At 47.9% G+C, this 526819-nt stretch overlaps 6 protein-coding genes, 3 long non-coding RNA genes and 1 pseudogene across 11 annotated transcripts; 4 read left to right on the top strand and 6 right to left on the bottom strand.

Moving 5' to 3' along the window:
* Positions 1 to 59986: 59986 nt before the first annotated feature.
* PLXNA1 (plexin A1) lies at positions 59987 to 108700 on the bottom strand. The gene is made up of 32 exons (XM_077857578.1): positions 108646 to 108700; positions 102131 to 103421; positions 100138 to 100320; positions 88919 to 89059; positions 87863 to 87963; positions 87388 to 87511; positions 87137 to 87290; positions 86744 to 86843; positions 85299 to 85413; positions 82649 to 82849; positions 80842 to 80938; positions 80576 to 80769; positions 80305 to 80456; positions 80091 to 80211; positions 79679 to 79815; positions 78590 to 78757; positions 78075 to 78168; positions 77651 to 77890; positions 77424 to 77567; positions 76867 to 77101; positions 74244 to 74386; positions 72480 to 72736; positions 72164 to 72230; positions 69351 to 69497; positions 69086 to 69245; positions 68131 to 68234; positions 67807 to 67903; positions 67326 to 67516; positions 66970 to 67139; positions 65243 to 65455; positions 65007 to 65157; positions 59987 to 63385 (listed from the first exon to the last, which is right to left on the bottom strand). The coding sequence occupies exons 2-32, from the start codon at positions 103346 to 103348 to the stop codon at positions 63290 to 63292; spliced, it is 5715 nt and encodes a 1904-aa protein (XP_077713704.1). The 5' UTR covers positions 103349 to 103421; positions 108646 to 108700; the 3' UTR covers positions 59987 to 63289.
* A 172-nt stretch (positions 108701 to 108872) lies between these two features.
* LOC144291073 (uncharacterized) lies at positions 108873 to 111980 on the top strand. The gene is made up of 4 exons (XM_077860830.1): positions 108873 to 108893; positions 109450 to 110819; positions 110921 to 111141; positions 111360 to 111980. The coding sequence occupies exons 1-2, from the start codon at positions 108873 to 108875 to the stop codon at positions 110785 to 110787; spliced, it is 1359 nt and encodes a 452-aa protein (XP_077716956.1). The 3' UTR covers positions 110788 to 110819; positions 110921 to 111141; positions 111360 to 111980.
* Positions 111981 to 125831: 13851 nt separating this feature from the next.
* Positions 125832 to 374411, bottom strand: CHCHD6 (coiled-coil-helix-coiled-coil-helix domain containing 6). Its single transcript, XM_077857577.1, has 8 exons — positions 374222 to 374411; positions 353903 to 354023; positions 350045 to 350117; positions 347709 to 347853; positions 243480 to 243563; positions 171582 to 171652; positions 128638 to 128773; positions 125832 to 126043 (listed from the first exon to the last, which is right to left on the bottom strand). The coding sequence occupies exons 1-8, from the start codon at positions 374306 to 374308 to the stop codon at positions 126038 to 126040; spliced, it is 723 nt and encodes a 240-aa protein (XP_077713703.1). The 5' UTR covers positions 374309 to 374411; the 3' UTR covers positions 125832 to 126037.
* Positions 302845 to 313056, top strand: LOC144289424 (uncharacterized). The gene is made up of 2 exons (XR_013357301.1): positions 302845 to 302956; positions 312860 to 313056. It is a non-coding gene; the product is annotated as an uncharacterized LOC144289424 (long non-coding RNA).
* Positions 374412 to 392939: 18528 nt separating the features above from the next.
* LOC144289422 (uncharacterized) lies at positions 392940 to 398021 on the bottom strand. Its single transcript, XR_013357300.1, has 2 exons — positions 397515 to 398021; positions 392940 to 395505 (listed from the first exon to the last, which is right to left on the bottom strand). It is a non-coding gene; the product is annotated as an uncharacterized LOC144289422 (long non-coding RNA).
* A 7608-nt stretch (positions 398022 to 405629) lies between these two features.
* On the bottom strand, positions 405630 to 407138 carry LOC144291072 (tRNA wybutosine-synthesizing protein 5 pseudogene; annotated as a pseudogene).
* Positions 407139 to 410203: 3065 nt separating this feature from the next.
* TXNRD3 (thioredoxin reductase 3) lies at positions 410204 to 463743 on the top strand. Its single transcript, XM_077857574.1, has 16 exons — positions 410204 to 410571; positions 423782 to 423842; positions 424876 to 424985; positions 426597 to 426701; positions 426945 to 427017; positions 428669 to 428788; positions 433772 to 433914; positions 435881 to 435996; positions 436768 to 436993; positions 438178 to 438270; positions 443613 to 443689; positions 444281 to 444437; positions 449186 to 449293; positions 460020 to 460115; positions 462258 to 462392; positions 462988 to 463743. Exons 1-16 carry the CDS (start codon positions 410416 to 410418, stop codon positions 463048 to 463050), a joined length of 1839 nt encoding a protein of 612 aa, XP_077713700.1. The 5' UTR covers positions 410204 to 410415; the 3' UTR covers positions 463051 to 463743.
* A 25128-nt stretch (positions 463744 to 488871) lies between these two features.
* LOC144289420 (uncharacterized) lies at positions 488872 to 492616 on the bottom strand. The gene is made up of 2 exons (XR_013357299.1): positions 491648 to 492616; positions 488872 to 490778 (listed from the first exon to the last, which is right to left on the bottom strand). It is a non-coding gene; the product is annotated as an uncharacterized LOC144289420 (long non-coding RNA).
* On the top strand, positions 491753 to 497326 carry C19H3orf22 (chromosome 19 C3orf22 homolog). Of its 2 annotated transcripts, none has more exons than XM_077857576.1 (4): positions 491753 to 491871; positions 494094 to 494226; positions 494924 to 495055; positions 497011 to 497326. In XM_077857576.1, the coding sequence occupies exons 2-4, from the start codon at positions 494135 to 494137 to the stop codon at positions 497147 to 497149; spliced, it is 363 nt and encodes a 120-aa protein (XP_077713702.1). In that variant the 5' UTR covers positions 491753 to 491871; positions 494094 to 494134; the 3' UTR covers positions 497150 to 497326. The 2 variants fall into 2 exon arrangements, with proteins under 2 accessions (XP_077713702.1, XP_077713701.1); XM_077857575.1 differs by having other exon boundaries at positions 491754 to 491871; positions 496978 to 497326.
* Positions 497327 to 502416: 5090 nt separating this feature from the next.
* On the bottom strand, positions 502417 to 526490 carry CHST13 (carbohydrate sulfotransferase 13). Of its 2 annotated transcripts, none has more exons than XM_077857572.1 (3): positions 526355 to 526490; positions 508560 to 508639; positions 502417 to 503894 (listed from the first exon to the last, which is right to left on the bottom strand). In XM_077857572.1, exons 1-3 carry the CDS (start codon positions 526449 to 526451, stop codon positions 503043 to 503045), a joined length of 1029 nt encoding a protein of 342 aa, XP_077713698.1. In that variant the 5' UTR covers positions 526452 to 526490; the 3' UTR covers positions 502417 to 503042. The 2 variants fall into 2 exon arrangements, with proteins under 2 accessions (XP_077713698.1, XP_077713699.1); XM_077857573.1 differs by lacking the exon at positions 526355 to 526490 and adding an exon at positions 509022 to 512058.
* Between the last annotated feature and the right edge of the window lie 329 nt (positions 526491 to 526819).

Genomic DNA, 526819 nt, shown 5'->3' with positions numbered 1-526819 from the left:
GTTCCACAGTTCTTCTGGTCTCGATTTCGTTGAGTTCTGCTCGAATCTTTATTAACTCCCTTCTTCTCTTGGGTGTAGGATCTATTTGCTGTTTTTTCTCTAGCTCCTTTATGTGTAAGGTTAGCTTTTGTATTTGAGTTCTTTCCAGTTTTTGAATGGATGCTTGTATCGCGATGTATTTCCCCCTTAGGACTGCTTTTGCTGCATCCCAAAGATTTTGAACGGTTGTATCTTCATTCTCATTAGTTTCCATGAATCTTTTTAATTCTTCCTTAATTTCCTGGTTGACCCTTTCATCTTTTAGCAGGATGGTCCTTAACCTCCACGTGTTTGAGGTCCTTCCAAACTTCTTGTTGTGATTTAGTTCTAATTTCAAGGCATTATGGTCTGAGAATATGCAGGGGACAATCCCAATCTTTTGGTATCGGTTCAGACCCAATTTGTGACCCAGTATGTGGTCTATTCTGGAGAAAGTTCCATGTGCACTTGAGAAGAATGTGTATTCAGTTGAATTTGGATGTAAAGTTCTGTAGATATCTGTGAAATCCATCTGTTCCAGTGTATCATTTAAAGCTTTCGTTTCTTTGAGGCCAGCATCACCTTAATTCCAAAACCAGACAAAGACCCCACCAAAAAGGAGAATTACAGACCAATATCCCTGATGAACATGGATGCAAAAATTCTCAACAAGATACTAGCCAATAGGATCCAACAGTACATTAAGAAAATTATTCACCATGACCAAGTAGGATTTATCCCTGGGACACAAGGCTGGTTCAACACCCGTAAAACAATCAATGTGATTCATCATATCAGCAAGAGAAAAACCAAGAACCATATGATCCTCTCATTAGATGCAGAGAAAGCATTTGACAAAATACAGCATCCATTCCTGATCAAAACTCTTCAGAGTGTAGGGATAGAGGGAACATTCCTCGACATCTTAAAAGCCATCTATGAAAAGCCCACAGCAAATATCATTCTCAATGGGGAAGCACTGGGAGCCTTTCCCCTAAAATCAGGAAAAAGACAGGGATGTCCACTCTCACCACTGCTATTCAGCATAGTACTGGAAGTCCTAGCCTCAGCAATCAGACAACAAAAAGACATTAAAGGCATTCAAATTGGCAAAGAAGAAGTCAAACTCTCCCTCTTCGCCGATGACATGATACTCTACATAGAAAACCCAAAAGTCTCCACCCCAAGATTGCTAGAACTCATACAGCAATTCGGTAGCGTGGCAGGATACAAAATCAATGCCCAGAAGTCAGTGGCATTTCTATACACTAACAATGAGACTGAAGAAAGAGAAATTAAGGAGTCAATCCCATTTACAATTGCACCCAAAAGCATAAGATACCTAGGAATAAACCTAACAAAAGATGTAAAGGATCTATACCCTCAAAACTATAGAACACTTCTGAAAGAAATTGAGGAAGACACAAAGAGATGGAAAAATATTCCATGCTCATGGATTGGCAGAATTAATATTGTGAAAATGTCAATGTTACCCAGGGCAATATACACGTTTAATGCAATCCCTATCAAAATACCATGGACTTTCTTCAGAGAGTTAGAACAAATTATTTTAAGATTTGTGTGGAATCAGAAAAGACCCCGAATAGCCAGGGGAATTTTAAAAAAGAAAACCATATCTGGGGGCATCACAATGCCAGATTTCAGGTTGTACTACAAAGCTGTGGTCATCAAGACAGTGTGGTACTGGCACAAAAACAGACACATAGATCAGTGGAACAGAATAGAGAACCCAGAAGTGGACCCTGAACTTTATGGTCAACTAATATTCGATAAAGGAGGAAAGACTATCCATTGGAAGAAAGACAGTCTCTTCAATAAATGGTGCTGGGAAAATTGGACATCTACACACAGAAGAATGAAACTAGACCACTCTCTTACACCATACACAAAGATAAACTCAAAATGGATAAAAGATCTAAATGTGAGACAAGATTCCATCAAAATCCTAGAGAAGAACACAGGCAACACCCTTTTTGAACTCGGCCACAGTAACTTCTTGCAAGATACATCCACGAAGGCAAAAGAAACAAAAGCAAAAATGAACTATTGGGACTTCATCAAGATAAGAAGCTTTTGCACAGCAAAGGATACAGTCAACAAAACTAAAAGACAACCTGCAGAATGGGAGAAGATATTTGCAAATGACATATCAGAGAAAGGGCTAGTTTCCAAGATCTATAAAGAACTTATTAAACTCAACACCAAAGAAACAAACAATCCAATCATGAAATGGGCAAAAGACATGAAGAGAAATCTCACAGAGGAAGACATAGACATGGCCAACATGCACATGAGAAAATGCTCTGCATCACTTGCCATCAGGGAAATACAAATCAAAACCACAATGAGATACCACCTCACCCCAGTGAGAATGGGGCAAATTAACAAGGCAGGAAACAACAAATGTTGGAGAGGATGCGGAGAAAAGGGAACCCTCTTACACGGTTGGTGGGAATGTGAACTGGTGCAGCCACTCTGGAAAACTGTGTGGAGGTTCCTCAAAGAGTTAAAAATAGACCTGCCCTACGACCCAGCAATTGCACTATTGGGGATTTACCCCAAAGATACAGATGCAGTGAAACGCCAGGACACCTGCACCCCGATGTTTCTAGCAGCAATGGCCACGATAGCCAAACTGTGGAAGGAGCCTCGGTGTCCAACGAAAGATGAATGGATAAAGAAGATGTGGTTTATGTATACAATGGAATATTCCTCAGCCATTAGAAACGACAAATACCCACTTCAACGTGGATGGAACTGGAGGGTATTATGCTGAGTGAAGTAAGCCAGTCGGAGAAAGACAAACATTATATGTTCTCATTCATTTGGGGAATATAAATAATAGTGAAAGGGAATATAAGGGAAGGGAGAAGAAATGTGTGGGGAATATCAGAAAGGGAGACAGAACGTAAAGACTGCTAACCCTGGGAAACGAACTAGGGGTGGTAGAAGGGGATGAGGGCGGGGGGTGGGAGTGAATGGGTGACGGGCACTGGGGGTTATTCTGTATGTTACTAAATTGAACACCAATAAAAAATTTAAAAAAAATAAAATAAATAAAATAAACTGACCTGTCAAGAGAGTGAGGTACCCTGAGGACACTAGGGTGCCCAGCCCCAGCTCAGGCTTCTTTGTAGGCAGAGGGAACCTCTCTTCACCCCACTGCCATGCTCAGCCCCAGGCCACTGCCTGAAGTGCTGGACAAGAACAAATTTCCAGTTGGCCACAAGAGCCCCAGAAGCAGCAAGGCCTCATAGGACACACTGTCAGGCCAGCCCCTTTCTCTGTGCAGACCAGAGACTGGAGGCGAGTTTGTCTGCTTCAGGCCTTGAATCCACCCTCCACACCCCACACTGAACCCCTTAATGATGCTCCCCACACTTCCATCCTGTAGCTCCTAGCCGGAGGATGCATGCCAGGGCCATAGTCCTCGGCCAGTTCCCTTTGTTCTTGCGTACTTGACCAAAGAGCCGGGTTCCTGAGCCCTTTCCCAGGCCTGTCCATGCACTTCCCTGTAAAATTCCATTTTAGGAAAACCCTGCTGAGCCAGCTTCACCTGAACCTCCCAGAACCCTGAGTCAGCCTCATCAGAACACTTCCTCCCTCCCCCGGCCCCCCATCTGATGGGGTTCCTCTTCCCGAACCCCTCACCAGGCGCCCTCTGCCACCCCAGTGGCCCGACTTCAGCAAGAATCCCCACTTTACCCCATGCTTCCTCTTCCCTGTTTCCCACCGCCCTGCTCCTCCGCTGTAACTCCCCAGCGGCCTGCGCTCTCCTGCTGCAAAGTCTCACTGCAGCGGCCCCCATGCCTGTCCCCATGCTCCTCACTAAAGCCCGCCTTACCATCTTTCACAAGTGCCATCAGACATTTTTAACATGACCTCAATACTCTGAGGAACAATAGCCCTGAAATTCTCCTGGATTGCTTAAATCTAGGGGCAGGAACGCACCGCTGCTGAAACAGATGCTCATCAGCATCCACCTAACCTGCCCCCGGACCTGAGAAGCACACACTGCCCTGGTGCCCCCAGACTGCACTGAGTGCCAAGACCGGGGTCTGAGCCAGGACAAGTGGCTCCTGGGGGCCAGGCCCCAAGCCACCCCCCCTCTGCAGAGAGCCTCGCCAGCTCTCCTTGCCCTTCTCTGGCCTTGCCTACACACCGCACACACCAGCCCCTGTCCCATCTGTCCCGGCCTCTCTCACACACTCACAACTGCTAACTCGGCCTCCTGTTGACTGCCTCCTTCCTTCCCAGCCAACCACCCAGTGTGTCCTAGAAGCAAGGTGGAGGGGAGACCAAGGGACATGATTTTTGATGGAGGGCTCTTAGAAGAATGGGAGACACATAGGACAAGCAGGGACACACAGGGACAGGCAAGGAAGAAACCAGCACTGAGGTCTCAGCTGGATCCCGACCCCAGTGGAGCTTGAGCTCTGGAACAGAACTGAGGCATCTTTGGTAGGAGATCTTCCTACCCCTAGGGCTGGACTTCTGCACCCCACGTGGTCCAAGTCATTGGCCAGGGGGCTGCTGAATAGGGGGTGTGGGGTGTGATATATCCCCAAACAAGCAGCTGCCACTAGCCCCAGGGCCATTCTCCTGAGGTGGGGGAGGACTGCTCTGAATTATCAGCGACACCCCATGCTACCTCATCACCCACCCCTGCCTGGTCCCTTGCAGTGGTGGACCCCACTGAGCCCCTTCCTTGACTCCCCCACCTACATAGAACCCAAATGTGGCCTTGGCCGCTTGTGTCCTCTGAACTCATCTGGACTCCAGGCCTGCTATGGGGTCTACTGAATACTCTTCTGTTTTCTAAGGAGGAAGGGCAGGCTGGGGACAAGCCTCAGACAGACGAGAGGATGGGGACAGGCAAATGCAGGGTGCAGGCAGCAGTCACTGGGATTGCTGAGCACATGGTTAAGTGTTTGACCCCACTGGCACTGGAATCCCTGTGTCGCAGGAAGCCAGGTGGCGCGAACCACAAAGGTTACAGAGATCTAGCAGGGATTTTGGTGTTGAGAAGTGCCAAGGGCAGAGAGGAAAAGCTGAAACCCGCCTGAGAACAGTCCCAGCATTGTCTGATTTGCACCTGAAGTCAGACTCGAGGCCGTGGGGGACACACTGGGCCCACACAACCCCGGGGGACGGCACATCCAGCCCGTGTCTGCGAGCCCCGAGCAGAGCAACACTCAGCACTGTAGCTGGTGAGGTCGTGTGCAAGGCGAGACCAGTGATGACCTAAATATGAAAAAAAATCAAAGAAAAGTCAACATTTCTATCGGGCAGTGACTAAACCAGCTAGATTTAGTGGGGAAAAGGTACTGACCTTTTCTAGAGGTATTTCTCTCAACAATGTTCTATATTATGGTTTGAATTAAGTTGCTTGAAAAAACTCATAATGACTGAATTAGTCATCAGTGTCATTTTGGTTGCAAGCAACAAAATCCCCACTTGAACTTGCTGGGGCAAAATGCGGCTGTTAAATTGAGGACATTGTGCTAAGTGAAATCAGCCAGTCACAAAGGACAAATGCTGTGTGATTCCACTTATGGGAAGTCTGTAAGATTTCTAAAGACAGAAAGTAGGATGGGGGGAAAAGGTGGGGGTACAGGGCCTGGGGGAGGGAAATGGGGAGTTAGTGTTTCAGGGGAGAATTTCAGTTTGAAGAGATAAAGAGTTCTGGGGATGGACGGTCAGGATGGGCACACAACATGAACATACTTAATGCCGCTGAACTGAAAGCTTAAAAATGGTTAAAATATTCTATTTGATGTCATGTGTTTTTTTATCACAATTTTTTGAATTACGTTTTAAAATAATTTTAAAATATTTTTTATTTAAAATGACAGTTATTAGAAAGATCCAGGTATCAGGACACCTGGGTGGCTCAGTGGTTGAGCCTCTGCCTTTGGCTCTGTCATGATCCTGAGGTCCTAGGACTGAGTCCTGCATCGGGCTCCCTGCATGGAGCCTGCTTCTCCCTCTGCCTGCATCTCTGCCTCTCTCTGTGTCTCTCATGAATAAATAAAATCTTATAAAAAAAGAAATATCCAGGTATCTCATAAAAAGAGGGATGAGGAAACATTAGGAACCGGGGCACCTTACCACTCCCCACCTATTTCACAGGCAGATGCCTGTCTGGTTGGTGGCTTCTCCCTCGCTGCAGGCCAGCTTCTCCCACAATGTGAGAAGCGAGGCCACTGGCGGCTTCTGCTGTTCCTGCTGATCTCGGTTGGAAAACTTCCCAGGGCAGCTCCTGGTTGGCCAGGCTCAGGCCCACGACCCATTGTGACACCCACCGTGGCCAGTATGCTGGGCTCATATAAAAATGTGGCTGCCCCTTTGTAGCAGAGGGCGCTGAAGGCAACAGCCACAGTGACAAAACCAGTCGGGCTAATGGAAACAGGCACACAACAGGTACATAGGACCGGTGTTTCTTTCAGCCTCGCTCCACGACGTGAGTCGACTTAAGTGTTCAGAACGAAGGACATCGGAGTGTCTGTCCACTGAGGCTTGAGCTGCAAGGGGCGTGCTCATTCTCACCACGGGGCTGCTGTCGGGAAGTCAGAAGCCCACCCACCCCGGGGGTCCGTGTGTGGAGTGCTGGTGCCACGGCGGGCACGGTGACACAGCACCTCCCACCCTCTCCCTTCCTGTTCTCTCATCTCCAGAGTTACAGTCTATCAGCAGGTGTCCGCTCACTCTCCCCCAGGGACAGCGGGGCCTCTGGAGGGTCCGTGAAGTCAGGGTGAGACAGCCCCCAGCACTGTGCCTGCCTCCACCAAGCGTTGTACCTGTACCCTGTAGTCAAATAATGATTAGCAGGTTATTTGTGCCACGGCAAGCTCCCCACTAGAACTCAAGCCCTGGGTTTGTCTAGTTCATCTCTGTAGCCCACGGCCTCTGGGAGCTTTATAAATACCTGCCAGGTGCTAAAATGTTTCTGCCCTCCTCCCCCTCCACTCAATAGTTTTATGACCAACACAGGTCCCTTTCTCAGATGAAGGGCACCCCCAGCACAAATCCAGCCTGCAGACCCACTTAATTAATGTCTTATAAAAATGTGAACAAGTGGCCAACATTTAAAAATCAGAATCATCCACTTCTTTTGAGATATCCAAAGATTTACCCACCCCCCTGGGGGGTAACATTCGCACATGGCAACAGTTGCCTGGAGACAGCACAGGTTTCCCCCATTTAGTCAGTGTTTACCACAATCTCCACCATTCCCTATAGTCCCCCCCACCCAATCCTTCATCTGTGTCACCTCCTGGCCCCTGTAGACAACTGAGTTTGTAGGTCCTAAATTCAGGCGCCATCCCCTGTTAAATCCATTGTGTGTGTGTGTGTTGGGGTGTGAGTGTAAGTGGGTGGGTGTGTGTTGGAGTGTGTGTGTGTTTTGGTGGGTGAGTAAGAGAAGCACTCACACATCAAACTGCTATCCCCACTGAGCCCCAGTGTACTGAATTTGTGATTTCATTTTACAACTTAGCACTCACCAGACAGCCAAGATCTGAGAAGGGAGGGTGTGCTGGTGGGTGAGAAAAAACAAAGCTGGGCATGCATCAGGGGCTTGTTTTGGTGACCTTGATGGAGGGTGTGACATCTTCACCCTTGACTGCTCCCTGCTCCCCACCTCGTGCTCCTGATCTCATCTCCTGCAAGGGCCATCCTTTGCTCTGCAACTACTTGTCTCTGCTTCCTCCATTCACCTCCCGGGCGCCCAGAGCTCTGAGCACGAGCCTCCCCCCGCCCCCCCCCCCAGCCCTGGCCTCAGTTTCCCCGGCTAGAGCATGAGAGGAGTGACCTCACTGGTTCCTGGGGTGAGCCATCCATCTCAAAAACATCCCCGGGCATGGGAAGCCTTTGGGGAGAAACTATCTAACCAGTACATTTAAAGTCTGCAGTTCTGGAGAGCCAGGAACAGGAGCAGATGGCTCCTCTCTCAGAGATTCTCTGCCCGCCCCCCAGGACGCCCAGCCCTGGGTTCTGACACACCAGGGGGCCTCCAATTATCTCCAGAGAGTTTGCAAAATTGGAAGAGGCAAATTCCTGGTGCAATCTGACTTCTAGTTCACTCGGATTAAAAAACACAAGCATTTGCCCTTCCTCTGTGGGTGGGCTGGGGCCTCTGCTGAGGTGGTCTGCCCCTTTCGGGCCCAGCCAGGGCACCACGGGAGTGGGAGTCGGGAGGAGACGAGGGCAACCCTGCCTTCTCATCTCAGGCGTGCGTGGGCCTGACCTGGGGAGGCCGGAGTGCTCCTTGGGTGCTGCAGCCCCACCCTACATCTTGGGGCTTCTTGGATCATGTGGGAGTCCAAGTCACCTGCTCAGCCAGCCCCTGTCCCAGAGTGCTTTTGATTCTCTTTTAGGGATCACTCTCTGTCTGCAGAGAGAGTCACTCCAGTTACCTGCCTAATTATCTGTCTTCCACAAGGTGTCTGGGTATCTCTGGGTATCTCTATGGCCCCAGAGTCCAACATGGATCCTCTTGAATGGCTCACAGCCCGGCATTGAGAGCTGGCCCTGGATGCTCTCTTCCAGACTCTTCCAGGCTCTGCCCACCTGCCATTACACCGCTGCCAGTGAAGGTCCTGGCTAAAATGACTATCTGCTGCCTGCTTGGTACATGCTTGGCCCTGCGCTCACCCTCTCCCACCAGGTGATGCTAACTCCCCACACCTGCTGGAGCCCCCGCCAAACCTACGTCCTCTACTGCCAATGGCCTCCTCTCAGTTCCCAGAATCCTGAGAGCAGCTGAGGAGCTGCCCTGATGGGAGGATGGGGTCAGGAGGACAGGCGACTGTGCACTCAGGAACAGGGAACCAGGACAAGGCGAAGGCTGCCTGGCAAGGTGGGAACCCCAGCAAAGCAGCCAAAGAGAGGGGTGATGCCAGCAGTGGACACCTGCTCCGGGGGCCCACTGTCAGTGCTCATGGCCCAGGTGGAATGGCCCCCGCCCAGTGCCTGACCATGCCTGTTCAGGGAGACTGTTCCATACTCCTGACCACAGTGACCAAATGAGGGAGCCCTCCTTAGGACTCATGTGGTGGTTATTGGGAATGAGATACCTTTTCTCTTTTGGAAGACTATCACCCCAAAGTTACAGTCGTTCCCTTGGTGACTACATGGGGAAAGCCTACCTGAGAATGAATCCGACATAGAAGAAAGAAGAGCCAGGAGGTGGAGAGACATCATTTGAGCACCTGGATCCAGCCATGTCCAAAGCCAAATATCATCCTGGTCTTTTAGTTACTTGAGCCAATAAGTTTTCATTTTTTCTAGAGCTAGTTTAAACGTTCTGTCACAATCCAAACAGCCCTGAAAAAAAAAGGTCTGATCAATAGGTAAATGCAAATCAAAACTATGAAGAATACAGGGCGTCTGGTTGGCTCAGTGGTGGAGCGTCTGCCTTCGGCTCAGGGCTTGATCCCAGGGTCCTGGGATCGAGTCCTGCATCAGGCTCCCCGTAGGGAGCCTGCTTCTCCCTCTGCCTGTCTCTGCCTCTCTCTGTGTCTCTCATGAATAAATAAAATCAATATTTAAAAAAAAAAACTAGTGGTGAAAAAGAATCGTGGTGAACATAGAAATCTCATGTGATCTGGCAATTCTACTTCTGAGTTTAGACGCCCAAAAATTGAATGCTGGGACTCAGATATTTGTAAGCTCATGTATACAGCAAATTGTTTACAATAGCCAAAAGTGGCATTATTCACAAAAGCCACTATCAAGGAGGGATGAATGGGCAAAGACAATGCAGTCTATACAGACAATAGTATGTTATTCAGCCTTCAAAAGGAAGGAAATTCTGACACGCGCTGCAACACGGCTTAACCCTGGGGATGCTGCTCTCAGGGAAAGGACGACTGCTGTAGGATCCCACTTACATGCGGCCCGTAGAGCAGATTCCCAGAGATAGAAAGCGGAATGGCGGTTGCCTGGGGCTGGAGGGGACAGAGGAAGAGGGGTTCATGTTTATGGGGACTGTGTTTCCATTTTGCAAGATGAAAAAAGTTCTGGAATTGGTTACACAACAGTGTGAATGTACTTAACTATACACTTGAAAATGGTTAAGCTGGTAATTTTATGCTGTGTATATTTTACAATTAAACATTCTGAAACGACAGTAATTAGACATATCTTTTTTGAGATAAACCTAAGGGTAAAAAGAACCATATAAGATAAAATAAAAATAATATAAATAAATTTATAGAGGAAAAAAAATTGTCCACCGTGGGGCTGCAGGATGGGGAAGCTGGAGTCTGTGTCTGTCGGCTCCAGTCCTTTGTTGATAGAAGGCTGCTCCAGGGGCACAGAATCCATAAACTTCCAGGTTGCTAAGCTCCTCTGGCCCAGGAGAGGAACCTCAGGCGGAGGAGCAGAGAGATGCAGGTACTAGAGCGGGTAAGCAGTTGGCTGCATGTGTGCAGGACCGGGCACCCCAGGCCCTGGCCCACGTGGAAGGTGGGATGAGGGCGGGGGCTGGGTTCACACCCGGCACGGTGCTAGAGCATTCCCAAGGCATTCCCAAGAGGCAACGGCGGCTCTCCCTGCTCCCCAGCTGAGGAGCCACACTCAGGGAGGTTGAATGACTTTCCCAAGGTCACACAGTCAGGAAGTCAGAGGCTCAGCATCTGAGCTCAGCCTCCATGCTGTGCTCCCCCAGTGGATAAAGGCTCTGGTTGTGGGAAGAAGGACCAGGGATGCCCCATCAGCGCTGCTCTCGCATTGTTTTGACTACAGCCTCATGGCACCGCCAGAGTGACCCCAGGACTGACGCACATGGCTCACAGGCAAGCTCACCAGTTAAAGGAGCTGGGCTACCCACAAGGAGATGGGTTTCAAGAAAGGGCAACTCCGGGACTGTCATTTTTGTTCTTTGTAGCCAGGGGATCAGAAAATAACTCAGCAAGGGTGGTCCAAACCTCCGCCCTCTACAAGGGCACAGACCCCACACACTTCTGAGAAGGGTCAGCTGGCCATCCCGTGGTGGTCGTGGCAGCCCATCCTGCTCATCAGGCTGACGGGGCTCCCCGAGCAGCAGCGCTTTGTCTTTAATTAAAGCGTGCCAAGCTTGGGGTGTGGCCAGGGAGGTCAGTGCCTCTGAGGCTCCCAGGCAGGCTGCAATTAAGTCTCTCTCCTGTCTTCTCTTGAGGCTCTTGGAGACAAAGGGAGCCACAAGCAGCATTGGGTGATAGCATGAGGGACAGGGAGGGGGCAGCTCAGTGTCACCCACTCTTATCCAAGTCAGGGTTGAGTGTTGTGCCCCAGCCCCAGGGAACAGAAGGCCCAGCCCCCATCCTAGCACTCGGGGGTGCAGAGGTCCTGGGGCCTGGCAGGAGTCCAGATGGCCTTAACCAGAAGCCCACACCAAGAGCTCAGCCTCAGGGCTGACATGGCGAATGGCTGTCCTGGAGTGAAGTATAGGGTCTGCTAAGTTGAGAGAGAGGGGACCCACTCTCCTCAGCCTCAGCTCGGGTATTCAGGGTGAACGTTGACCGTAGTGTTGGGCGGGGCCAGAGGCCGTGCTTGGGGAGCCTGGTCCTCTACCCGCTGCCCCCTGGACCCAGTGGGAGCAGGTGTTCTGAGGCTTCACTCAGTGCCCCCCACATCGACTCCCTGGCCGGCCTCAGGCCCCTGCTGCAGCTGAAAACACGATCTGGTCCTCCTCACGCTGAAATGAGACAAGACTTCATCTCTTCATTTAGTTCTGAAAAAAAAAAAAGTCCTTGAACATAAATTTCTTTTCAGTTCATTGCACACACATTCACACACACACACACCAGCATACACATACTCCACACACACACACATACACACTGGCCTCGGGGCCTTTGTATATGCCGTGCCCTCCCCCTGGAGCTCTTTCCTCTGACACTTTGTCTCAGATCTGCTAATGTGTTAGCTCCTTTAGAAAATCTTCCATGATCATCCTCCCCCAAGACAAGGTAAGGTCTCCCTTAATAAGCTCCAACAGTGCCAGGCATCAATTCTTCCAGCATTTCATAATAATAGTCAACATTTTTAGGCACTCACAACTTAGCAGGTACTGGGGTAAGTTCCTTACAAGGATCATCTAACTAATTAACTCCTCACAATGAACATTACTGTGGCAGATTGTGTCTTCCAACGGTGGTCACATCCACATATCCCGTCTTACAACATGACATCCATTTGCAACCCCCCGAACAGTTGAGCAATAGAATACAACAGAAGTGACTCTGTGTCTTTCAAAGCTAGGTCCTAAAAGGCAATGTGGCTCATATGACTTCCACCTGGCGCTCTCTTTCCCTCAGACTCTCACCCTTGGAACCCGGCCACCTTGTCACAAGGAAGCTCAGGCCATATGGAGGAGGAGAAGTGGCAGGGAGGCATTCTGGCTAAAAGCCCCAGCTAGGCCAGCACCAAGCACCCAGGGGGTTCTTACAAATTATTTTGGCTCCGATACCGGGAGCTCTGCCCCCAGACAGCACATACTTTGGGACCAAGTTGGAGGAATGAGCAAAATGGCAAGAGTGCCTAGCATGGGGAGAGCCTGGGCCTGCCTGAGGGCTGCTGGGTCTCAGGACAAGTTTCTCAGGTACAGGGAGGGACAGGGTCAAAGTCGTGGCAGTGGACAGGATACACAGAGCGTGAGGAGTGGAGAAGGAGGAAGGTGCAGGAGAGGTGAACGGGCTTGATTGCCAGACTTGTGTCTGAGATGCTGGGATCTGTCGGGGATTTATGGAAGATCTCTCACTGGGAGGGTCTGAGGCCATCATGACTGAGAAGGTTGAAGGTGAAACTTTTATTGGGATGTAACATTTTTAACGGGGATCAAACCATCAAATAAAGGACATGAAACATTAATTGGGGAATGTCAAGCATCCGGTTGAGGAGCTTCTGGGCAGCGTTTCTGCCAAGAATCCTGGAGAGCACACAATGTCTGGCTCACACAAAGTGCCCCTCAAACATGCCTGCAGACTCCTTAGCACTGCTAAGAGGTGGGCCTGTGCCCCACTCAGATGGACCTGGGATCGACTCGAACAATAGAGGTCCAGGTCTTCCTGAGTCCCGGTCAGGAGAGGCTTGGAGCACTGGCTGTCGGAGTCCCGAGGCTCTGTAAGATTCTTACTACCTGAGGCCACCTTGCGGGGTTGGGGAGGGGCTGGGGGGTAGGGACCCCAGGCCACGGGAAGCAGCCCCACAGGCAGCCCCGTCTGCAAGTGTGCCCCGCCAAGACGTGTATGTGAAGAAGCCTCCAGGTGAGTCACTCCAGCTCCTAACTTTCCAGCTGAGGCCAGACATCATGGAGCACATGCCCTTCCTGCTTCAGATCCAGACTCTGGGAGCAGGATAAGGATGGATTTGCACTCTTAAGGTTGGGGCAGTTTGTTCTGCAGTGATAGCAACACAAAAAGGAACAGTCACTGTCCTCAGTCAGGTACTAAGCCTGCTTAGGAAGAGACAACACGAGCCCCAGTCCTCCGCCCTACCCCCCAACTTTCTTCCTCTGGTACTGACCCTCCCTGGGGAGGCGGACAGAGCTGGGCTGACTTTTGCCTGGGGACAGCAGAGAAGGAGGCAATTAGCATCTTCCTTCTTCCTCCTAGGGTCACCACGGGCATAGACCCTCCAGGATCACCCAGGAGTCCGGGACCTAGGTCCCCAGCACACAGTTCCAGACTCAGCCCGCTGTGGCATTCAGTCAGAGTCTTCTGGGAGCCCCGGTGGTGGTCCCTGCATGGATGCTCCCTGACTCAAGCTAGCACTGGCCCCATTCACAGAGGAGGAAGCTGAGGCTCAGAGAGGGATGTGACATGCCCAAGGCCACTAGGCTGGACATGGTGGGGCTGAGATCATAGCCCTGACCTGCCTCCACTGGCCTCACTGGTGCCCTCGGAAGAGTAGCTGCTTGTGCATGTGGCCCTGCCCCTCCATGGCCTCTTGGCTCCCTCACCACCCCCAGCCCCTCCCTCCCTCCCCTCCTCTCCTGCTGCCCCAAACTCATCACCTTCACAGCAGCTACTTCTGCTGCCTGGCACTCTCCCCCTCGCCTGCAAAGCACATCTTTCAAGATTCCTCCCATCTAGGGAGACTTCTTGGCCTGCAGGTCGGGTCAGGTCATAGCAGGGACCATCTCCCACTCTGGGTTCTAGTAGTTTGTGTACATTTGTGTGTCCGCCCCCCCCCCCCAAAAAAAAACCCTCCGCAGCCCAGGCATTCCTTGAAGGCAGGGTTGGAACCTTGTGTCCACCTTGGTGTCTATAGCCCAGCCTGGTGCTTGGCTTAAGCAGGCAATAGGGAGAATGAGCCAGAGGCCCCAGGGAACCACTGGCCAGACACTGGGGTCAGACACTGCCTGCAAGACTCAGCAGGAGCTGAGGCCATCACAGATGTAGCTTGCAGGACCTCAGAGGTACAACACAGATTTCAGAGTGAGACAGAAAGTCAGGGGCTCCTGGGATGTCACTAATCAATGTAAATGATGTCACTAACATGCCAGGAGTGGTGACAATACATGGATGTGTGGAAGGACCACATAGAAACAAGCAGGCAGGATGGCAGTGCGAGAGGCCATGGAGCTGTCTGCAGAGGGTGCTGGCAGCCAGCGGGAAGGGGACATGACCTCAAGGGGATGGGGCTTAGCCTGTCATCTCTGGGCCAGGATTGAGGCCAGCAGGGAGGGGTGGCCACTTGGGGTGTCTGCAGAGCACACGAAGCTCCAGCTTCCAGCTTGCTACCCACCAGCCTGTGGGCAACCAAGTGAGGGATCGTGTCCCCTTGGCCCGGAGATCACCTGGATCTCCAGCACATTACCTGGAGGTCAGTGCTCTGACCCGCACCAGGGCCACTCACAGTGGCAGCCCCATGATGTCACTGCTCCTGCTCGGCACACAAGTCTACACAACCCGGGACTCAGGAGAAAAATCAAGACGCCGAGGGGGTGATAGAGTGAGTTTGGAGACCACCCGTTCCCCAGAGCCTCACTGCCCTCAGGGAAGGTGGGAGGACAGGAACCTGCCCACCGGGCCAGGCACCTGGTGTGGAGGCAGGACAGCTTCCCCAGGGACCCAGGGCTCAGGAGCGATGAGGACCCTGTGAGCTGTGGGCACCTTCCCTCTGCAGTTCTGGGCACCCCCAGCTCACAGAAGCATCGAGAGGCCTCTGTTCTCAGAAGGCCCGTCAGGTTAAGGACTGCAGGTCCCAGGGCCACGGAGCTACCCCCCTAGACCCTAACAGGGTGCTAAGTGCCAGCCCGGCCCCTTGGCTCCCGTGGTTCAAGGGAAGCCAGAAATTGGGACTTGTGTGAAATATGCAGATGTCTAAACCTTAGCGCCAAATGGCAGACAAACGAAACATCGGGGCTGGGGAATAGGGAGGGGACGATGGTGTCCAGCCCCACGGCCTCGGGCCAAGGAGGATGACCATCCGAGTGGGGGTGGGAGCTCAGGGGCTAAAGCAAGGACAGCGATCCCAATGGGAGGCAGGAGACCCCCGAAGTCAGGGGACAGCCCCGCACACAGCTATAGTAGCCTTCAGGGCTGGCACAGGCTGAGCTGGGTGCCTGCGATGCGTCACTTAATGAGGTAAGTGCTGTCAATGGCCCCATTTGGCAGATGAGCAAGCAGAGGCACAAAAAGCCAATTGCTCAGTGTTCCGGGGACAGGCAGCTTTTCCTGAGTAGGTAGCCAGCGGCTCTCAGGAACCAAACAGGTGAAGCCCCTACAGCAAACAGGCAGCCCTTTGCACGCATGTGGATGTGTGTGCAAGCATGTGCACACGCTTTGGGGAATGGCTACTTCCTGAGTCCCCATAGGAGATGCCTGGTCTGAAAGGAGGGCCTTGGGTTTGGGCACAGAGGAGCAGAGAGCCCACCACACAGCCCTGGGTGATGCAGGAGACCCCCGGCTTCTGGGATTCCTACGACATGGAGAAGGGGGAGCCTTCCTCCTTTGTCCCAGCCAGATGCAAGTCAGCGTTTTAAAAACTGACGTTTGTTTCTTGAGTCGGGTGGCAGCATACACGCGTCACTGGGTTCAACAGCGGCAGGAGGTCTGTGGTCGCCCCCACCCTGCAGCTCCAGGCCTTAGGGTTCCGCAGCGGGCTGGTGGAGGCTGGAGAGGGAGCCCGTGCCTTGGGTGCAAGCTCGGAGGACAGACGTGGGCCCAGTGTGGACGCGGCAGCCAGAGCCTATGGAAGCCACAGCCTGGAGCCAGCAGGGCATGGCTGGTAGGACCCACCCAGATTATGGGGCATCGGATTTGCCTGGCTTCAGCTCTTTCAATGAAATAAAGATTTTGGCGGAGGGGGGCGGATTATGAAAGGAATTCCTATTCAACACAGCAAATCTGAAAAGCATAGGGAGAAAAATAAAGAAAACGTTAATTGCCCAAAATAACACCAACCAAAACACACTGTCCATGGTTTGGCATATTTCCCACCAGTTTTCTGTTTTGTTAATTTTTACAGTCTAGATAAGACAAGATATATAATTATATAATCAGCTTTTTTTTTTTTTCAGGTAAACTCTCATTAGTAGTCTCCCTGTCATAATAAATAATTTGTCGGCATCCATTTGGAAGGATAGTGTAGTAGTGTTCCTGCCACATGAACTACTGCACTTTATCTCGACAATCCCCTTTAATCGGACAGTTACGTTGCTTCTTATTTTTTGCATTCGTAAATGGCACCAAGATGAACACAACTTTCAAAAGATTTTTCTTTTCTCATTGTCTTTCAAATTAAAAAAAAGCAAAAAACTTTGAGTATGGTAAACTCTAAGAAGGCATGTGGAAGACAGCAAGTGTGCCTTCCGTCCTTGATCCCCACTTCCTTAGCCACTGGTACCCCACTGGTACCCCAGGGTCTGTTCCTGCAATGGAACAGCCATGACCGTGCTCCCTCGGTTCTCCCTACAAGTGGCAGCATGCAGCTTGCTTTGTCCACTGAGCAGCGTACGTTGCAGGCTGCCCCTTACTGGTACACGAAGACCGGCCCCATGGTCACAGGGCGTCCAGGGAGCCAGTGGCCCACTGTGCTGCTACACTAGCTCTCCAAAGAAGATAAAAGTCTCCGACGTGCAGCATTTGCCAATGTCTGTGGTGTAAATACGTCCACTGTGGCGACATCAAGCTACCAACAGTCTAACAGTCGGCTGGCAGATTTTCCCAAGTATCTAACAATTGTCTCTCAAGAGCCCAAATAGGCTGGCTCTGACACACCCGACCTACAGGCTTTTTCGCTATTCAGAAATTATTGCCGTATGATTGATCCTCAGATGTGGAATTTCTGGGGCCAAAGTATAGACATTCTTAGGGTGTTGATCTATTTACCAAGTTAACACCCGGAAAGGTGAGCCTACCTGCCATAGTTGCACATGCCCATTCAGGTGCACCTGCGCTCACTCATCTGGGCTTAGTCTCCGGGCTTTAATCCTTGCTAGCTGGATGTGAAGTCTCAGTGTCTTCCTGTGGCTTTAATTTGGGGGTGGTGGCCAAGAAGACCTGGCTGCGGGTGGCCTTTGACCCTATACCTCACATCAGAAGGGGCGGTGGGGCAGTCTCTGCAGAGACTCAGGGGTCAGATGCCAATGACATTGACAGTCAGGCCTGCCCTTGGACCACAAACAGGACAGTAAAGCCCCTGGTGGGGTCTCTGCTGAACGTGGAAGGGCTGTGGAAGGGTGCTAGCACGAGGAGCCATGGGGGCCACAGCACCCAGGCAGAGCCATGCGCTGTTCCTCCTGCACTCACCCTGAGGGACAATAGAGGTCAGGAGGATCCGCACCCCTGGAATGTCTCCTCCCTGGTGCCCAGTTGGCCGTCCTGGGTAGGACAGGATGCCACCTCAAGCCTCCTCAGGCCCATGAGAGAACAGACTGGCTCATAGGCCCGGGGAGCCGAAATAACGCCAAGAGCTAGCTGCTCGTCCTTTCTCAGTGGGTTTGGTCAAAGGAAGGGGCCTCTCCCCTGTCCGAGCTCCAGGAATGAGGCAGTGAAAGCGCTTCTCTGTCCCAAGAGTTCCACAGAAATACCAGGGGGAGAGTCTGGACCTGGCTCCGTCGTGATATCAGCCCTGCACTCATGACCATAGGCAGAGGCACAGACGTGCTGATTCCAGCCCCGAGCCACAGACAGACCCTCACTTGGAATCATCCTGCCTGAGCCCAGGCACTGTCAGGGGATGGACCGGCATCCCACATGAGCGCTGACCCAGGAAGGTGGCCCCACAAGGCAAAGTCGGCTTCAAGGCTTCGTTCTGTCTGGAGGAAGGCCAGGTCTCAATGGAGGGGGAGGTGTCTGGGACCCATCCCCTTTTGCCTTCAGTGGGGGCATCTCCACTCCACTTGGATGGGGGCTGTCAGAGGCTGCATCGGCAGGCTCCCCACCCAGGCAGGAGGAGGGTTGTGTCCGCAGGAGGCTCTGTCTTCCCAAGACCTTCCCCAAAGCCCCTAGCAAACTTCCTTAGGCCTCCAAACTGGGGCCATGCCTGTCCTGACCCATCACCAGCAAAGAGATGGCACCTGGCGTAACCAACCAGGACAGAATTCTCTGCCACCGAGGCAGGAGTCAGGCTCCTCCCCTCTGAGGAGCCCCATGGAAGGCCAGCCCAGCTCTGGGGGAGCAGGAGAATGTGGGGCCACTGCCAGCCTACACGTGCCCCAGGTCCCCAGGGCATTGTGAGGGCAGTGATCCAGTGAGGAAGAGCAGCATCCCTGGTGGAGCACACAGCGGACTTCCCAGGAGGGCCCCCTCCCCACGGGGCCTGCAGCAGAGAGGGAGGAAGCAGGAGCCAGCAAAGGGGGAGGCTGAACTGCCATGAGGCACAGGGACAGCCAGGGTGACCCCTGGGGACCCAGAGTCAGAGTGGCCCCCAGAGCCATCCCGTGTCGGGAGGTGGCCAGGCCCTGATACGCCTGCTCGGGTCAGTGACAGGAGGAGGGCAAGCCTGAAGGTAGCATCTGCAGCTGGAGTGACACGGAGGGCACCTGCCGACAGCCCCCAGTGGCTGGGAGCATGTCCTTCAAGGAGGAAGTCTGTCTCCACTTTGGGTGGCTGGCTTGTAGCCTACCCCACTCCTGAGGGTCAAGGTGCTTGGATGGCATCCCGGACATCAGTGCAGCCGTGGGGCTTCCAGGAGCTTTCCAGCACCCCCAAACCCGGGGCAACACCCACATGCCTCCCTCACTGCCTCCATCTTCTGCACCAGCCCTGCGTTCCTTCTGCTCACAACCCCTGCAGCCCGTAGGCTCCCAGAAACCAGAAAGCCCCTCCAGGGACACCCTCACAGGGGCCCACCTGTCTCAGGCCTGCCTTTGGGCAGATGTGGACTTTGTACTCGGACAAAATCAAGTTCCCATCCCGGGGGAGGGAGTGCCTCCTCCCCTCTGCAAGCCCGGCCGTCCTCTACAGCAGGGTAAGACAGGGCTGCTCCCCAGGGCTGGAACAGTTGGCCTAGTGCTGGCCGCCAACTCTGGCACCTGTTCTGATGGCCCAGCGCCCGGGTCACCGGTAGTCACACAGAGGGGCCAGCTCCCTGCCCCGGCCCACAACAGATGGTCCACTGGGGTAGGCATCCTCCACACCCCCGTGGCCTCTGCAGGTGCACCCGACCCAAGGTCCTGGGGGCCCCAAGAAACTGCTTCGGCATCATGCGCTTGACCAGAGGGGGACCTGTACTCCGCAGCCCTCAGCCTGGCACAGGAGATGCTGGCAGCGCCTGGGAGGAGCTGGGTTTCAGATCAGAAAGCAGGCTGGGAGGGCAGCTGCCTGTGGGCTGGTTGCTAGGGAAACCACCAGAGGAGAATTCGGGGCGGATTGATCAGTGGCAGGAAGAGAGCGCTGCCTGCAGTGAGGGAGCGGGGCGGGGCGGGCACTCGCGGCTGCTCCGGAGCGAGGGGAGCGGAGCGGCGGGTGGCGGTCCGGGTCGGGCCTGCGTCAGGGCCGAGCAGCTCTTCCCGGGGGAACTGGCCGAGGGGCTGTCCCGCTGGCGTCTCCCCTGGGGACAACCCTGGGTGCAGGGGGCAGCCTGGGCCCGCGGAAGGCACGTGCTTACAGCGGTGCCCTAACTTGGGCATGGGTCGTGGTCATCGCCAAGCCAGGCTCGCGGCTGGGCACGTTCTAAGCCTGCGCGTAGACCGCGGAAGACACCCGAGCTAACACACACACACTACTCCGTGCAGGGGCTTTCACACCCGCTCTACAGGAGGGAGCTGGTGGGGTGTCTCGGGACGATGGAGCCAGGCCCTGCGGAAGGAGGGGAAGGGAGTGCGCATCACGGAGCACGTGACTCGCAGGGTGCCCTCTGGCGCGGGAGGCCGGGGCACCGGCCGGGCTCCTCTGCTATCAGTCCAGGGGCCTGGGGGGCCCCAGGGACACGATCCAGCAGTGTCCCCAGCACCCCGCACCTGCCCGTCTCCGCCTCCCCTGTCATGGGGCAGCCACATCCTCCACCTAATGACCAAGGGAACACCACCAACAGCTCCAGGCCCGCAACCCTCCCCAACAGGCCCCGAAGGAGTTGTCCCCATGTCCGACCGCCCCCTCCACAGCCAGGAGGATGGTGTGTCCTGACCAACTCAAACTGGGAGCAGGCAAGGCCGGTACCCGGCAGATGGGGACGACCCCAGGGCGCTGGCCTCCTTCCCCCAGGAGGTGTCTTAACTACAGTTTACAGAGTGCTGTCACCCCATGATCAGCGGGACCCCAGACTCAGCACCTGCTACCCCCCCCGGGCACCACCTTTGCCTCCCACTGCTCCCTGGGCCTGCAAGAACCAACCCCACCTCCGCCCCCCGCCACCACTGTGGTTCTTCCCGCTCAAGTCTCCAGGTACTACCATGGTCTGCCCGCCGGGCCTGCAGAGTAACTGCCCGGGTTCACGACAACCCCCCAACTCCCAGGCCCTGCGGGGGTCTTGGAGCTGCCTTCAACCCCAGCTCTGAGGCGTGATTCAGCCAAGCAGGGCAGGGCGCTGTTTCCTTAACCAGAGCTAGTCATTCAGTGATGGACACACGACCCTGCCAGGGCCAGTCACAATTCTGGAGCTTGTGGGGGCCTCTCTCTCTCTCTCTCTCTCTCTCTCTCTCTCGTCACAGGTCAGGGCCTGGGGAGAGCTGCTCAGGAAAAGGCCCAACACAGAGGGAAGCAGAATGGAGGGATGGAGAGAGAGACTCGTGGACAGCACACCCCCAGCCTCCCTACTCCCCATCTACCATGGAAGCCCACCAACGCCACTTGTCCCAGTGTCCTCTCTTCGATGAAGCCTCCATCAATACCTGGTGGAGCTCATCACTCAAGGCTTCCCTCATGCTCCCTGCAATGTTTCCTCCAACCTGTTCGTGCCCATCTGTGCTGATGGGTCATAGGCTCTCCGGACAGGGACCATGTCCTCTGCATCTGTGAAGCTGTGTGACCTTGGGAAGTGGCTGTGCCTCTCTGAGCCTCCTCCTTTAAAAGACTCATGATAAAGCCGTACTGACCATTTGTGGACAACATGTAGCCCGAGGCTGGGTTTAGTTAAACTTACCCGTCTAACAAGCTACCGTCTGGCACCTTGCGTGCGCCAGGCACCATTCTCTCTGGGTGGGAGAAAACCTCATAGGTCTTGCCTCTGTGGAGCTTCCAGTTCAGAGGAAGCCAGAGAAGATAAGCAAGTGCACATGCAGAGAAAGATGGGGGCAGACAGTGGTGAGTGCTGCTCAGACAAGAGCGCAGGGAATGTTCTAGAACAGCAGAGTCCCGTAGAACCTTCTATGATGATGGGCATGTCTCTGACTGCTAAATGTGACTGTTGACTACTTGTGATGTGTCCAGTGAGACTGGTGACCTGTGTTTCTCATCTTATTGAATTTTAAGTAATTTAATCTGTAAAGAGACAGTTTAGTCAGTTAAAAGATTTTGAAACAACTTGGGTATGTAAATCTACCTTTTCAACAGTACATTTTAGCAAATCTAAGTGCAGATCAACTATTTCCAAAGAAAATGCAGCTTCTGAAGTGACTCATGCAAAAAGCACAAAATATACACCGGATTTCTAAGGCTTAGTCCAATTAAAAGAATGTAAGAACACTTCATTAACATTTTTATATTGATTACATATCGAATGGTAATATTTTGGACATAGTGGGTTAACTAAAATACATCAAAGATAAGTATAAATAGGGACACCGGGTGACACAGCAGTTGAGCGTCTGCCTTGGCTCAGGGCGTGATCCCGGGGTCCTGGGATGGAATCCCCCATCGGACTCCCTGCGTGGAGCCTGCTTCTCCCTCTGCCTGCGTCTCTGCCTCTCTCTCTGTGTCTCTCAGGAATAAATAAATAAAATCTTAAAATAAATAAGTAAATAAATAAATATAAATAAAATACACAGGTAAAGATAAATTAATTTTTTAATGTGGTTACGGTAAACTTAATATGTGGCTTGCATGATCTTTATTTCTTTTTTAAAGATTTTATTTATTTATTCGTGAGAGACACAGAGAGGCAGAGACACAGGCAGAGGGAGAAGCAGGCTCCATGCAGGGAGCTCGATGTGAGACTCGATCCCAGGACCCCAGGATCATGCCCTGGGACAAAGGCAGGCACCAAGCCGCTGAGCCACCCAGGCATCCCCAGGATCTTTCTCTTGATGGTGCTTTTCTATAGCACTCTTAGAGAGGGACAGTGTTTAGACTGACGGTCAGAGGGACACCTGGGTGGCTCAGTGGTTGAGTGTCTGCCTTTGGCTCAGGTCATGATCCCAGGGTCCTGGGATCGAGTCCTGCATCAGGCTCTCTTCAGGGAGCTGCTTCTCTCTCTGTCTGTATCTCTGCCTTCCTCTCTGTGTCTCTCATGAATTAAAAATATATATATATTGATGGTCAGAGAAGGCCTCTCTAAGGCCTATGGAGCTGAGAATCAAGGGAGTGGAAGGAGCCAGCCATGTAGAGACAGCTAAAACAGCAAGTGCAAAGGCCCTGAGGTAGCAGGTACTCAGCATGTTTGAGGGATAGTTGCTTAGAAACAAGTGAGGAAGAAGGGGATCCTAGAGGGAGAGAACGACTTGGGTTCTGAGAGTAACACTCTCATTCTGGGTGGGTCGGACCCAGAATGTGTGGCCTAGACAGAATGTGTGGCCCATCTTCCAAAGGCAGCCACACTACCATCTCCCATCTCAGATGTTCTTCTGTAGTAGGACATGGCCATTCCTCCATGTGACACTGACACCGACACTGATATGCCTGTGCATATTCTTCAACCAATAGAATACAAGGAAAGTATGCTATTACACACCTCCCGGGGCCAGAGGCGCCCTCACTGCCCTCGGCCACCATGCTGTGAGAAGCCCATGGCCCACAGAGGAGCCAGGGAGGCGCTCCTGCTGAGCCCAGACCTGGCAGAGCAGAAATGAGCCGTATCCCCCAGCGCCTGCCCAAAGTCCTGACGCGCAGAACCCGGGATTACAGCAAAATGGTGGTGATGTTCCTCCACCGGGCTCAGGTGGTTTGTTACCCATCTGGATTCTCCAGAACACGGGACACAGCCAGGCGTTTCAGCAGGATGTAAGCTTCTTTGGAAGCTTTTAAGCATGCAAGAAACATGATCGGACTTCCAACGCGTAAAAGGCTGCTCTGGCTGCTGTGCTGAGAATGGCAGGGGAGGGACAAGCGCAGAGCAGAGAGGCCAGTTGGAGGCATAGGCCTGGGATGTGCTTTGGGACATGTGCTCCGCCCCCACCCCATCACAGAGACAAAGAGCATCACAAGGAGGCTGTGACTGTCCAAGATCACACGGCTGGTGGCTGGCTGGGAGGGATGTGAACCTGGGCAATCTGACTCCAGAGTCCACCACATGAGCCACTGTGCTATGCCACCTGCCAGCATGGAGACAGAGCACTGCAAACAGAGCCCGAGGTCAGGGCTGGAAAGCCAGCACCAGCTGGGGGATGCCGGCCCCAGTCCCATGCTGGATGAGCACTACTGGGAACCACGGGGCCAGGCCTCCCTCTAGCTACTCTCCATTTGTGTGGAGGATCCCTGCTACATTTCAACCTTGGCCCCACCCAGATCTCATAGAAGGTTCTCTCCCAGGAAGGCAGACTTCAGCAACCAACCATTCTCATCAACCTTCGGCTCATCACCTCCCATGTCTGGGCCTCAGTGTCCCCCATGTGAAATGGGAAAGCGCTAGAAGAGACATTCTAAAATCCTTCTCAATAAATAAATAAATAAATAAATAAATAAATAAATAAATAAATAAATAAAATAAAATAAAATAAAATAAAATAAAATAAAATCCTTCTCAGCTCCAATGCTTCCAGAGGCAGGAGACGTGAGATCTGGGCTGCTCACCAGGACCCTGGTGGCTGCAATGGACAGAGACGCCCATTCCACCTGGCATAAGCAGAGAAGGAGGAATAGAACTGCTCACATAACTGAAAGTCCAAGGAGAAGCTTCAGGTGTGGCTAGATCCAGACGCCTGCCCAGTTGCATTAGAAACTCATCCTTCTGTCTGTCTCCATTGTCCTCAGGGCTGGCTTGTCTCAGGCAGGGTCTACAGGGTCTGCAGGGCCTAGAAGTTTAAGGTTCTGAGCCCAGGCGCCCCACAGGGCTTTGGCTGGTGCTTCATGGCTCCCGTGTCCCCTTAGAGACCAACCAACACCCCGTCCTAGGGACTAAGGTGCTCTTGCTGGCCAGCTGGGTCATGTGGCCTGGTCAACAAGGAGATGGAGGCTTGCAACCCCATCACTCAGGGCGGGGGAGCAGTTTTGAAAGGCAAAGGAGTGGACAGGCATCAGCTACATAGGCCCCCATCCCTCCTTAGTTATCAAGGGACTGAGGAGGAATTTGAGATGCTGTGTGGGGTCATGCAGCCCAAAGTGGCCTCCTGGCCAGCCAACCCTGGGCACAGCAAGATGGCCCAGCCCTGGAACCTGCCACCCCCAGCCACAAGTGCTCAGGTCTGCACACAGTAGGATCAAAGACGCCCAGCGTGGGGCCTCCTGCTCCACAGAAGCCGCCCAGATCTGTCTCCCGGGCCCCACTAAAGAGATTATGGGCCCGTCTTTTAGCAGAAACCCTAGGCCCCTGGGCTAGCTCTGCTAATCCCGACAAGGATAACAGGCCCCTAATTAATTCTCCGAATCTGATGGCAGCGCGAACACCAGCCAGTCCACCCGCCTTAATGAGTTTAATCGACTGGACTTGATGATTTTATTCGAAACCTAGGGCTGTAAATTAAGCTCTTAAAAATGCACTTGAACTTGATTGGCAGTGGTAATCCCAACAAAGTCTGTTTAATCCTCGGGCTGCCTGGGCAGGAGCAGTCTGTGCACAATCATGGGCGCCCGCGTACCTGCTGCATGAACACCGGCTCCCTCCTACCTCAACTCTGAGCCCAGCTGCATCGCCTTCTACCTCCAGGCCCTGGAGGGGGCCCAGGTGTCAGGGAGCCCCTGCTCGGCCCCTACTGCCTGCAGGTGAGCTCTGACATGCTCCTCAAACCCCAGGCTGCCCCTCTGCTGGGAAACCTCCCCCACCTTCTCCACCAGAGCCCACCGCCCTCCCACTCCTGGGTCTACGGTTGCTTCCTCCGCTCCCCATCCAGACTGCCCGCTCTAGTGGCTTCCCGCCCCCTCTACGTGCCCCAGCCCCAGGTTAGGGGCTACGGGCTGAGTGCCATGTACAGATGGCCATACACTCCTGTCCTGCTGTGGGAGATGGGCTGCACAGCTAGCCGTGGGCCCCTTACCCCTCACCCCATGCCCACACCCTGGACACTGTGACTAGGCAGGGCCTCCATCAAAGGGTGGGGTCCATCTCCCCGACTCCCCCCGTGAACCTGGCCTGGCCTGTGACTTGCTTTGGCCAGTAGGATGCAGTGGGCATGACATCATGCCCATGTCAAGCCTACTGTCTCTTAGAGCTTATCTCTGAGGACCAGCCCAGGCCAGCCTGCCAGAGAACGGGAGGCCCTGTGGAACAGTCACCCTTTGGAGGCCATCCCACACCAGCCATCCCAGCTGACCCAGCAACTGACCACTGGTTTTTAAGCAAGCTCAGCCCAGGTCACAGCAGCACACACCGGCCCACCCAGCCAGCTCGGCTTGCTGACCTTTGCACAGAGTCAATGCTATTGTTGAGAGCCCTGTGTTTAGGGGTGGTGGGCCCCACAGCAGCAGCGCTTCCCTGGCCACGTGCAGGTTCCCCGCACAGGGGGAGAGCCCCCTACTTCCTGAGCAGAGCAGGGGCAGCAGGGCCAGCACCCACCTCCTCACGCTCACTCAGACCAGCTGTCCCAGTTCGGGTTCCGAAAGGTTAGACCAGGATCCCATGTGAGTTGTTTGCATGGGGGCCGAGCCCAGGATGCCCCGCTGCCCTGGAGAAATAAGGTGGGGAGGGGAGGCTCGTGCAGAAGGGTCCATGACCAAAGGGGTGTCCACTGTGGGCAGCGGGGCTCAGGCCTGCTGGGGGCACTGGCCATGTGTGGGACACACGCAGAGTCCATGCCCCAGCACGTCCAGCCTGCTGAGGAGAAGGGCTGGACAGGCTCTGGGGGCACACCTCCCTGGCTGGCCTCGCTCTTTGCACAGCTGAGGTGGGCCGCCTTTGGCCTCTAAGGCTGCACATGTTTAGGGGCACCCCACCTCAGCGTACCCTCTGCCAGAGCCAGGTCAGCCCCAGGGCCCAGCCTTACTGGTGCTCCTGTCCCTGCCCTGCTGTCAACTTACAAGCATCCCTTTCTTCACTGCCTGCCCTGGAGCTGGCCCTGGGTACACAGGCCACTCTAACCTCCAATCTTCCCTCCCTCCAGAAGGCACTGGGGCCTGGGTTCAGATCAAGCTACCTTCTTCCCCAAGACTGGTGCCACAGATCCAGAGGTGGGAAGGCTTTGAATGAGAAACATACACACATGTGCACACACGTACACCCACTGCTTGTGTGTGCTCACGTTGGTACCGACACACATCCGTGTACACACAGTTCAAACAACCATGTACTCTGGTCACTGGACGACTCATCCTGTAGTTGTCTGTTCATATTGTTTCAAGTGTGTTTTCCTATCAGGTTGGCAAGTCTCCAAGTGTTTGCAACACGCTCTGCTGGCAACACGGGAGCAGACACTACTTACGGACCAGCCGCCAGGAGGGCCTGACAGGGCAACCTCTTCCCTGGGGGAATGTGTCCCTGCCATCCAAATAACCCTGCCCTTTGACCCAGCAATCCCACCGTTGGATTTTGCCAGACCAATGGACCTGCCCACGTATGCTGTGACGTCTGGGCAAGGGCTCACGCTGCGCTGCTATGACCGTGAAGGAACAGCCCAATGTGTCCATCCTTCTTTTTCAACCATGTCAATGTATTATCTCTTTTTTAAAAAAATAACACAATGATGGATGCTGTGGAGAATGAGTGAGCGAGTGTGTCTTGGTCAAGCAAGGAGGGAATCGCTGTGAACAACACCCACCCACTGTATCCCCATTCCTGCCAGGCCCCATGCTGCCATGCTGCCCCTCCTGTGGGGTGTCAGCACCTGCCGGCCCCCCTGCACGCTCACCCCGGGGGCATCCCGAGCTCCCCCTGCCGGGACAGCTCCTCATCCCAAGCCCTAGGGTGACTCAGAGGTACGTCCAGTGCTGACCAAGCAGCACAACCGCCTGCAGCCCGCAGGGCTCCCAGCACCACCCTCCTGCCTGTGAGCCGAGGAGGCCAGCAGCTTTGATGAAATTTTCAAACTCCATGCATCTTTCAGGAGGCGGCCGGGGAGAAGGAGGCATATCAGAGAGAGGAGCTCCCCGGACGCTCCCATGCCAGGTCTGGGCCCAGGGGCAGGGGTGGAGGCGGAAGCAGATCAGCCGAAGCAGAGCAACAAGCGCCACCACTTACACCCAGTCTGCTGGCCTTCACCCCGTGGAGGGCAAGGGCAAGGCCTCTCCCCCGCCCTGTGTGCTGGCAGGTTACCCCTGTCCCAGGGTCCCGCAGAGTCGGTCCCTGACCCTTTCCGACAATGTGGGCCTGGCTGAGTTCCCACCTCTGTTCATCTTTATCTGGCCAAGTGGGGCCTGCTCGGGAGGTGTGGCTGCCCCCCTTCTGTCCATTTCTTATCTTCTCTCTCTGTTCACCTTTTCCTACCTCCCTCTTGGCTTGGTGTGAGGCGCTGGGCAGGACACTCCAGGTCCCTCTGCTCTGGAACGCCCAGGCGCCCGGGCACCAGCATGTGAGGGCCAGGTGCTTCCCTGGCCACATACAGGTTCCCTGCACAGGGGGAGAGCCCCCCACTTCCTGAGCAGAGCAGGGGCAGCAGGGCCAGCACCCACCTCCTCACACTCACTCAGACCAGCTGTCCCAGTTCGGGTTCCGAAAGGTTAGACCAGGAACCCATGTGAGTTGTTTGCATGGGGGCCGAGCCCAGGATGCCCCGCTGCCCTGGAGAAATAAGGCAGGGAGGGGAGGCTCGTGCAGAAGGGTCCACGACCAAAGGGGTGTCCACTGTGGGCAGCGGGGCTCAGGCCTGCTGGGGGCACTGGCCATGTGTGGGACACACGCAGAGTCCATGCCCTGGCATGTCCAGCCTGATGAGGAGAGCTGGACAGGCTCTGGTGGCCTTTGAGAGGCAAGGGTCAAGCTGATAGGCTGGGGACCTGACGTCATCTGCATCACCCTCTCCTAAAGCATTAGGTCACTGTGCCCCTCATCAAGGAGGAGCGTCGGGTGGCTGCCCATGTGAGAGTGCCAGGCAGTGGAGGCAGGGGAGCCCCTTCCTGAGAACACTCCGGCCATCCATTAGCCTTCTTGCCCTGGCTGCCTCCCAGGCTCTCCCTCCCGCCGGGGACCTGCTGAGCCCAAGCTGGTGGCACAGGAGGGCCCCAGCCCTGCTGGAGGACATGCCAGCTCAGCGCCCTGCAAGCCTCTCTGAGCACTGGCCGTGTGACAGCACTGAAGCCCTCACAGCCCGCAAGACTCACCCTACCACCTCTCCCCGGGGACAAACCAGGGCCTAAGGAGCCCAGGGGACCTGCCCAAGTTCTCCCAGCTTGTAAGAGCAGAGCCAGGGCTGAAACCCGGCCAGTGTGGACGTGCGATGGCACGCCGGGCCCACTTGGCGGGAACCCCAGGCAGTCTGGCTGCTGCCCTCCCCTGACCGCACCAGGAGGTGTGACCCCTGCCCCCACCCAGCACTCTGCCCACACGGATGCCAGCGTCTGGGACCCCACCCAAGCCCCCACCTCACCATGACCGCCTCCTGCACCTCCGGCCGCGTCGCTGGGCTGAGGAGCCCCCGCAGCGGGCCGAGCAGACCGTCCTGAGCAGCCTCAGCTGGAAGCGGCTGGAGGCCTCCTGTCCTGAGTAGCAGCCCCAGCGTGCTCCAAGCGTGGCCCAGCCGGCAGCGTCCCTGTCGTCCACGGGTCACCCACGGCCCGGGCCCCACACCCACCTGCAGGCCGCTCCGCTGCAGGCTCGCACCTGCGAGCTCCGGCCTCCTGCGCCGCCTTCCCGCCGTCTGTCTGTCTGTCTGTCTGTCTGTCAGAGAAGCAGGACAGCCGTCATTCTGGGCATTCCGCAGGGTCCACACTCGAAGGGAGGGACGTGGGGGTCGCAGGGATGACGGCACGGCCCTCGTACGCCCGCCCCACACCGTGTCACACACCGCGCTGGAGCCCACGCGGCCGGTGGGAGAGTGGAGGGCTCTGATTGTCTCTGGAAATTTCCCCTTGTGGGTGTGAGCTTCAGAAGGAAGACAGTGGGCTTTTACCACGACCCTGCTGTCGCTTCGCCGCTGTCCACTGTCTGCCTTCTCACTCGAGCGGACCACGTTCCTTCTGTCCAGCCCGGTGGGTTTGCTCTGAGGACGTGCTTGCTTTTGCGCTATTCGGAGGGGAGGGAACAGATCCAAGTGCCGCTTCCCCCCGCAGGTCTCACGTTCCTCTTAGCTCAGAACGACTTCGCCCTGACTTCCCATTTCCAATCTAAGTTTCATCTTCTTCAAAAACCATCAGCTTTCTCCTTGTTCGGCTCCTTTGTGTCCCAGCCTCTGCTGGGCATCACCTTGGTCTCTTGCCTCTCATCTCTTTGTCCTAAATCTCATTTTCGTGGCTTTTATTATTTTTTACATTCTTAAGTTCTCGTCTTTGAAGTCTCTCATTTCAAAAGCTTGTGTCGTCTGTAATAGCGATCTCCATTCCTTCAGTGGTCCACTTCCCTCTTCACTGTAATGGCAAGGGGCTGAGCCCACGGGGCACCCTGGCCCAGCCTCTGCCCATGCCCTGACCTCTGGGTGCGTCTTCCTTCAAAAGGTCACAGCGAGATTTTCTCAAAATGGGACATCCTGGGCTTCATTTTCAACATATTCGAAACAATAGAACAGAAAAGGGGAAGGACCTAAATATCATTGTTAGAAAAAACTTCCAGGAGAGGACGATGCAGCCATGAAGAATGAGGTCAGTCCAGTTGCCCTAAGGTGGGGAAATGCCCAAGATATACCGTTAAAGCAAGTTGCACAATAATATTTGTGTGGTCCGTTATGTTAAAAATTTTTTAAAGTGTGTGTGTGTGTGTGTGTGCGCGCATAGAAAAAAAGGAGAGACTCAACGCCACTCTAAGATCACTGGTTGTCTATAATCATGGTGAGAGGGGTACATTTTAATGTTTGGTTCTGTATGTGTCTTTATTGTTTAAATATTCAAGGACAAGTACACATTTATTATTTTGTAATTAAAATTTTGGGGTTTTTAGTAGCATATCAGTGAAAATGTCTAGAATCAAGGTCATCCAAAACAGTTTTCAAACAACATCTGTTGAAAAGTTCAAAAGTGTCAAGGCACTTCGTGGGCAGCCCCAGCTCACCTGGAGCATGAGGCACCAGGGGAAGAGGGGGTGCCCAGCCATCTCTCGAACTGATTGAGATTTTTAAGTGGAAGTGACTGAAAGTCTAAGTTGGTCTAATAGGTCCTGACAGACAGATGTGAGCAAGACCCCCTGAGAAAAGCAAGGAGGAAACTTGGCCAAAGTGCTCTCCTACCTGCCATGTCACAGCCCCGGGAAACCCAAGAGCCAAACCCCCAGCCCAGGTCCAGAAATGGTCTCTGCAGCCCTTCACAGGCTGGTCACCAGCAAAGGGGCACAGGTGGCCAAGAGTGGCCTCTGCCACCAGCCACTCCACCCTCGAACTGGGCACATATTCCCCCAAATGCCAAAGGTTCTTCTGTTGGCAAAGAAAGAAGGAAACTGCTGGGGGGTAGAGTGTCACCACTGGCAACACCAACTGCTTACAAGTCTTCAGAGTTTACAAAGCACTTCATAGTTTATAAAGCTTCACAGTTTACAAACCACTCTGTGGTTTGGGAATAAAAACACTTTGTCCCCTGGAAAGCACCATGGAGTTTGAAAAGCAAGCTCATCTCTTCTATTGATTCCCAGGCTTATGCCTGGGAGAAGCACCCTTGAAGCTCAGAGCATCTACTGCACCCACACCTCTTCTCTGAGCAAAATAGCTGCATTCTTTCCTCATTCCTCACGTATGTGTCTGCCACCTTCCCTGGCCACTCAACCAAGTGGCCACCTTCCCTGGTCACTCAACCCTGCTCCTTAGGCCACAACGTTTCGACAAAACACAGGCACCCAGGCAGGCTGTAAGGTGAACAGGGGCCAGGGAGGAGCTCCGTGGTGGACTGGCTTGGACTAATTAGAACCCGTCTGTTGCAGAGCCTGGGTATGACCCGAATGGGCCCCCGGGCCAAGGCCAAGGGTGGAGAGGGAGGGGACAGGGACATAGGCCACGAAAGCAAGGAGCACAGTCAGGGGCAGAGGCCCACCTAACTCGGTATGCAGGCAGTGTCTGGGAATCCAGGCTGCTGGGTCCAGATCCTGGCCCCACTGTTCCCTGGGTATGGCACACACTCAGGGCCACTCAAGTATCCATCATCATGTTTGTTATTTTTCTAAGGGACCAGCTGGTACAAGAGCCACAGGTGCTGCCAGACATCCTCCCAGCAGCTGGAGTCCCGCCAGAGGGACGGGACTGGTCTGAGATCACACTTCGGGCTGCCAGTCTATTAGGCATGAACTCCAGGATCCTGGCTCCCAGTCTGGTCCCATCAGCAGGACAGCCAGCCACCACTCCATCCTGCTGGGCAGCAGGCAGGCTGAGGGTGGTGGGTTATCCGATGATCCAGAGTGAAGACCCTGACTATCCTGGAAGGTCCCTCGGTTGCAAATCTGGGGGGAAATGGTAACTTACAGAAGTATAAGGGAGTGTTCACAGAATCAAAGGAACACAGAGAGTGCAGACCTTAGGCAGGACCAGGCTCAGGCCAGCTCTGGGGTCTCTAAGTGGGACAATTCAGGGTGAAGGTGTCAGGATGAATCAGCTCCAACCGTCCCGGCCACCCCGAGGCTGAGGATCCTATGAAGGACGTCCCCTTTCCCCACCTGAGGTGTAGGCAGCAGGACAGAGGTTCTGGAATGTCAGCTTGAGACAGATAAAAGCGAGGGTGGAGAACCTGGTTTCTGAATATTCTTTGTCTCAAGCCCTCCTTCCCAGTCTTGACCTCAAGGCAGCCACGGTTCTGCAAGGTGGAGGTGACCATCTGAGACAATGGGAGGAAGGTAAAGGCAGATGACCCACCAGGGCAGCCTGGAAGCAATCGGTTCCACCCTACCCCAAACCGGGAACATTGGCCCACACCCACCCACCAATGGCCTCCAGTCCTCTGGGGAGTGGGGATAAGAATGGGTAAGGCAGGAAGTCCCAAGTGAACCCCTGGAGAGGGACCTCTCTGTGGAAATCAAATGTTCCCACTTAGGACTTGTGACCCTATGAGCAAGATTCCACTTCCAGAGGATCTGATCAGCCTCGCTTAGTTACAGATCTGCCCTGAAGAGACACTGAGGGCCCGACCCAACTAAACGCAGATGGGGAAGGTGAGTCGTCAAGTGGAGATCTTCAGAGGAGTGAGTAGATGCCATCAGGTGGCCCCCACACTCCCAGCCCATGGCTTACCCTGCACAGAAAAACCTATGCCTAGAGCCCAGTGGGATGCCCTAAATGCCAGACACACCAATACAAGTGTTGGAAATCCTTTTCCCTAATCCTTTACCCAACATGAGAATCAGGAAGATGCCACACCCACCTCAGGAAGCACCACCGAGAACAACTGGAATGGTCTGGAAGCTTTGTTTTGCCAGCCTTCCAACAGCCCCACTAGGCCTCTGTGTGGGTTCCATCACCTGCCCACCCACTGTGAACCCGTCACCCACAGACGCCCCTGGACAGGTACACACCCACACCCAGCTGGGCTCCCAGCCGTCCTTCTCCTGGCTGTGTGACCTCGGGCAAGCGATACCCTCTTGGAGCCTCATTTCCTCATCTGTGAATGAGCATCAGGATCTCCACCTTGAAGGAAGCTTCGGGAGCTCGTTTGTGAGATGGGTACCGCATCATTGCACCAGCCTGGCTCCCTTCCTTCTTCCCCTTGGTCCTCGTGGACAGTTTCAGCCACAAGGCTTGCTTTCTTTCTTTCTTTCTTTCTTTCTTTTTTTTTTAAGATTTTATTTATTTATTCATGAGGGACACACAGAGAGGCAGAGACCCAGGCTCCCTGCAGGGAGCCTGATGTGGGACTCGATCCCAGGACCCCAGGATCATGCCCTGAGTCAAAGGTAGACACTCAACTGCTGAGCCACCCAGGTGTCCCAACATGGGGCTTTTATCAAAAGCGGATTCTGCATCCCCTCTCCCCAAGGCCTGTGTAGTAGTTTTCTATGCCATAGGACAAATGACCAGAAAAGTAATGACTTAAGATAACACCCTCGCTATCTCACAGCTTCTGTGGGTCAGGTGCTGGGCACAGGTCAGCTGGTCCCCTGCTCACTGTTTCCCAGCTTGAAATCAAGCTGTCAGCCAGGGCTGCAAGCTTGTCTCATTGGAGGTCAAGTTCTCCAACAAGCTCCCCAGTTAATCACAGGATTCCTTTCCCCCATTTTCTTGCTGGCTGTCAGTGGGGGACCCTCTCAGATTTTGGAGGCCATTCTCAGGTCCTGACCATGCAGCCCTCCAGCAGTATGGTGACAACTGTCCTCAGCCTACAGGAGCTCCTGTCTTGGGGCTGCTGTGACTCGGTCTAGGAGAATACACTGTGATGGCAAGGGTGACTCCCACCGCTGCCTTTGCCATATACTGTAACCTCATCGAGGGGTGCTTATCCCATCTTACCCGCAGGTCTTGTCCATTCTCAAGGGAAGGAGGTTATCCAGGGGGTGTGCCCCCAGGGACAGGAATCTTAGGGCCATGTCACAATCCTGCCCACCTCAGCCTGCAGATGCTGCAGCATTCCTAAGGGTTTCCAATCAAGAGCCTTGAACTCTTCATTAATTATGAATTTTGCCTAGCAACTATTGCCAAGCAACAACTTTTCAGAAAAAGATATTCAGAGAATTTGGCTGTTGCTTCATGAGGGATGAGGGAATGTGGGTCAGTGGGTACTCAGCCCTGCCCTGCATGTAGGCAGCCCTCCGGCCAGGAAAGGCTGGGTGTTGAGGAGGCTGGTTGGTGCAGTGACCAGCTGTGTGACCTGGGAAGGTCACATCACCCCCTGGATGCCAGGTTCTCATGAGTCAGACTGGATCACATCTGAGCTACCATCCTTGGAAGGGTGCAAGGAAGCCAAGACACTTGGTTCGAGCACACACAACACTGCTGAAGCCCTGAAATGCTAAGGCTGTGTCAGGAAGCGCTCTCAGAGGGTTTCCCCAACTGCATCAGGAGAGTGACTTGGTGCTGCCATGAATGTTCTTCTACTCAGCATTCACTCAGGGCCTGCTCTGTGCCTGCCCCTGTGCCCAAATCTCACTCTTCTATGGGTTGCTACTGAGCACTTACGGGTGTTGGGCATCAGGGCCCGACCCCCTTCAGGGGAGGGGAAGTCAGAAATCAAAATAAACAGGCAACTGTATGGTAGGTCACATGGTGAACACTCAGGGAAGGTAAATAAAGATGTGAAGGAGGAGAGGGGCTTCTCAGGAGGGCAGGGGGTGGCCAGGGATGCGCTCACTAAACGAGAGATGTTTGAGTAAATACCAGAAAAAGGTGAGGAAGCAGTATAAGCATCTAGGAAAAGTGTCACTGGCAGAGGGAACAGCAAAGGCAAAGGCCCTAGGGTGCAAGCCGGGCCCTGCCTGAAGGGGCCAGAGGCAAGTGGGGGAGGCAGACGTGCCCACAGCCCCGTGCAATAAGGGCATCTGTGGAAGGAGCCACAGGAAACCCTTCAGGGAGAGAAAAGCCACATGAGAAGGAGCCAGCCCTCTAGCCTGGGTTGCGTCTTGCTTGTGAGGCAGCAGCCCCGCTGGTCCCTGCTGCCAGTCCTGCCTTCTCCAAGCTGTGGTCAAAGGCAGCCCAGTGAACTCCCCAGACTCACACTATGCCCTCCCTGCTACATTCCCAGGTGAAAATTTGTATGTGGCTTCCTTGGACCTCTGGCTGTCATCCCAGACCCTCCTGGGGCCAGGGGACTCTGGACACTGCTCTTTGCGTCTGACGGCGAGAAAGGAGGCACCTCCTCCCATGACGACTACCCCACGGGGATCCTGCCAAGGAGACAAGGGTGTAGGAGGATAGTTGTTCACTGAGGTTGGAGTAGAGCCCAGAAACAGACCTGCATGACTACGGACACTTGACTTATAGTCAAGGGGACGTTGCAGATCGCTGGGGAAGGACAGCCTGTTAGAAACTAGAACGTGACCTTTGGGGAGCAACGTGAAAACCACAAATAGGGTTAGATCCTTGCCTCAGGCCCTGCCCAAGACCAACCCCAAGGAATCGAAGGCCTAAATGTGAAATACCTGGGAAATGGTGCCAGATAATGTCTTCTTGACTGGGGTTAGGAGTGGTCCTGTCAATGAACAAGCAAAAGGAAAAAATAAAGTCAATTATATTAAAAGGGAGAATTTCTGTTCATCAAAATTCCATTTTATTTTTTTTTAAGATTTTATTTATTCAGGATCCCTGGGTGGCGCAGCGGTTTGGCGCCTGCCTTTGGCCCAGGGTGCGATCCTGGAGACCCGGGATCGAATCCCACGTCGGGCTCCCGGTGCATGGAGCCTGCTTCTCCCTCTGCCTGTGTCTCTGCCTCTCTCTCTCTCTGTCTCTCATGAATGAATAAATAAAATCTTTTTTTTTTAATTTTTATTTTTTATTTATTTATGATAGTCACAGAGAGAGAGAGAGAGAGGCAGAGACACAGGCAGAGGGAGAAGCAGGCTCCATGCAGGCAGCCCGACGTGGGACTCGATCCCAAGACTCCAGGATCACACCCTGGGCCTTAGGCAGGAGCTAAACCACTGAGCCACCCAGGGATCCCCAAAATCCCATTAAAAAAATGAAACAATCGGGGCGCCGGGGATCTCTGTGTGTTAAGCAGCCAACCCCTGATTCTGGCTCAGGTCCTTGATCTCAGGGTGGTGGGGTCGGGCCCCACGTGGGGCTCCATGCTCAGTGGGGGAGCCTGCTGGGGATTCTCTCTCTCCCTCTCCTGCCCCTCCCCCCTCTCTTGCTCATTATCTCTCTAAAAATAAATTAATAAATCTTTTTTAAAAAGTGAAATGATCAGTCACAAACTGTAACATGTACCCGCAAAGGGTTCATATCCAAAATATGTGAAGGACTCTGGCGGTCAATAAAGAAAACATGATAGAAAAATGGGCAAAAGACAAGAATAGACATTTCACACCAAGAAAATCTAAATGGTTAATAAACCTTATTAGTAACCTTGGCAATTTGAGTGTAAAGTACAGTGAGAGCCATTTCGCACCCACCAAATGAGCAAAAACAGAAGCCGGACAAAGCCAAGAGCTGGTGGGAGCCGAGGAACAGGGACGCGCTCAGCGGGTGGGTGAGGGCATTGCCTCCGTCCCTTCAGCAAACGGGCTGCTACTGTCTAGACACGTCCAACCCGCAACACTGCTCGCCAGCACCTGCTCTCCTGGGAAAAAAGCCACGAGCACGAGGGGCTGTTCCGGAGTTTCACAGCAGCCCTGTCCCAGCGGCCCCGGAGCAAGAACAGCCAGGTGTCCGTGGATACGTGGGCCGGGGTCGCCCACGCCGCGGGGCACTCTGCCGCGGCGACAACAAGCATCGCCTGTCCCGGGACTGGCCTGCGGGAACCGCGAGCACACTGGAGGAGCCCCAGCTGCACTTCGGCACCACTGAATCTCGAAAACTTGGTGTGAAGAGAGGAGCAAGTATGACTCCACCTATATAAATTCAAAAATGGACAAACCCAACAATACATTGCTTCGGGATGAAACCATCAATAAAAAACAATAAATATTCAGCATAAATTATAGGAGAGAAGTTACTTTGGGGGATTGGGGTTCACAGGGACTTCCTGGGGACTAGCTGTCACTTTTGGTCACCTGAGATGGGGGACACGGGGATTTGTTGTGTTATAAATGTACATGGACACATACATTTACACACACTCTGATGTGTACAAGATGTTACATAATTTTGTAAGACACAGTTCAGAAGAAAGATTATTGTAACGTGCACTTGCTATACTGTTTGAGAGCATTTGACTCTGCTAGAGAAGGACAGAAACACACATGGGAAGGGTGGCATTTGAGATGGCATTCGAGAGTGAAGCACAGATAAGGTAGTGACCCATGAAACATGTCAGAGAACACGAGAGCACGTGTGTGCTGAACATAGTTAAAAAGGGACAAAAGGACTAAGAGGGGCAAAGTGTGCGTAACACACCACATGCAACATTGAACTTTCATGATACATTCAAAACATGAGTCACTTCATTTTTGTGAGGTCTTAAATTGGTCACTTACCGGGACACCCATTCGGGACCCTCTTGTCCTCTTCCAGATAAAATCCAAGTGTGTGTCCTTGGCCCCAGGCACCTTCTGTCTGTGGGATCCCTGACTGCCTTCAACTCTGCTCCTTGTAACGCACCATCCACTGCTGGAGGCCCGGATGAGGGACAGGGCATGCCAGGATGCAGGGTGTATGGGCCTCCACTCTTTACACCTACCCGAAGTGTCTCACCTCCCCATCACTATCCTGTTACTTCTCACTCTGGGATTTTAGTTTATTTAACAAGCCATGTGCTCTGAGCATCTGATATGGCCCACACACCTCTATCAGTAAACTTTGGGGATGCATGCCCATTCTACAGACTCCCACACAACACCTACTAAACTAAAAGTGGGGGGCACCTAGGTGGCTCAGTGGTTGAGCATCTGCCTTTGGCTCAGGTCGTGATCCTGGGGTCCTGAGATCAAGTCCCACGTTGGGCTCCCTGGAGGGAGCCTGCTTCTCCCTCTGCCTGTGTTTCTGCCTCTCTCTCTGTGTCTCTCATGAATAAATAAATAAGTAAAAATCTTTATAAGTAAATAAATAAACAAAGAGTGGACAGGGGGCTGGGTGGGGTGCCAGATTGCTAAATGAGTAGTAACTTCTCAAGAGTATGTTGGGAAAAAGAGGCAAGTCCATGAAAGGGTCCAAGGAATAAATCAAGTTACCCCAGAAGGGGAGGTTGAGAAAGGGGAAGCTCCCAAGACGTCAAGAAGAAAGAGTCAGAGCCACGGAGGGAAGCTCAGGGCATGTGGCTCCTAGGACATGAAGGGGAGACCAGATGATCAATTTAAGTGTGGCATGACAAGAATGAGAAAGGGAAAATATTTTGAAGAATCAAAATGTAAGAAAGACCTGTCAAAATCCTACTGTGACATTTGAGGAGAATAAAATTCATATTTTTTAAATTCTCTGGTTTGTGTAGCAATTCAAACAGAGCTAAAAGAGTGGTGCCTACCAGAGACTTCCTTGGGGGCCAGCAGCCTTAATGAATGGGCAGGAATGGCGTGTAATTATCTTGCCGTTCCTTGGTGTGTAAACAGCCCTTCCAAAGCAGTGCAGGAGGAAGCTGAGAGAGCCAAAGAACCTCCAACACTTCACCACTGTCTCTCGTTCATTTTCCTTCTCTCTGAGGAAAGAGTCTGTTGGGGGTCTGCTATGCACATACTCCTGAGTGAGAGGTGGTAAGAGAAAATAAACAAATGCATAAATTGTTTGAAGCTAATCTGTTGTGTTGAAATATCCATATTTAAAATATCACAGAATTTTTACAGAAAAAGTAGAGCCCTCTAAAGATCCATCAGAAAGAGAATGGTTAAATGGTTATGATATACAACCTTGCCAAAAAAAATACTATACAGCTATCAAAAAGGATGGGGCAGGGGCGCCTAGGTGGCTCAGTTGGTTAAGCATCTGCCTTTGGCTCACATCATGATCCCAGGGCCCTGGGATCAAGCCCAGAGTGGGGCTCCCTGCTTGGTGGGGAGTTTGCTTCTCCCACTCCCTATACCCACCCTGCCGCTCAAGCTCACTTTCTCTCTCAAATTAATGAATAAAATCTTAGAAAAGAAAAAAAGGATGGGGTAGGAAGTTACCCCTAATAAACACTAACTGAAAAAAGCCAGCGTTCAGAGTGAAGGTGGTGGTTGGATCCTGCAGGGAGCAAATGCTGTGACAGGACAGTGCTGAAGTGTTGTGGAGACTGCCTGCAAGAGGAAGTGGGGAAGCAGGATTGGTTGGAGACCTCAGTCTCCATGCAGACACAGTGGTCTTGCGGTTCAGTGGGAGCTCCAGAGCAAAACTGACCGCTGGAGGAGCCCCGCATGGGGCACAAGTCAGCAGGTGCCATGCCTCTATCTTGATGGTTACTGGCTAGGACTGTTCTAGGAAGACCATGATCTTCCCTTAGAAATGGAGGCAAGTCCAGGGCTGCCTGGGTGGCTCAATCCATTAAGAATCCAAGCCTTGATTTTGGCTCAGGTCATGATCTCAGGGTCATGAGATCAAGCCCCATGTTGGGCTCTGCGCTGGACCTGGAGCCTACTTAAGATATTCTCTCTCTCCCTCTCCCTCTGCCCAACCCCCAAAAGAACTTGAGGCAAATCCTGATGGAAGTCATAGCCCATCACTCTCAGCCACCCACCATGCTCCTCCTAGGGGGTAGTGAGCTATTTCTAGAAGAAGAATCTGTAGGGCACAACTCCATGTCTACCCAAGTAGCATGATCACATTTTATGTAGGACAAAGAGTTCACACAGGTATGCAATCTCAGGGTAAAATTACTCTGTGTGCATAGACGATTATCTGAAATGATACATGCCCAACAGCTAATAGTGGGGACATCTGGGAAATGGAAAAGTGGCAGAAGATGGTGAGAAAGTGTCACTTTTTTTCTTTTACTTTATGTTTCTGTAATGTTTAAAATATTTCTCTATATACTAATCTTATATTTATCAAATACTTGAGGGATTTTGGTAAAGGTGATGGATTGACCATGAGTTTCTTTCTGCTTTCATCCAAGATCATACTAAAGGAATTTTAAATGTTTTAAAACTTAAACCACAAAGGCATAAGAAACATAAGAGGGAATGTCAGTACATATTGTTTCACTTTTTGAGAAATGTGAAAAAGGACACCTGACTTAATAGATTGAACAGGTCTCAACCTCAAGGGCGAGCTAAGAAAGACATAGACAGCAAGTGAGCCCATTTTTCCTGCACACACCCCGAGATAGCACCAACAAAGAAAGGGATGAGGAACCAAGAAGACAACAGAAGAATGGGTTGAATGTCTTCCTCCATTACAGCCAATCTCTTACCCCACCCATGCCCCAACACCCTACCCTGGCAGATGCAAACCTCCAAGCATGAGACTACAGACTTCTATTAGCGTATTGAATGGGAGAGACGAGAGAGATCCAAGGTTGAATACAGAGCGAATACTTGAAAGTCTGGATACTTAACGATTGACATTCCCCCCACCCAAAACTTCTCCTCTGTCCACATACAACACCAGCAGGAAAAGGCTATTCACCTCCTCTTTCTACCAGTAGAAGAGCAGAGAGTTCTCCTCCAGACATTTGGCAGTCTTCCAATAAAATAGCTTCTGTTGCTTGCAGTTAGCCAAAAAGTAAGCCCACCAATCAAAAAGCCCAGCCCATGAGTACAGAACATCCAATTATCTCTTGATTATGAATGGAAAACTAAGGATGACCAGATGTATGCAGAAAGCCCCAACATGAAAAATGGAGAACAAAAAAAATTTGAAAAAACTAAAGATAAAGCAGGAAATAGATGGAAACTTTTTCAAAAGACTAATTAATATTCTTATAGAGATGAGAAATTCTACGACCATAATACAAGAACAGTATTCTCTATCCCTTTAAAAGAATAGAGGGGTGCCTTGGTGGCACAGTCCTTTGAGTGTCTGGCTCTTGGTTTTGGCTCAGATCGTGATCTCAGGATCATGAGATAGAGCCCCACAATGAGCTCTTCACTCAGTGTGGGATCTGCTTAAGATTCTCTCTCCCTCTGCCCCTCCCCACTGCTTGGTGCTCTCATGCTTGCTCTCTTACTCTAAAAATAAATAAATAAATAAATCTTTAGGGGAAAAAAACAATACAAAATGTTGGTGAGGATGTGAAGTAATGGAAACTCTCATTCATTGCCGTTGGGCATGTAAAATGGGAGACCTTTTTGGAAGACTGGCAGTTTCTTACAAAGCTAACCCTACTCTTACCATATGATCTAGCAATCATGCTTCTAGGTATTTACCCAATGGAGTTGAAAGCATACATCCACACAAAAACTACTGCCATGTTTATAACAGCTTTATTCATAATTGCCAGACTGGAAGCATCCAAGATGTCTGTCGATAGGTGCATGGATAAACAAATGTGGTATATTCATACAATAGGATATTATCCAGTGATAAAAAAGAAATAAGCTGTCAAGTCACAAAAATAAATGGAAGAATCTTAAATGCATATCACTAAGTGAAAGACACCAGTATGAAAAGGCTACGACTTTATGATCTCGACTTTATGATATTCTGGAAAAGGCAAAACTATACAGACAGTAACACTATAGAGACAGTAAAACTATAGACACAGTGGAAAGATCAGTGGGTGTAATAGCACCTTTTCAGGTCAATGAAATTCTGTATGATGCTGTAGTGGGGGATCCATGACATTATGCATTGTCATTGCATATGCATTATGCATTGTCAAAACCCATTGAAGGTACAACAGTAGGTATAAACTATGAACTTTAGTTAATTATAAAATTTAGTTAATTATAATATAATTTAGTTAATTATAATGTTAGTATTGATTCATTCATTTTAACCACACTAATGCCAGATGTTTAATAATAGGAGAAACCATGTGAGGGAGAGGAATAGTATATGGGAACTCCTTATATAATCTACTCATTCTTCTGTAAATCTAAAATTGTTCTAAAAATAAAGTCTAATAACTTTTTAAATGATAGATATGAAAAACCTCAACCTCATCAAACTATGAACTTAATGAACTTAAAATAGATTATGAACTCAAATGTAAACTATAAGCGTTTAGGAAAAAAAAAGAGAAAATCTTCAGGATCTAGGGCTTTGCCAAGAGTTCTTAGACTTGACACCAAAAGTAGGATCCATAAAAGAAAATGTTGATAAATTAGAATCCATCCAAATTAAAAACTTTTGCTTGCAAAATTCCATATTACCAAGATGAAAAGACAAGATACAGCCTGGGAGAGATATTTGCAAACTACATACCCAGCACAGGGCCAGTATCTAGAACATATAAAGAACTCTCAAAACTTATCAAAAAAAATACAATCCAATTAGAAAATGGACAAAAGACACGAACAGATAGTTCACCAAGGAAGATATATGGATGACGAATGAGAACATAAAAAGATGTTCAACATCATAAGCCACTAAGGAAATGCAAGTTCAAAACATTATAAAATATGCTATATACTTCTCAAAATGGCTGAAATTCAAAATGGTGTTGACACCAAATGCTGGTGAGGATGCAGGGAAATTGTATTGCTCATACATTGCTTGTTGGAACGTAAAATAATACAACCGCTGGAAAACTGTCAGTTTCTTATAAAACTTAACATGTAACTACCATACTACACAACAGTTGCACTTTTGGGCATTTCTCAGAGAGAAATGAAAACTTAGGTTCCTGCAACACTCAGTACAGAATAATCATAGCAACTTTATTTGTTATAGACCCACACTGAAACAACTCAGATGTCCTTCAACAGGTCATGGTGCATCCACAGCATGGAATCCTACTTGGCAATCAAGAAACAAAATATTGATTCAGGCAACAACTTGGATGAGTTTCTGGGGAAGTGTGCTGAGGAAAGAAGCCAATCACAAAGGTTACATACTGATCCCATATACAGCATGTAATGAGATGGAATGTACATTCACATACAATGTCCTATACATTCTTGAAATAACAAAAAACAGAAACACAGAACAGACAAGTAATTGTCAGGGATCAGAGATAAAGGGAGGGGGGAAGGAGAGATGGGTGTGGATAGTATGAGGGATCCTTGTGATGGAAGGTTCTGCATAGTGACTGTATGAATGTCAATATCCTGATTGTGATATCTGTGCTATATACCGTTGGTAGAAACTTGGTAGATTGTATCCAGGATCTCTCTACATTCTTTCTTATAACTGCATGTGAGTACAATTATCTCAAAATTGAATGTTTAATTAAAAATACAAAAATGTAATAGCTGGGTTTTTTAAATGTACATAAGGAATGGAAGATAAAGTTGAAGAAATATACTAGAAAGCAGAACAAAAGAAAAGGGAGATGGAAAATATGAGGGAAAAAATAAGTCTTAGTAAATTTGTCCAGATGGTCCCTCACTTACTAATAGGAGGCCCAGGAAGACAAAACAGAATATGCAGAGAAATAAAGATTATTTGGATGCCAGAACTGGGAAAGCCAAGCAGAATTAAGCCAACTCATTTGCAGAGTTCCAAAAATTCTGCAGAATTGGGGACACCAGATACCTTGGAGATGGGGTCTGGCCACTTGGATCCCACAGTTCCTCACCCAACCTGTCCAGCTAGGGGAAACTCTGTGCCCCATCCAAAGAAGACAGGAGATTGTCTCTCTGCAGAAAGTGAACCAGGGGATCCCTGGGGTGAGGGAGCTCAGCCCTTCAGAGGCAGAAGTAAGGATCCTTACTGAAAAAGTAGGGAACATGAGGAAGTCTTCACATGGGGTCATGAGACCCCAGGCCCCTTCTCCGTAATAACTCACAGAACGGCTTCATCAGGAGGACAGCAGAAGGTTCCTCTCCAGAGGAACAGCTTGGCCCTGCGGGGTCACTACCAGCAGGACCACTCAATCACAAGCCTCACCCCTAACACACAGTTTCATCTTTATGATGTTAATTGTATTAAAGTATAATCAATGCATGGTGATATGCACTCATGATAAGCATCCATCAGGTAAGTGGTGGTAAGTTTCCACAACTGAGCACACACAAGACCAGTACAAGCCTAAGAAATGGAACATATCAACATCCCAGAGGCCCCCTCACCCTCTCCCAGCCTCCACTCCATTTCAAAGATAACCACTATCCCGACTTCTGGCGGCATAAATTCATTTTGCCTGTTTTTACACGTCATGTGAATGAAATGATGTGTGTGTGCTGCTTCATGTCAGGCTGCTTTTATTGAATATCATGGTTTTGAGAGTTGCCTATACCAGTGTGTGTATAGGTTGTTCATTCTCACTGTTGCTGAATATCGCGTTGGGGGAATATACTGTTTTATTCTATTGTACTACTGATGAGCATTTGGGTACTTTCCCAACTCCCCTCTTACAAATTCTCATTATGTGTTTAATCAGTTTTTAGTGCCTCCCTTTTAAATATGAATAGACAGACAAGGATCACCCAGAGAAAGCCTCTAACACGGAATATAGAGAGTAAAACAAAGGGTCTCAGAGGTCCCTTGATGCAGGCAGCAGAGCAAAACTTCAAAGGAAAATTAAAATGAATATCTTCAGAGAGACAAAGGAAGGTCTGTAAAGGAAACATAGATGCCTTAATAAGGAGAATTCAGAGAACAATTTTTAAGTAGATCTTAGAAATTAAACATGTGGGAACAGAAGTTTAAAAATTCAATAGGATGATTGGAAGACAAAGTTGAGGGAATCTTCCAGAGAATGAGATAAAATGATAAAAGGGAAGAAATCATGAGAAAAATCAGAGAGTCTATCCAGGATGTCCAATGTCTGAATAATAGGAATTTGGGGAAACTAAGGAGAGAAAAAATTATCCAAGAAAATAATAAAAGAGAACATTCCAGAATGGAATAACACATTAGCTTCCACATTGAGAGTCCTCGCAAAGGACCCAAGGAATGAAAGAAGACCCAAGCTTAGGCTCATCACCTTCAAGTCTCCACACTGTAGGCAAGAGACACTGTAAACGTGTCCCAAGGACCAAAACAGGTCCGGTGCTGCTAACCAAGAAAGAACACCCTGCAAATCTGAACAAATAGGCATTTATTTGGGCAATTAGAATTATAATTCTGGAGACACAATTCAAGTGGCAAGCTGACTGGGGTTCCGAGGAAGACACACAGGAGGCAGGGTTATAAAGACAAAGGTTATGAGTGCAGGTCTCATTCAGGTCCTCTATGCCCAGTAGCGATTGAAACCAGGTGACCTGGGATTGGTTGGATTAAAACGAGGTGTTGAAACTTGTTGAGTCTCATTGGCTCCTTTATTTTTTTTAAACATTGTATTTACTTATTCATGAGAGACACAGAGAAAGAGAGGCAGAGACACAGGCAGAAGGAGAAGCAGGCTCCCTTCGGGGAGCCTGATGTGGGACTCGATCTGGGACTCGATCCCGGGTCTCTCAGGATCAAGCCCTGGGCCAAAGGCGGCGCTAAACCACTGTCATTGGCTCCTTTAAAGTGAAGAGTGCAAAGGATTCAGATGTCCTGGTGTGAAGGGGCTTAAGTCCAGACTGAGAGTTTGTGGCTGGCAAAAGTTCACAGTTTATTTGTTGAGGAGACACATAAATTTCTCCTTCCGCATGGCCTTGTGGCCCTGTTTTAAAAGGGAGCCTCTTCCCTGGGCTTGCAGGCTAGCCTTCCACGCACAACAGCCCAGAGGGGCGGGACGCCCAGGGCACCCACCTGCTCCACAGCAAGTCCGGAGGCTGGAAGACAAGGATTGGGTGGCCTTGAATGCTGTAGAAAGACGTACTCCTACTGAAGAATCAATAACCAGCTGAGTGGGGATCCCTGGGTGGCTCAGCGGTTTGGTGCCTGCCTTTGGCCCAGGGTGTGATCCTGGAGTCCTAGGATCAAGTCCCACGTCGGGCTCCCTGCATGGAGCCTGCTTCTCCCTCTGCCTGGACCTCTGCCTCTCTCTCTGTGTCTCTCATGAATAAATAATTTTTTTTAAGAGTTGAAACGGTTACCCCAGGGGCATGGACTCAGGGAGGACAGGGAACAAAATTTCTGTTTCCAGGCTGAGAATGCTACAACCTGAGTTTATAAGCTCCACACATTTTGTGATATTAGAAACTAAGTACAGAGAAAAGTCTCTGTTGTCTCTATCCACAATTTAATAAAACTAGGTGTAACTAATATTGAGGCCCTTTGTCTGGAAATGTTAAAGCTCTCCCTGAAGCAGCATCTGGCTGAAAGATGAAATCCAAATCCAAATTTAGAATATCCAGGAGTCCTTAACCCTACCCAGGAGCTGGTGTTCCTCAAAGGAAAATTCACCACCTTACATATTTATGGGAATAAACAAGATGCAATGGAAATGACTGAACTAAATACCCCCACAATCCTGATAGCAATGTCATTGTCTGTGCCTTGTTAACACACCAAGTATTTGTCCTCAGGGCCTTGGAAGGGCAGCACCAGCCGGGCATGGGTGCCAGGTCACCCTCAGCAGGACGAGTCTGTGCTCAGGGCCAGTCTTGCTGCGTGTGGGGCAGCATTTTTCCACCTGGGGGCACACAGAGATGCTCCCCCACTTCCTGGCCCTGGGCGATCCAGCTGCAGAGAGCAGACACCCTAGGTGACCCCGGGAGCCGTCCCGTCCAGCTAGCCGAGCACCTTCTCAGTCTGGCCCCGCGTTCAACAGATAGGAGGACGTGCAACCATCAGAGTTCTTGACTGCGAGCAACAGAAGCTCCACACACAGACAGGCAGGCCTAGCTCACAGGCTCTCGGAAGCCTGGAGAACAGGAGAGCCAGGGGAAAAGGGGCACCAGGCAGGAAAAGCCGCACGAGGACCCCAGCTGCAGTCACACCAGAGGCCGGGGAGGCAGGGAGGCCACAGGCTGGCCCGAAGCAGTGGGCACCCGCCCTGCACTGCCCCCACTGTGCTGGCAAGTGGCCTGGGCCCAAGTGTCTCCAGGACAGGGGCCGGCACCCAGGCCTGGCTGTGCAGGTGACCAGGAGACGGAGCCTCACCCTTCAGCTCTGGAAAGGATGACCCCAGACTAGGAGGGGGAGCTGGCCGGCCGGTGGCAGGGAAGGAGAGCAGTGAGCACCCCAGGCCCCCGCTGGCCCCGGCACAGGCCCCGGAGGACAGACAGCTCAGGGCTCGAACACCAGGGGCAGGGCACCTGCAGACGCTGCTGTCGGCACAGCACGCGACCCAGCTTGGAAGGTGACACCCACCTGCTCGCACCTGACAGAGGGCCCCATGCTACCTTGGGGAAGCCGGCTTCTAGCACAAACATCCATTCTTTGGGGATAGTCTCCCAAATGCTCCCAAGCGTGAGCAGAAAACAGCCTCCTGATTCTCCCGCACGGTAGGGGCCACACGGCCCGACGGCTGGTAAGGATGCGGACGCCTTGGCTCCATGGGCTCCCCGGGCTCCACGGGCCCGTCCTCGGGCTTGGGGCCAAGGGCCGAGGGCCGGAGCAGGGCTGCTTGCCCCAGCGGGACAGGCATTGCTGAGTACCCCTGCCCCCTGCCCTCTGAGGTGATGGTGCCACCGTGAGCAGGCCCGGGCGCCAGGCACCCTAAGAAGCACCGCACCCTCTCCGCCCTCTGTGCCTGGAGGCTGAGGTCTGCAATCTGGGTGGGCAGGGCTGCTCACTCTGAGGCCCCTCCCTGGCTTGCCGGTGGCGCCCTCCTCCCAGTGTCCTCACGTGCTCGTCTTTCTGTGTTCCTGTCCTGGCTCCTCTCTTTATAAGGACACCAGTGAGGTTGGACCAGGCCCCACCCGTAGGATCTCCTTGCAATTTAATATATCTTTAAAATCCTATCTGCAAGCAGTCACATTCTGGGGCGCAGGGTGTTAGGGCTTCAACAGATGGATTTGAGGAACAATTCAGCCCAAAACACTGCCGCACAAGCAGGATGGCCAAGGTTTAGCGAATCCAAACGTGGGACTTCCAGGTAAATCTGAATTCCAGGTAAGCACCAAAAGATTACCTGTGGTTTATCTGCAGTTCAAACCTGCCCAGGTACCCCACACGTTATCTGGCAACCCCATGCTTCACAGACCCAAGACTCTGCGGCTGAAAATCACTAGCATTCCTGACTGCCCACGGGCCCGGAGGGCAGCCGTCAGCCACGAGGCTGCTGGCTACAGGTGCATCTTGGAGGGCCGTGGCCGGGGCAGCCGAGCCCTGTTCCATCTGGCCCCTCGGGCCCCAGCAGAGCGGCCAAGGTTTGTTCTCTCGATCCACGAGAAAGCGAACCCCGCAAGGGGTCTTGAGGCCCAGCCTCCCAACCGGCCACGTGGTGAGGATGAGACCGAGTGGCTGGGAGGTCCAGCCTCACTGGGCAGGTGACCCCAGAGACCAGGATGGGGAAAACCAACTAGCCCACCGAAGAGTTACCAGACTGCACTGTTGAGCTTCTAGAATCCAGGGGTCGTGACCAGCCCTGCCCCCCAACCCCCCAACGCCAGGGTGACAGCCATAGGTTCCTCACACTGAGCCCACCTCGAAGGATCTTTGAGCCCCACCTGCAAAGAGCTTGGGGAAATTTCTTCTGCTGACTCCAATCCAGTCCACTGTGGGAGGCATTTGGAGAGCCCGTTGCTAGGGGAAGTATTTTAACCGGCAGGAATTCAAAAGTCAAGAGTGACTGCCTATCCGCCTTCAAGGACCCCCATCTGAGAGGTTTAATGGGCCCTTGTCGGGCCTGCAGGAATTCACCCCTGGAATGAAGTGGCTCTGGGGCTCTGTGGCTGCTTCCTGATGCAGGCTTCCCCTCTTACCCTCCTTCCACGCAGGACGGCCGGCTTCGTCCCCTTGTGCCGGTGTCTGAGCAGGACCCCAGCAGTCCATGGGTCTCAGGGGGTGAAAGCAGAAGGGGACAGTCTCAACTAGTGGGCGATTCGGGAGGAAGGCTCTGACCTCCACCTGCTGGTGGCCACAGCGGCTCTGGGCAGAGGCCCCTGTCACAGCTATATGGTCCCAGGCTGCTGACAGAAATCGGAGCTTCTACAGGTGAACCAGAGCCAGGGGACTGTTGGGACTGTTGGGAATGCCCCGAGATTTTGAGGAAGGCCAGCAAGAAACCCTGATGGTTTGTAAGGAACTGTCAGAGGCTGGGGCAGGGATAGGGGCAATAACACTGCTGGGCCATGTCCCTGGTTCAGATGGCCTGCACAACTAACCATGATCCACCAGATGGCCAGGCTCCAAGGGGGACCACTGGGGAGGCCTCTTGCCTACCCCACAATGTTTCACAAGCGGGTGGGATGTTAGCAAGAGCAGAAGCAGGAGAGAACTGGAAATACCTGGGTGAGGTGGGGGGCAGGCCCCTGCACCCCATGGAAGCACAAGCCCCTCTGAGGCAGGGTTGGGGTCAGGGCTTATGGGACTCAAGCCAAGGGCAAAAATGCAGCTCACAAATAAGGCAGTCAGAGGCTGAGGGCCCTGCCCCTGTGCCGACTTCTTGCACAAACAGGAACCGTTCCAGGGATCTCAAGAGGAAGGTCTTGAACAAGAGGAATGGAGTCCTCACGCCATCCCTAGAAAGGCTGAGAGGGGGCCCCCACCAGGAAGGTCATCATCCAGAACATTCAGCTGTAACTGACACAAGGGTTAGGAAGACATTGGATATAAAACCCAGAACAAAAAGGTGAAGAGCAGATCCTCAAGACAGCCAGAAAGAGAACACCACGTTCAAGAAAAGCTCACTGACCTGATGGCCAACCTTCTACGCACAGCAACAGGGGATATAAAACAATGAGTTGAATCTCCACAGTGTTGAGAGGAAATAACTCACCAGAGTCATGAACCTGGCAAAACGACCTTTCAAGAAACAGGGGGAACGAAATAAAGATAATTTCAGAAGAAAAAAAGAGAGTTTTTACTTTGTTACATGGGCAACAAATGAACAAAAGGACAAATTGTACCTTGTGAAAATTTAAAACTTCTCTGCATCAAAGGTTGCTATCAACAGAGTAATGGGCAATCCACAGAACAGGACAAAACATTTGCAAATCACATATCTGATAAGGAACAGATTAATATTTGGAATGTACAGAGAAAGTACTAAAAACAACAATAAAAACCGAACCACGCAAATCAAAAATGGGCAGAGGACCTGAACAGACATTTCTCCCAAACAGATGTACAAGTGACCAAGAAGCATGTGAGAAGTTGCTCAATGTCCCTCGGCCTCAGGGAACTGCGCTTCAAAACCACCATGAGCTCTCACCCCACTGGGAGGCTCCCATCAGAAGGAAAAACAGCAACCCGGAAAATACGGAGGGTGAGCAAGGTCATGGAGGAACTGGAGTGCTCGTGCTTTGCTGGTGGGAATATACAACGGTGCAGCCACAGCAGGAGAACATTCCGGCAATTCCTCAAATAGTCAAACAGGAAGTCACCTCATGACTCAGCAGTCATGATCCAAGAGAAATGAAAGCATCTGTCCACGCAAAAACTGGCACACAAAAGGTCACAGCAGCAGTACTGAAGAGTGAAAACAACGCGTCCATCAACTGAGGGACGGATACGTGGTATGTGGTCTGCCCATGCACTGGAATATTATTCAGCTCTGAAAAAGAGGGAGGTGCTGACACACGCACGCTACAACATAGATGAGCCGTGGAGATGTAATGCGGAGGGGAAGTAGCCAGGTACAAAAAGCCACATGTTGTACAGTTCCACTTACAGGAAACATCTGGAATAGACATCTCTGGAGACAGGTAGTAGATGAGTAGAGCCAGAAGCTGGGGGAACAATGCAGGGAGCAGGAGGGTGAAGCAAAGGGAGGTGGGGTTTCTTCAGAGCTGATGAAAATGTTCTAAAATTGACTGCAGTGACAGCCATACAATTGGGTTAATATACTAAACAGCACTAATTGAATACCCTAAAAGGTGAACTATACAGTGTGTGACCTGCAGCTCACTGAAGCCATGTAGAAGACAAAAGTAGAGTATTTCCTTACTTCCCCAGTTCTCACCCCAAAGTCACACATGCTTCACTCACACAGGGCCACCTTGTGCCGTTGTGCAGGTGTGCACTGCACAACTCCATGAGGCACCATGAGCATAGACTGCATACATAGACTCAAGCCATCCATCACACAGAAAACCAGGAAGCCCTCTGGTTAGCAGAAATCGTTCTCCTCAGAGAACACTTTAGAAGCAATTGGCGTTAAGACAGACACCCCCCGCCCCGACACTAAACATATTCTTTTATCCATAGAAAATTGAATTGTCCAATAGAAATATGATGTGTGCCAGAAATGCGATTTAAAATCTCTAGTGGTCATACTTTAAAAAGTTAAAAGGCACAAGTAAAATTAAATTTAATAATATATTTTGCTTAACCCTATCTATCCGATATATTGTCACTTCAACATGTAATCCACATAAGCAATTTCAGTGAGATATTTTACAGCAAGTATGTACTCATGGCCCATCTCAGCTCCAGCTGGCCGCATTCAGAGCCCCCAGTAACCCCACGTGACCAGGGCCTAAGGCATCAAGCAGCTCAGCTCCATACTCTAAGTCCCAATGGCATACTGATTTGAACAGAACCAGGGAAAAAAGAAGAATTTGTTGGCCAAGGTAGCCAAAGCCCAGAGGAGATTGGTCTTCAGGCATAGCTGGATCCAGGGATGTAATCTCTGTGTCCCCCTCCTCTCTGCCCTCTCCTCTCTTCTCTGTCTCTCCCACCTCTACCTCTCTTCTAGCTCTATCGTCTTTTGGCTCTACAGTCCTCTGAGCGGGCTTCACATTCAGGCTCAGGAAGTGTCCTTCCCACCCACCCCTTCTCCCCAGCCCTGGAAGCTCTTGGTTTACAAACTGGCCCCATGTCAAAGAGCATGTCTGCTTTTCAACAGCTTTGGGGAGAGAAAAATGGACTCCCTTGGTGGGACAGGAGGAAGTGAGGCTCTGATTGGCTGGTTGGTGTCCTGTGTCACTCAGGGGGTGTGACCAACCCCCCTGCTACATCTGCACCGAGGACCCAGCAGTGCCCTCCCTCGAGACCAAGGAAGGGAGGTGACAGGCAAAGCCCTCACATCTCCACTCTGCACGCCAGCCTGGAGTGGTCTCTGGGGCTGAAAATGTACACAGCTCTGCTCAGGTATTTTTGTTAATGTAGCTTCTTAATTGTCCGTAGCTTATCCAATCTTGCTCCCAAGCTTCCACCCTACTGGGAAGCAGGAACAAAACCTTCAACTTGGAAAAAACCAACCAACCAACCAACCTTCAATTTAGTGATATTTAAATGACCTCTTCTGTTTTAATACAGTCTCTTTTAGAAAAATGTTAAATCCAGGTCACAGTTCACCTTCCTAACAGGGGTCTTGCTTCCTTTTCTTCCTTCTTCCCAAGATGGCACTGGGGTCTCAGGCAGAGCTGATGGGGCTTCCTGCCACTAGGGGAGAGAAGCATTTCTTCTGCAGGCCTCCACTGGAAGTGCTTCAGCCATGCAGGGCCACCTTGTGCAGTTGTGCAGGTTGTGCACGGCACAACTCCATGAGCACCATTAGCAGGGCCTACAGTGTGTGTGATTCTCCGTGGAGTTGTGTGGGCAGCAGCCCAACCCCACGCACCTGTGCTTCTCAGCCTCCATCCCTAATGAACCCCTGACCTTCTGGACATGAGCTGCTCCTCTGTGGAGACTCTGGAAGTTGTTCTGCTCCCCCGGCAGCTTTCTCTTCTGACTCCTGACTTCCCGGCTTCCAGCGCTGCCCATGGTGGCAGGGGCGACTGAGTCCTGTCGGCATCATGACTTAGTGATGGCCGGTGAGGCAGTGAAGAGGCTTAGACGTGACCCTCCCGATGCCCGTTGCCTCACGACGGCCTGGTACAGCAGGTGGGTGCTGCAGCCCCACGTGGAGGGACAGTCCTTTGCTTCAGGTAACCTGCGGGGCATGAAACACACTCCCGTGGCGCCCGCCTGAGCCTTGGTAGACAGCCTGCTGCCCTGGCGGGGGGGGGCCTGCTGGGCTGGTCCCCCGCGGTCCGGATGAAGACTGAGGCCGGGGGCGACCGAGCCGCACCGCGACAGCACAGCACCAGGAGCCAGACCCAGGGCTCCCGGCCAGCAAGGCCTCTTCCTCCCCCTTGTGCGGACTGATCACTTGGAGAGGAATCTGTGCCTAAAAACCGTGTTTAGGTCATTTGTCCCAGCCAGAGAAGAAAGGCCGTCTTGACTCTGCTTGGACGAGTCACTGCTTCTGTGCCCTCCCCTCCGGTCTGGGGCCCAGAGCGCGTCCAGAGAATGCCGAGAATGCCACACACCTGCCCAGAGCACACCTGCTGGGAGAAGACGCTCGGGGGGTGCGTGCTCTCAGCATGGGGGGGTCCTGGGGGGCTTCCTGGGGGTAGCATGGAAGCCAGGGGGAAGGGGGAGGAAAGCTCCCTGCAGGTCACTCAGGCTGCACATCTCAAAGCCGTGGGACGGGCCCCCAGGCACTGTGACCTCTGAGGCCGGACACACCTGACACGAGAGGAGCCTGCGGAGTCCTCCCGGGGGACTTCATCTGGGACCCAGAGCAGGGCCAGACAGAAAAGGGGCGAGGTGGAGGGTGCGGGAGGCCCACTGCCCCAGCAGGAGGGGCAGCGGGCCCGGCGGGGGGGGGGGAGGGGGGGAGGGGCGCCCACCCTGGGGAGAAGCCGGGTTGGCCTGCCCCTACCCCACCCTGGGGGGCAGCTGGCAAGAGACCCAGGAGGCACAGGGCGCAGGCCCGCTAGGAGGAGGAGCCGGATGGGCCCGAAGGGGCTGGAGCCCACAGGGACTACTCTGGAGTTTCTATTATTTTTACTTTCGTCATATTATTTCTACAGTCACCTTCTCCTTAGGGCAAGTGACCATGGTTACCTCCTTAGGATAGTGCCATCAAGTTTCCCTTTCAATAACTTCAAGTTAAAACAAGAAGACTGTATTTAAAAAAAAAAAAAAAATTCCAGGGGATCCCTGGGTGGCTCAGAGGTTTGGTACCTGCCTTCGGCCCAGGGTGCAGTCCTGGAGTCCCGGGATTGAGTCCTGTGTGAGGCTCCCAGTATGGAGCCTGCTTCTCCCTCTGCCTGTGTCTCTGCCTCTCTCTATGTCTATCGTGAATAAATAAATACAATCTTTTAAATAAATAAATAAATAAATAAATAAATAAATAAATAAATAAATAAATAATTCCAGGGTCCCCTGGGTGGCTCTGTCGGTTAAGTGTCTGTTTGGGCTCAGGTCATGGTGCCAGGGTCCTGGGATCAAGCGCCGAAACGGGCTCCCTGCTCAGCGGGGTCTGCTTCTCCCTCTGCCCCTCCCCCTGCTCATGCTCTCTCACTCTCTCAGATAAGTAAATACAATCTTAAAAAACAAAAAATTCCAAGTAGATGGAAGGACTGAGTTCACAACCAAGGGAAGGAAGCCACTAAGGGGGTGGGATGCTGGGAGCCATGGCAGGACAGGGCAGGCTGGGACTGGGCTCCTGATCACGCCCAGGTCACCTGGCACTCCTGGCAGGTGCTCTGGGAGGTGAGGGGCCCTGCCAGCCTGGAACCCCAACCCTGACCCACCACACTTCTAGATCAAGAACAGGTGTGTGGCCGCTCGGGGCAAGGGAGCCCGTTGCACCCGCCCCTCACGCACACCCCTCAATGTCCTGGGACAGATGCCCTGAGTCTCCAGGAGAAATGGCTTCAAGACAGACGGAGCCTGTAGACCGAGCAAAGGGGATGTGAAACCAAGCGAGTTCCTGGGGGTCTGCATTTAAACAAACCATCTGTGAAGATGCGGCTTTGAGACAATTGAGGAAATTGGAATATGCAAATACTAATTTTATTAGGTTGATAATGACACGATGTTATATAAAGAAAAAATGTGTATTTTTTATTATTTATTTATTTATTTATTTATTTATTTATTTGAGAGAGAGCATGAGCAGGAGGGACGGAGGGAGCAGAAGAGAATCCCCAGCAGGCTCCCCACTGAGCGCAGAGCCCAATGCAAGGCTGAAACCGAGAGTCAGATGCTCAACCAACTGAACTACCCAGGAGCCCCTGTCTTCATCTGTTTAAAAAAAAAGCTCATGAACAAAGAAGAGAGACGCTTTGAAAGCTGACCCACCATTAGCTTCCCCGTGGATGGACCTGGTGGGGATGATGCTGAGTGAAGTCAGCCATCGGAGCGGGGACAAACATCACATGGTGTCACTCATACGGGAATATAAGAAATAGTGAAAGGGATTATGGGGAAAGGAGAGAAAATGAGTAGGAAATATCAGAGAGTGAGACAAACATGGGAGACTCCTAACTGGGAACTCTGGGAACGAACAAGGAGTAGTGGAAGGGGAGGTGGGCAGGGGTTGGGGTGACTGGGTGACAGGCACTGAGGGGGGCACTGGACGGGATGAGCACTGGGGGTTATGCTATACGTTGGCAAATGGAACTCCAATAAAATAATAGACAAAAAGAAAAACAAAAGAAAGCTGGCCTGGGAGAGGCTTCCCCCAGCAGCGAGGACGTGCAAGTGGGGCTCCTGGCGGAGCTCGGCTGGCCTGTGGGGCTCAGGGACACTGCTGCCCTCCGGGCCCGGCTCTGCAGGACAGGCTTGCCTGAGACAGCTGTGCGCCGCGAGCCAGGGGGCTTCTGCAAGCGGGAGACGAGACAGGCAGCAGGACACGTAGGGCCCTGAGAGGGTCCCACCAGCGGGAGGGGTGCAAGGGCGTCAGATGAGGACGGAGGCCGGGGCATGACCACCAGCTCCGCAGCTGATGGAGCGCCTGGGACCACCAGGCCCAAGGAAGGGGCACAGCTCCCCAGCTCCCGAGCATTCTGCGGCCCTCCTATCCACACAATAAAGCTCAGACTCTTTTTGAAAATTGCCTTTTATGATTTTAGAGGTGGACACATGACATAAAGTGTACCTTGACCATTTTAAGGGCGCAGCGCGGTGGCACCAAGTACATTCGCACAGCTGCACAATCATCCCCGCCATCACTCTCCAGCACCTGCTCATCCCCCAAACCGAAACTCCAGCCCCACTCAACAGCTCCTCATTCCCCTCCCCTGCTCCCCAAGCCACCACCCTATCCCCTGTGGCTCTGGGCACCTCATCTAACTGGAATCACACGGTGTGTTGAAGGCCACCTGGGGCACTTCCCCTCATCATTCATGTGCTGTGAATGATGCTGCTGGAAGTGCGTGTGCAAATCTCTTTGCGAATCCCTGCTTCCGGTTCACTGTACACTCCCACCTGCATAGCCCCAGAGGTCCCATTTCTCCATGCCCCAGCCAACACTGGCAGGCTCAGCCTCCTAGGCCCCCACTTCAGCCTCACCTGATAGACCTGTGGACGGATGATTGGACAGCTGAAGAAAAAGAAGGTGTGGGGTGTGGGTTCTCAGCAGAAGGAGGTGGATGGAGATGATGTGGATGGGGTACACTGGTAAGTGGGTAGGCTGTGGGGGCGGTGATGGACAGGTAGGTGGTTGTACGTATGGGTGAGTGGGGGAGTGAAGACTGCAGGGGGCATGGGTGGAAGAGGGATGACATCACTAGGATGCAGTAACCCAGGAAGCTCTGGCCACCCCCACCCCAGCCTGGGGTCCCCACTCCAGCCCTCCTGTGAAAATGCTCCTGAGTTAGGGATCAGAATGCGCCATCATCCAATATGTGCTTGGGGTCGATCACCCCTCGTGACCAGAGATGTGTAACTGCCTCCCTGTCACTCCACACCCTCAGACCTGGCCCCACCTGGAGGGTCTCCCTGGGATAAGGGGCAGCCTTGGACCAGATGTCCCCCTCCACCAAGGTCACACAGGCAGCAGAAGCTGGGTGGCAGGCAGGACTCAGGCATTTCCAGTGGGCAGTCAGCAGTTAATTATGGGCCCCTGGGAAGAGACTGGATAATCCTAGAAATGCTCCAGGTGCTTCCGACAACCCATCCAACCCCTCAGGTGTCCTGCACGCAGACACAGCCAGAACTTACAAACTACAGGAGGGACACCTGGGTGGCTCTGCGGTTGAGCATCTGCTCAGATGCGGTTGAGCATCTGCTCAGGTCGTGATCCCGGGGTCCTGGGATCAAGTCCTGCATTGAGCTCCCTGCCAGAAGCCCGCTTCTCCCTCTGCCTGTGTCTCTGCCTCTCTTTCTCTGTGTCTGTCAGGAATAAATAAATACAATCTTAAAAAAAAAAAAAAAACTAAACAAGACTCCTTCCTCCTCAAATCTGCAGTTCTATAGAGTTTGCAAACCCTTGAGGAGTAAAGGGACTGACTCCTCTTCCCACTGGGCATGTGACCTAAGCCTGGCTAACCAGAGCTCCTCATCCCTCAGGCCAGAATGATTCAAGTAGAGACCTGTGTGCTACAGTTGGCTAATGAAATCCCTACCTGGGCATGTGCTGACCAACGGGGTTCTCTTTACACTGTCGCCAAGTTTGTAAAAGCCTACAGCTGTGGGCAGCCATTGGTGCCTCCCACTTGGCAAAAGCCTGCCAGAGAATGAACCCATACAGATGACAGAGAAGAAAGATTCCTCAAGACCTCATGGAGCTCCTGGATCCAGCCATGCCTGAAGCCAGATACACCCTAGGACTTTTCTATTACATGAACCCACCAGTTCCCTTTCATTGCTCAAGCCAGCATAGGTTAGGTTAAGTTTAGGTTAAGTCATTTATAAGGGAGAGGGCCACCCAGAGGAAAACATCTGCTGGGTTATTTGTCCGAGTAGTTTTCAGCCAGAAGCAGCACTGATGGCTAGGATGTTGATTTCTCAAGCTACATAGGAAGACCCCACGTGAGTTGATAGGCTGAGTTTGAACCCTTGCTCTGGCAGTGACAGCCCGGTGTCTGCCGGCAAGCGACTGACCCCACCTGTCTCTGCCCCCGGGTCCCCCCTTCTCAGATGGGGCTGGGTGCTATCAGCCCCTGTGAGGCAGTACAGTCCGGGCTGTTCTCCCCAAATGCCTGAGTCCACCGCAACTGAGCTTGTTTTGTGTTAAAACCCTGTGCCCAAGGCAGGCTGGCTAGAGCAGAAGCTCCTCCAGAACCCTCAGTGCAGGGGAACTAGATGCCCAGCCTACACATGCCCACAGCCACTTCACTGACATCCAGGGATCAGAACGAGCCACATGTCTACACCTTGCCCATTTTCAGAGGCCACATGCGCCCATAAAGCAACACCATCCGACAGGCTCCCGAGTGTCCAGGGAGGCCCCATGGGAGCCCCTTGGGGACCTTCGAAGGAGCACCCCAAGTAGACTCTGGCCTCCTCCGGCTACTGATTCTCTAACCCAGAGGCTGCCAAGTGAAAACCAGGGCATGCGCCCCCCCACCATCCACGGCAGCCCCGTTGACATGTCTTGCTCGGCGCAGCCGGCAAGCCCCGGTATTAATAGCTGGTGGTTTTAATATCCTGGATGAGCCAACGTGTGCGGCAATCAGGTGCCTGCCTGCCCCCGCCCTGCGCTCGCTGTGTAATTATGCGCGATCGCGGCGCAGTGAGCGCTGATTGCGACTCAGAGGCCATCGCCTGCTTTCGGGCTGGTGGGGCTGAGCCCCCGGCAGCCTAGCGAGGGTAATTGAGGCAGGGCTGATTGTGCCGGAAAGCCGGAGGGGACTGAGCCATGAGGACGGGCCACGTCACACCCCAAACGGGACGCATTTGCTAAATTTGTTTCCGATGCAATTTCATGGTGATTACACTGATTTCTCTTTAGTAATTGAGCCTGGCGCTGAGCTCGATGCCTGCAGCCCGGCTGTCAGGACAGGCCCGCTCTGGAGCAGGAGGTATTGATTATGATTTATGGACCACGGTCAGAGCCCTCAGAAGACACCATGCAGGAAGGCTGCGGAGCGCGGCTGGCTCCTTGGGAAACCCCCTCCCCACGTGCTGTGGCCGGTTTGTCCGCAGGCTCTGTGACCCCCACCGTGTGGCTCTGGGCAGCACCTGCGTGCCCGCCCCCGGCTCCGCGTCCACTGCGGTGAGGAGCCACCTCTCAGAGGTGCAAGCCCGCTCAAACACGCGCCAGGCTTGCACAGCGGCCGAGCTACAGGCGCCCACTCGGCAGACACGTCCTCTGGGGACACCGGTCCCGCCCAGAGACGGGCCCCTGGTCCGGTTACCGGACGCCTCTGGGGTCGGAACGCCACCCGTAGTGGGCCACGGAGGACATGGGCCTAGAGCGCGGCCTACGCAGAGCCACAGGCCGACACCTTTTTCATCAGGAAAATATCTGCCCAACTCTTCATGGGAACTGCCACGTCGAGCCGGGTGATCGCAAGCCCCCGATCGGGGCGGGGGTGGGGGTGGGTGCAGCGGGAGAACCTCTGAGAGATGGTGTGGGGCCCCGGGGACAGCTGGCTCTTGGTGGCCTTCAGTCCCCGCCGAGGGTTCCAGCGTGCCTCCGGGCCCCAGACACCCAGGCACAGCAACCCCGCCCAGGGCCGCAAACCACCAGGGTCTGGCGAAGCGGCGGCTGAGAACCTGCACCTGCACCTGCAATTTGTTGTGGGGTGAGGCCGGCATGAAGCTCCTGGAAGGCCGCTGGTACCTGGCCCGGCAGGCAAGGGGCCCGGCCTCAGCCAGGAACCGCCACTGAGCGCACGAGGTGCCCGTGTTTCTGTGGGCCCCGCCCCAAACTCCTCCTAGCAAAGGACACACAGAGCCAGGACGTTTAGCAAAAATGTTTAATCTCTCCTTAATGTGTGTGTGTATTTACAAGTACTAAATCTGAGGAACAGTAAAATAGGAAACCGCCGTATATTTACACACCCCGTGGGCTGAGCGGCCCGCCCCGTCAGCCACGCTGCCCCGGGAGCAAGAGCCCGGTGGGCAGCTCGGGCGGCCGGGTGATCGCTCTTCTTTTGGGTGGGGGCTCTGTGGCGTTATGGGACAGCTAATTGTGGGCTTCGTCTTAAAAATATCTTTCTCTCTTTCTAAATATATCTACTCTAGCTTGTGTAGCACCAACGACGTGAGCCATCAGATCCAGAACGGGGGGGCCGGGCCTCAGCCAGGCCAAACCAGAGGGCGGGAGGGATGCTAGGGGCCTGCCGTTAGGGGGATCCAGGTCCCTCTTCCCCTCAGCCCCCAGCCCCGGCTCGTCAGGCCCTGGGTCAGGGAGGGCAGGGCAAGCTCGAGGTATATGGAGAGACGGGGCTCCCGGACGGAGGTTGGGCTGTCTGAGGGCACTCCTGAGACCATGCAGATCGGGGTGGGGGGTGGCCTGTAGCAGTGGCAATAGCAGCAGTGTCCGGGACAGGCTGGGAGCCCTTGCATCCCACACTGGCCTGGATCCCCCAAGCCCTGGGGCTGCACAGGGGCCTTCAGGACCATGGCACTCCCCTCAGTGTGCAGAGCAGGGCTGCAATCCCAGGCTCCTGCCAGGGCCCCCACACCAGTGCCGGAGCTTGGGGCACCACGGGAGGATGCGCAGAGGCAGAGGTGCCGGTAGGATACTACAGACTCGGAGGGCGTGGGGAGCAGTGACAAGGAGAAGGCAGGGCCTAACTGCAGGAGCCAGCAGCAAGGAAGGTGCGGGAGCTGCTGCCTGGCCGGGGCAGGCTGAGGGTCAGCTCCCTGGGCTCGCGTGTAAACAGGTACTGCTAAAGTGCTTGGCCTCCCCCTGCCGCCACGGCCCTGCCCGCCCACAGTTCAGGGGACACGGGCACGTGGACGGGCCCCCGCCCTGGAACTCGCAGCCTCGCTCAGGCCAGCACAGGGGCTCAGCTCTGCGGGGGCCAAAGAGGGCAGAGGAAGGGGCTGGAACTGATTCTCAAGAGGGGCCCGGGGGCTGAGGAGCCCCAGGCCAACCATCACAGAACTGGAAGAACGAGGGCTTAGAGCAGAAGCCGGTGCCCTGGGAAGACTTTCCGGGGACAGAGGGGAAACGGGGGCTTGCTCCCAGGCCCGGCCCAGCAACGTCAGACGGGCCAGGGGACCACCCAGGGACGCGCGTCCAGCCGAGGCAAGTGGCCACCCAGACAGCCGGGTCTCCAGACGGGCCGGCCTCCGCTCAGCTGCCCCCGCTTGAGGCCACAGGGGCTGCGCTGGGGCCAGGCCAGCTTGAGCTCTGACGGGGCACCCGCGGCAGTGGGAAGCCTGAGCCCAGCCTGGCGCCTGTGGGGACCCCCCGCCCAGGTCAGCCCCGTTCCAGGAGCTTCCCACGCCGGGAATGCTGGGATATCCTGGCGCCCCCGGCCCGGTCTCTGAGGTGTGGCTCACGCTGCTTAGGAGGGGGGACCCCCAGACGGGCAGCCCATGGGCACGGGGCCGGCCACAGTTAGCTGTCCCTTAAAGTCCGTAGGAATCTTTAGTACCGTCGAAAAAGTGGACTTGTAAAGGGGCCGGGCCCGCTTGTTTGCTTTCATGAGTCACTGATTAATTAAAAAACATAAAAAAGGGGGTCTAACAACCTCTAGTATTTAACACTTGCAGTTTTAAAAAGATCAAGTCAGACTAGACGCTAGCACGGTCATGCAGGAATGCACGGCCCTGCGCCCTGGACGCTCTGGGGCCGGCGACAAGTTTGCTCCTTCTTACGTCAAAACAAAACCAGGGTGACCCGCAGGTCGAGGGGCGGAGGCCTTGGGGTGCTCCACTCAGGGGAGCCCCAGCCACATCCCCCACGACCATTTGGTATTGCTTCCCCACTGCCTTAATTTCCCTTATACTACACTGTAAAATCTCTCCTCCTCCAGGTAACTGTACAGACCCCACTGGGGCTGGAGACTGAGGCTAGAGCCACATATATATATACATATATATATGTACAGAATTTTTTTTAATTAAAAATTTGTTCTTTCTTGCTCACTGAGGGTGGGGGGGCAGAGCCAACCTCCAGGCCCTCTGGTCACTGCGTCCTACTCCCAGGGGCCCCGCCACAGCCCCGGCTGCCCACACGGAGCGCAGCAGGGTGCCTCTGTTCCCCTAAAAAAAAACTCCAAACCAGTCCCCCAGACCTCCCACCGCTCTTGAGGGGCCGGCACGCTGCAGAGATGCCAGACTGGAAGCTGCTAAAGGTGGACATGGAGAGCAGGGGACACAGACAGGGATGAGGGAGGAGGGGATCAGGGGCTGCTCCCAGACCCGCAGGGCCGGACAGCCCCGCCCGCCCAGGGCCCGGAGCCAAGAGTGGCGCTGTGCAGGGGGGAATAAATAACGGGAACGTGCGCTCGTGACCCGGAGCCCCGGCCCCAGCGGCTCCCAGACGCATAGCCCTGAGGACAGGAAAGGAGTCACCGAGTCCTTCTGGAAGTCGCATGAGGGCTCTGAGTGAACCGTTCTGCAGCCCCTCCACGGGAGGGAGCTGGGGCCTCTCTGGGCGAGGCTGATGTGGTGCTCCGGCCTCGGCCGCGGCCGCGGAGAGCACGCGGTGAATCGGAGGATGGTGGTGGCCGTGCGGCAGCGAGTGGGGGGTGCCGGATGTGGCAGGCAGCAGTGGGAAGGCCGACTCCAGCTCCCCTTGGCGGGCCCCCGGCCTTCAGCCTCCCTCGGGGCTGCCATCCGGGCCCCGGGCCCGGCAATCCGCCCAGCAAGCCGGGAACAGCTGGTGCCCTCCTGGCCCCTTGTGCTGGCCCCCCCGACCATGGCAGCACAGCCTCAAGGAGATGGACTGGGCTAGCCAGCCCTTCCCGGAGGGCTCCAGCCTGCCCCCCAGGGCCTTGGCGGTCACCCCATTCTTCCGAGAAGCGCCCAGTCACCCTGGGCTCCTGCAGCCCTGTGCCGAGCAGCTGGGCATGGAAGGTGCCGCAGGGGCGTGGTCACCCACACCAAGAACGAGGACCCCCGCCAGGTGGGAGGAGGAGGGAGAGGGCCGGGAGGACGCTGAACCGCACGGCCGGCCCCGAGCGCGCTGACACGAGGCACAGTTGGGGCGAGGCTGCCTCCGGGGCCTCCCAGCTCTGGCTGCTGGACGGAGGCCGGCCCTGTGGGCCCTCTTACGCAACTCCCTCTGGGCGGTGATGGCCGAGGGTCTCAGCTGCTCAGGGCCATCGTGTCCACCACCTGCTCCAGCTTGCTCCGGAGCCGCTGCCGCCGAGCCTGCTCATCCTTCTCCAGGGCTGTCAGGATCTGCAGAGGTGGGTGGGGCGTCAATGGCCTGGCCAGGGCCCCCTGCTCCCGTGGGACCAGTGCACAGAAGCTCAGGGGGTGCCCAGTGAGCGCGTCACATGGCCTCGACCAGTGGGGACCCTGGGGCCAGGGTGAGGTTCCACCCCTACGGTTCCCAGCTGAGGGACCTGGGTTGAGCCTGGCGTGGAGGAGGAGTCCCCCAGGTCACCTTTCTACCTCATCCCCAGAGCCCCAACCCCTAACAGGGCTTTCGTTATGCCAGCCCCTTGAGTTGGTTCCCTCAGCACAGCATCTCGTCGGTCCATCAGGGTGGGCCTGGCCTGCTGGGGCACAGACACCACCCCTCACAGTCTGCTCTATCCCCCAGCTCAGCTGCCATCAGCCCAGCACAAGGCCCCGCAGCCACCGCCCACTTCTCTGCATCCCGATGCACAGCGCTCCCCAGGAAGGACTGCCAGGCTCCCCTCGACGCTCCCTGGACAGCCCAGAGTAGGCAGGCAGGCTTCGGTGCCCAACCTGCAGGTCACTCGCCCTCCTCAGGGCCCGGTCATCTGTCCATGGCCCGTCCCTGGCTCAGTCCCAGGGCTCTGGACTCCCCTCTGGGGCTGCCTCCTCCAATCAGGGGCACAGGTCCTGCTCTCAGCTGCGGCCCCTGCGCCCTGGCTGGGAGCCTAAGACGCTCCTGCTCTCAGATCTTCCCCATTAGACTTGAACAGCTGGAGCCCTCGCCCCTCAGACCTGTGCCTCCGGCGGCCCGCCCCACTTCCTGTCACTCAGCCACAGGTCTGGGGACAGGCCCGCAGCTCGTCAGATGGGCAAGACCAGCCCCGGAGCCCCACGGCCCAGCAGCATGGCCACAGCCCCCTCCGGCCCCTGCCTTACTCTCGTCCCCCGGCAGCTGGCGATCCAATCACGGCTCTAAACCTCAACGGCCTATCTCACTCGGGGAACAGCCCACATTCCCCAAGGCCCACACAGCCCATGACGACCCTGCCTCAGCCTCCCCTACTCCTCTCTCCTCCGATTCAGCCTTGCAGCCTCCACGGTCCTGCCACAGGGCCCACTCTGGCCTCAAGACCCTGGCACCGGCCAGGCCCAGCCTGCTGCTCTGGCCCTTTGTATCCAATCTAGGGTGTATGTCCACCTCCTTCCCCAGTCAGCTCAGGGAGCCCCAGCTCCGCATAGACACCAAGGAGGCCTCCTGAGACCTCGCTCCAAGTCTGCAGGGAAAGTGCTAAAGGCTGAGGAAAGGCTTGGTGCCCTGCCCTGGATATATCTACCGAGGCCGACAAACCCCGTAGCAGCCCTCAGTGAATGGTCACTCACCGGGCCATGGTCTCCGCCTTGGAAAGACGCTGCCACCCACTCCCCCACACCCCACAATGACCACAAGCACAACCCCTGACCCGCTGCAGCCCCGCCCGACCCTCCCAGGCCAGCAGGGAGTCCCAACAGCATCCCCTCCCTGCCCCAGCGAGCAAGGTGGCCAGTCAGGGTGCAGAGTGGAAATGGCAGCGTCTGACCAGCCTGAGACATGGGAGGGGACTGCCAAGGGGGCTTTTTAGGGAGGGAGCCTGCCTGGCAACACCTGGCAGGGGTCTGCCTCTGGGGAGACGCTTACCTCATCCTTGTACTTGGTGATGTAGGAGTAGATCTCATGCAAGGCGCTCATGCTGTTGAACTGGCTCAGGTGCAGCCGCGACTGCTCGGCCAGGTAGGCGCTCATGTCCTGGTCACTAATGGCAGGCATCTTGGCGATGTCAGCGTAGTACCTGCACAGGGCGGGCGGCGGGGGGCTGTGAGCTGGGTCCTGGCCCTTGGCCGGCCTGCCTGCCCGCCCCACCCCGCACCGCCTACCTCTCCACCCAGCTCTTGTAATTGGGGATGTCCTTAGCATAGAGTAGTTTGTTGGAGGGCGAGTCCTTGCCCAACTTGTGCTCGGACGTGGAACAGGAGTCCATGAAAGTCTGGGCCACCACTGACAAGCAGGCATCCGTGATACTGCTCTTGTGGATGTCGAACACGAACTGCGGGTTCTTGATCACGTTCACCCAGAAGCGCAGAGGCAAGCTGTGGGCAGGTGGGTCCCGATGCACAGTCAGACGGGGCCTTGGCAGCCCTTCTCGAGGGCAAGGGAAGGGCCCGCACAGGGCTCCTGCAGCCCTCTTGGCTCTAACCTTCACAGTGGTCATGCATTTCCATGCATGTGGGGAAACTGAGGCCCAGAGTGAGCCAGCACTCTCGGCGAGTGCATCCCTGCCACCTAGCCACCTAGAGCCTCCTGGAGAGCAGTCCCTGCACATAGGCACGCATGGCTGACGTGTACAGACCCAGAACTATTCCCTCACCTTTGGGTGCCCACTGCACATGGCCACGGTCCTCGTAGGCCTGCGTACCTGATGCCATCAGGGATCACACGCTCCTGGGCTGGCTTACCCCCAGGCATGCACACACCCGTGCAGGCACACTCCTGGGCTGGCTCACACCTAGACAGGCTCGCCCCCGGGGCAGGGCACACCTGGGCTGGCTCACCCCTGCTCCTACCCAGGCAGGCCCTGGAAGCAAGACCAGGAAGGGGTCCAGGAGACACAGCCCCACAGAGAGCAGACTTCTTCATCCAAAATGCCACCTCCAGGACAGCCACCAGCCAATTATGCACTAGCTACCAGCCATAAGTGGCTAAGTTTAAACAGAATCAAATGAAATTAAAAATCTAGATTTTTAGTTGCACTAATCCTATGTCAAACGCTCAACAGCCACACAGCACTGCCTACCACTGCTGCCTGGATAACACAGATCCAGAACACTCAATTCCATCATCACAGAACATCCTCCTGGACAATGCAGACCTATATGGTGCTGTCTCCTCTCCAGTGCCCCACGGAACCCCCCTCAAGGAGCACAGGTGCAGCAGGAGGCCCAGGGTGGACCCCAAGGGCCAGGGCTGTACTGCTTGCTTGGGAAGCAGCACCAGCATGTAGACGTCAAGGTCCCAGAGAGCTAAGGTCTCCCAAGGACAAGGGAGGAAAATGCCAGAGGCGAAAGGCACAGAAGCTTCTCTGGGGATAGGGCAAATAGTGCTGAGGACACACAGTGAGGCTCAGGGAGATAAGAGCCAGGCTGGGCAGTGGCCGCTGGCCCTGCGGGGCAAAGGGGTAAGGGCTGCAGGGGCGCTTGCTCCCACTGCTCTCCTCAGCACTGCAGCCAGCCAGCACGGGCCCATCCCCGAGCCTGCTGCTCACACACGAGCCCGCGTTCTCATACCTGCACACAGCCGCGCCCGCCCGAATATACACGCACGAATACACGCAGCCACCTCCCAGGCCTCAGGCAGGCCCCGCAAGCTGGAGCGGAGCACGAGCCCACACGTGGGGCAGGAGAGCAACAGATGCCCCCGAGACCTCGAGTCGGGAAGGCCCACTGGAAGAGGAGCGGGCCTCGGCATGGGGGTGGTGAATCCAGGGGCCCCTGTCCTCCTGTCCTAACCTATGAGGACCCGTCCCTGCAGGCCAGCGGGATCTGGTGCTGGTGGCCCGTGGCTGCTGCTCCCGGGTAGCCTCCACATTGCCCGCCCCTGGACCTACCAGTTGCTCTTCCAGGTGTGACGCACATCTGAGTCATGGATCTGGTGCTGGTCAGCCTGCTCATCCAGGAAGTCGAACATGTACTTGATGGCCAGCGGCAGGGCCGAGCCACGGTGCGCTGTGCTGAAGATAGTCTCGAACAGGTCGTCCACAAACTTCTGCAGAGTGCCCTGTGGGCAGGCAAGGGCACAGAGCTCTGGGGGGCCACCAGGCTGCCCCTCCCCTCCTGGTGGCCCGGGCAGCTGCATGCCACAGACCAAGGGTGAGGATGAGGGCTTTGCTGCCCCTCAGCTTTCAGAAGCCAGGGCCCGGCCATCCCCTCACCCCGCCACCCGCTCCCTCACTCCAGGGCCTACTTTGGTGGCTAGCAGCCGCGTCAGATAGATCTCTGAGACCATCTTGCTGCCTCGGTCGCCCTCCCGCTGGTCCAGGTGGTCGTGATTCTTCACCAGGTGCCACAGCTTGGTGCCACTCTCCAGGTCGGGCGTGATCATGGGTGTGCGTGAGCGTAGGCTGTCGGGGCTGCTGGCTGTGCGCAGCATGCTCTCTGGGGGCACCCTGCACATCAGTGGGGGGCCCTCCGTGCCCAGCACCCATGCCCATCCTGGTCTGGGCCTGTTTCTTCATCTGGAAACTGGAGCCAACAGCCCCACCTCCCCAGGTTGTTGGGGGCAGTGACATCAGGGGGATGGCCAAATGGACCATAAGGTAACACGAGGGGAAAGCCATTACCAAGGCACAAGCCACAAAGCAGCCCCCTCCCAGCCTGCAGCAGGGAGCACCAGGAGGCGCCCCATCCAGGCCCGAGGGCCCTGCTGTCCCCATCCAGCCCCTCACCGTATCTGCTGAGGGACTTGGTGAAGGTAGACGAGTTGGAGATGTTGTAGGCGGACGTCTGCTTGGGCACTAGGGCCACGGAGGACCCATCTGTCACCTGTGGGCAGAGGACCAGGAGATGTGTGCCCTGTCATCCAGGACCCAGATGGCACGGCTTCCTGCATCTGACCCTGGAGGCCAGTCACCGCACCCCTGAGCCTCACACTCCCCACCAGTGCAGCTCCAGGGCTGCGCGGGGCCCAAACACTGGCTCCCGCACTGCCCCAGGGCCCTAAGAAGAGAGGCCTGAGCCGTGGCCAGAGGGTCAGGACGTCTGGAGGTCACCTGGTAGTGAGCCAGTGTGTTCAGCCTCTTCCAATCGTTGTCGATCTTGGTAGTAACATCCTCATCCTGCAGAATGATGCGTGCCATGCGGCCCTGGCGCCACTCTGTGGGGGAGGGGAGCGCTGGAGGGGCAGCCACCTGGGCAGGTGCCACCCACCATCGCCCCCTCCCCCAGATCCTGGCCTCTCACCTTGGGAGCCCAAGGACAGGCTCTGAGGGGGCAGGGCCTCCTTGTAGACACTTAGTGAGAGGCCCTGAACAGCACAAGGGAGTGACAAGGCTCTCCCTCCTCACAGCCCCCCTCCCTGGGCTCCGAGTGGGAGGCACGTACCTCTGCAATTAATTACCCCACGTCCCTGCTGCTGCCTATGGCCCCTCTGGCAGCCCTCCACCTGTTGTGTCCGCTCCACCATGGGCAGCCTACCTCTCCCATGGATGCCTGGCCTTCCAGAGCTCTAGGCCCACCTCCTCAGCTTGGCTTTCAGGCCAACACGGTGCCCCAGGCCTGCTTCTCCAGCCACCTGATCCCTACCATGGGATCCCCGGGCCCTCCACCTCCCCCTCCTGACCTGGCCCTTCTAGTTCTGCAGGTGCCCCTACCTGTCAGGCCCACGAGCCAGAGGGTACCTGCCCCAGCTCCAACAGCCTACCCCCTCCTATGGTATACGGGCACTACCACCTGCCTCTCCCTCGAATAGGGCAGCAGCCTCTGAACTCTACTTCCTGCTTCTTCCATCCAGCCTGGCTGGGAGAAGCTTTCCAAAGCCCAGCCCAGACCACATCCCTTCCCTCAGGCCCCCCGGTGGCCTCCAGCACCCCCTGGACCTATACCCCACACTGGCTCGGTGCCTTTGGCCCCAGACACTGGCCCTGATGACACTGGCCCTTTGGCACGTGTAGGCCACTATGAGACCCTATGGCGGTGGTGATGCTGCCAACCAGCATCTGGGCTCACCCAGGTCCATGTCCCCAGCCTTCGGCCGCTGGGAGTAGGGTACCCCCTTGTACACGGCATCCAGCAGCTTCTCCTTGACCTGCGTCACTGTGTCACAGTTCAGTCCTTTCACGGGCACCTCGGGCGCATTCTCATTCTCAGGGTTCACGCAGTTTAGGGTCTGCAGGTAGGAGGGGCACAGCGTCACACCCCACCTCTCTCAGCGCGCTGTGCCAGGGAGCACGGGCAGGATGGGGCCGGCCAGGAGGGCAGGGACCACACTCACCAGGGTCTTGTAGTCGATTTGCTGCCGGATGAGCTTGTCCTCACTCAGGGAGTAGCGGGCCTCGCCCGTGATGGCGTCAATGGGGCCCTTCTCCATCTGCTGCTTGATGGCGCAGTAAAGCATGAAGAGAGGCTCCCCTGCACACTCCTGTAGGCGGGTGGGCGTGGGGTTGTGTCCAGGACACCCTGGAGCTTCCGCCGCCACCCTCTGCCCCCGTGCTTCCGGGGCATCTGTACGCTCAGTTCCCACAAGGAGAGATGAGCAGTTTTTCCAAAGTCTTTTTAGGAGGCAAATAGAACCCAGATTCTAGAGCCCCATGAAGACTGTGCAAGAGAATAAGTTAGACAGCAAACTGGCTGTCCCTACAAACCTCAAGGTGAAAATCCTAGCGTGGCCTCAGCCAGGTCACCCAGGAGCACATGAAGGAAAACACAGTGTGGCCAAGCCAGGCCTGTGTCCAACAAGACCAAGGCTCCTCCCTGAAGCCTCCCCAGTTCAGGCTCAGCAGGCCCACCCCCCGCCCCCGCCCCCGGCCCCACCCCCCACCTGTGCTCCAGCAGCCCGCTCACCAGAGCCTGACCCAAGCAGCCAGCACCGCACACACATGAAGCCCAGGCTCCCGGTCCCACCCCATAGCCTGAGGCATGGTGGACTCTGCAGCGCCACACCATGCAGATGGCCATCGGTTGGGTGTCTGGGCCCGCCCAGCCAGGACCCAGCCCTGCAGGCAGAGGATCACCTGTCCTTCCATCACTTGAGAGCACAAAGCCAGTGCAATCATGGGTGCAGACACAGGGACCCAGAGCAGCAGCCCACCAGCACCGTGGGACACAGGAGTCCGTGGCCAAGACAACCGGAGGTGGACCCCAGCCCTCGGCAAAAGCTTGCTAGGCCCCAGACTCTGACCACTCGCCTGCTTGTTCCCCACACTGCAGTCACCAAGGCCATCTCCTACTCCTCCAACAACCAAGCGGGCCCCACCTCAGGGCCTTTGTACTGGCTCGTCCCTACAACCAGAAATTCTGCCTCAGGTCTTCCTTGTGGACAGAAGCAGCCCAGGCCAGTGTCAGGCACCCCTCCTTGTGGTGGGTATGGGCATGGCCACCTCCCCCGCGTGGCCCTGAGCCATTTCCTCCTGCTCAGCATGTTCCCTCGCAAGCAAACAAGAATCAGGAGGAGGAATGCTCTGAGTAAACGTGGCCTCCCTCTCCCTCTCCCTCTGCTCACGACCCCCATGTCACCACCCCAGGAGCCAAAAGCACAATCCCCAGGCCAAAGCACACCCAGCTGCCAGCAGAGACCATGTCTGGAGGCCTGGTCTTGGTAGTAACATCCCATCCCATGGTAGCACCACCCATGCTACACAGCACAGCTCACCCAACCCAGGTTCTAGACCAGGCGTCAAAATGAGTCCCCTTTCTCTGGGTGTACAAAATCAGGGCCAGACGGGGAGGAACCAGACGGGGCTGGACACCACTGTCTGGGCTCTCTAACCCTTGGCTCACAGAACGCATTGGTAGGAGCACCTAAGTACCCCATGCGGTCTGCACACGACCATGTTTCTGTAAGAATGGAACAACTCCATCACCGGCCACCAGTTCTGCACAACAGTGACGTAGTTTACGGGCTACGCACCCATGCCCAGGATCCTGAGACTGCCACCATCCCCTCCCGGCCTGGCCCCCCTGGGCAAGCCTGGCTCGGCTCCCCTGCTGCCCCAGTGCTGGAGCTTGCAGGTGCCTCAGGGGCCTTCCTGGCTCGGGCTAGCTAACTCCTTCCCTTCCTTCATATCTCTGCTAAATCTTCTCATGCCTTGACCCTTGCCCCTTCTCACCTGCTCTCGTATCACATCTATGCCTCTACCCAGTCAGGACAAGACTCTGCCCTAGGCACTCCCAACAGTCCACCACTATCCCAAACACAGCCGGTTCCCCGGCAACTGAGGTCCATAGCCAAGCAGCAAGCACAGTAAAACTCAGCCCCAGGCCACCTGCGCTAGCCCCTACTCTCAGCCACCAGGCCATCTGCAGAGCATCAATCACACACCAGGGGCCAGGTGGGAGCACACACAAACTGTGCACACTGGGCTACGCTGGGTCCCCACCACCTCCCACCCCTCAGGACTGTGGGCTTGACTGCTAAGTCTTCAGATTTTAAGGGAAGCCAGATATTTGAGTCTGAATCATCTCATGTCTAATGTGCAAGAGGCCAGCCCAACTACTTACATCCCAAACAAAACCACCTAAACCCCTATCTAGCCTCCACCGAACCTGAGGCTGGCCATGGGTCTCCAGGACTTATCTTTTGAGGGTGGGGTCCTGTCCAGGCAACTGCGGAGGAGACCCAGGCAACCACCCTCTCCCCACAACAGGGGCCAACAGAAGCCCCCTAGGAGCCTCCCCAGGCTGGCCAGCACAGGGTACTGGACACACAGAAGCCCCTACCCAGGTGTCCCCTCCCTTCTTGGCTCTGGGCCATGGGCTCAGCTACAGAGATGTGGGCCTGGGTTCAAACTCCAGCTCAGACAGATGTTGGCCTTGGGCCCTCAAACAGCTCACTGCAGTGCTGGGGTGTCCACTCTTGTCTTGGGGCTGGGTGAGGCATGGACAGCCTCCAGGAGGAGGAAAGAGGCTAATGGACGCACATCCCGGGGGAGTTTGTGCTGAGACCCCTGAGACCTGGTCCCCAACCATGCCACTCTGGGCTGAAGAGCCCCCAGCTGCCCGTCCCACTCTCTTCTTCTACCTCCCCTGAACCCATCCACCTGCCTGACCCCCACCTCAGACGTTCCTTCCTCCTCTGCAGCCTCCTACCTTTAGGAACTTATACAAAAGGAAGGTGAACCAGTTGGTCAGCATCTTCTCCGCCACTGACTCGGTCCTGGGGGCACAACAGGGATGGGGACAGCTTAACTCTGCCACCACACCAGCCCACTGTGCCCACCTTACCCCCCACCTGGCTCGCTGAAGGTCAGGCTCCGTAAGGCACCCAGGTGTCCGGCTGCTGGGGGCTGCCGTGGAGAACCCAGCCCTTGGTGCCAGAGGGGTCACCGATGCCCCAGGGTGGGGTTCTTGTGCCTAACGTGCCAGCTAGGGCCCCATGATCTGCAGGCAGGATGCCCAGGCTCACCGCCGCAGCAGCAGCTTGGGGTGGTTCTTGCTCTCTAGGTTCTTCTCGATGAGGTCGGATAGCAGCTGCTTGAGCACCCCCGTGGCGTACTCCATCTCACCCTGCAGGGCCGTCATGATGAGCGAGGCCACGTTCCCACGGTCTCGCATAGAGAAGCTGCGCTGGGCCTCGAGTGTGCGGATGAAGGTCAGCAGGAAGTGCTTCTTGGTGAGCAGCTGCCCAAACAGTGTCAGTGACTTCTCCACGTTGGCTTGCACCTGGGGGAGGGACAGGCCACAGGCTCGCTCAGACCCGGAGGCTCCCCATGAGAGGCAGGAGAGGAAGGCCCTCTGGCTGAGGGGCTGAGGGCAGGGCCAGAGAGTAGGCCTTGAAGGCGGGTGACATGTTGCCCTACCGGGTCCCTGGGCCTCAACTGTCCTCAGCAGAAGGCACGTGGCCTGGCAGCGACTTGAGAATCCTGCCATGGGCAGGGATCAGGGCCTACCAGTGTCAGCAGAAGGAGTATAACTAGGGCCACCCTCGACAGCCGGACTTCGGGACCGCTACTGCCTGCAGCCTCACTCTAGTGTCCAGGAGAAAGACGAAATCAATGGCCCATCTGCTGGGTGCCAGCAAAGCCTGGCCATGGTCTCACTCGACACGCAGGACAGAAACCACCTTTCCCACTTCACAGAGGACAGTGAAGTCCAGAAGAGAAAGAGGCTTGTTCAGAACCGCATGACAGGGAAGTGGGGAAGGGGGTGGAATGCAGGCATGGCTGGTCTAGGGCTCCGATTCTCTCTCTCCTCCACACCAAGGCTTGTCAAAACAGGCAATTCCCCACCAGGCTACACCAGAGACTGCCAGTGACACTGCTCCCAGCCCAGGCAGGCAGGTGACGAGACCCAAGTAGAACACACAGTTGCAACTAAGAGAACAGTCGTGCCAACACAGAGGACGGCCACACCAGGAAAGGGGCCTGAGGGAGCTTGTGGGCCCTTGATGGGCAGCCACGCCAGGAGGAGCTCATGAGCAGCCCAAGGCAGCCCTGAGCCTGAGACTGAGCCAGTGACAGGAAGGCCCCATTCCACTGCAGCTCAAGACGGGCCATCCTGATGAGCTGCAACAGGGAGCTCCCCACATCCAAAGTGCGCAGAGATGGGACGTCCTCAGACAAACAGCATGCCCGAGCTGACTCACTGAGCCCCTGCCTGTTCCTAGCGGGGAACTGGGCTCCTGGCCTGTCCCTGGGGGCGCCTGGAGGACTTGGCCAGCCATCTTCCCCTCGGTGAGCTCACACCAATGGCCTGAGTACTGTCAACACCTACACAAATCCAAAACCCAGCTCTCTGAGGGCCACTGTGCTGCCTCAGCCACACACCCCACACTGCCATGCAAACCCCTACTGGGCACCCACACCTCCCAGCAGGCGGAGCAGTAGTCCCTCGCCCACTGGAGCTCAGCATCTAGAACCAGCCAGGAGATGGGCCAGAACACACACAGGTGGTACACAATGCATTTGAGGCCTCGATAAAACAGAGGCAGGCCCCAGGGAGCCCAGGCCCTAGCCAAGGTGGCTGGCTGGGATGAAGCCCGGCCCCGACCCCAGGCCCCCACCAGGCTCATCCCCTGCCACTGCCGAAGCCCACCGGGAGCCGAGAGCCTTGCCTCCCAGAGCCCCTCCCAACAGGTCTGGACCATCTCTTGGGGCCCCAGGCTGCCCACCCGTACCCAGGAGCCCCAGGAACGGGCCAAGGTACCAGTGAGCCCCTGCCGACAGCCCACCTCCATCTCCTTGAGCACTGGATGGTCCTCGATCCCAGGGAAGAGCACTCGCATGGCATACGTCCGGTAGTCGAGAAACGGGATGCCGGCACCATCCAGGTCATTGGTCAGCTCATGGATGTCTGTCTGCAGTTCCGCAAAGGCTGCAGCCAGAGGAGTGTCAAGGCAAGTGCCCTCCCACCCACCCTCCCAATCTCCCCCAACCCCCTGCCGTCACAGCCAGGCTCCCACTCTGGCTCTGCCACTCACTGGATGGGTAACCTAGGTTTTCCTTAAGGAAACCCCGCAGTTTTCCCAATCCTAACACGTGTATAAAACCTCTGTCTCTCTGACGTGTCACAAGATTCACCAAGACGACAGCAGACAAGGTGCTGTGCCTAAGCCCACGCTGAGAGGGACTCCCTGCATCTAACACTGGCACCTGGGGGCAAGGAAACTACAGGAGCCAGCTCCCTCCCCCACCCTGGGGTGCACACCACCCGCCCCAGCTCCCTTGCCTCAGCTGCTGGGAAGACAAGGGACATGGCCAGGTACAGGGCAGTAGGCTCTCCCCAAGCCCCTGAGCCCTGTACACTGACAGCCGTCACATGCAGAGCTCAGACCAGTGGGCCCTCTGCACCGCCCACCCTGCTCGGGGCAGCTCTGCTTCTTTCAGAAACAAAAGCAGGCAAGGCAGGGCAAGGACAGGCCTCAACAGAACATTCCAGAGCTATGAGGTGTCCGCCCTGCAGCAGCCCGAGGGAAACACTATCTGATCAGGAGCCAGAGGTAGTCTACGCGGGCTCCAGGGGATGGCTGGCAGGTTTCATTAAGAGCAGGGACCTTCATCTCTGGAGCACCGCTGCCAGGTGTCTGGTTAGGTTATCGCTGCCTGGCCACCCCTGGAGCACCCAGCAGCCTCTGCATCCACACTGTACTGGCAGCTGAAGGCCTCCTGGTACCAGCCTCAGCACACAGTTGTCCTCATCCTGAGGTTCTCCCCGCCCAGAGAGGTGCCCATCCAGGCCACCTGCCTCCCACTCAAGCCTCACACACCTGCTTGTGTCCCATGAGATGGGGGGTGGGGGTGGGGGGGTGGTAGGACTGAGAGGGATGCACACCTTTCAGTTCTCAGACAGGTGAGGGTCCTGACCGAACGAGACCCTCTAGCCCCAGTGGAGTTACTAAGAGCCCGCTGCCAGACCTGCTGCAGTCACCCCAGGGCCTCATGCCCCACCTACTACCCACCTCCCTTTCATCATGCTCCAAATAGGAACATTCCTCCACAGCCTCCCAGAGCTGTAGCCAGCACCTGCAAAAGGTCTGAGGTTGCCCCGGCACCTAAGACAAGTCCTTCACCCGGCAATTACCATTAGCGAGGCTCTCTCCACCTCTGTAACAGCTCCAGGTCCTCCAATGAGGCGGCAAGCCGGGGGCCATGAGAAAGTGGGGGCCATCCCAGGCTGGCCCAGGGTCCAGCCGCCCAGCCAGAGAGGCCAGCCAGGTCTGAGGGTAGCATCACGGACCAGGGCTGTGGTCTGTGCCCAGAGCCCACCCCCTCAGACAGCCACTGTGCAGCCCAGGGCCGCATCCTAGGCCAGCAGGGCTCCCTGGAGGCCCCAACCTGTGTGCCCACCTCTGCTGCCAGCACTCAATCCCCACGCCCCACCCTGCAGCAGTGCCCTTGGCACACAGGCAGGAATGGCAGCATGTGCTCTGTGGGGGATAAGCCTGGCTTTGGAACATGCTGGACACCTGTTCCAGCTTGGGGCCCACCACTGGCCCTTCCTGCGGCCGCTGGGGCCCACGGCTCACATTTTTCCAAAATCTGCAGCCCCTGTCTGCCAGAACCTGTCCTGTTCTCTAGGGTACCCCCTCCTGCCCCCCAGGATCTGCCCACTCTCAACTGGGGGCTCCTGGGGGAGCAGGCCCCAGGGAAGGGAGGCATGTGGGCGGGAGTGGCATTGGCTGAGCTTGCCCGCTGTGCTGGCCCTGTCACCAGAGAGAGGGACCCCTGAAGACGCAGCAGAGGGTCTGGCCCGGCTGTGCTGGAAGCCAGCTGCACGCCAGACCTTTCTTGCACCAAACCCCACACAACACCTCCCTACTGAAAGCCCTCTGAGCTGACCTCCACCGTTCACATAGTACAGTCACAAAGGACACGTGCCCCGTTTAGGAGGCTGGAACGTGGCAGCACTCCTGAGACAGCCCCTCAAGGCCCACAGCCCAGTACCAGCCGAGGTCTGTATGTACCTAGGACCTAAGGAAAGGTGCCCCCCCAACCCCCAGGTGCCATGCCCAGCCCTGTGGATGGAATCGCTGTGCCCATCCTACGGATGAGGAATCTGAGACACAAGGAGGTTGCGTGCCTGTCCAAGTCCTGCAGTCAAGCAGAGTCCCAAACGCAAGCTCTGCAGCTCGAGTCTGTGTCTCAAGTAGCACCCATGGAGGCTGTGCTCGCCCCAGGGCCCTCATCTGCCCACCTGCCCACCGGAGTCTATGTGTGCCACAGTCATGAACATGGAACACTGAGCGGAGTCAACGAGGACAACGGGACCTGGCTGGCACGTGGTGGCAGTCACAGCGAGCCCTGTCCCCTATGCCCTGCCCCTGCCACCAAGCGCCTGCAGCTCTGAGGACACACCTTCCTTGCACTCCAGGGCCACGCGGGACTCCAGGTTGTCCATCTGCAGCTGCAGCCGCTTGAGGGTGCGGTCAGCATCCCGAGACTTGCGCTTATAGGCGATGAGCACGGCTACGATGACCAGCAGCAGGAGGCCTCCACCTCCGCCAATGCCAACGATGGCAGGGAGTGTCAGTAGGCTGTCTGAGTACACCTGCAGCATCCCTGGTGAGAATTCAAAGCCGCCAGCCCGGACCTGTGGGTGGGGGTGCAGGCCACTCAGGAGGCCCCTTGCCCACTCAGAACACTGGAGGCCCCTGGTACCAGGCCCTGGGAGCACCCCACAGCACCTGCCCCAGCCCGGAGAGGTCAGAGGGTGGGGATGCAGGGATTCAGGGCCAGTGTCGGGCCCACGAGCGGGCACCAGGGCTGGGCTCCTTCTGAGCCAGAGGTAAGACTGGGCCTCTGCCACAGAGTTGAGGTCACCCTGGGAGGGGCAAGGGCAGTTGGCAAAGGCAGGTGGGGCCCAGGAGAGCAGAGCTCGGGCAAGAGCGTGGATGCGAGGGCCGTGGACGCACCGTGACCTTGTGCTGCCCTGTGAGGTTGGGTGACTCGCAGAGCAGCTGCGTCTCTGACACAGTGAGGGCGCAGGGTGTGGAGCCGATGAGCACCGTGTAGTTGAGCCGTGAATTGCCAGGCGCGGGCGGCAGGAGGTTCCGGCCCTGTGGGGGTGGGGGTGAGCCAGAGAGCCCTTCTGCCCCACAAGCCCCCACCCTGCACCCCCACTCAGCACACAGGGGCCCACCTTGAGGATGAGCGGGGAGCTGGGCTTCAGTTCCAGGAGGCCGGTGGGGCTGAGCGGCTCCAGCACAGGGTCGGGGTAATAGACGAAAGAGGAGGCATTGAGCACCAGCAGGGCCCGCACGTCATCCATGACGAAGCCCAGCTCGTCTGGCCGCTCCCCCAGCTCTGGCGGGCTGCGGCTCGGGTTGTCCACTGATGGGGCGCGGCACACCATGGTGGTGTCGTTGTACACCAGACAGCTCTGAGGATGCAGGCACGCACGCTGGGCCAGCCACTCCCCACATGGAATCGGGCCCCAGCAGGGTCCAGGGGCTGCAGCCTTACCTGCACGTGGGGTCCCCCCCAAGCCAGACGGGGCGGCCTCCCTCCCTGGGGTCCATGCCCCCCGAGGCAGCATGAGCCGCTAGGGTTCCACAAGGACTCACGTTCTCCCTCTCAACGCCTCCATACTTGGCCCGGATACGAGGTTCACGGATGGTGGCCAAGTTGGTGCCCGTGACCGTTAGCAGGGTCCCTCCGCTAGAAGATGGGGAAGGGGATCGTGGTGGGGAGCTCAGCGGGGGCCCAGTGGACACTCGCCAGTCAGCGCCCCCTAGGACGGCTCACAGGTTAATGTCCCCACGCCAACCTATGGCACCGACCACATCTCCAAGCGAACACAGCACCTTACCGTGCAGAGCACAGCACCACAGGGTTTATGGGGCGATCTGTTTCCGTGACTGACGCGAAAACCAGGTTGCTGCGTCCAGGGCACAGTAGTGGTCTCGGTCTTCACTCACTGCCCCCACCCTCAGAGACAGAGCGGGTTTGGCCACCCCCTGCCCAGTCTCAAGAAGCAGAAAGGAGGTGGGTGAAGGAGCTCCCCCAGAGCAGGTGCCACAGGACAGATGGGATTGTTGGGGCTCAGGCCGGGTTATGCAGTAGGGAGTGGGGGACCCACCTGTTGATGCTCCACTCAGGATCAATCTTGAGGATGGTGGGGTCTTCCGTATAGTTGTACTTCACCTCCGGGTTGGTGAGCTGAGCACGGTTGATGTTGATGACGATGGGAGCGCTGCCAGGGCTCTGCCCAGGGGGCGTCAGACACCGGATCTCTCTGGAATTCCTCCTGCGGGGGGCAGGGGGGGGGCGCAGACCAGTGAGGTTCACCCACGAGGGGGGCGCTAAGCGTCTAGGCTCTGTCACAGACAGGTGTTTGGGCAGGCGACTGGACCTGCCCAGGCCTCACCTGCCCACCTGTAAAATGGAGCCACAACGGGACCTGCTCCAGGAAGCCGATGAGTGGGACAGCCAGCTTCCATCAGCCCTCCCGAGGGGCTAGGTACAGGACTCCCAGGAGGCCCAGCTCAGCACTCTCCCTAAGGTGGGTGAGGTGCACGTCCTCGGCCCCCCACCCTCCATTCAGTCTCCTGATCCGAAAATGGAGCCAACCCCGGCCACGAGGAGGCGGAATGGACTGGCCACGGCAGAGGGGGCACTCGGTCACACCCACTAAGCCGCCAGCCAGACACTGCTGCACCTGGGACCCTGTCCCCTCAGCCCCTCAGCTCAGCCGGGAGGCCCCACAGCCGCCAGGCCCGCTCCTGCAGCAAGGCTGCAAACACCAATAATTAGTCTGATAGCGGATAATTACTGCAGGAAAATATTTAAAGGACCGTTCCATTATCATCCCTAATCTAAAATTATCCACTTCAAGCCTCAGGGCTTTTGTCAAGATTTCTTTTCTCTCTCTTAAGAAAATTTTTAAAATACTTCTTGTGCTCCCAGGGGATCCCCCTCGCCCCCAAAACAGAGCAGTCAGGCCGCCACCCCTCAGCCCAGGCCCCGCCTGCCCTGCCCTTCCCACTCCAGGAGGTAGCCCGTCTCCATGGTAACACTCTCCGCCTCTGGTTTCCATAGCAATCACCCCAGCCAGGCTCTCCACACCCCCTTGTTTCCTGGGCAACCGGAGGGGTATGCAGCCTGAACCAACCGCCACGCGGGGAAGGTGGGCCTTGCCTGGCCCCCACGCCCCACATGCACCCCTTACCAGGAGAAGGAGCAAGGCCTGCCGCCAACAGACACAGCCACATCACTGCCTGCGTTCAGGTGGCTGCCCTCGATGCCAATCCACGTGCCTCCCGAGAGAGGCCCTCGTGCAGGGCTCACCCGATAGAAGGTTGGAGTCTGTGGGAAGAAGAGACCTGAGCTGCAGGGAAGGCCTACCCTTCTGGCCAGAGGCCTGCTTGCACCCCAGGCGTGCCCGGAGCCACATGTTCCCAGCTTCCCCTCGCCACCCACAGGCAGGGCCCCGAGTGTGCAGGAGGGACCTGGAACTGGGCCCTGGGGACCAGAACGGAGGTGCTGCTAGGCAAGGGGACCCCGGAGGACCTGGAGCCCGATCCAGCCCCTGCACAGCCACCCCCTTAGCCACCTGGGAGGATGGGCAGGGAGAGGCTTACCACAAAGGTGAAGCGCTTGGGGGACAAGGCCCGGTAGTGGGGGGAGCAGTCTCGCACACACACCTCCACCAGGGCGTCGTGAGCCCGCACCGTGCTGGCATCCCCGATCTCGCAGACGATCCTGTGGGGCACCCGGGGGGCCTCAGTGGGCTGCGGGATCCAGCCCGGGGGTCGGGGCGGCCCTGCCCACCCACACCATGAAGGCTGCACTCACTGCTCGGCGCTGATGTACTCGTTCTCCACGGGGCTGCACAGCACCTTGCCCACACGCACGCCTAGCCGCACATCTTCGAAGCGCAGGCCCAGGTTCTCACCCGTGATGGTGAGCCGCGTGCCTCCCTGCCGCGGGCCCGTCTCAGGGAACAGCTGCAGCAGAGAGGCCGAGGCTGGGACCCAGGCGCAGGCTGCCACGGGCCGGGCAGGGCAGGGTGTGGGGCGGCCTGGGGTCAGCACCCTGCTGGGGGTGCGCCGGGAGGGCTGCCCACCTTAAGGATCTTGGGGTCGGTGCAGCGGCTGCTGCCATGGCGGGCGTGCATCCAGGCAGCGGGCGAGTCGCCGGGGCAGTGGGGGCGCAGGGAGCAGCGGCGCTCGGCCACACACCAGCCGCACTCGAAGCGTGGGTCGGCCTTGAGGCAGAGGCCGCAGCTCTCCCTCAGGGCTGGGCACTTGTACAGGTGGGCTGCGGGGAGGGACACGGTCAGCTCGGTGTGCCCTCGGCGCCCCCCGCCCCCAGGTATCCCACCCTGCTCACCCTGGATGTTCTGAGGGTTGTCAATGACGAAGTTGCCGTTCCACACCACTGACAGGTTCACAGGCAGGTCGCTGACATCATTGCCCTCGTAGGAATACTGTGGGCCGTGGGCAGGTGGGTGGGCAGGTCACACGCACAGCCTGGACTCTAGGATCTCAGGGCCTGCCCGACCCTCCCGGCTACCCTGGAACTGGCCCACAGGAATGGGTTTGGCAGGACCAAATGGCATTTCCAACCTGGAGTTGGAAATCCCAGAGCCGCCCGCCCACCCACCGCCAGCAGAGATGGCTGGGCTGTCACACCCAGTTCTCCCTCCCCCTACCAGTCTCCAAACACACACAGGGTGTCCCTCCTGGTGGCCAGAATCCCCACCCTTCAGCCAAGAGGCACATGAGGCGCGCGCTTCAGGGTAACCCCCGCGTCCCCTGGAGTCCGCCCCATCAGGGAACCAGAACTTTCCAGCTGGCCCCCCTGGTTATCTCTCAGAGACCCTCCATAAACCTGCTGTGTTTGCTGAATTGGTTCCATAATCCCTACCCCAGGACCGCCCTGCGCCCTGGGCACAGGCCGGCAGAAAGCAGCAGCAGGGAAGGCTCTATCCTGCAGCCCCCCGGTCTGGGCTGGGCTCGGGACAATACCCCTCCCCTGGGGAGCCCAGGCCCAGCATGCCCAGCTGTGTCCCACTTTCTGCAGCTGAGGACCTCCACTCCATCCCAGAGTAATTCATCACTATTTTATCTACAGGAATTTAATTGGATCCTATCAAATTCCCTGGTACTCCCTCTTCCCTTTCAGTGTAGTCACAGGAAAGACAAATGTGGGCTGGGGGGCAGTGGGAGTGCGAGATGGAGGGACAGAGGCTTGGGGATGGCAGAAAACAGGACAGTAGAGACACAGCCAGCCAGCCAGAGAGGATGGAAGTAGCCGGGCCATGGGAGTATGGGAGTAAGAAAAAAGCCAGTAGAAGGTATGACAGAGTGAGGACGGAGGACGGGAAGCACAGGCCAGGTAGGAAGGGCCTGGCCACGTGGCCAAACCACCCCCAGGAGGTTGCTGTGACCCCCCAGTCCATCATCCTGCCGGACACATTATGTGCTGGCCAAGGAGCCACCACCGCCAGCCTCCAACCAGAGGCCACTCCCCGGGGATTCCCCACTGACACTCTTCTTGAATGACGAGAATCCAGGCTCACCAGCCATCATGGAGCCAGACAGGGCAGAGGTCGGGTCCAGTCTTAGGGCCACAAACCGGACACCAGCCACCCACCAACCCCCCACCACCAGGAAAGAATTTGGGTCTACGACAAGCACCGTCACTAAACTCACTGGACTTGACTAAAGGCTTCTGAACTGTTACCCTATCAAGACTCCAGACTCCACGTGTGGCTGCTTCCTGGCCCTGGGGCGACACTGCCAGCTACCGGTCACTGCACTGGCCACTGTGAACAGTTTCTGAGTCGGGCCACATAGTGCGCAGTCACGGCTGAGTGCTTAGGCACCACGGCCCTCCTAGAAGTATGGGCTGAGGATGGCACAGCCTGGCAGCCTCATCACAGGACCCCCACACACAACCACGTGGGCACATCCCACCCCTTCTAAGTCACCCTCTCCCATGTCTGAGATGTGTTCCCACCGGACGCCTGGCTGGCTCTTGGCGCATCCCCTCTCCCGCACCCCCAAGCACGCCTGAGGGTGCCTCCCCAGCCCACTGTCTCTGTGCTGCTGAGAGCAGAAAGCAGACCCTAAGGCTGTGAGGGTAATAGGCTCAGTCAGGTGCTCGGGGCTCCTGGCAGCAACCCCCGCCTCACCGAGGAGTTCTGGCACTGCAGGCTGGAGCTGTTGAAGCGCAGGGCAGTGACGCGTGCTGGGCTTCCCGGGATGTGGAAGAGGCACTCGTAGCCACGCTGGCCGGACTGGGGCTGTGGCAAGTTGCGAGCAGCCAGGGTGATGGGCTTCACCATGCCCACTGGCACGTAGATCTGGGTGGAGGGCAGGATCTGAGGACAGTCCTGGGGGTGACAAGGCTTGAGCTGAAGGGCTGGGTGCCACGAGCATGGCACGCCCTACCTCAGCCCAGACCCGTCTCTGCACAGAGCCTGCAAGTACCACTGTGCCCATTTTACACATTGGCCAACCCAGGGAAGAGCTGGCCAGGCTGGAAACGGGAGGCCTGGGTCCTGCACTCGCCAGGCCCTGGCTGCATACTGGTGGCCCTCTCCCCTGTGCACCCGAGCGCCCTCGCGGTACTCCAGGAGCCTGTTGTTCAGCCACCGAGGGGGCCCCATCTGGCCCACAGCTGAAAAGGCCCTTGGGGCAGAAGTAGCTGAGCAGGCAGGAGGTGGGGCTGCGAGCTCTCAGCTGGGGGCCCGAGGAGCATGTAAAAATAGCCAGAGCTGGGCAGGAAAACAGCCCGGGCCCCCCAGGGCCAGCATCTCAGCAACGGGGGTCTGATGCAATGGCCCAGCTCCCTTGCAGCACAGCCTGCAGCAGCCGCGACACAAGGCCCCACAGGAACGACGCCGAGCTGGGGCTTTAAATAGAGATGCTGAAAACAGGCTGTAATCCCCAGGCCCCGGGACAGCTCCCCAGGTGGGCCGGCCCCACTCTATGGAGCTGGTGGGGGCCTGAGGAGGGAGCCTGGGCTCCAGGAGGGCTCGATGCAGCCCGGCAGGTGACCACTAGCTGCTGGGTCGGCAGGGATGCCCCCACCGGGGGGAGAGGCTGGGTGATGAGGACAGGTACGCAGGGCCACCATGCCCAGGTTCAGGGGCCCACGCCTATACCAGAGCTGCCCCGGCCAGCTCCCAGCTGCCCCTGGGGACCCCCAGCACCCCTGGCTCCCACTGCCCCCCAGCCTCACACCTCCCTCTACAGACACCACCTCTGCCGCCCAGGAGGCCCCGCTCTCTCTCTCTCTCTGGGGCTGGAACCTCTGTGCCCACATGAGGCTGGAGTAAGGGGCCACCCCACACAATCCACACCAGAACCAGGGATGGGAAGAAGGAATCGACAGTGGAGCTCAAGGCCTCCTGAGCAATGGGCCTGGCCAAGTTTGGGCCTGTCATGCTCTATAGGAAGTCCCCATAAAACCTGGGATGACAGGGGATCCCTGGGTGGCTCAGCAGTTTAGCACCTGCTTTCAGCCCAGGGCGTGACCCTGGAGTCTCGGGATCGAGGCCCACATCAGGCTCCCTGCATGGAGCCTGCTTCTCCCTCTGCCTGTGCCTCTGCTTCTCTCTCTTTCTCTCTCTCTCTCTGTCTCTCATGAATAAATAAATAAAAATCTTAAAAAAAAAAAAAAAAAAAAAAAAAAAAAACCTGGGATGACAGCTCAAGAGGGCATATCTGTGGGGTATGGGAGGGACTCCTCCCCAGCAACGTCCCTGGATCCCAGGACCACGCCCCATCCAGCCCTTGTCAGACAAACTCCGCAGAAGAGTCTATGCTGTTCCACCAAGGCCCGCAGTGGCGCTCCCCAAGGTCCCTGACCTCAGCGTCACTCCCAACATCCTGCTGCCCCACGGCCCCTGCCTGTCCTCATGACACCTTTGCCCAGATCCTCATGTGGGCCACATTCCAGTGTGGCAGGAAAGCCCATTGCCCGCCCCCCACCTTGCTTCTCACAGCACCTGCTCAGAATCCTCCCCACAATGCCCAAGGTCCCTGCCTACTCTGGGCCTGCCGGACCCGACCTCTGCCCTCATCCCATGAGGTCCGGAGGGTGACAGTGGAGGTCGGTCAGGGGAGGCTCTGTGAGGAATGGCCTGAAGCAGGCTGCATGGCCTCTGCCAGCGCCCCAGGCCCCAGAGTCAGCAAGACTCATACCCCCCTGCCCTGTCCAACCAACAGGCCTCTGTCTCCTTCAGAAGGGTGGGCCCTGGCTTCCAGGCCTGGCTCTGCGCCCTCGGGCTGCACCCAGGGAGCCTGGCAGCCCCACCCCCTGCCTGGCAGGTGCTCAGGCCAGCCTGTTCTGGTTCTGAGAGCCTCCGGTTCTAGGAAAAGTAGCCTGGCTGTTCATAAAGTCAGCGCCTCACCCAGGCTCCAAAATAATTACTACCTAATTACTATCAATTACTACACAGGGCCTCCACTGACTCCCAGAACCAACCAGCCACCCTGCCAGTCAGTCTGATGGGTTCCCTCATCCACACGGATTCTGGGCACCGGGACTTGCATGCCAGCCCAGCCAGATACCTCATGCTGCAGGCGTCACAGTCGGTGGACAGTCCCCTCCCTGTATCACCCCTAGGGCATCCTTTTGCAACCCCATCTAGAGGCCCCAGTCTGAGGCCTTCCCTGAGGTTAGAGAGCAGATCCAGTGACCACAAACAAACACTACTGGCTGGCCTCGGAGAACGTCCTCACACACGGGGCCCTGAGGTCAGCATCCAGCCACCCATGGGAGCTGCGGAGTTCTGCTGTGCCTCTGAAACCCTGAGCTCTCCAGGATGGCCTTACCTCAGACACATTGACACGGCCCTCCAGAAAGGCGCAGTCGGCGGCGTTGTGCGTGCACACGTGACGGTACTTGCACCAGTGGCAGGGGAAGGAGCCATTGACACAGGACAGGCAGCTGCAGGGAGAGGGCAGGGTGGTGAAACTGAGATGACCTGTGCCTCCACCCAGTGGCCACACGGGACCCTGCTACTCCTGCAGCAGATCACAGAGCTGCCTCAGGGCCTTTGCTCTGGCGGCTCCTCCACCTGCTCAGAGAGGCCTGCCCGTGCTTCCCTTCTTCTTTGCTGCTTTTCCCCAGACTCTGAACACCTCCCAGTCCCCCTCACCATCTGCTGATACAACCTCCCAATAACATATGTCTAAAGCCCGTGCCGTCCACTGAGGTGACCGCTGGCCACACCGAGCTCCATGTGACAATTAGCACCAGGAAACGCATTAGTGCAGGTATGGAACCACACATCTGTACACTAAGTTCTAATCTCAACTAACTTAGGTTTAAGTTTAGGAGGCGATCCCGCGGAGCTGGAGCTGTTGTAGAAGTCTGCGTCCCTGACCAGAATGCAAGCTCCACGTGGCAGACACCTGTCTGGTTCACTCTCACACATCCCCAGGGCCCGCACAGGGCCCTTGCCATGCTCTGGCTGTGCAATCTCCTATGGCTGGTACCTCGTCCTCTCTGCAGCCCCCGTGGCACCCACTTCCCCTGGAGAAAACCCTTCTGACTTCTAAGACCTCCAACCTGCAGGCCACCGGGCTTCTCCAGAGACCCTCAAGCCTTCAGCTCTCAAGTGCTGCCCCTGATCCCCAAACACCAGTGCGCCTGGGGCAGAGAGGTGAAGCCCAGTAACGTCGACACTCAGGTCCTCAGTGGGCACCCTGACCCAGGATGGAGTCGGTTTACAAATCAACAAGTGAAGGCACAGGGGAAAATCAGGTGCCTCCAGCTCTGTGGCTGAACCATTCTGCCTGTGTGGGGCTCCTCGCCACCCTGCACCCCTCCTTGGCCTTCCAGGTGGGTCCCCTCCAGGTCCCCCTGCCCCAGCGGATGCTATCGACCACAACCAGAGAGGACCTGGACCCCTCTACCTGTCCCAAAGCAGCAGGTACCTGTGTCAAGCGGCCCGTCCCTTCCCATGGTTTGGCCATCTCCCGCAGCTTCCCTCATGCTCCGCCTCACCCCGGGGCCTACAGGCCACTCCCCGCGCCCCAGCAGCTTGCAGGAGGCTGGTGAGACTCTCTTCTTTTGAATCAGGAACCTCCCCTGCCCTCTCTGACCGCCCCAGCCTCAGGCTACCCTCCAGCTGCCCCCTGGAAGCCAGGCCCCTGCTGGCTTTCCACTGGGTGAGCGGCTCTTGCACGGCCTTGCCTCCCACCCTGACCACCTGGCCTCACAGAACCCCCCTGGTCTGCTGGGAGTGTTGGTGCAGGAGAACCAGGACACTCACGACTGGTGGACGCTGCAGTTGTAGAAGACGAAGTCCACGGACGCGAACTTCTTGCCCGTCTCCTTAGACTTTAGGTAAAGCTTGACCACCCGCTGGTCACCTACAGAAGCAGCGCAGGCCTGAGTCACCAGGGCCCCCCAGGGCCACTGAACCCAGGACAGCCAGCCCAGAACAGGGACAAGCCTCGCCAAGGACCTTCTCCACCACCACCTACACAGCCCCTTGCTGTATCCATGCCCTGTAGACCCTGTGGGCCTCTGAGGACACTGGGCTGGCACCTGCGGTCCCTGCCCCTGCTCCTTCCCCTGCCACTCTACAGCCAACATGTGATGCCCATTTGCTGACCCCAACAGGATGGCTCCAGGTGCTGCCCTGGCCCATGGGGACACTCACCCTGGCCTCGTGTGATGGGTGCCACCTCCCGAGCGGAAGGTGAGCGGCAGTGGATCCGACCGTCCTCCAGGATGCTCTCAGACTCGGTGAAGTCCTCAAAGGAGCAGTTGACACCAGCCGAAAGGTCAGGCACGTTCCAGGCCTGCAGCACGAGCTGGGGCCCCCAGAGCAGAAGGCCTCTGTGAGCAGGGACCCGTCCCCCACCACTGCCACCCCCATCCCCCACCCCCTACCCGAGCAGCCTAGCTCACCGGAACCTGAGACATAGTGACTGAAACGTTGCGAGGCTGTACCATCAGCTGCACGCACTGCAGCAGGTCCGAGGCGAAGCGCTGGGGCTCATCTGCCCGCTCGCAGGCGTCTTGCCGTGAGCAGCTGTGGGTAGCAGGTGCTATGGCTGGGCATGGGTGAGGCAGCCAGGGGGGCACCCCAAGCCCACCAGCTCCTGCTCAGCAGGCTTGTCGTCATGCGCTTGGGGGAAGCCCACCAGCTTTACCCTGTACCCATCCTTACTGGGGCAAAGGGGGGCTTGCCATCACTTAGCCAGTCACGGGAAACTCCCAAATACAGGGCACCTTACACAGGTGAGACCCAGAGACGCTTTCAAACGGGAGCTGTGACTGCCCAAGATGTACGGTGCAGTCACCTGGGTTCCCCCAGGTCAGAGGCTGCCAGGCAGCGGTGTCAGGGCCCTCCGGCCCACCCCAACACCCCGTCCAGACTCACATGCTGTGCAGGACACACCAGCCACAATGGGGGTCCCGTGACCCCAGGCACAGCTCGCATGACGTATATTGCACGCAGCTCTCCACAGGCACACGAGTCACCTAGCAGGATGGGGACCTTTGCATCAGGCCCCTGCAAGGCCCACCCCAGAGACCCCTCCAGCCTCACCTCCTTACCACCACGGTGTGTCCCCTGAACCCAGCCCTGTTCCCATACATGAAGGGAGCCTCCATCTCAGGCCTTTCTCCAGCATGGCCTGTTCAGAGGCTGGTCCTGTGACCCTGACTTGGCTAAGGCCAAACAGGCCAGGCCTCTCTCCTGGGAGGCAGTGGCCAGGAAGCCGGCAAGTCGGTGCAGGTGAGCTACCCAGAGGAGAACTCACAGCTCCAGCCACAGTCACTGTCCCATCTGTCTGGACTCAGAGTTCCCCAAGGGAGCATGGGCTTATCAATCCCAACCCTGAGCACAGACTCAGGCTGGGCTCTGCTCCCCCTGACCTTGCCTGCTTGGCCCTGAGGTCCTCAGTGAGCTAGAATACCCTGATGGCTGAGAGAGAGGCAGAGGAGAAGTGAGGACTGGCCAGGAATGGGGGCCTGGCCTTACCAAACCCATGCTGACCTGCCCCCCCGCGCCTACCCCTTGGCTATCACGGGGTCGCCAGGCTGGGAAAGGCCAACGCTGGCTCCGAGCAGACTGGACCAGGAGAACACAAATGGATGGCCTGATGAGGGAGGGCCAGGCCAGGCACCAACCCCACGGACACGGCCGCCTGAAGCCCCCACTGGGCAGATGAGGCCAGTGCCATGCAGGGCCTCAGCCCGAGGACTCAGGGCCCCAGAGGTACAGGCTCAGCCTGCAAATGACATCAATGCTCTCATAAAATTTATTCAAGTATCTGTTCCTGTGGACATGCAATTATTCAGAGAGGGGGCGGGAATTCCAAGCCTGACGGGAAAATCTGGAGCTGGTAAGGACGCAGTGGGCAGCAACGGCCAGGCCTGACTCCCTGATGACCCCCCACAACCCGCCCCAAGTGTCCTGCAGCGGGTCACCCACCTGCTTCTCCGTCATAGCATAGAGGTACTGGCGGTCGGGGCTGAGGACCAGGTCGCGCAGGATGGGGCTGTTCTCTTGGGCCACCACACTCTCGTAAGCCAGGGCCGGCCGGCCACCAGGGTTCGCCAGGTCCACCAGGATCTGCGGCAGCGAGGGCCTAATTGCGGCTGTGCCAAGGCCTTTCTGCCCCAGCCCTGAGGGCAGGGGTTTGGACCCCTTGGCTGGTGGACCCCCAAGCCCTGCCGAGAACCAGGCTGAGGCCTCCACCCACCCCAAGGAGGATGAGTAGGAAAGAACTGTGGCCGGTAGGCAGGTCCTGATCCAGCCCCCCTTCACCAGTCGACAGAGCCACAGGGACAAGCATGAGCCACCACCCATCACCCGCTGTATAGCCAAGACCAGCACACAGGCCGCGGGAGCTGCTGGCAGGTGGCCCACCTCTTCTGGGGGCCAGGCTGGATGTCTCAGAGCAAGGGATGTTTGTGCAGGGATGGGACGGAAGGAGGAGGCGACGGGGGCCTTTGGAGAACTTGAGATGTCCAGCATGGCTGAGACGTGAAACCGGGAGACTCCAGGGCAGGGACGCACCGCGGGGGGAGGGGCCAGGCCAAGGTCCAGGAGAGGGGTCCACCCACCCCCACAAGCAGGCGGGAGGGCAGGCGTCTCAGCAGCACTGGAATATACTCCAGATCCCAAACAAAGCGGCGTTAATTAGCCAGCTCTTCTCTGCAGCCCGCGAGGCTGCAAGTATTTTTAGTTGCTTTCACCAAACAAACGTATTTAATTAACAGAGAGACCCAGGGGCTTTCCGAGATGGGACTCGCGGGGCGGCGTCTCCCAGCCCGCCAGGCCCGCAGCTCCCCGGGCACCCCTCTGGGCTGGGAGCCAGGGCCAGCCCCCACCCGCTGCGGGGGGCCCAGGCCGGCACCCTCCTCGCCGGTCTGGCTGGCGGGCGGCCAGGGTGGGGCGCTGTGTCCCTGGGCCTGCGGCGGGCGGAGCGGGGAGGGCCGCATTCCTGAGGGCCGAGGCCACCCCCCCACCCCCCCACATCCGCTCAGCTGCCTCCCGGCCCGGCCGGCGCGGCTTAAGTCAAACCAGACCCGGAAGCACGGAGCGAGCCGGGAGCAGGCAAGGCCTGGAGCTGCCGGGGTGGGGGGGCTGGGGCCCAGGCCGCCAGCGAGCAGGGATGCCAGGCCAGGGGCCACAGCGCCCCGACCTGTACCCAGCCGGCCCTGCTGGGGGGCAGCCAGGGGGGGCAGCCTTCGCTCACAGGAAGCCCATAGTCGGCCCCTCCGCGGGCAGGCCTGGCCCACAGCAGCCACGGCAGAGGTCGGGGAGGCCACGGGGACAGCGCTGGACCTGCACTGCCTGGGCCCGAGCCCCAGCTCACATGACCCCAGCTCTGCAAACAAGCTGGGGTCCGGCTCCCGGCCTCAGTTTCCCTGCCCGTGAAATGGTGACAACAGACACCAGTCCCCATGCCAGAGCTGTTCTGAGAGTAAGGACAGAGCCGGTGTGCCAAGATGAGGGGACCCAGGGGGGCTGGGCCCCAAGGCAATCCTCAAGCCCCAGCAGTCACCCGCCCAGGCCCGGCAAGGCCAGCCTGGACAATGGCCAGGAAGCAGGGGATAAGGTCAGGACGGCAGGGCAGGGCCAGAGTGCAGGCCGGGGCACCAGACTGATCGCCAGACCCAGTCTCAACTCAGCTGATTCAAATCAGGACTCTGATTTCCCCCAGGGCCCTGCCTCTGGCCCCCATCCCCTCCCTGCAGGCACCTCTCCCCACCCACCACGCCCTGATGGGTTGCCCTCACAACCAGATATCCAGGTCTGCCCTAACAGCCAGGCCTGACCAGACCTCAGCCCTTTGCGTTCCAGGGTGCCCAAGATGTGTCTGCTGAACAAGGACACTTGAGGGCCCCAGGCTCTCCCTCCCCAACCACCAGGGGCCCCACAGTACTCAATCTGACCACTCACTGTGGCCAGACCTGCCTTCCCCTTCCTGCTGAGGGCCGAGGCACAGGCTGGGGTGCCCACGAGCCAGTAGGGCGCTGGGAAACACTACAGGGAAGGGCACATCCAGGGGGCAGACCAGTTCTGTGGCACGGGAGGGGGCAGGCAGAGAGCAGCCTTCTCCCAGGGTCTTGGGGAAAGCAAGAGAGGAGGCAGGCCAGACGCAGACTCTGGAATACCCTGCCCCTGGGCCAGCAGCATGCCGACTCCAACAGGTGGCCCCCAACAGCTGTGGTGGGGAGCACACACGTCCAGCTGTCCATCCACCATGCATCCATCTGTCCATCCACCATGCATCCATCTGTCCACCACCTGCCCACCACTGGGCAGCCCCAACCCTTAGCACACACAGGCAGGCCCCAAGGAGACAGGACATTTCTGGAGGACACGGGGTAAGCGTGGCGGGGGGGGTGGGGTGACAATGCCGGCAGGCCAGTAGGTGCACATGATGTGGGGGACAGGCCCCATGCTGGGCAGCCAGTAGCCACAGTCCAGACCCAGCAGGGCCCCTATGTGCTCACATGTGCCAGTCGGAAGGGGTGGAAATTGTTTCACCCACAAATGACTAGTGCTAGGTCCCAGCTGGTTCAGGCCGCAGGGCCCATGCAGCACAGAGAGGGAAACTGAGCCTTGCAGGGGCCTGCCAGAGGAACCCCAGGCCCCGGGGGGTGGCAGTCGCCACCTGCACCTGGGGACAGAGAGTCGGCTCCAAAAGAGGGAGGGATGCAGCAGGCCGCCAGGAAGGCATTCCAGGGAGAAGGGGCGTGCAGGGCAGGCATGGGGCCAGGCTGCTGGCAGGCCGGCAGGACACATACTGCTGGCAGCGCACGTGCCGACGCCACTCCCCCAGGCACAGCTGTCCAGTCAAGGGCCACCCACCTGGGGATGGCCCACCCTGGGGCAGCTGGGCCTGGAGAGCACACGGATACTCCTGGCATCCCCTGGTATCTACCCTCCCGCCTCCAGCTGTCACCTGTGCTCTGCAAACCTTGCCCCGAAAACCACTAAAACCTTCCACAACTAGCCATGACCACCTTCCCTCCCCCCATGCCACCACAGAAAAGCCTTAGGACCCAGACCCAGCTCTGCCTCTCTGCTGTGGTGCCTTCCTGACACCTGCTGAGAAAGCACTGCTCCTCCCCCTGCTCAGATGGCCACAGTGGAGGTGTCCAGCCTCCTGGGACACACTGCCTGGACTACACCAGACCCAGGCCCCCATTCGCCCCTGGCTCTGACCCAAAGAGAAAGAGCCACACCCACCCTGCCCCAGCCCTCTGGCTCCATCCACTTCTCCAACCCCGGGGTCCTTCCCCTTGTCCCTCTGTAAGGGAGGGAGTCCCCTGCATTCTGAGCTGCGGCACAAGGGCTGTCAGTGCCCCCAGCAAACTCCTGGTGCCAGGGTCTGGGATAGCAGCAGGCAAATGCTGTAGACCACACACCTACCCCCACCATGAGGCATTACCTATCCCTCCCACGGACAGGCCAGGGAGCAGGTTCATCCCTTCACCCCAGCCAGCAGGTCCCGGGGGCCCAGGACACACCAGGTGACGGGGGTGGGGGGGTGGATCCTGCAAAGAGAGCCTGGTGCAGGGCCAAGGGGAGGAGGCCAGCAGCAGGTGGGCAGCCCCTGGCCCCAGAGGCCCCAACCTCAGGCTGGCCCAGCCAGCTGCCCCCGCACCCATCACCGCGTGGCTCTCGCCAACTGCTGCGGCCCGACCAGGTCAGCTGTCCATCCAGCCCAGAGCCAACAAAGAGCCCATTCTCTGGGCTGAGGGCGGGCAGGGGCACCGGGAGGATGTCTGGGCCATGCAGGCTGCTTGCCAAGGCCGGCACGCGCCCTAGCCACCCAGAGGCAAGGGGCTGCCCAGCTTGGTTCCAACCAGAGTGGGGAGAGTCCCCTCCTCTGTCCACCTCAAGGTAACAGCCCTCGCGTCCCCGTGTCCCTAACTGTGGAGTGGGGGTTCACTGACTGAACCAGATGACAATAGGACAGGATCCTGAGCGATGCAATGGGTATGAGATGGGGCGGGGAGAACAGCAGCCAGTGATCTGGCTATGGGGCTGGGATCCCATGGGCGTCCTCCTCCTCCAGTACAGCTGCCAACCTCTCCCCAGCCCCCCTAGGCAGCAAAGTGGTCCTGGGAGGGGCTGCACGAGGGGGCAGGAGCGCAGCCTCTCCCCTCCTTCCTGGCCAGGGGCCTGTGGCTGAGGCCCTGGCCAACCCAGCTCCTTGGCCCGTCCTCACTCCCTCATAGGCTGCCACAGGATGCCCCCTGCTCTGGCTGGGAGCAAGTTCCAGACCCCTTCCTGGGACCACTCTCAGAAAGGCCAGAAGGAACCCGATACTGGAAAAGCAATTAACTATTTCCTCTTGGCAGTAGTTGAGTAATTAAAACATGATTTGCAGGAGGCCCAATGGCTGTAATGGGGCCAAACACACCTGGGAAGATTGGGGGAGGGTCCTAGGAATCTTGTCTCTTCCAACCCCAGCCTCAGCACAGAGAAAAGCAGACACCAACAACCGACGAACACTGTGGTCCTTCTTGACCTTTGGTCTGTCTCCTCCTCTGCCAATAGAAATCCATCTCACAGGCTGTGTGAGAGTTCAGAAGCTCATGGTTCCAACAGTAGGGGAGGGAGGAGCTGCTTGGAGGCTGTGTGGAAACCAGGGCCCCAAAGCCAGACGCCATCACCACCACCACGGGGCAGAGGTACCCAGCTGCATCCCACTGCCACGAAGATCACACAAAATGGAGCCACGAGGCCACACAGATCACACAGCTTCCGCCTCACATCTCTAGCTGGGACTCTCCCAGAATGCCCACTACAGCCTGAGATTTCACGAGCCCCGAGCCCGACAGGGATGCGGACACAGGCAGTGGTGACCATCCAGCTGGTGCCGTCTCAAACCCGAGAACAATCCACTGCCCACCTTCCCATGCATGGTCCGTGTCACTCAGGCTAATCCCACCCACTGGGTCCCCAACATGTGCAGGTGCATGTTAGCCCCTTCTACTTTCCTGAAGCCACCACAGCCCTCTGGCTCCCTGCCACTACCCAGGCCAGACCTCTGAAGCTCCTCCCAGAGTCCTGCAGGACATCTCCTGGCCCCACGACGCTGACCACCACAGGGTCACCTACTACGTGCTCGTCCACTGCAGGTAAGGGGCGCTCAACGCAGTACGTGATGCTCCTCCCAACTCATACTCCCTCAGTTCCCAACAAGCACCAGAGCACCTCTGAGCTTTGGCCCTGTTGTTCCTTCCTTCCAGAACATCCTTCCTGGCAGACTCCTCAGCTGGGCTGTTCTAGTCTTTGTACGTATCTTGCTGTGATGCCAGGAGTTCTGACCTCCTGGCCCCTGAGGGGAAGGGGGGGGTCCTGGAGGTCAGGGTCCTGTCTGCCCACAAGGAGGGGAGCTATGCAGTGCAGACAGTAATCCTGGGCAGAGGTGGCCACTGGCTGCCTGTACCTGAGAGTGTCACTCTTGTTCAAATGGCTTAGGTGCCCCCGCTCAGGCTAAGGCCTGATGAGCCAGCCTCTGCAGGGAGGCAGGCCTATGGCACTGGGCTGGAGGAGGACCCTCCATGCAGGCCTCAGGGCAACTGCTGCCGCCATCAGGTGGAAAAAACCAATTCTCCTGAGGCACTGGATCTGGGACAAAGGCCTAGGATGTAATGAACAGACCCATGAGGGAATGAGACATCCCTGTGCCCCTCTGGAGATGCCCACCATGGCCAGCCTGGTTCTCTCTACCCAGGAGAACCAGAAAAAAGCATAGCATGTTTTCTGGAGGACATACACACCCATAGGGCACCATGCAATACTACCCAAAGGTTCCAGGGACCATGCCCTCCGCAGGCCAGGGGCAGTGTACCCCTGGAGCCCCCCAGGCCCGGCAGCTAAGACACACAGGAAGTAGGCAGCTGGAACCCCTCCACTCTCCACTAACCACTCTCTGGGGGACGGAACCCCACCAGACCCAGTAACCTGCCACGAGCACGGCCATCTGCGATCAACCACTCTGTCACGGATACCACACTTGATCCTGGAAGTGGCGACACAAGCAGCCCTAGAGAGTCAGGCCAGAAGATGAGGGAGGCCCAGCAGCCCCGCTCCAGGTAGAAACCCAGCAGAGACAGCCCTGTGTACACGGCAGCAGCCCCGCCACAGACCCCGGGCACGATGTCGTGACACAGAACCAACCAGCTGCCCCCAACAGCAAGCATGAGCCTCACAAATAGCCACAAAAAAGGAAGACACAATGACATGCTGTATGACCCACGAAAAGCCCCCAAGCCAACAAAACAGCCCTAGGGGTGGAGATCACCCAGTGATCCTCACAGAAAGGGAGACCCTTCCAAGGAACAGGGCACCAAGGCACTTGGTGTGACATGCCCCGGCTGCACAGTCACAGCTGTATACTTCCTGTGGGTACGCCACATTCCAGAGTGAACACCAGTCATATGCTAGCCACACGCAGGACGCTGGGGACCTCTCCTCCCCTGCCCCCTGTCCCAGCCCTCACCGTGCTACAGGGACCTGCTGCATGTGCCCAGGCTGGGGGTCAGCAGGACAACAACACCTGCAGGCACCCACTCCCCAGTGGTGCAGCTGCCCCCTGGAGCCTCTGTGGCGAGTCACTAGGAGTCAAGGGCATCCCTCCCTGTCAACACACACAAGATGCAAATTCACAGGGCCCCAAGCAGGAGATCGGGAAGTGCCAGCACTCCGTGTGGCTGTGGGGTTAGGGTCTAGGGGCCTGGTCCTGCCCGTCATCCCTCTTGGAGCCAACAGCCTGCCCCCCTCCCCCTGCCGCCCCACTGTGCTCCTCAGTCCACCTCCTGAACAGACCTGGGCTCGGGGAGCAGGGACCCCTGCTGGATGCACATGGCAGGCTCTCACCCAGGATGGAGAGACCCTCCCTGCTACAGGGACCCTGAGAAGAGGCTGCCAGCTGCCCTAAACAGGTCTTGGAAACACTACGGGACTTTCAGGAATCTCTGAATTTTAGTATCCCGTGAGGACTGGAGGTGCTGGGGGGAATGGGAAAAGCGTCCAAAGGGAAGTTTCTAGAGCTGTGAGGGCCACTGGCAGCGCAGGCCCAGAGCAGCACATAGCTGGTGCTCAGCAGCCACCAACACAGCTGTGATGCCAGAGAGCCAGGTAAGAGCAGGTAGGTCCAGGGGCCCAGACACAGCCAAGGCCTGCAGGCACAGGGATAGGGGCCTACCCAGCCCCACCGCCAGGCCACAGCGCACTGCAGCCACAGCCCTGTTTCTCCTCCATACAAAGATCACCACACAGGAAGGAATGTCACCCTCCCTTGGGCCTCCCCAAGAGGCACAGCCCACCCAACGTCAAGGGATGAAAACCGAGGGCTCCAGGAAGGACCTTCGCCACAACAGGCCTCCCTGCCAGCCAGACTCCCAAAAAGCCCATCCCAGTCCGAGCCCCACTGGGTGGCTGTCCCCTGGGTCCTACCCCAAGGCCCAGAATCCTGTGAGCCAGTGATGCCACAGCCCAGATCCCCATGGTCATAAACTGGTAGCCCAAGCAACCTCGGTTGGCCCGTACTACTTTCTAAAAACATGTCATTAGCTGCCAAGCTTAACAATAAGAGATTTCACATAAAATATGGATTTCCAGATTCTCTTGAAAAACCAGATGCTCAGGCAGACGGGGCCCGCTCTCCCCCTGGCATGGCCACCAGAGAGACAAGGCTGTGTTCCTAGCCCTGAGCCCGGGAGCAGGGACAGTAACAGGGCTGGCCTAGGGGTGTCCCTCACCTGGCCCAGAGAGCAGAGACTGTCCCCACCACTGCTTTGCAGAAAAGGAGAGTCTTCTTAGGCCTGTGGGCTGGGGCAGGGCAGGGAGGACACCCCCTGGCAGGAATCCAGAGTAGGTCCTCTCTACACCCACACAGGCTGACTCAAAGGAACTGCAACCAGGGGTCACCCAGGGGAACTCCTGCCAGGGTCTGGGGGTCCCTGGTGGCCACTTGGGGAGGAAGGAGGTGGTGGTACATGCAGGACTAGACTCTGGGGGGGTCAGCCCAGGAGGACGGGCTCCTCTGCCCGCGGGGAGGGAGGGAGGCAGGTGGTGGGCAGGGCCTCTAGAGAAGGCCAGGGGAGCTGGGGAGCACCCCAGCCAGCCCTGAACAGCTGAACTTGGCAGGTCTTAAATTAATCGGCTACAATTTTGCACAACAATGTTCTCCTTCTGGGGCGGCTGGGGGGGGGGGGGGAGGGGGTGTTGCTGGCAGAGGGCCAACCAGGTCCCCGAAGAGCTCAAGACCAATCAGGCCTGGGGAAGGCGGGGGCATGGGTCAGCCCAGGCAGGGGTCCCCAGGGCCCAGGAAGCAAGCACTGGGCTGGGCTGGGCCCGAGCCACTCTGGCCCTCAGCCTGGGTCAGGATGACATGGTGGGGAGGGGAGGACAAAGCAGGAGAGGGCACTGCCAGGGGCTGGGCCCCCTGTGCCGGCAGGGAGCAGGTGGCTTCACATGGGTCAAGGCTGGAGGCCTAGCGTGGGTGTCTGGGGGAGGTTCGGAGTGGGACCCTCCCCCAGCCCCTCCTCTGCTTCGGTCCTCCAACTGCAAACATGCCCCAGGGTGTGACACGAGGTTCAAGGGTGTTCCCGGAAATGGGCAGGCAGAGAAAGGTGGCCACTGGCTGATATGCTGGGCAGGGGAAGACAGGCCCCTGAAGGCTGGCAGCTCAGGGCAGGAGCAGGAGCGAGGAGCTCCTAGAGGAGGGGCTGCCCTGGGTTTGGGCTTCCTCAGAAAAACAGGAAGGACCCACAGGACAAGGAGGAGACTCCAGTCAGGAGTGAGGACCCTGGAGCCAGTAAGCCTGGGCACATGCTGGAGCCACCGTATGCCTCAGTTTCCCCTTCTGTCAAACAGACGACAGAGTGGCTGTAAAGACTGTGAGAGGCACCGCGACACCTGAAAGTTAACTGCTCTGCTGAACCAAGTGCACGTGAGGCTCTGGACCTGCTGGCGCAGCCTCTCGTCCTTCACGCTATGCTTGGGGAATGGGCTCAGAGGGGCCCAAGAGCCAGCTCCAGGATCACAGAGCTGGTGAGGGGAAGCTGAGACCACACCTGAACTCACTCATCTGTATGGGACCAGGGTGTGGACGTTCAGCCACGTGACAGCTTCCTGAACCCCCCCCCCCCCCCCTCTACTTGGGCAGGTGTGTGCAGAGACCAGTCCAGGGGACGAGGCTGAGGCACGCCTCTGTGGGAGAGCCTCAAAACTCACAGGGATCTAATTCCCCAACGAGTGGACTCTCCCACCACCAGACCAGCAGCAGCTCCTGGGCACGGCTGACCCCCCTACACCCTACCAAGGTACAGTCCGCTCACTTGCAGAACAGAGCCCAGCCCAGACAGGTCCAGGGGTGGAAGGAGCCAGCACCCAGGATGAGGTTCCGGGAGGTAGGTGCAGGGGTGGGTGGGGGAGGGACAAGCAGAGGTTTTCTGACGGATGGGCCTCAGCCCGGCTCCCCCTCCACACAATGGGACTAGGGCAGAGAGGAAGGAGAGCAGGAGCAGCTAGACTCAGAGCTCCCACCCAGAGAGTGGCCCTGGGGCAGGGGAGTGAGAGTAGAGCTGGGTGAGGGAGGGGGCTGGACTAACCCGTTCTCCCAACCTCTCTGGGTGGCTTGTGGGCACAGACAGCACCTGAGCGACCGCCTGCCATCCACCAGCCGTCAAATGGGCCACTCCCAGCCCCAGGAGCCCAGCCTCCTCCTGGGTGACAGGTTCTAGGGTGCCCCACAGGAGTGCCTCCAAGTGGGCTTCACTCCACAGCCCTGCCCCCGGGCAGACTCTCCCTGCAGCAGCATGGGCCCCTGCCAGGCCCATGCCACCTGATACCACCCCCACCCAGCGGGGGCCCCCTAGCTCCAAGTAACCAACCAGGGGTGGAGAGAGGGGGTGCATGCCCCACCCCCACCCCCGGGAAGGGATCGAGCAGACACCCACGCTGCCGAGAATACCCCTGGCACTACGGTAAGGAAAGGTGGGCCACAGCAGAGGCCCAGCTCTGAAGGCACAGGAGCTTGCCCGAGGCCAGCGGGGTCTGAGCTGACCTGCCACCCAGCCACACTGGCCAGCAGGGTGCCTGAGTTGGACAGAACCCCATAGCACCTTGGGGCGCCTCCTGTGATGGCCTATGGTCAGCATCTGGGCACCACTGCCCCAGGACACCCCAGCCTACAACCCACACATCTGGATTCATGTCACAGATGGGAACGCTGAGGTAGGCGGGTCCCTTCCCAGAGGTCACAGAGCCAGTGAACAGTGGGGCACGACTGCCAACCACCAGGGTACCCACCGCAGCAGACACAGGAAGACCCCGTCCTGCACAAGCCAGCACAGAAGCTGAGCACAGGCAAGGCCCTTGCTGGCCCCAGGCCCGCCCCCACCCACGGGTACATGCTGGGCGGGGAGCTGTGTCAGCACCGGGCCTGGGGACAGCTGTTATTTCATCTGCCAGGCCCCACCCCTGGCCCGCTCTGGGGCTCCCCAGCACCCCCACCCCATGGTCACCCCAGGAACTTCCTCCCCCACAGCCCAGCCCTGCCCTGGGCCCACCCACCCATCAAGTGGGGCTGGACCCACAGGCAGCCACCCTCAGAGCCCCCTCCAGGAAGCGCCCACCCCCCAACCCCATGGCTGCTCCCTGGCAGCCAGGCTTGCTGGGCAGGGAGGGAAGGCAGGCACCACACAGCCCCGCACCCCACAGCCCCCCACCTCTCACCCCAAGGAACCCTCATCTCTCCCCTGCACCTGCCAGTGGCAAGCGTGGGTGGGGGACGCTCCCCTTGCCCTGCCCTTGGCCTCGCCGTCTGTGCAGGGCGGGGGCCTCTCTCCAGGGCGGAGTGCTGCCTCAGCAGACACTGGATCCCCCAGAGGGGATGGGGGCTGCACAGGCCTGCCCTCCCCCCCCCACCCGCAGCCTTCCTAGGAGGTCACTGTGTGCCCTCACAGAGCAGGGTCTGCCTCTCTGGGCCCCCGGGCGCCCAGGCCCCTACATTCCTGACACCCCGCCAGGGTCTTTACACCCACTGAACACCGAAGCGGCCCCAGAGAGGCCCCCACCCCCCAGGACCGCCAGGCCCAGCGCTGGATCTGGGCCACACGGTTCACAGCCCCTGGGCTGTGCCCGCCACCCCCCAGCATAGCCCCAGGCCTGACCTTGCGGATGCGGCCGCTGCGCGTGCCGGCAAACACCACAGTGCGGCCCCGGTAGTCGTAGGCGGCCACAGCGGTCAGGCCATCATCCTTGTCCACGAAGAGGGGAGTGCCCTCGATCGTGACCGTGCCCCCCAGGGGCTGGTTGAAGTCCTGGCCACAGAAATCGTCATCGATCTGCAGGGGCTGTGAGAAGGAAAAGGGTGAGACCCTGGCCCGAGGGCAGGAGGCTTTGTGGCCCGGACCGGCCAGCAGCCTCAGCTAACTGGGAGGCAGTGGGGGGGCATGGAGGGGCAGGGGCTCCCGGAGGGTCCTCAGAGGGGCCAGGCTCAGGTGTGGCCCGCAAAGATGGGGGAGGAGATCCCTGGACAGAAAAGCCAAGAGCCAAGGATTGCAGGGCTCCTGGGGCCTGGTGCACATGCCTGGATGGGGGAGTGTCTCCCAGGCACCCACCAAGCACCAGCCCCCCACCCAAACTATGGTGGGAGGGGGAGACAGGAAAGGAAGCAGCCCAGGGGGAGAACAGGGAAGGAGAGCAGCCAGCTTGGGGACCAGGCCCATGGCACCGGAGACGGCTGCTTGAGAAGGTGGCCACGAGAGAGCTGGGGGTACGGGCAGGACTTATTCAACAGAGGAAACAGGGCTCACACCTAAGAGGCAAAGACAGAGGCTGCCGGCTAGGAAGCAATACCGAAGGAACATGAAGCGATCAATATGTGAGGTTCCAGAGGTGGGGAGGGCCTGAGGGAGGGCAGGCTCCAGGGAACAAGGGGGCAGCTGGCGCCCCTAAAGCACACTCAGTCTCTGGGGTTTGCAGACGGGGCAAGGGAGGCTGAACTGGAGCTGGCTGAGGGCCCCGAGTGGCCCTGGACTGGCACCCAGCCGGGGGGAGGGGGACGAACCTAGCCATGGGCACAGAGCACGCATGGCATATGGTGTGACCTCCAGGCCTCAGTTTCTCCAGCTGTACACAGAGATCGTACACCTTCCCTGACAGGGGGCGACGGACAATGCACGGGCCTAGCCCATTGGGGCCACACCACAGAGAACAGCCCCACCCAGCGGTGGTCATGACAGGGAACCCTTGCCCCGCCCCCACGCCCTGAAAACCAACCAGTGTCATTCTCAATATAGAGATGGGACAACTGAAGCCAGACGGGCCACACTTTCTGGGGGCCACCCAGTGGGTCCTAGGCAGCAAAAGCAGAGGGGCTGAAGCCTGGCTCACACCTGGGGAATTCACCTCAAAGTGCCCCCAGTCCCTTACTGTCTATGTCTGTGGTCTTCCTCGGAATAACAACAGACCCTACTGCCTGAGGCCAGGCATAAAATGTTCTCCAAAAAGCAACTGGCCCTGGGCTGGCCCCTTTGGGGCCTAGAGATGAGAGTTGTGGCTGCTGGCCAGCAAGCACCCAGCAGCCACGCCCTCAGGCTGTCCCAGTGTCAGGGCTGGTGCCATTGGTGCCATGACCTGGTACCAGGTGAGATCAGAGGCCTGGAGAGCACTTGCTCTCCAGGTGCCCAGGGCCAGGCGCCCAGGGCAAGGGTGAGCAGGGCTTCTCCACAGTGGACTGAGTGAGGAAACGGGCCTGGGACCCACCCTATCTCAGTGTGGCCCCAGCTCTGCCTCCTACTGGCTTTGTGACCCTGGGCAAGTCACCTCACCTTACTGAGCATGGAGTGACCTCGCTATAAGACAGAGACAAGCCAGGGCGGTGAGCACCTGGTGGAGGGCCAGGCTTGTGGGCAATCCTCTGCCCGCAGGGGCTCATGGACAGCTGGGCCCATCGCCCTGCCTTCAAAGACGCGGGATGGCTGCAGGCATGGGAACGGGCTCCCAAGCCGACCCCCCAGGAGCAGCCCTGACACTCCAGGAGGTGCAGCCAAGGGCGGCCCCAGGCAAGGGTGAGCACCACAGGGTGTCACTGCTGCAGACTGGAAGAGTGGAGATGGGGGATGGGGGGGCAGAGCGGCTCCCCCCGTGGCGCCTACTCACCGAGTTGATGCAGCCCAGCTCCTTGTTGAGCAGCCAGGGCAGCGAGAGCTTGCCCTCACCGCGGTAGCAGGACTGGATGCGCTCCTTGATCTTCTCCTTGATGGCCCTGAGCGTGAAGAGGCACAGCACGGACTCCTTGGGCGGCTTCACGCGGTTCTTCTGGCCCTGCGCGAACACGGTGAACAGCACGTCCTCGTCCTCGGCCAGGCCCAGCTGGCGGGCCAGGGCACGGCCGGGCCGGCTCAGGTAGGCATCCTGCACCAGGCGGTACTCCACACCCGCCTGCTCACAGCCGATGGGGAACTCAACGTACGAGTAGAACTTGGGGTCGTCCACACACAGCCGCACGATCTTGGAGGTGAAGAAGTGCTCCCCGGCGGCATCGGGCGAGGTGAGCTGCGTGTCCAGCTGCAGGGTGAGGTAGTAGACAAACTGCTCGCTGCGGAAACTGTACACGTAGTAGATGTCGAAGGCTGGGAACTTGGACAGCGTGTCCGAGGGGATCTTGAGCTGCGACGACACGAACTCGTCTTGGTACACGAAGCCAAACATGTCGGCGTCCTCCTCGTTGGCCATGAGTCGGCGGCTGGACAGCGTGGGAAAGTACTCGGACTTGCCATCGATGGGCGTGCCCACAAAGAGCTTGGCCTGGCCCTGGCCCAGCGGCCCCGCAATCAGCACGCCGGCCATGCTGCCCGCCTCGCGCACGCTGGACAGGTAGTGCTCCTTGCGGTGGTGCGGCTCGCCCAGCTTGAACAGGTCGTCCAGCCGCAGGAACTGGCAGATGCCCTGTGAGGCGCTGCCGCAGGCCAGCAGGCGGTTGGCGGCATAGTCCAGGAGCAGCAGCTTGTTGACGTTGTCGGTGCTGCCCAGACCGTGCGGGCACGACTGCACGCTGGGGGGCGGGTAGCACTTCTCGTTGTCCTCCACGGGCCCCGTCACGTGTGCCCGCAGCAGCGTGAGGTTCCCCGACAGCTTGTAGATGCGGTTCACCGCGCCCACGTACACCTCGCCGGTCTGCTCGTGGACCACCAGGTGGGTCAGGCCCCAGTCACTGGCCAAGAAGGTGCGGAAGGTGGGCTGCTGCCCCCCGTCTGCCCGGGGCGCCCCCGCTGCCCCCTGCGCGCCCCTGAGCAGCAGCAGCAGCAGTAGCGGCAGCAGCAGCAGCGGAGGCGGCGGCGGCAGGAGCACCCGCAGGCTCAGACGTGGCAGTGGCATGACGGGCTGGGGCCTCGGGCCGAGGCGCTCAGGTCCTATAGAGGTGCGCGTCACGGGGCCGGGAGCTGCAGCCCTGGGAAGGAGAACGGGCCCACATGTGGGGACTGCCCTGCGCTCGGAAGACGCACCCACGAGACATGGACCACCTCACGAGCTCTCCGTGGTGCCCGGCCCATGCTGGGACCCCATGCTCCACCTCCAGGGACACGACTTAATCTGTCAGGAGAAGCCCCGAGGTTCTGAGAGGACCCCCCCTCCCCAAACTGAGGACCTGCAGGCCGGGAGAGGTACCCCAGGGGTCACCAGGACCAAGCCCGTGAGCACCACGAGTAGCACGGGACAGCCTCTGGTGTCCAGACGGCTCACGCTGACCATCACCAGGCACAGGACAGAAATGGACTCAGGAGCAGGGAGGCAGGTGATGGAGGTCCAGGCTGTAGACTGGGAGCCCAGCTGACACCCCAACCTGGAGGCCATAACCTCCCGACTCAGAGGCTCCCGTGCCCCAGGACAAACCCCCGCTTAGCTCCAAGCTCCTAGGGTGAGTTAGCACTCTCTCCTCGGCCCATGTGGGGACACATGCCTCCCTGAAGGGACCCTACTCATAGCCGCCCCCCCCCCGCCCCCCCCCCGCCCCCCGCCCCGCAGACCCATCACCACACAGGAAGCAATTCTCAGAGAGGGCAGGAGGCAGTCTGGGTCACCTTGGCCCTGGAGCCACTTGCTGGTTGACCCTGGCCCAGCCCCTTTCTGGACCTTGAGCCCTGCACTCCAAAGAAAGATCCAGAAGCCAAACCGTGTACACCTTCCCATCCACTGCCCCACCCCCCAGCCAATCACTACCCAGCCCCAGGCCATCCATCAGCACAGCACTGCTCCCTCCCAGGCTCTGGCTCCCAGCCTCTCAGCTCCCCTTTTCCACCCTCAACCCCACTGGAGGAAACAGGAAGCCCTCCCAAGAGGAAGGGGGATGGCTCCCTGAACCCCACCCCTCACCAGTGGTCCTCTCTCCCCGCTCTGAAAAGGCCAGAGACTGTCTTCTACCTGCCAGTGGCTCCTCTCCTGCCCTTGGCTCAGGTTCCTTTCCTGGCATCTTTCACCTTCACGCAGGGCTCCAGGGTTCCCCTTGCACTCCCTGGGCCACACTATCTACCAAGGTGCACGAGCTTCACCCACTAAGTCCGCCCCAAGCTGCCTACCCCTCTCCCACCTGGACAACCACAGCACTTGGCCTCACCCACCATGCCCACCAACAGCCCAGGCCCCACACACTAGCCTGGGCCACTTTTCCAGACTGCACATGAGGTCACTGGCCCTCAAATCCTGCCACGGAACCCCCCCTTCTTCTGGAAAAGTCTTGTCTCCCCCCAGCACAGCGGCTGGCACTCAGATGCACAGTTACACCGAGGCTCTGTTAGCCAGGTGGCCCTGACAGGAATTACTCTTCTTTCCCAGCCTTGATTTCCACCTAGAAGATGAGGATAACAAGAGCTCCTCTCTCATGGACTAAAGGAGGAAGGTCAGGGCGTGCCTCTTGGTGTCAGGTGTAGCCCACCCTGGCGCTGCCAGATGCTGGGGCCTCACCCCACCCCTGGCTGGAGACCAACCACAGCGACATGGATGCTGATGCCGGGAGGTGCCAGCCAGGGCTGCACATGCTCTTTGCTCCCAGACGCCGTCCCTCACATGGACTGGCAGGTCCATTCTGCAGGTGGGGAAGCAGAGGCCCAGAAAATAGGTGCAATCTGCCAATCCAGGCCGGGAGCTGGCCGCAGGGCAACGGGCTACCGGAGAGGGCCCACTGGTCTCTGGGCAGCCATGTCTGCCGCTGTCGAAGGCCAGGCCTCTGGACTTGCTGTTCCCTCCACCGGGACTGCTCTTCCCTTGCCTGCCTACAACCCCTGCCCAGGTCTCAGCTGTCTGCCCTGACCGGCTGGCTGAAGGCAGCAGGCCCTTCCTCTCAGCCAGTTACTCCGTTTCAGTTGGCGGCACAGGACTTGCTAATGGTTCTGTTACTTATTGTTCCCAAACCCAGACTCACCCCACAAGAACGGCGGTTCTGTGAAAGCAGGGCCTGGTTCTCCGCACCCCCCCAAAGCCAACTCCAGGCCCAGTACTTGTGAATGAGTGAGTAAACGAACAGGTCCAGCAGGGCCTGCTCCTTCACCTCATCCTCACTCTCCCACACTCTCTGCGGGAGTGCACACTCACACCCACCCACTCAGCGGAGGAAGCAGAGGCTCCGGAAAGCCAGGAGCTGTAGCCAGGATCCCACAGCAAAAGGACCAGGTTGTGCTGTCCGGCAGGACCCTCCCAGCTGGTTGTCGCTATGTCTCCCTGAGGATCCCCGCCCAGGCATCACCCCACCCCCCCTCCCCCCCCCACAGCCACCCATGCTGGCAGCCAGGACGGGAGTCCCCAGTCCCTCCTCCTCCCCAGCTCAGGAGCCAGAGAACAGGCTCCTGACAGTGTCAGCAGGGCCTGGGCTGAAAGCTCAGAGCATGTGAACTCCAAAGAAAACATGAATCACTCACCGTTTATCAGTTCAAAGCAGGCCTGCAATTACCAGGGGCTGGGCTCTCCCCTCCTCCGGGATAATTATACACGTCTTAATGCAATTACGGGCCCTACTTTTTATATTAGACAGGAGAGACCCAGCTGAAGAAGCTACTATCCAAACTCCAGGCTGGCCACGGGCCCACACCCTCTCCCCCCCAACAGGGGCTGCTGGGAAGGAACTGGCCGGGGCGGTGGAACTGCCAGCTAGGGAAGGGGGATTCCAAGTCCAGGGCTGGGTCCCTCACGCCCACCATCTCACAAGAGCCAGCGGACACGTTCAGGTCACCTCCCCTATCTTAGAGTTACAGAGTCCAGGACTTACACAGACCCAAGGTCACCCAGCAGGACAGGAGAAAATCCCACGCTCCTACAGAAACATGAATGGCCAGCTGACCTTCTGGGGCTCGTGTCCCCCAGATCTCTGGTCCGCCCAGGAAAAAGGACATTCGTTCCAAGGCCGGGCCTCGGTGCTGGGGAGGACCGCACTGAACTGAGGGATGGGGGCAGAACAATGCTGGGAGGGAGCAGAACTGGCCACTGTGGTCTGGGGATGCTCCTCCAAGGGGCCTTTCCACCTGTTCCAAGAGGACCAGGCACCCTGGGAGCTGGTGCGGAGGAGCTATCTCAGGTGTCAGAGCAGCGAGAGCCCAAGGGGGCACTGGAGCCCGCTGGACCATGCAGAGGGCGCAGTGGGCTATGCAGGGGCCCGGTGTGAACCGGCTGGGTCGGGAGAAGCTGCACTGGTCCTGGGTGTGCCAACCAGGGGCTGGCCAGGCAGAGAGAGGCCAGGACGGAGGCAGATGGGGCCACCGCACAGTGGGCTCCACTCCTTAACGGGATGGGCTTGGCTGCCCAGCAGAGCGTGCAGAGAGCAACATCCCCTTCCCTCTCCAGGGCCCAGCAGCCAACACCACTCCCTACCCTGAGAAACAAAGGCCCTCAGAGCCCTCTTCACAGAAGGACAGCCCGATCTCCATGCCTTCCCACTCTGGATCATTCTGGGACTTGGGCAGGTTGGGACATGGGGGGCGGGGCGAGACAGGGCCATCCTGCCCACGGGTACCCTATTTAGCAACCAGGGCAGAGAGCTGCACCGTCACCAACCTACCCCCAAAAGGGGCCCTCGGAGGTGGTCTCAAGCCGTCCTGCTCTCCCACCAGGCAAGTCCTATGGGACTGGGATCTGGAAGCACTGGAGTCCTACTCAGGAAAAGTGCCCACCACTCAGGCCTCCCCTGGGGTGCCCTTCCCTGCTGGCCAGCTGCTCTAGACTCAGGGACCTTCCTGACGGATCAGAATGTACAGGTGATAATCTGGGGGGTGCAGAAGCCCGGCCAAGGGCTGCCTGCTTTGTCCACGGTGCTTCATTCGTCTCCCACCCCCAAGCACACACCTCAGCCGCAGAGGCTTGCCAGACCTCCACCTCCACCTCCACCTCCACCTCCACCTCCACCGTCCCTTCTGCCCGAAACGCCCTTCCTAGGCCTCCCTGTGCCACCCTCCCGGGCTGACCTGCAGCCTGGCTCCGAAAGGGAATCGCTGGGTTTCTCATCTGCCTCTGGCATGAGACGGGGTGCTCCTCGAGGGCTGGGCAGAGTCGTGGCTGCCTGGCCCGGCACCCGGTGTCTCCTGCACACCCCAAACCGGCAGGGAGCGGGGAAGACCTGGGGCTCACTCCCCGAGGGCCAGAAGGGCAAAGACTGGGCCCCCCCAGACCCAGAGAACGGGGCGCGGCTGGGGAGAGGCGGAGCCGAGAGCCGCGGGGGCCCGCCGGGGAGCGGACAGAGGCCGGGTCCTCGCCCCCCGGCACACACACCCCTTTCTTTCAAGGGGCGTGGCCCCGGCACCCCAAGGATGAGCCCGGAGCGGTTTCCAGCTCCAAGCGGCCGCCGGAGCGCCGTTCGCACGCTTCCCCGGGCCGCAGCGGGCGGGGGCCTCGGCGGCAGGGCCTCCCCGGAGCCCCGCGCCCCCTCCCCGAGCCGCCCCCGTGCGCCGCGCGCCAGGCCCGGGACGGTCCCGGACGCCACCGGCGGGCTCGGGGGGCGCGGGGCGGGGGGCGGCCCTGGGGAGGCCCGGGGAGGCCCGGGGAGCGGCGGGGAGCGGCGGGGAGCGGCGGGGAGGGGCGGCTCGCGAGGCCCGAGGCGCCCGGCGGCCCCCGCGGCCCCCGCCCCGCCCCTCCCCTCCCCTCCCCTCCCAGCCCGGCGCGGGCCTGCATCCCCCGCGCCCTGAGGCCCGGCCCCGCGGCTCGCCCTGCCGCCCTGCCGCCCGCTCGGCATCTCCGCCCGGCCCGGCCCGGCCCGGCCCCGCCGGCGGCCGCACGTCGGAGGTCGGAGTCCGCCGCACCCCCCGCCCTCCCGGGCCCTCCCGCCGGGGCCGCCGCAAACTTTCTCCGCCGCCCGGAGGAGGGGGCAGCGCCGTCCCCGCCCCGCCCCGCCCCGCCCCCGCCCGGGGCGCCGCTGCCCCGCGGAGCTCGGCCCGCCCGGGCAGGAGGCCGGCGGCGGGGCCCGGGGCCGCGGTCTGACCCCGACCCGGCGGAGACACGGCGGGCCCCGCGCCCGCGCCCGCGCCCGCGCCACGGCCGCGCCCGGACACGCGGGGCCGCAGGGACACGCAGCCGCAGGGACACGCGCCCGCCCCGCGCCCCCCGCCCCGCGCCCCCGCCCCGCCCCGCCCCCGCCGAGGGCGCCCCCCGCCCCCCGCCCCCGCCGCGCCGCCGGGCAAAGTTGCGCCCCTACTCACGGGCTGCCCCGGGGCGCGCCCCGCCGCCGGCCATCGCCGCGCCCCGTCGCCCCGCCGCCGCCGCCCGCCCCGCCGCGGGGCCGCCGAAGCCGCGCAGGCCGCCCAGGCCGAGGCCGCCGCGCCCGGGGTCCGCTGCGTGGCCGCGCCGCCACTGCCCAGCATGAATGGGGCCGCGCGGCTGCGGACCGGCCTCGCTCTCGCCGCCCGCGGAGCGCCGCGCCGCGCGCATGCGCTGCCCGGGGCCGGGGGCGGGGCCTGCGGGGCGGGGCGGGGCGGGCGCAGGGGGCGGGGCCGCCAGCGGCCTCCAGGGGGCGCTCGGCCCCGCGCCGCGCGCCGGCCCGGGCCCACCGCGCGTCTTCAAAGGGCGACAGCCGGCCCGCCTTAAGGGCTCCGCGCCGGGGCCGCGGCGGAGCGTCCGCGGGGAGCCCCGGGGTTCGGGGCCGTCCTGGGCCCGCGTCCCCGGGGTAGGCCCGGCCTCTGGGTGCGCGGCCTCGGAACGGGGCCTCCGTTCCCGGACGGGTAAACTGAGGCCCGAGCAAGGCAGGTGCCTTGCCCCGGGTCAGCGTTGCCGCGGGTGAGGCGGGCCGGGCGCCCCCTGCTGGCTGGGCTCGGCCCCGCACACGCCCCCCCCGCCCCTTCCCCGTGGCAGCCGCAGCCGCAGCCGCAGCCGCAGCCGCAGCCGCAGCGGGTCCCGACCTGGGGCGTGGAGGGCGCCAGCCCCGCGGACCCCGGGACGCGGCGGGGCGTGCGGCGGGGCGGGGGTGCGCCTCCCGGACTGTGCTCGCGCGGCGCTCGGGCCCGCAGACGGCCCGGGGAGGGCGGGAGGCGCTGCGGGGCGGGCCGGGGCCGGGGCCGGGGCGGTGCAGCCGGGGCCCGGGGCAGGGCCGGCCGCCGAGGGGCCCTCACGGCGCGAGAGCCGCGCGTCACCCCCCCGGGGCGCTGCGGGGCGGAGCACGCGGCCGGCAGCTCCAGGGCCCGGGCCTCGCCTGCAGCCCTCCCCGCGCACAGCGCCCCTCCGAGGGGGCCGCCTCTCCTCCTCCGCCCGGGGTCGGCCGTCCTGCGAGGAGCCGGGCCCGCGGCCGCTGCATCCGGCTCGGGCTCGGAGGTCGTGCCCCGCGGGCCGGCTTCAGCAGCGCGCTGGGCCCGAGGGCTGGGCTGGCGGGTCGCCCCGCGCGCACGGGAGCTCGCCGGAGCCAGCAGCGTCCCAGCAGGGAGGGCGCGGGCCGCAGCCCCACACCGGCCTGCGGCGGCTCCGACTGGCGTGTTCTCACGGCCGCCAGCACCTCCCAAAGTGCTATTCGCTGTTTCATCCAGCAAGCACCAACGGGGCGCCGACAGCGCGGGGTTCTGCTACGTGTAACAGACGGTAAACTGAGGCGGGAGAGGCGAAGTGACTCGCCGGGGTTCCCAGCTTGTGGGAGGCAAACCAGGCCCGGAGAGCCCTCCCCGCCGCACAGACCCGGGTGCGGGCGCGGCAGGTTAACACGCAGCAGTCCCGTCTGCTCTGAGAGCCTCACCTTCCTGCATGGAACGGATGTGGGCCGAGCTGCAGTGAGGCATGAGGATGAACACTGCACCAGGCCTGAGAAAATGTCTATTCCTGCTTTGTGTTGTGTGCCCGCTGGCTTCAGGGCCATCCCCAGCTCTCGGGCTGCTCTGTTGCCATCCTGTCCTCCCCAGGGCCACTGCGGAAGGCACTGCTCAAGGGTCTTCTCACTCTGCTCCATAGTTCCCCAAGATCCATGGCCTCTCCTTTGGGGAGCAGCCCCCATGTCCAAATGTTTCCAGAGAAGCTCAAGAAGGCCACTGGGCTCTGGGTGGCAGCCAAGCTCATGGTTAACCCTGCACCCCCCCCAACACACCCCACAGTTGCCCAACCAGGAGCCCCAGCGCTCTCCCCGACACTGCATCCCCACCCCACGCCCCCTGCTTCCTGCAGCCCCGTGGATTCTCTCCAGTGTTATTCCAGATCACACCACTTCCTTCCGTCCCACTCCACCCCGTTCCTGCTCATGTCACCTTTCTGTCTACTCCCCAAACCATGGCAGCAAGATCTGTTCAAGACGGAAATCCGATTATGTAACGCAGGTGGATTGGGCCGGACCTTCTGTTCCAGGTGGATCCCAGGCCCCAGAGCCCTGAAGAAAACTGCAATACTTTCAGAAAACGATAGGGTGAGGAAAGGATTTCTTCAACAAGATGTCGAAAAGAAATAAATAAAGGAATATTTGGATCAGTTTGACCACCTTAAAATCAGTCATTTTTGTTACTAAAGGTTACGAGAGAGGAAATGGCAAGGCGAGCCAGGATGTAGGAAAAGTTCTTTGCAAACCCAAGTACATACTTGACGAAAGCTGTGGACCTAGGATATAAAAGGAACCCCCAAGAGTCCGTAGAGCAAAAGGCAACTATCCGCAGACGTGGGGAGAGGAGCCCCACAGGCAGTTTGTTGGAGAGACAACGGCAAGGAACTGTTGCTGGGACGAGCCCTGTGCGGTGGGTTCCACACCCTGGGGCTCCCTTCCCCTTGGCCACACCCCTGCCGAAGCCCAGCTCTGAGCTAAGGCCCGGAGCCTCCAGTGCAGACGGGAGGAGGGGAGGCAGAGTGGGAGTGCACCAGGGGCTGCAGTCGTTGCTCCTCATCCCACATCACGTGTGGGGATGAGTCCGCAGGGCTGCTGGGCTCTACCTCTCTGGGTTTCCTCTCTCTGTAGGTTTTGCTTCCGTTTGCCGATGCAGTTCAAGAGCGCATGGAGTTGTTGGACAGTGGGGCACGACTTGTGAGAACGCCGTTCTGATCTGGGGCGTTGGGTGAGGAGGCCCTCTCCGTACCTTCCAGCGTCCCTGTCACTGGACCACCTCCAGGGGCTGCTTCTGCATTTTGGCAGCTCAGAGCTTTGTACAAGGGTAGACTCAAGAGTGCCTTCCCTCCCTGAGGCAGGGCCCCACAGCTGATGGGTGAGGAGGAGTCTCGGGGGAGCACAGTGGGTCCCTTGAGGTATGACCACTGATACCCGGCCCTGAGTCACCCCGACTCCTGCCTGTCCCTCACCCCTACCTCAGAAACCAAATATTTCTTTATTTTGATAGATAGTTAGATGATAGATAGATAGATAGATAGATAGATGACAGATAATTTTTAAAAATTTTAGGGGTAGGGGTACCTGGGTGGCTCAGTGGTTGAGCATCTGCCTTCAGCTCAGGTTGTGATCCTGGGTTCTTGGGATCAAGTCCCACATCAGGCTCCCTGCGTGGAGCCTGCTTCTCCCTCTGCCTGTGTCTCTGCCTCTCACTGTGTCTCTCATGAATAAATAAATAAAATCTTTTAAAAAAAATTTTAGGTGGTTCGGTTGGTTGAGCATCAGACTCTTGGTTGTGGATCTCAGGGTCACAGGATCAAGCCCCACATCAGGCTCCCTGCTTAGTGGGGTGTCTGCTGGAGATTCTCTCTCTCTCTTTCTCTCTCTCTCTCCCTGCCCTTTCTACCCCCAAATGAATAAATACGTCTTTTAAAAAAAATTTTTTTAAGTAGGCTCCATGCCCAACATGGGGCTTGAACTCAAGACTCTGAGATCAAGAGTCACATGCTCTACCAACTGAGCCAGCCAGGTGCCCCCAAATATTTCTAACCCAACCGTTTCTTACCTCCCCCATTCCTACCATCTTCTGCCTTGAGCATATGGGGACCCTCTGGGTCAATAGTTCCTACCCGGCCCCTCCCCACTTGGCTCTCCACGCTGTGGCCCAGAGAGATCTCAGGGAGGAGAGACGGTAGGAACTTTTCTCTGCTCAGGACCTCAAGGAGATTCCTTCCACACCCAGAACACCTTGCCCCCCATCCCCATGGTCTGTGCAGGTATACAGGTGTATATGCATACATGCATACATACTGGGGGCAGGCACAGAGCAAGTGCCCCCTGGGGGTTCCTTGACACCTGGAGGGCACCCACCCTGCCCTGGCCCCGAGCATGCAGCACTGTGGGTCATCTTGCTGTAGGTAGGTGCTATCAGACTCGGCCCACTGGCAGCTGCTGTGGGCTCAGGGGGTGAGCAGCAGTTGCTGTCATATTTATTCTGGGAAGCCTTTTCTGGCCACTGGGTGTAGAGGGGACTGGGAGCCCAGTGTGGATGTGTGGAAGTCTGTCAAGGGACCAGAGAAAAAATGATGCCCATGGAGGGGTGAGCACAGAGCCATCTCCACACTCTATGCCTTTGGTCCCCTAGACAAGAGAGGGTTCAGCCCCAGAACAGACATTCTGAAGAGAAGCCTGCTGGGAGCCAACTGTAGCCTCCTTGGGCTCACCCAGCCCACTCCCCTCCCACCCTGCCTTCAGCAGTCAGGCTCTGTATAGCAGGAGGCAGACCCCCGACTGGGTTTAAGCTCCAAGAGACACGTGTTGGCTCAGGTGAGCATCCTTTGAGCATGTGTAGGTCCTAGGCACAGCATGGCCATTGGGCCCTGGAGCTCTCTCCCCATGTGCGGGCTCTGCTGGCTACCAGCCTGGTTCACACCCACCACACAGGCCTTCTGAGCGGTAGCCTCAGCAGCTCTAGGCACCTCCCATAGTTCCAAGAAAATTTCCAGAATTGGGCCTCAGTGAAATGAGCTCATCATGTGGCTCCTTCGAACCAGTCATTGTGGGCTGGTGGTAGAATATGGCAGGGGGAGGCTGGTATCAGGGACCCCTCCCAAGCTGGGGGCCGCACTGGGAAATCCCTGTGTAGTTATCAAAATAAGCAGGCCTGGGTGTAGGGCAGGCGAGGCATTCAGAACCCTGACTGCTTCTCCCTGTGTGCCTGGCATTGTTGCCGTGATGAGAGTTTTATTCCAAAGACGTCTTCATGCCTCCGGCCACTCCCCATGCTGTGCCCTTGACCAAGAGTGCCCCTACCTGCCCCGTTCATGGCCCAAGCTCCCTTGTCCCTCCTCCAGGAAACCCCCTGCCCACACTACCTGTCCCTGTGTGACAGCCATGACCAGTTTGGGTTCAGGTCTGTCACCAGCCCTCCCCCTGCCCCTGGCTTTGGGGATGCAACCAGGTCACTGTGCACTACTTTGCACAGAAGACACAATGGCAGAGCCCCTGCCCACCGTTTTGCAGACATGTCCCAAGAGCACTGGAGGGGTTGGTTCAGCATCACCTTGTTCTGGGATTCAGGTGTACTCTGAGGGCCGAGTCGGTGATGGGTGTGAACAGTGAGCAGGCTGAGTCTGGGAACTGGTGAGGGCTGAGTGGGTGGTGAGCTGGAGTGCAGCTATAGGGCGAGCATTGAGCGAACAAGACCACCAGCAACAAGAGTCCAGCCAGCAGCCCTTCTGTTTGAGATCTCTGACTAGGTCTGGATCCCACAGCACATGCCACCCTCCGGGAAGCCCAGACTGGGTACTTGTCCCTCTGGGGGCTCATGGCCAGGTGGCAGATGATGTCCCAAGCATGGTATTCCCTCCAGGGCTCTGGCCTCTGGAAAAGCCATCCCGCTGCCATCTCTGTAGTGCTAAGAGGCCCTGTACTCTGTAGCCCCAAGAATCAGGCCCCTGAGGCTCAGGGAAGCAGCCCAGATTTTCTTGTTGCATTAAAAAGCCATGGGCTGAAGGGGAGAAGCTGGCCTGCCTTCCCTGACACACACCCAGCCGCAATGGGGCAGTTCCCTCTTTGCCCACCTGTGTGGGGCCAGAGGAGGCCAGTTATGAAACCAAACATAGAGATACGACCCAGGGTATCAGCACATGCCCCCCAAAGCTATAGGACCCAATCAAAAGTTACCATTATACCAGGTACCAGGGAACGCTCAGCTTGCTAGAGAATACACAGTCAACAGATGCCAGCACCAGAGTGACAATGGATGCTGGAATTACCTGAGAAGAATTGAAATTAACACCATAAAGAACCAAACTGGGGATCCCTGGGTGGCGCAGCAGTTTGGCGCCTGCCTTTGGCCCAGGGCGCGATCCTGGAGACCCGGGATCGAATCCCACGTCGGGCTCCCGGTGTATGGAGCCTGCTTCTCCCTCTGCCTGTGTCTCTGCCTCTCTCTCTCTCTCTCTCTCTGTGTGTGTGTGACTGTCATCAATAAATAAAAATTTATTGAAAAAAGAACCAAATTGATATTTCATACTTTAAAAAAGTACAATAATTAGATTAAAAGGGATAATGGATGGCTGCACAGCAGAACAGGAGGGAAAGAGGAAAGAATCAGTGAACTTGAAGATAGAACAATAGCAATGATCCCGTCCAAAAAAACAGAGAGAATAGACTGGGATGGAGGCTCAGAGCCTCAGGAACCTGTGCAAAATAACAAAATATCTCACATCTGTGCCATCAAATTCCCAGAAGGAGAGGAGACAAGGAGGTGGGCTGGGGAGACTGAAAAAAAATTAGGTAAATAATGGCTAAAAATCTCCAAATTTGGCAGAAGACATAAACCTACAGATTCAAGAAGCTGAACAAACCCCAAATGGTATAAACTCAAAGAAACGTGTGACAAAACCCATCATCAGCAACCTTCCAAACACTGAAGACAACAATCCTTGAAAGCAGCAACAGAGAAACGAAGGCCTTACTGTTGAGGCCAAACAGTTTGTGTACGGAAGATTCCTCATCAGGAACCCTGGAGGCTGGAAGGACATTTTGAAGGGCTAAAAGAGAACTGTCATGTGTGAACTCTGTAACTTGTGAAAATACCACCCAGGGATGAGAAGACGTCAAGATGCTCTCACACGAAGGAAAAGCATGAGAAAGTGTCAGCAACAGGCCTTCCCTGAAAGACGGCTGAAGAAAGCTCTCTAAAGAGAGAGAAAATGATAAAAGGAGGATTCTTGGAGCATCAGGAAGGAAGGAAGAACAATGGACTTCCTCTCTGTAGCTTTCTGAATTACATTGGATAGTTGAAGCAAAAATTATGCCAGTGTCTCATGTCTCAGAGTAGTTACAGGGAGCACCTCAGTAATTTCATTACACATGGCAGAGGGGAAGGGGATGTAAATGGGAAGTCAGATTTCTACACATCACTCAAGCTGGTAAGAACCAGTAGGCTGTGGTGAGGACATATATAGAATGTAATCCTTAGAGCAACCACTACAAATTATGCAAAGAGACACACTCAAAAACACTATAGATAAACCAAAATGGAATTATAAAATGTGTTCAAGTAACCCACAGGAAGGCAGAAAAAAAGAAAACAGAAAGAAAACACACAGGGAACAAACAAAACAAAAAGTAAAATGGCAGACTTGCCGTAACAAAATATTATTATTAGTATTACATAATACATTATTATATTAGTAAAATATTACTCCATGTACATAACATCTTTGAAGTGACAAGATCATGGAAATGGAAAACAAATCAGAGTTTGGTGAGGTGAGGGATGGGGGGAAGCAGGAGGAGATCTTTACGGTGAGGGACAGGTCTGTATCTTGGTCTCAGCCTTGGTTATCCATGAGGAAGGACACAGGTACTGTGTTGTGGTTTCCATCTTGTCCTATAGTTAACAGAGGATGTAAGCCCTGAAGCAAGCTGGGAGAAGGTACCTCATTGTACTATCTTACCAGATTCTTGAGAGGTTATCATTATTATAGATCATAATTATTTCAAAAGAAAAACTAAAGGGACACCTGGGCAGCTCAGTGGTTAAGCGACCCTTCGGCTCAGGTCATGATCCCAGGGTCCTGGGATGGAGCCCAGCATTGGGCCCCTTGTTCAGCAGGGAGCCTGCTTCTCCCTCTCCCTCTGTGCCTACTTATGCTTTCTCAAATAAATAAATAAAATCTTAAAGATAAAATAAAAATGTCCTGCAGTCACATCCCCAGTTAGGTTCATTATACCACTAATTCCCCCAATGTTTTCTAAGTTATTTCCCAACCCACTCCACGCCCCTGCTTCCCTCCAGAATGGAAGCCCCATGAAGACTACTAGGGCCTCATCTTTCTTTCTTTTTTCTCTTTTTTTAGGATTTATTTATTTATCTTAGAGAGAGGTCAGAGAGAGAGCAGGCATGTGCGTGTGCAGGGAGAAGCAGAGGGAGAGAGTCCCAAGCCGACTCTGTGCTGATCTCCAGCCCTAGGCAGGGCTCAATCCCATGACCCTGAGATCATGACCTGAGCTGAAACCAAGAGTACACACCCAACCGACTGAGCCCCCGAGGCATGGCGACCTATCTTTCTCAGGATGAGTGTGCAAGGCAGGCATTCTGTAAGGGCTTGTGGGCTGTACTTGCTCTCTGTTGCTGTAACGGGTCACCCTAAAATCTCATGGCTTCAAGCAGCAATCATTCGTTCTCTCTCATGGCTTCTGTGGGGGAACTTAGAGGCTGTGGCAGGACTGGCTGGTCTCTGCCGCAGCGTCTGAGGGCCTGGCAGGAAGGCATCGTCCTCCCGGCCATTGGATCCCAGACCGGTCTCCAGAGAGTTCTCTCGGAAGCTCTCGGCTGTGCCCAGGCCCACGTATACTTCTGGGGCTGCGCGCTGGCTGTCCTGTGGATACGGTCAAGGTCACAGGTGGGAGTGGAGATGAGAAGAATTGTTGGAATTTCTGGGGAGCCTTTTTGAACCAACCCTCTGAGACACCCCTCCTGGGAGAACTCTCCCCTTGGGGGAAGGGCCCCATCGCAGCTGGAGGCTCCATCCAAAAGTGTGCACGCTTTGGAGGCAGCCCCTTCCCCTGCCCCAGGACTCTGCTCCCATCAGTGTTTGCCCCTTGATGTCTTTTCTGGGTCGTGGGGCAAATGGTAGCGGCTCCCAGAGCCACTGTGCGGACCAGAGAAAACATATAGGCGTCCCTGTGCAGAGGGATCTCCCTGAGGCACCTTGTTCACCCTCAACACCACCAGGCAGGGAGGGGCTGTTACTGCCCCCTTTTCACAGATGAGGAAATTGAGGCACAAAGAAGTAAAGTGAGGTACCCCAGCGGGCATGCTGAGCAGGCTGCAGTCCGTTCTTTTGACCCCTGCACACCAGCATCCGCAGCAGCCCTGGCCATACTGCTCGCCCCCTCGCCACCCCTGCCCCTTCCTGTGCTTTATGCTGTGTCACAGGGAATCTTTGTGATTTCCCTAACTTACCATGAGCTCTGCACATGATGCTGATTCCTTCTGTCCCCATGAGGTCACCCTGCTGACCTTACCCAGCTAGCCCCCACACGGGATCTTCCTCTTCTGGGAAGGCCACCTTGAAGCACCCCCACCCCCACCCCTACTGGCCTGGTCTGGAGCAGCCTTGGACTCAGCACTGGACATCATCAGACATAAACAATGGACAGAACCAGATTTGACAAAAATCTAGCTTTGCTTCATCCAAAGGGACATTCACTGACTTGCTTCTCTGAAAGGTCCAAGGAGGTCTGTCTTCAGGCATTGTGTGCTTTCTCAAGCACTTCCAACCTGTCGGCCAAGATGGCCCTGGCAGCTTACTGGACCTACCAGGGCCATGAGACTCACTCCTCACTCTCTACTGCACACTATAAGGTGGGGGTTGGCTGTAGGGTGGCTAGGGACAGGTGGTTAGATGGGGTCAACCTCTCCGGTGCAGCAGCTGCTGATGCTTCCAGCAGCCTTTACTGTTCATGAGGTCTGGCCTCTTTGCCTTTTTTTTTTTTTTTTTTTTAAATAATTCAAAGAGGCCTTTTAGTTATTAAAATATATGCTCATGACTTAGAAAAAAAAATCCGAGAAGCGCACAAAAGGATACACAATGAAAAGTCAGTCTCCCTCTGGAGCATCCCAGCTCCTGCTGTGGGAGAGAGACTGTTATAGTTTTCCTGTGTCCTAGCAGACACCTCACACTGTTACAAGCAAATGCAAACACCTGGATATTCTTGCCTGTTTTCCCAAAAGATACAAACTGTATATACCCTGCTCTGAACCTCAGTTGTTTCTGGATTGTTTTCTTTCCTCTTACTAGCCGATTTGTGGGATTATTCCACGAGGGCTATCTAGAGATACCTTCCTCTCTCTCTGTCCCGTCATCCAGCACTCTGGCAGGCACTGCTGGGTGCCCTCAGTGAGTCACACTTTTGTATATCCCCTCCCCATAAGCGTATGACTTGCTTCTAATGGATAGGATCGAGCAAAGGTGAAGGGTTGTCTCTTTCACGATCCTATTAGGTCACGTTGGAGACTCCCTTGCCGGCTTTGAAGAAGTGAGACCATGATGAGGCGGGCCTGGGACAGTCACATGCTAGGGGATGGCCGTGGCCTCCAGCCTCCAGCCACAAGGGAATGAGTTCTGCCAACAGCCGGTGAGCTTGGTGGGAGGCCAGCCTGACCGCCCCCAACTGTAGCCTCATGAGACCCTCCCTGAGCAGGGCACCGGCTCAGCTGTGCCAGGGCTTCTGACCCCGGGGCGTGGGAGATGGTGTGCAGCCAGCTGGAAGCTGCTGGGCTGGTGGTTAATTTGTTAGGAAGCTAATAGCAGGGTGTGCTCCTCTCAGTCCAGACGTCTGAGAAATTCTCCGTGTCCTCATGGGGAGCTCTAGTTTGTTCTTCATTGTGGGGCAGTATTTTGTTGGATGATTAAACTGCAACCTGCCCATTCTGCTGTCTATGGACTTTGGGACCCTTTTAACTCCTTGGCTACTATGAACACAGTGGTCTGAGCATCCCTCCATGTTCCATTTAGACCATATACATATTCATTCCCCTGGATATCGATCTAGGAGTCAACTTGCTGCATGGATGTTTAACTTTATGAGAAACTGCCAAACCATTTTCCAAAGGGGTTTAAATACACTCCTCACAGCACTGTACGTGGGTCCCAGCGGTTGCTTATGCTCATCCACACCTGGTGGTGTCTGTCCTCAGAACTTCAGCTACTGGATGGGTATGCAGAGGTATTTCTTTGTGGTTTTGCCTTGCATTTCCCTGATGAGTCATAAGGATGTAGGGCATTTTTTCATATGTTTATTGGCCTCCCCTGAGAGCTTCCTGATATTACTTTGTCTGCTCTAATTTATTCTCTGCCCATAAACCCTAAGCTGGAGCTGGAGGGAAAGAGAAACTCTCTTTACAAGGCTAGACTCGCTGGGGCAAATCATGAAGCCCAAGAACGAAGGTGACAAAGAGAGGAGAATGGTGCTAAGGGACTGAACTGAAGGAGAGCAAGCAGGTCCCAGTCACTGTGTAAAACACTCAAATCCAGCCACACCAGATGCTTCCTCCCGCACTTGTCAATCCTACGAGCCAACACACTCTTCTTGCTTAGGTCAGTTTGAGCTAGGGCTCTGTCACTGGTGGGAGCAGGGGCTGAGGCAGCTATAGTCCAGGTTCCAGTCTGCCCAGGCTCTGGCCCTCAGGGACACTAACATTCTTTTTTTTTTTTTTAAGATTTTATTTATTCATTTATGAGAGACCCAGAGAGAGAGAGAGAGAGAGAGAGAGGCAGAGATGCAGGCAGAGGGAGAAGCAGGCTCCATCCACGCAGGAAGCCTGACACGGGACTCGATCCCAGACTCGATCCCAGACGGGACTCGATCCCGGTCTCCAGGATCACACCGGGGCTAAAGGTGGCGCTAAACTGCTGAGCCACCGGGGCTGCCCGACACTGACGTTCTTGAGGCCAACCAAGCTCAGAGAGCAAGTGCAGAGGGATGGGGGGCTCTGAATTCCGGTGCTCGACTAGCCCTCCCTGCTGTGGTCTGCACCCCACTTCATTATTGAGTGTGTTTTGAGGCTGAATAACCATGTAATTGGTTTATCTGTTCCACAGTCGAATTTCAGCAAATATGTTTTTCATAATTAGGTGATGTTTACTTAACGGGAATAACCAGCCCATTAAATTTAATGAGGCAGGTTATCAGGTATGAAGTAGAAGTGTTTTTCCTTAAGAGCGACCTGGATTTGGCCGTTCCTGGGGGGGCCAGGGAGGTGCAGGCAGCTGCCTTGTCTGGGTGTGGGAAGCCCCAGGGAGTAGGGGTGCAGGTATCCTGTCCTTACAGGAAACAGGAACCCCCCCACCCCTGGTGTTCCCAGCACCCTTACTTTTTTCCCATTGCATGACATCCTATAATCATTGATATTATCTTCTCTGGCTCTCCCACCCCCAGGTCTCCAAGCTCTAGACGGCAGGGTTTCCCCTTCCCCTTACTGCTGTATCTCCAGCATCTGGATGACTGCACATAGTAGGCATTCAATGCAAACATTAGCTGTTCAAAATATAAATAAGGGAGACCTCTCAGCAAAGCCCTCTCTGACTCCGCAGCCCGAGTACCCTGGGCCCGGAGCTCCCAGAGGTTCTCCCCAGGGGCCTCGTCACAAGTGACCTCCAATAACATTTGGAATTATAACAACTCCTACTAACTCCTCCTGCTAGACTTATAAGCTCATGGGGGCATGCGCCAGGTATTGCCATCATTTTCACAGCATGCAGGGTATAATAGTGTTAACAATATTAATTCTAGAAGCCTGTTCCGAGGCAGAGAAGAGCTTGTGGGGTGTTAATGTGAGTGTCCCTGGGGTCAACACTTCTGGGTGAGGGCAAGAAGCAGAGGGCAGGCCTAGCCAGGCTGCCAGGCACTGTCGATGAGGCCATGCCAAGGTCTCAGGGCAGAACGCTTTTCCAGCTTGCTCCAGGTTGGGGCGTGGGAGCTGGGCCTCCATACCCGCAGCAACAAGCAGTAGCTGGATACAGTGCCTGGCCCTGCTGGGGTGTACCTTGGGTGAGGTGGCTCCCCAGCAAAAGTGCTTCCCAGAGGGAGGACTCGGGAGGGAGGGCTGTCTGCCCACAGCTGGCCCTAAAGGGGACCTGGGCGGTAGGTCCTCTGCCCTCACACTTAGAGAGCATTAACCGTGGGACCCCTGTCGTCCCAACCCCCTTAGGGGATGGCGTCTAGGACTTTCTCCCTTTTACACGCGAGAAAAGAGAGGCCCGGGGCTTGCGGTGGGTGCCGGGTCCGTGTAGCTCGGACGTCATGCCCTGCATCTTACACTGTGCCGCGGGCTGGGCGCTCCAAGAGACCGTGCAAGGGCCAGAACGAACATCCTCAGACACAGGGCCCACTCCCACCTGGCTTCCTGACCACGCTTCCTTACAGCCCTTGCTCTGCCATCAGCAACACGGGGTGTGCGTGCTCCCAGTCTCCTGTGACGACGGTGGACTTGGCTCCTCCTCCTCTTCGCTCAGGCAGTCCTGCTTCAGCTATGCGGCCTGCGCCAGGTGCACGCACACGCAGGATTTCCAAGGCAGACGGGCGTCCACCATCCCTGGTAGTGCCTGAACTGTCCCCCTCCGTTGTGTATGTTCTCTTTGTCCCGAAGTCTACCTTGTATGACAGTAACACAACTGTTCCAGGCTTCTCAGGGTTTGCTGGTATGTTTGTTTCTCTGCTTCTATTTTTCTAAATATTTTTTTTTATTTTTAGATTTTATTCATTTATTTATGAGAGACACACAGGGAGAGGTAGAGACCCAGGCAGAGAGAGAAGCAGACTCCATACAGGGAGCCCGATGTGGGACTCGATCCCAGGACCCCGGGATCATGCCCTGAGCTGAAGGCAGATGCTCAACCGCTGAGCCACCCAGGCACCCCTCTCTGCTTCTATTTTCAACCAGCCTGTACCCTTATTACTAAGGCGGGGTCTCTCGTAAACAACACACAGGTGGGTTATGTGTGGTGTGCGTGTGTTGGGGGGGTGGTTTTTGTTTTTTTGTGAATTTGCACACTTTAAAAGGCCTCTGATGCATTTCACCAAATGTGTTCTCTAGAGAGGTCATGTGAGTTGCCTCCTTCAGTGATGGCCTCAGTGGAGGGCCCTGTCCACATCTACAGTACCACTCTGCCTTCCCTGTGCACAGTGGATATTTCTTCTATGCCCTGCTCTCACACCCACCTCAGCCATCTAGAATGATGTGGGATGTACAGCCACACCTGTACCCACTTGTGGGTGGATGAGGTGGTGGCGTGTGGCTGAGACAGGGCAAGTGTATGAATTCTGTCCCAGGGCTCACAGCCACCTCGGGGATGACACCAACTCAGACCCTGCGTTGGCACTGCTGGGCGTCTTCAGGTCAAAGACTTTGGAAGGAATGAACTTCAGCCATTTCTTTTGCCGGGGTCCACACTCCCCATCTGGGGGGCCAGGTGAGGGAAAGGTGGAGGACTGGCCCCTTTAGCTGGGTTGCTTGAACAAGTAGAGTTGAGCCTCTGGACAGATGTCCCTGGGCCTGGCCCAGCACACGGCCAGGACTCCTGCTCCAAAAAAAGGTAGTGTCAGCACCATGCTCTGCGTAATCTTGGCCAAGTTACTCATACTGTCTGTGCCATGGTTTCCTCATCTGGAGAGTAGGTGTAGTAATGGCCCTACTTCACAGAGTGTGTGACTCTAAACGAATTTGCATTTACGAAGGGGGCGGGAGAGGACCTGGCATGTGGTGAATATCCCATAGGGCTGAGGATTGACACCCCTCTGGAAGCTGTCCATCCAGCTGTGCCCGTACAAGCCAGACACACGCACAGTATGTGTGCATACCTATCTGTGCCCACTACACGCCCACCCAAGTGTAGGCACGGGGACACCTGCAGACACATGTACTTGCTCAGCAGCCCCCTCATGCTGAAGCCCTTCTTGTGGGCCGGGGCCTCGGATCCGCCCCTCCAGAGCAGGTGGCCAGGCCTTGCTGTCCAGTTCCAGCTAGTTCCAGCCAGTTCCAGGCTCAGCTAATGGGTGGCATGGGTGAGGATGGAGGATGGGAGCAGGGACAGGCCATGAGCAGCCACTTCTCAGGGCAGCTGTGCCCCTCAGAGGCTCTAGTTCACAAGAGCAGGGCCCCTGAGCTGCCAGCACCCCCTGGGTAACCCCGCCTCTTCCCTTTGTCCCTGCAGCCCTGGGTGATGTGAACTTCCTGCCATTGGCTAATTTCTGGGCTATCATACCAGTCCATTTAGGTTTTTGGCTTCTCTATCTTCTTTGTAGTCAATACCCTATATTCAGGTCCTTATGTTTAGATAATCATAATGCTCTCAGGTTTCCTGGTTGGACCCTGGAAGTCACAGCTAACATCATATTTAATCCCCTAGCAACCAGGTGGGATGGGTATTAACATTCCCTCTCAACAGCCATGTGGCTGGGACTTGAGCCCAGGAATGTCTGCCTCCAGGTCCATACAATGTTGGACACACCTCTCACCCAGGAATGCTCTCTCAGGCTTGACTTCCTACCACATATGGCCACATGGAAGGACTGGAGATACAGGTCCACACAGGTGACGCAAAAATGCACACACATGCACGCACACAGAGCCTACCTTGAGCACATGCCCCTCCCCTTCACACTCCAATACAATGATATAGTGGCTCTGAACAAATACCCCCTAGTCCCCAGAAGTAGGGAAGAAGTAGACATCACACAGAGGAGCTTGGTTCTGACTTGGGGGAAATTGGAGAAATGGGCTGAAATCCAGGTAGAGAGAGCCAAGGAGCATTAATTAGCAGGTGGGGACCATGGCTGGTTGCCTGTGCAAACACAGTGCACACGTATAGACCGTGGCATACACATACATGTGTACAGATACAGACGGGCAGATGTACACAGACCTCTGCACACACAGAAAAGTATCTATTTACATATTCACAGATGCACAGGTGCACACAGACCTGTGCAAACAGACACATGTACATACACACAGGTATCTATATATACATGCACAGACAGGCACATGCACACAGACCAGTGTGTGCAAACACAGCTGCCCTCAGCCAACTCCCAGGTAGAAGGATGGAATCTGAGAGAGATTCCTGTGGGATTGAGAAGTTAAACAAAGCCCTGGATGCCACAGGCTTCTGCGGGAGTCTCAGAAAGGTCTCAGCACTTCCGGCTGAAGGACAGCTCTGATATCGCTGAACATCAACAATCCAGGTGACCTGTGACACCTCCTCCTCCCCCACCATGCTGGCCTGACAAAGGGCCAGTCCTTCCTTGGGCTGCTGGGGGAGGCTGGGATGAGGCTTGGGCCAGGGCACCCTGCCACATACTGGGGCCGCTCACCTCTGTGTGCTTTCTGAATGCTTCCTTGTGTGGAAGGAAGCAGCTTTGGCAAGCTGACCCAGAACTTGGAGAGAGGGCATCTCCCAAAGCTCCTCTCCTCTCAGCCAATGTGTAGCTTGGCCGAATAAAGCTGCCTTGTGCTACCTGCCCAGACAATTGGACACTGCCAAGCCTCAACCCGGACTTGAGCTTTGTGTATGAGAATTCGGAGATGAGTGGAGAGGCCTGGGCTGCAAAGCCTGAGTCAAGATCCAGGCGTTCAGCCCCAGATGGCTAGGGGCTCTCCAAAGGAACTTTCATAGGAAATCCAAGGTCACTAGCAGAGCAGTTAGTGGATCGGAAGCCCCACCTCACACTCCGCCTGCTGTCTCCCTCACATAGCACTGAGCCAGGCTGGGTGCAGCTCTGGTGTGCTCAAGGCGCCTCAGTTGGGAATCTGTCAAAGGTCAAGGACTGGTGAGCTGGTGTGTGGACACCACCTGAGCAGAGCCTGTCACAAAGCATTGTCTTCTGCCCTTCTCAATTCCTGCATCCCTCATTTCAGTCCCTGGAATCACCAGCACTCAAGCCAGGAATCCAGAAGTCATCCTCCATCCTCCCCTATACCACTCAAATGCTAATCTCAGCTCCTATGCCTCACCTTGGTCTGTCCCCTGACCTGGCCCACCAGCCTCCCATTTATCATGCCCTTGAATACCTGCAGGGCTCTCCCTGGTACTTAGTCTTGCTCCACATGAGCCTACCCTCCCTGAGAGCCGTGGCAGTGTCCCTCAGAGGGACCCCCGATGCTGTGGCCTGGCATCCCCACTACCCCACTCAGTCCTTACCCTGCTCTCTGTAAAGCCAAGCTGTGCATGCTCTGTGTCCCCTGAGCCCTGCATGTAGGGTCCCACTCACCCAGCCTCTGGCTTGCCCAGAAATCCTCCATTTGGCTTCTCACTGGAGCTCAGATAGAGCCTGTCGGGAAGCTGGCCAGTTCTCTCTGTTCCATCCCTAGAAAGAACTGCATTCCCCTCCTTTCATCTCATACCTGCTCTGGGCTGGCCTTTTGCCATTGCAGCATAAGTGTGGATTTCCACATCTGTCTCCCCTGCTAGGCTGGGTGTTCCCCATGTGGAGCAGCCTGTTTCATTCAGCCTGCATCGCCATGGTCCAGCCCAGGTACTTACAGGGAGGAGGCAGCAGGGGCTGTATGCCAGTCAAGAGAATGACTGAAAACAAAGACATCTGCTTTATTTGTTTTTGGACAGTAGCACATATTCTATTTCTTGAACACATGGCAGCCCCAAGCACAGAGGCATCCATAGGCACCCAGGAGAAAGTAGTTGTGGCCTAGCAGGCCGCAGACTGTGGTCCCATAACTGGTTCCTTCTTCAGGGCTCCAAGTCACTGCCAGGGCCAGGGTTAAGGGCCGTTCCTCACCCCTACAAAGGAGAACAGGTCAGGGTTCAGTCATAGCCCGCTCTGCAGGAACCCTGTGCCCATCCCCTCCTCCAGGAGGGGCCCCAGCTCTTGGGATGCCCCAGGAGTGGGAGTGTTTAATGGAAAGGGTGCCCTGTAGCCGGTCCCTGAGACCTGGGACTGAGGCTCTTCGTTGCGGTGCCCAGTGCCCATTCAACATGTGCCTAGAGCAGCCCACTAACATGGATCCAGCATTCATCTGCCTCTCCACCCCACTGTTCCAGACAGGCAGGCCTCAGCCCAATGCTGCTTTGCCCCACCAAGGTCTCCCCTGTTTTCTTACTTAACCACCCAGAGTTTTCTAAGTGAAACCAGTCAGAAAGCATGTTCCGGTGTGTGAGAGCCCACACACGACAATCAGGCTATTTGTTGCTAGAAACTGCCTCCGAGGTGCAGTGTCCATGTGCCTGTGCTTGGAAGGCCCCACACAGGTGCCGGCAGGAGCTCTGGGGAGGTGCCTCCCACCCCGCCTCTGACCAGGTGGGCCTGCACCTCTGCTTTTCTGCCAGAGAGGAGGCCTTCTGCCACCTGGCGCTTCTAGAAGCAAATCACCATCAGAGGTGCTCCTGGCCCCACTCTGGTTCCAACAGGAGCCTTCCGAGGCAGAGGCTGGCAGAGGGCAGCAGCACTTGTTGCATCTCAGCCACAGGGTACAACGTGTGCGTTTGGGCTCTGAGGCCCTGAAGGAGTTGGTGAACACGGTTCTTCTGCGGGAACGCTGCAGACGCAGCACAGTGGGAGCAGGGCTGGCCTCTGCTGCTGCCAGTTGCTCAGTCTCCAATTTAGGCTTTAATAACGCCAGGGGGGTGGGGGCCAGGGAGGAGGGAGCCAGGCCTGGCAGTGCCCCAGGGCCTCTCAGGCATGCTAGAGCTACAAAGAACACACTGGAGTTAAATGCAATCTGTCTTCCTTCGTAATCACATTTTTGCCTCAGTGCAATGAAGATATATTGGTGAGATGTGTTTGTTAAAGATATAGTCTGCTGGGGGTGGGGCTGAAAACCCTGGCTGTGGGGCCTGAAGGAAGAGAAGGGGAGGGTGGCCAGGGCTCGGCAGGGTGCAAGAGGGTTCTGTGGGGGAATCAAAGGGGCCACGGCAGGACCCCAGGTCTCTCCCTCAGTACAAAGTTAGGTGCATGGTGTGCAAGCACAGGCAATGGTCCGCTGATCCTGCAGGGCAAGGGTTCTCCTGCAAGCCTGCACAAACACCTTGGTAGACGTAAAGGGGTGCAGGAGGGCCATCTGTTCCCCCTGGCCCCTGCTGTACAGTGCAGAGCAACTGGCCCAGCTCTGGTCTATGCTCAGGGACTGTTGGCAGTACCTTTCCTGCTTAATGTGAGCTTTCCATGCTCCACAGCGGGGAGGAAACATGATCTCTGACCCAGGCTTCATGCCCCACCTGGTGCCCTGCAGAGCTGCTGCTGGGCTCTGAGCTGTCCCACAGCCCACTGAGGGCAGGGGCAGTGCTGCCCGGCCTTGAAGCCCAGACGGCACACTGCACCTGTGCTGTGCATGAGATGTGGCCAGTGCTGCAGCAGCTTCACCAGAGGGCCACCTGACCTCTGACCTCGGCCTTTCCACCACCACCACCTCTAGCAGCTTGCTTCCTACTCAGGCTAAAGGGGTTTTTCCATAGGAAGAAGGCCACATCCTACAGCCCTCTGAACCAACATGCCAGCCCACTGGTGGGGTCCAAGCCAAGTGCCCTAAGTGAATGATGAGGAGGGGCCAGGTCTGGCCTGGAGCAGTGGACTGGTGGGCTTGGGAACGGGGTAGAATTCTCTAGAAGAGGAACAGGAATTGGGGGAAGGGGGAGGGCAGGACTGGGAGCTGGCTGGGAGGGTGAGGGAAGGAGGGCAAGACCTTGGGACCAAGTCTTAGGAGAGGCCCACTGCCAACCTCAGACATCTAGGACATCCCACTGCTGCCCTGCAGGAGCACTGGGGAGTGTGTGAGACGTAGGACCGCTCACCAGAGGCTGGGCACCAGCATGCCTGTCCAGACCAGCACAGAGGGGTTGGGCTGAGAGGCACCCTGCGCTCCCTCACCCAGGCAGGCAGGCCACACCCACTCTTTCATCTCCTTGAACCCAGAGGCTCTTCTCCTTCTAGGGCTGTCCCTGCCCTACCTGCACCATGGGCCCTCCTCTGAGCTCCCACCCCCAACTCCTCAAAGGTGACAAGTGGATGGCACATGCCTGTCCTTTGAATGTGGGGCCCAGGGCTACTTTCAGAGCTGCTCCCACACCTAGAGCTTACTCAGAGCTGCTCCTGGACCCAGCCTAATGTGGCCCAGTGCCCGAGGCCTTTTCTCCTAACCCAGATATCTGAGAGCGGTCATGGGATCGGTCATGGGATCGGTCATGGGATCAGCAAGCAGAACTCTGAACCAGGAAGTGACAGAGGAAATTGAAGGCCTGAGTCTGTGACTGCAAAAGGCAGCAGCCTCAAGGTTAGCATGTCTGATTTAGCACACAAAGACAGGAAGACGGAGTCCAGCACTCATACCCTGCCCCCAGGCACCCAGCAGCCCAGGCAGGAGGGCAGGGTGAGGTCTTACCTTGTGGGCAGCACTCACGCAGTGCTGGTAAGCCTTGACCAGGTCCGAGCACAGGAGCACTTCTTGGAGGTGGTCGCGATAGCAGTGGAGGATCTGTGCCTGCAGCCCTGAACACACGGGCTCTATCCTACGGGGCCTGCAGGGACAGAGAGCAGCCAGGCCTGGGATTCGCTCCCAGAGTAGGTAGAGGCATCAGCTCATTCACTCAACACCACAGGCTAGGCATCTGCAGCCATCAGTGTCCAGTTATCCCCCAGAGAGAACCAGGGGACACAGGGGGTCAAATGCTGTCACACAGCAGCAGCAGACGCCAAAGGGACTGGTATCCACACTGGCTCTAGCCCTAAGGGTAGAGGGGCTGAGGTGGCCAGCTGGAAGCCTGCTGTGCCCTCACCTGCTGCCTCATAGGACTCTTCCTGCCTAAAGGGTACACCCGACTGTGACCACGTGACCATACAGAATGCATCTTCTCACATGAAGTTGTTAATCTGATTTCAAAACCTAATATGTGCACAATGAGGAAAATTGCAAAAGTACAGAAAAGTCTAAAAAAATATGTAACATTTTTAGAACCTTACTTCTTAGAGATAACCTCTACAGTATTTGGGGGATGCTTTACTCTTTTTCTTTGTTTATTGAAGCAGGTTCAGAACCTACAAAAAAATGAGTATGTTTTCTTTTCTAAAATATGAAACTAGGGCAGCCCAGGTGGCTCAGCGGTTGAGCGTCTGCCTCTGGCCCAGGGCATGATCCCAGGGTCCTGGGATGGAGTCCCGCGTCGGGATCCCTGCAGGGAGCCTGCTTCTCCCTCTGCCTGTGTCTCTGCCTCTCTCTGTCTCTCATGAATAAATAAATAAAATCTCTTAAAAAATAAAATATGAAACATAAACCAAGTAAAATATACTAAAGTGGGTCACCACCATCAATGGGCTACTCCAACTAGTTTGTCTTCCCTTGCCTTTCCCTTTCTTCTTGCTCTCCTGCACATATGCACATGCTCCCGCCACACGCCAGGCATCGCCCTACTCATGGACTCGTAGCAGCCCTGTGCAGTATGTGCTATGATTTTCCGTCCCTTGCTGCAAATCAAGAAACTGAGATACAGAGGATAAAGTAACCGACCCAACATCACATGCTGGGAAGTGGGAAGGGGGAAGATATATTTGTTTACGTAGGCTTGGTCGCACTGTTTCCATAGATTGGTTTTCAGGCCAGGTCCATGCGGGAACCTTCGTTGCCATCGATGGAATCACAATACCTGATGTGGCCTTTCAGAATACACACTACCCATGGTCAGGGCACTCGGTGGGAACTGTAAAAATGCAGAAAGCCACTCCTGAATGTTCACAGCAGCGAGACCATCACTATGATGCTCGACACAGCTCTGCCTCCGTCACACACAGCAGGGAGACTTTCAGGTTCATAATTCTCCCAGCCTAGTGCCTCTATATTTTAGAAATCCAGCCATGCAGTAGGTGCTGGTATGCAGCAGCACCATTATTATTTTAAAATAACTCAAACAAACGGAGTTCATCAGTTAAGAATGGCAAGCAATGGAATGCTCAGTGGCTTAGCAGATAAGATACCCAGTATTTACTGGTCTCATTTTACTGGCCTGGAGGTGGCTCTTCTGCCATTGCTGAACCACTGATGCCACACCAGGCCTGGGTCCCTCTTCCTTCCCCTGTGCCATCCCTGTGTGTTGGCTACCATCATCCTCAGGCCTGCTTGTCTCATGCACGTAAAGTGAATAGGAGAAGGAACCTTCCCATTCTTGGGAAGGAGGTTAGCAGAAAGGACAGCTCTGGAGGCCACGCTGGCCTGGCTCTACTCCAACAATGTGTGATTCCATTAGGTTTTGAGGATGAGGCCATGGAGCCGATGCTGGTCCTCTACTACCATGTCATTCTAGGCCTTGAGATCATAGTCTTGGTTCGGGTCTACATGGCATGGATGGGGTCTTAGAGATTTCATACTTAGGATATGTGGAGTTATGTTTCAGCACTAGCCTCCAATCTCCACACAGGGGAGACAGATAGGTTCCTAGAATTCACTCCATTCCTCTCTGGACCCTGGGACCCCCTTTACTGGGTTCCATCTGCCAATGCCCATAGCTGGGATCACAGGGGTACCCACCTGACTGCCCCCCCCAATGCTTGTAGGATGTCTCTCCATTCTTGTATTTAAAAATTCTGACATGGTGGCATCTAATTGTGGGCCTTTCAAAATGGATTTTCAGCCTTTTGCTGAGCATTTCATCTTCGGCAAATTCTCTCTACAACTATGCTAATTGCTTAGCTTCCAATTGTTCTAATCTTCTCCCTTAGGACACCAGGAACACACAGATTTTTGCTTTCTGCCCTCCATCTCATCTATCTTCCCCTCTTTGTTTTACTCTCTGGTTCTCTGTTCTGCGGAGGGAATAGCTTTTCCCTTCTTGGTTCCAGACCTGCCCTTGGCAGGCTAAAGCCCATGAAGCCACCTCTTTTTGTGGCTCTTTCCTGGTCCTCTGTTGCTGTAGCTCCTGAGGGCATAGACTTTGTCACACCCCCTTTTGTATCTCCTGAGGTGGCACCCCCTCCTCCCAGCATGTGACCCATGAGTGCCATTCCTGGCTGCAGCCCAGCAGCTGGTAGTTGCTCTGCAGGCATCCACAGTTGGGGGAAGCATCAAGCTCTGTTGAGGCAGAGCTGTAGCTGTAAGTCTGTACAAAGCCTACAGGTCTATAGGGAAACAAGACAGGTAGTGTCAGAGGGGCCTGGGCCAGGTAGAATGGCTGAGTTGTCCTGGACCTCAGTTCGAACCCCACAAGGCCTTGCCTTCCCCAGATCTGCCACAGGGACCCTGGCTTTCACTCTGCAGGCCCTAAGAAGGTAGAGTAGGTGTTTTCTTCTTGTCCCTTTTCATCTGTCCCCACGACCTTTGGTTTCACATCCCTCGATGAAGGTCCCTGTGCATTTTGAGGGTAAACATCACAGAACCCCCAATGAGCTTTAAGTTCAGGAGAAACTGGGCCATGGCAAAATCCATCCCATCCACACCAGTATCACCTCTGGGACTCCAGAAGCTTCTCTCCTCTGGGATTCATCAGGAACAATATGAGGAGACAGGATGGCAGGCAAATGTCAACTGGAAGAAATTTCACCCGTTTGCCTACTAAATGGCTCTGAATGGGATAGGAGGATAGGGAGAGTACAACTCTCCAAATAAAAGGCTTTCTCTGAAGCAAGGCAGGGCAGGGCCTAGGGTCCGGTCATTCATGAAATCAGGTGCATTCTATCCAAGCACAGCTCCACCCTGCCCCAGTCCACAGCAACCCTGTTTACACTGCATACAATTCAGTGTAACATTGAGAAACATTCAGTCTCATGAACAGCTGCTTTTCGAATGCACAAAAAAAATGTATCCACAGCGTGCTATAAACTTTCCAGGGGTTGAGATGAGCCCTGCCCCCTTATCTGAGGGATGTTCACTGCCACATGTTTAGATCTTATGATCCACATGGCTTTGAGGGTATCAACATCACCCAGGTCAGAAGGATGAAAGCACACTATTGAGGAGGGTAGCTCACCTCCCTGACCCTTACTTTCCTCATCTGCAAATGGGAACAACATCTGCTCTGGGCTGATGAAGGCCAGACAGGCATGTGCACGACAGTGTGTAGTAAAGTGCTGCTCTCACCAACAACCTGGTTGCCAGTGGTCAGGCTGGGGTGAGAGGAGGACTGAAGAAGGGACGCTGTGTAGCACTGGGTGCTATGTAGCACTGAATGGAGAGTGAAGATGAGGTGGCTTTGGCAGCTGAGACTCCAGATGTTGGCTCCAAGGGTGGGGGCACCTTGTCTGAACATGTCCCTCTTCTAAGCTCTAGTATTTTCCAGACCCTGTTCAGATCTCTCTTAGGCCTTGCGGGTGCCTCCTTCCTCAGGAATCTTACTCTACTGATCACAGTGTTATCTTTTCCTAACATCCAGCAGACCCCTGAGCATGGCGCCCTATGGACCGGTGGGGAAAACACAGGGTTCACCCCAAACCTTTGTCATTCCCACTGTGTGATCAGGGGTCAGATGGGGAGGAGTGCCCCACTGTGCAGAGCTGCCCAAGACTTGGGGTTAGTTCTCAATACCAGCACGACTTCTGGTGAGGTGGTGTCACAAACACTGAGGAAATGGGCTGAATGTTCCTTCCTCTGCACAAAGGGCTTCCACACCTCCCCTGAGGGCTGCTGTGATGGCTGCAGGTGAGACACACCATAAGCAGACAGCAGAGACCACCCGGTCCCTCAGATATCAGGCCCCATGGGACTGACCAGGGACAAAGCACAGATACTGGGGGTGAAGGCCTCAGAAAGGCCTTCAACAATGTACCGATGACTTCTGGACATTCAGCATTGTGCAGCCCCCCACCCCCCCACCCCCATGCTGCCCATGAACCAGAGTTCTACCTCCTTGGTGGTAATAACAGGTTCCCATAAGAGCAGTGATAAAGAACATTAGAAAAAGGCCAAGTATTACCCAGAAATGAAAACACACCCTTCCTTCCCATCCAGTGATACCATAGTCAGGCCAACGAGGCCAGCAGTGAAGAGCTGCCCTTCCTCAGATGCTCCCTTCTGCTGCTCAGCTCCCCGTCTGAAAAGCGGGAGTTACTCTCACCACCAGGCACCACACATTGGGAACCCTTCCACCTCTGGATTGCCCACTCCCCTCCCCTCCCTCTCTGGGCACACAGGCCCCTTAGTCCTTTACCTTTGCTGTGCAACCCCTCAGCTAGCTCACCTATCACTCCCACCAAACCCTGAACTGCTCCTCCTCCCACTGCCAATCCCCAAGGTCTGTTCCACAGTTTTACCCTATGGATCTCTAGATTTCAGAATCCAAAAGGCCCCTGGAGCCCTCACCCAAGCATCCCACATTGTCCCAACTCCCCATTTTCTTCAATGGAATTCACCATCTAGTACCAAGGAACCCATTCCCCCTCCCTAGTTTCCTGCCTTGATGAGTGGCAGGCATGGCTATCCCTCCAGCCACCCAACTCAGTCAAAAAACTAAAGTTGTTCTAGATGTTTCCTCCGCCTTCATTCTAGATATCTCCTCCTGCCTTCATTCTTAATGTTTCCCTTTTGACTCTAACTAAACCAGCCCCACCTTTGTGCATTCAAACTGGAAATTGAAGATGTATCCATTCCACATCCCAAACAGCTCAGAAACTCATTCTCCCATTCCTGGTAACCTAACTTACCCTCCCCTGGGCATACCTAGATGGCACTCACTGCTCCCCCTGCCCACCATCCTTCATGGCCAGAGGTCTTTTATCCCCCTCAGATGCTCCATTGGGCCCCTGGCTCCTGTTTGTAGAAGTGCTACCTGCCTGTCTACTGCCTCCCCTGCCCCTCCTGTTGCTCCAAATCCGAGTGATTCTCATGGCAAACTCTCCTAGGCCTGCTCATTGGCCATAATGATCCTCCGAGAGGGTCCTCTGCTCTCCCTGAGCTCCCATGGCCTCTCCTTTGCCTCACCAGCTTCCCTCCCCCATGCCACTCCCTCTCATCTCAGGGCCTTCTTCCCTGTGTCTCTACCACAATCCATCAGTGCCTTGTGGGCACAGAGCACATCTCTACCTTGGCATCCCCAACTTCAAACACCTTTCTGCAGGGGTCTCTATCTGTAGGGCTCTCTGTCAGCAATGCCTTCTCACCCCCAGCACCTGAGTGGTCTCCCCTACCGGCCTTTCTCCCTCATGCCTTTACCATTCTACTTTGTCCACCAATACTCTCATTTTCCCAAAAAGTTGAAAAACATCTCAAATCCAAATCACCTGTGCCTCTCCCTGCCCTATCAATCTATTCTCCTTTCCAAGAAGCATTGCCCAGGACTCCCAGTCCTAGTGCTCACCCCTGGTCCCCAGGGCAGCCTCATCAGGCTCATCTTCTTTGGGGCGATCACCACAGCCCTGTTTTGGTCAGCAGCACCATCTATGCCCAGAGGCTGGGAGGCCCCAAACTGACTCTGCTCCACTAGCCCCTCTCCCTCTGCTCGCTGAGAGCTCCAGCTGTGCCCCATCTTCTCCCCACAGCACTCGGGCTCACAGTCCACACTCCATGCTGGAGTTCTGGGGCTGTGGGCACACTGACGGCTGAGCAGCCCAGACGGACCAAGCAGGCCTGGTTCTCGTTCCAGCACCCTCTTCCTCCTGCTTTCTTACCTTGGGAGACGGCATAAACACTGGCTGGACTGGCTAGATGCCCATTCATCCCTGACTTCCCCATAACTCACTTCCACCTCCCCACCACACTGAGGCTGCCCCAGGCTTTGTCTCCCAGAAGGCCCTCATCCATTCCCTAGTACGCTCATGATTACAACAGCTGCTTAAACTCCTCCTTACCTCTGGCCTATCCTCCTTACTGCAATTGGTGATTTTTCTAGAACATAAAGTAGGCCATATTTCTAAAAATCCACACCAGTTTAAAAACCCATTTCTTGGGTGATTAGAGCTCACTGGAACCTGCGAAGCATTACCTCATTTAGTCACCAGAGAACTTTATATAAGGTGGGCATGAAACTTTTCCTTAGTTTATCTTAAATGGAGAAACTGGTTCAGAGAGACCTAGCAATTTGCTCACACTAACATCTGACAAGCAGGACCAGCAATCAAGTCTGACCTTCACTCTAGGCCTGCTGTCCCACTGCATGCCCATGGCCTTTGAGCGGCCCCTACATACCCTGGTACTGCCATCTGTCATCCTTGTCTAGCTATGCAGTTGGTATCACTACGCACTAGCCTGAATGCCCTAAGAGGGCAGGCTGTGTCACTAGCACCTCACAAGCTGAGTGAGGGTATTAGTCTCAGGCCTAGGTGGCCCGCTGGCCTCTTGGCTTTGGTCTCATTTCCCCCAAGACACCGGTGAACCATGGGGAAGTACCTGGAACATGGCCTGCAGACCCAGGTGCTCCTGTCTGTGTTCCTTCTCTGGTCTTGCTCCCACAATTCGTGGGGTGAAGCTTTAGTAGCCTTCGCTCGCTGTAGGAACCTCCCTGATACATTCTAATTGCACACACACCCCTGGATTCTTACATATCTACCTGCCTGTCTCCACACAGGCCTTGGAGAGCCCAGGGTGGGCTCAGAGCTGTGCTAGGAAAGTTGGTGACTGGCTATGCCCTGAAGGGAGGGCCTACCTGGAGCATCAGGAGGGGAGGGAACTCAGCTTTATGAAGCAGCAAGTGTGCCATGCATTCATCTACTATTATACCCTGTTCACAGAGCAAGGCTACCAGACGAAGTGGATGCACCCACTGGAGCTTCCAGCAGCTCCATGTCATTCTACATGGCTGGCCAGGGAGGCAGGGTTTGGTCCACAGCACTGAGCCTGGGCTAGCACAGCCCCACAGCCTCATGGGCCTGGTGAAAGGTCCAGGGCTGAAATCTGCAGGGAGAAAAGGAACTGGGCCTCCAACAGCCATGGTCATGGCCCAGATGGAAACAAACCCTCATGTCATCTGAACTTCTCCATTCACAACTAGGGACTTTTTAGCTTCCTGTACATGAGCTTTGGCTGAGGTGAGCTAGAGTAGGGTATCTATCACTTATAGCTGAGAATGTTGTCTAGAGAAGACAATGTGGTGAGACTGGAGTCAAGGGCTCCCAAGATCAATCTGTGCAGGTCAGTGGATTGGAGAGTCTCCTGCCAAAATTCACATCCTTCTCAGTGCCTCAGAATGCAAGCTTAATGGACAACAGGGTTGTTGCAGATATAGTTAGGATGAAGTCATTCTGAGTGAGAGAGGACCCTTAACCCAGTATGACCGGTGTCCCTGTAAGGAGAGACACAGACACACAGGGAGAAAGAAGGCCATGTGATGAAGTGAAAGGCCCAGGGCTAGAACTGTGCCCCAGAGTGACACCAAGGCTTGCCAGCAACACCAGAAGCCAGGAGGAGAGCACAAAAGCTGGTCCTGTTTAAAGGCTCCCAAGTTTGGTGCTTTGTCATAGTGGCTCCAGGAAATGCTTGCAGTCAGTCCTGCAGGAAAGGGGTCTGACCCTGTCTCCAGAGGCAGAGCTGGGAGTACTGAATGGTTGTGGTGGTGGTGGTGGGGGGTGGGGGGGAGGGATTAGTGGGAGGCAGGTGAATCACTGGTTACTATCTAACCAGCAGCAACATGGGCTGTGGGCCGTGGGCCCCTCTGCAGCAGAGGGCTCCCTGGCCACAGCAGCCACGTTTCAGTGAGTATCTACCAAGTGAGCGGTGCTGTCTGTGGTCTACAGAGTATCTCATTTTTGCCATCCCTGTGAGGTCACCCCCAGTTAGAGAAGCACTGGGTAGTTCTGACTTGCTTCACCTAATTGACAAGTGGGGGAGCTCTCATTCATGACCAGGTCTGCAGAGCTCCTCCCCATGCTCCTGGGCTAAGGAGCAGGCTATGGGGGGAGGGGGCGATGACAAAGGGTATACTTCTATTCCGGTGACATGTACAGTACAGGTGGAAAATCTGGCCTCATCTGAGATTACATCTAGGCAGGCCTGTGGTCGCGGTCCTTCTGAAATCAATATCTGCTGGGGCCTACTGAGCACCAGGTCCTAAGCATAGCCACAACTAATCATTCTTAGATGGGGACACTAGTCTCAGACTAGTGACTTGCCCAAGGTCACACAGTAGTGACATGGAGCCAGGATAAGAGCCTGGTGTGTTTGGCTCCACAGGCCTGCTCTCCATGCTGTGTCCATTTTAGTTCTACTTTGCCTTTGGAAAGTTCCAAAAAATCCCGCCCCCCCCCCCCCCAAGAAAACAACTAAGGGTACATATAGCAACAGAAGACACTAGCCCCAAACTACCAAGTTGGCAGGGCTCTGGGATGGAGCTAGAAGTTGGCGACTCAAAGCAGGGAGCGGGGGAGGGCTGGCAAGAGGGAGGGTTACGAAGCTTGAAGCTCGTACCCACAGGAAGAAAAGGGAGAGAGGGAGATGAGGAATGCTGGCGACACAGAACCGAGCCAACTGGAAATGGGGGTGGGGAACAAGGAAAGGAGACAAACAGCCCCACCAGGGAAGCCGGTGCTGGGCGGGGCAGGGGCATCGTCTCCTGTCCTGGGTGCTTGTGCCAGTGGGTGGTTGAGTCACCTCCATGCAGAGCTGACAGGGGGCGGGGGGCTGTCTCGTGAACAGACCCAGTTGGCTCTTCTGCATGAGCACACGCGGCGTCCTCACATGCGCAGTCCCAAAACTCCGTGCGCTCTTATTTAATAAATGAAATCTCATCAACTTATCCTTCTTCCATTATCACTGCTGACATCAATCTGATAATATTGGCCTGGTGTGGAATTGGGCTATTATATGTCCTCCTGATATTTAATTTCACAGAAACAACAGCAGGGGGTGAATATATGGAGCAAGCTTTTTATTACAGGCAGCAGTAAGGAGATTCCAAGTGAATTAGACATTCATCTTCGTCAGGTCCAATCTAGCTGCTCAGGAGTGGTTTTTGTTTTAACCATGGTTGGGGCTGAGGTGCTGACAAGACCAGCTGGTTACCAAGGACTTGGTTAACTGGCTGCTATCGACGATGTGCCATTCAGCCCAGGGAAGTGGAGCCCAAAGATCCGGCCATCGATCAACCTGCCACGTGGGATCACTATCAGCAGCTCGCTGCTGGCCTCTGACTGCCCCCATCCCTCAGGCAGGAGGCAGCTATTCCGAGAGCCAGGGCCTGTCAGGATGGCCCTTCTGCCAAGAGCCAAGGGAGCATGCTGCTCCCACGGGGAAGGGAAACACAAATTGGCCCTGGCTGCCACTTAGTGAAGGAGAGGCTGCCTGTGACAGGATCCTTCCTAGGATGGTCACTTTACCTGCAAACGCAGGCACACACAGTGGGGAAAGGGAAAGGGCCACTCCCTGCTTTGCTCCTCTATTGAAAGAACAATAGAGGATGCGCCTTTCCCCCAAGGACCCCCTCCTGGGCCACTGGACATGTGGGATGGACACGGGCCGGTGCCTTCTGCATGTCTGCAGTGAGAGAGGATCCGGCAGGGCCGCAGTGTCTGAGGAAGGCCACACAGAGACCACTTGTGGTTGAAGAGCTTTCTGGTGCTGTTTCTGCCCCGAGAGACCCACAGCACTGTCCCTCAGTGGCCGTGGCCCTGGCGTGGGGGGTCTGCACAGTCGGGACACAGTGCACAGTCGGCAGTGATCCCGACTGGTGGAGGCTTTCAGGACACACCTCCTGCCAGCAGGATGCCCACCAGAGGGGGAGCCAGCTTCAGGTAGTGCGTGGAGGACCTTCAGGACCCCCAGGCCTAGACAGCCCGCCCTTCCCCAGCCTTTGCTCTCTGAGCCCTTGCCACCTCTCACCCAGGCAGCTTCAGTCGTGTCCTGGCTGCCTGACCTCCCTCCCTCCTGTCTGCCTCTCCAGCCTACCTCCCTGCCCATAGTCTCTGGAGGCCCAGGAATTCCCATGGAAGGAAGGCCAACCTTGTGGGCCTGCCCTTCCAGATCTGTGCTCAGCCCTGTCGTACATACCCATGATCGAGGCTCTCAGAACCTGCCCAGACTAACCTCATGGCATGACTTCATTGGGAACTAAGATCATTCTCACATGAGCCACCAGCCTTCACTGGCTACCCGCCTCTACTGCCTCACCTCTCCCTCCTCTCACAAAGCCTTTAGCCCTGTTGACTATCCCCAAGAAACAAAGGGCACTTCCTTCCATCAAGGAAGTGGGCCTACAATAATCCTCAAGGGACAAAGACTTGGCCCTGCCCCCAGAGACCCCCACTTGCCTATGTCTATAAGGCCCAGAGGCAGGGTCAGCCCCTCCATGTTACACCTAAGCCACCTGTGCCCTCTTAATGGTGCAGCCTTGAGAGAAGCTCAGCCTCCTGCTGCTTGAAGACCCTGGGGCAGGCCCTTTCTAGGGAGCAATGAGTCATGTGAAGCTCCCCCCCCCCCCCATTTCTGGTTGCTTCCAGTTCTACAATAGCACTTGCCCCTTAGGAGATGAGAATACCACAGCTAGTGGAGGGGACACATTCCCACCAAAGAACTGCAAGGGGTTAAGTGAGGTACATGCCAGGAAGGGACAATGTGCCATGGGGAGATAGAGTGCTAACTGGCAAGTCAGCTGGATAGCCGGCAGAGTCTGTCATGTTGTACCTGCACAGGGCGTGCTGCAGAGAAAGGGATCCAGAGTGCAGACTTAGTATGCATGGCCTGCCCACCCATCCCTGGCAGTCTGTTTCCAAGGCATTGAGGGACACAGTGGGGAGAGGGTGTAGCACCTGGGAAGGTGTATGGTGGCTGTTCTTCACAAGCCAGGACTGAGGTGGGAGATGCTGCTATGGAGACAGGTTCCCTGAGCTCACAGGAGGAGTCCAGGCAATGTCCTTGACCACAGAGCCCAGGGGAGCCAGCCAGTGAAAGAAGAACTAGGAATCTCTGGTGGTGGCCGACCAGCCAAGGTGTCCCTGGGGCTGAGACACTGGACTATCTGGTCAAGTCTTAGTTGGTTGGCGTAAGTAAGAAGTATGATGAGAGATTTGACCAGAGTTAGCCTGAGAGCACACAGACAAGTCACAGCCCTGCCCAATTCCCAGATCTGAGCCCCTTCCAGAAGAGTTCCAGGCTACAGTGTACTGACCAGGGGAACCATGTGGGATTTGGAAGACCAGAGAAAAGGTGAAGCCTCTGCAGTGGTGGGTGTGGTGGGGTAGGAGACCTGCAGCAGCTCCTGGCCAGTTCCTTACAAACACCTACTTGGCTCATGGAGGAGGCAACGGCCAGATGGAGCCTCTCAGAGATTCCAGAGAATTCTAACAGCTTCCCTACAGCTCTTGATTGACTTCCAAGTCTGTCCTCTGACCTCCAGCAGCAGTCCAACCTCTTGCTCTCTCCCAAAGCTGGCGTTAGCCTCTGGATCCCATATGGAGCCCTTTATACCCAGAACACACATACCTGCTTGTTTTCCCAAGTGGATGCTGAAGGATGTGAATCTCTCTTTCTTGGGCCCCTTCCTACGCTGTCCCTTTGTCCACTAGCCCACCGGCCCCTCTCAGGTGCCCACCACCTGGCTTCACTCCAGGCCCCCAACTTATCTTTGTCATAGATGTTGCTGTCACAAGTTTGCTTGTCTGTCTGTCCACCCATCATCCACTTATGTGTGCATCAGCATGAGCACTGTTTCTGTGAGGCATGCACCACGAGGGGCAGCGTGGGGGCTCCCTGCTTTCACACAGCTCGTGACACAGCAGAACAGAAACACCTGGACTGTACACGTAGAGCTATAAACTGACAGGGGATACAAATGTCACTGACAGGATGCAGCCCTGGGGTATCCCCTGTTGGATGAGGGGGACCAGAGGAAAGAGAGGCTGCCTAGAGGAGGCAAATGAGGCTCCCACTTGGGTCTGCAAGGTGGAGGGTGGCATTCTGCTTTCCCTGGCTCCCAGATCTTTTAGGAGCCTGTTCTTACTTCTCTGTGTCCTCTGTCCTAGGTCTGACTCCCTACCACCTGTCCCCAGACTATGCTGGCTTCCAAGCATCTCCCTAGTCCCTCTGTTCCACCTTCCCCTCTGTTCAGTATGACTCACAAGCAATCACGCCAGTCTCCAGCTTGGCTCCTATTGACAGAACCCAGAGCCTGTCCTATGGTACTCAAAGCCCTTCACGATCTGCCCTACTTCCCTGTGGGGACTCTTGCCACCCTCTGGCCATTGTCTCTGTTCTAACATGGGAGACCTGCTGCTGTCTCCTGAACACACTGGTTCTCTTGGGCCTCTGGGTCTGAGCACACATGACTTGGCTCTGTCAACATCAGGCCCCTGGTCATCAGGCTGCCTGGCAGATCCATCCGCCTGCATGGCCCAGGCCCATCCCTATCTGCTGCAAAGCCCATGGCCTGTCAGGAAGACCAAGGTTCTTTTGTGTTGGGATGGCAGTGCCATAAATACTGGTTGGGGGCCTACCATATGTCCATGCCACCTGCAGGCTGCCCACATGATCCACAGTATGTAGAGCTGTCACGGGCCATGCTTCTGTTTCTTCTCTGGCCTGTAAACTCCTCTCAGTGCTCACTGAATCCTGGTCCTTGCCAGTGCTACACATAACAGGTGCTAAATAGTCAGACGTAAGAGAATGCACTGCAGGCCATGTCTCCCCTGTACCTTGGCTCTCACCCTTCCTTCTCCAGAATACCCTCTACTCTCATCCCTCAAGCCACTACACAAGCCCCATTTCTGCAGGGACCTAGTTGAGGCATCTCCTGCTCAGCCCCCAGCAGACCCATAGTACACTTCCTACTAACACATGGGTGCTTGTGTCAATGAGGTCCTATGCGAACATGCTACCCACCTCCTTCCTCTCCTGTCCCTCTGCCTGAAATAAAGCATTCCCAATCCAGTGTGACCCCTGCTTCATGGCCCTGATCACTTTACAAGGATGTTGACATTGACCGTGATCTGTGAGAGAGATGAGCAGCTGTGGTTAGACCTATGCAGAGCTGTCTCCCTATGGGAGTGGGAGTACCTTCAGGCAGGAACCACAGCTTACTACCTGTGTTTGCAAAGGTCCTCACCTAATACTGAGTGGGAAGCAGATATTCCATAAATCAGTTGAGGTAGCTAGGGCACCAATAATGAAGTCTCTGGGGCTCCATCTTACAGGTTCTCAGGGCAGAGACCATATCGTCCTGACCTGTTAGATGTCTGCATCGTCCGGCCTGGTACCAACGTAGCCCAGCAGGCAGGCCTTGGGCCACCTACTCTGAACCTCTTTAAAGAGATGAGCCTGTCCTGGGCCATGCTGCATCACTTTCCAGCTAGCCCCTCATCTTGCTGCTCAGGCACACATTTCCCGTTGCCAGCCTGGGCCACAGCACCCTGCCCACCTGTCCTCAGTGACTCCTTCTTACCCCCCACAACCTGAGGGGAAGCCTTCCAAGGGCCTGGCCATCACTGCTCCTTGAAGCCGGAGTTCCTGCCATATCCCCTAGCCCTGTGAGTGGAATCTGCATCTTTGTAGCAGCCAGGTGCTTAGCACTGACTGGGGGCTGGATGGACCACACAGTTCCCCCTGTCTGTCCAGGGCTTGGCCATGGCTGCCTTCCATGGCCACCAGTAGAATCAGAGTGGCCATGTGGGCTGTGTAACACCCAAGCCCCAATGTGGGAATACCAGCACTTCTCCCTTCAGCCTGTTGCCTGAGTGCAGGAAAGGATTTGCAGTGTTGTATGCTCTGGTGAGAGGGCTCTGGCTGCACAAGTGACACAGACAGGCAGGTGAGGACTGACCCCGGACCCAGTCAGGTGAATCTCAGACAGAAACACCTTCTGGTGATGTAAGCAAGGCTGGGTGGGTCAGTGCTCTGGCCACACCTGCTCCTGCCCCTGAGGGTCTGGCCAATCCCTTCCCCACTCTGCTTCCCTGCATCCCCTCTCTGCAGTGAAACCCAAACTGAATTATTGAGCTCATATCACACTGCCCAACATGCATCTGGGCTACTTACTGTCACCAGCCACCTTTACCCCAGACACCTGGCCTGGGCCTTAGGAACACCCTCCAGGCCTCCTGCTGACCTCCTGTGTTCAGGGCATGCAGGCCACATTCTCCCTCAGGCCACCACTGGAAGTGCCTCCCACCTGGGGGCCTCCTCCCTCCTACTGCCCTCCTCCAGCAGAACAGCCCACAAGTAGGCTATGTGGGAAAAGGTAAATGGTAACTCTGAACCTTACTGCCTTCACTCACTCATACACAGTTCTTTTCATTGCTATCTTTTAAACTGTAGAAATGTTTCATCAGCTGAAATCTTCCACATAATCTCAATGAATACACAGATTAATATAGGGGCATTTGGCAGTGCTCCCTCCGAGTCCTTCCCCTCCATGGGTTTCCCCAAGCACATTCAGAAACTAAATCGCACAGATAATCACAGGTCTCTCCTTTGGCCAACTGTGAGTATTCTGAGGAGCTTCCAGACACCAGGCCTGATTCACTATGAGGGGGACAAGAAGGATGGTGGCCCTACCTGGCAGTGATAGCAGAGGGAACAAAGGGGGCTCTCCAAGGATGTCACCTTTCTCTGCACCTCAAATGTCACCATGGACAAGAAGGGGGATATTGGCAGTGTGTTCTTCATGTACCCAGAGAAACCAGTAGTCTTTTTCTCTAAAGAAACATCTTAGCTTTGAACCAGAGCTGATTTGCCTTGGTGAGATCAGAGCTGGCCCAGGGTTGCTGGAATCCAGCAAGACCTCGGACACAACCTGATCCAAGGCAAGGAAGCCAAAACCAGCAAGTGGAGGGACACAGGTACATCCCGCAGCCATGTAGTGGTAGGAGGAGGGCTATGCCTCTATGTCCTAACTCCCATCACCCAGAGGTTGCTGAAGGACTGGGCTGTTTTTCAAATAACAAAGGTTGGGGGCATCACCTCTGCCAGTCTTCCTCTGCCCTCTCAGCAGAAGTTGGAGGAAGGGGGTGAGGAGGGGCCACTGGGCAGTAGTGGCGGCGGTGTGCCACTGGGGCACTGAGTGGGGATGCAGGAGTGGTGGGTAGAAAGGCCGTCAGAATGGTAGGGAGGTTGGTAAGACTGAGCACAAAGCTCAGTGATCAAGCATGTTGGTATGTATGTATAGGATAATAGAAGCCTGGCCTCTTGCTGAGAAAGAACTTCTAAGCATGGAGAGGCTACCAACAACCCTAGGTATTTGAATGGGAAGTATTAATATGAACTTTATATATACAGACAAGTAAGTAAATCTTACAGATGTAGGCATATGCATACTCACATGCATACAAGCACCTACATAGGCTTGTGTCTAATACAGGTGTTCCTAGTTCTATCCACTGAGAGCACCCAGAAGCACAGACACTGCAGTATCAATGAGCAAACTCAGCACTCAGATCCTGGTTTCTAAATACCATTCTCCAGGAAAACCAACGAGGCTCTTGGGAGAAGTAGCTGATTTCAGGGCTGGGACTGGGAAAGAACAAGACAGTCTGGGTCATCTTGTGCTAGAAAAATCAAGAAATGCTCAGAGAATGAAGAGATATGTTAAAATGACAAGAATCTGTTTGAAGGGCCAAATCTAAGATGTTTTGAACATCAAATTAATAAGAATATACATTAAAACCTAATGAGTAATTGTGAATCCTTGACTCTTGACAAACATGAACAAGTGGGTATCTAACTAAGTGGGAGAGAAGGGAAAACTTCCTTTAATAGAGTGTCAATTCATAAATGTAGGAGAAACAATGGAAATAATCATTTGGCAACCATTATTGTGGTGGCTGATTCTGGTGTGAGTTGTCCTTGGCAGCTAAAGTTGATGGGTGGAGGTCTTATGGAGATAGGGATATTGGCATACAACAGGGCATCTTCCCACAAAATACTAGCCAAATATAAATGGAAAGGATAGCCTTTGCAAGAGAGGCACCAGGTCAATGTGACATAGTGGTAAGTCAACATCACTAGCGGTAGGAAGAAAGGCACCTTGAAGGGGCACAGCATTATTTTGAGGTCTTCTTGCCAAGAAAGCACAGTTTGAATCTGGGTCACGAGGAAACACTGGGTGGACCCAGGTCGGAGTCACCCTATAGAACAAAAGGCCCCTGGGCAGCCCCAGTGGTGCAGCAGTTTAGCGCTGCCTGCGGTCCGGGGTGTGATCCTAGAGACCCGGGATCGAGTCCCACATCGGGCTTCCTGCATGGAGTCTGCTTCTCCCTCTGCCTGTGTCTCTGCCTCTCTCTCTCTCATTCTGAATAAATAAATAAATAAATCTTAAAAAAAAAAAGCCTGTACTCTTTAAGACTGTCAAGGTCCTGACTGACAGGGAAAGACTAAGGAACTGTTCCACACTGAAGGATACCATGACACATGATAAGTAGGCACAGCACCAACTCCTGGGCAGGATCCTGGACTAGAAAGAAAAAGGTGTAGTCGGGCAGCAGGTGAAATGTGCATGTGGTCTAGGGTTAGTCAATGTGGTGTCCTGTGGTGGCCATGGAAGACGTGTCCTTGGGAGGCACCCAATGGACTAGAATCCTCAGGGCCAGCAGGTCACCATGTCAGAAGAAGATAATATCATTATCTAGAGAGAAAAGTGAGGACGCAAACTTTAACATGTAAACAATTGGGGAAACTGGGTTAAGGAGATACAGGAGTTCTCTGCATTGTTCTTACAACCTTTCTACAGGTCTACAATCATTTTAAAATAAAACCACAAAAAGGATGGTGATTTGAGAGGACTGAATGCATTTGAAAGGATGCAGGCAATCCCCACAAAGAGCCCCACTAGACTTTCTTTTTTTTTCCTAGTTGGGAGTGGGATACAGGAAGTTTGACAAAGTGTTTCTAAATTTATCTGAAAAAACAAATTGGAAAAAGATCATTAAGGAAGAAGAACTTGTTCTGCTGGATATTTATTATTTTATTATTTTAAATCACACCCAGGGCGTGATACTGGGGACCTGGGATCGAGTCCCACGTCGGGCTCCCTGCATGGAGCCTGCTTCTCCCTCTGCTTGTGTCTCTGCCTCTCTCTCTCTGATCTCTCATTAATAAATAAATAAATAAAATCTTTAAAAGAATAAAAAAGAAAATAAAAAGGAATAATAATGAGAAAATGGGCAAAGGTCATAAGGGAGTAATCCATAACAGGAATACAAATGGCCAGTAACATATAAAAGGGTTTAACCTCGCTAATACCTGAAGACAGGAGGAGCTTTAAAAGGGAGAGTATTGTGTGGTTTTGGTTTCGAGATTGGCAAAGATGTTTTTTAGAAACATTGTTATAATTCTGTGCTTGCAAAGTCTCAGGAAAGGTACACTTTCCTCTAGCATCACTAAAGTGAAAATTGGTACAACACCTCCATTGTTCTGAATGCCAGTTGGTACAATGTATGCACACACACACACACACACACACACGGTGTGTGTGTGCACGTGCGCATCTTTTGACCCAGTAATTCTGTCTAGAAGGATTTAAACAAGTACACACAGAGAGAAAAGGCTGTGTGCCATGGTATTCATTGCATTGGGAAAAAAACTGGAAAATGCCCAAGGATCCATCAAAAAGGGATTGGTGATTTAAGTTCTGATATGACATACAGATGAATGATATGATAATTAAAAATGAAGATTTAAATCTATACTGAGTGACACAGAAGTAAGTTCATGGCATGTGGATGAGGGGAAATGGAAGATACTAGAGTAGTGTGTTTCTCAAGAGCTCATGATCCAATTTATATGCAAGACACAATGTGTCTATGTTCTTGTAAGTACCAAATGATGTCACCAAAACATAAGCATGGAGTTTGTATTTCTTAAACTTCCTCTATATTTTGCTACATTGTGTGATTTTTTTTTTTTACAATATTCAGGTATCACTTTTCTAATCAGAAAACATGACTATTTTTCACTTTGAAAAACTGAAGATATATATTCACTTGAATATTTTTATCGCTGACTATTTGAAGATGCTACAGTAAAAAGCTTATCAAACAATGCATACAAAACCTACAAGTAAGTACTAAGCACAGGTCCTGTTCATCTCTTACAGTATTATGTATTTGTACACATATGCACATCCACAAATTATAGAGGATGAAGATGGATGGACATGAAATGCAGAGTAAAGGAATACTTTCACACAGTAGGAATTAAATACTTACTGAATTAGAAGGAGTGAACAAAGGTTGTACTTATCTCTGTAATTCTAAAGTAGAAGTCCCAAATCAATTTCCTCAGAAATAGAGTCAATGGAATGTGTATATTCTGCTGCATTTGTTAAAAGATCAGTCATGTTATTTTAGCTTCCCATCTTGTTCTATCACTGCCCAGGTATGTGAGAGATAAAATTCACACTTTCTACACCGTCACAAGTCACGGCTGTCACAAGCCAGTGGCTGCATGGCAAGAAGCCATCTCAATGCATTTTCCTCCCCTTCTCCTGGCGTATGTTCATCTTCCCGCCCCCCTCCCACGCACACACATGCACTCGCAGACCAAGAGATGAGCTGGATGCACACATGCACACACAGACTGAGAGATGGGCTGGAACAACAGGCTGAAATGAGCATGAAATCGGGTAGAGATGAATGTAATTTCCTGCACTCGGGTTTAAAAATTATCAGCTGAACAACGATAGGAGGGGAGAGCTGTATTTTAACAGACTTAATATACTACCTCTAGAGTTCTTCCTAAAACACACATCTTATCACATCGTTTCAAAGCTCAGGCACTTCTGATGGCTTCCCAAGGCATCAAAATAAAGCCCAAGCTGCTGGCACTCAAAATTCCACTGTTTGGCCCCAGCTGTGTTCCCCAGCCACACCTCCCTCTAAGTGGTTGATTCTGGAGGCAGCTGGTGTGGGCTGCAATCTGACTCTCCTGCTCATCAGCTCTATCACCTTGGGCAAGCCCATTCACTTCAAGGACTCTCAATTTTATTGTCTATAGAATAGGGATAATAAATGAGATAATACATTCAGAGTGCCTCCCGGTTTGTCTGGACCACAGGAAGCGTCTGATAAATACAAGTGCCCTCCCACCTGTCATCCTCTTCTGTGCACAGAAATATTTCCAGGGGCACCAAAGAACAAGAGGAACAAAAGGAAAAACAAGACAATAGGCATTGCAGGGAGAACAGGGACAATCACAACAGCTTTTCGAGGATTCAAGCAGGGATGCAGCAAGTGCCTCGCCCCTAGTGGCATGCATGCAGAGCTTTCCGGGAGAACCCAAGTGGGGAGTGGCAGGAGCTAGCATGTAGGCAGTCCTAGGACAAGAGGACCCTGAGGGCCTGCAGACAAACCAGTAGGGCTGACCTCTCCTTTCATGCCCTGCTGTGGTTACCTAGTGGCATGGCTCCCAGGCAGAATAATTCTCCTGACTAAGCACTGGGGTGTCTTAGGTATGAGGATTTTATATGAGAGGCATTTCATTTAAAAACCTTATTGGCATGGGTCTTTTAATGTGGCTGATGGCACAAAAAAAAAAATTGCAACTTGGAAGTCTGAGCTGGATGTTAGATTCTAACAGAGTAGACAGCAGTAATAAACAAGATGAACTACCATTGATTGAATCCTCATTATGTGCCAGGCCCTCTGTCTACTACTTTATATATAAGCTCTCATGTGATCTACATGCCAGCTCACTGGTTGTTCTCTTATCCCCATTTTACAGCTGGGGAAACACGTGGGGAGACAGACTAACTTGTGTAGTGTCAGTGCTGGCATACAGATGGTGTGGTATGGGGATGGTGGGGGCTTTGCTGTCAGGCGGGTGCCTGTACTCCCTTCTCTACAGTGCTGGCCATGAGGAGGGTCATTTTGCTAATCGGCTTCCTTGCCCCCAGGCCAACAGTCACAAGCCCATGGCCCCTTGCCAATCTTCCTTGATGGAAAGGGATTCTGTTGCAGCCTGCACTTTTACAAATCTGGAAAGCAAGGGTACACTGACCCAGCTAGGAAGAGCTGTTTCTCTGGGTTCCTGGGGTCATAACTTGTTGTTGGCTGTCTGAGCAGCAAGATAATCTGCAGCCTGCCCTCTCTGTATAGCCTGGAATGAGGAATCCCTCATTTTCTCAGTCACATGGCTCTCAGAGAGACAGCTTTAGGATTCTAAACTTAAGGATGCTCAGCTGGGCCCAGGCACCAGGGGTTATTGCAATTCTAGCTACCCCAGCAAGAGACTGAAAGAGCCCCTGCAATGCCACCTCCCTGCACGTCCCCCCTCAGTCCCTTTCAAGCTTATGTGCCTCATCTTCTACCCACAGTTGTCACCTGAGGATGCAAGTCCTATAGGGCCACCCAACTTGCTCTGTGACAGAAATGTGATGAGAGACCACTGATCCACAACGCAGCCCATGTACATGCTCAGAACCTTTATACAAGATAGAGCCCACTGCCACGTACTGAGCACCTGTTCAGAGTGTAATTCAATCTTCACACAAATGAAGACACTGAACTAAAGCATATAGAGTGGTTTTCCTGAGGTCACCCAGATCAGACTCCAGAGCCTATGCAGTCCCCAAGGCCAGCACCATAAGGTGCCATATCCTTATAGTGGCACCACCCCGCCTCCCACTAGGCAAGCTGCAGATGTGCACTGGTCCTCAGGGTGGCACCCTGCCTAGCTTCATCTCGCATCCCAACCTGTACCACACTGCACTGTCCAAGCTGCTTCTTTGGGGTGCTTAGGAGCCCAGGCTCTCTAATTTTGCAAGCAAGTTGAGTTCAGGGCCAGCTTGGACTCTGTTGTACTTCAGCCAATAAATTGGAGGGCTCCGTGGTTAAGGCAGAAATCCCAGTGGACTAGAGCCAGAAGACTTAGATTGGTCCCTAATCAACTAACTGGTTTCTGACCTTGGCAAAGGCACTTAATTTCACTTATGGCTTTCTCATATTTGAAGTAGGGGAAGAAAACGACGTTTTGCAAGAACAATGGTTTCAGAATTCTCTACCTGCATGACCCAGGGAAAATTCCTTCCTTTATGTAACCGTCCGGGTAAACTGTTAACGGGATGAGACCCATCCACATCAGGCCATCTTGTGTTTGAGAAGGGGGGTTACAGGTGGGGGCTATAGGTGGAGACATGGGGCACAGGGCCAGTGTTCTAGCGAGCTGGGCACCTGCAAAGTATTGGCAAGGACACTAAGAAGGGAGGGAGGCAGATAAGCAGTGAGGGGAGACAGAGACCCACAGTGGCCTGTGGCAGAAATACAATGTGGGCCATATATAGGATTTAAAATCTTCCAGTAGCCACATTTTAAAAAAGTAAAAAGAAACAGATGAAGTTAATTTTAATGTTATTTTATTTAACCAAATATTATCATGTTGACATGTAAGCAGCATGTTGCGATGTTTTATGTTCTTTTTTTGTATTAGGTCTTTGAAATCCAAAATAATAGCCACATACAGCTTGTGGTGGCAGTAGCTGAACAGTTGAGGACTAACAATTTGGGGGGCCTTATTTGTGCCAAGATTTGTCTAGGTGGTCTGTAAATGTCATCTCATATTCTCCTCCTCCTCTGGCTTTCAAGGGCATTATCACCACCCCTCCACACAGATGAGGAAACAGATTCAGACTAGGTGAACCACCTATCTCAGGACCCAGGGTCAGGAAGTCACAGGAGGAGGATCCGAACCCAGCCTTGCCTGTCCCTGGGGACACCCTGGGGACTCTGTAACCAGAGGGGACAGAAGAGGCTACTCCAGGATTGTGGAAGCCACACAGTCCTAGCTGGGTTTTCAGATATGTGCAGCAGTTTGTTTTGGGAGTGTCTTATGTAAACCACCTTTCATAAGTCAAGTATATAAATACCTGTACAGGAGTGGCCAAGGCCTTCCATCTCTGTGAATTCCTGGGCCATGAACCAGCAACTTCCTGCTACATCAGCACCAAGCAAAAGCAGGAGCTCAGCTCTCCCCATCCGACCCAGCATTGTTCTTCCCTTTTTTTGAATCGCATATTGATGCTGGCATTTTACCTCCAAACAATTCAGTTTAATCCACGTTAGAGATTTGCTATGCTGTATAATCACCTTTCATAATTTTTTCTTAATTCCTCAAGATGCATTTCTACTTTTGAACAAATAAATGCAGCTTCACTACTCATTTTTACTGTACAGGAAGCGTCATAAATTTTACATCCATGACTAGCTGCAAGCTTTGTATTATGAACAACCTATTTTTCCCTTTATATTTTCGAACAGACTTTTGGCCTTTGCTTAAATAGGCATTTAGACTAAGCTGCACATGGTTTTGAGCTGATGTAGCAAGAATCTGTACAGTAACAAAACCTGAATGCAAAGAGCCTTTAGTCACAACTATTACCACCCCACACTCTTGCACCATGGCAACCAGGCCAGGCTGCACTCCTGTGCGTCACTTGTGTAGTGCTGTCCCTATCTCTGGAACATCAGTCTGGGACTTTGAGCCTAGTTATTCCATGAGCCGGGGACTCGAGGACTAATCAGAGTGAGCCTAAGACTTAGGACCTAGTCAACAAGTGAGCCTGGGACTTGAGGACTAGTCACTGAGTAAACTTAGGACCTAAGATCCAGTTAACAGGTAAGCCTGGGACTCGAGGACTCATCATCAAGTAAACCTAGAACTTAAGAACTAGTCATCCAAAAAAAAAAAAAAAAAAAAAAAAAAAAGAACTAGTCATCCTGTGAGCCTGGAACTTGAGGACTAGTCATCGTGTAAGCCAGGGACTTATGAACTAGTCGCTTGTGAACCCTGTAACCACAAACTAGGCGGGGTATGAGCCTAGAACATGAGGGCTAGTTGCTGTGTGAGCCCCATAACCACAGACTAGGTGGGGGTATGAGCTTAGAACATGAGGACTAGTCCCTATGTGAGCCCTGTAACCACAGATAAGGTGGGGTATGAGCCTAGGACTTGAATACTAGTCACTGTGCACTGGGATTCAAAGACTAGTCACTGCAAGGCTGGGTCAGGTCAGGTAAGGCTGCATGCTCTAGGAGCGTTCCTAGTTCAAGATCACCCAAGTGGCCTCAATGCTTACTCTCTAGGGGGAGGAAGGTTCTCAAAAGCCAAGAGAGGCACAGAGGAAGGGAGGCCACACCTGAGATGACTGGCCCCTTTATTTCCAGCCAACACTGCCATCCTGCTTACCAGAAACCAAAGTGCAGGGTGACAAGTTTGCTGAAGGCACTGGTTGAGTGTCCCACACAATTCAAGGCAGAGCAGGTGATCTGTAGTCATACATGCATCCCAGAGCTGCAAAGCAAGATGCATGCTCTTTCCAAAATGACCCCCAAATCTGACTAGGGGTGTCTTTGTAACCTGGAGCTATATGGTATAAAAATTGTTTTCTCATCTAGGATTGACGTGACCACTGCTTCAGTCCTTTCATTTTAAAAGTCTGTTTCTAATCCACGTTTAGAAATTCCTACCTGTTTGAGGTAGGAAATAATTTGCTTGACCCAAGGAAAAGATAAAGAAGGGGAGAGCAATGTTATAGCAGCTCCCAGCTCTGACTCCTAGGAGAGCCTGACAGCACGCATTATGACAGTGACACTGTGCACGGAGCAGTGCCAGCATCGTCAGGGCTAATGACCCCAGAGGCAACTGCTATTAGCCAATTCACTAATTAGGGGCCTGTTTGTAGAGCTAATGGGAAGGGTAATCATTTGTTAGCTTAAGTAAAACTCCCGGGCATTCCTGACAACTGTCATCATGGAAAAGTCTGGAAGGCAATTCATCTATCCCTGTGAAATTCAAAGAAAGAATCTAGAAAGCCAGAGTCATCTTTGACAACACAAAAGTGAACATACCCTCCTTAAGGAATTTGCTGGTAGGAATTTCCTGCTTTGGCTCCTAATAGATCCTTTTTAGCAGCAAATAAATATGTGTATGTACAGACGCAGGCACATTTCCACGTTTGCATTCCAGTGGTCTGATTTCTATGGGTTCAATCCAACTTCTCTCAGACTCTGAGCCTGGGGAAACAGTCATGGCTAATGCCATTGACAGGAGAATAGTTCTGGAATCCCAACACAGAATGTAGCAATCTTGTGAGAGTCCGTGTGAGTGTATGAGTGAGAAAGCGTATGTGTTACCATGTATATGAGCAAGCATGGGAGTCTGTGAGAGCATGTGCTAGTGTGTATATATGTATGTGTGTGTACATGAATAAGTGAATGTATGTCGGCATGTATGTGAGCAAGGATGTGAATGTGTGAGTACCTGTGTGCTAGCATGTATGTAAGTCTGAGTAGGTTTGTATGTATATACATGCATGAGTGTGTTAGCATGTGCATGGGTGAGTGTGTTAGCATACATGTGAGCAAGTGTCACTGAGTATATGAGAGTGTGTATTAGTATGTGTGTATTAGTGTGTATCAGCATGTATGTAAGTATGTATGAGTGCATGAATGTGTGTCGGCATGTATGTGAATAAGTGTATGAGTAGAAAGAGGGAGTATTTGGATGCTGCAAGTAGTTTTACTTAGCTTGTGCATTAAAAAATAAAAAATAGGCAAATTTTCTAAAAGATGATTTTACTCACTCTTGTATAACTTTTTAAAAAGCATGAATTGTGACTAAAGAATATTATTGGTCTTCCTGGGGGTATTTTAGGGACAGACTAACCCAGTCTAACCCCCCTACCCTCCCCCACCCCCTGCCCATTAATCCTAGACTAACCCAGTCTAGGATTTAGGGATTGGGCTTGCAAAAATGTGGGACCTGGGAGAATGAACTCTTCATTAATTGTTATCACCATCAGGAGACAATTTAATCTGCCACCTGAAGCTTCCTGAACCTTTTTGCCTTGGTCCTGCTGGATGCAGGGTGCACCCCCACATGTATGACAGAAGAGGCTAAGAAGTATCAGCCCCTAAGCAGGAGAAGTACAGTGAGAGGCTGCATCTGGTTGGAGGGCCTCTGGAGGAGGCCTTAGAAACTGTGGGTCCCCCTTGTGCCCTGCTACAGATGAGGAACTGAGAGCCAGAAGGGGAGGTGACTTCTCAGGGTCAGGGATATACCTACTAGACAGCACAGGTGTGAACCCAGTCTCCTGACAGTACCCCAGCCTGACATCCTGCTCACTTGGCAGTCACCCAGATGCTGACCCCATCCCACCCAAATGATGTTCCTTTCAGAGATGGTGAAAAGTGACTCTTCACACAGGGGGATCTAGGCCCCCAGAGGACAGGAGCTCATAACTGTGGTTGTCACAGGTTGGCTGCTGAATTAAATGCCAGGTGGGCAGCTCATCATGGCCAAAGCTGCTCTGCATGCCTCCCTGCACCAGGTCTGTGTGTGCCTACTTATGGCAACCTGGTGTCACCTGGCCATGGGACACACGGGCTACTTTGCAGCTCTAGCATGGCAGCACAAAGGTCTGTGTCCACCTGAAGAGCCCAGGCCAGGCCCACAGACCTCAGGATGCTGTGCTCCCTCCCACAGGGCACTGGTCACCTTGGGGAGGGGTCCAGGGAGGAGAAGGGCCACTGCTTCTCTAGGGCCCTTGCTGCAATTCAGAAGCTGGGATGGATTTACTGGCATTCCCTGGGGCTTTTCTGGGGAAGTGATTAATTTTTTGGCCAGCGTGCATTCACTCTGGAAGTGGGTCTGACTGCAGAGCTCATAACAATCACCTGGGAGCTTGTTTAAAACGCAGAGTCCATGATTCCCAGTTTGGGACGAGGCCCTGGACTCGGCATTCCATGGATTTTGAAGCAAGCAGCCTATGGACTGCCCTAACCCTGGATTCTGGCACATTGGTGCCAACAGATCTGTAGGGCACCACATCATCGAGGCTACTAAAGGGCTCTCAGGACAGGAAGGTGCAGCGAAGGCCCTGACCTGAAGCAGCTCTCCCCTCTGGACAACATCAGCATAGAACATCTTGCCAGGGCCTCTGTCACCCTATAAACACGCACCTCGGTGGTCCTGGGCTCTGTCTCGCTACAGGATAACACCCATATACCCAGGCTATGGCCAGAAAGCTTGGGCTTTCTGAATTCTGGCCCTGCCACTTCCTCACACAACTACCTCAGGCAGGTCAGCCAGGCTGGTCCCATATCCTTATTATAAAAACAAGGTAAGAGTGTCCCCCAGTGTCAGGCAGGTGTCAGAGCTCTATGAGACAGGGTAAGTCTCATTCTTCCTGTGGTGGTGTCTGTCCTGGTCCCCCATTCCCCCAGGGGCCTATAAGCTGGTACTGACTAGATCCTTTTTCTTCTGGTCATCAGGTTGGAGCAGACTACAGAGAATGGGAGCTCTGAGAGCTCTGGAGATAGAAATGGGGTAGGGGGCAGCGAGGTTAGGACCGTAAGGAGAGTGGAGCACATTAGGCAAATCAACCTGAAATATTCTGGGGGACAGACTGAGGGGGGCTCCTGGTCAAAGTTCACCTAATCCTCAAGCTGTCTTGAGCCCTGAGCCGGCCATAAGGGCCACTCAGTGAGGTGCTTGTGTCCTTGTGACTAGTCCTTCTAAAAGGATCCAAACAACAAGTAAACCTCCACATATCAGCCTAACTAACCAAGACCAGAGGGAGGCTGACAACAAGACAGGGGTCAGCTCTGAAAAACAAAGCCAAAGTAGTAAGTGGGTCCTGAAAATTTGGGGATGGACCCAGGATGGAAATGAAAGGCACATCTGCAATATTCACTTCCATACGCAGAATCTCAATTGAGCTGGTTTAAGCATCAACTGTCTCTAGTAACTGGGAAATCCCTGGGTGACTTCACAAGGGGCAGAGGGCCTTTCCATGGGAAGGGCAGATAGGAGCCCTAGTCTAGCAGGGGTGAGGCCAGGCAGGGCCTTGGGTGCTGGGTACAGATGGTGGGAAGCAAATCCTCATGTTGTCCTGTGCCCTGCTCTGTGGAGACCTGCCCCATGCAGCAAGAATGGAGCCTGCTCCCTAGGACTTCCTGATGACAAGGTGGCCCAGTCTGGGCACGTGAGATGAACCAGGCAGCAGTAGAGGGTACAGTGAGGGGCAGGACTGAGTGGAAACAGGCACACTATGGGTTGATTTTTGTCTTGCTTCCAAAGGAGACGGAGCTGTGGATGACAGAGGGGAAAGGGGATGGACAGAGGTTTGCTTCCTCAGCCCTCATTACAGCCCTTTGGGCACTGAACGGTGCCCCCTTTAACAGGGGAGAGGACTGTACCTCAGAGAGGGGACGACTGGCCAAGCTTCAACCAACAAGTGAGAAGCATGACCAGGATTTAACTCCAGTCTCTCTGCTTCAAAGCCCCCATCTTTTTCTTATTCCTAGCCACCTCCCAGAAGACAGAACAGATCCTAGCCCAAAAGTACAGAAGGTCTTTGTGGGCAGAAGGGTGACTGGTGAGGACCAAGCTCCTCTCAATACCTGCCCTTGAGAACACCAAGAGAACCTGGGGTCTGGACCACCAGACTACCATTGGTGACCTTTACAGAATCCTGGAGAATGAGGAACACTGCAATACTGGAAAGGAACAGTCTTCCATTTCATGGTTTTCAAAAGGGTGTATTTCATAAAATGTAGGTGAGCCCAAATAAGATTCTAGTGTGGCCCAGTAAGAGGCTGGTTTCTGAGCACTTAGAAAATGGAGAGGTGATTAGTAGGAACAGACAGGACAATTGGAAACATATCATTCCATATTCTTTTCTCTTCCCTGTGACAGGGATCCTGGCTGGGAGACCAGGGCCATCCAGTGGCCCACCAGCCCCAGCATCGACCTATATCCATCTAGTGGGAAAGGAGGAATGATGCAGGCTGGATGCCTAGGAAACTATGTTAGGAACTGGTTGTATCGCTGACCCACATAGACAAGATGAGCTTTGAAGGAGGTCTCTACTGATCTTCTGTCTTGAGCCTTGTGCAACTTACCATTTTCACCAATGACTTAGCCAAAGAGAAGACTTGGCAGTTTTATGGAAGACAGAGTTGATGGGCTGATGAAGATGTCAGATAATAGAATCCACATATCCAAATAAATCATCAGTCTAAGGACTGGATTAAATCTACCCCAAATGAAGTTGGTTGGGGATCAATATGAGGCCCTGAACCCGACACCAGAGCATTAGGAACCATGCATGGAGATGAGCTTGCCTGAAGTTTCCGATGAATGATCAGTGAGGTGCGGCCAACAGGACAGTGGCCAATCAAGCTAATGTGGTGCCACAGCCCAGGGGGAGTGTGCTGCGGACAGAGTCCCTTTTTCTAGACCAGGGAGGTTATGGCTGCATTGCCTGTGGGCTGGTCAGCGTGCTCTGGCTCCTAGAGCCTGCTGCTAACAGGGAGCACAGGGAGTGGGGATGGAGACCAGGTGTGTGCCTCGCTGGGTGGTTTCAGGAACTGGGCATTAGTGCAAGAAGGATAACACTGAAATGTTTTACAAAGGGATGGAAAAGTGTCCTCTGAATATCTGTGGGGCTGGGATGCTGAGGCACCTTCACTGAGAACTACAAAGTTCCAAGGACAGATCTAGGAAGCACCCAGGACACAGCCCTGAGCTCCATGAGAGAGCTTCTCTAATTGGGCCACAAGAGATGAAACAGAAACTTAGTAAAGACAGGCACTGAGCTCACCTTCATAGAGACAGTAGAACTCCCAGGGGCAAGTACCCTGGGAAGGCTCCGCCTGTATCTGGGATTGGATTAGACAACCCTGAGGGCCCTATGGTTTCAGGGATGCCACCAGGCAGAGTGACTCAGAACATTATCTCATTTGTGTGTGTTGGCAGGGGCGGGGGGAGGTAAGGATGAGATGGAGGAAACAGAGGGACCGATGGTTCTGGAATACTATAGCAAGTTCATAGGAACCATGGCCCAGTGCAGACACCCTCAACTTCCTGGACACACTGGATGTTAGAGAAGGCTCTGCAGCATGGATCTCAACTCCCTTAGATCTGACTATAGCAGAAACAAAAGCCCTTTCTTATACAAAAAAACAAAAACAAAACAAAACAAAACAACAACAACAAACCCCACAAAAACAAGCAACCAATGGCTACAGGTCAAATTGGGCCTCTCGGGGTCCATTTCAGTCTGGATTGGATCTATAGCCCTGGGATGAGCATAAGTCAAGGCCAGCTGGTATACCATGTATACCATTTCTCTGAAGGTGAACCCTTCAGGGCAGGCCCTCCTGTTGGTAGGGGCAGAGACAGAGAACTGATGGCAATGGGTGGAGAGCTCAGCCACTCAGAACCTGCCATCATCCCTGCCATGAGATTCCTTCCTAGGGCCTAGAAACTATCAGGATCTTGAAACCTAACCATCTGAGATACCAGCCTCCACTGAACTCTAAGGTCTGTTAAAATGAGTATGCTTTTACAGAGTGCCACAGGGGAAAGAAGAAAGAAGTCTTTCTGGAACAACAACCCTGGTCCTGGAAGAACCAGATACCAGGAAATGGTATTCATCCTCTACCAGCCTCTGCCACAGTGGGTCCTGCTGGCAGCCTCTGGCGTAGTTTGCAGAGCCCAGAGACATTGTTGGCTTGTAGAAGGAGGGCAGCATGGTTGACAATGATCAGATCTCAGGGGAATTCTTTAGTTCAGCCACATTTTACCACTTACAATTTCTTGACCTTTTACCAGGGCTCCCTTCTTGGGCTTGATTGGTCAATGAATGTGCATGCCCAAGTGCTGCAGGTCTAAGAGTGGGTCCAGTATAGGGCAAGATGGTGCTGTCACACCAAGGCCTATCCTCAAGTTAGATAGAAAGGCCTACTTCCAACACAGCTGCTCCTTCCCAGGCAGAAGTGACCATGATGAAACCAAAGCAAATGCTTTTTCTTAAGAACTGGAACAGGGGAGGAAACAGGACTAGGGAAAATAAATCTAATGACAAGAATGCTAAGCCCTAACCTCTTTACCAATTGGAAAAAAAGAAAAAAAAAAAAAAAACAGAAACACAATGATTCCTCTACTGTAATAACATTTAATCTCCAGAAGCTAATCTAAATGTAACACTCAAAAGAAAACAAAAGTGGCACAAAGGAAGAGAGCCCCAACCGGGTTTTTGGGGATGTGGGCTTTATTCCCAAGGCGAGTCTGCTAATAGAGCTGGGAATGAAATGCCATTTTTGTCTTTGTCAAGGGGAGGGGATTAACAAACTGTCGTCTCTAAGTCCAGTTTCTTGAGTCATGGATCTCTGAGCAGTAAGAAAGTACAGGGCAGAGGCTGGCTGCCCCTGGAGGCTACCCTTGCCCTGGAGCCATGGCTACCATTCAGAGCCTGCCAAGTGGGGTCAGCCTGGGAGTCGGCTCTAGGAGCTTTAAACACAACAGGATCATCATTGAGCCCACCGCCCCCATGGTCCTCAGACAGGTTCCCCTGCCCCATTTTGCTTAGGTGCTGGGGCGACTGACTAGGGAGCCCCTCACCTGCCTACAGCACTGTGGATGGTAAATAAACTTTCTATGTGCTCATGCTTATGTCAAGCCATGGTCAGGAACCTCCCTGCCTCCTGGCTCCTCATCCACTCCCACTGGGACACAGAGTCTCGCAGGGATGGACCAGGGCCAGGCATGGGTATCTGCATAGCCTCTTCTTGTTGCTCGGTGCTGCTCCAGTGTCAGACAGTCCATCCTTGATCGGCCAGCCCGAAGTCCCAGTTACCTCTATCACAGTATCTCCTTTTATCCTCACAGCACTTTGTAGAATCATCTCATTTCACTGCTAACTGATCATCCCACTGCCCTGAGTGAGGGAACTCTGCAAGGCTCACAGCTGTGCCCTGCCTGGGCCGGGCCTGCATGGGGCCCCTCGGTATGTTTCTGCTGAATGGGTGAGTCATCGTGGCTTGTAGTACTGCGATGGCTTCCTAAGCAGGCTTCCTGCCTCCCACCTCAACACCATTATTGTTTCATCTCCCAGAAGCTGCCAGTTATCCTTCTAAAACACAAATTGGATCATATCAATTCCTTGCTTAAAAGCTTTTTTATGGCTTGCCACTGCCTGTAGGGTGAATTCCAAATTCTTTCATATGTATGGAAGGCCCTTTACGGCCCTTTACATCAGGACTAGCCTGCTTTTCTAGCCGCATCAGAGCGGCTCATCCCTACCCCCTTGGGATCTACTTCATGCCCAATGCCAGTGCCTTACCTTCTTCTAACACCCCACAAGGAAATGACCTACTTTGAGTCTGCTCACACTGACCCTTGACAGCAGAGCCTGCATGGACCCAGCATACATGTGAATTCCCCTCTGAAGCCCTAAGGTGCTGGAGGAGTAATTGTTCCATCACCTCTGCTCCCAGGGTGCTTTTTCCATACACTGCTGTAACAGCTACCATATGTTACAGTGGGTTTCCACTCACTAAATATAGAGTGAGGGCTTATGGACCCAGGGGATACAAAGATGAATAAAACAAGGCTCCTGAGCAGCCTGGGTGGCTCAGCAGTTTAGCGCAGCCTTCAGCCCAGGGTGTGATCTTGGAGACCCGGGATCGAGTCCCACATCGGGCTCCCTGCATGGAGCCTGCTTCTCCCTCTGCCAGTGTCTCTGCCTCTCTCTCTCTCTCTCTCTGTGTGTCTCTTATGAATAAACAAATAAAATCTTAAAACAAACTGCAAGAAGTTTGTAATCTAGTAGAATGTGATGCTTGAACACAGAAGTGTCAAACACTGCGCCAAGTAGCACCCCAGGAAGTGTTCCAATGGGCCTGTAGGTTCCATGGGGGCACATCAGAGACACAGCTAACTGATTTGGGATGGGCAGGGGAACATGTTGGAGACATGTGCAGAGGCGGGGGCTGCTCTCTGGGGAGGTGGGCAGGCTGCAGACAGGGAGGTGCATGCACTCTTGCTGGAGGCAAAGACCACGTCTTTTCTATTATGCGCACACTGTATCCAGTACTGGCCTCGGCGGAGGCTCCACATCACCATTACCTAATCCTTTCTTTAAAGAGAAGTGATTATCCAAATTTTTATAACCAAGAAGTTATGGGCAAATTCAACTAGCCCTCCGGCCCCGACTCTCTTCTGTGGATGGTGGCCCACAGAAGCAGAGCAGGGGCTATGGAATGAGTCACTAGAAGTGGGGACGGTACCATGCCCTGGGCAAGGGTCAAGCACAAACCACTAGAAAGTCTCCTTGGGAGAAACCCGACGGCCAGCTGCCTGCCAGCCAGGGGAGGCCGACAGAACGCTGACGCAGAGGAAGTGGCCCTTCTGTTGTTTGTGGATCAGATGTAGAAGAGGGCTGGCATATACCACATTCCGGGTATAGAGCAATACTTGTTTTTCCCTAAACATCTCCAGAGGAGGATAAAGGCTGAACAGCTTCCTTCCCTCCATTATGTTATGATCACTCACTGCAAGTCAGGAAGTCCTTCTCTAGATCTAACTTAAATTTTCAAGCTGTAGTTCAAGGCCCTAGACCTGGGACCAGTCAGTGTCTCCTCCTAAGAGGAATACAGGTACATCCTCTGGCTAGCCTTCTCTGGCCCTGCCTTTCAGCTTCTCAGCCCTTTAACCACTGTGGTCCTTCCCCTGCTCAGGGGCCTCCCCAGCCTCTCTGCTGCAAACCTGCACATCACAGCAGGAAGTGCCGCTGCCCAGTGCTTGATGGTATATGTGACACGGAGAAGGCACAATAGAAAACCACTGGCTAATTTCTAGGTTTCCTTTGCTCAGTAACATTTCAATGTTGTTCCACATGGAACCCTTGGCTATACCTGCCAGCAAAAAGCTATGCTGTCTGCTTCAAGCTCCATCTTCCATCATCTCCCGCTAATGCATCAGATGGCACATCAGCCCAAACCTATCGAGGAGCACCTGTAAGATCCCATGGCAGTGGGCCGGGCCCTCATGAAAGCAGTGATGGGGCACCTGGAAGGGAAGAAGCCCACTTTCCCCCGGATGCCTGGCCTTCCAGGAGCTGGGCTTCTGATCCTAGAGCTTCAGAATGGCCATTCTGTCTTCACCCAGAATGGCAGCTCATCTGCGCCTCACATGCTCAGTCAGGCATCACATCAGATTTCTTCTGAACAGGAGCCACAGCTAAAGGACATTTAAAAACCACAGATCCAGTCCAACAGTCTCCGTCTTTGACAGAGGGGAAGTTCAAGGAAAGGGCACCAGGCAAGTTAGAGGCCAGGCCTCAATCAGAAAACAACATACACACATAATCGTGCACACACACAGACACACGTACTCACATACCCAAACATACGCACACACATGGACATGCATTTACACACGTGTAGACACTCACGCTCATATATACATGCCCTCCCACATAGTCACACACATATATACACATGTACACATGTGTGCATACATACAAACATGCAATCAGGAACACTGTTTCAGGGTCAGCTCTTGTCTTTGTGTGGTCCCTGCCAGCTGTCAGCTTGGGATCTGGTTCCCAACCGTATTGGGAATCTACCTCTCCCTTGTCTCAAATCATCGATTCTTCTCTCGCAATGTGTCTATATTCTTATTAATCTTTAATCACACAAGCTATACACCAGTATATGTATTTTTTTTTCACAAAATTAAAAACATAGCAGACAAGGCCAAAGTCCCTTCTGATCCTTTTTACAATGCTGAATCCCCTTGAACTGCCCAGGGGGAACCACTATTTTCTGTTTGGAGTGTATCCTTCTGGACTTTCTTCTCTATATCCCCATAAATTGCACATACCTACAGAGAAAGTGCAGATAGAGTGCCAGCGTATGTGTGTCAAGTGTGCACACACATAGTAAACCACAACCTGCTTTTTACTCTACAAGATCTCCCAAGCATCCTCTCATGCTAGCACACACAGGTCCAGCCCGTTTTTTAACCGCTGTTTGCTACTCCAGAGTCAGATTATGCTTATCCACTGCCCTATTCACAGGCAGTGAGGCTACTTCTAATCTCTCACTCTTGGAAACAGGGCTCTATGTTCCCTTGCCCATGGCTGTTTGTGCACACACATGAAGGTCTCTGCAGGGCATGTCTCCAGGAGGAGGGCTGTGGAGTCCCAGTGTCTCCCCTTCTTTTGTGGCTCCAGATCCTGACAATTGTTAAATCACTCTATGCACCGAAGACTATACCCTCTTTGGCTACCACTTCATTCTTTCTCTAAAATATGAGTTTCTATACAGTAGTACCTATTTATTGAGTGCTTGCTTACCGTGTGCTTAACAAATTGTTTCATGATGCCCTCAGAACAACCTTCAGAAGCAAGGAACATGTATCTCAGAGCAGTTTTGTCATCTGATGCATGCTACACATCAGGCAGAGCAGCTGGGAATTCACTCACCTGTTAGACCTTAAAGCCCTGCACTATGCCAACCACCACCTCCACCCCACTGGACATGGGGCCCTCCTGTGCATGTAGAAGCCTTCACAGAGAAGGTGGCAGACACTCAACAATTTGTTTTTAAATTCCATCCCTAAAGTCTACACAATGGGCCTCAGATCAACCATCCACCCACCCAATACAACACATGCTTGGTGAATACCTATCACAGCTAAGTCCTGGGCTGGACAGCGGGGATACGGAGAAAAATAAGATATTGGATTGATCTCTGGGGAAGAGACAAAAGGTAAACAGAAAAGTTGCTTAAAAAAAAAAAAAAAAGTTGCTTAAGTTGGATTTTGAAAAGTGAGCATACTCTGCAAGGAAAAAAGAGGCGGCATTCTGGACAGAAAATAGGATCTATAACAATAACTCAGTAGACTTTGCATTCTGAAATCAGGAACCGAGCAGAGTCACAGACTAGAAAACTCAGCCTTTGAAGTCATCTGATACAGAGCTGGTAAACAGATTTTACTTTGAATGCCAATCCTGTTGAGAATAATTCCAGAGTGAGACTGCTGGGATCTCCTGGTGATGTGTGCTGGGGGCACAAGGGGTACAGGCAAGAAGCTGACCGCTTCCTCTCCCCAGTGAAACCACTGAGGCTCTTCAAAGGTGGCCCATACTCACTTCCAGAACCAGCCCAGGGCTTTGCCTTAGGGAGCACAACCACCCCATATCTTTTGTTTGGACTTTCCATTCCCACATGCCACACAAACACAACCTCTGTTGATGAATTCTCTCCAAGTATCTTTTTCTTGCTACAAAAGAATCAGAACTGAGACTAAATACCTACAAAAAGTCCTGGTCAGGGGACAGAAGGACACACACACACACACACACACACACACACACACTGAAATTTACAGTACTAGTGTGGGGTAGGAGGAAGTCTGAGTCAGTTACTCAGGAGCAGCTAATCTTGTCCTGCAAATTGCTGAAAGGGAAGGCTCTAGGTAGAGCAGAAAAGAGCTAAATTCCTATAGGCCTGGGTTCAAATGCAACTCTGCCTCCTGTGGCTTGTGTGTCGAGTACCTCTCTGGATTACCACATTGCACTGCAAACAGGCATCATCATTTTTCCTGCTTTACTGACTAGTGAACTGAGCCTGAGAGATAAGCTGACTCAGTTTCTAGGCCTGCCATGCAGGACAATAATGGCATCTGCCTCAGAAGCTCCTTGTGAAAAGGAGACCCTGGGTGCCACGTAAGTGTCTAGCACAACAGCTGCATGACTTGTTATATGAATTATTAAATGAGTTTTGATGTGTAACCTCTCAAAGAGCCATGCACACCACTTAAGCCACATATTGTGGTAAATTTCTGAATAGAAAATGCTCCTTTTAAAAAGTTATGTAAGATAGGGGGATCCCTAGGTGGCTCAGCGGTTTGAGCCTGCCTTTGGCCCAGGGCATGATCCTGGAGTCCCAGGATCGAGTCCCGCGTCGGGCTCCCGGCATGGAGCCTGCTTCTCCCTCCTCCTGTGTCTCTGCCTCTCTCTCTCTCTATGTCTATAATAAATAAATAAATAAATAAATAAATAAATAAATAAATAAATAAATAAATCTTTAAAAAAAAGTTACGTAAGATAGGGAAGTGAGAGAGAGAACAACTGCTGAAATCAGGCGAATTTGAAAGTTATGATTGTTGGATCAATTAGGACAGAATGCTATTTTATTTGGGGTTCAAATAAATGACCATTGTTTTCATACATAATCAATCTGTCATTAGCTCAATAAATAGAGCACCTGAGATTATCCTCTCAGGTAAGCCCAACCCTTCCCCCACAGGTGGTTTAATAAGCTCCAGCTTCCCTTGGAAGGTGAACGCTACCATACAGTTCAGCCCCAGCAAGTTCCAAGTCGCCTTGTCCACAGTAATCAGGCCTCTCCGGATCAAAGTCCTTTTAGCACAATGACTCAGTTTCAGGAAACAGTTGATAACCTTCTTCCTTCAACTCAATTGTTCTAACCTCTTTGAGAGGTGGCCCTCTGTGGGGCCAAGGAGGACTCTACAAGTTTCCTGACAGGGGAGAAGTCAAGACAGGCTCTGAATGAATCCCACGGGAAGAGGACTGAAGGTTGTCATAAAAAATACATGTGACACAATAAATGCAGGATGTTCCCTGGGGTCTTAATCTCTTCCTTCAGAAAACCTGAACAATCCAGCCTGCTGTGCTGTTGGGAGGTAGAGGGGCATGTGCATGTGTGCGTGTCTGTGCTTGCATACATACTTAGGAAATTCACTTCTACTCCCAAAACACAATTCTTCTAAAACAAGGGTGAATACTGGCCTCACCAATGACATTCCTCTTTAGTCTTGAATTCTCCACTGATCCTCTGATGGGCATCTTCTGAAGCCCTGCATATATGGTGGGCTTAGCAGGCCTCAGGAAAGCTTGGCAAGCCCAAGAAACGTTGGGAGGGCCCATGCCATCAGTGTCTGATGTTACTAATGAGTGTTTGACTGACTTTGCTCTGGTACTTTACCTGGCATGGCCATTTTCTATTTGACAAACTAATCATTCCTCAAAAGCTCAGTCTCTGCTTCCTGCTATAGTGGAGTGGCTTGGGGAAGAACTACACTCTCCTCTGAGAAAGAAATTTTAAAAGTTGAAATTTAGGGACACCTAGGTGGCTCAGTAGTTGGGCATCTGCCTTCAGCTCAGGGCATTATCCGGGGTTCAGGGATTGAGTCCTGCATCAGGCTGGCATCAGGCTCCCTGTGGGGGGCCTGCTTCTCCCTCTGTCTAAGTCTCTGCCTCTTTCTCTCTGTCTCTCAAAATAAATAAAATCCTAAAAAAAAAAAAGTTGAAATTTAAAGTCTGTTTATGGCATCTGAGGACCAAGACAAAGTAGGTCTTGAGGGCCAAGATTATGAAGTGAAAGGAACTATAGAGAGCTAAGTGTTCACTTCTGGAGTCACCTGTCCCCACTGACTTTCCTGGCAATCCTCAGTGTAGGGAGAGAGGCTGAGAGTCAGGCAAACAGCTTCAGCTAAAGGGTGGAGAAGCCTCAGGGCTTCTAGCAAACTCATAGGAGTATAGAGAGATGACATTCTTTTGGTGCTCAAGGCTTCCAAGGCAGCTAGCTAGGCCTTGAGTGACCAGGATTCTGGAGAGAAGGGAACTAAAGTACAGTGAGCCAACACTCAGTGGTTTTCCTCTTTTAAGGCATTTGTCACATTCTTGAGCTATTCAAGGCAAGAGGCTAAGGAGCGAAGTAAAAGCCAAGTGGAAAGGCAAAGTGGAATCTCCAGAAGTCTTACAGAGCTGAGGAAGCAAACATAGAGGGGTTCTGAGCTCACCAAGAAAGGAAGTGCCCTGGAAAGCCATGTCCTAGGAAGAAGGGTAAACCAGAAGTAGCCTGAACTTTATCAAACCTGCAGCAAGCCTCCAGTCAGCTCAGTCCCTCAGGTGGCCAGGAGGAAATAAGGTGGAGCACTCTGGGGGAGAAGATACACCCAGAACCTCTGTATAATCTCTGTAAAATGCCTGGCATTCAATCAAGAATTAAGAGGCACACAAAGAAACAGGACCAAGAGGGGAAAAAAAAGGCAACAGAAACAGACCCTCAGATGACTTCAAAATAACTGTAACTAAGAGGTTCAAGAAAACAGATGGCAAAACCCAGAACCTCACCAGAGACTGGGAATCAAACAAACAAAACAATGGAACTTCTGGATTGATAAAAATGCAACAATTGAATAAAGAAACAGGTTTAAGAGAGACTTGACACATTAAAAGGGTTAGTGGAGTGAATGGTCAATAAAAAAATCACAGGCAACAGCATGATTAAAAGTGATGAAAAACAGAAAAAAAGGGCACAGAGACAAGTGAGACACAGTAATATACGTAACTGAAATGCCAGAAAGGAGGAAAGACAAAATAGGGCAGAGAGTTTTATTTGAAGAGATAATGGCTGAGAAATTTCTAAAACAAAAGGACATCAAACCCCAAACATGTGAACCCCAAGCAGGAAAAAAAAAATGGACTCCTAGCCACATGACAGACTGCTAAAAAAAAACCAAAGACAAAGAAAAGCTAAACATCAGACAGAGAAAAAAAAGTAATTACCAAAAATGAGTAATAACAATATCAAGAGCTGACTTCTCCAGGGAAAAGCAGATATCAAATCAGAATGTGAAGATACTTTCAAGGAGCTCAAAGAGAGGATTGCTATATTCTTCAAAACTTAAGGTGAAATGGATTTCCAGACAATTAAAAAGAGACTTTATAATTAGCAAAACTACATTAAAAGAACTACTATGGAAGTTCTGTTAGAAGTGATCTTAGGAAGAAACCATAAATCCACGTCAGTAACAATACACATCATCTGAATAGGACTGACCAACTGAACCTGACTGACAGACACAGAATACGACACCACTGGCAGACACCACTCTTTTCAAGTATACACAGAAGGCTTACCAAACAGATCATGTGCACGGTCATAAAGCAAGGTCTCAAAATTTTAGAGGATTTACAGTATGCTCTTCAACCAGAGTTAAACTGAAAATCAATTATTCAAAAAGTAACTAGAGGGGAGCCAGCCTGGCTCAGTCAGTAGAGCATGGATTCTTTTTTTTTTTTTTTTTAAATCTATAAACTTTATTTTTTATTTATTTTTTTTTTTTGGAGTTCAATTTGCCAACATATAGCATAACACCCAGTGCTCATCCCATCAAGTACCCCCCTCAGTGCCCATCACCCAGTCACCCCCACCCCCCGCCCACCTCCCTTTCCACCACCCTTTGTTCCCAGAGTTAGGAGTCTCTCATGTTCTGTCTCCCTTTATGATATTTCCCACTCATTTTTTCTCCTCTTGCACTGTTGGTGGGAATGTGAACTGGTGCAGAGCATGCGATTCTTGACCTTAGGGTCAAGAGTTCAAGCCCCAGTTAGGGGTAGAGATTACTTAATAAATAAAAGCTACTTTTAAAAAAGAAGTAACTGGAATAATTACCAAATGTTTGGCAATTAAGCAATATGTCTTGAAATAACTCTTGAGTCGAAGAAAAAAATCGCAATAAAAATCAGAAAAATTTTGAAATGAACTATAATGAAAACATGATATATCAAAGTTTAGTGTATAGCTAGGGCTGTGTTTATAGAGAAGTCAATACCTTAAACGCATATATTAGGAAAGAAAGAAAGCTGAAATGGTAGGATATGAGTGAAATCTCTTATCATGGTTACAAAGTCCTGTGTGGCTTCTGCTGACTTCTTAGAGCTTCATCCTAGTCTCTCTCTTCTCATTCATTCTTTTCTAGTCACACAGGCCTTTCAATTCCTTGAATACGCTAAATCACTTCCTATCCCCCCTCCACCCCCCCACCCCCGCCTTTGCACAGTGGAAGCTTCTCTTTGAAGCGCTCTTTCCCCTTCCTTCCTCTGGCCAAAGCATCCTCATCCTGCAGGAGTCCATTTAAATGTCACTTCCTTAGAAAAGCTTTCCCAAACATCTGAGTTAGGGTCCTCAGACATGTCCTTTTCAATTCAACACTCTCTTTCATGGCTCATTACTGTAATCAATCATTGTTTGGGCAATTGCTTTTTATGTAATTAATTTAAAAATATTGTTTGTCATTCTCCAAATGACAAGCTTCTTGCTGATGGGAACCGGAGCTGTCTTGTATACCATCCTATCACCAGTGCCTAGCATGGTGCCTGACAAACAGTAGACACTCTATACATGTATGTAAGTGAGTAAATGAATGCATGGGCATCTAGTTAGCCACCTAAATAACCATTCAGTTTACTCTAAGTTGTTAAAAGATGCTCACTGTCTTGGAAGGGAGCTATTACGGCTATCAGCAGTTAGCATTTATTTCTGTGGCATTTACGATGCAATTTATAATCATTTGCTAATCCAAGAAATCTCCCAATCAAGGATTCCGCCCTCTATCCCTGACGGTTAAGTAAAATAATTTCTAACTCTGCAGTGCTTCCTGTTTACTCTGTTTGGGCAAAGGCAATGTTTTTTTGTTTTTGTTTTTGTTTTTTAGTAAACTCTATTCAATCTGTGCCACACCACACTAAGCTGGGTGCTGTGAGAGTGATTCAAATGACTGCCATTATTAATAACGGTCACACCACCACCAACTGTTGACATCTGAGGTCTACTTTCTATGTGTTATCTCACACAAAGCATTAGAGGAATATCAGTTGTTTTGCACATGAGGAAATCAGAGTGGTGAAGTGACTTGCCCAAGGTCACAGGACCGGCCAATAAGAGGCAGGGCAAAGTTCGATTCCAGGTCTGCCTGACTCCAGAGCCCAGGCAGGCTCCCAGGGCCATCCTGATGCCCATCTCACATTCAGAGGGGGCCCCAGAGGGACAGCAAACATGCAAAGACAAATAGAGAAGAAGAGGGGCTCTGAAGCAATCTAAGCGGAGCTTGACCCCAGCCTGGGGTGTAATCATGGGCCAGGTAAGGGGCAGCTCAGTTCTCCAGCCTCAGGTCTTCATCTGTGAAATGCCAGTGATAGAAAATAAGAGCATAAAGCTGAAGTGCCTTGCAGAGCACATACATGCCATCTCCCCTTTGTCTTTAGAAGACATGAGGATGAGAAATGATGTGACAGCAAAGTCAAATTCACTACTCTAGGGGGCTGGAGGTCAGCAGTCCCTACTCTAAGGATGGTGGCCGACCTGTCAGGTGGCAACATAGCGTGGTCACTGACAGTAAAGCTGCCTGGCTTCTCCCCAGAGCTTCTTCCCCACAGTGGGCTGTTCCATGATCCAGGTAAAGAGGGAGAGGGGCAACAGATCCAGCATCACTACCCCACAGAGAGATACAGGGGATACGCCCAGGCAAGGGGCTTCACTGCAGTTTTGTCCACTTCCGGGGATCACATTACTGAGGTGGCTATCACCCCATAACGTCTGGGGGTATGCTTCTCAACCTCTCCCTCTCACTAAGCATGATTCTGGGTATTTCTCAGCCCTGGATGAGCCAGCTGGGCCCTTGTCTGTGAGGGCAGCTGGAATAGACCTCGGGGTCTGTGCAGCTTGCAGCACTTGCTCACACTCAGAACCCCCTGTGGGATCCCAATCAGCAGATGAAAGACCTTTACAGTCTGTACCTGCCTGTTGGAAAGTTCTTTCTCTAAGTATCCTTGGAGTTACTGCTCTAGACTTGAAATCCCAAGATAACTGTTTGCTCTTCCCCAAAGCTGCTCTGTAGTCTATTCTAGCAGTATGGTCTCCTAGCTTCAGAGGCCCCATGCTGTACCCCAGATCTGTACTGAGTCCATCTGTCCTGCTGCCCTCCTTGTCTCCTCGCATGATTTTCAGAGCAACTGTCTTTACAAGCACTTTGTTACCTCCTAGTCACCCAAACCTCCCTCTGATGATTTGTTCTTGAGGTGCCAAATACCACCCCTCACCGTTCTGCACTGTGACAGGTTTGCCTGGGGAATCACCCTGATTTATGCCTGGGAGGGAGAGGCCCTTGAGGGAGGGAACTGGTCCAGTCTGCAGAGACCACCATCACACAAAGGACGCAGAGCACAAGGCTCAGCTCTCCCTTCCATGGGCCCCACTGCAGTCCCTCTTGTGGCCTCTCCATGAAGTAGGGTGTAAATGTAATGTACACACTGTATGCACCGGCCATTCTTTAATGTTCTGGCTCTGAGGCCTCCTCATAGCACAGGAGCATGACAGGGGACTGGACACTGGCACTCAGCACCATGTGACCTAAGCCAACTGTCAGTGTCCATGAGTCCCAGTCCTCCTGGGAGTAAAATGGGAGCCACCAGGAGCATGTCAGCATGCAAGAGGTACACGGCTCAGGGCCAGACATATGGAGGTGCCCTCAGGCAACAGGTCACTCTGAAAACCACCTCCACAATTTGGGGGTGGGGGCAGCAGGGCAGCAGCACCCCCTTTTGTGACTCCCTCGGGAGCCTGATGGCTAATCCGTGGCCCAGCCCACAGTACATCGTGCCTGAAATAAGTCTGCCACAGGCCCACTCCCACCACTGGGAGCCAGGGAAGAGCTGAGTGTCCATTTGGCCCAATACAGATGACCAATGGCTGCCTAATATCCAGGGAGAGACCTAGGAGCAGATGGTTGTCTATGTTATTAGAGACATTTGAAATCAGGCAGGTGGTGGCAGGTTTCAAGCCATGTGTGGTGATTCTTACAAATACAGGCTAAGTTTACAAAAAATCATAAATTCTTACTTTATTGTACCCTCCATTTTCGAAGCTGCCTCATGGAATTGCTGTGAAGACAGTTTATACATCTCGGCATTCTACAAAGAGAAAAACAGAACTGGTTACCAAAGACTGAAATTTCCCTCTGGCTCCCTCAACCACGCTAAAAATCGACAGATGCTAATTTCTTGACCAGCATCAAAGCAGATCAGTGATTGATCCCAGCCTGGGTCTAGCTCCCACCCACCATGGGGGCCAACAGTGGCTACATAATCCTAGAGTAGCGAAGGCTGGAAGGACATGTGGGTCCTCTGGTCCAGGGGTCAGCAACCTATCACTTATAAGCAAAACCTGGCCTGCCACCTGATTTTGTAAACAAAGTTTTAGTGTAACACAGCCACACTCATGATCTGTTTATGCATTGTCAACGACTGCTTCTATGCTACAATAGCAGAGATGCATAGTTTGTTAAACAGAGACTGATATATTTAGTATCTTCAAAGAAAAAATATACTGAGACTTGATCTGATCCAACCCCTATTTTATAGGTGGACTCTGCTTCCCAGAGGGTGAAGCGCTTGCACAAAGCCTCGCAGCAAGCAGCTGTGTCAAGACCAGAGCCCAGGTGTCTGATTCCCAGCTGGGTGTGTACTTTGCGGCTGGCCATGATCACCATGCTCACTGCACAGTGGCTGCCTGTCCAGAGCTGCATGGCGGTTCCAAAGGCATGCACCTCCATCCTTTCTGAGCTTAACCAGTAGGTGTGCACATACAGAACCAGACTGGTGTAGAGGATTGCCTGGACTTGTGGTAAGAAAAAGCTGAGCTGAGCCCTGCAGCCATGACATGGTGACTCTGGTAAGTTACTATCCTCTATGCCTCAGGGGCCCAGAACCTACCACTCTGCACCTGTTTCCAGAAGAGATCAATATAAACACACCTGATCACCCGACCTGCCAGCATACTCCTGGTGGGGCTCCTTGAGGCACTCTGTGAAGAATGAAACCCCAGAGGACAGCCAAAGACTGAGAGTCAGACTTTCCCAGTGAGGGTGATAAGATAGCGTAGGTGCCATGTGAAGCCTGCCTAATTTTGCAGACCTGGGCTAGACCCCTCACAGATCCTGTGTGGGAGAGGTGGCTGCCCCTCTTGTACAAGTGGGTAAATGGAAGCTGTAGGAAGTTCGAGAGGCAGGTAAGGGACCCTGAAGCCACAGAGCTGTGCCCCTGTACATGCCTGTCAGACTCCAAACCTGGCTCTCCCCACTTCACCATGCACAGAGATAGCCTGGCCCCAAAGCAACAATTTAATCCTTAGACCAAATGGAAAAGGTGGTAGGTATCCAGATCAGAGCCAAGCGGGGAAGGCACCCTACCCCCATGGCACCCCACCATCCATCTGCAAAGAAGGTAACCAAGACAGGCACAGGAAGTACCTCCCCTATGGACCTGCAGGGTATCAAAGGCAGAGTGTGAGTGGGAATCTAGCCCTTACTCCCATCCTAGTGCCTGCCTCAGGGAAGAGCCAAGTGGGAGGGACCATGGAAGGATATGTACCTGAGGGAACACCTGGGGCCCATCCCAGCAGGAGCCTGGGTTCTGAATACTGCTCTGGGCAGTGCTGGGGAGAGCCCAGTGCTGGGCCTTCCAGGCCCCCCAACACTGAGTGAGCCTGGCAGTTCCTCACTTCTGAACCGGGGAGATAGCTCATGCCTCTCTCTGATGGCCATCAGGCACAGTAGATAGGAAATGCGAACACTCTCAGCACACAACAGGCTCGAAATAAATTGGGTTCTCCTCCCCCTGGCCCCCAAAGCTAGAACTGCTCTGGCTTCTACAGGTCTGTGCTGACTCCAAGCTGCCCCATGTTTTCTCTCTAGAGCCCTGATGTTCCAGCCAAGAAGATCATGATGTTGCCTCAACCAGTCTGATATTTGACCAACACTGACCGTCCTGGGTGTGGGAGTTAGGACACAGACATGGATTGGCTCAGGGCTTCTCCCACTCCATGCAGATGCTCTTCTGTGACATCCCTGATGGGGATCATTTACACTCAGTTGACCCTTCCATCCATGGGCCCTCACACAAGACTGCATGGCCCACATTTTCATTTTCCCTGGGCATCTGTGGTCTGTGTTCTTTGGGTGACACACTTACTTCCTGGAGCTTATTTCCTCATGGTAAGACAGGGCTCCCACTCCCTCGTAGGGTGACTGAGAGAAGGAGTTGAGTGTGCCAGGCTCACAGTATCCTGTCCACTGCAGCCATGGTCATGGCACCCCTAGACTTTCTGAAGCTGGCACAGGCCTTACTAAGCTCCCTCAGCCACCCCAGTCAGTTTCTGCCACAAGACAGTCTCTTGGCTCAGGCCTACTCCTCTTTGGAGACATGTCAGGTCACTGTCTTCTAGGCCTGTGGCCTGTGAGTATTCCTTTCCAAGGTGGGGTGCTGGGACACCTCATGCCTCTGTGCTGCCTCCACATCTCCACACACATAGTCTGGCCAGGGCAAGCTCAGCAAGCAGCTAAGTTACCTATGGACTCAGGCTGAACATGTGGTTGGTGAAATTTGTCACAGGAAATGCCCACAGACCAAGAAGTGGTTGTGATTACCCCATTGCAGAATGACTCAGAGGAATTCCCCTTCCTGTCACACCCACTCTCCCGGCCAAGTCATCCATGTCACCTGCCTGAGCAGACCCTGGGACCACGCACCATAGAGCGCCCCTGTGTGGTGCCCCTGTGTGGCTTCTGTGGCACACGGAGATCCTGGTCTGTGCCTGGGGAAAGCTGAGCGCACTCCTTGGGTCCAGCAGGCCTTCCTGAGGCTGCTGGAATATACTCAGACCCTCTGCCAGGAGGAGCAGGATATTCTGCAGATCTCCAGACCATATCATCCTTGCGGGCCACCCATGCTCATACAGAACCCGCTGAGTGCCAACAGATTCTAAGACAAGCTTGCCTGCCCCCCAGCCTTATGGGGCTTCCAGACAACACAACGTCACAATTACAATGGGATGTTCAGCTAACTGTCCCATGTGCTGTGGGAGCACCAGAGAGGAAAGTCTGGCAGAGACCATCAGACTGGTTTCTTGGGAGCTGGCACCTGAACCAAGGCCTAATTTTTTTATACATATTAAATGATCTTTTTGAAAAAACAATACTTACTCATGGTTTAAAAGGGCATACGCACAAAGGGCAGAGGATAGGAATACAGAGACCACTGGCCAACATGGACCCCAGTGCTCCCCTCCTGCACTGTGCCCTGTGAGCAAGTTCACCCACACACACCCACAGCACCACGTTGGACACAACACCACTCATTTCTTCACTTCTCAGACACTTCATTATACCCACTGAAGGTATTCCATAGTAGGTTCCACGATCACAAGCAATGTTGAGATGCACATCATGGCATCCTCACCTTTGTGCACGTGAGCATATCTGAAGGGTACATGCTAGTAGTCAATCTCCTGGGTCAAAGGGTATATCCACTTTTAATAAACTTAGTCTTACATGATGAGCATAAATGATCCAATAATGAGAGAGAGAGGGAGGGACCCACCTGTTAGATGCTATAGTTGTACCAGAAGCAAGGGGAGGGGCTAGAGACAAAGACAGCTCGGGAGCTGGGCATGTGGAAGCCTGGACCTCAGCCCATGGGTTTTACTTTTTTACATGAGGGAGTGGCAGGGGAGACGTGTGTTTCAGAGAACATTCTGGCAGCTGTGTGGACAATGGAGTGCAGTACCAGCAGACTACCTGGAGACGCCTGCAGCACAGTCCCACAGGGATTGGGGAGACTCGGGTGCTGTGCCTGTAAGGAGCCCTGTCACTCATTTATATATGTTGCAGGGAGATCGCTCCAAATGTACTGTACTGAATCCCCACATGTCAACTGGTACCCAGTGATCGTGAACTATTATATCTGGGTGATTTTTCCTCCCCATTAGATTCTTCAGATTCCTGATTTTGGAGTCTTTTCCTCCACCCTATAAATAGCCGCCCCTCCTCCTCCAGCTGCTCCATATGCACATCTGAAACCAGAAGACCTGATCTCCATTAATTAAATCTGCCATTAAAAATTAAATAACGTGAGTAAGAAGGTGTGAGTGTTATCTCTATGGGTTTCAAAAGTCACAGTGTTTCTTCAATTACTTCCCAGGCAGTGTTCATATTTCATACTGTCTGATTTCTCCAAGGGCCCGGATTTGCAAGATCAAAAGAGAGTGTGATGGTGAGGGGAGGCATAGTGAGAAGGCTCAGAAGGGGACGACAAGGAAACATGTCATGGGCCACAGAAGTGGTCCTGTTGCCTCCACTGTGGAGCCATGAGGAACCAGAGCAGGGCAGGGTGCAGGAATGGGAAGCCTGTACTTCCCCACTAGCTGAGCAGTGGGACGAGGTATAGCAGTCCTGGAACAGAAGACAACAGAGGTCACTGGATGGCCTGTAAGGGGAGTGGATATCAGGCCTAAAAACCCCTGCGGGCACCATGCAGACATGCACCCGAGGAAAACGCATTAATAAATTGTCTACTAGGTATGTGGGCCTCTGCTGGATGTCATAGGAGAGAGTCTACGTGGCATTTCTGTTGGAGAGGAAAGACTGAAATAAGGTCTAAGGACCATTCCAGGAATAAGTGAGGCAGCTGGGGCAGCAAGGATGGGAATGGGCCCTGGAGTCAGGACACAGCCCCTACAGTGCGTATGCCCATGGGCCAGCGTCCAGACCTCTGTGCCTGCTTCTCGTCTGTAAAATGAGAACAATAACAGAGACTCCTTCACATGGCTGTGTGGGAACTGGTATAGATGCCAATGAGATAATGCATATAAAATGCTTAGAACAGTGCCTGGCACAGAATAAATGCTCAGTAAGTGTTTTGAGAATTTAATAGCCAAGGGCCTATTAACCAACAAACATATCTGGAGGAGAGATCTGAGGATAGTAAAAGAGTGAGACAGAAGTTTGCTTGAGGATGTAAAGTCCACAAAGGGAAGGGTTCTCCCTTGTTTTGCTCACTGATTTATCCCCTAGAGCCTCCAACAGTGCCTGGTACGCAGTAAGCCCTCAATAAGAATTTGTCACATGAGTAGAAGTAGAGGTCAGTACCACTAGGAAAGATATAAAAACACAAGTGGGACGTGGTCATGTGTTCAGTCAGTGAGGACAGGTTGCGGAGCTGCTGCCCTTGCAGGCAGCCTGCGGACACCAAGGAGAGCGTCATACAATCAAATGGGGACAGGTTACTCACAAGATTCAACAGGATCACTTGGGCCCGGTGCTGGAGCAGCAAATTCCACACAGGCTGGCCCCTTCATGCTCAAAGCAGCACTTGAGGTAGCAATGTCCACCCCTCTGCCACCCTGGGGGCCGGAATCTCAAGGGAAAGAGGCAGGACCTGAAGACAGGTCTATCAGCCTCCCCCTCAGTGCCTTGGCCTTCCTCCATGCCCCGCTGTCCCCTGGGGAGAAATTTAACAAACCAAAGGCCATGCAGGCAGGACTCAAAGCCACCATGAGGTGACATACAGAAAAATGTGAAGTGTAGGATGCTGGCTGTCCAGAGCAGGGGGAAACTGCCAGCAATATTAGTGCAGGCCATGGAAGGGCCCAGAGGTGAAGGCTCAAGAAAAATCCCAGAATCTGAGAGGAACAATAAGGACAGGAGAACCCCATGCCAAGGTGCTGTCCACATGCCTGAGGGCGGTCATCCAGGGAGACATGGAGTTCACCAGCCTAATTACCAAAAGCTTATCAGAGCTCACAAGAATGCTACATTTTAAGGGGAGTGAAAAAAATTACTGTATTCAGGATTTAAAGAAGCTCTGACTTGAAAATAATAAAAAACACAGAAGAAGAAATGCATGTAAGTCTTTCGTGAAGAGTCAGTCAACATAAAAATTCCTAATCTCAGGACATGTGATTGGCAACACAGTTGGCAAAGGAATGGAAATTCAGTTTTGTAAATGGCTAAACAGCTGGTTCCTGACTACTTATGAAGTCACACAACTACATCTTTGTCTCTTTCCCTCTTCCTGGGTACTACCAGCTCTTACCCTGTTGTCTCGTGGAGAAATGACCTCTCTCCAGATTTGCTCTGGCACCTACTGTAGAGGGGGGTGTGCAGACGACAATCTTTCCCTCCGTTGCTTGCACTCAGGCAACATCCATCTGAGATCCTTCCTTCCATGGTCTCCTCACTGCCAGGCCCACCATTGGAACTGTCATAGCCATTTATGGTCAGACCACACTCAAGGCCTCCCATCCTTCAGGACAGATCTATCTGGGATCCTCCCTGGGATCCCCCAAATTCCTCCCTGCATCCCATGGGACAAACCTACCTAGGATCCTCCCTCCATCCCCCAGAATGCCCATAAACCTAGGGTTCCACTCTCAGCTGAACCTTCCACACAACTTGCAATTCTCCACATCAGCTATCCAGACCTTACCTTGGTACCCGCCCTGATTTCCTACTGTGGGCATATGACTGTGTCTTGACTTCAGAGACCAGTGAGGCTGCTGATGGGCACCAACAGGCACATCTCCCCCAGGACCAGACATGCCTCTGTCTCTGTCCCTGACTTTTCACCCCCAAAGAAGAGGCCCTTGTCCGTCCAGGCTGCTGGGTTCCAGCGTCCATAGTGTCATTGGAAGATGACTCCCTCTCCCTGAGCCTGTTACATCCTGGTCCCATGGGGGAAAATGCCGACCCATCTTTCAGGGGTGTTTTGAGGGTGCAGTAAACAATGGGTACAAGCTTGCCCAGTGTGTCAGGATTCATGTGTTTTTTCCACTCATTCAACCACTATTTACTGAGCGCCTACCATTGCCCAAGCTTTGCTGTCAATCGGAGGGCACAGCAGTGAACAGGAGAGATAAAGTCCTTGCCTTCACAGAGCTAACAGTCTGGATACAGAAAGACAAGAAAATAATTCTACGCAGAAGTGCCATAAAGAGACGCAGCCAGTGAAGGGGATGAGGAGCAACAAGGTGGGGTAGGAGCTACTTTTAAAAGGTTGGTCCAGGCCCCTCTGCCAGGGTAATTTAGGGTAGATATGAAGAAGGAAAGAAGATTCAGGGGGAGGTCCTAAGATGGGATTACAGACTACACTTGGTGTGTTCTTGGGAAGGCAGCGGGAGCGTGGCTGGAAGATGTTCAAGAGAAGAACAGATGCAGGGAGAGGACAAGTTGGCAGGGAGCCACTGGGAGGGTTTGATCAGGGGATGATATGATCTGATTTCCACTCTGGAAGGATCACCGGCTGCCATGTTAGAGAGAGGCTACTGGGAACAGAAAGTGGAAGAAGTGCCCTTTGGGAGCTGGTGGATCATTTCCTGAAGACGTGACAAACAAAACCCCACATGGTGGTGGAGAGTCAGCCCTGTGGATGTGAGGGATGGGCTCAGGGCAGTGGTTGGAGCCTGAGCGAGGACTCCGGTAGCTTTGCTACAGAGCCTCCTCAGTAAGTCTTGGCTGAGCACTGAAATCCCCCTCCGCCCTCATCAGAGCTGCATCCCGTCAATCACAAACTCTACTCCCAGTTCCTCTTTCCCTCCATGGGGCACTCTGCTTCCCAAACACTCCTCCTCTTAAAATCTCTTGTACTTTCTCATTAAGTGTACCTCCTCTATTTCCTGCACCGACCACCAGCACTACCTGCCCAGCACCTGGATGAGGACCTGTCAATGATCACTGCTTGCTTCCTCCTGGGGCCCCGGATCCAGCAGGCAACCAGATGCAGGAAGCTCCGCCTCCCACTTGTCTCTTGAGGCCTCTCCTCACTCCCCTTCATTCCTTACTATCTAATGAGGATGTCCTCCACCACACTGGTCCTCCTGCAGCTACTTTCACCCCTTTAGCTTATCCTCTGCACTGCTGCGGGAGCAGTCCTTAACTGTGCCTCTCGGCTGAACACTTTCCACGTCCCCTCCAGTCTGCAGAGAGGTCTCCGACTTTCCCTTTGAGACTGCCCTCCGCACCTTGGCACTGCCCCTGATGGGCTCTGCCCTTCAGCTGCGGTGACTTGTGATCTTCCAAACCGCCACCGTGCATTCTGTATGGTTTCTTCTGCAATTCTTCCCTGCTCTCCTGAGAAACTCTGAGTCCTGCTTTGTGACCCAACAGTGATCCCTCTGCTGGGCAACGTCATTCCTCTCCCACCTCCCAGGCAAAACTGATGTTTCCCTTCTCGGTGCTCTGTACAACGCTTTTTGGCAGCATTTCCTGCAGCGTGCTGCAATCCTCTGCTAACATGCCTGTTTCCCCAACTTGGACTGAGAACCGCATGAGCCTGGGGTCAGCTTTTTTACTTTATTGATCCATACTTGAAGAATGAACAAAGGTCTTGTTATTCAGCTCACTCTAGACTTTGCATGTCTACAGACTCTGCCTGCCTGCTGCCTCTGCTCTACCCTCATCATCTGTGGCCTAAGATGGCCAGTGATTCTCTACCTGGTGGGCCTGCAGCCCTGGGCCTAGCTTCCTGGATCTGCCTTCCTCATGGCTGCAGGAACAGTCCTGAAGCAACACCCCATTATGTTGCACCCCATCTGTGCCCTTCTCTTCCTCACCCAGGGCACCTCCATCCTGCCCTTTCAGGCACCTCTCATTCCCTGGACATATCCATGTCCTCTTTCCTAACACATATGGCTGGCTGCTGTCTGAACCTTGCAAAGGTGTGAACTGCTAATTAGTGCTGTGACAGTGGGTTTAGGTGAGACCCGCCTAGAAGTATTTGCATTTGTGAAAAGTCAGAGAGAAAAGATCCCTGTCACTTTCTGTTGTACTATAATGAAGAGTCTAAGGCTCAGAGCTGAGTTTTCTGGACTATGCCTCTTCTGTGTGTGTAGCTAAGCCTCCTAGCATTTCAGTTGCTTCTGGGGTGTGTGTGTAACTAGGGGTGAAAAAACAGAGCCTTAGGCATCTACATACACACAACACACACACATATGCAGTGCAAAGCTCTAGATAGATGTAAAGCTGTGTTAATCAGCAATAACTGTACAGGCTTTTTAGAATTTTGATTTACACTGAATACTAAACATTAGCCACCAGACCTCTGGGTGAGTGCTGATTGTCACTTAAGAACTTTTATTTCAAAAAAAAATTTTTTTTTTCAAAGTATAGGTGAGCTGCAATATTATATTGGTTTCAGGTGTATGTACAACACAGTGGCTCGACATTTATATACAGTACAAGATGCTCACCATGATAATTCTAGTCACCATCTATCACCACACAAAGTTGCTACAATATTATTGACTATATTCTCTACGCTGTACTTTCCATCCTGATCACTTACTCTGTAACTAACTGGAAGTTTGTACTTCTTACTGCCCTTCCCCTACTTTGCATCCCCAGCCCCACTCTCCTCTGGCAGCCATCAGTTCTCTGTATTTATAGTACTTTTCTCCAAGACCTATTTTTCATTGTGTGGAGCTGACATGTGTCTGGGGGAGAACACTCACATACCTCTGGAGTCCCTGATAATTTACTAGATGACCCAGGCTGGAAAGGACCAGAGCAGCACTACCCAAAGGACACACGCACACAAGGTGCCCTATGGTTCCCTGGAAGGGCCACAGCCCCACAGGAATCTGTCAGGAGCGTGCAGGGCTGACTCAGCTGTGTGGCTCCTCACAAAGCAGCTGGATGAGCTGCAGCAGAAGGGGCCAGTCAGAGGTGCAGGGTCAGCTCCTGTTTTTGAGAGTCTGAAGGGAAGATTCCACATTACAGTATAGGAAGGGACCAAAAAAAAAGAATTCAGAGGAGTGAAATTATTCAGGAAAAACTACATGGCACAAGTATGATAAACAGTTAAAGGCAAAAGGATCAAAGCCCCATTTAAAGTGGTATGTGAAAAAGATGTTTTAAAAAATGTCTACAGTCTGCAGAAGGTTGGGCATCTACCCAGACCCCAGGCCTGTATGGGAAGCCCAGAGACAGACTGAGGCCAGGCCGTAGGTATTGAAGGAGAAAGGGAAGCAGAGAGCTTTAAATGGCTGCAAAATACAGAACGGCACTTAACCTAGATGGACAGAAGCCACGTGAGGGTAGACAAGGAGGGAATTCAGCGGTGTGCTTGCAGTAAACAGGACTGACAAGGTAATCTAGTGGTGTAATCACTCCATTGGCAGGATGTGGAAGGAGGCAGGGCTGTCCAACCGGGCCGTGCTGCTGCTCCAACACAAAAGCTGGGCACTCAGCCATGCCTTGGTGCTGCTGGTTAGTTGGTTTTTACACTGGCAGAAACATATCTGGCTAAGTGGCTATCTAAAGAGTTTGAAAACAAAATGCAGAGCACGGCAGAAAATTAAGAGGAATTAAAAAAAGGAACAGTAATTTTAATTCCATTTCTGTGACTTACTGGTGGAGCTGACCCTGAGTAAAATCAGAGTCTGGATATTGTGAATTGCTCATTCTCTGCAACAGAGAGTAGCAAAGAAAAACTCTCAAACACACCCCCAGGGCTGTGACCCCTCCTGGGGCTGGGAATTCTGTGGGGGGAAAAATAGGTGATGGGATAATGTGGCGGCGCACTCTTTCAGGACCTAGCACATCAGGCCTTCAGGTGTAGCACATTTTGGCCACAGCAGCATTGACCAGATGTTTCCCTTCTTTGTGCTGATCCCCAAAGTTCCACGTCCAGTGAACTGCAGGGGCAAGGCTCCTGTCAGGCACCACACTCAGCACTCGTCAGCATTAGGAGACTCTCTGCTCTCCCAGCTGCAGGCTGGCTACAGGCTCCTGAGAGCAGGCCTTTAATCCCTCTCCGAAGACTTCCAAGAGAAAGAAGCTCCCCCAGGTGGGCCATGACAAGTCTGCACCCATTGCTCTCAGCTTACCCTCCACCTGGTCGGTCTGAGGCTGCATGGCAGGATTCAGCCTTGCTAATCAGAGGATGGCTCATGAACCAGCAGCAGTGGCAGCATCGCCTGGGAGCTTATTAGGAACACAGATTACCTCAGGCCCTGCCCCAGACCTGCTCTTTAGCAAGCTCCCAGGTGTGCTGCATGTGAAGCTTGAGAAGCACAGGTGGGCCTCTTGTGGGCTTTGTGTCAATAGTATTGTTATTATTTTTTAATCGAATGTCCTTGCTTGGGTCCTGCTCTCCTTAGTTCAGCCCAGTCCTTATATGTCTCTGTGGTTTTATACCTGCAACACCAGAGACTGAATTCTCACTGGGTTTCTGAAGGTAGCTATGCTGGGGCCCTTGGCTTGGTGTTTACACTCTAGGCTAGCAATCCTCAACTCTGGCAGTACATTAGAATTACTACAGCAACTTTATTATAAGAATAAAGCCTGGGCCCATCCCCAGAAGAGTCTGATGACTGGTCTGGGGTGGCACCTAGGCATAAGCATTTTTTAAAAGATTTATTTACTTATTTGAAAGAGAGAGAAAGAGAGAGAGCACGTGAGAGCATGCACCTACACGCATGAGGGGAGTGGGAAGGAGCAGAGGGAGAGAGAATCCTAAAGCAGACTCCCTGCTGAGCACAGAGCCTGACACGGGACTTGATCCCAGGACCTTGGGATTATGACCCGAGCTGGTGCTTAACCAAATGAGCCACCCAGGCATCCCAGCATCAGTATTTTAAAGAAGCTCTCCCAAGGGATTCTCATGTGCCACTAAGGTTGGCAATCTCTGTTCTAAAGCCAGGGAAACCTGAGCTGAAAACATGAGATTCAAGCCTTACCAATTCTGTGCCTTAGGCATGTAACTTAACCTCTCTGTACCTTGGCTTCATCAACTACCAAATGAGGATGGTAACTACTTAGTAGGTCTGGTGCCTCCCTCAAAGGAATACGATAAGGATGAAGGGAGACAATGCAGGAGGAGAATGTGGTAACAATGCCTGGTGATGCAAGAAGCACTCAATAAATGTCAGTGGTTATTGGTGCCATTTCACTCTGGTGGTCTTATACGAGACACTGGCCCTTCAAGTATCATGGTGCCACTGAGTCTTCTCTTAACAGCACCCAATCCTTCCTCACATGACATGGTTTCAAATGTTTCCCAAATACTACGGGCACTCTTTGGAAAGAGCCTCAGTTGATCTATATTCCAGAATGGAATATAAGTCCAAGATAAGTTTGCCTCTTTTCTCATACAGATTATACCTGCATGAACAGACTCTAACTAGATTAGCTTTCAGGATGATTCCATTTGAGTCAATTCCTGTTGGTGGTCTCTTTGGCACTCATTCCTTTTCTCGTTCTCCCCAGTTCCCAATCTCCCTTGGGCAATGCATATGGTTTTAGGGAAGTTGACCACAACCCCAGATCTGGGGGTGGCAGTATGTGATCAAGGTCAGGCCAACCAGTGCATGCCAGTGGCTTAGCCACAGGGCTGGTGAGTGACCTAAGTTAGTCCTGTCAGAATGAGTGAAACTTGTGGCGATGCCGGGAATTCTGACATTCGGCTGGCATCTCTTGCTCTGGATGGTCAGAGGAGGAAACCCCAAGGAAGTCAGGGAGAAATGGGCAGAGTTTGTGGATGAAGCCCATCATAGAGGCTGCACTACTCTGGGTCTTCTGTTCTTATGGGTTGAGCTAGAGTCTGGCTTTATGTTTCTTGAAGCTGGAAGTATGCATACATCATGACCACTCTGCCACTGCTAAGCTATATCAGCACCTATTCTGAGCCAAGTGCTATACTGGGAAACTTACAAACAATATCTCATTTGCCAAGGTCACAGAGGTGCTAAGCAAAATGGTCTGGAAATTAGAATCTGGTCTTTCTGAGTTTAATGTCAACAGAAACTCCCAGGTCTTTTCCATACATGTTGCTACAAAGTACTTGTGCAATATATTTCCTGGAGCCAAGTAAAAAGAGCCCAACATTTATACTGGCCAAATTCCATGTAAAAATTTAACAAACGTTCAATTTCGTGAATACAATTTGGTGAGATCTTCAGTGACTGATTTACCTCTGTGTTGGTTAGGACACTGTTGGTTGCAGGTAGTAGAAAATTAGACTCAAAGTGGTCTGGACTCTAAGGGGAATTGCTGGCTTATGTAACTGTAGTCCAGTGGGGCTTTAAGTAAGAATCAAGTGGCTGGACATGGTTACCAAGAACTTGGTTACCTATACCTCTGCCTTCTTTAGGTTGGCTTTGTCCTAAGCCTGGTTCTCCTCATGGTTGCAAGGTGGCTGCTGGCAGCTTCTAGGGGCCCCATGCTTCCTTGTTGACATAGGGCTGGAAAATAGAATATCTAGTATGTGACGGAAGGGTGCTCTCACTAACAGGAAAAGCAAAGGGCAAGAAAAGACACCATGCTTTCTGAAGTTCACAGACTCCTTTGATCTGAATCAAGCATGAAGGCCAGGACGATGAGATGTGAAGATCAAGTTAGGCCAATCAGGGAACACCTTAGACTTGGCACTGAGTTCACTTCACTCAGAAGTGCATGGGCTATATGGACAGGAAAGGGAGGCATCCGAATGGAAATCCAGACACTGACACCAAAAGGAAGGAAAAATAGATTTGGGGCAGCCCCAAAGAGTACATGTTTTTGCCCATCATTCAACCCAGTCACTATTCATCCAAGCTTTTGTTAATGTGCAAATCTGGTAAGTGGGCATTCTAGGTCTTTAAATCACTAATAAAAATGTTGACTAAGGTGAGAATGAGGAGAACTCTCAGGGCAGATGCTGGTGTTGATCTGTTTCTTAGCAGCTTTCCAATATGGTAATCTAACCTATAACAAAGCAACCTGACCATCTAACATGTAGCCACCTGACTCAAAACAACTTCATCAGCCCTCACCAAATGCTGCACAGAAGTACAGTTACAGAAAATCTAAGCCACTTCCACAGTCTCCTAGTTCAGATGTCCCTAAAGGAAACCATGTCAGCCTGAGAACCCTAGAGTATAGCCTGAGTGTTGATGATGCTTGGAGCCCTGTTTGCACATCCAGCTGCCCACTGGACCCAAATGCCCTGTGGATCCTCAACATATACACACCCGATGTGCTACTTCCTGTTGTTTTTAAATATTTATTAAGGTGTAATTCACATAACAGAAAATTAACTATCTTCAAGTGAACATTTCAGTACACTTCTGTACAATCATAATATTGCAAACCATCATGTGTATGAACATGCACGTACATGTATTTGAGTCCCTGTTTTCGGTGCTCTGGGGTATACACCTAGGAGTAGAACTGGAGCATATGGTAATTCTGTGTTTAACTTTTTGAGGAATTGCCGAACTTTTCCATAGTAGCTGAACTGTTTTGCATTCCCACCAACAATGTACAAGGGCTTCAATTTCTCCACATCATCACTAATACTATCCTCTTAAAAAAAAAATTAGAGTGATCCCTGGGTGGCGCAGCGGTTTGGCGCCTGCCTTTGGCCCAGGGCGCGATCCTGGAGACCCGGGATCGAGTCCCATGTCAGGCTCCCGGTGCATGGAGAGCCTGCTTCTCCCTCTGCCTGTGTCTCTGCCTCTCTCTCTCTCTCTCTCTCTCTCTCTCTCTGTGACTATCATAAATAAATAAAAATTAAAAAAAAATTAGAGCCATCCTAGTGGGTGTGAGGTGGTATCTCCTTGTTTTGATTTGCATTTCCCTAATGACTAATGACACTGGACATCTTTTCATGTGCCTGCTGGCCATTTGTGACCGGCAGGTGTCCTGGCCCCTGCCTGTGACTTCTTCATCTGTATTTAATTGGGTTGTCTTTCTGTTGTTGAGTTGTGAGAGTTTCCCCAACTTCCTTTTAACTCAGTCATTCCAGGGAGAGTTGTTCTACCTTAGAAATAACAAAGCTGGCAAATGCCTGCTTTCCTCTCCTTCCTTTCTCCCACAGGCCCTACTTCAGGTCCTCCATGTCTCTTCCCATGACAATCATTAACAGCCTTGTATCTTTTCTCCCCATTTTCAAGTTTCTCCCACCTTCCTTCTAATTTCTATAGCACAAATTTCATCTTGTTACTACTCCTTTACTACAACACTTCCCAGCTCTTAGTGCCTTCTGGGACAAAACCTGACCATCATGGCATGGTGGCAAAGCCCCCCCTTGGCCTCCTTTCCAGTCTCTCAAGTCCATCTGCAGCAACTGTGCCCCATGGAATGTCCACAAAGCTCAGCATTGCTCCTGTGGCTCGTATCTGGTTCTGCTCTGGTCAGTGTAGGCCCCTGCCTGGACAACAGTCCCCTCTATTCTCTGCAGGTTCCCCATCCCACCCTATCGAATCTGATTCCAATTTCATCTCCTTGGAGACGATGTCTGGACTCCTCAAGTCCATGTGAGCCGACCCTCTGTTGGTGGTCCAACAGCATCCTTTTATCATGTTCTGTAATGCCATGTATGGGGCCTGCACACCCAGGCTGCCCTTCCTGGAAACACTTCCCCCTTGGGAGGCTCTCTCAAGATGGATGCCAACTAGAGTGAGGGTGGGCCTGTCCTGAGGGTGGAATGCTGCTTGGAGCACACAGAGAAGGTAGGTTCCTTGGGTACACCTAGGAGAAGAATAGACAGGATGGAGCAGGAGAGAATAGAAACATACCATTAAAAAGAGGACAAATGGTCATGAGGCCAAACAAGAGGTGTATGGTCCTGCAGAGGCCCCAGCTCCCAACACCTTCTTGCGCCAAGGCTGTGGGCAGGTTGTCTGAGCAGAGGTCTTGCCTGGCAAGCAGAGGTCTCGCCTGGCAAGCACAGTGTCTCGCCTGGCAAGCACAGTGACACACAACCTGCATAGATGTGTCACACTGTGAGGAGAACTGTGCCCTCCCAGATTCGTATATCAAAGCCCTAACCCCCCTCCCCCGCCCCGAACCTCAGAATATGACCTTATTTGGAAATAGCACTATTATGGATGTGGTGAGTTAGGATGAGGTCACACTGGAGCAACAAGCAGACCAAGCAAAGTCCCACTCAAGAGGAGCGTATAGGCCAGGGAAGGCTGTGGCTGCCATACACACACAAAGGCAGTCAGGCATGGCAGGGCAATGGAGAGCCAAGGTGGGGGGGAGCCTGGCGTTGTGCCTCACGGGGCAGGGAGAGTCATCTCTGAGCAGTTCAACTGTCCTAGTGTCCTCCATGGAGAGAACACGAACAATGAAAGGTAAGAAGGGAAGAAAAGGAAAAAACAGAACAAAAAGGAAAAGGAGAAGAGAAAAAGAAAGGAAGGTATGGGAGCCTGGTGTCCCGGGCAGGGAGGACAGCAGGAGGGACACGTGGAGCAGAGCACATGGGGCTGTGTTTTCCTCTCCATGACAGGGAGGTCAACCTGTGGACGACAATGCAGCTGGGGGCAGAGTCAGGGGGCCAAAGAGCAGAAGGAAGACCAATGGTGGAGGCTAGCACAAAATTCAGGTGCAAGGTACAGTGGCGACTTAGGGGCCACTTGCGGTTTTTCTCCTCCTCCTAAACTAGGAGCTTCCAGAGAACAAGGATTATGCCCAGAACAGGTAGCCATGAAGTATTTGCTAAACAAAAGACATAATTCTTTAAAGGGAGGTGGTCACAGGGAGCCCAAACAGCTGTTAACAAGGTGTGCCCTAGCCATAAGTATGCCAATCTAACAAAAAGTTTGCTGGGAAGCCAGTAAATTTCTGGGCCATGTTTTAAAATCTCTTCTTTCTTTGGAAGAATCAAGGTTCAGCTGGCTGTCCTGAGTCTGAAGACCTCCTGCACCCCCCATTCCCATCTTGAGATTTCTTTGGAAGCCCATGGTGTTGTCCCTTGGCACTCTGCCTCCCACCCCCCTCCCAGGGCAACATAGGCACTGCTTCCCAAGGCACCCATGTTCCTTCTGCTTCTCTAATCCTTTTTGGCTCAGCACAGTTTCTCTCGTTTCTTCCTCAAACTTCTGAGAGATAAAACTGTCAGCAAGTCAAGTTGGGAGCTCTGCTTTTAGCTAGCAGATGCAGGGCCCATCAGTTAGGCTCTGCCTGTCTGCATCTCTGTGATCTGTGATGGCATCAGGAGGAGAATCTTATCTTAGGCAAAGTAATTGCATCCACCAGGAATAAGGAGTTTCAGAATCCACCAGGAGCGGAAATACACTGGCCTTGTTTCTGAACATTGGGTGGGATTACAACACGACTGGCCGCTGATTGTGGGTGGTGATCACAACACCATTAGCATCCTGGTGGAGGCAGAAAGCCAAAATCCTCAATCAGGTGGTCAGTGGTGTGGCAGACAGCTGTTGCTTTGCCACTCGGGATTGCTCACTCTCGTTCCTCCGAGTCTCTGCAGCTTCCCCCACTCAGCCTGGGGTCTGCAGGTGATGCTGCTGGGGCCGTGAGGGTGGCACCTCCCTGGACGCAGGGATGGGTGTAGGGAGGCCCCACGCTCTCACCCCGGGGGCAATCAGGGTCACACACCTCCATCAGGGCCCGTCTGTCTCCACGCATGGGAAAGTGACCCACTCCCGTGGGTGCTGCAATGATACGGGCCTGAAGCTGGAAGGGCCATCCAGTGGAACATGAGAATAGAATGTTCTTGGGGAAGCAGAGCTGACTGGGTGTCTCACAACAGGAGGCAAGAAGTGCCTAAAGCCAGGTCTATCCCTGAGCTTTCTGGTGGTCTCCTATCCCTCTCCTTGCTCTTTAAAATTAAGCATTTAGATCATGTTTTTTTAAATTACTTGTAATGTAGAGACCTCACTGGTGAAACCTATTTTTACAAAAGGGCCTACACGAGAAGATAAGCCTCCTGCAAGAGAGTGAGCAGCCTCAAGGGCCTGTGGAGGAACCATGAAGGGCCTGCCTGTGCCGGGTGATGGAGGGGAGCTCTGCCCACACGGCATGCCACCCCAGGTCATGCTGGGGCAACAGGCTGGACCTGGGCACATAAGTGTCTTTCCACAGCTGCAGACTGCCAACTGACTTCAGGGCGGCTGCAGACTGCCAACTGACTTCAGGGCGGCTGAACTGATGTGCACGATGGGCACCACATCAGACACATCCAAGAGAAGCCTGCTGGCGTGCTGAGGATGATGCAGGCATACCAACTCAAAGTCTTCTGGGAATGTGGAAATCTGGCCAGGAGTAATGCTCTGAGGGGTTAAGACACTATACAAACCTTTGCAGAGATGAGGGGGTGAGAGGCTACTCCATATTCTAAAGAACGGTCATTCTCACACTGAGGGCCTCTCTGGGGTAGCTGGGCCAGTCCTGAGAAGCATGGCAGGGAGCACCTTCCCAGTGAGATGGGTCTCCTCTTCCTGCTGGGGTGGGGGCTCCAGAGCTCTGCAGAGCCATGCTCAATGCAGGGCATGGAGCCGGGGTGTTACTGCTGAACCCCCACACCTCTGCCATGGTCTGCTGTAGGTTCCAAGACAGTCCTTTCCATTCTTAACTTTGAAGAGGAGTGTGGACGTGTGTGTGGGCTAAAGCTAATACAGGGACACTTTCTATGCTCATAATTACACAAATACATCAACTGAGAATTGTAAAAAAACAAAACAAAATAAAATACCTGTTTAAGATCCCACACTATCCTCAAAGACCTGACAATTCCAGCAGGAGAGATATGCAGCAGAGGTGAATAGCTTTAGTGCAAGGTTAAGGACAGGAAATTCTAGAAGTAAAAGAAAGAATTGTACAAGAGGGGCCAGTGCAAAGGGGTGGGGAGGTACTGAGAAAGGTGCACTTAAGTGGTTCCTACCTCACAGTCAAGCATACTGCACTCCCCTGGGGCCAAAACCACTGGCTCTGGAATCAGAGGGACCTGGTTAGAGTTGCAGCCCTACTGCTTGCTGCCTGCATGACCACATGTGAATAACCAACCTGTCTGAGCTGCACCATCCTCACCAGCAAGTATAGACAATGGTACTGCCTACTCGCAATGGGGTGTGGCAGTGAGGATTCCCTTGGGAATGCATGCCTGGCACAGTCCCTGGCACATATCTAGTGCTCATAAATAAGTAACCATGTCTGTTAACAGGTAACTTCACAGTTGTGAAGAAAAGGGAACCCCCCCCCCCAAAAAAAAGGGAATCCCAGAAGTTATCAGCAAGCAGCAAAATAAGACAGACTTTAACGTTTTCTTAAATGTCCCTTCTCCTAGGGGCAGAACAGAGAGCTCCCCTTCCGAGATGGACGTCTGAAGGACAGTTGAGGGGCATGGGAGCTGGCTGGCAGCTGGGGGTCACAGAGCAGAGAGGTGATCCATGCTGGGCTCTATAGCTCTGACACTCCTCTCCCACAGCTGACAAACTGTGGGAACTCAAGTAAAGGCAATCACTGCAAAACCAACAAAGTAGAATAGTCTAGACAAAGGCTTTTACAGGGTGCTCTCCAAACATATGCCATCTTTCCTGGAACCCTGTAAGTTTCTGTGTTCTCTATCCCACAGACAGAGACACGGGGTCATGGGGGTCTCACCAAGGCCACAAGGCCACAATCCTACTTGGTAGAAACATCAGAATCCTGAGTGGAATCCTGAGTCCACTCAGGGTTTCTGTGCTGGAGAGCCTAAGCTGAGCCTAAGACACTGGTTAGCTGGGGGAAGGGACGGGAGGGACATTTCAGGCAGAGCAAATGGCATGCCAAAGGCCCTAGGGAGACAGAGTAAAAGAAAGAAAAGCTAGAGGTTCTCAAAACCAACTGCAAACGATCTCATCAAATTCTATCAGCCAGAGATGCCCGGGAACATCATCTCCTTTTTATAGAAGAAAAAACATTCAGAGATGAAGAAAGTGTCCAAGGTCACAGAGCCAGTGAGTAGAAGAGGCAAGATATAAACCCAGGTCTGTCTGACTCTTCAAACCATCAAATGGCTACACTTTCTCTCCATCAGATAACAAAGTTAAAACGCCCTGTAGTTAAAAAGCCAGTAAAGAATAAACAGGACCAAATCAGGGGGAAAAAGCAGGCCTGCTCTGCTCATGGAGATGACCTAGTTAAAAGAGGAGCACCCCTCTCCAGCACATTAACCCTTAGCACCACTGCTGTATATATCCAAGAGGAGAAAAGCACTCGAGAGTTGCTATCTGCTGAAGCCCGCGACACTCCTGTGAAGGCAGGCTGCTCTGGTTGCCCTGCTTAGAGACGCCGAGGGTTAATGGCTCCCGAAGCACTGCCGGCCTCTCCTCTGCCTCTCCTCCCTGAACAGAGACAACAGCCCTGTTGGATGGATGCGGCAGGTCAGTTCCAGGTGAGAGTGAGTGCTACTGTTCCTCCCATGTGTGCTGTGTTCCTCCAGCCCTCTTTCAGCTCCTGTCCCCATCTCCAGGACATGGCCATGCAGAGGGACCGTGCTGACCAAGCTTCTGGGGAGAGAACCATCTTAAATGGCAGCCTGGGCCATAGCAGTAGGAAGGTGCTCATAGGGACATATATCCACCTGGATGGATATGAGGAAAGTGAGCTGGCCCAAGGGTTTATCACTAGGGAAGAAGTTTCATGTGGTGGACAGAAGCCACCAGGGAGAGAGATACCCACCACATGCATCAACTCTCTCTTCTGAGGTCTCCCATTCTCCTCTGTGCCACAGCTGGCTGGACTAGAACTACCATACACTAACTGGTCTGTGGCCCCTTCCAGGTCCAACTGGCACAGCCTGCCTCTCCAGAAGTAGGGGCCTAAAGGAACAGGTTTTGTACCAAACTGCCCTGAACTCCTTGCTCTAGCTAGTAGGACAAAAGGGAAGCCAATCCCTGGCCTGGTGAGTGGCGATGGCGGTCACACAGGAAGGAGTCATTAGGGTGGCTTTGGGCCACAGCGAACCAAAGCCTGGGAGAGAAACACTTGAGCTCAAAGCAAACACAGAGCAGGGCTGTGAGAAGCTGGCCAGGAAGGAGCAAACCCAGTCCAGCACAGAGGGAAGCAGAGACCCCAGCCGGAGCAGCCAAGGGTCCTGCCAATTTCCTGGTTCTAGCTTGAGATAAACTCATTTTCTCAAGAAAAGCTAGGCAAATCTAACTAAAACACTTCAACAATGTCCCAAGTAGCAGAGACTAGAGAACACATGCCCTCTAGGGTCCAGGGGGTAAAGCTGGAAGTTGACTGAGGCAAGGAAAAATAAAATTGCTCTGAAATTACCTATTTTATCTTAAAAGGTAACTTGAATTTTCCATGCTATCCCATAATATCAGTGTTTGCTTTAATATAAGAATGGCATTTCTCTCTCCAAAACTTCACATAAAGTTGATATTCCAGGAAGATGTGCCCTTTCCAGTCTATAGTCCCCAGCCTTCATCCTGGCAAGGGAGTGGACAGCCCCGGGGGACACACCCATCCTGGGTGGGACCAGCTAGCTTCTGGGCTTTCGCCTGCACACTGCCAACCAGAAAACTCCCTAACGTATAAATTCCTATTCTCAGGCACCTCTGAGGCCTGAGGTCTCACCTTCTGGCCTACCCTGAGTGAGGGTGATCACATTATTACACACACATGACCATGAGTACCCTAGGAAGGCTTTCACTCATTCCTCACCTACACGACAAGGCAGGATGCCAGAGGCCAGAGGCAGCAGTGGCAAGTGGGGTCAGCAAATTCAGCAAATACAGCAAAGGGACAAGTCTGGTGCAGACAGGAGTCACACTCTCCTGCCACCGAGCTCTGCTTCAATGCCTAACGAGACCTACGCCAAAGAACACACTGAAGATCCAGGGATTTCTAAGGATATGCTTGCTCTCCAAATGATGGGTGGTTTGTCCTATTAATCAAGGCAGGGGGCTTCACACAGCAATGTAACTTCCATTTCTACTGGCCCAGATGACATTTCCACTTAAATATCTTGTGAATTGAACACCAGCGTGTGCAAATGGGATGTCATATCCTCTCTCCCGCCAAAAGGGTTTGTCCTCCCGTCCTTCCCCCTGCTGCCAACAGTCCAGAATGATGGATGTAGTGAACGCTGCTGGTGAGATGCAGCCAGGCAGGAGTGGCCATTCCTATCTGTCATTCCGATACCTCCCCCCCCCCCCCACCCCAAGCTCTTCCTTCCCAACAGCTCTGGGAGGAACTTTCCCTTTCACTAACTCCCTGTGCCCTCCGGCAAGTCACCTCACCTCTCCAGGTTGTAGCAAAAGGAGGCAATTAGATCACATTGATTTGAAGGTTCTTTCCAGCTTGAAGAATCTATGATTGTAGCTATGCAATCATTAACAAGACTGAGAAAGGTTTATAGAAGCTGATGGAGAAAGAACTCTAAGATGTATTATTAAGGTGGAAAAAAGCAAGCTGCAGAACAATATAGTATGATTCCATTTGGGTAAAATATATGCTTAAATATGCATTAAGATTGATCTACAGGAGACACAGGAAAATGTGAAAGAGTGGCTACTCTCTGGCAAGCAGGATGAGGGGCCAGCAGAAAAGGGGCGCTCAGTTCTGCTCAGTCTCAGATGTTTCCTCAGGTGTCCACAGGATATTATTTATTTATTTATTTATTTATTTATTTATTTATATTTATAAGATGTTATTTATTTATTCGTGAGAGACAGAGAGAGAGGCAGAGACACAGGCAGAGGGAGAAGCAGGCTCCCTGCAGGGAGCCGGACGAGGGACTTGATCCAGGGACCCCAGGACCATGCCCTGGGCTGAATGCAGGCGCTAAACCACTGAGCCACCCAGGGATCCCCTGCACAGGACTTTTAAATTAAATAAGTAAATGAGCAGAAAGCACCTACTGTTCCCCACATCTCTGTAGCCCCTTTGGACATGGGCTCATGTTGGAATGGCAGTTCCGATGTCTCACCTGCCTGGTGGCTGTGCGGCCCTGCCACATACATCTTATGGCACAAGTGAAAGCCCTTAGCTGGACATGCGTCTTATCAAGACCATTCCAGGTTTGGCATCCCCAAAACCCATCAGCTCTTTCTGGGCAGCACCCTTGGCAGTACGTTCACTGCTGCTCCCTTGGCAGTGGTGGTGGTGAGCGGGCAAAAGTCACCATCTTCTGTCCACTCACTGGCACGTGGACATCGAGGGAGGTTCCCTCTCAACCCCCTACCAGGAATGGGTCACTTCTCCCACAGCTTTAAGGCACCTATTTGGGGGTAGCCTCTCACCCGACCCAGCCTAGGAACAAGGCTGCACAGGGTGCTGGGAGTCACCACATCTTCCCTCTGCTGAAAGAGTCTGATGGGTCCCTCAGTACCCCAAAAGCTGTGCTTTAAACCACTTCCCCTTAGGGGAGTTCAGTGCCTGTCCCCAGGCAGACCTCCCTGCTGGCTCTGGAGGGGCCTTCCTGGGGCAGGCTTCCCATTGACCCCACCCCTTCCAATTTGGAGGCCAGCTATCCCAGCACTGGCATTGTCTTAGTGTTTGGAATAACAAAGAACCTGCACTCATTGGATCAATGGCCCTGCTAGCAACTCCTGAGCAAGGAATGGGAACTATTAGGCACGCTTGACGTCTGCCTTGCCCTCCAAAGCATGCTGGAGCAGCACTGCCAATGGAGGCAGCACCACCAGCCACGGGCTAGATGAGCTGAGGAATATGAATTAACTACTCAGGGCAATGAGATACCTCAATGGTGTAGTGCAGAGGGAAGAAACCTCCTTTACCCGGGGATCCAAATGATTACACACTGCTCTATTCAAGGCTCAGAGATCACTCAATTACACACAAATCAGCTGAAGAGACTTGCAGGCAATAAGCTGTGGGGGGGGGGGGGGGTTGGGGGGGGTTGGGAGAGGGAGAAGATCTCTCCAATCAGCAGATCAGCAGAGCAGCACCTTCCCTCAAGACAGGCAACACAGAAGCTGAAAATGTCAGGGGCGAGGAAGGCGTGCTCTGTGTGACATGGCAGGAAACGAATTCATGTGGAAGCCTCAAATCTAAGACAAACTCTGATGGCTCCTGAGGAGGGTGAGTGAAGACCAGGATCACAAAGGTTTCTAGAACTCACATCTCCTATGAAAATAAGAATGAGGGGCTGGGGTCTGGAGAAGGTAGATTACATAGAGGAGGCTAGGGGTATGAATGCCATCTTTGCCATCTCAAAGGCTGGATTTGGATAGGGACAGACCTTGTACTTCCAGAAGTAGAACCATTCAACGATTCCCAGGATGCCCAACATAGACAAGTTCTAATTATCAGAGCTCTCGAGCAAAGAAATGAATTATGTTCTGAAGTTGTGAACACCCTATGTTGGGAATAATCATTGGCATGCTGAGCATTCTACAGAAGAATATTCTGGACTTTCAGAGACTGGGCTGAATGACTGCTGTGGGTCAGAATCACAGCCTGGCTATGTTTTCATGGTGTTCAGGCCAGGTTTTATACTCTCTTTGTATACTGTAGTTCAACTGAAGAATGGCTGGCTCACCCTGACAGACCTTCCAGGAGAGTGCAAAGACAGGGCTCCATTTTGGAGTGCAGCTTGTCCAGGCTGGCCTCTAGAAGGTTGTGATGGCAGTCCTCCAGAGAACACGTGAGCTGTGACAGGGCAGAGGGCACTGGCTGGGCACCCTGTTGCCTGGCTCAGAGCAGGGGCAGCCCAGCCCCAGGCCTACCTTCTGTGGAAGACCATTCCCAAGTTCTGGTCCCAGGTCCGCTCCCCCAGACCTTTCCGTGAATGTCACCTTCTCCTCATTCAGTTCTCAGTTCAAAGGTCTCTTTCTTAGGGTAGCCTGCAAAGACCTCGCTGATTCAACACTCCCCAGCTCTTCCTAATACCACATCCCCATGGTCCTCAACTTACCAGTGCCTGACATTCTGTCTCCTGGAGAATGGGACACTGTCTTTTTTATGGCTAAATCCCCAGGACCCAGAACAGTGCTTGGTAATAGCAGCTGCTAAATAAGCTAACCCCATCCTATTCTCTGTCCCCCTATCCCGGCCAAATTGCAATCCTGTTTGATACTTCCTAAAAAGCTCCTTACCTCCATCTATAGTAAGCCCTTTCCCATCTCCATAGCCTCTGCCAACTCCCCAGTAACCCCCGTCCAGAGTGAGACACTACTCTTTATGGAGAGGGGTCATAGCCGTGAGATAGGTTAGGGATAGAAAAAAGGCTGGCTGAAAACCACTGGTTGGAAGTACATCTGGAAAAATAAAAATGCCAAAAGAGATGTAATTTATTAAGTTATACAACACATTGTAACATCTTATAATGTGGACTTAAAAGGGTTCTCAGAAGGACAAACATTATATGGTTTCATTCATACGGGGAATATAAAAAGTAGTGAAAGGGATTATAGGGGAAAGGAGAGAAAATGAGTGGGAAATATCAGAGAGGGTAACAAACATGAGAGACTCCTAACTCTGGGAAATGAACAAGGGGAAGGGGAGGTGGGCCAAGGGATGGGGTGATGGGCACTGAGGGGGGCACTTGACGGGATGAGCACTGGGGTTTATACTATATGTTGGCAAATCCAACTCCAACAAAAAATATACAAAAAAAGATATAGTACATAACCTTTGAAATTACCTTTTTTCAGTTAACATCATGCCTTCAAGTTCATGCAGGTAGTTGCATATCAATAATTTCTTTTTTGTGGGACTGAGAAGCATCTCATTGTGTAGACTACTGCAGTCTGTTTAACCATGTACCCAATACTGGACTACTAAGTCGTTTCCAGTTTTGGCTTCTGTGAACAAAGCTGTCATGTATTTTGTTTATCTCTTTTGAGACTTTCTATTTGACTCAAGGGTTACTTAGAAAGAAGTATGCTATTTAAATCCCATGTGTTTGAAGATATCTCTCTTATCTTTCTTTGATAGACACTAGTTTGTTTCCATTCTGATTATAAAACATACTGTATATGGTTTCCGTTCTTTTAAGTTAGTAAAGTTTGTTTTATAACTCAAGATACAAAAAAAAGGAAAAAATATAACTCAAGATACATTATTTTTTTAATAATAAATTTATTTTTTATTGGTGTTCAATTTGTTCGTTTCCCAGAGTTAGGAGTCTTTATGTTCTGACTCCCTTTCTGATATTTCCTACCATTTCTTCTCCCTTCCCTTCTATTCCCTTTCAATATTATTTACATTCCCCAAATAAATGAGAACATATAATGTTTGTCCTTCTCCGCTTGACTTATTTCACTCAGCATAATACCCTCCAGTTCCATCCACGTTGAAGCAAATGGTGGGTATTTGTCGTTTCTAATGGCTGAGGAATATTCCATTGTATACATAAACCACATCTTCTTTATCCATTCATTTTTCGATGGACACCGAGGCTCCTTCCACAATTTGGCTATTGTGGACATTGCTGCTAGAAACATCGGGGTGCAGGTGTCCCGGCGTTTCACTGCATCTGTATCTTGGGCGCAAATCCCCAGCAGTGCAATTGCTGGGTCGTAGGGCAGGTCTATTTTTAACGCTTTGAGGAACCTCCACACAGTTTTCCAGAGCAACACACACATGAGAAAATGCTCCGCATCACTTGCCATCAGGGAAGTACAAATCAAAACCACAATGAGAACCACCTCACACCAGTGAGAATGGGGAAAATTAACAAGGCAGGAAACCACAAATGTTGGGAGAGGATGCGGAGAAAAGGGAACCCTCTTGCACTGTTGGTGGGAATGTGAACTGGTGCAGCCACTCAAGATACATTATTAATAAAATTTCTATGAACATCTGTGTAAAGTTTTTATATGAAAATAAATTTTTCTTTCTCTGGGAAAAAACAAACAAACAAACAAACAAACAAACAAACATAAAAGGTTCTCAGAGAACATCTAACCCAGTGGCTTTCAAACTTGGACTAAGGAGCTGCAGTCCAATGGACTTTTCCTTAGAAGCCTGATACATTACAAAAGTGCAGGGGCACTGCTTTGTATGCGGTAGAAGGGCGAGGGCCTCTCACCTCCTCTCTCCATCCTGCCACTCCAGGGGGCCTCAAGGAGCCAGTGCTATCGTGTTGTAGGTGGGCTGCTATGACCCCCTTGCAGCCCTGTAGGACCACAGTAGTCAACGCGGGAAGCCACTGCTGCTCGCGAGGGGCGAGTGCATGCCTTGGGCGCTGCCCAAACTTCAGCCCTTGCTCAGCTATTAATATTTCTCCAAACTGCTGACAACTCACAGCTCCCCTGCTGGCAGTAGGGTTTCTCCCAGTCACACAGAAAAATCCACCATTTTCCAAGCAGCTGGCAAATGATTTAGGGAAGCCCCAGCAATGAGCCAAGCCCCCTCTTGGGGTCACCACAAAGTCCCTCTGGCCTGCCCTGGCTACATGGGCTGGGCAGGATACAGAAGAAACAGCAACTGTGATGAGCTGTGGCCTTGACCCAGAGTCTGCCCATGCTGTCTGCTTGCCCAGTGAACGGTCAAACGCAGGGTTGGCTGATCCAGCCACTCTGTTGGTCCCTCCTCCTGACCAGCAAACCCACACACGTGAGCGGGTCTGACCAGCAGCTCTCCCTGCACTGCCTTATTCGGACCCAGCTGGAGACTGCAGCCCAGACACTGGCCATTTGCTGCGGTTGCTGTGGCAACAGGCTCCTTCCTATAAATGACGTTCCTAACACAGGGCGGCAGTCCCTCAACTGTGGAGAGGCTACTGGAAGGAGGTGCAGAAAGGCAGAGGGAAGGAACACCGTGGTGGTGGGGTGTGGAGAACCCTGCTGCAAGGGTCCCAGCCAGGAACAGATGGGAAACTGGGGTCTCCAGGTGGCGCACAAGTGCAGAGACAGGTGGGACAGTCACAGTCTGCTCAGGGAGACCAGCACTGCATGACTCTGGGAGAGCTGAGCAATGAGTTCCTGAACAGCCAAGGCCCAAAGCAGGTCACCTCTTCAAAGCTGGAATACAGCTGCGGCAGTGACTGGTGTCTGGGTTCTACCGTACCTCATCCTCTGAGAAGATGGAGGCAGAGCATACTGGCTCCCTTCTCAATGACACCCCCAAAACTGGCACAGTGACCTTTCAGACACCCTGATCCTGCCACAATGACCTCCAGGATGAAGCTCACACCCCTTTGTGCCCTCACAGCTTTGCTCTGGGCCCTTAACTTCCCCCATCACGCCTCCTGCTCTCCAGAGCTGCTTCATGTCACTGTGCCTTGACGGGGCTAATTCCCAGACTTTCTTTACAGTTAATTCTGACAAGACGTCCTTCAGGAAGCCTTCACTGGCCTGCAGAGCCAGTCAGTAACTGGACTTTTATTTTCTCCACAGTGATGTGTGCCCCTCCATGCCATGGAATGTGCTGGTTACCAGTCCCTTGCTTCTAGAGGACAGCCAGCCCCCTGCAAGCTATGCAGCCTATTTGTCTTGTGTCCACATCGGGGTACAGAGCAGACCCAGAGCCCTGCCACGGAGCTGAGCTATCGTGCCTCCCCACGGCTGGGCACTGTGCAGTGATGAGGGGCTGACGTGTCCGCTTCCTTCCTGGGGTGGAATCCCAACTGATCTAGGAGGTAACTTTCAGGCACACAGGACCAGTTTCAACTCAGGCCCTGTGCTAAGGCATTTCCCGGGGGAAAGAACACAGCCCTGCCCTGAGCAGGGCAGAACAGGCACAACTCCTGCGATGCACTTTACAGAAAGCCTACCTATTAGGTCTCCAGCACCCTGCTACATTTACCCAGTACATGAGGCTTGTCTTCTGTCCTCAGGTAAAAACCTGGGTTGCCACATGGCTTTCCTGCTAACTTTCATCACTATTTGTCCTAGGCAACTGAAGTGTCTAGCCCCAGTCTTCCCCAGGGTTCTTCTACTCCCCCCTCAGCCCTGCCTAGCAGTCCTGACCCCCACTTAAACGGGAGTTCATGAAAGGAGCAAAAGCCAAGGGCAACTGAGTACTGCATTGGCAAGTGTATCAATGGCCTGCCTCCCAACACACACCTCCAGCAGACCCTGGCCCTGTCTCCAGCCCCTGCCAGTGTGTGCAAACGCTTCTGGCACCCCCTGGATGTCCCCCTCAGCCCCTAGGAGCCCAGAGGCTCCCTGCCTGTCTCTGCCCTCTCCACATGGACTGTGGCATCCAGGGGGTCCTACTGCACACAAGAGGCACAGCTCCAAAGAAGCCTGCATGCAGCAGGATAGGGCATGGTGGGGACAGGTCTCTGATTAATTTCAGCAATATTAATTGGAACGCAGCCATTGGCACAGTACCTGGTACAGAAGAGTAACTCAGTATCTGCTGAATGAGGAATGGTTAAGTGGATAAATACAATTAGGTGCAACAGTAGGGGAATTCTTAATTATACCTTAGCTCATATGTTAGATAACAGAAGGTACCAGGGGCTCCTTATCAGATAGGATTAGATTCAGCTACAGACAACAGAATGCCTACAGGAATGCTGGCTCAAGCCACACGGAAGGCCTTTTCTATCTTACAAAGGAAGCCAGTGCTGGAACGACCCTAGTCTGTAGGGGCTTGGGCCCCTCTCCCTTCCCGCACTAGCATCCTGTGTGGCCTGTCATCACCTGAGGAAAGGCTGCTGGAGCTCTATCACAGGCAGGCAAGAAGGGAGGAGTCCAGCTGAATGGTCACAGGGCCACCCTCCGCCGCAGACAGGCTAGGACTTCTAACAGCAGCCGTCAGAATGGATCTTGGCTTGGCAAACTAGCACTTCCTGACCAGCCTCACACTTGGTCGTGCTTAGGCAGCTTCATGCTTCTGTGCTTGTGATTTTCGTTCAGCTCCAAAGGTGCCCCAGCTTGGGGGTGCCGTCAACTGCCTGGCTGCCTGTCCAGGCACCTCTAGCTAAGTGACTGGTCCAAAGTGGCCCACTGCACAGGGTATCCAGGAGGCCCCTGGCAAGCTAGTACCCTGTGGACATCACTAATGTTTTGGTCAGAGTCTAGAGTCCTTGGAAATCCAGAATATAGGAGCACTGGGATTGAATGGCCAAGAGTTAAGCCTGGTTTCAGGCCTCAGTTCAGCCCATAGCAACCCAGTGAATTTTTTCTGGAAGCCATTCTGTTGGGCCCTCACACAGGGACAGCAGTAGTGAGCTAGAGCCTCTTGTATGCCACCTTGGAGAAGCCACCTTGGATCTTCTAGAACTCCCAACTGACCCTGGGACATCACCAGAACATCCACAGTGATTGGTACAAATGATGGCACTCAACTCAAGAAGACAAACAAGCAATTCTTGAGTGAAAGGAAAGATACCAGTAATGGTAGTGATAGCACTCAAATTTACCACGCATTAGGCACTTATTATGGGTTGGGTTGTTAATTCTCAGGACTATGCTGTAAGGTAGGAATTGTTAACAGACCTACTCTATAGATTGGAAAAAAAAAAAAAAAAAGACCCTAACAAGAGTAAAATGCTTGCCTGAGGTTACATGGTCACAAAGAGGCATTGCCTGGATGCCATTTTAAAGCAAATAGACTGCTGCATCTGGCTGCTTCTCAGGTGGATGGTTTCCCCTTCTCCGAGGCTGATCCACATACAGCATAATGACCAGGAGTGAGTATAAGCCCAAACCCACAGTGGATACCAAATCGGAGACTAAGCATAAAGGGTTTTCGTTAAACATTACGGAGGATAAATCCTCCTCATGCTACAGAAATAAGAACTATTCTCAGACGAGTTCTAGTTGATAGCCTATTGAGCCAAAGAATGGCCAATGCAAGCAAAAAGGAAACTGTAGAGCTGATGAGGGGAGGGACTGGGGCAGGGCTGGGAGAGGGGCTGTGGCATCACTGACTGAGACTGAATCCTGTGACAGGGGTGCTGTCCTGGGAAGAAGGGGGTGAGAGGCTCCTGAAGCCCCTGCTGGTGCCTAGGTTCCAAGTGGCAGCGCAGGAAGGGTTCTAAGCATGTGTGAGGCTGGCACATAAGTGGTACAATGGCTTTTGCTCAGTTCTTGACCTCCCTTGCCATCCAGAGCCATGGGCTCCCTATGCAAATGCCAGAAGGTGTGCTAGGCAGCAGCGAGCAGGCAGGCAGCAGAGCTCGGAGCAGAAGAGACAGGGAAAATGGAGTGAGAATGAGAATGAGTCCAGGGTGGCAAGGGGCACGTAAAAGGGGATCTCACATACCACCATGCTCCCTGAAGGGAAATACAAAAAGTAGACTGTGGTCTCAAAACAGCCCTGGGGGGGGGGGGGGTGCGGGCAGGGGGGAGGACGGGACAGAAAAGCATGGGACTCAGTAACTGGAGAAAGGGCGATTCTGGGGAGCAACCAGCACCCCAGAGTCTAAAAGGGCTTTCCTACCCTATCTACAAGTAGAGGTCTCAAAATGTGTCTGAGGATCCCTGGGGGTGCCCTGAGATCCTCTGGGGATCCACGAGATCTTCTGGTGTGCAGCCAGATCATCTTCATATGCTTCAACTGAACAATAGATCACAAGAGATTGAATACGGAAGTAGATGTGAAAATCCAGCTGCCTTTCCATTAAAACAGACATTGAGAATGGCAAAATTTTAAAACAATGCCACACCCCTCACTAAACTTTTATTTAAAAGCTTTTTTTCATTAAAAATGCTATGTATATTAACATGTAATAAGCAATTATTTTTAAGTGCACAAATAAATATTTCAAAATGTCCTGTTTCAATTTTTAATATGGTTGACATTGATAGTTATCACCCATATAAACAAAAGCTCTTTGCGGTCCTCAATAATTTTTGAGTGTAAGGAGGTCCCAAACCAAACAGCTTGAGAACTGCTGTCCTTCATATTCTTGGAACCATCCCGAGGCATGTGGGCTGGTCCTCTATTCCCACTCCACCAAGAAATGTGGGACCTGGAGACATTCAGGGCAGCACGTGAAATAGGGAGGAAGATAAAGATGATGGGGCCCTTTACATGGATTGTTTATTCTCCCTGGGGGACAGGCTGGGGCTCTGACTGCCCAGCATCCATTTCCCTGTCTCAACCCCAGTTACCACTCTGTACCAGAGACACCTATTGCCACTGGATGTGGTCTTGGTATATTTCAACCAGGGGCCTGTGTGACCAGAGCAAGGCCGCTGACGTCCCCACTGAACTCAGAACCTTGAGCAAGGCACACGCCATTGGAAAGCAGCTGACATTTACCATCTCTGCCAGTGCCTCCCTCCCTGTGGCTAACTTCTTACTTTGGGGCTGCCCTGGTTCTACAACATGCCCAAGTTTTGTGTTTCTCTTCCTGCTCATTCTGGGAGGCCAGGAGGTCTTTCAGCAAACTCCTTGCGTGCGTCAGCCAGTCTGCCTCAGCTGTATAACCACTACCCTGCTGGCTGCCCCCTCACACTCTGTGCCCAGCCCAGCATTCACCATCTCGAACCATCCAACATGCCACGCTGCCTCATGCTTCCATGCTTCTGCATACTCTGGGCCTGACATGCAGACTTCTCTGCCCTGCCCCCTTCGAGCCAAAGCCAACACACCCTCCACATTCCCCTCCTGGGCTCCTACCACAGCCTCCACCTCACACCTCATGTTACCTGTAAGACTTAGTACTCCTGGCAGGGGCACTGCTGGATCTCCTTGATACCCCTTAGTGTAGCATGGATGTCCAATAAATGTTTGCTTCTAAATGGCTACACACCCAAAGCACTGAATCTTCCAGACAAACAAGCTCAGGTGCTGCCTCTTTCAGGAAGGGTTCTGGACACCGCCTCCTGTGGGCTACCTTGTGACCTCCTACTGACTGTGGCTGCCCTCCTCACGTGCTGTTGCAATCATCTGTTCATCTCTCCCCACGGGTGGTGAACAGGCAGTGCCCAGGGCTTACTGATGGCGACTTACTCCCATCCCAGCACCTAGCTCTGTGCCTGGAAGCACAAAGGCTGCTGAGCTCAGGTGATCTGTAGAATCATCCTATCCCCTTGAGCCAGGGGCTGGGGAGCAGAGTGTGCTCACCTACTGCCAAGTGGGTATAACACAGCTCCTAACAGAGTTAGGGGCTCCACCTGCTTGGAAGTCAGTAGGTGTGTAGGTAGGCAAGTAGGCAGGCAACAAACACCTTTCCTTAGCTTCCAAGGGACCAAGCTGCATGGGAACAAGTTGCAAAGCCCAGGATCACCCAGCCCTCCCTCCCAGCCCCATCCAGTCTGCACATGTCTGATCATTTGCAGACCAACCAGTGATGCTCCATACAAGAACAAGCTGAGAATGCTCATTTCACTCACTTCTAAAAGAAACTACTTGAGTATGATTGATTAAAAGGCTCTGGAAGAGGCAAGATATTTCAGCAGTCCCAAAGCATAACACGGTATATCTACCAAACTGTGTGAGACAGGGGCATGCTGCCTGATTTTGAACAAGGGCACAGAACCTAACAGACTGCTTCAAAAGACTGCCCAGAAGTCCACTTGTTTGAAAGTCCAACATGACAGTGTGAGCAATCCTTGGTAACAGAGGCAGGGCTCTGATGTTTCTCCTCAGGCATACAGTTTTGTTTATTTCTAGAAAAGTCTTTTAATAAAGGAGGTTCTATTTTCAAAACAAAACAGGCCATCGGTGATGGTGTTTAAATTCAGGTGTTTTAATAAATACACTTGAAAGGTACTCCTAGAGCAAGCTTTTAGGGAAATCAATACAATAGGCAGCTCTCCCACCCTTGACTTTGGTCACTTGCATCTGAGCCCTTGCCTGACTGCTAGCACCACTAAGGGTGCTTCATCCTCTCACCCTTGGTTTCACTCAGAATTCAATCCCTGCCAACCTTTCATCCCAGGATTTCATGTCCAGAAAGCATGGCCTTTGGCTTCTTTCTTGCAATTCTCTCCTTCCCCATCTCCTGCTGACATCAGCCCTCCTACGTTCTGACTCCCTCTCTGGGGCCTCTTCTCCCCTTTGGGCAGCCAGAAAGAACAACAATGGCAAGGCAACAATCCCTGCCTGTTTTATGAGTGTTGTGAGGTGGCAACTTTCCTGCCACCCAAGGAGAAAATTTCTTTCCCTTTAGAGGCTGCTGGCAATGGATGAGGTGCTGCTGGGGTTTAAATCTTTATACACCACCTTCCTTATCTTTATTATCTTCATCATCTTTACGTTACTCTCTGAAATGGTTCATATCCTTTACTGTAAACAATTACATTCTGAACAAGAATTTTTTATGCAAAGTATTTTTCAAACTGTGGTTCAACTGATTGTGTAATAGAGGTTTTAAAATTAATTTCCACAGAGGTGCTGGAATCTTCAAAAGAGTCTAGACCAAGATGTAGATCCCAGGGATCTTAGCAAAATGGGGCTCTCAGTTCTCTCTGCCAAGAAGTGGAGGCAGCTAAACAGTGAGGGAGCTGGGCTGGGCTGGGGTTCAAAGGAAAGAGAAGGAAATCTCAGTGCTCCAGTACCCAGAGGTCACAGCTCTGATCAAATAACAGTTTCCCAAAGGAGCTGATGGGTTTGCCACACTGCCATGCAACAAGGTGTTCAAAACTCACTGCTGCATGATGAACCGTGTTGGCTAGGATTATTAGAAGGACCCCTGGCTCTGTCTAATCTGGAGGCTCCTCTTTCCACAAGGGGGGTGATCCTGGGGTCAGGAGCATGGAGCTGGGCCTGCAAACATGTCCCCCAGTGTCAGCTTTCCCATATTTGCCCCGTGATGGCAGCCCCCCTCATGGTCTCAGTCAGCAGGTGCTCACCAAGCAACCTGTCTAGCACACAAACCAAAGGAGGAAATGGGAAAGACAGATACACGGGCTCCCCTGGGGACCTCCACAGGGCTGGGGGTGGGGGAAGGCACATGGGCAGTGCTGTGGCTGGGCTTTCGCGCCCCAAAGAACTCTGACTTCTGAGTAATCTGACTTTTCTATTCAAAATTTGGACTACAGTGGGACACAGAAATGTGGTGCTTTGTATTAAGTTTCCTAGCTCCTTGATATTTTGTGGTTCGAGACTTTTTGGTAAAAAGAAAATCAAAAAGGAAAAGAGTTGAAAAAAAAGGTAAAAGCTGCTCAACCACACTTTCTAATCATCCATTTCTGCACCCACCTCTTTCATGGACCCTCTGCTACCCAAAATAATTTGAAACGAATCCAATTCCTATTGTCAATTCTCAGTGAGAATCTACTGAGAGGCTGAGCCTACTTTAGTTTCTCCTTTCCTTGACACAGATGCATTTTCTTCATGGTTTGTCAACTCCTATGGATGCCAATTTCTAATTTTATTTTTTTTAAAGATTTTATTTATTTATTCATGAGAATACACAGAGAGGAGAGAGAGACAGGCAGAGGGAGAAGCAGGCTCCATGCAGGGAGCCCAACGTGGGACCCAATCCCAGGTCCCCAGGATCAGGCCCCGGGCCGAAGACAGCGCCAAACTGCTGAGCCACCCGGGCTGCCCCCAACTTTTAATTTTAGAACAGTTGCCAAATGTTGGTAGATAGCTGGTTTTGTGGGGATAATGTAGCTCAGTGTATACATAGTTAAATTATTACCTACATTAAAAATGATTCCCTCCTTTATGGCAAAAATTACTAATTGAGTCAATTCAATTTTAAAGGACATAAAAGGTTCTTGCTAAGTGTTTATTTACTAAAGGTTGTAAAAGACTCTCCAGGAAAGGATTCCATTTTTGCAGGATGTTACCTCATCTATAGGAGAGGGACTCCACCTGCTATGAACACCTCTGTCTGGCAGCTCCAAAGTGCTTTTGCATAGCTCATGCCATTTCACAGACAAAACCCGAGACTAGCAGCTGGAAAGTGAGCAAGCTAGGACTCAAATCCAGGGGTGTCTTGCCCGGGGCATGTGTTCTTTTCCACCAAAGCATTTCTTAAAAAACTTGATACGAAGACAAGTAACAGATTCAAATTAAGTATTTTACTTCTTTTAAAAAAGCAATGCCCAGATGAGCAAAGACATGAACTCTACTGGAAGAGAAGAGAAAATAAATCTGTAACCCATCAAAGTATATTTGCTTTCCAAGCTGTGCAAACGTAAACAGGAAATGTCACAAGTACTGAAGAAATCTACACAGGTTTTAGCATAAGCCTAATGTTTGGGGGCTTTAAAAAGGTCTTTCTTAGAAGGTTCTATTTTCATATCCACAAATACAGCCTGACATATGTAGAGACAGCTAATGAGCAATGTCCCATAAATAAAACAGGCCTGGAGTCAGAAAACTAGAGCCCGTGGGTCATGCTGGGCCAGGTGACATTCTGTAATGTGGAAGAAGGACGGTAGGTGACAGCCACAGTCAGCACACTGGTCTGAAAGGTTCTGAGAGCGTCTTAGAAGATTCAATACATACATACATACACACATACGTAAAATAAATTTTAAAAGGTTGCTTGCCTCCATGAGTAGCACACCTCCATGAGAAGCACATCCTGGTGCAGCACAGTACAACGGCCCTCAGGGAGGCAGGGAGCTGTCTGGAGGAACAGGAATGCCCCTAAGAGACAGTGGCCAGTATGATCAGATCCGGTCCTGGCTCTTCCAGAAACCCTGGGCACGTGATGTTGCCTCAAAAAGGTTCAAGTTGCTTTTGTATAAAATGGAGGTAATATCAGTTCCTTACAGGTCGCTGGGAGGAAAATAGAAGACCATTTCTTTTTTTCTTCTTCTTATTTATTTGAGAGTGAACATGTGTGTGTATGAGCAGGGGGAGGGGCAGAGGCAGAGGGAGAAGGAAAGAATCCCAAGCAGACTCTGAGTGCAGAGTCTGATGAGGGGCTCGATCTCATAACTCCAAGATCACGAGCTGAGCTGAAATCAAGAGCCAGCCAGCCAGCCATCAAGATGACTGAGCCACCCAGGCGCCCCCGCAAAAAGACCATTTCTGATGTGTGTCTACCATAGTGCCCAGCAATAGTTATGTGTCAAATGCATTGTAGCTATTGATAATTATCATTGCCAACAATCGATGTGTTAAGGAAGTAATTCATTAGTATCTGAATCTATGAATTGAAGAGTTGAGGCATGGTCAAAGTTCACATCACAGTAACTCTGTGATCAAGGGCCAAGACTCACCTCTGCCAGTGGACTGTCCCCTCAGCACTTTGCTCTTTTTTTTTTTTTAAAGATTTTATTTATTTATTCATGAGAGATACAGAGAGGCAGAGACACAGGTAGAGAGAGAGGCAGAGAGAGAGAGAGAGGCAGGTCCATGCACGGAGCCTGACGTGGGTCTCGATCCCGCATCTCCAGGATCACACCCTGGGCCAAAGGCAGGCACCAAACCGCTGAGCCACCCAGGCGTCCCAGCACTTTGCTCTTGACGAAGCACCTGCAGCACTGATTCCATCCTGACAACAGCTCTATGGGGTACTTTCATGCATGAACTCAGTGCACATGCACACCACCACCACTAACTACTACTAGCTTATAGGAGACATGGCTGAGCGGAAACCCAGGTTGAAATCTAGGGATGCTCCTCTTCCACTCACTAACCCATACTGCCTCCTGGGTCAGGAGGGTGCATGCCATGTCATGTCCCTTCCTGCTACCATGCAGACACCATGGTGGGGAGCTCAGGGCTCTGAGGAACACAGGGACAGGGATCCCAAGGGAGGATGGGGCCCTCCTGCCCTGACAGGTACCTCCCTCCTCACAGGGGTGGACTGGCAGCCAACTGAAGGTAGGAAGGGCACCTGGAGATGGGCAATGTGGAGAAACACCAAATACAAGTGTTTCAGAATCCACCAGCGGCTGCCTATACCATTCAGAATTAAAGCCCCCACTCCAAGGCATACTCCAGTCTAGCCACACATCCACTGCTTCCCTTAGGCATCCCACAGCCATTTATAGTCGAGGCCGCCCTTCCAGAAGATGTCACACTGTCCACACCTCTCAACCTCAACATGGTCTGCTCCTCTTCCCTGGAATATCTGCCACCAGGTCTCTGAGCCCTCACAACCTACCTCACATACAGATGACCAACAGACTCAGGAACAGACTCTCAGCCTCAACATGAATTCCAAAAAAATGCAAATAAGATAACAGACATATTTTGCTCATGAAAGTGACAAAGACAGAAGCAGTGCTATGCAGGCCCTTCCCCACACTGCTGGGGAGGTTAGGATCGATAAAACCCTTCCGGAGGGCAAATTGGCAATGTGCCTCAGCATTTTTAATGAGTGTCTCTTGTCATAAGGAAACATCATTATAGAGAGACACATATTAAAGGATTTTTACTACAGCATTGTTAATAAGAGTAAAAAACTAGTGACCATCAGCAGGAAAGTACCTACAAAGGTATCTCCAAAGAATAAAATATTATGCAGATTTTTAAAAGTATGACAGATCATTACAAATTGCCAAGGAAAGATGTCCATGATAAAACATCTGCTCCTAGATATTCTAACAGTAAATATACACTTAAATATAAATAAATACAGATAGACAGATACACAGTGAGGGGAGGGGGGAAAAAGAGGGAGGGAAAGAGGGATGAGATACACAAAGCAACAGATTATAAGCTGCCTCTCAAGTCAAGAATCTCCTACAGGAAGCCTTCCTGGATTGCCTCAGGCTCTTTGGTGCCTATGTCCCTGGACTCCTCTTAGAGCACTTTTCTTTTTTTTTTTTTAAGATTTTATTTATTTATTCATAGATACAGAGAGAGAAGCAGAGACACAGGCAGAGGGAGAGGGAGAGGCAGGCTCCATGCAGGGAGCCCGATGTGGGACTCGATCCTGGGTCTCCAGGATCACACCCCAGGCTGCAGGCGGCGCCAAACCACTGCGCCACCGGGGCTGCCCTTAGAGCACTTTTCAAACTCTGTGTCACTGAGTGACACATCCAGGTCCCCATCAGACCGAGAGGCCAGCCTGAAACAAGCAGGATCTGAGTCTTATTTTTGATATCGTATCTGCAGCTCCCAACACACAGCCTGGCACATGGTAAGGGGGAAAGTGAATTGGATGGCTAAAAGGAAAAGAATTTCCTAGTGCATAGCTCTTCCCTGGGTGAGCCCTGGTCAGGCCCTGCTACCCTAGGTGAGGCACTCTTGTCAGGAGCTGGGGTGCTGGCTCTCTGCCTGGAGGCAGAACTACTTTCTCATCCAACCCAGAAATATCTAGGCCTGCTTCACTGCAGAGTCTGAGTCCCTTGAGGCCATGCTGGTGGCCAATCAGCATGACCAATTCAGGAGGCAAGGCTGCAGATGTGAACATCTGGAGGTGCCAGGGACCTAGGGCCTCAGCTAGTGCAGCATCCCCCTGAGGCCTGTTGCCAGAAGGCAGACCCCTGCCGGCCTAAGGCAGGCAGGCAGGGAGTGGCTGGGCGCAGAGTGTGTAGTGCATATACAAGCATCATCTTCACCCAAATACATCTGCCACTGGCCTCATAAAGTTCTCAATTCCCTTAGGCGCATGTAAAATTAGTTCAGGTACAAAACTTCACCCTTTCTACAGAGTGGCCCTGAGGGGGCGATTCAAAGGGATGGACTTTTAAGGGGTAGGGAGGGCTCAGCACACTGAAACCCCCTCCAGTGAGGTGGGATAGGGCACAGCACTCCTATGGGAGAGGTCAGCAGAGATCTGCTGGATGGGGCTCTCGTTCCTCCAAGCTGTTCCCTGGGTTGTAGAGGAAAAGATCTTTCCTGACCCTGCTCCTACTTCTAAGGTGAGAATGGCACAAGGGAGTGGCAGCCTGCCCTGGGTGTCCTTCCCTTGGCATGGTCAGCCTCCTGCTCTTGAGCAGAGTCCTGACCACCATGCCTCTCTATCCTGAGTGAGATATTACAGTGTTGGTGTCTAGCCCCCTGAGTGGTTTGACTATGCTCTGCCTCCGGGGTGAGTATGGGTCAGGGAGGATCTACCTTGCCACCTGCTGCACCACACCATTTCTCTGGCCACCATTCTCTCCTTTGTCTCTCCAAAATAAATGAGATTATGCAATGTGGCAACTGCCTTTCTAAGAATTTTCTTCCTAGAAAGGGGGGCAGGGGGTCTGTCAACCATCACACTGACTCTCTTCAAACTCCAGGTGCATCCTTCCTGGTACCCTGTCACATGTGGGCAGTGTCTCCTTGACCATAGGGCAGTGCTGATGGTGGCTTCTCTCTTTCCTTTTTCTTCTTCTCCTTTTTAACATCCTTTTGTTTCCTTTCATCCTCCTAGAAATCTTATTTCTGATATGTAGGGAGAGAGTCTGGGTGCAGGCTTACTCCTCCCATGTGATTTTACTGCATGCCTCAGAGATATTGCAGGTTCAGTTCCAGACTGATTATGGCAATAGAGTCAAAGAAATTTTTTGGCTTCCAAGGGCAATATGAAAGTTATGTTTATATTATACAGTACTCTATTAAGCATGCAATAGCATTATGTCTAAAAAAAAGTACATACCTTAATTTAAAAATACTTTATTGCTAAAAAATACTAACCTTCTAAGCTTTTGGCAACTCATCACTGAGCAGAGATCACCATGACAAATACAATAATAAAAAGGTTGAGATATTGTGAGAATTACCAAAATGTGACACAGCGACACAAAGTGAGCAAATGCTTTTGGAAAAATGGTGCCCATGGACTTGCTCAATGCAGGGTTGCCACCGATTTTTTAAAAAATTTTTTTAGAGCACATAAAAAAGTCAGCTTGCTAACCAACTGTTGTGATTTTAAAGAACTATTGCAGAGGTTTGAAGAAAATAGATTAGTTAACTTATAAAGAGATTGAAGAGCTTGAAACAAGTATTAAAAAGAAATTTGTGCCTTTATTAGAGTGGTGTTAGGCTTTAAATATAAAAGTTCACAATTATTTGTTTAGAGCACATAAAAAGCCACCGATTTTTGATTGGTAAAGAACACAATATCAGCAAAGTCCAATAAAATGAGGTAGCATCTGTATTTTTAAAAGTTTCAAACCTATACAGCTTGGTGAATAGTATCAATGCCCATGTACCCTTCAGCTAGATTCCTCACTTGCTAGGGTCCTGACATATCTACACATCTATACATTGTCTATGTCTCCATCATAGGCTCCACATACACGTTTTGGCTAAAGCTCTTTGAGAGTTAGCTGCAGCCATCATGACATTTCACCCCTAAATACTTCAGCTGCATCTCCAAAGAACAAGGATATTGATATTCTGTGTCTGTAAACACAAACAACTATCACACTTGGGACATTTCACATCTAATATAATACATCTGAGTTTCTCCAACATTCCCAAGAACATCCCCACTCCCCCAACCGAGGTTTCAGTCAAGGATCACACACTGTATTTGGTTGATATGGCTCTTCATTCTCCTTTCATCCAAACTGGTCCCACCCTCTCATTCATCTTTCAGGACACTGATATTTTTTAAGATTTCTGGGTTGTTTTGGAGAACGTCCTTCAATTTGGATTTGAATGACTGTATCCTCATATTAGACCGAGGCTAATATTCTCAGTAGAGAAACAACACAGGTGATACGGTGTCCTTCTCAGCATGTCACATTACTGGAGATAAGAAGCTAAGGTGGTGACCACTAGACTTCTCCATGGTGGAACAGGAGGTATTTTCTAGAGATGGTCTCACCAATGTGTCCTGTCTGCATGCTCTGTTTATAAAGTGACTGGAAAGTCCTCCTACACTGTGGTGGGGTTGACATCCCTTCCCCAGACCACGGGTGGAACTCTGTGACTGCTTCAATCAATAACATATGTCAAATGGACATTATATGACTTTGGAGGCTAGATGGCAAAATGCCTTGCCTTCCCCCATCCTCTCTGGGGACCTAGTCACCATGCTGTGAGGAAGCTGAAAACAGCCCACACTAAGGGACCACATGTGAAGTTTCTGCCAAGCTAAGGTCCCAACCGATCATCAACATCAACTGCCAGATGTATGAGTGATTCTAGCCCTCAGCTGTGCAGTCACCCTTGACCATCAAGTCACCCCCAGCCTTCACTCTTCCCAAATGAGGCCCAAGACACTGTGTAGCAATTCCTGTGCTCTATCTGAACTTGATTCCCAGAATCCATGATCATAACAGAGTGGTTGTTTTATGCCACTAAGTTTTGAGGTGATTTTTTTACTTAGGAATATCTATCTGCAACCATAACCTTTTCCTTCTACAATTGATAAGTAATCTCAGAAGTGATGCTGTAAGACCATGTGATTACCCTATTTCTCAACAGGCTTTTATCCAATAGTTGTAGATCAGTTCATGAATTTTGCCTGAATTATTATTAAAACAGTGGCAAAATTGATTACCATTCCTTCTATATTTATTACTTGTGATTCTTGTAAAGGCAGTTTTCCTTATCTTCCTTTTCGTTCTAAACACTTTTATATCACTATGCACTGAGATTCTTTTTTTTTTTTTTATAGATTTTATTTATTTATTCATGAGAGACACAGAGAAAGACAGGCAGAGGGAGAAGCAGGCTCCCTGTGGGAAGCCCGATGTGGAACTCAATCCCAGGACCCTGGGACCAGACCTGAGCCAAAGGCTGATGCTCAACCACTGAGCCACCCAGGCATCCCTAGATTCTTTTTTTTAAAAAATTCACTGTGTTATATACTCCACTTCTGTCATTACTCATTTTGTTTATTCAAACAAGGTATTCCAAATTTGGCTTGTGGGACTTCTTCCAGGATAGCTCCTCTGTCCTATGTAGATTCATGTGCCCTCATTATTTTTTGAACACATCCTTACTTTGTCACAAAATAAGATGTCCCAGGCTCAACCTGTCAACCTCCTGCTCTGTTCTTGATGAGCCTGTTTTCAGGGGGCCCTGGCTCCTTTCAGTTAGAAATGGTTATTTAGAAATCAAGATCTAGGAAAACAGAGTGTTTCCTGAAGGGTCTTAATCTGAGGGGTTCCTTCAGAGCTAGGAAGAATGCATTTCTTTAAAACCACGAGTTTGTGTTGATTCCTCTAATTCCAAAGCAATACCACAGGGTTCTTCCTCTTCTCCCACTATTCCATGTTTGCAGCTCCCTCTTGTCTGAGGACAGCTCTAGTTCCTCACATTAGTGCTCATAATGCAAGTAAAATAGTTTGGAATTGCCACATCAGTTCTACTGATGAAAACAAACCTACTATGTCAAGTTCAAGATTTCTCTTCTTAGAATACACTTCACTGAGGATGTACAAAGTACTTTATTAAAAAAATTACCTAAATTTATTTGTAATTAAAAGTTTCATTCTGAGATAATTATAGATTTATAGGCAGTAGAAATAATACAGAAAAATTCATGTATCCTTCTCCCAGTTCCCTCAGTGTGAATATCCTATATACTCCAGGACAGTACCTCAACCAGGAAAGTGAGACTGATATAATCCAGTAGTCTTATTCAGGTTTCACCAGCTTTATATGCACTCATCTGTGCATACTTAGTTCTATGCAATTCTTTTTTTTTTTTTTTTTTAGTTCTATGCAATTCTATCACACATATACGTTCACGTAATCATCACCATTATTGAAATACAAGACAGTGCCACCATCCCCAGGCCGCCCCCCCCCAATGCTCCATATTTATTATCATACTCACCCTCTTCCCCTCTAAATCCAACCCTTTCCCTGACCCCTGAGACCACTAACTTATTTCCCATCTCTATAATTTAGTCATTTCAAAAATATTGTAGAAATGGAATCACACAATATTTAACCAACTGAAGTGGGCTTTTCTTTCTCAACATCATTCCCTGGAAATTCATCCAAGATTCATCTTTGTAGCAATAGTTCATTCCTTTTTATTGCCAAATAGTATTCTATGTATGGATATACCACCTTTGTTTACAACTCACCTATTGAAGAGCATTTGGGTTGTCTCCAGCTTTTGGCTATCATGAATAAAGCTTCTATGAACATACACTTCGTGTAAATGTTGTTTTTGCTTCTCTGGGATGAATGCCAAAGAATGCAATCACTGGGATTTATGTTAACTGCACACTTAGTTTTATAAGAAACTGCCAAACTATTTCCAGAGCAGTTGTACTATTTTACATTCCCACCAGCAATACATGAGTGACCTAGTTTTTCCACATCCTTTTCAGCATTTGGTGTTGTTCCTGTTTTTAATTTTAGCTATCTTGATAGGTATGTGGCAATATCAAATTGTGGGTTTAATTTGCATGTCTCTAGAGGCCAGTGATGCTAAATGTCTTTTCATGTGTTTATCTGCCATCTGTATATTCCCTTGGTTAATTTTCCTAACTGGATTGTTTGTTTGTTTGTATGTATTTATGTATGTATGTATTTAACTGGTGAGTTGTGAAAGTTCCTTATATATTCTAGATACCAGTCCCGAGTTTGATATATGGTTTGCAAATATTATCTCCTAGTCAGTAAGTTCCCTTTTCATCTTCTTCACAGAATCTTTTATAGAATAAAAGTTTTAAATTGTCATGAGGTCCATTGTATCAGTTTTTTCTTTTATGGAGCATGCTTTTGGTGGTTTTAATTTCAGTTTGCAGATATCATTAGCATATAGCAATCTGTAATGCAATTGATTTTTGTATGTTGATCTTGCATTTTGTGACCTTACTAAAGTCATTTATTCGTTCTAGGACACTTTTGTTTGTTTGTTTAGAGTTCCTTAGACTTTTCTGTGTAGATGACCATGTCAGTATACACATAGGGACAGCTTCTTTTTTCCTTTCCAATTCATAAGGCTTTTAGTTTCTTTTTCTTGTCTTACTGCGGTGGCTAGTGTCTGACCAGTGGCTTAACTCCAGGCTGTGTTTAAGTAAACATGTAAGAGCAAATATCCTTCCTTGCCTTGTTCCTGATCTCAGGGAGAAGACATTTAGTACTTCATCATTACATAAGACATTAGATACAGGTTTTTTTGGGACATGCCCTTTAACGAGTTAAGGTAGCTCCTTTCTATTCCTATTTTCTGAGCGTCTTTATCATAAATGGGTATTGATTTCTGTCACACACTTCCCTGTATTAATATGATCATGTGATTTTTTTTTTGTTGTTCCTTAGCTTGTTGATATGGTAGATTTCATTGACTGATTTTCAAACATTGACCCAGGTTTGCATGCCTGGAATAAATCCCACTTTATATAAACATGGTATATCTATATAAAAAGTTGTTTTTATATATTACTAGATTTGGTTAGCAAATACTTTATTGAGGATTTTAGTGACTAAGTTCACAAGAGATGTTGGTTAGTAGTTTCCTTTTGTCTTTAACTGGTATGGTAATACTGTTTGTCAAAATAATATTATCCTCATAAAGTAAATTCGGAAGTTTTCCCTAATCTTGTATTTTTTGGAAGAGATTGTATAAAATTGGTTTTAATTCTTTAACTGTTTAGTAGAAACCTCCAGAGAAACCATTTGTGCATGGAGTTTTTTCCTAAAGTTTCAAAATCATGAAGTCAATTTCTTCAGTGGCTACAGGACTATTCAGGTTATCAATTTCATCTTGGTTGTTTCAGTAGTTTGTGGTTTTCTAGGAACTGGCCCTTTATGCCAATGAACATAAAGTTGTATCACCTTATTCTCTTCTAATGGCTGTGGAGTCTGCAGGGATGTAACTTGTCTCTCTGATATTGGTGATTTGTGACTTCTCTACTTTTGTCAATCTTCCTAGAGGTTTACTAATTTTATTAATTGTTTTATAAAAACTAGCTTTTTATTAATTCTCTCCATTGTATTTCTGTTTCAGTTATATTGATTTATGTTCTTATCTTTATTATTTCCTTTCTTCTGTTTGCTTTGGCTTTATTTCATTCTTCTTTTTCTAGTTTCTTGAGATAAAAACTTTAATTTGCAACTGTCCCTCTTTTGTAATGTAAGCATTTACTGCTACAAATTTCCCTTTTAGCCTACTTGAGTGGTATCCTGAAAATTCTGATATGCTAATTTCAATTCTTTAAATTTATTAAGGTTTGTTTTATGACCTCGGATATAGTCTATCTTGTTTCCATATGTGCCTGAAAAAGTACGTATTCTGTGATTGTTGGAGGAGTCTTTGTATGTTGATTCGATCCTACTGGTTGGTTATATCACTTAGGAATGTTACACCCTTGATGATTTTCTGTTTAGTACTTCTATCAGTTGCTGAGAAGAGGGTGTGATGTCCTCCCAGCTATTATTTGAGACTTGTGCGTTTCTCCTTCAGCACTACAGTTTTTGCTTCATGTTCTTTAAGATTCTATTCTTCAGGGCATATACATTTAGGATCATCAAATCTTCCTGACAAATTGATCCTTTTATCTTCATATCATGTCCTTCCTTGTGTCCAGAAGTACTTTATCTGATATTAATATAGCCACTCCAGTGTTTTTTGGATTGATGTTTACATATCTTTTTCCCCACCCTTTTACTTTCAACCTCTGTCACTGCATTTGAACTGAATTTGTAACATACAGCCATGTGTTTGTGTGTGTCTGTGCGTGTATGAATGTGTGCATGTGTGCGCGTGTGTGTATGTGTGTATGTGTTTAATCTAGTCTGGCAACCTCTGCCTTTAAGATTATTATTGCCATGTTAAAGCTTAAGTCTACTGAAAGCTTAAGTAGTACTACAAAAGCTACTTAAAGCTTAAGCAATTGTCATGTTAAACCTTAAGTCATTTTATTATGTTTTCTGCTTATTCCCTGTTTCTCATTCTCCATTTCTCTTTTCTTGTCTTCCTGTGGGTTACTTAAACATTTCATAGGATTCCATGTTGATTTTCTAATAGTGCTTTTGAGTATATTGCTTCATAAAATGTTCTTAGTGGTTACACTGTATATTACAATATACATATGTAACTTAGCATATTCGACTGGTATCAAGACTTTACCATTTAGGGTAACCATTTATGGAAACTTTAGGTTAGAACTATTTAGGTTTTTTTTATCCTTTCTATTTTTTAACACCTTTGCTTTGAGCATATTTTTTCTACATATATTTGCCTCACATTAGATGGTATTATATTTTTTGTTTTAACCATCAAATATGATTTTAAAAACTCAGGAGAAAAAGGAAGATCTATTGTATTTATCCATAGTTTTGCTTTTTCCATTGTTCACTCTTTCTTGTTCATGTTCCAAAATTATCATTTGATTTCTATTTGAAGAACTTATTTTAGCCATTCTTTTTTTTTTTTTTTAAGATTTTATTTTTAAGCAATCTCTAGACTCAGTGTGGGGCTTGATCTCACAACCTTGAGACCAAGAGTCACATACTCTACCAATTGACCCAGCTACTCACTTCAACCATTCTTTAAGGATAGGTTAGCTAGCAACAAACTCTAATTTTCTGTAGTCTGAGAGTATCTTTATTGTCTGTTCATTCTAAAGGATAGTTTTGCCAGGTATAGAATTCATGGTTATAGATTTTTCTCTTTCAGTATCTGAAAAATATGCCACTTCCTTCTGGCCTCCATGGGTTTAAATGAGACTCCACTGTCAAATTAGAGTTAACTTGTAAGGAATATGTTGGTTTTCTCTGATTGCTTTCAAGATTCTCTTGTCCTCCGTTTTCAGAAGTTTCATTATTATGGGTCTAGGTGTGTATTTCTTTAGACTTATCTTCTTTGGAATTTGCTCAGCTGCTTGAATCAGAGCCTTTATTGTACTTTTCTGGTCTGCATGGTTCATCTGAGGCCACAGGGGCTCTTGTGATCCCTGCTAGGGTTGCTGGTAGGGGCAGAAAGTGCCTCTCCAGGCTGTAGGGACAAAAAGCACTTCCTTGCCAGTCACTTGTTGTGGTGGGAATCCCTCCTGCCAGTGTCAGGCCTCCTAGTGCCTACAGGTGGTGGGAGTCTCTGACCTACAGTACACACAGACTACTGCTCCAGCAACGTGTGGCAGGATGCCTCCTGCTGGTGACAGCAGGTCACCAGTATTCCTGGGTGGGAGATAGGATTCTCTGGCCCACAGGACAAAGAGTGCTTTCCAGACCAGTACTTCTTAGCTACCTGGGGTCTCCAGGTGAAAAGAGAATCTGTGACTGGACAAAGAGTGCTCCCAATCTGGGCCACTTTTTATGGCAGGATTCCCCCTGTTGGTGCTATTGAGCCACTGGGGTCTCTGGGTAGAAGGGGGTTTCTGGCCCACAGGGGAAAAAAGTGCTTCCTGGGGCCACTTGTCAGCAGTGCTCCTGCTTGGTCTCCCTTGCTGGTGCCACTGGGCCTACCCAGTATGGCTGGCAGGGCTTCCTCTCAATCTGGCGAGGCAATCAGCCTACCTAGGCAATTGTCTGCCACAGGTTGGGAGCTGAAGATACTGGCCGGGGTTTGTTCTCTGTCAGTGGGTGGGATGGTCAGCAGGCACCCATGCTCCTATGTTGTTCTTCCAGTCCCAGGGTCCCTAGCCAGTATCCCTTCCTCTTCCTACCTTTCAGACTTCTATAGTTGCCTCTCAGTTTATTTAAGGATAAGTAATTGTACTCGGTAAGAAAGAGCAAGGAGAAATGAGTCTAGCCATCTTGCCCACACTAGAAGTCCACCCAAAGTAATACTATTCCTCTGTGTGGAGTGGCATATGTCTGATACAGAGCTAGGTTCATTTACTTCCGTTTGTACTAATTTTTAACACCATCTCCATTTAATTTTTGAGTAAGTAACACATTAACGTGGTTCACAAGTCAACTATACATAAAAGGCACATTCAGAGATGTCCCATTTGCTTTCTTGTCTTCCCAGCCTGTTTCCACTCACTCACTGTGGGTAACAACCTCATTAGTTTCTGGTTTATCTTTCCTGAGTTTCTTTTTAAAAACTAAGTAGATTCACACATTTCTATCTTTTTTTTCTTATTTCAGCAGAGGCCTGACTTTGGCCTCAGAATCTTAGTCAGCAGTTGATCACTATTCCCCAGGACTTAAAATTTTCATAATTTAGATGTTCCTCCTACCAAAAGCTTTTCAGATGCCTTTCTGATTCCATTTAAACCCATTCCCTCCATTCTGCTCACATTTCTCAATTTGTTGAGTCATTTGTCTGCTTTCCTTCTTTAAATTTTATTGATCCAGCTTTCCTCATAATTCTTATTCTCCCTTCAATCACCAACATATTTGAGTCCATCTAAAAGAAAACAAGGGTGTTTACCTTAATGGAATAAATGTATTGTTAGAGTTTGCTGTAAAATGAACTCCTGTGAAGTGAACCCCACTTTCCAATGCAGTATATTCCAGTACACTTGGGGAAAAGTGGTCACAGGGTATAATTAATACCATATTTAAAAGAGTTGCACATGTTTTTAAGATACAACCGTTCAAAATCTTTGGGATGCAGCAAAAGCAGTCCTAAGGGGGAAATACATTGCAATACAAGCACCCATCCAAAAACTGGAAAGAACTCAAATACAAAAGCTAACCACACATCTAAGGAGCTAGAGAAAAAACAACAAAGAGATCCTACACCCAGCAGAGGAAGAGAGTTAATAAAGATTCGAGCAGAACTCAACGAAATTGAGACCAGAAGAACTGTGGAACAGATCAACAAAACCAGGAGTTGGTTCTTTGAAAGAATTGATAAGATAGATAAACCATTAGCCAGACTTGTTAAAAAGAAGAGAGAGAAGACTCAAATTAATAAAATCATGAATGAGAAAGGAGAGATCACTACCAACACCAAGGAAATACAATGATTTTAAAAACATATTATGAACAGCTATACGCCAATAAATTAGGCAATCTAGAAGAAATGGATGCATTTCTGGAAAGCCACAAACTACCAAAACTGGAACAGGAAGAAATAGAAAACCTGAACAGGCCAATAACCAGGGAGGAAATTGAAGCAGTCATCAAAAACCTCCCAAGACACAAAAGTCCAGGGCCAGATGGCTTCCCTGGGGAATTCTATCAAACGTTTAAAGAAGAAACCATACCTATTCTCCTAAAGCTGTTTGGAAAGATAGAAAGAGATGGAGTACTTCCAAACTGGTTCTATGAGGCCAGCATCACCTTAATTCCAAAACCAGACAAAGACCCCACCAAAAAGGAGAATTACAGACCAATATCCCTGATGAACATGGATGCAAAAATTCTCAACAAGATACTAGCCAATAGGATCCAACAATACATTAAGAAAATTACTCACCATGACCAAGTAGGATTTATTCCCGGGACACAAGGCTGGTTCAACACTCGTAAGACAATCAATGTGATTCATCATATCAGCAAGAGAAAAACCAAGAACCATATGATCCTCTCATTAGATGCAGAGAAAGCATTTGACAAAATACAGCATCCATTCCTGATCAAAACTCTTCAGAGTGTCGGGATAGAGGGAACATTCCTCGACATCTTAAAAGCCATCTACGAAAAGCCCACAGCAAATATCATTCTCAATGGGGAAGCACTGGGAGCCTTTCCCCTAAGATCAGGAACAAGACAGGGATGTCCACTCTCACCACTGCTATTCAACATAGTACTGGAAGTCCTAGCCTCAGCAATCAGACAACAAAAAGACATTAAAGGCATTCGAATTGGCAAAGAAGAAGTCAACCTCTCCCTCTTCGCTGATGACATGATACTCTACATAGAAAACCCAAAAGCCTCCACCCCAAGATTGCTAGAACTCAAACAGCAATTAGGCAGCGTGGCAGGATACAAAATCAATGCCCAGAAGTCAGTGGCATTTCTATACATGAACAATGAGACTGAAGAAAGAGAAATTAAGGAGTCAATCCCATTTACAATTGCATCAAAAAGCATAAGATACCTAGGAGTAAACCTAACCAAAGAGGTAAAGGATCTATACTCTAAAAACTATAGAACGCTTCTGAAAGAAATTGAGGAAGACACAAAGAGATGGAAAAATATTCCATGCTCATGGATTGGCAGAATTAATATTGTGAAAATGTCAATGTTACCCAGGGCAATGTACACATTTAATGCAATCCCTATCAAAAGATCATGGACTTTCTTCAGAGAGTTAGAACAAATTATTTAAGATTTGTGTGGGATCAGAAAAGACCCCGAATAGCCAGGGGAATATTGAAAAAGAAAACCATAGCTGGGGGCATCACACTGCCAGATTTCAGGTTGTACTACAAAGCTGTGGTCATCAAGACAGTGTGGTACTTGCACAAAAACAGACACAGAGATCAATGGAACAGAATAGAGAACCCAGAAGTGGACCCTCAACTTTATGGTCAACTAATATTCGATAAAGGAGGAAAGACTATCCACTGGAAGAAAGGACAGTCTCTTCAATAAATGGTGCTGGGAAAATTGGACATCCACATGCAGAAGAATGAAACTAGACCACTCCCTTGCACCATACACAAAGATAAACTCAAAATGGATGAAAGACCTAAATGTGAGACAAGATTCCATCAAAATCCTAGAGGAGAACACAGGCAACACCCTTTTTGAACTCAGCCACAGTAACTTCTTGCAAGATACATCCACGAAGGCAAAAGAAACCAAAGCAAAAATGAACTATTGGGACTTCATCAAGATAAGAAGCTTTTGCACAGCAAAGGATACAGTCAACAAAACTAAAAGACAACCTGCAGAATGGGAGAAGATATTTGTAAATGACGTATCAGATAAAGGGCTAGTTTCCAAGATCTATAAAGAACTTTTCAACAGCAAAGAAACAATCCAATCATGAAATGGGCAAAAGACATGAACAGAAATCTCACCGAGGAAGACATAGACATGGCCAACATGCATATGAGAAAATGCTCTGCATCACTTGCCATCAGGGAAATACAAATCAAAACCACAATGAGGTACCACCTCACACCAGTGAGAATGGGGAAAATTAACAAGGCAGGAAACCACAAATGTTGGAGAGGATGCAGAGAAAAGGGAACCCTCTTACACTGTTGGTGGGAATGTGAACTGGTGCAGCCACTCTGGAAAACTGTGTGGAGGTTCCTCAAAGAGTTAAAAATAGACCTGCCCTACGACCCAGCAATTGCACTGCTGGGGATTTACCCCAAAGATGCAGATGCAATGAAACGCTGGGACACCTGCACCCCGATGTTTCTAGCAGCAATGTCCACAATAGCCAAACTGGAAGGAGCCTCGGTGTCCATCGAAAGATGAATGGATAAAGAAGATGTGGTTTATGTATACAATGGAATATTACTCAGCCATTAGAAATGACAAATACCCACCATTTGCTTCAACGTGGATGGAACTGGAGGGTATTATGCTGAGTGAAATAACTCAATTGGAGAAGGACAAACATTATATGTTCTCATTCTTTTGGGGAATATAAATAATAGTGAAAGGGAATAGAAGGGAAGGGAGAAGAAATGGGTAGGAAATATCAGAAAGGGAGACAGAACATAAAGACTCCTAACTCTGGGAAACGAACTAGGGGTGGTGGAAGGGGAGCAGGGCAGGGGGTGGGGGTGAATGGGTGACGGGCACTGAGGGGGGCACTTGACGGGATGAGCACTGGGTGTTATTCTGTATGTTGGCAAATTGAACACCATTAAAAAATAAATTTATTATTTAAAAAAAAGATCACATAATCATGAGGGAAGTGAGATAGTTTCAATAAAACACTGCTGACAAAACATAAAATGTTAACAATTATATTTCACCATACTTCTTTAAATGTCACAAAATACAAATACCAAAAATCACAACACAACACTGTCACAGTTCTGGCAGACTAATCTGTTACCTCATATACAGTTCCCATGTATGGGCAAACATCCCCGGAGTCTTGGCAATTTAGCTGTTTCTTCTCACTAGACTCAGAAGCCTTCACATTAACTCTACTCCCAGATACCTTTGCTGCGGCTTTTGTATCATTTGAACCCACCAGGCCCTTTCCAAGCACCTCCCTCTCACGATGCCTGTCATGTGTGCTTCTGGACACTGGAGTTGGTGGAAACTTGATTAGAAAGCAGGTTTCCCTCAAAGGTGGCTGGGAGCTCTCTTTCATTTGCTCAACAGGCACACAACAAACATTTACTGAGTATCCACAAAGGAGCAAGATGCACAAGCTACTACTTAAAAGTGCCCAAACAGTGACTGGCACAGGGTAGGTATCCTGCAAGTACCATCATTCTGGGTTAGGCAAAGTCACCAGCTAATAACTAACAATCAGGAGCGAATTAGAAGATTCTATACATTCTATTACTCTATCCCTCACTGGTGTTCTCCTCAGAAGCTACTACATATCCAAAATATTTGCTGAGTCTGACCATTTTAACAGGAGACAATGATGAAATGACCAATATTCCTCCTGGGAGAATAGCAGAAAGCACAGGATCCTACAGGTTTACGTTGTGATATTTTTATGGTTATATGGTGCATGAATTCTTTATATCCCAAGGCATTTCAAATAAAATATGGAACACTGTTTTTGAGAAGCCCTTTCACAAGCCGTTTAACATGGGTAAATAACCTGGCTGCCCTGTGCCTGAGTTTAAAATCTGGGATCATAGGCTTCTGCTAACACTGAAACACTTCAAAACTGATTCTGGCTTATTTAAAACTGCATAAAGCATGATGCCATCAAGAGCCTTCACCGCAAGCCCTGGAGGCCTTTAAATACTATAAAAACTGGAATGCTTTTCCTGTGTCATCACTGGCGCTCTCGATGTCTGAGGGAAGGGTCTGATGTGGCTTTTAGATATAGTCTGAGCCATGTGCCTACACTGTCCCCTAATATGTCCACAGGTGTTTAGTGAAGGGTCTGAGTTGCAATTATGAGAAGGCCGGAAGCCCTTCCCTCCAAAGGCCTGGCTCCCTGTGGGGAAAAGGCCATCAGGCTCCCTCAGAACCAGTACTAGGGTGGGAGGAACTGTTTCACACAGTACCCTACTCCTCCCCTTTTCTTCTGCTCTAGATTCTGGATAATTGGAGCTGTGGTGTGTAAGAATCACTTCCTAACCAGGGGCTCAAATTAGGGCAAGAGATGGACCAATGTCAGACTGCAGTGGCCAACAGAGGGGCTAGGGAACACTGCGCTCTGCCATGAGTATCCAGAGAGGCTTCCTGGAGCAGGAAATGGTTGAGTTGTCTTAAAGAGGATACAGGAACCAACCAGATGAAGTACAGGACATGTGGGGGAAGCATGCTGCAAAAAGGCCCAAGAAGGAGCACTGAGTATAGCCCAAAGCTCCCACAGGCCAGTTTTGCTGGTGGGAGAGCATGAGTGGGGCTGTGGGAACTGTGAGCAGATGGCAGCCCAGGGCCCAATGCCTGGGACTGTGGAGTTCAGACCCTAAGGAGAGGTGGGGATCATTACTTTGAGCAGGGGATTGACAGGATCAGTAAGAAATCTGGACTCTGGGGACTGCCACTAAAGGCAAGGAGAACTTTAGGGATGAATGCTCTCATAATGGGGCAGTGGGGCTCTCATAATGAGGACAGTTTTAAACTATTTAGGAAGCATAGGAATGGGCTAAATTCGGAAAATCCAGAGTCCAGCAGACCTCACATTTCCCAGTGTGGAGGGTGAGGGGGCCCCTTGCTGCATACTCCCAGGGGAGGGTGGCAGTGTGTGAAGACATGTGCCCCGAGGGGATAGTGAGCCCTAAACACGGAAGCGCTGCCACATGTCGCCTTGGGCAGTTCTCAGCACCCCTGCATGGCCCATCCTGTACTCTTGGCACCCACCCTGCATGAGCTCTGTGCCCTTTGGCTCTGTGAGGTTTTCCTTCTGAATCAATGACCCACTTTTCTTCCTAAGGCTTCTTTCAGGTTCAACTTTACTGTGAGCACTCTCACCGATCTGAGAATAGGAACAAAGCTGCAGTTACTCACTATACCTATGGCAAGTGGTAATGTCAACCAAAGAGCTTAATTCCACAGGCTGCCTTGAGAGGGACAGGACAGAGCAGCCATGAGCTGCTAGGACAAACACTTCACAAGTGCAGGACATGGCATCAAAGGGTCTAGAGAGGACAGTCTGGCACACAACAGGCAGGGTAACATGGCTGCTTCTGCTTGGCTGGGGCACTTCTGAAGGCACATCTTCCTACCCTTTAAAAAGATAAACAAATCACAGATTGAACAGTGGAGGCCAGACTAAAGATTCTGGAATCAGCTGACCCTCCATGTAAAGCCCACTTCCACCATTTATGAGGCTGTGTGGTCTCATACAAACTACTCATAGTCCTCCAGGTCCTGAATCATCACTGATCTGATGGGAATGACTGCATCCCCTTATAAAGCCTCAGATGAAGGACCTGGTTCTTAGGCACTTGACAAAGAGCTTTGTATGGCATGGGAAAGCTGGTGCAGGAGGGCAACAAGGTCATGGCTCTCTGGGAGAAGCCATCCCACCCATTTAGTGGTGATGGCTGCCAGGGAGTGCAGAGCCAGCAAAGCAGCATGGACAGCTGAGGTCTTATCATCGTACTCCAGCCAGACCCAGCCCTGCAGATTAGGTTCCTCTGGCTGACCAACTTGAACTAGCGCTCAGTTGAACTGGCATCTTGCACCCCGAATCAATAGCAATAGTCAGGATGGGAACTGAGTGCACAGGAGGTCTCTCTGACCTCAGACAATGAAGTATTCCCTCCTCAGCACTCACTCTGCCAACACCACTGGTGATATCAGTGAGGCATGCAGTGAAAAATGGACCTGAACGAAGGAACAGATGCAGCAAGGCAGGGAGAGAAAGGAAAAAAGACAAACCTTGTACTTAATGCACTTGAGCAATCACCAGGTTTTGTTCTGGCGACACGGGAAGAGCAAGCAGCACTGTGGCCTTGTACCGGTTCCAGCATGGTTTCTCATCCAGAGGAGATGACAGGGCTTAGGTAGCCTCTATGCAATCTCTCAATAGAGACACGCTGCAGCCTAGAACACTTTGCAACCCACAATGTTTCCATGTGCTGGGAAATGGAGGTACACAGAAGTGCTCATATGGCCGTGGCTTTTTATGACTAGTTGCATCCAGGCAAGCGGCAAGAAGAGCTGACTCAGTATTATAGACTTCTGTCACTCCTGTCCAGAAGACAAAAAAATACATGCCCAACCTGACAAACATGCTAAGATGTGACTTTAGAACAAAGGAAGGAAGAACCAAGGCTAGGACTGAGTGGGAAATTAGCAGCACCTCTCCTCAGGCAGACTACTGCCCAGGGAAAGAGTCAGTGGTGATAGGGGCAGCATCTCAGGGCTGTCTCATCTGGCACCTAGGCTTTAGAAGACAGGGATGAAGACTTGGGCTCTCCAAAGAAACAAGGTGCTGGACCTAAGTCCAGTCCTACTCCAGGGAGTAGGTGTTCTGTGATCTCAGAGTTCCTAACCGCTCAGGAAATGGAAAGTCTAAACCTGGGAGTGCCTGGGGTCCTTGCACTGGAATAAAGATTCTAATGAATTCCAGGCATTAAAACAGCGTTTCTCCAATAGTGGTCTAGGAAGCACCCATGTTAGCATCACCTGTATGTGCTCCTTAATGTGTTGGAGCTGCAGGCCCCACCTGGTCTATGACTCCCCAGGTACCTTGGGTGACCACGAGGCCCACAATGTTGTTCTACGACGGGGTCTCCCGGCTCAGCACTGTCAACATAATTCCTTGTTGTGGGGTCGTCCTGAGCACTATAGGGTGGTTAGCAGCATCTCTGACCTCTACCCCCTAGTGCCAATAGCACCCTGCCCCAGTCATGACAGGCAATAGATCTAGACATCACCAAATATCCTCTGGATGGCAAAATCACCCCTGTCACAAAGCATTCCTTTATTAGAAAAGGAAGCTAAAGAGGGATAGGAGCCTTTGAAAACTCATTTCTGAGAAATACAATCACAAATTATCTCAATAAGGGAGAAAGGGAAGGAGAGCTGTCTTCAGGGCCAACACATCTAAAGATCATGACATGCCCCTGCTTGTTACTCCTTCGAGAGGCATGTCAGATTTCCTGGGGAGGGAGGGCAGGGAGTGCAAGAGTGTAGAGGGGATTCCTGCCATGTGTACGTGGGAGTGGGAGCCCTGGGAGACCCTGATCTATGGGGTCACCACATCTCGCAGGTCAGGGAGGGCACAGGATCCACTAGGAACACTAAGGAATGGCCCAGGCTGCAAGAACAAGGTCTGGAAAGCTAAGGCCCAGGCAAACTGAGCCATTTGGAAAATATTAAGGACAAAAAACGGGCTTTTAAAATTGGATCAGGAGCTATAAGAACAAGAAGGGATAGGCCCATATTGGGGTGAAAGGTGTTCAGTTAATAGATGACAGAGAGAAAGAACTATAAACTCCCATTTTCTATCAAGGAGAACAATCTTCAGACTGAAAAGGGTAAATCAAACACTGATATGAGGGAATTGAAACGTGAGACGGAGAAGAGATTGTGAGAGAACATCTAGTCACACTAAATGAATTCAAATCTCCTGATCCAGATGAATCACATCTCAGCTCTGAATTAACGTACAGAAGAGACATGCTCGTTGCTGGCAATCTCAAGAACTCAGAGAAAATGAGAAGATGCCCGAGACGAGACAACATCCAATTTAGCAAAGGGGAGAAAAGGTGGATTTTTGCAAATATCAGATTGGTGAGCTAGCCACAGATCCCTGAGATAATTCTATGGTTTAAGTATTCAGAAATGGAAGTCACGGCCATCAGAAGGAAGCCCAGGCTGGTAGGAAACAAGACATCTAGACACAGTGCTTTTGTCATAAAGTCATTACATTGCCTAGAACGATGGAGACACCACCCAAAGTGATGGGGGACACTGTCTAGGAGTGATGGGACACTGCCTACAGTGACAGAGATACTCACTGTCCAGAGTGATGGGGACACTGCCTAGAGTATAGGGGCATATGGACCAGAGTGAAAGAGACACTGCCCAGAGTCACAGGGACACCACCCAGTGTGAATGGGGCCACTGCCTAGAGTGTAGGGACAGATGGACCAGAGTGACAGGAACACTGTCCAGAGCGATAGGCCCACCACCCAGAGTGATGCGGACACTGCCCAAAGTGATGGGGCCACTGCCTAGAATGTATGGACAGATGGAACAGAGTGATAGAGACACTGCCCAGAGTAACAGGGACACCACCCAGAGTGATGGGGCCACTGCCTAGAGTGTAGAGACAGATGGACCAGAGTGATAGAGACACTGCCCAGAATGATACACACACCACCGACTGATGGGGACACTGCCCAGAGTGATGGAGACACTGCCCACAGTGTAGGGACACCACCCAGACTGATGGGGACACTGCCCACAGTGAATTCTACTCAGTGAGATTCTGCCCCATGCTATACCTGTGGGAGGACCAAATGTAGAAGGGACCTGGAATAGCACTCCCATTCTTCAAACTCTGAAGAGTGAGGACAGATGGCTGACCACAGAGTGTGACACCTTCCTTCTGACTCAGCATCGTTATCAGATGATCTGCTGATCACTGATCAGATCTGCTGATGACATGAGGTTCAGAGGGAGACCCAATATATTGGATGGGTAACAGGATCTAAACACATCTTAAAAGCTAAGGACAGACTTGTCCACTCAATAGGATGAACATTAACAGGGATAGGGTTAAGGTTCTGTCCCTGGATCCCAAACCTGCAGCCATACGCATGTAGAATAAGGCAGTGTGTAGAGAGCCCCACAGCACGCACAAAGCCCAAGGGAGCTGAGCCCAAGTGAGACAGCCAAAAGCAGCTCAGACAGTGCTGCCAGGGGTAATGTTCCTCTGGGAGGGTCTGTGGGGGTGACAGCTCAGTCCTATCCCACCCCTATCCCTAGCGCCTTCGTATGCTGGCTTCAGTTCCAGGGCTCATAGGGACAGGGACAAGCTAAAACTGAGCAAAAGGAGAACGGTTAGATTGCCCCCCACCACCATCAATGTGAGGAAAGCCTGAGAGAACCAGGGTGACAGCTTCACTGAGGAAGGACAGGAGGGAGGCTAGTCCTCACCTCTCTGGCATACCACACAGGTTCATCCTATCTGGCTCTGTGACAGCTGCTACTCCAGAGGGTGTGAACAGAACCAGGGGGCTGTAGTTACATGCAGGACACTTGAGCTGACTCCAAAATGATGAACAACTCCAGCTGTCCATTAACAGCATGGATCATCTGAAAAGGAGGGGGCACGGCTAACATCTACGCACGGTATGACAGGCACATTCACAAGTCGTCTCATTCAGTCCTTAGCAACAATCCAATAAGGTTGTTCCTCATTCCCTGAAGAATGAGGAACCCAGGCTCACAGAAGTCAACTGATTTGCCTGAGGTCACACAGTTAGCAAGAGCTGAGGTAAGCAGTCAGACCCCAGGGTGAACCCCAATTCCATGCTTTTCCAACCTGCAGTGTCCAGTCAGGGGCTAACTTAATCAGCAGCTGGAGAAACAAACAGGAGAACATCCTATGTCAGGAAAGAGTCCCTCCAGGCTAGAAAATCAATAGTGATTATAGTGCATAAATGAGCCTTCTTAAAGCAATGAACATGATCACTTAATTAGTAATGAAAAAGTACAAATTCAAAAGACCAATTTTTTCCCATTAAATTAACAAACTTAAAAACCAATGAAAATGGGGAAGGGCAAGCTTAAGTTTATCACCTAATAGGAAAACAAAAACTCAGGGACACCTGGGTGGCTCAGTCAGTTGAGCATTTGCCTTCAGCTCAGGTCACGATCTCAGGTCCTAGGGATCGAGCCCCACATCTGCTCCACAGGGAGTCTGCTTCTCCCTCTGCCCCTCCCTCTGCTCATGCTCCCTCGCTCCCTCTCTTTCTCTCAAAATTTATTTAAAATCTTTAAAAAAAAAGAAAACCAAAAAATCATATGAAGAGGCAGTTCTCAAAAGAAGAACTACAAGAGAAGGTGCATGGCCATATTAATAATTAAAGAAATGCAAACATTTTAGAGGTTGATAAAAGGCTGTGATGGTATATGTGTGTGGGGGGGGGGGGACTCTCAAACCATTTTGTTGGTATATATTTCTGAAGAGAAATTTGGATGTCTCCATTAAATTTAATTGTGAAAAGAACCCTAAATGTCCATTAACAGGAAAATGGTTACATAAATAATGGTTAAATAAATAAATAATGCCGATCCCTGCCATGTGGGTAGATCTGATGGACAAAGAGAAGTGATATGCAAAGTTGTCTAAGATGTATTATTAGGTGCAGGAGGCAAGTTAGCAAAGAATAAACTAAGACCCCAACTGTAAAAACCAAACCAGGTCTGTGTTCTTCACAGAAATAAGGCTGACAATCCCAGGGGATGGTTAGAAGCACATTTACCAGGGTTCTTTGGAGAAGTTGGGACCACAATTTGCATGCTTTCATAGTGCTTGGACTTCTCACAAATATGCATTACATTTGTAATTAATTTTAAAAAGAAAGAGGAAAACAGCCCATGTTGCTGAAGGAAGGGAGGGTGGTGTCATTATATACTGCAAACGGAAGTGCACCCTGTTACTACCCCCACTGTATGGCAGTCTAGCAAGATGTAATCCCAAGCCTGAAGGATGGACAGTCGATGGCCTAGCAACTACAATTCTAAATAGTTTTCCTAAGAAAAAAGCTGAATTCAGGCAGCTTAAAGGATAAGCTTTTTTTTTTTTTTTTTTCTAATAGGAAAAGCCTAGAGCAACATAACAATGCAGTGATAGGAAAGAGTAGATTATGGAAGAGTAGATTATGGGACATTCATAATAAGGAGTAGTACATAACTAATTAAGTGTAGAAACAGATTTGATGGGAAAATGGTTCATTATAGATTTGAGTTTCAAAATGACTCCTAAAGAACATCATGGTTATGTTCTCATTTTTGCAAATACAGCCAGGGTGAAGGGTAGTGATCCCCTCCACCACAGAGTCAAAAATCCATATATGATTTTCAACTACCCCAAAATTTAACTACTAGTAGCCTACTGTTGACCAGAAGTCTTACCAGCAACACAGATAGTCGATCAACACATATTTTGTATGTTATATGTATTATATACTCACAATAAAGCTAAGGAAAAGATAATGTTGAGAAAATCATAAAGAAAATACATTTACAGTACTGTATAGTAAAAAATCTGTGTATTAGGGGACCCATGAAGTTCAAACCCATACTGTTCAAGGGTCAACCATATTATAACATGGCCAATATAACCGTAACAGAAACAGGTTTTGGCAGTGTCCACCAAGAAGCTAATGATCGTTACCTCTCTAGCTGGGGGGTCTGACTTGGTAAATCTGATTTTATCCTTTGGGCTTATCTGAAAATTCTGGTTTTTCTACTGTCAACATGTGCTACTTAAGAAATGGTATAAGCAGGGCACCTAGGTGGCTCAGTGGGTTAAGCACCTGACTGTAGATTTCACCTCAGGTCCTGATCTTAAGGTCATGAGACTGAGCCTTGTGTCAGGCCCTGTGCTGGGCGTGGAGCCTGCTTAAGATCCCCCCACTCCTCTGTCTTTCTCTCTATCTCTCGCCCTCTGCCCCACCCCACTCTCAAAAGAAAGAGAGAGAGAGAGAAGTATGAGGGAATGCTGCCCCACAGCTGGATAAGGGTGCCAAGCACCACGGCAGGATTTTTATAATGGACAGGTCTGGCTTCCCTACCAGCACCAAGCACAGGGGTGGCTCAGAGGGTTATACTCCAAGAACCACCTCCACCTACTTCCATGCACCTAAGTCCAAAGTGCTGCTGACTTCTCTGGGCTGTCATCTATCTGTTCTGAGCTGCCATGTTAGGCATCTATGTCTCTCAGGCACTGAGTTTGCTCTGGGGACAATACAGTGAGCTAGGTTAGGTGGCAGCCCTGTACAGAAGGAGCAGCAGGAAATGGTCAAAGAAGGTCTCTGGGGTGATCCTAATGTCATGAGAAAGGCCACATGGCCAGAGAGCATGCCAGGTGGACACAGAGCCAAGGCCTTGGCAGGCCAGGCTCAGGAATCCCAGCTTTCTTCTGAATGCCTCAGGGAGTCATTGATGGGCTTTAGAAATGTTCCTTCTGCAACAAGGAGATACCAGATCACAGGTGGAGGGTCTGGTTAAAAGGACACCAGTGGAGAGATGATGGTTTCAGTTCAACACAGAGATGACCAAGGGGTGACCATTGTGGCAAGAGAACAAAGGAAGAACAGGAGCTATTAGCTTGGTAACAGGATAGGACTGGGTCATCAGGGCAGTGGGAACAGCAGAGCGCCAGCAGAGAGAGATCAAAGGGTAACCCCAGATTTGTCTGCAGCATCCCACCATCATCATGGCCAAGGGCTGAAGGAAAGGCCCAAAGGAATTCATTCAGTCAAATTGAGCTGATCAAAGCTGGAAAGAGATGAGTAGAGAAGGAAAGGAAAGGAAAGTGAGAGGCCAAAGAGTGTCTATTTAATTAGAATTATTTGTTTAACTGGGTCTTTTCCAGCAGGGATAGGTGGTAACCTGCATACATGATGGACAGGCACTTCTGCTCTTCAATCCATAAGGACCTATTTAGGAGACTAAATTTGCTGGGAGAAAACCAACAGACAATAACCACATCACAGGAAGTGCTGCATGCAGCATTAACATGCAGCTGCTGCCAGGCACAGTGCAGAAACCACTTCAGGAGGAGATACTGAGCTTAAAAGGACCCTAGCAACAGTAATGGAGGGAGTGACATAAATCTGCAGCCATGAACAGCAACTTAACCACTGAGGTTAACCCTCTCTCCCCACATGATCATTTCACCTCCTAATGAAGTAGGCAGTTGGTTCTTCCCTTCTCTGGATCAGGTTCTACACCATGAAGGAGAAAGATGGGAATATAAACCTAAGGAGTTTTTGCAACAAGTCGCTGGCATAAAAGAGGGGATAGGGTCTATTCTGAGTGACAAAAAACTTAGTCTTAAAAGACTAAGAACTTGGACAGCCTGGGTGGCTCAGCGGTTTAGCACCACCTTCAGCCCAGGGCGTGATCCTGGAGACCCAGGATCGAGTCCCACTTCAGGCTCCCTACATAGAGCTGCTTCTCTCTCTGCCTGTGTCTCTGCCTCTCTCTCTGTCTCTCATGAATAAATAAAATATTTAAAAAAAAGACTAAGAACCAATTATAATGTGGCAACTCCAGTGGATCCTGACTTACACCAGCAACACACACACACACACACACACACACACACAGACACCCCACTGGGAAAAGGTATTTTTGAGGAAATCAGGGAAATCAATGTTAATTCTCTGAAGCAAGATAACAATATTGTAGTTATATAAGAAAATGTCCATACTTTTCAAAAACACATACTGAAGTATGTAGAGGGAAATGTCATGGTCACTGAGATTTGCTTCAAAACAAAGAACGAAGAGAAAAATAAATAAATATGAGAAAATGTGGCAAAATCGTTAAGTTTGGGGGACAGGGACAGAGAGGTTCATTATATTATTTTACTCCTCTGCTTAGTGTAAATTCCATCATAGATCTTAGATCTTTTGTTTTAAAGTTTATTTGAGAGACAGAGAGAGAGTGCATGCATGAGTGTGAGCAGGGGGGAGGGGCGAGGGAGAGAATCCCAAGCCAACTCCTCACTGAGTGCGGAACCTGACGTGGGGCTGGATCTCACAACCCTGAGATCTTGACCTGAGCTGAAACCAAGAGTTGGAAGCTTAAGCAACTGAGCCACCCAGGCACCTCCACTGTAGATCATTTCAATGCAATTTCAAACAGTACTCTGAGCGGCAGACCGATGAACAACCAATCCCTGCATTTAGCCTGCCTGGGCCCATGGACAGCAAACGGACTGCTATGATCCCAAATCCTTCAAGTGACAACTGCTGCCAGTTTCAAAGCCTGTTTCTTTGCCTATACAATGGGAATGGTAACAGTTCCTACCTCGTGGGACTGTTTTGCAAATGTGATGAATGAGAACATGTGATGCACTTGGGATACACCTGGCACTTTGACAACAACAATTCAAACAAGATCAGTTGTCATTTTATCAGTCAGCTTCCTGGGTCACTGTGTAGGTCAAAAGGAGGCAATTCAGATGAGGTGTTTGGCTAGTGCTTTCCATATGGGGGAATACTCAGCAAATGTTAGCTACTGAGCACCAAGAAAACCAGCTTCAGAGACAGAGAGTTTGTTAGCAATACTCTCTAATTCTCAATACTATCCTGCAAGATAAGAACTACTATTCCTGTTTTACAGACATGGGATTCAGGAAGAGTTGTCTAAATCTTGGACCTGGAGTAGAATGGCTGTGAAACCTTGCACCATACCTTAACCTCTCTGAGCATCCTTATTTTCCTTTATGATAAACAGCCCCCCCAAACCTAAGTGACATAACTCAGGCACTGTACATAGCAAAGAGGAGTCGTGCAGCCTGTTCAGCAGGGCCCTGGCACAGACATCTATCCCAGGGAAGCCTGACCTCAAGGCCCAGGAAAGCCACAGCCTCTCCACATGTCCCACAGAGTAGTCTCTGCTCCCCCCTCACCTCAGAGGTTACTATGAGATAAAAGAGAGAACTTCTGAGAAGATGGGACCTGTAGCAAACAGACCAGAAGTAGAGTACAGAGTAGATACAGGGAATGCAGGACCACGAGGCAGTGGCAGTGGAGGTGACAGGGGTGGGGGTGGAGGTGGTGGCGGGACCCAAGATTCGAAAGCATCTACCTCCAGAGCCTGTTGTTAACCCTTACTCTTACCCTACGGTGGAAAAACTGTAAGACTCATGGACACAGCTGCAAGGAACCTGAGTCCTAGTTATATTATTAATTAGCTATGTGACCTCTGGGGACAATAGGAGCAACAGCAGTTATATTATTAGATCTGGCTGGTAGCAGTAATGGCAGGTACTAAGATATATATTACAATGGACTAGGTCCTATGTCATGTCCTTTATTATCTTGAAAATGTAATTACTACTGTCCCCATTGTAAAGATGAAAACTCCCAAGGCTCCAGGGCTTAAGTGACTTGATCTTGCCTATAAAGCCAGCAGGTGGTAAAGTTGTAATTCAAACCCAGGTCCCTTTAGATCTAAAAACCCAGTGCTTGCAGCCATACAAGTGATTCTCAAACCACTTAGCTGCCTTGGGGCCCTTTTCTTATCTGTGAAAATAATTGGGTTGGATCAATGGTTCTCTATTTCTTTGTTTCCTCATCAAAAGAACTGGGTCCTACCAGCACAGGTACAAAAAGCCCATTCTCTCTAAGAAAGGCTGTCCTAAATCTCTAAGTAGTATGTTCTTTCACTTATCACTTACAGTACCCTGTTAAGAACACACAAAATGGCCATTTTTATGCTGCTACCATTATGAAGCAGTACTGGTTGGGTTACAGGTGTGTGGGTGTCCTTCTCTAGCCACTAGGGAAGAACGTCTGGACTCAACAATCTTCACAAGTCCTTTGGGCTCAGAGCAGTTGCTCAGCAGGTAAAGAACTGCTCCTCACAATGATCAGTGGTGGGCTCCTTCCCAAACAGGCCACTTTCTTGCCACATTGCTTTCAGGTCACTGTTATCTGTTCCCTCCTCTGAATACTCTGGCAGCTTCTCTCTGGGGGCATGTCATACTGGGAATACTTGCCATGCCTCAGTCTTGCATCTTAAGTGGTGAGCCTCTCTCTGGCTCTCTGGTACCAATGTCAAGCCTGACACCAAGCAAGTCTCCCCACACTCAGGAAAAATGCCTGTGGTTAGCAGTTCTTCTAACAAGACATACTGCTCACTCAACACTGAGCTGGAAGTCACTCCACCTCTGGAGCCACAAGGCCATTCCTCTAAGAACACTCCTCTGGGGTGAAGGTAGCCCTTTCTGTTGCATGCCTTCTGACCCCCATTGGGACCCATCTTCCACTGGACCCATCAGGGACACATTACGAATTCTCCTCCCATAAATACGAGAGAGTCACTCCCTCTTAAGTCAGCAATGTTCTCCCTTTGATGAAAGTTCTTGAAAGAATGGTCTACACCCGTTTCCTCCACTTCTCTCATTCACTGCGGCCCTCATAACTCAGCTTCGTTCTACATGGCAATACTGGAAAGGCTCTCTCAGGATAACTTACATGTCCTTCAAGAGGCAATTAATGGGCCTCTCTTCTAGCCCTCCGTGGCCTGTAGCATTTGGCATTGTCAACCACATTCTCTGGAACTTTTCTTCCTGAGCCGATTTGGGAGGCAGCGTGGCGTGGTGGGAAGAGCAGAGACTTCAGAGCTCTGACTTCATCCATCAGCTACATGGTTTCTGGCAGCTCATTTAACCTGATTCCCAGTTTCTTCATTTGTAAAATGTATAACATAATCTACCTTGCAGGGTTGCTGCAAGGATTAGCAATAATTTATGTAAAAGAGCCTGGCACATAGCAGATGCTCATAACATCGTGGTGGCTGTCATCTTGAGGGACACAGAACTCCATGTCTGACACTTTCAGTCATCTGTTGGCCATCTCTACCTTGTATGTGCAGGTCTAGAATTAAACTCACAACCTTCCCCAAGTGTCGTGGCTTACTTGAATTTTTTTCTTTCTCCTTAATGGCACCATTATTCTTCTGGACATTCAAGTACAACTCTTTCTCCAGCTGACAGCTCTTCGAGAACTCCCAACATTATCCCAAAGGAAGGCTAACTGGTTAGCCAGTCATCTGGGGTCCTTCATGATGTGATCCCAATCTATTTTTATAGCTTCCCAACCCACCGCCAATGGTCACATGGAAGCACCTGGGTTGGGGTCTCTATCCCAAATCCCCACATTCTTCATGTCCTGCTCTGTGGGCTGCCCGCTCCATACTGCTCATTCTCCAAACACAGCTTCCACCAAGAAGCTTTCCTCCCTCTCCCGGAACCCCCACTGCGTCACTGTTTCCTGCTTGCGCATACATACTTTCTTTATTCTTGCAAACATCTACTGGGCACCTATTCTGTACCAGACACTGCATCCCCAGCCCTTGGTGATGAATCACCCTCAATGAATCAGACCAGGGAGGACTCTGAGCTTCCAGGCCTTTATAGTCTGGAAGGAGAAACAGTCACAGATGCCAACAGCCACACAATAGCATAGTGAGTGCTAGAACACACAAGGGGCACAGGGCCTAGGGAAGTGCAGAGAGAGAGAGAGAGAGAGAGAGAGGTAGGTAGCTGAAATGGTTGGTACCTAAAGGCAGATCTGCCATCCTCAACTGTATCCGACTTTGTATCAAGTAGAACATGCTAACAGAAAAGTTCAAAACCTCTCAGCATGGCTTGATGAATTCTCATCACTGAACCCACCTGTGTAACTAGCATCCACATCAAGAAAGGGAGTTTTACCCTGCCCTACAAGCCCCCACCCCCCACATATTCTCTTCCTCATTACTTCCCCCAATGGTAGCAATTATCCCACTTCCTTTTTTTTTATAAACTGTTTTTTTATTTTTATTTATTTATGATAGTCACACAAACACACAGAGAGCGAGAGAGAGAGAGAGAGAGAGAGAGAGAGAGAGTCAGAGACACAGGCAGAGGGAGAAGCAGGCTCCATGCACCGGGAGCCTGATGTGGGATTTGATCCCGGGTCTCCAGGATCACGCCCTGGGCCAAAGGCAGGCGCCAAACCACTGCGCCACCCAGGGATCCCAATTATCCCACTTCCTAACACCACAGATCAGTTCCACTGTGTTCAAACTTCATGTAATACAACATCCATGCAATGTATATGTATTCTATGGCTGGCCCTTCTGTGTAGTGTTCTGTTGATGTGAGTCACCAATATTGCTGCCTGTGGCCACAACCAGTTCATTCTCATGCCCGACTGGGCCTCCACAGTAATGACTACTGTGATTTATCTATTCCCCTGTTGACAGTTGGGGGTGATTGTGAATGATCCTGCAGGGAACATTCTACAGTTTTTGTTAGGTTTTTCAGTGAACCTATGGACACATTTCTGTTGGGCACAGAATTGCCAAGTCATAGGGTAAGCCTGTGTTCAGCTTTAACAGACAATGGGTAACAGTTTTCTATGGTAGCTTCACCAATTTACCTCCCTGCCAGCAGTATGGAAGGCCTGGGCTAACCACAGCCTTGCCAGCACCTGGCAGTGTCCACTGCTCCCACATCACCCATTCTACTGAGTACATATGGTGCTGCCTTATGGCTGCAACTGTATTTCCTCGACATGTGTGAGGCCAGGCCCTTTCCATGTGTTCTGACCAGTGGGCTACCTTCTCTTTGTAAAGCAGAATCCTCCACATTTAATTCCTCTTCCTCTGCGTCATAGAGCAGCTCCTATTTTCCTGAACAGACTCTGACTGACACCCCCAGGGACACCAGGCAGGGGGCTGTTTAGTGCTGTCACTGAGAAAGCTGCAGGCTTGGCAGGATCACATGACAGTTGTTCCTTAAAAAAAGAAAGCCAGAGTAGAAGCAAAGAGAAAAAAACAAGAAAAGGGCTGACTGTTCACATATCAATGTTGGGATGGCATATGTATCCAACAGGGGCAGGAACAGAGATTTACATTCTGGGGGAAAGAGCCTGAGATCCAGGAAGAACACACATATTTCTCAGGTTCTCCCTTTCTCCCTGCCTCCAGTCTGTGAAGCTACACCCCCAAAATGCACTCCTCACGTTGTAGTTGCTGAGTTTGGGAAAACTGAGACCATTTTTACAGGGCTGGCAGGTCCGCTGGCAGGAAGCTGGCACTCAGGCATCTTCCTACCTGGGATCCCATTCCTCACATCTTCTTCCCCTCCCAAACTGTGCTGTGAATTCCCTGAGGTAGGAATCACAACTGTCAGAACCATCTCTGTGCACTTAGCAGAATTAAATGAATTTGGAATTAATAAATGGCTATGCATTTATTAAAGAAAAGGAAAAGGATGGAAATGACATGAAACTGAAAACTCCTACATCAGATACTCATACACTAATGACCACTCATCCTCCAAAGGACTGGTAGGTTAGTCTTAAAATTCCTGTTTCAAAGATAAGACAGCTGAAGCTTTGGAACTTAAACTATTTATTCAGAATCAGAAGGCTGGTAAATTATCGAGGCCTGGCCTAGGACTCTATGACTGGCTTGTTCTCCACCACCTCCCTGACCTGGCCCCATGGCTGAGGGCAGAAGACACACTCTTGGCCAGCCAGAGTGGTCAGCTTAATGGCTGCTGGGTTCAGAGCCAGCGGGCCCCCAGGCTTCCACCATAAGACAGAAGACATGCTGGTTCAGGCGGGGCACAAGTCACCCTTAGCGGAAAGATAACTGAATCCAGGGGGAGCGCTGGAGAGGCCCACTCCCAGTTCTTTTGTTTCCTACAGGAAAACACAAAGGGCAGCTGAGCAAAGGCTCTGGGAGGCCAGTGAGGATGGCAAAAGGTTCAGCAGCCACAGCTCTGACAGTCAAGGTGGTAGACAGCTTCACCTTCTGGACCCTACGCCCAACATACTGAAATGGAAGATGGCGCTCTTCTCTAACACTGAGAAACACCCAGTTGTGAGCACACATGGTTTCCATATTGCTTTGCACAGAGCCCTCTTCTACCTCTCTGCATACTGAATGACAGACAGACACTATGGCAGGCGTCCAAGAAAAGCCCCGTGAAGCCTGGAGAGGAGGTTTCCACATCCCAGAGAGCAATCCGACCGCTAATGATAGTATCCATCTCAGCACACATACGTCTGTGCACGTATACACACATTCACCCATTAAACCAAACCTGAAGCATTAGGACTTGAAAGAGGATTGCCAATAACCACTGCACACTACAGAGAGGAGCCAGCACTTGCCAGGCACCTGCACATGCCAACACCTTCCAGGCATCACCTCCTCTAATGACCCCATCAGCACCTCAGGGTGCTGACCCCATCATACCCCCATTTTGTAGACAAGGAAACTGAGACATGAGGAAGGACAGCATGGCTGCAGAAGGCAGTGATACATTGCTGTATGTGGGCCCAGGCCCACTGTGAACACGTGCTGCCCCTGCTTCACAGCCTGTGTCAACACCACATCTGGGATTTGCTTCCAGGTGCCATAAGACCCTCACTAGGCCCTAGTGCCCCCAGCAGCTCACTGCTCTCTGTGATGAAAGGAAAAACACTCACTTAGATCTTGCAGTGTAGGCGTGAGGAACAATTACTCAGAAAGATTATAAAGCATAGGAGCCTTACAAAATATGATTTCCACACTTAAGAATAATCATCTAGGGAATAAATACTGTGGTACAAAGGGGTCAAGATGTCTCCTCCCCTTGAAAATGAGTCTGGATTCTACACAGGATTTCCCTGCCAATCACAATGGGCCAGCACTCGGAAACAGTGTCCTACAGGCAGAAGGGCAGCAGGGTTCCAGCTAAGAGGCTGGTGCACAAAGTATGGCACCTCCACAATCCCAGGCCTCTGTGTTCCCCATTCCAACCTTTTCTGGCCCCTGGCCACACTCCCAACTATTTTGGGTGGTCAAGGATGATTCAGCATCTGTTCCAAGTTTCCCCCTAAACAGGCTTCCACCATCAATTTCTAAACTTAAGAGGAAATGGGGGGAAAAAAAAAGAAAAGAAAGGAGCCTGCTGATTGGAAGGCCCTTAAGCTGTGTGTACAGAAGCTGAAAATGTCAAGGTCTGAGAGTATTCAACAAATGAAAGCAGAATTATATAAAAGCAACAGCTAATAAAAAAGATTGTCGGATGCCGTGTTCTTCATCTTCTCAGCCATTACGGGAATAAAATTATCCACGGAGAAGATGGAAAATCTTTCTCAAGACTGGTGCAATTAAGCCTTAGAACTGTGCCTCTTTACGCCCCCTCTCCAGTGCCCCTTTTACCCCATGACCCCCACCCCTGTCTGCCTCACCAATCTCTAGTTCCTGGGATTTGGGAGGTGCTTTCCTTTTGTATATTATCACCAGCAAAATGCTAGTATTTCAGAGCCAGACAGGTGATCATGTTTTTGCACCTCCTTCTGGAAGCATTCAGTAACTTCACAATCATGTAGGAAAACCTCATTTTAGAAAAATATGCCCACATCTGCATATGTAAGGAGTTTGGCTTCCCTGTAGGATGAGCGAACAAGCGAGTGGGGAAGAACAGATGAGAAGGAAGGGTTCATCCAGGAGAATTTCCTTTCCTTCAGCAAAGCAGAAAACCGGGCTGAAGAGGGAGAATTACAGTAGGGATGAGAAAGGAGAGTGACAAGGGGAAAACAGATTCAAGACAGGAAAAATGCTGGAAGGCTGCTGCCCTTCACCCCAAGCAGACACATACACACATGCTTCTAGGAGCCAAACCCAGAGAAAGAAATGCAAGAGAAGCACAGCAGGAGACCAGAGAATTGCACACATAACAACACACACAAAAAAAATCTGCGCTTATGAACATATGGGCAACCGTGATAATTAGAGCTATGGCTGGTGGAATGTTTTTACCCTTTTCCAGGGTCTCAAATCATAATCCTTGGCATTACAGCTATAGTCAAACCTGGGCAGGACGCCGTTCCAGGAAACCCCTCCTTGTTAAGGCCCCCTCTGTCAGTGGCTCAGGGGGTCCCACTGGCCTTCAGGACTACGCTGCGACCGGCGGTGCTGTGCGCTCACATCAGAATTCTGGATGTCCCCTAAACATCCTGCAGGAGGCAGGCAGGAAGCAGACAGGAGCATCCCCAGAGTGAGGGGGAGCATCCCTCTTGTCCCCAACAGCCTGGAAATCCAGATATCCACATTTCCACCAGCCTCCAGTGTGCCATGACACAGGAGAAAACCCCTATGGAAATCAAGCCCCTCGAGCAAACTGTCAATTTCAAAGCTCCAAAACCATGACAAACGAGTCTCGAAGATTTGCCTGCAATAAGCTGATGGCTCAGGTTGCCTGGCATGCTGTCTCAGGCAGGAGGAAGAACAATATTTTTAAACCTCCCAACCATCTCCTTCCACGGTTTAAGCCATTTCTTTGAAAAATCTGTCATGATCAACAAATTAACCACCCCCCCAAAAAAAGCAAGCAAGTTACCAAATGAATTTTCAAGAGTCCTATGTGTTAACAAAAAAAGTAACAATGATACGTATGTCTTTGAATCTCATTCATTTCAAAGGCTTATCCCTAGAAAAGTAGGGAGTGTGTAGCCACGGTGCACTTTGATCTGCCCAACTCCCGGAAGAAAATCAGTAATACAACTTTAATGTATTTGTGCAGCAGGACTTCACGTTATTATTATTTTTATCCACTGCAGCTTAACTAAAGTAAGAAAGGTAGGCTAGGTCTCAGCACCGCCCTGTGGTGAAAGTGTGGTGAATTCACTTTCACTATAGCACAGCCAGCCACATTCACAAAAGGCGGGCAAATTAAAAACCAATTATCTCTGTGAATACAATTTATGGAAAGGACGAGGGTGTGGTGCTTGCCACACACAGGAGGGCAGGTCCACAGGGGGCCGGCTGCTGGGGTGAACGGGGAACTGGGAGTGCAGGCTCCTCTCTCCCCCAGAGCCACGATGGACTCTGGTTCCAAAGGCAGCTGACCCAAGCCTTACCTTCTTCTCAAGGCGCCCCAGCTGTTCCTTGTAGAAGGTGTCACGGCGGTTCAGCTCTGCCTCCCGGCTCTCCAGCTCCCTGGCCTAGTGGGGAGAGAACAAAGCTTGAATTAGCCAGCAGCAGCTGGGCTGAGCTGTGGGGAGGAACAGGGGGGGGAGCGGGGGGCACGGGGGCTCTGTTCACAGAGACACCGGCCATGCAAGCAGCAGTGACCAGGAGCCTCAAACCTATGTTAGGCCAGGCCACGTATGTACCGTGAGGTGTTTAGTCTTCACCAGAGAACCTCAAGCTGCACAGCTGCTAGAGTCATTTCACAGAAGACCGGTGATGTCTACCAAGTGCTTCCTATGTGCCAAGTACTGGTCCAAGTGCTTCCCACAGACTTTCTCACCTGACCCTCACAACACCCCTAAAAGGTAGACAGGATTATTATGATGTCCTTGTAGGAGAAGAAATGGAGAGGCTATGTAACCATCCCGGCTCACAGCTGTGAGGGAGGAACTGGGATTTGAACCCCAGCAGGTGCAGGGCCAGACTGCAGAGCTGCACGGCCTCACGGCCACACAGCCCAGAAGGACCAGAGCTGTTCCTTGGCCACAGAGTCCTCACCCCTGGCACCAGACCGTGCCACTGACTCACACATGAGTCCCCGGAGGCAGGGATGCTAGAATACCCTTCTTTTGGCAAGGCAAACTCCCTGCTCCAGGGGTCAGGGATCCGAAAGGTGAGCGGTGTTGGAAGCCCAGAACCCTCGAGCTGGAGAGGACAGCTGCTCCCTCACCTACCTGAAGGGGAACAGACTGGCTGGTGCATGTGGCTGAGGACCCTCCCTCAAGGTTACAGTTTGGCCAAGGGGCTTGTTTGGCTAACCAGGGCAAGCAACCTGGAGCCAGCACACCTGGGCTTGAAACTGCCCCACCCTTAACTAGCTCGGTGACTGTTCCAGCTCACTCAGGTACAATAGACAAGCCTGCAGCAGAAGTGCCTGCCCACAGGCTGTGTGAAAGGTTAGGGAAACCCCTGCAGAAAAGGTGGGGTGGGGACCACAGCAGGTTGCATCACCAAGGGATACCTGCATCACAGCCGTGTCCTCTTGTCTGGGACATCCACGGCCCTGGAGCCTCTCAGCACCTCTGTGGGATAAGGACCCAGGACCTGCCCCCACCCAGGATCTGAGACCCCCAGAGGGCTGGCTCAGAGAAGTAATGCCATCTGATTGCTGTCTGCCCCCTACAAGGGCCTCATTTCAGGCTCCTGTGTCACTAAATTATCATGACCCTAAGAGCACAGAGCTAGTCAACAATGTCTCAGTGACTCCAAGTCCTGAGCTGCTTCCTTCAAACCACACTATGGTGTCAGCACATGGGTTTGAACTGTTCAAAAAGACTGAGCAGGAGAAGGATCAATGTTCTGAAAGCCCACTTCCTTGGCAATGCTACTGCCTTGACATGAAAACTTTATAAAGCCCAGCAGGGGCCAGTGATGAGGAGCCAAGCGCAGAGTGGTGACAGCCCCTGGGAAAGGCTTGGGCCCCTGGGTTGACTGGCTCATAAGCTTAAGCAATTTGCTCTCCTTTTCCTGGGCATGTCTGCTTACCTGCAGAATGGAGAAGAGAGCAGAAACTTGGCTCCTGAGACTGCTGCAGAATATCTAAACATGCCAAGAAGGCTTCTGGAATGCCTTTGGAATGCCAACACTTCAGGAAAGCTAAATACAAACAGTGATACTGAATGCTGGGGATTTCTCACAGGATTTTTCAAAGCATGATGCCGAGGCAGTGTCCCAGGAATGGGCGTGTGGCTAATCTGTGCTGGGCCCTCCGCAGCCATCTGGGCCCTAACCATCAGCAGTCCCTAATACAATCAGAGGAGAAGCTGGTCTGACACAATGAAGCAGACAGTACAGGAATACCTCCCGGGGCTCCAGACTTGCCATTTTCTGGCCAAGAGTCCCAGCCAACCGGAAAGCTGACATCTGAAAGCAAAATTGCCATGAGGCTCTTCTGCTGCCATTCACTTGAGGCCAGTGGGGCAGTAGATGAGGAGGCTCTTCCAAGCATCTGTCTGTCCTCCCTCCCGCCGACACATCAGGATGCTTCCTCTGGGCAGTGGCTCCAGGAACAGTCAGCTCATGGTTCCCGGGCCTGTGCCAGCATGGACATCTATTGCAGAAATGGGATAGAGAGCTAAGGCTCCAGGCAAAGCTCCCCAACCACTGACACTTCCTCAGGCCACAGAGAGACTATTCACACACAAGAAGAAATGCTAAGAATATGGAGGTCTCCTTTTATAGCCATGTCAATTTGTAACACCACTAAGCTAATGCCAAGTAAGGAAGTGATTAACTGTTGAGAGAGCTAGGAGTCTGTTTCACCCACCGCAACGGAAGTTCTGTGAGAGGAAGGCCTGGTTTGCCTCAGCACATCCCCAAAGCCATAGGCTCCATCACAGCAAGCCAGCAAGGTGGCAGGCTCATTGCCTCCACCTCACCTACTAACAGGCACCACCTACCTGCTCTGTTCTTCTCTGAGATTTATAATGAAATCCAGTGAGTAACAATGGACAGGAGGTAACACATGAAAAGGAGGTGTGGCAAATGAATGTGATACAAACACTTGGCTGTCAATGCCCGGCTGGGTGCAAGGACTCCAGGACACTATTATGATGAATGGAAGGTGGGCCTCAGACAACACTGGCCACTCTGCATAGCTGCCATGGTCCAATACGTGCCTCCCAGCACTCACAAGAGGCCATGCAGCAGCACCTCGCAGCATGACCATGGAATTAAGGAGGCACAGGCAGGTTTCAGTGACTGATCCAGTAATTTATCAGAACATTATTGAGTGCCTACCATATGACAGACACTATCGCAGAGGGGTTGCAGATACAAAAGGGAAATGAGAAAGAGTTTCTGTTCTCATGGAACTTAGATCCCAGTAGGAGAGACAAATGTGTGTGTAGAAAAATAAGATAATTTTAGAGAGGGATGTGTGCTGAGGTAACTTGTGGGGTAGCGGGTTGTTATTTTCTCTAAGGAGATTACCAAGTCAGTCTTCTGGGAAAAAAATACTGAGTAAAGTATGCTGTCTCCAATACAAAGGCAAAATATCACCATTATGAAGATCTACTTGGTGGATTATACTCTTTGAATGGGGAATGAAAAGAATCTTCAGTGATTTAGTCAAGGACTTCCTCCAGTCAAGAGAGCACAGTGAGTTCATACTTTGATGCATCTTCCCAGCTCTAAACACATAGCAAGAACAGATAAAATATACGAACAGGAGAGCAAAAAGACATGGGTAGGTTCAAAAACAAGATTAAAATGCCCAACAGAACAGGAATGTAAAACAGTAGGTGAGGCTGGAGCCACAGACCTGCTGGGCTCTGGGTCTGGAGTCAGCAGAGGCAGCTGGAACAAAGCCTGCTCTACAGAGCAGGGGAACTGGAGTCGGGCTTGCCACCCGGAACTTAGGGCTCCCCAGAATAAGAAGCTGATGTAAAACATTCCTGAAGGGCTGAGGTTCAGCCCAGAGGCCAAAGCTCCAGTCCACTCAGCCCCAGGCCACAAATGAATCAAGCTGCCCTGCTCAGGTCCCAGCTCTGCAGCACCACTAGTACTATCATGGAGAGGGGCCTCAGAAGGCCACAATAACACCGGTCTCTGAATTTGGGTGGCAGGTGTAGACCACTAGAAAAATACTAGACAGGGAGAAACAAAATTGAGAGAGAAAGCAAAGCAAAATAAGACAAAAATCAAAATGATTTGAAAACTCAAAACGGGCCTGCAAACCAAATCCCAAATATGTGAATAAATGTGATGCTTAGGAAAGCTACCAAAAAAATCAGCAACTGGAATATGAATTCACTCCTGATGAAATTAATTTTATGGGACATCATGACAAAGGATTTTTAAAAACTTTTTATTATGTAAACATTTAAGCATAAGACATAATAATTTAATAAAATGTCAGACAGCCATCACTAAACTTCAAAATTTATAAGCTAAAGGAAATCCTGTTTCACCTACATTCCCCACCCCCTCCCTACCCTGAAATTTCTTACAGCAGATCATCTGTACATACTTCAATATATTTCTCTAAAAGATAAGGACGTTTATTTTCCAAAACCAAACTATAGTCCCATTGCATACTCCTCCATATTAATTCCTTAACATCATCAAATATTCAGCCAGTGTTTAAATTTCCAATTGATAAGAATTTTAAAAGTGAATGTGGGATCCCTGGGTGGGGCAGCGGTTTAGCGCCTGCCTTTGGCCCAGGGCGCGATCCTGGAGACCTGGGATCGAATCCCACGTCGGGCTCCCGGTGCATGGAGCCTGCTTCTCCCTCTGCCTATGTCTCTGTCAATCTCTCTCTCTCTGTGACTATCATAAATAAATAAAAATAAATAAAAAAATAATTTTAAAAGTGAATGTTAAAGGATATCAAAAGATACATGAACTCCTGGTTTAAAAAGAAGGAATTACAAACCTGGAACAGGTAAACCCCCAAACAGGTAAATATTATAAATGTAAATTTCTCCAAAATAAAAAAATAAAATGGTTAAGACAAACCCTAAACTGAGGGCAGTAAGGCAGAAATTAGCAAATTAGAAAGTAGTACATAAATGTGATCCAGAATGTTGCAGCAGGAGATGAAGATAAAATGTATGATAGAGGAGCTGAAAAACTTGGAACTCCAACTGACAGACTCCAACCAGCATCTAAGAACTACCTCAGAAGAAGAGCTGAATGGGATGGCAAAGAGGAGGCAGGGGAGGAAGAGAAGGGAGGGAAAAGAGAGGAAGGAGGAAGAGGACTATTAAAGCAAAAGGCAAAGGAGGGTGGGTGGGGGAGGGGAGGGTAAAATGAGGTGGGGGAAGGGAACAAGATGTAGCAATGAGGAGAAAGGGGGGGGCGGTTGAAGGAGATGAGGGGAAGAGGAGAAGAGGATATAAACAGAAAATCCCAAATAAAATTATAGGAATAAGTCAGCTGACTTACTTATATATATCACAATATATATGTGGTAGATAGCCTCTGAGATGGTCCCCAATGATCCTGTCCTGATACTCCTGTCTTTGTGTGATGCCCTCCCCTTGAGTGTGGGCTGCACCTAGTGACAAACTTTTTGGGGTGGAGGGCAGAGGGAGAGAGAATCTTAAGCAGGCTCTATGCCCAGCACAAGCTGACCAGCTGACCTAGGGCTCTGTCTCACAACCCCTGTGATCATGACCTGAGCCGAAATCAAGAGTGACACTCAACCAACTGAGCCACTCAGGCGCCCCCTAGTGACAAACTTCTAAGGAATAGAATATGGCAAAAAAGGGATAGAATGTCACTTTACAATTACAAGAACAGTGATTTCTGTCTTGCTCACACTAAAGAAGGAAGCTTCCATGTTGTGAGCTGCCCTATGGAGACATCCACACAGTAAAGAACTGAGGGAGACCTCCAGCCAACAGTCAGTGAGGAACTAAACCCTGCCAACAGCTGCACAATGGAGCATGGAAAAAAGAGCTGCCCTAACCTGAACCCTCAGATGAGACTGTAGCCCTGAGACAGAGACACCCAAGTAAGCTGTGCCCAGATCCCCAATCTGCAGATATTGTGAGGGAGTAAATGTTTATTGTTTTTCATTGTTTTAAACCACTAAAGTTTGTAACTTCTCATTTAGGAATAGATAATAAATACAAAACATGAACTGATTAATCTCACCCTTAAAAGAAAATGATTCTCACTTTGGATAAAAGAAAGAAAAAGAAAATCTAACTATATGCCATTATAAAACACCCAAGCCCCCAGACTAATGATCTCATAGAAAAGAAAACCTTCACTGGACATATATAATGCAGTGTCTAATGTTTTGTGTACACAAAAGGTTAAGCACTCAATCAAAAATGTAAACACATACACATACACATGCACACAAATAATGACCTACCATAAAGAGAAATACTCAATGCAGTCAGATGCAACAATGGTCCAGATGTTACAAGTAACACAGAGGGACTTTGAAGTAACTATGACTAATATGTTAAAGAATCTAGTAGAGAAAGGTAGACAAGATATGTGAACAGAGAATTTCTACAGGGAGATGGGCACTCTCTGGCTTCCATTATTTATGATAAGAAATAAACTATTAATATTATTGAGGATCTCTTGCATGTGACGGATTGCTTCTATCCTGTTACTTTCAAGCTTCTCTCTTTGACTTTGGCATTCGACAGTTTGATTATGATGATCTAATTGTGAATCTCTTTGAGATTTCCTTGTGCACAGCCCCACCCATTCATCTGGCCTTCTAGATTCCCAAGAATATGTTGGAGCTTTTCAAAGCCTTCTATGAACATCTTGTTATCTAGCTTTTTTTTTTTTTTTTTCAAATGCTGTTGGTATTTTGATAGCAATTGCATTAAATATGTAGACTGCTTTGGGTAGTGTGGACATTTTAACAATATTTATTCTCCCAATCCAGGAGCATGGAACATCTTTATATTTGTTTGTATCATTTTCAATTTCTTTCATCAGTGTTTTTATAGTTTTCAGAGTATAGATTTTTTTTCCCCTTTTTGGTTAAGTTTATACCTAGATATTTTATTATTTTTGGTGCAATTGTAAATGGAGCTGTTTTCTTAATTTCTCTTTCTGCTGCTTCATTATTAGTTAATAGAAACACAGATTTCTATATATTGATTTTGTATCCTGTGACCTTACTGAATTTATTTATCAGTTCTAGCAGTTTTCTGGCAGAGTCTTTAGGGCTTTCTATGTGGAATGTCGTCTGCAAACAGTGAACGTTTTACTTCTTTACCGATTTGGATGCCTTTTATTTCCTTTACTTGTCTGATAGCTGCAGCTAGGACTTCCTATGTTAAATAAAAGTGGTGACAATGGACATCCTTGTCTTGTTCTTCATCTTAAAGTAAAAGTTCTCAGCTTTTTACCATTGAGTATGATCTTAGCTGTGGGTAGTTTTTTTTTTAAGCTTTTGGGTTGCCCTATTTGCCCAAATTGTTATGCACCTCCTTAAGCAGCCATGGTGTTCAACAATTGCCTCTGGTTGTTTTTGAAAAATGCCTCCTAGGAAAGGATGTTTTTGCTGGATAACCTCTGAGTCATGTCAAATAACAACAGCCTTGCAAGTAGGTTCTTCCAGAAACCACCAGACAGGAAAAATAATGACAACTCTCTAGGCATGGGACTTTAAAGAACTTCAATCCTTCTCTGCTCCATCCAGTGGTTGCCAGGCTGCTGTTTTTACCATGACTGTGGCTGTTGGTTTTCAAAGTTACTGCTTAGTTGGGGGAAAGAAGAATGAGAATAAGACTATTTAAAATCCCATGAAGATAACTGTTCTTACTGAGATTCATCATTTTTCTTGAACAAACGCTCCTGGATTGCTGTAAGCTTTGGTTAATTTTCAGAGTTCTGTTAAAAAAAAAAAAATTGACTCTGAGCATTTTCATTGCTTTTATGGAAGGAAGAATATTCAGAGGTCCTTATTCCACCATTTTCACTAACACTATACAAATCTATAAAATACAACCAAATGGAAATGCTAAAAATGAATTTCTAACATAGTATAGCATGAAATCATAGGTTTATTAGAAGACTGAACAGAGCAGAAGAATCAGTGAGTTTAGAAACAAGTCATTAAATTATACAAATTGAAACACGAAGAGATAAAGCATGAAAAATAAAATTGAACAGGGCACTCAAGATCTACAGGACAATATCAAATGGTATAGTGTATATTAATTGGAGTCCTAGTAAGAAAAGAGGAAAATGGGGCAAAAGAATGAAGAGAAAAAGGCCAAGAACTTCCAAAGTTAAAGACTACAAATACAAGATCTGAGAAGCTCAGAAAAACCTCAAGTAGAATGCTTTTGTAAAGTTCTTAAATAATTCCTGAAGTAATGGACTTTTTGAATACAGTCTTAAGTTTGAAAAACAAGTAATTTCTAGAGCAACCTCTAAAAAAGTAACAAAAGAGGTCACAAATACAGAGTCAACTGGGTGGATAAAATGGAATTCTTAAAATATACTGATTCATCTCTACCCTCTCCCTCAAAAAACCTACATGAAAAGAGCAATGGAGGAATAAAACAGAACAAACAGAAATCAAACATCAGGATGGCAGATTTAAATTCAGTCATATCAATAACCATATTAAACAAACAGATTTAACACCCTCTATTAATTTCCTATTTGTGGTTGTAAGAAATTACCAAAAACTTAGTGGCTTAATACACATCTATTCTCTACGTTTCTAGAGATCAGAAGTATCATACAAGTCTTACTTGGCTAAAATCATGGAGTTGGCAGGACTGTATCTTTCTGGATGCTCTAGGAAAGAATCTATTTCCTTGCCTTTCCAGCTTCTAGAGGCTGCCCCATTTCTTGACTCATGACCCCATGTTACCCTGACCTCTGCTACCATCATCACACCTCCTTCTCTGAATCTCCTACATTCCTTTTTCTTTGATAAAGGCCCTTGAGATTACATTGGACCCATCTGGGTAATATAAGATAATATCTCATCATATATCCTTAACTTAGTCACATCTGCAAAGTCCTTTTTACCATGCAAAGGAACATATTCATAGGTTTTGGAAATTAAGAGGGATCTTTGGAGGGATACTGTTCTGCCTACCATACTGACCAGTGAAAGGCAAAACCCTAACTATATGTTATTAAAAAAAAAAAAAAAACATCTCATGGGGCACCTGGGTGGCTCAGTGGTTGACCGTCTGCCTTTGGTTTATGTTGTGATCTCGGGGTCCTAGGATCGAATCTCATCAGGTTCTCCACATGGAGCCTGTTTCTTCCTCTGCCTATGTCTCTGCCTCTCTCTCTGTGTCTCTCATGAATAAATAAAATCTTATTTTTAAAAATATTTTATTTATTTATTCATGAGAGACACAGATAGAGGCAGAGACACAGGCAGAGGGAGAAGCAGGCTTCAAGCCGGGAGCCTGACATGGGACTCGATCCTAGGTCTCCAGGATCACACCCTGGGCTGAAGGCAGCATTAAACCGCTGAGCCACCAGGGTGGCCCAAATAAATAAAATCTTTAAAAAAAAAATCTTAAATATTAAGGCACAAAGAGGTTTCAAAAAAGAATGGGAAAAAGATATATCATGCAAACACTAAGTATAAGAAAGCTGATGTAGTTATAATATTAAATAAGGGAGCATTCAAAAAGATATTACCAGATATAAAGAGGAACAGTTCATAATCAAAGGAGACAATTATTCAAGAAAAAATAACAATTATAAATGTGTATCTAATAACAAAACTCTCAAACATAAAAATTTGACAGACTAAAGAATATAAACAAACCCATGGTTAAAGACTTTAACATCCCTCTCTTAAAATATTGATAGAACCAGATGAAATATCAACAAAGATAAGAACGACATGAACAATATTATCATCCAACATGACCTAATTGACATTATAGAATACTTGCAACAACTGTAGATACACACATTCTTCCTAAGTGGACATAGACCTTACTTTGGGCTACAAGAAATTTAAACAGATGAAATAAAACAAAGTATCCACTATGATCACAAAATTATTAAATTAGAAATTAAGAACAGCAAGATCCCCAGAAGAATCCTCAAATGTTTAGAAATTAAACCTATTACTCAAGAATCCATGACTTTTTTTCTTTTAAAGATTTTATTTATTTATTCATGAGAGACAGACACACAGAGACAGAGAGAGAGAGGCAGAGACACAGGCAGAGGGAGAGGCAGGCTCCATGCGGGGAGCCCGATGCAGGACTTGATCCGGCGACTCCAGTCTCACGCCCTGGGCCAAAGGCAGGCGCTAAACCGCTGAGCCACCCAGGGATCCCCAAGAATCCATGACTCCTAACCAGGAGGAAATTTAGTCCTTTTCTTTAGACTTGGAAATGACAGAGATGATTGAATTAGCATAGGACTCCAAAATAGGTATGATAAATACTTTCAAGGATTTAAAGGAAAATGTGAACATAATGAGATAAGTGGGAACTATTAAAAAGAACCCAAGAGAAATTTGTGAGCTGAAATGTAAAATCCTATAAAGGCTGAAAAACTGAATACTACCTCAGTGACCAATGGAACAATTTCAGTATCAACTAGTAACACATATATAATTGGATACCTGCGGAAAGGAGAAGGGGAGAAGGAAAGTATCTGAATATTTGAAGAACAATGAATGAAAAATTTCTGGATGAGTTAAAAACTATAAACTTACAGATCCATTGTTTATTTTATTTTTTTAAAAGATTTTATTTATTTATTCATGAAACACAGAGAGACAGAGAGAGAGGCAGAGACACAGGCAGAGCGAGAAGCAGGCTCCACACAGGGAGCCTGACATGGGACTCCATCCCGGGTCTCCAGGATCACACCATGGGCTGAAGGCAGCACTAAACCACTGAGCCACCCGGGCTGCCCTCCATTAAGTTTAATTACCAAAATAACCAATAAATACAATGTGATAAATGCTTTAATAGAAATGTGTGAACTGTATACCTGTGATAAGCTTAATATAATTTCCCCCTTATTTACAAAATAAAGCAAATTTTTTAAAAACCTTACCTCAAATAATTTTGCTGCCCAGATGACTTCACACCGATTAGTTAATTCTATCAAATATTTAAGGAAGAAACCATACCATTTCTAAACTCTTCTAGCAACAGAAGAGGAGGAACACTGTCCAATGCATTTTATGAGACTATTAAATTATAACAGCAAACCAAACAAGGGCATTACAAGAAAAGAAATTTACAGACCAGCATTACTTAAGAAAAGAGATGTAAAAATCTTTAACCAAAAAATAATTAGCAAATCAATGCCATTGATATGTAAAAAAAAATAATATCCCATGCTCAACCAGGATGTATGCCAGGAGTCCAAGGTTCCTTTAACATGTAAAAATCAATCAACATACTCACCACATTAACAAAAGGAGGAAAATCATGTGGTCATTTCAAATAGACTCAGGAAAAGTATTTGGCAAAAATAAATACCATTTATGAAAAAAACTTTGAATAAACCAGTAACAGAAGGAAATTTCCTTAGCTTGATGAAGAGGCATGTATACAAAACCTAGAGATCATCATACTTATTGGTGAAATACTGAACACTTTTCCTTTAATATTGCAAAGAAGTTAATATAGACTTAGAAGATTTGAATACTAAGATTAACAAAATTGATCTAATAAACTTGAATATTTATATTCTTTTTAGAGTTGAGTGGAACACTTGTAAAAATCATCCTTCTAGGGATCCCTGGGTGGCGCAGCGGTTTGGTGCCTGCCTTTGGCCCAGGGCGTGATCCTGAATGCCCGGGATCGAATCCCACGTCGGGTTCCCGGTGCATGGAGCCTGCTTCTCCCTCTGCCTGTGTCTCTGCCTCTCTCTCTCTCTCTCTCTCTCTCTCTCTCTGTGTGTGACTATCATAAATAAATAAAAATTTTTAAAAAATCATCCTTCTAAAGACACACCCACAAAAATAAATTAACAACATACAGACCACTTCTCTGATGAAATTATAATTACAAATCAATAATAAAAAGACAGTTAAAAATGGGTTTAGTAATATGCTTTCCTAAATATAACTCATAGGCTAAGCAAAAATAACAATAGAAATTTCAAAATTAAAAAATTAAAGTTCTACATTTAAAACAAAAAGTGTGACATAGCTAATAAAGTATCTGAGAGGTAAGTTGATAGCTTTAAGTGCTTTCTTTAAAAAAAAAAACTGAGACAAAAAACTTAATATTTCATGTATGAATAAAATGACTCAGATTAAGTGACTTGCTCCAGGTCACCCAGATGTAGGGTGATGAACATGGGTTTCCTGACTCCCAGTTCACCAACCACACAACATTTTGGGACCACATCCTCTCCTCCTGAACTGTGTGTTTTAATAATGTCAAATCACTGGCTGATCATCAAATTGGATGCTTCTAAGATCATGTATTAAAACAGTGCTTCTCAAATATTGAAAGCACATAAGACTCACCTCTGATTTTGATAAATAAAGATTCTGAATTACAGGTCTGAGATGAGCCCAAGATTACACATTTCTACTAAGCTCCTAGGTCATGTTACTTTGAGTAACAAGGTACTACTACATCACACCTGTAAAAAGATAAATGATGATTATAATGGCACTTCGAAGATGCTCCAAGATCCATGATGGGTCTAAATTATGTACCACACCCTTCCTTTAAATTAATGATAATGTACTCTAATTCTAAAAGATGATCTAAGATAGTGGTTTAGGGGGCTGGCTTCAGAGGTAGAAAGAAACTAAACTTGAATACTAGATCCACTACTTCCTACCTAGTGACTTTGGTCCAGTCGGAACTTATCTAAATAAAATGGAGTTTCCCAACCTGTACAATGGGGAGATTAGCACCATCTACAGCCCATGAGGCTGCTGTGAAGTCAAATGAGATTATGCACATAAAGCATTAAATGCAGTATACTGGTATACCATAGTTAAAAATAATAATAAATGGCAACCAAGAATGATTAGCATGACAGTAAAAGGGTTCTTATTAAATATCTAATCAAAAAAGAAAACACACCTCCCACTATTAAGATAACAGGTTTTTCATGTAAAAGGTAAATCTCAAAGACAAATATAATTTTGAGATATCTGCACCTGCATTGATACCAAGGTGCTCTGAGATGTTATATGTCAACTTCCTGCTCACCTAAGCCACACATCAATGTTCCTTTTCCCTCATTAGTCCTGAATGTCTTCCTTCTTCATATGTCTATCTACAGTAACTGTCTTCCTTCTAAAAAATGGTTTTGGATTTTTCTATTGATACATATTTCACATACCATAAAACTCACCCTTCTAAAATCTACGATTCCATGGTTTTTAGTATATTCACTAGGCTGTGCAAACATCACCACTATCTAATTCCAAAACATTTTATCACCCCCAGAAAACTCCATTTCCATTAGCAATCTTTCCCCATTTCCTCCATTCTCAGCTCCTAAATGTCCATCAATTGATGAATGGATTTTTAAAATATGGTATAACCACACAATGGAATATTATTCAGGCATAAAATGATCAAAGTGCTGATATGTATAATAATATGAATTTTGAAAACTTTAAACCAATGAAAGAAGCCAGACACAAAAGGCCACATATTACATGAGTCCATTTTTATGAAATAGCCAGAGTAGGCACATCCACAGACATAGAAAGCAGATTAGTGGCTCCCCAGGGCTCTGGGGAGGGGAGAATGTGGACTGACTCAGGGGTACAATGTTTCTTCAAGGGATGATGAAAATGTTCTAAGCTTAGTTTGTGGTGATGGTTGCACAGCTCAGTGAATATACTAAAAACCACTGAATTGTATATTTTAAATGACTGATATTATGGTATATGAGTTATATATTAATAAAGATGCTAAAAATACAGAGGATCGGGCAGCCCTAGTGGCTCAGAGGTTTAGCAACGCCTTCAGCGGGTGATCCTGGAGACCCAGGATCAAGTCCCACGTTGGGCTCCCTGCATGGAGCCTGCTTCTCCCTCTACCTGTGTCTGCCTCTATCTCTCTGTGTGTCTCTCGTGAATAAATAAATAAAATCTTTAAAATACAGAGGATCACAAAAAAAAAACCAATTATACTGAAATAAAGTTATCAAAATATTAAGAAAAAAAATCCTGAGGTCAGAAGACCAGTTTGAAGCTGATGCAGTAATCAGATGATGAGGACCTCAATGGAGCCAGGTCGTGGTGGGAAAGCGGACCCAACAGGAGACTGACTGATGAAATGCGAGGGAAGAGGAGAGAAACAAGGCCCCTCCCTCAGGTTGCTGGCCTGAAAATGGGAACCCCTACCTATATGGTGAAGATGATATGACAGCACACCTTGTATTTACATGTGTCATCTGTACATATAGCTATGCATGTTTACATAGCCGCTACGGTATCTAGCACATTTATATGCTTACATAAACTGCCAAGTCTCACCAGATGCCAACATGAGATGTGTATATACTTGTGTATGTACAGAGATATGTTCCAACAAGACAAATTGTGTGTCTGCTTGTCTGTTTACTATCTTGTACCCCTTTTAGACTGTAAGTTCTTGGAGGCTGTGGGGGCTATGCTGCATTTACTGCTTTACCCCCAGTGTCATGCAGGAAATATTTGCTAAAAAATATAAAACAAAGGATAGTGGGAAGTTGATTTGGGGAAGGGAGAGATACTAACCTTTTTTAAAAAATGATTTTATTTATTTCTTTGAAAAAGAGTGCATGAGTGGAGTGGGGGGGTGGGGGGCAGGGGCAGAGGGAGAAGCAGACTTCCTGCTGAGCAGAGAGCCCAATGGAGGGCTCAATCCCAGGGATCATGACCTGAGCCAAAGGTAGACACTTAACTGACTGAGCCATCCAGGCATTCCAAGAGATGCTAACCTTTAAGAATATACAGTACATTGGGATGGTTAAGAGCCTTGGGTTCAAATTCTGACTCTAATAATTATTTGCCAAGAGGCAGCAGATGGGATGCTTGATCTGTCTGAACCCAGGTAGCTTCACAGGGTTGCCATAAGAGCTTGTTGCAATGTTGCCCTGATGTAGGGGTCCCAGGAATGCCTGTGTGTATCTGCTCTGGGTCTGAAGGAGAAACTAGCCCCTAAGAATCCAGCCCTGCCTTCCTTCCACAACCTAGCATATACAGGTACACACTGTTCCACAAGCTCAGCACGGTTCAAGAGAGGGGCTGCAGCTCACCATAGCAAGGCAGAACTGTAGGCATTGCTTCATTACTATCCCATGGCTCCCGGCCAGGCCAGAGCCCAGGAGGAGAATGGGCAGGGTCAGAGCTGCAGAGGCGCTGCTCACTCCAGAACCACGTCCAAGCTCCCAAGAGTCCGTGAGAAGTCCGGAGAGGCCACTTCTCTGGGATTACCATTCTCATGTTTGGAAACCACCTATTATGCCAGAAAAGAGATGGCAACACAGCAATGCACCATGGAGAGGGAGTGCTCAAAGCCACGTTTGTTCCTCATTACTCAATGCACATTTTCTAAGAGTCACTGATGCCTCACAGAAAACTTTGAAAAAACATTCTATTACAAGACCATCTGCCAAAATATCATAGGCTCTCTCTGCAGCCCCCATTTCCTTTTATTACCAGGAAGAGCTGCATGAAAATGGTCTCATTCTGAAGGCTGGTATCTGCTCAGGTTGTTTCTTTCCCAATCTCAACTCACAGGCTGCAGTGCTGAGACCCCGGTCTCTCCATCTCTAGCATGGTCATGGTGTCCACACCCGGAGAACAAGAGAACAGAGGATTAAGGTACGACAGATCATAGGACAGATGGCTTCTGAGGCAACCAAAGCTTGCTGACTCCATATAGCTCAAGTAAGGAAAGAACAAGACCATAGGGGAGGGGACAGTGGAAAATGCTTGATGCCAATTAACTCTGTACATGACATGTTTGATCCAGTAAGTACCACAAGCTCTGCAGCCTTACTTCCTCCTAGAGACACCTACATATCGTGTAAAAAGTACAATCTTGGTTATAACAAAAAGAAGGATCAGAGAAGTCTCATGAAACAAGCAGGGACAAATCAATAAAAGCAGCAGTGAGCATTTATTAACAGTTAATAAATAATTACTTAAGTGCTCCTTTAATTTACACAACAGCAAGTAAGGTAGAGAACTATTATTAAACCCACTTACAAGGCAAGAAAAATGAGGCACAGAGTAATCAGGTTACCCATCAGTACATAGGAGAGCTAAAATATGAAAGTAAATGGGCCTCATCTCCCAGAGTAATAAAGTCCTACCTGGTATAATCTTTCCAAGCAAGCCTGTCGTAAGATATCCCAGTATCACCTCTGCATTCTAATGGAGTCCTAGGGCACAGGAATGGTAAGGTTTGGAAACTGATACACAATTCCCCCCGCCCCCCGATACAAAATTCCCTTTAGTGGTGGAGTGGCAAGAGAAGGGGGTGGGCAGGAGGAAGCCCACTTCTGCACAGAGCAACAATGAACCACATGGCACCCTCCTATATGGTGAATACCCCAAGCAACTGGCCAATCTCCTCTGGTTGGCCAAGGGGCCCTCCTGTCCTGGTCTTATCATTCAGCATTGCATTGGAGCACTCATATGTCCCTCTCAGGGATCATGAACCCCCTGAAGACAGCAAACTTTCATCTGCATATCTGAAGCTTTGAACTCAGTTAGGGTCACCAAGCATTTGCTGAATGGCTGGAAGAACGAGTCAAAAAAGGAAAGTCAAGCTAGTGGCCCAGGAACTGCAAGATCCTATTTTATTCTGTTAGGTAGTTTTGGTTTGGTTTGGTTGTAACTAAACCTGTCACCAGTATTTACAAAACTGGAAACTTTACATAAAAAACATTTTGACTTCCACAGGAAAAAATAGAAAATTGGGCCTCAGCCAAGTGTGTGGATGAAAGCTTCTGCTGTGGACAGGACCACTGACTCCCGCGGCCACACCTGCCACAGCCATCCTCTGTGACAGAGGATTCCCTGGAGCAAGCAGTGGAGCCCTTGGTCTCAGTAGCCCGCCTGGTGCAGCCAACACCTCCCACCTCACAGATAATGTCTCCTGGCTCGGATGTTCTGCATAATCCCTGCTATGGCCTTTGCCTCTCCCTGAAAAGATCCCTTTCGTTTGTTCAGTCAGCCGGCCACAAGAATGCCCTAAGATGCTCACATAGCCAGATGATTCTCGGAGTGAATACTCTCACGAATGACACGCAACATGGGAATAGACGGATGAACACTAACAAGTTAACGTTATCCCGGGCGCTGATGAAGGACTATGAGAACAAACAGTCTGGCAATTGGGTGACGACCAAGTAACAGAGTGACCACACACGGCCCCTCTGAGAGGTGACAACTGAGCTGAGAGCCAAATGACAGGGAAGGAGGCCCACAAAGATCCTGGGGCAGCTCCTTACCAACAGAGAAGACACACATGTGAAGGCTCCTATATAGGAATGAATGCAACACGCTCGAGGCATGGGAAGAACAGAACAGACAACAGGACACACAGACTGGAGGAGCAGTGGGTACGGGGAGAAAGCCAGGACAAGGCTGCCTGTGCAGGGCCTGGCAGGCCATGCCAAGGAGTACACACTGTCTTCAAGGAACAGTGGGGAGTCACTGGAGAATTTTAAGCAGGAGAGTGATATAATCTTATTTATTTATTTTTAAAATCCAGTTCATAAAAGCCAAACTGGAAGGCTGCTGCCCAAGAGGATGGCCTGATTATCTCTCTCCCCGCACCGTGCACTTGCAAGCACAGGCACACAAAATATTAACTGTGGTTATGACAGCTGTATGCTACACAAAGGCAGCAAGGAGAAACCTTTACAGAGGAAATAATATGCAATTTTCTAGCTGAACACCTTTTAAAAAGTAATGATGGAGAATAAAATGTGAGCGAGGCAGGGCTGTCTTCTGGCGCAGGGTAACAACATGCCACCTGAAATAAGCAAGAGTCGGGCTAGGCGAGCTTACCCTTGTATCAAAATCCATAGGCTGAAAAGATAGAGATGGGGGAGGGAGAAGGGGAGTCAGGATTCAACTCCGCTGCCTGCTGCTTCTCACTGTACTATAAATACTAGGAGTTCAGAGACGCTGCTCACCCGTGACATGAGACTGAACTATGGCTACTTGCGGAGAACAAGGCTTGATCTACATCCCCTGCTCCAGGTCACAGGGAATACACATACTAAGCATAGGCAGCCTTGCTCACAACTGTGGACTCCCCCACACCCAGAGGCTTCTTGAGCAATCCTTTCCAACCTGATGTGAACCTCAACCCTAGAATCAGGTGTGCTAAGGGGTTAGAAAGTGTTCTGCAGAGAGCTATGAGGTGAATGAGTCTGAGAAGCAGCCTCTCACTAGCAGCAGGTGACCTGTGGCTCAGGTGCAATCCTCAGCCTGGAACTGTGGTCAGTGGGCAGTTAACAATGCTTCCTGCCTCCCAGCGAGATCATGGGCTCTGTGCCACACTGTCCTCCCTCCATTGTAGGCACCTAGACTTGGACTAAAAAAACATCAAGTACACAGAATAACCATCCTGGAGCCAGTGTGAGGCTCACAGGGCTATGAGTCTGCTCCCCTGGCACTGCCCAGAGGCAAAGGTACAGAAGATGGCGGAAATCACGCTGATGACAAGTTATCGTCTGGGCTGTGGGAGCCGTTCAGAAGTCTGCTCCAACTCTGTGGGTCCATCTACAATCTCTGCCTGGGCTACCTCTGGCGATAGGGATATGAGAAACTGAGTAACAGTCACCATTCCTCAAGCTGGTCTCGGCCACCTGGAAAAGTCTGCTCATTCCCCACAGTAGCACCCACCCTTCCACAGACACTCCAGACTTTCCTTTGGCATTCCAAAGAAATACCTCTTTTTCTCTACTGCGCCTGCCAGCCAGGCAGAACCTTCGAGGGCCTGCCCACACGCTCTATTGTTTGACCGTCCAAGCCCCAGCCAACTCTTCTTCAGCACCCTTTAGAATTCCACCTTAGGGTCCTGGAGTCAGGGGAAGGTGCTGCCCGATTTCTAAGTGGAGCCAGATATGTGCACTCATCAGGGGCGGGTACCTTACTCAGGCTCCCCACAGTCACTGTCCCACGAATCTGAACATTGAGGAAATGACCCAGATTAGAGTGACTGATAAAACACACAGTGACAGCAGCTGGAACAGCCTGGAAGCCCCCACCATGGCCCCACACCTCACACCCACCAGCAAGCCCCCAGCATCCCTCCCATGACTTCCCCCTTTGTTTATGACAGCCTGAGCTGGTTTCTATGGCTCCGGTCAAGGTCCTAACTGACTTCTATTCTCCTCCCATCCAAACAACTGTTTCTCCCATTGCACTTAGATATACTTTATAATTACTCTAATTACTGTTGCACTAAGTGATCCATAGCTATTGACCACCCTACAAATACAGGAGCTTCATGAGAGAAGCCTTGAGTCACTTCTGCTTGTCCAGAATGGTATCTGACCAGAGACAGAGAACAAAGTATGTGAACTGGACTTATACTTTCAAGTCAACAAAAGCATAAACTAGGCTACCTAAAACAATGCAATGATCTTCAGGAATCTTTTTAGGAGGTTACATATTTACTCTCCAGCAAATACCTCATCACCATTATTGCAGCTACTTACTGAGTGGATGCTGCATACGAGCCCTGTCAAACTCACACAGCCATGAGATGGCAGTGCTAGGGTTTAAATTCAGGTTCCTGTGCTTATGAAGTCCCCATTCTTCCCACCTCCCTACAATGCTTCTCAATAGGTCTTTATTAAAGAATACAACGGGTTGGGATCCCTGGGTGGCGCAGCGGTTTAGCGCCTGCCTTTGGCCTGGGGCGTGATCCTGGAGACCCGGGATCGAATCCCACATCGGGCTCCCGGTGCATGGAGCCTGCTTCTCCCTCTGCCTGTGTCTCTGCCTCTCTCTCTCTCTGTGTGTGTGTGACTATCATAAATAAATAAAAATTGAAAAAAAATAAAGAATACAACGGGCAATGTAAATTCTTCCAACGAAGCTACTGCTGTTCAAAATACTGTTTAGAAACTCTTTGCAGAATTAACATATTGATGCATATCTTTAATCATGGCAAGTCTTCGATCTTTAAGAAGATTCTGAGTTTCTGGAAATAGAAGGTTTCTGTATTTGGGCCAGAGAAGGAGGCAGGGTACACTGATGGGGAGCAGATCCAGCCACAGAATACATGGAGTGCACTCAACCCCAGAAAGAAACGGACTTCCTCATGTGGCTCCTTAACTAGCAAGTCCTAGGAGTGAACACAGGGTTCCAACTCTGCTTAGAGCTGGAAGGGATGTCTGTGAATGTGAGCATACATGTGTGCATGTATACATTTACATGCGTGTGTACACATGTGTGAGACCAACTGCTGATTACTTCCCATTCTACCTACAGCTACACCCTATGGGAACTGTGTCACTGTGAGCCCTGTCTGTCCTACAAAGCTTTAGGAGGTAGGAAACATTCAGCACAATAGGAGGGCTTGGATCCACAAACTGCCTGACCCAAAGTGATGACCAGGAAGGCAAAATGCTACCAGGAAGATTCTCCTCACCCTCCCCAGATCAGCAGACCTTGGCTAGGTGGAATCTCCTCTCGCGTGGTCCCTCTTTCCTCTGAGGGTCACTGTGGTGGCCCTAACTCAGCTGATGGTGATCATTCCTGGTCCCATACCACCTCCACCCTCTGCCTCCTCATGGGGTCAGGCAGAACGTCTTCCTTGAGGCCATTCCCAAGGATGCCACAAAGCAGGAAGAGTAAGTAAAGCACACTGAAATATGAGAATGGCAACAATTCCAAGAACCAAAAGACTCTCCAAACCATCCTGTGTCTTCCTCTTGACAAAGGCAAGAAAGAACACTGCCTTTCCTTTATAACAATTCCAAGAACCAAAAGATTCTCCAAACCATCCTGTGTCTTCCTCTTGACAAAGGCAAGAAAGAACACTGCCTTTCCTTTATAAAGAGGCTCTGAGAACTTCCCAACTCAGAGTCCTAGATGCTCAAACAGCAAGCAAACAGCATGCATTTGCAGGAAGGATCCTGCTGGCTTTTATGTATATTCCACAAATACTCAGAAGCAGCTACAAGATGACTGGCACTGAGCTGGTTTGGATATGAGGGAAGAGAGCAGAGGGCCTGCACACAGGCAATCGGTAGTTGCTGCCACAAGGACATGAACCCTGGCCTTCAAGTATGGTCTCTTCGTTGTTGATGGATGAGGCTAACAAAGAACAAGAAAAGATGGCATGTGTTTGGAGAGAGGAACAGACAGGAGATGGTCACTCAAGTGCCTACAGTGAACCACCAGACACATCAGGTGCATCATTGATACTCTGAGCCAGAGACCTATTTTGAAATCCCAACTCTGAACCTTACTATGTGATGGACCTTGAGAAAGTCACCTCGCCTCTCCATGCCTCAGTTTCTCTATCTACACTATGGTGAGGATTAACAAAATCATCTGTGAAAAGTAGGCACATGATAATTACCAATAATCCCAAGAAGTCCCTTTGTTATCTTCTTTCATCGACACCTGCTGGCCACATGTTTTATACACCTTTGAAAACCATTTATCATACTTTTTATCACTTTCTGCAGGGAGGACCCAAACAAGGACAGCTCCAACACACACACACAGTGAGTCCCTTACAGCCCACAGCCAGCCTATCATGTGCTCAGGTCTCATCCCACTTCAATAGCATGCTCCATCCAGACAGTAAAGTAAACAGTCTTCTTTCAGGTGGGAGGGTGAGGTGGTACAGATATCTTAATTTTTCCTTCCTCAGGATTAGGAAAAAGAGTCTTACCTTCCTTATGGAGATTCAGAGTGAGTTTGAAATGTACCTGCTGAGCACAATCGGCTTCTCAGCCCTGGCAGACAGGGCACATGTGCTGACCCAACAGGAAATGTGCACATCTCTCACAGTGCTAGAAGCCCACCGGCGCAGGCCACCTACAGCCCTAAAGGACTTCTCTGCTGACCTCAGTGTGTCCTGCTGGGCCAGGCTCTGTACAACATGTCAGGAGGACTGCAATAAACCAGGCAAGGCCACTGCCCACCACTTAAGTTGGGGAGACAGAAACATGATGAACTGCAGCAAAGCACTCAAAGTATTATCATGGAGGTATGTGAAGAGGGGAGATCACCCAACTCTACCTTAGAAGGGTCAAGACAGTTCAGAGAGGAGGCAAGAGTGTAGCTGAAGACAGAGAGAGTCCAACAGGCAGAGAAGCAGGCCAAATACATGCCACACAGCACAAAAGCAGGCATGGGCACATGAAAGAACTGTCATGTGAGCAAGGGTGCTGCTTGGCTGGAGCCCAGACAAGAGTGAGGAGGAGTGATGGGGAATAGAGCTAGTAGAGGCTGGCAAGTCCAGAGCCCAAAGGGCCCCAGATGCTACGGAAAGGATCTCGGTTGTGGAGAGGAACTGAGGAGTTGTAATGAGGCATATCCCTACTCTAGATGGCCTCTCCTCAAGGTCCATGTCAGGTAGTGCTATGAGGAGACCGCAGAGGGAGGGCACAGGGTCAAAAGGCCATGCAGATGATTTGTGGTTTAGACAAGAGGATGAGGCCAGAAATCACACTGTGGTTGGAACAAGGCTTCCTTTGAAGAGAGATTAGGGGAGAGGAGAATGTGTCTATACCAAAGAGAAGCAAGAGCAGCTGGTGAGAAGCATGGTGAGTTCCATTCTGAACGAGCTGTGTGTACGCGGTCTCCAGTGAGAGGCATCCAGGAGCCAGCTGGGTGTGTGGGCTGGCCAAGACCTCAGCCAGCAACATAGGGGAGGGGGCCTGGCCTTCAGTATATAGGCAGCACAGAGAGCCCATGGCTGGGGCAGACCCTTGGAGGGACCAAAGGCACTGAGAAGGTGCAACATCCACAGCCCTTCTTCCCATCTTTACACCCTAGTGGCGTCACTGGTGTCTGTGACACAGGCAGTGTGATGAAAACTGGCACAAACAGGAGGAGTTCCACCCCCTACACCATGAGCCTACTAGGCCACTTATCCTGCAGAAAACGAATGATAACTCCTGGACAAGATATAAAAAGTAACTGTCTGAAAACCCTGGAGAAGAGCCACACACAAGCAGGAGTTCAAGGAGAGGCAGCACATAGGAGGAGGAAATGGTACTGAGAGATCACTGTTTTTAATGGGTTTTACCTAAGAGCAGCTCCCACTTGGTGCCATCTCGGGAGCCTAGGAACCGAGGAGGAAAGCAGAAATCTGAGTTCCAGAGAGTGAAGGAGGATAGGCCAGTAGGAGACACCCAAATCTTGCATATAAGTTCTGCCCACTTCTCTGGGTAACGCCTGAACTACACACATGTGAGGCAAAACTGCCATAGGCAGTAAAAACGGTCACCAGGAGACACAGCAGCTTTAACACCTACATTAGAGAAGGAGATGCACTGAATCTATGATGTACAGCTCCACTTCAAGAAGCTTACTTTAAAAAAAAAAACAAAAAAAAAAAACAAAAAAAACAAAAAAAAAACAAAAAAAACAAAAAAAAAGAAGCTTACTTTAAACCCAAAGTAAGTAGAAGAAAGGAAATCATATAAATAGGAGTGTAAATTGATGAAATAGAAAGCAAAAAGTAGAAGAAAATCAACAAAGTCAAAAGTTGTTTTTTTTGGAAAGATCAACGAAATTGAGGAGTCCCTAGCTAGACTGATCAAGACACAAAGGAGAACACAGATAGTCAATCTCTGGAAGGAAAGAGGGGATATGGCTGACAGATACACTTGCGGGGGGCTCAGAGAGACAGAGGGGAAATCATTGGGTAAGGCTTCTTGGGGAGCCTCTCCTGCCAGCCAGGCAGGGCCCGGACTGGAGGGGCTAGAGCAGACATGAACATGGTTCTGACTGTCCACATCCTCTCCCAGACAGAACTTCCCCTCTTCTTGACAAAGAGAACATGTGATTCAGGTAAGAACAACCCTGAGCAGAAGCACCTACTGAGTGGAGGTTAGGATGGTAGGATTCTGTCCCATCCACCAGGATGGTCCTGCTACACAGGAGTCTCTGCTTCCCAAACCTCCAGCAGCCTCTATCCAGGCCTGATTCCCCAGCTGCCCACCAGTATCCTTCTAACACCCACACTTTAAGTTGGGTGGAACCATTATCTATGGTTTCCAAACAAAGAATCCTAGTTGATATCAGGGGCTCAGGCACCCCAAGTTAGGACAAATGGCAGGTATGTGGAGGACAACACCACAGCCAGTGGAAAGGGACAAGCAACTTTTACAGGGAGAAAGGCACCAGAGGCTGTGCCAGTGTAGTGAGGACCTGTACCCAAACTTCACACCAGCCCCTTCCCCTTGAACCCAGCAGGGACCAAGAGCTGAGGCCTCCAGAGGTGATCAGGCCTAAGCTCTTGGTACAGCTGAGAAATGACCAGGGGGGAGGCATCAGCAATAAGAATTCCCTTGGGGCAGAGAGTCATCAAGATGCTCTGGGATAGAGAAGCTTCCTGGCAATCCAAGTGTTTCTCCGATGAAGGAGAATTCAGTGAGAGAGAAGGAGAAGGAAGCAGCTCTGTCTCTGGACCTGATACCTTAAGCTTCTCCCTTGTCCTGGCTTCTCAGTCCACCTTGGGAATTGGTGTACCTCCATGTGAGCCAACACGCATGGACTGAACTGTGGCTCCTGCCCAGCTCTACAGCTCAGTAGCTACTGCTGCTGCCCATGGGGAGTGAGGCTGTGAGCTCAGCCCAGCACACCAGACAGGAGACCCCAAATTCACACACTGCCGTGCTGAGTGGTCAGGAAGCTTTGCCAACTTATCTAATTAACTCGCCTATCTATCAGGGGCTGGAGGCAAAAGGTGTTCTCCCTCTTTAGCTGACTTAAGAGGAAAGGAGGCAGTGTCTTAATGAGTGACTTACTGGGGCACAGGAAAGGGGAAGGCAGACTCAATTCCTAGCTCAGCATTCTCCTCACCTTTTCCTGCCATTCATTCCATCACCATGCCGTAAGTATGTACTCTGTGCCAGACCCCACAGTATAAAACACATTCCCTGCTTTCAAGCTCACAGTTTAGCTAATAAGAATGGCAGATAAATAGCTAATTGCTCATTCATTCAGTTTCATTCACCAGATAGGCAGAGTGTAACAAAAAGTTCAAATCCAGCCTCGGGTACTGGTTGTATAATCTCAGGCAAGTTACATAACCTATCAGAGCTTAGATTGTCCTGGGTGGAACTTGGGGTGGGAAGTGGGGGCTGCTACCTCCCACTGGTGGTTCTGCTGCTGGGTTCAGTGAGATGATGGACACTTGGCACAGAGCAGGTGCTCGACATTTGTTCCCTTCTTCTATTCCTTCTAGATCAAAGCCTTAAACACTCTTTGCAGAAGCTCCTCCATTTTCTTTCCTCCATCTGTGAGCCAAGGGACAACAAGTACTGTGAGCAGCATACAGTAGGTCTTCAACAGGTAAGCTTGCTATTATTACCATCCCTAACATCTACTGAGTATACCTGAGGTATCAGGCACTGGACTACCCCTTGGAGTCAGAGGATAAAAGTCTTCCAACAAAAGTTCCCAAGTACTTATTGAGCCTATCATGTGCCAGTCACACTCAGTGCAAAGTTAGGGAAGAAGGGGCTTTGAGCAGGAATGTAAATACATGAATGATGATGCTGCTAACTAAGCCCAGACAGTAAAGAAAGAATAAGCCTTCATCCCAGCAAGGTCAGAGGGGCATGGGGTGGGGTATTACAGAGAATAGGCCAACCTCTGAGTTTTACGGACACATGAGCATCTCAAAGGAGAGGTCAAGTGGAATACTGGTTATGTTGGCTAGAGCTGAGGGAAGTCATCTGTTTACATGGGACAAATGAACCCCCCCCCCCCCCGGGGAAGAGATGACATTTTCAGGGAAACCACAAAGGCTGAAAAGAGAAGAGGCTGGGGGTCCAACCTTTAAGGTGGGAAGGAGAGGAGGACCGTAGCAGAGGAGACAAAAGGACAAGTGACGAAGAGTGGTGGAAATCCCAGATGAGAGTGACATCTTCCTCAGGGGAAAGGGAGGGATCCTCAAAGTCCATACCCAAGGAAAGCCTTCCTTCAGCCTGGCTCCACTCTGGGTCAGTCCTCACACCGCAGCAAAACTCATCTCAAAACACAAATCTGATCATGTTTTTTCCCTGCATAAAAGCCTTCAGTCTCATCTGGTTCCTCTATTTCTCCCGCATCTCCTGGGACACTATTTCCTCTTCCCCATTGGTTCCTCCCTCCTAACACCTGTTAACCCCACTTACCGTTCAAGTCTCATTGCCTCTGGGAAGCCTTCCCTAATCCCTGAAGTCCAGGTGTCCTTCCCATGGAGCACCAAGAACTCCCAGCTTCTCTCACCAATGCAGTCACTGGCTGGATCCTGTCCTACCACTTCTGCAAAAACTGGCCCCAGGGTGGGAGTGGAGCTGTACCCACACCCTGGAAGAGGCCTTACTAGTGGATTGCTATTGTCAATGGTGACAAACTTCTGTTTAGGAGTCAGAAGACATGGTTCTGAGTCTCTATTTTTTATTTACCAGATATAAGGCCCTGGATAAATGACAAGCTATCTCTCTGGGTCTCAGTTTCCCTACCTAAACCCAAGTTATAAGGATGCCTTCTTGTCATTTCTAATAGCTGAGTAATATTCCATTGTATACATCATTTGCTTCAACGTGGATGCAACTGGAGGGTATTATGCTGAGTGAAGTAAGTCAGTCGGAGAAGGACAAACATTATATGTTCTCATTCATTTGGGGAATATAAATAATAGTGAAAGGGAATATAAGGGAAGGGAGAAGAAATGTGTGGGAAATATCAGAAAGGGAGACAGAACGTAAAGACTGCTAACTCTGGGAAACGAACTAGGGGTGGTAGAAGGGGAGGAGGGCGGGGGGTGGGAGTGAATGGGTGACGGGCACTGGGGGTTATTCTGTATGTTAGTAAATTGAACACCAATAAAAAATTAAAAAAAAAAATAAGGATGCCTTCTTCATATCACCATTATGAAGACACAATTTTGTTTTTAAAGATTCTATTTATTTATTCATGAGACACAGAGAGAGAGAGAGAGAGAGGCAGAGACATAGGCAGAAAGAGAAGCAGGCTCCATGCAGGAAGCCTGATGTGGGACTCAATCCCGGAGACCCAGGATCATGCCCTGGGCTGAAGGCAGCGCTAAACTGCTGAGCCACCTGGGCTGCCCTGAAGGCACAATTTTTAATACATATAGAAAACCTAAACATAATGCTATACATGTACCAAAACTCACAGAAATATATACAATAAGGATAAATTTTACTATATGTAAATTATACCTCAATAATCTTAACTGTAAAAAAATTGATTATAATTCACCACATTATGGAATAAAGGAGAAAAAAACACACAGTCGTCAAGAGACTCAGAAAAGTAACTAATAAAATTCAACAGGCACTCATGATAAAAGCTCAGAAACTTAGGCAAAGAAATCTGACAAAGAATATCTATAAAAACCTATCACTAACATCACACTTAATAATGAAATATTGATCATCTGCCTCCTAAGTCCAAAATTAAGAGAACACCCACTATAATAATTTCTATTCTAAATTGTAGTAGAGGTCCAGCTTGTGCAACAGGACAAGAAAATAAATCTTTAAAAATTCCACTCTGTGGAGTGGGTAGGAAAAATGAAATTGCCGCAACACACAGACAACAAGACTGTGTAAGGAAACTACATAATTCATGATCTAATAAGTGAATTTATCAAAGCTGCAGGACACAAAATTTTAAAATTACATAAAAATCAATTGTATTTCCATATAATAATAGATTAAAAATCAGCAAAATAAAATGAAAAGCAATACCATGTCCATTAGCATTCAAAAAATATATAAATGTAGCAAAAAAATATAAAGCTAACAAAAAATATGTAAGACCACTACACAGCACAGAAATCTATAAAACACTACTGAGACAGCCCAAGCAAATAGATATATATGGGAAGGATGGGGTGGGAAGGATGGGGTGGGAAGGCTAGGTGGGAAAGAGGAGGAAGGGGGAGGGGAAATAAAGAGAGTGTAAGTCTCAGGAATGTAAATATGTCAGTTCTCTCCAAATTAATCCATAGATAGATATTAATCTAACAAACTGATTCTAAAATTGATACCGAAATGCAAAGGGCCTGGAAAAGCCAAGGTAATCTTGAAAGCAGCGAAATTGGAAGAGTAATGCATGAGGTAATCAGACACACTATAGAGCAACAATAATTAACAAAGAGTTTGATTAGCACAAGAAAAGAAACACAGGCCAACTGAACCGAATGGACCCAGAAAACAGCCCTTGCATATACAGTCAACTGATTAATGACAAAAGTCCTCCTGAAATCCAGTGAGGAAAGAATGATCTTTTTAATAAATGGATATCCCTACCTGATACCTCATACAAAATTTAATTCACAGTGGATCAGAGACCTAAATGAAAAAGATTTTGTTAAAAAATTGAAATATAGTACCAGTGCAATCCCTATCAAAATTTCAGCTGCCTTTTCCCTGTTGCATAAATAGAAAAATACATCCTAAAATTCATATAGAATCTCAAGGGACTCCCCCCTAAATAGTCAAAATTGTCAGGAAAAAGAACAAAACTAGAAGATTCATACCTCTTGATTTCAAAACCTACTACAAAGCTCAGTAATCAAGACAGTGTGGTAATGACATAAGGATACTCACGTAAATTAATGGAACTGAATTCAGAGTCCAGAAATAAACTCTGTATTTACAGTCCATTGATTTCAACAAGAGTGTGAAGCCTACACAATGAGGAAAGAGATGATGCTAGTACAAGTGGATGTCCAAATGCCAAAGAAAGAAGGTGGACTCCAACCTCACACCATGTACAAAAATTAACTCAAAAGAGATCAAGGACCTAAATTTAAGAGTTAAAACTGGGCAACCCCGGTGGCTCAGTGCTTTAGCGCCGCCTTCAGCCCAGGTCCTGATCCTGGAGTCCCAGAATCGAGTCCCACATCCGGCTCCCTGCATGGAGCCTGCTTCTCCCTCTGCCTGTGTCTCTGCCTCTCTCTCTCTCTCTCTCTCTCTCTCTCTCTCTCTGTGTCTCTCAAGAATAAATAAATAAAATCTTTAAAAAAAAAGTTAAAACTACAAAACCCTTAGAAGAAAAAAACATCAGGATAAATCTTCATGACTTTGAATTTGGCAATGGATTCTTAGATATGACACCAAAAGCACAAGTAACCAAAGAAAAAAATAGATAAACTGAACTTCATCAAAATTTAAAACTTTTGTATTTCAAAGGACATCATCAAGAAGGAGAAAACACACACACAGCATGGGTGAAAATATTTGCAAATCATTTCTCTCACAAGGTATTATATCCAGAATATATAAAGAACTCTTACAACTCAAAAATGAAGAAGGCAAATAACCCAATCCCAAAACAAATCCAGCAAAGGATTCAAATAGATATTTCTTCAAAGAACATATATAAATGGCCAAAAACTACATAAAAAGATGCTTGGGGAACCTGAGGGGCCCAGTTGGTTAAGTGACCAACTCTTGGTTTTGGCTCATTTCATGATCTCAGGGTCTTAGGATTATGCTTGGTGTTTGGCTCCCTGCTGCTTCAGGATTCTCTCTCTCCCTCTGATCCTTCCCCCACTTGCTGGTGCTCACATGCTCTCTCTCTCTCTCCCTCAAATAAATAAATAAATTTTAAAAAAAGGATGCTCAACATCACTAATCCTTAGAGTAATACAAATCAAAACCACAACACCCACTAGGATAGTTATAATCAAAAGAATGGACAATAACAAGCATTGACAAGAATGTGGAGAAACTGGAACCCTCATACATTATTGGTGGGAATGTGAAATGGTGCAGCTACTTTCAAAAACAGTCTGGTAGTTTCTCAAAATATTAAAGTTAAGAGTTACCACATAAGGGAATAATTCTACTAAAAATAGCTATACAAGACAATTGAAAGCATATGTCCAATACAACTTATTTATGAATTTTATAAACATTATTCCTAATAACCAGATAGTGGAAACAACAATGAATGGATAAATAAAATAGTGTATAGCAGTACAATGGAATATTATTCAGCCATAAAAAAGGAATGAAGCACTGATACCTGCTACAATATAGATGAACTTTGAAAAGATTATCTTCAGTGAAAGAAGGCAGACCCAAAGGCCATGTATTTTATAACGCTCTTTGCATTAAATGTCCAAAATAGGCAAATCCATAGATACTGAAAATAGATGTATGGTTTGCAGGGGCTGGAGGCTGGGAGGGAATAGGGAGTTACTACTAATGGGTATGGGTATCTGGGATGGTATGAAAATGTTCTGGAATTAGACAGTGGTGATTATTGCAAAATTCTATGAATATACTAAAAACAATGAATTGTACACCTTTTAAAAGGGTGGATTTTATGGTATGTGAATTATATCTACATAAAGCTGTTGTTTTCTAAAGTGCTTCTAGAAGAAAACAGTAGACAGTGGAAACTAGCTTCATGGCCACAGTACAGGCAAAGAAATTCTAAATAGGAAACAAAAAGCACTAAATGCAAAGAAAAGGTTGACAAAAGGGACTTAACAAAACAGATTATTAAGAGATTGAAGAGGCAGCCCCAGACTTCTCAATACCCGAGAGAAGGTATTTGGATTATGTATTTTCAACAAAGGACGCAATTCAAAAGATATAATGCAAATTGATTTTTAAAAAAGACAATCCAAATTATTTTAAATGAGCAAAAGAATTTGAACCAACACTTCACAAAAAAAGATATCTAAATGGCCAATAAACATTTGGAAAGGTACTAAGCCTCAACAATCATCAGGAAATGCAAATGTTCTCTACCAGAACAGTTCAAACTCAAGCAAATGACAATTAGAAATAAGGGTGAAGGTGTGGGGTAACTGGAACCATCATGCGTTATTCGGAGAAAGTAAATTGATAACAACCACTCGAGAAAACTGGCAATTCCACTTCCAGGTAAATACTCAACAGAAACAAATGCGTATGTCTACCAAAACATATGTACAAAAATATTCACAATAGTATTATTCCTAAAAGTCCCAAGCTGGAAACAACCTAAACGTCCATCATGTAGGCTGGCTCAATAAACCGTGGCATGTTCTGAGAATGAAATGCTACATGGCAATGGAAAAGGAAAAACTCCTGCTAGACAGAGTATGGATGAATCTCACAAACATAATGTGCAGCCAGAGAAGCCACAAAGAAAAAAACATACTGTACACCTTCATGTATACAAAGTGCAGGAACAGGCAAGCCAATTCATGATGGCAGAAGTCAAGAGAGTAGTGGTGATGTTTGGGGAGTTTAAAAGAGGCCCCAAGGGAACTTTGTGTGATGCTAGAAATCATTTCTACCTCAATCCAGGTAGAGATTATACCTATGTAAAAAATGTGTCGAACTGTTAACACCTGTGCATTTATTTTTATACCTCAATTAAAAATATATTATTTTAAAAATACCTTGGTTAGCCACTGTGGCCAAGGAGGCCACAGTAAGAAGCTGGAGTGCTCATTAGAACTAATGAGGGACTCATCAGAACTTCGTTGAGGAAGGGGGAAATGGGGTGGGGACAGTACAGTTGTGGCCTCCAGGGGCATCACTGCGAGCTGCATGGTTCCCTCAAGGTATGTTCATTACATCAAGAACGCACAGCTAGCAAGTGGTGGAGCTGGAATTTGAACCCAGGTCTGTCTCCAAAGCTGGCTCTTTCTACTAAGCTACATTGTCTCTTGTGACAAAAGGTGGCCCAGGCAGCTGTCCAACAAAAGGCTCCTTCAGTTCACTTTTCCTCAAATTTCCCTATTAGTGGAGAATTCTCCTTCAGAGTAAGGTTCACAGTGTCCTACAAACTCCTAAATGACACAGCCAGAATTTCAAGCTGAGTATGCTGCACTTTGGTGTTCTCTATGTCAAAATGACTTCAGGGCTGGGAAGTCCCATCTTCTCTATGCATACACATTCAAAAGCCAAATGTTCCCTGATACACATATGGGTGGGTGTCCATGTAGACACCTGTCTGCCACAAGAGGCCTCAATCAGGTGTGGCCATTCATGATGTCACTCAACTCACAGATGCTGAGGACTAAGGAGAGAAGTTTGGCAGACTGGGAAGGTGTGGCCAGCTGGCTCCCATGCCTCAATAACAGTCAGTGCCTGGCTACAGGCTGGGGCTTGACCCGGGGAGGACAGGAGTAGTCGAGCCTACTACTGCATAATGCTACATGCAAAACCTCCATTTGGGAGGGACCCAAGGGGTAGATAGGTCTTTTCCTTTTTCTTGCCAATTTTTACCCAAGCTTGAACTGCCTTCACACAATGTCCAAAATCCTGGCCATGAGGCACTCTTTGCTATTAGAAGGTGAGCTACCAAGCTGCTCAGGAATATACTCTGGCTGTATACCATTCTGAGACTGATGGACTCAGAGAATGATAACCATGTCCTCCTGGGTGACTATAAGAATTCAGACCTATTGTCCCTGCACCTGGGCTCAATGTACTCTTTGATAGAAAAAAAAAACTTTTGGAAAAAAGCCTGAAATCAGGAGCTTACAACCTCACATTTCCATCATGACTCGGTGTAACAGGTGCTCAGAGGATACGCTGGCTTTACCAAAGGGAAGCCGGAATCTAGCACCCATAGACTGTCCTGGTTGGGGGCAGCCAGTGTTAATGGAGGCAACTGAGAGATGCAACAGAGCTACCCATATCACACCAGAAGCTTCAAGCTGACCTGCTCACCTGACCTTAAAAGTCCATCCTCATACCTCCCAGCCTCCCTGTGGGTCTGGTGGCAGACACAGCAGGTAGGCAGATCACGGCTCCACAGACCAGTATCTATGTCAGCAGTTCACCTCAGGCCGTCTTAGACCCGTTGGCGATGCCACGAGGACTGCTGCAGGAGGGACTGGGTTGCCACGGAGAATGGAATCAGACAAGAGGGAGACATCAGGGACCAAGGTTGCTGTCTGCTGACCCCCCCACCGAGCGAAGGTTTCTGGTAATGAGGTCTGCTGCCTTTCAGGAAGAGACCTCTGCATGGAGCAGTAGGTAGCAGTGGCCAATCCGCTCAGCATCTGTGGGCAGCAGAGTTCATCTTCTTAACTACTAAAATGTGAAGGCCACCTTGTTGCCATGGTGATTTGTATTAGAGAACACTGTGGCCCACACGGATAGGCCATCATTTCATATGCCTTCATTTATTTCCTTTAAAAAATACATTTTAATATAGAGTCAAAACCAGTGCAGGTAATAAACATAACGAAAGGCAGGCCTGCTATCTCCAAGGGGATCCAGCTACCTCCAGGAGACTGATTTAGAACTTGCGAGCAGAATGCTCATGCATTCAGCAAAGCATTTGTAGAGTACAGAGCCCTGGAGAGAGGCTGGGCCAGGCTTTGTGGGAGACAAGAGTCAAATGCTGCAAAGCACCTGTTTACTGGGAAAGAAGAGTAGCTCATCCATAATAATGATAATAAAGGTACGAAGTACCGAGTTCTACCATTAGGGCTACTGAATGCACAAGAACTCAGAGGAAGAAAAGATTCCTTACAGTTAGAAAGATCAGGGAAAGCTACATAAAAGAAAAGGAGGAGGAGAACACACATGAACACCTCCCACTACCAAGTGCTGTTTTACAGGTCCATCTCACTCACCCTAGTGAGGCATCAGGCTGATCATGCCCCTCTCAATGGGGAGGCAGAGGTGGGATGAGGTGAACTGCCTAAAGACAAAGCTGGACAGCAGCCAAGTCAGGATCCCAGCCCAGGCTTGTCTGACTCTCCTCGCCACATTTAATGACCTCCCAGTGTCGGTTAACCTAGACCTGGGGAGTCTAGCTGCATTTCAGAGAGGAAGTGGGGTGCAGGCACTGCAGGCTGATGGCAAAGTCCAGACCACCAGAGGTAGCACAGCACAGGGAATAGAGGAAAGAGGGGTCCAGGCAGCAGAGGCAGGAAGTTCACAAATGTTCAGACACAGCCAGATCTTAGGGCATCATGTGCCCCCTGTGGAGCTAGGAGGGGCAGAGGGTTTAGCAGAGAATGAGAGCAGGGCTATGAACAGCTAAGCTGGATGGCAGCTGACCAGACCCCTGGGCCGTGTGCCCTTCAGGGCAGATCATGTGTTTGGGGCCTCACTGAAGCCAGCACTCGCAGGCACTCGGCCTTCTCAAGATGACGGCACAGATGTGAAAACGCACAGTCAGCTGACAGGGAGAGGAAGCCAGGGCCTTTTTTTTGGTAACTATCAATACACTAGAAGTGGCTTTCTGACATCTGCCAGGAAAGCTTTTCATTAAAAAAAAAAAAAAAAAAGAGGAAAATCTATCTGGCAAAACCCCAAGGCACTCGATTATAAAGAAAATACAACAAAACTGCGTTCCTCCTTTCTATAGGGCTCTACTGCCTTCTAGCCTTCAGTCCTTAGACAGGCAAGGGGGGCCTGGGTGACTCAGTCGGTTAAATGTCCAACTCTTGATTTCAGCTCAGCTTATGACCTCAGGGTCCTAGGATGGAGTTCTGGCATCAGGCTCCATGCTGGGGTAGGGGATGTGAGGGAGAGTCTGCTTAAGATTTCTCTCTCTCTCCCTCTGCCCCTCACCTCTCTCTTTCTCTCAAATGAATAAAAATCTTAAGAAAGGAAAGTGAAAATAAAACAAGAGAAGCAAGACCATTTTGCAGAGGTACTGAGCACAGAGGTCAGGTACCTTACTGTGTTCTGCCCATAGTAGGTGGTAGGTGATTAAGTGAGAGAAGCCTCCTCACCCTTACAAAAGGACCCACAGCAGGGCTCCTTTAAAGTATCAAGTTCCCTGGTGCATTTAAAGCAAGACTCCATTCATGGTCCCACCATAATGACAATAAAGGTACAAAGTCTGTTTACAAAACAGAGCTCAAGAACAAGCTGAGGGAAACTCCTCTGCCCCAGCCCTCAGGACCACACCCAGCATCTTAAGGAGCTCCCAGGTTCTAGTAAGCCCAAGCCTTCCTGAAGGGAAACAAGCTTCCCTAACCAATGATAAACTGGCTGAGCTTGAAAAAGCCATCAATGGGCACATTGCTGTAAGAAAAATATGAGCTGTGAAAAATCCAGGCGGCCACACCAACAGGCCAAAAAATGGCTCCCTGGTCAGTACAACCACCAGGATGTTGGTTGTTTAGTCACGTCCAACATGACAAAGTCTCTACGCACCTGACTCGGTGCTGGGCTCTCTTCGTTCTCCCAGCAAATCTGCTTCAAGCACACAGTTTACAGCGCTGCCAGGAGAAATATCACGAATTGCAACAGTCTTTGAGTACCTCGAGGAACATCTGTCCTGCAGGTGGATACAGACACACAGTGCTTCAAGGGAGGATGGGGCAGAGAACAGGGAAGAAGAGAAGTGAAGGAAGTGATCAGAGGAGCCCACAGAAGGAAGAGGACACTTGAGCTTGATATCACAGACCTCTTTCTCCTGGATCAGAGGACTGGGGAAAGTATCTTCAAAGTAGAAGTCACATTCTATGCAAAGCACAGAGGGGTAAAACTGCGGATCTTCTGTGAGTAACGAGGACTTCCGTGCCTCAGAAGAGGTACAGGTCTCTCTCTTCTTTAGAGAAAAGCTGGGCAGAGGCCAGCAGAGACCCAGCAAAGCACCTGGACTACAAGACTACAGGGCTGGGACCTGATCAAGGAAATGAAGGAGAGCCTTGCACAGTTCTGGCCAAAGAAGTGGCATCATTATATGTGTGTTTCTAATGGATAATTCCAGGCAGAGTGGAGGATGAGTCCCAAGGGAACAAGGACTACTGAGAGATCCATTAGGGGCCACGAGCCCACAGAGCAGCAGCAAGAGCCAAGACTACAGAAGTGGTCGTGCAGAGAGAAGAGCATTGACTGAAGGGCATTCACTGAAGGTTAAGTGAATGGGACTCATAATCAGAATGAGGTGAGAGAGTGGGAGGAGTCGGGGACGTGAAATGGGTTTCTAGCACCTGCTGTTAACCTACGTGCAGAACATCAGCAGAGCAGACTAGGGAGACAAGACAGAGACACATGACCTGGACGTATGGGAAAACCAGGAGCTGCTGGCACACACAGTAGAGCTGAAACCAGGGGAAGATGGGAAACACCCAGAGAGATGTCTGACTACAAATGGGATAGGTCCCTGGGGAGCAGCGATATTTAAGGGTCAGGCAGGAAATAAAACAAGGCTTTGCTGAAACCATAACCCTGCAATAAAAGGGCTTACATCACCAAGTTGCAGTTCTCCCAGGTTTCGGTGGAATTCATAAACCCCTTTCTCTCTGCATTTCAGCAGAGACAAATTCCCTTAAGGAGGAGAGAGGTGGTGACAAAGAGCTTTTAAAACAAACTCACGTCTTTCCCTCTGTTCTCTTAATACAGAGATCATTTCTATATATATTTCTTTCTTACCACCTATGATTTCAGGCCAATAACTCATCCTTGAAAAATGTACTTCAATCCAGAAATACAAAATCGAGAAAAGCCACACAACAATATTCTTGATGCAATAAGCCTAGGAAAGTTAGCTATGTCTAATGCTGGATTCAGAACAATCCCTTTGGGAACTCCATCCCATACCCAACAAATGCTGGGTTGGTTCTGCATTCTTCTCCACTTACTCTCCAGTCTGGGTGAGAACTCACTAAGATCTAGCACTAACAGCTTCCCAATAGCTCCTGTAACTGACAGGCATTTTGAGGTTTACTCTAGGCAGACATCCTCCTTGCCCAAACTGAACAGGCTCTAGGCCTCCAAGGCTGGCTCAAGGGCCCAGAACCACGCCTGTTAAGGAAGCAAGCAGGCAAGAGCAGGCCCATGTCAGGCCAGTCATTGGGTATCCAGGCCGCCCTGTGCAGGTCAGGAGAGTGGGCTCTCCAGTGCACAGTCCTGGCAATATGGCCTCTTTGTTTTCAATTGCAGAACCAAAACTACAGCCTTTCTCAAAGGGTATTTGTTATGATTCAAGGAGCTAGTGTGGGTGAGAGCACACAGCGGCGGCTAATAGTTACATTTCTTTCAGTCCTTCCCCTCACTGGAGATTACAGTGTAGGGGTAACTACAACTTCTGGAAAACTCACTAAAGTAAGGTGACCATTCATATACTGTTTTTTTCAAACCACAAACTGCTCTAGCATATTTTAAAATAATAGCACATATGTAATGTATTTTTGACATTAATTCTGAACTGTCTTTCCCAAAGCTCATATGAGCCTTAATAATAATCCTATATAGTCAACAAGTAGGAATAGCATCCTTATCAGCAGGATAACAAGGCCTCAGCTCAGAAATGGCCCAAGGTAACATAGTCAGAAAAGGCAAAATGGGGATCTGAATTCAAAACTTAATGTGTTTGTTTTTTTAAATTTTAGGATGTATAGACCCACTGCTTGGTACACATAAGAAATTTCACACAAAATATCTGATCTAAAATATAGTAAAACACTGGGACACCTGCACCCCAATGTTCATAGCAGCAACGTCCACAATAGCCAAACTGTGTGAGGAGCCATGATTTCCTTCAAGAGATGAATGGGTAAAGAAGATATGGTCTATACATACAACGGAGTATTACTCAGCCATCAGAAAGGATGAATACGTACCATGTACTTCGACGTGGATGGAACTGGAAGGAATTATGCTGAGTGAAATAAGTCAATCAGAGAAAGATAATCATCAAATGATTTTACTCATGTGGAATATACAAAATAGTGGAAGGGATTATAAGGGAAAGAGGGAAACTGAGTGGGAAAAAAGAGAGGAAGACAAACCATGAGAGACTCCTAACTCTGGCAAACAAAAGGTTGCAGAAGGGGAGGGGGGGGTTGGGGTGACTAGATGACGGGCACTGAGGAGGGCACCTGATGTAATGAGCACTGGGTGTTATACCAAATGTTGGCAAATTGAATTTAAATAAAATATTTTTTAAAAATTTGATCTAATTTCTGACTTTAAATCCACATCTTTCTATAACACCATGTTAACTCCCTAAAAAGGGATTCATACTTAAAAACTTCCATTTTTTACAAACTCAGTCAGATTTATAGTGCAGAAGTCAAGCATTACATACAGATAATCACGGTGGGTTCCAAAATGGCTTAGAATTCCTGGAGGAAGATAAGCTACAAATACCGGCACTTCTGGGATGATGAGACAAAATATACTGGACATTTAAAGGTACATATAAACATCCCAAGGTGCCAACCAACAGGCAAAGAAAGAAACCGTCTTCCAGAAAATGTAACATCATCAAGTTAAAGCAAGAAATGAAACAACTCCAAAGGCATAAAATAAACAGGAAAACATTCTTTAGCTATACTAAAAGCCAGAACAAGATGATCCTGCCAATTTTTAATATGAGGTTAATAAGTGATCATGTGAAAATATTTGTAATGTTTTTTTTCCTCCAAATTCAAAGTCAAATGTGGACTACAGACTCTAGTCAGGCCACACACGGAAGGGGAAGAAGGGAAACTAGATCTGTGTCTCCACATTTGCATTTGGGAGCTTCAGGAAAGTGGCCAAATCCATTCCAGGAAATCTGGTGTTTCTAAGATTTCATGGAGGGCTGAGAATATGCCTGAACAACCTGGCAAAGAGCCACTGTGATGTCTATATGTACAAAGAACATCAGGGATACAAGACTGGGGAACTGCAGGTCTATAAACTTCATTGGAGAGTTTGTGGTTTTCCCTCCTAATACTTAAACCTATGTTCTTCCCCCAAATGCCACCAGCAGGGTGGGGCTGGAAATAAAAACACTAAGTCCATTTGCAAATACCTGAAAGGAGAACCTTCCATGTTCTGGCATGGCTACGTGAAGAGCAAGTCCTGCCAGGTTGATTAATCTTCTGGGCTAGAATAATAGGCCTGCAGGTCATAAGCCCACGTGGTCTCACTCTGGCAGGAAATTAGACTTTGTCCTCTCTTACATGGTCATCAATGACAAGGGTCAACCATGAGTTAAAGTCTCTCTAAGCAAGAAGTTACATGTCTGCAGACAGCATTCAGTTCATATCAGTAAGCTGCTGCCTTCTAGGGTACAGGGATTTCATAAACTGCAATGTCTAGGAATATATCCTTGGTCCAAATTTGTCCATAGCCTCATCCTATACCTTGTTGCCAGTCCACTGGAGTACCATAGATTAAACACCTAGATAAAAATTGGGGGCAGGGGAAAGAATGGAAAAGTGACCACATAGGGGAATATCTGGGTGGCTCAGTGGTTGGGCATCTGCCTTTGGCTCAGGCTCAGGGTCCTGGGATTTAGTCTCACATCGGGCTCCCTATGGGAAGCCTGCTTTTCCCTCTGCCCGTGTCTCTGCCTCTCTCTCTGTGACTCTCAGGAATAAATAATAACATCTTAAAAAAAGAAAAAAAAGAAAAGAGAGAAGAGAAGAGAAGAGAAGAGAAGAGAAGAGAAGAGAAGAGAAGAGAAGAGAAGAGAAGAGAAGAGAAAAGAAAGAAAAGAAAAGAAAGAAAAGAAAAGAAAAGAAAAGAAAAGAAAAGAAAAGAAAAGAAAAGAAAAGAAAAGAAAAGAAAACCAAACCATGCACACAGGAAAAAAATTGAATAGCAGGCCCAAACAAGTAGCCTGCAAAGCCACTTTTTGCCAAAAGACACATTCTGTTTGGTTAGCAAAATGTAAACTAATTGCCAACACTTACAAGTTGAGAGGTTTCACACAAAACTGTAGAAAAATCAGATCTGTCAAAAGTAAACCTGAATTCCTATAGGGCGACAATCAGCTGAAGCTGGAGACCTCCCCTCCTCTGGGCAGAGCACGCACACTTGGTTTGTCACAGTCTACACCATTCCCTATCACTTAACATACAAGGTCAATTCCACCCAATTAATTCTGCATGCTTCCAACGGCTTTGGAATTTGTTAGCTCTTGATTAGAATTATAATACTAGGTAGAAATTCAAGCACTGGTCACATAAAAATAAGTGAATCAATACAGAGAACTACAAATAGTTCTGAGTGAAAAATTGCAAAAGGTAATACTCTTTTTTCCCAATGTTTCTGATTATACATTAGGGCTCTGTACTGAGTCCTTTACTCTTCTCACACATCCCCTAGACAATGCCATCTACTCCCGATCAATTAACTGTAGGCTGTGGGCTCACGCTCTCGGACTCTAACCTAAAGGTCCTGCCCACAGGACATCTGATATATCTGGCTGCACAGGCTTCTCTGAAGTGTCTACACCGAGCCTGGGCTCTTACCCTACCCTCCTTCACTCAATCTACCTGCACCTTGTCTTGTGTCTGTAGCTCAGGAAGTGCCCACTAGTTGCTCAGTAGCTTGAGAGCATCAACACTGAGCCACCCTCTTCTTGCTTTCATCTAATCTCAAGGTGAAGCTCTATATGCACTACTGAAGTTTAAATCTGTGGCACAATTATTGTAAAGATGGCATTTGACTGTGTTTCTCTAAATTGATTTTTGCCTTCTAGTCTATAATTACTGGAAAACTCCTATTCCCATTTTTACCAAGTTTAATTTCTGGTTTTTGATTTATCCATTCAAATTTAAAATACTTCTAATTTTAATACTAAAAAATTCATTGTAATCAAATTTTGAAATAATAATATAATAATTTGTCCCCCTTTAAAATAAAATTTTAATTTGGAACAACTATATATTTACCCCCCAAAACTGCAAAGACAACACAGAGCTCCTGTATTCTACTCACCCAGTTTCTCCTGATTACCATGGACCCTTTTTCCCAACTAAGAAGGTAACTTTATTATTACTATCAATTAAACTCAAGACTATTTCAGTTTAACATTTTCCAAGTATTGTCCTTTTTCTGTTCCAGAGTCCAACTCAGAATATTACAACACATTTATATGTTCTCTCTTTTTACAGTTTGTTTCTATAGGGGTGCCTGAGTGGCTCAGTTGGTTGAGAGTCCGACTCCTGGTTTTGGCCCAGGGCATGATCTCAGGGCTGTGAGACTGAGTCCTGAACTGGGCACTGCACTCTGTGCAGAGTCTGTTTGGGATTCTTTCCCTCTTCCTCTCTCTCGTTCTCTCAAATAAATAAATAAAATCTTTAAAGTTTGTTTCTATTAACATCAAATAGTACATAAAGGCTTACTGATGTCTGGCTCACCTCTCCCCATTTCCCCAGAGACAACCTAGATGATTTCAGTTTTCAGTATTTGCTTCCATGTTTCTAACTCTGCCATCTACTGACATCAGTATGAAAGATGAAAATTAAGCTCCCTTACACACCCCTCCATAGGTATCTCCCCTGCCCCACGACCCCACTGAGGGCGATCACATTTGTATAGCTCAATGTTTACTGCTCGCAGTACAACTGTGTAAGTATTATCCATAGCTAAGCAGTAATATTTCCCTTCTAATATATAACTATATTCTCTCTGGAATTAAATGTTTATTTCTTTATGGAACTGTAAAGGTGCTGTCCTGTTGTCTTGTAGCTTCCAGTGTTGCTGCTGTCTGGACACTGATTCTTAACCCTTTGTGCTTAGCCTCTTTTCTTTTCCTCTTGAGTGATTATGCAGGACAGCCCCAGTAGTGTCTAGCTGGTTAGGAGTTGGTTGGAGTGTGGTGCTGATAGTAAAACAGCCTCGATGATCTCCATCTCCCAGGGTTCACACCCTTGTGATAGCAATTCCCTCCCCTTGAACGTGGGCTGGACCTACTGACTCACTTCTAACAAAGACAGTATGGTGAAAGTGATGAGATGATGCTTCTGAGATTAGGTTACAAAAGATTGTGACTTCTGTCTTGCTCATACTCTCCCTTGCTCACGCTGATGAATCAGGTTGCCATGCTGTGAGCTGCCTTGTGGATGGACTAGGATGGCAGGAAACAGGTCCTTAATCAAATGGCCCTCAAGGAACTGAACTCTGCCAACAGCCACCTGAATGAGCATGAAACTGCATCTATGCCAGTCAAGCCTGCTTAGACTGTAGCTCTAACCAATACCTTGGGAGCTGCCTTGTGACATACCAGGGCCAAATGACCCGGGTAAGCCCACTGAAACTATGAGATCTGGTGTTGCTGTTCTAAGCTAGAGTCAACAAACCAAAGCCCTGAAATGGCTGCATGTGTTTTGCAAATAAAGTTTTATGGGAATACAGTCATAACCACTCATTTAGGGATAATCAATGGCTGCTTTTGCGCTATAAGAGCAAAGCTGAGAGACTGCAACAGAGACCATATGACCCACCAGACTAAAGTTTTTAAGAAGCTTGCCACTCCCTACTCAAAGCACTAAGTTTTGGAGTGATTTGTTATACAGCAATAGAAAATATGTCCTTCTCCCTGGAAACTTTTAGGATCAGTGTTGGTTCTTTATGTTCTAAAATTTCATAAAGATGTACCCTGCTACAGATCTATTTTCAAAGCTAATGGGCTGGGAACTAATGGCCCTCTCTGGAATCTGGAAGGCTCTTGTTCCTCAGTTCTGGGAAACTTTCTGAAATCAATTCATTAATAATTTCTTCCATTTTCCCTTTCTGGTACTGCTATTATTTGGGTGTTTGACCTCCTGAACTAAGCCTCTACTTTTTCCTGATATTTCTCTCATATTTTCCATCTCTTTGTCTTATTCTTTTAACAGCTCCTATTCTGATTCTATGAATACAATATTTCCTCTTGTCTGAGGGGATCTCTTTTTAAGCTGCAAAAAAGTTTTCTCCTGCTCCCCTGCACTGTTCACTTCCTGCACACCCCCCTCCTTTCTGCGCTTTAGACCATGGAGACTGAGTGTTTTGCTCTTATATCTATCCTGGTTTATATTCTGGTCACGGTAGAGGGGTTATCACATGCCTGAGGATCCACCCCTGGGATTTAAGAATGAAGAAATAACAAATTCCTGCAAGGTCTGTCTCTGTGGGAGCGGTTTGCCATTGGTAGGGTGATGCGGTCAGGATGTTTTACTGAAGAACTTCCAACTTTTAATGCTCAAGGGGCTTTTCACTTGGGCTCTTCAACTTCTCATAATGGAGTCTTTTAATCTCCTTATCTGGGAGGTTTCTGCCCATGTTCCTGGAGTCAAGCAGGGAAAAGAACTCTTGGGCACAAAGAGAAGGACTCACCTTCTCTTTTGCATGATGTCCCATTCTCAGTGATGCCTTCTGTCCCCGCACCCAGAGTCCTCATATTTTAATCTCACCAGGGGATAACCTGAAGATGAACTGGTGGCCTTCTGCAGGCAAAGAGGGAGTGCAAATGCCAGAGCACATGGGTCAGGAGGGATCTGGCTGCTTCCTGAAAGACTTCAGCCTGTCCCTGCCTGCAGCCTGCCTACACAGGAGCCTGGTCCCTCTGATTTCAAGGGCTCTGGGGTTCCTCCATGTTTCTGCACTCCAGGCCTGAGTTGTAGCTATCTCCAGTCTGCTCCGCCAACCACTCACCAATCACCTACCCTTCCCAACTATTGCAATCTTGTTGCCACCGCTTTCCTCTCCTAGTGTCTTTACTCTCACTTTAACTGGGTTTGGGGAAGGCACAATGGTAGTGGGTTGCATTTAATATGCCATTTATAACAGGCAGCTCAGATACCCTCGGTTCCCACAGCCCCTATAATCACCGTGTTCTACAATGCTCTTTCCTTGTTCTCTCTTTAATCGTCCATTCCTCTGCAAGCCCACTGTCATCTCTCTAGGCCAGGCTCTCAGCTCTCTGATGTACAGCCAGTTTCCTTACTTCCTTGCCCTCTCCTCTCTCCCTCCCTCCAAGCCATGCTCCAATGGTTGTTTAAAAACCAAGTCAGATCATGTCACTCCAACTGTCAGCTGTGGAATTATGCTTCCCCGCCCTCCCAAAAGTCCTATGTGGGAGTCCTAACCCCCATACCTCAGAATGTGACCTTAATTGAGATCAGGGTCTTTACAGAGGTAAATAAGTTAAGTTACATTAGGGCAGGCCCCAATGTAAAATGACTAGTGTCCTTATAAAAAGGGGGAATTTGGATATGAGACAGATACACATACAAGGAGAATGCCATGTGGAAATGCACAAGGAAAAGAGAGCCATGTATAAGCCAAGGAATGGCTGAGGCCATGAGAAGAGAGGCCTGGAACTGACCCTTCCCTAGCACCTTCACCATGCCAATGCATGACTTCAGACTTCTAGCCTCCAGAACCATGAGATAATACATTTCTGTTGCTCTAAGTCACCTAGTTTGTGATACTTCGTTACAGCAACCTTAGAAAACCAACATGCCAACTTAAAGGATTTTATGATTTCTCACTGCCCTCTGAAAAGACTTTCCCTCTGGCCTGAAATTCCTGTTTCTGTCCCGTTTCTACCAGGCTAACTGTTTCTCAAACTTAGGGTCTCTGTTCAGACATCAGTGAATTCTGGATATTTCCTGACAATTCCCCCATCTCTCTCTCCAATCCAACCCCAAGAAAAACCTGCTCCTGGGCTCAGTGAACTCTGTGCCTTTCTTATTTGTAACATTTACAATACATTGCAATTTCCTGACTATTTCTCATATTCTTCCCCAGTATGAAAGCTTCAGGAAAGCAAAAACATGACTTTCCTGTTGACAGCTTAACCTCAGCACACAGGAGGCACAGGGTTGGAGAATGGATAAACAAATCAATATGAGAAAGAAAATAATTCTGTCAAAAAATATTCAATATTCAAACTGTAAAGATGTCAATATTCCCTCAAATTAAATTAAACAGGCTTCTTTTTTCAACTTGAAAACAAATTCCAAAATTTAACAGAGTAAATGTAATAAGAATGGTGAAGAAAATTTAGAAAACAATGGGGCAAATTTTGTCTTATCAGATATTAAAACATATTATAAAGCCATAGTAATTAAAACAGTGGGTCTCTTAGATAATGTTAACTAAAAAAAGTTTTTTAAAAAGGAGAATTGTATGTACAGTATGTCAACATATGTATACAAAGGGTGAAAACAAATTTTAATTTTTGCTTGGATGTGCATTTAAACAACACTTCTGGAATAATACACAGACTACACAATACTAGTAGTTACCTGTGGAGGAGGGAAAGAGCTGGGTGGGTGGGTGAAAAAGTGGGAGTAGATTTTCCATCGTCTTTTTATGAGTTTTGAATTTTCAGCCATGGAAATTTGATTTATGAAAAGAAGGTTATTTCAAATCAATAGACCAATTGACCAGGAATGCCTAAATCAGCAAGTGATATTGAGACAACTGCTAATCCATGGCAGGGGGCCAAGGGTGGTAGTTAGTCACCTACTGCATGTCATGGGCTAAAATAAACTTCAGATAAACTATAGAGTTATAGGTTAGCAATACAATCATAAAATTATGAGAAAACTATACTTACAGAGTAAATATTTTTCTAGACATGTTTCTTAGAGAATAATCTGAAAATATATATATACTATGACCTTAACAGTGCATATGGTTTTGACTTTGCTATTTTAAGAATTTAACCTATAGGAAATATTAGTTAAAGGAAGCAAAGAATATAGATACATATTTTACACAGTATGGTTTTAACACTGAAAATGGGAAATAAGTTAAATGTATAATAAGAAGAAATTGGTTAAATAAATTTATGCATATACAATAATGAATAATGTATATCCTTTTAAGTATTATGTAGAATTATATTTATTGATATTACATATTTATCAAATTATTTTTGACACAATATTTTGTTAAATGAAAAAGTTTACAAAACAGCTATAAAGGAAGACTTAAAACTTCGGTGCTAGTTTACAAGGATGTGTACGAGGATGTTATCAGTGTTCCTTCTCTCTAGATAGTGGAATTTGAGTGTTTACCTATCCACTGAGTGCAGTCAGAGACAAGATTCCTTCAGTCATTCAATACCTTTTTTTTTTTTTTTTCACATCACCACCAAGTTCCTGGCAAAAAAAAAGAGATCCTGAGATGACTCAAATACAAGACTTGCCCTTCAAGGAATTTGTGTTTTAGGGAATGGGGAGAAGCAGCAACACAAAGTGGGTAGCACTAACCAGGCCTGGGGTGGGGGATGGTCAGGGACGCTTCCTGATAGAGCATACATTTAGGCTGACCCTGAAACTTGTTCTGTTAACCTGGAGAGTGCAAAAATTGGAACATTTCAGGATATGAGAGCAACCAGTCAAGACATAAACTAACTTGGAATGCTTGGGAACACCACACCTTTTAGTCTGGACCCATCAGGCACTGTGGCCCACACTAAGTACAGCCCTGCTTAAATTCCCACAAAATTCAGCATACACCTACTTGCAGAAACTGGGCAGCTCTCATGTATTTGTATCAGAGGTCCTCCCTGACCACAAGAGTCCAGGAGACCATGTGCTGGAAACCTAACGACAAAAAGGTGATGCAGGCCTAGCCCCTACCCTCAGGAGCATGCCAAGGCTGGCACGAGGGGCCAGGAGCAGAGTATGTGAGCACTCTGTAACGGAGCTCAATGCTTTTCAGGAAACAGAGAGAGAGAGAACATTTGCACCCCTGTGACTGCAGCCTGCTCCAAGGAAAAGCCAGCTGGGGAAAAAGAACAGAAGGGTAGCCATTAGGAAGGGTAAAATTGGTTTCAGATCCAACTGCAGCTGATCCTTGAAAGCAAACTAAGCAACTGACAACACAGACCTCAGCAGAGCTCAAGTTCTTTACTGGAACCATTTTGAGTTGTTTTAAGAAGAACAAGGTTTATAACAGGCTCCAGTCTTTCCTCCTTTATCTCTAAATCAATGAAAAGAAAGAAAAGCTACCCAAGAACCAATACTTGGAAGCTCCATTTGTCATGGGATGTTGAGGTCTCTCCGGCCTGGAGGTCTTAACAACTCATCCTCGGGCACAGAGCTCAGGCCTCACCCCTCAGCACCCTCTCAAGAAGGAGGCCAGGTGAACCCCTTGCACCTTGTCATGCTGCCAAGCTGGTCTCCTGTAGAACTTCCAGCCTGTCGTTTGGTTTCCCCCCTCCTCCCAGCCCTCCATGACAATTCTGTGCTTCAAACTGTGAAGCAAAAATTACAGATTTTTTTTCAAAAAAGAGAGAAAAAACCTTATTAAATACACATTAGCAGCACACAGCACAAGGCTTGGGAAAAGATTATTCCTCTCTTGACATCATCCCCCTTTAATGAAGAGCACAAAGTTACCCAGTCGTTTCTCTCCCTCTTCCTTCCCAAGGCAGTGACATCACCCCAGAAAACCTAAAGTAGGAGGAGGTACAACATCTTGGCTGAGCTCAGCCACCCCGAAACAGGTCTGGAGCTTCCGGTGGAGCACATGTATTCAAGTAAAGTCCAGAATGATTCCCATCCATCCTTTATCCATAGCCATCCAGGGAGTGGCCGGGGTGGGGGGAAGGTGGGGGATGGCTTCCATTTTTTATTCTAAATAGTCCTGGGGATTTTTAGGACTTTTTAATGAAAATACATTACCTTTTCAAAGCAGATATCCCTTCTGTATTTAAAAAAATACATTTATCTCTCTCTTTGTGACTATCATAAATAAATAAAAAGAATTTAAAAAAAATACATTTATGTGCTCGCTTTAGCAGCACATACACTAAGAAAATACATTTACCAGAAAAGGTCCTAAGGTGGGCAGTCAAAAGCCACGGAAGCCCACAGAACACCACATTTTCCAGCCACAAACAAGTGGAAACAATAAACTAGAACTAGACAAATTTGGGAGATTCTCTATCTCAAACCAGAGGCTCAAAGTTTTTTTGAGTATCTCATAGAAACATCAACTTCCTGGAAAATTCAATGTCACATGTGAGAGAACCATCTATTTCCATGTCTGCCAATCCTTCTCTCCCTCACCAAACACCCCTCCTTCTCTTCCCCCACCTTCTGACCATCATCAGCAATGCTAAGGAGTGAAATAAGGGACGTGAGGCCTTCCCTACCAGAACAACCCAGACTCCTTCCACGTGCCCAGGCAGATGGCCAGTGCTCTGTCCATCCAGCTCAGCAGCCCCAGAGGCCTCCTCCCTTCTGGGCCCCACAGAGCCCCAGGGTGCTCTCCACAGAGACCTGGCAGGCCAGAAAGGACTGGCATCATATATTCAGGGTGCTAAATGAGAAAAATATGCAGCCAAGAATACTTTATCCAGCTAGGATGTCATTCAAAACAGAAGGTGAAATAAAAAGCTTTCAGGACAAACAGAAACTAAAAGAATTTGTGGCCAAGACACTGACACGCTACTCCTGGCTCTCCCACCCCTGAGTGTGAGGGGTCAGATGCAGCTCATTCACCTGAGCCTCAGCCTCTGAAATACACCAGGACTTGAGCAAAGACTAAGAAAGAGATGGAGGCAGAAGTCACTGGGAGCGCAACTTTCCCAGAGCTTCCCTTGGGCTCCAGGCACTCAGGCCAAATGCCGTGGCTGCTTGCTCCTGAATGCTCAGGACTGCTGGGAGGGCCGAGGAGAGCAGGAAAAGGCAGCAGTTGTACCTGAGCCCGACGGAAGGACCCAGTCAAAAGCCTCCAGGTACGTGTATGCTACAGAGTGGGAGCCCTCTCCAAGCCCTCCTATGCCCACTGAAGGCAGTAGGATTCTGATGTTCCCGTTATTCAAACAGGATGCTGAATCCTAACCCCAGGAGCAGGCTTCTGCCAGAGGCTTTCCCTGGAATAGACTGAAGCCAGCCTCCCCGCCTACAAGCCTGCTTTACTACACACACTCCACAGCATGTCAGATGATTAAGATTCTCGTTAAGAGGAGGACTTCTCAAAAAAAAAAAAAAAAAAAAAAAAACAGAGGAGGACTTCTCTGAAAAATAACATAAGTCATTACTACAGAGGTTCCCCAAGAAGATGACAAAGCATTCTGTTAGGAACATGTAGGCAATTGCCCCAAGAAGTGAGGGTAGGGGAGCTGTGAGCAGGCGATGTGCCAGAGAGAAGGGGCATGCTCCTCAGGGCCAGAGAGAGTGCCACCTGCAAACCCACACCTACCACTCACAGCTACCGTGAGGTGTCACCTAGGCTCTCACCTCAACCCTGCTTCATGCTCTTCCTCCTATCTCCATGCACACACGTATTCTCCTAGCAAGAAAGTCTTTCTTGACATGAAACAGAAAAGTAATTAAACCATCTTGACTTCCCTCAAGAAAGTTCTCTCTGCACAAAGAGGAAAGGTACTTGAAGGTTAGGAGAGGAGCAGTTAAGTCTAATGAACACCTGGCCTGACTGTCAAAAACTTGAGAGCCCTTCTCCTGGGTTTGCCACTCACCATGTAAGGCTGAAAACCATCACTGAACCTTCCAGGGTCTGGAGTTACCTCTCCTATATGATAGCATGACACCAACCAAAAAAAACACACAGAACTTTCCTTTCCAAAAAGCCAAACCAAAAAAAAAAAAAAAAAAAAGAAAGAAAAAAATCTGAAAACACTGGATGCCTAGAATCGAGTAGGGACCTTTAAGAATTAACCATTATCCTCTGCCTCTATGTTATACTACTCTGGAAAACATTCTGAGGAGATGGGCAAATTTGATATGCCCAATTCTTAAATTAGCCAGAAAGGAAACTTCTCCAGCTTCCTACAATACAAGCTAAAAAGGAAAAAGAATAAAGATTCACTGAATGCCGAATACCTGTCAAGTGCTTCATGCAGACTTCCTTATTTAATGCTTTCACTACCAGTGAGACAGGAATTGCTAACCTCGTTTATGCCACACAAAGCAGTGGCTAAAATCAGAATACCCTGTTGTAGAAAACACATACTAGGAAATGCAGAAGTGGGGTTCACACCCAGGTCCTCCTGTGCTTTGGTAATTCATGAGTCCACCACAAGACCCTGGTGAGCAGGAAACATGGCAGATACTCACTGCGGTGGCCCACGCCAGCAACAAGCTCAGACATGCTCACACAACCAGTCTACACTCCTGCCTCTGCAGCCCTGCCGCCCTTAGCACCTCAGGACAGGCACACCTCTCTACAGCTAAAAATGACCAGAAAAATAGTTTATTTATACTACATAATTATATCATAAGTATATAATAAGCAGCAAGACCAGAAGGCCAAATGGATCAGCTGATGTGCTTCTGATATGTTTTCCACATTTCAATTTAATGTAACACACACTTGCTGATGTCCAATTTCCTGAACACTGTGGTATGGACTAGATTTACAAAGATCAATAAGACAATGCCCCTGCCTTTAAGACAAAAATGGGGAAACCAAGGTGAGCACAACTAATCGAATACAAGGCTTGTTGTGAAAAGTGCAGTAGTAAAAAGAATAAAGAGCTATAAATTACTAGTAATACCAGAAGACAATGGAGAAATAGTTTCAAAGTACTAAGTTAAAGTTACTTTTCCCTAGAAGCCACAGAAGTTGTATAAACTAGCTGAGAAGTGAAAGACATGAAGGGATAAAGTTTATAATGTCCAAACGTTTCCTGCAAGAATTATCTGAGGAAGCACTCCAGCAAAATAAGTAATAAACCCAATAAAAAATATGAAAGGCACAGGGAGATTAAAATTACAGTAATTCTTTAATACATAATATAAATGTATACAAATAAGATTATGTAGGTAAATTATTGTTATTTAAAAATATGGTTAAGGGATGCCTGGTGGCTCAGCGATTGAGTGTCTTCCTTCAGCTCAGGGCACGATCCCAGGGTCCTGGGATAGAGTCCTGCATCAGGCTCCCCACGGGGAGCCTGCTTCTTCCCCTCTCTCTCTTTTTCTGTCTCCCATGAATAAATAAAGAAGAAAATAAAATAAAAATATGGTTAAGAACTGAAAATCTTTAAAAAAATAAGAAATAAAAAAATTTTCTCCACAGTTAATGAAAGAAAATCCTACAGATTCAAGAAGCCAAGTGAATGCTAAGCAAGAGAATAAATCCAATGAAAACCACTGCCAGATAAATTATAATCAAATCTTTTAAGACTAAAGATGAAGAAAAAAGTCCTGAAAGTAGCCAAACAGAACTGCTCCATTACCTATGGGAGAATGATGCAAATAACACTGGATTTCTCAACAAAAATTATAGACTCCAGAAAGAAGTGGTACAACATTTTTCAAGTACTGAAAAAAACAAAAAACTGCTATCACATAAGTCTATATCCAGTGAAAATATCTGTCAGGAATGAAGGAGAAATAAAGACTTTACCAGTGAAGGAAAATGAAAAGAATATATCCCCCAGCAGATCTGTTCTAATTGTCAAAGAAAGTTCTTCATACAGAAAGGAAATAATTTTACAAGAAATAAAAAGAGAAAACAAGTGAGGGAGGAAGGGACAGGAGGAGGGAAGGAGGAACTTGGAACATCAGGAATGAAGAAGTAACAAAAAGGGTTCAGTATAATAGACAATGCTTCCTGTCTTGAGTTTTATAAATTATGTTTGATAGTTGAAAGCAAAAAATTGTAATGCTGTCTGATGTAGTTCTCAATATGTACACAGGTAATATAATATGGAAGACAACTGTATCATTAAAGGGAGACATAAATGGTGGTAAAGTTTCTGTATTCCACGTGAAGTGGTAAAATATTGATACTAGGAGATAGTAGTAAGTTAAGTAGAGTAACCATAGAGCAACCATTAAAACAAACAAAAACCCTAAAAAAACAAAGATATACTTAAAAACTCTTTAGCCAACTATACTTCAATTTTAAAAACTAAATGAAATTTCAAAGGTTTAAAAAATTCTTTAGATAAATTAAAATGAAATTATAAAAATTGTTCAAGTAACCTATAGGAAGCCACAAAGTGAGAAACAGGGACAAAAAAAAAACAGTAGGCACAAACAGAAAACAAACAAGAAAATGGTTAACTTTTTAATTTCATTAAATATAAATGATCTAAACACACCAATTAAAAGACTGACAGAATGGATTAAAAATGATCCAACTAAATGCTAGCCAAAAAAATTTATGTAAGTAAATTAAAAGTTAAAGTATAGCAAAGATATACCACACAAATACTAATAAAAATAAAACTGGGCAGGCTATGTTAATATCAGACAAAGTAGATTTCAGAGCAAAGAACACCTTACCAGATAAAAAGTGGGACAATACATACTAATAAAAGGGTCAATTCATTAAGAAGGCATAATAATTCTAAATATATACAACCAAAAAACATGAGCTTCAAAATACAAGGAGCAGATATAAGAGTACTGAATATATAAATAGGCAATTCTAGAAACATAGTTGGGGAGTTCAACACAACTCTCTCAGAAATTGATATAGCCACTCAACAGAAAATAAGCAAGAACATAGAACACCACCACCATATACCAATGGCATATACTTTAACATAGAACACTTCACCTAACAACAACAACGAAAATTATAGTTGAGCCCTTGAACAAGGATTAGAACTGCACAGGTCCACTTACATAAGGATTTTTTTTTATAGATACAGTAAAGTGCTATACATATATTTTCTCTTTCTTGTGCCTTTCTTAATAACATTTTTTCTTTAGCATACTTTATTGTAGGAACATAGCATATAATACATATACAAAATACATGTTAGTCAACTGTCTATGTTATCAGCAAGGCCTCCAGTCAACAACAGACTATTAGTAGTTAAGTTTTGGGGGAGCCAAAAGTTATAAACAGATTTTTGATTTGCAGAGGGTTGGTAACCCTTTCCATTGTTCAAGGATCACCTGTAGTTTCAAGCACACATGGAGCACTCGCCAAGACAGATCATCTCTTCGGTCGTTAAATAAAACTTAACAAATTTAAATTAATTGAAATCATAGAAAATACATTTTCTCACCACAATATATTAAGTTAAATATCAATAACAGAAATATAATAGGGAAATCTTCAAAATTGTGAAATTAAATACAACATTTGTAAAGAAACCATGGGACAAGGGGGGGGGTGCAAAGAAAATTTAAAAGATACATTTTTTATACTGAACCAAATGAAAGTAAAATAACACATCAAAATATGTAGGGGGCATGGAAATATTGAAGACTTATGCGTTGTGGTGAGAACATAAAATGGTACAACCACAATGGAAAACAGTTTTGCAGTTTCTCAAGGTTAAACCATAAAACTACCATGTGATCCAGCATATCCATTTCTAGGCATGTATCCAAAAGAACTGAAAGCAGGGACTCAAATAGATAATTGCACAACCACGTTAATAACAGCATTATTCACAATAGCCAAGAGGCAGAAATAACCCAAATGTCCACCAACAGCTGGATGAATAAGCAAAATATGGTCTATACATATAAAGGAATATTACTCAACCTTAAAAAAGAATAAAATTCTGATACACCCTAACTTGAAAACATGCTTAGTGAAATAAGTCAGATAAAAAGGACAAATACACTATGATTCCACTTATACGAAATACCTAGTATATGTAAATCCATAGAGACAGCAAAATAGGAGTTACCAGGGCTGAAGGAAAGGAAATGGTAGCTAGTGTCAGGAGACATTGTCTCTGTTTGAGATGATGAACAAGATCTGGAGAAAGAAGATGGTAATGGTTACACAACATGGTGAATGTATTTACTGCCACTGAATTGATCTTAAAGTAGTTAAAATGGAGGGGCATCTGGGGGGCTCAGTCAGTTAAGCATCTGACTTTAGCTCAGGTCATGATCTCTGGGTCCTGGGATTGAGCCCCACTTGAGCACTGTACTCACTGGGAGTCTGCTTGAGGATTCTCTCCCTCCCTCTGCCCCTCCCCCTGCTTGTGTACTCTTGTGCTCTCTCAAATAAATAAATAAAATCTTTTAAAAATAGTAAATTTATGTTATGTATATTTTACTATATTTATAAAAAATATGTAGGCTACAGATGAAGTAGAGATGACAGGGAAATTTCTATCATTTGTGATAGGCAACACCCAATAATTCTGGTATTCATGCCATTGTACAATGCCCTTCCCTTGCTAGACTCTGGACTAGACTGAATGACTTGCCTCTAATGAAGAGTAAACAAAAAAAGTGATGAAATGTTAACTTTCTTGATTAGTTATAAAAGAGGGATCCCTGGGTGGCGCAGCGGTTTGGCGCCTGCCTTTGGCCCAGGGCGCGATCCTGGAGACCCGGGATCGAATCCCACGTCGGGCTCCCAGTGCATGGAGCCTGCTTCTCCCTCTGCCTGTGTCTCTGCCTCTCTCTCTCTCTCTATCATAAATAAATAAATAAATAATATTAAAAAATAAAAAATAAATAAAAATAAATAAATAAAAGACAGTGACTTGCATCTTGTTCTCATTCACTCTCTCTAGCTCTTCTCTCTTGCTTGCTTTACTGAAGCAAGCGGTCATATGTTATAACTGCCTTAATGGAAAAGCCCAGGTGCCAAAAAACTGAAGGCAGCCTCTGGCTAACAGCCTATCAGGAACTGAATCCTGCATGAGTGACCTTGGAAATGGATCCCCCTTCAGTCTAGCCTTAAGATAGCCTTAGCCAACAGCTTGATTGCAGTCTTATAAGAAACTCTGAAGCACAGGACCCAGCTAAGTTGCATCAAGATTCCTGACCCAAAGAAACCAAGATAATATTGTTTTAATCTATTAAATTTGGCAATAATTCATAACTAACATAGTACTAAATGCTTATACTAAAATAAAAGAACGACCTCAAATCAATAATCTAGGCTCTCACATCAAGATACTAGAAAAAGAAGCCAAAATAAAGGAAGCAAAAGGAAAGAAACAGATAAAAGTAGAAGTCAATGAAATTGAAAACAGAAAAACTATCAAGCCAAAAGCTAGTTGTCTGAAAAAATTGATAAACTTCTAGTAAAACTGACAAAGGAAAAGAGGGAAGAATAAATTACCAGTATCAAGAATGAAAGAGTGGATATCACTACAGACCCCACAGACGTTAAGAAGATAAGGGAATATAGGCATACCTCCGGAATTGTGGGTTCAACTCCAGACCACTCAGTAAAGTGAACATCACAATAAAGTGAGTCAGATGAATTTTTCCCAGTGCATATAAAAATTATGTTTATACTATATAGTAGTCTATTAAGTGTACAATAGCACTATGTCTAAAAAAAACAACATAAAATTACTTTATTGATAAAAAATGCTAACCATCATCTGAGTTTTCACTGAATTGTACTCTTTTAGATGGTAGAGGGTCTTGCCTTGATGTTGATGGATGCTGACTATGGTGGAGGTTGCTGAAGACTGGGTGGCTGTGGCAATTTCTTAAAAGAAGACAAAGAAGTTTTCCATATCAATTGACTCTTCCCTTCTCTAATGAATTCTCTGTAATGTCGTTTGACAGCATTTTACCCACAGCAGACCTTTTCTCAAAATTGGAGTCAATCTTCCCACATTCCATCACTGCTTTATCAACTAAGCTGATGTAATAATCTAAATTCTTTGCTGTTATTTCAACAATCTTCACAACATCTTTACCAAAAGCAGAATCAATCTCAAAAACCACTTTCTTTGCTTATCCATAAGAAGCAACTCCTCATCCATTCAAGTTTTATCATGTGATTGAAGCAATTCAGGCTCCAGTTCTAATTCTAGTTCTCCTGCTATTTCCACCACATTTGTAGTTACTTCACTCCTCAAAGTCATCCATGAGGGTTGGACTCAATTTCTTCCAAACTTGTGTTCATACTGATATTTTGACCTCTTCCTATGAATCACAAGTGTTCTTCATGGCATCCAGAATGCTACATCCTTCCCAGTAAGTTTTCCATTCACTTTGCCCAAATCCATTAGAGGAATCATTATCTATGGTAGCTGCAGCCTTATACAATGTATTTCTGAAATAATAAGACAGCTTCTTTCCTTAACCCTCATGAACCACCTCTGCTACCTTCAAACTTCTCTTCTGAAGCTTCCTCACTTCTCTCAACCTTCATATACTGAAGAGACTTAAGGCCTTGTTCCGGAGTAGGCTTTGGCTTGAAGAAATATTGTGGCTGGTTTGATCTTCTATTTAGACCACTAAAACCTTCTCCAGAGCAGCCCGGATGGCTCAGCGGTTTAGCGCTGCCTTCAGCCCAGGTCATGATCCTGGAGACCCGGGATCGAGTCCCACGTCGGGTTCCCTGCATGGGGTCTGCTTCTCCCTCTGCCTGTGTCTCTGCCTCTCTCTCTCTCTCTCTGTCTCTCTCTCTCTCTCTCTCTCTCTGTGTCTTTCATGAATAAATAAATAAAATCTTTTAAAAATAAAAAAATAAATAAAACCTTCTCCATATCAGTGATGACGGAAAGTTGTTGCACTTTCTTATCATTTGTGTTTACTGGAGGAGCACTTTTAATTTCCTTCGAGAACTTTTCCTTCTAATTCAGAACTTGGCTAACTGCTTGGTTCAAGAGGCCTAACTTTTGGTCTATCTTGGCTTTCAACATATTTCCTCACTAAGCTGAATCGTTTATAGCTTTTGATGTAAAGTGAGAAACATGTAGCTCTTCCTTTCACTTGACAATTTAGAGGCCAAGGTAGGGTTACTAATTGACCTAATTTCAATATTATGTTCCAGGAATAGGGAAGTCCAAGGAAAGGAAGAAAGAGAGAGACTGATCAGTGAAGCAGACAGAACATACACAACATTTATCAATTAAATTCACCGACCTCTATGAGCATGGTTTGTGGCACCCCAAAATAATCACAATAGTAACATCAAAGATCACTGATCACAGATCACCTAAACACATATAACAGTGAAAAGGTCTGAAATCTTGTGGTAATTACCAAAATGTGACACAAAGACAAGAAGTGAGAAAATGCTGTTAAAATATGGCACCAATAGACTCGCTTGACAGTGTTGCCACAAACCTTTAACATGTTACAAAAGAAAAAAACCCGATATCCCTGAAGTGCAACAAAGCAAAGCACATGAGGTATGTCTGTACTACAAACAATTCTACACAAATAAATTCAACAACTTAGATGAAATGGACCAATTCTTCAAAAACTGCAAACAACCAAAATTCACCCAAGATGAGATAGACAATCTGGATAGTTCAGTAACTACTGAAGAATTGAATTTATAATTAACCTTTTGAAAAAGAAAATCTCTAGGTCTCAATGATTTCACTAGCAAATTCTTCTAAGTGTTGAAAAAAAGAAATATCACCAATACTATAAATCCTCTTCCAGAAAACAGAAGCCACATTTACTCATTTTATAAGGTCAGCATTACCTTGATACTAAAACCAAATCAAAAAAAAAAAAAAAAAAAGTAAAATGAAAAAGATAAAGAAGAGAAAAAAGAAAGAAAACTACAAACAATGAATTCATGAAAATGGATATTAAAATCCTCAATATTAGCAACTGAATTTAGCATATTTATGTGTAAATATACATATACATGTGTGTATATACATATATATGTATACATATACACGCACACACATATCATGACCAAGTGGGGTATCAAGCTTCCTGCATGGAGCCTGCTTCTCCCTTTGCTTATGTCTCTGCTTCTCTGTGTCTCTCATGAATAAATAAATAAGATCTTAAAAAAAAAAGAAAAGAAAGGAAGAAATTTAAAAATTTCCCTATTTGCAGATGACACGATGAAGCAGAAAAATCTAAGGAATCTACAAAACAATTCATAGGGTAACAAGCTCACGGGATACAAGTCCAGCACATAAAAATCAATCTTGTTTTTACATATTAGCAATGAACAAATGGAGATCAAAATTTAAAACACAATGCCATTTACAACTCCCCCCCCCCACATACACACAAACCCCCACACTTGAATACACAGAATCCTAACAACCATGCACAGGATGCGTATGCTGAAAACTTCAATACACCAAAGAATATTTAAAGAGATGTACTGTGTTCATGAGTTGGAAGACCTAATATTGTAAAGATCTAACTCTCTCAAAATATCTATAAGCTTAATGCAATTCCTATCAAAATCTCAGTAGAACTTTTTGACGACATAGACAAACTAATTCTAAAAGGTCTATGGAAGGGCAAAGGAAATCAAAGGGCCAAAACAATTTTGAAAAAGAAGAATGAAGTTGAGAGAATCACAGTATCCAATTTTAAGACATTATATAGCTAACATAATCAAGGCAGTGTAGTATTGGCAGATGAATAAACACACAGATCGACAGAATAGAATAGAATCCAGAAACGGATCCACACAAACATGGTCAAACTGACTTCTGATTAAGGTTCAAAAGCAATTCAATGGAGCCAAGATAATCTTTTTACCACTGTTAGAACAAAGGAAGGGAAATCAAAACTCAACCTCATAGCTTATAGAAAAATGAACGCAAAAGAGATTACAGATCTAAATGTAAAACATAAAACTATAAACTTTTATGAGAAAACTTAAGAGGAGAAAAATCTTCATGACCTAGAGTTAGGCAAAAGAATTCTTAAATCATGACTTTTTCATCATCATAAAAGAAGAAAAACTGACAAACTGGACTTCATAAGAATTTAAAATGTTTGTTCTGCAAAGACACTGGTGAGAGAATGAAGAAATGCACAGACTGCAAGGAAATATTTGCAAATCACATATCTGATAAGGAGCTGTCTTCAGGATATATAAAGGACTCTGTAATCTAAATAGTAAGAATACAAACAATCCAATCAGAAAATGGGCAAAAGATTTGAACAGACACTTCATCGAAAAGGATATATAGATGCTAAATAAGCACATGAAAAAACATATATGCAATATCTTTAACTATTAGGGAAGTGCAACTCAATGCCACAATAAGATACCACCTCACTTCAAATAGAATGGCTAATTTATACTGACCTTCTTTAAATACTTAAGTTACTTTAAATACTTACAGTACCAAGTGTGGTGAGAATACAGAAAAACTAGATCACTCACACATTGCTGGTAGGAATAGGAAATCGTACAGTCACTCTGGAAAATGGTTTGGCAGTATCTTAGAAACACATTTACCAAATGACCCAGCAATCCCACACCTGCAGCATTTACGGTAAAGACACAAAAGTCAGGTTTATAACAAAAAATTATACCTGTATATACATAGGTAGCAGCTTTATTTGTTGCAGCCAAAAACTAGAAACAATTGCCTTTCAAACAGTGAATGGGTAAACAAGCTGCCATACCCAGACAATGGAATACTACTTGGCAATAAAAAGGACGAAGTTATTGACGTACACAGTAATCTGGCTGGAGCTCAAGGGCATTATACTGAGTAAAAAAGAAGTCAATCTAAAAAAATAACATGCCATATGATTCCATTTACATAACTTCTCAAAATGACAAAATTATGCTCATCAGACAAAGTGTTGCTAGATTAGGGTTGAAGAGAGTTTCTCTGGGGTTGATGGAACAATTGTTTCCTTGATTGTGGTGGTCATTAAATGAAAAACAAATATGTATATATATGTGTATATGATAAACATATGTATGATAACATTTGACAGAACTCTATGCCAAATAAATAATATGAATAAAAAACAATGAGTGAATGTGAAAACTGATGAGATTGTACCAGGTCTGAGGTGTAGTTAATGCACTGTACAAAGTCAATTTCCTGGCTGTGACTGCTATACTATGGCAGTGTGTCATTGGCAGAATAATCACCTGTCAAAGATGTCCACACCCTAATCCCGAGAAATATGAATGAGATGAGATTATCCTGGATTATCCAGTAGGCCCAGTGTCAGCACATAAGCCCTTAAAATTGGAGAACTTTTTCTGGCTGGTGGTAGAACAGGGAATCAGGGATTGACTGAAAGCACAAGAAGGACTGGACACCTGCTGGCAGCTTGAAGAAGGAAGAGACACATGGAAGGCATGGGAAGGAGCTGAATTCTACCAACAATCAGAATCAGCTTAGAACAAATTATTGTCCCAAAACTCCAGTGAGAACTGCAGTCCCAGGTGACACCTTGATTTCAGTCCAGTAAGACTCTGAACAGAGAACTGAGGCACCCCACCCCAGACACCTGACTCATAGAGCTGTGAGAGGGTAAGTTAATGTTGTTTTATGTCAAGAAGTGGGTGGTAATTTGTTACAACAGTAAAAGGAAACTACTACAGAGTAGTTTTCAACTAGGGTGAATAAGGGACACACTGGATAACATCTGGAGACAATTTTATTTTTCACATCTAGGGGAGAGCTACCAACATCTAATAAGTAGAGGCCAGGGAAGCTGCTAAGTATCACATAATGTACAAGACAGCCTCCCCACACACACACAAGGAAGTAACCAGCCCCAAATGTCAATAGTTCTGAGGCTGAGAAACCTTGCACTATGGTTATAAAAGATACCATCATTGGGGAAAGGACATGTGGGAATCTCTGCATGATTTTTACAACTTATTTTTTTTAAGATTTTATTTATTTATTCACGAGAGACAGAGAGAGGGAAGCAGAAGCAGGGAGCCCAATGTGGGACTCGATCCCAGGACCCTAAGATCACAACCTGAGCCAAAGGCAGATGCTTAACCAACTGAGCCACTCAGGCGCCCCTATTTTTGCAACTTGTATTGAGCTTAAAATTGTTCCAAATTTTAAATATTTTTTAAAATAAGCCTAATCACAAGAATAACAGAAGGATAAACAGCTTCTAACACTACTAGAAGTAGGTAACATAAATAAATCAAGTGTTTTGGAATCTTGGGCAAATATATAAGCTAAGGGGAAGGAGTGAAGAGGGAGGAAAAATTGAGAAGTATAAGCCAGAGGAAGGACAATGGCATGGCAGATGAAAGTGCCAGAAAAGACCTTTTCTCAGAATGTGGTCAACATCCCAGGGCTGAGAAGGAAATATTGAGTGAGGAGCCCAGGAGAAGTTCAGATAGAAGGCCCCTCTTCCTCAGTGAGCTGCAACACAAAGGTATCTGCTGAGAAGGAGGGATGCCTGGGTGGGGAAAGGCTGTGGAAAAGCTGCTGTGGGCAAATAAAATAGGCATCAGTGAAGGTGGAGCAGTGGTGCTGCAAGGCTGGGTGGCACACATGCATGAGCATGTGCTACCATTCTGCATGGCAGCCCCTTGTGTTCTCCAGCAGCACTCCATAGTTTGGGGGCAGAGAGCACCAACAAGGCCCTGGGCAACAGGGGCATATCTAAGGAATGCAAGAGGAGGAGCTGAGACGTGACAGGGGTCTGTCCTGGGTAGGCAAATGAAACTAGAAGAGGACTAGCACAATAGGGAAGTTTTGAGAATGCAACGAAAGTGAAGAGACAGCTCAAGAGGAAAGAGAGAGAAAAAAGAGCAAACCAGATGGTGAGTCTGTGGTCAGAGAGAACTTCATTCAAGACACTGAAGAGAGATAATTCTGGGACATGGGGTCCAAGCAGAGCCAGCAGCTTTCTAATGTCAAATGAAGATGGGGATCATTGATGAGAAGAAAACTGTAAGGCCAGGGGCATGAAATGAATTCTTACCCAGCCTGTTTGTGGCTAGCACTTCCACTGGCGATTACAGAACCTGCAGGCAGCTTTCAAGACTTCTCTTTGTACAAGGCATGGTGTCTCCCAAAGAGAGCAAGAAATATATGCCTATTGGGAATAGGTAGACTCTCCCTTGCCTTAGTCCATTCAGGCTGCTACAACAAAAATACCATAGATACAGTGGCTCATAAACAACAGAAATTTATTTCGAAATAAGTATCAAAGCTTCAGATCAGCGAACTAGAGGCTTGGAAGTCCGATGTCAAAGTGCTAGCAGATTCAGTGTCTGAAGAGGACCTACTTCCTGACTGCACAGACAGCTCATTTCTTACTGAGTCCTCATGTGGCAAGGGAGCCCTCTGGGGTCCCTTTTATCAGCACTAAAACCATTCATAGGGCTCTACTCTCACGCCCTAGTCACCTCCCTGAAGGTCAAGGACAGGGCTTTGTGGAGGCCTCTGCTCTATTTGCCTGCCCAGCATCCACTTCCACTGCTGGGAAGAGCAGGTGATTGGGGTTGGGGAGGCATTATTCCCCCTCCCAAAGTGGACAGGCGCTCTTGGCCAGACAGTCAGTCAAAGTGCTCCACCCTCCACTAGCAAGGATGTCTTGCTCAGGATATGAAATGACAGACTGAGGAATGCTGGAGCAGTGTCCCTCCTAATGCCATGCAAGGACTGACTGACTACCCTAAGAGCACCACCAACCAGACCCTGGTTCTAGCTATCTTCTTTCAATGCCTGCTTCTTCAGATTTCTCTTTGCCCTGGTGAGTTTCCCGATATCCTTCCAATATCCTTCCAATAAAGTCATGCTCTTTTGCTGGAGTTAGCCAGAGGAAGCTTTTGTTGCTGGAACAGAACTTAATAAAAAGCAGCAGCAGACTGGAATCCAATGGCTAGACTCCCTTTCTCTACAGCATGTGACATCAGCCTGGGCCTCACCCACCATCAATGTAAAGTGATGCCAGGTGGTCTGCAGTCAGAAAGCCAGAACAGGCACTAAAATCACCAGGGAAGTGGGCATCATCCAAAGACTAGGAGATATAGGGATCCCTGGGTAGCACAGCGGTTTAGCGCCTGCCTTTGGCCCAGGGCGCGATCCTGGAGACCCAGGATCGAATCCCACGTCGGGTCCCGGTGCATGGAGCCTGCTTCTCCCTCTGCCTATGTCTCTGCCTCTCTCTCTCTCTCTCTCTCTCTCTCTCTCTGTGACTATCAAAAATAAATAAAAATTAAAAAAAAAAAAACAAAGACTGGGAGATACAGAAAGGCCTGGCATTGTAGAAATGCAAGGGCAAGAACAGAGCACAACAAACAGGCAGCCCCTTCATTATTCAATTACTCACTTTGTAAATCGAGAATTAATGTTCACGGGTTCTGGTGAGTGACATAATTACAATTTAAAAAGGGCAATTAATCATCAGCTTGTTGTTCACTCCCTTGCTGGGAGCTGCTTGCTGCATGAACACCAGTAAAGCCACAAAAGGATTAAACTGTACACAAATGAGAATGACCACCAAATTCCAGCCTCTTTTGGCCCCCTCTCCTTGCAACTCTTCCGACTAGGCTCAGCCACACGGGATCTCTACATCTGTTTCTCATTTCTCCTGTGACATTCCTCCACCCTTCCCAAGGCTCCACCTTCTGAACAGTGCCCCCTCCCCTTTGCTTCTAGTGAAAACAACAGGGCTTCCTAACTCTGCGTGCTGCAAGGGAAGAAAAAAACCTGGGGTCTCCAGCTATCAGCTTTAAGGGGCTAGAAAAGAGAGAGTGGGGGGAACAGGTTGAGAGAAGGCAGGAAGAGGGCAAGAGCAGGAGAAAGTCAGGAGGAGGAAAGCGGGTGGAGTGACACTCAACACAGGCACCAGAACGCTGACATCTGGCTCTGAAAGCAGGGCAGGCCAGCATCTTCTCAGGACCACCTCTTCTGTCCACTCAAGTCATCCTTCTTCAGTCTGACCCCCTGGCTGATGCCCAGCTGCTCAATTGGACTCCAGGAATCCAGCCACGAGCCAGAGGCATTTCTGGTTTCTTCTAACAGATCAGAACAAAAAGTTCTCCCAAAAGATGCACTTCCAGGGGAAGGACCTTTAAAGGAAAAACTTCAAGGATCTAGTTCCACTGCATGAAACTTGGGACCAGAATGAGTATTTGCGTCTTGATGCTACCACTGCTTCAGGCCAAATCAGAAAGTTATTACTTCTAATTCTTGAGCTCAAAAATGGCCACGCTAGCCTGAGACTTCTGAGAGCACAGGTATTTGTCTCAGCCTCTTCCCTAGGCATCCCTGTAAAAATTCCACAGCAGACCCTGTGCATGGCCATCCTGCAGCCATTCCCACAAGGCTGCTACCTTCCCTAGTTTTGTGGGAAGTGAACGCCTCTAATCTCAGGAAAAGCAGCTCTCTCTGCCAGCGTCGGGGGAAAGCTGGGACCAACCTAAACCAACCATGGTAATCCCGTTCTCTCTTGCCAGTGATTGGTCTGAGATGCCCGTATGTCCCAGTTCCTGCCAAGGAGACGTGTGTAAGTCACTAGGCAACTGTTCTGCCTAAAAGCAGACAGACCCATGCCCTTTCCCCTTCCTCCTTGAGACATTGGTGTAGGACTCAATCCCTGTGACCACAGGGAATGCTGGTATGAGGATTCAGTATCCAGGTTGAGAATGACCAGACTAGCCCAGGTTAAGAACAACCCTCTGAGGCAAGGGAGAACTTGGCAAAGAGTAAGGAATCATTTGTGTTAAGCAGCAGGAAAAGATAATATAGGAACACTTTCTTGTATATGCATACAAGAAACCAGCAACCTCTGGACAAACATATAAGTCTTACTAGCCCAAGGCAGGGAGCCAGGTGGCCAGAGGAACAGAGTGAAGAAGATTTTTTTTTTTGTATGCCTCTTGTACTTTTTTGGCTTTTGAGTCATATCAAGATATTACCTATTCAAAAATAAAACAAAAAGTAAAAAAAAAAAAAATGAATAGAGAAAATATAAGGGAGGAGGAATGTTCCCTTAGGTACATCCCTAACCTTCATTATTTGAGTGCCCCCTGGTGATTTTTGCAATATCTGTGCATCACCTTATTTTTTTTCTTAAAAATCTCCCTTTTTTACTTACATTTGTTTTAAAAATTTATATAACTAGCAAAAATGGAAGATCATTATCACTTGTCATTAATAGAAGCTACATGTAAAAATGAATACAATGAAAACAAGACATTCTTAAATTTTAAATGGCTAGATCTCCAAGTTTGACATGCACATTCCATTTAACAAAAAAAAGAAGTATTAGTGTTACAAACATTTAAGTATCATACTTTGTTTTTTAAATAACAAAAAGTTAAAATAAAACTGAAAAAATCCTAATCCCTGTATGATTCACTTATTACAGTATTAGTGATGTGAGCTCACTGGCAAGATCTAGGAGACATTCAAGACTCAATCAGGGAGAATATTTTCTCATACTCTCATCGATCAGGCCTCTATTGCACACTCTGATTCACTCAAAAGTCCAGTATATATTACAGGCTGAGCTGGATGCTGAAGGGAATTAAAGATAAATAAGACATAACTTTTTCTTGCCCTAAGGAGTTTATAACTTAATGGGGCAGGTAAGATAAATATATAGTAGAAGTGCTTCATACCTACATTTATCTATTATGAAATCAACTATCTAATCCAGCAAAAAACTACACACTCAGAACAACTCAATGGAGAAAGAACAGTCTTTTCAACACATGGTGCTGGGACAAATGGACATCCAGACTTCTATCAAGAATGGAGGTAGACCTCTTCCTTATACCATACACAAAAATTAACTCCAAGTACATCACATATCTAAATGTAAGAGCAAAAACTATAAACCTCTTTGAAGAAACATAAGTGCCAATATTTAATATTTGGGGCTTTGGGCTGGCCAAAGCCTTCTAAGATGTGACACCAAAAGCAAAAGGAACAAAGAAAAATAGGTACACTAGACTTCATCAAAATGTAAAACTTCTGTGTTTCAAAGGATACCATTCTGTGAAAAGATGCCCAAAGAAAAATTTTGCAACTCACCATTCACATAATGCATTACTATATAGAATATTCAAAAACTTCCTAACAACTGAACAATAAAAAGACAAATAAATCAATTAAAAATGAGCCAAGGATCTGAATAGACAGCTCTCCAAAGAAGATGTACAAATGGCCAATAAGCACATGAAAAGATACTCAACACCATTAGCTATTAAGAAAACACAAATCAGAGTCACGGTGAGATAGCACTTCACACCCACTAGATGTCTATACTAAAGATGACATAATAACAAGTACTGGTGAAGATGTAGAGATGTGAAATGGTACAGGCTGCTACTCTGGTAAATAATCTGGCCACTCCTCAAAAGGTTAAACACAGAATTAGCATATGATCCAATAATTCCAGTCCTAAGCATATACCCAAGAGAAATGAAAACATATGTCCACAGAAGAATCTGCACATAAATGTTCACAGCATCATTACTTATAATTGCTAAAAAGCAAAAACAGCCCAAATGTCCATCAACTGACTGATAGATATGTAACATGTGGCATAACCACACAATACTACCTGTCAATAAGAAGAAATGAAGTACTGACACATGCCATCACACAGATAATAAACCTTGAAAACATGATGCTTGAGAAGCCAGTCACAGAAAGACCACATATTGTATGATTGCACTTAAATGACTTATCTGGGACAGGTAAATCCACAGAGACAGAAATCTCCCAGGGCCAAGAGAGAGCTGATGGAAAGCCCATTAAGATCATCTGACACCGAGCAGAGAATTTCTTTTGGGGGTAATGAAAACGTCCTAATCTTAGATTGTGGTGATGGTTGCACAACCCCATGAACATAGGAAAAATCACTGAATTGGACATGTGAATTATATTTCAGTAAAAGAGTTAAAACGAAATAAAACAAAGTTTCTAAATTTGAAAATGGAGAAACAGCGCCATTCTTCTTGATGAACAAATGCCTTGGAAAGGAGCTCACTGTGCCTGTTGCAGGGCTGCCACACCTGACCCAAGCGCACTGAGCCCTACCACGGAAAGTGGGCTGTGGGTGTTCCCATGGAGGCAGAAGACCTGCCTCCTAGAGTCCACATCAGTACCTGCGTGTCTCCTAGAGTGTGAATACCTCTCTAGTGTTGAAGACCAGTGCTTTTCCTACAACACAGTCCCAAAACACAAGCCAATTATTTCACCTGATGCTGAGCTACAAAGAAACAGTGATTCACCTAACATGGTAGAAAAATAATGAGTACACTGAACTCTAAAACATAACCCAGTCTTCCTTCTTAAAGGGTATATGTGGGTAGTTTACTGTACAAATTGACCTGGGGTCTGGATACCCTGGAAAATGAAATGCAACTAAATAAAAGATGGATACAACCAGTTGATAAGGAAATGTTATGGGGTTCAAAGGAGAAAAGAAGAAATGACACGTTCCCAGCAGGATGGTAAGGGAAGAATAAGGCTGGCTTGGAAGGTGGAGTCTGAGCTACACTGGGAGAGTGGACAAGGCCAAGACAGGTGGGATGGCACAGAGGATGTTCTCGGCAGAGGCTCAGAGAAGGGAGATAGGGAGGGACAACAGGACCCCAAGATTGGAGGCCAGGTTTCTTAGCCCAGATCTGCTGCTTTCTAGCCTAGGGCAGGATGGTTAACCTCTCTGGCCCCAGTTTCCTGATCTATAAAATGGAATTAACACCAAATTTAATTGAATCTAAAATACCATCAACTATAAGATGAACCATTATTCCATTTTCACCAAGAAAAAAAAAATGAGTTACAAGATATCACTGAATATAAAATGCATCCCTAATTCAAAGATGTTAAAAAATGAAAAAATGCTCACCTCAAAACTAATAAAATATGGTAATGATAAATACTTACAAGGTTGATGTGAGAATTAAATGAGTAATTATATGTAAAAGAAATGTTCTTGGTGCTGTTATCAATATTAATTGAACAAAAATTTATTAGACAAGTACTCTCAGGCCCTCTGGATAAGACACATATGGTCCAGTCCCTACATATGTTATATCTATCCAAATGGCAAGAGTAAAGAGGGATGGGTGAAGATGAGAGATGTGTATGCATTTAAGCTCCAGTCACAGGGAGTCGTGGTTTGACTGGAATATAAACTGATGTTTCATCTTACTGGACCAAATAGCAAAGGGGAGATAAGTTCTGAAGTTAAGGAAGAATGAGATGTAATTAAAATGACCCATGAAAAATGTTTACATCCCCCATGAAGTACATATACATTTTTACATTCAATTCTGTATGACCGTACATATGTAGTACACATACAGCACACAACACAGTGTACAGATGCAAAATACAGCGAGGGGCCATGTTGTACAAAGAAAAACTTAACGCTAAAATCATACTACTCACTGTCAGCAAGATGTTCCAACTACAAGAGGAACAGAAAAACCAAGACAAGCAGAGCACAACAGATTCAGGTTCCCCCCATACTCAGTATAGGCAACACCCATAGGCAATAGCAGCCATGCTGACCACTGAGTTCTTCTATCTCAGGTCACATTGGCTCTGTGATGCTGGGTCTGGGAGCTTGTAAATCACATTTGGGCTTGGCTGGCTGGCTCCTTAAAGAGTCTTTCCAACAAGGGGCACTAGAAGAAAACAGCAAGGATGGAGGAGAAAGATTTGCTGCTCCTTCTTCCTGGGTGCCTCTTCAGTCCTTCCGGTTCTTGGCACCACCACCCCAGCAATACTCCCTCCCTGGCAACACACTACCTTTGTGGCAATAGTTAATTCTAGTTTGCAGATTTTCCAAAACCTGCAGCATGGACTTCATACACCCTACCACCAGAACAAAAGGCCCAATCAAGCAGTACCTTTCTTCAAAACTCCAAGTTTCCATGGGGCCCTTCCCTTCACTGCCTGAGTTTTAATAACTGCAACTTCTCCCTTTGATTCCCCAGCCCTGCAGATAGGAGCTGCTTCCTGCAGCTGCTACCTCCAAAATACTTCAGTGTTCCCATCTGACCTTTTGATAACTTAGCTAATTTTATATGTGGTTATTGGTTCTTAATAAGCTCTCTCTGTTCAAATAATTGCAGTGGTTTCTGTCTCCTGGCTGGACCATAACTACTACAGCAGCAGATTACCCTTCTCTTTCCATCTTCAATTCTCTCTCTCTCTCTCTCTCTCTCTCTCTCTCCGAGAAGAGGTAATGCAAGAGGAAAAAAAAATTAGGCCAATAAACATGAAAAATATTCAACCTCCACTTGAAACCAAAGAAACAAAAATTAATACTAGGAGACATCAATTCTGCCTATCAGATCATCAAAGATGAAAAAGGCTGATAATTCCCAGTGCTGGCTGCATGCACTCTCATACACTGTTGTTAGGAATGTAAAAACTGGTATTATCATTTTATGGAGAGAAGTCCAACAGGATGTGTCAAAAATCTTCAATATCTGAGTCTTAAAAAATAAGACAATGCAGAAGTAGTTACATTTCTTCCTATTCCTTCTGGTAATACACCTAAAAACTCTGTACATAATACATACAAGATATATATAAGAATAACCCGAAAGAGGGTCTGACAGGGGGCCCTGCGACCCAAAGAATGACATGGCAGGGAGTTTTAGAAGGTTTCTTTTTGTCTCATATATCCTGAACTGAGTGCTCAAAGACATTGGTAAATGGGAGCCCAAAAGCCCCCCCCAGAAAGCTTGCTTTTTCTAGCCCAAGGACTAGGCAAGACAAAACTTTGAGATAGTAACAAGCCTATCCAGCCTAATACCACAGAAAACACTGCAGCCCCACCCCTACTGGGGAGCCTGGACTGCTACCGTCACACCAAGATGCCCTGAACCATCCCTGCTGAGGTGATGTCAGAGAAAACCAGGCGGAAAGGCAGATCCCTGACCCCTGTCCAGCAGTAGTGAGGCCTCCCTCCTGCACTCATATAAGTGGAGATCACTTACACAGCACTCTAGCCAGAGTGGTGTCACCAAAGGCCTAGTGGAAAGCTGCAACTCCCAGTTCCAGGAATCTACAAGATGACACAGAACTGTATCTATACATTTTACCAATGTCAAATTTCCCAGTTTTGATATTATATTACCTTTACATAAGATGTAACCTTTGGGAGAAACTCCATAAAGGGTACATGGGGCCACTCTCTTTGCAACTTCCTATTAATCTATAATTATTTCAAAATAAAATGTAAATGCAAAAAAGTCATGGGAAACTGTGGGCAGGACACATCCTATAACTTGACCTGAGGTCATTGCTACAGGTCGTTACACATTGCATTTGTCAAGGTCATCAACCTGAACACTTAGTGTGTGTAGACTCTACTGTATTTAAATTATACCCCACTAAAAATTATTTAAAGTAATAACCTGTTCAAATACCTAAATCCATATTAATACCAATTACACAGAAAGTAACTTTTTTTTTATACAGGAGAATACCAATTCATAAATGCAGCAGAAATTACAGAAATACAAAATGATGATTTTGCACCACCTGCACATTGATTCAGACAAGAATCATCAATGGAAAGGAAAATGGCAGAGTAAGTAGCTCCAACCTCTTATCTTCCCACAGAAACATTGAAAATCAAGCAGAAAAAAAAAAAAAAAAGGAAAATCAAGCAGAAACTATCAGAACCAGCTATGTGAGAACCCTGAAAAACAGCCAAAAGTTTACAGCAACCAATAGAATGTAGAATTAAAAAAAAAAAAAAAAAAAAGTAATTTGGAAACAGTAGAAAAGCTCTGTGGCATTCTTACTTGTCCTTCCCCCTCCAAGGCTCAGTAGCAGTTTCTGTTGCCAATGTGGAACCCTAATCCCCAGTTACAGAGGAAGCAGATCTTACTTGTAAATTACTGTGTATGATTTTTCTAACCTGTCTGGGGGCTCCCTGAAGGACTTATGCAAGGCACATTTCTCCTGTTTTCACCTACCTCAGCACTCAGGTTAAAAGAGGGGCAAGTGCTTCTGGGGAAAATGATAACAATTCAGACAGACAACAGACCACCTGGGAAGAAAAGTTAGGGAAGATTCTTTGAAACATTAAGACATACTTTAAAAATCCACACACATATATATATAGGGGGCTTCTGGCTGGCTCAGTCAATGGAGCGTGTGACTCCTGAACTCAGGGCTGTAGGTGCAAGTCCCATGTTGAATGTACAGATTCAAAAAAAAAAAAAAAAAAAAAAAGGTGGGGCACCTCGGTGGTTCAGTTGGTTAAGCATCCAATTCTTGATTTGGCTTAGGTGATGGTATTATGATCATGAGATTGAGCCCTGCATCAGAATCTGCTTAAATGGGGAATCTGCTTGAGATTCTCTCTCTCCCGTTCCCTCTGCCCCTCCCCCCTGTTCTTGTGCTCTAAAATAAATCCACCAATCTTTAAAAATAAATAAAATAAAATCTCTTTTTTTTAATTCCATATATACAGGAACATTTGGAAAGCTACCCATAGGCCAAGGGCAAATCAGATACTCAGACAAGATTTGAGAAGACCCCAACTTTTCACTTTGTGCTGACTTCTAGGCTCAATATAAGCCTAACTGTTGAGAGGGTGCCCAGCATAAGCCAGGCTGCCAAGGACTAAGAAAGTGTCTGGATTTTTGTTTTGTTTTTCCTTATTCTCTGGTGTGTTGTTGTTTAAGCCCCTGACATTAAAAGAAGTTCTTACCAAAGTATTAGCTGACAGAAACTAAAGAAATAGAGATTTCAGTTACTATATGCAACAAGGAATATAATCTTTACAAAAATAGTTTAGAAAAATCATTAAATAGGTAGATTGCTATGGCCTTAAAAAAAATTTTGGGGGGCAGCCCAGGTGACTCAGCGGTTTAGCGCCACCTTTGACCCAGGATCAAGTCACACATCAGGCTGCATGGAGCCTGCTTCTCCCTCTACCTGTATCTCTGTCTCTGGCTCTGTCTCTCTCTCTCTCTCTCTCTCTTTGTGTCTCTCATGGATAAATAAAATCTTTAAAAAGATTTTTTTTAAAAACTGTAAACCGTGGGAAAAAAAAGAATCTGATTCCAGAGCTACAACAGTATTATACTCCAATGTCCTGTGTTCAACAATAACAACTAATAAAAAGGCACACAAGGATACAGTAAACAGGAAAGCATAGCCCATTCAAAGGAACAAAACTAATAAAAATGGTCCCCAAAAAAGCCCAGACATCAGACTTACTACACAAAAATCATTTAAACATGTTCAGAGAGATAAGGGAAAACATGGATATGTAACAAGGGAAATCAAAAGAATGATACATAAACAAAATGAGAATGCCAATAAGGAGATAGAAACAATTATAAAAGAACCAACCAAAAATTTTGGTAGCTGAAATGAAAACTCACTAGAGGGGTTCAATAGCAGGTCTGAGCATGCAGAAGGAAGACTCAGCAAATGTTAAGATAGGGTAACAGGAAGTATTGAGTCTAAGGAGCAGAAAGAAAAAAGTGGAAGGAAAGAGAAATAGCCTTCAGGAGATTGGGAGAACTAACACTTGCATTATGGGAGTTTCCATGGGAGAGGAGAGAATGGAGCAGAAAGAATATCCGAAAAAACAATGGCTAAGACTCCCCAAATATGATGCAAGACATAAATGTACAAATCCAAAAAGCTCAACAAACTTCAGGTAGAATAAATTTTAAAATATCCACATGATGATCAAATTATTAAAGAAAAGATATTCAAGCAGCAAAAGAGAAAGTACTTATTATATACAAGGGAGCCTCAGAAAGATTAGCTGATTATTCTCTGAAACCATGGAAGTTAAAAGACAATAGGAAGACACATCTAAAGTATTGGAAAAAAACTTTCAACCAGGAATTCCATACCCTGCAAAACTGTCCTTCAAAAAATGAAAGAGAAATTAAGACATGCCTACACAAACAAAATCTGAACCTGTTCATTATCACTAGACTTGCCCCACAAGAAATACTACAGGGAATCCTTCAGGTTGAAATGAAAAAACACCTAGAGAGTAACTTAAAGCTGTTATTAAGAAATAAAGATCTCGGGGATCCCTGGGTGGCTCAGCGGTTTAGTGCCTGCCTTTGGCCCAGGGCGCAATCCTGGAGTCCCGGGATCGAGTCCCATGTTGGGCTCCCAGCATGGAGCCTGCTTCTCCCTCCTCCGGTGTCTCTGCCTCTTTCTCTCTCTCTCTATGTGGAAAGGAAAGGAAAGGGGAAAGGGAAAAGAGAAAAGGGGAAAGGGGAAAGGGAAGGGGAAAGGGCGGGAAAGGGAAGGGGGAAGGAAAGGGAAAGGAAAGGAAAGGAAAAAGGATTTATTCCCTACATGATTTAAAAGACAAATGCATAAAAAATAATTATAAGTTTGTTACTGGGCATAAATTAAAATATAAAAATATAATTTGGGAAAACCATAACATAAATAGGGAGACAAAGTTGTATAAGATAAGTGCTTTTTAACTTTTCATTGTAATTAAACATATATAATATAAAATTTACCATTTTACCAGTTTTAAGTGTATAGTTTAATTGGCATTAACTACATTTAAAATATTGTATAGGGGATCCCTGGGTGGCTCAGCGGTTTGGCGCCTGCCTTTGGCCCAGGGCGTGATCCTGGAGTCCCGGGATCGAGTCCCACGTCAGGCTCCTGGCATGGAGCCTGCTTCTCCCTCCTCCTGTGTCTCTGCCTCTCTCTCTCTCTCTCTCTCTCTCTCTATCATAAATAAATAAATAAATCTTTAAAAAATAAAAATAAAAATAAAATAAATAAAATAAAATATTGTATAACCATCACCCTATCCATTTCCAGAACTTTTTCATCATCCCAAAGAAAAGTTCCTATCAATTAAACAGTTAACTCCTTCTGCCTGTCCCCCAGGCCTGGTAACCCTCTATTCTACTTTCTGTCTCCATAAATTAGGAGCAGAGTTTTTTTATGCTACTGAATTTAAGTTGGTATCAATTCAATTAGATTGTTATAAATTTAGGATGCTAAATGCAATCTCCATGGCAACCACAAAGAAAAAATCTAAAGAATATACACAAAAAGAAACAGGAATCAAACTGGTTCACTACATAAAAAATCAAGTAAACAAAAAAGAAGGCATTAATGGGGGAAAATGAGGGTCAAAATGAACTATAAAGCATATGGAAGACAAAGAGAAAAAAGGCAGGATTAGTTCTTCCTTCTCAGTAATTAAACGTAAATGTACACTCCAATCAAAAGGCAGAGACTAGCAGAAGAGATGAAGGCCATGATCCAACTATATGCTATCAACAAGAGAACTACTTTAAGTCCAAGACACATGGGTTGAAATTGAAAGATATTACACCCAGAAAAGTTGGATGGCCATAATAATGTCAGGAATAAACAGACTTTTAGTCAAAAATAGTCACAAGGAACAAATAAGAGCATATTGATAAAAGGGTCAATTCATCAAGAAGAAATAGCAATTATAACATATATACATCAAATAGAGCCCCAAAGTATATGAAGCAAACATTGACAGAATAAAAGAGAGAAATACACTGTTCTACAATAAGAGTCAGAGACTTCAATGCCTCACTTTCAATAATGAATAAAACATTTAGACAGTGTATCAATAAGAAAATAGAGGGCTTGAACAATGCTATAAACCAATTAGTCCTAACAGAACACTCGTAGAACAGAACTCTCTACCATAGACTGTATGTTAGGGCCACAAAATAAGTCTCAAGAAATTTTTAAAAATTGAAATCAGAGAAAGCATCTTCTCTAACCACAATGGAATGAAGCCAGAAATTAATAAGAAAAGGAAAACTTAAAAATGTACAAATATGTGGAAAATAAACAATATAATCTTAACCTACAGGTCAAAGAAAAAAACAGAAGCAAAATTACAAAATGCCTCAATATGGATGAAAATGAAAATAACACACCAAAATGTATAGAATGCAGTAAAGGTAGTGCCTCAAGAGAAATTTGCAATATAAATGCTTACATCTAAAATAGAATATCTCAAATCAACAACCTAAGTTTATACACCTTGAGGAATTAGAAATAGAAGAGCAAACCAAAGTTGGCAAAGGGAAGGAGATACAAAAAGGGAAGGAGAAGGACAAAAAGATTAGAAATGGAGGAAAACAAAATAGAGAAAAAATCATAGATCATGAGTTAAACCAAAAGTTGGTTCTTTGAAAAGATTTTAAAAGTTGATAAACCTTTAGATAGACAAAGGGGGAAAAGTAGATACAAATAACTAAAAATGAGAAATGAAACTGGGGGCTAAGTCTACAAAAATAAAAAGAATGAAAGAAAGTATTATAAACAATTATATGCCAACAAATTGGATAACCCAGAAGAAATGTACACAATTCTAGAAACACACAAATTGCTTAAACTGACTCAAGAATAAATAGAAAATCTCAAAGAACTATCATAAGTAAAGAGACTAAATCAGTAATCAAAAACCTCCCAACAAAGAAAAGTCCAGGACCAGATGGCTTCACTGGTAAATTCAACCAAACATATAAAGGTTTAATAGCAATCCTTTTCAAACTAATTCAAAAAGTACAGAGAAGGGAACACTTCTTAACTCATTCTGTAAGATCAGCATGACATCAACAAGAAAAAAGCCAGATAATGACATCACAAGAAAAAAAAAACAACACTATAGGCCATTACCTCTTATGAATAATAGCAAACCAAACCCAATACCATAGTATAAGGATTTTTATACTATGACCTATTGGATTTATACCAGGAATGCAAGACCAGTTCAACATGAGAAAATCAACCAATATATTACATCACATCAAAAGAATGAACGGGGGCGGGGGGGAAACAGGATCATCCCAATTAATGCAGAAAAGGCAGGAATCTGTTAAAATCCAATGCCTTTTCATAAATAAAAACTCTCAGAAAAATAAAAATAAAAGGAGACTTCTCACCATGATAAAGGCCGTATGTAAAACACCCACAGCTAACACCATGGTCAATTAGTGAAAGATCAAAAGCTTTCCCCCTAAAATCAGAAACAAAGTAAGAGTGCCCACTTTTACCACTCTGTTCAAAATTGTAACTGTTAAGTTCTGGCCAGATCAACTAGGTAAGAAACAGAAATAGAAGGAATCCAGATTAGAAAGGAAGAAAACCATCTATTTGCAGATAACATGACTGTTTATATAGAAAATTCCAAAGAATCCACAGGAAAGCTATTTAAGCTAATAATTAATTAAGCTCAGCAAAGTTGCAGGGCACAACATCAACACTCAAACATCAGTCACAATTCTGTATACCAGCAATGAACAACCCAAAAGAAAATTAAGAAAGCAATTTCATTTATAATAGCATCTAAAAGAATAAATACCTAGGAATAAATTTAGGAAAGATATGAAAGACTTGTACATTGAAAACTATGAAACATCACTGAAATTAATGGAAAATGGACCTCAATAAATGGAAAACACCTCATGTTTATGGACTGGAAAAATATTGTTACCAGTGCTAACAGTACTTGAGTTTAAGAGCATCCTTCTAAAATTCATGTCCACCAAAACTTCAGAACATGGACTTACTGGGAAATGGGGCCTTTGCAGATGTAATTAGTTAAAATGAAGTCATACTGGATAAAGGTGGGTCCTAATCCAATATGACTGGTGTCCTTACAAAAGGAGAAAAAATACAGACATAGAGACAGAGACGTAGAGGGAAGAACGTCATGTGAAGACAGAGGCAGAGGTTGAAGTTATACAGCTTCAAGCTGAGGAGCACCAAGGATTTTCCACCAAACACCAGAAATAAGAGAAAAGCACAGAACAGCTTCTTCCCTAGAGCCTTCAGATATAGCATGGCCCTAACATACCTTGATTTCTGGTTCTGTAAGCCATCCTAGTTTGTGGTACTTTGTTTACAGCAGCCTTAGGAAACTAATAAACTACTCAAAGCAATCCATAGATTCAATATAATCCTATCAAAATTTCAACATCTTTTTTTTTTTCCTACTGGAGTCATCAATCCTCAAATTCATATGGAATTGCAGATGGTGAGGCAAACAGCCAAAACGACTCTGCAAAAGAAGGACAAAAATCACACTTCATTATTTCAAAACCTACCACAAAGCTACAGTCATCAAAACTGTGTGGTATAGGCATAAGGATAGATATAGACCAATGGAATAGAATTGAGAGTCTAGAAATAAACCCATATATGTATGGCCAACTAATTTTTGGGTTTTTTTTTTTTTTTTTTAATCTGTGAATGTCTTTATATCCTCACTCTTGAAAGTGGCCAACTGATTTTGGACAAAGGTACTAAGACCATTCAATGGGGAAAGGATAATCCCTTCAGCTGATGGTGCTGGTACAGGTGCAAAAGGTGGAGTTAAACTCCTACTTAGACCATATAAAAAATTAATTCAAAATTAATCAAGGACCTAAGTATAAGAGCTAAAACCATAAAACTCTTAGAAGAAAACACAGAGGTAAATCTTAGTTACCTGTTAATTGGAAATAGATTTTTGGATACAACACTAAAATGTATACACAACAGAAGAAAAAAAAATAGGTAAGTTGGACCACTGAAATGAAAAACTTCTTGCATCAAAGGACATTATCAAGAGAGTGAATATACAACCTACAGAATGTAAAAAAAACATCTGCAAATCACATATATGGTAAGGAACCTGTGTGCAGACTATATAAAAACTCTGATAAGCCAGTAATAAAAAGACAAACGACCCAACTGAAACATGGGCAAAGAATATAAAAGACATTTCTCCAAAGAAGATATATAAGTGCCCAAGAAGTACATGAAGAGATACGCAACATCGCTAGCTATTAGAGAAAAATACAGAACAAAATCCACTTCACACCTACTAGCATGGCTATTAAAAAAAAAAAACATAACAAAAGAAAAAGATGAAAAAGAATAAATGTTGGTGAGGAAGTGGAGAAACTGGAACTCTCAGACACTACTGGTAAGAGCAAAAAATGGCACAGCTACTTTGTTTTGTTTTGTTTTTTTAAAGATTTTATTTATTTATTCACGATAGACATAGAGCGAGAGAGAGGCAGAGATACAGGCAGAGGGAGAAGCAGGCTCCATGTGAGGAGCCTGACACGGGTCTCGATCCCGGGACTCCAGGATTGCACCCTGGGCCAAAGGCAGGTGCCAAACAGCTGAGCCACCCAGAGATCCCCGGCACAGCTACTTTGTAAACAGTATAACAGTTCCTCAAAATACTAAAAATAGAATCTCCATATGATCACACCCAAAAGAACTGAAAGCAGGAACTTGAACAGTATTTGCAGCACATTCATACTCACAGCAGCATTATTCACAACAGCCAAAAGAGCGAAGCAACCTATGTCCATCAACAGATGCATGGATACACAAATGTGTTCTAGACATACGATGGCATATTATTTCTTAAAAAAAAAATAAGGAAATTCTGACACACTACAACATGACTGACCCTGGAAGACATCATACTAAGTGAAATCAGTCAGCCATAGGAAGATAAGTACTATATAATTCCACATATATGCGGTCCCCAGAGTAGCCAAATTCATGGAGACAGAAAAGTAGAAGGATAGTGTGTAGTGGGTACAGAGTTTCTGTGTGAAATGATACATAGTGGTGATGGTTGCACAACACTCTGAATAATCTTAATGCCACTGAACTATACACTTAAAAATGGTTAAAAAAGCCATTTTTATGCTATATATATTTTACCACAATAAAACAATGATGAAAAACCATAAAGACTGTTATGAATGGAATGAGTAGAAAATTACTGGATGAGAAACTTTGGAAACAGGATGTTCCACTCCATCTGAAAGCATTACCCTGCAGATTACTTATTAATCTCAGAGGGGAAAAGGTACTTGTAAACCAGAGAAATCTGGTATACACCACCCTAACCAAGTAAACAAATCTAATGTTACCAATTAGACAAGGTGACATCCTGCATCTCTGGATATGGAACACTCAGAAGAACACAAGCATGTATGTAATCATCTTGACCAAAACACTGAACTGGAGTCCCATCACGGGGAAATGATCAGACACACACAAGCTGAGGAACATTTCACAAAACCACTGGCTTGGACCCTTCAACAGTGTCAACATCCTAAAAAGACTACACAATGCCTGGGCAACTGCTCTATGAGGACACTGGAGAGATGCAGAATCCTTGATTGGGCCCTGGGTTTTTCAAAGACGCCTATCAAGGATGTAATTGAGCCATCCAGGGAAACAGAAGATGGCCCACATATAAGACATAGTCTCTGACTGTTCTACCTTAGTTAGGGAGGAAATGTTCTTGTTCTTAAGAGATGAGACACGTGCTAAAGTGCAGGGATAAGATGATAACACCTGTGGGTAACTCAAGCGACTCACTGGTGGTGACACTGGCCAAGTGAGCGCCCCCACCCCCCATAACCCTGTTGTTTGGCAGGCAGGGAGAATCACTGTGAAAGAGTAATAAGGCTGACCAGCAGCTCATGGAAACTCCACAAATGGGCAGGCAGGCAGAGATCAGAGTCCCTAGAAGAAGCAGGTTGAGAGGAGGAGACAGGGATGCCAGAGGGCCAGCAGGAAGGTCTAGCCATTCTAGGGAGCTGTTAGAAGGAAACAGCGAAGAATGAACTGTTCAACAGAGCACAGAGTAAGATGATGGATCCCAGAGCACAAAAGTCAAGACTGACTCGAGAGGTGCTCACTGCTTATCCTTCACTGGCGATCAATCAGAAGGGAAGGAGCTTAACTTACAACATAAGTATACAGTTTAGACAGATGGAAGGACTTTCTGAAAGAACATATTCAGTCACCTAACAGAGGGGAAGGTTTACAGGGTAGTTTCAAAGCAGTCCCTCTTATAGGGCACCTGCCAGAGGATGGTCTTGCTGGCCCCCTCCATCCTCCTCCCACACTTCAGGGACTCACTGCACATCCCTCCTTGCTCAAACACACACTTGAGCTGTGGCTTGGGAATTAGAGCCAGGTGTCAAAAATGAGTCAGCAATGAACTGGCTTCAGAGATACAAAACCCATGTTTTGAGTTAAAGAGAAAAAAGTCAACCACTTAGAGCAATTCCACATTCATCCCATGAGATCCCCTTTACAGAGACCTCCATTCTCCCAAGTCATTTCCTCATAAGCAGCAACCAATTCACCCTCTACTGTGCCTACTTTCAGACTGAATGGTCAACAAGACATAGTGTAACATGTTCTGATTTGCTCTGAGAAATGAGATGTAGTTCAACACCACTGTGATTTGTAATGCCATTTACATAATTAAACATACAGACAAGTGGCATGAGGAGGTGGATACAGTTAATGGAGTTACAGAAGAGCTAAAAATAGCAGACAGCTACAGGCTGGAGGGGACACTGGGGGTGGCACCTGCTGATGGGCACTGATGGCCATGAAAAGATTGTCAATTCGCCAAGGGTGTCTTTTCTATTTAGCTGAGGCCTTTTAATCAAGATTTTTAAAGCTCCCCATGGACATGGAGCAGCTGGTGGTGGCCTGTTTTACAGATGACAAACTTAAGGTTATCAACAGGGCCACAGAGGGCTTATGGGATTCCAGCTCAAAAAGTTACTGGCAACCTGCAATCCTCTCAAAAGACTACAGAGTAGGTTTATCCAAACCCGAGTTTGGAACTCCATGGGCCTTTGGACTCCCTTCAGCCTTCAGATCTGTATTGTTCAAACCACATGATGTCTTCTTTCTCCTCCAGCTTCTTCCTCCTCTTTTTAAAAGCCTGAACTGTTTCTGGCATTTAAAAATTCCCATAAAGTCCCATATCTCTAGCTGAGCACCCCTGGGCCCACACACAGAGCCAGCAGGGCCATATGAGCCCCACAATGCCCCAGTCCTCACCATTCCCTGTTGTTTATGTTGCCAAATCTCACTTGCTTCTGGGCCTGCTTGGCTGTGGAAGGCATTTCCCTGTATAACCTTTTTTTTTTTTTTTTTTTTTTTTTTTTAATTTATGATAGTCACAGAGAGAGAGAGAGAGGCAGAGACACAGACAGAGGGAGAAGCAGGCTCCATGCACCGGGAGCCCGACGTGGGATTCGATCCCGGGTCTCCAGGATCGCGACCTGGGCCAAAGGCAGGCGCCAAACCGCTGCGCCACCCAGGGATCCCCCTGTATAACTTTTGATCTAGGGGGCAGCCCAGGTGGCTCAGCGGTTTAGCGCTGCCTTTGACCGGTATCGAGTCCCATGTCAGGCTCCCTGCATGGAGCCTGCTTCTCCCTCTGCCTGTGTCTCTGCCTCTCTCTCTCTCTCTCTCTCTCTCACTTTGTGTCTCTCATGAATAAATAAAATCTTAAAAAAAATAACTTTTGATCTAAACCTTTCTTAAAACTGGCTCAGGGTGCCTGGGTGGCTCAGTCAGTTAAGCACCTGTCTTCGGCTTGTCCTGGGTTCGGCCCCAGAAGCATCGGGCTCCCTGCTTCTCCCTCTCCCATTCCCCTCTCATCTAGCCTGTTCCATTCGTGGTGTTTCTCCCAAGATATCTCTGTGCTGTGTGACAGCAACATTTCCTATTTGATCTCCAAGAAATACTTCCTGGCTCTGGTCTGAGTTTGGTGAAGGACCCTGTGTTCACTCTCTCCACTTTCCCAATGAGCTGTATACATCATAAACAAGGCAGCCCTGGCCTTCCAAGGTGCACAAGCCTTTCACCTTTGAGACTATCCTTGCAGAGAAACACATTCCTACTTCGTTTTTATCCCCTGCTCACTACCACCTCATACCTGCTTTACTAATTTTAAAGATCTTTCCCTGGATCTTCTCCAGATATGTTACATCTTTTTTTCTTGAGGCAATGTCCCCAAGCACTACCTATAGTTTTATGAAGGAAAACATAAATATATGATTTTTAAAGACTTTCTTCCATGTGGAAACACACAGAAAGAGGTAGAAATGCATAATACCACCACTAGTCAGTTTACAGGTGTATAAGGATACAAACCAAACACATGTAACATGATTCTTGCCTTAACATTAACATGATATACACAGATTCCAGACAAAGTTAACTAAACCAAGAAGTTACGACTTGTAGAGAGGACCAGGGAGGCACACAGGAAGGATGCCGCACACCAAGTGAGCGAGCACCTGCTGCTTGCCTAGTATGCCACTGGGTGCTCCACCCCATCCAACACTGCCCTTGGCCTACTGGATCACTTCGTGGCTTCCGAAGTCCCACCCACCTCACCTTCTACAGCTCTCCCCCACTCATGTGCATCAGCCTTCCTGGTCTCCTTGCTCCTCCTCAGATTTGCCAAAGAAGCTCTACCTCCCCACTCGCTGTCCCTTCCACCAAGAGAACTCTTGCCCTAGATAAGTCTCATGGATCACTTCCTTACTTCTCTGCTCAAATGTCACCTCCCTATATATAAGAGAATGCACCCAAAGGGGCCTCTTTAGGGGTGATAAAAATGTTTTGGAACTAGGCAGAGGTAATGGTTGCACAATAAAGCAAACGTACAAAATGCCAGTGAATTAATGCTTTAAGATGTTGTGTTATGTGAATTTTATCTTGACAGCAAAGAAGAAAGCACAACTACCCTCACATTGTGTCCTCAGAAAACAAGCCTTGTTTTTCTTCACGATACTGATCATTTGACTTATCTGTTTACTGTGTGTCTCTCTGTATTTATATCCTATACACCTAAAATTCAAGCACAAACGGTGAGAACTTGCTTCGTCCACATCATATCCCAGTGCCTGGCACAGGCCACGGTGTACAGAAAGCACTGGACAGATATCTGTTGAGTGAATAGGCAAATGAATGATTCCTCAGTTAGTCCTTGCACCCTGTGGGGTGGCTGGGTATAACAGATGAGGAAACAGACGCCTCCCTGGCCCTCCAGCCTATGGTGTGGGTGTAACAGCGTAGAGGGAGAGAAGTTTTCAGAAGGGATGCAACCCTGGAAAACCGCTGAGACACAAATTCCACTTCCCCACTGACCCACATGCATAAGTCAGGATGAAAAACCCTCTAGAGCCCAGGGGGGTGTGAGGAAGAGGTTAAAGCAGATGCCACCCTCACTCAGGATGCTAGGTGCTCCAAACAGCCTGTGGCTCTCCCAGCCATTCTTTTGGAGACAAAGGAGAAGTGTTTTAATAATGTTCATCTTTCTTCTTTTACAAAAACTATCGATTCTCAATAGTGGGCGTATTTAACAGAATCACCCAAGAGGCTCCTACTATCTCTATTTCCTCTCTCCACCTCCCTCCGCCCCAGATTCTCATGCATAATGGGGGTGGAGATAAGGCAGAGGGGTGGCCACCCGGGGAAGCTCTGCCCCACAGCACGAGTCTGGAGGTCTGCCCTGTGCAGCAGCTGTAATTTTCTTCTGGCTCTCCAGTATCAGTAGAGACCACCTACTGTGACCAGGGGCTCACATTCTAGCTCTGCTGCTGGGCTTTGGGTAAGTGAGTGAAACTCCCATGCCTCAGAGTCATCTGCAAACCAGGGCTGAGACTGTCCCTACTTAGCAGGGGCATTGTAAGGGCAACTGAGAAATTACATGCAGAGCACCTAGGCCAGGACCAGGCATGAGGAGTGGCTGTATCTACACATGCAGGCGTGGGGGCGCACATGCACAGAGACATACTACAGCATCTTTAACACCTAAGCATTTCACAATAATAAGGTACAAGTAATACTTGTTCCCATTTCATAAATTCAATGACAACAAATTTTTATACAATGAATTTCTGAATAAAAGGAACGACCAGTATTCTTTTTTTAGACTAATGGAATGTTCCATTTTTTTTTCAAGCCACACAAATATATCTGCATTTAATGAGATAGTTGTGCCTACCTGTCAGGCCTAAATAATCGGGCTGCCAAAAAAAGAGCTACAGTGACTCAAATACAGATATATTGCAGAATCCCTGAGGAGCTCAGCACAACTACTAGATTTCAAGAAATGGTGTGAAAGACACTTCCTGATGCCATGCTGTGCAGCAGAGCCTCAGAGATGACCCCCTGGCCAGTGCTATCAACCCAGAGCCCAAGACAGATGCTCTGGGACTTTAGACACAGGCACTAGTTCGGGCCCTTAGACAGGCCAGCTAGGCTCATCTGAGCCACAGGTCCCCCATACAGCCACGAAGCTGAGCGAGACAGACTCGGCACCTGCTCTGTTTCCAGCTCTGATGATCTATAATTGTGTACCTCCCTCCCTCCTGAAGACAGAGCGGCTGCATGCCAGCCAGAACAGACCCTGTGGAGAGCTGTAAGAAGCATTTATACTCAGCTCTAGCTTCTTTTAACCCTCTCCCTCCTCAGGTTCTCTCCGGGTTCCATTTATGTATCTTGTGCCTTCTTTGGCTCTCCCTGGAACCAGGGCAGCTGGCTTGCTTTTCTCCAGGCTATTCTTCTCCATCTACCTGAGGGGCCCTGATTCTCTCTGCAGTCTCCTTTCCCCCAGATTCTAGAATGTGACCACTCATTACCTCGCTGAGGTAATGACCCAGGAAGACACAGCAGTCTCACTTCCTCCTTGTGGCCATCTCCTGGTCTGCCATCAGCTTCTTAACCTGGGGACCCTTCCAAGGGACAGCCACAAAGGCCAAAGGGCTGAAGGAGCCTATCTTCATCTCCAGGGCTCCTAAATGCATCCTTACAGAAAAGGTGGAGGATGGACTCTATGGTGGCTAAAAACAAAAATGATCCCTAAGGAGAAAGACATCAGGGTTCCTAGCAGCAGTTACACAGGCAAAAATCAATCTCTCCTGAAAACCAATTAGGGTAAGCACACAGGATTTTCACTTTGGCAGCTGAGCTGCTCAAAGCCACCTTCTTCTGAGAGCAAACGTCAGAAAGCTTGCTCCTAGACAGGCCAGCCTTCTCTCCCCAGCTCCCTGCTTGCCACAGCCAGTACCTTACACAGAGCTCAGCTGAGAGAGGTGCACCTGGGTGTACTGGCACTGACATTCACAGGGAGGTGTGACCCCTCCCCACAGACTGAGTACCTGGCCTCAGAGCTGAAGGAAAGGCTGTGCTGACCACAAGCCAGCTCACTGAGGACCCAGTGCATATGAAGCACTGGGCGAGGCACTCTGAGTGCGTTTACACTCTACCTTTGCAATGACCCTGTCCCTAATCACAGATGGGGAAACTGATGCCTAGAGATACTTAACCAAGGCCATACAACTTAAGTAGCACAGATAAGGTTTTTTTTGGATGTTTCCCTCTGAAGGCACTTCAGACTCCAGTCCAAAGAACTGGAGCCATATCTACTGCAACTATTTGATGGATTAACACGGTACAGGTTCCTTGCTTTATCTACCTGTATGCCCAGACCAGGCTCACAGGGCTCTCTCTGTGTTGCTGAGAACTCTTTAAAGAAGCACATAGATAATCCTAGTAAGAACCCCCACCCCACCAACTCTTTCTGGAATCTGTACCCCACCTTCCAAGCAGTATTTTCCTAATAAAGGCTCGAGACAGGCCATATCTGTCTTCCTCATCCCTGCCGGGAAAACAGTCCTTAAGAGCTTCTCCAGGCTGCCCTATCTCAAATCTCTCAGGTGGCACCAACTTCCAGCGGGGCTTGGCACGTGGGTGCTGCAGCACTCAGTACCCGCTGCCACCCAGACAGACTCACGCTGGAGTGCTACAGTCCACAGAGCAGAAAGAACAAAGCCTATGGCCCCTCACTTCACCCACCACTGTGGAAAGGCAGCCAATGAAGGCTCTGGGCAGTGTGCCTGTATGCCAGAGAGAAGCTAGGGGAGGCAGGGGGTGGCGGTGATAAAAAGATGAGGTGGAAAAGAGGGGCAGGACCATGAGAATCTGAGAGAAGAATGCCAAGGCCCCGGTAAGGCTAAGACAACTCAGCAAGCTCTTCTAGATGCTGTTTCCACCCAGGCTCTTCCAGTGTTTATGCAGGACTCCACGCCAGTGTCAGCCTGGGCTAGTGCTCTGCGAGCCAGAGCTACAGCAGGCATGCAGGCGGGCTACAGCATGCTCACTAGAATATCATCAGGATGATGTGCACCAGGCCAAGACTCCCTCCCTACCCCTCCTCTGCCACCTTCAGGAGGGCAAAAGGATGGCACAGCTCTTGCTGCCCGCACCTTGGCTTCTCAGCAAAAACAAGCAAGAAAGTCCATTTAGATGCCTACTGGGGGTTCCTTAAACCCAACAAGCTATTTACCACGGAAAGTCCAAGTCACCACTATGTTAGCTCATTTTTCTGTGTCTCTTCTCCAGGCCTTGAAAAATCTCCCTGGCTGTCAAAACCATGGTAGTCCATCCACCCATAGCAAAGTCAGAATCTGCTTGTTTTGCAAAAGGGAGCCAAGGAAAAGGCACATGAGGGTGCCACCAGCTCCTAAGGAAGCGCTTTTAGAAGGAGTCCTACTGTCTCTCCTCCCATCTGCCAGCTAGGGAAGAAGACCACAGACCCAGCTCTTAATTTGGCCTTGACCTCAGGTATTTGGCAAGGAAAGGCAATGGGACTTACCAGCTCTGGGAACAAAGGAACCTGTGGATGAGGAGTGAACGCCCAGGCCTGGCCCAGCCCAGCATAAAACCCCAACATTTCTCATTCCTCATCTAATCCCAACTGTGCCTCCTCTACATTTCTCTGGATGTAAGTCAAGCTATCAGCAACTTTCTGGATGAAGAATAGAACACTGTAGGAAGAGAGGGGAGCTCTCCCCGAGGCGGCCCCACTGAAGGGGCTGGATGGCAGGATGATGTGTCCCTACTAGCCAACCCCATCCAATGATCTGCACCAGTCCCAGGGCAGCCACAACAAAGGAAGGCCTCAGACCACAAGAACAAAAACCTGGGTACCCCCAACAAAAGGTGAAGGGGGCAATGGGAGACTGGGCCCAGAATAATAGGCCTTTCTAGCCTTCTCAGCTAGATCCCAGACCTCAAATGGAGCATGTCAGGGGAAGGGACCTGCCCGCCTCCCCCTGCCTACAAAGGCCTGCTCCAAGCCCCGGTCCTACAGGCTGACGAGCGGCCCAGGACTGCCACCTAGTGGGCCAACACGCAGGGATTCCAGAATGACGACCTCCATTTCATTCACAAAGCGCAGCAGGATCCTAACTGTGGTAACTAGCGACACCATTCCCACGGGACCCATGACAGGATGAGTAGGAAGGAGTTGGCTGGGGTTCTTCTCAGAGCCTCCTTCCCAACCTTCCTAAACCCCAGGGCCTGCCCCAGTGAGTGCAGAAAATGCAGTGCCCCAGGCAGGGACACAGGAGAGGCCAACCCCTGCCCCCAACACAAACCTGATGAACTCCTTAGAACAGAAAATCCTTTATGTGGCCATCAAATGAGTAAGTGCTACTGGGCATTACAAAGTATCCCTGAGTGGGGAGAGCAAGGGGCCTTGAAGAGGAGGGCCTGCTACATGGCAGAGGGTGGTGAGTGAGATCCTGACATCACGAGTTGAGGGGACAGGCACTGAGGCATGCCAAGTCCCCCTCTAAGCACTTTTCCTACACCACCTCAAGAAGCTTTCACAACAATGTGGCAACCAGGCACAGCCATCATCCCCTTCACAGAAGGGACATGGAGAGATTAAATGACATTACCCAGGAACACAGCTGGGAAACAGGAGCTGATCCCACATAATCTGGCTCCTCGAGCCATGCTGTGCCACGGCTCCTAATCCAACTGCTGGACACAACCACAAACTGAACATTCTCCACTTGAAAATCCTGAAACCCCAGCTTTCTTCTGGCCAGAGCCCAGCAGAGGAGCAGAATCCCGCAACTCTAGGGGAGCGGAGGCAAGGATCAAGTTAGCACAACACAGGCCAATTCTCCTTAAGGAGAAAAAGCAGCTGTGTTCAAAGCAGCGCTATCAGAGTCAGGAGGAAAACACCAGCCCCCAAGCAGCCCTGTAAGACCAGACAAAAGATAAAACAAGCATTCCCTTCCTCCAGTCCTGTGTTGACTCCAGGGAAAACCAGAGGGCAAGAAAGATGAGAATGCCCTCTGCTGTTATCTCACTCGCCCATCCTTCCAGAGCCTCTGGAGGTCAAGAGGGTCATGCTGGGGTCCGCAGAGAGAACCAACTGCCTCTGGTCAGCTGCGTCTTCCTTTCGAGGAGGGCAAAGCCTGGGCCCATTACTGCGCCACCTCGCCACCTCGGAGTCCCTGGAGGAATTTCAAAGATTCCTCATTAGCATGGGAGAGCTGCCTGCCCACCTGTTAGAAGAACTTTCTGCTTATGGTGACAGATGGGACAGTGCTAATGGGCTGGCTTTAACTGGGATGCAAGGAAGTTCAGGCTCATTGCAAAGGGAATTAGCATTAAAGGTGGGTGGGTCTGCTCACTCAGAGGAGGGCTTGGGAAGAAGGTGGGGGAACTCACTCAGGGACCTCACATTCCAGAGGTGGCCATGTTCAAGCAGGGCCAGACCCAACAGTGAGTCTTAGGCACCAGCAGCCAGGCTGGTTTAGACTCTACCTCAGTCCTCCTCCTCATCTTGCTCCACAACTTCCAGGTGGGAGTCCCCAGCCCTGAAGGACTTCTAACTCCATTTGATCTGCTGGAAAACACCATCCCTCTGTGAGGTCTGGCCAGGGCCCAACTGTGAACAGATGGCCAGCAAAGAGCTGTGTGCCCTGCCACATTCAGCATTCTGATGGATCATCTTCAAAACAACAGAGATACATGTCTGAGGTCTCAGCAGAAGCCCCTCAGGCCAGCTTCCTGGAAGGCTAGCTGACCACTAGGAAGAAGAAAGCAAAGACAGCTCAACTCTGATGTATTAGCTCCTCTGACTCCTCAGAAATACATCCCTTGACTTTCTGGGCTGAGCTGTACCTTCTCTATAGCCTTTTACTGCTCCACGTGGACGACTGAGCAGTTTTCACAAGTCAAAATATTTTACAAATGACTGTACGAAGCGTAGGTTGGGAAAGACCTTTCTGCTTTGGACATTCTCTCTTGGAGGTATCTGAAGGCCTTAGGAGAGATACGTCCAACCAGCACCCAGATATGCAAAGCCCTCGAAAGAGATCAGGCCAAAGGTAGACATGGAGGGAGTCTTTGAGGGAGAATGAGGAGGCCACAGTTAACAGTGGCAGATCTCCACTGTCCCCCAACAACCATTCTTCTCTTCCTCTAGGCTAGTAGTGTTTCAGCGGGGCTCCCAGCTAGACTATATTTCCTAGGCAACCAGCAGCTAGGCGCGGCCATGTGACTGCTTTCTGACAAGAAGATATGTCCAGAAACAGCATCCAGGTCTTGCCCTTAAATGACTGAGTAGGCATGTGCCCGCTCGGCCCCTTCACTTTCCCATGGGCTGGGAAGCACAAGAACCCGAGCAAGCACCTCGAACCCATAGGTGCTGAGGCTGGCGGAGCCCCCACCAGCTGGGGACCATCCACACACCTCTAGACTGTTACTGGAGGAGGAATGAACGTATTTGGGGGCTTGTTACAGCAGCTCAGTCTCTGCCCTGACATTAGGACCACCTGCAGACAGCACATCCACCTAGGAAGGGATAAAGGCAGGGGGAGGGCAGAGAAAATGCATTCCTCTAGGCATCCCCTTGTCAGCAAAGGGCACCTCAAACCAGAAGTTCAAGAAATCAGACCTGACACCTCATTATTCTTCTTCCACATACCTCAATTGCCACTTCTTTGTGCAATTCTCCCCAGCAGCTTTCAGCCACTGTCCTGATCTCTGTCCTTTGTCTAGATCACTATGAACTCACACAGGACTCCTGGGTGGCTTCCTGCTGATCTCCTGCCCCTGTCCTCACCTACTCTAAGCACACTTGTGAGAACTTCCACAGGCTCCCTCCTGTCTCTGACCTAAATTTCCCACCATGCCTACAGGACCCTTCACCATCACCCCCACCTCCTGCTCCTCTGCCTCCCTGAACTCCCTCCCACCCCAGGCCCTTGACATACACCTCGCTCTGAGCACAGCGTCCTTCTCCTTGTCCTTTTTCATTTCTCTAGGTCTTGGCTCAGAGGTCTGCTCCAGAGAAGACTCTGCAGACTTCCATGCAAATTAAATTAGGTCCCTAATGGTTCTCTCTCTCTAAATACCTATTCTTTAGCAGCATCACACTTCTCTCTGTTTGTAGTTCAATATTTCTTCATTGAATGTCTTTCTCTCCAACTGGACTGTAGGCTCCACCAGGGCCTCAACTGTGTCACGGCTGACCCAACCCAGCACAGGCAACAGCACCGTGAATGTGTATTGAGTAGACAGACAGAGCTTGCAGAAAGGGAGGCAGAGAGGTTAACAGAAGTAAAAGTTTAAAGGCAGGGGTGCTCTTCAGCATCCAATACCCCATGGAGCAAACATAAAGAAAGTCATTTGATTTCTTGGAAAAAAGACATAGTTTCTGAGAACAATATACTCAAGGAAAATGAAGACCAAATCATAATGAGTTGGAGAAGCAAGATTACGATTTTACTGCTGGTTTCAAAACAAGATAATAAAGGAAAGGGAGAGCAAGGCTGCACCCAGAGGGGCTGCTGGGAAGAGGTGCTGGTTTCAGATAGGGAGGAACTGAGCATGGAGAGCCGGAATGGAAGGAACCAGAGCAAGCTCCAAGGGGACAGGAGGGTGAGGCCCAGGCCACAGACAGTAAGGCCCCTTGTAAGAGGATGGGGAAGAGAAAGTGGTGAGGCAGGGACAGAGAAAGCTGAGTTGGGCCAAACAGGTGAGTGGGTCAGTGCCTGGGACAGGTGCAGTGCAGAACACCCCAGCAGCCACCTGGAAAGGGCAAAAGGGAGATGAACCAGCAGCAGTGAGGACCCTCAGCCCAGTGCAGGACTTCCAGGGGCAGCCCTCAGGAGCCCATACCCAGGCTCAGAGAGGCATGTGGAGGGGTGTACACAGCTACAGTCTGGCAAGCAGGGCATGGAGGAAGGACACGAGGATAAAGGGAAGGAGGTATTGGCTGCGTGTCAGTACTAACCCTTCAGGGCAGGGAGATGGGGGTGAAGACAAGGGGCAGCCAAGAATAGGTTCCAGGAAAACAGGGGGCAGGGTAGTTAAGAAGCAGGTGTCTTATGTAGGACACGCCAACAGAACAAAAGAAGAGAGAAAGAAGATTGAGACACATGATCTGGAAACTGGCAGCAAATCATGCTTTTTTAGCCTTAGGGCACAAGAAAATGTTAAGGTAGGATTTTTATTGTGGACCTACTACAATGCAGACATTTTCCTAGATGCTAAACCATTATCTCATCTAAACTCCACACAAAGCCTGTGAGAGCCTCCATTTTACAGCTGGGGAAACTAAAGGTGAACAAAGCTCTTCCACACAGTAAGCAGCGGAGAGTTTCTCTTACACTGCCTACAAGACCACCTCAATGACATGCCAACCCCGACACACCACACCTGGCCACATCAAGACCCTGGGCTTCTGAGTGAGTCATTCTTCTCCAGGATTTCAGATGTCAATCAGGAAAACTGATGCATCAGTAGCAGCTCTTGAGGAAAAATAAGGAGAGGAGATAAAGGGGGAAAAAAGGACTCTAAAAGCTGAGAGCATCTCAGAAGAGAAGCCAATAGTCCCAGTGGCCCCATGCAGCCATAAAGAGGCTTCCCCAGGAATTAAGGCCAAAGGGAAAAACTCAGGCCAAACTACCCAGGCTGCAAAGAAGACTCCTTGGTCCCACCTTATGCCCCCCACCCCCGCCAAGGCTGCTCCTAGTAGTGCCAGCAGAGCTTGTCTCAAGCAGCAGTGGATTAAAAACAAAATCCTGAGGTGGCAGAGCCCAGTCCTCTGGAGCAAAGATTAAGGAAGCACTGCAGAGAATCAAGAAGGGGAAAAGCAAAACAAGAAGAAGAAGAAGAAGAAGAAGAAGGAGGAGGAGGAGGAGGAGGAAGAAGAAGGAAGAAGGAAGAAGGAAGAAGAAAGAAGAAAGAAGAAGAAGAAGGAGAAGGAGAAGAAAGAAGAAAGAAGAAAGAAGAAGAAAGAGAAGAAGAAAGAAAGCCTGCCACACACCCAGCTGCTGAGAGTTAACAGTGTTACTCATTTCTCATCAAAAACCTCTTAGGAAGAGGTTAAGCACACAATAGGCTATCGAAGGCGCCAGCCTGGGCGGCTGCTTGAAATTCCACACGTGTGCCATGGCAATGTATTTCGATTAATGCCCAGTGTGTGTCAGCGTGAAGATAAGGTGCCAACATCGTGTCCGAGCAGTCAACTAGAGAATGGGCCCCATGTTCAACATTGTCTGACACTCGGGAGCCCCAAGAACAGACAGAGGCTCTTTAGCCAATCCTGCTCTGCATGCTCTAGCATACCTCCCGTGGTGGCCGAAAACAGTGCAGGTGCAGAGGCAAGAGAGGAGACTACTGAGGTGGCAGCAGTGGGGGGTGGGGAAGACAAGGTGCTAGGGTGTCAGGGAGCACTGATGGCCTCACAGGAAGAGACCAAGGGCACAAGAGTGCACAGAACCAGCAGGAGTAACGGGAATGGGTACTGAGGGAGGCAGCCCTGCCTGCACTGTGCGAGCCTGCTGGGGGGACGAGGGGAGGGGGGCAAAGAGCACACCAGACCCCTCCTCCTTCCTCGTAGGGTCAGCCCAGGGTCCCCAGAGCTGTGTGGCTGGGCACACATAGTACAAAGGCCTTGTACCAGGAGCTGCTCTGCTTGGCAGGCACTCCCCCTTAGCCGCCTTCGCCAACCATCCCAGTCCTAGCAGAGAACAGGGCCTCCAGAGAAAGCCTGCGGGAATTCTGTGAGGCAGGAGGAAGTGCCGACAAGAGTGGGGGTGCACTGGCTTCCCTAAGAATGCCTGCAAGTGGGCTCCTCCCCTCAGCCTCCCAGGAGCCCAGGGCTCACAAAAACACTCCAGACTACCAGAAGCTCAAACTAACCTGGGGAGACTAGAGAAAATGCCTGGTGGGATGTGGAAGGTGTGCTTTAGAATAAAGGAGTGCAAGTCTGGAGGAGCGCAGCAAGTACTTCCAACAGATGATTGCCCGCTCTGGTGAGGAAGGCCAGTAAGTCAGCACCCAGGGATCGCTATGCCACCTGTCCTCTGTAGCATCCCTGCTCTGCCACCATGGAGTCAGCCTCTACTCCACCCTTAGTCAGCTGCTGAAATTCTCTTCCCCTGCAGGCAAAGTCAAGAATATATGGACTGCCTTCCGCCTGCCAGCTGGAGTGCTGGGTACTTGGCCTCCATCATATCACTAAAGCATCCTTACAACTCTGGATGTTTGCCATTCAACACACGAGGAAACTGAGGCTTGTGGAGGTTATGGGAGGTGTCTAAGATCACAGTGGGAGTACTTTGTGAATTTGTGTCCAGGTCTAACAAGTACAGAAGCAGTGCTCCTTCTACACAGCCATGCGAGAAAACATGCCACTTAGCACCTGACCAGCATTCAGCTCCTTCTTTAAAAACAAACCTGATTTTGGGGGGCAGTCAGGTGCCCAGCTAAAATTGCTCACTATCCCAGTTTCACTCTTAGCCAGAGGTAATGCCATGAAATAGTTGTGTTGGTGAGACTCCCTGAAGACGGTGTCCCTCCTACAGAAAATAAAACCTGAGTAGGCAAAGGCTTTTTTTCCCTCTTCCTGCCTGGAAAACTAAGAGATATCTGGAGGCACAGTAGTCATCCTGAGGCCATGAGGAGAGCTGCACTGAGAACAGTGGATCAAAAGGAAAGGAGGTCAATGGATCTCTCCTGATGTCCTGAGCCACCAGTCCCGCCTGAGCTGTCTGCCACAGACTTATTCATAAAATAAACACACCTCCACTGTTTAAGCCACTGCCACCTGGGCTTCTGTTATAGCCCAAACTGCTCCTGATTGGTGCACATGCTGCTCTGTCCAAGAGCACTCACCTGTAGCCCTGACATATGAGATGGGGATCTCCCTCAGCCACTGAGTAGACACAAGATTAAGGGGAAAATGTCCGAGACTTTTCTCCTGTCCTACTTGCTGATGTCTGTCAGCCAAATAATCCCTTTTTAATTCTTTACCTTGTCAGTCGCCAGCAGTGGTATCTACCCAAAGGGACAAACACAATCTACTTAATTGAAAAATCTAAAACTTTTTTTTTTTTTTTTTCAGAAAAAAGGAAAGGGAAAACGGTAGCTCCCCAAAGACTATGTGAATAAACCACACAAACAGACTTAAAATAAACCATGACCCTCCCCTCTCCACAGCCCTACCGGCATCCTAGAGGCATGCATGGAAGTAGGCAGGCACCAGCCCAATCTCACTCAAGCAGGACAGAAAAAGAAAACATACTGCTGCCAAGATCAATCAGGGCTGGAGGGCCCGCCCCACTCAATCCACAGGCATGAAGCAAGCAGCAGGGGTGGCAGGCACTACTTCTAAGAAGAAGAGGAATGGAATGGGTACCGAGCAGGCACAAACAGCATATAATGCTGCTGAGCACCACCATCCCTGATGGCCTGCGTCCTCTCAGAGGCCAGGGTGCCAGCATATGCTCTCTGACTCCATCACCAGTTCCGAAGTCAGGTTTCCCTACAATTTTAGGCTTACCAAGTACACAAGACCTGCTCAAAACACAAAAGCCCTACACTCTCAGCCAGGTCCTGATCTTTTCATAAGACACAAAGCAGTAGGTCAGTAAGTTGCCACCTGCTGCTGTGATGCACGTCAGATGGCTCAGGTCACCACCCCACGACCACACCCCTGCTGCTGAGTTATTCCAAGGAAGTCTGTGGCTCAGACCCCTTGGGACCCATCAGGCACACAGAGGCCAAGGAGCCTGGCTGAGGTCGGCAGCAGATTCCCTCAAGAGGCTTAAGAGAAAAAGCTTCTTTCGCAATTCTCTCCAGATCCCAGCCCCAGCTGTCAGCCTCTTTAGCTTATCCCTGGTGCTGAGACATTTTCGTAGACATGCGATCTGCTAATTAGAAGCAATGACACCAGGAATGGAACCGTAATCAGCCATTTGCCTAACAAAGTTAGCAGCTAATGAGGATTTCCAGCTTCTGTCAGCACACAGCAGAGGTCACCTGAGCTGTGCACCAGAGCCAGGAAGGGACAACTAAAGGCATCTGCAGATCCGTGAAACGGTGAAGAGGAGGAAGCTGCACAAAATCCTAATCAACCCAGGCTGTGAAACCCACTTGGAATTCCAACTTCTTAAATAAGAGAACTAAATGCACATCTTTCACTACCCCAAAGTGTGGGGATCTCCCTTCTTACAGGAGGGCCATTCTGGAACAGATTCTGAAATCCCTGCATTTTCATCTGAGAAGTCCACAGAGCAACAGCTTTCTTTAAAGAGAAGGAATCCACACATCTTCCACCTTCTACTAATATTCAAACAGCTAGAGACTGCTGCTTACCACCTCCTTGCTCAGCTGGCACTGCCCCAGTGACTTTGTCCAGACGAGCCCCCCGGACCCTGTGGCACCTCTCCATCCCACCTCACTACACATGCCCTCACCGTAGTCCTCCATCTCCTCACTGCCAGGGTAACCCCCATCTTCCTGGTGGTTCAAAATGTGTAAAACAGCTGAGGAGAAAACAGGACTTTTGCACCTCAAGGACATCATCACCATGTATCTAATGAGGTGGACAGGAAACAGGAGCCTAACAAGCTTCCCAGGGGCAATGCCAGGAGCTCAACCCTCAGGTCTATTGGGCTCATTGGGGGGCATCACCCAGGGACCTGGAAGCAGCTAGACCGTAGTCGCCCTCCCATGCATGGGCTAACGAGTAAGTCTAAATGCCTTGATAAGGTTTTTCTACTCCTGCCACATGCCTCAAATATCACATGGGCTACTGCTATGAGGAACTAAGGCTCTGCTCTCACACAGCACACATTATTGCCGGGAGTCTGACGGGTGCCACCTGATATCACTCATGTCCTGGAGCTGGCACTGCTCCCTCTGGCAACAGCTTCTTACCACCTGCCCCCCCCCCCAAAATGCCACACCCAGCTCGCCTGACCCTTCTTCCTAGGGCATGGTACCAGTAGAGATTTCCTGCTTTCCTCTGAGGCCAAGAAGTCTGGCAAAGGCATATATGTAGGTAGTGAGCCACATCGGGGCCAGGATCCCTCAGACACTCGGTACGCGTTTCAAACAGCACAGCCTCTGCCCTCGAGTACTGCAGGGAGCCACATCACCAGTGGGAACACCGCACATCCCTCAGGGCCCAAACAGTGAAAGGGGCAGAACCACTGTGGATACCTGGCTCCCAACATCAGTCCAGGAGCCAGCCTTGGGCCTACTGTACTGGCATCAGGTGGGGGCTATTCAAAATACAAATTCCAGGGTCACAGAGACAAAGTCCAATCCAGCTGTTTCTGGCCTAAGATCCAATTATGTGTATCTGTGCCAAGTTCCCAGGTGATCCTGACACAGAGCAGGCAGAGAGATGAACCAAGAGCTAAGTGCCACAGGTGAATAGCTACCATGGGAAAGGCTGAATGGGAGGGCCCTCAATACCATGCCACACAGGTGGAAAGCCCCAAGCCATCTGCCCACAAACAAGGTGATTCTGTGAGCACCCCACCACCACCACCACCTCCACATTACTGCAGCCTGTCTCTCCAGAGGGCTGGGCAGGAGCCTGCAGGACCGATTTGTTCACAATGACCCCATGTCATGAGTCCATCGATGGAAGCAGAGAAGAGGAGAAGTTATAACTTGCCCAACAATGCACAACCCTGTCAACGCCCATTTCTACCCCAGGAAGGAAACAGCACAGAGGAGTGAAGGAACCTCAGTGATGGGCTCATCTGGGCATAGTTCTGTCAGCTTCTAGCCCTATTCCTGGAGCTCCTGGGTGCCAGGCATTTCACACCAACAGCCTCATGGGTCGATCCTCACAAGCATCATGATCCAGACCTAATGCGCTAGGGGCCCTCCCTGGACTTGGGTGCCAGGCTCTTAGTCCCTGTCTGTTTTTTATGCCCTCCCCTACCCCGAGGTTGTATAAAATATATGAAAAATAAAACCAAAGTTTCTTTTATGGTGTGTAATCAATTAAAAATATGGTTGAACCAGTTTTCATACAAGCCTATCTTGTTTTCCTCGCTCTAAAAATTATCCTACCATATGGCTGTAAGGCCAGATAATTTTAACTTCAACCTTAATAAGGAAAGTAGGAACCCAGGAGGCCTCAGTACCCCTTCCAAATAATTATTCCAATTCTCTAAGAAACTGAATGTACTCACCCTTGCTCTTTGAGTAAATGTGGCTGTAAAAGAGGCGTGGCGGTGGTCAGCTGCGTGGAATGTCCTTTGCACCTTGTCTGCCTTGTAGAAGGTCTGGCCCAATACAACACTAGCCATATGTGCCCGGGCATTCAGAGAGGAGCAAAATCACTCATTTTACTTTGCCTTCTCATCTCCCCTGGGGTGTGAAGTGTACTTTAAAGTGTTACCAACCAAAGGAAAGTATGAAATAAATGTGGCATCGGTTGTAAGCCTCCTTACCTATATTGTTTGAAAGCGGCAGGAAAAGTGACTGAGATCCCCTCCATGGACCCCTGATTTACAGGTGCACAGGGCCAGTGGACACCTGAAAGCCCAGCAGAAGATGGAGAGAAGCCCATGGTACTCCAGGGGTTATACTGAGCACCACCCGGCAGCTGCCTGCAGCTAAAAAAGCTGCAAAGAAGCACCCCCAGGACAAAGTCTGATGGGAAAGCAAAGCAGCGCAGATAAACCCTGCAGTGCTCAGATCCTAAGCCCGCTGAAAAGAAGGTATGGGTCCTACCTTCACATAGTATGAGCCAACCCTGCTCAAGTATAGACTAGATTTACCCAGCCTCCCACACTAATGGCCTGTCAAAAGAAGATGGCCAGTTCTGGGCATAAGCGCTATTCTCCTCAGCCTCTACTGTTCTTCTACACATGATCTCCAGTATCAATAAAAAATTACAAGGTAGGGGCGCCTCGGCAGCTCAGGCCAGTTAAGTGTCTGCCTTCGGCTTAGATCATGATCCCAGAGTCCTGAGTTTGAGTTCCACGTTAGGCTCCCCACTCAGCAGGGAGCCTGTTATTCCCCCTGCCCCTCCCCCTAGCTCATGCTCACTCCTGCATGTGCTCTCTCTCAAAAGTAAATAAATAAAATCTTTTTTAAAAATTACAAGGCACATAAAGCTGTAGGAAAATGGAACCCACTATCAAAAGAGTAAATAATCAACTGAACCAAACTCAGAGATGACCCAGATGTTGGAATTATCAGAGACTTCAGACAATTATGATAAATAGGTTTAGAGGATCCACAGGAAAAGGTGGACAAATGATAGGAAATTACAGTAGAAAAATGGAAACACTAAAAAAAAATGCCAAATGTAAAAAAGAATGAGGAATTAAAGTAGAAGTTCATGACTCTTCCCCAACTGCCCACTGGGCTGTCTCCAGAAATGTCCTCATTTTACCCTCAGAAGACTGAGGCAATCAGGTACCACGGTGCCATGAAACTTCTCACAGGAATAAACACCACTGAGAAACTAGGATCCCTGCCAGCTCCACTGCCTCCCCCATCCCCAGCTGCTGAAGCATCTGGTAACTCAGAGACCCAAACAATTACAATCTCTGGATCTGTTATCTAGTCCAGGGGTCAGCAAACTACAGCTTACCAGTCAAATCCAACCTATCGCCTCTTTTGGTATGGCCTCTGAGCGAAGAATGTGTTTTTACATTTTTTAGAGCTGTAAAAACAACAACAAAGGATGTGTGACAGAGACCATATGTGGCCTACAAAATCTAAAATATTTACTATCTGGCTCTTTACAGAGAAAGTTTGTCAACCCCTGATCTAATCTAGGAAAGAAAAAAAAAAAAACAGTAAAGTTTTGAGAAGCAAAGAAAGAGGCTATGGATTGCAGACCCTTTTTGGGTTTTTCTTTTCTGGTTATGGCTTTTACCAACCATCTAGGTGCTGACAAATCCATCTCCACAGGAATTCAAGGTCTTGGTCTGTAGCTCAAATTGGAGGAGGCATAAGGATAAGGCCATCAGAGTCTCAGGTCACTAATATTCTAAAACAAACAGCCATGCCAAGCAGCTGGCCCCAGGGGTCAGGCCTCCTCATTGCACGTCAAGCAGAGAACTCCCAGACCCCACAGGTGAGCCACCAGTCCCACCGTCTACCTTCTTCCAGGCAAGTTAAACCCCAAGTCTGTAAGCCTCTGATCAGGACTCGTGTAAACTAGTTGTCTCCAAGATATCATTATAGTAAAAGGTTGTTTTGTTTTGTTTTTGGTTTTTTTTAAAGATTTTATTTATTTGTTCACAAGAGACACACAGAGAGAGATAGAGGCAGAGACACAGGCAGAGGAAGAAGCAGGCCCCATGCAGGGAGCCTGACATGGGACTCAATCCCCAGTCTCCAGGATCACACCCTGGGCTGAAGGCGGCGCTAAACCGCTGAGCTACCAGGGCCACCCGGCTGTTTTGTTTTGTTTTGCTTTGTTTTAGAAGCAGAGTGTGTCAGGCACACTGTGAATTGCTATCCAGAGAGCACTGATGTGGGTATATGCTTCCACCTGTTCACAACAGGGCACTGAGAGGAGGCCTCCAGAGGCTGAACGAGGACTCCTGTGCAGACGTCTCCAGGGGCACCTGGGTGGCTGAGCCCGTGAAGCCTCTGACTTGGGCTCAGGCCGTGATCTCAGGGTCCTGGGATCCAGCCCCACTTGGGGCTCTCCACTCAGTGGGAAGTCTGCTTCTCCTTCTCCCTCTGCCCACTCATTCCTGCTCACTTGCTCTCTCTATATGTATTTCTCTCTCTCAAATAAATAAAGTCCTTAAAAAAAAAGTCTCCAAAGTAGGAGACTCTGCCCCACGCCCCTCCTCCACTGGAGCTCTGGCTAGCTATGATTCCCTAGCCATCAGTGCACATCTATAATTTGCTGACTGCTACCTAGAAGTCCACAATGATCACACCACAGTTCCTCTCCTTGAGGAGCTTATAATCTGAAGAACGAGACTTATGAAGGTAAGAGGGGAGAGGTAGGAAGAAAGGCTATAGCTGTAACCTATCTCACTCAGGATTTCAGAAAATTACAACTCTGAAACTTCCAAACCTATCACTTTCCTTAAATACTGACCACAGACTTCATAGAGCTAAGGTGGCAGCTTCTAGAGGGTCAGCACATTGAAAAGAAGGCGCAGGAGATCAAACCTCCCCTGCAGACTGGAATGTGGAGCAGGACAGCCACTTTCTTTTGGTGAGTCCTCAGGTCAGGTGGACACATCCAGGGAGGGACTCACTTACAGTGTCTAGCTGGTGGCAGGATTTGGCCCCCACTTCACCTGCCATTTTAGACCTTTCACCATGGCTACTGTCTGCTAGAAGAAAAGGTCTCTCTTCTTGTGTGTCTCTTTTGAGGAGTGAGAAAACCCTCCCTGGAAGGTCGCCATCAGACTTGCAGAATTTCATCCCAGGCCCACACCTGCCTGCCATACCCCACCCTCAGCAGAAGGCAGCCAAGCAGCTTGACTCCATGCGCCCTTGGCCTCTGCTCCTTCATCAGAAATATCCTTTCCCAGCCTTCTCCCTCTGGTGAGCCCCTCCTCAGTCTTCAAGAACCAGCCCATGGGTCACTTCTCCTCAGGAGACTTTCCTACCCTGCCAAGAAGGGGCTGTTGTCACTGCCTCCTTCCTCCTTGAGTGCCTTCCTTTCCCTTTGGTCTGAAACTGTAACACTATCCAGTCACTTCTGAGAATACTTACCTTCTCTAACAAACAGAGCTCCTCAAGAACAGAAGCTATTTCTCATTTATTTCCATTTATCAAGAAATGAACCCAGTGCCTATCATAACAGGCATGCAAAGAATATATAGAGGAAATAATAAAATAATTGCTCACCAAAAAAAAATAAAATAAATGGAAATTTTTGCTTTCCGTCAGGTGTACTGCAATCTCATACCTGATGTGTCAGGAGTCCCAATAGGCAAGGTCATAAATCTCATTCTCCCCAAAAATGAAGCTCTGCCCATCAGAAGACTCAGCCCCAGAAACCGCTCTGTTCTTTCTCGTTTCTCTCCAGAACATCTGGGACTCCAAACGTCCTCCCCCAACTCAGAGGAAAGCATACCTCACTCCCACAGGCTCCACTGGCACCCAGGGCCTTCACCCCAATTACATCTGGGGCTGTATCAGGTTGCAAGCAACAGGGAATACACATAAACATACTCAAAAACAGCCCGCTACTGCACTAGATAGGAAATGGCAACACTTCTGTCATCAGAAGCAGGTTATAAAAATTACTACCTTTCCTTGTCATTAGCTTTATTAACTTTGTCCAATAACGAGCTGAATCATTCCCTCATGCAGAATAGGGTTAGAAAATCAATACTGTCAAAGAGAGGGCAGAAGAGCACATTAAATATGAAACCGCACTCTGCACACTTGGGGAAAGGTTCCCCAGAAACGGCTACAGGTGCACGGGTGCAGGCCCAGACAGAGACGGCACCAAGGAGAGGCGGACAGCTTTGTCTGCCTCGGGGTCCCACCTGGCTCCAGGGTTAGGACAATGTGTTGTGAACCCAAATACTAGGGCCTCAAGTGCCCTGCCCAGCAGGCTCCTTCAATTCATACCTACAGAAGGCTCCGATGAGGAAAGAAAGTTCCCTACGCTTGTGTTCGGGTCCTTTCTCCACTCTTTTCCTTTTATTTAAATCCTCCAAAGTACACATACTTTTGAAATTATCTCCACTAAAGGGTCCTGCCAGCCACAGCACCCCAAGTGGAAGGGATGGCTGCAGTATCGCTCAGCATCTAGGTGAGTGCCTCATGCCCCTGTGGACTTACAGAAGGGCCTGGTGCTGGCTTCCCTTCTCCTCTGTTCGCACTCACTGGTTGAAGCCTTCGAAACCAGGCTCATGGGTCTCTTGCATCTGCTATCACACTGAGTAACAGAAACCAACTCTGGCTAACTCAAGCAAAGGAGAGCTGACCACAGGTCATCAGCAGATGATTCAATCCTCAAGAAGGCAGAAGGACCAGACGGAAACCGATGGGCACTGTGGAGGTGTGGGAAACAGCAAGATAGCCTCACTGGATGAAGATCCTGATGAGCAGGCCTCAGCTACAGTGCACAGTTCCACCCTGGCCTCCTCACTCACTCAGAACCAAAGTCCCCAGAAAGAGGGTTTAGACTAGCTGCCCTTGGGCCCTGGTTATGCCGCGGCAGGGAGAAAGAAAAGATGGCTTCCATAAAGGAAGATGGGCACTGGGATTGCAATTCCACCAACACAACACACAACAGGAGACAGGTAAGTTCCCAAAAGGAAACATGACACTGACCACATGGACAGGTGGACGCTGAACAGGCAAAAAATGGGAACACCCAGAAAAGTAGTTAATCAACATATTCAAAATGAAGGAAGTCACTTACTTCACTGTTCCCTAGGAATTCAGGTTCAGAAGAGCATTATCCATCAAGAAATTGGGGAGGTAGGGTAGGATCAAATCAAGATGTATTTTCTTTACTTGAAAGTTACGCTTTGTTAAAAAAAAAAAAAAAGAAGAAGAAGAAAACCCACACAGCTGTTGTGAAGGTCATTTAAGCCCCTTCCTCCTGTAAATGTTCACCTCCAAGAATAGTCTTGAGGAGGCAGGACCCAGACTTCTCCTTCACAGGCGGAAGAAGGGAAGCTGTGAATTCCCTTTCACTGCAATTAACACGTTCCAGGTGAGAAGGAAGAAATACCACACCTGTAGGCTGCAATTTTCCACGGTAGGCAACTATCCCAGGTGGCCAGTTTGGTTTGCTCATAGCGTATTGATTAACCCTTCACCTCCGGGGCCCTTTCAACTTGGTTGTCAGTCTCCCAGCAGAGGGTGACAACCACCTGCCCTGCAGAGACTGACGGCCAGAGTCCCTAAAACCACATCCTCACCCGAGTTTCTCTCTGCACCAACAGTCTTTTCACCAGGATGCCACAGGGTTCTAAAAACACCAGTCAGATCCACATCATCATCATCCTCATGGACTCCAGTGACTCATCTGTGGTTTCAGAGTCACCATGGGCTATTTTGTGGGTCAAGTCTGCAAGGTGTCAGAGGTCTTCTATAAGGCTTCACATCTCGCTCCCCTCTCTCACTGTGTCCTCTCACCACCTCCATACCCACCTATCTCCCAGCAGTGGCACCCTCAGCCTCGGGGCCCTATATCACTCAAGGCTGGGGTCAAAGCCATGTCTTCCATCAGCAGCTGACACCACTGCCTTTGCATCCTCAAGTACATCTTTGCCTCCATTTCATGTTTACTGAAACCGATGTGGGCTTTTTCTAAGTTTCTGGTTTAAGTCTGTCTTCCCCACTACAGTGAAAATTTCCCAAGGGCAAGGCTACACCAGTTCTATTTCCCAGAGGGCCTAGTTCAACCAGCATTTCTTATGTGCCTACCGAAGCTTCCAACATCCATGCAAAGGACTTCCTCCTGGCCACCACCCAGGGCACAGTCCCAAGTGGTAATTCACCTCATCTCCAACTTCCTTCTGTGGAGCACAGGGTACACCAGGCCACCTACATAAGGCCTAGGGCTGCTGCTCATCTCCCAGCCCCTGGCCTCTGAGGCAGATCATAGTAGATGTTGCTGCAGACATTCTCCCCATCCCCATTTCTTGCTGTGATACCATGATTTATAGTAAGACCTAAATATTTAGTCTTTATCTACTATTCCTGGCACAGAGCTCCTAAAATTCTTGTAATTTCCTAAGTGATGAGAGAGATAAAGGTTTCTTTTTTTATGTTAATAATATGACTTTTGGACTGCACCTAAGGATGAGGACTAGTTACCAAAGGAGCCAACCCCATGATTACAGGGTTGGAAGGCTCAGTCCTACCCCTGAGCTCCAGGGAGAGGAAAGGGACTGGAGGCTGAGTTCAATCACCAATGACCAATGATTTAATCAGTCATGCCTAGGTAATGAAGCCTCACCCCAGTTTCATTCCAAAATAACTGGATCTGAAGAGCTTCCAGGTTGGTGAACACACAGATGTTGTGGGAGCATGGCACACAGGACAGGGAAGCTCCATAACCTTTCCCCGTAGACCCTGCTCTATGTATCTCACCCATCTGGCTATTCCTGAGGTAAGTCCTTTTAGTAAGTTTCTCTGAGTTCCATGAGCCACTCTAGCAAATCAGTCAAATGAGGGGATCATGGGAACCTCTAATTAACAACCGTCAGCCAAAAGCACAGGGGAAGACCTGGTCTTTGAGTAGTGGCTGACGTGCAGGGAGGGGGCAGTCATGTGCCCCATAGAGTCTGAGGACTGAGCTGCATCGGAGGATACCCCACTGGTGTCAGAGAATTTCTTGGATATGTGGGGGTCTTCCCACATGAAAATGGACTTGGGAGAACCATTACCATCAGTCCTCATTCTATCTGGATGCCCACTTCCCCCCCACCCAAGTGTGACCAGAGAAGAGTCCTAGCTCCAGTCAGTGAGGCCCTCTCTGCTCCCTTTGTGGAGGACTGGCTGAGCCATGGGGACCTGGTGTAGTTCAGGCCAGTGTGAGGTCAGAGGCCTTCTGCCAGGAGCTCATGGGAAAGTTCTCTCTTCTCCTGATGGGTACGTCTCCATCCATGTAAGACGTGGCAGGGTGTGGGGCACCTATCATCGAACTGAGGAAATGTCTGGCCTGAGGACACACTGGCACACTGAAGACGGCAGAGTAGCAGGAGAACGGGAGTCCATGACGATGCTGGTGAACTGCTGAATTAGTCAACCCTGGCGCATTCTAGACTTCTAGTATTGTGACATAATGCCTTCACTCGCAGCAGAAAGAATCCTAACTAGTAGTGTCCGATCAATTAAACATATTAATAACAATAACAGCAATAACAGTGCACTTTTATAATCCACCAGGCACATGCTAAGCCCAGGACAGTTATTACCTCACTTAATCCCTTGGGCCATCCTATGTGCAAACATCATGATTCCCAACCAAGGCTCATAGACACTGGAGAATGGGCCCAAGCAAGAAAGCAGGGAGCTAGGACTTATATCCAGGCTGCCTACCTTTAAAAAATTGGGCTCTCCATCTCATTATTGCATGCCCTCAAGCCACTAGTGCTCTCCCTTCACAGCCTCCTGGCACACATACTGCTTACAACTGTGACTTTTCAGACAGAGGGACCAGACTGCTGAATGTATAAACCTAGCACTCCCGAGACTGAAAATACCAGCCAGAGGCAGCAAAGCAAGTCAACGGCAGAGTTGGGGCTAGAAGAACTCAAGCCCCTGGTCCCCTGAAAGATACCCTTTCCGCAGAGGTGAAACCAGGCCCCAGGGCTTCAGACAGATCAGGCTCTGGGGCCTGACCTCTGCCTCCCAGTGCTGCGGAAGCACAAAAGGCCAGTTCAGGGAGATGTGTACTCACCAGCTGGGCTGACTTCCGCTTCTCCTGGTCAACGCTGCCCTCTCCCCGCTGCAGGGATGCACTCCTGTGCTTTGTGGCTGCCTCTCTTTCCCTTGTCACCACCTGGAATAGTTCATCCTGGACCCTGGCCTGCTCCTGTTTATACCTGTGCCAGAAAAAAGATGGACGGAAGCAGATGCAGATGGCCTGACTGGCAGAACGTGGCCAAGACAAGGTTTGCATGTTCACTCCGCTGGCAGGGGATAGGGATCTGTGGACCAAGAGATCTCTGAGGCCAGTGGGAGAGATCAGGCATGAGTGATATCCCCAGGGCAAGGGGGTAGAGTGACATATTCTCACCAGGACAATACAGATTAGGAACAAGGAGACCTGACCACCAGATGAGCAATCAGCCATATGGCAAATGAGACATTCTCGGGGCACAGGTGCAATCCTGGGCCAGCCACTCCTACACAGCGGACAGGCAAGGTGGGAAGCCCACATTCTTCTGCCTCCATTTGAAAGCATGAACAGTTCAGATGATGGCAGTCTTGTTTGGAACGTTTAACTCTTCATCCTGAATGTATTCCTACCATCTGACCTATTTCTGGGCATTCTGCCTAGCAAAATAATCCTGAAGACAGAAAAAGGTTGTTAGTACCAAGATGCTCTTACAAGAATTATTTACTATGATGTACAAAAACACAAACAACTTACATGTCCAACATCAAGGTCAAGTTAAAGGACATACGGTACAATTGAGCAATGGTATATGACATCATCATTAGACCAATATATTCTTAGATTTGTCAATAGGCTAAAATCTAAAAAAATGAGAACCAATAAACAATACTAATAAAAGTGTTTATAAAGCCAGTTTGACAAATGGAAGATAACTGTAAAACTATGTGAAAATTAGAAGATTTAAAATTATATGTAACTTTGAAAAAATAATCCTAAACTAGGTGTAAGAAGACATTTGAAAGAAATACTCAAAATATTAACAGGGGTTATTCTGAATCTATGGCTGATTTTTTCATTTTATATATTTCCTAAGTCTTTCATTAGCATGTGTTAGTTGAACATTTTAAAAATATTTAGAAGTACAAAAAAAAAAAGGTTCAGGTTAGTTATTCTTGGAGAAGCCTCTTAGGATCAGAGAGGAGAAATGTGGATTTAGAATCTATGTGGATCTTAGAATGTGGATTTCAATCCATGACTATGGAACAGACCCAGCTCAGCTGACCTAATTGAGAGAGCCACTCAACAGTGGCTAACATTGGGCCCCCTAAGCCACTGCACTATGTCCTAAAGGGTAGAGGAAAAAAAATTAAAAAACTTTTTAAAAAAAAAGTATAGGTATAGGTATAGTATATACTATACCTATATAGTATATAAAAAAAGTATAGGTATAGTATATACCTATACTCTATAGGGTATATAGGTATAGAGGAAGCCAATGACAACTACAGTGAACATTCACTGAGAACTCCCGGGTGCTAGGCTTAGTGCTTCGTTTGCAGTAACATGTTTATTCAGGACAACACTCCCATCAAAGAGGTACTCCATTTATGCCCTTCTCCAGGAACCAGAGAAATGCAGTGATTTTCTGGGATCACATAACTAGTGCAGGGCACAATCAGAAAACACATCTGCATTCCGAGGGCCTCTGTGCCTCAGGGGAGGGGACCCAGACCCCTTACTGAGCTCTTAAGAGGTGTAGCCAGCTCTCTGTGGGTGTGGCCTGTGCCAATGGGAAGTCACCAACACCCTGTAGCCAAATCATCTAGGCAACCAGTTAGAACTATGGGGGCTCTGTTTCTTCTTCCTGTCTCTAAAAATATGCCTGTATGCATACACAGGCACAGAAGGTCCAGCCACTCACTCAGCTACTTACTTTTAGCTTTTTTTTTTTTTTTTTTTTAATGTGATACTCCTAGATTTTTAAAGTGAATTTTGGGAGGAAAGGACAACTGGGTGATGGGCATTAAGAAGGGCACTTGATGTAATGAGCACTGGGTGTTGTATTGCAACTGATGAATCACTAAACTCTATATCTGAAACTAATACTCTACTATATGTTAATTAATTGAATTTAAATAAAATTAAAAAAAATAAAATTAAATAAAGGAAAAAAATTAAAGTGAATTTTTAAGAACATCAGCAATCAACCCTCTCAGGTCACTTTTGGTGTTCCTTCATTTTTAAACTAGGATCTGTGCCACCTATATCATAGGGTTCTTGTGCAATCTAAGTAAGACAAACCTTTGGGCCTTCAGGCAAGGGGGAGGTATCTGGTGAGGAGAGAGTGTTTAGTCAGAGCACAGGGCCAGGGGTGAGTGGATACTCGGGCTTACCTCTTAAGGAAATCCTCCTCCGCCCCTGAGGACTTCTGGCCACCACTATACTCAGACCTGGGCACTCTGGAGTCTACAAAGGAATGAAAAGAAAAGGCCAGTCAGCAGCAGCCTAGGATCCATGAAGGCATGGCGGTCATCCAGGAAAGGGCTCAGGAGCATACATCCCTGGATGGATGTGCCCCACAGACAGACACAGAACACATCTTTGATCCAGCCAGTCTGGAGAGGTGCAGCCCAAAGGCCCATCCGCTTCCTCATCCTGCACCAGGACAGTTCACTGTGTAGGGCAGGCAGCAGGCACAGCCACTTGAGTGCAGTGCTACCAATCCATCACTCCTCACTCTACAATCACCTGGAATCTAGGTCATCTCCCAAACACAAGCCTCGAAAGGCTGAGCATACCCACTGCTCTGCTTTATGCTCAAAGGACAGCCTCCAGGGTCTCTGTTTTGGTGGGGGTTTGGTGGGGATGTTTCCCTTAGTAGCCCACTCTACAGATTTCTAACCCTGAAAGTGGCAAACACCACATATTAATGGAAACTTAGCTATCAGTTGATCTGCATCACCTGTAATGTTACTGGGCTCTTAAGTTGTTATAAGGGTTCCCTTTTGATGGCCATGAACTCAGTGATTTTTGAGCAAACCCAGTCTACTCTAGTCTCTCCACCACTTGGTGACACTGAAGATTTTGCTACTCCCCTCTCCCCACAGCCTTTCAGCCAAACCACAACACTTTCCATGGCCTTGGCCAAACATCCTACCCCTCCATCACAGGTTTCTAAAGTAGCAGTGCCTAGAACTGCGCAAAAATACTGCAGAAGAACCAGGCTCTGTGAGAGAGTAGGTGAGGATTTGCTATTCCACTGCCAAGACCTTTTAAAGCACACTGAACTCAAAGGCTCCAGAACTCAACCCTTCAGGAAGGCACTTCCAAATGCAATCATCCTATGTCTCAGGCTTTCAGACCACCTCTCACAGAAGGATGGGCACAGCAGTGCTCTGCCTGGCTAGGAGGGCATACCTAAGTGTTCCTGGGTAACACACCGGGTTCTCAAATGGGAATAAAAAAAAATAGTAAACCACTGCTGAGTTTTTACTTTGAGATATGCCCCCTGTTTTTATATGTTTACTTACAACAGCTTTATTGAGATGTAATTTATCATATTTACTTTAGCTTTTCAAACAATTTTCTTTTTTCATAGTTACGAAAGTAACGTAGAAAATGTGGCACTAATCCACACTCCCACCTTGTGTGTAGGAGCCTGCCCATTTCCCTTCCCCCTGGTAACACTCATTAATGTGTGTCTTTCACTATTAGCAAAGTGGAAAATCTCATCACCGGTTTATGACCATTCATATGCATTTTCTATTGAATTGTCAAAGATCTTTAAGAACTCTCTATATTAGGACTGCTAATACCCTGTCATGTTATAGTCCCCTAGTTTATCATTCATTCTTCATTTATTTTTTTCTAAATTGTCTAATTTCTTATAGTTAGATTTCCCACTTTTCTTCTTAATTTAGGGTTTCTTCAATTGATGGAGTGCTTAGAAAGTCTACATGTTTTACCCTTATGTACTATTATTGTACTCTTATGGCTTCAATTCTTACATTTAAATCTTTTATTTCCTCTGACATTTATTTTGAGGTATGATGTGACATAAGGATTTAATTTTAACTTTTTCTAATCTTGTTTCATCACTAAAATAAAAGCAAACACCAATTTTAAGAGTAAAAATATCTTAAAATTAGTCAACTTCACGACAGCCCATTTATGCTGACTATTCTCCAGCACTCAGAAACCCAAATTCACAATCACTTAAACAGAAAAATAGTTATAACTACACCCAAATGACAAATGAACCACCATTCCTGCTCCTTAAACCGCTGAAACTTAACCAAAACTGAAACCAATTTTTCTTTCATCTTCCGAAGCTAAAGCTGACATATGCATGACAGATTTTGGCCTTCTTTGCTTATTTCATCACTTTCTCCCTCTCACCAGTTAATTCAATTTATTCAAGTGCACTGGGTTAAGTGAGAGCCCTCTTCAACCCCCCTTCTTGTCAGTTGCTAGAGATATTGTGGGGAGCCACCCCTCTTTTTAAAAGACAAGAGCATCTTATGAGGGTTCAAGAATCTCATTTGCCCCTTCACTGATCGATATTCAAAAAGATCTCAGGGTGGGTCCAAACCCAGTTACCCATTGGTTGTGATGCTCAGGAAGCCCTGGGGCAGACAATACAGTGGCAAGCTGGTAGGCCTGGCTGGAGTTCCAGCCTTATGGATGCATGCAGAGGTCTCTGGCCTCTGTAGAGGTCTGTAGCCTGGGCCCTGAGCAGTACCTCAAGAGCTCTCCTTTTCTTATACTCTGTATTCCAGAGATAGCAAATCATTCCTAGGGCCCCACATAGGCCAGACTATGCCACACCTCTGGGGACTGTACTTATGCTGTTCACCAAGCCTGAATTGCTCATCTACCATTGCTCTATCTTTCAAAATCCAGTTTAACCATCATTTCCTCTTGAAGCTCCTCCCTAAAATAATGAGTCACTCCTCTGTGCTACCCTGGCCATAGGCATGCTTCTAGTGTTGCTTCATCGTGATACACATAACCTACAGGGTTATACATCTGGCTCCTTAACTAGAGCTGTGTGTACCATGAGGGAGGCATCCCTGTCTATGCATCACTGTACACGACCAGCATCAGGCACTTGTCCTGATCCCAGACCAGCAGATAGTAAATGCTAACTGGACAGGATACAACTTCTGCCTTCTACAGTCTTACTACCTAATAAGGAAGATTGGCAGAAAAGACAAGCTGTGGTTGATAGACAAAAGACCCAGATTCTTATAAACAAGTATTTATTGGCTAGAATAGCAGCTGCTCCAAGGACTATCCTTATTTGAAATATCTTAAAATATCTTAGATCCTTTTTAAAATTGTTTCATTAGGGGGATCCCTGGGTGGCTCAGCAGTTTGGCGCCTGTCTTTGGCCCAGGGCGTGATCCTGGGGTCCCAGGATCGAGTCCCGCGTTGGGCTCCTGGCATGGAGCCTGTCTCTCCCTCCTCCTGTGTGTCTGCCTCTCTCTCTCTCTCTCTCTCTCTCTATCATAAATAAATAAATAAATAAACAAACAAATAAATAAATAAATAAATAAATATTTTTTAAAATAAAATAAAATAAAATAAAATTGTTTCATTCCTTTGTGTTTGCTGAAAGTCACTGTTTGGAGAAAAGCACAAATTTCTTAATTTGTCATGGACCCCACAGAGAAGGGAACAAATGAAACTCTGAGCCCACCATGGGTGCAAAAGGAACCCCTGAAAGGTACGGGGTGGCAGGCCTTGCTAGAAGCCCACGGTGAACTGTCCCAGAAGCCAGGTCAGGATCACTTGATGTGAGGGCTCAGTTAAAGGTGCTGAGGTCAATGCTCAAGTCATCAACTCAATTCCCCCAGGCTGGTCCAATTCACATAAATCCCTAATACTCTGGGAACCATACCAAACAGTAATGACAATGTGTCTCTTAGGGATCCTTAACAGCAACTTCTTACCTGAGTTACCAAGCCCTTTTACTTCATTTGTTACATATTGAGAAACTCAAACAGTCTGGCCCCAGTCACAAGTAGGCACTCTGACTAAATGTGGCTCTTTCATCATAGCAGACAGTGTCTATCACACAGGAAAGCCACACTCTCCTGAAAAGCAGTTATGAGAAAGGAGGTGCTTACATCACCCAGAAACAAAGAGAAGCCACATTAGCTATCAAATCTGTTCTGACAGGAAGGCTGTTTGTCATTCCTTTCACACCCCATTCCCACCCTCCACAGACTCCCTGCCATCTACCATACCTTTCTCTGGGCCTTTAGAGTTGCCAAATGTAGAAGATGGAGGGGCAGGAGGGGGAGCTGACTGCCCAGCTTTGCAAGGCTGGCTGGAATCCTTCATGCGGTTAACCACATTTTCAGACAGCTAAGGGAAGAATTGAGGGATGGGAAGAGAAGGACGGGGAAAAAGTTATATCACAGAAACCTCTAGAAATGAAGATACCCCTTTATCCATGACCCCGGTTGACAGAGCACATCACTCTCTCCAGACGAACTTCAACAATATAATTCCACTTAAAAGCCTCTCAAAGTGGCCCAATACCTAGCAGATTAGTGCCAAAGCCCTGTGTGGATTCAAGGTCGACCACAGCATGTCCCCACTGGCCCTCCAGCTGTTTCCTGCTGCTGTTCGCACATACCCTACACTCCACAGAATCACTTTCTTCACCTCCTCTGCATCCATTATGCTGTTCCTCAGCCAAGAACCACTAGCAGACATCCACCCCCAGGACATCCACCTGTTTAAAGCTTCCCCTTCATTTAAGAGCATCTCAGTGTCTCTCCTCCATGTGATCTTTCCTGACAGTACCCATCATAATACATGTGTCTCTTAGGGAAGTGTCATACATCCTACCGGCCTCATCCTAAAAAATCTGCAAATACCTTAAGGGCTGGGGCAACCTCCTCTCCATGTATTCCCAGGACCACACACAGGGTAGACATCACAACACTGCTTGACTCATTCCAATGCAGTTCTCCCTAATGAAGACTGGATAACCAACACTTTCATTCATTTCAGAGGAAGGGAAATAGGCATGAGGGTGTCATAAAACAGTTTACTGAAATGAAATAGCAAGCTAGGGATAAATCCAGAGTAAAACCCTTAAAAGTTCACTTCAGTAAATATTTATTAAGTATCTAATATGTGTAAGGCATAATAAAGCACAGTGGAGGGGAAAATGTTAAAAATGACTTTAAGACAAAAGCCAGGATCAGCAACTCCACTTTCAGGTATCCTACCGAGAAAAGTGCTCCCACATATACACAGCAGAAATGGAATAGCAAGAAAAAAGGAAAAAACATCAATATGCAACAATAAGGAACTGGCTGAAGAAATGATGGTGTACACCTTCTATAAAATATTATGTAGCCATTAAGAAAGGATGAGGTAAAACGTGTACAACTGACATGGAGGGATGTATGGGATTTCCTCATGATTTTTTAAAGTCATAGAATCCTTTATCTAGCTCAATTTTGTGAAAAGAGATATGCAATTATAAAAATGCAGACAAACACAAATAAATATGTCAGTATTGTGCATGTTCACATTCACAAATGTGCATCTGAATTTTCACATATATACATATACACAGATATATGTATCTGGTCAGAAGCCAACATCTCTGAGGCTACATAGGAAACATGACAGTTATGTCGTCCTAGAAGTGGGATCCAAAGCAGCTGGGGCAGGACTTTCACTTTGGCACTTCTCTGTTTTAACTGTTTACCATGAACATTTTTTAGCAACAAAAGATTATAATAACAACTGCGTCCCTCTAGTACTTCAAATAAATGCAAATCAAATAGCTAATTAGTGATATAGGACAGGAGAACACCAAGCATACACTGCAGCGGAAGAGAACTGGGAATTCAGAAATAAACCTATATATCTCAATTGATTGACAAGGTATTGGTACAGCTGGATTTTGATATGCAAAAGAAGGAAGTTGAACAGCTACCTCACACCATATACAAAAGTTAACTCAAGAAGGATCAGAGACTTAAAAGTAGGAGCTAAAACAACATAAGGGTAAATAAAAGAAAATATAGAGGTCAGTCTTTATGACCTTGGCTTTGACAGTGCATTTGTTAATAAGACACCAAAAGCACAAGCAACCAAAGAAAATTAGATATTTTGGACTTCCATCCAAATTAAAAAGTTTTATGTACCAAAAGATATAATAAAGCAAGTGAAAAGGCAACCTACAAAATGGTAGAAAATATTTGCAATATTTATATGACAATATATTGTCATACACGTGACAAGGGATATGTATTTAGAATATATGAAGAATCCCCACAATTCAATAATACAAAGAAAAATAACTCAATTTTTAAAATGAACAAAAAAATATCTGAACAGATATTTCTCTGAGAAAGATATACAAATGGCCAATAGGCAAATGAAAAGATGCTCAATATCATCATTTATTAGAGAAACGCAAATTCAAACAATGAGATACCACTTCATACCCACTAGGAAGGCTATAATCAAAAGTCAGAAAACAGTATGGAGGCTCCTCAAGAAGTTAAAATAGAACTCCCCTATGACTCAGCAATTGCATTCCTAGGTATTTGCCCCAATGTAGAGATCCAAAGTGGCACCTGCACCCCAAAGTTCATAGCAGCAGTGTCCACAATAGCCAAACTGTGAAAAAAGCCCAGATGTCCATCAACAGATGAATGGATAAAGATGTGGTATATAAATACAATGGAATGTTACCCAGCCATCAGAAAGGATGAAATCTTACCATTTATGTCAACATGGATGGAACTGGAGGGTATTATGCTGAGCAAAATAAGTGAATCAAAGAAAGACAATTATCATATGGTTTCATTCATATGTAGAATATAAGAAAGAGCACAGAGGATCATAGAAGAAAGGAAGGAAAAATCAGAGAGGGAGAGACTCTTAACTATAGGAAACAAACTGAGGGTTGCTGGAGGGAAGGTGGATGGGAGGAATGGAGTAACTGGGTGATGGGCATTAAGGAGGGCATATGATATGATGGGCATTGGGTGTTATATGCAACTAATGAATTATTATTGAACTCTACACAGCAACTAACAATGTACTATAAATTATAAAGTTTAATTTTAGTTTAAATTTTTTAAAAAATCAGATAGTAACAAGTGTTGACAAGGATATGGAGAAATCAGAACCCCCAGCAATATAAAGTTCCACAGCAATGTGGAAACAGTCTGGAAGTCCTTCAAAAGGTTGAGTAGAGAGTTACCATTTGATCTAACAATTCCAGTCCCAGATATCAACTCAGGAGAAATGAAAATACATATCCACACAAAAATTTGTACATGAATGCTCCTATCAGCATTATCCATAATAGCCAAAAAGTGTGAAGAACCCAAATGTTCATCAACTGATGAATGAATAAGTAAAATTTGGTCTATCCGCACAATGGAACATTATTTGGCTGTAAAAAAAGAATGAAATACTGATACATGCTACCAAATGAATGAACCTGAAGCCATCATGCTAAGGGAAATAAGCCAGCCACAAAAGGCAACATGTTGTATGACTCCACTTATTTGAAATGTCCAAAATAGGCAAACTTTTAAAGATAAAAAGTAGATTGGTGATTGCCCTGGGCTTGGTTAAAATGTTCTAAAAATTATTGTGATGATAACTACACATACCTGTGAAAATTCTAAAAATCACTGAATCATATGCTTTAAATAGCTAAGTTGTATGGTTTGTGAATCGTATCTCAAAAAACTGCTACAAATAAAAAGAGAACCAAAGACAAAAATGAATAATCTAGATAGGATGTTACTCAGCAAAAACAGGGTATCCCAAGAAAGGTACGCCTGTGTGGGTTCCTAAGGGTGAGAGCAGGATTCAACAGAACAGATGCTACAGTGTATTGGGGAACAGTGGGCATCTCACACAGTGTAGGGCAGGGCACAGAGAAAAGAGGCACAAACAATCAGAGACCAGTGTGCACACAGCTGGAAGTTTATTTTGGAAGGTGTGGGTTGTAAAGGTGGACTTAGATGAAGCCAGTACTAAGAGAAGCTTCAAAGTCAAGCAGAAAGGCTCCAACAATTGCACGGCATTGCTGAAAGTTTCAGAACCAGGAAAAAATATATACTGTGTTCTTAGACGATGATCAGCAGTGCTATAAGAGAGCACATGGAGTGGGAAGCAGGACCTCAGTCACGAAGTGACAAGGGCCTGTGGCATCAGCAGGCCTCAGTAAAGAACAAAGCACAGTGCAAAGAAAAAGGAGTTGTGAGGGGCACCTCATGGCTCAGTTAAGCATCTGCCTTCAGCTCAAGTCATGGCCCCGGGGTCCTGGACCTGGAATTGAGCCCCATGTCCACGTCAGGCTCTCTGCTCAGCAGGGAATCTGCTTCTCCCTCTGCCTCTGCCCCTCCCTCTCCACCCATGCTGTTTCTCACTTTCTCTCTCTCTCAAATAAATAAATAAAATCTTAAAAAAAAAAAAAAAAAAAAAAAAAGATCTTTGATCTGTAGTTAGTGGGAAAATATGAGAATGCCAGGAAAGGGAAATCTAGAAGAGACTATCTTGAAAAAGCAGCAAATGAGCTGGAATGTAAATATGAAATCTCAGATGAAAACAGGGAGAGGGATCCCTGGGTGGCGCAGCGGTTTGGCGCCTGCCTTTGGCCCAGGGCGCGATCCTGGAGACCCGGGATCGAATCCCACGTCAGGCTCCTGGTGCATGGAGCCTGCTTCTCCCTCTGCCTGTGTCTCTGCCTCTCTCTCTCTCTCTGTATGACTATCATAAATTTAAAAAAAAAGAAAAGAAAACAGGGAGAGAGCCCCAACAGTCCATTGGCTCACTCCTCTATTAGGGCTGCAATAACTAAGCCCTGAAATAAGTTAGAAAGTGAAGGGGTAGCTCTACAGCGCAGCACACCCATTTCTTGCTCAAATTAGCCGCACAGAGGGCCAACATGGGATACCACGCTGGGTGTAAGGTGACAGCATGGCTGACGTGGAATGTTCTGCAGGCAGGCAGCGCACATGGAGCTGGCAGTCAACAGTGAACACAGGCTGCAGGAAAAGATTTGGGTGTCCCAATGGTGTACTGGAACCAGAAGAGCTGATTTTTCAATTTCCAGGAATTCTGCAAGCTGGTTGACTTCAGACAGCAGCTTGAAATTGGCCATGATGGAGAGCATTTCCACCACAGAAACTGGGAAATAACTATACATCAGGGCCCTTTCTTGGGCAGAGATCTGGGTGTTAAACTTTTACCAGCACACCGTGGGGCACCGCTCCCCTTCCTCCATCTACAAGTGGATTCTATGAGACACCCCAGTCCTCTGACGGACAGGGGATGCAGGTATATGTCCTGAGGGAAGAGAGTCCTGGGTGGTCCTGGAATCCATATGCGTATGGATGAAGCATCAATGACGTGGTGTGCATGAAGGGGCAGCTGTGGGCTAGTAATACCTCAATCCTCTCTAGGATTGAGGAAGAGCAGGTTCCACATGACCAGGAAGAGCATGCACTGCCCACAAAGAGCCGACCATGGCAGTGCAGCAACTAGCCAGGGCACCATAACTACAATCCATTCTCCTTCATCAAGTATCTGCTTAGTAAGCATCCACTATGTGACAGTAATGTTTGAGAAACCATAGGTGAAAAGAAACAGCGAGAAAACGGCAGTGAAAGAGACACGGTCCCTGTTTCATAGAGCTTACATTCTTATGGGAAGTGAGACAATAAACAAGTAAACAATTTTGCATCTTATTTCATCCAACCTAAGACACCACCAATTGTAAATCACACTGTTATTTTCATATAACCCGAAGAAAAAGACACCAATGAAATTAATTTTCCACCTATTATACAATATCCTATTCCAGAGATATTAAAACATGTGTCTTAAAGATCAGTGAAGCATGTTAGGTGACAAGTTCTAGGAAAGATTAAAATACAGAACTGCAGGGAGGGGGGAGGGGGTTGTTCAGGAAGCCACAGGCACTGGGGAAGGCCCCTTAGAGGTGAGAACACTAATATTAATACTTCCACCCCAAATGAGGAGGTCCTGACCACACCTACATGTTGAGATCCCGGAGAAAATTATCTAGCCCCAAGCAGAGGCACCGAGTAAATGCAAAGCCTCTGAGAAGAATGGAGTCTGGAACATCCAAGTGCCTAACAGAAGGCCAGTGTGTGAGAAGGAGGATGGGACCAGATGACCAGGCCAAGGAGGCAGGCAAAGGCAAGACCACAAGCCCTGGCAGACCAGTATAAGAAGCCAAAATTTGATCCAAAGACCCAGGAAACTATGAGGGGTTCTACACAGGTGAGTCAGAGGCTCTGATATCCTCAGCCCAGCCTGGGGGCATCCACTAAACCGTACCACTTGGTGAGTGAGGGGTTAAGGAAAACATTGGCAAGCTTCTTGTTGGCAGTAGAAGATTTGTAATATTTTTTAATGTTGCTACAAAATACAGCAAGTAATATTTTAATCAACAAATATACATATACACACAGTCGTCATGTGAGAATAAACACCATCTGGGCAATGCTCCCTATACCAACAGAACCAGAATGGGGGCCTCCGGAGCCAGACGGGTCTGGGAGCTCGGTGCCAAAGGCCCACTGGTCACTGTGCCATGAGAGGCAGCTAGACAGGGTCCTCTGTGGTCAAGAGACAGAGGGCCACATCCACAGCAGTGCAGGGAACAGGAGCACTACCTGTGCTCCACTGTGTGGCCTGGACTCAGTTCTTTGGCTTCTCTGAGCATCATGTCTCTCACCTACAAAATGAGGGCCTCTGGAAGCTGGACTGATTACAATCTATGGCTCAGGAGCTCAATGCTTTGGGGTCAGGCAGTTCTGGGTTTGAATTCCAACTAAGCCACTCACTAACTACATGACCTTGGGTGAGGGACTTCATATCCGTAAATCAGTTTCATCATCTGTGAGACGGAAATAATTAATGGTCCAGACTGTGGGGCTGTGGTGAGGATTAAACGGAACAATCCACACAAAGCAGTCGGCACAAAGTCAACCACCAATATCAGCTATTACAGGAAATAGCAAAGTGGTTTACAAATACTAATTATCACCCATACGAGGCACATACTGGGTGTGCAAAAATGCACAAACTAATCAATAACAATAATGATGGTTAACAGCTGCCATGTACTATACACTGAGTAGTCCACGTGCAGCTCTGTGACCTTGAGCAGGCTTCTTCACTCTTCTTCCATAATCGGCACAAAATTAAATTGGGCATATTCTTTTTAAAGCACTCACCATTCTGACAGTGAGTGGCTCAAACCTAAACCTGCGCTCAGCCTAGAGTGCCATGGGGACTGCAAGGAGGGGGCCTTGTCTTGCCTCCACTGCGGCACAGGTGCCTGATGCCTCCCCGAGTCTCCAGTGACAACCTCCTCCCCTCTCCAGCCCACCACCCTCCACCAGCTCTATGGTAGTGGGTGGGCAGCCATAGACAGCCAAGTCAGACCTCTGTCGAGGGCATGCATGGACAGAGACTTCATAACTTCCATAGTAGCAAACATGGCTGGGAAACCAGGCCCCACCTCCTACTGATCATCACCCCATGATGGCAACCAAACGCTTCCCTTACCCAAAAGCACTGAATTTATAGGCAAGTTCCCAAAGAGGGGGCAAGAGGTCTGTGAGTTAAGTCATGTGGCCACCGCACAACTAGAAGGCTGGGGAGCAGGGTGCTGCTTCACAGAACACACATGGGTATTCCCCATTTCCGACGGAAGAATGATACCAGGAGTGAGTATTGTTCTGCAGCCACAATACACCAGAGCAGATCAGAGTCACAAGAACTACGAGTCATGATGCCTACTAATACCAACCGTGACATGCAGCCAGCACTCACTCTGCACAGACCACCTCTTTAATACTCACAGTTTAATGCCTGCTTTCCAGTTGAGGAAACCAAGGCACAAAGTAGTTAAAGCACTCACCCCCTATCAGGAAGTTCCCAGGGTGCAAGCTCCACCGCACAGCAGGATGCCAGGCTCCTGAACCACTCTGTTGGTGGGCTGTGGGAGCAAAGGGATGCTGACCCTGACAAAAGCAGGGAAAAGGAACTCAGAGGCAGGAGGTCCTCCCCCCACCCCAAAAGGACAACTACCACAAAAGCAATGAAAGGCAGAGGAGCCAGGATTGCTAAGCCACAGAACACTAGTCAGTCAGAAAAGGGCAACTTCCTGCATTTTCCTGACGACCCTGTCTGAAGCCAGAATCCTGCCATCACTCCTTCGCTCCTTTCCTCATTTCTCCTCACTCGCTAGCCACAGAACATAACGCACCTGTGACCACCCGCTTGCCATCATCCCACCAGAACACAAGCCCCATGGGACTGTTTTGCCCTTGCTGTATCTCTAGTGCCTAGCAAGTGCCAGGCACACTGGACATGCTCAAATATCTGTTAAACACATGAACTAGGAACGCCTGAGTGGTTCAGTGGTTGAGCATCTGCCTTCGGCCCAGGGTGTGATCCCAGGGTCCTGGGATCGAGTCCCACATCGTACTCCCTGCATGGAGCCTGCTTCTCCCTCTGCCTAGGTCTCTGCCTCTGTGTCTCTCATGAATAAATGATTAAAATCTTAAAAAAAAAAAAACACATGAACTAAAGAAATATTTATTAAAGGCCCAGGTCCATAACACTAAGCTACTACAACAGAGTATGTCAAGATATAAAGGTCAAGAACTCTGTGCTCCAAGAGCTTATGGTCAGATGGGGGCCCAGTAGGGCGAAGGCCCAGAGCTGCCAAGCCATCAGGCGACAGAAGTTGAGTTTGCACGCCCAGGCGCTCTCCAGAAGGAACCTAAGTGTCAGTGGGAAGGGAGGCAGCCTGAGATGGGCCTGAACAGATAACCGCAGACAGGGCTAGGAGTCGAGGGGTGTTCTGGAAAGGAAGGACACACAGAAGGCATAGAGGGAGAAGTCTGAGGTTCGGCATGACCGAGGGCAGGTCCATGAAGGGAGTAAGACATGCAGGGCTGGCAGGCTCCACCCAGTGAGGGCCCTGAATGACAGGATAAGGAAAATGGAATTTTTTTTCAGCAATCAGCTGCTGATGCTTTCTAGGCAGGGCATCAGTCACAATCTCCTCTTCATATAGAATACCCTGGCACACCAGCAAGAAGGGCTGAGGTGACAAAGAGCTAGAGCCAGGGTCGCTGCCACAAACAGTGCACATGAGGAGCAAGAGGGCTAGGAAGTGTAATCTCTGTAGGAGTTGGGGCAGTGGGGGTGTGGGGGTTGCAAAAGACTCCACACAAGTGAAGTAACCAGAGATCTGGCATCTGAATGAACAGGGCAAGTGAAAAAAGCAATTTACAAAGTGGTATATGCACTATGTTCTCATTTGGGCTATAAAAAGGAAGGGTATGCTTGTATATGGAGGCTTGGAAAAAGCCTGAAAGGATTCATGAAAAATTATGAACATTTGGAATTTAAAAATAAGATGCATTTTGCAAGAAGTCTTAAAGGAAAAACAAGGGAAAGATGACAGCAAGACCCAGGCCCAGCTCACTGGAGAGGGAGGCACCCTCGCAGAGCAGAGAACTACTCTGTAAGTGTGTGTGCCTCATTTGAAATCCATTCAGGGAGCTCTGTCCCCCAGGCAAATCAACACACTACACAGGATGCTGCAAAGAGGTTGCCTGTGGAGAAAGGAATGAGGGAATCCCTGGCATCAGTGCCCAGAGAGGGGATAGAATGCTCTCCTACACCAGAATGGGGAAACAAAGCTCAGCCGGGGCAGAGGAACTCAGATGGAGGAGTGGGGACGGAGCTCCTGTTCAGAGATAACGCCACGTACAGCCTACCTAATATCCATTGAGCAAGCTCCATGGGCTTGCTAGACCCCGGGCTAAACGTACTTCCACTTTACAGATGAAGAAATTGGAGTCAGGGAGGTGAAACAACCCACCGAAGATCAAAGGAAGTCTTAAATGCTTGGGCCAAGACACGGATCCCAACTCTGGGCACCTAACAGTGATACTTGCACGAGTGAAGGCAGTAATACAGATCCACTCTGATGTGGCAAGTAACCATGTCCTCAGAATGGCCAATTCAAGAAAAATAAAACTGATGATACTTTATTGAGCCCCCAGGTAGGGAGTGGGGGGGGAGCACATATGGACTCACAAAACAGCTTACTTAAATTAAGAGAATGGCAACATGAAAATTAGCACTTTTTTAGTCTTAACATGTTACTCATCAAGACACATGTGAGAAGTAGCTTCCTAAACATTACTCTTTACATTAGCAAATGCTTTGATGTTCACCAAATGAGTTCACAGCCCCAGCTCCCTTTCAGGCAGGAGAGGCAACATCCTCCTCAAGTAAAGATGGAGAAGGTATGGTGCAGAGAAGCAGCTCGCCCAAGGTTTTATTGTGAGTCCGCAGCAACCAGGCCTGCACAGCCATGGCCAAGACCATTCGGGACAACACTGAGGATCCGCTGGGTGCCAGGAGATAACCTGCGGTTCACCACCCTGTCCAAGCTGGGCCTAAGGCTTCTCCAGTCAGGCTGAGCACCTGAGGCAGTTTCCAGAAGAATGAGCTTGCAGGAAACTCAGGTCTGTCAGTGGCTCCTGATGCCTTAGACACCCCAATCCCTGTGGAGGCATTGCCCAATCTTGTGGTTCTAAAAAGATTCCTCTCCTTGCCTAAAGCTGTTGCCTTGGAGATTTCGTTCACTAGTCTTTCAGCTTTCTATGAGCTGAAATTAGATCCACCGGCTGCTCACCACAGATTTAAATCCCAGAATGTCAGAACAAGAAGAGCCCTTGGAGACCTCCTACACCAAGCATGGCAAATACAAATGTCCACAGGCATGAGGCAAGTGACAAAATTAATAGAATGGGCCTGGTAATGGAAAAAAAAAAGTGCAAGGACAACATGGTGGGGACAGTGATGAGAGTCTAGGCCCCCTGAAGAGGGCAGCTACCTTGCACCTCCAGGAAAGTATCGCCATATGGGAACATGGACTAGACTTCCAGTTCTTCCCCCAAAGAGCTAAAAATTGGATTTACGTAAAGCCTCCAAGTTTGAAATGTTGGCAATCAATTCAGATCAATTAATACCACAAAGTTTCTGGACTTACGGTTTGGAGTAAGAAAAACCAGCTCTGGGCTAGGTACTGGGGACAGAAAAACAAACAGATAGGACTCCTTACTCACAGGGCAGCAAGGGAGGAAGCAAGGAAGAGATTAGCTCTGCCTAAGCAGTAAGTACTGGGAGGTGAGCACCAAGTCCTCAAGACCCAGGACAGGGACAATCCAGAGTGAGTGAGTGACATCACTGAGGGTGACTTTCAGAAGGTAACACCTGAATAGGACCTGAGGATGACAAGGAATTTGGCCAGTCACAGGAAGAGAAAATAGTGCAAAGAACAGAACCACAGGCACAGAAGCACGAAGCAGTTCGAAGTGCAGCAGGAGCAGGTGTCTTCCCAGCCAACATGGGCAATGAAAGGCAGCAAGTAGCCCCACACAAACAGGGCACCATAAGCCAGGCCCCAGAATGTGCCTTTAACCCAAGGGAGTGACATAATTAGCTTTAACTCTGCACAATCACCGATGCACCCAGCTGGTAAGGGTGACTGCCTCAGAGGGCAAGTCAGATGAAACAAGTGGGAAGGGAGATGAACTTTTTCCCTATGTGCCTCCTTTGGAATTGCCTGAATTTTATTACCATTTGCCTGAAACCTGTTCAAAAGTAAAATTTATGGGGTTTTTTATTACCCTGCTAGCACTAGGAGGTATAGATTGGTGGGAGGCAAGTCTTTTGGGAAAAGAAACAATTTATCAGATGGTCAAGGGAAGATGGAATGGACCAGAAAAAGATAAAGGGTAAGCAAGGATAAAGAGAGGCAAAAACAAAGAAATAGAAGGGAAAATGCAAGATCTGTCATTAAATGTAGAGAAAAAAAGGAACATGGGACCCAGTTTTCTGGCTGAGGGACTGGCTGGCTAGAGCCATCTGTAGCAAAAGAAATAAGTGATTCTGAGGGAAGCAGAGGGGATGCAGGTGAGTTCCAGTGGGTATAGTGAATTACACGCACCCATGGGATATGCAATGGGACACCTCTGGGTTAGATATTTAGAATCCAAAAGTCAACAGCTCACGAATGAGAATGAAAGAGAATGGCCACAGCCAGGTGCAGAAGGGAGAGGGCTCAACTAGGAAACATTCTGAAGCCTCCACCAGCGGCAGGGAAACAGTAAAGCCAGCAGGTTTGATCTGGAAACCAGAGCTGCTGCAGAAGAGCGTGCAGTGACCCCACCACCAAGAGGTGGGAAAGGTAGACTGGAAACCTGAAGGATCAAAGATGCTTCTGGTGCAGTATCTTTACTTCCCAAATGAGGGAACTGACCCAAGATGACTTAGTAAGAGTTAGCGTTAACAACTATCCTTATATTTACATGACTTTATAGGTTTCACTTTTACAGAGAAAGATCTTCAACACCATATTGTGACACAGTTAGGGAGCATTATCAGGATGGGATTTCATCTTACACACGGGTTATAGTCAAACATCAGAAAAAAAATGTAAGATAGAAATCACCCTAACTCTTATACCATTTAAATGTCATTATTATCCACTATAGTACTATCAAGAGAAAATTTAAAGGATGTTCAAAAAACCCTTGATAGTTGCTAAATCTGCCCCTAAAGTATAGCATGGTTGTATGCACAGCCCTTTACTGTCCTCAAACGCAGTGAGTTTGGGAACCCCTGAGCCAGATGAATAGAGGGCACTAAAGAAATGTCCAACACAGGTACCCGAGTCTTCATCTGTCTTTAAGATGATCCTCTACTCCTCAGCAGCCGAAGGTGGAAAAGTAGAGAAACTTAAAGTGCTCTGCTTCCCTGCAGAATTGGCTCCACTTTGTTTCCTGGTATCTCTCACCATGTGTCGGATGTAATGTTTCGGAAACATCAAAAAGAACATCAAAAAGAAGAAGAAGAACAACAACAACAACAACACCTGGGATAGCACCTCACCCAAGGAATGGCACGCAATGTGTGCCAGCAATGCTTGCTGGACCTGACATCCAGATCCACACACCATTCACAGGAAAGTGTAAGGAAATTGGTCATTCATTTCCTGACTTTCCAAATTGGCAATTCCTATGGTGGCCCCATTAACTACAATTCCCCCATATGGTTAGCCAGATAGAGTGCTAAAGCTGGGGATGTCTGGGGAGGACTTATGATTCAACTCCTTCAAAGCACCTATGCTGAAGAGGTCCACCTTGTATATAAGGAGAGAGACTTACTGGTTTGAGTGTCAGAGTCCAAGGTCAGGACTTTGAGACACTTTGCTCACCAGCTGCTTCTAAGCAATCAACTAAGATGAAGGGTGTAATATAAAGATTTATTTACTTGTAAGAGTGAGAGAGAGAGAACACGCATGCAAGAATGGAGGGAAGAGCAGGCAGAGAGAATATTTCAAGCAGACTCCATGCCAAGCATGGAGTCCAAGGTAGGGCTTAATATCACAACATATGAGATCATGACCTGATCCAAAACTGAGTCAGACACCCAATCAACAGAGCCACCTGGGAACCCCGTGAAGGATACGACATAAAACAATCTGATAAGGAGCATCAACATTCATGTTGAGACTCAAGAAGCCTATCACTGCGCAATACCAATGTGAAAAGGAAGTTTGCTGCATACAACTAGGATAAGTTTGTATTAAAGCTTGGAATTATAACAAGTAGAAGAATAAAATTCTCATGTGCAAATGTCAAAGATCACAGTTAGGCAAAAGAAGGATCATCAGTTCATTAATCCAAGCATGTAATCTAACACACACATATTAATGAGCCAGACTCTGAAATATATAGTCTTTGCACTCCAAGAAACTACAAACAAAAAACAGAATATAGTAACAGAGAGGAAGACATAATTGCGAATATTAAAAGATAAAATCATCAACCTTATAAAAGGCAACTAAGAAAACCTTACAGCTAACATACTTAATAGTGGAACTCTGAATGTTTTCTATCTAAGGTCAGGAGAAAGGCAAAGGCATCACTGTCACCACTTCTATTCAATACTGTACTGAAGGTTCTAGGCAATGCAATAAAGGAAGAAAATCAAAGAAAGGGCATCCAGACTAGAAAGGAAGAAGGAAAATTTTCCTTATTTGCAGTCACCACGATCCTACCTATATAAAAATCACAAGGAATCCACAGGAAAATACTACTAAATATGTGATTTCAGCAAGGTTGCAGGATACAGGATCAAAACACAAAAATCAATTATATTTCTACATACTAGAAATGAAGACTTCAAAAATTAAATTAGGAAAATAATTACATTCATAATAGCATCAAAAAGAATAAAATACTTAAAAATAAATTTAGGAAAAAAATGTAAGACTGCTCACTGAAAGTATAAAACATTGCTGAAACAAGTTTTTAAAAGATATAAATAGAGATTTCATATTCATAGATCAGAGGACTTCATTTTGCTAAAACAACAATTCCCCCCAAGTTAATCTACAGATTCAATACAAACCCCATCAAAATCCTCATATGCTTTTTTTTTTTCAGAGAAGTTGCCAACTGATCCTAAAATGTATATGGAAATGCAAAGAATTCAGAACATCCAAAACAATCTTAATAAAAAACAAACAACAAAAAAACCTGGTATTTTTGTATTTCCCAGTTTTGAAACTTACTACAAAGCTACAATAATGACAGTGTTGTATTAGCATAAAGATAGACATATAGCATACAGATTAACGGAACTGTCAACATAATTGAAAGTCCAGAAATAAATCCTTATGTTTTCGGTCAACTGATATTCACAAAGGTCCCAAGTTAATTCAATGGGGAAAGGGCAGTCTTTTCAACTAGTTTGAAATAAAGTTTGAAAATAAAGTCTTAAAATTTTAGACTTTTCATGCAAAAAAAGATGGATTTAGATCAAGGTTCGATGAATTATAATGCTTGAACCAAATCTAACCCCACACTTGATTTTATAAATAAAGTTTTATTAGAACATAGTCACACCCATTTGTTTATATACTGACTGTGGCTACCAGGACAGAGTTGAGTAGCAGTGAGAAAACATTCTGGTCAGCAAAGTAGAAAGTATTTACCAACCAATCATTTACAGAAAAACTTTGCCAACCCCTGATTTAAAGCCTTACCTCCTAACATGTATAAAAATTAACTCAAAATGTATCATAGAACTAAACATAAAAGCCAAAACTACAAAGCTCTTAGGAAAAAATATAGGAAAAAAGATCCATAACCCTGGGTTAGGCAAAGATTTCTGAGCTATGACACCAAAAGGACAATTAATAAAATGATAAATTAAACTTCATCAAAATTACAAACGTTTGCACTTCAAAGACACCATTAAGAAAATGAAAAGACAAACCATATATTGGGAAAAAATATTTACAATGTATAATATGATAAAGGACCTGTATCCAGCAAAAGAAATCTTATAACTCAATAATAAAAAGACAACCCTAGGAAAAGTGGCAAAAGATTCAAATACATATTTCACCAAAGAAAATATATGGCCATGAAAAAATGTTCAACATGATTAGATACTTGGAAAATACAAATTCAAATCACAATGAAATACCATTTCCCACCCATTCAAATGGCTATAATTAAAAAGATAAACAATAACAAGTGTTGGTGAGGATATGAAGAAAATGGAACCCTCATCTACTGCCAGTAGGAATGTAAAATAGTAGAACCACTTTAGAAAATAGTTTGACAGTTTCTTGAAAAGTTAAACCTAACAACTCACCAAGTTCGTAAACTGAATGACCCAGCAATTCTACCCTTAGGTATCTATCCAAGAAAAAGGAAAACATATGTACACACACACGCATACACACACAGAAAAGAAGCTTGTATACAAGTGTTCACAGCAACATTATTCCTAACAGTGAAGACCCGGAAACAATTCAAATGTCCATAAACTCATGACTGGATAAACAAAATGCAGCACAGCCTGGCAATGAAACACTACTCACCCATAAAAAGGCACAAACTACTGATAACATGCTATATCAACAAGCCAACATCAAAAACATTATGTTAAGTGAAAGAAGCCAGACATAAAAGATGCAGGAGTGCATTTATATGAAATGTCCAGAAAAAACAAATTTATAGCAACAGAAGGATTAGTGGTTACCTGGGGCTGGGTATGGGAGTGGGGAGTGACTGCAAATAGGCACAAAAGGTCTTTTTAGGTCTTGTGAACAAATGTTTTAAAATCCAATTGTGGTGGGACACCGGGGCGGTTCAGTGGTTGAGCATCCACCTTTGACTCAGGTCGTGATCCCGGGCTCCTGGGATGGAATCCTGCATCAGGTTCCCCAGGAGTAGCCAGCTTCTCTCTCTGCCTGTGTCTCTGTCTCCCTCTGCGTCTCTCATGAATAAATAAATAAAATATTTTTTTTTTAAATCCAATTGTGGTGACAGTTTCTCAACTCTAAATTTCTAAAAATCAAAAGTTTGAATTTTACATGTAAAAGACATCTCAAAAACGCTATAAAAAAAAAAAAAAAAAAAAAGAGGGACACCTGCGTGGTTCAGTGGTTGAAGTGTCTGCCTTCGGCTCAGGGCATGATCCTGGGATCCAAGATAGAGTCCCCACATTTGGGATCCCTGCGGGGAGCCTGCTTCTCCCACTGCCTGTGTCTCTGTCTCTCATGAATAAATAAATCTTTTTTAAAAAAATAAATAAATAAAAAGAAAAATCACCATCACTGAATAATCTTTCCAAAGCGCCACTCCTAATTATAGACTTGCAATGTTGCCTCCAAGGAAACATATAGACAGCCTTCCCCGGCACTCAGAGTCCATCCCCTGTTCAGCCTCCACATCCCAACCCCAGTGTGGCTGCCAAGTACATGGCCTGTGGAGCTGGAAGGTCTAGCCTCCAGCTCTACCACTAACCAGCTGTGACCTTGGGTTACTTCACCTCCTTGAACCTGTGTCCTATCTGAGATGGGGAGAACAGCTCACAAGGTCAGCGAGGGGAAGGTCTGAGCTAGTGCTCAGAAAACACAGCTCAGCCCACACTTCTCACGGCTGGCTCTGGTGCATCTTCAGGGTCCCCTCCTCAGGGTGGCAGTGTCTGCCGTCCCACCTCCAATGGGGAGTCCCCGTTACTTTGCACACTTTTGTTTCCTTCAGCACACTTGCAGTGCTTTTTTATTCTTTTGACTTTTTCTTCCTTTTGGTCTGTTCCTGCTACTGGGCTGAGGTTTCCATGAGGGCGAGGATCTTGTGCTTCGTTCATCCCTTACTGTCTCTGCAAGGCCAGGCCCAGTACCTAACAAGTAACGTGTTCGTATTTATTGAGGTGACAGGTTAAGTGGGGGCTAGTGGGGCAGTGCTCAGGCATAGGGCTTCTCTGGCAATGGCATGTTTGGGGACTATTTCTTGTGCATCTTTCTACATCCTCCTTGGTCCTCCCCTAAAGCAGTGGTCCAAACTTGCCTCATGGAAAACAATGGATAATGGTAAATGTGATGTAGCCCTGAGAGCGTAATGAGCCTGGGGACATAAGGATCATGCAGCAGGCCAGCAAGTGACTTGGAAAGAATGGCAGCAGTTGGAAGGGGAAAAGGCTGGAGAACAGTGAGTCTACATGTTGAAAAGCAACCAACTTTATCTGCATTACCAAATATGGCTGTTTACATGGGGCAAAGAGGAAAAGTGGGCACACACAGGACATTATGACCATGCATGCACCTTCTCTCATTGGAGGATGAGGTTAAATAGACTGGATAAAAAGTAATCTTTATGTATTTCACACATGCTTGCTCTGAAAACTGCAGTTGAATATAATTGCAGCATTTTGCATTAATTAAATTTCTTTTACCTTCCTTGGAATTAGGGCTTGAACTCAATATGTAAATTTATGCAAATTAATTGCAAAGTAGCAAGGCCCTAGAACTGAATCTTAAGGAAACTAGAGCACTTTCCAAGATCAGGGCCTGGGGATTAAATATGAGTGTCTTTAAGAATATTTAACTTTCTCTGAAGAACCTGGGGCAGATACTCTTCTCTGGCATCTACCTTCTATTAAAGTAACTTCTCATTTGGCTCATCTAACAATCTCTACTGATTTTTACTTGCCTGCTTAAGGAGAAGGTGGACTCTCCAACCCTCAAGTAACTCTGCTAGTAGAAAAAACCCCTACACCAAACACTTCATTACCATCACTTCCTTTTTCAAATCTCCCTCCCCAAAACCAGGCACAAAAGTGCAAGGAAGGAAGGGAGGAAGGAGAGGAAGGAAGGAAAGGAAGGAGAGGAAGGAGAGGAAGGAGAGGAAGGAGAAGAAGGAGAAGAAGGAGCTCTCATAGTATGGGGCCATACTCTGGGCAAGTCATTCTTCTCTCTGATGAATCTGCCCAGCATTCAGTCACCAAAGCTCCCTTCAGCTTCAACAGTCTCTGGGAGAAAACAAGTGGGGTACCAGTACTGTCAGAACAGGCAGAGGCTGTGACACACAATTTTCAGGCTGCCTTGCCTATTACTTAGGAAAGGAGCCTGGAGTAGTGAGAAAAGGCTGTTTCTTGCACTCAAAAGATCTGGACTCAAGCCCCATCAGCCAATCAGGTAACGCTCTGAACAAATTCTTTAACAGCTCTAAGCCTGACTCTCCATCTTTAACAAGAACTTCTACTTTGCAGAATTGTTAAGGGCACTAGAAACAAAATGTAGTAGTCTGATACGATGGCCCCCAAAATGATCTTCTGTCAACTCAGAGGAACTCACCTTCAAAAGGACCCCCTTGAATCTCAGGAGACCCTGACTGACCTAATCTTCCAAACTTCCCAAACACTGGATACCAGGTGACAAAGGTGAGAGCCCCCAAACAGAGCCAAGGGTGTTCTTCTAAATTCCAGTTCAGGCTCCTACTTCTCAACCTTCAAACATGGGCCATCTGCTCCCTATTTTGTCTTCTCTGGAGCCAGGTCAAGACTAGATAACATCTAGCAAGCACCCACTGTGCTAAGCACTAGACTAGACTAAGAACAGAGGCCATCACAAAACACAAGCACTTCTAAACACTTCCATATACATCTTCATCTTATCCTAGGCAGTACCTGGGATTATACAGCCTCCCCTAATTTTCTTAAGAATGTGGTCATTGAGACTCAAAAGAGAAGTTGTTCACCCAAGGCCACATAGCTAATAAGCATCTGCCTGGGAGTCAGACCTCCTGATGTCTTTTTCTGAGCTACTCTCTAATTCGCCTATACTCAGCTCTGCATTTTGTTTGGATTTGGTGGCTGTTTCACTGGGCTTATCCATTTAGCCACCCAACAATCATTTACAAACCACAATGTGCCAGGCACAAGTGCATGAAGTGCAGCATTCAATCAACAGGCCCTGGGGTTGGCCTGCTTCAATCGCAGCTCTTCCTCTTGTTGACCTGGGCGGAGTTACGTCATCTCTCAGTGTCTAATCTGTCCTTAGTCTGCAAAATGGGCAAACAGTGTTCTACCTCTCTCACCGGGCTGTTGAAAAGTAAATGAGAGGTTGCCTGCCTGTAAAGGACTCAGTGGAACCCATGGTCCCCACTAAGCACTCAAATGTGGGCTGCTTTTAGACTTCTCCTAGGTTCTGGGGATGGAGTCGTGACTCAGAAATGAAGCTTAGCCTCAAGGAGCTTACACGTGGTGGGAAACACAATAAGTAATCAAGTTTCCAATGGTGACTCACGCCTACTAGGAAAAACCACGTGTGACGGAGGGAGGGGGCTACTTTAGAAGACTGGTCACCGAAGAATGCTCGGATGATCCTCACCCCGCCAACAAGAGGCAGATCCAGGAAAAGCTGGGGGAGTAGAAACCGCCAACGCAGCGGGGAACGCCTGGAGCCGCCCCTGGAGCCGCCCCTGGAGCCGCCCCTGGAGCCGCCCCTGGAGCCGCCCCTGGAGCCGCCCCTGGAGCCGCCCGGGCCAACGCCGCGCAGTCGGAAGGCCGCGGGGCGGGGCGCGGGGCGGGGCGGGGCGCGGGGCGTGAGGGGCGGCCACACGCGGCGGCCTGGTCGGGCAGGGAGGTGGCCCCTCTTGGTCTGGAAAGCGCCAGGCCTCCGCGGGGCGGGGGTGAGGGGAGCAGGGGGGTTTGTGATCTGATTCACAACGTCTAACTGCTCCTGGGCTGCGGCGTCGGTGAGCGGGGAGCGTCCACGCCTGCAGGCGTCTGGGCCCAGAGCTGCAGTGCGGAGAGTCGGGTCCGCCCGGGTCCGCCCGGCAACGGCAGCTGCACAGGTGCAGGGGGCCCCCTCCCCTCCCCTCCCCTCCCCTCCCCGCTCTCGGCCTCGGCCTCGGCCAGCGGGGCTGCGACGGCGGCCTCTCCCGGACGGCGGCCCCGGGCAGCCCCCGGACCTCGGGCCCCGCGTCCCAGGCGGACGCTCGCCGCCGCGGCGCCGGGAGGGTCACCGAGCGAGGCGCGCCCGCCCGCTCCCGGCCCGACCCTCCCTCAGGCCGGCCCGCGCCCTCCACGCCCACCCGGCCCAGGCCGCGCTCGCTCGTCGCGCCGGCCGGCGGCCCGCTCACCCGGATGCCCTGCAGCACCCGGACCCGCTCCTCCTCGTCCATCCCGAAGGACACCCTGCGGGCCTCGCAGCTCTCGGTGCTCCCCATGGCAGGAGGAGAGCGGGCGGGCGGCCGCGCGACCCGGCACCAGAGCAACCGGGCGGACGCCGGGCTGCGGCTCCCTGCGCGCCCCGCGCTGCCCGGGACTCGGGTGCGGCACAAGCCAACAAGACCCCGTCCTATTGGCCGCCGCTGCCAGCTCAGCCAATCCTGCGGCGCGTGCCTGAGGGGCATTGTGGGGGTTGTAGTCTGGACCGCCGGGGCTGCCCGTCGGAGGCGTGGCGCCCGGGCGGTGGGAAGCGTGTTGGAGTGCAGCAGGCAGGGGAGGGGAAGACCGCCCTTGAAGCAGAGCCGGGGGCGATGTTGAAAGGCCGGGAGCCCCCCGAGGAGTTGAGCCAGCCATGCGAGGGCGACCTTGGTTCATTCAGCAAACCCCTTTTGAGCAGCGCTTACCAAGACGGAGCAAGCATTGAACCAGCCGTGGGGAACAAGACGTCCTGCCTTCGTGAGATTTAGACCTAATGGAAGGAACAAATGAAAAGACAAACAAGCAAGCACATAAATAAGCTTACTAACCACTGTGACAAGTGCCAGAAATGGAAAAGACTATCACAATGCCCCGTGAGAAACTAGTAGGAGGGGGTCTCTAATGTGACAGACCAGAGCAACCTCTATGAGAAAGAAGGATTTGAATTGAGACATAAGGATAAGTAGGAGTTAGCCAGGAGAAGATGAGGGAAGCACTTGGCTGGGAAACAACCAGTGCAAAGGCCCTGAGACAAAGAAGACCTTGCCGCATTTAAGAAATACAGGGCTTAGCCACACGACTGAGAAGTGCAAGGGAGCAGAAGAGAGCCAGAGGCAAGAAGGTGAAGGGAGCAGGAACGTCTCACATCACTAGGGCCTTATAGGCAGGTCAGAGTTTTAGTCTACTTTTTTTAAGATTTTATTTATTTATTCGTGAAAGACACACACACAGAGGCAGAGACACAGGCAGAGGCAGAAGCAGGCTCCATGCAGGGAGCCCGATGCAGGACTCAATCCTGGGACTCCAGGATCACGCCCTGGGCCAAAGGCAGACGCTAAACCACTGAGCCACCCAGGGATCCCCAGAGTTTTATTCTAAATACCCTGTTAAGACGGTGAATGCTCATAAGCATTGAGGAAACATTGGTCAGGGAGCATACATGTCATGCATTCAGGGCAGTGTATCACGCACTGTGTTTATGCTTACACAGGATCATATGTGTAGTGGAGGAACACAAATGATTGTGAATTATAGCCATAGTGACATTGAATGAAGCCTCGTTTTGTTCAACCAAGTTGCTAAATGGCTTTGATTTACAAAGTGGGCCTGGAGCTGAGTTTTTTTTTTTTTAAGATTTTTTTAAGATTTTTATTTTATTTATTTATTCATAGAGCCAGAGAGGCAGAGACACAGGCAGAGGGAGAAGCAGGCACCATACATAGAGCCTGACGTGGGACTCGATCCAGGGTCTCCAGGATCACGCCCTGGGCTGCAGGCGGCGCTAAACCGCTGCGCCACCGGGGCTGCCCCTGGAGCTGAGTTTGAAATCTTGAACTGAGAAACCCTAAATTGCTACATGAAATAGCAAGAGTCATTTGGAGCTGCTTTTGGGAACCTGGAAAAGAAGGAGTGAGGAGGAGAGAGTGAATGAGAGAGACCAATGAGAATTAGGAAGCCAATGAACATTCCAGAGGTAGGGCCAGAGGATTTTTATGAACAAGGATATCTGCTACTTCCATTCAAAATACTTTGATTTGTAAATCTCTCTCCTTCCTTTCTGTCCTCCATTTCTTCCATATAAGCAGAGCGGGAGAAGGTGACTCTGGCTCAAGTGGCTTATTGGAAGGTGCCTCAGGAGAAAGAAAGTAAGAGAACAGGATGAAGTGGGGTCAAAGCTGGAGACTGGCTTCCACCTAATGCTAGGCAGGGCTGGGTGGGGGCAAGGCTCTGGAGAACAAATTAAATACAGAATTAGCCTCATCCTACAACAAGGGGACAGGCCTTCTGTCCCCCATGTCAGTCAATTATTGGCAGCCCAGCACAATTCCCCAGTGAAGGGGGCATCTGTGAGTTGTCAATAGCCACAACCAGACGCTGGGGGATGGCCCCACCAGCTGGTAAAAAAACCTGGGTGGGGAACTTTAAGCATCCACTACATGCTCCACATATTTTTGAAGGTCTCCCAAACACTCAAACACCTATGGCTGTGGAGGGAGGCTTGTGAAAAGTTGAGAAAGGAATGGATTTCACTTCTGGGTCAGATGGTGAAATAACACACTGAACTGATTCTGCAAAATGAGAGTCAGAACCACATGCCTGAGCTTGAGACTGTATGTGGCCTCCCCCGCCGCCACTGTGTGCAACATCCCAGGAGAGAATCAGAATTGCACAAGACCTGGAGTGGGGGTTATGGTGTCAGCAGCCAAGCTAAGTCTCATGACAACCCAATAAGTTATGTACTCCCGTTTCACAGTTGAGAAAACTGACAAGCAAATGGGGGAAGATAACATGACATTATAAATCCAAAGTAGGATGAGAGTTTGAATAAAGACAATAGCACAGGGATGCAAAGGAAAAGAATGGAGGGGTGATTTATATTTTTTGAAGGCTTTCTTGGTGCCCGGTTCTATGACAGGAGCACCTTGTGGGCGGTTAATCCAGGATTAATTCATCTAGTCCTGGAAATCATCCAGAGTTACTGCCCCACTGTGAGGCTCAGGAAAGTGTAGCTCTGCGGGGGGGGGGGGGGGGGGGGTATTTTAACAGGCCCACTAGATGCTGCTCAGTACCCACCCTATCCTTCCTTACCACAGAGACCCAATTTCTTTCTGTGCAACAATGTGCCTGGTTAGAAAAATTTGGTAAAAAAACCTGGGTGGGGAACTTTAAGCATCCACTACATGCTCCACATATTTTTGAAGGTCTCCCAAAAGAGACCTGGTTAGAAAAATTTGCCCCGCACTGGCCAACCTTTGAAAAATCTGAGCTTTATAACAATTTGACAATTTGAGCTTATAGCAATTTGAACTTAAATCCAACAGTCCATGTGTTAAAAGGGAGGGGAGCAGGGGCAGGGGAAAGTTTTACAAAAAGAATGCCAGCAAATCAATGTAAGATTTAAAAATCACCATTTTGCAAGCCTCAGTAAATTAACTGAATCAGGCAAAACTCATCAATGGATACTAACGCCAATGAGTGAAAGTGGTTGGAGAACAAGATACTCAGGTAACCTGCAAGTTTCACCAGAGATTTCTTAATTATTACAAAGGGAAAGCTGTATCACAATGATGAGACCTGAGAGTCACTGCCTTAACCATCTGGTCACATTTAGCATACCAAGAGGAGGACAACCTGACTTCATGTCTGTCCCCATGTGATGCAATAAGGAACACACAAAGATCCTGTGGGGTATTGTTGTCAAAAATGTGTGACCTGAATCTAATCGCAAGAAAACAATAATCAAGCAAATCCACGATGTGAAACCTCTTGCAAAACAACTGTCCTGGACTCTTCCAAAAGGTCAACGTCACGAAAAACAAAACAAAGAAAAGGTAGCTTAAAAGAGATGAAAGAAGCAGAACAATGAACTGCATCTGAGAATCTTGATGAGATCCTGGATAAAAATGACAAAAGTGAAAACGACAGCAAAGACGTGGTATGATTGGGAAAGTTTTAGATATGGAACAAGGTCCTAGGTGATATTATCAAATTAATGCTTATTTTCTTGTTCTTGGGAGATGCATGCTGAAGTGTTTGGGAGTGGAGTGTCATATTTATGCAATTTGCATTCAAATGTTTAAGAAAAAAAATTCATGATAGGTGAATCCAGGTGAAATATGTATTAGAGTCCATTATATTATTCTTTTACTCTTTCTATGATTTGGATTTTCCAGGATAATAAGTAAGAAGGAAAGAAAATTAAATTCTGCACTTGGGAAAAAATACTTCCCTCCTCAGGCTTTCTTGACTGTGACTTCATCTGGAGATGACCCTGTGATCTCACTCTAGCCAAGGAGGCACTTGAGCAATGTGGTACCTGGAGAACAGCACAGGGCCCGAGGAGAGCAGTGAGATATGATCATGTGAGATGAGTACAAGGTTGAAGTCTGCCTCTATCTAGACCTTTGCCCCAGCCATGTTATTGAGTATCTTTGCACTAAGTTTTCTGATAGATATGAGTGATGAGGAACATTGCACAGAATGCTTACCCAGAGCTCAGCCTTTAGTGAGTTAAGTCAGTGATAGCAATTTGTATCGAAAGATTTTGGTTTTGGAATTAATGCCTTGACAGCTAGTGTAGAGGGTGTGTTGGAGAGGGTCTTGTGTGAGCTAGCTTCTCTTAGATTGGGTTCTCCAGAGGCAATCAAGAGGAAAAGTAGGAAAAGTAATTTGCTTTGTCCATGTTAAAAGCCAAAAGGAAGCTTTTTCCATAAGCTCAAGAAAAAAGACAAGGATGTCTGCTTTCATCACTTCTACTCAGTATAGCACTGGAGGGTCTAACCAAGGCAAAAAGATAAGAAAATGAAATAAAAGTCATCTAGATTGGAAAAGAAGTATCTCTATTTGCAGACGACATGGTCTTATATATAGAAATTCCTAAGGAATACACACACATACACACACACTCAACAGAGCTAATAAGCAAGTTCAGCAAGGTTGAATAGAAGGTCAATATACGAAAATCAGTTCTTATTTATAAACACTCACAATGAACAATCCAAAAATGAAATTAAGGAGATTTCACTTATGATAGCATCAAAAGGAATAAAACACTTAGCAATAAATTTAACCAAAGAAGTGCAAAACTTGTACCCTGAGAACTATAAAACATTGTTATCTGGGAAAGAGAATGGAAATTGACAGGATAACAAAATTTAAGGGTATTGGCTACATGACATATACATTTATCAAGACTCATCAAGCTGTAAACTTAACACCTAGGCATTTTATAACATATAAATTATACCTCAATAAAAGTCTAAAATAGGGATCCCTGGGTGGCGCAGCGGTTTGGCACCTGCCTTTGGCCCAGGGCGTGATCCTGGAGACCCGGGATCGAATCCCACGTCGGGCTCCCGGTGCATGGAGCCTGCTTCTCCCTCTGCCTGTGTCTCTGCCTCTCTCTCTCTCTCTCTCTCTCTCTCTCTCTCTCTCTGTGTGACTATCATAAATAAATAAAAATTAAAAAAAAAAAGTCTAAAATATTTTGGGAGAGTTAACACCATAATGTTTCACATCTCATCTGCGCAAAATGTAGGTGTTCGGGACTCGGCAATCCTGACTGTCAGAGGCTCCACTATGCTTTAACCACGCCAATCTGGAACACTGGCTTCTTTGGTCAACTCAGCAGGGCTTTAGTCAACTTAGCAAGGCAAGATTGGGCCTTATTTACGACTCGAAAGCAAAGAAACCAAATAACCCAATTTAAAAATGGGCAAAGGGATCCCTGGGTGGTGCAGCGGTTTGGCGCCTGCCTTTGGCCCAGGGCGCGATCCTGGGAACCCTGGGATCGAATCCCACGTCGGGCTCCCGGTGCATGGAGCCTGCTTCTCCCTCTGCCTATGTCTCTGCCTCTCTCTCTCTCTGTGACTATAATAAATAAATAAATAAATAAATAAATAAATAAATAAATATTTTTTTAAAAATATTTAAAAATGGGCAAAATACCTGAATAGATACTTCTCCAAGGAAGATATAGAAAAGGTAAACAGATACATGAAAAGAATCTCAACATCACTAGTCGTTAAGGAAATGCAAATCTAAACCACAATGAGATATTACCTCATGGCCATCACCCAAAAGACAAGCAGTTAACAAATGCTGGTGAGGATGCTGAGAAGGGGAACCCATGTGCACTGTGGGTAGGAATATAAATAGGTTCAGCCACTATAGAAAATAGTATGGAGGATTTTCAAAAAATTAAAAATAGAATTACCATATGATCCAGCATTTCCACTTTTTTTCCTAATTCTTTATTTAAATTGAATTTAGTTAACATATACTGTACTATTGGTTTCAGGGGTAGAATTTAGTGATCCATCATTTGCATATAACACCCATCATTTGCCCCCCTTAGTACCCATCACCCAGTTACCCCATCCCCTCACCCATCTCCCCTCCAGTAACCCTCAGTTTGTTTCCTAGAGTCAAACATTTTTTATGGTTTGCCTCTGTCTCTATTTTCATCTTATTTTATTTTTCCTTCCCTTCCCCTATATTCGTCTGTTTAGTTTCTTAAATTCCACATGAGTGAAATCATATGATATTTGTCTTCCTCTGACTGACTTATTTTGCTTAGCATAATATCCTGTAGTTCCATCCACATCGTTGCAAATGGCAAGATTTCATTCTTTTGATGGCTGAATAATATTTCATTATATATTTATATATATATATATACCTTCATTTTATATATATTTATATATAGGTATATATAAATATATATATACCTTTCTTCATCTATATATATGTATGTGTATATGTGTATATATATATATATATATATATGAACAGCCTTATTCTTTATTCATTCACCTGTCTTTGGACATCTGGGCTCTTTCCATAGTTTTGCTATATTTTGGACATTGCTGCTATAAACATTGGAGTGCAGGTGCCCCTTCGAGTCACTATGTTTGTATCCTTTGGATAAACACCTAGTAGAGCAATTGCTGAGTTGCAGGGTAGTTCTATTTTTAACTTCTTGAGGAACCTCCATACTGTTTTCCAGAGTGGCTGCACCAGTTTGCATTCCTACCAACATTGTAAGAAGGTTCCCCTCTCTCTGCATCCTTGCCAACATCTGTTGTTCCCCAACTTGTTAATTTTAGCCATTCTGACCAGTGTGAGGTGGTATCTCATTGTGATTTTGATTTGTATTTCCCTGATGCCGAGTGATGTTGAGCATTTTTCCATGGGTCTGTTGGCCATTTATATGCCTTCTTTGGCGAAATGTCTGTTCCTGTTTTCTGCCTATTTCTTAACTAGATTTTTTGGGTTTGGGGTGTTGAGTTTGATAAATTCTTTATAGATTTTGGATACCAGCTCTTTATCTGATAAGACATATCTTCTCCCATTCTGTAGGTTGCCTTTTAGTTTTGTTGACGGTTTCCTTTGCTGTGCAAAAGCTTTTTATCTTGATGAACTCCCAATAGGTCATTTTTGCTTTTTTTTCTCTTGCCTTGGAGACGTGTCTAGCAAGAAGTCGCTGCAGCTGAGGTCAAAGAGGTCAGCATTTCCACTTCTAGGAATATACCCAAAGGTAATGAAAACACTAACTTGAAAAAATATCTGCAGCAATATTTACTATAGCCAAGAGATGAAAACAATCTAGGTGTCCATCAACAGATGAATAGGTAAAGAAGTCATTATATATATATAATATATATATATATTATATATATACACACACACACAATGGAATATTATTCAGCCATTAAAAAATGGGAAAATCCTACCATTTACAACAACATGGATGGAACTTGAAGGTATTATGCTAAGTGCAATAAGTCAGACAGAGAAAGACAAATTCTGTATATTCTCACTTATAGGGAGAATCTTTAAAAAAAACTCATAGAAAAAGAGATCAGAGTTGTGGTCAGCAGAGATGGAGGGTGGAGGAGAGGGGATTGGAGAAGGTGGTGAAAACCTACAAACTTCCAGTTTTAAAATAAATAAGTCCCAAGGATGTCATTTACAGTGTGATGCCTACAGCTAACTAACATTACTGTATGGCACAGGAAAGTCTTTCAGAGAGTAAACCCTAAGAGTTCTCATCACAAGGAGAAATTTTTTCTTTTATTTTTCTTTCTTTCTTTATTATTGTAACTGTATGAGAAAATTGATGTTAGCCGAACCTATTATAGTAATTATTTCACAATGTATGTAAATCAAACCATCATGCTATATGCCTTCAACTTCTGTAGTCACATATATCAATTATTTCTCAATAAGACTGGGGAAAAAAAGAAAAAAGAGAGTGGGCCTCAGAGACTGGAGAAGTGGACCACTGCTTTCCCTGCCTCGGTGACTCCTCACTTTCATTCACATCCCACTGGCCACTCAGGCACGTGGGCCCCTTCAGACCTGTGATGGCTTGGGAAGTGCTGTCTTCTCTGAGGAGGAGGGTGGAGAGAGTGCTCTGTAAGCACAGCTGATGAATGAACACCATGTTGGTCACTTAGTGTTTTCTGGGAAGGTCCACGTAAGAGAAATGACTGATAATAAGTGACCAATTTCAGATGCTAAAATACCACACTGAGACAAAATCACACAGCCCATTTTGTGAATAGGTGGATCATAGTAACAGCGTACATCTGCTGCGGTACAGTAACCATATTCCGTAGATAGTCTGCCTTAAGAAGGTGTTTCCTGGGTGCTGAAATAATCACTCAGCGATGCTGACATGTATATACCTTTGAAGGCAAGTTGTTTTGGCTGCTCTTCTTTCTTCATTTCCTGGGGCCTGGGGCTGAAGTTTGGAAATCGCTGATGAAGAACGGAGCCCCGGTGAGAAAGCAGTGGGAGTTAAGGAGGCTCACACGCAGGCCTGAAGGAGGTGTTCCCCAGAGGACTGGGCGGCCCCACGGTCTTGGAGCCACCAAGAGGACTCATTGAAGGAGCAGGGTGCTACTGGTGGGGCAGCACCTCCCAGATTTCTGTGACTCTTTGCCTTTCTGAACCTCAGACTTCTTATGCATGACTTGAGCCCCTCATACCCACCATCCCCTCCCCCATAGGTCTGAAGAATGAGAAGCACCTGGATTTGGTGGCATGTGTACCACAGAGCCTGTTTAGGCTGGCTGCTGAGGACTTGGTTGAGAAGATTTTGAGCTGGGTGGGTTTTGAGAGGTGGAGGTAGGAGTAGGGGCAGGGCCAGCTCGGTTCAAGGAGGTAGGGTGGTTTGGCATGAAGGAAGGGGAAACGAGGGACATCCTATAGGAAGAGGAAATTTGGGGAAGGTGGTTATGGTTTAGAGTGGCAGATGAATAGATTTTGGTCTGTGCTATGTGATAGAACCCTCTCCTCCATCTCTGTGTAATCTTCAATAAGAGGTTTGCCTTGGTCATTAGTGCTTTTCAACTAGATTAGGTAGTTTTAGGCAAAAGTGTTTAGGTCTGGCTCCAAGCAGACTAGATGGACCTCCCCCAGATTCACCCTGGAACCGTTATTAAGAATGCGTCTCTTAGAGAATGGTTGGCCAATGGTGGACATAGGGAAGAATGTGACAGTGCCCAGGGAATAGGACATGGTGGGGAAAGTTTGGTTGAATCACGAGGATGGAAGCCTGAGTGCCAAGTATATAGTTCAACCCTTGAGGCCGTGGTCAGTAGAGAACTCTTGATTTTTGGAGCTGGGGAGGGATCTGGTCCGAGCTGTGCTTCGGGAAGCTCTCTTTGACCCCAAAATGAAGGATGTCTTTGGAGTAGCCCTGGAAATGGTTGATGATGAGGCCCCTCCCTGAAATACAACCTGTTCAAAATACAGAGAGCACTACTCGATCTCTACTACCATCTGAATTTTGGGGAGATCTGCACCATCCTGATTCCTGCCTGACCCCTTGACAGCGTTGGTCAGGGGAACCTCCTTTTCCCAGCGCCATGTCTCCACAGGAAAGACACTCATTAGCATGACACTCTTGGTCCATCTATGATGGGTTGAATTTTGAGCAGGAATTTGGCATGTGATGCTTGTTGGTTTCGTCCTCTTCTATCTTTGTGATCGGCCTGCCTGCATGGAGCATGTGCTTCTCTGTGGGGACTTAGTAGTAAGGGTCTGGATCCACCAATGATTAAGGCTCTTCCCTTCTCTCTGCTCAGCATGTTGATGATGTCTGTCTGTCCCCACGTGTCAAGATCTCATCAGCCTCAGTTCCAGGCATCTTCCAGCCACCACAGTTGGCTGGAAGAAGGACTCTCTCCCTCTTAGCTCAAGGGAAATCTTTCTCAGAAGCTATTGGCAATCTTCTCCTAGAGTCGCATTGGCCAGTCATGGATCACACCCCACTGTAAACCAGGCCCTGGCAGAGGAGACGGGATGGCCATTACTGCTTTAGCCCAGCAGGATCATTTCCTGGGCTGGACACATCACCTGCCAAAACCATAACCCCACCCATAGCTTCATAAATATTCCTCTATTGAAGCCTCTTCAAGTGCCCCATTTAAGCAGCCATCTGTTTCCTGCCAGGACTGGATTGTCATGGGGCTCCCAGGTGTACAGGGCAATGTGTGTTGTGTGGTACATCACTGTGAATGAGTGTGAGCATATTTGTGTGTGACCAGGGAAAGGAAGGGAGCAAACCCAGACAATGAAGCTGCTCCATCCATTGTTCCCAGGCCCTCACTTGCTTGGGCTTGGGTCCCCACTGGCTCTCCCAAAATCCAGGAAGCTCCTGGTGCAAAACAAAGCCTCCAGATGGAATGAATCAGCTGAAACACATAAGTGGATCAAGCAGAAAGTCAGGATCAGCTTCCCAGCTCTAATTTACTATTCTACTTCTCTGAGTTTTCAGCTTCAGCTTCTACCCTGGATTTAGCTGTTCAGCCCTGTGAAAGGCTGCTTAGCGAGCAGAACAGCCAGCTGGGCCAGGCAGAATCAGGCTCCCTGGAGCCTGGATTCTCTACAACCCAGCAGTCATGCTGCAGGAAGGTCACCCCCCTCCTGAGCAGAACTGATGAGAGTGGGGAGACAAGGACAATAGATGGCCAAGGATTTCAGTGCAAAGAGAGAAGTTGACTCAACAAAGTGAGGTGGGCCACAGAACTCACAAAGGTCTCGAAAACTGCTTGGCCAGATTGCCATTTCTTTTCTAATTAGTCTCCCTTTATACATATCACACATACACACTCATGCACAACTGTAATTTAAAAGGCAGGGCCATGGGGATCCCTGGGTGGCGCAGCGGTTTGGCGCCTGCCTTTGGCCCAGGGCGCGATCCTGGAGACCCGGGATCGAATCCCACATCGGGCTCCCGGTGCATGGAGCCTGCTTCTCCCTCTGCCTGTGTCTCTGCCTCTCTCTCTCTCTCTGTGACTGTCATGAATAAATAAATAAAATCTTTAAAAAAAAATAAAAATAAAAATAAAAGGCAGGGCCAGTACCAGGTGGAGGTTGGGCTTCCTGGCCTGTTTCAAGCACAGTCTCTGGCCGTGCTCCAGGAGGCATCTGATTGGAGCCTGATGAGCTCCAGCATGCCACAAGCAGCTTGGGGTGTGGGCGACCAGAGCCAATCAAAAGCTCACAAAGTCTGGGCTACAGAGTGGTCTAGAGCACTGCCACAGCTCATGGATGCTGGGCAAGGCAGGTGGACTGGAGCTGGGCAAGTGCTGGGGACCAGAGCCACAGTGTGCTCAGGGACCTGCCCGCTTGGACCTGCCCTTGCTGCCACTCAGGCCAGGAATGCCCCCCTTTTGCTCTTCCTCTGGTGTTACCAGGTGACCCAGTCAGGTGGAGGCCTGCAGCACAGGTGGTAAAAGAATCCAACTGAGGCAGAACAAAGAGATGGAAGTTTATTGAATACACTGAAAGGGAGCAGTGGGCAGGACAGCAAGCGATAGACTGTCTTCCAGGAAGCAGTAAGGGTATAGGGCACTATAGTTATGGGGAGGAGTGAGGAGGCATGGGTTCCCATGGAATTTTTGGGTTTTGGTACCTGTGCCAGGTTGCAAGTGGCCCATTGGTCAGCTGGGGCCTACGGCTATTCTGAGGTGGGTTGCCTAAAGAGCCTGTTTGCATTCAGCCAGCGGTCTCTGTGGGCCCTTCTACCTGACTGAGGCTCCCATTGCTCAAGCCTGTTGCCTAAAAGCAGCCTCTGCAGAAGTCAACCTCCCCAGCCAGGCCACATCTTCCCACCTCACACTCCTGTATTTTATTTTCTTCCTTTCTGAAAAAAAAGATCACTGTCTGGGTCTTTGTTGCTTATTTGTTTATGGTTGGTTTCTAGCCAATACTACCACACTGTTTGGGCATGTGCACGCCTGTATCAGCGCACACACACACACACACACACACACACAAACATACACACACACAGAGCTCCTAAGATAGAAGCTTTCGAGAAGAGGGACTGCCTCTGCTTCGTTCATCACTGAATTCCAGCACTTAGCACAGGGCCTGGCACAGGGTAGGTACTCAAGAAATCCTTGAGTGAGTGAATGAATGAATGAATGAATGAATGAACAAAAAATGAGCTTCCCTACTGTGTGTGAGTTGCTTCACGATTAGAGAGGTGAGAAAGTGAATGATTAAGGGTAAAGATCTGTCTTTTAATCCCAGCTACCTGTGTGATCAGTAAGTGATGTCACCTCTCCATGCCACAGTTTACCCATCTGTAAAACAGGGATAAGCACAGAATCTCCCTACAGGGTTGATGAGGGATTGTGTGAGTTAATACATATAATGAACACACAACAGTACCTGGCAAAGAGGAAACACTCAATTATCAGTAGTTATTATTATGCTATTCATCATTCCCAGAAATTGCCAAAGGAGGCTCAGATAAGAGCTGTGACTTGCCTGAGGTCACACAGGTAGAAGGGGGAAGAGAGAGGATTTGAGCTGTGGTTCAAATATCTCAGAAGACATGGCCCTTTCTAGGATTGCACTTAGACTTGGCATACTACCCCTGGGAGTGTGGCCTATCTAGTCCTTAGATGTGGGATTTAGGAACTGGGATGAAGGCAGCCTGTTTATCAGCCCATGTGACAGTGGCAGTCAGGGTCTGAGGCCCAGGAAGACGTGAGGGCATGGGGAAGGGAAAGAAAGGCTACTGCTCCAGGATGTTTGGCACCCTGCTAGCCCTGGCTACCAGCCCTGATAGGGAAGCCATCCTGGCACCCAGCCTGGGAGGAGCTGCCCTCCAGCTCCTGGCCCCATTGGTGTTTCCTTCCATCTCTGCAGCTCAAATGCAAAGTCACAGAGCCATACCCCTCCCCGCCATGGGACTCTTACAGTTCACGGTTTATGATGAATTTGTTAAAATGCACACACAAGGTTTAAGGAAGTAACAAGAGGTACAAATTGACACGAATCTTGGAGAGCTCAGTGGTAATCCTAGTTGCCTATTTGGCAAAATGGTTTTCCAGGCTTTTGCATTAATTAGCTGGGGAGGGGCCCAGCCCTGTGTCCCCAGGAGCTCTAAGCTGCCTCCTTCAGAGCAGCGTGAGGTGCATGGAGGAGGTCACCTTCTCTGCATTCAAGCCTATTACTAAGTCCTGCTTAGAGCAGGGGCCACACCAGAGTGTGGCTGGGGGAGCTTTACCCTCCCTCCCAAAAATCTCTGTCACCTCTTCTCAGCCATGCTAAACAAAAGTAGAAAACTTGTGTTTGCATTGCAAACAAAGCTTCAAGACAGGCTGCCGAATACTACCCACCCCCCAAGTGGCTTGCACAATTTTGTGCTTTTTGGAATTAAAAAATTCCAAAAATTTAATTCCATCTTTGGAATTAAAATCTACATCCAATGCATGCCAGTCTCAAATGCAACAGGAATTATCAATATTTGCTGAGTGGCAGAGTGACTTGCAAATATAGTATCATGCAGGTGGTGATGTTGCAGTAGGGCTGGGGCCCAGAGGGCCTTGGAGCCCCCAGGGAGATAAGGAAGGGTCTTGGGAGCAATGGTCTGCAGAAGATGGAGAGGGGTTATGTTGGACAGAGCACCAGGGAGGACCAGGAGACAGTGGGACCTGAGAAAGGCATGTGAGCCAGGATGCCCAGTTGGCACCTGTCTAATCTTGCTGGGGGGACCTAGAAGTGGGAGCAAGCCTCCCACTGGACTCCTGATGCTATTTGTCACTGTCACGATAATAGCAATTCCAAAGGGTGAGGAGTGGTAAGTGTTTTTCTCCAGTGTTTCTAACGAGGAGCAGCTGAGCCGGCACGAGCTCTCCTCTCATGCTCATCTCCACGGAGCTACCTGACCAGACAGGCCATCTCCGAGTCTTTCTGATGGAGATAGGAAGAAGTTCGGGGAATGTTTGGATGTGGTCTGGTTTAATCCTCAAACAATCGATGTGGTAAGTATTATTATTGTTATTGTTCCCACTTCAGACATGACAACTCTGGTCAGGAGAGAACCAAGCCATCCACAGCACACAGCAATAATCGTGGGAGGACACAGTGCCCTTTAGGAGCCCTGGGGGCAATGGCCTCCTGATTTCACACTTGTCTGGGGAAGCAGATCCTGGCTTGGTGGTGGCTGTCCACTCACTGGACACACCACCCACTAATGCCCTCCTCCCCACCCTTGTGATGGATCTTCATGACTAATACAAACCACACAACAATGAACCATTTCGTAGAAGTGTCCTTGTGCCCCTGTGCAAGATTTCTAAAGAATAGATTCTTAAAAATGGAACTGTAGATGCAAGCCACAGATGCCACTAAGTCTGTATCAACACTTCTATCTACCATCAACGTATGAGAATGCTCCTTTCCCCACACCTTTGCCAATGCAGGTGTTACCGTTTAATTTTTGCCAGTGTGATGGAGAAAAAAGTGGTGTTTTTGTTTTTGTTTTTTTTTTAAGATTTATCTGTTTATTCGAGAGAGAGAGAGCATATAGGCAGGAGGGGCAGGGAGAAGGAGAGAGAGTCTCCAGCAGACTACATGCTAAGCGTGGAGCCCAACACAGCGCTCAATCCTATGACCCTGAGACCACGACCAGAGCCAAAATCAAGAGTCTGACTCTTAACTCACTGTGCCACCCAGGCACATATCACCCAAATTGTTTTAATTTTGGTTACAATTCCCTAAATATTATATCTAAAGCATCTTTACATTTGTTTTTTGGTCATTGATATTTCTTTTATCTGTGAATTACTTTTTCATGTCCTCTGTCCACCTTATTTGTTTTGCTTGGGTCCTTTTATGATTGATTTATAGGAGCTCTGTATATGCTCTAGGTGTTACTCTTTTTTTTTCCAGATGTTTTAACTATTTTCTCCCAGCCTACCACTTGTCTTTTACTTTTATGCTATTTTTGACAAACTGGATTTTGTGTTCAGTCAAATCTCTAAGTCATGCCCTTTTCTGGTTTGTTGATTTTATGTATTAGAAGGGAATTATCTCCTACTAAGATTGTAAACTGTTTTGTTTTATGTTGACCTTTTAAAACCATTAATAATTTATTTTTATTATGCTATGGGATTATGCTATATAGGATTTTTTCCCATGTAGTTAGCTAATTGCTCTCCCCTTATCATTTATTCAATATTTCATTGTTTCACCACTAAAGTTGCTTTTATTTATTTTTTAAAAAGATTTACTTAATTTGAGAGAGAGAGAGAGAGAGAGAGAGAGAATGCATGCACACACAGTGGGGGAGGGGTACTGGGAGAGGGTGAGAAAGAATCTCAAGCAGACCCCCCACTGAGCACAGAGCCTGATGTGGAGCTCCATCCCATGACCCTGAGATCATGGGCTTGAGCTGAAATCAGGAGAACATTGGACTGACTGAGCCACCCAGGCACCCCACACCACTATATTTAAAAAGTCAACTTCATAGTAAACTATTTTTTCCATATGTACACAATATGTGTCTAGATTTGTCTCTGTATCCATTGGCTATTTATAAAGAATCTACCACTGATTTAATTGCTATAACTTTATAAGATATTTGGATATCTGACAAGGGAAATTATCCCTTGTTGTTTTTCTTTTTTCAAACTTTCCTGACTACCTCTGGAAATTTTCCTTCCAAGGGAAAGAAACCATCTTATGCCATTAATCATCTTACTGAGATTTTTATTGAGATGCTATTGAATTTATAGATTAATTTATGGGAGAACTGATATAACTAACTCTTATTGAAGGACATTCAGTAAACTTTGGTCACTTTCTTTATACAGTTTGTAGACATTAAGTTTGTTTCTAGATATTTTATAGACTGTTGTTTCTAAGAATGGGTTCATTTCTCATTTCATTTTCTAATTGGTTTTTGCTAGTATGTAATTAAGCTATCGATTTTTCTGTGCTGATCTTATATCTGGCTATACTGCTTAACTCTCTTATTCGTTTGTCAATTGATTCTCTTGAGAATTTTCTAGGGAGGTGATCATTTGGTCTGTACATAATCTTGGTTTTGTTCTTTTTCTCCCAATGTTAATAGCATTTTCCCCTTGTATTATAGTATTAGCTAGCATCTCCAATAAAAAGGTTGAATAGTGCAAAAAGAGTAATACTGTTTCTTTTTTATTTTGTTATCAAGTATGATTACTGTAGAGTTTTAATGCCCTTTATCATATTACAAAAGAACCTAATTTGCTAGAAGCTTTGTGGGGTTTTTTTATCATGAAAGTATGTATGTGGAATATTTTCAAAACTGTTTTTGTTCTCTATGAAAACAATTATGTGGTTTTTCTTGTACTCCAGTAAAGCAGTGATTTAAATTGGCAGATTTTTTTCTAAAGTTTAACACAAGGGACACCTGGGTGGCTCAGTGGTTGAGCACCTCCCTTCCACCCAAGGTGTGATCCTGGAGTCCTGGGATTGAGTCTTACATCGGGCTCCCTGGGTGGACCCTGCTTCTCCCTCTGCCTGTGTCTCTGCCTCCTCTGTGTCTCTCATTAATAAATAAATAAAATATTTTTTAAAAATTTAACACACACTTGAATTCCAGAGATGTCTTTTAATAGACGGATTGAATTTGCTAAATTTTAAAAAATCAAGAACTCAATCAATTTAATTTTAAAAGATAATACTACAAAAATGGTCTAATTTATTTTATTTTTTTAAGATTAAAAAGAGCCACCCAAGCTGCCCCAAAATGGTCTAATTTCAAATTTAAAACAAGGAACACATTCAATTAATAAAATCATAACATTTACTTATTTTTTATATTTTTAACAATTAAGGGAGAGAAATAGAGAAGAAAAAACATAAACACAGAAGTGGGAAAAGATACTTTTCACAGAAACAACGTAGACACACATACACACAAAAGAAACAAAACACGTAAAACTAAAGGAAAAAGAAAAGAAAGATCTAGAGATTCACAAATAAGCATATTTAGAAGAGGTACATCCAGATAAGACAAAAAATAGGTAGATGGGTGCACACAGTGAGAGAGGGAGGGGTCAGGAGAAGTAAATTCAGACTAACAAGAACACAAAATGACTCAACCTGAGTGACCTTGCTGGGCAACGCTGAGCCCTCTATGTGGCCCTCCATGTTTCCATCTTGTATGGGATTTTTTTTTAAGGTTTTATTTGTTAATGAGAGACACAGAGAGAGAGAGGCAAAGACACAAGCAAAGGGAGAAGCAGGTTCTGTGCAGGTTGCCGTACGTGGGACTTAATCCCAGGTCTCCAGGATCAGGCCCCGGTCAGAAGGTGATGCTAAACCACTGAGCCACCCAGGCTGCCCTTGTATGGGATTTTATTTAGGAGTTTTGCATCTGCATTTATGACAGAGATCAGCATATACTTTGTTTTCCCAAACTGTCCTCTGTTGTCTCTTGGACCATGTATTTCATTGATCAACTGCACTGTTTTTGTTCAAATTTTATTAATTTATTGTTTAGTGTTAATTCAATCACCCTACAGTCTAGGAATTTTAAAATTTTAAAAAGAAAATAGTTTCCTGAGTTGAAAGTTTAGTTCATTCATTGTCCACCTTTTTTTGGTTGTTTTCTAATGAATGCATGCATGTAAGCCATACTTTTCCTTTGAGTGTCGGCTGGGCAGAAAAACACAAATTTTGTGATGGGGACCTGCTGCTATTCAGACATAGATAGTTTGTACATTACAAATTTTTATTTTCCCTTTAATTCAAGAGCTATTAAAACGTCTTTGTTAACTTCTAATTTATTTCATTTCAATCAGAGACCATCGCCTAAATAATAGCATATTTTTAGAATTTATTAAGATTTCCTTTATGGCCTTAGATACAATTTTTCAGAATATTCCATTTGTAATTCAAAGAAAAGTATAATCTCTGTTAGTTGAGCAGAACGGTGTGTGTGTGTGTGTGCGTGTGTGTGTGTGTGTGCGTGTGTGTGTGTGTGTGTGTGTGATTAGCTCAAGCTCATTTGGCATTTTAGGTAAATTCTATGAGAGTTTTGTCAAAATTCCCCAATCAGATGTTAGAATTTGGTTTGTTCTACTTGTAATTCTATCAGTTTTCTTCTCCAAGTATTTTGAAGCTATGCTTTAAGGACAATAAAAAATGATCATTAGTTACCCTGCAGATTGTTCCCCTTTTCAATATGCTTTTATTATAAATGCTTTGGCCTTGAATTCCATTTCATCTGAATTTAATATTACCATTTTTCTTTGTTTTATTAGCATTTTCATTCCTTCAATTTCATTTTTCCTGGATTGTTTCTTTTAGATATGTTTCCCAAAAAGAGTATACAGCTGGAGTTTATATTTTTATCCAACAAGGGTCTTTTATTTTTCAATTAACAAGTTTAACCCAATCACATCTATTGTGATGACTGATCTTAGAGTTGTTCATTCCTTTTTGTGTGTTTGTTTTATGTGTATTATGCTTTTTAATTTTCTTTCCCCCTTTTCTTACACCTTGTTATGCCAACTGAATTTTCTTTGTTACATTTTCTCACCTTTAAAAGACACTATCTGTAGGTGAGTTACTCCCACAAGAGGCCAAACAACAGTTCTACTTTCTTTTACTACATTGACCACTTCCCTAGAATTTTTATTCCATGGTTAATTTATTTTGCTTTCCATTAAAGTATAACAGACATACGCATAACATCCCTAGATGTAAAGCATACAACTTGATTAATTTTTCCAAGGAAAACTCACTTGTGCAAATCCTATCCTGAGCAAAACACAGAACATTCCCAGTATTCACAAAGCCTTTGTGTTCTCCCATTCCTTCCCCCAGCCACAGGTAAGCCTATCACTGTAAGCCGATGTGCTCTGTTCCTCAACTTGTTATGTAACATCGCAGCATCTATTCCTCTGTGTCTAACTCCTTTAGCCCATCATTACGCCTTTTTGACTCCACGGAAGCATAGAGCAGTGGTGGTTTCTATGACTATATCATAAGTTATCTGTTCTACTGTTGATGAACATTCATCTGTCCCAGTTTGTGGGTGTTGCAGATAATGTTGCTATGAGCATCTTGGCACTTATCTTTTTGGTACAGAGATCTATGCATTCCTTATGTATTGTTAACCTTAAAAATAAGACCGGCTGCTATTTTACCAGCAAAAATGGGCTTATTCGGGGAAAAGCAGAGCATTCCAATCTGAGCAAGCTACAGAGGTCCAAAAAACAAAGGAGAGGAAGACTTTACAGAGAAAAGGGTAGAGTTGGCAGGGTCTGCCATAAACAAAAAGTCCGTTGGAGTAAAGCTGGGAGTTCAAGGTAGTGGCTTTTCATTGGCTGAGTTGTGACTGTCTCTCGTTGGCTGGGCTGTTGCTGAGTGAGGGGGAAAACCCTTCTTCCATCCCCCCACTAGGATAGTAAAGGAATTTTTATTTTATTTTTTTTTAATTTTTTTTATTTATTTATTTATGATAGGCACACAGTGAGAGAGAGAGGCAGAGACACAGGCAGAGGGAGAAGCAGGCTCCATGCACCGGGAGCCCGATGTGGGATTCAATCCCTGGTCTCCAGGATCGCGCCCTGGGCCAAAGGCAGGCGCCAAACCGCTGCGCCACCCAGGGATCCCCTAGGATAGTAAAGGTATAACAAGAAGTACAGCCTGGCAAGATCCCCAAGATTGGGTGGGTCTGCAATCAACGGGAAGCTGTAGGAGGTGAGAGCTCCATCTGCTGGTGTCCTACTCCATTTTAAACCAGGTTCTGGGGCAGCCTGGGTGGCTCAGCAGTTTAGCGCCTTCTTCAGCCCAGGGCATGATCCTGGAGACCCAGGACTGAGTTCCATGTCTGGCTCCCTGCAAGGAGCCTGCTTCTCCCTCTGCCTGTGTCTCTCATGAATAAATAAATAAAGTTTTTAAAAAAAAAAAAACAGGTTCCATTTCAATAATTTTCACAGGAAACATACACGCCCACGAAAAGAATTGCTGGATCATAACCTATGCATATATTTAGTATTTGAGGATAGTGTCAGTTTTCCAAGTGGTGCACCTGCATTGTTATTTAAAATTTCCCACTTTAAACAACCAATACTTACTCTTCAAAAGCAGCATTTACTGTTTTATTTGATCATTTATTTGATGCAATGTTTATTGTATTCCACTCCTTTTGCATGTCTTCATTTTGCTTCTGGCTAGAATTCATTTTTCAGTATTTCGGGTTCTTTTAGAGAGTATCTGTGGATCTTAAATGTTTGACTTCTTGCATGTCTGAAAATGTCTTCATTTTGTCCTCAACGAAAGATAGATTTATAATAGCTAAGCTTGGTATACAGTGGTAAGTTCCAGGCAATTTCAATTGAGGACTTTGAAGATATTGCTCTATTACCGTGTTGATCTTTTGAAAGTCTCTGTCAATCTCAGCATCATTATTTCTTCAGTTTGGAGAGCACTTCTACTATTTCATAGAAAATTTCCTTCCTTCCATTCTCTCTACTCTCTAGAGTTCCTCTATAATGGTTTTTGCACTTTTTCCATTTATCTTCTATGTCCTTTAACTTTTGTTCCATGTTATTACTTTGTATTCTTATTACATGTTCTGGGATAATTCCTCAGGTAGGTTTTTCTGCATTACTGATTTGACCTTCAACTGTATTCATTCCATTTTCCATCCACCTATGAGCTTTGTTTTTTTCTAATTTATCAATAACATTTATATTTTTTTTACAAAGGCAATATCTTTGTAAAATTTCTCTGGAGTCATTACCTATACTTATTCAAATTTCCTGTCCTGCTTTCTCTATTCAATCTGATTCCTCAGATATATTTTTCATTGATTCTATTTGGTAACTCTCTTTCATAGTGTTATTATTTAGAGGACATGGTGAAAAGACTTTCTCATAACTCATGTTCAAATTCTCAAATCATCTCACAAATTTGCAATCAGATCCAAGCAGTTAGCAGCGCTGGTGCTAAAATGGAGATCGACCAGAGGTGTTCACTTTAGCTGTGTCTGGGAAGAATAGGGGCAGCCTTCAAGTCCTACGTACCTCTTCTCTTCCACCAGCCTTTCTCTTCTGCTCCCCAGGCACCCCTTCTCACTGCTCTAAAAGGGTAACTCATTGACTTTTTTTTAACAGGTTGGTTGAGGGGGCTCCAATAGGGAATTAGTTGATGGGTCCTTGGGAGTCAAAGCTAGGTTGACTTGTTCTCCCTGGGGAGAGAAAGGAGAAAGCCAGAAAGTGTGAAAATTCCTCCAAAGTACAAAGGATTGAGCCAAGAAAATAATATCAGTTGACTGTTCCAATATGCAGAAAGTGTCTGAAAAGGAAAGCCAAGCCTAGGTAAAGAATCAGCTTTGACACAGATAAGTGTGGGAGGCAGGTAAGGAAGTCTGCCCCAGGTGTTCCTATGGATGGTATTGAGTGTTCATGGCTGTCCTTGCTGGGCCACTGGGGGACTAAGTGTGGCTGGGTTGTGCTGGCCCAGAGATGAGGTGGATGAAAACTTCTAGCTCTAGCCCCACTCCTGCAGGACAAATCCTAGAATCACATTCATTAGACTCCCGAGTCTTCCTCTTTCTGCTTTTCCTAAGAACCAGGCTTTATGTCTTTTGTTTCCCAGTGACTGGAATAAATACAGGATAATCCCAAATTCACACACTTTGTAAATGGAGAAAAGTCAAGATCTTCCTCCAAGCCCAGCTTTGATATTTTTGCAACTTAGAATTTCAGTCTCGTGTGTGTTATAAACATCTTCTCTGCCAGACCTAAGAAATGCACCCACACTCCCTGGCTGGTTGAGTTTTCTTCCCTGAGTCTATAGATATCTTTCATCACAACTTGACAAAAGAGAGGTGCTTGGAGACCTGTTTTATAGGTTTTCTATTCTATGGGTTTGCCACCCATTACTATCACCTGTCAGATTCATAAAGCAGTAGAATGTACGTATTCCTGTTGGTTGATTTTATTTAGACACTAATCCTTATAGCCATTAAAAAAGGAAGAAAGGCAAAGGCAGGGAGGAGCACACTCAGACCTCCTCTTGGAAAATTCTCACACATGACAGTTTGAGGACAAGAAGCACAAATAATACTGCAAGATAAATAAACAGGGAAATAAAACCACCAGGATTCTAGTAATCATCAGTTACTGGTCTCCCAAATTAGATAGTGGAACTTGTAGAAACCAGTCACATCTTCAATAACTATTACTCTGCATCTTTAAACCAGCAGACACCTTTACAGTTGAGGAATAAAAGATTCTTGTAGGTGAAATAAAAGATTCCTGCAAGTGAATAGGAGTCAAATTGGAGAGTGCTGGCTCCAGTTTTATGAGGTCATTATGTAACTCCTGGAAGAAGGAGGGAAAGAGCTGAGGCTCAGAGATGGAGCAGTGAGTGATTCCCCTGTAGCCCCCTCTCCCAGGGGACACAGCCTGCTCAATCACCTCCTGGTCACGTCCCCGAGACAGCTATTCCAGTGAAATGGCGTGGCTACACTTAGATATTTCACAGCTGGGAAGCAGCCAAGGCAACAGTAGAAAGGATGTGGCCTCAAACATATCGTCAGCCTCTTTCACTCTTTTCACTTTCTACAAGCAATGAGCATCTCTTCAGTTTCTATGTATTGAAAGGACATATACCTAATACTGTAAGAGTCGGGCCTTGAAAGAGAAGGAGGGGCTGAGACAAAAGAGATGATTCTGTGCAACCAACACCCCAAAGCCCCCCACCCCACAGCTACCCAGCGTTGAACTTCTTGCTGTGTTTCACCTCATTCCTACTACTCATGAGAGTCAAGCCATGCAGAGCATGCTCTCAGCGCTGATGACACAATGGTGAAAACACAGCAGCTCCCCATCCTCGTGGAGCTTCCAGTCTTGGTGGCAGAGGGCGCCAGGCATTCATCAGAAACTCACACAAAGAGAGCATTGCAAACGACGGTGAGTGCAAGGGCTCTGAGACCGTGGCTAGTAGGGGCGTGTGGCCTGAGCTGCGGCAAAGGAGAAGAAGGGCCCTGAGCCCCGGGCCTGGCTCCCAGAGGGCGCCATGCTTCGCGGCCCAGCCCTCGGGGAGGGGGTCCACCGGTGCTGGTGGCTTGTCCCATGCCGTCCCCAGCAGGCACCCCGGCCCCTCGCTCGCTCGCTTACCCATCTCTCTCCGGCGTCTCTCCCCTCCTCCACGCCACTCTCCCTACCTCCATTCTGCATCGCGGCCGCTTACTCAGAAATGGGCTCCCCCGAGTCACAACTTCTCTCGGCCTCAGTTTCCTTGCCTGTAAAATGGGAATGATCAAAGCAGCTTGCGGAACCAGAGGGCCGTTGTGGGGTTTCCCGGAGCCGACACGTTGCAGAGCAGGCCGCGCACTGGGCTCCCCACTCCCGCCCTCAGCCATCTTCTTCCCGACCGGTCCCCAGAACGGGGGTTCCCGCTCCTGAAGAGGACAGTGTGTATCTCCTCTTTCAACCAGCGGGACTGCACCAGGCATCTGTGCCGCAGCCTCTGCAGGTCGCACTGCACGCTCCTATCCCTTCCGCTCAGCGGACCCGTCAGGACCCCCGAGTTGACCTGAGGGGCGGAATCGTGTGGTCAGGACGGGGGACGCTGTCCGGACCGGGCCCGCTCTCCGCGCGCAGGTGCTTGGGGCCGGCCGCGGGGGATGCACCTGCGCCCAGCAGCCGGCGGGGAACCGGCCGGGGCCGCTCGCTTCCCGGGAGGCCCGCTGCCACCTGGCGGCCGGCCTGGGCGGGGCGCGCGGGGACCTGCCGCAGGGGGCGGCCGCAGGGCGGCGGGGACCAGCCCCGAGCAGCGCAGTCCCGGCCCGAGCGGACGTCAGGGCGCTGAGTTCGCCTGAGAGTCCGCTACGATCGTAGGCCTGGGTCCAGCCCTAAGCAGCCAGAGAGACGACCGGGGGCTTGCGGCGGAGGGCTAACCCCGCCCCTTTGCTCCAGGCGTCCCGGGGCTGCGGAGCCCGAGGCGGACTGCGGGCCTCCGAGGCGGCGGGCACCGAGGCCCGGAGCGGAACACAACCGCAGCAGCCGCGCGACAGGGAGGCTAGCACGGCGCTTGCTGCTGCCGCCCCGCTTGCTCCAGCTGACAAAGGTTCTGCATCGCAGACTGCAAACCTTCCTGCTCGAATTGTCCAGTACATCCCAAGGGCCGTGCAGGGCTGGCCTTTCCCACCTTGGCTCTAGGTCGACAGCTCTTTGAATGCGGACTGGCAGGAGGGGCCCCCAGCCTCGCAGGAGTCTGAGGTTGGCACGGTGGGGACAGCCCCACCCGCCAGACTCTGCCCTTCTCTCCTAGACAGTTACCCTTTGTGGCCATTGATGCCCTTTCCCTGGTGGTGGGGAGACCAGAGGGATCCAGGGAGGGCACGCGGGCCTCTGTGAGAGCGGCTGTTTCCAATAAAAGAGCAGCTCTGAATTCCAAACACCTTTTCCCAACAGGCTGATGGCTCTTGCACAAATATGTCACTCACCATCTCTTGCATAGTTCTGTATATTCAGGACTCTTTGGAGCGTTAGGCATTTCCAAGCCAAAGAAAGCAAGGGCCCATCTATATATTTTTCCGAAGAGGAAGAAGAAGAAGAAGAAAGAAGAAGGAGAAGGAGAAGGAGAAGGAGAAGGAGAAGGAGAAGGAGAAGGAGAAGGAGAAGGAGAAGGAGAAGAAGAGCAGTGCCGACTTGCCTTACATTTATTTAACTTAGGGAAACTCAAAAGATAATAAGGCAAATCTGTTCCCAGGTGACTTAAGGGCTCTATTCATAGACAGGGGAGCAGCTGCATAATTTTAAGTTTCCGCCTGAGCAGACACTTCCATTACCCTCAGAACCTCCATGGCTGTCTTCTGGAAAGATCAGCTCCATCCAGGAGGGTAGGGGGGACAAGGGCGGCAAGCTCTTTCTTCCCTTGAGAGCCTCAGTCTGACCCTCTGCTGCCTCCATGCGTTGAGGCGGAGGGCGAGTCTCCCCTTTCAACCCTTTGCTCGGGTGATGAATTGAATTCTACTCTGGTGGTGTGGTTCAGCTCAGGGGAGCCACTCTGGATCTGTCCAAGAGCTTTTCTATATATGTGCTCTAGGGAAATAAACAGCACTGTCTCAACTACACAGAACACCTAGAATTCTGATCTGGGCAATGGTCCATTCATGGCCAGGACACGGTAGAAAAGAAAAGAGATCCCACGTAGAAAAAGAGGTACATTTTTGTTATCTTTTCAAAACTGATTTTCTTTCCCCGTGATAGATTGGTTACAAAGACAGCCCTTTCCGCCCCTCCCTTTACCACCTACCCGCCCCCCCACCGGCCCTGTGCCCTCAATGATGTGTCTGTGCAGCGACTCCCATCAGGACAACCAATGTATTTCCTGCCCCTTGAATATGAGCTGACCCTTTGATCAACAGAATGCGGCAGAGGACAAAATGTTTTGGTTCTGAGCCTAGGTCTCAGAAGGCCTTGCATGCTTCTTCCTCTCTTGGGTCTCTGAGCTCATTAGCATCTAGTCTGAAGGGTATGTCTACCTTCAACTACACACACACACACACACACACACACACACACACAATCCTGGGCTACACTCTTCATGGGCCAACTGAGGTCATTTGACCATGCCTGAACCAGTCTATACAGCTAGGAGCATGGCAGAGAGTGGTTGGCTTTGACTTGGCTTAGGTATGAAATTCTGAAACAAACTAGAGCAAGGGGGAAGGTATCCCTCAGTTATCCAAAACCATCATGGCCCATATGTGGTATAGTAGCAATTATATCCCAAACACTTGGAAATGACAGCATATAGAAGAGATGGGACAAGTGCTTAGGAGCCAACCACATGTCCAAAGCTTATTTATATAAGCAAATGGATTGAATAATTGACAAATTCATCATTATATTGCAGATTTTTAAAAAATATTTTATTTATTTATTCATGAGATATATATATATATAGAGAGAGAGAGAGAGAGAGGCAGAGACACAGGCAGAGGGAGAAGCAGGCTCCATGCAGGGACCCCGATGCGGGACTCAATCCCGGGACTCCAGGATCATGCCCTGAGCCAAAGGCAGACGCTCAACCACTGAGCCACCCAGGTGTCCCTATATTGAAGATTTTTAATATACTTCTCTTATAATTTGACATAGTAAAAAATCAAGAAATAAGTAAAGATGCTATGATGTGAATTACACAATCACAAGCTCCTATTTTGTCTACAACATCCTGAAAATGCCCATTCTTTTCAAATAGTCAAGGAGCTTTGGCAAACATTGCTGTCTAACTATGAAGAGAATCTTAACAAATTACGAAAAAGTAGAAATCAGAGAAGCCATATTTTTGGGCCATAATATAATAAAACTGGAAATTTGTTACAAAGGGCAGGTTTAATAGTGACACATATCCATTTGGAAATGTTAAAACATGCCTCCTGAAAAATGCATGAAAGAGAAAATTAAAACAAAAGTTACAAATCACTCAGAAACAAATTATAGTGAGAATGAGCAGAGTGAAACCTATGGAATGTTGCCAAGGCAGCACATAGAGGAAAATTCATAGTTTTAAACTATATTCATCAGTTGCAAGAGAAGAAAAAGGAACTGCTGTTAGAGATGAAGGAGGGGCAGTTTTACTCTCTACTCTCCCTGAAAAATTCACCAGAAGAACAAAACAAAATTCGATGTTAATTCTGGACATAGTGCTACAGAGGTAAATGACAAGAATGAAAGTCTCAGTTCTTCCCCTTACATCTGTGGCTTTGGGAACATTGTTTTCTTCTGCACCCTTGGTTTTCTCATCTGTGAGATGGAGTCAATAATGTCTCCTTTAGAGGGCTGTTGGGAGGAATCAGTGATGAATTTCTTTTTTTTTTTTTTAGATTTTATTTAGTTATTCATGAGAGACACAGAGAGAGGCAGAGACACAGGCAGAGGGAGAAGCAGGCTCCCTGCAGGAGCCGGATGCAGGACTCGATCCCAGGACCCCAGGATCATGGCCTGAGCCAAAGGCAGATGCTCAACCAATGAGGCACCCAGGCATCCCTCAGTGATGAAATTTTAATCACATACCTACCGAGTGCTTGCCCTATGCCACATGCTATTCTAAACACTTTACATGTACTGGCTTGTTTAAAATCTGCAGCAACACTTTAAGGTTAGAGCTGTTATTAATCTCCTATGAGTGGTGCCTCAGCCAACTGACTAGTAGGTATGGGAACTGGGATCCAAAGCCACGTTATTTTTTTAGAGCTTAACTAAAGCATGAATTTCCCTGAAAACAGTGCCATGGCTCTGAAAGCTCCATCCAATGAAGCCTTGATGGATCAACTAGATGTAAGGGCGTTAGCAGGATACAGAGTAAAACAAGCAGTACTGGGGAAGTGAGGGAGCAGGAAAAGAAATGAATTACACTTGCCCTTAAGGGCCCAGCTCCTGGCCAAAGAGATCACCAGGGGCTGAGGGTGGGAGAAGCAGCAAAGGTAACTGGGCATGGCACACACACAAAGGCTCCTATTATGGAGGCCTGGCTGTGAAGCCCTTGAATTTTGGAAACAAAGGTTAGATGCATCATTGGGGCCAAGGAGATAACAGATGTGGCACAAATTCTTGGGGATGGTATTGAGGACAATAAACCTAAATTGGAGCTGTGAGCAGCCCTTTCCCGGCTTCTTCCTATGGAGAGTATTTTTCAGCAGAAAAACAATTCTATAGAAAGAGAAGTAATACTTAGAAAGGCACCTGCAAGGTCCTCTGAGTAAATGGATAACATTGGACTTGGATTGCCCTTGGCCTACCTGGGAAAAGGATCTCAGGCCTCTCCTCTCTCAGTACTGTCTCCTTGGGAATTATAGAAGTAAGATAAATATGAAGTGTCCAATGTATGTCTGTTTTCTTTGCTGTTTCCCCATGATCTATGGGTCCACACCTGGCCTGGGAGAGCTGCAAGTTAGCACCAGGCCTTGCACTTACAGGGCTGGAATAACATCTTTAAAAATTGTGAGAAATCGAGGTGGCAGCTTTCGTGCAATGTTGCCTGTGTGCATTTGGTCTCTCACCCGCAGCAGCAGCTGTACATGTCCTGCACAGTAAGGGGGCATAAGCTGTGTACCTGGGTAGCTGTTGGGATCCCCAATAAAATGCAGAGGTGGTGCATGTTGCATAACATGTTCTGAGTCCAACTGTAAAGCTCTCTAAACACAGTATTAGACTAACACTGGTTGTGACTTGTTAATTTGATCACCACTCTGAACCCTTGACAACCACCGAGGCACCATCAATGCATAAATGCTACCAAAAAGAGATGAGGAAAAAAGCATGGGAGCAAATCGTAGATGAAAAGCGCACATCACAGATGAATCATGCAACAGGACAGAATTCACATGAGTCGTCCATGATTTCAAAGTAGTCAGAGAAAACATGATTTTTTTAAAAGACAAGGAAAGAAAGCTCAAGAAAAAGGCACAAAATTTCAAAGAAGAGATAATAAGCCCAAAGAAGGTGATAAGATTATTAAAAGAAAGCTGGCAGGGCCCAGAAAATAAATTAAAAATAAAAATGAAGGTAACATAGAGCACAAAAAACACATTAAAAGCAGAAGATATATTCTATATACACATAGTTGTTTATAAAATAACACATACGGGGGACCCCTGAGGGGCTCAGCAGTTGAGTGTCTGCCTTTGGCTCAGGTCGTGATCCCAGGGTCCTGGGATCAAGTCCCGTGTCGGGCTCCCTGCATGGAGCCTGCTTCTCCCTCTGCTTGTGTCTCTGCCTCTCTCTGTGTGTCTCTCATGAATGAATAAAGTCTTTAAAAAAAAAGTAACACATACAGAATAAACATGACTGAAAACAGTTTGGTAAATGGTAAATAAGCTACAAGAAACACAAACTAATAGAAATTAATGAAAAACAATAAAGTTATAACAATAATTATAGAGATAAATGTGAAAGCAAAGGAAACCAAACATAATTCTCTGAATAAAGAAAGTAAAAAAAAAAACAAAAAAAAAAACAAAAAAAAGAAAGTCAATGAATAAAATGGAAACAATATCTAAAGATGTAATAAAAGAAAATACCCAGATTTGCAGCTCAAAAGACACAGCAAGACATAGCTGGATAATATTTCCTTTTCTTCTTCTTCTTCTTTTTTTTTTTAAGATTTTATTTATTTCTTCATGATAGACATAGAGAGGGAGGCAGAGACACAGGCAGAGGGAGAAGTAGGCTCCCTGCGGGAGACCGATGTGGGACTTGATCCCGACACTCCAGGATTTCGACCTGAGCTGAAGCCAGACTCTCAACCGCCAAGTCACCCAGGTGTTTCCCCCTCCCCCTTTTTAAGATAAGTTTCTGTACAGAAAAAAACTAGTAGTCTTCAAGACATGCACACAAATTCACCGATATAGTTCTCTTAAAGAGATGGTGCTAAATTCCCTTCCCATGAGCATGGGCTGGATTTAGCGACTCCTTTCTAGAAAATAGAATATGGCAGCCATGATGGAATGTCACTTCTGAGGTTAGGTTATAAAAAGATGTGGCTTCAAGCTTGGGTGCATGTGTACCCTTTTTCTTTGTCTTTAAATTACTCATTCTAAGGAAGTCACCTCCCATTAGACATTCAAGAAACCTCTAGAGAGGCCCTTGCGGTGAGGAAATGAATCTTGACAACAACCGCATGAGTGAATAAGCAGATTCTTCAGCTGCAGCCAATAGATGGATTGCAACTTCACAGACACCCTGACCCAGAATCATCCAGCTGATCGGTTCCCAGATTTCTGACCCACAGAAACTGTGAGGTAATAAGTATATGTTGCTTTCATTTGCTCAGTTTTGGGGGTTGTTTGTTCTGAAGAAATAAGAACCAATACATTATACAAGGAGGAAACCGCTGTTCTCAGAATTTTCTGCAACCATATTTCATTCCTGAAGATAGCAAAAATCTACAAAGTTTAGGGGGGAGGAAAGCTCAAGACTTTTAGAGCTAGCTGAATTGTTCATGGATGTAGGTAACAGGCAGACGTTCTCTAGCATGTAAACACTCAGGACAGACAGCAACCACGATCCTTTTTTTGGAAAAAAAGAATTACTTGGAATAATTCAAAACCAACAATGAAGAAGTGATTACAATTCTAAAATTCAGGAATACAAAAATAAAAATAAAAATAAAAAAATAAAATTCAGGAATACAGAAAAGAAGGCAAGAAGATCAATACTTAACATCAAATCCACTTAAATAAAAAAGATTGAGTTGTGAGAGGTAGAGCTACCACATAGAATAAAAATGTCATAAAGCCCAACAACATAAAAATAATATCATTCATAGATTTCATGGGCAAGAAGGCAGAGAGGTAGCAGAGAATGTAAGTGCTTCCATTTCTTCATTTTTCGTACCAGTCAGTAAAAACATACAGTTGAAAGTAGGAACTTGTTAGAAATTAATGACCTGTATGTTTATGATCATTCTTCTTTAAAGGGATCTTTGAGAAACTAATGCCTTCTCTGAAAAAAAAAAAAAAAAATTCTGGTAATATCTGAAAAAATAATTCCTAAAAAAAAATTAGCTTTTTAAAAAATTCTTGTTTACATTTTACCTTAAAATTAGCATAACAATCATTTAAAAATTATCTCTATATATACTTCTACGTGTTTAAGTGTTTACAGAGATATCTGGAATGATGGTCATGACACACTACAAATAATTTTTTTTACTCTACTTTGGTATGATTCTTATCATTTATTTTTGTTTTATTCTTTTTACTTTTATGTGTTGCTTGAATTTTTTTGTGGGGGAAAAGCATATATTATTTTAACAAAGTTAAAATTAAAAAAAGAAATAAGGGAGAAATAAAAGAATTAAATGTATAAGTTAAGGAATAGGAAAAAATGAAAAATGAACTCCTATAAAACAGAAGTAAAAGCAGGGAATTAATGAATTAAGAAACAAAAAAGTGAATTTAATTTATAAAATTTAAAACTTTCTTTTTTTTAAGATTTATTTATTTATTTTTATTTGTGATAGACAGAGAGAGAGAAAGAGGCAGAGACACAGGAGGAGGGAGAAGCAGGCTCCATGCCGGGAGCCTGAGGTAGGACTCGATCCCGGGACCCCAGGATCGCGCCACGGGCCAAAGGCAGGCGCCAAACCGCTGAGCCACCCAGGGATCCCAACTTTCTTTTTTTTTTTTAAATAGAAACCATAAATACCAAATTCCTATTTATTTAATCCATAAGTCTGAGATTTCTTTCCTATTTTAAGAAATAATCTTCTAAAAAATAATTTATATGTTATACTTTTCCAATATTTGAACTTAATTGTATTTAAAAGTTTATATTCATTGCTTCACTTCATTATTTACTCCAAGTTTTTGCTATAGGCTTTATCTTGAATGTGTAAGACCATTCACCATGCATAGAAGTCCCTGTATTCCTCTGGTAATTCAGCCAGTGTTTTTAAAGCTCTGTCCAAAATTTGTGCAGCTCTTGATGCTGCTGTAGGATCTTTGTTTCCATAGGTATCTGTTTTATCATAGCATTCAGATGGAAGGTGCTTCCAAAAGACATTCACTCTCACTCCAAACTTCAGAAATTACGTTATGGAACCATAAAGCAGGAATGAATAATACATCTCTAGCTTTAAGGGAACATTCATACCTTCTATCCTTGGAAAACAGTGGATATTTAGCTAAGTTTGGGTTATCTATATCCAGGACTTCTGATTTAGTACCTGATAAATATAAAGACTGGGCATCTCAAAGACTGAATAGTACAACACGCTTTTTTCCTGTCACTTGTATTAAGAAGCTATCCATTACATCATGGTGGGTCCAAAGCTGTAATCCTGGCAAGCTAATTCGAAAAACACTGGAAAAAAATTGCTCCTCTCTGAAAAATTTTGGAAACTTGATATCTCCTTCCATTAAAGGAAACTGCTTTCTGATATCTGCAACATCATTTCTAGGGTTTTCTCCAAGTGACCGTTAAGTAGTACTTCTCATTCTTTGAAATAAAGAATTCTTCATGCTTTTCTTCAGCTGCCCTCTGAACCAACTTATCAGAAGGTAAAGTTCTGCAGGAAGAGCTGCTGCATAAACTGATCCTGCAAAAACGCCCTCAAGCTGGGGTACTGGGAGATGCTGCCAGGCGATGGTTTCTCACCAATTTAAAAGTTTCTTTGAAAAAGATAAGTAAAATAGACAACATTACAGCAAAATTAAGAGGTAGAGAGAAGGCACTAATAATTTACATTAAATAGGAAGAAGAAAGAGATATCCCTCTTGGTGTTTTGTTTCTTCCTCATTTTTTCTTGTTGACCTCAAAAATAAAACTGCTAGTTATTTTATCAGCAAAAATGGGCTTACTTGGGAATAGCAGAGAATTACAGTTTGGGATAATCAAGCTATAGACAAAACCATTGGCAAGTCCCTAGAACAAGTGAGGCTAATGGCTCTTCACTGGCTGAGCTATGACAGCTTCTCACTGTCTGGCTGCTGTTAGGGCAGGAGGAAAACCTGTCTTTCTTCTGCTGGGATATTAAAGTAGTGGCTAAAGCAGTAATGGACTTGCATGATACCTGGTTGGGTCTGCAATGGAATACCAGTGGTTGGGCACTGGAGCTCCCCTACTGGCCTCCTCACTCCATTGTAGTGAGGCTTCCCTTGATGAATTTCCATACTCCACACTTTAATCTTTGCTCAGGCTGACAGGGCAGCCAGCTGTTTCCTGCCTGAAATCATTCTTTGTTTTCCTTTTCTTCCCGGATCTCGGAACAGTAAGGCAACTGGGTCTTAGCCATCTGGTCCCTGCTCACTTCATCAGCATGAATTTTCACCTTAGCTCTGCCCACGTATGGATCCTCCAGCATTTCCCCAAAAAGCCTGGGCTGTGCCTGCTTCCGTGTGTCAGTTGGCCTGCCTCCCCCTGTCTGGATCCTCTTCCAACTCATTGTCTGGGCAACCTACTCTTCAGTTCACCAGATTCAGCTAAAGTATATTCCTCTCTTTAGAATGACTTCCCCATGTGTGCCCCTCATTTCTAACACCTCTCTCTGCAATGTTCTGAGGACAGACATTGCCATCCACTTCCTCATTCCCTAACACAGAGAAGAGCCCTAAATATTCAGTAGATGCTTGTGGAGCAAAGGAGTGAAATAGCTACACAGCTCCTGGGCAGGAGGCATGGCAGCCCCTGAATGGGGTGGTCTATGCCCCATCTCCCTGATTTAGGGCTCTCTGGATGAATAGGGAGGGAAGGAAAGGTATTTGCGGCCCAGTCTGTCACACGGGGACAAGAGGGGAAACAAATGATGGTCATATATGCACTGGCAATTTGTGACATGCTTGATTCATTCATTCATTCATTCATTCATTCATTCATTCATTCATTCACTCATGTGTGCCTACTGCAAGCAAAATGCAGCAATGGGCTCTGGGGATAGAGCCATGAGCTAGAGTACTGAGGTCCTTTCCTTATGGAGCTTACATGCTGGTGGTGGCGACAGGGGAGGGGGCACAGGCAACAAAGGAGTACTGTTTCCTGGTTGTAACTATGGAATATAATCACAAATAATAACAAATATGTAATGAAGGAACTAGAAATATGTACAGTGTGATGGAGCATACAGGAGGCTACTTCACTGTCAATGGACACTAAATGTTCTGTATGAGGCTACCATTTAAGCCAAGGCTGTTGACAAGAGGGAACTAGATTGGCTGAGAGAGGAGAACACACTAGGCTGAGGAGGCAGAAAATGCAAAGACCCTAAGGCAGAAATGGATTTGACTTACCTGAGGCCCAGGGAGAAAGCCAGTGTGGCCAAAGCACCGTGAGCCAAGGCAGTGTTGGGCGATGACACCTGACAGGGACCAGGAAAGCCTGCTGGGATTCATTCATTGGGGTTTCATTCATTCATTGCAGTGCAGGGGGCTGTAGGCCACAGTGACCAAGTTCAGCCCTGAGATTTTCCACCCACTCAAATGATAAATACTGGATTCCTGTTCTGGTACAGAGGTGCCTCCAGAATTCTGCATAGTAGGGACTATGGGGTACCAAGCTAGGAAACTTCCCTTAAAACTGTGTTGTGGGGCACCTGGATGGTTCAGTTGGTTGAGCATCCAACTCTTGATTTTGGCTCAGTCATGATCTCAGAGTCGTGGGACTGAGCCCTGCATCGGGCCTCAAGCTCAGTGCAGAGTCTGCCCGAGATTCTCTCCCTCTGCCCCTCCCTACCCCTGCTTGTGCTCTCTCTAAATAAATAAATAAAATCTTTTTAAAAAACTGTGTTGCAATACGAACATGGTATTTTTATTTAGTTGTGAAATATAAAGTTAAAAAAAAATAACCATCTTGGCCAACAGACACACGAAAAGATGTTCAGCGGGACGCCTGGGTGGTTCAGTTGTTGAGGCGTGATCCTGGGGTCCTGGGATCAAGTCCCGCATTGGGCTCTCCACAGGGAGCCTGCTTCTCCTTCTGCCTGTGTCTCTGCCTCTGTGTCTCTCATGAATAAATGAATAAAATCTTAAAAAAAAAAGATGCTCATCATCACTTTTCATGAGGGAAACACAAATCAAAACCACAATGAGCTATCACCTCACACCTGTCCAAAGGGCTAAAATCAACAACACAGAAACAACAGGTATTAACGAGGATATGGAGAAACAGCAACCCTTGTGCACTGTTGGTGGAAATGCAAACTGGTGCAGCCACTGCGGAAAAGAGTTTGGAGGTTCCTCAAAAAGTCAAAAATAGACCTATATTATGATCCAGCAATCACACTACCCAAAGAATACAAAAACACTAATTCAAATGGATATATACACACCTATGTTTATAGCAGCATTATTTATGATAGCTATGGAAGCAGCCCGTGTCCACTGATTGATGAATGGGCAAAGAAGATGTGGTATATACACACAATAGAATATTATTCAGCCATGAAAAATCTGAAATCTGGCTATTTGCAACAACATGTATGGACCCAGAGGATATAATGCTAAGTGAAATAAGTCAGTCAGAGAGACATATATCATATGATCTCACTTATATGTGGAATCCAGGAAACACAACAAATGAACAAAGGAAAATAAGAGAGAGAGAGACAAGCCAAGAAACAAGACTCTTTAGGGAACACACTGATAGCCCCCAGAGGAAAGGTGTGGGGATGGGCTAAATAGATGAACACAGGGTGGTTTTTGTTTTTTTTTCACAAGGTGGTTAATGGAAGTGTTGAACCACTATATCATACACCTGAAACTAATAGAACACTGTCTATTGAGTAACTGGAATTAAAGAAGAAACTTAAAGTAAAAAATAAATAAATAACCATCTTTCCTAAAGCTGGCTTTATTTATTGTCTTTTATAAAAGATTTCATTTATTCATTCGTGAGAGACACACAGAGAGAGGCAGACTTCCTGGGGGGAGCCCAACGTGGGACTCCATCCTAGGACCCCAGGATCACGCCCTGAGCCAAACAAAGGCAGGTGCTCAACCGCTGAGCCACCCAGGCACCTGTATTTATTCAGTCTTTAAGTAAGATTAAGACACCTGCCGTCGTGCGGGCGCTGGTGGAGGTCACTAGGCTGGAAAGTCCTCCACAGGGGGCAGTCCAGGCCGCCTCATGGAGGCTGCTCCATCCCAGGACGTGTGCACAGAAGGGATAATAAGGACGCAGGTCCACACCCACCTTCCTGCGAAGGGCAGCGACCGCCCCAGCCTCCGCCCTCCGAGGCCCGGAGCGGCCTAGGTCGCGGGGGCGGGCGCCTCGGGGGCGGGGCGGGGCGCGCGGGGGCGGGGCGGTGTCTCGGGGGCGGGGCGCGCGGGGGCGGGGCGCGCGGGGGCGGGGCGGTGTCTCGGGGGCGGGGCGGGGCGGGGCGGGGCGGGGCGGGGCGCGCGGCGCAGCGGCCGCCGGGCGGTGGGTACCGGGCCTGTTGGGTGTTGCTGCTCGGCCCTCCAGGCCCGGTCCCGGCGCCGCCGCCCGCCTCTCGGTCCCTGAACTGGCCCGGCCAGGCCGGGAGCGACACCGAGGCCCTGGCGCAGCCGCCGCCGCCGCCGCCGCCGCCGCGGGCGCACACGTCGCCGGGGCCGGTGAAGGTGGGCGGGGGCCCCAACCGCCGCCTGGGCAGCGTCCGCGGCGCGCCGATGTCTTCGCCGCCAGGCCGCCGGGCCCGCCTGTCGTCCCCCGGGGCCGGCCGCTCCTCCGCGGCTCGCGAGGCGCTGCGGCGCCGCCTCCTGGGCCTCATCGAGGGCAACCGAGTGATGATCTTCAGCAAGAGCTACTGCCCGCACAGCACGCGGGTAGGCGGCGGGGGCGGGCGCGGGCGGGCGGGCGCGGGCGGGCGCGGCCCGAGAGCTCCTCGCTCCTGGACGCTGGGGCGCGAGTGCGGCGGGTCCAGCCCTCCCGCGCGGCGGTGGGGCCGCGTCCCGGGACCCGGAGGAGACCCGGAGACCCGGAGACCCGGCACCCGGCGGCCCCGCTGCTGCCCACCTGCTCGGCGCCGCGCACCTGTTCTGGGGCCTCGGCCTTGGCGTTAACCGCCGGGTCCTCCTTCCGGCTGCTAGCCGGACAGTGGCTTCTTGAGGAGTTTATTTGGAGAGATGAAAGGTATTTCCAGAAAGGTTTTGCCGGTAGAAGGATGGTGCGAGGGGCACGCGGGTGGCGCAGCGGGTTAGCGCCGCCTGCGGCCCAGGGCCTGATCCTGGAGACCCGGGATCGAGTCCCCCGTCGGGCTCCCCGCGGGGAGCTCCCCTGCTTCTCCCTCTGCCTGTGTCTCTGCCTCTCTCTGCGGGTCTCTCATGAATAAATAAATAAAACCAAAAAAAAAAAAAAAGAAGAAGAAGAAGAAGGATGGTGTGAGGAGAGGCCACGACTTGAGAGGAAACTAGAGAACGGGATTCAGATCCCACTTCCCACCTGAGTGACCTTGACGGGGTTGCAGAACCCCAGGGAGCGCTGGTTTCTCCATCTTGTAAAATGGACATCAGGAACGGTGAGGATGGCACCAGTGATGGGTAATTTCAGCTGTCTTGCACACTACCTTAACTTTGGGGGGCTAGCCGGGAAAACGGCGTTGTTTTTACACACACATTCGTTCTTAGTGGAAACAGTAACCCAGTTAGAAACGAACCTTTGGAAGATAAACCCATCTGTATGATAGGGACTTTCACTATTTTGAACTCTACATTATGGAAAGTTGAAATAACAATACATGGAATATGCAAAAACATGACCTTATCTGGTTAGGCTTGTCAAATTATAGGCTGTGTTTTTCCGACTTATTTTCAAGTTTACATTGCCCTATACGTTGTTTTAGAAAACATGTATGTCATGCATATACATCTTAAAGAATAATAAAACACCAGCATTTTGGAAACCTTGGATGCCTCTCCCCACAACCTTGAAAAATAAAACTGCCCGTTATCTCACCAGCAAAATGAGTTTATTCAGGAATAGCAGAGAATTATAATCCAGGACAAGCAAACTACTATAAAACCATAGGCAAAACCATAGGATGTCTGCTGAACAGAAGACAGGGATGCTGTTTTATAGAGGAAGTGGGTGGTGGTGTTGGGAGGGCTGTTATAAACAAAGAGTCCGTTGGAGTAAACTGGGAGCTCCCAGCATAATGGCTCTTCACTGGCTGTGTTATGACAGTCTCTTGGCGGGGCTGTTCCCTGGGGGAGGAGAAAGCCATTCTCCTTTCTGCTGGGGTAGTGAAGTAGTATCTGAGCAAGGACCTTCTCTTCCTTGTTGGGTTTGCAGCTGAAGAGCATGATAGGGCATGAGAGCTATCCCTGCTAAATCTCCCAACTACATTTTAGTGAGGTTTTCCCTTATTAATATTCATGTTGCATACTCCTCCCTCCCCCCAGGTTACACTAGTGGTTACACTATCCAAAATTCCTTGCTTTTCTTTACAGTTTTATCAGATACATGTATGTCCTTAAATGATATTTTGTTCTTTTGGCTTGTTTTGGTACTTTATGTAAGTAGAATCATACATATGTATTATTTTGCATTTTTTCTCAAGAATTATGTTTTAGAGATTCATGCATGTTGGTATCTGTAGCTGTGGTTTGTTAATTTTCATACCTGTAATCGCTAGGATGAGTCATACATAACACAGTTTATTGGTTGTGCTGTGTCTAGTATTTTGTATTTGAAAACAATACAGCTGTGCCTTTTCTTGCACATATCTTCCGGTGCATGTAAGTAACACTTATCTTAGAGGAGATTTCTTGAAGCTGAATTGCTGGGCCATAGAGGATGCATGATTTCTACATTACCTAAGTGATGCCAAGACTTTTTTCCAAGTGATTATACCAATTTACTCTCCCACTGGCAGTGCATAACAGTTCCTTTTGCTCTGCTTGCTTGCCAACAGTTGATACATTTAATTATTGCCATTCTGGCAGTTATGAAATAGTAGTTTACTGTGGCTTTAATTTTGCATTTCCCTGAGGAAGTTGAACATATTCTCTTGTGTTTATAGGGCCTTTGGGTTTCCTCGTCTATGAAACGTTCACATCTTTTGCTTATTTCTCTATTACATTTTTATTTTTGTGCTGATTTGTAGGTGTTCTTTGTATAGTTTGTATACTAATCCTTGGATATATATATATATTTTTTTTGAAGTTTACATATTATAGTATTATAATATATATATATATATTATCCAAAATTCCACTATATATATATATATATATATATATATATATATATATATAGGGAATCTCGCAGATTAGGCTTTTCTTTTCACTCTGATTATGGGATCTTTTAGCTAACTGAAATTTGCCAAGTTTAATGTAGTTGAGTCTGTCACTTATTTTTTCCTTTGATAGCTTGTGCTTTTTACATCACATTTAAGAAACTCTTTCTGTGGAGATACTCTCCTGTTTTAGGTCCTGAAAGTTTTAGATTGTGCTTTTCACACTCACCTTCTTTATTCCACCTGTACTTGATGCTGATGGTGTTAGTGCGGAGCCAGTTTTTTTTTTTTTTTCTTTATAACTCATTAGTTACCTCTGCTTCATTTGTTGGAGAATCCATCCATTCTGTGCTACTTTGAATGCTCACTCATCAACCATCCAGTTCTTATATATGCATTGGTCTGTTTACAGGTGCTGCTTGGGGATCCCTGGGTGGCGCAGCGGTTTGGCGCCTGCCTTTGGCCCAGGGCGCGATCCTGGAGACCCGGGATCGAATCCCATGTCGGGCTCCCAGTGCATGGAGCCTGCTTCTCCCTCTGCCTGTGTCTCTGCCTCATTCTCTCTCTCTCTGTGACTATCACAAATAAATAAAAATTAAAAAAAAAATAAAAATAAAAAAATAAAAAATACAGGTGCTGCTTTCTTCCTCCTCCTCCTCCTCCTCCTCCTCCACCACCACTACTTCTTCTTCTTCTTCTTCTTCTTCTTCTTCTTCTTCTTCTTCTCCTCCTCCTCCTCCTCCTCCTCCTCCTTCCTCCTTCCTCCTTCTTCCTTCCTCCTCCTCCTCCTCTGGCTCCTCCTCCTCCTCCTTCTTTTGTCCTATGGAGCTTATAAAAGGGCCAAGAGATCAGGACTGTGCTTGTCTACTGCTATATTGCTGGAGCCTAGAACAGTGTCAGGCATGTAATGTGCACTGAATTAATAAATGGTCTTAGATCATTCTAGTTAAACCTTTGCTGATGCAGAAAATCTTAAAACAAATGATCCTCCACTCTGTGTTTTGTCAATACTTCCAATAATGTGGCCACTAGTTTCAGCCCCATTACATAATTGGACAGCTCCAATTATTAGAATTTTTTATGTTAAACTGAGGCAAAATTTGTCTCTCTGAAACATTTACTGTTTTGGAGTTGAGTGTTACTCCAGTGTGTAGAGTTAAGAATCCTGCTTCTTGGATGGCAGATCTTTTAGTATTTTCCCTTGTCTGGCCAAGTAGTCCACTTTATGTACTCATATCATCTATATGCACACATGATACTTCATTAATTTGATTGTGTAATAGCTTGACTGAACCTTCCAGATGTATCACCCCAAATTGAACACCATATTCCACATCTGTCCACATCCACATTCCACATCCACTGCACAGAGTCCAGTTGAGAGTTCTGTACCTTGACTGGGCCACTAATATCACTCAGTAAGTGTTATGGGGGCCCAGTGTTGTGGGGACAAGAAAATGAATAAACTGTTGTCTTTCTTCCCAAGAACGCATAGTCCAGTGAGCAGTAATCAACTAGCTGTCTTGTCCTGGAAGAAGTGCCTATAGAAGGCAAGGGCTATGGGAATGAGAGACAAAGATAATTGCTTCTGTACGGGATCAGAAAATTTTCGGGTAAACGGTTTAAGCTGTTCCTTGAGGGATACATTGAATATCTATAGTTAATAAAAAATCTAGCTAAGGAATTAGTATAAGCAAAACTAGGAGATGATGAAATGAAAATAGTGTGGCTGGACAGAGGAAATACTATAGAAATCAGGAGAGTGGGCAGCCCGGGTGGTTCAGCGGTTTAGCGCCGCCTTGGGCCCAGGGCCTGATCCCGGAGACCCGGGATCGAGTCCCACATCAGGCTCCTTGCATGGAGCCTGCTTCTCCCTCTGCCTGTGTCTCTGCTTCTCTCTTTCCTCCCTGTGTATTCTCAGAAATAAATAAAATTTTAAAAAAATCAGGAGAGTAAATTGGAAAACAGCTAGAAATTTATTTTCAAAGTGGTATTGACAAGACTTTAAAATGCTCACTGGTAAGTGTGGACTTGATATAGGCAGAGTCATCTGAGACTTTTGAGAAGAGATGTGAAAGAAAAGTCTGTAATTTAAAATCTGGCAGTGGTGTGAAGATACAACTAAGTGTGGAAACTGCTAGACTAGTCAGGAAGTTACCGTTCAAGTCAGATACAAGGTAGTGGCTCAAACTACAGTGGAGAAACTACCCTGAGTTTTTAAACCCTTTCCCCATGTTAACGTTAAGCCATGTTTCCCCAGCCCTGAATGCTTATGTTTGTGTATTAATGTTTTACACATTTGTTGTTAGCCTTTTGGGGGTAGTAAAATATATATAACATAAACTTGACTATTTTTAACCATTGTTGTGCAACCATTCCTGCCCTCTTTCATCATCCCCCACTGAGTTCCTCAATCCCTCTCCCATCAAGCCCTGGAAACCACCATTCTGCCTTCTCTCTCTATGAATTTGATTAATCTCATTACCTTATATAAGTGGAATCATTTGTGACTTGCTTATGTCACTGAGCACAGTGATCACAGTTCATGCCTGTTGTGGCCTGTGTCAGAATTTCTTTCTTGAATAATATTCCATTGTATGTGTGTATTTACCACATGTTGTATGTCAGTTCATCCATTGATGGATACTTGGGTCCCTTCTACCTTTTGGCCTTTGTGAATGTTGCTGCTGTGAACATGGGAGTACAAATATGTGTTTGAGTCCCTCCTTTGAATTCTTTGGATATACCCAGAGGTGGGAATTGCTGGATCATATATATGGTAGCTCCATATTTTTAATTTTTTGAGGGACCACCGTACTGTTTTCTGTAGTGGCTGCACCATTTCATTTTTCCACCAACAGTGCATGAAGTTTCCAATTTCTCCAAATCCTCACCAACACTTGTTATTTTCTGGGTTTTTTTTTTTTTTTTTTTTGCTTTGATAGTAGTTATCTTAATGGATATGAAATGGCATCTCATTATGGTTTTGATTTGCATTCCCTGATGGCTAGTGATGTTGACTGTTTTCATGTCTTCATTGGTCATTTGTTAATGGTTGATATCTTTGCAGAAATGTCAATTCAAGTGCTTTGTCAGTTTTTAAAATTGGCTTATTTTCTGTTGTTGACTTTTAGGGATCCTAGAAGGATATTCTACAATCCCTTGTAAGATATGTGATTTGCAAGTAGAACTCTCCAGTTCTAGGGTTTTTACTCAGTTGATAGTGTCCTTTGATGCACAGAAGTTTTTAATTTTCTTGAGGTCCAACTTGTCTGTTTTATGTTACCTGTGCCTTTAGTGATCTATCCAAAGAACCAATGCTGTAAAGCATTTGCCCTATGTTTTCTTCTAAGAGTTTTATAGTGTTAACTCTTAAATTATGGTTTTGATCCATTTTGAGTTAATTTTGTATGTGGTATGAAGGGTCCCAATTTCATTCTTTTGCATGTTGTCCATCTGTCCAGTTTTCTCAGCACCATTTGTTGAAAAGACTGTCCTTTCCCCATTAAATGGTCTCAGCACCCTTGTCAAAAAATCATTTGAGGTTATTATATATGAAACTTTATTTCTGTAGTTTCTGTTCTCTTCTATTGATCTTTATGTCTGTCCTTATGCCAGCACCACACTGTTTTGGTTACTCTGGCAACTAGCTGTCTTGTCCTGGAAGAAGTGCCTATAGAAGGCAAGGGCTATGGGAATGAGAGACAAAGATAATTGCTTCTGTGCGGGATCAGAAAATTTCCGGGTAAACTGTTTAAGCTGTTCCTTGAGGGATACATTGAATATCTATAGTTAATAAAAAATCTAGCTAAGGAATTAGTATAAGCAAAAGACTGTCCTGATTTCAGTTTCTGAAATCAGAAAGTGTCAACCTCCAACTTTGTTCTTTTTCAAGGTTTTTTTTTTTTTTTTTTTTTGACTCTTCAAGATACTCTTGAAGTTCCATATGCATTTTTTTTCCATATGCATTTTAGAATGGGCTTGCCAATTTTTGCAAAATTTGTTTTTGGTAGTCCATGAACATGGGGTTTCCATTTATTGGTGTCTTTAATTCTTTTAATAACTTGTAGTCTTTAGTGTAGGAGTCTTTGTCTCCTTCCTGAGTTTATTCCTTTTCTTTCCCTAAGTTTATTACTAAGTATGCTTCTTTATGCTATTGCAAGTGGAATTTTTTACAGTGTTTATCATTAATATAAGGGCTAGTTTCCAAGATCTATAAAGAACTTCTTAAACTCAACACCAAAGAAACAAACAATCCAATCATGAAATGGGCAAAAGACATGAAGAGAAATCTCACAGAGGAGGACATAGACATGGCCAACATGCATATGAGAAAATGCTCTGCATCACTTGCCATCAGGGAAATACAAATGAAAACTACAATGAGATACCACCTCACACCAGTGAGAATGGGGAAAATTAACAAGGCAGGAAACAACAAATGTTGGAGAGGATGCGGAGAAAAGGGAACCCTCTTACACTGTTGGTGGGACTGTGAACTGGTGCAGCCACTCTGGAAAACTGTGTGGAGGTTCCTCAAACAGTTAAAAATAGACCTGCCCTACGACCCAGCAATTGCACTGTTGGGGATTTACCCCAAAGATACAAATGCAGTGAAACGCCGGGACACCTGCACCCCGATGTTTCTAGCAGCAATGGCCACGATAGCCAAACTGTGGAAGGAGCCTCGGTGTCCAACGAAAGATGAATGGATAAAGAAGATGTGGTTTATGTATACAATGGAATATTACTCAGCTATTAGAAATGACAAATACCCACCATTTGCTTCAACGTGGATGGAACTGGAGGGTATTATGCTGAGTGAAGTAAGTCAGTCGGAGAAGGACAAACATTATATGTTCTCATTCATTTGGGGAATATAAATAATAGTGAAAGGGAAAATAAGGGAAGGGAGAAGAAATGTGTGGGAAATATCAGAAAGGGAGACAGAACGTAAAGACTGCTAACTCTGGGAAACGAACTAGGGGTGGTAGAAGGGGAGGAGGGCGGGGGGTGGGAGTGAATGGGTGACGGGCACTGGGTGTTATTCTGTATGTTAGTAAATTGAACACCAATAATAATAAAAAAAAAAAGTAAAACACACAAAAAAAAATAAAAATAAAAATAAAAATAAAAATAAAAAAAAAAAAAAAGAAAAACAACTGACTCTGTGTTGATTTCATATCCTACAACTTTGCTGAATTTGTTTATTAATAGGGTTTTTATGGTACAATCATTAGGGTTTTATACACATCAGATGTAATCAGTGAACAGAGAAAGTTTTACTTCTTTGATGCCTTTTATTTCTTTTTCTTGCCTTATTTTTCTGACTTGGAATTCCAGTACTATGTTGAATAGAAATGGTAAAATGGTGAAAGGGGGCATCCTTGTTTTGTTCCTGCTCTCAGAGGAAATGCTTTTAGTCTTTCACTATCAAATATGATATCTGTGGGCTTTTCATATATGATCTTTAGTATGTTGGAGTAGTTTTCTTTTATTCTTAGTTTTTTGAGTTTTTATCATAAAAACGTTGAATTTTCTTAAATGCTTTATATGCATTCATTGAGATGATCATGTAGTTTTTTTTCCTTTCATTCTGCTAATGTGTGTTTAAATGTGGTGTTTTGCTAATTGATCTGTGTTTATATGTTGAACCATCTTTACATTATAGGAATAAATCCCACTTGATCATGTTATATAATCTTTTAAATATACTGTTGATTTTGTATTGCTAGCATTTTATTGAGGATATTTGTGTCACTATCCATCAGGGTCTGTGGTTGATCTGTAGTTTTCTTGTCGTATCTTTGTCTGGCTTTGGTATCAGAATAATTGTGGCCTTAGAGGACGAGTTTAGAAATGTACCCTCTTCGATTTTTTGGGAGAGTTTGAAGAGGATAGACGTTTATTCTTCTTTGTATGTTTGCTAGAATTCACTAGTGAAGCCATCTAGTTCTGGGCTTTTCTTTGTTGAGAGGCTTTTGATTACAGAATCAGTCTCCTTACTAATTCCAGGTCTATTCACATTTATTCGTGATTCAGTCTTAGCAGGTTGTGTGTTTCTAGGAATTAACAAATTTCATTTATGATCTCATTTGTTAGTATACAGTTGTTCATTGTACTCTCTTGTGATGCATTTCTTTCTGTAAAAACAGTAGTAATGGTCCCTCTTTCAATTCTGATGTTATTTATTTGAGTCTTCTCTGCTTTTTTTTTAGTATAGCTCAAATTATGTCAATTTTGTAGATCTTCTGAAAGAACCAACTTGGTTTTGTTGATTTTCTCTATTGTTTTCTATCTCTGCTATAATCTTTATGTCATTTCCTTTCTTTTGCTAATTTTAAGTTATGTGCTCTTTCTAGTTCTGTAAGGTGTGAAGTTAGGTTAATTATTTAAGATCTTTCCTCTTTTTTAATATAACCATTTACATTATTGATTTTCCTTTAATCACTACTTTCACTGCATTTCATGAATTTTGGTATGTTTTGTTTAGTATGTTTTATTTTCCTTTGTCAAGATATTCTCTAATTTCCCTGGTGACTTTCTCATTGACCAGTTGTTTAAGTGTGTTGTTTAATTTCCACGTGTTTGTAGATTTCCTAGTTTTCTTTCTGCTATTGATTTTTAGTTTCATTCTACTATGATCAAAAATGATACTTTTAATGATTTTACTTTTATTTATTTTATTTTTAAAAAATATTTTATTCATTTATTTGTTCATGAGAGACACAGAGAGAGGCAGAGACATAGGCAAAGGGAGAAACAGGCTCCCCGCAAGGAGCCTGATGTGGGACTCGATCCCAGGCCATGGGATCATGCTCTAAGCTGAAGGCAGACCCTTGACTGCTGAACCACCCAGGCTCCCTATTTTTTTATTTTTTAAAAATACTTTATTTATCTGAGAGAAAGCAAGAGAGCCAGAGCACACAAGCAGTGGGGAAGGGCATAGGGAGAAGGAAAAGCTGACTCCCTGCTGAGCAGGGAGCCTGATGCAAGACTGGACCCCAGGACCCTAGGATCATGACCTGAGGCTAAGGCAAAGGCTTAACCGACTGACTGAACCACCCAGGTGCCCTGATTTTATTTTTTGATTAAGACTTATTTTGTGGCCTAGTATATGGTCTGTCCTGGAAAATGTTCCATGTGTACTAGAGATGTGTATTCTGCTTACGTTGGATAGTGTTCATAATATGTCTATGAAGTCCATTCAGTCTGTAGTGTTCTTCCAGTTGTTTGGTTCCATATCAACCTTTTGTCTGGTTGTTCTGTCAGTGGTTTGATGACTGTGTCTTGGTGTGGGTCTCTTGGGGGTTTTTCCTTCTTGGACTTTTTTGAGCTTATTGTGCTTGCATATCCACATCTTTCCTCAAATTTGGGGAGTTTTTGGCCATGATTTCTTCAGATAAGCTCTACGATCTTTTCTTCTTGAACTCCCATAATGTATATGTTGTTCTACTTTATGATGTTCCTCAACTCTCATATTCTGTGTTCATTTTTCTTTGTTTTTTTTTTTTTTCTTTTTGTGCCTCAGACTCAATAATTTCAAATTTCCTGTCTTCAGATTCACTGGTTCAGATTTCACTGGCCTGGTGGGAGTTTTCCATTCAGCCACTCTAGTGAATTCTTCAATTCAGTTATTGTATTTTTCAGTTTTAGAGTTCTTATGTGGTTATTTCTATCTTTTTGTTGATAATCTTATTTTGTTTCTATATCATTTTCCTGATTTCCTTTAGTTCTTTGTATTTTCTTCTTTGAGTGTATTTAAAATAGTCTTTTTACACTCTTTGTCTAGTAAATCTGAAGACTGTATTTGGAGATTTATTTTTTCCTTTGAATGGGCCATGTTTTTTTATTTCTTTATATGCATATGTTCTTTTGTTGAAAATTCAGCATATAAAACATCTACCTCTCATAGTCTTTGTAGACTGGCTTCATGCTGGGGAAGAATTTCACTAATCAGCATAGCATGACGGTTTGAGGTCTTGTCCTTCCTGGGCTTATATGTGCTTTTCACACATGGGTTCAGTTTTCCTGTATACAGGGCTGTTTTCAAGTGTGTTAAATTCCTTAAGGATCTCTCCCTTGCTTCTTCTTGGGACCTTAGCTGTTATGTTTTATTCTTCTACCTGTAATTGCAGATTTGAAGTCCATTTTCAGTTTTCACGAGCCATGCCCACTGTTTCTCCTGGCTTCGCTGAGCCTAAGGTCCCAGCCACTTTTGGCTATCTGTATAGTCTGTGTTAGACATCACAGAGACAAGTCCCTCAGGCAGCCCTCAGTTTAGAACACTGCAAAGTTGGTCTCTGTGCTCTTTCTATTTTGTGGAAGGGAACTGGGGTCCAAACTGCTGCTCGACCCTTACTGTGCTTTGTTTTGGAGCATCAAAGAGTGGGTGAGGTAAGGGCCATTAAAAATGTCACAGAATTTTCTGATATTTTAAATGTGGCATTTTCTTTGTTGGTCATGTACTTCATTGTTACAGATCTTTGACCAGTTTCCAGAGCTCCTATTAAGTTATCTTACTACAAGAGTGTTGAGCTTCTTGGATATGTAGATTACTGCTTTTCATCAAATGTGGGACATTTTGGACATTTCTTCAAAAAAAATTTCTTCCCCCTTATTCTCTTTCCTTTTTCTCATATTCACACTGTATATGTTGACATGCTTAGGAGTGTCCCATGTTTCTCTGAGACTGTCCATTTTTCCTCAGTCTTTTTTCTCTGTGGCATCAGGTTGCACACTATCCATTGATCTATCCTCAAGTGTGCTAATTCTTTCTTCTGCCAGTTTAAATCTACTGTTGAAGCACTCTCATGAACTTTTCATTTTAGTTATTGTGCTTTCCAACTCTGTAATTTCCATTTGATTTTTAAAAAATAATTTCTGTTACCTTTCTTCATCTCCTTAACATAATTTTATTTAATTCTTTGAACATATTTGTCATGGCTACTTTGTATAGTTACTATGACATGTGGGCCTTCTCAGAGGCTTTCTCTTGCCTGCTTTTCTTCTTGTCGATGGATCCACTTTCCTGTTTTTTGAAGTGCCTAGTAGTTTTTTTTTTTTTTTTGGAACCAGGACATTTTAGGTGGGATAGTAGAGCAACTCCAGATACTGACTTCTCCCTCTCTGTGGCTTTCTTTTTTTATGATTAAAAAAATTTATTAGAGAGGGAGAGCTCAGAGGGAGAGGCAGACTCCCCACTGAGCAGAGAGCAGGACGTGGGGCTCTATCCCAGGACCTTGACATCATGACATGAGCCAAAGGCAGATGGTTAACCAGTGGGGAGCCACCTAGGCACCCCACTGTGGCTTGTTTTTGTTTGCTGGTTTATTTCTCTGCAGTAAGTTGGCAGGATTATTTTAGGGAAGTTTATTTCCACTGAAAGATGGAGCCTCTGATGTCACAAGAGTGTGCCCTCTTGGATATGTGCACAGTCACCCTGGAGTGAGAGACATTTTAAGCAGGGCTCTAGTTGACTATATTATGCTTTTCTTTGTCTTTTTTCTTTTTAATTTATTAAGTTTTCATTTTAACTCCAGTTAGTTAGTACACAGTGTTTTTTAGTTTCAGATGTACGACACAGTGATTCAGCAATTCCATACAGTCTCGGAACAGGTGCAGTCCTTAATCCCCATCACCTGATTTGTGTTAGGTTTTCTGTCTCTTGGTATCATACCCATATGTTAGGCCCTTCTGATTGAAGGCTAGTTGCTCTATTGTTTTTGACAATGTCCTGTGAATTGTGAAACAATTCACACCATACAGGGACTATTCTTAACGATCTCTGTCCTGGTTTTCTCTAGTAAACTTGCTGGCTTGCAGTTTAGCCTGGAAGCTACCAGCCTTCTCTTTGTTGCTTACCACCAAAATCTCCACTGTTTCCAAGAGTGCCTTTAGATTTGACCTTCCCCACAGTCTATTTCAAATACAGGCATTTCTTTTGGATAGACCTTGGGAGCTCTCTGATCTTCTAGTTTACCTCTTCCCCCTGGGCAATATCTCTGAGACCTTGCTTCAGAGCTCGGGGTAGGCCAGTGACCTGGTTCTCTTGGAGTGCCAACCCTGCTTTATGAGCAGGGCTCTGGGTGGGGACTGTGACCTCTGGTCTTCTTGGCTTACCTCTCTCCACCTGAACCCTCGCTCTACAATGGTTTCAGCCTGGGGTAGAGCCTTTGCTCTGTGAGTTGGGGTTGGGTGGAAGAAGGGAGGAAAGGAGCCCCATGTCATTAGCCACACTCTCCAGGAAGGTAGCCTTTGCCACGCAGAGCTCTGGGGAGCTGAGAAGTACTGGTGGCCTGCCTCTTCTGGTGCCGGCAACTGCAGGGCTTAGGGAGCCTCGTTTTCTTGTCCACACTCACCTAGGTGGTGCTCCTATCAAGCTGACCGAGGGCAGAGGAGGGAGGAACAGGAACACTTTGTTCTTATTGCCATCTACCAGATCTTCTAGACTAAACGTTTCATTTGCTGTGTGCCCTTTGGACAATTCCCAGAGACTTTAAATGGCTGGGTTTTTTGTTTTCTTTCTTTAATAATCTTCACCAGTTGTGGATGTTTCACCAGGGAGCAGGTGTGCCAGGCCCCCAGTGTCTCCATCTTGGAAGAGAAACAACCAGCTTTATCTTGAGGCCTGAGGGCACTGGAAGGTGTTAAGTAATGATGATCGGAGTGGGTTATAAAACACCTCTCTGTGGTTGTGATTTAGAGAACTGGATGTTTACTTTGGACATGTTTATGCCCCTTTTTCATAACTGTCGAATTTTTGTGAGAGTAAAACCCCAGGTAAATTTCTGTTACAGGTTAAGGAACTGTTTTCTTCTCTGGGAGTTGCATGTAATATCTTGGAACTGGATCAAGTTGGTAAGTAGAAAGGGTAGGTAGTGTATACTTTTGTTGTAATAAACGTCAACAAGATTGACTACTTCCCATTTGCTTTGTTCAATTCAGTTTTCTCTTGTCTCTTTGGGTTGGGTGAGTTGTTTTTGTCTACATTCACCCAGGCAGAAAATAGAACTCTCTATGGCAAATAATTTGGTGTAGATTTTTTTTATTTATATACTTTTCATATTTGAGGGACATTAGCAGGAAGAAGATGTATAAACTGCTAACCCTGAAGTATTTCAGGCATTTCATATGTATCTGCCAACTTTCTGGCAAAATAGATGAAGTTGTATTAGTTGAAAAGAAGCTACTGCGTTTCCTCATTGTATTATGCAGGAGGGGGAACACATTAATTTTTTACTTTATACTTTCTGATTTTTGTCATCATGTGTCCACCCATCTAATGTTAACCAACCATTTTACACACACATGTGATCTGCAAGGGTGCGAACAGGGTGGTGAACAGAAAAGAATTTGATCTTTGCCTTCACCAGACGTCACCAACTCCTTGTATCCTAAACAAGCAAAATGTTCTTAAATCTTTGAGACTGCTACAGTGTATACCAAATAGGGCAGTCTTAAGTAGTCGTGGCCTTGTTTTATTTTTAGGGGTAGAGGAGACATTTTGGACTACGGATCATAAAGAGTTTTCAAATGTAATTGTAGGAAGTATTTTCTGAGTTATTACAGTTGAAGCAGTTTTATCCCGATATTTGCTCTTTAAAGAGGATTTTTACTTTTTGTCTTGGCATGGCCATTGAATGATATATCAAAATCTAATTTAGAAGGGTTCGTTTTAAATTAATTTGTAGATTTGTCTTTATCCTTTTAGGTTGCCTTTGAAAATGGGCATTTCCCCTTCTTGAGTAATCATTTCATGAAGTTATATAATATGTAAATACCGATCCTTATGGGTGTGTGCATGCGAGCATCTGGTGTAACACTTCTGTTCAACTCCCAGAAGTTTCAAACCCTTTTGATGTTCTTATACATTTAAGTCTTTATTCTTCAGATGATGGAGCCAATGTCCAGGAAGTACTGTCAGAAATCACTAATCAGAGAACTGTACCCAATATTTTTGTGAATAAAGTGCATATGGGTGGATGTGACCGAACTTTCCAGGTAATAATATGTTTTAAACGACATTTGTTCAAGTTTGTTTTTAAATCTGCCTGAAGGGGGAGAAAATGACTGTTAAAAAGGAGTCTATTCATTTGTCTTTTGGAAGTTGAAAAAGCAGAGGATGGTTATCAGATAATCTTGAAAGTGGTAATAGAGCAGCCCGGGTGGCTCAGCGGGGGTTGCTCAGCGGTTTAGCACCGCCTTCAGCCCAGGGCGTGATCCTGGGGACCTGGGATCGAGTCCCATGTCGGGCTCCCTGCGTGGAGCCTGCTTCTCCCTCTGCCTGTGTCTCTGCCTCTCTTTCTCTCCCTCTCTCTCTGTGTGTCTCTCATGAATAAATAAATAAAATCTTTAAAACAAAAAGTGGTAATAGATAAAATTGATGTTCCTTCTTAAGTTAGGTCCTTGTTTTATAACTACTTCCTTTTACTAAAATTCTGTTCCCTTGTATTTTTTTATGTATGTGTGTAAATGGTAGTAATCAGTGATTTAATACTTATATTTGAGTCTTTAACTTAAGATTATGTTTTCTTGGGAAAATAGATTGTCTGGATTTATGTTTATCTATGATCAACATCGTTATTTATTAGCAGCCTGCTTCATTAGTTCCAGAAGCTACACCCCAGCTCACGTGGTGGTATGTACCATAATTAGAGGCCTGTAAACACCTCAGGAAATGCTGGTCTTACCATTCCTAACCTGGAAAAGATGTCAGAAAAGATGCAGAGTTACCAATTCCATTTCATAGTGCATGACAGATGCTTAGGAGACATATTTTCCTAAGGGCACCTAAGAGTAAGGAGCCCGAAGGGGTCCTAGAAAGACTGTGCCAGAATCCTCCATGGGCATGCATCCTTCTGGGGCCACCTGGCATGTGCTGAGTCCAACTGTTATATAGTGTTCCCACTGTGCTCTCCAGGATGAGCTAGTGCCACCTGGTGTTTCCAAAGCCAGCTTCATGGGATAGAGCACCCATCTTAACATAAAGAAACTATTGCTACATCATGTATTGAATGCCTAAACTTGCCTGAGTTACGTCTGATCGTAAAGGGGGCCAAGTGAGCAGGAGACTATTGTGCAGAGTGGCCTTCTGACCATTCCTGAAAGAAAAAGGAAAATTTTGTGTTGTATAAGGAAGTTTACCAGGAAGCTGCAAAATTTAGGTCAGTTTATGAGAAACCATGTAAAATTTGATGTGCATGTCCAGCTGATGATGCATATGAACTGATTTCAAAATAAAGCCTGGCACAGGTGAGCAAAAGACAGAGGATCTTGAAAAATGGTACTTGGCTATTATACTCAGTTAACATATTTTGATGATAAGACCAAGGAAAATGGCCTCATCGGACATAGAAACTGTGACCTGTGGGTCATTTGACACATATCTAGCCATCAGATGATAATGAACAAAAATATATGTACTTAGCATACATTGTATCTGTTGGGACCCTATCTGAATACCATCTAGATAAATTTACAATCCAAACTTAGATGAATTAGGGACTGTTTCTAAGAGTTTTAGAAAAGCTATTACCATGGGCTGTTTCAACATCAGGTACAAAGAAACAGATTAAAAACAGGTCATGCCTTCGTCTCTCCTTTGATCCATAGGCCCATCAGAGTGGCTTATTACAGAAGCTCCTTCAGGAAGATTCAGCATACGATTATGATCTCATTGTCATTGGGGGCGGTTCTGGTGGCCTTGCATGTGCTCAGGTATGAAAATAATGAAACCCAGAGATGATTTTCCTGTTGATTGCCATGAGTGCTTCTATAGCTACTTTAAAAAAGTGAATTTGGTGTTACGGACCAAGCTTGTATCGTATTAATAAAGAGAAGGGACTGTGTTCTTGCACAGTAGTTTCCTTTCAGGGAGAGAAAAATGGGGGGGGGGGTTGTCAGGAAAATGACAAAATCTTTATATGTAGCTTTTTTTTTTTTTTTTTTTTTTTTTTGTAGGAAGCTGCCATCTTGGGAAAGAAGGTTATGGTGCTAGACTTTGTAGTCCCATCACCTCAGGGCACATCCTGGGGTAAGCAGTTTTTCTTTGTTATGACTCTTCCTTTTCTGCTCTTTAGACTTCTTTGGCTTTCCTCAATTTTGTTAATCTTCACTGTAGTCTCAAAGGGTGTAACAAGCCTGTGTCTAGGTGAGGAAAGTCTCCATGAGGTCACATAACTGACCTAAGAGCGCATAGTTCACAGGCAGTGATTTGGGAAGATAACATAAAAATAATGGAGGAAGATTTTGCAAAAAGAAAAGATTCCATGACTCCCGGATTCTAACACTCATGCCATAATGATTGTTGCCCATGGGCGCCAATGTTTTCACTCAGTCGCAATCACAGAGTGTACCGTGTAGTGCTCACCTAAGTTTGCCACAACATGGTTTTGTGTTTCCACGTCAGTTTCATAGCTGACTCTTAACGGCTGCCTTGACTCAGTCAAGTCAGTGTGTGTGTGTGTGTGTGTGTGTGTGACATTGCCCAGGTCCAGTCACTAAAGTGCATGAGGAGCTTTCAGCTGTAGATTAGGACATTCACCTTAATAGAACACACAGATTTTGTGCTGGATGTTTCCTGTTGATGCGTCAAATCCATTCTTCATGTCTCTACCCTGCTCTATGCCCCAGAAAGCTGATGAATTGGCAGCCTTGCCCTCTAGCTTCCAGTTGGGCTCCACCAGTTAGTGGTCACAGGAAGAGAACCGAAGAAGGGAGGACTGTGGAGCTGGGGTCTTCATTCCCCCAGCTCCGTCCATGCTGTCTCTGCAGGCATGAAAGGCCACCTTTCCCCCACCCGTGGGCTGTGCCAGTTGCTCAGTATGCTTGCCCCTTCACGTGGGGTCGGTGGTGGCCCACTCACTATTTTGTCCCTCCTCACTCTTCCTGCCCACACCCCTGTAATCACTTCTCTCTAACCTCTCCTCAGTTTCCCAGCTTGCTTCCTCAGTATCCTCTGTTTCCTGCCAGAACTCTGACAAAACATGAGAATCAAGTTTTAAAATTCAAATTTACTCAGAAAATTTTATCTTAGAATTTCATATGTGAAAGCTAACATTTCCTTCCAATATATGTTCCTTCTAACAATTGTATGTTAAACAATTCGTGTGTGTACCTGTCTTTGCTTTCTTCCTCTCTCTTCTTCTCCTGCCCTCTTCCCTCTTTCTCTCCTGTCTAGAAATATCCTACTTCTCTGGATTACCAGAAGAGAGACTGTGATCAATGCGGGAGTCTTTGGACTCATACCCTGCACAGGAGCACTCAGACATGGCCTGTTTCATGCTGTTCGAGATTGAGAGTAGATGTCAGCAGGCAGCTTGCAGTGGACCTAATGTTGGCTCAGAGGAGGAGTCAGTTACAGAGAATAAAGGCTGGAAGCTGGGATTCCAGCCCTTGGTTTGGTATTTGTTTCATTAATCAAATGAAATTTTGGATTCTCTCCCGAGAAAGCTTTTCAAGTGTACATCTGTATTTTTGCTCATCTTTGAGTTTCCTTCACAGACCTTCAGTTGAAAAGTTTGGCTTAATCATTTGCACGTTCTTGTGGGCTGTGATGTTGGCCTCACAACCATCTGATCGTGTCATTTCCACATGTTTAACAACACCTTCTCTACACGTGTGTAGAACCATGTATACACCCACAGACACAGAGGAAACATTAAAACTGTTATCTTCTTTCTCAGGTCTTGGCGGTACTTGTGTAAATGTGGGTTGTATTCCTAAGAAGTTGATGCATCAAGCTGCCCTTTTGGGGCAGGCACTGAGGGATGCCAGGAAATTTGGCTGGGAGTACAGTCAACAAGGTAGGTAGCAGTATATGGAAATACAGATTGGGCACCTGGGTGGCTCAGCCATTGAGCATCTGCCTTTGGCTCAGGTTGGGATCCTGGGATCCTGGGGTCGAGTCCCACATTGGGCTCTCCAGAGGGAGCCTGCTTCTCCCTCTGCCTGTGTCTCTGCCTTTTTCTCTGTGTCTCTCATGAATAAATAAATACAATCTAAAGAAAAAAAACCCTACAAAACAGATTGGGAGGAAAGAAGAAAGAATGAGTTTCTTAGAGAAAGACTTACTATTTTTATTTCTGTAGTCGAGTCTGAAATTGGTTTAGTGAATGCTCACTAGGACCCCACTCTGGCACAGAGGAGTCAATCACCTGAAACCTGGCCCTGCTCTCAAGGGCTTTAGTGTCTTTGGCAGCCACAGCTGTTCCAGACTCTTTATAGAACATGAGAGAGAATAATTGCTATCTTCAGATTTTCTTCACATGTAAAGAAAATAGAATAGCCAGGGTCATCGTTTGAATTTTATTCATTATTGCAATAACATATTCTATTTTACTGGTGGTTATATATGTCTTTGGTTAGTAAAAGATGGAAACCAAATTCATCCAATAAATATTTATTGGTTAAGCTCTGATGATACAGATATGAGGAAAATACAGCCCCTGCCCTTAAGCAGCACACAGTCTATTGGAAGAGAGGCAGTTCTGTGCACTGTAATTCACAGTAAGGTTTTGAGCATTGCCTCAAGGAGCACTTAATGTATCCTTGGGAGTCCAAGGTGGGAGGTGATCCTTGAGCTGAATCTTGAAGGCCATTGAAGAGGAAGCAGTGTGGTCTGAACTCTTGAGCTATGAGAAAACATGTAGTCTTTGGGGGCTAGCAAATGGCTGGTGTGGAGAATGGGGGTGGGATGCCGGAAGAAGCGAGATTACAGAAGCAGGTCGTGAAGGTTCTTAAATGCCATCAGAAGGAGTTATGGTTGGCCCCAGAGGGATAAGAGAGTCATTGAGGAGTGTCAGCAGGCAAAGGAGCCTGAACCACAGTTCAGATTCTGGATCCCTCTGGTGGCACCTAGGAGGTTAGAAGGTTGAAGGTGGGGAGGGGGCAGGTCCAAAGATAGGTGAGGTGGAGTGCTGTCACCTAACCCAGAGGAGAAATGACCAGGCCTGGGCCAAGATTGAACTCTGACTGGAGAGTGTGAGGTGGATTTAAAGGTTTTAAGGCCTGGAATTGACAGGCTATAGATGTGGATGGGTGATTTTGTCTCTTTAGAATAACATATGTGGAATTTCTAAAAAACTTACAAAGACTTGTCTCCCCAGAGATTTTGAATGAGGACATGTGTACAAGAGCATATCCTTACTGGTGATTCGGCCAGGCCCCCCAGGTCACAGGTGGGGTGGAGGGTGAAGGAAAGGAAGGAATCCAGGAAGAGGGACTGGGTACAATGCAGTGTATTTACTGAGCTGGAGGGCACACGCAGGTGGGAGTTAGTGGCCAGTTATGGTGGAGTTCAGCATCATGAACTGTGGCTGGACAGATGTCCCCAGACACTCAGCTCCATGGAGATATTCCAGTCCAGCTGTAGTACAACTGGCTGTAGATAAGATGAAGTCTTGGCACTTGGCAATTTAACTTCACTTTCAAGAATCCTTCTCCCTGAATCCTTCATCTTGTATGGGTTTTACCCAGCAGAACATCCTGGTGGAGTTCACTCTCTGGGGATGGCTTGTGCTTGAGCGAGGTCTAGGCAGGTCTGGGGTGTTTGCAGCCCACATTGTAGGTGGTGGTTGAAGTCTTAGGAGTTGTTCAGAGGGGCTGGGGAGACCCTGTGGATGGAAGAGAAGACAAGACAGAGACAGGATCCTGAGAAATGTTAATCCTAAGAAGTGGGTAAGGAAGATGAGAAAAACCCAGGAGAGTTGTCTCACAGAAGCCAGGAGGGCCTAAAATTTTCAGGAATAAGCCTTAAGAAGTCTCAGAGAACTGTCTGGAGGGAAATGGTGCCAAAAAGCCAAAGGGGATAGGGTTTGAATTAGGTATATTTTGGATTGGCAGGTAGCTAAGGTGTCTCTCTCTCTCTCTGTCTCTTTTAAAGTATGTATGTATGTTTGTATGTATGTATTTACTTATTTATTTATGAGGGAGGGAGGGAGAGGAGAGAGAGAGAGAGAGAGAGAGAGAGAGAACAAGCAGGAGAAGGAACAAAGGGAGAGGGACAAGCAGGTTCCACACTGAGCACCAAGCCAGATTCGGGCCTCGATCCCCTGAACCTGAGATCATGACTTGAGCTGAAATCAAGAGTCAGATGCTTAAATGACTGAGCCATCCAGGTGCCCAGAGGAGTCTCTTTTTAAAACTAAAAGCATTTATATCCTCTTTTAAAGTCTAAAATACTCGAGGCCAAGTTAGGAGAAAACACTGAATGTCCCATAAAGGAGAAAGGCCACAAAGAGTGGAACTGTACACGCAGCCTGGGATTGGGACAGCCAGGCAGGGGTGTGTGTGCGTGACTCCTCACGGGAGGGTTCCCCATGAGCTGACGACTTCTTGTGTCAGCCATGCCTGTGCTCACTGCCCCACACTGCTGGGGCTCTGCATGTTCAGGGAGGGGGCAGCAGGCTGTATGTTCACACCACTTTGCCTCACCCGAGGGGCCAGGTGATGTTCTTAAACTCATCTATGTGCTCAGTATTCCTAAATACTTTCTCATTTCCTCCAGTAGGTAAAATCTTGTTAGATTCCTCAAAGTTCCGTATATATGAAAGGCTTCTTAGTTAATTTTGAGGTGCTATACTAAGAAATACCTAGCTAGCCATCTCATAAAATTTGGGGCTGAGCAGGTTTTAGGCATAGGCTTCATGGAATGGCCAAGGGAAGTCCATAGAATCTAAGAGGTAAGAGAAAGGACCTGAAAGCATGTTGAAATCTTAGTCTGGGAGAATGTTCTAGATACTTCTGTTCTTGACATTGGTAGAGAAATAATAGATTAAAATGACTTTAAAATGTATATAGAATTTCCAGATCAGAAATTAAATATAGAACACCTGGGTGGCTCAGTGGTTGAGCGTCTGCCTTTAGTTCAGATTGTGATCCTAGGATCCTTGAATCGAGCCTCACATTGGGCTCCTCATAGGGAGCCTGCTTCTCCCTCTGCCTGTGTCTCTGCCTCTCTCTGTGTGTCTCTCATGAATAATAAAACTAAAAGTTTTTAAAGAAACAAATTAAATAGATGAGAAGTTCTTAAATAGGTAGGAAAAGATATATCAGGGAAATGCAAACCAAAGCAATGGCAGTTAATACCAGGTAGGGAGACTGTAAGGCAAAAAACAAAAAAACAGAAAAACAAAAATGAACACACACACACACACACACACACACACACACACACATTGAGGAATTAGTGATTTAGCACTCTCCCCAAAATAGGGGAGCCAGTTTATAAGGTGCCAATCCCTGGACTTGCCATGTCAGAATCTCCTGGGGGAGCTCGTCCTGACTCCATAGGTTTGTGACAGGTGCAAGGCTTTGTAGATTTCAATCTGATTCCCAGGGGATCCCCATGTGCAGGATTTGGGAAACCCTGATGCAGAGTGTCTTACAATAAGAACCAGAAACAAAAGGACAAGTGAAGTATGAATTTAACTGACAAGGTCCCTGGGAGAAACTGTTCTTAGCAGGTTAGAGGAGTAGCTTTTCCAGATTAGAGAGGAGGAGATATCTTAGGATCTGAAGGCATGTGCCATGGGGAGAGGCTCATCACTGCTGGGTCATTACCTCCAGGGATTGTGGCAGGGGGATTAGGAAATGTAGTGCAACCACAGTGACCCTCTGGGCTGCAAGATCTTAGGAGCCTTTCTTGTACACTGGCATCCTGGAGGGGGTAATGGGATATCCAGGCCACAAACTCAGTGCACTGTGACCTCTTATTCTCTCCTGCACTGTAACTTCCCATGTTCCTGATGAATGCTGAGGCCTTTCTTCAGAGTGCTAGGTGGGATGGGTGATGGGTCACGGGTCACCAGATGTGACCAGAGAATGAACGCTCGGTTAGCTGGGTTTGCCTTTGGAATCTCATCCAGTATGATAGGAACCCTGGGCTGGCCTCTATGTCTTATAAACACGGTGCTGCATGGAGGCTGGTTTCTCCTTCAGGAAGCAGCAACATCAAACGAGATGAATGCTTGGAAATCAATCCTACCTAGAAAATACAGGGATGACGAATTGAATTCCATCACTTCCTCCTCCAATTGCAACAAAAAATGAGGAAACATTGTCATATAAATGCTGGGCAGTGGTGAGCAGTAACCACTCTTGTCAAGAAATGTAGGATTTTCACTGTCATAAAACCACCACCAAGTGAACCGAAAAGGAATGGCCCATGCTGGTCTGGTCAGGTGCACATGTGGTGCTCACTGACCTGAGACCTGCTTCCCTTCACCTCTGGAATGCCGTGTACAGCAGGCCTCACAGAGTGGGAGAGTGGCCTTGGGGTGCTTGCTCCTGAGTAGGGATGGTCTTCCTGCCTTGTGATGTTTTGGGCTGCTGTCCCCAATGTTTGCTCCATGGATTTTTTTCCCTCTCTTTTCAGAATTCTACTTTTTGCTTAATGTTTTGTAATATAAAAGAGGAAGAAGTATAAAGCATAACTGGCTAAAAAAGATTTCAGTTGCTAATTGTCTTGTATTCACTTCTTGATTCTTAAAGCAATATATAGTATGGCTCATGTGTGGTTGTGTATGATGGAGCATTAAAAATAAAATTCATGGGGGCTCCTGGGAGGCTGAGTTGGTTAAGTGTCTGCCTTCAGTTTAGGTCATGATCAGAGGGTCCCCAGATCGAGCCCTGCATCTGACTCCCTGCCCCCTCCAGGGAGCCTGCTTCTCCCTCTCCCTCTGCCTGCCGCTCCCGCTGTTTGTGCTCTTTGCCTCTCTGTCAAATAAATAAATAAAATCTTAAAATAAAATTCACTTTATGCCTTCACTCTGGTTATTTATTTTCAGTAAAGCACACCTGGGAGACTATGACAGAAGCGATTCAAAACCACATCGGCTCTCTAAACTGGGGCTACAGGCTGTCCCTGAGGGAGAAGGCCGTGGCCTATGTCAATTCCTATGGAGAATTTGTCGAACATCATAAAATAAAGGTAATGTTTGTTTTGTCTTGTTTCTTGCTTTTCTTTACTACTGCTTGAGCTTGCCTTGATCTGAAATTCTGTATCACATGTTATTATCACTGATGCATGCACGTACATTGCCTTGCGTGCACCTACTTCTCCATTGTTGTTGATGCCACAGGTCCTGCTAAATTGAAGGAATTGCCTTTTAAAGAGCTCTTCATTTAAAGTTATTTGTCTTTTGATTTTATTACTACCTTAAAGGAAAATGTTTAGACTAGATAGTTTAACATTTCAAAGACTAAAAAGAGAAAAATTGTAGCAGTGTAATTGTTTTTTAAAATGAAACCTTGAGAGGGATGGGCTAAATGGAATGAGTAGTCACAGGGATGAAAGGTACAGCCTGGGGAATATAGTCAGTGGTGTTGTAGTAGCGTCGTGTGGGTGCAGATGGCAACTACACATGTGGTGAGCAGAATGTAACATAGAGACTTGTTGAATCACTGTGTTGTGCACCTGAAACTGATGGAACATTGTATGTCAACTGTACTTCGATAAAAAAAGCAAAGAATTTTAAAAATAAAAATGAAATGAAACCTTACCTAGAATTCCAACGTGTCGTTCCTAAGAGTATTAATAGAAGTGGTATGGAAATGAGTATATTCTTTAAGCTTTGTAATGTTTGCGTATTGTAAGAGCAATATGTCAGGAAAACGAGATTGTTTGATGAACACAACAATTTTATTTTATTTTATTTTTTAAATTTTTATTTATTTATGATAGTCACACAGAGAGAGAGAGAGAGAGGCAGAGACACAGGCAGAGGGAGAAGCAGGCTCCATGCACCGGGAGCCCGACGTGGGACTCGATCCCGAGTCTCCAGGATCGCGCCCAGGGCCAAAGGCAGGCGCTAAACCACTGCGCCACCCAGGGATCCCCGAACACAACAATTTTAAATTGGAATTATAAAAGACAATCAAATATAACTGTCAACACCCTATTTATTTTTGAAATCGGCTTTCATAGCACAGTGTGCAATGATTTTGGGGAGATTTGAGGTTATTCTGTAGTTATTTACTATCTCTGGAAAGGTTTGAGGTGGTCTGTGGAAAGCTGCCCCTTTTGAAACTACATGTGGGCCAATCTGAATTACATTATTCACATGAAACATCATAGAAATACGAGTCAGGCAGTTTTATTTCTCAGATTGTGGTGTGGCCAGCACTGTTGAATAAGCCGGTCTTCGCAGCCATACCTGCCTCTTTTCTGCATTTCTGCGTTCAGTGATACTCAGTGTCTCCAGCTAGAAATCTCAGGCTTCTCCCTCCCAGCCCCACAGCCTGCCCTTGTTTGCCTCTTTCTGGACCCTTCTGAGCAGGTGCCTGTATCCAGGCTGCCCTCCCTCCATCCCATTATTTAAACAACCTCTTGTTTAAATGCCTTCATTGATATTTTAATTTTTTTTAATGAAAATGTATTTATGAATCACCTGTGTGATTGAAAATACACGAACAATGAATAACCTTTCCTGGTTCCCCATAGCCAAAATCTTTAGAATGGCATATAAAGGTGTTAAAATTTGGTGCTAATCTGTTTCCCTTCACTGTGACACATCCCCACCTTCCTTGCCACTTTCTGGTCACTTGCCATTCCCCAGCACCTGCTGCTTTTAGGCCCGTGTGCTTTTCTATGCCCTGTTCTCTCTGCAGGTTTTTTTTCATTCTTCTCAAATCATCTTGCTTTCTTGTCTCCACTTGCAATACCAGCACCTTTGAAGTTGTCCTCAGCTGGCTTTCCAGGCCCTATTCCACCTGCACTGGCCTCTTTTGGTTGATATTTTATAAAGACTTCTCTCTATGTTGGTGCTTATCATATTGCATTATTATCTTTGCACATTGCCCTTGTTGAGTGGGAAGCTCTGTAACTGGTTGTCCAGGATGTCTGATACTCTACAGCATTTGCAGAAAAAGTTGAAATTTACTTTTCTCTTTTCAAGGCAACCAATAGAAAAGGACAGGAAACTTGCTATACTGCTGCAAAATTTGTCCTAGCGACAGGCCAAAGGCCACGGTATTTAGGAATCCAAGGAGATAAAGAGTACTGTATTACTAGGTAAGATTAAATGGGCTATTATAAGTTGTGTTATGTTTATGTGTCCAATTTATTTAGTCCCTGATATGATTTTGCAAAGGATTTGAATTGATGACAAATAAAAAGTGCAATGCAAGAAGCTAAGTGGTGAACGTAATGAAGCCCAGCAAAAATAAGGTTAGGTAAATAATAAGGTCAAATTCATGCACACATATATGCTGTCTGATTCTAGGTAATTGCTCAAGGAGGTCTGGGAAGTTGGCTCTAAACTTCATGGGAGGCCAAAGGAAAGAAGTAGAGTTTAGTGTCTATATGACAATGAACCAGTTGATCAGGAGAAACATAGCTGTTCTAATACTGAGATTTAATAATAATTATCCCTGAATGGTTATAGAGAGGACATTGTATAATGCAGCACAATGATTTTCAAACTTTCTTCACCAGATGTATGTTAAGAAATGCGTTTTTGTGACATGATTGTTCAGGTGAACACACACTCAAACCATATTTTTTCTTACCACATATAATGTAATTTAATATTTTCTATTCTATTACATTTTTAAAACACTTTCACTTGTGATCTACTAATTTGATTTTGAAAAAAATGAGACATACCTCTTATTCTGTAGTGGACACTCTTACAAACTCCAAAGGCTCTTTCTGTTAATGTGTCTTCATTCAAACACCATGTTGCAATGCAGCCAACAAAAAAAAACCACTGTGCATCGAAATCTAAATGACTCATTTCATTTTTATTGCTTAGGTGTTCGATTTGTTGTTTTTATTTTCCAGTGATGACCTTTTTTCTCTGCCTTATTGCCCTGGCAAAACGTTAGTGGTGGGTGCATCTTACGTTGCTCTGGAATGTGCAGGATTTCTCGCTGGCATTGGCTTAGATGTCACGATTATGGTGCGTTCGATCCTTCTTCGTGGGTTTGATCAAGAGATGGCAGAGAAAGTGGGTTCCTACATGGAACAACATGGTGTTAAGTTCTTAAGAAAATTTGTACCTGTCTTGGTAAGTCGGAAAGACGTTAGGAATTCCTTTTATTTTTAGTTTTTTACACTCTTTTTTAGTTTTTTATTCTAGCTCTCCTTATTTCATCTCATGAAAGTAATTGGTCTGTACTCAGTAGGACACCTTAAAGATAGAGCTTCCACCTCCAGTCTATAAAACTGACCTTCCTGTGTCCCTCAGTCCTCCTCCTCCCACCCCCGAACCATGGGAAAGTGTCCTTATTCCTCTCAGGCTGTTCCGTATGCTCTCACCTTCTCTCACTTTCTCAGGGACACCCTATCTTCAGTTAGAGCCATCCTTTCTGCTCTGTAATTCCCACTAGAGTCTCTCCTCTTTAAACAAATAAGCCTTCCCTTCCCCTCTCTGCCCTTTTGGCTGGGTCCGCATTATTCTTTTCCTGTTCATGAGGAAACTTCTAAACATGCTCCTTCTGGCTTCTAGCCTCCGTTTTCTACTTCAGCCAACTCTTGGCTGCTCCATCCCTGCTACTCCTTTGAAACTGCATTCCAGGGTCTTTGGCAAACTCCATGCTGTCAAATCCATTGGTCATATCTCTGTCCTTATGTAGTGGGGCTTCTGGGCAGCATTCAATGAAATTGACTTTCTTTCCATTTGAATCATTCTCCTGTCTTGAGCTCCCTGGTCCCACATCCCCTCAACCTGTAAATGTCAGAGCACCTGCTCCCCCTTCTCCTCTCTGCACTTGTTACTGGCTGGTACCTTCTTTAGGCCCATATGTTATCTATCTAATGCTCGTGGCTCTCAGATCTGTATATCCTGCTCAGGCATCTCTCCTGAACTCCATACCCATTTATACATTTGGCTATGAGATATCTCTGTTGAATTCCTCATAAGTTTATTAAGACAAAAATGAAATTCTTGATTTTCTTGCTAAATGTATTCCCCTGCTCATCTTTCTGGCCTATCTCAGTACTCAGTAAGTGGTATTATAGTCTATATGAATTATTGAGTCATCACCTGGAAAGCATCCCTCATTCGTCCTATTATGCTACCACCAACTAATCCATTAATTTATTTCTACCTCCAAATTATATCTTGTTACAGTCCTTTTTTCTCTATCTTTACTTAGCCAAAAAACCTATACACACACATGTGTGCACCCTCTGACCCATTTATTTCCTGTCACCTATAGATATCATCATTATGTTTTTTATCCCTACTAGGTTCAGCAGTTGGAGAAAGGTTCACCTGGAAAGCTGAAAGTAGTGGCTAAATCCACTGAAGGACCAGAAACTATTGAAGAAATATATAATACAGTAAGTTTTTATTTTATAAGCAGTAAGCAGTTGAACACACTCATAAACTAGCACAAATGAAGTTTATGGGAAAATTCTACCAGGCCTAACTTTTTTTTCTTTTGATTCTTTTTAAAACTCTGATAAATATGGTAGGTAGTTGAGCCATTGACATTTAGTAGTTTTTAGTGTATATGAAAAATATTGTAAGGAAATATGTGTGTATGGGCAATTAATTATACATAGAACAAAATCTGGAATATACCAGATATACCCGACTGTTTTCAGTACTTACTTCCAGGGCATTAGATATCTTCTACATTGGGCATTAGAATATTTTCAATAAAAATGGAATATACCTTATAATCAAAAACAACATTAAAAATCTTATTTTCAAAAACAGTATAAAATCTGCAAACAATGTGAATAGTCCATGAACTCTATTGGGTGGCAACAGTTCTATTTTAAGCCGATGATATTTAGATGTCAGCATTTCTTTTATAAACTATAAAGATGCATTTATGTTTTATATACTGTTAGATGCATGATTGTTTTTAGTTAAAAAAAGGAATAATATGGGGAGGATCAACAAAGCCAAAAAATAAGAAAACAAAACAAATCAACCCCAGTTGATATTTTTATTATGCTTGCATTAGATATATTAATCAATTGGCAACTTTTTATTGCAATATTCAGTCTCCCAATCCGTGACTATGGATTATGCCCCTTAATTTAGGTTGTTCTTAATAATTCCTAACAAAGTTAATAAATTTCTTTATATGTAAATCAAGAACATCTTTTATTAGATTTACTCCTAGGTATTTAATGTATTTTTAGGTAGTCATAAATGATGTTTTTTTGGGAAAATGTCATTATCTTTAACAATTTGTTGCTGGTGTATAGAAATGCTACCAATTTGTGTGTTTTGATTTAATATTCCATAATGTTGCTAAGCTCTTACTTGAGAATTTCTTAGATTATTTTGAATTTTCTTTGTATGCCTTCATACTATTTGTGAATAACAGAAATCTGTTTCCTCCTTTCTGCTTTTTTACTTTTTATTCCTTTTTTTGTGTGTGTGTAAGTACACTAGCTGGGACCTCCATGAAATGGCAGTGGCAGACATTCTGGTCTTGTTCTCAGTATTGAAAGTTTTCAGTGTTTCATCATTAAACATCAGTGATGTTTTTTTGCAGGGTTTTGTTAGATATTCTTAATTAAGTTGAAGAATTTCTTTTTCTTGTTTGCCAAGGGTTGTTTGGTTATTTCTTTTTCATTTTTTAAAAATCATGAGTGGATATTTGATTGTAATGGTGTTTCTCTTGTAGTTGTTGATCAAAATTTTTTTCCCTTAATCTGTTAATGAATGTGTTCCTTAATCTGTTTATGAATGTGTTGAATTACATTGATTTTCTAATGTTCAATCAATTCTGTGTTCCTGGTATAAACCCAACTTGGTAATGGTTCTTTTTATATATTGTTGGATTTGGTTCTTTAGAAGTTTTGCATTAATATTCATGAATCATATTGGCTCATAATTTTCCTTTCATATATTCAACTTTTCAGATTGGGTATCAAGGTTGTTCTAGCTTATGAAAGAAGTTTGGAGTATATTAACTCTTTATTCTCTGGAAACATTTTTGTAATGTTAGAACATTTTCTTTGTCTATTTGATAGAATTCACTGATGTAACTATCTGGGCCTAAAATTTTCCACAGATACATGTATTTAACCATTGATTGAATTTCTTTAACAGTCATAGGGTTTTTAAGGCTTTCTATTTCTTTGAGTTACTTTAGTTATATTTTTCTAGGAACTAATTGTTCATTTCATCTAAGTTATCGAATATACTGGTATAAAGTTATTCACAGTATCTAAATTTGTAGATTGTTTACTTTTATAATAAGGTGTAATTTATATGTAGTGAAATGCACATATCTTAGATGTACAGTTCAGTTGGTTTTGACAAATGCACATATTTGTGTAATCCATACTTATTTGAAGATAACAGAATATTTCTGTGAGTTCAGAAAGCTCTCCTGTACCCCTTCCCACTCCCTGACCCCAAACAATCCTATTCTGATTCTGTCACTGTAGACTAGTTTTGCCTATTCTAGATGTCACAGGAATGGAACTATATGATATATACTCCTCATATTCATCCGTGTTGTTGTGTGTATCTGTAGTTAGTTCTTCTTCTCATATGAATTATATGAATATAAAATTGTATGAATATACCATAGTTTGTTCATTTTCCTGTGGATGGACACCTAGGCTGTTTGTAGTTTAGGCTATTGTGACTAAAACTGCTGTGAAGATTTCTTGCATAAGCCCTTGTGGACATGTATTTTAATTTCTCATGGATAAATACCTAGGAATGAAATTAAATGGTCATAAGATAGTTTCTATGATTAATTTTTTGAGAAACTGCCAGCTTCTAAATGAATGAATCATTTTATATTTCCACGAGCTGTGCATGGGAGTTTTGGTTGGCCCATGTCCTCAACATTCAGGCTTATCCAGCTTTTTCAGGTTAGCCATTCTAGTGCATGTGTAGTGGTATCTTATTATGGTTCTAATCTGAGTCTTCCGGATGACTAATGATGTTGAGCAACTTTTCATGTTTTTACTGGCCATTTATTATATTTTCCATTTATCTGTTCAAATCTTTGGTCCATGTTTTGTTGGGTTATTTGAATTTTATTCTTAAGTTAAAGGGGTTTTGTATCTATCTCAATACCAGTTTTTAGGTAGAACTATTCTGAATATTTTCTTCCTATCTATGACTTGCTTATTCATTTTTTATGGCATCTTTTTTTTTTATGGCATCTTTTGATGAGCAGTAGTTTTAAAATTTTTATGAAGTCTAGTTTATCAATTTTTTGCTTTATGGTTAATGCTTTGTACGTGCCCCAAGGAATCCTTTCATCCAAAGGTCATGTAACTATTTTCCTATATTTTCTTCTTGAATCTATTTATAATTTTGTCTTGAAGCTACTTTATAGTTCAGGACTGTAATACATCTTGAATTAATTTTTGTTTATATATGAGGTAGGAGTATGGGTTCTTTTTCTTCCATACAGGTCAGTACCATTTGTTGAAAACACTTCCCTTTCTCCACCGAGTTGCTTTCCTGCCTCTATTGAAGTCATTTGACCATTTAACTGTGGGTCTGTTTCTGCACTCTTAAACCCATTGATGTCTCCTTTCACCACCTTGTTTTCATTATTGAAGCTTTATAGTAAATTTAGACCCATGGAGTAAGTCCTCCAGGTTTGTTTAAGGTCTTTTACATTTCCAGATAACTTAAAGATAGCTTGTCTCATCTGTAATGCATGCTACTTGAAGTCTTAGTTTGTGCAATAAGACAAGAATTTTTTTAAATGTATGGGTACTAGAAAGGAAGAAATAGAACTGCCTCTGTTCACAGGAGACATATTTTTTTGCATCAAAAAAATGCCAAAAACTAAATAAATGCTCCTAAACTAATAAGTGAGTGGAAATGTCACAAAGTACAAGGCAATATTACAAAAATTATTGTGTTCTAGCAATGAAAAATTGGAATTCGAAATTTGTAAGAAAAATTACAATACCATTAAGTAAATCAAATACTTATGTATAAATAAAAATAAATAAAATAAAATAAAATAAAAACAACTTCTCAATTTCTACCAGAAAAAGTCCTACTGAGATTTTGATTGGAATTATATTGATTATATAAACCAGTTTGGAAGAACTGACCATCTTAACAATATTGAATTTTTGTGTGTGTTAACTTCATAGATCTTTTCATTTATGTATTTTTTATCTCTGCAATATTTTATCATTTTGCTCTAGAGTTCTTTCATGTATTTTGCTAAATTTGTCTAAATATTTCATGTTTTTAAGTTATTTATAAAGTGGTATTTTAAATTTTTAAATGTTCAGGGTTTACTTGGTCATATATAGAAATACAAATGATTTATGTACACTGACCTTATTATAGATTCTTGGGGTTAACATTGGCATATAAAGCCAGTTTTGTTTTTTTCAATCTGCCTGCCTTTTATAGCTTTTTCTTGCCTTGTTACACTGGCTAAGTCCTCCAGTAAAATGCTGAATAGAAATTGCTTGAGAGTGGGCATCCTTATCTTGCTCCCACCTGAGAGGTGAAGCATTCTGTCTTTCATCATTGCTGTACAGGATATAAGCTGTAGAGTTGGTTTTTTTTTTTCTTTTTTTTTTAACCAATGCCTTTTAACAGGTTAGGGATGTTTTATTTTGTTTTTAATCTGCTGAAAACTAAATTAAAATCCTCAAATGGTGTTAAATTTTGTCAAATTTTTCCCCCTATTTATTGGTTAATTATTAAATTGTTTTCTCCATTATTTGATTAGTATGATTAATTACATTGATTTTTTTGCATGTTGAACCACATTTTTATTTTGGGGACAAACCCCACTTGGTCATGATAAATTATCCTTTTTTATATATTACTATATTTCATTTGCTAACATTTTGTTAAGGATTCTGTATCTATGTTCATGAGGAATATTGGGTCATAACTTTATTTCAATATCCTTTTTGATTTTTGTGTCAGTTTATGCTGGCCTCATAAAAAGGACTTGGGAAGTGTTCCCTCCCTCTTTTTTTCTTTTTACAAAGAGTTTGTAGCCCATTAGTAGTATTTCTTTCTTAATTTTTGATAGACTTTACCAGTGAAGTGATTTGGTTTGGAGTTAATGTATGGGCAGTTTACAAATTGTGGATTCAGTTTCTCCAATAAGGATGGGGTGTGTTCCTCTGCTAGGGTTCCCATAAGGAAACACCACAGACTAACTTAGGCAACAGAAATTTAGTTTCTTACAGTTCTAGAGACTAGAGGCCAGATCAAGGTGCTAGCAGATTTGATTGCTTCTGAGGCCTCTTTCCTTGGCTTGTAGATGATGCCTTCTCCCTGTGTCCTCATGTGGTTGTCCCTGTCTGTGTCATCTGTGTCCCAACTGCCTCTTTTTATAAGGAGACCAGTCATATTAGATTAGGTCCCCTACCCTAATGTCCTCATGTTACCTTAATTACTTCTTTAATGGTCCTATCACCAAATACATTATATTCTAAGGTACTGGGGGAGTAGGACTTTACCATGTGAGTTTGGTAGGGGGACGTAATTTAGCACATAACATGGAATTATTCAGGTTTGCACAAATGTGACTTTGCTAAACTGTCTTTTAAGGAGTGTTTCCTCTGAGTTGTGAAATTTATTGGCATAGGGTGTTCATAGTATTCTGTTATTATCCTTTTAATGTCTGAAGGATTTATAGTGATGTTCCCTCTTTCATTCCTGATGTTGAAAATTTGTGTTTTTGATCTCATTCTAAATATAGGTTTTGTTGGCAATTGGTCGTGACTCCTGTACAAGGAAAATAGGTTTGGAGAAGATTGGTGTCAAAATCAATGAGAAGTAAGTACACATGGGATCATTGCACTGTTGCTGCACAAAGCAAAAATATTTCTATAGATCACCTCTTGGAAATTTTTATTTAATTACTAAAATGCACAATTTTAATGCTTTAAGTTTATTTCACAATAAGTACTATGCCAGCTCTGCAGTAATCAGTTTTTTTCATTAATGAATCAGTAACTCTTTGATATGTACCTTAAAAAACTGATACATTAAACAGTGATTTTAAAAAATAAATTGTGGAAATGTCTTCACCTACTGTCTTATTTAGAGTGAATTTTTATGTTGTTGGTCAGGCAGGGAGAAAAATTTCAAAGCTCTAAGTTGGACACTGGGGGAAATCTGGAGCTATTCTTTGCATCTAAAAAATGAGTGTGGTTTCACTAACCAGAAAGGTGTTTTTTTTTAGCTACAGAACCTTTATGATTTCAGCCATTGGTCTTATAGACATTATTGATGTGGTGCCTCACTTCTTAGAGGGAGCTCTTTGCTCTATGTGTTTAGTCATTTTCTCTTGGAAAAGTTAGTGTTAGTCATCCAGAAGTACAGAATGAATCATAATGGATTTGTTTCCTTTCCAAAATCTAATAGGAGTGGCAAAATACCAGTAAATGATGTGGAACAGACCAATGTGCCTTATGTTTATGCTGTTGGGGATATTCTGGAGGGTAAACTTGAGCTCACACCTGTTGCCATACAGGCAGGCAAGCTGCTGGCTCGAAGACTTTTTGCGGGCCATTTAGAAAAGGTGAGTTTCCTACTTTTGAGATGACATCTAGATCAAAATTGTGATTAAAAAGATCAGTACAACCAACACTTGTGTACTTGTTTTGTAAGTAAAGGGTTCATCACAGATAAATTAGTATTTACTAATGATTTTCAACAAATACTGAGTGTCTGCTGTATGCAAGATATCATGGTAGGTGATATACAAAGGATTGGTGTGGTTCTAGTGCCAAGGGGCTTCCCAGCTGAGTAGAGGATCATGAGTAAGTTAGGACAAGGGACAGTTAGTTGTAACCAGTTGGTCTGGTAAGGCATCTGGGATGGCGATATTTATAGCAGCAATGTCCACAATAGCCAAACTGTGGAAGGAGCCTCGGTGTCCATCGAAAGATGAATGGATAAAGAAGATGTGGTTTATGTATACAATGGAATATTCCTCAGCCATTAGAAACGACAAATACCCACCATTTGCTTCGATGTGGATGGAACTGGAGGGTATTATGCCGAGTGAAATAAGTCAGTCAGAGAAGGGCAAACATTATATGGTCTCATTCATTTGGGGAATATAAAAAATAGTGAAAGGGAATAAAGGGGAAAGGAGAAAAAATGAGTGGGAAATATCAGGGAGGGAGACAGAACATGAGAGACTCCTAACTCTGGGAAACGAACTAGGGGTGGTGGAAAGGGAGGTGGGCAGGGGGATGGGGTGACTGGGTGACGGGCACTGAGGAGGGCACTTGATGGGATGAGCACTGGGTGTTATGCTATATGTTGGCAAATGGAACTCCAATAAAAAATAAATTAATTAAAAAAAAAAAGGCATCCGGGATGGACGGTTCCTGGCCCTGCCTGTGGTGTGTGAACCTGGTCAGGTTGTTTTAAGTCTCTGTGCCTCAGTTTCACCTCTGCCAGGTGTGAAGGTGATGCCATCTCCTGCACCTTTCATTGTCTTCAAAGATGTGAGACTGGCTTTGTAGGATGAGTAATCAAAACTGAGCACTGGGCTTTTCTGGTAAGTCTATAATGCAGACACAAGCACAGAGCTCAGTGGGGCTTGGTTCGCTCCAGGACTGTGAGCAGTCTGTTAGAGTTCCCAACTGGGGACACCATGCTGTACTCCATGAGAGCACTGTGGACATGTGGAAGTTTTGCCAGATGAAGGGCCTGTGTAGGGGTGAGGAATGCCAAATGTTTTGTCTACAAAGAATTGTTCCTTCTACAATACTTAGAGCATTTGGGGTGTGTGCAAGCATAATACTTGGGGATAAAGGATTCAACTGGGAATGAGACTATAAAATTCACTTGGTGCCAGCCCATCAAAAATCTCTTATGCCACAGTAAAGAATTAGAATAGCCTTCTCCAGGCAGTGGGAACTATTGAAGACCTTTATTTCTTCCATCTTTCTATTTAGAAAGATGTCAAACCACAGGAAAAATAATAATAATCACCCATGTTACCCTTTCAACCATATTCCCCAGTTATTAATGTTTTGCCATTTGGCTCTCTCTCCTTTTCTGAATATTTATGTGTACCATGCATGTACTTCTTTTCCCAGAGCTTTTTGAGGTAAGTGGCAGGCATCAATGACATTTGCCCCTATATATTCAGCAGGCATCTCCTGAGAACGAGGATCTTCTTCCACAACCACAGTTTCATTGTTCTATCTGAGAAATTCAATAAAAATGTGATACTGTTCAATTTCCTCAGATTTCTGTTAAGTGTGTGCACATGCACGGGTTTGATCTACGTGGTACATTTAGCTCTTCTGACTCTTAAGTCTCTCTCTCTCTCTTTCTTTTAAAGATTTATTTATTCATTAGAGACACACAGAGAGAGAAAGAGAGAGGCAGAGACACAGGCAGAGGGAGAAGCAGGCTCCATTCCAGCAGGGAGCCTGACCTGGGACTGGATCCCGGGTCTCCAGGACCACACCCTGGGCCGAAGGATGTGCTAAACTGCTGAGCCACCGGGGCTCCCCTTAAGTCTCTTTTAATCTGAAATGGGTCCCCTGCCTTAATTTACCTGCTTGTTTTATTTTTGTGTGACTTTGATTTTTGGTGAGTCCAGGCTACTTTCCTTGTAGAATGTCTCCTATTCTGGGTTTCTCTGATTGTTTTGCATGATTAGGTTCAGGTGACGTGTTTTAAGTACATAGTCTTCATAAAGGATGCTGCATTCTGCTTATTTTATTACCCTAGGTGCTTTGTAAGGTCATGAAGGAAGACCTTGAACATATATGGAGGCATTGCTGGAGGCGGGCGGCATCAAAGGGTGGGCCCAGGGTGCTGAACATACAGTAGGGCAATGCAATTAGCACATCAGGGTGCATGGAGGCAGAGTAGTTGCCTAATGCTTTAAGAAGTGAATTGAGGTGGCAGTGGGGCAGAGAGATCTGAAGATGCAGCAGTGTGTTTAGGGTATGAAGAAAGAAAGATCTTAAAGGTATAGAACTAGAAGGAAGGCTATGGGGAGGGCTAGATGAAGTCAACTTCAGGTGGGGACATGGCTTAAAATGTAGAGAAAATGTTTTAGGTGAAAGGAAGGAACATTGAGGAATTTCCTATTGATTATTCTTAATTGATAGGGAACGGAAGACAGAGGCATCTGTTGAGAATGAGGCTTCCTCTGTAATAAGCCATGGGTCAAAAAAAAAAAAAAAAAGCCATGGGTCAGAGGGTCAGCTGCTGGTCAGTACAGCTGACCCTTGAACATCTTGGGTTTGAACTGTGTGGGTCCAGTTACATGTGGATTCAATAAACACGATACAGTGTTATAAATGTATTCTCTCTTCTTTATGATTTTCTTAGTAACATTTTCTTTTCTCTATTTTATTGTGAAAATATAATATACAATATGTATAACTTAAAAATATGTGTTAAATCAACTGTTTCCAGTCAGTGGTGGGCCATTAAGGTTTTTTTGGCAGGTCAAAAGTTGTATATGGATGTTTGACTGCATGGGGGGTCAGCACCCCAACCCCCACATTGTTCAAGGGTCAACTGTAAAAGGATTGATGAGTATTTGTGGGCCTAACAGAAGTCAGAAAATACTAAGGTGATCCCTATGGTTATATGATTTTTTTTTTCTAGCCATGTTGGAAAAAAGAAAAATGCTTGGCTTCCCTACGATTTGCAGGTTAGCAAATGTGACGTGGTATTAGAGCATCTAAGTTCGAGATTCTAGGCTGATGTATGTTGTACATAATCAACATCATTGATGTAGGGATACCTGGTGGTGCCTGACTTTGTTTTTGTTTGGGGTAACAACAAATGGAAACTCCCACTAGGCAGACTGAGAGGGTTTCTTACAAGGATCCTACAATTTAGGGACTTGAAACACGTAGTGACTTCAAACAAGAGCCGAGTTAGGGCTGGGCCATCCTTCTTTTAGAGCTAGAACTGTGTCGGGTACGGCTGACCTGGGCCCTGGTACACAAAGCGGTTTGCAGGGGGCTCTTCGGTTAGTCTGACGTGACCACAGCTCCACAGGTGCATTTCTTCTGGTTCCACTACCACTGGGGGATTTTTCCTCTGCTTCTAGCTCATTTTCCTATAAATGGGAGAATTTGATTGATGTAGTTCACCTTTTTCTGCATAGATGTCTGGCCAGCTTATGCATTAGCTGTCTGTGGGTTAGAGGTCACCCTTGACGTAATCACCTACACCCTGGTGGCAGGGTTGGGGGACATGTGGGCAGTGGCAGCCCTTCTGGGGCTGTGGATGGGCAGGCCTGGTGACCCTCCTCTCTGGGTGTCCCCTCCACCCTTTCTCTGCTCCTGCCTGCTGCCGTTTTAGTGATGCTTGCCCCCGTGTGCTCCAGTTCTCCAGGCCATCACAAAGACCCTCCCTTCCAGCCAAGGGTGCCACCTGTGCTCACACTTTCCCACGGGCAGGTGCATAGAGCTGCCGGAAGCCACAAATAGGGTCAGGGCCTCAGCCTCCCGGCGTGTCCACTCATGCTCTGCCTTAGCCTGATACAGGCTTTGTGGGAGTTCTGTCAGAACCCCAGGACTTAGGAGATCCTGGCCCCTCTGTTAGCCCCCTACTACACATGTCATCTCCCCTTGGTGGTCCAGGGTAGTCACCCGGTCCAGCGCTGTTAAACTGCTTCTTTGCGCATCTCTGTGGCACACAGTTATGTGAATGGCCAAGAGTGGTCTCGGCTTCCAATGAAATGGCATAGTTCTTGGTCACCTAATAGAAGTACTCCAGGGGAGCAGGGTCTGGAATCATGGAGATGGAAAGAAAACATTTTACAGAGTGTCTGTTGAGGCAAAAAGGGGCACCATCTCTGCCTCTGCTGCTCAGTTTTAGAATGGAAGTCAGGGGCAGCCCGGGTGGCTCAGCAGTTTAGCGCCACCTTCGGCCTGGAGTGTGATCCTGGGCACCTAGGATTGAGTCCCACGTTGGGCTCCCCACACAGGAGCCTGTTTCTCCCTTTGCCTGTGTCTCTGCCTCTCTCTGTGTGTGTGTCTCTCATGAATAAATAAATAAAATCTTAAAAAAAAAAAAAAAAGAATGGAAGTCAGGCTGGGGCTCTGGGAGAGCTGGTCCTGCTGGTCCACACTGCCCAGGGTGTGGTCTCTGCCCTGGAATTGGGCTCACCCCATACTTTGAGTGTAACTACAAATTTCCCTAAAGCAGTAAAATGGAAGAATCAGTCACACTGAACCAGACTTATTTATTTTCTTTTTATAAATATACTTAAATGTAGAGTTTTGCTGTGAAAAGTGTCACAAAATAAGCAGATGTAATTTGTTTATCTTTCAGTGTGATTATGTAAATGTTCCAACTACAGTGTTTACTCCTTTGGAATATGGCTGCTGTGGATTATCTGAAGAGAAAGCTATTGAAATGTATAAAAAAGAGAATCTCGAAGTAAGATTGTGTTTTGCTGCTTACTTTTTCAGAATTTCTCATCAACTGGCTTTGCAGAAACTTTTTGTTTTGTAAGTTACTGTAATGGTTAGATTGTAGGAAATCCTATTCCTATTTTAGGAAAATTAGAAATTAAGTGATTTAAGCCCTATCTCTTTAGCTAATAATAATAATACAGTTGGGGAAAGGGGAACAAATGATGTATGCACTAGGACTTTTGAGTTACAAGTGGTAAATGTCTAGTTGAGTAAGCTTATATACGAAGGTGCTTATAAGACTCTCTGGAATTCAGGTGTATCAAGGCTTTAGGAAAGGATGAGAACTAGGAACTGCAAGATCATCTCAGTTCATGTATGCGTGCAGCTCATTCTTCTGTTTCTGCACACAGACTTTGCCTCTGGAATGCACATAGCAACCAAAATAGGCCCTTTTTTCTACAAACGAGTTTATCTAATAATTCTGGTCTTAGGAGGACTTGCTACCTCTCAGTCTCAATTCTAAATTATGGAAGAGGATATCTGATTGGTCCGAGCTGGATCAGCCATCCACCCACTTCCATTCAGCATGGCCAGAGCTCCTGTCACATCAACATGGTCCTGGGGAGCCTGTATTGTTAAGGGGCTCAGGGTGGGGAGGGTGGGCAGTTCCCAAGGTTGTCACCCTGTTGCGGGCTGTGGGCTGTCAGATTCCCAAAAAAGATTTCCTTTGCACACATTTATTTCCACCTCTCCTTTACCCCTATCCCATCTCTTCTTGTATTACATTATAAGTATTGTCTTACATTATAATTTGATGGTTAGTTTGAGTGGCTTTTTCTGCACACCCTTCCAACATAGGAGGGATTGAGAGAAATAAAAAGAGCTGGAGGGTTATTAGTACTTGATGTTTTCAGCACAAGAGGATTGTATTCCTTTCCCTTGACATCACTTCAATTACTGGCATTTTCTTGAAATCATAGTACTAGTTAAATGGCCTGATGACTAACTGAAGCTCTTATTTACATTCCAGTAGTGGGAAAATGCGTAATTAAAACTTTATGATGTTATTTTAGATTATTGTTTTCGATGAGAAATGTATGTTTTAGAGGACATGACTTGATCAGGGTTTACAATTAATTCTTTGTAATAATGAGCCATTTTTTTTTTCTCCTGCAGTGATGAACTTTTACTTGAGTCTTGGAAAATCGATGGTAACAGTTATGGATTTAACACTTAGTTCTAAATCTTTTGAAATTAATGAGAAATTAAGATAGAAAGGCAGGGCACATGAGAGGAAGCCTGTAGAAAACTATACCCCAGACATAGGAATATCTTTATAGGAAAAAAGTCCCCTAGGTTTGTGGGATTACTTTAGGGTCTTCTTCCTAAGCCTCACTGCAGATCAACTAACCTTTTCTTATATATTGTTATAATGATATATTTATTGTGTTTAACAGGAGCAGAAATTTGATTTATTGTTATTTTTAAAAATTCCTATTATAAAGAGATTTGAGGAAGCCTCTCAAAAATACATATATAAAATTTTTTCAAAGTGAAGAAATCAAGGTGGGAAGAAAATGTGGGTAGGAAAAATTATGATTGGTGTTAGAAGAAAGGCGAATTTGCCGGTTCACAGAATTCGTGCCGTAAAGTCACATAGATTTGCTTTAGAATTAACCTAAAAATCTTCCTCCATGTGTCCTACTACCTGACTAGAAGAGGGAGAACTGAGAGAGATTTCCCAAGTTTCTACAAAAGGGGCATGGAGATATGGTGAAAAATGGCCTTAAAATATCCCCTTAGTGAATATGATGATGGGTTTTATAGAATTGTTTCTTATTAGATCCTGAAGTGCAGTCCTGCAGCATAATGCCACAGCACAGTATAATAAAAAGGTAGTTCCTGAAGGGGCTGAAATGTAGGGCTGTGCTGATTTGCTGCTCATTGCTGGCCTGACTTAATACAAAATTGTTGAGTATCTAGCACCAAGGTTTTAACTTGTTTTAATATGAATTCCTTTGTGAATCTAATGAGATTTTGGGTACCCAGTAAGACCCTCTCTCCATGCTGGTGCAACTGAAAGCTATCCTTAATCCCTCCTTGTTGGTCAACATCAATAGTCAGCTTACCAGGAAGTGCTATCACTTTTACCCCCCGAGTATGTTATGTGTGTACCTACTTATTTCCATCCCTGCCCTCCTCGTCCCATGTCCACCATCATCTCTTGCCTGTAGCCTTCCTCCTCATCTCCCTTGCATTCGCTCTTAGCCCACTCCCATCTGGTCATCACACATCAGCCAGAGGAACTTTTAAAAATACACACCAGTTATGCCACTTCCCAGCATAAAGCTTTTCAGTGATTTCCCAGGGCTCAGTACGATCTGAACTCCTCACTGTTTGTGAGAAGAGGCATCGTGTAATCAAGCCATTCATGCTGCTGTATGTCCTGCTTATAGTAGTCCAGTCACACTGGTCTAATGTTTGTTCTAAAAACTCCCCATGTTCTTTCCTGTGGCACAGTCTGTGGACTTGTAGTTTCCTCTGCTTGTTACTATGATATGGAAAAGGCCAGGCTAAACAGCCCTGCCAACACTTGGAGAAATGTCACCCAAAGGAGACAGATAAAAAGAAACCGTGTGTTCTTCCCTGGTGCAGTGATTCCATGCCTGATACTGCCCTTAGGAGAAGAGATAGAGATGAGAAAGAGACACCAGGATTTCTCCTGAGTAAACAATCCCAGGCTCTCTTCCTGGTGAATACCTGTTCCATGGAAGCGGGGAGCAGGAGAGTAACACCTGCACAGATTGTTAAGGTCACATTTGAGAATCAAACCACTGAACTACCCTAAACTACCAAATACATTGGAATCAAAAGAAGAAGATGACTGAGAAGAAAGTTAGTTATATAAGAAAAGTTGAGAGAAAGATGATAGGGGCTCTGGGGTGGGGCCCAGTCAGTTAAATGTTCGACTCCTAATTTTTGCTCAGGTCATCATCTTAGAGTCATGAGATCAAGCTCAGCATGGAGCTTAAGATTTTCTCTCTCTCTCCCTCTTCCTCTGCCCCTCCCCTTCTCACTTTCTCTCTCTAAAAAAAAGAGGAAGAAGAAGGAGGAGGAAGAGGAAGAAGAAAAGGAAGAGGAGAAAGGGGATGAAGAAGAAAAAGAGGAAGAAGAAAAAAAAGAAAAGGAAGGGGATGAAAAAGAAGAAGAGAAGAAGAGGAAGAAAAAGGAGGAGGAAGAGGAAAAGAAGGAGAAGAGGAAGGAGGAGAAGGAGGGGAAGGAGGAAGGGTAGGCAAGGATGGTCCAATATAAATATAACTCATACTCTGCAGTAAAAAACCTAACAAGTAGTACAGAAGTGGTATTCTGAGATATAGTAGAAGAAAACACCTAATATTGAAGAATAACTTACCATTTTCTAAAAGAAACCAGTGACACAGACACGTTCTAGTTAAGCTAGTTATTCATAAGGGCAATGAACCAGCCTGGCCCCAGGCTTTTTCATAATGACATTCAGTGCCAAAGACAATAGAATGAAGTCAATAGACTTCTGAGGGAAAGAGATCTGCCTTTAAAAATAATCTCTGAAGGATAGAGGGATAGTAAAGGAGACAAAATAGTGATGACATTTTGGGGAAAAAAACCCAAATAGATGAGTGATAAGTAACCCAACGGATTAAAAAAAGATTATAAGCTGGTAAGGGAAAAGTCAAGAAACCAACTTGGCTTTACATCAGAGTCCACAAAGGCTCAAAAATTGGTAACACCATGTACGTCTGGAGGTGAGGTAGGAGGCCAGCTGACAAGCAGACCAAAGATCCTTTAAGAAACAGTGAGAGTGTCACCTCTTGACACTCTCCATACACTGGCAAATATTTAGAAGGTTATTTTATGGAGATGGTTGAAACCAAAGACCTCCTGACTAGGGAGCAGTGTTATCAAGTGAAGGCGGGATTCAGCACAATACTCAAGTTAAGCAAATATATACTGAATCTTTACCCTTCTTCCACTGAGTTCCCAGAACTCTGGCAACCGGCCCTTTACCCTTCTCTGGCCAGAGGTTGGTTAGAGTCTGATTTCTCAGGGGACTCTGACAAGCTCCAAAACACCTAAAGATACTGATAAAGGGTCCCCAAATAAACTTCAAGATTAGATAATGGGACAGTGAAATTCAAATTCAATAAGCTATGAAAATGAACTTTCAAACTTTGGAAAAACAACATTGAGGCATAATTTACATATAACAAGATGAAGATTGTGTGTGTGTAGTTTTATGAGTTGAAACACTTGTGAAAACCATCATTAGAATCAAGATTAAGAACAGTTTCATGACCCTCCCCAAATTAAACATCTTTTAAATTCCCATTTAAAAATAAATAAATAAATAAATAAATAAATAAATAAATAAATAAACAAACAAATAAATCCCCAACATTTAATATGAACAGACAATCAAAGGACTCAAAAGAAACAGACTGTGTACATGTGCAAGAAAGAATGTATTTACACTCGTGAACAGAAAATAGGACGTACCTTCAGAAGTAACATTTAGAGAAACAACAGATACCTGTTGGAAATGCAAAATATGGTATCAGAAATTAAAAACCCATTGGATGAGCATTTATCCCAGAGAAATGAAGACTTAGTTTCATTTCTATGTATACATGAATGGGAATACTACCCAACAATAAAGATGGATGAACAGGCGTGATATTATGGAAAATGGTGAAGTAGGAAGCTCCAGGAATCTATCCCTTCACTAAGACAACAAACTGAGCTGGCAGGAAGTGTTTGAAGCAGTTCTTCTAGAACTCTGGAATCTAGTTGAGTATTTTCAGCGCCCAGAGGAGAGCTAGAGGAGGAGGCTGGAAGACTATGGTGGATTTCCATGTTTCAGTAATGCCCAATGTCCCACGGACCTAGCACCGTGGTGAGCAGTTGGCAGGTTGGTGGTCTCTGTTCCTGGTGCAGCTTGCTGGTGCCAGACTGGGCAGCAAGGACTTTGTCCTCCAGAAATTGGGGCAGTGTTTTGACTGCCGGTCCCTGCTTCTGATTGCTGAGAAATTGGCACCAGCCTCCATAAGCTGAAGTAGCTTCCCTGCTGCGGTGAGACTTCAAGAGAGAATATTCTCTTCTCCCCCATTTTGGAAGTCAGACATTTAAGGACATCGTTGTCAGGTCCCTGGGTGACCTCAGAGACCATGGACAGAAACCGCAACAGTGAATACACAGTATGCAGAAACAGCTTGGAAAAGTCAGATGACTCCAGCTCTCAACAAACAAAAAAAACAGCAATCTCTGAGGTGGAAATATGTCATTTCCAGGGTTACCATATTATAATACCCAAGACAAACAACAACAGAGCATATATATTGGTTCACTAGGTCTACCGTAATAAAGTGCCACAAATTGGGGGCTTAGACCACAGCATTCTGCTGTCTCACAGTTCTAGGGGCTAAAAGTCCAACATCAAGGTGTTGACAGGGTTGTTTCCATTTGGTTTCTGTGAAGAAGAATCTGTCCCATTCCTCTCTCCTAGTTTTTGGTGTTTCGCTAGCAATCTTTGTCATTCCATGGCTTGGAGACTTTACTTTATCCTCATGTGGGATTCTCTGTTAGTGTATCAGAGTATCCAAAATTTTCTCTCTTTGTAAGACAACATTCATAGTGGGTTATGAGAACCACCCTACTCTAGAATGACCTTATATTAACTAATTGCATATACAATGATCTTATTTCTAAATAAGGTCACATATTAAGATACTGTGGGTTAGGACTTCAACATATGAATTTTGGGAAGACACAGTCCAACTCATAGCAACATACAAAGGAAAAGGAAAGAATGACCTATTTGCAGGAAAAAAAGAATTTGACAGAAATCATTCCAGAAGAAGCGCAGACTTCGGAATTATTAGACAAAGACATTAAATCAACTATTAAATCAATGTAAAATGTATTCAGTGAGCTAAAGGAAATTGTGGACAAATAACTAAAGGAAATCAGGAAAACCGTATCTGAACAAAATATCATTAAAGAGAAATTGTGAAAAGGAACCAAAAAGGATTATATATAATAACTAAATGGTATTTATTCCCAGAATGCAAGAATGGTTCAACATATGAAAATCAGTCAATGTAGTATATCATATAATAGAATGAAGGGGAAAAAAAACACATGATCATCTCCATGCAAAAAAAGCATTTGACAAAATTTAGCACTCATGATAAAAAAAAATAACAATAAACTAGGAATTAAAAGGGAACCTTCTTAACGTGAATAAGGCCATAAATGAAAGATGTTTTTAAAGATTTAAATTCATGTTAGTTAACATATAGTATAGTATTGCTTTCAGGAGTAGAATTTAATGATTCATCAGTTGCATGTAAACCCAGTGCTCACCCAACAAGTGCCCTCCTTAGTGCCCATTACCCACTTAGCCCATCCCTGCTCCAACAACCTTCAGGGTGTTCTCTATATTTAAGTCTTCTATGGTTTGCCTCCTCTGTTTTCATCTTACTTTATTTTTCCTTCCCTTCCCCATGTTCGTCTGTTTTGTTTCTTAAATTCCACATACAAGTAAAATCATATGATATTTGTCTTTCTCTGACTTATTCTCTGTAGCATAATACTCTCTAGTTCCATCCATGTCATTGCAAATGGTAAGGTTTCATTCTTTCTGATCACTGAGTAATAGTCCATTAAATGTATTTACCACATCTTTATTCATTTGTCGGTTGATGGACATTTTTTCCATTTTTCCATCAACTATGGCTTTTTCCATAGTTTGGCTACTCTGGACATTGCTGCTATAAATATTTGGGTGCATGTGCCACTTTAAATCAGCATTTTTTTAATCCTTTGGATAAATCCCCAGCAGTGCAATTGCTGGGTCATAGGGCAGCTCTATTGTTAACTCTTTGAGGAACCTCCACAGTTTTCCAGAGTGGCTGCACCAGTTCACATTCCCACCAACAGTGCAAGAGGGTTCCCCTTTCTCCACATCCTCGCCAACATCTGTTGTTTCCTGTCTTGTTAATTTTCACCATTCTCAACTGTCTTGAGGTGGTATCCATTGTGGTTTTGATTTGTATTTCCCTGATGCTGAGTGATGTTGAGCATCTTTTCACATGTCTGTTAGCCATCTGGATGTCTTCTTGGGAAAAGTGTCTATATATGTGAAAGACAGGCTTTTATTTTCTCAGTTCTAGAAGCTAGAAATCTGAGACCAGGGGTGTCAGTAGAGGTGGCTCTTTCTGTGGGCCATGACCAAAGGGTATCTCAGCCCCCTCCTTGGTTTGTAGATGGCTGTCTTTTCCCTATATGTTCACATCACCTTCCCTCTGAGCGTCTGTGTCCTAATTTTCTTTTCTTGTAAGGACACAGTCATGTTGGGTTAGGGACACCCTAATGACTTCATTTTAATTACCTCTTTAATGACACTATCCAAATATGGTTACATTCTGGAATATTAGGAGTTAGGATTTCAAAGTACAAATTTATTTTGAGAGTGTGACATAATTCAGCCCATAATAGAACTAAATGAATTTAGCAAAGTTGCAGGGCATGAAAACACACAAAAATCAGTTGTATTTCTATGTACTTGCAATGAGCGCTCCAAAAAGGAAATTTAAAAACAATCACAACAGCATGAGGAATACTTAAGAATAAATTTAATAAATGTAACCAAGATGGTTAAACCTTGAAACATTGTTAAAAGAAATAAAGGGGGGAAAAAAAGAAAGCAAGACCTAAGTAATTGGAAAGACTTTGGGATAAATCAGGGTGGGTGCAGGAAAAATTAAGTCTATGGCAAAACAAGAGAGTCTTCATTTCCATAGAAAATTAAAAGTTCATGAGAGTAAAATAACCATAGTTTACTATGTGACTCAGATCTGAATAGTTTCATTAAAAAATAGCTTTACTGCGGCATAAGACATAAACCATAACCACTTACAGTGTGCAGTTTAGTGGATTTTAGTATCTTCTCAGAGTTGTATGACCAGTACCACAATCACTTTGAGAACATTTTCATCATCCCAGAAAGAAACCTGGCACCTGTTAGCAGTTGCTCCTTGTTTTCCTCTATCCCCTCTCTAGATCTGCTTGTTGTGGGCATTTCCTGTAAGTGGCATCATTTAGTACATGGTCCTTTGTGACCGGCTTCTTTCTCCTCACATAAGCTAGTTTCCAAGATTCATCCTTGTTGAGGCATGTGCCACAATATTCATTTCTTTTTTTGCTGATTAATAATCCCTTATATAGATAATACCACATTTTATTCCATTCACCAGTTGACAGACATGTGGACTACTACCACTTCTGAGCTGTCGAGAGTAAAGCTGCCATATGCATCCCTGTACAAGTTCTTGTGTGGACAGAATGCTATCCATTTTCTTGAGTCTATACCTAAGAGTAGGATTACTGAGTCACAGGGAGATTCTCTGTTGAACTTTTTGAGGAACAGGCAGGCTGTTCTTCAAGGCAGAAGACATTTTACCTTCTTGGCAACAATGTGTGAGGGTTCCGGTGTCTCCACATTTTCACCGACACTTGTTATTGTCTGTCTTTTTTTATTATAGCTATCTATAGTGGGTTGAATGGTGACTCCCAAAAAGATATGTCCACAGCCTAGCCCCTGGAACCAGTGAATGTGACCTTATTTGGAAAAAGGGTCTTTCTTTGCAGGTAGAATTAAGAATCTTGAGATGAGATTGTCCTGGATTTTCTGGTCCTATACCCGAGGACAAGTGTCCTATACCCGAGGACAAGTGTCCTTATAACAGAAGATAAGGCCATGTGAAAACAAAAGCAGAGATTGAAGTTTTCACCCCAAGCCAAGGAACACCCAGAGATACCGGAAACTAAAGGGCAAGGAATTCTCCTTTTAGAACCTTTGGAAGGAGCCTGGCTCTGCAGACACCTTGATTTCAGATTTCTGGCCTTCAGAACTGCAAGATTATAAACGTTTGCTTTAAGCCACTAGGTTTGTGGCAATGTGTTGGAGCAGCTCTGGGAAACTGCTACATCTCTTTTTGGTTTCCATTTACATTTCCCTGGTGACTAATGATATTGGGTGTCTTTTCCTGGCTTTACAGGCTAGTTGTACACCTTTTTTGGGACAAATATCTATTTAGCTCCTTTGCCGTTTTAAAGATTGAGTTGTCTTTTTTATTGAGTTCTAAGAGTACTTCATATTCTGTATAGCTGGGTGGCATAGAGCAAGTCAGAAACAGGCTTGCGGTTTGGAAAATCTTGTTTGAAACCTGAATTTTCACCATTTCTTTTCTTAACTTGTCTTTTAGGAAATACTATCTTGAGGTAAAGAAACCTTTATCTTCTATTCCTAACAGCCACAGAGATTGAAAAGTTTGTATTAAAATATGTGAAAGACTTTCTCTTCCATTAAATACAAGTTAAATCTAATGATTTTAATTACAAATAATCGTGTTCTCTGTTATCTTTTAAATAAAAATTCCTGGGTGGCTCCGTCAGTTAAGGCCTGCCTTTTGCTCAGGTCATGATCTCAGGGTCCTGAGATCGAGCCCCACATCAGGCTCCTTGCTCAGCAGGAGTCTGCTTCTCCCTCTGCCCCTGCTTGTGCTCTTGTGCATGCGCTCTCTCTGTCAAATAAATAAATAACATCTAAATAAATAAATAAAATTTCATTTTTATTACCTATGCACCAACAATTGATGCTTCCCTAACATGTAAAATGTTTATTTCTGGATGGTAGTTTTTTGTTTTGTTTTGTTTTTACTTTCTTTGTAACTTTCTGCACTGCATAATTCTTATAACCTTGTATTTTTATAAAAACAATAAAGACATAATTCAAAATATAAAATACATAATCCTATTAAAGAACAAAGAATCAGTATTTAAATCCTTCCACTGTGGATTTTAGTTTGGAATTCATTTCTTATCCTGGCAGCAGACATTAATCCCTTGCCTTCTGTGTGGAGCAATTAGGAGGAACAGGCTTAGGAAATGTAACCCCCACGAATGGAGCATGTGTTGCACTTTGTCCATGTTCATTCCTCGCTGACCAGGCCAAATCGAGGCACCTTAGAGGATGCACTCAGAGAGCTGGAGTGAGGGCTCTCAAGTAGCAGAGGTAGTGTTCTTAATTTCCTTGAATGGCCGGGACTATTTTATTTCTTCTGCTTCTCTTAGATTTGGTGTGACTACAAACCTTGTAGGCAGGTTGTAAATTCATTGAAGCCAAATCTAGGTCTTTGTGCACCTTCTCCAGTGACATAGGGCCTACTGCATTGCCCTGGAGAGTAGTACTCTAGAAATGTTTGAAAATTGAATTAATAAGGAGATTTCTTGGACTAACAGCAGAACAATAAAAAAGGTCGACACACTTGTGCAGGTGGTATTTTGGGAGCGGTGGCCCAGATGCTTCCAGTAGACCCATAAAGTCGAGATCATGAAACTTTAAAGTTGTGACAACTGCTCTAGAGATTATCATCTTTATATAATTGAGTGTATCAGGGAGTGGTTTTCTTTCTTTCTTTTTTTTTTTTTTTAAAGATTTTATTTATTTATTCATGAGAGAGAGAGGCAGAGACACAGGCGCGAGGGAGAAGCAAGCTTCATGTAGGGAGCCTGATGTGGGACTCAATCCCGGGTCTCCAGGATCACGTCCTGGGCTGAAGGCGATGCTAAACCGCTGAGCCACCTGGGCTGCCCTCAGGGAGTGTTTTTCACAGACATTAATCTTGGCCTATTTCTCCTTTGTCTTGCAGGTGTATCATACTTTGTTCTGGCCTCTTGAATGGACAGTGGCCGGCAGGGACAACAATACTTGTTATGCAAAGATAATTTGCAATAAATTGGACAACGTATGTAATAAGATTAGAACTTAAAAAGCTGTCATTTTAAACTGTTGCTTTTAATCCAGTATTTGGGTTTGAATCATCTCTTTAAAGACGGCTTTCAGGGCAAAACAGACGTCCTTCAAATTGTTACCCAGTCCATGTGTTTGTGGAAGTTGAACAAGTAACAGATTGTAATTGAGGCTCACTAATATCTTCTCAAAAAAAAAAAAAAAATCATTGAAAGTTGTCTCCTCTCAAGCTCTCTGACCTGGCAGTGTAAAACCAGATGATCTGTGAAAGTTTGGGTCATCAACTAGTAAAACGTAGGGTGTGTGTGCATTTTGAAAATTGACCGAATGTGTGTTAAAGAGCCTTTAGAACGAGATGCTTGCATGAAGTGAAAGTAGTTAATTAACTGGTTCCTAATGAAGGCTTTCGTTAAAGAAGAATCAGTGGGGTGGAGAGCTGGTGGGCAGAGGCTCTCTGCCTTCCCCGTTATTAAGGTGAGCATGAAATTGATAACAGGCACCTTCATTATCGTAGTTGAAAGCATAGCTTATTTATGACTTGTTTTGGAAAGAACACAGTGTAGAAAGCAGTAGGGCCTGGTTCATCCCTTTTTAAGAATTCGTAACCTGGGAGATGAACTGTAAAATTAGGTAAGTATGAACAGCCTTAACTGATACTTGTATAAAGTTTACAGAGTGGTGGTCATCTTTCTGAATCCACTGAATTTTAAGTGTAACAGCAAACAGGTGTCACAGGCTCATGGCCAGTTAGCACATGCCTCATTGCCTGAGCGGTGAAGGCACCCAGAGCCCTAGAACATAGTTCTTGGTTCTTGCACAGCTATGCCAGGCAGTGGAGGGGATATTGGTCAGACACCCCGGAAACGCTGCAGGGCTGTGTCACGTTCCCAGCTGTGCTCTCTGCCGGTGGCCCTGGCTGCATGGTCCTCATTCTGACTGCGAACAACGGAAGCCATCCAAGCTTACCGTTGTGCCAGCTGCAGGTGGCTCTTCCACAGGGAGCCCATGGAGATGGTCTCCCTGCACTGCTGCCCCCTGCTGTGAGCAGCATTAGGCTGATTGGTAGAGCCAGGATGTTTCTATCCTCTCAACAGGGGTGTGGACCCTTGGGCCTGAGGCGTAATTTCAAGGACTGCCCACTCCTCTTGGGACACCTGCCTCTGTCCCTTGCCACTCCCCGAACTCACCCTCCACGGCCCTTGCACACCAGCTTAGAAGTGCATATTTTCATCAGAGGTCCTTTGTTTCCCTGGGCCGCCCCCCTTCCCCACTTTGCTCCACAGTACCCATCTCAGAGATTCCGGTTCAGGGGCCTTCCTCGGGGCCCGGAACTCCTGCTCTTCACCCGGGGCTCCTGTCGCCTCCTGTGACGGCCAGCCCTCTGAGACACGCTGCTCCCAGAGCCCTCTGTGAGTGCCCACCTGTAGATGTGCCCGAGGTTGGGCATGCTTTGTTTTCCCTCCAGAATCAGGTGGCACAGGTCTCCCATCTGCCCTCCTGCCTTCCATCTGTTGAGCACTTTCACTGTTGAACATCAGATTGAAGACTAGAGCGTGATGAAAAAAACCTGGACAGCCTAAAATGCAGTGTTACTCTGGAAATACACTCTGGATCTAGGCTCCCCAACCCCCACCCCTGTCTTGGTGGGTCAGCTCCTCCCCTGCGCCTGGTCGCTCCCCAGTAAAAGCCCCCTCTGGCTACACCTGATCGCTGCCTACTTACCTTAGGAGCCCAGGCAGCTTGCTTCCTGGGCCAGGAGCCGCGGCAGTTCCCGACCCTGATGCCTTAGACTTATTCCAGCCTTGGACTTTAATTCAGATTTGTTATGTTGTTGTTTAGCAAGATCTCAGCATAATTTGGAAATTTACATCATACTAATGAACTCCTTCATGCGGTGGGTAAATTGCTTGTTCTAGTAAATTTGAGTGCAAATTAACTCTGGATATGCATTTACTGGCTCATTTAACAGATTCTTACAGTGGTTTGGCTTTGTGATAATGTTCTCTGCTCTGTTCAGCATTAGAGTTCTTTTTCTGTAGTAGCTGCTGTAAATGTTAACTGTGAACTTGCAATAAATAGATTCCTGTTCAGATCATTAACCCACGGGGCTTCTCTTTCTTATGTTTGCATATTCAAGTATCGGGTGATAGGATTCCATGTTCTCGGACCCAATGCCGGTGAGGTTACCCAGGGGTTTGCTGCCGCAATGAAATGTGGGCTCACAAAGCAGCTACTTGATGATACCATTGGAATTCATCCCACCTGTGGTGAGGTACGGAGATAGCTTTGTTTTTATTGATGTCAGTTGGTGTTTTTTTTAATAAATTTATTTTTTATTGGTGTTCAATTTGCCAACATACAGAATAACACCCAGTGCTCATCCCGTCAAGTGCCCCCCAGTGCCCGTCACCCATTAATCCCCACCCCCGCCCTCCTCCCCTTCCACCACCCCTAGTTCGTTTCCCAGAGTTAGGAGTCTTTATGTTCTGTCTCCTTTAGTTGGTGTTCTTTGAAAAACGATCTTAAGGCTGCCTGGGTAGCCTAGCAATTGAGCGTCTGCCTTCAGCTTAGGGCATGATCCCGGGGTCCTGAGATGAGTCCCACATCGGGCTCCCCGCAGGGAGCCTGCTTCTCCCTCTGCCTGTGTCTCTGCCTCTCTCCGTGTCTCTCATGAATAGATAAATAATTAAAAAAAAAAAAAAAAAGCTATCCTAAAGCACATCGTCAGGAAGATTTTGTATGAGTAACTGGTTCGTATATTTTAAAGGTTAACCTAGGTGTAATATTCAGAATGTGTTTTCTTAAAGCAAAGGCTTAAATATTGATGGCTAAATCTAAATTTGTGTGGTTTTCTTCCTTTCGAACAGGTGTTTACGACTCTGGAGATCACAAAGTCGTCGGGACTAGACATCACTCAGAAGGGCTGCTGAGGCTAGCACTGCTGCTGTCTGGGTTTCCTTGTCATTTCCTGCTCTCAGGGACAAGAGGGCCCCCGGGTAAAGTGAGTCGGTGCTCCTGCACCTGCTCTCCTGCATGGGGACCAGTGCTGGACTTTTGTCCCAGCACAGAGATGAGGAAGACGAGGAGACGGGACAGCAGTGGGCATGTGCCCCGCGGGCTCGGCTGGCTGGAGAGGCAGGCAGGCTGCCTCCTTGACGCCTTAGCTCGGAACCGCTGTGAGGTGAGCTAAGGCCGATGTCCTCCATGCCAGGCCAGCTGCCCCTGAAGGACCTTGCGGGCACGCAGTCAGCCAAGTTAACTATTCTGGTTGCTAGTGTTTTTATCCTCTTTCTTCATTGTTTCTCCAAAAGTGGCTGCTTAGTGATGAAAACTGGCCACACAGTGGGGCCCTCCGGAGTGGGGGCCTGGGCTTGGTGTGTCCCCGAGGTGTGTCCCGGCAGTGCCCTTGGGAGCTGGCCGCGAAGCCCGGCGCACAGGTGGGAAAGCGGCCCGCGGGGCCCAGCTAGTCAGCAGGCCCGCCTCGCGCCCCTCCCTCCCCTGATTCGCAGTGGCAACAGCCCCCAGGCCTCTCTCTCTCTTTTAGTATCTCATGTCAGATACATGCTTGAATTCCTTCTCCGCGTTGATCTTCAGAGCAATATTAAAAAGTTTTCAATACTGAATTATGTGAAATCTAACTAACTTAAAATTGTTGAAAATGATTCAGTCCATATCAGTCAAGTTCAGTAAGTGACCAGGTGATAGGAGAGTCCGTTTGAATCTGCACACCTGTCAGCATCCATCAGGCCCTTGAAATGGGGGCCCACCCAAGGGCCTTTTGGAAGATCTGTTTTCTTAAGGAGCATACCATAGAGCTGCCCAGTGCAAGGAAGGCAGCCCAGTGCTCTCTGGAACAGGACGTTAGCCACTAACCTACTGTTGTAGGTGTTGTGCCCAAGATTGCGAATCTGAGAAACCACCAAGGAGCCAACACCGATGCAAACACACGAGGGTTTATTTACAAGCTCGAGCTTGTGTCCAAGTATACCCGACACAGTGGAGCAGGGACTTGGACCCCAAGGCTAAGAGGCGTAGCAGCTTTATGGGGGCCAGTGGGATTGTAACATACGCAGAAAGTTGCACAGTCATATCGGTCCACACGCAGGTGGCCAGTTGAATCACGATTCACCCTATAGTGACCATTTGAACTGGCCTATCACTTTGGTCGGAATTGGCACACAGTTTTGGCAGGCACAAGGCGGGGTTACATTGTTATGAGCCGATTTCCGATTAGGGTGTCCCCAGGGGCTTGACTAGGGTGGGGCAGCGCCTTAAGCAATAAGCAGGTCATGTGGGGGTCATACGGGAGGTGGCAGGTGTAGCACAAAATGGAATCAGTCCTGCTCTGCTTGTCCAGAGGTAGGGGATTTTTGTTAAATTTCCTGGGTCCCACAGTAGGGTAGGGTAGTTCTGTGTCAGAATTTCTAGGCATATGTCTCAAATGAAAAATTTTTAAATGTTAAGCAGTTGGGGAATATCTATAGATGAGGCTTTTGCTCCCCTCTTTGAAGGCAGGGAGTGGAGCAGGGCTGGGGTGGGGTTAGGGACCTAAGGACCTGACAGAGGATTGATTCAGTTAGTAAGTTGCCTTTTTATTGGGGAAAGAAAGATACAAACGTAATTGTCTAAAAAGCAAGGCTGGTTGTAGCAGTTGCTATAACCTGGGTAGAACAGCATGGTGAAAACCTGGAAGATGCTATTAATTTCCACTGGGCATGGGGTGGGGATGGTTAATTGATCAGAAGTTAGTGAAAACAGCTGTATTTGAACTGAACCATGAGGGAGGAATAGGATTTCAAAGATTTGAAGCAGTCTGGAGAGGCTCTGAATGATCCTTTCAATGGGTTCAACTAAAATTCTACATAAAATAATTTTTAAAAACTTGTTACTGTGTTGCTGAGCACCACAAACAGACAATCAAGGGTTTATAGGACCCCAGATGAAATGAAACTGGGAAGCCTAGAAGTGGGTTTTGCTTTGCACTCAGCATAACGCAGAAAACCTTAAAGCCCAGGCCTGCCCGGGTGAAGTTTCAAACAGGAAACCTTTGTGTAAAGCTGGGACCCCAATGGGCTGTATCCCCGGGGGAGGGGGGTGTAAAACACTCTGCTTCTCAGAAAGAAGCAGCAAAGAAACTTGGCTCTGTTCTTAGGAGGAAGGAAATAATCCACCCAAAGAATTTTAACCACTGTCCGGGCTGCAGGCCACTGGGGAAAAAAAAAATTGCAAGGAAAAATCAACATCCTGTATTATAGTAGGGATTTGAATATTCCTCAGTAATTAGATCAAACAAGAAAAGTCAGTAAATTACTCAGCTGTCGAGAAGAATGAGATCTTGCCATTTGCAATGACGTGGGTGGAACTAGAGATTATTCTAAGCAAAATATGTCAACCAGAGAAAGACATACCATATGATTTCACTCATATGTGGAATTTAAGAAACAAAGCAGGTGAACATAGGGGAAGGGAAGGAAAAATAAGATGAAAACAGAGAAGGAGGCAAATGAGATTGTTAACTATAGGAAACACACTGAGGGTTGCTGGAGGATATGTGGGTTGGCAAATGGGGTAACTGGGTGATGGGCATTAAGGAGGGTATGTGATGTAATGAGCACTGAGTGTTGAATCACTAAATTCTACCTCTGAAATGTACTATATGTTAACTAACAAGAATTTAAATTAAAAAGTCAGTAAAAATATAGATTTGAATAATACAATTGACAAGCGCAGTTTAATGAACTGAGGAAGAAGATCGTATTCAACGTGACAAGTTATGTCAAACACATGTGGAATATTTATGAAATTTGCCTATGCTAGCTTTGACCAGTTTCACAAGACTGGTGTCATACAGGAATGGGCAAAAAAGACTTCTGTGGGACTAACACTAGGAATGCAGAGATCTGAAAATCCATACAGTATGATGGAAAGTAGAGCATGGAGTTAGTGTGTGGTGAGGGAGGTTTTAGGGGGGAGATCAAGCTTGAAAAAGCTAGGTTAGAGCCAGGAACCAGTCAACAAGAAGCGAGGAGTTCTGGAAAAATTCTTTCTGGAAAAATCCTTGACTTGGAAGAATGATAGACTTGGGAATGCCAGGTCCTGTGATTTATGACATAGGATAAATGACAGAATAAGTTGTTTAACTTTTATTCATGTGTTAAGTATGCACAGTATTGCCTGTTTCACTTAAAACAATTGAACACATTAAGTTCCCAGCATACTGCCTCTTGGTATAGGATATCTTGGCTTCTGTGATGATGAGTAGCCCTAGTAAGGAGAGTTCTAGACACACAACAATATGGCCAATAGATAGGCTGATGGGAGAAATACTGACAAATCAGTGCTTTGGTAGCCTCCAAGTTGGACTCCTCAGCTGCAGGTAGTCATATCCTTGTGTTCTCTCCTCCCACATTGTACCCGGGTTGGTCTCTGTGACCAGTAGCATTGGGCAGATTTGATGGTATGCACTTCTAAGATTAGGTCATAAAAGGATTGCAGGTTAAGTTCCGGTCTCATGCGTTGTCTTGGATCACTTACTCTGGGAGAAGGTGGCTGCCATGCCATGAAGACTCTCAGGAAGCCCATGAAGAGGCCCAGAGGGTGAAGAACTGACGTTTCCAGCCAACAGCAAGTAACTAAGGTCTGCCAGCATCCACATGAAAGAGTGTGGAAGTGAATATTTCCCAGGCAAGTTTTCCTGTGGCTAGCAACTTGACTGAAATTTCATTAGAGATTTTGGGCCAGTGACTTTAGGCCACTCCCAGAGTCCTGACCCTCAGAAACTGCGAGATAATGAACTGTTTTTTAATATGCTAAGTTTTGGAGTAATTTGTTACATAGCAATAGATATCTAATATGACTGCCAAGGAAAATTAAAAATAATACAAATCTGACCATATAATTAAAATGTTGGGATTTTTTTTTCCTAGGACAGACAAAATAAAGCTCATACAGATTTGAGATTTCAACAAAAAAGGATTGGAGCTCAAATTTAGCACTGAACTTCTCATCATGGAGAAAGTAACCCTAAACAGGAAAGCTCAAGAGGCCTCAGTGGAGTGCCTTCTGAGTTGGTGGTCTTGGGCTTTGGCTATGGTGGGTCCCTGCTAAACTTCCATGGAGCATCCATGATTGTCAAAGCTCACATTAAAAAACCAAAAACCCCACAAAATCCTGGGGAAGCCTATTCATTATACAAAGTTGGGTTCATCAAATTTAGCAAGCGAGAGCAGTACCTTGAAGGAGTCTTGGTGTCTTCTCAAATGGGAGCTAGGGAAGAGTGCCTAGAGGATTTGGAGGCCAGAATTAGTTAAGGTGTAGTTACACAACAGAGATTAGTAAGTGGGTCTGGGCAGCAGTTGGCCAGAACTTGTAATTGAGGCTAGCTGCTGGAATAGTGTCAGTGGTCTTATCTTTAGAATTTGGGATGAGATGCCTGGGTGGCTCAATTAAGCATCCAACTCTTGATTTTGGCTCAGGTCATGATCTCAGGGTCTAAGATTAAGCCTCACATTGGCCTCCGCATTCAGCACAAAGTCTGCTTGAGATTCTCTCTCTCCCTCTCCCCCTGCCCCTCGTACTCACACATGTGAGCTCTCTTAATCTAAAATAAAATCTTAAAACAACAACAACAACAACAACGGGATATATGAGATCATACTGAGCTCCTGTTACTATAGTCTTCTCTTGGAACTCCTAGCTCTAAGTAAGCTAGAGTTAAAACAGTCCAAGCTTAGATGACTTGACTGATGTGGTTTAGAATACCTTATCTGTTTTGGAGTAGTAGTACAGTTTTTCAAATTATGGTTTATTTCCCAATGAAGAACCATCCAGTGCTTTTAAGCATGGTGTGACAAAGAAACCTGTTAGGAATTTAATGCAAGAGATCACTAAGTATGCTTCCACCCATGCTACCAGTTGTAATATCCCACCATAAACAAATTGGAAGAAATATGAAATGACTACAATCAACCATGGAACAACAGTGCAGGACTATCCTTAAGAGAAGGGAAACATGAGGGATCCCTGGGTGGCACAGCGGTTTAGCACCTGCCTTTGGCCCAGGGCGCGATCCTGGAGACCCGGGATCGAATCCCACGTCGGGCTCCTGGTGCATGGAGCCTGCTTCTCCCTCTGCCTGTGTCTCTGCCTCTCTCTCTCTCTCACTGTGTGCCTATCATAAAAAAATTAAAATTAAAATTAAAACAAAAGAGAGAAGGGAAACATGAGATGACCCCTCCAATTAACCCAAATTTCTGCAGGGAAGTTTTCAGACTGTAAACAAGGGAGAACCCAAACAGCCTGGCTATCTTGCAAGGTGGGGGTTGGAGTTCAGGGAGGTTGAGGTAGCTAGAAGTTGCAGGTTTGGAGCTATGTCGAAAAGGGCTCCAGAAATCTGCAATGGGATCCCCTTGAGTCTTTGCTGGACATTAAGCTAGCCACACATCCTCAGAGTAAAATCTTAGAAGGTAAGGCAAGAAATAATGGGGAGTTGTAAGTTTGCTACAGGTCTTAGAAGATGAGGAAAAATTCTAATTGACAGAGGAGAGTCCTCAGTAATACCCCCAGGCATTAAGTAGAGATCCATTAATGAATGGGGTCATGCCTTAGGAATAGATTGAACTGTCCCAGGAGAGAAGTCTACTGTAGACCTACCCTGACAGTGTATAAAAATAGGCCTTAATGGGATCAAGATGATTTGGAAGTCACTGCCTGCCCTGCAAAAGAGAGCACAACACTAAAACAACAAAATACTCCACAATATAAAAATAATGTCCAATAGCCAGTCAAAAATTAGTAGACATGCCAAGAAGCAGGAAAATATGACCCATAAGGAAAATCAATGGAGATAGACCCAGAAATGACTACCTGACTGAACTAACACCCAAGCATATTAAAACTACTATTAAAACTATGCATAAGTATTTAAAGGGAAGCATGAAAATAATGGGGGAAAAAAAGAAGATATTTAAAAGAAATAAAATAGCTTGTAGGGATGAAAAATACCTGTTTCAGGGATTTCCATGACCATTAGCTAATTTGGTGATTTGCTGGAAAGACTTGTATGAGAATGTTAAGTTATGCCTGAGGTTTACTACAATAAAAATATATATATATATATATATATAGTTGAAGAACAGAAAACAGGCAAATGTTAGAAGTCACATGAAAGCTTCTGAGTCTTGTCTCTGTTGAGACTCATACAAATGTGCTTTTCCTCACAATGGTGAATTGCAGACTCACAATGTATCTCCATCCAGGGAAGCCCACTCAAGTCTTGAAATTTAGAGCTCTTAAAGGGGAATAGTCACATAGCTATGTGAGCAGCAATGGTGTGGACCCCAATTCAGGCATCAAGTGCATATTATATATCTTCATGTTTACTTTAAACACTTATAGCCTGCTTAATCTACAGCTACTGCTTCAGTTATATATCAGAACATAACTAGTAACTATGTGAATATCCAGGAATTTAGTTTTCAGGGCTTGGCCAGACAGAGATCACTGCCCTGGCTACAGATGAGTAAGAAGTGAGTAAAATAGACCTATGCATTAACTGTTTTCTCACAATACCAGATTAAGATATTCCATTGGAAAGGATCAACAGCAGATTAAATTCCATAGAAGAAAAAATTAATGACTTAAAAAATTAATGACTTAAAGTTTTGGATAGAAACTATCCAAACTGAAGGACAGAAAATAAGAGTGGAAAATAATAAAAGAACTTAGACTCGGTGAACTCTAGAACAATATCAAGTGATTTAATGTATATAATTAGAGTCCCAGAAAGGGAAAGGAGGCAAGGGCAGGGATGGGTTTTATAGGTTCAATGAAAATACCCACAGATTCAAGTCTTAGCACTAAAAGGCTTAGCACTAAAGGGCTTTTTACCTCAATTTTTTAAATCCAGTACATCATGCCTGGCTTTCAACAATAACAAAATTATAAGACATACTAAAGGACAACAAAGTTTGAAGATATAGAGCATCAGACTCCAATATGCCAGAGGTGTTGTAATTATCACACCAGGACTTTAAGACAACTGGGATGAATATGCTAGGGGCTCTATGGAAAAAGTGGACAGTGTGCAAGAACAGAGGAATAATATAAGCAAAGAGAGAGAAACTTAATCAAAAAGAAATGCTAGAAATCAAAAACACTAACAAATGAGGAATGCCTTTGTTGGGATCCTCAGTAAACTGGACATGGCCAAGGGAAGAATCAGTGAGCTTGACGGCATGTTGATAGAAACATCCCAAACAAACACAAAGAGATGAAAGAATGAGAACACACACACACAGAATCTAAGAATGGTGGGACAGTTTCTAAAGGTGCAACATAATTTAAATACCAAAAAGAAAATAAAGTGAGAATGGACCAGAAGAAACATTTGAAGTAGTCATGGCTGAAATTTCCAAAGTCAGTTACAGCAGATGCCAGACCACAGATCCCAGGAAGGTCAGAGAATACCATGGAAGATAAGCATCCCATAAACTACACCTGGGAAAATAATATTCAAACCATAGGAAATCAAGGAGAAAATCTTGAAATAAGCTGGGAAGAGGGGAGCCCATATCTGTAGAGAAACAGGGATAGGAATTATAGCAGCCTTTTTGTCAGAAACTATAAAAGTAAGAAGAGAGTGGAGTGAAATATTTCAGACATTGAAAGGGAAAACCCACCAACTTGATATTTTGTTTCAAAATTATTCTTCAAATACGAAGGAGAAATAAAGACTTCCTCAGACAATGTCTGAAGTGGCATAGTATTATTTGAAAGTTAAAAATCTATATTGGAAACTCTATGGCAATCACTAAATTTCAAAAAGAAGTATAATATGTGAAGGCAATCATGTAAAATGCTCAACTAAAACTAAGGGAAACAAAAAGGGCAAAAAGAAAAAAATGAATGCCACAGAACAGTTAGAAATATGGTTGATATTAATCCAAGTATATTAGCACTGAAGATGTGAATGACATAAGCACATGAAAAACTCTTGTAAAACACATGTAAACTCTTGTAAAAAAGAGTCTGACTCCACTTTTTGATATTTGCTGACGGCATCTAAGTGTCACCCCTTTGTCGTTCCCTTCTGCTCTCATCTGGGCAGGCTGGTAAGAAAACCCAGGTGTTCTCCTCTTTGTTCCCAATGGGAAATTCAAAACTTGTAAGCCTGAGCCCATGAATGGGAATCCTCACTCTAGTCTACACCTTAACCACCATAAAAATCCCAGTCCAATCTCCTTACCTTGCTTTCTCAAGCTATTTTTGGACCAGCAGAGAAGTCTTCCCTACTCTCCTAGAAAGCTTCATTATGTGAGGAATAAACCTTCTAATACCCTCTTGGACTGTGCACATGTCCTGGTCATTAATCATCAGTCTTGATCTCTGAACCACATTTTGGGTGAGGGTCTGTCCTGTGTCTCTGAGTAGCCATGATAATTGGCACAGGGAGCAGGGTGTCTAGACAAGGACTCCCACCACTGGAGAGTTCTTTTATTTTGGCTTGTTAGCTGTATTTGCTCTCTGCTGGTGAGCTACTGTACTTTGAGCTGCTGCTTGCTGCTAAGTTTGCACTTCGAGCTGTGTTGCTTTGTGCTGCATTTGCTTAGTTCTACCGAGCCTCTGTGAAAGATTTAACTGGCCTAAGTCAGAAGTTTTGATAATTTATATTTAGGGACAGAAGTATGGGATTGGGACTCTCCTTAAAGTGGTCCTGGGTCATGTGTCATGAGTTGGATCTGTGTATCTCGGATTGAATCATGTGTCTGAAGCATAAGCCATAACTGATTCTAGAATCAGAATAATGACATCAGACAATGTACCTGCAATTGAGGTACATGCTATAAAATAACTGCCTAGTACTCCTCAAAACTGTCAAGGTCATGAAAAACAAGGAAAGTCTGAGAAACTATCATAGCCAAGAGGAACCACCTAAGGGGACATGACAAGTAAATTTAATGTGGTATCCTAGATGGGATTTTGGAATAGAAAAAGATTTTAGGTAAAAACTAAAGAAATGTGAATAAAGTATGGACTTTAGTTAATAATAATGTATCAGTATTGGTTGATGAATTGTACCGTGTGCCATACCAATAAGGCAATTGGGTGAGGGGGTATATTGGAACTCTACATTATCCTCCTTCTCTTCCTTCTTTGTAAATCTAAACTGTTTAAAAATAGAAACCTTTTTCTAAATGAGAAAGATCCCACAGACATTTAAAAAATAGTAGACTATCCTGATCAGTGCTACCCCAGTATATTCAACAAGTTTGAGAAAAAATGGACAAGTACCTAAAAAGACACAAATTACCAGAACCGATTCAAGAAGAAATAGAAAATCTGAAGAGCACTACATTCATCAACTAAATAGAATTTATAACTTAAAGCCTTCCCACAGTGAAAAATCAAGGACTAGATGGTTTTGCTATCAAATTCTATCAAACATTTAAGGAAGAAAAAAACAAATTCTACACAAATGTTTTATAAATAGAAAAGGAAGAAGACTTGCAAACACATTTTATGAGTCCAGGATAACCCTACTACCAAACACTGACAAATATTTCAAAGAAAAAGATAGCTATACACCAATATTACCCATGAAAGTCAGCTCAACCTTCCTAACAAAATACCATCAAATTGAACCCTGCAAAAAAAAAAAAAAAAAAATAAAATAAAATAAATAAATAAATAAAAAAAATTGAACCCTGCAACATATAAAATGGATGATACATCATGACCAAGTTTGCTGCAAGAATCCAGGATTGAGGGCAGCCTAGGTTGCTCAGTGGTTTAGTGTCGCCTTCAGCCCAGGGCCTCCAGGATCCTGGAGACCCCTGCATGGAGCCTGCTTCTCCCTCTGCCTGTGTCTCTGCCGTGCTCTCTGTCTCTCATGAATAAATAAATAAAATCTTAAAAAAAAAAAAGAATTCAGGATTGGTTCAAGTTATGGGCTGGGGAAGGAGAAAACAGTATAGTTATTTCAGTGTTCTAACAACAAAGCATTGTGAATTGAAAATGAGATTATAACAGTATATAAATATGAAACACTTTGAGATAGATCTAATGAAACCTATGTAAGATCTATAGACCCAAACTATAAAACATTTCTGAGAGAAATTAAAAACTTAAATAAAAGAAAATATATGATTTTCACTATTAGAAAACTCAGTATTAAGTTACTCCTTTCTCCTTGCATTGATTTTTAGATTCCGTGCAACTCCAGTAAAAAATCCTAGTAGATCTGCTGGCAAAAAAAAAAAAAAAAAAAAAATTCAGGTCACCTGGGTGGGTCAGTCAATTGAGTGTCTGGCTCTCAGTTTTGGCTTAGGTCATCTCGGGGTCATGGGATCATACCCTGCGTTGACTCCAAGCTCAGCGTGGACTCTGCTTGGGATTCTCTCTCCCTCTCCCACTGCCCCTCCACCGCCCCTCCTCATAAATAAATAAATAAATAAATAAATAAATAAATAAATAAATCTCTTTAAAAATTCCCTTTTCTTTCATCTGAGAATGTCTTTATTTCACCTCCATTCCTGATGGATATTTTTGCTGGGTATAGAATTCTGGTTCTTTCAGCATTTTAGAAATGTTGTGCTTTTGGGGTTCTAATGGCAAATCTGTCATAGTTTGAATTGTTGTTCCTCTATAGGTAATGTGTTGATTTTCTCTGGCTGCTTTTAAGGCCTTTTGTTTTTAGTTTTTATCAGTTTGATTATGATGCATTTAGGTGTGGATTTCTTTGGTAGATTGTTTTGTTCACAAAATTTCTTTAATACATAAATTTATGTTTTCTTGTTAAATTTGGTAAGTTTTCAGCCATTTTTCTTTATTTTTAAAAAAATATTTATTGGGATCCCTGGGTGGCGCAGCGGTTTAGCGCCTGCCTTTGGCCCAGGGCGCGATCCTGGAGACCCGGGATCGAATCCCACGTCGGGCTCCCGGTGCATGGAGCCTGCTTCTCCCTCTGCCTGTGTCTCTGCCTCTCTCTCTCTCTCTCACTGTGTGCCTATCATAAATAAAATAAAATAAAATAAAAAAATTAAAAAAATATTTATTTATTTATTCATGAGAGTTGGGGTGGGGGGCAGAGACACAGACAGAGGGAGAAGCAGGCTCCACGCAGGGAGCCCTATGTGGGACTCGATCCTGGGTCTCCAGGATCATGCCCTGGACTGAAGGCAGTGCTAAACCGTTGAGCCACCTGGGCTGTCCTGCCATTTTTCTTTAAATATGTTTTTATCCCTGCACTCATCTTCCTCTCTTCTGGAATTCTGATGACACAAATGTTTGGTCTCTTATAATTACCCCCACAGTTCCATGGGGTTCTGTTCATTTTTTAAAATCCTTTTTCTCCCCTCTCGGTTGTTTAGAGTGGGTAATTTCTGTTGATCTCTCTTCAAGCTTACCATGTTCCCTGTTGTCTCTATTTTGCTACTGAGTCCAATAATTTCTTATTGCATTTTTTAGTTCTAAAGTTTCCACTTATTCTTTATGTCTTTTGTTTCTTTCTTGGGACTTACTACCTTTTATTCACCTCAAGAGTGTTCCTGTTGCTGGAGATTTTTATAACATCTGTTTTCACAGCTCTATCAGCTATGACTACCTGTGTTACCTCAGCATTGGCATGTATTTATTGCCTCTTCTCATGCAAATAGAGATTTTACTGGTTTTTCATGTACCAAATTATTTTGTATTATATCTCAGATATTTTGGGTATTATATGTTTCTTGGTGTTCTTGAAATGTTACATAGAGTTGACATTTTTGTTTTATCAGGCAGTTGAGCTGATCGTGTTCAGTTCACAAGTTTGAGCAGCCATTCCATTTTGTCGTTTCAGTGTTGGTTCTTCTTTCATAGTGTCTGTACCCAGTATTCACACTATGACTGGGCTCCCCTGTAATTCAGTTCTCAATATCAGTAGTATGTTATAGGGTCATATCCATGAAGATACAGTGTGGGGATTGAGCCCAGAGGTTAACAAACAATTTTATGGTGTCACTTCCCCATATTCCTCCCCCTCCATGATCTCAGCAATATTTTTTGGTTCTCTGGGCACCACAGTTGGAGATTTATTTCCCACACTCTGCTACACACTTTATGAAATTGTGTCCACATCAGGGGCCCAGTGGTTCCTTTCCCTCAGAGTTTTAGGTACCTGTCTTCCCTGTTGTTCTAACACCAGCAGAGGGCAGAGAGAAGAGAGAAGAAAACCCACTCTCTCTGAGGGTTAGGAAACTCTCATCTTCACTCCTGAAGCCAGAAGTAGAAAGGTTTCAACTAGCTCATTCTCCTTATCAATACCTTGGCTTAGCATTTCAGGATATATTGAGTCCAGATTGGGGGCTACCAAATAGAAAATAGATGGTAAACAAACTGCCAATTTGGTGTTCCAATTCTTTTTTATTTTCTCCCCCAATTCTGCTACTATTTACTTTCCACAGGCCTCATTGCTATTCTGCATCCTGTCCAGGTTTTTTTTTCCTGTCCAGATTTTATAGCTGGCAGAGACAGGATGGAATGTGCCTACTTTTTCTTATGCCAAACTAGAACCTCCCAGAAGTCTTAAAAAAAAACTGTGAAAAAACAAATACACCAAAAAAAAAAAAAATTGGCAGAGGACCTGAATAGATATTTAAAAAAAAAAAAAAAGAGATACAGATGGCCAATAGACCCATGAAAAGATGTTCAGTATCCCTAATCATCAAGGATATGCAAATAAAAACCAAAATGAGATATAACCTTATACCTGTCAGAATAGCTGGTATCAAAAAGACAAGAAATAACTAGTGCTGGTGATGATGTGGGGAAAGGGAACTCTGTGCACCATTGATTGGAATGTAAATTGGTGCAGCCACTGGGGGAAACTGTACAGAGATTCCTCAAAAGATGAAAAATAGAAATACTATATGATCCAATAATTTCACTAATAGGTATTCACCCAAAGAAAACAAAATACTAATTTGGAAAGACACATGACCCCCCATGTTTGTAACAGCATTATTATTTACAATAGCCAAGATATGGAGGCAGCCCAAGTGTCCATGGACAGACGAATGGGTAAAGCAGATGTGAGGGGTGTATATATATAAATCTCCTCCACCATCACAAAGAATGAAATCTTGCCATTTGCAACAACATGGATGGACCTAGACGGTATTATTCTAAGTGAAATAAGTCAGACAGAGAAAGACAAATACCATATGATTTCACTTATATGTAGAATATAAAAAACCAAACAAATGAACAAACAGAAAGAAACCCATGGGGATGCCTGGGTGGCTCAGCAGTTGAGCATCTGCCTTCCACTCAGGGCATGATCCTAGGATCTGGGGATCAAGTCCCACATCAGCTCCCTGTGAGGATCCTGCTTCTCCCTCTGTCTATGTCTCCATCTCTGCCTCTCTCTGTATGTCTCTCAGGAATAAATAAATGGAATCTTAAAAAAAGAAAAAGAAGAGAAAAACCCATGAATATAGAGAACAAACTGGTTACCAGAGGGTAGGAAGGTAAAAGGAGTTTGGACAAAATGGGTGAAGGGAAGTGGGAGATACAGCCTTCCAGTAATGGAATGAGTAAGTCATGGGATGAAAGCCACAGCATAGGGAATAGAGTCAATGGTACTGTACCAGCATTGTATGGGGACAAATGGGGCTACACTTGTGATGAGAAGAGTATAACATGTGGAGTCAGTCGAATTACCATGTTGTACACCTGAAACTAATTTACATGATGTGTTAACTATACCCCAATGAAAAAAAAGACAAGACAGAAAACAGGGGTGCCTGAGAGGCACAGTTGGTTAAGTGCCCTACTCTTGGCTTAGGCTCAGGTTATGATCTCAGGGTCATAAGATTGGTCCCTGTGTCAGGCTCCAACCTGAGTACTGAGTCTGCTTGGGTTTCTCTCCCCCTGTCCTCCTGCTTGCTCTGTCTTAAATAAATAAATAAATAAATAAATAAATAAATAAATAAATCTTAAAAAAATAAAGTTTGTGCAGATTAAATAGACTTCTGTATCATGTCTAAAAGATAAATACAAATAAAAATAAATTGTGAAAAACTGAATGTACAATTTGTATGAAGATGCAGTGGATTTCCAGATAGCCTAAACTACATTGGAAAATAGAGGTTTATTTCTTTATTACTTTATTTCTTTATTTACTATAACACTGCAGTAGCCAAGACAGTGTGGTATTGGCATAAGAATGTATAATAGATCATTGTAACAGAAACACAGTCCAGAAATAGACCCATATATATTGGTCAGTTTCTTTGACAGGTGTACTGAGGTAAATCTATGACAAAATGATAACCTTTTCAACAAAATGAAAGATATTGCTGGAACAATTGGACATATCCATACGGGGAAAAGATGAACGTTGGCCTTCTCAAATCACAATGAAAAATCAACTAAAATGGCCTGTAATAAAAGTCAAAACTTCTAGAAGAAATCATAGGTGAAAAATTCATGATCTTGAGGTAGGCGAAGACTTCTTCACTTTCAAAAAGTATGAACAATAAAAGAAAATATAGGTAAATTGTACTTGATCCAAATTTAAAACCTCTTTGAGAGACTGCATTTGAACCACCAGTTAGGAGAAAAATATTTGCAATGCACATATCAAACAGAAGACTTGTGTTCAGAATATATAGTTTCCTTACCAGTCAGTAAGAACAGAAACAACCCAATAAAAATGGGCAAAATATTTGAGCAGAATTTCTTCACACTTGGTAACAAAAGTACACACTTGACCAAGAAAAGCAACGTAAAACCATTAACATCATCAGGGGAGGGAAATACAAGTGATAAACATAGCAAGAAACTATTGCACATTCACTAGGAGGGATAAAATTTATACTGACAAAACCAAATGTTGGTGAGGATGTGGAGCAACAGGAACTCTCATACATTTTTCGTAGGAATGTGGAATGGTTGAACTACTTTGGAAAACAGTTTGGCAGTTCCTAAGTTAGTCACATACTTACCATGTATTCCAGCAATTGATTCTTCTCCTGGGTGTTGCACAAAAACTCGCATATGATTATTTATAGCAACTTTATTCATCGTAGCATAAAATTGTAAAAAACACAAATGTTCATTGAAAGATGAATAGATGAACAAATTGTGATATATTCATACAATAAAATACTATTCAACAATAAAAAAACTGAATGAATCATTGACAAATGCAACAGCATAGATAAATTTCGAGATCATTATTTTTGAGAAAAAAAAAAGCCAGGCCAAAAAAAAATACACATTACTTGTGTATGTTTGTACTTGTATATGAAATTCTAGAAAAGGCCAATCTACTCCATAGTGATAAAAAGTGATCATTGGTCGCCTGGGGGTGAGGATTAGTGACTGGGACGGGGACTTCTCAGAGTAAGGGGAAAGTACCAGATCTTGACTGTGATGGTGGCTACAGGACTGCATGAATTCATCATCTCATTGATCAGTCATAAGTCAAACGAATACTTAAATGGGTGCAAATTTACACTATGTAAATTACACTTCAAAATTGATTTTCATTCAATGGTTAAATGAATGAATTTGGTAGGCATGGGTTGGGTGAGAAGATTGAATGTACAAGAGGAATTGAGGGCGTCTCAAACATTTCTGGCTGAAATGGCTGAGAAGAAGATGAATCAAGAGAGATAAGGATCCAGGTAGAGGGGTGTGCATGTGTGTGTATGTGTGTGTGTGTGTGCATGCAAGAGGTAGAGGGGTGTGCATGTGTGTGTGCGCACGCATGATTCTGAGTCGGTATCTGTGACTCAGTACCTCAGAACTTGCCCATTTATAGACTGGCGATTTTATGAACCACCTTGATCATAGGGTATGTCATTAGCACTAACGAACCGCCCCGAGGTTTGGTTATTTCTTCCCCAGTGTGAGCAGCATCTAGGATGGGCCATGTGATATCAGCGTCCAGGCCTACTGGCATCATGACTTCTATTTGCACTACCCATGTAGAGCTCCTACGGCTTGAACCTGGCTACCTCTACCCCAGCTCACCCAGATTTCTTCAGTCCTTCCACATTCCCCCCCAGATGCAAAGATGATACGTGACTGCCACAGTTGGGGAGCCAAGAACTTGGTTTCAATTCTCTTTTGTCAGATCACCTGCCAAGGAAGTGGGGGAAAAACTGAAATCTGTGGCTCGCCCAGGAAGAAGTTCCTACCTCGGGGACAAATGCAGGATGGCAGATTTGTACTTGTTTGCTCAGTGATGTAAATCTTCGGGTGAGATCACGGCTGGATGTTGGCAAAGCTGTGCGGATCGGGGGGCTGTGCAAATAAACGCACTCAGTGCACTCATTCATGGCAAACATGCTGTGACTCTATCGTCCCAAATTGCCTTCTTCCAACACAACTGTTTCCCCCTTGTGAGTTCTCTGTGTGATATTAATGACCATTGACGATGGAGTCAGCTCTTCCCTGGAGGCTGTCTGACTATACTCGGTGGGGAATGTTCTCTGCACTGTTTAACTTGCCTTCATCCCCTTCTAAAGGCAGAAGCCCCCATCACGGTGGGCTGTGATGACTTTGTGAGGTGGTGTGCATGACTCCTGCCTCTTAAACCGAGCACCGAGCTCGGCGAACTCAGCTCCTGGTCACTGGCAGCTATCAGCTCCTCTCACGGACCTGCCAGGGGAAGGGAGCTTGTGAGCACCACGGGTGTGAAATCACACTTGCTCATCCAGCCTGCGGGGGGCGCACTGTGGCTGCCACCCAGCATTGCCCTCACAGAGTTTGCAAGTGAGCGGAAATCCTAGACACAGATAAGTAGTCAAGTATACAGATTACTTTTGTCACCTACAGGGAAGTGGGTGACTATTGGATTTCACAGTAAGCTAGACCAATGCTTGGGTCATATGTTTATTTTTTTAAATTAATTAATTAATTTATTTATTTTTATGATAGTCACATAGAGAGAGAGGCAGAGACATAGGCAGAGGGAGAAGCAGGCTCCATGCACCGGGAGCCCGACGTGGGATTCGATCCCGGGTCTCCAGGATCGCGCCCTGGGCCAAAGGCAGGCGCCAAACCGTTGCGCCACCCAGGGATCCCGGGTCATATGTTTATTGAACCTAATCACCTCGATGAGGAGGACAGACGAGGAACCCCTGTCCATGGGGGAGTGATCTGGGGAGCTGGGTTTTTATTAATTTTTTAAAATTTATTTATGATAGAGAGAGAGAGAGAGAGAGAGAGAGGCAGAGACACAGGCAGAGGGAGAAGCAGGCTCCATGCACCTGGGAGCCCGAAGTGGGATTCGATCCCGGGTCTCCAGGATCGCGCCCTGGGCCAAAGACAGGCGCTAAATCGCTGCGCCACCCAGGGATCCCTGGGTTTTATACCTAAGCTTGTCGACTCCAAACACACTCCTTCTGCACTACATCAAGGCAGCGGGGAAGAAAGTTAATAATATTAATTCATGGATCAGGGCTTTGTTTTCCTTTATTGTGACTCAGCTCAGGTTGTGACCCCGGGGTCCCAGGATGAGTCCCGCATCAGGTTCCCCGCAGGGAGCTTGCTTCTCCCTCTGCCTGTGTCTCCGCCTCTCTCTGAGTGTCTCTAATGAATAAAGAAATACATGAAATCTTTTTTATTTATTTATTTATTTTTAAAGATTATTTATTTATTCATTCATAGAGACAGAGAGAGAGAGGCGGAGACACAGGCAGAGGGAGAAACAGGCTCCATGCGGGGAGCCCGACGTGGGACTCGATCCCCGGTCTCCAGGATCACGCCCTGGGCTGCAGGCGGCGTTAAACCGCTGCGCCACCGGAGCTGCTCATGAAATCTTTTTTTACAAAAATAGTCGAAAAGTGATGCAGAGGGATTCCTTATCCACTTGCCGCTGCCGTCCAGTCCGGGGGGACACCGAGGACACCTGCCAGCAAGCCCGCGGGCTCCGCCTGTCTTCCAGGACGTGGCCAGTCCTGGAGCTGCCGTGGGTGGGCAGGGGCTCCCTGATATCCAGCGCTTGACCGTCAACCTGGCGCGTGTTCCTGCCTGAAGCAATGCCCTGCAGACCCTGGAGCAGTGAGGCCGGAAGGCGCTTGAGGCCAGAAGGGAGGAAGGGATGTGGTGTGCCCTGGGCACCCTCCCCTCACCCCAGCCCCGCACACACCCCAGCAGGCGGGTCCCCTGGGCCCCCCCTGTACAGCTGAGGACAGCGCAGACCCACAGAGAGGGGCTGCGAGCCGCCCGGGGGACTGACGGGTGTTTGGGGCGAGGCCCTGTCTCCTTCACCGCCAGACAGCGGTCATGGTCACGACCAACCGAGGCTCGGCCACCCCAGCCCCTCCCCGCCCCGGCCCTGCTGGCCCAGCTTCCTGGACCCCCGCCCGCCGCGGCAGGTGCCAAGACGGCCAGCAGGCCCGTGGGCCCAGGAAGCCCTGTGCAGGTGGTGGGCACCCCTAACCCCTGCGTTGTCCAAGAGTCAGTTGTACATAATTGTTGAATCACTAGGCCGTGCACCTGAAACTCGTGCAATCCTCTATGCCAACCATACTCGTTAGAGAGGGGAGGGGAGGGGAGGGGAGGGGAGGAGAGGGAGGGGAGGGGAGGAGAGGGGAGGGGAGGGGAGGGGAGAAGAGGGGAGGGGAGGGGAGGAGAGGGGAGGGGAGGGGGAGAGGGGAGGGGAGGGGAGGGGAGAAGAGGGGAGGGGAGGGAGGGAGAGGGGAGGGGAGGGGAGGGGAGGGGAGGCGAGGGGAGGGGCGGGAGGGAGGGGAGGCGAGGGGAGGCGAGGGGAGGAGGGGGGCAGCCCCAGCGGCCGGCAAGCCTGCACACTCTCTGACGGGGCTGGTCTGGGATGGACGGAGGATGACAGGAGCAGAAACCACATCTGCCCTCCATGTCTGGAACTTCACAGGTTCTGGATGTTTACATGGACAAAACTCTTTGTCTCCCGTTCACTACCTTTTCCTTTCATTCTTTTGTTCTGACATCACGATGTGACCTGGGACTTGGCCTCTGGGATCCCGCAGCCACCCCTCCTCCTCCCGCCTGCAGGGCTGCCGGAGGCCAGCGGATGTGCCTGGCATGTGCCTCCCTCGTCAAGGGCCACCTGACTGTGCGGCAGAGAGGAGGCCACACTCCATGGCAAGTTGACGGCGTCCCTGGGCCTCCCCCGGGGTGCAACTCCCGCCGCAGGCCTGGGCCACACCAAGCCCTCGGAGGGAAGATAAAAATTTTGCAGCTGCGCGAGTTCTGAGGATTTCCCCCGAGTAAAACGTCAGCGGTATCAGATGTCCTCGCTCTTGCCCTGGTCGCAAGCCGGAGCCCAGTTTGGGAAGGGGCCTCCCGCCTTGCAGCTCCCCCGCCGCCCAGATACGGCCCTCTACCCACAAACGGCAGTGGGGGCTCTGGGTTTAACAATATGCAGTTTGGGTTTTCTCCTTAATGGACTCTCCGGGCCCAGACGCCCCGCTGACCTCGGCAGCCCTGCAGGCGGGAGGAGGAGGGGTGGCTGCCGGATCCCAGAGGCCAAGTCCCAGGTCACATCGTGATGTCAGAACAAAAGAATGGAAGGAAAAGGTAGTGAACGGGAGACAAAGAGTTTTGTCCATGTAAACATCCAGAACCTGTGAAGTTCCAGACATGGAGGGCAGATGTGGTTTCTGCTCCTGTCATCCTCCGTCCATCCCAGACCAGCCCCGTCAGAGAGTGTGCAGGCTTGCCGGCCGCTGGGGCTGCCCCCCTCCTCCCCTCGCCTCCCCTCGCCTCCCCTCGCCTCCCCTCTCCTCCCCTCCCCTCTCCTCCCCTCCCCTCTTCTCCCCTCTCCTCCCCTCCCCTCCCCTCTCTAAGGAGTATGGTTGGCATAGAGTATTGCACGAGTTTCAGGTGCACGGCCTAGTGATTCAACAATTATGTACAACTGACTCTTGGACAACACAGGGGTTAGGGGTGCCCACCACCTGCACAGTTGAAAATCCAAAAAACCCTCTTATTTTGTTGTTGTTGTTGTTAAGGATTTTATTTATTTGAAGGAGAGAGAAAGAGCGCCCAAGCTCAAGCAGGGGAGGGGAAGCGGGAGAGGAGAGGCCGACTCCCCACTGAGCAGGGAGCCCCACAGATGCAGGGCTGGATCCCAGGACCCTGAGATCGCGACCTAAGCCGACGGCAGACACTTAACCGGCTGAGCCACGCAGGGGCCCCCACCGACTTCTGACTCCCCTAAAGCTTAACAGCTGATAGCCCTACTGGTGACCAGAAGCCTCGCTGATGACAGAAACATTCGGTTAGCGTAATCTGTGTGTTGTATGTATTACAAACTGTATTCTTACAAAGGGAGCTAGAGAGAAGAAAATGTTCTTAGGAACATCAAAGGAAGAGAAAGCACATTCACAGGACCCTACAGTAGACGATCCACGTCCAAGTGAAGCGGTGCCGGCCCAGCTGTGCGGGCCGAGGAGTCAGCTGGCCACGGCGAGGGTCGGGGCCGTCTGTAACTCCGCGGCTGCACATGAACCGAAAGAAAATGAAAACACGAATTCAGGGAGCCGCACGCGCGCTTCGCTGTTGCCCTGGCGATGCTCAGCAGTCCAGGCCGCGGAGCCCGCGGGGAGCCAGTGCTGCCCTTCCCCGCGTGCCCACACGGTGGCGCCAGGGAGCCGGCGTCCCCGCTGCCTGCGCGGGGCGGGGCGGGGCGGGGCGGGGCGGGGCGGGGCGGCCTCCCGCGGGCCTGGGGCTCCCAGACGCCGAGACGCAGCCCCGGCCGCGCGCCGCTCCCGCCCTGCCCGTGCTGTGGCCGCGTAGGTCAGCAGCCCAGCCCCGGTGTCTGCGGCGCCTGCAGCTTTCCTGGCGGCCCCGCGTCCCTGCCCGCGGCAGCGTGGGCCCGGGCGAGGCCCCAGAGGGGAGGGGCCGGGGGCGCTTCCACGTGCACCTCCCTCGCGTACGGGCAGCGGCCGCTTGACCATCGGCTCGACCGAGGGGCCGCCGCGGGGGCCGCGGCTCCGAGCAGTTCCACAGTCGCGCAGGGGCTCCCTTGGGCCGTTTGGGCCCAGCCCGCCGCCCCCCAGCCAGAGCCGGTCCGGCAGCCTCGGGCCTGTCCCCGGCACAGGCGCAGCAGCTCCGGGAACGGGCGCGACGGGCTCCCCCCACCCAGCAGAGGCCTGTGGCAGTCGGTGCCGGCGCTGCCAGCTGTGCGGGCCTCCCTGCGGCCAGTGATGCCCCGACAGGACCGGTTCCAGCTAGTTCCGTGTCACCCGGATGCGGCCGCGTCACCCTGGTCGCTTTCCTTCTCGGGGGGAAGCGAGATGCTCCAGGCCCCCGCACGGTTCGGCGGTATCTTGCACATCACACAACCCCTCTGGCTCCTCGCGCCTCCCCAGCACCTGGAACTCTCTATTCTACTTTCTGCCTCTACGCGTTTGTCTAGTCTAGATTCCCTAAGTGGACACACAGGGACACCTGGGTGGCGCCGTCAGTTAAGAGTCCAACCCTGGAATTTGGCTCAGGTCATGGTGTCGGGGTGGCGAGACGAGCCCGGCATCAGGCTCTATGCTGCGCATGGAGACTGCTGGAGATTCTCTCTCTCCCTTTCTTTCCTCCCCTCCATGCACACATGCATGCACTCTCTCTCACCCTCTCTAAAAAAAAAAAAAAAAAAAAAACGCTGGCATCACACAATATTTGTCCTTTTGTCCTTTTGTGTCTGGCTTATGTCACTTAGCCTAATGTTTTTGAAGCTTGTGTGGTAGAACAGATAAAACTTCATTCCTTTTTATTTATTTATTTTAATTTTTATTTATTTATGATAGTTACAGAGAGAGAGAGAGAGAGGCAGAGACACAGGCAGAGGGAGAAGCAGGCTCCATGCACCAGGAGCCTGACGTGGGATTCGATCCCGGGTCTCCAGGATCGCGCCCTGGGCCAAAGGCAGGCGCCAAACCGCTGCGCCACCCAGGGATCCCTTCATTCCTTTTTAAGGCTAAGATTCCATTGTAGGGATATGCCACATTTTGTTTATCCACCCTTCTCTTGATGGACACAGGTTGTTTCTACTTTTTGGCTTTTGTTAATAACACTTCAGTGAACCTTCACACATGAGGATCATCCTGAGTTCCTGTTTTCAATTTTTTGGGGTATATCCTAGAGTGGAATTGCTGGGTCTTGTGATAGCTCTATGTTTAACTTTTTGAGGAGTTGCCAGACTGTTTTCCACAGAGACTGCACCATTTTACATTCCCACCAGCAATGCACAAGGTCCTGATTTTTCCACATCCTCACTAATGTTTTTCTCATGATAGCCATCCTAATGGGCCTGAAATGGTATCTTATGTGGTTTGTGTTGCATTTTCCTGATGTCTAATGATGTTGAGCATCTTTTCATGTGCTAGTTGCCTACTTGTACTTCTGCTTTGGTGAAACATCTATTCAAATCCTTTGGCTGTTTTTAAATTAATATTTTGTCTTGTTGCTGTTGAGTTATAAGACTTCCATACATATTCTGGATGTTAAAGGATCATGAGATATGTGTTTTGCAACTATTTTCTCCCCATATATGAGTTATCTTTAAATTTTTTATAGTGTCCTTTGAAGAAAAAAAGGTCTTAATTTTGATGGGATCAAATTTATCTGTTTGTTCTTTGGTTACTTATGCTACTGTTGTCATATTTAAGAAGCCCTTGCCTATCCCTGGTGACAAATATCTACACCTATGTTTCTTCTCAGAGTTTTATAGTTTAGAAGATTCTTTTAAAAATATATTTTATTTATTTATTTGAGAGAGAGTGTGAAAGATAGAACATGAGCAATGGGGGAGGAGGCAGAGAGACTCAATCCAAGGACCCTGGGATCATGACCTGATCCAAAGGCAGACGCTCAACTAACTGAGCCACCTAGGCGCCCCTAGAAGATGCTTTATAAGAGTCTTAGATATATTTAGGTTGGGGGTTAATTTTGAATTAATTTTTGTAGATCATATTAAATGAGGGCCCAATTTCATTCCTTTGTATGTTATCCAGTTGTCACAGACAGAGATTACACTGTTCCCACCAAGTGGTCCTGGCACCCTTGTCAAAATCAGTGGACTGTAATTGAGAGTTTGTTTCTGGACTCTCAATTGTATTCCACTGATCTTTGTCCATCTTAGTGCTAAAACCATCCTGTTTTGATTACTGTAGCTTTGTAGCAAGTTTTGAAATCAAGAAGTATGAGTCTTTTTTTGTGTGTGTATATTTTTTTATTGCAGTTCGATTTGCCAACATATAGTAAGTATGAGTCTTTCAAATATGGTTTACTTTTTCAGAATCATTTTGGCTAATTGGGGCTTCTTGAAATTCTATGTGAATTTTAGAATTAGATTTTTGATTTCTGTGAAGATCCGATGGGATTTTGATAGAGGTTGTGTTGAACCTGTGGACTATTTTAGGTAGTACTGTCATATTAGCAATATTAAATCTTCCAATCCACATGGGTGGCTCAGTCAGTCGGGTGTGTGCTTTCAACTTGGGTCATGGTCCCCAGGTCCTGGGATTGGGCCCCACATTGGACTCCCTGCTCAGTGGGGAGTCTGCTTCTCCCTCTCCCTCTGCCACTCCCCATGCTTGTGCTCTCTCACTTGCTTTCTCTGTCAAATAAATAAGTAAGCCTTTCAAAAAAAATCTTCCAGTCCAGAAACAGGGTTGTCTTCTCATTTGCTTAGGTATTATTTAATTTCCCTTAGAATAGCAGCAGAAGCAAACAACAATGAAATTGGTAGGCAAACAGTGAAAGAAAAACAGACAGACAGGTTTAAAAAACATATGTGGTAAGGGAAAAGTCAAGAAGCTAATCTGGCTTCTCATCAAAATCATCAAAGTCTAAAAATTAGTGACACCATATATGTCTGGAGGTGGGGAGGCCAGCTGCTTAATAGCAGACCAAAAGCCCATTTAAGACACAGTGAGACTTTCACCTCCAGACACTCTACAGAGCACTTTTCACACACTGGCAAATATTGTTTTTTTTTTTTTTTTTTTTTTCTGGAGATGGTTAAAACCAAGAGCCTCTTGACTAGGGAGCAGTGGGATCAAGTGAAGGTGGGATCCAGCACAATACTGAAGTGAGCAAAAATATACTGAATCCTACTACACTTCTCTCACTGAGCTCCTGGAACTCTGGAAACCAACTCTTCACTCTTCTCTGGCCAGAGGTTGGTAGAGTTTGATTCTCAGGGGACTCGGACAAGCCCATAGAAAAAGACCTAAAAATACTGAATAAGGGTCCCCAAATAAACTTCTCAGTTTGATAATTGGACAGTGGAGTCCAAATTCAGTAAGCTATAAACACAAGCTCAGGGCTTTCAGACTTGAAACAATTTTTTTTTAATTGACGCATAATCTACTTACAATAAATGAAGGTTTTTTTTTTGTTCCAACACTTGTAAAACCACCACTGGAATCATGATAAAGAAAGTTTCATCATACCCCAAATGAAATATCTTTTTAATCTCCAACATTTAAGATAAACATACAAATCATACAAATTCCATGACTTGAAGGAAACGGAGACTCTGTACATATGCTCAGAGATAACATATTGCACTCAGGAACAGAGTGTAGGACATCTCTTCAGAAGTAACATTCTGAGAACCATAGGACAACTGTTGGAAATGCAAAACATGATAGCAGAAATTAAAAACCCATTGGATGGGCATTTATCCCAGAGAAACAAAGACTTCTATTCATCTCTGTGTATACATGAATGTGTTTTTTTTTTTTTTTTTTTTTTATTTATTTATGATAGTCACACACAGAGAGAGAGAGGCAGAGACATAGGCAGAGGGAGAAGCAGGCTCCATGCACCGGGAGCCCGACGTGGGATTCGATCCCGGGTCTCCAGGATCGCGCCCTGGGCCAAAGACAGGCGCTAAACTGCTGCGCCACCCAGGGTTCCCTACATGAATGTTTATAGCAGCTTTATCCATATCCATTCTCAAAAAGGAAACAACTGAATTGTCCTTCAATGGGTGAAAGGTTAAACAAACAGTGATGCATCCTACTCAGCAATAAAGGTAGATGAACAGGAGTGACATTATGGAAATGATAGAGTAGGAAGCTCCAGGAATCCATCCCTCCACTGAAACAATAATTGAATTGGCAAGAACTGTCTGAAACAAGTGTCTGGGAACTCTAGAATCTAAACAAACACTCACAGCATCCAGGGGAGATCTTGGTGTAGATGCTTGTAAACTTCAGTGAATTTCCATGTTTCCAGCTGCTAACACCCTCATCCATCAGGTCATAATCTACATATTAATACACCAGCTCTGACTTCCCTACAATATGGTAATGCATACCCAATAAGCTCAATGAATTGGATGCAAAATTATTTCAAACTAATTCACATCAACACACATGATAATCTTATTGTCAAAACTCAAAGACAAAGAGAAAAATCTTGAAAGCAGCAAGAGAAAGGTTACCCATCACATTCAAGGCTAACAGCTGATTTCTCATCAGTAGCCATGGAAGCCAGAAAGCAGAGGGAAGACATATTTACAGACCTGAAAGAAAAAGAAACCCTCAACCAAGATTTCTATATTTGGCAGAAATATCCTTTGAGAACAAAGGAAAAATTAAGACATTTCCAAATAAAAACTGAGGAAGTTCATAGACCTGCCCTACAGAAATACCAAAGGGAATCTTTCAGGCAAAATTGAAAGGACACTAGACAGCAACTCAAAGTTAGTTATAGGATGAAATAACAACAATAGTAATGGTAAGTATATAAGCAAAATACAGTTGTATTTTGGGTTTATAACCCTTCCTTTTTTCTATATGAATTAAAAGACAAATGCATGATGCAATAATTACAAATTTGTGTTAATGGCAACCCAATGTATAATGATGTGATGAGTGACAATAACAGTATAAAGGGAGAAGAAGAAAACATAGGAGCAGAGTCTTTGTGTACAATTGTAACTACGTTGCTATTATTCATACTAGGTTGTTATAAGTGTGAAGTTTTCATCATAACACCCAAAGTAACCACCAAGATAATAACTGAAAAGTATACAGAAAAGGACAGAATGGAACCAAAATCATACATTACCAAAAAGTCATTCAAACACAAAACAAGTCGGGATGCCCAGGTGGCTCAGTGGTTTGGTGCCTGCCTTCGGCCCAGGGCGTGATTCTGGAGTACCGGGATCAAGTCCCACATCGGGCTCCCTGCATGGAACCTGCTTCTCCCTCTTCCTGTGTCTCTGCCCTTCTCTCCTTCTGTGTGTCTCTCATGAATAAATAAGTAAAATCTTAAAAATAAATAAATACAAAACAAGAGAGTAATAGAGGAATTGAGGAAAAAGAACATATAAGACATAAAAAAAAGCAAAGACTAAATGGCAGGAGAAATTCCTTCCTTACAGTAATTATATTAAATGTAAACAGATTAAACTCTCCAATAAGTAAGCAAAGATAATTTTGAAATGTATAAAAATAATCCATCTATCTGTTGTCTATAAGAAACTCATTTGGATATAAAACACAGAGTGGTTGAAAGCAAAGGGATAAAAGACCATATTCCATGAAAATAGTAGCCCCAAGAGGGCTGAGTAGCTATGTTATTATTAGACAAAAGAGACTCTATTTCAAAAAATTAAAAGAGGCAAAGAACATTAAATGTTGATAAAAGGGTCAACCCATCAAGAAGATAAAAATAAAAAAGGAGATAAAAATATTATAAACATATAGACACCTAACAACAGAGCCCAAAAATATGTCAAAATTTAACAAAATTGGAGAAATAGACATGTCTACAATAATTCAATATTGAGAATTCAATATTCTATCTTCAATAATAGATAAAACCAGACAGAAGATCAATAAAGATATGAGCACTTGAACAACACTATAAACTGAAATTAAGTCTAACAGGCATTCAGGAAACTCTACTGAACAATAGTAGAATATACATTTTTCTCAAGTGCATATGGAATGTTCTCCAAGATGTGTTAGGCCATGAACAAGTCTTAACTAAATGTAATAGTTTTTTAAAATTCAAGTTATACAAAATGTATTTTTGATCACTGTGAAATGAAATTAGAAATCAATGACAGAAAACTGGAAAATTCACCAATATGTGGCCATTTAACATCATCTCTTAAATAATCATTTAATCAAAGAAGAAATCACAAGAGAATTTAAGAAATATCTTCAGATGAATGAAAACAAAATGAAAATGTACCAAACTGATAGGCTGCAGTGAAAACAGTGAGAAGGGGGAAATTTATAGGACTAAATGTCTATCTCCAAAAAGAAGAAAGATCCCAAGTGACAATCTAATTATGTAATTTACGGAACTAGAAGATCCAGAATAAACTAAAGTCAGAAAAAGGCTACAGGATAAGAAAACTTCAGGTCAATACCCTTATGAATATGGATTCCAAAATCCTCAACAAAATACTATCAAAGTAAAGTCAGCAGCTTACTAAAAGGATTATGTGCCGTGGCCAAGTGAAATTTGTCCCCACAGTGCAGAGGTGCTTCATAATAAGAAACTCCACGTAATACATCACAGTAGCAGAATGAGGGCAGAGCAGAGAGTGGCTCAGAGACATGTGGCACAGGTGAGAAGGCCATACCACCCCCGGTTCAACGCCTTCCTCTTCTCATTCCTCAACCACTTGTAATTTGGCATGAGTTCCTTCACAGAAAGAGCTCTGCATTAAAACAAAGAAAACAAAAAACAAAAAACAAAACCCAGCTCTAAAACCCAAAGTTACTTCTTCCCTTTCATCTGTGGTACTAGCCCCACTGACCACGCTATACCTCTTGGGCTGGGATCATCCCCCAGCTTCCTTGACACCACTGACTGTCCTCTCTGTGCCTCTGTCTGGGTTGCAGGCACTAAATATTTACTTCATCATTAAATGTTGGGTATCTTAACAGCTCTATGCCCTCTTCACTTCTTGCACACTGCCTTCCATTAGGATGATTATCTTCATTTACCATTGATACATCAGTGACACCCAAATTTACTTTATGCCCAGACCTCACCCCTCTGGATCTCAGACCCAGATGCACAACTGCCTAAGTGGAGGGATGCCTCCAAGGCATCTCAAACTCAACCTGACCAAGTCCAAGCCCACAGTCTCCCTCCAAGGCCTAGTCCAGTCCCATCTAGGGCAGTAAAAGTCATCATTGGCCCTCCCACAGCCTCTGTCACCCCTTTGTGTTAACTTGCTCTCTTGAAATCTCTCAAATCCACCCCGCTCCCTCCATCTCCATCACCACCTCATTCCAGGCACCACCCCCCACCCCTCATCCATGTTACTGCCTCTGCTGCTCCACTGGCCCAACCACACCTACTCCTGGTGCCGTTCACTTTGTTCTCCACGTTGCCACCAGAGCAATTTTTTCTTAAAAAAATATGACACATATGACACATATTAGGTTTTAGCTATTTCTGGGATATCTCTTTTGTTGCAAGAATCTGCATGGGAGAGACCCCTGCTGTAGCATATGTTCAGGCGGATGTTCCACCCAAGGTGCTGGGCACTGGAATGCCAGCAAACTCTGGCCCACTCACCATATCTCTACAGCCACTCTCTGGGCCAGAGGGGCTCCAGGCTGGATTCTGAGCCACAGTGCTCAGCAACTGCAGCATTAATAATTGTGACTTCAGGGACTTCTGATGTCACAATGACCCTGTGGGCCTGGCCTGCTGAGGCTGTAGGGCCAATTTTCCTGTGGTAGCATGGCAGTCAGGACCATGACCAGCTTCCACCCTTCTGGCATCACATAAGCCAGCCCGTGAGTAGCCTGCAGTTTGGATGGTCCACTCACCCACTCCTTTCTGGCTGGAGACTCTGTGTACCCAGGCCTGTGCCTCTCTATGTTGTTGAATCAAGAGAGTGTTGTCGCCAGGGTGGGGTAGTCTTACGGGTCAAGGGGCATAGCAGCTCTCATACCTGGTGTTTTCCTGACACTGCCAGGGCGCCCTGAGCCAAGCCCTGATTATCGTCACTGCCAGGATTTGGGGAGGCAGCCTGGGCATCTGGGAAGGACAGTCCTGGATCAGTTTGGGAAGTAGGAGCAAGATGGCACCTGGGACCAATGGCCATGGTGTCAAAGTCTTGCCCTGGCTTCTGCAGTTGGCCCTTCTGCCCCAGAGGAGGCAGATTCAGTCATGTCAGTTTGCAGGGTCACATCCATGGCTTAGGGGGTCTGCCAGTAGGTATGGAGTGGATGTGAGGGGTGAGGGGTGCCGCTTCCTCTGCCTTCTCTAGACCACTGGGTTCCTGTGGTGGTGCCACTTCTTCAGGTCAATTGCTGGCAAGGTCACCTCTCCCAGCCCCATTCAGGACTGTTTGGGCTGCGAAGCCCAGATGGCCACTCTGGATTCCACCTTGTCCCCTACTTACCAGGTGGCTGGGGATGTAGGCAAAGCACCTAACCTCTCAGAGCCTCAGTTTCTTTACCTGGAAAATGAGGATGATGCAGTCTGCTCTCTGTCAGGTGGAGAACAGGTTAAATGAACTTGGCAGACACTTTGCTGAGCCCAGATCCTTTGTGTCCCACTGTGACACAGGCACCCATCCTGGACCAGGGCCCTCACCTGGCTTCTCAGGAGAGGAGGACCAAAAGCCAGATCCAGGGGTGAGTGACCTGCTCAGGTTTACCTGATAGTGAAGACCTGTGGGGCCAGACCCACAAAAGGGACCCCTGTGTCCTTAAAACAGCCACGGTCCAAGGTCAGAGGCCACGGAAGCCCCCACTAGCCGCCACTGGTGTGGAGAGCTGCACTCCAATCAAAGCTCTTGGCTAGGTAGGTGAGTGAGTAGAGGGTCAGGAAGACTTCTTAGTGGCTTGGAGGGGACAGGCCACAGGCAGGGCTGCTGGCATTTCTGGGCCAGGGCAAAGGCCCACCAGGACAGCCAATCATCCAGAGTCAGAGACCAAGCTGGCCGGGGTGTGCTTGGCTCACGGACAGGTGGGCTTGGCCTTGGACTAGGATGGCCTGTGCCCGGGAGACCACTGAGCTTCCCGTGGGGGACCCAGGGGTCCACACACCGTAACATTGCAACAGGCAGCACCATGGCTGACCGCCTCCCTCCACTCACCACGAACATTTCCAGCAGCCCTTGCAGCCCCAGCGGGGAGGGGAGCTTAGCCAGCCATTGACGGGCAAGGGTCACACAATTTGATGGCAAAGGAAGCACCAGTGGTCAGGCCTTCTGTTAGAAGGACTTAAGAACCTACTGGCATCTGTAGCCACTTGTATACTGCTGGGGGGCATGGAAAATAGTGCAGCTGTTCTGGAAGGTCGTTTGGCAGATGCTTTTAAAACTAAAAATGGACTTCCCATAAGCCACAGCAATTGCACCCTTATGTAAATCCCAGAGTGACAGAGACTTATTTTCAAGCACAAACTTGTACATGAATATTCATAGCAGCTTTATTTGTAAGAGCCCCAAACCAGAAATGACCCAAATGTCCTTCCACAGTTGAGGATCAAGCCAAGCACGGCACATCCGTACCATGGAATACTACTCAGCACTGGAAAAGAACCACCTGCTGACATTCACAACTGGGCTGGTTTGCTGAGGGAATTATGCTGAGAGAAAGAAGCCAGGCTCTAAAAGACACCTACTGGGTGGTTTTATTGGTATAACACTTGTAAAATCACATCAGTATAGAGATGAGAACAGATTTGTGCTTGCCAGAGTTTGGGATGGGCTGTTCAGTTGAGAACCATCCCAAGTGCTGGTTACATGAAGCACATATAAAATTGCACAGGACTACACACACACACACACACACACACACACACACACACACACACTCATACAAGAGAGCATGGATAACTGCTACAGTGTGGTGGGGCCAGGCATCAGCGACAGGCCAGCACCACCCAGCCCTCACTCAGCTCCGGGAGGGCAGCAGGGCCTGGTCCTCTGTCGCCTTCCCAGTCCTGAGGGGAAGCTTCCTCCCATCACCTTCCCTGTTCTGACCGGCCTCCTCTTGTCTTCCAGCCATGGCTGCAAAGTGTGCCACAGCTTAACCCCCTTCTGTGATGAGCTCGAAGGACTCCAAGAAGTGCTCCCAGTGTAAGAAGAAGAGTAGAACCAAGGTCCAGGAAAAATTTGCCAGGAAGTTTCCGTACAGGTAGTAGAGCCCCAGACTGCTAGGCCAAGTCCTGCCTCTCTCAGGCCATGCCAAAGCACAGTCCAGCGGAGTATCGACTGGACCTGTGACCGTCTGGGGTTCACTTTCTTCACCCCCATCCCAATCTGAGATGAGGGCCTCTACATAGGTGCCTGGGACCCCTGGGGCCAGCCCAGAGCCTTAGCCAGCTCCTGCCCTCTGGGCAGGGGCCTCACGGGAACCACCTGAGGTGCTCATTCACAAACACCTGCCCCTGCCAAGGGGCAGATGGGATCAGACTGAGGTGCAGGGTATTTTGTAAAGCCCCAGGGCACTCAGGAACCAGTAGAGACCCCCTGCCTGGGCAGCTCTGGGGCCTCAGCCAGCAGCAGTTACTAAATGTTTTGTGTGGGCAGGCTGTGTCCTGGAGCCCACCATCAATACACTGATGGGTCCTAGGGAAAATGCAGTGACTTTGGGGGGCCTCCTAGCTATATGACCTTTAGCGAGTCACTTGACCTCTCTGTGCCTTAATTTCCTCATCTATGAAGGGTGGGTAACTATACCAACCTCACAGCATGGTTGTGAGTGACGTACGGGCTAATGTTGTTAAAGCACTTAGAATGATGCGTGGCAAGTAGAAAGTTTGAGATGAGAGAGAGCTATACATATGGCTGGTGGCTGCAGGCTCCCTAAAGATGCCAAGTGCCCACTGCAGGTTCTCTTGGCTGACGGAGCACAACGTGGAGTTCCTGAAGCCCTGGGAGGTCACGAAGATGACCACCTCACTGCGGGATCAACTGCCCCTGCAGAAGATGTTGGTGGCAACGAGATCCATTCCAGTCAGAGGGTGAGTCACAGGCCCAGGATGCTGCCACAGGACAGCCGCTGCCACCTACCGACCACACTCAAGCTGCTGGCCTTTCACCCCAGGTCTGCACACAGACACCCACGTGTCTCTCCCAGTAGGCTCCACTTCCAAGCTGAGGAAACCGAGGCCCAGAAGTCCAGTGCTCCTTCCCGGAGCAAGGCAGTTTGTGGGAGAGGCTGCACAGGAGCCTCGGGCAGGCAGGCCCTGGCCTCACCTGGAGAGGGCCTTGTCCACACCCAGGGAGACAGGCCTGAGGGGAAGCTTGGCCTCCATCCTTCCACATGGCAGAGGCAAAGCAGAAGAGCCAGCAAGTTTCTGGTCTCCATGCAGCCTGCTGCGAGGGTGGAGGCACTGGCAGGGACTGTGGCACTGGGCACCTCTAGACTGACCATATGCACACAAGTGCCCCCCCCACCCTGACATACACAGTGAAATACCTGGACACCCCCCCCCCCAAACATTTCATGTACTTGCCCTAATCCGGGACTCAGACCCCAGTGGTCCCTGGGCTGGATGGCACACTCCAGCTGTGACATAATGAAGGGCTTCCATGACCCGTTGGTGGGGGCATCCACCCTCCAACTCCAAGGTTGGTTCTGTGCTGACTGGCCATGCCTCTGACACCACACCGTGCATGCATCTCCTCTGCTAGCTCACAGCGACTCCCGCACATTCCCTGACCCGACACCCAGAGAGGTGACATGAACACTCACACTAGTACACACACACACACACACACACACACACACAGCTGCATGCCTATTCTCTGACACACTTGCCCTGACTTTTGTCCCAGGTCTCACACTCCCTACCTCATTTGGCTATGGGTTTTGCTCCAAATGTCTGAACTGGACCCGTGGGGGCTGAGCGGCAGAGGCTGGAGTCTGAGAGAACGGATGTTCCAGGGTTTCAGCTTCTACTTCTGCAGAATGGGATCAGCTTCAAGCTGGGGGTCTTGTGGGCACCAGTCAGACAGTGCACAGGGGCCCAGACTCTTAGTGCTGGGGCCTGCCCCAGGGGAACTGCAGCTCCCCTGGAGGGCAACATGGAGCAGAGACCTGGAGGACACACCAAAGCTGTCAGTGGATGTGTCAGGGAGTTTGGAACGCAGTGGGCTTCTCAACCCCCCCAGGGCCCAGCACCAGTGGGGAGCTGATCCATCACTTGGGTGGGAGGGGTGGGCAGGGGCCAAGAGCCCCAGGGCGGGGAGGGGTCTGTGGCTGTGGGACCTTTGCCAAAGGCATCAAAGTAGCGGGGAGCAGGTGGGGGAGATCCCTCACCTCATCGTCCACCCTCTGAACCCCCACCAGCCCTCTGCTGGGGAACTGCCCAGAGCAGATGCCAGAGTAGGGCGGAGAGTGGATGAAGAGAGAGGATGGGAGAGGGTGTGGGGTTCCAGGTGAGAAGCAGGGACCTAGTAGAAGCAGATGCTTCCAGCAGCGGGAGGCAAGTGCAAATATGCTGAGGCGGGATAGAATAACGTCCCACTTAGGGAATTTGACGTGTTTTTCAGGATGGCTAGGAGACAGGCAGGGAAGAAAGTGAAATGCCAACATTTGTCTGAGGGGGAATGGGGAGCCACTGAAGTCTGGGGAGCAGAAGGGTGGCATGCACAGACCTGATGTAGCCTTAGAGAAGACTGATTAGGGGACGAGTGGTGGCTTCACGTGGGGGGCGGCCATGCAGGCTGGCACAGCTGCTTGGTGGCAGTTCATTGCGGGCACGGTGGACTAAGCCCTGGCCTCACATGAGGCACAGCACGGGAACCCTGCTGGGTTCTGGCTTGGACATTTGTAGGGTGGCGGCTCATTGGGGACCCTGGGGAGGTCTGGCTGGGAGTAGTGTCATTGTGGCCCTGGCCAGCATCTCTGGACTAGTGGGGTTCTTTGGGGCTTTTCTAGGCTTGGGGCCCCAGACTGTATATCACCGTCTAGCTTCAGCCCCCTGCCGCCGCCGTCTCCACTGAGCAAACTTTGGGAACTCAAGATACTGAGCCTCCGCTTCCCCCGGCTGGGCGCCCCTGCTTCCCCCACCGGCGCCCGGGCTGCCCGGCCCTCTGCAGGCCCCTCCTAGAGCCCAGCTCCGTGCGGCCTCCCCCTCGGCCACCTGCCCCTGGCGCTCCGGGCAGTGGCCACAGAGCACGGCCTTCCGGACGGACGTGAACTCTATTGAGGGGAACAGCCTTGAAGGGGGCCACTCATCTCCTCGGAACCCACACCATGTGAATAAACTTCGCAGGTTCAAATCCTATTTCCATTTGGACCGAGTGCTTTGCTTTCCGAGCATCTGTCTTCTCATTGGTAAAATGAGGTAATGTTTCACGTTGAGGGGTTGGTGTGAGGGTTAGAGAGTATGAATGTCGTGTCCCGGAATTCATCCCAAAGATGTACTCATACGTGTAAGGTAAAGCTACTTGGACAGCAGTATCCATTGCAGGCCGTAGGAAATGGCCAAGGATCGGAGAACCCTGCATACCCCCGCTGGGGGCTGTTCAGCGGTACCACACCAGCCCCTGAACAACCAGGCGGCCGTGGAATGAAGGCACAGCTCTTTATTTCCTGGTCTGCAGCAATCTACAAAGATATTCAGAGTTTTTCTGAAGTACAACAGAAGTGTGATATGCTCCCATCTTGTGCGCATCAGGAAACTGTGTGTGTGCATGCATGTGTAGTATGTATGTGTGTGTGCGTGTGCGTAGTAGGTAACAATCGGTACCTCTGTGTAGCACTGGGGAACCTGGGGACAGGCCTACTATTTTCTGAGATTTTAATACATGAACTAATACCATGTTGTTGGCGTGTTACGAATTCTTCAAAGAGAAGCGTGGGATAAAAATCAGAGGCTGGTGTTAACTGCTTTGGAATTTGTGATAGCTGCACCATGGAGCAGGGGGCCTGCTGAAGATGCAAGTGCTCAGCCTGCGCTCTCCTACAAGGAGAGGGACCACCTGGAGTCCTTGGGATGGTAAATAAAACTGGGGAGACTGGCTATAGAGCCCTTCCCCTAGGAGACAAGGGGGTGGGGGCCCTGAAGATGACCAAGGTGGCTGCACTGAGCAAGGTGGGCAGGTGGCCCTATTGTTCTGGAAAGAAGGTGGAATGAGGTCCCCTGTGGAGTAAGAATTGAAGAGGGGCCTTCCTCATGCCCTGGGGACAGACGGGAGGGTGATTCCCAGCCTGCAGGAGGCAGAAGTCAGTTCTGCTGTGTGCTCCTGGGGTGCTGGGGCCTGGGGAGAGGGTACAGAGGACTGCAGGGGGGCACCCCAGCAAAGGGCACTGGGGCTCCTGGGTGGGAAGCAGGCCTGGTGTCCTGTGCACCACACAGCATTGTCCTGCTGGTGGAAGGGAGTCGAGACCCCAGGGTCCCTGCCCGTTAGGCTTGGAGGCAGGCTGATTTCCGTTTGGACTGTGTAGGTCTCAAGACTGTTCCTCCAATGCTCACAGCTATGTTCTAACTTGTTATATGCAAAATACAGCATTGTGTGCCTATGATACAGCGTAATGGTGAAGTGACCCACGTGACCGCTGGGTCCATCTGCCTGGGAGCCGCTTCTCCAGCTGCCTCCCCGCCCCCAACCTCAGCTCTCTCCTATCCTTCTAAAACTAGTATCTCAAAACAAGACATCATTTGCCTTTTTTTTTTTTTTTCAGCGATACAGGATTGTATTATGTTCCATGCAGCTTTTTTCCTCTACGGCAAGTTGCTAATAAGAGTCACGTGATGCTGCATACAGTTCACTTGATCATTTAGTTATCATGTATAATCGTGCATGGCTTATGCATCGTCTTTCCACCAAATGTTTGGTTTCCAGTTTTTCCTGCTGTGGACTCAGCTGCTCTGAGCACTGGGGCCCTGTCCCAGGCGCACATTGTTCCCTGAAGACTTGTCACTGGCTAGAAGGCTCCTGAGTGCCAGCCAGCACCACCCTGTTTTCCTGAGTCCCATTCCCACTGCACGCAGCCATGAGCAGCTTATAGAAAGAAGCTCCTCTGGATCCGCCTGGGTGCTACTCTCGCTGGGGCCGCAGAGGGTTTAGGAAGTAAGCCAGGGAGGGCAGGCAGGGCTCTTGCAGCACGTGGGTCAAAGCCAGCTGTGCAGGTAGAAAAACCTCATACCAGCCACCCAAATTCAGAGTCATAAACTATGCATGGTCTTCAGTGTGAGGTGACTCTAAAGAATATTCAGGGAGTAAAAAGCTATGTGTTGATTCCGCTGTATCCTGAGTAAAGCTGCCATGCACACAATGTCCTTAAAGAAGAAAACCACTCCATCAGGATGCATGCACTACAAAAGTCCTCACAGGCAAATGAGCAACATCCGAATGTGTGATGGCAGAGGGACGAGTTAGCGTATCTCGGCGGCGCACACGGCACCTCAGCGTGCTGCCAGCATCCACGTGCAGCCAGCCTGATCCCCCGTCGTCCTCGTGCCCCAGTACAGTCACAGTAAAACTTACATCAGCAGCTGCCTGAAGCCTCCCAAGGACCAGGCACAGTGAGCAGTGGGGTCAGAGGTGTGGATCTGTCTTCTAGGAATTTATCCTGGGATCACACCCCACACACGCAGGACGGGATGTGTGCGGGGATATTCCTGGCCGCACTGGAACACTAAAGGACACAGATTAACCTAACTATCGTTTAGGTACCAATGAAATAAAAGCAGCAAGTCTGCAATGGAATCATGGTTGATTCCCTGGCCTAGGCTTAGAGTTCCCCTGGAGATAAAAACATGGATGCAAGGAGTTTCACTGGGAGGAGATTCCGGAGAGCCCCCCGGAGACGTGGGGAAGGGAGAGGAGGCAAAGGGTTTGAGCTGGCTGCCACTTGGGGCACCTGGGGCTGAATCCTAGGGGAGAGCTCTCTAGGTCACACCTCAGTGATCCCCCCGAGAGGCAAAAAGCTGTAGCATTTACCCCCCAACTTCCAGCAGACATGGGCTGAGCACTCCTCGGGACCGTGACTCCCTGTATACCTAATCCCTCTACCTGGACCTTCAAGCAGATCTGGTGGCCAGGAGAAACCTAGAGGAGGGCTGCCAACGGGGCATCTGGGAGCCATTAGGAATGCTACCTGGAAGGGGCTCCTGCCACAGGGCTGCAGGCTATGGGGTGGGTTCGTGCCCAGTCTCCCCTGTGGCAGGGGCACAGCAGGAATGGTAGGCTCTGGCTGATGGGACCAGACTGCAAATGCAATGTACGATCCATGGTCTGTGTCTTCAACTTTCCGATGCTTGGGGAGTGACCGACTGGCTCTCGTGGGCCACATAGAGAAGGGCTACAGACAGTCTAGGGATGGGGGAGCCACAGGAGAGAAGGGGCCTGGACCCCAGATGCCTCAGGCAGCAGCTGTTCTGACCACCTCCCACTGTACAAGAGAGACCACCTGATTTAAGCTGAGCCCTTGCCACAGGCAGCGGTGCCATCACTCCGGGAAGAGGGCTGCAGGGGAAGGGCAGTACCCTGACACCTGGCCCACTGATCTCGTGGGGTGCTGTAGTGACCGGGCAAGCTGAGCCACTCTGGGCCTGGCCTTCACCCCTAGAGCCCGCAGCCAATTGCTGAGGCCAGCAGATTGCAGCCGGCTGCAATTCCCAAACTGAATAATGCATGAAGTAGTGTTGTTACAAAGAACCAGGGGTTTATTTTAGCAAAATTTTCAGTTATGGAAATATGCCTCCCAGGAAGCTGCCTGGATGACAAAGCCACAACATAAAACTGAAAAACAAAGCAAAACAAACAAAAACAAACCGAGGCTGTAACTACCAAAATCCGGGAATCATTTTCCTGACAAAGCCAAAAACATCAGAAGAACACGAAAACATCTTAAACAAGTCTTTGTAACCCAATCCACCAGTGTTGTTTCCTTGCCGGGGAGGCCACTGACCAGTACCACTCAGTTCTGAGATGGAAATAGAAGATAGTTGCCAGTGAGCTAAAATGCCAAGTGAACGTCATTTTGTGGGTTTGATCCCTTTAGGTACGGGTGTAGTATTTTAACAGAAAAATCACTGAAGGGTGCCAGGTTGAGCCCACCGGGGCACCCTCCATCTCGTCCAGCTGTTCACAGGAGACCCTGTCCTCCTCAGGCCATCCAATGACCCAGGTGGGAGCTGCAGGGGGCCAGGCAGTCAGCCTGTGATCTGTGAGGACAGACATGCTCTGGTGCCAGCCAGAGAGGAAGCAGGTCAGGGGACACCAGAGCAGGAGGGACCCCCTTCCAGGGCCTGAATGAGAAGGGGAAGAGGCGCCTCCAGCACTCGCAGGGCTGGAGTATAGGCCTTGTACACAAGGCCTCTGGGAGTGTCCCAGGCCCAGCCACCCCCTCCTCCTGGTAATGGTCCAGCGTCCTGGGATTTCCATGGTTCTCCGGTGGGGCAAGGCCTCACGGGGAGCCCAGTGGCATCCCCCTTCCAGGTCCACAGGGCTGGGCTGTCACTAGCCCCTGCTGGCAGGGCCTGTGGACACAGAGTCCACGAAGGCCTCAAGGCTCCTGGGAAGGAGGAACTCTAAGGCTAGACTGGAAAGGGAAAGCATCCATTGCAGGCAGGAGGAACAACACTAGCAAAGGCCAAGGCATCAATGTGACTGAGCTGCCCGACCCCGGCCCGCCTGGCCCCCACAGGCCAGCAGGGCCCCATAACCAGGGTCACAGGTCGTCACCACGTTGTGGGGGTGCCACAACAGATGCTTGGCCTCCGCCCTGCCAAGCTGTCCTTCTTTGGCTGTGCTCTGATCTCTGTTGCTCAAAATCTCATGCACACTGTGCCCTGGTCTTCCCAAAGTTCCTGCATTTTAATTTATCCTTCCAGAAAACTGAGAAAAGACACCATATATTCAACCAGCTGCTAAGGGGACATTCGGTCCTTCCAAAGGGACTCTCACAGCTGGCTGTCCTCTCAAAGCCAGAAAGGTTGGTCCTCGTTGCCAAGTGGGCTGACACACACTGCAAATATACACCCACACACCCACAGAAGTGTGGGAGGCAGCCCAAAGCACAGGGCTTTTGTTTTAATCTTTAACGTAGGCAATAAGAAAGGTCAGATTTCCCCCTGCCCTCCTTCCTGAGCTTTCACTGTTGCCCGCCCAGCCAGAATTTAGCAGCTGCAGCCAATGGTGCCCCCACTCCTTAACCCCACTCCCCATACAGCCCCTCACACCTGTGGGCTGCTGTGAAGGAGACCCAGGCTCTCCGTCTCCTCCGTCGGATCTTCATGACCACCGGGCACTCTTGAGCCACTTGGCAGCAAAGGCAAGCTGCGGCTCAGAGATTTAAGATGCCCGAGGTCCCACAGCCCTAAGCAGCAGAGCAAATGGCAAAATGAAGCGGGGAAACTCGAACATGTCAGAAGTAGCAAAACATTTATTTCAAAAGCCTGAGCTCCGCAGCTCACTGAGGTCACTGAAACCTGCCACCTTGTTGCACCCTGGGCCCTGCGGGCGCACACGGAAGACTTCGGGGTATGGCAGGTTGAGCTCAAAGGCGGGGCCAGCTCCACGGAGAGGCAGGTGCTCTAGGACAGGCAGAGGGAAGGCAGCTCCGGGGGAGGCCGGCCCCGGCCCGCGCCGGTAACGCAGGGCTTTCCTCCTGAGCCGGGGCGCCGAGAAGAAGGTCCTGGGCTGGGAGGCAGGCGGCGTCGAAGCAGCGGTCTGCTCTGCTGCGCCACTGACAGGCTTGGGGGCAAAGTGACCCCCCAAAGTGGCCTCCCACAGACTGCAAAGTCCTAGTGCTCCACGCTCCGTCTCCCTCGGCCCGGGGTCTGTCAAGTGCCCGCCCACTGGAGCAGCGGGAGGCAGCGACCTCGGGTGTCGGGTGTCGGGAGGCGCACAGCGGCCTGAGGGGCTGCACCCAGGCCCGGCCAGGCGCAGAGGCCGGGGGTCGGGGGGGCGCTCGGGGCGGAATCCCGCGCGGGCAGGCGGGCGGGGGCGGGGCGGGGCGGGGCGGGGGCCGCGACCCCGGGGCGCCCCGGCCTAGCGCAGCCGCACGTAGGCGGGGGCCGAGTAGTTGAAGAGCAGGAAGTCCATGCGGTACAGGTCGAAGAGGCGCCGCTGGTAGAAGGGGCTGACGTCGCGGAAGAGGCGCTCGGCGCGGGCGCGGGCGGCGGCGGGGGCGCCGGGCGGCGGCGCGGGGAAGCGCAGGTGCGGCGCGCCCGCCAGGCCCAGCACGAAGGCCGCGTCGTCCGCCAGCGTCTCGAACCTGCCCACCACGTCGTAGCGCAGGCGGCACGGGTGGCAGAGGGCGTGCGCGCGCTCCCAGTGCTCGTTGAAGGGCTCGTCGCGGCGCGTGCGCGGGTCCAGCAGGTAGGCCAGGAACTCGGCGAAGCGCACGTCGTGGCCGCGGGCCAGCGCCTCGGGCCGGGGGCGCGGCCGCAGGCGCCGCACGATGCGCGTGCCGAAGCGCCGCTGGAAGGCCGCGCCGTGGGGCCGCGCCAGCTTGTTGCGGTAGGCCGAGGCCAGGCGCTCGAAGGGCTCGCGCACGAACAGGAAGGCCAGGTAGGCGCGCAGCCGCCGGTTGATCTCGGCCGGGCCGAAGTCGGCGAGCGAGGGCAGGCGGCCCGGCGCGTGCGCCTCGTGCGCGGGGATGGCGCGCGGGTCGGCGGGGCCGCGGCCGCTCAGCGCCAGCAGCACGCGCTTCCAGTTGGTGCAGGCGACCTTGGGCACGTAGCAGTAGAGCAGGCCGTGCGCGTCGTCCACCAGCACGTGCCGCAGGTCCTCGGGCCCCAGCAGGCGCTGCCGGCGCGTGTGGCGGCTGCAGGCGCGGCGCAGCAGGTCGCGGCGCTGGCGGTGCTCGGCGGCCAGGGCGGCCAGGGCGGAGCGCGGGCCCTGAGGGCGGGCGGAGGGCGCGGAGGGCGCGGAGGGCGCGGTCAGCGCGTGCACGGCCCGGCCCGGCCCCGCCCCCCACCACGGGGCCCGGACCCGGGGTCTGCCCCGCCCAGAACTGCGGGGAAGGGCGTGACGGATGGTGCCGGCACGCGGGACCTAGGAGCCAAGGAGCTCCTGGTGACGAAGACCACCGCGTCGGAGCCGCCTGATAAACAGGCGTGTCCCCGGGGGCCAAGTGTGGGCACGCACTGAACGCAGGGTGGTGTGTGAGAAAGCTAGCTTTAACCCCACGTAGAGTTGGAAAATGCAGCCGCTTGCATTTTTTTTGTTCAGTGATAAAATTAGCTAAAGCCGTATTTACCAAGTGGGATGTTCCTTTGGGTCTTGATTCTTTTTACCCACTTGGGGAGGAAGCTTGCCTTCCCTGAAGCCTGTCTCTCCTCTGTGAAGTATTCACACGGAGCATTTATCTAGCACCTACTGTGTGCCAGGCACTTCGCTGTGCACTTTACTACGAATTAGGTAGTATTAGGGCACCAGGGCCAGCCCCTCCCAGCCTGCCTTAGCCACGTTAAGACCCAAGCCACCCCCCACCCCAAACACACTCATTTTCCTTCAAATCCCTTCTGCACCAAACAGGGCCTCCACTTCCAAGACTAAGCCTCCAACCTCCCGCCCCACCCCTTGTCTTCCTGGGTTTTGGTCCAAGAGTTTGTAGGAAAAGTGTTTTTAACTTCTCAAACTGCCTTAAAACCCAAGATATAATGAAAAAAATAACAAACGTTGAGGATATAAGAAAATGGAACCTTCACTCACTGTTGGTGAGAATGTAAAATGCTACAGCTGTTGTGGAAAGCAGTTTGGAACCCTCTCAAAAGAAAAAATAAATAAACGTGTGATCCAGCATTCCACATCTAGGTCACATCAAGACTTGTACACAGATGTTCACAGCAATGTTATTCATAACAGCCAAAAGGTGGAAACAACCCAAATGTTCATCGGTGATGACTGGATACATAGCATGTGGTCCGCCCATGCAAGGGAACATTACCCAGCCATAAGAAGGAATGAAGTTTTGATACACCCCAAAACATGGATGAACCTTGAAAAGGTTATGCATGCTAGGTGCAAGAAGCCAGACACAAAGGGTCACATGTTGCATGACTGATTCCATTTGTATGAAATGTCCAGAACAGATCCATAGAGACAGACAGTAGATTGGTAATTGTCAGGGGCTGGGGAGATGGGTGAAAGGGGGAGATTGCTAATGGGTGCTGGGTTTCTTTCTTGGGGTGATGGAACTGTTCTGCAGTTAGAGAGTGGTGACAGGCATGGAGCCTTTTAAGTACGCAACAGACCATTGAATTGTACACTTGAAAAGAGTGGATTTTATAGTATATGAGTTATATACCAGTTAAGAAGAAAGCCTTTTGAGTGTTTCCATTTCAGAGAAGGACAAACCAGCATCTGAAATGGTGGGACATTGTAGCCAGTGCCTGCATAAGAGCATCTGATGTGGGGTGGGGAGGGAAAGAATGTGTGTGTGTGTGTGGGGGGGGTGCTCACTTGTGCTTCTAGGACCTTTAAAAGTATCGTGCAGAGGGGCACCTGGGTGGCTCAGTGATTGAGCATCTGCCTTCAGCTTGGTGTGATCCCAGGATCTGGGATAGTCTCTCATCAGGCTCCTTGCAGGGAACCTGCTTCTCCCTCTGCCTGTGTCTCTGCCTCTCTCTCCGTGTGTCTCATGAATAAATAAAATCTTAAAATAAATAAATAAATACATGCATACAGAGATAAAGGACTTCTGTACCTGTAGGTATGATTTTGGAAAAATGACCTAAGCACATGGCAGAGCAGTGGACACTGCTCACATGCCTAGAACCTGCCTGGAAGGGCACACAGGATGCTAACTGGTCACCATTGGGGTAGCCATGGCCGGGGTGGGAAGGAGAGGTGCTCTTCACGGCATCCACTCACTCATTTGTAGGGCTGAATGCCCCATCATGTGCTTATTTACTTTTTCAAAATCCCACTGAGGGCTGGCTGCCAACTTCAGCCAGAGCTGTGGGGGGTATGAGAGCCCTCAGAGGACCCCATTCCCTCTAATGCAGCCTCACAGGATTGGCCTCAGGAGCCTGGCCCCACACGGATGCCAGGAGAAGGCCGTATCCAGTGGCCCTACAGCCAAGGTCTGCTTTCAGCTTCCAGGCATCCCCACTACTTCTCGTGGCAGGGAATGCTGGCCATCCCCCGACCTGTAAGTCACCCCCTTTCCTTACCAGCATACCCCAGCTGGGGTAGGCCACATGCCCAGCCTTGGGGAAGCAACAGTCTCAGCAACCTCACACAACCTCAGAAAAGCTATGGGTCCAGGGGTGGACACGTGACCTGGTTTTGGCCAAGGAGATGTACAGGGAAGTCTGCTAGATGGCTCCCCGAAAAGACTTTCCTTTAGCACTAAAAGAAAGGGCTCCTAAAGGTAAAAAAAAAAAAACTTTGCCCCAGCCCCTCCCTTTCTTCTTTTTTTTATTTTATTTATTTATGATAGGCACACAGTGAGAGAGAGAGGCAGAGACACAGGCAGAGGGAGAAGCAGGCTCCATGCACCAGGAGCCCGACGTGGGATTCGATCCCGGGTCTCCAGGATCGTGCCCTGGGCCAAAGGCAGGCACTAAACCGCTGCGCCACCCAGGGATCCCTGGCCCCTCCCTTTCTGCTTGAGGTACTGTCCTGTGAGATGTCCAGAGCCCTGGCAGTCATCTTGAAGTCATGAGGCAACAAGATGTATCATATGTCACCATTCAGAGGGTGATAACAGGCAATGTGTTACTGCTATACCAGGGGGCTGCTGGTCTCTGAACATCTTGGGAAGTAAACACTGACTGTCCTGATGGCTTAAAGTCAGCTTTTCGGTTGCTTGGATTCCCCTAAATACCAAGACCCATCAATACTATCTCCATAAAACTGAGAAAACTGAGGCTCAGAAGAAATGAGTCACCTACAGCTGTCAAGTAGGGAAGCTGGGAGTCCCAAGCAGGCCCCTTAGGACTCAGAAGCTGGGGCCATGTCCCCTGGCCCAGAACATATCTTGAAGCTTTGACCCTCATCTCTCCCAGCCCAACTGGATTCGGCTGCCTGCATCCTTAGCCTGGCTGTAGTCCTTATGAGCTCTGTGACCTTCTCTGAGTCCTTGGCATCCCTGTGCCTCAGTTTCCTCATCTGTGAACAAGGATAACAACAGCCCTACCTTATGGAATGGTTACCTGAGGACAAAATAAATTCACAGAATTAGAGTATCTGGTATGCCATTAGTCCTCGTTGGCCAGATTATTTTTATTATTCCTATTTCTTCTGCTACAAGGTGCTATGCTACCAGGGCCTTGACACCCAACAGTCACTGGGACCTCAGGCTGTGAAGGGGCTGAGCTAGCCCCACGCGCCCCTTCAGAAGCCTGTGGGACCCCAGGATCCTACTGCGAGCCTGGCCTGCCCTCAGCTTGCTGTATGGCCCAGGGCAAGCCACTCACCCCCTCTGAACCAAGGCCTCCACACCTGCAACCCAAGGGCATGGGTTAGATAAGCTCTACAGGCCCCTTGGCTCAGCCCCTGGGAATTCAGTGAACAGATACCTACCCAACCTGTCTGATCATTCTCCCCAGCTTAAAACCCTTTATGGTTCCCTCTTGCCCTTGCCCCACCTGCCAGGCACTGCCAAGCTGCTGCCCACCCCTGGCATACCCTCTTCTGTCATCTGTCCACTGCCAGGCACTCGGGCCCCTACTTTTTGGTTCTTAACTCCTCAGCAGGTCTCGGCTCCCACGTCCCTTCCTCAGAGAGGATCTGTCTCCCCCATCTAAACTAGGACCCTCTTGGTAGATCTCTTGTCACACTTTGTACTGCCCCTTTAGGTGCAAATCAGTGACAGGTTAGTGCAGGTGGCAGTGGGATGATATGTCTCCCCCACATGGGAGTGTCGGCTGTACCAGGTCAGGGACTCAGCTGACCTGCTTGCCACTGGATCAGCAGCATATTGAGCATGGCCAGCATGCAATAGGTGCTCTACACAATGCTGTCTGAATGGGTGCCTCCTTGTGCCTGCTGCAGTATGTGTGAGCCAAGTGCCTGTGGCTCTCAGTGGGGTCTAACTGTGTGTATGTGTAGGGCGGGGGGGAGATGTGCATGGTCACAGCAGACCCACAGAAGCGGAGCACATGAGCCACCAAGCCTCCTGGTCCATGTGTCTCAAGGGCAGGGGCTCCCTGCATGTTTCCTTATCATAGCAGGTACTAAAATCTGGGTTTCACTTAATTCCTGTCTCCCCATTAGACTGTCAACTTCCTGAGGGTCTGCTTTACTCTTTTATATCCACAACATATAGAAGAGTGCCTGGCACCGTGTGGCCTCAGTCTGTTGTTGGGTGGATGATGGATGGATGGATGGATGGGTGGGTGGGTGGGTAGTGACCCCATGTCTCTCAGCTTGCCTTAAGATTTGCTCTTATCACAGACATTCTCCTCCCTGCATATGGCCTTGATTTGCAGAAGAAGCCTCTTCATGCCATACTGTGGGCTCTAGTCCCATGATAGCAGGTCTACACTGGGGCTCTCATGTTCCCATGGCTGGAGGTAGAGGGACGCATCACTGGGTGGGGGTCTGTCCACTTACCTGGTCCAAGTCATAAAGCATCTGCAGAGGACTTCTCCTCTTCCCACTGAGCCAGCCAGAGCTCAGGCTGTTTTCAAATGCTATGGGGCATAAGGAAAGAGGCATCAGATGGACTGGCTGTAGCCCTTGGGGGACTTGGCCAACTCCCTTGGGCACATTTGAATCCCTCTGGGACTCAGTTTCCCTCTTGTGTCTTGTTTGCCTCTGGGGGTCTTGGGGGAGTGTGGGGCACTGATAGGCCCCCTAATGCAGCAGGGCAGGGTACTTGGTATCGCTCTTGCCCCCAAGTCCTGCCCATCAGAGCTGGAGGATGCCAGGCAGGCAGGGATGAGAGGAAAGGTGGTACTCAGCCCACAGCCCTCTGGTAAAGGCCTGACCACCCAACCTTACACATCTCCATCTGCCTTCATTTCATGCCCCACCCCTACCAGCCCCATGTCCATGGAGCCCTAAGGAGCTCACCAAGCTGGGTGTAGCAACAGAGGTGGCACAGCCAAGCTACAGGCTCTCCAATGACAGTCCACCAAGTCACATGACCTCCGTGGACTCCTAAGCAGCTTCTACTTCCCTGGCCAGTGTGTATGCCACTTCATGATAAATGCAGGTTTCACTGTCTCCCAGCCTGGAAGACAACACACAGGAATGCTATCTATCTGTCTCAGTGTTGCATTGCTCAGTCTTCCTAAAACCACCAAAAACTCTGCTTACTAAATGTATTCTTTTACCCTAAGTGTGTTTTAAGGAGTATCTTCCTACCTATTCAGTTAATATGAATATATTATTTGTAATCTGATTGATTTAGGTAAGTATAGGTTCATGATCTTATGGTTCTTGATCACATTTTTCTAAAATGATTATATTTTTAATAAATGAATAAGGTATAAGCATTCTTCAAAAAGATCACCAAAATTGGCAAAACTTTAGCTAGACCAACCAAGAAGAATGAAGTCTCAAATTACTAAAAACAGGAATGAAAGAGAAACCATTAGTATTAAATCTTACAGAAATGAGAAAGGTACGAACAATTGTATAAAAGCAAATTAGGTAATCTACATAAAATGGACAGATTCCTAAAAAGATGCAAATTCCTGAAATTGACTCAAAAAGAAATAGAAAATCTCAATGACATATAACAAGTAAATACATTGTAATAATGTAAAAAAAAAAAAACCACAAAGAAAAGCCTAGAATCAGAGGACTCATTAGTAAATTTTACTAGATATTTAAAGAAGAATTAACAGCAATCTCTTTCAAATTCTTTACGCCCCCTAACAAAAAAAAAACTACAACAGAATTGGGGGATGCAAAATACCTCCCAAATCAGCCCAGAATTACCCTGATACCAAAATCAGAGACATCACAAGGAAACTACAGAACAGTATCTCTTATGAACATAGATGCAAAATCCTCAACAAACAAACTAGCAAACTGAATCCATCAACATATAAAAACAGCTATATATAACCAAGTAATATATACCCCAGGAGTGCAAGAATGGCTCAATATACAAAAATCAAAGTAATAAACCATATTAATAGAATTAAAAAACCCTTGGGGGGATCCCTAGGTGGCTCAGCAGTTTGGCATCTGCCTTTGGCCCAGGGTGAGATCCTGGAGTCCCAGGATCAAGTCCCATGACGGGCTCCCGGCATGGAGCCTGCTTCTCCCTCCTCCTGTGTCTCTGCCTCTCTCTCTCTCTCTCTCTCTCTCTGTCTATCATAAATAAATAAATAAATCTTAAAAAAAATAAAAAAATAAAAAACCCTTGGGATGCCTGGGTGGCTCAGCGGTTGAGCGTCTCCCTTTGACTCAGGGCGTGATCCTGGAATCCCGGTATCAAGTCCCACGTCAGGCTCCCTGCATAGAGCCTGCTTCTCCCTCTGCCTGTGTCTCTGCCTTTCTCTGTGTCACTCATGAATAAATAAATAAAATCTTTAAAAAAAAGAATTTAAAAACCCCACATAATTATCAATACATGCAGGAAAAGTGTTGCACAATATCCACTACCCTTTTTGTTTGTTTGTTTGTTTGTTTAAAAAATTAAACAAACTAGAACTTAAAGGGAGCTTCATCAAATTGATAAAGGCCATCTAGGAAAAAAACCATAGCTAACATATTTAATGGTGAAAAACTGGATGCTTTAGCTCTAAGATTAGGAATAAAATAAGGAATGCCCACTTTAATCACTTGTATTCAACAATGCAATAGAAGTTCTAACCAGGTTAATTGGGTAAGAAAAAGAAAGAAAAAGCATCCAGATTGGAAAAGAAAAAGTAAAATTATGTCTACTTGTAGATGACATGTAGATGAATATAGATGACCTGAATATAGAATTCACAAACTATTAGAGCTAAGAGCTAAGAAATGAGTTCAGTAAGGCTGTAGAATAAAAGATCGATATTCAATAGTGAATTGCATTTCTAAATACTAGTAATGAAAAATCCAAAATTGAAATTACAAAAATATCTCCACTTATAATAGCATAAAAAGAATCAAACATTAAGGATTAAATTTAACAAAAGAAGTGCAAGACTTGTCACTAAAAACTCCAAGACATCATTGAAAGAAATCAAAGACCTGAATGAATGGAAAAATATCCCACGTTCATGGACTGGGAGATTTAATGTCATTAAGGTGGCAGCACTCCCCAGATTACAGATGCAATGCAATTGCTATAAAAATCCTAGCTGCCTTTCTTACAGAAATTGACGGTTGTTGACAATTGAAAATTGATCCTTAAATTAATGTGAAAATCCAAGGGATTTAGAATATCTAAAACAGCCTTGAAAAGGAATAAACTTGGAGATCTCACACTTCCTAATTTTACTACTTCCTAGAAAGCTACAGTAATCAAGACTATATGGTACTGGGGTAGGAGAGACATATTGATTGATGAAACAGAATTCACAGTTCAGAAACAAACCCTTACATTTAAGATCAATTGACTTTTTTTTAATTCAATAGGGAAAGAATAGTCTTTATGATATATTTCACTGAGAAAACTGGATATCCACATGTAAAAGAAAGTAATTGCACCACTACCTCAAACCATATACAAAGACTCAAAATGGATCATAGGCCTAAATGTAAGAGCTAAAAATATAAGACTCCTAGTGAAAACATAAACCTAAATCTATGTAATCTTTGAGTTGGCAATGATTTCTTAGATATAACAAAGGGAGCACAGATAACAAAAGAAAAAAACCACATATGTTGGACTATATCAATATTTTAAACTTTCTGCTTGGGACGACGAGGTGGCTCAGCGATTGAGTCTCTGCCTTTGGCTTAGGGTGTGATCCTGGAGTCCTGGGATGAGTCCCGCATTGGGCTCCCTGCAGGGAGCCTGCTTCTCCTTCTGCCTATGTCTCTACCTCTCTCTCTCTCTGTCTCTCATGAATAAATAAATAAAATTTTTAAAAAATAAAAAATAAAACTTTCTGCTTCAAAGGACATCATCAAGAAGGTAAAAAAACAACCCACCAACTGGGAGAAAGTATTTTCAAATCATATATCTGATAAGGGATTAGTATCCAAATATATAAAGAATGCCTACAACCAAATGATAAAAGATATAACCCAACCTTTTAAGTAGGCAAAGGATCTGAATAGACATTTCTTCAATAATATACAAATTGCCAATAACAGATAAAAAGATGCTCAGCATCACTAGCTGTTAGGAAAATTCAAATCAACCTCAATAAGATACAATGTCTCACCCACTCAGATGGCTTTTTGACAACTGCATAGGTGGGGAAAATTAGAAACTGACTGCGAATGCCCAGGGAGAGGCTCATAAAAGACCTAAGAAGATCTTGAATTTATACCTTGGGCTGAACCTCAGCACAGAGACAGGCTATACAACAATCAGAAAAACAAAAACAGAAACTAAGAACAGCAATCATTGAGAAAGAGAATCTGATTTCCAGAGTGACATTATGATACTCAAATGTCCAGTGTTCAACAAAAAAATTAGAAGCCATACAAAGAAACAGGAAAAGTATGGCCCATTCAAATGAAAAAACTTGTATAAATTCAAAATACAACATATAATTTTAGGATGTTCAATGTAATCCCCATAAGTAGACACAAAGGAAATAAGAAAGGAATTTAAACACTTTACTACAAAAAATAAATTGACTAAGCGCAGAAGTAGACAGTGGTACAGGAAATGAAGGCTTAATAAAAACTATAAGACATAGAGAGGACAATAACAAAATGACAAAAAAAAAAACCACAAAATGAAAGATGTTCCTCTTTATCAGTAATTAATTTAAACATCAATGGATTAAATTCACCAGTCAAAATGGTGAATCTGGCAGAATGGATAAAAATACCTGACCCAGCTCTATATGCTGTCTACAAGAGATTCACTTGAGATCCTGTGACACAAACTGGCTGAAAGTGAAAGGATGGAAAAAAGATATTTCAAGCAAATAATAACCAAAATAGAGCAAAGGTGGCTGTGTTAATATCAGCAAAATAGACTATGAATCAAAAAAGGTTACAAGAGACAAAGAAGGACTTTATATATAAATAAAAGTTGCAATACTTCAAGATAGCAGGCCATCAAAGTATATGAAACAAAAATTGACAGAAAAAGAGGGCAAAATAGTTCTACAATAGTTGGATATTTCAATATACCGTTCATAATAATGAATTGAGTAACCAGAGAGAAGATGAGGAGGGAAACAAGGACTTACATGTCACAATAAAGCAATTAGATCTGATAGAAACAGACAAAACACTCCATCCAAAAACACCATACACATTCTTCTCTCATGAATGTGAAGTGTTTTCCAGGACAATCTATATGTTAGGCCACAAAATAAGTCACAATAGATTTTAAAAGCCATGTATCATACAAACTATGTTCTCTGACCACAGCAGGGTGACATCAGAAATCAGTAACAGAAGAAAAACTGGAAAATTCACAAATGTGTAGACATCAAAGAACACACTTCTAAGAAACCAATGGATCAAAGAAGTAGTCACAAGGGAAATTAGAAAATACTTGGATTGGACATCCACATGCAGAAGAATGAAACTAGACCATTCTCTTACACCATACACAAAGATAAATTCAAAATGGATGAAAGATCTAAATGTGAGACAAGATTCCATCAAAATCCTAGAGGACAACACAGGCAACACCCGTTTTGAACTTGGCCACAGTAACTTCTTGCAAGATACATCCATGAAGGCAAGAGAAACAAAAGCAAAAATGAACTATTGGGACTTCATCAAGATAAGAAGCTTTTGCACAGCAAAAGAAACAGTCAACAAAACTAAAAGACAACCTACAGAATGGGAGAAGATATTTGCAAGTGACGTATCAGATAAAGGACTAGTATCCAAGATCTATAAAGAACTTATTAAACTCAACAGCAAAGAAACAAACAATCCAATCATGAAATGGGCAAAAGACATGAACAGAAATCTCACAGAGGAAGACATAGACATGGCCAACACGCACATGAGTAAATGCTCCACATCACTGGCCATCAGGGAAATACAAATCAAAACCACAATGAGATACCACCTCAGACCAATGAGAATGGGGAAAATTAACAAGGCAGGAAACCACAAATGTTGGAGAGGATGTGGAGAAAGGGGAACCCTCTTGCACTATTGGTGGGAATGTGAACTGGTGCAGCCACTCTGGAAAACTGTGTGTAGGTTCCTCAAAGAGTTAAAAATAGACCTGCCCTATGACCCAGCAATTGCACTGCTGGGGATTTACCCCAAAGATACAGATGCAGTGAAACACTGGGACACCTGCACCCCGATGTTTATAGCAGCAATGTCCACAATAGCCAAACTCTGGAAGGAGCCTTGGTGTCCATCGAAAGATGAATGGATAAAGAAGATGTAGTTTATGTATACAGTGGAAAATTACTCAGCCATTAGAAACAACAAATACCCACCATTTGCTTCAACGTGGATGGAATTGGAGGGTATTATACTGAGTGAAATAAGTCAACCAAAGAAGGACAAACATTATATGGTCTCATTCATTTGGGGAATATAAATAATAGTGAAAGGGAATAGAGGGGAAGGGAGAAGAAATGGGTGGGAAATATCAGAAAGGGAGACAGAACATGAGAGACTCCTAACTCTGGGAAACGAAGGGGAGGAGGGCGGGGGGTGGGGGTGACTGGGTGGTGGGCACTGAGGGCGGCACTTGACGGGATGAGCACTGGGTGTTATTCTGTATGTTGGCAAATTGAACACCAATAAAAAATAAATGTATTATTAAATAAATAAATATATAAATAAATAACCAGTCATTAAAAAAAAAAGAAAGAAAGAAAGAAAATACTTGGAGACAAACAGAAATGGAAACAACATACCAAACTTGCGGGATGCAGTGAAAGTGCTTAGGGGAAATTTTATAGCTATATGTGCTTCTATTAAAAAGCAAGAAAGATCAGGGTGCCTGGGTAGCTCAGTGGTTAATGTCTGCCTTTGGCTCAGGGCGTGATCCTGGAGTATGGGATCAAGTCCCACATCAGGCTCCCTGCATGGAGCCTGCTTCTCCCTCTGCCTATGTCTCTGTCTCTCTCTGTGTGTCTCTCGTGAATAAATAAATAAAATCTTTAAAAAACAAGAAAGATCTCAAATCAGCAGCCTAACTTTACAACTTAAGGAACTAGAAAAAGAAGAAAAAATAAACCCAAAGCTCGAAGAAAGAAGGAAATAATAAAGATTAGAGCAGAGATAAACGAAATAGAGAATAGAAAAACAGAAAATCAATGAAATCAAACGTTAGTTCTTTGGAAAGATCCACAAAATGACTAGCCTTTATCTAGATGGACCAAGAACAAAAAAGAAGATTCGGCTTACTAAAATCAGAAATGAAAGTGGGAAATTACTAGTGATTGTACAGAAATTTTAAAAAATATATAAAAGTACTATGCACGATTGTATGCCAAAAAAAGTGGATAACCTATATAAAATAAACAAATTTCTAAAAACAAAATGTATTAAGACTAAATCATGAACTAGCTAGACAATCTGAATAGACCGATAACTAGTAAGGAGATCAAATCAGTAATCAATTTTCTGACAAATAAAAGCCATGGACCTGACGGGTTCACTGCCACAGTCTTATCAAACATTTAAAGAACGAATACAAGTCTTTCTCAAACTCTTCCAAATATTGAAGAGGAGGGAACACTTCCTAACTCATTCCGTGTGGGGGAGGGGGAAAAGCTAGACAAAGGCACTACAAGAAATGAAAACTGCAGACCACTATTCCTTATGAATTTTGATGCAAAAATCCTCCACAAAATACTAGAAAATGGAATTCAACAGCATATTTAAAAGACTATGCATCATAACCAAGTGGGATTTATTCTTAGAATGCAAGAATAGTCAAAGATGTGAATGTCAATCACTGTAATACATCACATTAAGAGAATGAAGGGGAAAAAAACCAATCATCTCATTTGACACAGACAAAGCATTTAGCAAAATTCAACATACTCTCATAATAATAAAAAAAAAACTCAAAAAACAAGGAACAGAAGGAAAGCAACACAAAACAATAACCATATATGAAAAACCTACAGTTGAGATGCCTGAATAAATAAAACCTTAAAAAAAAAAGAAAGGAAAAACCCAGAGTGAACATCATGTTCAATAGTGAAAGGCTAAAAGCTTCCTCCTCTACATCAGGAATAAAGCCAGGATGCCCATTTTGCCACTTCTATTCAACACAATACTGAAAGTTCTAGTCAGAGCAATTAGACAAGAAAAAGAAATAAAAGGTATCCAAACTGGAAGGAAGTAATAAAATTATTTCTGTTTGCAGATGATATGACCTTATATGCAGAAAACCCTAAAGATTCCACACGCGGAAACTGTTAGAACTACTAAATGAGTTCACCAAAGTAGCAGGATACAAAGACAACATACAAAAATCAGTTGTACTTCCATACACAATGAACAATATGAAAAGGAAAGTACAAAAACAATTCCATTTACAATAGTCTAAGAAAGAAGAAAATACTTAGGAATTAACATAACCAAGGAAGTGAAAGACTTGTACAATGGAAACTACAAAATACTCCTGAAATAAAGAAGACACAAAGAAATGAAAACACATCCCATGTCCATGGATTGAAAAACTTACTATTGATGAAATGTCAGTACTGCCCCAAATGATCTACAGATTCAATGCAACCTCTGTCAAAATTCCAATGACATTTTTATTTGCAGAAATAGAAAAACCCATCCTAAAGTTCATACGTGACTCAAAATAGCCAAAAAAAAAAAAAAATCTTAAAAAAGAACAAAACTGGCAGATACACACTTCCTAATTTCAAAACTAACTACTAAGCTATAGTAACAAAACCGTGGGTGGTGTAAGGACAGACATATAAATCAATAGAATAGAGAGCCCAGAAATAAATCCTTACATATATATGTTCAATGATTTTGACCATTCGGGGTGGGAGAGGACACTCCTTTCAACAACTGGTGCTGGGAAAACTGGATGATATCCACATGCAAAAGAATGTATTCAGACCCTTACTTCACACCATATACAAAATTTAACTCAAAATGGATCAAAGACCTAAATGTAAGACCTAAAATAATAAAACTCTTAGGAGAAAACATAAGACAAAAGCTTTACAACATTGGATTTGGCAGTGGTCTCTTGGATACAACCAAAGGCACAGGTAACAAAAGAAAAGATAGGTAAATTGGACTTGATGAAAATTTAAAGACCTCCAAAGACAACACACAGAATGGGAGAAAATACTTATAAGTTATGTATCTGATAGGAGATATATAGAGAACTTCTAAAACTCAACAACAAAAAATACACATCAAAAATGGACAAAGGACTTGAATAGACATCTCTCCAAGGAAGATAACAAATGACCAAGAAGCACATGAAAAGATGCACAACATCACTAATCATTGGGGAAATGCAAATCTATATGATAATGACATACCACCTCATACCCATTATTATGGCTACTATAAAAAAAAAAGAAAACAAATGTTGTTGATGTGGAGAAATTGGAACCCTGTTCACTGTTGGTGGGAATATAGCATGGGGCAGCTGCTGTGAAAATAGCACAGAGGCTCCACATACAGTTAAATGTGGAATTACCATATAACCCAGCGATTCCACTTCTGGGTACATACCCAAAAGAGATGAAAAAGCAGGGCGTCTAAGGGGTATTTGCACACTCCTGTTCATAGCAGCATTCAACCCAAGAGTCCATCAAGAGATGAACAAATGGAAGCAAAATGCAGTCCATTCATGAAATGAATATTATTCCCTTGAAAAGAAAGGAAACTCTGACACACTCTACAACATGGGCGAGCTGTGAGGAGATTATGGTGAGTGAAAGAAGCCAACCACAAAAGGACCAATCATGAATGATTCTACTTGTAGAGTACCTAGAGTAGTACTAACCAGTGAGCTAGAAAGCAGGGGATGGTTGCCAAGGTGCAGAGGGGAGGTTGGGGAGTCATTTAATAGGTGCAGAGTTTCAGTTTTACAAGATGAAAAGAGCTCTGGAGATGATGGTCACACAACACTGTCAACACAGTGTTACTGAGCCCTACACTTAAAAATGATTAAGATAGCAAAATTTATGTTATGTGTGTTTTATCACAATAATAAAAATTGGGAGGGGAAAAGGTTAAACATAGAATTAGCCTGTGACCCAGCAAGTCCACTCCTAGGTGCACAACCAGGAGAACTGAAAATATGTTCACACAAAAGCTTATGCACAAATGTTCCTGTCAGCAATATATTTAATAACCAAGACCTCAGAAGTCTGGCAGCTGATGAATGGGTAAATACTGAGGTGCATCCATACCCAAGAATATTATTCATCCATAAAAAGGAAAGGAGTACTGACACAGGTTTTGACATGGCTAAACTTCATAACATTACATTCAGTGAAAGGAACCCAACTCAAAAGGCCACATATTGTTTGATTCCATTGACGATATTTTGAAATATCCAAAATAGGCAAATCCATAGAAACAGAAACTAAATGAGTGGTTGCCTGGGGTGGGGGGACACAGGGAGGGAGTAATCACTGGGAAAGTGGGCAGTGACCAATGATGGCTAATATTCTGGAATTAGAAAGTGGTCCTACTGCACAAGTATTTTAAAAAAATTTTTAAAGATTATTTGAGACAGAGCGAGAGGGAGACAGAATCTGAAGCAGACTCTGCACTGAGCACAAAGCGTGATGCAGGGCTTGATCATCACCTGAGCTGAAACCAAGAGTCAGACACTTAACCGACAGCCCCCTGGGTTCCCCCAGCACAACTTTTAAATATACTAAGAACCACTGAATTGTGTACTTTAAGAAAAGTGAATTTTATGGAATGAGAATTAGATCTCAAAAAATATATATTGCCATAGAAAAAGAATATGTGCAAGGACATTTTATGTAAATCTAGCTTACAAATGTAAATACAGTCAATGGCTATCATAATCTTGAATTCATAAGAATATGCTTATTCATAAGAATAATATCTTCAAGAACTCAAGATCATATGAGAGAGGAATATATTCATAAGAAGAGTGAATGTTTCCATGATGCTTGGCTTTCAACAAAATGAAGAGTCTTTAAAATGCTGCCAAGAATACATTCATCAAAAAGATTCAGGAGTTTTTAAGACATGTTTTTGACAAACAAATAAACTTGGGAAATTTGATTAACTGTTGGAAAATTGACCATGAATAGTGGTTCTCAAATTTGAGCATGCATGGGTGTCAATGAAAACATAGATTACCCAGCCCCACACCCAGAGATTCTAGCCTGGTCGGGCTGGAGTGGGGCCCAAGAATTTGGGCTGCATTTCTAACAGCTGCCAGGCAATGCTGCTGCTGGCCCAGGGGCACATTCTGAGAACCCTTGCATTACAGCAATGCCTGGCAGAGGTTGGTTGAATGAATGAATGAATGAACGACAGCTAGATGGGCCTTGCCTTGACCTCCAGAAACCTCTGTGTGCACCTGAAGCCCACTGTCCAGGGCCTCCTGGCATGCCTCTGGCAGCCTCGGACTCCCTGCTTTCTCCAGTGTCCTGGGAACAAGGCCTGGCCTTGTACAGGGTTCCAGGAGGTTCAGGGAGAAGGTGAGGCCCTCAGGGGATTCATCAGTGGTCTTAGGACTTGAACCTTTGTCTCCTGGCAGCTGGACACATCCCAGCAACAGCACTGTCATCGGGAAATGAGCCGACCAGAGGTGGCGGCAATGTTGGCTGGCCTCTCCAAGTACAGGCTCAGGGCTGGCAGGTTGGCCGCTGCTGCTGAGTGTGAGCCACGTGAGCACAGCCACACTCACAGCCTGTGGAGGAGAGGTAGGTACCCTTTTCACCATTCTAGAGATGTGTTACTTGTGGCCCAAGGTCACCCACTGATGAGCTCCTTGCAGGGCCCCAGCATGGGTTTGAGGAAGGGCAGGTACCCACCAGGGGGCTGGGAGGAGGTGCCTTTAGGGACAGTGAAGCAAACCCAAGCCCATTTCCACCCCAAGGCCCCACCACTCGGAGCCACCCAGCCTTTGGAAACACCAACCCTTGCGTTGGTGGTATCCTTGGTAAACACCCCGCAGGAAAGTGGATCCCATACTAGACTTCAGGGGCCAGTGGGTGGAGGGTCAGAGGAAACAGGCACCACAGTGAGGCCCTATTTATAGAGTAGCTGAGGCCAGTGATTACAGGGCTGGGCCACCCCACCCAGCCCCACCCCTTCCCGCCACACACATCAGAAAGACCTACAGTCAGTCGGATGGGCAGGCTGGCCATGGAGGGGGACAGATGGGTTTGGAGGGCCAGAAGGGAATTGCCTTGAAGATCCTTGCATCCAGCCCCCCACTCTGGAAGGCAGGGTCATACTGAGGCATCCCCCAACCTCCACTCTGGTTGTACCAAGCCTCTCTTGGCCTGCATCCTCCACCCCACAGCCCCTCCACTAAGCTACAGGTCCCAGGCTCCCTGCCAAGGGCACCCTGGAGCAGATCAGCCAGAGACAGCCAGGTGGCAGGCCCCATCTCACGGCCAGGGAGGGGCTTGTGCCAGCACAGGGCAGCCACAGGCAAAACCGCAGCCTTCTGCTTTGAAAAAGGAAACAAAAATTACAGAAGGTTATGGAGGGGGTCTGGGAGGGTGGAGGAAGGGAGGTGGGAGGGATGAGGGTGTGCTAGAGACGCAGACGGAGAAAGAGAGCTCCACACAATGACAGGGACAGAGGCTGGCAGAAGGAGAAACATCACAGGGGTAAACAGCTGGAGTTTTGAAATTGCTCAAAGTGAACCAGCTGGGGTTGAAGGGGAGGAAGCAATTCGGGGTGAGCAGCCCACAGTCTGGGAGAGCCCAGAGCCCGTGCCCAGAGGGACCCAGGCCATGGAAAGCATGCAGCGCCAGCCTCACAAGCAGCCCACAGTCCCGGTCCAGTAGAGCAGTGTGAAGACCAACCCAACATCCTGCAGTGCCCACTGCATGTGGCAGCTGGCAAAGAGTCAGGGGAACCAGGGAAGAAGCCCCCGGGGCACAGCCTGGGGGTTGGCCAGCCCATGGGACTGTGCTCAGGGCCTTGCACACATTGACACGTTGACTCCTATCAGGTAGAAACTATTTTATCTGCATTTGACAGACGGGGAAACGGGCTCAGAGAGGCCAAGAAACACGCCTAAGGCCTCACAGCAGGTAAAGCCCAGACACAGGATCTGACCCCATGCAAACATACACAGCGCATGCGTGCCTCTGAGAGCACATCTCTCAGACACCCACTCTGCCCAGCACGTGGCCCCACCCATCCCCACAAAACTTCCAGGCTAGTGGGTGGAAGCTGAGGGAAACTGAGCACAGAAGCCCCATAAATGGTCCTTTGCACACCCACCCCTGAGGAAAGGCTTTGGCTGCCCTTGGGGCCAGGCAGGGCACAAGCCATCCTGTGGCCCATTTGGGGGAAAATACTGTTTGGTGATTCCCAGTCAGGGAGCAAACATTACAACACATGGTTTCTGGTTAATAAGTTCTAGCTGGGCATAGTATTGCAAGACCAGACAGGCAGGGACAGTCAGGCCCAAACAACACCCATAGGCCCCAGGGACCTTGCTTGGGGGAGGGGTATGGGGGGTCTGGAGGGTGGCCCCAGCCATCCAGTCAGCTTCAGGGCTGCATGCCCCCGGGTCAGGGACATTCCCTCTGGTAATCAGGCCCATGGGGGAACATGTTAACAAGCCCTTCACAAATAAAAAACAATTCTGTTCCCCCACCCCCCAAGACAAATAGAGATCTTTCCACTTGTATTTAAAATTCAAACTCTATTTGCTGAGCTCCACATACCATCTGGATTGGAACCCCTGATCTGGCCAGATCAGTCTTGGGTATGGTCTCATCACTTCTACCTCCAGAATGAACCCCACGCCCACCTCCTCCAGGGTGGTTAGCTGAGGGCAGCAAGCCCCAGTGGCTCTGTCCAGGATAACCACAGGAGTCTCCTCGCCCAGCTGCTTCTTCTCTCTCTTCCCTCTACCTTGGTGATCTTAAGACCTACATGGCTTCCTACCAGCTAACAATAATTTCCTGTTCCTTCCCAGAGCCCCTCCTGCTGTACCTCCCACCTTCTCCCCACCCCCAGCTCCAGCCACAGTGGTCTTTCTGCCAATCAATGTATACATTAGGTGGGTTCTCACCTCAAGGCCTTTGCACTAACTGTTCCTTGGCTGGGATGCTCCTCTAGGAATCCTAATACTTTAACTACTTCTTGTTCAGATTTCAACTCAGAAGTCCCCTCTGGAAAGAGGGTCTCTTCAGAAAGCAGCACTCCACACCAGGATCTTTCTCAGCCTCTCCTTTTAATTTATTCAGGGCATTTATTACCACTGAAATGATGCGGTTGGAATAGGGTTGATGTCTGGCTGCCTCTCCAAAGGTCAGCTCTGTAAAAAGGGGACCGTCCTGTTTTCTTGTAATCCCTGTACCTCACCTGGTGTCGATGAATATTTATTTAAAGACAGATACCCCATATGGCCATAGGGAGAGTACCAACTCCTGGCCTGCCATTCAAGACCACCCATGATCCGGCCCCAACTTCTAGAACCTTTCTGGCTTCTACCCTACCGCCTCTTCTCATAAGCCCTGAGCTCTGCCCACAGCACAGCCCTTAGCACACCAGGCCTTTTCACTCCTCCATATTTTTGTCTGTGTATTTCCTCTGCCCCAAATTCCCTTTCTTCATTTTCCCACCTGGTGAATTCCTAAGCATCCTTCAAAGCCCAACCCCAAACCCCTGTCCTATAGAGAAAAAAGCAAAAAGGTTAGGGATTTAGACAAGGATTTAAATCCTGGCCCCACACTTCCTTGCTGGGTGACCTTGAGCAAGTCGCTTCCCTTCTCCTGATCTTAGTCTCTTTCTCTGCAAAATGGGATTGCCAATTACTTCTGCTCTAGCGAGCCATCCATCTTGCCAGCCAGCCTTTTCTCATGGTACCCTCTGGAGGCAGGGAAGGTGCCTCCGAGCCCTGGGCACTCTGGCAGTATCTGAGAATGGACAGCAGTGTGGTGAGCATCTCTTTATTTGGCTGCCAGCAGTGGCCACCCCCTCCTTTTGGCTAGCCTGCTTGATTTTCCTCCAGGAACAAACCTGCTTACCTTCCATACAGGTGGTTCTGATAGGCTCTCTCCTCTCAGAGCTTCTGGCATAGGCACGTGACCAGGCCTAGCCAAGCAGAGCATTCCGTCCCCTTCTGCCGTAGCAGGTGGCTCAGAGGGGGACACCCTGTGACCCAACCCAGGCCTGTGAGACACATCCCTGGGACTGCCTGGCACTACCAGTAAATGACCCCTCCCTTTGGACTGAGGGAGCTCAAAGTGAGGCTATCGTAGAGAAAAGCCAAACCTAGAGCTGGAGACGTTTTAGCCTCTGGATCTGCCCATGCCTGAAGGCAGCCACATCTGGCTTAAGTGGGCCTGAGCTGAGATGTCCTCACTGAAGCAGTGTCCTCTGGGAGGCTCCTGGACTGAGGCCTCATTTGCCTGTGAGGGACCAGGGGCCAAGACTGGGAAAGGAATCAGAGCATGTAGAGTCAGGCCCCGGGGCCCCAGTGTGCATGGGTGATGGGGGACGTCTGGGGGATGGGGTCCCACAGGGGAGTCAGTGGGAAGTGGGGAACAGCATGCAGCCAGGGGCACGCTGCCTGCTCTGGCCTCCTCTAGCTGCTGTTGGAAAGAGCCCTGGCTTCTGCGTCGACACGCTGCTGCTGGGTCCTGCAGGGGCCCTGCTCAGCTCCAAGGCCAGGCCTGGGCGGTCCTCACTAACCGACCTCGGCCCTGGCCCCTCGGCTCCCCAGTAAGCATTGGGCATTTCTGTATTCTGCGTGAGGTGACAGTGGAGCTACCCCGGGACCCTAGGGTGAGGGTGGGGTGTGGAGGCATCAGTACACTGGGCAGCCGTCCCCCCGGCTCTGCATCTTCCTCATCCTGAGAACCCTAAGCACAAGGTCAGCATTGGTCCTGGGGACTGCTCAGAGTGCCCCACTAGTGAATGGGCATCAGGGGCCCCAGGCCGGTAGGGGCAGCCCTTCAGGGGTCCCCTGGCCACTGTGTGGCAACATCTTGTGTTTTGGAGAAGGAGGGGACTGTGCCCGATCTGCCTACCTGAGTAAGATGGTGACATTCCTCCCGCGCCCTGGAGCCTGGTTCCCAGGCCAGAGGCACTCCACACCTTCGCCCCTTTCCAACCTGGAGCACAGCTTCAGGGATGTGCTCAGGGAGGCTGAAGGCCCTACTGAGGCCATTTTCAGAGTCCTGGGACAGCAGGGTCCATCTCCAGGTGAACAGTTGGCAGAGGCCTTCTGCCTAGCTGTGTCCCCTTCAGGTCCACGCAATGCCTGTGAGCCCAACATTAGCACACCCTCACCGGCTCCTGAGGTCACGGGCTTTTAGCTCATGGCTCCAGAGGAAAAAGAGCCAGCAGGATACATTGGGTAGGTTGGTTTGATTAACCCTTTTTGGTCATGGCTAAGGTATTCACACGGCGGTGGCGGTGGGAAGCCCAGGTGGGGATGTGGCCTAGGCTATGACTAGGAAGGGGGACCGAGTCACTCTCTCAAGCCCCTGCTCTCCTGGGTTTTGCAGGAGAGGGTCAAAAGGAACAAAGTGCAGAGGGTGACCAGTACCTCAGCTCACTTCTCTTCTCTCAGACCTGGGTGGAGGAGGTGTTAGGAGAGATGTGTCCAGGCAGGGGGGACATACAAGCCCAGAGACACAATACACAGGTGCTTACCCAAAATACCTACTCCTGTGTAGATACCTCCCCACCCCCGCACAGACACACACCCCACACACCAGGGCCCAGATGCTCTCTCACACCCCACCTAAGGAGCTGAGGCCTGGGGGCTGGGAGTCCAGGTCCTAAGTAAATCTTTGTGAATGACCAGGTGGACACAGACCGTAGGGCCACCACCCACACTGTGTGAGGGGACACTCCGCTCAGCTAAGACATAGGAGCACCTGCCATGAACCGGAGTACTGCTCCCAGACGGCCAGCTTGCTCTTGCAAAGGGGATGGGAGTAGAAAGACTGACCACAGCTCCCTCCCATGGGCTTGGAGAGGTGTCTGGGTCCAGGCGGCTGAGTCCAGACATGGGCGAAGCAGTGTGAGTGGCAGGGTGACTGGCCAGACCTCTGGTGAACACTACGGAGTCCTCTCCAAGCCCTGTTCACCTGGACCCCAGCGAAACCTTGGCCTCCAGCCTAGAGACAGCCATGGAGGCTTGAGGGAAGGCAGGAGAAGGAGGCCCCTCACCCTAGGAAGACTGGAGCACAGTGCCACCCCAAGTCACCGCGATGGCATGATGAAGAGGCTGAGGACCAACCACCTTCCGTCTGCTGGCTCATTTAACTTCATCTCCCCGGGTGGCCTCTAAACGTAAGCACCCCATTTGTTAGATGAGGGTACTAAGGACCTGGGAGGGGAGGGATTAGGTCACACAGCAGGGAAGGCTCTGGAATGACCTTAATCTGCTAACCTAGACCCAGCCAGGTGGGGGAGCGCAGACTCCTCAGCCCCATCTCTGGGGCCACCCTGACCCCCTACCCACAGTCCCTGCCCACCCCAGGGCGCGGTTATTTACCCCCTGGGACTGTGTCTGGGAGTCGCTGAGGATGGGACTCTGCGGGGCGTCACAGAGCCCACCAAGTGGGGGGGTAGTGTAGACCGACCCCCTCCCCACCCACCCCTGCCCCCTTGGACGCACTGGCGCCGGGAAAGGCGCACGGAGCTGGCTGGGAGAGCAGGCTGCTTGACTGGGCATCTCGACCCCCGGGGCCGCCCGGGGGCCGGCAGGTTAGCCATCCACCCTGCGCCCCACGCGCTCGGCACTCCGGGCCACGGCCAGCGGCCTCCGGGTCCCCAACCAGAGCGCGCCGCGGCTGCAGAGGGCCCCAGCCCTCCCCCGTGTGGGCTCCAGGGCGGCGCCGGGGCGCACGGGGACCCCCTTCTGGACCAGACGCTGTCGGGCTCCCCCGCCACTCGCACCACGCACGCCAGGGGCTTCCGGGTGTGGGGCACGGTCGCGAGGCTGCCTCCGCGGGCCCATGCCCGCCGCCCCGCAGCTGACCGGCCCTGAGGCCCGACGCCCGCGTCTTCTGGGCTTGGGGGACCGAGTGCCCAGGGGCGCAGCAGCCTCCCGGGGAGCGGGGCAGGGATGGGGGCGCCCGAGCCTCTCTGGGCCAGCCCACCCCGCCCCCGGCCCAGCGCGGAGGAGAGCGACGGTCCCCGAGGAGGGCCCGACGGGCACTCACCCAGGCGCAGGGCGCGGGGCGCGGCGCCCAGGAGCAGGAGCGCGGCGCCCAGACACGCGGCCGCCAGCGCGCGCCGCCGCCAGCAGCGCCTCCCCATGCTGAGCCGCCGGGGCTGCGGTCCGCCGGGTGCCCGGGGTCCCGGGGTCCCGCGGGGCAGAGGACCCGCCCCGGGCCCCGCCCCGCCCGCTGCGCCCCGCCCGCTGCGCCCCGCCCGCTCCCGAGGCGCCTCCCAGGGCCCAGCGCGCGGAGCGAGCCTCGCTCTCCAGGGGCGCGGAGGGCGGAGGCCCTGGGAAGGACCCGGGCGCCGGTAAGGCTCCGCCCCCTTCTCTTGGCCCCAGGGGACCGTCTTCCACCGAGGCCGGGAAGCGTCACCAAAGGGACAGGTCCGTGGGTCCGAAGAGCACCGTGTCCTCTGGGGGTCTGCTGCCTTCCATGCCAGGGCTGGTTTGGGGGAGCCGCCCTCTG

Source organism: Canis aureus, chromosome 19 (assembly GCF_053574225.1).
Source record: "Canis aureus isolate CA01 chromosome 19, VMU_Caureus_v.1.0, whole genome shotgun sequence".
In the NCBI taxonomy this organism is placed as follows: Eukaryota; Metazoa; Chordata; class Mammalia; order Carnivora; family Canidae; genus Canis; species Canis aureus.
Note: the sequence above shows the minus strand (reverse complement) of the source record. Positions and strands in the feature narration are given on the sequence as shown.

Excerpts from the sequence above, each read along its gene's own strand:
- CHST13 (XM_077857572.1), bottom strand. The coding sequence starts at position 526,451 with ATGGGGAGGCGCTGCTGGCGGCGGCGCGCGCTGGCGGCCGCGTGTCTG. Across the intron at positions 508,640-526,354 it reads GCCCCGCGCCCTGCGCCTGG|CATTTGAAAACAGCCTGAGC; the intron begins GTGAGTGCCCGT and ends TATGCCCCATAG. Across the intron at positions 503,895-508,559 it reads TGCTTTATGACTTGGACCAG|GGCCCGCGCTCCGCCCTGGC; the intron begins GTAAGTGGACAG and ends GCCCGCCCTCAG.
- C19H3orf22 (XM_077857575.1), top strand. The coding sequence starts at position 494,135 with ATGAGCTCGAAGGACTCCAAGAAGTGCTCCCAGTGTAAGAAGAAGAGT. Across the intron at positions 494,227-494,923 it reads GCCAGGAAGTTTCCGTACAG|GTTCTCTTGGCTGACGGAGC; the intron begins GTAGTAGAGCCC and ends TGCCCACTGCAG. Across the intron at positions 495,056-496,977 it reads AGATCCATTCCAGTCAGAGG|GCTTGGGGCCCCAGACTGTA; the intron begins GTGAGTCACAGG and ends GGGCTTTTCTAG.
- TXNRD3 (XM_077857574.1), top strand. The coding sequence starts at position 410,416 with ATGTCTTCGCCGCCAGGCCGCCGGGCCCGCCTGTCGTCCCCCGGGGCC. Across the intron at positions 433,915-435,880 it reads TCGAACATCATAAAATAAAG|GCAACCAATAGAAAAGGACA; the intron begins GTAATGTTTGTT and ends TCTCTTTTCAAG. Across the intron at positions 438,271-443,612 it reads TTGAAGAAATATATAATACA|GTTTTGTTGGCAATTGGTCG; the intron begins GTAAGTTTTTAT and ends TTCTAAATATAG.
- PLXNA1 (XM_077857578.1), bottom strand. The coding sequence starts at position 103,348 with ATGCCACTGCCACGTCTGAGCCTGCGGGTGCTCCTGCCGCCGCCGCCT. Across the intron at positions 78,758-79,678 it reads AGGCCTTGCTCCTTCTCCTG|GAGGAATTCCAGAGAGATCC; the intron begins GTAAGGGGTGCA and ends TGCCCCCCGCAG. Across the intron at positions 72,737-74,243 it reads CAGTGCTCAAGGAGATGGAG|GTGCAAGCCAACGTGGAGAA; the intron begins GTGGGCTGTCGG and ends TCCCTCCCCCAG.
- CHCHD6 (XM_077857577.1), bottom strand. The coding sequence starts at position 374,308 with ATGGGGAGCACCGAGAGCTGCGAGGCCCGCAGGGTGTCCTTCGGGATG. Across the intron at positions 347,854-350,044 it reads GAGGAGGATTTCCTTAAGAG|GTATAAACAGGAGCAGGCCA; the intron begins GTAAGCCCGAGT and ends TTTCTGGCACAG. Across the intron at positions 243,564-347,708 it reads AGCGGAAGTCAGCCCAGCTG|GCCAGGGAGCTGGAGAGCCG; the intron begins GTGAGTACACAT and ends TCTCCCCACTAG.
- LOC144291073 (XM_077860830.1), top strand. The coding sequence starts at position 108,873 with ATGCGCTGCCCGGGGCCGGGG. Across the intron at positions 108,894-109,449 it reads TGCGCTGCCCGGGGCCGGGG|ACGGCCCGGGGAGGGCGGGA; the intron begins GCGGGGCCTGCG and ends TCGGGCCCGCAG.